The sequence below is a fragment of the Dermochelys coriacea genome, chromosome 4 (assembly GCF_009764565.3).
Source record: "Dermochelys coriacea isolate rDerCor1 chromosome 4, rDerCor1.pri.v4, whole genome shotgun sequence".
NCBI lineage: Eukaryota > Metazoa > Chordata > Testudines > Dermochelyidae > Dermochelys > Dermochelys coriacea.
In genome coordinates this window covers 55,771,061-56,264,830 of record NC_050071.1, presented here as the reverse complement: position 1 = coordinate 56,264,830, position 493,770 = coordinate 55,771,061, and the positions used below count along the sequence as shown (strand labels likewise).

Here is a 493,770-nt window from a genome sequence, read left to right as displayed (position 1 = left end):
CCAAAACCAACCACAATCCAGATGACAATATTTGGATAAAATATTAGATTTTATTTTAAAAAGTTCATATTCACCCTAAACTCCTTTAGAAGGATTTTTTCCTGACAAATCAATCAATTGTAGTTAAAAATTCAATTTTATTATCTAAATAATTTAAATGCTCAAGAGAAACATGACAAAAATGTTTGACAGCTTTCACAAGCTTCTAAAAGGCAAGTGGAGTTCCACAGCTGTCTGTTTCTTGTTATCCTTCCAGTGCTACGAGTCTGGTCTATACTAGGACATTTATTTGTTCATGACTATCTGTCAGTAATTGGTGTGCTGAACCAAAGCTGAAAGTAGTTTAACTTCCAGTCTAGATATTGCCAGCTCTTATGATTTTTATCATGAGTTTTGTGATATCTAGTGTTTTTCTCAAAGCTCCATCTCCTGGAGTCCTGGGATTACATGAGAACCTCAACTTTCATTACAAAAGTAAGGTTCTAGCCCTCATGGTTGCAAGACTGCTTGAAAACATGCCTATGCATACCCTAAAGGCTCAAAAAACAGAAGGCAAAGAAAAAGAACCTCAAATATATTATTATTAAATAATTGGGCTCTATAAGTTTTATGCACTAGAGATCTACTTAAAATAATTTTGGAACAACTGAAAGACTTCTTGGATGTTCACATATTGGATAACTCATGATGCCTCACTTCTGGTTAATTTCATCCTATTTATTTCAGACCATTTTTCAAGATCATTTTGAATTCTTACTCTGTCCTCCAAAGCGCTTGCAGCCCCTCCCAGCTTGGTATTGTCTGCAAACTTTATAAGTTTACTCTCTGCTATTATCCCAATCATTTATGAAGATAGTTAGGACAGATCCCTTCAGGACCCCACTCAATATGCCCTTGCAGCTTGACTGTGAACCATGGATAACTACTCTCGGAGTACACTTTTCCAACCAGTTGTGCACTCACCTTATAGTAGGTTCATGTAGGCTATATTTCCCTAATTTGCTTATAAAAAGTTTGAGAGACAGTTTCAAAAGCCTTACTAAAGTCAAGATACATCACATCTACCCTTATCCACAAGGCTTGTCATAGAAGGATATTATATTGGTTTAACGATTTGTTCTTGACAGATTCATGATGACTGTTACTTATCACTTTATTATCTTTTAGGTGCTTACAAACTGATTGATTATTTGCTCCGTTACCTTTAAGGATACTAAAAGTTAACATGACTGGTCTATAATTCCCTGGGTTGTTCTTATTCCCTTTTTATACATAGGTACTATGTTTGCCCTTTTCTAGTCCTCTGGGTTCTCTCCACGAGTTCTCAAAGATAATTGCCATTGACTCAGTGATCTCATCAGCCAGTTCCTTAAGTAAATTTTTTCAGTCCCTATCAACTTGAAGTCATCTAATTTGTTAAGGGTATGTCTGCACTGTAATTAGACACCGTGCCTGGCCCTTGTCAGCTGACTCGGGCTTGGAGGTTGTAAAATTGTAGATGTTCTAGCTGGAGCTTGAGCCTGGACTCTGGGACCCTCCCCTCTCATCTCATCTCTTCCACTCTGCAAACACACATTATAAGCAATATCCTCACCAGCAATTAATATATACAAGTGCTCAAAACAATCGTACCTTTCAGGTACACAGGAGTTGTTTATCCAAAGGTTGCCCCACAACAATATTTAGAAGGGACTTCAAAGCTTTTAGTGGAACCATGCTCTTCTAAATAAAGAAGCAAAAACAATTTTTATACAATAATTTGGGGGTTTTCCATTATATTTGTGACTAGGTTTGTCATATCCGGGTATGCTGCAGGATCTTTCTGAGTTCACACGACCATTCTGTATTTCTTTCACAATAAGTACTATAATTATAGTTCTAGAATGGGCTAAAACAAAAGAAATACAGCTTAATTTTTTGGAATGTGGTGTCAGAGTTCACTCACTGCTAGCAGTGCCTCATGCTGGCCATCCTGGGAATTAGCTCTGCCAGGCTTGCACACTCCCTCCAGTGGTGTCTCCCACCTGTCTTGCTCTGTGGCGAGGTTCACTCAGATCTGTAGTCTCCTTTTTGTGGCTTGGCCCTCCAGCCAGGTCACTAAGATCCTCCCCTTCTGGGGAATTCAAAGTCCTTCCAGACCCACTGTCTGTCTGGCATCTCCAATGCCTTTGCCACTTCCCAGCAGGGAACCCAGGCCCACCCTCTAAACTGGGTTCCAGTCCAGGCACCCTATAACAAGCAGCCAAGGTCTCTTTACAGTCTGGCCCCTTGCTCTTCTTTCTGCTCATCTGCCTTCTCCCCTCTCTGGGCTTGCCAGCCTCCCAACTCCCTCTACTCAGGACAGCCTACTTCCCTACCTTCCTGCAGCCCTCTTGCTGCTCACTGCTCCTGAGCTTTATATAGGCCCAACCTGTTCCTGCCCAGCTGAGCCTTCTTCTAATTAGTGCCATGCTCCCTGGTTCCTCCTCCAGGTGCATCCGGTGGAGTTGATTGGCCTGCTAGGCCACCTTAGCTCCTTTCAACCCTTTGTGGGGCGGACACCACATCACATGTGGTTTCCATAGTCAATAGCTTGACAGTAGGAACTGCTTCCTCTTTGCTGTACCCAGAGAGAGGGAAGCCTTCTCGGCCTCTCAGATAAAACACAGTTATGTAGTACTGCCTGGTTGGTCTCGTGAGCAACCTGGAACACTTTCAACAAAGTGGAAATAGAAGAATTAAGATCTCTCTTCAATAACTTTATGAATAATTTAGGAATTCCCCCCTCCTCCTGTTTTTTTCTTGTCTCCATTGATTATTAAACAATACTCTTTACTTCTAGACCAGGGATCGGCAACCTTTGGCACGTGGCCCATCAGGGAAATCTGCTGGTGGGCGGGGATGCTTTGTTTACCTGCAGCGTCCGCAGGTTCGGCCAATCGCAGCTCCCACTGCCCGTAGATCGCCGTTCCAAGCCAATGGGGGCTGCGGGAAGCGGCTGTTACGTAAAGCCTCCGGTCAAATGCAATTGTAAGATCTGTAATTTGTATCATTAAGTTCTGCAACCTTTTTGCAGACTTTGTAATTTCAGTTATTGTTAGCATAGCTTTAAGTTTTGTAACATTTTCAGTTACGCTCCTCCCCTCTTTTTTGTCTCCTCTCCCTTTTGAATACCTGTGAAGTGGCTTTCTCTCTCCCCCTCCCTCCTGGAATGCTTGTGGGATGAATGGGCTGGTTGAACAGCTGGAAGATCAGAAGAGCTCCCAGGTAGACAAGGTGTCTGGGACTCTAATTAGGCAGGAGTCAGACACCCAGTGCATGGACCCTGCATGGACACTGGCTGAGGTGGAGTGTGACCCACCAGATGCGGCCACGTCATCTCTAGTTGCAGGTCATGACTCTCTGATTAGGCAGTCCTCACACCCCCAATGCATGGACACTGAGGTGCAGTGTGACCAACCACATGCAGCCAAGTTATCTCTAGTCGCAGACCATGAGGAGCAGGTCCTTAAAAGGGGAAGGGGACATGTGCTTAGAAGTGCACTCACAAGCTTGTACCTCCCATGAAGGCCCTTCGCCCGGACTGCCTGGCCAGTGGTTCGCTGCATTGCATTCCATCGTGCCTCAGGAAGACTTCCCTTCATCACACCATCCATCGGTGTGCTGTGGAACACTTACCTTGAAGAATTCTGACATCTCTAGTGCAGTGCCTGTCCTGGGAGCATGAGTATGCGAGTGTGAGTGTGACCCCCGTAAACTCCCCCCTCCCAACAGTGGCATCGTAATAAAACAATATAAGTGTAACCCTGGGTTGGTTTCTAGGGAAATTGAGGCAATAGTGATGGCCAGCACATCCCTCGGCCCACGTCGCTTCCCGCTACCTGTGTGCTAATCTAGCCCTTAATCCCGTAAGGATAACCAAGATCAAATTGTATTCACTTTAGTCACATGTCCAGGCCCATTGACTTCACTGGGTCCTAGTAAGCAAAATCTGACCCCAAAAATGAGGTAGTTGGGTAGATTTGAAAATTGTTTTGTTCAGGGATATTGCCATTGCCCTGATACTGCCCATTAAATCCAAGGTACAGGACATTTATATACCGCATACAAGATACACAAGATAACCAAAGCATGGTGTTTTAGCACCTAGAAAGCACTGCTGTGGGATTGTCTATTCCTGACCCTGTACTAGTATTTTGTTATACCATTCCTGAAGTTATTACCCTGTATCTAGATAAGGAAACAGTAGACTCCACTTTAGCTTTCTTTCCAAAGCAGGTATATGACTCCACAACTGAAAAAATATGGCAAGTATTTATTAAGTGGACTCACTATTAAACATAGAATAAAACATTTAATGGATCATTCTGAAACCTGACTGTAATTTTCTCACCATTTCTGAGAGATAATCTGCATGTTACTTCAGACTGGTATTATATCTATACTGTAGGTAAAAAACAAGAGTGATTTTTAGGGGACCATGAAAATGTACCCACTGACATCTCTAAGAATGGAATTCCAACCCTAGTGTAAGGAACAGAGCCACATTATAAAATCTCAACAGGAGCTAGGGAATATTTTAAAAGCATTTTTAAAAGCAAACTTCCAAAAATTTGAACAATGAAGTCTCAAATAATATAAAATGGCACAAGAACATTAAATACAACTCAATTAACTTGGATCTAAAGGTCACCACTTTGCTTAAATAACCTGAATCTATTATCTGTTCAATACATCAAAAAGCGTTGAGGGGAGGGGGGATATTTACATTGTTGCTAAATTAGGCTTTTCCTTATGGGCCTGATCCAAAGCTCATGGAAGTCAATATGAGTCTTTTTATTGACTACTATGAGATTTGGATCAGGGCTTTTGGCATTTTTTGGATAACAAACACTGTTCAGTAGTTAAAGTTACATACAGACTTTCATTATAAAGTGGGGAGGGTGTGCAGAAGACAGTAGTTCAGATGAAATCAGGTCAACTTATAGTGAAAAAAATGGCTTTTTAAACTTCCAGCAGTATCTGGGATCCTCAAGCATTTGCAAAAAGTTTAAAGCATTATGCAAGGACATGGAACCCCACAGTGAATGAGCACACACCATACCCATGGAACTACCAAGCAACACTACTGTGTGAGCGTGCATTTTACACTATCTGTTTATGTTACACAGAGCTGGTCTTTGGGCTCTGCAAAACCTGTGGTCATAGGACAGGAAAAATCTGGTCAGAGTTTCAAGCAGAACAGGGACAGATGGTGTGGAGAAGAAGAGGAAAGGTCTTTGGGCTTTTGTGAAAACAGAGTCTGGCCAACAACAGGAGCTAAATGGAATATTTTTCAAATGAACAGCAGAGCACTGTGTTATTTCTTCCTAGAAAGGCATTAAGAGGATGGGACAGAAGATAAAAGTTGCTTTATGGATCCCTAAAGTTTGACTTTATTAATACATTTAGTGATTCACTGTTGCTTCTGCACCTTCCTGGAGATCTGCTAGCGTGTGCCACTCCTCCAGGAAAGGCAGCTCTTGAAATCTGAATGTCTTATGTCTTTGTGGTGGAAAAGGCCACAAATGGGGATGAAGTTTGATCAAAGTGCATGGAATCAGCCCAAAATAACACTAAGATGTATTTTATCATCAGAAAATGCAGGTCTGGAAGGAAAGGTCTGAGCATAAATTAATGCTGACCTTAGCTAGAGTAACTTGCTCTCTTCAGTGTCTGCAGCTGTGTAGTTACTAGGGAGTTCTCTGGCTCCATGTGCTTTTTCACATCTGTCAGCTCAATCAGAGATACAATTTACTGCAAAAATCTAGCACTCAGGGACATTGTGTGGATTTGTGACACTCCCTGAAGGACTTAGAATTTTTAAACTAACGGATTACAGCAAAACACAATATAATATTCTGTGATTAGTTATAGTATGGCTCCAAAACTCTGCATGTCACAGAATGTAATGGAAAATGATATCCATTTTCCTTTGGTCAGCTCCCTGAAAATCCAAAACATGGGTAAACAGAACTACAGCATATGAGACAATAAGTTTGGCACACATTTTTGAAACTTCATACTTATGGGATGAGCAAAATGAGTAAACTTTTGTTTTAATTGCCTTACAACACCATGTGCGAGCAAACACAATGGAAAGGGAACAGATTGCGAAGGGGTTATAAGAGACTTTTCCAGATGTTGCTTATACAGCAGTCTAGTGACTCTTCATCATTTTCAACATCAGATGCACACACTGAATTTTATAGCCTAGCAATATGCTATTCTTGACAAGCATGCATGTTAAGGTTATGCAACAGGAGTGTCAACATTTTGTAGCATGTGGCATGCATGTCAGTGAAGTGAGAGATGTCACATTTGGTTTTGTCTGCACTTAAGATGTACATTGCCACAAGTTAGCATGTGTCATGGTATAGTCTAGATCACTGGTTCTCAGCCAGGGGCACATGTACCCCTGGAGATGGGGGGGCACGGAAGAGGTCTTCCAGGGGGTACATCAACTTATCTAGCTATTTGCCTAGTTTTACAACAGGCTACATAAAAAGCACCAGTGAAGTCAGTACAAACTAAAATTTCATACAGACGATTTGTTTATTCTGCTCTATATATTATTATACACTGAACTGTAAGCACAATATTTATATTCTAATTGATTTATTTAATAATTATGTGGTAAAAATGAGAAAGTAAGCAATTTATCAGCAATAGCGTGCTTTGACACTTCTGTATTTTTATGTCTGATTTTGTAAGCAAGTAGTTTTTAAGTGAGGTGAAACCTGGGAGTATGCAGGACAAATCAGACCCTGAAAGGGGTACAGTAGTCTGGAAAGGTTGAGAGCCACTGGTGTAGATGGCAAGGTGACTATAGCCTCAATATTGTGTGTGACATACGCATGCTCAAAAATGCTGCCATCCTTAATGTATAATATTGCCTTGTGCAATGCTGTTCTTAATTTTATGCAGCCTTTGGTAGAGTGTGATATATTGTTGGTCCATAATTGTGGAAGATGACATGTTTTCTAAATATTATTAAAGATGCCTTCAAAATTATATATTGAGATTTCTGTAAAAAAAAAACAACCTTACTTGCTCCACTTCTTTCCCCCTCCAAATGTGATCCTGCTATGTGAACTTTTAATTAAAATAAGAAATTGCATAGGAACTTCTTCTCAAACTATATTTTAGGTAAAGAGAATACAGATGGAGTTACAAAGGTAATTGCAAGCAAACAAAATTTTAATTAATCTAGAATGACTAAGAATATCATGTCCATAGGCAATAAAATAGCTTATTGTCATTTGCACACTATTATCTCTGTATGTTCATTGTTGTGACTTGGTGTATTATTTAAAGTAACTAAAATTTAAGTAAAAAAGATGCAAGAGGAGAGGAGATAGAGAAATGGAAGAAGACAAGCAGAGGGTAAGCAGAGGTATAGATGTCTGGTGTGAGAAGTGATGTTAATACTCCTGGGTACATTAGGTCAGATAATGTACAATATCCATACCTCCTTGATTGCCATTTCCCAAAGGCAGTGGTACTCACTGTACTACCCCACAAGCTCCAGGTGGTCTGATTATAGCTCAGGGGTAGACTGGTGACGCTCCACCTTGCCAAGCATGTGGATACTGCGTGTGCACTACAGAGTGAAGAAGACCATAGCACTTGCCCCTCACAATGCATGAATCTTCATGCATGACAGGACCATTCAAGAGAGGCAATGGAACAAATCAAATACTGTATCTGAAGAGGCGCTAATAAGATTTTATATACCTTCAACATGATGGCAACTACTTCAGGGAGTTGTATCTGTAAGGAGTGTTGTGGTGTGGATATGGTATAATATGTGAACCCAAAAGAGGATTGCTACTTTGGGCACACTGGTACAAACTGTAATGGTACAGTTGAGTTCTCTAATGTAGACTGGGCTTTACCTTAGTTTAGCAGTCCTATTGCAGGGAGGCAATTAGCTGGTTTTTGCATTTTGATTGAAGATGTGCTTTCCAAATGGTTGTAATATCTGGTAATAGGGGAGATGGGAGTCTGAGACTTGATATTTCCTTCATTTGTGAGGAAGCTCCTCGCTCTCCTCTCTTCTTGCTTATTATTATAGAGTGGTCCCCTTACCTAAAGTTGAGTGGATATTTTTGTTTATTTTTTAAAGTGCTTTGAAACCCATACACACAGTCAGATTGGACTGAAAATTGCCATGATGGTTGAGGGCCTGGGCTATAATTAGCAATGCAAATTTTGGGTCATTTGGCCAAAGGGTCTGAGGCACAGTACCCAACAAAATGCTCTGCCTGCTATGATTTTTTGCACAACTTTAGAGGTTAATCTATGACTGTTCTCCTTATAAAACATATATCAGTGGGATGTCCTGTGCTTATCTAGTCAGTGGTGCCAGGGATCAGGTTGGAAATCTAATATTTCAAAAGTCTATCTTTAGTGAGGGCAGGTAACTTAATGTAAGTCAGATCAGAGGTAGGTGAATATGGGAACAAAAAAATCAAACAAAAACAACAAACACAAAATGCCACCTACAACAATTAAAGAAAACCTACTAGTATTAATTAAGATTCTTAACAAAGTTTATTCATCCTTGTTCATGCCCCTTTTGTGTTTGTTTTCCAGGAACATATATCCATTAAAGTTGTTCTTGCACAGATGTTCAAAAAATAAATTTCAGTCATCTGCATGAATATTCACAGAAATTGAATTTTATTTTCACACTCAAAAGTATTTGTGACATAGAAGTGATGGCATGTTCATTGAATCAGAACACACAAACTGTAACACATAATTTATCTGTGGAGCCATGAAAAACGCGTCAAGGACTGTGAAATCTGGTCTCCTCCTGTGAAATCTGGTCTTTTGTGTGCTTTTACCCTATACTATACAGATTTCATGGGGGAGACCAGCGTTTCTCAAATTGGAGTTCCTGACCCAAAAGGAAGTTGCAGGGGGATCACAAGGTTATTTTAAGGATGGTCACGATATTGCCACTCTTACTTCTGTGCTGCCTTCAGAACTGGGTGGCTGAAGAGCAGTGGCTGTTAGCCGGGTGCCCAGTTCCGAAGGCAGCACCCCTCCAGCAGCAGCACAGAAGTAGGGGTGGCAATACTACACCATGCCACCCTTACTTCTGCACTGCTGCCTTCACAGCTGGGCAACCAGAGAGTTGTGGCTGCTGACTGAGGGCCCAGCTCTGCAGGCAACAGCGCAGAAGTAAAGGTGGCAATACCATACCATGCCCTCCTTACTTCTGTGCTGCTGCTAGCGGTGGCTCTGCCTTCAGAGCTGGGCTCTTGGCCAGCAACTGCTGCTCTCCAGCTGCCCAGCAAACCCCCCTACAATAGTCTTGCGACCCTCCCCCACACTTCTTTTTGGGTCTGGCCCCTACAATTACAACACTGTGAACTTTCAGATTTAAATAGCTGAAATCATTAAATTTATGATTTTAAAAATCCTATGACCATGAAATTGACCATAAAGGACCGTGAATTTGGTAGGGCCTTTAGTATAGGGAAGGATCTTCAAACTGTTTCTCACATGATTTGTCTGCTCAGTGCGGATAAGGCCAAACCATTGTTAAACTGAGCTCCAGACTAGGTCCCTGACTTTTTTTGTTACTTGTATAGGAAGGAAGTGACTTTTTCCTCTACATTTTCATCCTTGGAATTCTCTACTGGCGGAAGAACTGAGGTGGATTTATCATAGCTGCATCTTATTTCTGGCAATGTGGCAATACTTTCGTAATGGCTTTCTGTACAGGGCTTGCATTTTGGAACCATGTTTAAAGTGACATGACAAGAACAGCTCACCCATCACACTTGTGCTGCAACCCCTTTTTTCCAGACAGATATCTGTATCCTGCAACTCTACAGTTCCTCCACTCCAGGCATGTCTCTCTTAGCAGCTCCCTGTTGGCTGTTCTGCCACTCTTCAGCTTGGCACAGCTGATAGGCAGCTGTAATTTCTTTCCTAAACTGGTACTACTGCTGCTGTTAAATATATGTTGTCTGGTTATCCAGTCCTCAGGGTCCTCCTGCCCACCTGGCTCCCTTTGCTGCCATAGCCTTTGCTTTCCTGGCTGCATCTCCAAAATGGTGTTCCTCTAATTGTGGTGGCATCTGAGTCTCTGAAGCTGGGCAACTAAAAACTGAGGCATCTACAATTAATAGACAATTTAAAAAAATACAGGCTGTGAAATCCAGTCCACAGGTGAAATCTTGGCCTCACTGAGGTCTATGGGAGTTTGGCCAATGACTTCAGTAAAGACCAGGATTTCACCACAAGCCTTCTTACCAACCACGATGGCTCTTGCAGCGCTCATAGCTTATCCCAGCCCAGCTATTTTGTGCCGTTGGCAATTTCCCCTTCTTGGCCATTTCTTGTTTTTTATTTGACATATGTATGTCATTATGGATCAGTTTTGTTGTGGATCTGTCAGTCATTCTTGGTGAAGCCATTTTACTGTTAACATGGCAATCGGATGTGTATTGCTGCCTGGCTTAGGATCCAAGAGATACAGCAACATGGAGTTCCAGCTGAACATTTGCTCTGCTGGTGACTGACTGACGTTAACTAGAGCAGCAGCAATGGTACTGCCTGTAAGAAATAAATATTTTAAAACTACAAATGAAGGCTGCACTGAATGCATCATCTGGGGCCTGACTTAAAGCCCACTGAAGTCAATTGGAGGGAGGAGGGTGCAGCAGGTGAATTGGCCTCCTGCATCCAAGACAACAGCTGCATGTATGGCATATCTTAAAGGGAGTGGGGCGCTGAGGGACAGAGGATCATGTGGGGGGCACCATAATTACTGACAGTTGTGATTTATATTAAAAATTGTGTAAAAGTCAGTTGGGTATGCACACAACCCTTTGGCCACTAGGAGCTCAGATCCCAGTTTTTTGTTGGGGGGTAGGGAGGGTTGGGAATGCCAGCAACTACACCATACTGTTCAGTGAGCCAAAAACAGCTAGCCAAAGTGATGCATCACTGACAGATTACTCAGTAGATCAGCTAAACTCCACGGGCCCTATTTGCCCTCTGCAAGGGTATGAATAACACTAAAAACTGGTCAATACTGGGAAAAATTTCCCTGTGGATTCTAAGCATTGATGAACCTGTTTGACTGAAAGGATTTTAAAGCTAACTGGAGCTACAGTTTTGAGCAGTCTCCAGAGGCCTGTACCCACAGTATGGGTCCAACTGCTTTTAAAAACTGATTCAATTTTTTTGGAGATATTTCCCTAGTTTAGAAAATGCACCATTCCCCCCACTCATTCTCTGCCTGTGTTTACAGTAGGTGTTTACAGTTTCTTTAGGCAACAGTTGCAAAGACACTTAACTCCATCTGAGCCTTGTCTACATTACAGCTTCCACAGGTACTACCATGAGTATAGCTGTACTCATCTGGAATTATGGGTCCAAAAAAATCTCTGTGTGGACAAAGTCTTATTGACTTCAATGTGAGTTACTCATATTCCACAGAGGAAAATAGGATTAAGGATTCAGTTTCAATATGAATTTATACAAATCAGGAGTTATATTTTTAACAATATTTTTCCTCACCGGTTCTAGAGAGATCTGTATAGCAATGAAAGGAAAAGTCAGAAGAAATTATTTTGTGATTTACTGCCACTAATATGTTGATTAGATTAGCAAAACAGTACAATTTACCACCCAAGTTTCTTTTTTCCTTTGATACCTTTGAAATAAACTCATTGCAGGTTTCCTTTGCACTCCTTGTAAATTGATTAGCCATTGTTCATTGTTTGCAGATTTATAGTTTCCACTTCCTGAAAGGCATCTAATGTAAGGCACCTTTATAGTGCTGGAGAGTTCTATATACCTGCAAAAGCCACAAGGATTACTGTTACACTTACATGTGAAAAGTCACCTTCTATGCGAAATGTTCAGCCTTCTGTCTTTGTTTTGATGCAGGTGTGGGTTAAGTATTTAACAAATAGGTGTAAATAAAATTTCACACTATTCAGTGCTTTTGTGAAGACTGGTCAAATCCAGTTTAGATACAAGCTATCAAATAAAAATAAGTCCCGGTTCAGTCCTTCTTACTATGTTTAATTAAGCTTATATTAGCATGTCATTATATAAATCACTGGAATCCTACGTTCAGTTCACCCTATGTCAGAAAAGCCGTAGCAGAAATAGGAGGGGTATAGAGAGGGGTATGGAGAGACTTCTGTATGAGAGACTGAAAAGACTGCGGTCTGGTCTATATTTAAAATTTAGATTGACCTAGCTATGTCGCCCAGGGGTGTGAAAAATTCAATCCCCTGAGCATTATAGTTAAGATGACCTAACCCCTAGTGTAGATGCAGCTAACTTCCATTGAACTAGCTATCACCTCTTGGAGAGGTTCCTGAACTACAGTGACAGAAAAAACCCTTCCATCACTGTAGGAAGTATCTACACTATGGCACTACAGCAGCATAGCAGTGTTGCTGTACCACCATATTGTAGACAAGGTCTAGGATAGTTTAGTTTAAAGAGGGAATGAATGCATGATAGAGGTATACAACATACTGAATGACATAGAGAAGGTAAACTGAAAAGGCCTACTTACCATTTCTCATAATGACAGAAAAAGGGGACACTCAGTGAAATGAAAAAGCAACAAATTAAAATATTTTCTGTTCTGGAACAAACCCTTGTTGTAATGTCCTTAGCCAAAACTGACTGCCACCGATTTGTTGGGCAAATCGCATTTTCTTTTATGCTCAAAGTATGGGCATGTTTCCTTAGGCTTGGAATCACACCCTCAACTCAAAGTGTAGACATATTCTGTGTCTGTTTCCCCATCTGTAAAATAGAAATAGTATATCTCCAGGGGCTATGTGCAAGAGTTAATGTTTGTACAGTACTTTGTCACTCAAGTACTGGTTTAAATCTTCAACGTGGAATGTACTAGTTTTCAGTGTCTGTCCTAAGGTCTCAGGTGGTGCTTTGTGCTGATTTTTCTAAACTCCTCTAGGGGAGTATTAGTATGTCACAAAGGGAAGACTCTTTCTGTGGGAGAAGGGAGAGAGAGGGCTGAGAGTGAACGAGGAAATTTACTCTCAAAATTCTGACCAGTTTAAAAAGCAGTTCAGCTAAACTAATTTAAAACTGATTGGACTTCTAGTGTAGGCCAGGCTCGGGGTCACCAGAATTGGTTTTACTGAACCAGTTTCAGAACCACTTTAAGAACATTTTACATTTACTTTGCAAAGGTATAAATAGTTAACAAGATAAACAGCAGAGAACCAGGCTCCTCTTCTTTCTGCCACACTCAAATCCCTCTTCTCATATCTAGGTCTGGTCTATACCATGAAAATGCCTCCTGCCAATTCTAACCCGCTCAGCTAAACTGAGTTCCGAACCATTTGGAACAGTACTGCAGACCAGGCTCCAGCTTCCCTGAACATTTTTACTACCATCCACCCTTTTTTAAACAAAGCACTTTTCCTCTCTGTTCTCCCAAAAAGTCCTCCCAGTCAATGTATTTCAGTGGAGGTTAAAGTAAATACTTATTTTTCATCTAAAATGTCCTTATCTATTATTACACATGTGGACAGGCATGAGTATGGAGGAATTGCTGCCATATCTTGTCCTGGTCTTAGGAAAATAGGCATAGAAGGGATATTCAAAAGGAACTCATGCAGCCTGTACAGGGCTTATAAATGAATTGTTTAGCTTATCCCCTACTGGTATAGCTTACCCCCAGAGGTTGCCCATGCCCACTATGTATGAACTCAGTCCATGCCAGCCAATGTCTGCTCAGCACAATGTCTGTCTGGCTCCTGACTTGCTAGGTTCTGAGTTCTTGCAATAAATAGTCCCAGGGGAATACTGCACCATTGCGCAATGCAGAATTTTGCAGAAATTAACATGGTGCATGGAGAATTTGCGTTCCCCCCACAGAAATGGACTGCAGTGCTGCGGCTGCTAGACCCGGCAGAGCCCAGCTCGCACATAGAAGATGCTGCTGGGGGGGGAAGAGGAGGGAGCTAGAGGGTTCCTAGCATGCCCTGAGGGAAAGAGATGGCACCATGCAGGAAACTCCACACAAGCCTGAGACCAAGCATCAGGCTGTTTTTTCCTCTGGATTCCTGGGTTCTGGGAGAAGAAGGGGGCGGGTAGCTGTCCTGAGAGGCCATGGTTAGGCTCGGGGGAGAGAGGGGGGAGGGGTGCAGGAATCTGGGCTGAGGGGGGCCCCGTGTGGCTGGGCTCTGGGGAAAGAGGGGTTTGGGTATATTGGCTGGGGGTCCCCATGGCTGGGCTCTGGGGTAGAGGAGTTGTGGGTGCTGCTCCCTCCCCACCCTCACCTGGGCTCTGGGGAGGGGAAGGAGGCAGAGAAACAGGAACTGGGTTGTCATAGGGGTTTCTTTAACTCTCTGCTTCTGGGGGAATTTTCGTGTGTGTCTGTATAGTTACAGACATACTTGCTGATAGGTATTTTGAAATAAATTATGAAAATAATTGAAACTGGTGTGATTCTGTAGTGTTATTTTGACAAATAAAATTTGCAGAGTTGCAGAATTTTAAAATATCGTGTGCAGAATTTTTAAATTTTTTGGCACAGAATGCCCCCAGGAGTAAATAAAGCCTAATATTGCATCAGCTGCATCTGAATCTGTGGGCGCATTATCTTGTTCCATGGCACAGAGTTGAAGTTCATGTCAGGTAACTGTCACAAGTAAGTTGCTGTGGGTCAGCTGTGAACCTTTAAATAAATGGGACTACTCCTGCAAGTAACTATTCACCAATGAGACTAATGGGATTACAGTCTAGCTCTATTTTTTAAAAGGAAGGCAATGAGGGCCAAATTGTGCTTGTCTTACTATCATATTTGATGTCAATGAGACCAATGACTTGTATGAATAAGGGAAGCAAGATTTGGCCCTGAGAGGATAATTTTCAGTAGGATGCATGGGAATTTGGTCACACAGTTTCCATGAATGCTAGTGGCAGTCCTCCTGATAAATGTTAAACATAGAAAATATACCCGAGGCATATATGAGCATTTTGATTCAGAAGGATTTATGCAGTTAATGCCATTCACACTCTTCTATGCATAATTATTCTGCATTTAGATTCAAATATTCCCCCTTTCCCCTACTGATTTATGCAGCTTTTACATATTTACCATGCTAATCCTATACCCTTTAATTACACACCCTCACCATTGCAACTAGCATACTCTGTGGTTTTTAAAATGTTTCTTAGTTAATCCTAGTTAAGGCAAACACTCAAGCCATCTCCTAATTGTCATGAATAACTATCTTTTAACGGTTTTCTCAGGGAAAGTGGGACTCTTTATTAATGTTCTACAGGAAAATGTAACTGAAATCAGGGAAAAAGTTTGACAGAGACATCTACACATACTAAGGTAGCTACCTCATAGGGGACAGAATCAGACTGCGAGGTGATGAGGAAAAGCGCATGAAATGAGATTAAATACTGGTAAATCTAAAGACAAGATGGACAAACTTCTGTTGGTGAGGGAGAGAAGCTTTTGAGCTAACATAGAGCTCTTCTGCAGGCCTGTGAAAAGTAGGGCAGGTCTACACTTAAAATGCTGCAGCAGTGCAGCTTCACCAGTGCAGCTGCGCTGCTGTAGAGCTTCAGTGAAGATGCTGCTAGGTTAATCCCTCTCTGCGAGAGGCAATATCTACATGGACAGAAGGAGATTCCCCTCCATGAACATAGTGCTGTCTACACCGAGGGTTAGGTCAGCAGGACACTGTCACTCAGAAGTGTGGATTTTTCATAGCCCTGACCCTGAGCGATGTAGTTACACCAATGTAAATTTATAGTGTATACCTGACTATACACAGAGTGTCAGAGCTACATCCAAGACAGAACAGATTGTTTGGCATAAGTAGTTAACACCTATTTCAAGGGACCTTTCAAGGTGAAATGGTCCATTAACACCCCTCCAGTCAGAGGGAGGGGGTAGTTAGCGGGTTATAGATTGTTGTAATAAGCCATAAAATCAGTATCTTTATTCAGTACATGATTTTTAGTGTCTAGCAAAGGAATGAATTTAAGCTCTCAGGCTCATCTTTTCAAAGTGTTGTGCAGGTTTCCTTTGAGGACCAGGACTGATAGGTCAGATATAGAGTGATCGCTGTGCTTTGCTAGACACTAAAAATGTCTAGCAAAATGAAATATACCTTGAGAAACGTACAGTAAGAAAAGGGACTATGAAAGCTAACTAGATATAGTTTATCTAGAAACTAGACTATAGGTGCACTACAACTGCATGCTGCACAAGCTTCAGCCTACTTAAATCTCCTGCATTCAACACCAGCTAGAGTGAAAAGAAAAGGAGGACTTGTGGCATCTTAGAGACTAAGAAATTTATTTGAGCATAAGCTTTCGTGAGCTACAGCTCACTTCATCGGATGCATTATGCAAAGCTAGAGTGAAAGTTGCAGTAGTCTAAGGGCTTGTCTATACTGGCAACTTTCTGCGCGGTAAAGCAGCTTTTTGAGCTCAAACTGCAGACATGTACACACTGCCAAGACACTCTGTGCGCAGAAACTCCTCAGTTGCGGTGCTTCTAAGAAAACCACCTCGACGAGAGTCGTATGGCTATTCGCGCAGAGGCTCCAGCACTCTATTGCCAGTGTAGACACTTGATTGCTTTCTGCACTGCCATTGGCCTCTGGAGCTGTCCCATAATGCCTCAAGTGACCGCTCTGCTCATTGTTCTGAACTCGGCTGCCCTGGAGACATGCACCTCTTCCCTTTAAAAGCACCATTTCTGACAGCCACTGTGTGCTGTATTGATCTGCTCCGGGACACAAAGCAAAACATTAATGTGGAATGCTCGTGCTATTGAACACAGAGGCAGGTGTCTGTGTGAGAGAGAGAGAGAGAGAGAGAGAGAGAGAGAAAAAAAGATTGCTGTACAGAGAGCCCAGGAAGGGAGGTGGGGGCTGATGTCAGGGTTTTCCCCTATCCCAGGACTGGTTGCTTCTTTCTGCTGTCTGAACTTACAAGACAGCATGCTGACACATTCTCTGTCCCACAAAACATACTGTATCTCTTCCACCCTCCATACACCCTCTCCTGTCACACACTTCCCCCCCACCCACTTCAGTTGAAAAGCAGCTGGCAATGTTGTAGGATGCTCATGGAAGAATGGGATTGGGAAACCTGCATCTTGTGCTGCTGTGCCTGCCCCATGAGGCGTTGCAAACCCTTCCCAAAGCACCCTGTGGCCAGTTGCACAGTGGGATAGCTACCACAATGCACTGCTGTTTTTGCAGTTGCAAGAGCTGCTAATGTGGATGCGTCACAAGGAGCACAGTGTGGACACGCAACAACGGTTTAATTCCAGCATTTTAATAGAAGTGGTAAAACTTGTGGCACAGAAACTTGCCAGTGTACACATACTGTAACAGGGTGCAGACTCACCACTATAGCACCTCCTGCTTGTTGCTCCAGGAGTTTGCTCTGTCCTAGCTGTGGAGCACCTTCTGTGGGTGGTGTCCCGCCCATTGCTTGTTCTGCTATCCAGGACCCACGTTGCTCCCTGGCTTGCAGTATCCTCTTCCGGCCACAGCCATCCAGCTGTGCCCCACTCAGTTCTCTCCCCTTCCAGGGGAGAGGGGTGGTAACAGTAGTCCTTCAGCTTGCACCTGCCCCAGTGGCCAACCACAACCCAAAGTCTAGCCCCTCACCTCAGGGCAAGCTGCAGTCTGTATCAGCCACACTCCTCAGCTACATGCAATGCAAGGCAGGGCAGACCCAGGCCCATCCACTACTCTGGGTCCCAACCCAGGGACCCTCTAGTGGCAGCCTCTCTCTGCCCTCCTTCTCCGCATATCTTCCCTGGGCTACTTCCCCTTTGGCCCCTTGCACCTTCTCAGCCCATTTAGTCAGGGACTGCAGCCTAGCAGGAGCCTTATCTCTGCTCCCGCCAAGCACTACTCTGTCCAAGGTGTTACCTCCTTACCTCAGGAGCCAGTCCTTCTCCCTTGCTAGTCAAGGAGAGATTCCCCTCTCCTTTGTTAGGCAACTTTTATATAGGGCTCAGCCTGGCCCTGATTGGCTGTCTCTTTCTTTGCCCTGATTGGCTCTTTGCTGGCTGCCTGCCGGACTGCACAACCTCTCTGGCCTGTTCCAGCCCTTTTTCTCATGGAGTGGGGCAGCCACCCCACTACACATACCCTAAGATGGAGGTGGTGAAAGTGTTGAACACAATGGATAACTCCTCATCTGAATGTTTTCTGGGTAGTTAAGAATGGAAGAAAGCATTCTCTGTATCTCAGATTCCCCAGATGGAAAAAGATGCATAGCCACCTCTAAAGGTGCTTTCAGAGCTATATTTGAAAAACGCTAAGTAAATAGTAGTAATATTCCCTATTGCAACCTGCTTGCCCAAAAGCCATAAAGAATCTTGCATGATTCACAGTCAAGCTAGAAGGGCAAATTGAGTGAGTTGCTAAAGGGATCTGTCCTGAGTCCAGTTCTATTCAATATCTTCAAATATGATTTGAATTATGGCAGAGAGGGTACACTTATAAAGTTTGCAGATGATACCAAGCTCGTAGGGGTTACAAGCACGTTGGAGGACAGAGTTGAATTCAAAATGAACTTGAAAAACTGGAATAAAACTGGTCTGAAATAAATAGGATAAAATTCAATAAGGACAAATGGAAAGAACTACACTTAAGAAGGAATAATCAACTGCACAAATACAAAATGGGAAATGACTGTCTAGGAAGGAATACTGCAGAAAAGAATCTGGAGGTTATAATGGACCACAAACTAAATATGAGTCAACAATGTAACACTGTTGCAAAAAAAGTGAAGGGGGGAGGGAAGAGGCATGGCGATAACAGTCTTCCAGTACATAAAAGGTTGTTATAAAGAGGAAGGTGATAAACTGTTCTCCTTATCCACTGAGGACAGGACAAGAAGCAATGGGCTTAAATTGTATCAAGAGAGGTTTAGGTTAGACATTAGGAAAAATTTCCTACCTGTCAGGGTAGTTAAGCACTCGAACAATTTACCTAGGGAGGTTGTGGAATCTCCATCGTTGGAGGTTTTTAAGAACAGGTTAGAAAAACACCTGTCAGGGATGGTTTAAACAATACTTTGTTCTGCCTCAGTTCAGGGGACTGGACTAGATGACCCCTTGAGGTCCCTTCTAATCCTACATTTCTATGATTCTATGATTTTAAGACTCCGCACTACCTTGACAATTTAAGTTTTGATGCCTTTCATCAGTGGTTAGGTTAGAGTATTTGCAAGTTCCTCAAAGTATTTCCCTCATCTTGCTAATATCATCCCTTATCTTCCTTTTTCGATTTTTAGCCAATTGCTCTTCTTGCTGCTGACCTCTTTCAAGTTCTGGGATATCTTGGTATCTAACATCTTATTTCTGTAATGGTGACACCCGATGCAGAGGGGCAGCACCAGGATGCTTGAGTACCATTTAACCCCTTCTATTATAGGGTTTTATACTGCTTTCCATCACCATAGTAACTGAGCGCCTATCTGTTCCCCACATATGGTGCCAACTGGCAGCAAACTGCCTTCTATTCTTTTGTTATTCCCCAAAGTGGGAAAATGTAAAACAGTTCTAAATTATTGTTCCTTTATGTAGAACTACTTTGAGGCAGCTTGGTCTGTGTTAGCTTTGATATTACTGAACAAAACATGTTCTGTTACCTAACTCTCTTCTACAATAGAAGAAAATCCATCAGCTATCCAGGCATGTAGCCATGGTGTAACTATGTTTGGGACAAGGAAGTTTTGCTAGTGTAGAGATGGTCAATATTAATTAACCAAACACACTAGAGAAAGAAAAATACTTTTCCAGCAATGTCTTGTCTACTGAAGGAAAATATAAAACCAGGCGATCCTGTTCTTGCCCTGTAGCTGTTTCTACCTCTCTCTGGAGGCTCCTTACTTACACTGAATACTGCTGTACTGCACTGGATGTAGGTGCCTAATTTTAGAGATCAATTTTAAAAGTTCTGGCCTGTGTGACTTGGCACAAGCCAGAGAGGGAGTTTCTGTCAGAGCTCCTTACTCCCTTGGTTATTCCACTAGGCCATACTGCCTTGCATGCAGCTGAGATGTCTCTTCCTGCAACAGGAGCCTGCAGTAACCTAGTGCTATCAGTGGTAGCCTGAGGCCTTGGCTACACTTGTGAGTTACAGCGCAATAAAGCCGCCCAGAGCGCTGTACCTCACTCCCTGTCGACACTGGCAAAGCACGTACAGTGCTGTGTCTCCATGGCTACAGCGCTGCTGGTACTCCACCTCCCCCAGAGGAATAAACTTTGTTGTACTGCCGCTGGTGTGCTGCGGCACCAGTGTGGCCACCTAATGTGCTCTGATTAGCCTCCAGAATATCCCACAATGCCTGTTCTAGCGACTCTGGTCATCAGTTCGAACTCTACTGCCCTGCCCAACCATCAGACCCGCGTTTTAAATTCTCTGGGAATTTTGAAAATCACCTTCCTGTTTGCTCAACCAGGCGTGGAGTGCTCTCAGCGAATCTTTCCAGGTGACCATGCCTCCACGCGCCTGGCGAGCCCCAGTATGGAGCAATGGAGAATTGTTGGACCTCATCAGTGTTTGAGGGGAGGAAGCTGTCCAGTCCCAGCTGCGCTCCAGCCATAGGAATTACAATACCTTTGGGCATATCAAGATATCAAGGGGCATGAGGGAAAGGGGCAATGCAGGGTTAAAGTGAAGGAGCTGCGGAATGCCTACCACAAAGCCCGCGAGGCAAACGGCCGCTCAGGTGCTCCCCCCCGCAACCTGTCGATTCTACAAAGAGCTGGACGCGTTACTTGGGGGCGACCCCACTTCCACTCCAAGCACCAACATGGACACTTCAGAGCGGGAGGAGGAGGAGCAGGAAAGTGGGATTGAGTGTGCTGGGGCGGGGGGAGACACCCTGGAATCCCTGGAGGCACGCAGCCAGGAGCTCTTCTCGAGCCAGGAGGCAGGTAGCCAGTCGCAGCGGCCAGTACTTGGTGGAGGACAAACAGAAGAGCAGGTTCCTGGTAAGTGGCTTTTTTTTTCGGAAAGGAATTTTTTTGGTGCAGGCTCTTTGGGCGAGAAGGGTTAGGGCTGCATGCATGACTAGATGCGGAATAGCACATTGATATGGTCTATCATATCGCGGTAACCAGCCTTGGTAATCTCTTCGAAAGTCTCATCCAGAACGTGGGCAATGTGCTTGCACAGATTTATTGGGAGAACCACTGTGGTCCTTGCCCCAGTTAGACTAATGTGTCCACGCCACTGTGCCGCGAGGGGCGGGAGGACCATTGCTGCACACAGGCAAGCTGCATATGGGCCAGGGCGGAAACCGCATAGAAGACCCTCCCTTGCTTCCCAAGTCACCCTCAGCAGCGAGATATCTTCCAGGATGGACTCCTGTGGAAAATGTTGGGACAGTGTTCAGTGTAGGTGCCCCCTGCAGCTGTTGGCTCTCCCCAAGGCACAGAAACCCAGAGGACAGTGCAGCCGTGAAACAATCAGTCTCCCTTGACCCTATGCTTACTCACCATTTTGGGACTCCCATAGATTATGTGCGCTCTCTTTGGGACGGGAAATTATGCTATTGTGTAGACTGTGTGTACCCTCCTTAAATTCAGGGGAATCATTACTCTGTCTGGTATAAACAATGCTGCCTCTGTTAAGTGTTGCATTTTGCCTTTACAGATGCAACCTTGAGATCTCAGCAGTCCATGTTATCACTGGCTGAGAGACTGCAAAAACTCAGGAAGAGGTCACGAAAAAGCAAAGGAGACATGCTGCAAGAAGTGATGCAGCAATCTCTTAAAGAGAATCAAAAAGTGCAGTTGTGGAGGGAGAGCGAAAGCAGGATCCACCAGGAAAACACAGTGCACTGGCGGCAAAGCACGGAGCTCCGGCAGCAAAGCGCCAATCGGCTGATAAGCATCATGGAGTGCCAAGCGGACTCTATCCAGGCACTCGTAGCCATGCAGGCGGAGCACTACTGCGCCCGCCCCTCCCTGCAGCCATTGTCCCAAAATTCTTTCCCTTGTGCCCCCATGTCACCTCCAACCCACTTTCCCCAACATCCGGGTTCTTATCGCCAGCAGCTGCCTCCAACACCTGTAGCTTCACCACCCATCCCTGAAAACTATGACCCTTACCCACTGTACTCAACCCCCATCCTGAATTATAGCCATCCTGAAGTGCAGCACTCATTGCACAGCACTCCAGACAGGAAAGCTGAGTATGAGAACAGGACATACGCAAATCTATGATTGAACCGTTCCCCACCCCACTCCCTTGCCCTTTCTGTTTCCCAAGCAGTTGTGTTTCTTTTCAATAAATGAATTTTCTTTTCAATAAATGGATTTTTTGGCTTTGAAAACATTCTTTATTATTGCATAAAGTAAAAGATACCTTAGCCCAGGAAAGAAACAGGCACTGCAAGTCAGCTTAGCAAACACAGATTCCTACTAACATTGGAACCACTGCACTTCACTCCCGTGCAGGGCACCAGACATTACTGGTGGTTTTCAGCCTCAAATTGTCCCTCAAGGCATCCCTAATCCTTGCAGCCCACACTGGGCTCCTCTAATAGCCCTGCTCTCTAGGTGTTGAACCTCGGAGGTCCATGCCTGAGTGAAGATTTCACCCTTCCCTTCACAAATATTACGGAGGGTACAGCACCGGATATAACCGCAGGGATGCTGTGTTCGGCCAAGTCCAGCTTCCCATACAGAGATCGCCAGCGGCCCTTTAAACAGCCAAAAGCACACTCCACAGTCATTTGGCACTGACTCAGCCTGTAGTTGAACCATTCCTTGCTGCTGTCAAGGCTCCCTGTGTAGGGTTTCATGAACAATGGCATTAACGGGTAAACGGGGTCTCCAAGGATCACAATGGGCATTTCAACTTCCCCTACTCTGATCTTCCGCTCTGGGAAAAAAGTCCCAGCCTGCAGCTTCCTGAACAGGGCAGTGTTCCGAAAGATGCGTGTGTCATGCACCTTTCCAGGCCAGCCTGCGTTAATGTCAATGAAACGCCCATGGTGATCCACAAGTGCCTGGAAAACATAGAGAAATACCCCTTCCGATTAATGTACTCGGAGGCTAGGTTGGGTGGTGCCAGAATAGGAATATGCGTGCCATCTATCACCCCTCCGCAGTTAGGGAAACTCATTTGTGCAAAGCCATCCACAATGCCCTGTACGTTACCCAGAGTCATGGTTCTTCAGAGCAGGACGCGATTAATGGCCCTGCAAGCTTGCATCAACAGAAGTCCAATGGTCAATTTTCCCACGCCAAACTGGTTCGCGACCAATCGGTAGCTGTCAGTTTCCAAATTGCAATAGCCACCCGCTTCTCCACCATCAGGGCAACTCTCAATCTTGTGTCCTTGAGCTGCAGGGTGGGAGCGAGCTCCTCACACAGTCCCATGAAAGGGCTTTACTCTTCCGAAAGTTCTGCAGCCACTGCTCGTCATCCCAGACTTGCATTTTGTTCAAGGCTACAGAAATAGGCTTCAGGGTACTCAGCATGTGTTCAACATGTCTCTTAAGCCCAATGTTGAGAACTTTGGCTGTGACGGTGCCATCTATTTTTTCACGATTTTGTTCATCCAGATGTGATCTCACCACTCATTGCTTGTTTCCCGAGCCCAAAAGCGGCATTCCACGGTGCTGAGCATGTCCGTGAATGCCACAAGCAATCTTGTGTCGTACACATTATGCGACTCGATATCATCGTCAGACTCCTCACTGTGACTCTGGATCTTAACGAATAGCTCGACTGCCAAAAATGATGTGCTGGTGAGACTCATCAGCATACTCCTCAGCAGTTTGGGCTCCATTTCCCGCAGACCAAAACGGAACACAGATTGCGCTGCACAGAAACCGTTGAAAGATGGTGCCAAATGTGGACGGAAACACAGGGATTGCTGGGATACGAAGCGATGCATCACAGGGCATTGGGACAGGACCCAGAATGCCCCGCACCCCATGCACCCTTCCCACAACCCACGATGCCAGAATGGGAAGAGGTGCTCTATGGGATACCTGCCCATAATGCACCACTCCCTATGCCGTTGCAAGTGCTGCAAATGTGGCCACAACAGTGCGCTGGCAGCTGCCAAAGTGGACAGACTGCAGTGCTTTCCCTACTCAGCTGTACGAAGGCAGGTTTAACTCACAGCGCTTTACATCTGCAGGTGTAGCCAAGGCCTGAGTACAAAATATGAACTGGATCTGTAGTCTTTGTAATAATAAAATGATATGTAGCTGGGTTTTTTTGTTTTTGTTTTTGTTTTTCAGCCTAGAGACCAATCCTGGATGTCAGAGAGAGAACTATAAATAACCCATTAGCTATTTGAAAAATCAGTGACAAGCTTTCAACCTTAGTAATAAGTTTGCATCATGCTGTATTTTCAAGGTCCTTTTTCACAAGGAAAAGGGTTAAAAACATTCTAAAATTCTCTTTTATATTTCTTGGCCCCACATATTAGAGAGCAGCTGTGTAGCCATGGGCTTTGGGAAACTTCAAAGGCTGGCTCTGGGAACATCTCTAGGGGTTCAGCCTCTGTTTCCAGCCAATATTTTCTCTCTCTGCTTCAACTACCAACAAAGGCATTAACTGTGATGGTAGTTTTTGTGGTTGGCAGAGTGTTACTGTCAGTATGTCACTGTAACACTTGAAGTCTCCAAAAGCAGCACATACAACCAGAGTTACAGATTAGTGCAATCAATATAAAATGAAAAAAATATTTACATGTCTCAGAAGAAGAATAAACAAATTAGTCTGGGAGACTGGGTATAATTTGAGTCCTACTTCAATGGAACTAACTGGATACATATTGGGTGGAGCTGTGCCAGATCACCAAGCAGCTGGCCTCTGCTGTCTCTCACTTCAGCAATAATATGTATTTAATTTGCTAAATTGAATTTGTATTTAATTTGCTTGTGATTACAGAGCCCAAGGCATGGACTGAAAATCTGATCTTCTTTTACCTCACTGATGGAACTCCAGTTCTGAGGCTGTGCCACCACTATATTGCCACAGCGGCCATTATAGAGTGGCTAAGAGTGGGAAATGTGTCAGTATGTAATATTCTCTAACAAATTATGCTTAGATATTTCTGTACCATTATGAGTTAGAAAAAGCTGGGGAGTTAATGAAGTTAATAAACATTGGTAATAAAGTCTCCTTATTTGTGTCCCATGTCTGTGTCTATTCATAACAGAGAGAGAAGATGGGACCAACACAGATACAGCAACACTGCAAACAACAATGGATTGGATGATATCTATTCATAAAAGACCAAGTTTATAGTTTGCTTCTGCACTGACTCAGCATGTGAGGTTTTCATTTTTCATTAACATTTTCATTCATGCATTTGGCTTGAATAGTCTAGTAGTTCTTTTTTTGACCTTTGGCCTTGAATGGTCAGATTTATCTGACTGGGTTCCCTTCTGCCCGGGCACTCCAGTTTTCTGACCTGAATCTCCAATGTCAATATGTAATGATTCTGTTTGAACTGGCACATCAGATGATGACTTATGACTTGAATGCAGCAACACTGCTGAAATATTCAGAACTCTCTACCATAGTATTGCAAGGAAGGGTCACCTGAGGTTCCAGTCTGTTTTTCATTTGATCATGGAGGATTCTTAACTTAAAGAGTATTTTATAGGTCTTCATCAGCGTGGAACTTTAGTAGAGACATCAGGAGTCTGTTCCATATGCTTTCCCTGGAAGTTTTATGTAGTGATGGCCTCCTCAAGCACTTCTCCATCAATATGTAAAAAGCAGACTTTATATACTGAGGTAAACTGTCATGGAATGCTGAGCGTTTTAAAAACATGAAATAATTTTTATAGCTTTTTGCCAGGATTTTTTGATTGAAGTAAATCCAGTCTGTCTAGCTAGTGGAATGTCTTCTTTCTTCTGTTCATTGAATATGCAACCTGAGATGCATAACTGGTAAATATTAGAAAATTATATATGTTGGGTAGGGTCCCCATGTTGAATCACAGAGATTAGGAGATATCTAATAGAAAGTATTTCAGAATTATAATCAGATTTTAGTAAACTAGCTAATGTTAGAGAGCTTATTCCTTCACTGTCTCACTTCCCTGGTCCCTTCTTGCATGAACAGAGAGCAACAATACCTGAAGCCCGAAGGTGCAAACAATTCAATGTTTATTGGGGTGAACTTCCAGCAAGCTTAAATCCAAGTTCCTTCTTCCTTATTTTCGAATCCCAATTTACTTCCTGTTTGCCCCTAATTTATATAGTAATATTCTTAGCTATACCTTAACGAATCATTCTACTGAAATTTACCTAACCAATCCTAACATATTGTAACATGATTAGGTAACCAATTATATCCCACCACCTTAATTAGTTTACACCCAGCAAAATTAATTATACAGCAGACAGAAACAATCACAGAACCAGACAAAGACCATGCAAATAAACAATAGCAAAGTGGGACAAAACAAATACAGAAGTGTGGATTTCTGGCAGTCAGAGCATATTGAGTCAAACTGGCTAATATGTTTTGTTGAAATGTTGCTATATCAAAATGTCAAAATATTGATATTAAAAATAGGGAAAGAAAATTGCAAAATTTTTCCCTTTATATTTTAGCTAGCTATAGACCAGATGACATTTTTGATATAAAATTTATAAAAATTTCACATAAAAAAAAGGTGTGTGTTGGGGAGGAATTTTCACAATAATTTCATGAATTTCCCCTCTATTTTTCAACCAGCTCTTTTAATAGGCACAGCGACTAAAGTATGTTTTCTACTTTAGGGATGATCTCTTTATGTCAAGTATGAAGTCCGTGGGCAGGACTTCATGGAGAAGTTTGCTTATGTCGTACTATTTGTGTTAAATCTGAATCCTAATGATGACGATGTAAATTTCAATATTGTTAATTAGTTGATCATGAAAACAGTTACCTAATTCACTGCTGGATCATTTGAACACAAATATATTACTTATATGCTTATGTAGTACAATTGGACAGTATAGCATTTAATTTAAAGGACTTAACCCAAACATCAATGTCATATGATTTTTTTTTAAAATAGGCAGCTAGCTCAGCAAAGGGACAGAATAGGGCAAATAATAATAAAACAAATTATCAACATCTCCTACTCAGAGACCACAACTGTATTTTTACCTGAATATATACTAAGAAAAACTAAAGGATTTCACCTCTTTTGCAGGTTTCTCTTAATCATAGAATATAAGGGTTGGAAGGGACCTCAAGAGATCATCTAGTCCAACCTGCTGCTCAAAGCAGGGCCAATCCCCAATTTTTGCCCTGATCCCTAAATGGCCCCCTCAAGGATTGAACTCACAACCCTGGGTTTAAGCAGGCTAATGCTCAAACCACTGAGCTACACCTCCTCCCCAAGTTGGGAAAATAAATTAATCAGATAGAAAAAGTAATTTTGAAATATCTAATGCTTAAGGTGAGAAAGCAATAGCTAGCTATAAGCCCTCTTGCAAGCGGGAACAAGTTCAAAAGTGGTAAGTCTCAATTTTCTGCATATAGTACATATATCTCTTCCAATCCTGGCAACACACAGCTAAACCTCAATAGTAAGGCTGGAATTCTGAATGCAAAGTAAAAATCCCAGTATTTTTATGTGCACAAATGCATTCAAAGAAGAGTCTGAACAAGTTTCCAAACCCAAGCCAAAAGAAAACAAAAACAAACTCAAAGAGAAATGAGAGGGCTAAAGATAGCTATTGGCTGCACAAGATTAAATGTGCCCAGAAAGCATACTAGGGGAAACCAGTTTAGTTCTAATGCAGCTGAGAACTCTGACCTTCATTCAGCAAAGCACTTAAGTGGATGCTTAAGATCCATTGTAGTCAATGGGACTTAAGTAAGTAAACACATACTGAAGTGCTTTGCTGAATGGGGTCCTTGATAGCAAAGGAGCCTGCTATAGGAAAGGAAAGAAAGACACAATTCATACCATTCATGTGCATGCAGATCCAGTCTGCAGTTTACCTCTGATTAATCCATGTGGAATAAATCATAGCATAACCTGACTTTGATTCATACATTCACATGGAATGGACTCTGGTACTAAGATATTTTATAACAGAAATTTAGAGACAGAAATATCTATCAGGGCATTTAGTCCAGTCATGCAGAACCCATGACCCACTGAAGTTATACTAATCTAATCTTACTTGGAGCCAGTTTATGGCATCTCAGTCACTATGCAGCAGGGGGGATAAAAAACAATTATTTAAAAACAAAAAAAAATCTGATTTTTGTTTATTTAAATTGGACTTTTTTGATAAAATGATTTTTGAGGAAAAAACCTCTCTAAAGATGGTTTTAATTAAAATACATTATAGCTGAAAGATATCTCATCATGGAATAGGGATTATAAAATCTAATTCTATAATGTGAGACAATATATTCATTTAATGTTTAAGAAAAGTTTTGTAAATGAGTTCCAATAGTTCATGGATTAGGGACCCAATTTTATGGAGTTCCAGGGGGTTCAGTATAGATTGTTTAGGTTAATCTTTCTATCTACTCGATGGGACTCAATGCTCAGTCTAGAAGATACCAGATGCTTAGTTTTGCAGTTTTCAAACTGTGAATTTGTGTCTCCAGAGATAAAATGCTTGTTAACTGCAAAAATGTTTTAAAATAAAACAAATAAATAAAATATAGAGGTGAGAAATAACAGACCTCAACCCTATTGTCCCTCTGCAAATTTGTGTACACAGAGTCAACCCCTTACCTCTCTCTAAAAGTGCAAAGTTTCAAAAAGTTCAATGAATAGAAGATAATTGGGGGCAGAATAGATCTGGACAAAGAGAAGAAATCTGGAGATAAATGTGAAAAGGGAGGGACAGGCAGTAGAAACAAAAGTGAAACTGTTTGAGCAGCATATTCCAGAAGTCTTGAGGTTTTTCTGTGTTTAGCCATCACTGATTTGAGATCTATCATACCATTCTCTCACTAGAAGGGAAACCCTATAATCGCAGCAGGCTGTAAAAGAGACCCAGTTTGGGAATATTTTAATGAAGTTCCTCTACCTGTTTGTAAAACAGCCATGCGTGAAAAATGCAAACAGTGCAACAAAGAAATGCAAGGCCTGGTCGCCCGAATGAAACAACATCATGAGAAGTGATCCTTCTCACGAGGAAGCTGCGTTGAAGATGATAAAAGGAACATGTCTGAACATGCAGGACCTTCAGGTTGTGGCACCTTAGAGACTAACAAATTTATTAGAGCATAAGCTTTCGTGAGCTACAGCTCACTTCATCGGATGCATTTGGTGGAAAAAACAGAGGAGAGATTTATATACACACACACAGAGAACATGAAACAATGGGTTTATCATACACACTGTAAGGAGAGTGATCACTTAAGATAAGCCATCACCAACAGCATGGGGGGGAAGGAGGAAAACCTTTCATGGTGACAAGCAGGTAGGCTAATTCCAGCAGTTAACAAGAATATCAGAGGAACAGTGGGGGGTGGGGTGGGAGGGAGAAATACCATGGGGAAATAGTTTTACTTTGTGTAATGACTCATCCATTCCCAGTCTCTATTCAAGCCTAAGTTAATTGTATCCAGTTTGCAAATTAATTCCAATTCAGCAGTCTCTCGTTGGAGTCTGTTTTTGAAGCTTTTTTGTTGAAGTATAGCCACTCTTAGGTCTGTGATCGAGTGACCAGAGAGATTGAAGTGTTCTCCAACTGGTTTTTGAATGTTATAATTCTTGACGTCTGATTTGTGTCCATTCATTCTTTTACGTAGAGACTGTCCAGTTTGGCCAATGTACATGGCAGAGGGGCATTGCTGGCACATGATGGCATATATCACATTGGTAGATGCGCAGGTGAACGAGCCTCTGATAGTGTGGCTGATGTGATTAGGTCCTATGATGGTATCCCCTGAATAGATATGTGGACAGAGTTGACAACGGGCTTTGTTGCAAGGATAGGTTCCTGGGTTAGTGGTTCTGTTGTGTGGTGTGTGGTTGCTGGTGAGTATTTGCTTCAGATTGGGGGGCTGTCTGTAAGCAAGGACTGGTCTGTCTCCCAAGATCTGAGAGAGCGATGGCTTGTCCTTCAGGATAGGTTATTGGAATTAATTTGCAAACTGGATACAATTAACTTAGGCTTGAATAGAGACTGGGAATGGATGAGTCATTACACAAAGTAAAACTATTTCCCCATGGTATTTCTCCCTCCCACCCCACCCCCCACTGTTCCTCTGATATTCTTGTTAACTGCTGGAATTAGCCTACCTGCTTGTCACCATGAAAGGTTTTCCTCCTTCCCCCCCCTGCTGTTGGTGATGGCTTATCTTAAGTGATCACTCTCCTTACAGTGTGTATGATAAACCCATTGTTTCATGTTCTCTGTGTGTGTGTATATAAATCTCTCCTCTGTTTTTTCCACCAAATGCATCCGATGAAGTGAGCTGTAGCTCACGAAAGCTTATGCTCTAATAAATTTGTTAGTCTCTAAGGTGCCACAAGTACTCCTTTTCTTTTTGCGAATACAGACTAACACGGCTGCTACTCTGAGACCTTCAGGTTGGTAAACTTTTTTATTTCATACGTCTTTTTTAAGGACTGCCTGTCTTCCTTCTGGACTATTCTTGAATTCTCAAATTTGACCAAAAAAATATAGTTGTTACTCTCTGGTACTATCATTTTAGATGCAGTTATGATAAAAAATAAATAGCTGAAATAGGCAGATCTTCCTTTTACAATTTCACCTTTAAAGTAGTACTGAGTGTCAGTGAATGCAATGACTAATACTAAATGAGCAGTATGGTAATAATAATTAAATAACTGCATTGACTTATTTTGTTTAGGAGAATCCATCCTCAACATATAGGATTCTGAAGGCTACCTTCAAGATCACCATCATTTTCTATAGTTTCAGAGTTATCTGCCAATGATAGTGTTTCAATCACATCATGTATGTCACATAGCCACAATATATCTCCTGTAGCAAAAAGAAAAAAAATTCTCCATTATCCAGAAACAACCACAGATAAATTTGTGATAAGAACCAGCAGATTACAAAAAGAGATAGTTGATGAAAAAATTGCCTCGTTTGTTTATGCAACAAATTCTCCTTTCCGTATGATTGAGAACCCACACTTCATTAACATGGTTCAGTCATTAAGACCAGGATGCAGTCCACCCAACAGAGCAGATGTTGCAGGCAAATTGCTGGATAAAGTGTATGAAAGAAAAATTGAGCAGTGTGCAAAAAGTCTAGACTCTAGAAGATGTAATTGTTAACCTGAGTCTTGATGGGTGGAGCAATGTCCACAATGATCCTGTTGTATGTGCTTGTGTGACAAGAGAAGAAGGGAATGTCTTCCTTACAGAAACAATTGATACATCAGGAAATGCACACACAGCAGAATACTTACAAGAAGTAGCAGTAAAAGCTATAACAAACTGTGAAAAAAAATTCAAATGTCTAGTATGCAGCTGGGTCGCAGACATTGCTGCAAATGTATCCAAGATGAGAAGAAATTTGGAAGAGAGTCCCAAGCTAATAACATACGGTTGCAGTGCTCATTTGATGCACCTCCTAGCCAAAGATTCCAGTGTTCCAGAAATAAAGGCTAATGTTGTTGAAATTGCAAAATACTTCCGTAACTTTGCAGCAGCTGCTCTGAAAAAAGTGGGAGGAACCAAACTAACTTTCCCTCAAGACATGCAGTAGAACTCAGCAGTGGACTGGTTTGAGCACTATGTCAAGAACTGACCTAATCTGATGACAGTTTGTGAACAAAATCGTGAAAAAATAGATGGCACCGTCACAGCCAAAGTTCTCAACATTGGGCTTAAGAGACATGTTGAACACATGCTGAGTACCCTGAAGCCTATTTTTGAACAAAATGCAGGGAAATAGCGGTTTTATTGCTGACACTGTTGAAATTTGGAAGGAACTGAGTGAGAACTTAAAAAGAGAAATATGCAATGACAGAGCTAAATTACAAGCATTAAAAAAACAAATTGGACAAGCACTATCTTCAGCTCATTTTCTTGCAGATATTTGCAATACTCGGTACCAGGGTCAAACCTTAACTGCTGAAGAAGAGGAGTTGGCTATGACATGGACATCCAACAATCACCCCTCCATAATTCCAACTATAATAAACTTCAGAGCTAAGGGTGAACCATTCAAGAAATATATGTTGCCTGATGTTTTAAAGAAAGTCACACCAGTGAATTGGTGGAAGTCACTTAAGCACTTGGATTCAGAGACTGTTGAAGTGATAATCTCACTTTTAACAGCAGTAGCCTCTTCTGCCGGTGTAGAAAGAATATTTTCTTCCTTTGGACTAATTCATTCCAACTTGAGAAATTGTTTGGGACCTGAAAAAGCAGGAAAGCTTGTTTTTCTTTTCCAGTTTATGAACAAACAGGAAAATGAAGGTGAAGATGACTGAGCTAGCTGCAGAAGCCAATATTTTAAGTTTCTCATGTTGATCTGACTGACACAGTTGAGTTAATTTTTGTTTTTGTTTTTTAAATATTTCATTTAACTATTTTAGTTAAAAACAATTTTAACAAAAACAAACCTGATTTTAAAAATCTCAAATGTTTAACTAAATTCAAAAATTCATATGCTTGTTTTGTTAAAATGTTTATACGTTTTCTTTGAAGAAAAGAATCCAGAATACATAACATTGATGTTTTAGTTAAATTAAACAATTTAAATGTCTGTCTGGTGATGTTCTCCTCCTAATACAGCATGGCAAGAAAATCCTCCAAATATTAAAGATTAATCTGTTGAACTGAAGATAGTTAACCTCCCAATGACTTCATAAATATCTGCTTCAATTACCTTTGGTAAATGAAATAACTAAACAAGCATTCATTTTCTGATATAGCTGTATCTAAAACTAATCTGAACAGTTTTCAAAATAAATCACTTAAAATGTATAGTGTGTACCGAGTATTGCGAATATTTGCAAGAAAATGAGCTAGAGATAGTGCTTGTCCCATTCGTTTTTTTAATGCTTGTAATTTAGCTCTGTCATTGCATATTTCTCTTTTTAAGTTCTCACTCAGTTCCTTCCAAATTTCAACAGTGTCAGCAATAAAACCGCTATTTCCCTGCATTTTGTTCAAGGCTACAGAAATAGGCTACATCTATCTCTGAGTTGTGAAGAATATGTATTAAGGTTATAACAACCAACAAGAATGCACTTTTATGTAGAAATCCATGATTAAATCGAGTCTTCCTGACTAGTGATTTAAATCATGATTTAAATCAATTTGATTTAAATCATGATTTAAATCAATTTGATTTAAATCATGATTTAAATCAATTTGATTTAAATCAAATCCACCCTGCTATGGAGTTAAAACTTCAGTGTTAGAAAAATTTCTAGCCATTATTATTGTTAAGAAAAATATTTGAATATGAATCAATGTCTTGTATCTTCTGAACCTCCCAGTGTATACGGTCTGCTCTGTGTCTTTCTTGTTAGACTATAAACACTTCAGGTCCTGGACTGTCTTTATTTTGTGCCAAACACATTGTTGATGTTTAAACACTTAAATACAATTATTAGTTATTATTAACTATATGGACAGAGCTGGAAAGAGTAGCTCTTGGAGAAGTGTGAACTCTCTCCAATTAATTTCAGTTAGTGTGTTCACTATAAAGCATAATAACAACATCAATGTCAATATTATTATAAGTTTTATTATTCATCACTGACCATTAAAATTGTTTCTTACTCCACTTCTGACCATTTTAACTGAAATATCCAGTTAATCTGTTTATTTAGTACAGTTGGACTTCACTGGAAGTAGAACTAGAAAAGACCTATGTCTCTGTTCTACAACCCACACGCCTCAGGCTACCCCCAAGTTGAATATACCTCTGGAGCTGCAGAATACTGGTGAAAGCCAGTCCCATGAAGAGAGTAGAGAACTCATATATATGGTAGAGAAACTGAGGAGAAGTGGGGTTTCAACAGCAGCCTGCTGGGAAATGTGGAACTCTGCAAATCTCTTCACTCATAGCAATACTCCACTCTCAGCAAGTCTGAAGTTACTGTTTGACTCTCGACAGCTACCAAAATATTAATTTTCAGATACTTAAAACTCTTAAACTTGGCAGGGGACTGAATACCTTTGTTTGAATCTTCAGAGGAAGCAGAGATGAGCAGAGACCTTTGTTTGCCACTGTCAGGGAACCAAAGGCCTTTGTTTGCAGCTGGAAGCTTTTTCCATGGATAGCTTCAGTGGAATGATCTTTCTCATTTTCCAACTGGCCAGCAAATGCTCGAGAAATATGACTGTGACCACCATCCCTACACTGAATGGATCAAGGGCTTCAAGACTTGTTTGATCAACCATTCGTAGACTTTCAAAGGTACAAAAAACATCCAGGATCTTTACAGATTCCTTTTCACTGTAACCCAGAGAAAGTGAGGCCAAAGTTCAGCCAAAATTGATGGACTTTCAGTGCTCCAATACAAGTCTAATGAGGGCAATTTATTCACCTGTGAAGAAACCTACACGAGAAACCTATCTGTGCCAATCTTTTCTGAAGTATTTATTAACAGAATTTTTCTAACAGGAATGTGAATACATCAAAATGCTGAAGTTGCTTAACAGACTCAGACCTGTGCTTCATAAAATGTGTCGCCCCCTCAAAGATAAAACTGCACAGCAAGAAGCAGATTCATGGAACCAGTGCCTCTCTTTCTGTTGATAGCCCTGTTCCCCTGCAGTCCTCAAAGACTAGTGCAGATTAGAAAACACACTCATAGTATGCATATTTACTTCTGCCTAGGTACATTTAAATGCAAATTATGAGCAGTTCTTGTAGTCCTATTAAACTGGCAATTTGGGCCTCTGTGCTGCAAAGATTGCCTATGACTAGTCTATATCTTGCTGGAATCAGATTGTCCTCTACAAATACATTATTTAGTGATTTGTTCACGCAAATACTCATTTGGGGCCTTGTTGTGATCCCCTTGCTTATCTCGAATAGAATCTTCAGACCACTGAAGTCAATGGGACTACATACAGGCATAAAGTTATGTATGTGCTTGATGAAAGGGGCCAGTATGAATAAGGGAATAACATTCCAGCGCTATTTTTCTCAGGCATATTTGTTGGTTTGCTAAACCATGACATGGGCTAAACCAAGCCTCAAACATGATTCAGAATTAGATAATATTAAACAATCCATTCTACAGAGTCCAATAGAGATTTTTTTTAAAAAAGTCTTGGTAAGAAAACATAACCCAGCAGTAACATTCAACTTTGTCTTTTTCAGAGAGCTCTGATTACCTTATTATAGTAATAATTATGCTACCAAAGTAACTTTTACATTCTTAGATAGTTTAGACATAGGTCTATGGAAGCTGAAAACATCGTTGAGGTTGCTGATGCTATCTTTACAAAATAAAGAAGTTTAGCAGCAAATTAGTATCTGAAGAAATGCAGGTTACCAAAAAAATCAAAGTAGGGTGACAGAACATGTTTCTATTCTGGGCATGCAAAAGAATGGCAGATTTTAAGATGGCAAATAACGTTTAATAAACATGATTTTCTTAATCACAGTTGTATCCAGGATTTCTGTCAGGGGCACGGTGGATGTGTGGAGCTGATCAAAGGTTTGTAGCATCAAAGTCTGTGATATCCATGACAGATCTATTGTTCAGCAACTTCATGTAAACTCTGAAGTCACTAGAATCAAAACTATCTTTGACACAGAATCTTGTTGGTATACACAAAATAATTTGGTGGTTGGTAATTTCCACTCTATAAACATATCTAACACAATTAAATTATACAAAATAAATGTTAAAGGACTCAACAACAATATAAAAAGACCACTCTTTGGGCCGTGAAAACCAAGGGTCTGGATCTCTGTCTTCTACATGTGAACATGCCTCAAGAAGGAACTTAGCAAATATATTAAGTGAAATTGGTTCTACACCCCCCATGTCTCACTTGTCATGTCAAACAAAAGAGGAGTAGTAATCATTATTGCCAAGCACGTACCATTCTAATTAAAAGATAAACAGATAGATAAGGATGGTAGAATCATGTCAATTAAGGGTTCAGTTGGAAGCAAAACGTTAATTCTGGAAAGCATCTGTGACCCCAATGAAGGTCAACCGCCTTTTTTCAAAAAAACTTTCCTAAACATTGGAAGAATTTGGTGTAGGGGATGTTGTGATTAGTATGTTCCACAGACGGAGCACAAAAGAGGATCTTCTATATAATATGTAATTAAAGATGATGGAGTGGGAAAAACAGGGATCTGTCCACTGCCCCTGTACCTATGCCTCACAACAGAAGAGTTACAGATCTGTAAAAGCACACCTGTGCATTGTTCATGTATAGTTAGCCCATTCAACTCATCAAAAGACACAGTTAGATTCCTCTTGATAGTCACTTTCACTATTGAAAAAGAACCTTTTCGTCTTGAATGTGTTCTCTATAACCTATTCACTAAGCAGCATTTGAAGTCGCTAATGAATAGCCATAAGATTCTTAAACACTGTGGTCATTTTTAGGGCAAACCATGTAAATTAGCCTAAATTAATGTTACATTTATGGGGGGAATCAAAATTCTGACTAATTTTAAGCTACTTAATCAGCATGTGAGTAAATGCTCTTGGAAATTTTAACTGTCACAGGGTGTTGCAGATCCTTAATAATTATCTCCTGCATTCATTTGGCTCTGGTAAGGAAGGCTTAAAGCACTTGTGTATTTCTGTGCCTGAGGGAAAGCATTGAAACTCAACATTTCACAGATTTCTGGGAAGTTAATAAGATGTCTGAGTGATGCTGCATGCCAAGAAATGGGGAAATGGCATCAGAAAATCATTTCAAGTCAATTCAGAATCTTTGTTGAACCATATCAGTTTCAGTGTGTGTGTGTGAGCATGTCTGTGTGGATTCCACATCAAACTTAAACTACTAGGAAGGATTTTTGCCTGTCTTAAATATTTTTATAGCTAATTTACAACAGCTGGCTAAAATACAAAACAAAGTGAAAAGTGGAGACATAAAACTGTGTATCTGAAAATCTAACATGGCCAATAAATTAATGGAACCAAACCCATTTGCATGTGTGGCACTGCCAACCTGCAAAATTTTCCTTATAGATTGTGTGTAAAATGGTGGAACCATCATCAGTACAGACAAGTCAGAATTATTACAGTATACAGTTTCTACTATTTCATTTTTGTTTTGTAACAGAGTAATGGAATAATCTATTATTATCCATATCTTGTCTGTTTTAGGCCAAGATTGTGGCTTCAGGCATAGCCCTAAGCAACGAGGGGTACGTATACTACATTACACCAAGGGTAGGACTGGGAGGCACTGTGACTCAGAGATACCACTCTTAGGCACAATTCCATCCTGGCTTTCCCCATGCTCCATGGAAGGAGGTAGTCACTTGCTGCTTGCCTATAGAGCAACAATTACAACACCCCTCTGTCAGCTCAGCTGTGCTGACTGGCTTTTTAGGGAGACAGACCCAAGACTTCTCCCTTTCCCTGCTTCTCCTTGTTCACTCTCTGCCCACCTGTTAGTGGCAGGGGGAGGAGTTAATGGGCACACATCACCCACTGAATCCTGTATGCCTGAATTAAAGGTCCCAATATCCAGTTCAGGGTAAAGGGGTGGGGCACATTCTGCACCAACAGAAGTTTCTGGGTTGATTTCAAGAAGGAGCCCAATGCGAAGTGCATTTCAATAATCTACTCTTGAGATGATAAAGTTAGATAAACAGGTCTGCATAAAGAAACAGTAGCAATCTCCTTACCAGACTCAGATGGAAAATAAGCCTTCCTAGAAACTACTGCTATATGATTGCCTAACAGCACTGGGGATCTAATAGTTCCAGACTGAGAGTACTAGCCACAAGTGGCAAACACACCTCCTCAATGAGAAGAGCAGATACAATCCTTACTTGATCTCCTGTTTGCTTCCCCCAACCTACCAGTATTACCTCAATCTTATCAGATTGAGCTATCACTAACTATCCCTCTCCTATACCCTGACCTAACCCAGACATTTGGCATGACTTTCAACAGTACTGACTGACTGACAGGAGAAAAAGAGAGAAATACAGGTCTGAGTGTCATCAGCATACTGCAGCATTGTAACCCAGGCCCCCTTCCCCACCAACAAAAATCCCCTATGCATATGGGACACAAACGCAGACAAGATAGAACCATATACAACTTCACAGGACAGCACCTCTAGGGATGGGGAGCCACTGCCCACTGTGAGTGACTTTTTGGCCACCATGAGCAGCCCTGTCTCTCCTGCTACAGTTGACAGATGGCCTGTATTAGATCTAAGAGTGTAATTTTATAGGGGTATTAGATGGACACTTTCAACCTCACTTTTTTGTTTATTATTATTATTTATTATATTTATTTATGAATTTTCCTTTGCTTTAGCAAGTGCCAACAGTTTAAAGTCAGTTTGGCACATAAACGATTTCGGGGAGGGGAGATCATCCCTGCAGATGATCCAGGAGCTGCACTTTAACTGTAAAAGAGCCACATGCAGCTCACGAGCCACAGTTTGGCCATGCCTGCTCTATATAAATCCATGGTACGCCCACATCTTGAATACTGTGTGCAGATGTGGTCGCCCCATCTAAAAGAAGATACATTGAAATTGGAAAAGGTTCAGAAAAGGGCAACAAAAAATGGTTAGGGATATGGAACAGCTTCCGTATGAGGAGAGATTAATAAGACTTTTCAGCTTGGAAAAGAGACAACAAAAGGGGGATAAGATAGAGGTCTACAAAATCATGACTAGTGTGGAGAAAGTAAATAAGGAAGTATTATTTACTCCTTCTCATAACACAAGAACTAGGGGTCACCAAATGAAATTAATAGGTTGAAGGTTTAAAACACACAAAAGGAAGTATTTCTTCACACAACACACAGTCAGCCTGTGAAACTCTTTGCCAGAGGATGTTGTGAAGGCCAAGACTATAACAGGGTTCAAAAAAGAACTAGATAAATTCATGGAGGATAGGTCCATCAATGGCTATTAGCCAGGATGGGCAGCAAAACCATGCTCTGAAGTGTCCTTTGTCTCTGTTTGCCAGAAGCTGGGAATAGGTGATAGGGGATGGATCACTTGATGACTACCTGTTCTGTTCATTCCTTCTGAAGCATCTGGCGTTGGCCACTCTTGGAAGACAGGATACTGGGCTAGATGGACCTTTGGTTTGACCGGGTATGGCAGTTCTTATGTTAGCTAAACATATGATAATTAACATATGGTAAAATCCTAGTGAAGACACAGCAATTTGTAGTTTTCACAAGTGTTAGTGTATCAAGGGAAAGTCTATGGGGGAGTCTAGCGTTTAACCAGGATTTGCTAACCCATCTTCAAACCACACTAGGTGTTCACTAGCATTTTACTTCTTATTAGTTACCATTTATTAAATAAAAGATTGGCAGAACATACCCTTTTTCTTGTGAAAACAAGGCCTAACAGTTAAAATATGATGACATTTTGCAATGTGGGCAGAAATGAACTGTGCTTCCAGGTTGTGCTAGAATAGGAGTTGCATTTCATAAAAGTAAAGGGAAAATCACAGGCCCCTTAAATGTTAACAGGGGACTAACAAGACTGAACTGTGTTCAACTACCACATTGTTACCAGACCTCCCTGTCATTTCTACAGTAGAGGTAAGACCTTTGTGGGATGCAACACCCATGGAACTTATCTTGAGAAAATTCACAGGAAAGCATTCAACTTTCAGTGTTTTCTTTGTCAGTATCCCATAAACTATAATTAGAAGATGATTTTAAAATATTTTTCTTGTAAACAAATAATTAATCAAAACCTAACCTTTAATGTCATGTTGTGAGGTTTACTGCCTAACAATTGCAATCCTGATCTAGTTCTTACAAGACAATGATATATTTTTTCCATTAAAAAGAAGAAAAAGCAAACTCCGCATAGATCAGAAGAATTTTATACAAAACCTTATTCTCACATGGATAAAGATGTGTAAAGTCTTCAAAATCAAAGGAAGTTGATACCCAGGAGGGCCAGGCAGCCAAAACAGCCCATCAGCTACTCAACCACATGAAAGACCACAAAGAAACTCCAAAGCCACCCACACAGCTGCCTGAGGAGTCTGCAAGGAATGAGAGGCTGTTGTTTAGCTCATGTTGCTGCTGGAAGTATGTTTGAAGAGTTTGGCAATGGCATCTGGATTTTATGAGTGGCACACAAAGATGAGAAAAAATGAAAAGGGGTGGGATAATGTGCCACAGTGCATTAGCAGTGTCACATCTGAGTTAACTAGCATACATTGCAAGAAAATTGAATGGTATGTTGCATTTATTCCTTCTATAAAGGTCTCAATTACATGTTACCACTTTAAGTACAAAGTGAATAAGACAGAAATGCAAACAAGAGTACAGTCTAGTCATGATACCTCAGCCTGCTACATACATTTTTATTGAGGCATCATGAGAGAGGAATGAGAAGTGAACATTCAGGGCCTGGTTCTCTCCCTTCCACCATTACAAATATAGAGTACACCATAGATGTCAATGGAGTTACAGGAGCATAAAACCAGTATAGGTGAAAGGAGAGCCATGCCCTTCATTTTCATACCTTTCCTGTGGCTCATCTGTGCTTTTGGCAGTGTTGCCATATCCCCTCTCTCTATTCATCAATATTTTCTAGAGGTGGAAGACATAGGGAGGTAAAAAGGCTGGCTGCCTTGCCTCCCCACCCACAAATCTAATATGCTTTGGCTCCCCAAATTAAAAAGGGTATTGACTGCGCAGAGTGTCACATGACACTTCCAGCTTCAGAATATTTGGCAATAAACACTCAAAATGTATCTGGCCAAATTCTACTCTGCATTACAACATTGCAGATCCCTTCTCCAATGAGATTTTTAGGGTGTTTTGAAGAGCAGGTTTTGACTGATGAGGAGACAATACTTTAAAGTGAGTTTTAAACAAATCTTTTTAACTGCCTTCAAATATTTTTGGGGGATTGACTTTTTTTTGTTTTAAATGCTTATTATATGACTACCTTTTGTTTTGTTTAGTTTGTGAGTCTGAAATAAAATGCAGAGGATCTTGAACAAATGATGTATGCTCCTTACTCATTCTCTGTTTAATCTTCAGCAACACTTTGTTTAAATTTGTGAGTGACTCATAGCAGTGGCTTGAGCCAAGCCTAGTGCAGACAGATTCTGTGCATGCCCACACAACTCTGCTGAGGCATCTATTCTCGGTCCTGACTTGCAAGATTCCTACTATTGTTGTCTTGGGCTTCTTTTGAGTAGATATTGTTCATTGTGGAGAACTGTGCTGAAGTATGTAGTGTTTTTGTGATATGAATATATGGAGACAAGGACTCTATAAACTCATTCACATCTAAAATAGGAGATTATTTTTACATTAGAGAAAGCAAAATAGTTGTGCTGTATGTTATGCTCTTCCATAGCTTGATACTGCTGCACTTACATTGAGTAGTACTTTGCTTCACAAGTAGCTTTATGAATTACTTGTGGTGAATACTATTCTGCGTAAAGAAGGCAAAAACAGACTTCTGTGATTGAAATAATGACACCTGAGGTTTTCTTCTTCATGTATGTTCAAATACTACATTTGTACCAATAGATTCTTCATAAAATGGTAAAACAGGAAAAAAGAGAGGAAACTGTTTGGAACTGTGTTCAATATGCATATAGCCTTCCAATGCTCAATTTGTAATGAAAGAGGTACCAGGGCTCAAGCAATTAGGTGCTAGGGCTCAAGCAATTTCTTTACATTCATAACTGATGTAGCAAGCTCAGAGGTGCCAGGGTGAGGAACTGCCAAGTCTAGAGATGGCAGGGCTCAAACCTGGCAATCTCTGGCACAAATTAAGCACTGCAGCTTTCTCACACAAGGACAGAGAAACCCTTTCTGCCATATGATGATGTCTATAGTGAACTCATATTTCAGTTCTAGTCCTTTTTGGCAATAAGAATTTATAAGAACAGGAGCTCTTAAAGGCCCATGTCTTTAGTTTGTGTGTCTGTCACATGAAGATTGTCAGGCTTTTGTGTGTGTGTGTTTTTTTAAACATTAAACAAAAACAAATTCATGGGAATCAGCTAATTGTGACATTTGTTTCAAACCAAACTAAACTCTTTATGTCTTTAATTTGAAAGGCTGACGATATTGGAGTGATGTCAATGTATACCAGCTGAGGATCTAGCCAATTATCTACAGTATATGCCAAATCACTATGAGGGGATGTTAGTCTGATTCTGTTCTCAGTTATACAGATGGAAAACTGATGTGTGAGGAGAATGTGACCCATAAGGTGTAACGGCATTATAGATCACACCTGTCTGTGACAACTCAGAGAAAACAACCAATTCTTGAGATGCTCACTAATGACAGTACAGTGTGAATGACTGCAAACTCACAGATGCACAAAAAAGTGTGTGTGTGAAGTATTTTTCATTTGTGAGACAGCTTTTCATTTATCTGGCAATTTTAGATCATGATTAGGACCACACACTTATATATTTCTTTTGGGGGAGATCACCCATTAAATGCTTACACAGAACTTCACAACTAAGTGCAGAGGAAGGTGCCCATAATCCTTACATATTTTTGACCTTCCCCCCCCCATGCTTATTGCTCTCCTATTGACAGTTTTAAAGGTGCAGGACCTTTTAGAGAACACAAATGTAGCTAATCAGAATGTTCCCCAAATAAGAGTATCTACATGGCATTAGCAACCAGCCCTTAACTTATCAGCCCATTCAACAGGGAAACCATAGTGACCAGATTGATTTGCTCATCAGCCTCTGCCAGTCTAATGAAGAGCATGAATCTTGTCTCAGACATACATCAATAAGCCTAGAGTGCCCTTCATTGTGCAGTTTGCCATCTGGCATTAAAAGATTTATTCTACATGTCCTGCATTATAGTGGCACCTCAAGTTCTTGCAATAATTAAGTCAGAATCATTGTTTCTTCTATAACTCTTATTTTTAAGAGTTCATAATGCAAATGTAAGGCAAGGCCTAACTATCCATTAGGCCTACAAGGCCCATGCCAAAGATCCTAGTGGTCTGATGTGTGTGTGTGTGTGTATGTGTGTGTTAAAGACTGTTCTGCTGTACTCTATTTAAGTCTAACTGCAGTTCTGGCTTGTAGGGTGCTGCTGTTCTTTGTGGAGCTGGATGATTCTTGTCTCAACATTCTTGCTCCTCTGTTCTCCATTTCTGCAAGAGTCTTCCCTATATGTTTTACACTGCAGATGTGATGAGGTGCCACTGTTGAGTCTCTGTACTGAGACTAGGATTAGGTTGTGGGTAGAATGGAATATTGGGATTTGAGGCCAAATTTGAGATAAGGTTTGACTATGCTGAAATTTCGTTAAGTGCTTTCTGTGAGGTTTTGGCTCAAACCAGTGGATATTCTGATGGATTTCTACCATCCTGAAACATATCTGAACTGGATCTGATAAACAGGCTCATTCTAGTTCTGAATCTGTGTCAGACTCAAAAACATAGTTGTGGGTTTGGATTCAGGGGTTGAAATCCAAGCCCTTTCCCCACCCTGTGAAATTTGGTGGAGGCAGGTCAGATTTCAGGTTCCAGATTTCAGCCCTATTCTACTTTGTACTTATATAAGTAAGCCAAGAATGTTACAAAAGGTCTGGGGGATACCCACAACATTAATAAAATTGGGTTTCCTAAAAATTCATGAAGATTACAATAGTCTAGGACAGCGGTTCTCAAACTGTGGGTTGGGACCCCAAAGTGGGTCGCGACCCTATTTTAAGGGGTCGCCAGGCCTGGCTCAGGTTTGCTGGGGCCCAAGGCAAGAGCCGAAGCCTGAGCCCCACCACTGGGGCTGAAGATGAAGCCAAAGCCCCACCACCCGGGGCCGAAGATGAAGCCAAAGCCCCACCACCCGGGGCCGAAACCCGAGGGATTCCGCCCTGGGTGGCAGGGCTCAGGTTCAGGCTCCCTGCTGGGGCTGAAGCCCTTGGGCTTCAGCTTTGGCCTCCCGGCCTGGGGCGGTGGGGCTTGGGCTTTGGCTTTGCCCCCCTCCTCCCCAACTCAGGTGGCGGGGATCGGTCTTTGTTTCACGCTTTGGTCCCCCCTTCTGGAGTCATGTAATAATTTTTGTTGTCAGAAGAGGGTTGTGGTGCTATGAAGTTTGATTTATTAATTGCACTGGAATTTTTTTGCTTTTTTATATAAGTAGTTTATATAAGAAACCTAAATTTGATATAAAATAACATTGTACAACATAGCATAGAAGGAGTGACAGTAAGGAAAATATCTGAAAGGCATTCATTTGTTTCATCTCCTTACTCTAAGTTATATGGAGACACTAATATGTAAAATGACAAAGCAAAAGACTAAAGTCCCTATGAGTCCAATCAATCATGTCAGTCTTCCTTCTGTCCAGTTTTTGGCATTTTGTTGCCAAAAAAGGTAGATAAAGAGATGTGGTTTTGCTATTTTCCTTCTGGAGAGATCCTTTTCCTGTGTTTTCATTGAATGGCAACTAGGAAAATAAATAATAATCGGCCAGGATCTTTCCTGGATAATTTAGTTTTATTCCTAAATACAGTATCCCATATATGCTTAACTCTAGGAAAAAGAATCCAAGGGAAAAGGAAATCTGATTATTGTGTACTGGAAATTTATACTTTTTAATATGAATGCTTCTTTTCATAAAGAATTCATGTGAAAGGGCTTTTGCATATATTCAGCCTGGTTTATAGAAAACATTTCTTTTTACAAGGTTATTACTGCTAGTTTCCTGTATTACCACTTCAGTCCATACCCAGCAGTCAGCTTCATCCTTTACAAACCACTGAGGAGGCAGGAAAAAGTACATAAAACTCTTCGTTGGTACTGCTATGATATCAAATAAGCTTTGGGTTCCACATCAGTAGTACTATATCATTACAACTATGGTGCTGCATAGTGAAGGGGGAAAGAAAAGGAAAGCATTTTCAAATTTTAGTTGGTTCTCATCATCCAAATGTCGACCATATGGGGTTCTAACCAGCCTGGAGGTCCCAGCTAGGGAGTTACAATTCCCCCACCTTATTAGAGCAGGATCATTTGGATGAATGGATTCTCTGTGTCACCCCTAGGCTGCAAAATCCAGCTGATCACATCTGAGGAGAATCTTCTTGGACTATTGGAGGAGAAATAAATGGATAACTCATAAATAGAGGGAAAGTGGCTACAATATTTCCTAAATTCTGAATTTAGCCGTATAGAGTGGAAATCTGTCAACTTCATGAAAAAACTCGCACAGATACAGACAGACATCATCTTCCTCTCCAAATGCAAACAGATGGACATCATACCGAAAGGACTGAAGGTAAAAAATCCATTACAATCTACATACCACACAGACTATGCTGACAGCTTGTGCCACACACTCTCAAAGAAACTGCGGAACCACCTGATCAACATCCTCTACAGCAAACAGGGAAAGATTAAGAATGAGCTCTCAAAACTGGATACTCTCATAAAGAACCAACCTTCCACACAAACTTCCTCGTGGCTGGACTTTACAAAAACTAGACAAGCCATTTACAAAACACACTTTGCTTCTCTACAAAAGAAAAAGGACACTAAGCTATCTAAACTACTATATGCCACAAGGGGCCACAACAATGGTTCCCGTAACCCACCAAGCAATATTGTTAATCTATCCAACTATACTCTTAGCCCAGCGGAAGAATCTGTCCTATCTCGGGGCCTCTCCTTTTGCCCCTCCACCCCCACGAACATGATACAGTTCTGTGGTGACCTAGAATCCTATTTTCGACGTCTCAGACTCAAGGAATATTTCCAACACACCTCTGACCAACATATTAACCCACAGAGACCTTCCTGCCAACACTACAAAAAGAAGGATTCTGGGTGGACTCCTCCTGAAGGTCGAAACAGCAGCCTGGATTTCTACATAGACTGCTTCCGCCGACGTGCACGAGCTGAAATTGTGGAAAAGCAGCATCGCTTACCCCATAACCTCAGCCATGCAGAACACAGTGCCATCCACAGCCTCAGAAACAACTCTGACATCATAATCAAAAAGGCTGACAAAGGAGGTGCTGTCGTCATCATGAATAGGTCGGAGTATGAACAAGAGGCTACTAGGCAGCTCTCCAACACCACTTTCTACAAGCCATTACCCTCTGATCCCACTGAGAGTTACCAAAAGAAACTACAGCATTTGCTCAAGAAACTCCCTGAAAAAGCACAAGAACAAATCCGCACAGACACACCCCTGGAGCCCCGACCTGGGGTATTCTATCTGCTACCCAAGATCCATAAACCTGGAAATCCTGGACGCCCCATCATCTCAGGCATTGGCACCCTGACAGCAGGATTGTCTGGCTATGTAGACTCCCTCCTCAGGCCCTTCGTTACCAGCACTCCCAGCTATCTTCGAGACACCACCGATTTCCTGAGGAAACTACAGTCCATTGGTGATCTTCCTAAAAACACCATCCTAGCCACTATGGATGTAGAAGCCCTCTACACCAACATTCCACACAAAGATGGACTACAAGCCGTCAGGAACAGTATCCCCGATACTGTCACGGCTAACCTGGTGGCTGAATTTTGTGACTTTGTCCTGACCCATAACTATTTCACATTTGGTGACAATGTATACCTTCAAATCAGCGGCACTGCGATGGGTACCCGCATGGCCCCACAGTATGCCAACATTTTTATGGCTGACTTAGAACAACGCTTCCTCAGCTCTCGTCCCCTAATGCCCCTACTCTACTTGCGCTACATTGATGACATCTTCATCATCTGGACCCATGGAAAAGAAGCTCTTGAGGAATTCCACCATGATTTCAACAATTTCCATCCCACCATCAACCTCAGCCTGGACCAGTCCACACAAGAGATCCACTTCCTGGACACTACGGTGCTAATAAGCGATGGTCACATAAACACCACCCTATATCGGAAACCTACTGACCGCTATTCCTACTTACATGCCTCTAGCTTTCATCCAGATCATACCACTCGATCCATTGTCTACAGCCAAGCGCTACGATATAACCGCATTTGCTCCAACCCCTCAGACAGAGACAAACACCTACAAGATCTCTATCATGCATTCCTACAACTACAATACCCACCTGCTGAAGTGAAGAAACAGATTGACAGAGCCAGAAGAGTACCCAGAAGTCACCTACTACAGGACAGGCCCAACAAAGAAAACAACAGAACGCCACTAGCCATCACCTTCAGCCCCCAACTAAAACCTCTCCAACGCATCATCAAGGATCTACAACCTATCCTGAAGGACGAGCCATCACTCTCACAGATCTTGGGAGACAGACCAGTCCTTGCTTACAGACAGCCCCCCAATCTGAAGCAAATACTCACCAGCAACCACACACCAGAACCACTAACCCAGGAACCTATCCTTGCAACAAAGCCCGTTGCCAACTCTGTCCACATATCTATTCAGGGGATACCATCATAGGGCCTAATCACATCAGCCACACTATCAGAGGCTCGTTCACCTGCGCATCTACCAATGTGATATATGCCATCATGTGCCAGCAATGCCCCTCTGCCATGTACATTGGCCAAACTGGACAGTCTCTACGTAAAAGAATGAATGGACATAAATCAGACGTAAAGAATTATAACATTCAAAAACCAGTTGGAGAACACTTCAATCTCTCTGGTCACTCGATCACAGATCTTAGAGTGGCTATACTTCAAAAAAAAAGCTTCAAAAACAGACTCCAACGAGAGACTGCTGAATTGGAATTAATTTGCAAACTGGATACAATTAACTTAGGCTTGAATAGAGACTGGGAATGGATGAGTCATTACACAAAGTAAAACTATTTCCCCATGGTATTTCTCCCTCCCACCCCACCCCCCACTGTTCCTCTGATATTCTTGTTAACTGCTGGAATTAGCCTACCTTGCTTGTCACCATGAAAGGTTTTCCTCCTTTCCCCCCCCTGCTGCTGGTGATGGCTTATCTTAAGTGATCACTCTCCTTACAGTGTGTATGATAAACCCATTGTTTCATGTTCTCTGTGTGTGTATATATAAATCTCTCCTCTGTTTTTTCCACCAAATGCATCCGATGAAGTGAGCTGTAGCTCACGAAAGCTTATGCTCTAATAAATTTGTTAGTCTCTAAGGTGCCACCGGTACTCCTTTTCTTTTTGCTAAATTCTCTGGTAGTTCCCTAAACCATATCTCTTAGATTACTTATTCATACTCTGGGATTAGAAGGTAAGATTCTGTATTGGGAGAGGGAAGGATGCTTTCAATAGCTGCGTGGATATTAGTGCTTTCCTACCAGCTAATCCGCAGGGAAGGCCAAATATTTCCTTCTCACCCAGAGTTCAGGAGTCATAATGGGAAATGAGTACAAAAAGAGTTGTGTGGGACGTCAAAGTGGAAAGGTTGACCAAAATAAAAAGGCAACAAAGACTCAAATGCTTAGGCTTCCACTAGACCAAAACAAATAATACAAATACAAAAATTCTTAAACCAAATTATTATCTAGAGAAATGTTACCAGAATTACAAAGCTTTGTTTTTTCAGAGCATCAGGCCACTCATGTAATCAGAGCTGCAGTTATTTTTCCAGTATATATAAGGAGGAGCTGGTGCTTACAGTCAGCAGATGTACAATTCCTCCAAGTGATCATTAGTGACCAGCAGGCTCAGATTTTAATTCATTCATAGTATAGAGAATGTATTCAAAAATCTGCAAAAACTGCTCTTTGTACTCTCAGAATTCCCCATAAAGTATCTCAAATGTCTTGTCTCTAAACATTTTGAAAACAATAGAACTAAAAATAAAACTTTCAGCTTGCTCACACAGATGGTTTTATGTGTGTGAGACCAACTGTTTTGGTTTGTCTGTTTCATTTAGGACTGAAAGTCTACTTGTGTATAATTAATTCCTGGGAATTTGTTGTGGTTTTTTAGCCCAGGTAAATGCAGTAAAGTGAGAGGTGCAAAATGTAGATAATTTCCTGGTAAATAATAAACCCAAATAATAACAGTAAACTGAACAAAAATGCAGTAGGAGCTCCTGTGCCTGTCTGACCTGGATCTGGTCCCCAATGTCATGTCTTGTGAACTGAGAGACTGCCTTTAGTATCCTGTCTGTGAGCAGTAACCAGGCAGTCTCTTACTCCAATTAAATATCGCTTGAAATTATACCGCTTTGTGCTCAGATCCAGCTGACAGCTCACTAGCTAAGCAGGGTCAGGCTGGTTCCACATTTGGAAGGTGGTTTCCTACAGCATCTTGGTTACAGGGATGGAGTTGCTGATGATGCTCATTAATAAATAATGTGTTAATTAAATTTGTGACTGAACTCCTTGGGGGAGAATTGTACGTCCCCTGCTCTGTTTTACCCACGTTCTGCCATATATTTCATGTTATGGCAGTCTCGGATGATGATCCAGCACATAGTGTTGTTCGTTTTAAGAACACTTTCACTGCAGATTTGACAAAACGCAAAGAAGGTACCAATGTGAGATTTGTAAAGATAGCTACAGCACTCGACTCAAGATTTAAGACTCTGAAGTGCCTTCCAAAATCTGAGTGGGATGAGGTAAGGAGCATGCTTTCAGAAGTCTTAACAGAGCAACACTCCAATGTGAAAACTACAGAACCCGAATCACCAAAAAAAGAAAATCAGTCTTCTGCTAGTGGCATCTGACTCAGATAATGAAAATGAACATGCATTATCTGCACTGCTTTGGATTTTTATTGAGCAGAACCCGTCATCGTCATGGACGTATGTCCCTTGGAATGGTGGTTGAAGCATGAAGGGACATATGAATCTTTAGTGCATCTGGCACGTATATATCTTGTGACATCGGCTACAACAGTGTCGTGAGAATGCCTGTTCTCACTTTCAGGTGACATTGTAAACAAGAAGCGGGCAGTATTATCTCCTGCAAATTGTAACCAAACTTGTTTGTCTGATTGGCTACACAAAAAGTAGGACTGAGTGGACTTCTAAGCTCTAAAAATTTACACTGTTTTATTTTTGAATGCAGTTTTTTTATACATAATTCTATATTTGTAAATTCAATTTTCATGATACAGAGACTGCACTACAGTACTTGTATTAGGTGAATTGAAAAATACTATTTCTTTTGTCTTTTTACAGTGCATACACTTGTAACCAAAAATAAATATAAAGCGAGCACTTTGTATTCTTTTTTGTAATTGAAATCAATATATTTGAAAATGTAGAACACCCAAAAATATTTAAATAAATGGTATTCTATTATTAAGTGTGATTAATCACGATTAATTTTTTTAATCGTGCCATTAATCACAATTAATTTTTTAATCGCTTGACAGCCCTACTAGAAATTAACTTTTGTTAAAGGAAAGCTAAGACTCTGATGTAATCATAGGACCTTAAAAGCTGGGGCTGTAGGAATGGGCTTATAATGCGGGTGCCTTAATCCATCCCTGGCTGGTTATCTATGAAGTGGCATTCTTCTCTCTGACCAAATCCTGAATTCAGAAAGTTGTGTGCTTCTGGAAGTGTCGTCTTTTGAAGACGATGAAAAATTGGGTTCCTGATCACTTTTGGTCTTTAAAGATTGATGGTACTTTTTGAATGAGTAGGGGTTTATTTTCTGCTAAACCAAACAAATTCATTTGGATAATTACATTCAGTTGATATACTGTTCTTTATTTCTGGTTATAAACTGTTATGTAGTACTGATGTGCACTAATAAACATCTACCATATTTAATCCCAGAAATTTGCTGGATTTGTATTGTTAACATTAAAAAATGATTCACATATCTCTTTTAAACTGACAGGGAACTGTGCTGAAATACCAAGATAAAAAGAGTGAATAATTCCAGTGGTAGTTCCAACCCAAATGAAACCAGAATGTACTTGAAATCACACAAGGGTTTGTTGTCTTGAGGTTTCCTCCAGCCTGATTTCCAAATCAGAAAGTTCAGATGCCTGTCAAGAGAAGAATTCAAGTTTCTGGATCCTCATTGAAGCTGAACCTGTAAATCTGTTAGGTTAGAGAGATTTATCTCCTTATTAAAGCAATACCAGAACTGCTGTGATTTAACTTGATATTTGTACTGTCCTTTGTTATATACTCTAAGTAGACAAGAGCAAGAGCAGGCAACCTCTAAAAGTTTATTTATTCCAGTTACTTGTAACTAACTTTGTCCTTCAATCACATTAATATGATCAAAATGTATGATCTAGAGAAATCTTCTCTGTTGTATATTCCTTTACTAAGAGTTCAAATCAAGAAGGAACAATTTCCAGGAACTCCTGCAGACCACAGTTCAGCTCTCAGCAGTGGAGTACAGCATGGCAGTAGCTATTAAAATGGGAGTAAGCAGTAAAAGACTGAACTGATCGGTACCTCAGAATCACTTTTCTTTCCTTACTACTGCCTTTACTTTTAGAATTTACTTCCTCCTCCCCTTCTAGTTCACTCCTTTGGTGTCTCAATGTTATTTTTTTTCCAAGTTGAAACACAATTTAAAACCAAAAATGAGAAATACTGAGGAAAAGCTCCTGATACCTAGGGCACTTTATGCTAAATATTGTTTCATTTAGACAGAATATTTCTCTGTACTAAGGAGGTTTCTCTTACTATATTTGTTGTTACTCTTATGCTGTGGGAAAATGAACTTCCATTTGTATTATTGGGAAAATTACAGTGGTGCTGTACTCTTTTGTTTTGTTGTGTTTGCACCTGTTGCCAGATTTGCCTATGTTTAGAGACCCCAGGTCCCTCTAAGAAATATCTACTTTGTATTTTGTGGGAATAAAACTTTATTTTATTAAAGTTTTGACTGGTCTACAATCTGAAAGAGAGAATAGAACCTAGTTGTTCATAGGCTTGTCAGTTAGGAACTGGCAATACACTTGGTGTTGCACAAGATGCAATTAAATGGTCCTGCTCAAGGAATTTACAATCCAAAAGGCAGACACAGACACAATAGAATGCACTGAAAAACACTAGTTATCAGTGAATCTACACGAAGGAGGTTAATGTATTTCTAATTTTCAATTTTCCATGTATAGACAAGAACGGACATGTTGATTTATTTGGCTGGTATTCATTTAACAAAATTCCTGTCACCTGCTTTTTGATAAACATGATGCATCTTTAAGCAAACTGAGTGCTAAACTGAGCAATTCAATGACCAACAATGATGAGGGACATAATGACTTGTTCCTACACCTGGATCACATCAGTAGGGTGAGTGAATCATTATGGGTTAAGTTCTTGAAATGTGCAGGAATTAAAGAGCCCATGAAATGGGGATCCGGAAAAATTTTGGCACTTCTCAAAGGAAAAGATACAGTGCATGGCTTGAAAAAAAGCACAAAGCTGACAAAAACAGAACAAAAACTTTCATGCCATTTTATTAGGACAGGTGTTCCATGCCTCATTTAATACACCTGGAAGATTCATATGTATCCTACTAATTACTGATGAAAATTTATTCAGATGGGGATGGAAGAAAGCTGCTAGGTTAAAGGTGAAGTTGGAAGGCAAAGTTTCACTGCATCTAATGAGTACAAGTCAAACTTTTACAAGCAGCAATCAGATGAAAATCTCTAACTGAAGGCATCTTAGAATCTCTATTGCTGGTGATTTTAATTGCCAAAGACCGTCTCTGGGTTAGATTCAGTGCTGTGCCTCTCAGGAGGTGCAAGACAAAAGGCATGTCTCAAAAGGAAGGTAGCAAAGATGGCTTTATGCCACCTTTTTTTGTCTCCCAGGTTCTGGGCTATCTAAGGTATTTACATGTTCCCCATTGCCATAGTATCTGAGAGCCTCACAATCTGTAATGTATTTATCCTCACAACACCCCGAGAGGTAGAGAAGTCCCATGTTCCCCATTTTACAGACGGGGAATGCAGATGGAGAGAGACTATGGGTCAGGTATTTTTTTAAGAATCTAAAGATGCAGAGGGATGCCTAATGGGATTTTCAAAAGTGCCTAAATCTTTAGGCACTTAAATACATTTGAAAAATCTGGCTGTGACTTACTCAAGGTCACACATGGACTTTGTGGCACAGCAGGGAACTGAGCTCAGGTTCATGCCCTAACCACTGGACTATCAATTCCTCTCTTCCAGCTACTGGGGCTAGTCCAGCCCTCAGGATGAGTGAGAACAGGCACACAGGCTGCTCTTGCAGCAGCTTTTCTACAGGTATCAATGGGGTTTTCTGCAGGCCAGAATAACTGGATCATAGCACTCCTGTCCCTCACCCTCCCACCCTCAGCACATCCATATGACAAGGACTCCTCCCACTGTGGCCACTTTATGGCCCCAGCTTACCGCCAGAATGGCATACAGGGAACAGATTCTGGCCCACTTATTAAAAGAAACCAAATGACAGTGACCTGCCCCATAAAATCATCTACTCATTCCTTATTTACATAGGTACGCATAACTTAAAAATACCTCAAAATGTTACAAGCAAGGAAGAAGGCAGAATTCTTAGAGGATTGTGACAATGAAATAGCTATTTATATTATTGCTATTCAAAAGAAACAATGAGAGGGAACTTCTGGACATAACAAGTGAGTTGTAGCTTATTTTTAAAATAAAAGAAACCTAGGCTCAGGGGGAAGATCTCAGCATGAACAGGAAGTAGTCTGAATAGCCAGCTGGCTAACCAAAGAAATGCCAATCATGGCTCAGAAGAAGCTGGAAAGGCAAAGGGAGCTAGGATGGATATGGACTGAGATCTCAGTTTATCACTGCATCTCAGCTTATCTCCCTGCCTCTCACGGACTGAGGGTTAAGGGGATCTTTGTGAGAAGCAGAATAGAGGAAGTAGGAAGGCTGGCTAGACAATGTAAGAGAAGAGGAATAGATAGTGGATATACATATATCCACTGGTTTTTCTTAGCTCACGTGAAAAAGTTTGATGAATACGAAGGATTCACTTTTTCCTAACGAACACTGGAAAAATATCCTGCATCTGGGATGGGATGATAACAGATGTGTGGCTTTGTGGAGACTAAGAGGTAAGAGGAAATGTAACCTTATCTATGGAGTCTCTACTGCTACTCCATCTACAGATATATTTCAGTATGGAAAGAATCTTTTTATATGTTAGTTATATGTTATGCAGGAGGGCCCTGATTCAGGAAAGCATATGCTTAAATCCTTTCCTGAATCAGGGCCCTAATTACTAGCAATACAAATGATGAGCAGGAAGAACATGCCATATTGGTATCAACAAGGTAATGTTCCCATTCTAATTGAATGCCTCTCCTTTGAGACACACCCACCCACACGTTTTTCCTGGTTATTCATGCTTAAATAATATGAATACAAGCTTGTATATTCAAGACATCCATAATACTGTATTAGCAAATTTAGCCAATGACCTACGTTATGTCTTTAATCCCAAATTGACTCCCAGTCTTATTCATTAGCAGGTTTAAATAAGCTTATGATTCAACATTTACAGAAAATGTATTAGATAAGTTATAAGGCTAGTTTCACAACTGTCTATATGGAATGCCTGCTTGGAAGCTGTGAATAGGAACAGAGATAGAGCATGTGAGCGCTAGCTGAAGTGAGGGTAGAAACATTTATCACGTTTCAGATGTTCCAAACTAATAATAGTCTATGACTGGCTTTCAGAGAGAGATATAGCTGTGCTTAGAAAGGGTGAGAGTCCTGTGTATAATTACTGCAAATAAAAGCTATGGTTTCTTTCATTCTATTGCATTCATCACCCAGACAAAATTACTTCACATGTAGTACATAATAATTTGGCAAATCTAACGAAAACTGTTAGCTATAGGCTGACTGTAGAGCACCAAACCATTAGTATAGTCAGCAGTGTACTGTGGCTTACAGATGCGATTCCTATAATAGTAAGTGAGCTCATCCACAGTGTAGAAGATTATTCATTAGGGAGAGAATAATGTAAGTGATATGATCATTACATCACCTTTTCCTGTACATTATTCTCACTACAGCTGACAGGGAAAACATCTCCCAGTTTTAAGTTACATCATTTTCAAATTTTGTAGAATAATGAGTCTAGATACAGACTGCTTTGAAACCACATCATTTTTTTAAAAAGTTTCATTTGATAACTTTTAGACAATGAAAAACTAATGTTAAATGTTGGACTAGTTGCCTTTATCTGTTTTCCTAGATAATTTGTTCACAGTATTATAGCAGACTTGTTTTTTCTATTGCACCCTTATCTTAACAACTGTCATTTTTATTCTCAGATGACCATTTTGGAGAAAACATTTGAGTTCTGTATAATAAAGGCTAATGGCTAAAGAGCTATATATTTTAAAAAGCACTGTGAAGGGATCAAGCCTTTCAGATTAAGGTGAAATAGATCTTCACAATAAGTTTTTAAAAGGGAAAATAATACCATTTTCCATTCTAGGAAAATCTGTTTGGATTACACCAAGTGCAGGTTTTATTATTTTAAAAGGTGTCTATGAGAATGGAGCCAATGAAGGAGAATAAGTGGGAACTCATCTTTCCTTTCTCCTTGCTTTTAGAAATGGAAATTTACATCCCTGTACTCAGGGATAGGAAGGAAAGCATCCATTAGGAGCATAAGAGTGGGTTGATCACGATAAAGGGTGTGGCGGACCTGAAACCACCATATAAAGAAGTGAATAATGTCAGGTAATGGATATCCTCCTGGTTTTCAGATTGCCTGGCTCTTCAATTTTTGATTTCGCTACTGTTTCTTCTATTCAGGCCCCTAGTGTCCCATGTACTCTTAAACTCCCATCAGAGCAGGAATCATTAACAACTTATTTTAAACACTTGTTGCCTATGGAAGGGATGTGTATACATAGATGTATATTCATGCAAGCAGCTTAACTATCAGAAGCTTTCACTAATTCTAAGTGCTGTGTTTATTTTGGGGTGCCCAACTAGAGATGTCTAGTGCCAGATTTCAGAAGTTGGACCCTCATCTCCCACAAACTTTTCATTTATTCAATATTTGGAAAAGAAATAAATCCAGGAGATTCATAAGCACAAACATTAAGCATGTTTGATGTAGGCAGCTAATAAAGAAAAGCCTTTACATGAACCTGTTTAATATAACTGATAACCCTCTATGGCTCAATCTCATATTTTTATCCAGTTATTTTCTTTTTCAGATAACTCAGGATTTAATTCTGCTGCTTGCACTTGTATGTCTATTTAGTATCTCTTTGCATGATCCTTTATCATCAACAACATTTTTTTAAAAATGTTACTCACTTTTTGGCTTATCATTGGAAAGTGAAATTAATTCAAATATTCAATTAAGGGAAACCATCACTAAATATTTGTCTTCTTTTTGTCTCCCTGGCTGGATACTTATGTACCTGGTGTATTATCTTTTCCATCACCTCCAATACTTTTGTGAACCAAGATGTTCTAGTAGATGGGGCCTTTTGTTTCCAGTACCATGCTGTTACTACCATGTGAACTGCTATCAGCCAGTGCAGTATCAACTCACTTTGCTATCTAACTGCCACAGCATCATTAGGCAATCCACCAAACAGGACTAAGTAGTGATCTAAATTGTATGTGGACGTCAAAGTCTATCTATTTAATATCATATCACATCACATACCACAATTCCCAGATGTCTGGAATAGGCAGGGTTTTTTTTGTTTTTGTTTTTTTTAAAAATGCAGACGAAGTAGGCACTACTGTACAATCACCCTTGATGACTACTGTCAGTTGTCTTTCAAGCTGTATATTAAATGGATGTAAGATACTCATTAACTGAAGATATTATTTCAATGTACGAGGTCTATGGTTATAGAGTTGATACTCTCTAAATGTAGGTTTACATGATAGGCCAGTGGTTCTCAAAGTACCCGTGGTAGGGACAAACAAAAAAAAATAGAAAATATGGTGGGAAAGGTTGTAAGCATAGGTGATTCATGAAATTCTCTCTTCCCTTAAAAGGGATTTTCCAAATACTGAGATAGATAGAGTGTACCCCCCCATTAAAAAAATCAAACAATTGGTATCAATTTTGTCAAATTAGAGCCTAGACTAAAACAAATCCAGATCATGTATATTCCAAAAAAATTCTAGACATTTGTATTTATACAATATACCAACAGTTAAAAATACAGGGCCAAATTCTATTCTGCAAAGCATCCAAAGGCAAAATTTGGCCCATAGTATGAAAAATGTTGCTCATGCCTCATACTTTTATGAGCAGTAGTTTTATACATACTCCGACATTATCAATGTATATACGGAAATAAAAAAAAAAAACAAAAACAAAAAACTTGCACCAAAATATCAATCCTATATGCTACATATCCCCACTATCCAGCCTGAAAACAAAATTCAACACATTAATCCATTTCTTCACCTCCTTGTGTTTTTAAAAGTTGTTTTGCACAAGAAGTTGCTTGCTGGCTATATTTTGACACCCCAGAATTAATCAAATTGTGATTAAATAGCTTCTAGAATTCTCTGAAGGAACATATAGTCAGTCCACAAGAAATTAGATAAATCCATCTTTAATATAGATAAAAAAAATGAAAATTGCATTTTATATTAGTTGGACATACGACAGACTAGTGAGTAAAATCAATAGACACCAAGTGAGAACAAACAAAACATACAAAGTAGATTTATCATCCCATTTTAAGACTCTGACAGTTTGATTTAGTGGAATTTAAATCTGTGATAGCATATAAACAAATAAAATATTAGTTTTCAAAATGCACCATTAAAATTACAGGGATGGCAGAAAGGATGTGGTACAAAATATGCAGACCCTAATTTAAGATAAGATTGCAACACCTAGAAATACCAAGTGAACTGGCAGGGCCCACCTTTGGGGTTCACCCTGAATTGTGTGTCAGTGCTGATCAGAATTTTTCTTTCACAGGGAAGTTTGATTTATACTTTGAAAGTTATCACTAGGATTGAAAGTTTGTCATTGGAATTTTTCCTTAAAAATCATTGGTTATTTACAGATCAGTCCCCCAAGGTTGTTTTTTGGAGTCACAATGCCACATTGCCATATGTCTTTGGGCGTTTTATTGGTGTGGGGAATTTGTAGGGAAGCTTCAGTTAAGTTTGTTCTGGCAGCGTTAGGGCCATCGGTTATCTGAACTCTCAGTTACCAACATGGTCTACACCCATCGAGATGGGAGGATAGTGGAGGTAATGGCTTATCTTCAGGTTGCTGGTAAATGGGGTGAAGATGTAGCATGAACCATAGTAAAAAAAGGCTGGAAAGAAAGAGTAGGTTGACAGTCACCCACAGATCTTTCCTTTACCCTTTATTTAAAATGCGCCAGTTAATTTGATAGGATCCCAAAACATATCTTGCAAGGCAGGCCCAATAGAATTTGGGGTCCCTTTAGCATCAGTGATAAAAGATGAAATAATGTAATTGTGGAACAAAATTTAGTTTGTAGAGCACTTTCAAAATGAAGAGCTAACAATGATAATGACTGTTTTTTGGACTGTGAAAAATTCTGAAATGTGCAGGGTTCTGTGGTTTGTGTGGGAAAGTTGGTTACTTTCCTCATCCCTGAAATGAGCAACTGTTCCAGAAGTATGCTGGAGTAAAAGTGTGACATACAGGAGTACTAGTAAGAAACTGATTTTCATTAGCTGGCTCCAGTCATATGGGTCAGGATTACAAAAGATTACTATCCACTCACTCCAATGGTTACTGTGACAGATACTAGAAAGGAAAACCTGAGGAAAGGCATTGTGTATGAGAAAATTGTACCAATTTGTCTAAATTTGTTTAGAAACTGTTTTAAATAGGTTCAACTCTGTTTGGCACACTTATTTCAATTTAAGAGAGTGTCATATCAATTTAGTTTAAGTTTTCAGTTTCAGGAATTTGGGCCTTTTAAAGCACCTAGGTATACTGGGTTTATCCACACTTTAACCACTAAGGTGGGCTACCATTTAAAATTAGGTTGGGAACCTAGTTATATCTACAAGGCAGAGAGAATTTAAAACTGAAAACTTTTGGAAAATAATGTAAATAAAATAATAGTTTGCAAGGGTGGTTAACCAGTGGGTGATCCAAGTACTAAAGGAAGTGATGGATTCACCATCTCCTGCTGTCTTCAAATCAAGGTTTTTACATGTTCTATAGTAATACAAATAAATAATAAGACTAGATACCTTGCTGGAAGAGATCAAATCATTGAACTCAGTATAGGAGTAACTGGGGGAAATTTAATGGTTTGTGATCTATAGCAGTGGTTCTCAAAGCCAGCTGCAGGAAGGGTGGCCAGCACGTCCCTTGGCAGCACCGCTTCCCACAGCCCCCTTTGGCCTGGAGCAGTGAACCATGGCCAGTGGGAGCTGTGATTGGCCGAACCTGTAGACGTGGCAGGTAAACAAACCGGTCCGGCCCGCCAGGGGCTCTCCCTGAACAAGCGGCGGACCGGCTTTGAGAACCACTGATATATAGGAAATCAAACTAGATGATCCAATGACTCCTTCTGATCTTAAAATCTCTCATCTACGATAATAGATCTGTGTAAAATTGACACTTCTGATTTTCAGTGGATTAAAGCATCCATTTACTTTGCTTATTTCCATCTGCATGGGTTTGCATCCCAGAGAGCCCCAAATGATACAAACACTTAGCTAGATAGAATCCAAAAAGTAACATATGCATCGTGGTATAAAAAATATTCAAGGCAAAACTTAGATACACCTGTATTATGCCTTGTTTGGGACTAAAACCATGAAAAACCACAGGGTTGGGGGTGGGGGTGGGAAGAGAGGAAATAAAGATTGATGAAGGAGACGTAAAGAAAGTTAATCATGTCATCTGTTGGGTCTTTCATAGGTCTTCATGCAAGAAGAATCTAAGCAGATGTATGCTTATTTTTATTTCTGTGACAAAAAGTAAATAGATTACTGCTAACCCCGTATGTCCAAAAGTCATGAATCAGGTCCCAAAATAATCATAACGTTGGTGTAAAAATAAAGATTGAAAAAATATTTGGCATTCTTTTCCTTTGTCTTTTAGCCCTCAGGGTTCACATTTTCAAGCTTTTCTCCACAGCCATGAGAGCCAGAATCTTGCTTGTATTTTTTAAATGAAAGCTGAGATTCTCTTGTAATCATCTGAAACCACGATCTTGGCTTTAAGAAAAACATCAAAAATTTTGAGGCTCATGATAAAAATTACAAGAGCTGACAACAGGGAAACTACTCACAAAAATATTTTACAAAATAAATTGTTGGTCATCTTGATATCTGGGTTGAAATACATTGAATCCTATGTTTGTAACCAATCATGTAAATCTTTACTCATGTGAGTAATGCCACTGAATTCAATGGTCTTCAGGATTGGGCCTATTATCTAAATAAAAAAAAGAGTGTATTCAGTCAATCCCCTTTTGTCTGTTTAGTGTTTAATAATGTGTACTAAGGCACTTATATAATCACAGGTTTCAGAGTAGCAGCCGTGTTAGTCTGTATTCGCAAAAAGAAAAGGAGTACTTGTGGCACCTTAGAGACTAACATGCTAACTAATGCTCTAATAAATTTGTTAGTCTCTAAGGTGCCACAAGTACTCCTTTTCTTAAGGCACTTATAGGGTTTCCTTTATTGTAGCCGCTGAGGACTTCCTAATCTTTAATGCATTAATTCTTGTGACACCCTTGTAAGGTAGAGAAGTACTATTATCTCCATTTTATAGATAGGAACTGGAGACACAGAGAGACTAAGTGACTTGTTCAAGATTCTAGCCTGGAAACCATGGTCTCTTGGTCACTTTAGCCACTGGACCATCCTTCCTCCCTCATTCATTTAGCCCTGGTCTACACTGGGGGAGGCGGGGGGGGGGGGAAATCGATCTAAGTTATGCAACTTCAGCTGTGTGAATAATGTAGCTGAAGTCGATGTACTTAGATCGACTTACCATGGTGTCTTCACCAGTGAGTCGACTGCTGCTGCTCCCCCGTCGACTCTGCCTGTGCCTTGGAGTGCTGGAATACAGGAGTAGACTAGACGCAATAAATCAATCCCCGCTGGATTGATTGCTGCCCGCTGATCCAGCGGGGAGTGAAGACATACCCTTAGTGAGCTGTACATACCACCCATCATTCTGACTAGTTATATCTATTTTGTTAGTTCAATAATAATATTAACAGTAAAATCACTGGGAAACCAAATATCGATTTAAGCCCCCGCACAAAGATTTTCAGTTGCATCTGTATATTAAAAATAGTTGGATTAGAAATCGATTTGGATGTGCACATTGCTTCCATAGAGCTTACCTGTCTCTTAACTTCCGTTCCAATTTTCCCACCTTCTTTTTGCCAAAGACTTAAAATGTTTCTTCCATTCCTCAGAGACAAAAGGCAGTGATCAGCATTAATTAGCCACCTGCACCCACAGCAGAAAACTAAAACTTGTTTGTCTTGCATGGTTTGTTGAACCTCAGGGGTTCCACCACATGTGTTGTTTTAACACTTCAACTCCAGTTCCTCTAAGAGATGTTTAATATTTTATGCAATGTTTAGCACTATTAGAAGAAAAAAAATCTCTTCTTACATCTATACACAAGTAATAAGAAGGAGGATATACCCTATGGAGTCCATGGAAGAATGAATAAATACCCTACCTCTTATTCCCACCCCCCCACCTTTTTTTTTTTTTTTAAAAACATTTCCCTTTGATTTTCTCTTTTCCTATTGTCTATCTGCGTTTATAATGCTAAATGACATATGCCATGAAGGTTATTAGCTGCACCACTCTTCCTTTAACTGGAACTGTTGCCATGAAAATATGGGCCTTTTGCTGATAAAACTAATACTTAACATTTATGTAGCTCTTTCCCTCTTCAAAGAGCTTTACTTATATTAATCGGATGTAAACGCTGCACTTTGTTTTCATTGAAAATATTTAAAACAATAAGAAATAATAAAACAAGTGTCCTTTTAAATCTTTAACAGTGACATTTAACCAGTTCTTTACTGTTAAATAATATCTTTTTAATGAACAATTGTATAACAAAGATTATTTGTTGGAATATTTATAAAACATCATTTTTCACCTGGTTTGCCATTTCTCATTACTGCAGCAGGTTAAGAATGATAAAAAACACATTATTCTGCTGGGTTCATCTTTTAAGGGCCTGATTCATAGAATCATAGAATATCAGGGTTGGAAGGGACCCCAGAAGGTCATCTAGTCCAACCCCCTGCTCAAAGCAGGACCAAGTCCCAGTTAAATCATCCTAGCCAGGGCTTTGTCAAGCCTGACCTTAAAAACCTCTAAGGAAGGAGATTCTACCACCTCCCTAGGTAACGCATTCCAGTGTTTCACCACCCTCTTAGTGAAAAAGTTTTTCCTAATATCCAATCTAAACCTCCCCCATTGCAACTTGAGACCATTACTCCTCGTTCTGTCATCTGCTACCATTGAGAACAGTCTAGAGCCATCCTCTTTGAAACCCCCTTTCAGGTAGTTGAAAGCAGCTATCAAATCCCCCCTCATTCTTCTCTTCTGCAGACTAAACAATCCCAGCTCCCTCAGCCTCTCCTCATAAGTCATGTGCTCTAGACCCCTAATCATTTTTGTTGCCCTTCGCTGTACTCTTTCCAATTTATCCACATCCTTCTTGTAGTGTGGGGCCCAAAACTGGACACAGTACTCCAGATGAGGCCTCACCAGTGTCGAATAGAGGGGAACGATCACGTCCCTCGATCTGCTCGCTATGCCCCTACTTATACATCCCAAAATGCCATTGGCCTTCTTGGCAACAAGGGCACACTGCTGACTCATATCCAGCTTCTCGTCCACTGTCACCCCTAGGTCCTTTTCCGCAGAACTGCTGCCGAGCCATTCGGTCCCTAGTCTGTAGCGGTGCATTGGATTCTTCCATCCTAAGTGCAGGACCCTGCACTTATCCTTATTGAACCTCATTAGATTTCTTTTGGCCCAATCTTCCAATTTGTCTAGGTCCTTCTGTACCCTATCCCTCCCCTCCAGCGTATCTACCACTCCTCCCAGTTTAGTATCATCCGCAAATTTGCTGAGAGTGCAATCCACACCATCCTCCAGATCATTTATGAAGATATTGAACAAAACAAAAATATTGATTCAAAACCCACTGAAGTCAATTGGAGTCTTTTCAATTACTTCAACAGACACTGGATCAGACCTGAATTGCAATAATTTACTTGATTCTGGGGCAAAAACTATAGACATAAAAACAAATTATTTGTGTGTTACTGGATTACTGGAAGTGCAATTTATGATGTCAGCGTGACGCTGGCAGACCAGGTGTCAGCTCTTGCCAAGGCTTTAGACTTCAGCCAAACACTGACAAATTCATTGCTGGAACCCAGTCCAGTCGGTCTTTACCTGTGTGGTAGTATGGTTAAGGTGGGTATTGAACTTATAACTATGTTTAGACTTTATGAAATGCTTGAAGGTTGCTTCACGTATTAATCCTACTTAGAATATCTGTATCCCATGCTATAAAGTAATATTTAAGTGTTTGCTATATAGCTGTAAAATTAACTATCTAACTCACCAAACAAGAAAAAAACATTATGTATACAAAATGCTAAATCCCTTTGGGCAGGTCTACACTACAGGGCTATATTGACCTAAGTTACACAACACCAGCTACATGAATAATGTAGCTGGCATCGACATACTTTAGGTAGACTTATTGCAATGTCTACACGGTGCTGGGTCGATGGGAGAAACTCTCCCGTCAACTTACCTTATGCTTCTCATTCTGGTGGAATACTGGAGTTGACAGGAGAGCAATTGGTGGTAGACCCACTAAATCGACCCGAGTGGATCGATCGCAGCACATTGATCCCCCGGTAAGTGGAGACAAGCACCAAGAAAGGTATAACCTCTTGCCCATCAGGAAGTACTACCAAAAACTCAATACCCATTATGGAACACCACAATATCAAGACTTTGCTACTTGCCCCGAACACCTATAAAGAGGCTAAGTGCTTGTCCCATCAGCTAGAATTCTGGAAGAAAATTTTTCTTCTGTTTGCTATAAAGGACACCAACAGGACCAGAACCATGAAACAGAAACAGAGATACCCAGGGTCAACCCGAGTTAGCCATAAAAGACATTCAGAGCTGACAGATTACTACAACTCTGTTACCTTTTAAAACCATAGACTGTGACTCATTTGTGTCTATACATTTGCTATCTGTAACCTTGTTATAGCTCTCTCATTTATTTTTTCTAATTCAGTGATTCTCATCCCGCGGCTCAGCTGTGTGCTAAAGGCCGTTGGGCTTATGGGGTCAGGAGTGCAGGCTGCCCCACCGCTTGGCAAGCGGGGTCCATGGCCCCGGCTGCCCTGCCTGGCAGGGTCTGGGGTTGGGGCTGCCTTGCTCCATGCACCGGGATCCGAGCTTCAGGGCTGCCCTGCGCCTGGGGTCTGCTCCTGGCCCCACTATGTGAAGGGGTCTGTGGGCGGGGGCCAGGGCATTGGGGTTCTTAACCTGCAACCCAGGCAATACATTGTGGGCTGCATAGGAAAGTGAGGGATTGTTTTCCAGGATAGGTTGTAGATTGCTGATGATGCACTTGAGAGGCTTTAGCTGGGGGGCTATATGTGATGGCCAGTGGTGTTCTGTTATTTTCCTTGTTGGGCCTGTCCTGTAGTAGGTGACTTCTGGGTACCTGTCTCGCTCTGTCAATCTGTTTCCTCACTTCCCCAGGTGAGTATTGTAGTTTTAAGAATGCTTGATAGAAATCTTGTAGGTGTTTGTCTCTGTCTGAGGGATTAGAGCAAATGCAGTTGTATCTTAGTGCTTGGCTGAAGACAATGGATCGTGTGATGTGTCCTGAATGGAAGCTGGAGGCATGTAGATAAGGATGGCAGTCAGTAGGTTTCCTGTATAGGGTGGTGTTTATGTGACCATCACTTATTTGCACTGTAGTGTCCAGGAAATGGATCTCTTGCGTGGACAGGTCCAGACTGAGGTTGATAGTGGGGTGGAAATCGTTGAAATCCAGGTAGAATTCTTCAAGTGTCTCCTTCCCTTGGGTTCATATGATGAAGATGTTGGTAATGTAGTGCAAGTAGAGGAGGGATGCTAGGGGACGAGAGCTGAGGAAGCGTTGTTCTAAGTCAGCCATAAAAATGTTGGCATAGGGTGGGGCCATGTGGGTACCCATAGCAGTGCCACTGACTTGAAGATATAAATTATCCCCAAATCTGAAATGGTTGTAGGTAAGGACAAAAAGTCACAAAGCTCAGCCACCAGATGTGCCATGGCCCCATCAGAGATAGTGTTCCTGACAGCTTGTAGTCAATCCTCCTGTGGAATATTGGTGTAAAGAGCTTCTACATCCATGGTGACCAGGATGGTGTTTTCAGGAAGATCACCAATGCATTGTAGTTTCCTCAGGAAGTCAGTGGCGTCTCAAAGATAGCTAGGAGTGCTGGTAGCGTAGGGTCTGAGGAGAGAGTCCAAATAGCCAGATAATCCTGCTGTAAGAGTGCCGATGCCTGAGATGATAGGGCGTCCAGGATTTCCAAGTTTATGGATCTTGGGTAGCAGACGGAAAACCCTTGGTCGGGGCTCTAGAGGTGTGTCCATGTAGATTTGTTCCTGTGCTGTAGCAGGGATTTTCTTGAGTAGATGGTGTAGTTTCTTGTGGTACACCTCAGTGGGATCAGAGGATTAGTGGTCTGTAGAATGTGGTGTTGGAGAGTTGTCTGGCAGCCTCCTTACAAATTATATCACTGTAGATATATTGCTCAGGACAGTGAAGAATTTTGTACCCTGAGCACTGTAGTTAGGTTGGCCTAACCTTCAGTGTAGATATGGCTAGGTTGACAGATGGATTCTTCCATTGACCTAGCTACTGCCTCTCCAAGAGGTGGATTAACTATGGTGACGGAAAAACCCCTCTGTTAATATAAGAGATGTCTGCACTATGGTGCTGTAGCAGCATAGCTGCAGCGCCGCAGCTGTACCACTGTAGCATAGACATACACTTAATCCAAGAGCTGGTGGAGGGAGGTTGAGTAATTTGACAGACAATTAAGTGATTAATCTAGCAGTGAGAAGATACTGGCTGTCTCACTTAGTCACCACTCTTCTGCCTCAGACTAGCCACTGGGATGAGCTAATTGTCCCTATCATGTCAGCAGAAAGCTGTCAGGGCAGCAGTTTAGGAGAGGATGCCGCTCTGGAAATGCTAAGAATTCCAGTGACCTGAGCTGAGTGCAAAGACGAAAACAGATTCTAGGTGCGGTTGCTGCCAGAAGAATAAGGATAAAGTGTTAAAGTGGTAAAGAGAATTGGATAGGAAAGGGACTAAAAAAATCAAGCTAAAATAATATAAAAAATGTGTGTGTGTTTTTTTTTTTAAACTGAATATCCTGAGCCCTATTTACCTAAAGGATGTACAGTCTGTATGGACATGTTAACCAATATACAATGAACTAAAGATTTGTTGGAATCCCAGCTACTCCAGGCTTGCTGAAATCTGTACATCTCAAAATCTGAGTTTGGCCTTGTCTACAAAGAGGAAACTGAGCAGCATAACTATTCTGAAATAACTCCCTCATGTGGACACTTATTCTAGAATAATAGAGACTTTATTCAGGAATAATTACCTCTGCTTTAGAGTAGCAGCCGTGTTAGTCTGTATTCGCAAAAAGAAAAGGAGTACTTGTGGCACCTTAGAGACTAACAAATTTATTAGAGCATAAGCTTTCGTGAGCTACAGCTCACTTCATCGGATGCATTTGAGCTGTAGCTCACGAAAGCTTATGCTCAAATAAATTTGTTAGTCTCTAAGGTGGCACAAATACTCCTTTTCTTTTTGTGAGCACAGTAATTATTCCAGAATAAAGTCACTTTTATTCCTGAATCAAGTGTCCACAAGGGATACTGTTTTGATTCAAGCTGCTCTCTATAATACACATTTCTGTATATTTCAAATATGCTGTTTAACTGTCTACAACATTCAAAAAACAACAAATTATTAGTATTTATGTTTACACAAGATATTTTGTAAGTACTAAAAAAACGTTAACTGGAGGGCTGGAATGGGAATTTAATGCAGATAAAGTAGCATTATATCAGAGAGAAATATTACAGCATATACTATGTAACTAAAAGACAAAAATATTTTGTTTTCATAATCACAGGAAAGATTTTCAAATAGTAAAAATCATATTTTAAAAATCAGAAAGATGCACATTGAACTTTTCAAAATAATTCTATGGGTCCAAATTTATGCCTTGCATAACTTCAGTTAACTGATTTCTTTCTGATTGATTTTAGTGGAGTTATAGCAAGGATAAGTTTAGTCTAGGATTTTTATTTTTTCTAATTAGTGCGGGTAGAAATTTTTAAGTGACTTTTTGGACATAAAATGGCCTCACTCAGAGTCAACATTTTTTGTGGATTTTTTTTTTTAAAAACACTCAACTGGAAAAGAAAAATCTGTGTCTGTTTTTATTTTCCTTTCTCCATTTTTCCCCACTCGTCCACTGCTTTTTTTCCAGTGACTCAAAAGGAAATAGAGGGAAATGGTATAAAAGGAAATAAGGAGAAAGAGAGAGAGGAAAAAAAAAATAAACCCCGCAAATTTTCAAAAATGAAAGTTATTCCCTTTTGAAATCTGTGAACAAAAAAGACTTAATTTTTTTTTAAGGGGAGGGAGGATTTTTCCTCAATTTCTCTACCATCTGTAGTTGTAACCCCCTCTTACTTACCTAGCCTCCCATTATCTGTTCTATCAGACATGCTGTCATAGTTTATATAGGGTTTGATTGTGTGAGGTACTGAGAACTCTGGCTCTGATCCAATAAAGCATGTGCTTAAGCACATATATAATACTATTGAATTGAAGCCAACAGACTAAACTGTTTGATGCTGGGGCTTTTCTTATTTTATATAGAACTATAAATATTTTTTGTAGAAATTCCATGCAGGACTTGTGAAGAGACATCTTCCCAAATAGAAGTGATTTATTATATGGAATGAAAGTTCTGTCAAAGTCTCAATAAAGGTTTAGTTAAATTTGGGAGCCAATGTGATTTAGACAAAAAGACAAGGAGGCAGAAGAGTAGAACATTTTCAGGCAGGGTGAGCCATTGACTAAGTGACTTTGGGCTAATTACTTAACTGCTATGTTCCTTAGTGAAACCAGATGTAATACTGGGTCAAAAGTATACATCCACACAAAATGTCATTGAGAAACAGATGCTGAAGTCTTGTTCAATTTTCCAGAGTAAATAAGTTACCCCGCACTCCCCCCCCAAAAAAATAAAAATAAAAGAGTTAAACATGGCATTAGAACAAGACATTCCTTTAACAGCCTTACTCAGCCAAACTCAGATGCAACTGCAAAGAAAGCCAACACAACTGCAGTGTTTTATATCAGAGAGCCAAAAGCCAGCCAGAGATACACACTTCTCATTTGTACTTTAGTTCTACAATGAGTCTTTCATAATAAAGGGCCAAATTCAGACTGGTGTAAGCAGATGCAACCTCACTGACTTCATGAATCCCAATGAAACCCATGGAGTAGCATCTGATTACATGGAGTCTGAATTTTCCCAAAATGACACAAAGATAAAAGAAGAAATGAATGTTGACAATGTTGCATAGATTCTTTTTGTGTGCGTGTTTCAATGCTGTTAGGTTATTTTGGACCTTTAAAATATTTTAAAGGCCTTTTTTTCCAATCTGGACCTAGAAATAGGAGAGAGAATTTCTTAACACCGCATAGGACTCCTCCACTGCACAGAACAACTGCAGCAGTACCTGAAGACCCATGTTAAATGGAGAATTAGCCTGGCAGTTAAAGCACAGGACTAGGAATTGGGAAAATACATGGGCTCTAAATTCAAATCTGACACAGACTTTCTGTGTGACATTGAACCTGCCAATCCATTTCTTGATGCTTCAGTTTCCACATCTGTGAAGTGGGGATAACACTTCAACAATGTACTTCAGTTTTAAAGATCTTTGAATAAGAAGGGCACATTCCTAACTATCATAGCCGGAGTCTTATTCCCCAACATTTAAGGCATGCACAATAGCATATCGTTAAAACAGATTCTGTGTTCAAGGGAGTAGAAAGGTGTACAGCATTAAGATCCCTTAAGTGCTCCATCAACTGAATGTATAATGCAATTTACAGAAAATGAACACTTGAGCTCTATGCTTAGAAAACATGCACGAGTCCAAAATTAAATAGAAATGTCATATACTGGGAAAATAGTTTAAAACTCAATTTTCTAGAAGTAGTTCATACAAGATCATGTGCAGATGCACAACTGTATTTTCAACAAAAGTGTTTTGGGAGTTACACTTCCTTTTACCATCTTAATCTTGGATCCTACCTTGTGCACCCACTTTACACACCAACAGCAGATCTGGACCTATCATGGCATAACCAGCCATTGAAGCATCACTCTGGCATACAAGGAAACTCTGATGGCATAGATCCAGCATAACAGCTCAATCTTATGCCTCCCTGCAGCAGACACAGGGAGAATGGCAGGGAAAAAAACAGGGTATAGGTGGATCCTCCCTGTACTCTGGCAATCCCCAGCTGCTCTATTTGCCCCTTGGGATAGTTAACAATTGGTGCAATGCCTGAGGACTGACCTGGACCAGGACTGTCTCCTCTGAACCCTACACTCCTGAATTGTGCTGCCTCTTCCTTGCCTGCAACCAAGGATCTAGGCCTTTATTTAATACTTATGGTTTCCTGTCAACAAGTATTGGTTGCATTCCTTCCAGCAAAGTTACTGTTGTGCTCATTTACCCTGATCTCACACTTCAATATGGTGAGTGTTGTTATTTTTCTAACATGTTCAAGGATCTAATGCCATCTAAAGGATAATGTATTGAACTGCAAAAATACAGTGCTATTAAAGACTATCAGAACCACAGGTTTCAGAGTAGCAGCAGTGTTAGTCTGTATTTGCAAAAAAGAAAAGGAGTACTTGTGGCACCTTAGAGACTAACAAATTTATTTATTTTATCAGAACCACATAACCCTAAGGAAGAATATACATCTGCAACCTGCCTACCTGGAACTAGAGATTGTTACTGTGGCGGAGAACAGGATGAGTGCCAAGAGACTTGACTCTGGGTGTCAACGGGATGAAAAGTACAGTTCTAGTTAGCTAATGAGATTGCCTCATTGGAGTGTTATCTTACTCAGACACCAGGCAACCCTAGAGCTTTATCAGCAATCTGAAATTTCTCCACACTCATTTTAAAAGGTATTGGTGAATTTTACTGCATTCCTACTTAATTCAACCAAGTCTGAGTTAGCACTAACTGCTGCCTATTTAAATACTAAAAGGAAACAACATCTACACAGACCATATACATTATTTTCAAAAAGCGTATGTGCTGTAGCTGTGAGAGGACAGATATAGGAACACAGCAGTCATAACACAGACATGGGAATCAGAAGATCTGGGTACTATGTGCGGTTCTGGTGCAGACTTCCTGCATGAGCACTAGCAAATTGATTAATATCTCTCTCTCAGTTTCCCCATCTGTAAAATAAGGATAACAATTCTTAGCTGCCTCTTAAAGGTGCTGTGATCCTTAATTATAGTTTGCAGAGTGCTTTGAAATCAGAAGAAAGGCTCTTAAGAAGTGCCTAAATCATTTTCTGTGTGTCTGACTAATAGGATACAAGCATATAAGTTTTTAAAATTTTCTTTGAATCTTGTTCAATTACATTACAAGGCAAACAATAAATATTCTGCAGTGGCATCAGACACAAATATATTTGAATCCATTTTTGCGCCTTTCCAAGTGGAAAGTCTCCTCTAATCATCTATAGCCTTCCTGATCATATCTAGTCTGTGGAGAAAAGCAACTTCTCTCTCTTAGCTCTCTACATACATTACCACAATTGTCAAAATTTGTTAGTTCTCAGGTAACTTCCCCGTTCTATAAAATAGGTCCCTGTCCACAAACTTTGGGTACGTGGGGGAAGAAACACTCTCCCCTTGACCTCAACACTAACTACTACAGATTTCTCACCTTCTGTTTCTTATCACAGTACTTGAAAAAAAATAACCATCTTCTATCTTATGATCTTACACATCATAATATCCTAGACCGATTCGAGCGGGATTGTTTTCTGAACAGGAACAGAAATAGTTTTTCTCCACATAATTAAGATCATACATTCTGCTGAAGATAACTTCCCTTTTCTCCTCTCATTTTCTTTGGCCTCAATATAGCCTATACACTGTGGAGCATTCAAAACTCTTGGGCTTTCACCATTGCTTTTATAAACATCCCCCCGCTCACTACACGTTAATGGTGTCTTTACTCATTGTATTTGTATAGATTATAAACACCTCTGGGCAGAAAACTTGTCGTCTTCTTTTATGTTTAAAATGCCATTAATACCTCTAGCACTATATAAATATAAACATTTCTATCTTGAAATGGCTCTAGAATCTGCTCATAAATAAAGTTTACAGACATAAGCATGAACTCGTCATATCCAGTAAATGCCTAGTTAGGTTTTTTAAAAATTAATATATTCCATTTTATAATGGCTGTAGGACAACTTTACACAGGATTATTGCTGTTATAAAGTTGTATTAAAAAGATCACCGAGCTTCTAGACGTGTATTAGAATGAATCTGTAATTTTTTTTAGAAATACATGGTGCATAGTTTCTTAATGATTAATGTATATTAAAACATAAATAGTACTTACTCCACCTACAAGAAAGTACCACTCATCATATGCCCCAATCAAAACCAAAATAGTTAAGTCTAACCAAATGCTGCTGTGTTTTAATTTATTGGGGAATGTGAAAGGTTAGATAGGCACAAATGTGCCTATTTGAAATTATTTCCTATTCTTCTGCGAGAAATAATGGCTTTAGACTAGTAGTAAATAGTTATTGATTTTACTTCAGGCTTATACTACATGCTCTTTTCCTCTTTATTAGCCAATATAACATCAGCAAAGGAAAAACCAGAGGAAGTGAGATAACCACAAACAGCAGAACTGCCAAACAAAACCTTTGTCACTTTAGATTTAGGACATGCACAAAAATTCAGATCTATGCTAAGTTTGGACTCCTCTGATGCTCTACAAGATAAAAGGCTGTGTTTTTCCTGGCCAATGGTGTACATGTATTTCTCAAACTCTAAAGTAAAAGATTTTCCATGAGAAAAAATGAAATTAGTGTCTTTAAGGAATTATCTGGTTTCTTTTTAGTTTTCAGGAAGCTGAATTGTATAACTTTTCTGAACTTCAAATATTAAAACTCAAGACATGGTTTCTGATCCTTCCCTTTATTAATACTCTGAATGTGGACACATTATTGATTACCAGATGCTTCTGATTTTGATAAGATAAGAAAAGTAAGTGTGCCTTTGACAATTCAAATACAAGAAAATTACTTTCCCCAAATTAGGGACTGATCATGAAATGGGATCAGACCCTGCTATTTTATTCAGATTCTTACTATTCACCTCTCACTGTGGTATCAGAGCAAATAAAATTCTGTGACTAGCATGTCACATGTAGTTCTTTTCTTCTCTCTTTTCCCGTCTACTTGGAACAGAAGGTGATGATGTTTGTCGTGGTTCTTAGCTCTAACAGGAGTTGATTGTACAGTCTTGGCCCTTGTAGTACAGTTTCATTGTGCCCAGGGAATAGAGCTGTTGACTGCAGTGTTTGTCCCAGAGCTTTAAGTAATCCTTTAAATATTGCCCAGATCACTAAGCTCCTTAAAAATAAGAACTGAGACCTTGAATTTGATATTCTATACGGAGCCAATGTAGTGAGATGAGAATAGGTCAACAGTGCCTGCTGTATCCATGTTACTGAGGAGGTAAACTCCTGCAGGTTATACAATTAGTAGTTTTCTGAAGGCTGACTGTTTCATATCCAGGTAGAATGCATTGCTGTTGTCCATCTGGGAAGTAACTAAGGTATGCAAAACTGAGAGTACTGTAGGTATTTTTTACCTGGATGGGATACTGGCTCCGCAGACAGTAGAATTATTCTTAGATCCTCTGTAACGTATTATTATCAGTAATATGCAGTTTTCATCAACGTAAGCAAGAAATCCAGGCCTTTTATCAAGGGCCTGCCTTCCTCTCTGACAGAATTACAGAAGATGTCAGTGAACACAAAGGCTCATAGAATAAGTTCTCTACACTGATTGCTTTGCTCATCTCTCATGTTTTAAGCCTGAACCCACACCTTTTGAAGGCAATGGTAATCTTCCCATTGAATTAAATGCGTGTCAGAATGAACCGTTTGTTCTACTTTAGAGGGTTATGGTAGGGATTTAATATTTTCCATCAGTTGTGTTTACAGTTAATAGTCAATTAAGAATGGTTTGAGTGTGTGTGTATGCCAAGGCTCATTCCACACTCTGGCACTTTGAGTACAGAAGGTGGGGGTCCACAAGGATTTTAAAAATTAATAAATACTTTCCCCTCCAGGCTTGTATTAAACTCCCAAGGTTACAGCTTTTCTCTGACCTTGGCTTGATAAGCCACTCAAATGCAAAACCCCTTTTGGAAACCAGGAAGATGCACTTGGGAATTCCTTCCTGTGGGGTACCCTTGAGCCCTTTCACGCCCCCTGCAGGGAAGAGCTGAGAAAGAAAACAAAGGAAATTAGCTGGTGGCAACAGCTAATTAAACAACATATGCACAAACCTCTCAGGACACCAAAAATCCAATCCTGTTCTTAAAAAAAAAAAATGTAAATTTTATTAAAACCAAAAAAAAGAAAGAAAATACATTTGAAACTTAGGCTTTTTCTAGATTTTAAAAGAGCAATTCCAAAATTTAAGCACCCAAAATAACTTTCTTGGGGGTTCAGCTTAAAGGTTACAAGCAAACAAAATATCTGGGGTTAGCACAGAGGAGTCCATTAGCCATAACAAATAAATAGAAATAACCCTAATTGCGTCTTTCTAAACATTTCTGATCTACTTACACATTCGGGAGTTCCAAATAAGTACTGTAGTTCTAGGTATGACCTGATGATTTATGATCATACCTGGCTTAAAGCTTCTCATAGAATAACTGCTCCCTGTTTCCTTCTTTACTGGAGAAAAAAAAAAAAAAAAAAAGACAGGGAAAGTCCCCCCCCCCATTTTAAAAAGTTCTAGCCTTCCCATTGGCTCTTTTGGTCAGATGCCCATTCCCTTTCCTTTCCTTGTGGGACTTTGTTAACCCTTTAAGGTAAAGCAAGCAGAGAACCGCCACCAAGAGGGACTTTATAGCTAGCTGGCTGGCTGTCCAGAAAAGGGAGTTACCACCCTCTCTCCCCCTTCATTTATCACAGTGTGTGTGTATACCAGTTCAAAGTATTGTATAGGGAGAAAAATACTGCTTTTTTTTTTTTCAGTAGAGGATTTCTATGTCATCCCGAGTTCATGCAGAGCAACAAATTTTTGGAATCTGTTGCAGACATTAAAAACAATTAACAGATCCCTGATTCACCATGATGTATTCTTCTGTTGAGGGTCAGTATTCAAAAAGAAGAATTACACCCAAAATTTAAAATGAACTCTTCAGATTTGGGAGAAAGATTTTGGGAAAATGCTGGCTTGCTATTTGTTGCATTCTCAACCGCCTAGAAACTTATGACTAGATAGTGATACCCTTACTCATACTGAGAAATACCTTATTCTAAAGCATGAGGGTTGATAATCCTAGGTAGTTTAAATGCTTATAGTGGTTTCCACTGCTTTCTTGACTCCTACTAAACTCTTTGGCTCATTAATATTTTGTTGTAGAATGTAGAATCCAGGGGTTAAAGACACTTTTAAAAATACAACCAACCTTTTATCAGTTTTAATTTGTTGCTTTTAAAATTAATTGAATGTCCCTTTGTTCTTGTGTTACGAGACAAGTGTGTCCAATTGACCTTCTCAACACCATTCATTATTTTATATATTCTATTACTTATTTGTCTCCTCTCAGCTAAACAGACTGGTCTTTTAGATTCTCTTTATAAAGGAAGTCTTTTCACATCTCTAATCATATTCATTGCCTTCCTCTGGATCTTTCCTATTATTTTTTGTCATACAACAAAGAATCACCTAAAGAAAAAAACCCCACAACTATTATCACACTAAAGCTATTCCCTTCATCTCCTGTCTAGAACTTCTCCTACTTCCATTTCTCCGGTCTTCCTAATACAGATTTAAAGAAACTGTACATATTTTCTCATATTCTTACTGAGAAAGGGCAACCAAAATTAGACAGAGTGCTCAGGATAAGAAGGTACCATCTATTTGTGTAATTACACTTAAAATGAGAAAAGAAAGTTAAGGATAAGGTACTCAAAAGTAAGAAATGCCAGATTTAAGGCTATCCATGCAACCTTAATTTGCTTCAAGAAAAGGAGTACTTGTGGCACCTTAGAGACTAACCAATTTATTTGAGCATAAGCTTTCGTGAGCTACAGCTCACTTCATCGGATGCATAAATTTGTTAGTCTCTAAGGTGCCACATGTACTCCTTTTCTTTTTGCGAATACAGACTAACATGGCTGCTACTCTGAAACCTGTCATTAATTTGCTTCATCATTGTTACATTAATTACATAATTGCATACTATCCCCTACCTCCTCATTCAATCTCAGTCTCCCACAAGTGTCCTTGCTCCAGTCAGTCTCAATCTTCCCATATCTCCTGCTCCTTCTATGATCTCAGTCCTAGGCTCCTTGCCCAGCCAGTCCCAGTCTTTCTCACCTCACTTTGATGTGCATAGTAATACCCAGGTCTTTTTCCTGTGGGAGTATTTTTTTAGCATATATCAATTTTGTATAAATCGTTATAGTAGTTCTTTCCAATACACGTTACTTGCACATCTACATTGAATTTCATCAGCAGTTGCCTTGTCACCAAAACAAACAAAAACAAAAATTTGGTACCTAATGACGTTTGTGGATGATCAAATTGTTCACTCTGCTTGTAGGTCATCTCACTTCCCCACAACCCTTCGTCTTCAGCAGGGACTCTCTCTTTCTGTATGTTTGAACCACGCCTAGACAAAGGGGCCCTGATTTCAGTCCTTAGGTACTGCTGTAACACAAATAAGTAATAATAAATAGCTTTGTTCCATCCCTCTGGAAAGATCCACACTTGATTAACCTAAATAATGTTTTCTTACTGCTTTTCACTAATTGCTTGTCTACATAGGAAAGTCATACCATGTAAGATAAGGTGTGAATTGAAATCAATAGAGTTAGGCTTGGAAGGATTAAATTTTTGCCGGTAAACATGAATTCCACTGTAGCCATAAAAACAAAAAATATATTTCTATAAATAAATATTTAAATGTAGGCAAAGGAAGAGAACTGCTGCTTGAGAACTTATTAGTTTCATTTAAGGCTATTTACTTAGTATGTTTTGACATGTGATGTTGACAATTTGTGTTTTAATAGTTACAAAGCTTTTACTTTTTGAATCTCAATATCTACTGTCATTAAGTAATTATTGTCTGACCAGCCATAATGTCCCAGGGAAAGGAAGTCAGACAATTTAAATATTTTTTTAAAAATGTTTAAAACAAACATAATTGTTCGCAGTCAAAGTTATAAAAAAAAAAAAATAAAAATCAAATTCCGCCAAGCCTAAATATAGCAACAACAGAATAAAGCCTCAGGCAGATACCCAGCCTCTGGTGGAAGAGACTTTTTCCCATTCGAGTTATGTTGTTTCGGAAGGGATTTAAACTATACAAAAAAAGCTACTTTAGTCCACAAGAAGAGCGCGCGCACAGGGGATTATACTGGTCTAACTAGATCAGTTTAACTAACAACACGTGCCCGTGTGAACAGGCCCCCCCCCAGGAATATCCCAGGCCAGGCTAATCCTCCAGGGATCGCTCCGGCTGCTCCCCGCTCCAGCTGAACCCCTGGCCCAGCCCCCCGCATCCACTGGAGCGCTCAGCGACACCCTGCGGGAGCGAAGCAGTCTCCGGGTTGTACCATTCCCGGCTTCCGCGGGGGTGCGTATAAGACACCCGCTTCCCGACGCTTACAGGGGAACAACTCGACTTGCCACCACGCCCCGGAGAGCCATGGTGCCGGCCACAGCCACCAGCACAGGTGTGGCCGGTGGAACAAACCAACAGCAAGCGACGGGGGTGGCGGCAGCATCATAGGAAGGCGACGCGGGAGATTGAAGTGTCTGCGCCGCCGCCAGCCAGCCAGGGGCCTCGCGAGCGAGGGGGGGGGGGAGGCGGCGGCAGCAGCAGTGGCCGGGGAGGAGGAAGGGAGAGTCCGAGCCTGCTGCGCCCGCCCCTCCCTCGGTAAGTACCAGTCACTGCGCAGGGGCAATTCATGGGGCTGGAGCTCGGCGGCTCCGGCTCCTGCTGAGTGAGTGAGGCAGGCCAGGGCCCCGCCGCGACACACACACGGCACCCGGTGGCTGCGGGGATACCCCCGGCTCGCCCGGCCGCCGCGTCTCCCGCGCTCCCGGCTGTGCCCCAGGCCTAACGCCCCTGCCCCTCCCCGAAGCGGTGCGAAGCCCTGTCCCAAGCTTGCAGCTGCGCCGCTTCAACCTCCGCGGCCGCTGCAGGCAGAGCTGGGCGCTGCTCTAGGGCGGCCCAGGCCCGCCAGGGAGCGGGGGGCTTCTCTGACCAATAAAACAGCGTGTAATCGTGTGTGTCTTTTTTGGGGGGGGGGGGAGGGAAGAAGGTGACACAGTGTTTCACCCGGTTTTGTCTCCCCCCCCCCCGGCTGACTGGTACGTGTGGGAGGACTTGGGTACTCCAGCGTTTAGCTATTTCTAAGTTCACAGGACTCCCGCAGTAGGGAGACTGAGCTGCAGCTTGCATGCTCCCGCAGCAGACAGGGTTTACTGGCCTTGGTGCCGAGTTCGATACATTTAAAAGACAAAACGAGCAAACCTTAGTCAAACGGAAACTTGGTCTGGCTCTGCTGGGTCAGTGCATCTCCTTATCCCCACTGAATTTATACTTCGCCGCGTTGGTGACTCTAGCCCTTCTTCTGTCTCTTTCTCTCGTGATTTCCCCCCAGCATTGTCAGAGATTTGTATTGGTCTCTACGCTGCTGTGCTGGCGGGGATTTGCCTTTCCTGTAGGCAAAACTCGACTGTGAGCGAAAACGCTTCAGGGGAATGAAGAAGGAAGAAAGGTCCTGAAGAATGCCCAATGAAATGCAAGGAGCTTCCAAGGAACTTTATGGGTGGTTATTGTAATTTGCTAGGCCTCAACCCCGTTGAACTTTAAGAGTACAACGGACCCTTTTGGTAGAGGACTGCCTTTTTTGCATTGCTCTTTGAGAGCACAATACTTGGAATATCACTAATTATTGACTGAGGTTAACTGGTATAATACTTACTTTCCAACTATACTACCTTATACAAGTTTCAGAGTAGCAGCCGTGTTAGTCTGTATTCGCAAAAAGAAAAGGAGTACCGGTGGCACCTTAGAGACTAACAAATTTATTAGAGCATAAGCTTTCGTGAGCTACAGCTCACTTCATAGGTTTCAGAGTAGCAGCCGTGTTAGTCTGTATTCGCAAAAAGAAAAGGAGTACTTGTGGCACCTTAGAGACTAACAAATTTATTAGAGCATAAGCTTTCGTGAGCTACAGCTCACTGTAGCTCACGAAAGCTTATGCTCTAATAAATTTGTTAGTCTCTAAGGTGCCACAAGTACTCCTTTTCTTTTAGCTCACTTCATGTAGCTCACGAAAGCTTATGCTCTAATAAATTTGTTAGTCTCTAAGGTGCCACCGGTACTCCTTTTCTTTTTACCTTATACAAGTTATAGAACTGAAAAGAAAATTGACCTTTCCAGTTCTCTTGCTTCTGTGTTTTCTTTTTTTAAATAAAAGACTTGTGAAATGCCACACGAAATTTAAGCCACTTAATTTGTAATGGGAGTTTAGCTGAGGGAACTATACCCAGCTTAAAGAAAAGGAGTACTTGTGGCACCTTAGAGACTAACAAATTTATTAGAGCATAAGCTTTCGTGAGCTACAGCTCACTTCATCGGATTGTATGACAACCCCAGAAACGCATATTGCGTTTCTGATCATCATGTCTATGGATCAATCAGAAGCCTCAGCAGCGTTTTGCTGTAAAAAGCAAGACAGGATCTAGGCAAGGAAAAAGTCTGTGCTACAAGCTGCATGCCTGCCCTCTTCTTGTCTCTAGCTATAGACAACACTAATGTGGGAGGAGTAACGCAAAAAATCGAAACTTCAAGTGCACTTGGCAGGTTGCTAGACAAGATAATGAAACTAGAGTCCTAAACTGTTAAGTATTTAGAAAGAGGGCGGTAGTAGTTTGATATGAAAAATTTAGTTCACTTAGTGGTGTAAGCGTTTTGCATCGGAAAAGGGGATTGTATGCTCTCTCTTCACGTCACGCCAGGGCTGCTCTGCTGACCTGCTCGTACTAAGCACGTCGCTCCTCTCCCCCTTCCTACAGGAGCCTTTCTGGCTCGGAGGGATTCCCCTCCTCAGCCGCTGTGCTTCTACTTCCTGCTTCTCTAAACTACAACTCCCAGTAACATCTCCGGCAGCGGTTTGAAAGTGAAAACAAACTGTAGGTTACCATTTCTTGGCAGTAGTAGTAGCAGCACATGTCTTTTCTCTTTTGTTTTCCGCCTTGTAGCTTGGGTGTGTACAAGAGGAGCCAGCAGTAATCGTCGCCCTGAAGAAGGGGTCGGATTTGGAACCCTGGAGTTACTTTCCAGGAGCAGCTGTCGGGCCCTCTAGGGAGGCCAGAAAGCGACTCTCTGTAAGGAGCTAACAATCCAGATTATGCAGTAAAAATCTGCCTATGAGTCCCACATGCAACTTGACAACGTAAGGCCAGCTGCTGTTTCTGCTGCTCCCGTCCCGATTGCTGAGGAGGGAAGCACTCTTCACCCCCACCTGCTGCGGCCGTTTCCATTACCTACCTGTGGGGCAGTCTTGCCATGTGGGGCTAGGAGAGCTGCAGCGATTTTCTGCAGTATTAAGCAGTAAATATGGAGGCTGCTTGCAAAACAGATGGCGGGGAGCAGAGTCATCCCGGCAGCGGCGTGGAGGCTCCTGGGGGCACTTCTATGGACAGTTACTTGCGATCTCAGGGTTTATATAGAAAGCGGGTTGCCAAGGATGGATCCTGTCTTTTCAGGGCTGTGGCCGAGCAGGTAAGTAGTTATTTAATTTAAGTAACCAGAAGCACTTTGCACTTTAACGCTGGCGATACCTGGAGGAAATGGATGCCATTAGTGGGTGTTAATGATGAGGGTGAAAAACGAGAGAGTGGGGATTAAAGGAACACTAGCTCTGCCAAGGGAAAGCACCACATCTCAGGGAGAGAAGAGTTTGACATATTGGTATGTGTGCACAATCTTCCTGTTCCACTTAGGGAATTTAAGTTGAGGTTTTGAACACCCCTCCAGCCCAGTCCCAGCAGTGCATTTTTAGTGTAAAATTAGCACAAACTGGGATTAGCCACCTTGTATAAAAACAATCCAGGAAAGATCTTGAAAGCCCTTCCCTGCTGTAGATTGTGTGAATGAGTTTGCTGAAGTTTTGGAGTAAGATCATCATTATCTTCATGTCGCACTTTCCCCCTCACTTTAGTGAAACAGCATTTTGAAAAAAAGTGCCTTAAATACAAATAGCAGTGGGAGGACTAGTGCTTCAGATTCTGAGCCAGGTATCCTGCTCATTTTGAGTGTTGATGATTTATGTGAGTAATGTGTTCTTCCACTAAACTAAAATTTGGACTCTAATTGTTTAAAGTTATTCTGATGGTAGAAGTTTTCTTTTAAGGTGGTGATACAGGAAAAGGGGGAAACAAAGTCTGATGGACAGCTAGTACTCTGTCAATAAATATTCATTTCGTATTAAATTTCTAAATTTACTGTAAATTTTTGACTTGTCATTTAATTTTCAATAAGTAGCTGATTTAATTTTGTACAGTTGTCAGTTTTGAAATAAATATTCATCAAAATTAATTTTAAAAAAACTGATTCTTTCCAAGCTTACATTTAACCTATATTCATTACATCATCCAATTGTTAACTTCCATCAAGAGTCTTAAGAAACGGCAGCTTTTCTCTTCCTTTACCCCTCCCCCCCAGGTGTTACATTCACAGTCTCTGCATATTGATGTTAGGAACGCCTGTATAAATTATCTTCGGAAAAACAGAGAAAAATTTGAAGCGGTAAGTAAATGCCATTTTTCTTCCTAAGTATTTTCTTTCTCTTTCTTTTCCTAGCTCTGCCCTACTGTTTTGTAGCAGGGTTTCTAACAACTAGATTCTACCTAGGTAGATGTTTAAAGCAAGTGTTTTAAAAGGAATTGCTGCTTGTTCACTACATTGGGTGAAAAGCACAGTCCACACCAATTACTAAGCTTAACTAGTAAGAGAATTTTAGGGCAGTATACCACCACCTTAATAAAGCATAAATAAAACAGAGCAGGATAGAGCAATGATCAGTTACCCAGTCTTGGGGGGCAGGCAGGCTGTTTCTGTCATCATCAGGTCGCATCTGGTGAATGTTCTGCATTCATCCTCTTTTCCCCCCCTTGTTATGTACACATCCTTTATATCTTGTAACATCATTCAGGCACAAATTATTAAAGCTACCATATCTTTAAATATTGTCGTACATATATCATAATAACTGACTCCAAATCCTTCTAATACATTATTACTTATTCTGATAAAACTCTAATTGGCCTTTTCTTATCTTTTGTTTTTCCCCCTGTGCTACCCTCCTCCTTACTCAATCCAATAATTTTTTCAATGCTTTAAAGTGTTCCATTATTTCTTAAAACAGTTGTCTTATTCTTGTGTATCTGTTTCTTGTGGCCTTGGAGTTGCTATTTGATTATTTTTCTCCAGTCAGTATCCATCCTCCCTAGTCTGTCTTACTAGGGAGATCCACACCTGGCTAGTAAATCACACATCTGTCTGGTTTGCTTTGCCTCATTATCTTCACAGACCAAGAATCCATTGAAGATAAGGCACAAACCATCCTTATGATTTTTTTTTTTTTTTGCAACCTTTGAAGTTTTTTTTAGCAGATTCTAGACCTGTGTCATAAAACAGATACAGAAAGCACAAAAATTTGCTTTTACGTCTTCTCGTAACACTTAAATATTTATCTACTTTTCTAACACTGTTCATTATACATTTCTTTACAACTAATAACTAGACTCCATGAGCTTATTGGAAGATATACATTTATTGGAATGTGCCCTTCCCCCCCGCCCCCTTTAAAAATGTGTACTAACCATACTAAAATAAAAAGCTTTTCAGCTGTAGGTTTCCTGTGGTATTGCTCCAGACTATTAATAGATTGCTGAAGAATGTTCCCACTTACTTTATAGCAGTCATAATATAATTGTATAAGTAAATTCTCACATTTTGATGAGTATTACATTTTTACTATGACTAAGACTGAGATTTGATTAATAAGGTGTCATTGATATTAATGGATTTTTAAAGTGACTTTTTTTATTTTATTATGTGACGTGATCATGTTACATGGAGCTTTTCAAACATGTAAGAAACAGAGTTCCCCAGTAAGGGGCCTATAGTCTAATTCTTACAAGCAATTTATAGTTTTATATGAAATACCATATCTGTAGATGTAAATTCTGTAATTGCAAACCTCTGAAAAAAATCATGGAACATGATTTTTACATCCTATAATAATCCTATAGTAGCATTTGATTATTGTAATCAAAGGTAGTTTCAGTAGCATTTAGAGTTTGTTTACATTTGATAAATATTTGATAATTTAAGGGAACAATGATAATAGCAAAAAGAAAAGGAGTACTTGTGGTACCTTAGCGACATGCTCAAATAAATTTGTTAAAGCTTTTGTGAGCTACAGCTCACTTCATCGGATGCATTCAGTGGAAAATACAGTGGGGAGATTTATATACACAGAGAACATGAAACAATGGGTGTTACCATACACACTGTAAGGAGAGTTTTCAGAGTAGCAGCCCTGTTAGTCTGTATTCGCAAAAAGAAAAGGAGTACTTGTGGTACGTTAGAGACTAACAAATTTATTAGAGCATAAGCTTTCGTGAGCTACAGCTCACTTCTCCAAATGCATCTGATGAAGTGAGCTGTAGCTCACGAAAGCTTATGCTCTAATAAATTTGTTAGTCTCTAACGTGCCACAAGTACTCCTTTTTCTTTTTGTAAGGAGAGTGATCACTTAAGATGAACTATTACCAGCAGGGGCGGGGAGAAAACCTTTTCTACAAAACTACAAAAGGTCCATCCCCCCTCCCCCCCGCTCTCCTGCTGGTAATAGCTCATCTTAAGTGATCACTCTCCTTGCAGTGTGTATGGTAACACCCATTATTTCATGTTCTCTGTGAATATAAATCTCCCCACTGTATCTTCCACTGAATGCATCCGATGAAGTGACCTGTAGTTCATGAAAGCTTATGCTCAAATAAATTTGTTAGTCTCTAAGGTGCCACAAGTACTCCTTTTCTTTTTGCGAATACAGACTAAAGCGACTGCTACTCTGAAACGTGTCGTTATGATAATGGGTCAGTGCAGGAAGGAGTACACTATTCATACTCTTATTTATGTGTAAAGGTCACCATAGGTAACACACACAAACAAAGGTTCCATTGCCCACTTGTTAAATTTTCAAATAAGTACCTTTATGCTTTCTCCCATACTGCTCCATGTGCTTGAGAGGTACTCCTTGCAGACATTCACAGATCTTCCTCATTATTCTTCTTAAAACCTCCTTTGCCAAGATGCTTACAAAAAACTGGACAACAGTTAGGCTTTGGTGTGCTGAAACCTCTACCTATCCTGCTGACCAATATTGTCTCATTGTTTCTTTGTACTCCTACATCTGTCTCTCAGTATCCATCTGTTGCTTCTTGTGTTATGCTTAGAATGTAAGATCTTTGGGGCGGGAATCATCTTTATGTTCTGTGTTTGTATAGCACCTCGCATAGTGAGGTACTGGTCCATGACTAGGTCTCCTAGGTATTATGGTAATTAATAATCTAATAAACCATTTTCTGTCATTTTTACAGTTTATAGAGGGGCCATTTGAAGAGTATTTAAAATGTTTGGAAAACCCACAGGTATGTATTATTTAATTAAACTTACATTATAGAATATAATATCTAGTTTGGCTGACTGAAATTAGCTTAAGATATATCAGTGCATTATATGTAGAACATGTGTACAGACACATTTGATGTATGCGTACACAGTTTTGGAGTTTGAATTTATTTGAAGAAAATTATTTTTCAAAAATGACAATTTTGAAAGATCATAAAATTACATGTGTCCAGATGCTTGCGTCTGTATTATTTTTCTTTTTGTGTGGTATGACAACTGTGTATGGAAGAAGAGGACTATGGTTTCTTAAGCAGTTTTTGTTCTAGTGTCTGGCTTCATTTCCTTTTTTTCTTCTGTCAGTCTTTGTCACCACCACCAGCAGTGGTACCACAGTTGGCACAGGTGGTAGGCCTCTGCTTCCCACATGACTATATCTCTCTTGATGGTGTGTGAAATCTATGGAGTGAGAGAGACTGGTGTTCCAGGGAATATTAATTTACCTAGAGTACAATTGTTATGTTACCCTGAAAGGGAAACACATTTTTAAAAAATGAACCAAAACAGTTATGGTGGTTTTTATTTAACTTTAAATATTTTTTTAAAACCCAAATGTCGCTCCCTTGTGCTAGTGGACAAGCATCAGAAAATGAAACTGACTAGTTTTCTTTATATAAGCTTAAGGAAGTACAAATGGTAAATAAAAACCTAAATGGAAATTCTCTGTTTGTTATCTAAGGTGCTAACAAAGGTGAGGAGATTTGGTTTTTGAAAATATGATGTTTAACTCTCCAGAGTATAGGAAAACCAAAATAAAAAGAAAGTGTGCAATAACTACATTACTAGATCTATCTAATAAAATATTTTTTTAAGAGAGAGACATTTTTAATAACATGTACATGCACCCATTCTCAGAAGTCCTACCATGACCTTTCTGCCATTCCAAAAAGGTCATGAGACTGTATGGCCACCCAAGTGAACTTTTGTTCTCGGCTTCTAAAAATGATCTGCAAAGGAGAAAAAATGGATGTGTGTCTCTTTTACTTCTTTATGGCCTTATAGAAGACTTGAATTCCAGGACACTCATTCCAGTACCTCTTTGTAATAACTACGTTAAAGAACAGAATTTAAAATGTAGGTTTTGAGTGCCAGGTTGCTTTGATATTACTTCTCTAAAGGAGAATCTTGACAACCCATTCAGATTTGTTGAAGGAATAATCAAGAATGGATTAAAGAGAGCCATTAGAATTAATTTGGACTTTCAAAAAGTCTTTGATAAAGTTCTCACTGGAAAATATTGGAGTGTCAGAATTGCTTCTCTGCTTTACTCTTGCACTGGGTGGGGAATTGCGGAAGTTGGTAACTTACTGAAGTCCAAATGTGCCCCCTCTGTCCTGTTTGTGGCAGGGAAGTAATGGCTGCATAGAATCTACTGTCCCTCTTGCACATGGACCCAAGGTCCAGGGATGCTGTACAGGGGATTGTAGGTGGAGAGTATGATTTAATCCTCTTTATATCCTGTGTGGCTGTGGTAAGATCACTCACAAGCTGCAGTTACACTAGATAGGAACAAATTTTACAAGGGATGTCAACTATTGTAATTCAGGACAGTGGGCCCCTAAATGCCTGATCCAACACTCCCTGAAGTCCATGTTAGTCTTTTCATTGATTTTTTTTTTTTTTTTTTTTTTTTAAATGGGACGTGGATTATGTCCTAACTGCCTGGAGTTTGGAAGACTCTTCCCTTCCTAAATAGGCAGCAATATTATGTAATTGTCTAGTATGGGTGATTTATACTTTCTTCTGAAGCATCTTGATACTTACAAACAAGGTACCAGACTGGATGGACAGTTTGTAGGTGGAGAGTACAATTTAATCCTTTTTACATCCCGTGTGGCTGCAGTAAGATTGCCCACAATCTGCAATCACGCTACATAGGAATTCACATAACATCCCTTAGTTAAATTCGTTCCTATTACATTATGCTTTTTAAAGCATATTCATATGATACTGAGTTTAGAACATCTATTAAAAAAAGAAAAAAGGCATAGCGGGGAATAAATGAACACTGATAGACATGATTTTCTTATCTTCAGGGTAATAATGTACTCTTTCTTCTTGCTGATTAACTTAAGGGGCAGGGAGGGAAGACAGCAGATTCTTATCTCACTATGATACTTACAGGTGAATGTATGCAGCAATAGCAAGTGGGCAATACACTTGATATATACAATAAGTTGTTTGTCCTCTTTCCCGCCTCTCATGAGCAGTAATAATTGGTTATGAAACAAAAGATCTTCCAGGGTAAAAGGCAAGATTTTTGCACTGTCTAGGCCATAGTATCTTAGTTCCCCATTGTATTTAGAAATAGAAATAATAGTATGACACCTCTCCGAATGGGTGCTTATTTACGCCTGTTTCTCTTACTTTAATTTAAGACCTGCAAGGACAGTTTTAAAGGTATTGGGTAAAATTTTCAAAAGCACCTAATAGATTTAGGAGTGGTGACTTTTAGTGGGAGGTAGGCTTCAAAGTCAGTTTTCAAAAGTTTACCCATTGGTTTTCTAGGTTGACTGATGTACCTTTACATCTTTATTTTCATTACGTTTTGATCCCAGATTACATTTTCTTATGCATGATGATCTTTCATTCTATAAATTTGTGTAGAGAACAACTATGAAAAACCATTTCTATACACTATTCAAAGTTACAAAATCTGTGATTTTGATGTTCCATATTCCAAAATGAGTGTGATGACACAAAATAAAACCTTTGGCTGAAATCCAGGCTTAGAATGTTGTGTATTATCTCATGGAAATGATTTTTATTTTATTTTTTTTATCCAAATGTGTAATAAAACTTTTAGTTTATTTGAAAGAATTGCTTTGTTTTTCTTTTTCCATATAGGAGTGGGTTGGACAAGTGGAAATAAGTGCCCTTTCTCTTATGTACAAGTAAGCAAAATTTGAATACTATTTAATGAGTCATATAATGGGGGAAAAATGTAACTTACTTCAATTAATCAGGTGTGTATATATGAAGTATTCAGTTAATTAAACATTAATTGAAAAAATTGCTCTTTAAATAATGGAAAATTCATGTTGAAAACCAAACAATGTCAATGAAATATTACTTTCAAAGTACTAGGTGAGCTTTAGGTGCATGAAGTTGCATGTTACTTTATGTGAGGTTCTATGCAGTTTGCGTTCTAGGCAGCCAGTGAGACTGTTTTAGAGCCTTGAACTCTGGATAGATGAAAGATGATAGAACTGCTGATGAGGACATATTTAATCTCTCTAAGGACAGGCTGCTGGTGGTCTTGTTGCTTCATTACTTTTTGCTGGCTAGTTATGGGCCAGATTTATCCCTAGTGTAGACAGGCGAACTCCATTGAAGTCAGTCATTTCACTTGCTTGCACCAGTACTAAATCTGGATTTATGTCTCTAGGCAGAACCACTTACCTGCCCTCATAATTGGAGGGGGAAGTCTGGTGGTGAAATAAAAATAGATAAATTGCTTTGAAGGCAGGATATATTTGCATCCAGGACCCCAAGTGTTAAACACCTAGACGGACACACACAAGGGAACCTCCTCTTCTCATTAGCAAGTGGTGGGAGGAGTGTGGCGCTGGTATTTCCCTGCGGAGTGAAAAATGCAAGAATCTTTTCAGTTTCACCCCCCTACTGGGAAAGTGGCGGCAGCAGCAAAGGCACTGGCATGTTTAGAGGGGAAACCACCACCACGTCGTCTTTCTGGAGGAGGTGGGAGGAAAAATCGTGTTTCCCTTCCCCCTTTCTGAGAAAAGAAAGGGAAGCAAGAGGAGGTATACATTTCCAGGCATAGGGAGGGATGACAGGCTATGCTTGCGAGACACTAGTCAAGAAAAAAATGGAAAAATTATTACACAGTTTCTGCTCCATCCCAACCTTTGTTACTGGCCTTTTGTTGGCTGATGTCTGGTAATTTTTTCTAGATCTCCTGAAAAAAGATGGCTCCCTTGAAAGACAGAAGAACTTAACGATCAAGGAGATTTAGAATACATTTTTCCTTTCCAAACTATTTCTTCTTGATTTGTTTTTAGAATATTTCTCTCTCTCTCAAAATTTACCTCTGAACACACTAATCTTTCAGAGTTTTAGTGTTTCTGATTTAGACGAGGAGACGAAGAAATTGAAAAAATAGTGATTACTGAACAAAGAATTAAAATAGGTGGGAATTTTATCCAAAGGATAAATACAAAAGATAATGATTAAAGTTAAGATTATGACAGAGATTGATAACAACTTGGAAATGAAAAGTGAAGATCGATATTCTCTTTCACTCATACTCTTGTGGAACAGAAAAGGCAAATAAGATAGCATTTGGGTTTTAACTGTGAATTTTCCAGTTCTTGTTAGTTTGTATGACATTTTATGTGCTACTTTTTACGGTAATAAAAGAAAAAAACTTCTTTTTAAATGTGAATTTGGAATGATATAGTTTGGAATAATAAAGTTATACAATGGAATAGGCTCTTTGTGTGTTTGTGTTGAATCCTTCTAAGTGTGATATGGAAGAGGTTTTATTTCCGCTTGAAAAGCCATTACTGCATTTGTGCAACATCTACTTGGCAACACACATCTTTGTACAAGGTGAATCTCAGTGCTGGATTGACAGCTTTGGAGATGGAAATCCTCTAACTGCACAACAGTTTAGTGTGGCAGGGATAGTCCAAACTTCCTCATGTTGCCTCAACAATGTCCTTCAACTCTGTTATAGGAATAAGGAAGCAGCCCAGTCTCCATGCCCGTTAATATATTATTATTTGTATGCAAAGCAACAAATGAGTTTCAGCCAGTTACCATATTTCATTAGTCATTTGACAAGAAGTGAAACAAAATTAAGAGGCCTCTATACACTGTTATTTTTACTTCTTGATTATAGTACTTTAACCATTTGTAAACTAGTGGAGTGAGAAGTTCTATGAGAATTTTTAATAGTTACTTGGGAGAGAAAGGAAGAAACATCCTGATTTAAACTAAACTACCTTCTGCATTTGTCCAGATTGTTAATGCTTTGGTATTTATAACTCTGAATTTTATGGTCTGATGTTTCCAAGTTTAACTTTTACTGGTTTCATACAGAGAGATTCTATATTAACTGAGTATAATGGAAAAAAGAAAAGGAGTACTTGTGGCACCTTAGAGACTAACAAATTTATTAGAGCATAAGCTTTCGTGAGCTACAGCTCACTTCATCGGATGCATTTGGTGGAAAAAACAGAGGAGAGATTTACACACACACACACACACACACACACACACACACACACACACACACACACACACACACACACACACACACACACACACACAGAGAGAGAGAACATGAAACAATGGGTTTATCATAGGTTTCAGAGTAGCAGCCGTGTTAGTCTGTATTCGCAAAAAGAAAAGGAGTACTTGTGGCACCTTAGAGACTAACAAATTTATTAGAGCATAAGCTTTCGTGAGCTACAGCTCACTTCATCGGATGCATTTATCATGCACACTGTAAGGAGAGTGATCACTTAAGATAAGCCATCACCAGCAGCAGGGAGGGGAAATATTGTTTAGAGGAATAATATTGTATTCATCTGCAAGGTTCACTTGTACTTTGGGCTGGTCGAAATTCTCTGAATCTATTTTTGGGCAGAAAATTGAGGGTTGAGGTTTTGTTTTGTTTTTTTCCTTTAGTGCCTAGTTTCCATGGTGTGTGTGGGTTTGTTTGTTTTTAACCAGAAAACTGACATATTTTGACTTAGAAATACTACTGTGGTACTGCATGGAAATCCTAGTTCAGTTGTCTCATGACCCCATTGTCCTCTATGGACTGGGTTTCCCCAAGATGTACTGTGGCCTAGGATTCCCATGATGCACTGCTTTCCCCTTTGCAGGCGGGTGAAGGACCATAGTGCACCATAAGAGGATGTAGTCCAATCAGAGAGTTTAGCTTATAGAGGAAAATAAGACGAGGCAACCAAACTATAGCTCCTATGAGGTACTGCATTAGGAGTTCGAAAATATTTTGTTTATTTGAATTTCTGCTGAGAAAATCAATTTTCTGTGCAAATAATCCCTTCTCTCCCCCCCCCCCCCCCCACTCTGCTTATACTAATGTTGCTCACTATTCTTGTATTCTTAGATAGTCCTTGACTTTTCACTTGAATTCTCACTTTGAATATATTTTTCACTTGAATTCTTGTTTTTACTAGGAAGGATTTTATAATATATCAGGAACCAAATGCTTCTCCTTCACGTGTAACTGAAAATGGCTTTCCTGACAAGGTAAAACAAAACCAACCAAAAATTATTTTTATGACTAATGTAAGATGCAATTATCAAATAAAATGTTCTTAAAGCAAATAGGTAATCATAAGTCTCATTACTCAATACACAAGTTATATGTATTTTTAATAGCCTCGGACTTGTTACAGTTTGAGTGTCACAACAGTCTTCTCTTTGTAATGAAAAACAGTAAAATTTTTAAAACAGTGTGGCCCTTAGTTTTCGACATTTAATGGAACAATAGAATGAAATCCATAACATGTCTACAGAAATAACTCAAATTGTAATATGTTATCTTTTGGTAGCTATTCAGTTAAGTATTAATATATAGTTGGTTTATTTAAAAAGGGGTCTTAAATTCCTTAGTATTGTACAAGTTTATAATATCAAATTATCCGCTACAAATCAAATCTTACATACATTTTTCTGTATTAGTAGAATTTTTCTATTTGACTAGATCCAGTGAATATCCACAGAAAATTATAGTATCTTTTTTTTCTCTCTAGTAATTATGAAGCCCTGAAAATTTTGCAGCACAGTACGTGGGCACATTGCATCTTTTTAAATGCAATTCTGTGGTCATTTTATAAAGTTAACATGAAAAATTACTTTCTCTCCTCTTCTCTAGGTACTACTGTGTTTTTCAAATGGAAATCACTATGATATTGTTTATCCTATAGAGTACACAGAAAGAGCTGCTTTGTGCCAATGTAAGTACTATTTTTGGTAGGTAAGCTTTGCAGTAAACTATATGGTTTCACCAAAGGCACCCAAAAGTGATTGCCATTTGTTCTGAGCTATTAACAAATCTTCATGTAGAGCTCTTTTTTCCTTTTGCTTAAAGTATAGTTGTACCTAAACCTGCCATTGTAGCGATGTCGTTTTCAACTCATGTAGAACTACAGTCAACAAAGGCTGCATGATCCTGACCAGAGATTTGGATTATGATCTTGTCATCTTTTGAGACATGATGAAATTGATTGCATATAGTAAAGGAAAAAGAGAGAGATCAGTATTTATCATTTGTAAAGCTAAATGCAAAAGAAATAGAAAAGGATAGCCTAGGTTAGTTCCTCTTTATTGGGCCTGGATACTCTATCATTGAGACTTCAACCTCCTAATTCATAGTGAATTGCATTATCAGTTGGCCACAATGCTAGTTTTATATCTGTACTCTAAACAATAAGAGAAAATTTGTCAATGTTAATCTTGGAGTCCTTGCATGTCTGAATTTCCACTTAAGTCAGGTGTGTTAATGAGCATGAATGAGAATTGAAGGGTTAGGCCCTAAGTAAAATAAGCTTTTTTTTTTTAAACTGGATTTTTATTTTTTATTAGTATTGCAGTAATGCCCAAAGGCCTCTGTGAGGTATTGGGGCCCATTGTGCCAGGCACTGTACAGACATAGGCCTTCATTCTTCAATAGGGCACAGTGTGCATGCCCCTCCAATTGCACAACTGGAGTCAAAGTCACTACCCCAAAGAGCTGAGGGCTTAGTTTTTAGTACTGCTGAACATCCACAGTTGAAATCAATGGGAACTTCAGGGGCTCTGCACTTGTAAAAATCTGGTGCTTATAATCTGTAAACTGTTATTCCATTTCTTCTTCACCTAACATTTCAAAAAGTTTTCTTGACACTATTTAAAAGAACCTCTCAAATGTTGATAAAATCTCATTTGCAGTCATTAAACCCTAACTGATTTCCTGAATTTCCCCCCCCCAGCTCTTCTTTATGAATTGCTGTATGAAAAAGTGTTTTGTACTGATGTGAATAAAATCCTAGTGGAACTTGGTGTGACAGAAGAAAATAATGGCAGCAGTGAAGTGTCTGATTCAGATTCAGAAGACGACAACTGCAAGTAAGGGATATTTTAAAATTAATTATTCAATTATGGTTGAGCAATTCACAGTGATTAGATATCTTGTAGGGTTCCTGGCAGGAAGCAAAATGCTATGTGCCATTATTTTACTTTAGGGAAAAAGGTCAAGGGTGAATTGTAATGCTCATGAAAGTATGAAATTTGTACTGTTCACTAGATCTTATATAGGATTTTGTGGTGCATTTGTGCAATCAAAGGGGTGGTTTTGCCTGCATTCCAGGTTTGACTCACCTGTAGTAGAGGAAATTCTATCACTGCTGCATGCCCCCTCTTCCTGTCAAACCACAGAAGCAGCTCTGTGGGGAATTTGGCAGTGTTCCAGCTCCATATGTGAGGGAGGGAATGTAATGAGGTATGAGGGTTGGCTGTGTAGGATTCTCCTCCTGCTGAAAACCATTGGAGGAAACCACTTCAGAAAAGGTCAAATTCTGATCTTTTTTTAAATGTGTGTAAATAGGAGTAAATCCATAGACTACAGAGGAATTATTCCTGAATTACACTGGTGTAACTGAAAGCAGAATTTAGACAAGAATCTGCTTCAACTTGTGCTGCTTCCTCTGTGGATTGCCCTCTGGGAGGGGGTCCCAAGGCAACTGGGGGAGCCCTTGGCAGCATGGCTTTTGCAATGTATCAGTATTTGAATCCTTATGAGCATATGATGCTAAATAATGTATTTTTGTAACTGAGAGGGCATATAGTCATTTGAGACTAGACTGAGACCACCAAACTCATCTTTCTTTACTTTATCCAGATTTCCAATGAGAGAAAGCTAGTGCATGTAACCTTACTCCTATCTCAACACAAATTACATAGATTTTGCTGCTTTCGTTAACCAGTATTTTAAAATTATTTTTAGGGAAAAGTTGAATTTAGTGTGTGTTTTCTTAATTATTTATCTGGAGGGAGTTTTATATTTTTTTGAGGAAGAGTGAATCTAATTTTCATAGAAATTAAAATTTTGCCATAGCTGCTATTATATAATGAAGAAAGCAGTAAACTGTTCAAATGCAGAAGATCTCCTTCAACTGTTCTTAGAAACAAATGATGAGGTTTTTTTCCCCCTCTGTTCATGGGAAGCAAACTTTCCAATAGCAGCAGGTGTAGAAAATGAGGGGAAAATGAGTGACTAGACGCAGGCTAGATAATAAATGAGTTGATTAAATCGCCTCATTTGTTTCTTCAGTTGAATTGGGTTGTTTTCTCTCAGGCCTGTTTGCTAAAGTCTCAACTAAATGACTTGCATTTCCTGTTTCAAACTTTTACTGTGTGAATTGCTAAATCTGATTTGGAACTGTACAGTCTATACTGAATTTTATTTGTGAATGTAACGAGAGCAGCTTTTATTTTGGGGAACTTCATAATTATGCCTCTAAGAGCAATATATTCACCATTGCATATAGTGTGAAATTTTTTAACTTCATTATGAAGGTTATGGGTAATTCTTGTGTAGATAGGTATTTCTGACCAGTTTGTGAATCCTAATTTTAACTGTCATTTAAAGCATCTTCTTCTTTACAGAAGTAAAACTGCTGCAGTTAGTGATATGAATGGATTAAAATCTCTTTCTGGCAACAAGGTATTTTTACATAGTTGTACTTGGCTGTATTTTACAAAGGTTAATGTTTCTCGAGTAACTTGAGTTTCTTCATTTTTAAATATGGTACATTAGGAGAATTAAATAGTTGTTAAAATTATTCTAATTTGCATTTGAAATCTCAGGGGTTAGGGTTACTGTTGCTTAGTGTCCAGTTTTGTTGCTGTATGTTGAAAGGAAATTCCCTTGAATTAAACTTCCATAGCTGTTAATGCTTTTATGAGCACCTAACTGCTTTACATTCCAGTTGAAGCTTATGTGAGTGATATGATACTAAATGAGCTGCTATAAATCTCTATGTATTTGATCACTTGCTATTTTGTTCTGTTTTGTACAGCACCTTAAGAACAATGGAAATCCTATCTCATTTTTGCCTAGAAAAGTTCTTAAATCGCTCAATCCATCATTTTACAGAAATGTTGAATATGAAGTTTGGCTACAGTCAAAAGAGGGTAAGTTAGTATTTAAGGCCCCATCGAGAGCCCCTCTCTGTCAAGCTGATCTATAAGGGTGGGCCCTGTGAAGTCCGAAAAATGCTATGAGCAGGTGCAGGGATCTGCTCACATGTGTCAGCTTACAGATTCAGGGCCTAAATAGTTAATTCAGTCCCAAGATACTAATGGGACAAAAATTTAATTAAATTAGATTGTTCTTTGTTGCAGTGCCTAAACTATATTTTTATAATAGGTAGAAAATTACTGTAATCTGACTGCTATATACTGATGTTGTTTACAGATCAGCAAAAACGGGATTTTTCCATTGCTGCTGGCATGCAATATTCAATTGGAGATAAATGTAAAGTAAGTAGTTAGTTGAAATAGTAACTGCTATGCCTTGTGGCCTGGAGACCAATTTTTTCCTTGGCTTTTGGTTTAACCGCATTGTTAATATTTTCTATTTAAAATTTTTTGCTTACATTTAAACGAGTATGCTCATTTATTATGTGAACATCCTGAGCTGGAAACTCTGCCAATAAAGATGCAGAAGGATGTGCGTGGGGAGTATAAAGTGTGATAAAATTTGTTGTGCAAAAGGCCTCAGTCCTGCGAACACTCATGCTTAACTTCCCAAGTTACATTCAGTAGGACCATTGATGATGTGCTTAAATTGAATCACATGCATAAGTGTTTGCAGTATCAGGGCCTGTGTCCTCATCCAAAAACTAACATTTGTGCCTGTCTCGCAAACTTTTGCACCCAGTCTTAATTTTATGATGTATTTTAGGCCATTTATTGTAGTACAAGATGGTTTATTTTTTTTTTTTAAAAAAAAAATCAGTTTCTAACTAGGAGTAAAGTAGTGCTGTTTTGGGCAAGAACGCAGGGGATATCCACAGTGAAACAAGAAGACACTGAAGCAGAGTTAAAAAGATGGATATTTTGCTGTAAGCAGTGTTCCTAAGCATGCCCTGTGGATTCTATTGCAAGTAATGGAAAGTTTGTTGATCTTTGTTTTTTTTCTTATATTCTGTACTAATAATACCTAACCTAATTAAATGTTGTAATATCCAGGCATCACATTTATTGGAAAGGGGAAAAGTGACAGCTGTTCTGAATTTCTTGATGAGAAAAAACAGTGAATTGATGCTTAAAAACAATTAAATCTTGACATAAAACAAAGCGGGGAAAAATCGTATTATTTAACCATATTTTCATTATGCATCCAGCATTCTATTGTAATATTGTAATGCTTACGTGACCATTTGGGATTCAGGGCCCCATTGTGATAGGCACTGCGCACGCACATGCGCACACACTCTCCATGCTCCTGGGATTTTACAATCTCTGTATATAACAGAATAATGATAACTGCATTTAAAAAACAAACCAAAAAACCCTAACAAACAAGTGGGATGGGGAGAACAGGATAAGGATAAACAGTGAAACGCACGTGATTAGTGTGGTGTGAGTAGCCTCAGCACATAAAATGCCTATAAATGTTCTATTGTTTCTTAACCTTAGGAATGTAAACATTTTGTTTGGAGAAACCAGAGTTAATCATTATCATTTATTTTTTTTTTTTTTTTTTTTTTTTACAAAAGAATGAAATATATGGTTTTTATTTAAAAAATAAAAACACTGACAAAATGATGGTTTCAGGAAGTAAACTTTTGAAAGGACTGGTATTAGTGTCTCTAGTGTCCCCCATGAGACTACATTAATAAAGTCCCATCTGTGTCAAAAAAATGTTTTATGCTGGAATTTTAACCAAGCTGAGCATTGGGACTTTTTTTTTTTTTTTTTTCCAAAACAGTATGTTGCTATTCTTTTCTCTAATATGTTGTTTGCTTTTAAATTTCAGAGTAGCAGCAGTGTTAGTCTGTATCTGCAAAAAGAAAAGGAGTACTTGTGGCACCTTAGAGACTAACCAATTTATTTGAGCATAAGCTTTCGTGAGCTACAGCTCATGCTCAAATAAATTTGTTAGTCTCTAAGGTGCCACAAGTCCTCCTTTTTTCTTTTTGCTTTTAAGTGCTGTTCTGTGTTGGTTTGAAGGCTGTGATTTCTCCAACACTTCATAGAGTAGTGCTGTTGGGGACTCTTTTATTTGTTTTTGTTTTTTTTGTATAGGGTCATTCAAATAAGTAGTATGGGTTAAAGTTTACCTTTGATTATTTTTAACACCATCACTGATGCAACATTTCTTGATGTCTCCCAGGACTTCTGTTGTTGCCAAGGGGGCAGTTGCTGACATTGCTGGGTGTTCAAGGGTTAAACCTTCCCTTTGTGTTCTTTATGCAATACTCATAACTTCTTTTTCCTTATAATTTTTCCACAGGTGCGCTTAGACCACAATGGGAAATTTTATAATGCCCATATCCAAGAGGTTTGCTCTGAGAATGGGCCAGTTATTGTTTTTGTAGAAGAGCTTGGAGAAAAGTAAGTAAACTTTTCATATATAAATTTGTCATATAGAACTTTATTAATGCAGCTTCCCCCTTCTTAGTGTTTGACGCCATCTGCTTGATCATTTTGACATAGCACTACTTCAGAAAAAGGGCTGGGTGCATTTCAACAGCAGCTGAAACTGTCTGAACAACAGTTACATTGCTATTATAAAAGGGTGAACTTACTCCCCAACCCTATCTACACACAGCATAAAAATCTTGTAGCTGTGTACCTCTGTAAATTATGGTATATACTAAGGCTGTCAAGCAATTAAAAAAAATGTATCGTGATTAAAAAGATTAATTGCGATTAAACAATAGAATACCATTTTCTACATTTTCAAATATGTTGATTTCAATTAGAACACAGAATACAAAGGTGTACAATGCTTATTGTATTAGGTTGTAATCAAAAAAATAAATATAAAAATACTGGAGTGTGATCTTTTTATAATGAAAGTTGAACTTACAAATGTAGAATTATGTACAAAAAATAACTGCATTTATAAACAAAACAATGTAAAACTTTAGAACCTACAAGTCTACTCAGTCCCACTTCAGCCAATTGCTCAGACAAACAAGTTTGGTTACAGTTTGCAGGAGAAAATGCTGTCCACGTCTTGTTAACAATGTCACCTGAAAGTGAGAACAGCCTTTTGCATGGCACAGTTGTAGCCGGCATCGCAAGATATTTACATGCCAGAGGCACTAAAGATTCATATGTCCCTTCATGCTTCAACCACCATTCCAGAAGACGTGTCCATGCTGATGATGGGTTCTGCTTGATAACAATCCAGGCTAATACATGTTCATTTTCATTATCTGAGTCAGATGCCACCAGCAGAAGGTAGATTTTCTTTTTTGCTGGCTTGGGTTCTGTAGTTTCCGCATCAGAGTGTTGCTCTTTTAAGACTTCTGAAAGCATGCTTCATACCTTGTCCTTCTCAGATTTTGGAAGGCGCTTCAGATTCTTAAACCTTGGGTCGAGTGCTGTAGCTGTCCTTAGAAATCTCACATTGGTGCCTTGTTTGCATTTTGTCAAATCTGCAGTGAAAGTGTTCTTAAAAACAAACTGTGCTGGGTCATCATCTGAGGCCATAACTTGAAATACATGGCAGAATATGGGTAAAACAGAATAGAAGACTCAAGAAGTTCAGTCACAAATTTTAATTAACGCTTTTTTTTTAATGAGCATCATCAGCATGGAAGCATGTCCTCTGGAATGGTGGCCGAAGCATGAAGGGGCATATGAATCTGGGACATAAATACCTTATGACGCCGGCTACAAAAGTGCCATGCAAACACCTGTTCTCACTTTCAGGTGACATTGTAAATAAGAAGTAGTCACCAGTATCTCCCATAAAAGTAAACAAACTTGTTTGTCTGAGTGATTGGCTGAAATAGGACTAAGTGTAGGCTCTAAAGTTTTACATTGGTTTGTTTTTGAGCGCAGTTATGTAACAAAAAAACCCCCTACATTTGTAAGTTACACTTTCACGATAAAGAGATTGCACTACAGTACTTGTATGAGGTGAAATGAAAAATTTCTTTTATCATTTTTACAGTGCAAATATTTAATAAAAAATATGAAGTGAGCACTATACACTTTGTATTCTATGTTGTAATAGAAATCAATTTATATTTGAAAATGTAGAAAAACATACAAAATATTTAATACATTTCAATTGGTATTCTATTGTTTAACTGCAATTAATCACGATTAATTTTTTTTAGTTAATCGCATGACTTAACTGTGATTCATCGACGTAGTATATTTATTCTTTAATAAACTCAAATTAGAGCATTTTCTGTACAAACTCCAAGCTAGGTAGCATGATATTTTCCCACCAGGGAATTACTGGTAATGCTTCTGTAATTGGATGCTAGAACTGAGGCTAATTTTTTATGTTAAGTTTTGTGAAAGGGAATAGCAGACTCATGTAATAGCTAATTAACTCTTTAGTCTGCTCGATTTCATACAGAAAGAGCTGTGTGTTGATTGAATTAATAGTCATGCCTTTTTCCCCAGATATCATGACAACATAATGGCTCAGTTATCTGAGCCATCTCCCTTAAGTTCTATTGCAGGTGCTGTAACTTCTTCCTCACTCTCTTTCACAAAATAACTCCTGATCACATGGTAAGGGCTGAGGATAATTGCTGAGGGAAATCTCTCCAATGCTAAGGTTTGAAGAGAGGAATCCAGACAGGGAACACTTTCTCTTTCATAGTATTGGGAAGGAAGGAGTAAGACACTTGGCAATTGTGATGTCATCTTGCAAAATTGTATTTTATTTTGCAAATTTGCTAGTTATTTTAGAACTATCTTAAATAGCTGCATGGAGTAACAGTCAGTTACAGTTCAAGTTAAACCATTAACTCATCCACCCCCCACCACCAAACTGAATATCTTCATTTCAGATAATTCAAATGCCACTTTCAGTTCATGCTACCTGCCTAGATAAAAGCAAGCAGTGCCCACTAATTTAAAGATAGTTTATATCCCTGTCTATATCCCTAAATCTGTAATGTTCCTAGTGAATTTATCTGCCCAGTTGGCTGCTTTGTGACATTCTGAAAGATTAAGATGAAAAGCCCTATAATTTCCAAATCGGGGATATATGTACGTGTTTGTCCACAAAGCTTTAGAAACTGCTGATAAGTTGTCTGTCTTGACTTGATATTTTCTGTAGTTTTGTTTTAAAATGACTACTTAGTGAAGGGAGGAAAGGTAGACATAGTCACTGGTCTCATTAATAGAATGTTCTTACTACCCTTCTGCCTTGTCGTTGTGTCAGGATGTTAAAGTATCTATTTAATATGTAAAAACTGATAAGCTATTCTCCCTCCCTTCTCTATCTAATGAAACTTGTTTGGTTATTTTCATTAGCATCTTTATTAGTTAAAATTGTGTGTTCTGTACAAATTGTTAAACTGTTTCAGTTTGAAATCCTATTTCTGTTTCTGAGAACTCAAAACCATAATACCTTTAAATACCTATATAATTTTATTTTTTTTACTGTCCTGGTTAAGCCTCATGCAACAGGTAAAACACAAGAGCAAAGAAAACTTGAATATAATTCTCCCAGAAACAGAAGAGAGGCTTCTGTCATAATAAACATCTGGTGTTAATTATACAACCCCAGTCCAGTCTACAGACCTTTTTATTTTTTTTTCTCCCTCTGTTATGCAGGCATTCTGTCTCACTGAAAAGCCTTAAACCACTTCCACAGGCATCCCCTATGGAGGGCTGGAATACTGTGTCAGGGAAGAAGATAAAAAAGTTCTCTACAGCATGTGGGCAAAATGTTCAGCCTGGTAGGATTCTTCCCTATTCTAATTGTAGAAACTTTTGTCTCTAGTAATTGTGAGAAAAATCTTATGAAATGGTTTTTGCATCTGTGTCACAGAAGCAGACTGCAGAGGGCCAAAGAATCAAAGCAAGCCAATAAAAACCCAGTCAGTGCTACCTCCTCGACAACAGTATGCTATGGGAATCAGACAGCATCAGTTCTCACAGTCTCAGCAGACATCTACTGAGCACAAAACTCCAGGCAGGAATCCCTCCCAGTCTGTAAGGTAAAATGAGAAATAAGATCTTCATTATCTTGGACCGTGGCCATTTACAGCTCAAAGGCTTTTGTTTCTTGTGCATCCCAGCTGATGTTAAATACCAAATGTGACAGATATGGCAATATCCTTGAAAGACCTTTATTGCATGAAGTTTATGTATTATTGTGGGCCAGGATTGTATGCAACCTCTTTAGAGGGGAGATGTGAAAGATGTGAGACCTGGGAGTTCAACAGACTATATTGAAATTGTGCCAGGCAAGCATGGACTTTTGGGACAATAAGTGTTGAGTGGATTTTCTGTGGAATCCCTAAGGAGGGGTTAATGCAAATTCCCCAACTCCGTATTTAATTTGCCGTATTTAATTAAGGCAAAGAATTCGAGAGCATGCTAGTGGTTTTGTGTTTTTTTTTGTTTTTGTTTTTATTTGGTTTTTGGTTTTTTGCTGGCACTTTTATTATTAATAGTTTTACAGTAGTGCGTAAGGGCCAACCAAGCATGGGGTCCCATTGTGCTAAGTGCTGTACAAACACAGAGCAGTAGACTATTTATTTATATTGTAAGCTCTTTGGGGCAGGAACAGACAAGACTGACACCGGGTAGGGGAAGATATAACACACACACAATGTGATGGCAGCAAAAGTCATTTTAGTGCCATGATTTTATTTATTTATTTATTTATTTTATGGCTAAAGGTTGCCATAAGAGAGAGCCATTTAAGTTTCCATCGTAGCCATTAGGGAAAAGAAGAAATAGAACTTTCAAAAGAGAATCCTTAAGTATAAAGTTAATGTGCATCGTAGAAGTCGGGATATGTATGTGGATACCAACAGATACTAATACTGGCAGTTACTTTAGAAACAGTAGTAAAATGATTGATGTCGTATACATAAGTTGTTTTCAGTTCCTTTTTATATTGTTTGCTGTCCTGGTCTCTTCATTTTGCTGTTGTGTGGAGGAGCACATGTACTACCCCCAGATCTGCTTTTGCTTTTGACAGCACATATCCAAAATCACACTATAGCTATAGATTTAGGTACTTGGCAGATGATTTCTCTTGGGTTATGATGACTCTTTTCAGATGTTGTCCAGAGACAAGATAACACAGGTTTTATTTTGTAATTAAATAGCAGTTTCACTTGGTGAATTCAAAAAGTGCAAAGGATTAAATAATCTTTAGAAAATATTCTGCATTTGTCTATATTGTTTCCGACTAGTACCCTATTACCAAGAAGTAAAAATAAGCTTGTAACTGTCAAACTGTACATGTGTATACTTAAGCAAGGATGCATATAAACATTAACAAAATGAAAGAATTAATAGGAAATGTAGCTTTGTTTCCTGAAGTATGTGTGTGGTGTGGGTTTTTTTTTTTTCCTGTTCTTGTGACATTGATTTCAGATTCTTAATTTGACAGTGTTATCAAATAGCAAAATACAGAATCTTTTTAGAAGCACTTCTAACTCTTTTTGGTTCTGTTAACTATTACTCACCTTTACTAGACTGTGATATTGAAATAAAATTTAAAATACTGAATTAGGTTACGAAATCTTGCTCTAAAGTGAATCTTGTGTACAGGTTCATCACAGGACTTCGACATGGTGAAATGTTTGCTTCATTACATTTTTATGCAGTAGGCTGGAAAAGAAGGTTTCTGTATCTTTTATATAGTGAAGAAAAGTACATCACACTAATAAATAGCATTTCCGGTGCTGCCTTAATCTTAAATAAAGGATAGTGTATGCCTCCACCCTTCTTAGGGGATGTGAAACTAGCATTTCAGCTGCAGTGGACACTCAACAGCACGCCAGCTCTGAACCACTCTTCTACAGCAGAGTTTTTGCTCAACTTTTTTTTCTCACTTGGATATAGTGGGTAGCTTTTAGTTTCAGACGTGGCCCAGAATACTTCGTTCTTTCTCTCTTGGTACCTTCTTTGGAGCACAACTGCAGCCAGAGCAAAGCACTCGGGTGAATATTTGGGAATTATAGGCACCTCTTGTCTGTTTCTGCTCAATCATATGCATGTTTTTTCAAGGGGAAATGAGTTTGGGGATGAAGGGAGTTATTTAGGCAGAGGAGGAGCATTCATTTCCATCAGTGCCTATGTACCAGTGCATCTAGGACAAATTAGGTATTACATCATTTCAGAATAATTTAGAGAATACTTTAGAGGCCCTGTTTCTCCACGATTCTTAAGTATTTTCTCCATTTAAAAGTTGGACTTGAGTAGTGTTGTAGTCCAATGACTGTCTCAATTAATTTTATATTTATCCTCACTATCAGAATTTTCAAAGTGCATCTAGTCCTTCATCTTTTACTGAATCTGTTTTCAAATTTACTCTTCTTTTGCCAGCAGTCTTACGTAACTTGCATTGGCTGACAATGTGGGATTCCCAAAAATACTGGAGGGCAAAAGACAGTTCTGAGTTGACATAGAGATTTTATAAATCTAATCCACCTTTTCAATTTCTAATGTGTGAGATTCTATGGGTTTTGATGTTGGTATCCGAGAGAGGTGTCCTCTTTTCAAAGCGCACAGCTCACTTTGGCCAGAAATGTAGCAGGTGGTGGGCATTACTGAAAAACAAATATTCTCTTACTGTTCATGACTATCAAACAAGGGCTTAATATGAAGCTTTTCTCAAATATGGGAATGCTTTAGTTGTCCTCAATATTTTCTGACCAATCTAAAAGTAAAAACATTTAATCAACTCAAATATGAAATAAGTGTTTCATTTGTCAGAATGGTGAAAGCTATGGCCCATGTATTAACAGAGATACTTTTCCCCCCTATTTTGTGTCCCTGGATGGACAGAGGAAACTGGAAGCTGATTGTCAGGATATTCAGGGCTATAATAATCAGTTTGGATTAGGCAGTTATGACCATCTAAAGTAGGTTATTAGGTATAGCAATAAAATTGTTAATGGGACCAGTCAAAACTTAGACTCCAATAGCCATGAATTCTTTGCTCTTGGTGGACTTCTTAATCTACTTTATCTGTGTCACTCTGCCTCGGTGGGTCACAGCTGAGGATGTCAATTCAGGACAAACTGTGGAGAAACAGGGCTCACTCTCACTCTAGCCTGGTAGTTATTCTATCATTAGATTATACCAAACCAGTTTAAAAAAAGTAAATTTCTGTCTCGCCACACTGGTTAACAAGAAGCTAAAGCTGCAGCCTCCTTAGGCCTTCCAGCCCTTGTCTCATCCCCTAGGCATTGGACTTCAGTTAGTTACTGAAAACCAATGTAATCAAAGATAAGGTTTTCTAATCCCAAGAGATCAGCCACATAGCCATGTCAATATATAACCCAGATTTTATCCAATAATCATGCTGAGGCAAGTTTTAATAATAAAATAGAGAGTTAAAAACTGTTAAAGTCCTTATATCAGGTTTGTAGCAGTGATTGAATAGACTGCTGACTTGTAAAGTCTCTCTGGTAACTTCCAAAAGATTGGAAGGTCCTCAGTCCATAGTTCAAAATGTTCCTTTTAATTGTAAATCCACAGTCCAGAGAATCAGGGCAGGAAAGAGGCAAAATGGAGATATCTCAGGGGTCTTCTATATCCTCTGCCATATGCCTGGAAATGTACTGTCCCAAACAAAGCCCACAGCCCCTGCATATGGAAAGTTACTGGCCCAAGATGGAGTCCAAAGTCAAATAGAGCATATGACATGTCCTTAAATGCTTTGACTCACAGGGGTAGCCGTTGCACATGTTCTTGCTGAGGCATCCACAAGAAGAGCTATCTGGGCAAAAAGAGTTTCTTCTATGGCCCATAGTGAGAGCTAAGTGTCCTTGATGGGCCATCAATACATAGCTGTCTGGCCTTAATGTAAATTTTATCTGCTGGGTGTTACCCGGGAATACAGCACATGTGTATGTCTGTATGTAGCCAATATTCATAACTTCAGATATGAAAATGAAACAGGCATATAAATGGGATAATCATAATTAGAAAATCATAACTTTTCCATTGACACCTTACATTACATATGTTATACAATAGCTACAAGTCTTGTACAACAGTTGGTAAAATCAATGACATAAATGGCCATATTCAATTATTCATCATCACAACCTTTATATTTTATGGAGCATTCAGGTTTTTTGCCAAGAACAGGTTTACAGAGCTGTTTACTAGTCACCTTAACTTCCATGTATTGTGCAATAATAAATGAGCAATATCTATCTCAGTATAAGTGCAGAACCACTACAAGAAAGAACCTAAGCATTCTCTACACATGGCAGGGGTTCTCAACCAAGGGTCTGGGGCAGGTTTCAGTGTGTCCGCCAAGCAGCAGTGTTAGACCTGCTGAGGCCCAGGGCAGAACGCTGAAGTCCCACTGCATTGGGCTGAAGCCTGGGGCCCTGAGCAACTTAGCTTCACCCCTGGTGGCATGGGGCCCTGAGCAATTGCCCTGCCTTTTACCCCTTAAAGCCAGCACTGGCTTTTATATGCAGAAAACCAGTTATTGTGGCACAGGTGGGCCATGGAGTTTTTATAGCATGTTTGGGGGGCCTCAGAAAGAAAAAAGTTGAGACCCCCTGCTCTACAGTGTCTCTGAAATTGTAGGGGTTCTCAGACAAACATTCTGCATTCTCCTGTGGCTTTGCCATTGTCTTGAGGCACCCAACAAATCTCATGTTCTCGGCCGTTATGTTTGCTGTGGTGTCACAATGACTATGCAAAATTTGGAAGACTTAGTCAAAGTAAAGTTGTGAGGGTTTTGTGTTTTAAGGGTACTTAGTCTTTTACTAGCTGGCATTTCAGGGAGAGATGGAGTATATTTTGTTTATATTGCTTCATCAGAAGTTCAGAATAACGCAAAATAACTTTAATAGCATTAAGAAGAACAACATTTATTTTGTGTATTCTTTTATTGAAATGCATTTATTAGCACTTGAATGTATATATTTGCCCTCTGCTAGGATGTATAATACCATGTGAAATAACTAAACAAAGGGAGAACACTTTTTATAAATTAAAGGAGAAAATGCACATGATCCAAACTTCTGTTTTAGTTTCTTCCCAGCTGGTAATAAAATGGAATATGTTGGAACACACTTTTTTCTCTTAATCCTGATATTTGCAGTTACTATTTTACTCTAGGCATAATGGGACCTGAATAGCTAGTATATTCTGCTGTATTCTTTCAGCTTTCCCCAATTGTAATTCTGGGGTAGTTGAACTCTCACACTTGGTATCCATTTGACTATTTCTTTGACAGTTTTTTGGTCATCTTCCCCTACAGAAAACCAGACCGGGAGAGAGCTGAAGATCTGGACTACACTAGCAGAGATTGTAACTACTTTGGCCTGTCTCCAGAGGAACGCAGAACGAAGCAGGCCATAGAAGAATCTCGCTCACTTTATGAGATTCAGCAAAGGGATGAACATGCTTTTCCTGCTCTTTCTGTATGTATGTTTCAGTAATTGTAGGTAATAAGGTATTTTTTTTACAACCTGCCAGTGAATTATTCATTTGAAACTGGGTTGTCCCTTCTGTTGATGCATGAGTCAGAATGGAATTCAGCTTCATCTCCAGTAGCTTGTTGCCTCTGCTGAACTAACAGGAGTATAAAAAACATACTTTGCTTTCTGAAGTAAGCAGATACAACTCCTAATACACACAGGGAACAGATCTGCCGGATAAGAAGCTGTTGTCTTAACATAATCTTTCTTTGGAATTTTTAGGTTTTAATTCAGTCCGGCAGAAAACAGAAGTAGGGGAGACAGGCTGAAATAGTAATAGATGTTAGATTGTGAGGAGAATGGGATTTGAGAGAGACCTTGAATGTCTTGCTCTTTGGGAATGACAATTTCCAGGCAGAGGGCCTGATTCTGCTTATCTTAAACTTTTTTCAATGATGTTACTCCTGACTTCCATTGTTGTTCATAAGAAATGAATCAGGCCCAGGAGAGCTTTCTGGAACCTCCTAGTAAGTAAAGGGCAGACCACCATCTCATGGAGGAGACCACCATCTTGTTGTTGCAGTGTGGGAAATGCTGTGATGCGCCTGCTCAGATATGGAATATTAGGATTTTAAAATGGAAGAATTTATAGATTCTAGAAGTGGAATAAAACTCCAAGGTTTGTCCATGTAGCCTTGCGACAGGTTGAGTCACAGAAACCCCCTTAGGACTGTCACCTGAGTGCTGAGACTACCTCTAAGCCTGTTTTACCTGGCAGCTTGGGACTTCAGTACCCTGCCCAGTTGTGCCAGACACTCTAGCTTGCTACAAACACAGACCCAGGTCTGAATCACATCCCCCGAAAGCTGCAGGCTTAACTGAAAACAGCTTAAGAAGTGCTCCTGTCTCCGACACCCAGTTCCCAGTGGGATCCAAACCCCAAATAAAATCCATTTTACTCTGTATAAAGCTTATACAGGGTAAACTCATAAATTGTTCGCTCTCTAACACTGATAGAGAGAGATGCACAGCTGTTTGCTCCCCCAGGAATTAATTACTTGTTCTGGGTTATTTAATAAGTAAAAAGTGATTTTAGTAAATATAAAAAATAGCATTTAAGTGGTTCCAAGTAATAACAGATAGAACAAAATAAATTACCAAGCAAAATAAAACAAAAACATGCAAGTCTAAGCTTAATACAGTAGGAAACTAAATGCAGGTAAATCTCACCCTCAGAGATGTTCCAAATAAGCTTCTTTGACAGACTAACAAATTTATTTGAGCATAAGCTTTCGTGAGCTACGGCTCACTTCATCGGATGCATCCGATGAAGTGGGCCGTAGCTCACGAAAGCTTATGCTCAAATAAATTTGTTAGTCTTTTTTTTTGGGCGAATACAGACTAACACAGCTGCTAGTCTGAAACCTGTTTGACAGACTAGACTCTTTCCTAGTTTGGGTCCAGCAATTACATCCCTGTAGTTACTGTCGTTTGTTTCAGGCATTTCTTTGGGGGTGGAGAGGCGATCTCTTGAGCCAGCTGAAGACAAAATGGAGGGGTTTCCAGGGGCTTATATAGTCTTTCTCTTGTGGGAAAATCCCCTCCACAAGATGGAGTTTTGCAGTCACCTGGGCAAGTCACATAAGCTTAGATGTGGATTGGTGTCTTCCAAGGTCTGTTGTTAGCTAAGCACTCCCAATTACTTGAATAACCCCTTCACGCTTGTTGACCAAATCTGCCTTATGTGCTTCCTGCAGCAAACACTTTAAATACAAGCATAGAGCCAATGCTCATAACTTCAGATATAAAAATGATACATGCATATAAATAGGATGAATACATTCAGTAGAATATAACCTTTGCAAATATGTTACATGGCATATCTAGCATAAAACATATTCCAGTTATGTCATATTTACACTCATAAGCATATTTCTGTAAAGCATTATGGGGTGCAATGTCACAAGCTTAATAACCTGAGCTCTTGACTCAGAGGTGAGCCCCACTCTCTTGGAATGCAACAGTGAACTGGATGGGTAGAAAATTTGAGATTAGAAGGCTGCTTGTTTTCTCTGCCTCCTGCTGAAAATAAACTTGCATTCCTGGAGGCCAAGTGAGGTAATTTTAGATGATGGCACGTTGTTTTATACGTTCCTGCGGCCAAGCCTTTTTATATGAAATGCTGAATTTTGCTTCTCTCAATTTCTTTAGAACCATTTAGTTTGTCAGGCTGCTACGCAGACTGCTGATACTTGTGTAAAGATCCGAGCTGTTACTGAGAAAAGAAACAGCAGGTGGAAGGCAAATGTGGAAGAGCGAAAGGATAAAGGTAGTGTAAAAGAAAATGTTTTCTGGACTAAACATTGTTAGCTTTTATATTAAGAAACCAAGTCTGGGATTTTCAAAGCTGGGGATGTGCCTATATGTGGATTTATGCATCTGACTGGGTACATGAGAGTAATTTTTGTGACAATGGTCAAGTGCAATATAGTTGCATGCTTTGGGGAAAAGGTGCTTGTTTTCTTGATTAATGGGTAAGGTCTTTGGGTCAAACACCTCTTTATAGGAATTTTCAAATTATGTGGGATGGCACACAACAGGAGCTAAATGCTAAAAAGCTACGTCTTCTGACCCACATCAAAGTAATTTAGGTGCCGGTTTATACTGAAATTAGTGCCAGATAAGAGTTGCAGAAACTGCTGATGGAGAAATGCCAGAGATACTTGCTCAGATGGAAAGAGGGTTCATCTAAGAAAAAGCAAGTAAAAGGGGTTAGTGCCTAAATTGACTTTATCTAATAAAATTGTAAGGGTAGGGGAAGGAATTGAAAGAAGTGTGTGCGTGAGTGAGATTGAATTGCAAACACTTTTAAATTAAGTAGTGCTGGAGAAGGGTGAGAGGTGTGAGATTTCCTTCTCCCATATTCCTCACAATTCTTTGCATATTTGTCAAGTAACTCTTGGAGGAAAGATAAGGTAACTAAGCTCTCCTACTTCTGGTGGGGTTCATTTTGTGGCGGCGACAGGGAAGAAGGTTGCAGTTGTATAGTGGGAGAGCAGACAATTGTTGTGTCAACGCAAAATGCAGCTGCTAATCTGCTTTCTGGCTTTTCAGTCTTGTTATATATGAACTCTGTGAATCTGTTCCCTGCTTCCCCCTTCTTTACTGCATCATGTTGAAACTCCTTGGTCTTGCCTTCAAGGATCTATCCTTCCCCATATACCTATTTTTGCCTCTTTTCACCTGTCCCCTTTTCTCCTCTGCTCTGATAAAGACAAATAGGTATTGAAGCTCCTACATCTGATTCACATTTTTTTGAAAGTCCCTGCATCAGGCAGAGCAGGGATCTGAACTTAGGTCTTCCACATCCAAGGTGAGTGACCTAACCACGGGGCTACTGGCTTTTCTAAGCTGAGTTTTTTGGTGAAAATTTTCATAATGTCTTGGTTTTCATCCCAATGCAGAATGAAAACAAATTCTGAAACCTTGAAAATTTTTGTGAATCAGAAATTTTGTTTTCCAGCCAGCCCTACTTATTTCAGCTTATTCTGCTTTCCACGTTTATGCTATTTTGAAGTAACGTATAATTGAGCTGAAGTAGAAAGGTCATGATGTATCTGAAGATTTAACTTTGGAAAGACAAGTTGCTATACTGGCTGAAGTAGTCTCTAAGGTGCCACAAGTCCTCCTTTTTTTTTTTTTTTTTTTTCCTTTGGCTCAAGTTGTGACTATTAATGATTTGATGCTTCATTTACAGTGTTGTATCTTTTGGTATTACAGATTCAAATTCCAGGCAGGTCCACTTCAGTCAGAAGTTTGAGTCAAATTCATCTGAGGTAATTTAAAGAAAAGACCAAACCAATTCTTTCTCTCTCACCCTGTCTCCCTCCCTCCCATAATGTGCATTAAGCAGCACAGCGTAAGGTGGCTAGCAGAGAGGTAGCTGTCTTCAGAGCCAAGGCTACTGCTGCTACTTCAGTACTTTCTGTAGATTATTGTAGGAGGGAGACTTGTCTTATTTTTGAACTTCCTCAGAACCTTTAAGAGTCTGTTTATGTGGTTTCTCTCTGCAATGTAAATTCTACAACTTGGGCTATTAAGAGCACTTCTGAACCTGGATCTCTATTTGCTAATGTACCCCATATGTTGGCAGTATGAGTCTCTGTTCCCCTCTAGTGGTTGGACCTCACAGGTTTGAGTCTGGCATGGTTTAGGATCTAGAGGTTCTCACTGTGATCCCTGCTGCCAACAGATCATCAAGATTGCCATAGTAGCAATCTGATAAACACTCATCTGATGGCCAGCCCACCTTTTTAAGAGTGTTGTGTGCTTAATATCTTTTAATGGCCTTTTTTTGTAGAAAAAAAAATAGAATAGCATTGACTCTCCATTTTAACTTTTGTAATAGAAGAATGGTGGAGATGACAAGTATCCAAAAGCTTCATCTCCTTTGAAACAAGGAAAGACACAATCTCAGTCTCCTGCAGAACAAGTAAGAAATGTTTGTTTAACTTCCTTTTTTTTCAGCCATGAGGCCTCCGGGCATTCTTGCCATCACAGCCATATAGCTATTGAAGACAATTACTTGGTATTGTGGTAGTGCCCAAAGCCCCCAGTTGGGATTGGAAACCCATTATGCTAGGTGCTATATGAAGACCTGGTTCCTATCTGAAAGATCTTGCAATTTAATTGTAAGGGTCATTCCAGGAGTTTGTGAGTAAGGGGTTAATCCACATCCACCTTTTAAGTGAATGCTACTTTTTTAGGTTAAACCCCCTCCAGCTATTTCACCTTCTGTGACTTTCTCAGAGACCAATATCATTCCCTCTACAACATTCCCAGCTCCTGCTGGTCTAGGAAATTGTTTAAACAACTTTTGGTTATGTTAGCAACAACAGGCATTGTGGTTGTTGCCATCCTCTGATCTGTTGTACTGTAGCACAGTATGATACATGATGAGTATCTGAGCAGGCTCACTTCATTTAGTTAGTGGCTTTTCTTTTTGGAGGTGAAAAACCATAAATTTATTATTGTGAGAATTGCTGAATTTACTGCCTGGAGATGGAAGCTTGATATTCATCTCTGGTATCAACCTTTTCTGGAGAGGTGACCCCTAGGATGAGAGGGTAGTTCAGTCTCCATGTACAGTCAATGAACAAGACTAAAGGTGGCTACGCAATTAGGATTCCTATTTTGTCAGTAGCTTGTTAGCTAATGTTACTAGATGGTGTTTTGCTCCTGTGACAGTGGCAGCCCGGTTAAGTCTAGATTGTCAAACCTTTGTGAATGGAATGGAATTTAGGCTCTTATTCTAAGTAAGCATTATCTGTGAGCCCTGCTAACTTCTCTTGGTCTCTTTGCTTTATAGAAACTGACAGCATGCTTACCATGTGTAAATCCAACTCTCTCTCCTGCCTTCTCAGAGGTGCATTTGCCTCCTACAGTGCCTTCTATTCCAGCCATTGTGCCAGCTTGGCAAAATGAGCCAACTTATCGACCAACAGGTTTGAAGAAATCTTCTTTGGTCTGCTTCAGAGACTTATCGTACCATGTTCAGAACAGTCTGTGTGTTCTTAAAAAAAGAAGACTTCAAATTGTCTGAGTGGGATTTTGAAAAACAGACATTGAAAGATAATTAGAATACTCTCCTAGCTGCTTTTGAAAATCCCAGTTAGCTTCAGTTGTCCATATAAATGTCATTGCTAATTAAAATAGTTTACATGACCCTTTGCCTTTTAAGGGAAGGGGGACTGCGGGAAGTATTACTATTCCATTCCAGCCTGGGTCACTTAGAGATTCAGCTGTAAGATTCAGTTCCCTTTTGTCTTCTGTCAGGGTATTTTTAAATAATGCAAGTGATAAGATTTTTGTTACCACTTTTGGATAGACTGTTGTACAGTCCTTTTCTGAAAATTTGTTTTTTGAATTGAGCCTTCATTTTCCTTCAGCTTCATTTCAGGATTCATACCCCTCTGTATCATCCTAAATAATTAATCTTCCTGATGTTTTAATCCTTATCTCTCATTAGTGTACTTCAGCCAAATTCTGTGTACTTATGTCTTTCACTCTTCCCTCTTTCTTAGGTATTCCAACCCAAATACCTGTTTCTTCATTGATGCCGGCCCCGACAACTGGACCTGATTCTGTTGTATCCCAGGCAACCTCTGCTCCAGTTGCCGGAGTTTCTGTATCAATACAAGCAGTTAACCAGCCTTTGATGCCTTTGCCTCAGACACTGAATCCTTATCAAGACCCATTGTTCCCTGGATTCCCTTTTAATGAAAAGGGGGAGAGAGCCATTGCACCACCTTATTCCCTGTGTAATACAGGAGATGATCTACCTAAAGGTAGAAAACCTTTATATTTTACACTCTTTCTAATGGAATGTCTTTGTTTAAAATCTGGATGAAGGAGAATGAAATGTATTTCTTTAATTTGTTTCGATAAGTGTTGAAAGATTTAACGGTTGCTGAGCTACCATTCTTTGTATAAAAATAAGTAAATTGTACTGTTTGTTTTTAGCTTATGCTGCTAATGGTAATTATTTTAAGTGCTGATATTCATAACTTTATTGTGAACTTTTCATGGCTCATAGTCTGATTCATCAATTTACTTCCTTACATCAGAAGTGTGTGTGTGTGTGTGTGTGTGTGTGTGTGTGTGGCTTACATTTAAAAAAAATAAGATTTCCTTGACCATATTGTAGATATCTGTTCCCTGTTTATAGTAGTGAAAAATAGCAGATGGAATCTCGTGTTGTTTTAATCAGAAATTTGAACCTTACTCAGCAATTTTCTTACTGGTCTGGGAAAAGGCATATTTTAGCATTTTAAAAAGAAAATACAAGGAGTTCATGTAGAACATACCACACCTGAATGGATGGTGTGTTCATTTTGGTAACATTCTCTCTTACATTTTTAAACTGAGTTCAGTTCCTTGAGCTATTAAAACTGGAATTTAAAACATGCAGTTGAGTTTCAGATCATTTTATATCAGTCCAAGGGGAGTCAAACCACCAGGCTGAAGTAGCAATATAAAGTGTTGAACTTTTCTCGACTAGAACTGTAGCTGAAAATTTGCACAGGATGAGATTGATTGATTGATTGATTGATTGATTGCTGGGTGGGAGGAAAGTGCGTGTGCATGCATGCATGCATGCATTTTTCTGAGTGTTAATTGACTTGATGTTTGTTTGTTTTTTTTTTCTCTAGATAAAAGTATTCTTCGATTTTTCTTTAATCTTGGTGTGAAGGTAATTTATCCAAACTCTCATCAATGAGATTTTTCTACTTAACCTCCATCTCCCACATCCCTAAATGGTAACTTTAGTAGGGGAAAATGAAAAATGGATTTTTTTTTTTAAATTAATACTAATGATACTAACTTTATATGGGGATTGAGTGGCTCAAGATACTGGTAATGAAAAATATAGATCTGCTTACCTCTGAGATGCTGCTTTAAATCCAGCCCAAATCAAAAGTGATTGAATAGCATTACCATCATATGGCTGTTTGACGTGTGGAAAGGAGCTTGGTGGACAGTTTTCAGAGGACAGATGTTCATGTCTCAGAAGTCACCACCATCACAATTCACAATAATTTTGACTCTTTTGGCTGGCAGCTGAGACACAAAAGATTGAATGGATCATGGGGATGGAGCTCTGAGACTCCTAGAAGTGGTCCATCTATGTAAATGGTGAGACATGTTGACAGGGCAGCTTAGGGGAAAGCTGTACTGCTGCTGTTTATACTGTACCATTTGTGTGGTTAGAGGACTTCAGTCTCTAGGACTGTCAATTGGATATCCTTCATAAGCAAACACAATTCTTACAGATATGTAAAATCCATATGGAACACTACAACTTTTTTTGGGGGGGCCTCTGTTATGAAAAGGCTATATTCTAGCCATAGGTAAGGCTAAGATTTTGCTCTCCATTATGTGCTTTCTTTTGCACATGCCCCCACTTCTAAAATTCTCAGTCCTTTCCTCTTCAAGTTGTCTGTGGGCAACAGACTCTGTTTTAACCTAAATTAGAAATGACCTGGACAAGCCATTCTTAAATATAGGACTGGGGTTTAGGGGAAATAGATGTTAATCTTGTTTTGAAAGGTGTTTTTGTTTGTTTTTTGGATGTCTTCTCAAATATAACTTCTTAGAAACTTCAGGTAAGGTTTATTCAAAAGATTTTGGTGAATGAGACGTAGCACACAAGACTAATGTTCGGGTTTCTGCCTCTGTGAGTTTGTTGAATTCCAGTATCTCAGAAATGGCTAGCTGAAATCACTTCAAATTTGAGCAAGGTGTTCTCTGCTGGCAGCAGGCTACACATGCAAAATTTGGAAGTGAAAGGCGTGTTCGCTGAGGTTTTTAGTGGTGACTCCAAAATTAGGCATACAATTTAAAGCAAGCCTCAAGTAAAAATAGGCTATCCTTTCTACCATATTCTGAAAACTTTTTATCTCAAATTTTATATCAAATTGTTTGCTTTTTTTTGCAAAGATTTTGTTGCAATCTCATGCACAGCACCACTTTTGAGATTGGAGAAGTCATATTTTAGGCAATTAATTCCTGGTCAATTAAATGTCAATAATCCATTTGGTGCTGAACATGAAAATGGAGCCAAAAGACTGAAGACATGAGCTTTCTTTCTCTCTCTTTTTAAAGTCTATCTTTTAGCTGGAGTTAAGGTTGCAAGTATGTACCAGTAACTTACAAGTAAAACACCTTATAAGAAAATTGTTGACTCTTCCTATTGCAGTGGCATGAATCTGAATTGGATCCCATTTATCAAAAAGCAATTGTTAGAAACGGGGAATTTTAAATTAAAAGAATTTTAAAACATTTTTGAAAACCTCAGGCATGCATAGGTAAGACACCCAAACAAAATTCAGTTCCTGAATTGAGGAACGACCAAAAATTCTGAACTGATCCATCAAAAAACAGATTCATCTTGTTGGTGTCCACAAACATTAGAAAGCTTTTGATTTTTGAATACTGCATTGGTTGAACTTGCTCTAGTTTTTATTGTGGCCATAAACAGTCCACAGAAGACATTCTTTACAAATTCACAGTTACATCAGTATCCTACTGAAGGCAGACATCCCCCATTCTTCATTAAGATTGCATATGCCACCAGTTATATCGGTGTCATTACATGTTAGTGTATCAATATATTCAAACATCATAACCCCAGATCAGGAAGTCATAATACTTGCAGAAAAGAGCAAAAGTGAGGGTGGCGGTGAAGCATGATATACCAGATATATGTATATATAAAACCAGTGCTCTGTGCTGCGGTACTTTCAATAGTTCATCTACAAGCATTTTAAGTGTAGTGCATCTACAAATTTAAGATGTCTCTAGTTGTTGTCTGCAAAGTACTTTAAGCTATTATGAAAAAGGATGACTAAGGGGAAATGGGAGGATGTTTATGACTGTACTGTCACTGTACCAGTACAGTGGCCTTTCCCAACATTAGACGTCTGCAGCGGTAGCTGTGGATTTCCAAAATCCTTTAGAAAAATTCATGGTTCAGAAATAACAAAACTTTTATGTTTGAAAGAAACAAAGAAGGGAAGACAGGAGACTGGTGTTGCTATGGGGATAGAGTTAACAATGCTGTGTGACCATAACTAATTCTTTCCATACTCTATAAAATATTTTGGGTTTCTTTCCTATATTACCTTAACGGGTAATTTCTTGGGTTTCTGACTGTGGTTGTTTTAACTGGAGCATTCTTGTAAGAACTAGTCTAAATGGGGAAATTTATCAGCGTAATTGTATACCAGTATAACTACCCATGTGAACACACTTGTTCTGGAATAAGAATGCCTTTCTTATTTTAGGTTTAACCTTTCACTTTGGAAGTGGTATAAATTAAACCAGAAAAAGGCAATGTTATTCCGGAATAAGTGCCCACATGGGAAATTATACAGCTATAATATTTTGTGTGTGTGTACAGTAAATTTTCCCATATATTCAAACCCTAAATCACCCCATGCCTGCCTATTCTACCCATCTTAAATTAATGACATAGTCTCTCAATTTTAAATCCATCTTAAATAAAGATTTTTGTTTATCTAGAGAAGCATCATGTATACTATTGTAGTAAATGCTGTATCAGCATTTCCATTCTGCACTTAAAATTTTAGGGGAGGTAATTTTTTCAAGCTTTAATGTAAAAACTACCTTTGGTCTCAGACTTGGTACACCTGACTTCATCTGTGGAGTAAAATCGTTTGTGGTGTTTTTTAATGACCTAATCTGGAAAAAAAAATCTCTTCAGCTATCATAATTTTAAAGAATGAAAAGAGAGAAGTTAGTGGTTTTGATAACTTTGTGTAACTAGTCAAAGTCTCTGGTTTGGTTCAAAGAAAATTAGCTGGCCATTAGTCAATGATGTTGTTATGTATATTAAAAATATGCTTTTGTTTCATAGACCTAAGTTTTTGAAACTCACTTTGTGGATCATTATATGATTTCCATTGCTGGCAGTGTGCATTATTTAGGATGTAGTCTCTCATCTTCTGTGTAAGAACTTTCTACTGGCTGAAGTACCATGGGTCACTAACCAAAGAGTAGAATTGCTGACTCCCTTGGAGGGCAGCTGTGTCTTTTTTTCTCTCTTATAGAGAATCTCCTGGTCTGGAAACCTGGCTGTTGGGTTACCATGCCCACTAATGCCATAGAAGTAGCCACTAGTAAAATTCTTGGTGTCCTACAGGCTCTTTCCATATAGGCCTGGGAAATGTCAGCACCTTTAGCGGACATGATAATCCAGCAGCTCCCAGACCAAAGGAGAAGATGTACTTGCAGTAAGTGCAAACTGTCTATTTTCTGTTAGTGTATATTAGATGGTGACAGAAATCCAGTTAATGGGCTGCAGAATATGACCTTACTCAAATATGGCTTTTGAATTTTGTGGCAATGAGCCTCATTTCAGATGTCTGCAGATCTGTATGTGCATGTTTCAAGATGAGGTAACGCTGTTTTTTCCTCAGGATTTTGACAGAATGGATATGTGGGTTAAGTGTCCATTTAACACCTATGATTCAAGAAAGTATCTAGAAAACCTGAACACACTTAAAAAGCATAGCTACAACTTAACTCGCTCTATTATGCTTTCTGTTGGTCTGTGTTTAAGCATTTTGACAGCATTCTTTCTGTATAGTCAAACTGTTTCCCCTTTCACACAGCAATAGGAATTAAAAAAAAAAAATTGTAAAACCGTAAAAATAGGTCAAGGGATTTGCAGGCAGATATTGTATATAAAACTACTTTTATCTCTTAAAATAAATTGACTGGGTTTCAAGTTGACAAATGACTTTACAGTGTGATATTTTACATCTGTTTTAATTCCATAGTAGACTGAAACATCTTTGTTTTGCAGGCATACAGCTGTCCCATGTGGGCACCACATTCTTATTTGTACCCTCTGCATCAGGCCTATGTAGCTTCTTGCAGAATGTACCCAAAAATTTCAGTTCCTGTGTATCCTCACAACCCTTGGTTCCAAGAGGCGCCACCAACTCAGAATGAAAATGAAACAGCACAAACAAACAGACACTTTCCTATGCAGAATGAGGCCAGATCTGATGATCAGAGTCTGCAAGTTGACACTAGATCTCCATCATTGCCTCTGATTATATCTACAGCTCAGGTGTCAGAAAGTCAAAGACAGGTCTGTGTAGAATCCGAGAACCCAGTGCAAGCTCTTCAGTCAGATCAAGATGAGTCAGTGAGAGGAAAAAACATGTTCCTGCACCCACCATTTGGACACAATCAATTTTTAGGAGCTGTTCCAATAGCACCTCCTTTTTTCCCTCACTTCTGGTATGGGTGCCCATTTCAGGGTTTTATGGAAAATTCAGTAGTGAGACCTAGTGTTATGTCACCTGAGGCCAAAGGTGCAGCTGTTAGCCCCTTAGCAAATATATATCTGGTTGAAGAATGCAGTTCTCCAGTTCCAGTAACAAGTTGTGTGGAGCATCTTCAGAAGGTGGTGAGTGAAAGTAGCTCCAGTGCCATACCTCTCCCTGTGGCCAGTTTGAGCAGTGAATCTGATGTCCTGGATGAAACCTCAGCCAGAATGCCTAAGATGGAGCAAATATGTACTGCTGTTTCTCCTGCTAAACAAGTGAAGGCTGCGCTACAAAATCGTTCTACACAGATGCAGGGGATTGAGAGGCAGACAGTGGTGTCACATGCTTCACCATCAGTAACAGAGCCACCAAAAAATGAAATGAAAAGTAATATTTCCGGTCATAAGGAAAAGCCAGAGAAAGCCAGAGATGCCAAGGCTACTGATAATTTACAGGCCAACTTGGTAGAAAGCAGGACACAAAGAACAAGGGAAGAGAGCTCTGAAGATGAAAATGAGGTGTCTGATATGCTGAGAAGTGGTAGATCCAAGCAGTTTTATAATCAGACTTATGGCGGTGGCAGAAGGCCAAGAAATGAATGGGGCTACCCTTCTAGTCGGGGAGGATACCAGTACCCAAGAAATGAGGAAGCCTGGAAAGGACCACCGAACAGAAGCAGAGATGAAGGTTACCAATATCACCGAAATTTTAGAGGGAGGCCATATAGAAATGATAGAAGAAGGGCAATCATGGGAGATAATCAGAGGGGGCATCTAGCATAGGCATATCTTATTGGAAAGTTTCAAATGCCAATACAAATTTCAAGGAGAGACTTCTAAAATCTTCCCTGTTTTTTTTTGTTTTGTTTTAAGATAGGGTACACTTGTAACCTCAAAGTAAGGCCTGGGGGAAATGAACTCCTAGTCCTAGCATTAAGTTTCTTGGCAATTAAATATTAAGTTTTTTGGTTGAGGAATTTTTTCAAATTTTTGGAAGTAGAAAATAAAATTGTTTTAAAGTATAAAAACAATACAGTTTAATATTGAACTTTTTCCATAGAGGTTTGAGTTTGTGATACAACAAAATGATAAATATTGTTTACTGGAATGATACAAATATAGTATTTGACATGATCTAGGTTCTAAAACTGATGGTAGTGTTGCACCAAATATAAATGTATATTTTATCATACAATGCCTTAGTTCTAAACTGAGCTAAAGGAATTTTCAGCCTACCGCACTGTTGTCTTTGATATGCTTCCAACCCAAAGGCCTTTCATCTCAAAATCTGTCAAACTTGAATGTTTCTCTTTAGTGTGTTACATCTATGGCAGTCAGCTAACTGTGTCTTAGATATGTTGTATATAGTTCTTTTAATATTCATAGGGTATATTTTTGAATTTTAAAAAGCATTTGTTGAAATCAAAATTGAGACAAGCAGTCAAGAATAGCTGTGTGTGAATTGAAAGAAAATTCAGTGGAATGGCTGTTTCCACCAAGAATTCTTAACACTGGTGTGACTATAATGGTGCCTATGCCAATTAAATATTTACAAAGACAATAAAAAATGTAGATGCTATGCATTTCCAAAATATTCTGCATCTGTTATAATAGCAGAAGTTTTTTAATGCCACTTTAACACTAATGCACTGACAAATCCTAAATATTTTGTGAGCAGAAATGCATAAAATACATGTTACATTTTTTTTTTTAAGTTTGTATGATGAGCTACTGTTGAGCTTTTTTTGTTGTTGCACTGTTGATGCAAATTGGTTATGCTTTGCATGTACAATTCATTGCTGGAACTCCTTTTTAAAAACAAGATGGATGTGGTTTTCAGAATATATTCTCTAGAATTCAGAAGAAAGTGGCTTCTGCCTTATATTTTTACACTGTGTCAGAGTTCTGATTGCTGTTTCTTCTGACTCTTAAAGATGATCTCTGCAGTGTTCCTGATTATTGCCTTTGCAGTTGGGATATTCAGCTATCCAAACTCGAGAGTGCAGTGTGCACACTATTCACTCAGCTCTGTTGCTTTGTAAAATTAACTGTTGTGTATATTTTTATATCTCTGTATATAGCAGTGTAAAAGGTGATGGTGCCCTTTTATTCATGTCTGAGATTGTATACCTTTGATCAGGAAACTTGAGTGATACTGTTATACATGTGACGAAGCAATTCTTTTCAGATGCATGCCATGTATAAAAACACCTAATTAAAAATAAATGTTTGTCCTTTCACTTTCTTTTTAAACTATATAAAACCACTCGTAATAACATGGTCAATCTTCTGGTTCTGTTGATATCTACAAATGGCATATCAGTAGAACTGATAACTGCTACTATATTTGTAGCTACTGACCTGAACTCTGTCCGCACTATACAGCAATTAACATTTAGGCACTTAGCAAAATATACATTAGAGTGCATATTATAAATGAAATTTGTAGGAAAGGAAATTGTAAAAACAGTACAGCCTTTACCTGAGCAAGAAAAATATTTAAATCAATTTGAGTGGAAATATATTTAGAAATAAATTTTAGGCTTAGTCTGCAAGGTTGCTATTAAAAACAAACTCTGGAGGATGTACTAACTAAGCTCTTGCTTCCCTATTCATATTCAGGGATTACATAAAATAATGGGGTGATGGTTAGCTAATAAAGTTAAGAAAGCTTCTCTTCACATTGTGTAGTTTCTCCCCTGCTCTTTACAATGCTGCTCTTTGAACTCAATCTAATGCTCACTGAATTGTATGAGCATTGGAACAGATGCGTAGTCATCTATGCCTTTGTATGTATTATGAGGTTTGAGTAACATTTTGATTTCCACAGATTGAGAGAAATTTAAAAGTGGACTCTCTAGAGAGAACAGGAGTACTTATGGCGCCATAGAGACTAGCAAATTTATTTGAGCGTAAGCTTTCGTGAACTACAGCTCACTTCATCGGATGCATTCAGTGGAAAATACAATGGGGGGATTTATATACACACAGAGAACATGAAACAATGGGTGTTACCATACACACTGTAACCAGAGTGATCACTTAAGATGAGCTATTACCAGCAGGAGAGCAGGGGCGGGGGGACCTTTTGTAGTGATGATCAAGGTGGGCCATTTCCAGCAGTTGATAAGAACGTCTGAGGAACGGGGGGGTGGGGGGAATAAACATGGGGAAATAGCTTTACTTTGTGTAATGACCCATCCACTCCCACTCCCAGTCTCCATTCAAGCCTAAGTTAATTGTATCCAGTTTGAAAATTAATTCCAATTCAGCAGTCTCTTGCTGGAGTCTGTTTTTTTTTTTGAAGTTTTTTTTGTTGAAGTATTCGTGTGACTGGAGAGATTGAAGTGTTCTCCGACTGGTTTTTGAATGTTATAATTCTGGACGTCTGATTTGTGTCCATTTATTCTTTTATGTAGCGACTGTCCAATCTGACCCATGTACACGGCAGAGGGGCATTGCTGGCACATGATGGCATATCACATTGGTAGATGTGCAGGTGAACGAGCCTCTGATAGTGTGGGTGATGTGATTAGGCCCTGTGATGGTGTCCCCTAAATAGATACGTGGACACAGTTGGCAACGGGCTTTGTTGCAAGGATAGGTTCCTGGGTTAGTGGTTCTGTTGTGTGGTTGCTGGTGAGTATTTGCTTCAGGTTGGGGGGCTGTCTGTAAGCAAGGACTGGCTTGTCTCCCAAGATCTGTGAGAGTGATGGGTTGTCCTTCAGGATAGGTTGTAGATCCTTGATGATGCATTGGAGAGGTTTTAGTGGGGGATTATAATCAATAAGATGCTGGAAATGGTAAGGCATAAGAGTCAATGTGGGCAAAGTCCATCCCTGTACTGAAGTTTACACCACTCATCCTGCTGCAAGAGATCTGTGACTCAGGAACTGGAATCTCTGCTCAAGTGTGAGGCTGTGAATATTCCAGCTGAAGTGCTGATGGCCTTCCCTTTTACCTATATCATGTCTCCCTGAAACTGACGAATTGACTGACTGCAATCTGCCCTGTCAGTAGGGGTAGAATTCCTCTTCCCCCTTTCTCCCCCCCCCCATTTAGCTCTAGTCCTTTCTCTACAGATTCCCAATGCTGTACACCTTTTCATAGGTCGAGGGAGGGAGGTTGGTTGAGTTTTAATCCGTGTAATTTTCAGGCCAGAAGGAACCAGTATGATTGGCTGTAGTCTGACTCCTGCACATTCACCCACTCCTGTAATAGGACCATAACCTCTGACTGAGTTTCTGAAGTCTTTAGTCTTCAGTTAAAGACTTCAAGTTACAGAGAATCTCCCATTTACTCTAGTTCAAACCAACAAGAGACCCAGGGTTCAAGTTGTAGAGGACTATGAAACCCCCCCAAGCTCTCTGCCAAGGATGGGGAAAAATTCCTTCCTAACAGTAGTTGCAGCTGGGCCATATGCCATTGTAGGCAACATCATCCTACCCTCCCATCCGTGAATTTTTCAAGACCAGTTTTGACACTGGTTAGGTTCCCTCTTGCCACATCCCTTGGAAGGTTGTTGGGTAGAAACCTGTTTACCTAAAGCTGATGGGGGTCCATTTTATAGCTATTTGTTCTTGTGTCTACAATGGCTCTTAACTTAAATAACTCTTCTTCCTCAATAGTCTTTATCCCTCTGATGTATTTATAGAGAGCAAGCCTCTCTGTCCTTAGCCTGCATTTTGTTAGACTAAACAAGCCAAGTCCCTTACGTCTCCTTAAAAGGCAGGTGTTCCATTCCTCTGATAATCCTCAAAGCCGTTCTCTGTACTTGTTCCTGTGTGAATTCATCTTTCTTAAAGACGGTAGACCAAAATGGCAGGTGTCACCAGTGCCTTGTACAGTAGTAATATATCCCTATGTCTACTGGAAATATTCCACTAGAGGCATGCTAGGATTGTATTAGCATTTTTCATGACCACACCAGTGATGATGTAATACAATAAACTTTCTCCTCCTGTTTCTGACTAGGTCTCCAGCTTCTAGGAAAACTTCTTGGTGTTGGTCCCAAGTTTATGACTTTGCACTATTAAATTTCATCCTGTTTCTACTACTTCAGTTTTCAAGGTTGTCCAAATCCTTGTAGGATCTTCTGGTCCTCCCATGTTGGCAGCGCTTCCCACCTTTGTGTATCTGCAAATTTTTACTAGTACTCCTTTTTATGCCAAGCTCCTTAAAGAAAACGTTAAATAATATTGGTCCCAAGTCTGATCCTTGAGTAACTCCTCTAGTAACCTCTCTGAAGCCTGACAATTCACCTTTCAGGGTTGTAGTCTCCCTTTAAATAGTTTCCTTACCCACCTTTTGATTCTTATATGAATCCCCATCTTCTCCAGTTCAAAGATTTCCCATATGGAACTGTAGCAAGTGCTCTACTGAAATCCAGGTAGATTAAATCTACTTCATTTTGACTAGAAATTATTTTCTGAACAGGAAAATGATCTCTTTTGTAAAAACCATTTTATTACTACTTACCCTCTGTCTTTAATTGCTCTTTCAAAAAGTTGTTTAAAGACCTTACATACAACTGAGCTCAAACTAACAGGCCATGTTTTCTTGGATTCCCCCCTCTCCCCTTTAAATAAAGGTAGTATATTTGCAATTCTCCAGTCAGAGAAGATGACAGATTGTACAGATTCATTAAAAATCCTTGCTATTAGGCTTGCAATTTCATGTGCTAGTTCCTTTTAATAACCTTGGATGATTATCTAGGACCCCAGTTTGGTCCCATTAAGCTACCACCTCAGATGTGGGTAATATCTACTTCCTAATCCTCATTCACGTTAGCCACCTGGCCACTGTCTTCTGCTTGTTACTCTTATTACAAACTGAGGCAAAATAGGCTGTGTTAGGTCATACCTATATTAATCTTTAATGTACACCCTGTCCTCAGTGTTTAGCAGTCCACTTCATTCTGTATTTTCTTATTTATATGGTTTAGTCTGATTTTAATTTCCTTGTTAAGGTCCAGCTTTGCTTTGGGCAGTTCTCTCCTATGCTTTTTCACCTCAAAGAGAGCTTTCCTGGGTGATCCATCCCATCTTCCATTCACTGTAGGCTTTCTGCTTTCTCAAACCGTTTGAGATGCCTGTTCATCCAGTTTTGGTCTGCAACCCTTTCCAATGATTCCCCTGCCCCTTGCTTGGGATGCAGGCTCCAGCTAGTTTCCACAACTTTGATTTAAAAGTAATTCCAAGACTCCTCTATATTCAGATCCTTAAGTTCTTCAGTCCAGTCCACTTCCCTAACCAATTCCCTTAAACAAATTACATTTGCCCTTTTGAAATCAAGGACCCTCGCTGCAGCTCTATATTTGTTTATTCTCTGTGTCAGTGTCAGGCCAGATGGCTACAGGAGAGTAATAGAAGGCAGATGTATTAGCCCCAGGTTAAGTAGGTCCCTTTTCCCTGGGTAAGGTAACAGGGAAGGTTCCAGAATAATCAGGAGACTAAGACAGTCAGGCTGATTAGAACATTTGCAGCCAATCAAGAAGCTGCTAGAATCAATTAAGGCAGGCTAATCAGGGCACCTGAGTTTAAAAAGTAGCTCACTTCAGTTTGTGGTGTGCATGTGAGGAGCTGAGAATGAGAATGCATCCTGTTAGAGGACTGAGCAGTACAAGCGTTATCAGACACCATGAGAAAGATCCTGTGGTGAGGATAAAGAAGAAGATGTTAGGAGGAGGGCAGGGGGGAGGAGGCCAGGGGGAAGTAGCCCAGGGAGTTGTAGCTGGAGGCACTCTAGACAGCTGCATTCCATAGGGCCCTGGGCTGGAACCTGGAGTAGAGGGCAGGCCCAGGTTCCTCCCAACTCCTGGTCAGACACAGGGAGGAGTTGATCTGGACTGTTGGTTCATGAAAACGGCCAAGCTGAGGGCTGCTGTGAAGCTCCAAGGCAAGCAAATCCACCAATAAGCACAAGACTCACCAAGGTAGAGGAGGAACTTTGTCACACTTTCCATGTAGTTTAAACTGAATTATCATTATCACTCCATTTTGTGTTATCTCTTGCAACCAATTCTGAGAAATTCTTGCTGCTTATCAATGCTAAATCTACCACTCTAAAATGGAATATCATTTTCAGTGGTTTGGTGAAGAAACATCAGTTTTTGGATATCTTGGCCCTATCACCATTAGTAGCATTTGCCATCTTATTAATATAGGGGAAATTAGTCTCCCCTAATCACAGTTCCCAGTACTATTAATTAAAAAATATTTGGATATGGATAGAGACCTAATCAGACATGGTGGTCTATAGCAGAACCCAAGCACTAGGCCAGTGGAGCCTCACTATTCTTCCCCAAAGAGATTTTGACCCAAATAGTTCCACTTTCTGTATTCCATTACTTCTAACATACAGAAATTGAAGACTATATAATCTTACTCCACCACCTTTACTTGTCTTTCCTCAACAGCACCAATACTCCAGTCATGACTACTATTCCACCATGTTTCCCTTATGCCTATGTCATCTGGTTTTACTTCCTGCACTAGCTCCTTTCATTGTCTTAGTACACAGTAGGTGCTGTAAGCTGCCCAAACTAAAGAACACGAGTCTGCACTGGCTTTCCTTCCCCTTGAATCCATTTGAAGGGTTTGGTTCTGATTAAGACTGGCCTTAATGGGGAAAGGCCTACTTTCTCTAGTACTTTCTCTCCCCTAGAACCTCTCAAGGCAGTTATGCTTGCCTGCTGTATACTATGGGGACCATAGTGGCATAGCTATGTCAGCACAAGCCCATAGCGTAGACAAAGCCTACAGTCCTAGAAGGATTTTTTCCTATCGCTGTAGGAGCACTATATACCTCAGCAAGGCAGCTAAGTTCAGGAAAGCATTCTGCCAACCTACCAGCATGTATACTATGAAGGGGGCAGGGCTGTTAGGGCAGCATAGCTACTTTCGGCAAGGATGTGTTTTTCACAGCCTGGAATGCCGTATCTGCATCAAATTTTAAGTGCAGACCAGGCCTCTGACAGACAGGACACACATTTGTGGAAGCATAACAGTAAGCTCAAACTCTGGAATGCCCTCCACAAGTCAAAATCATCTTGCCCTTGCAGTTGCAGAACGAGACAAGACACCTCTTCAATACGGCATTCTTTAAAAAAATAAAACAAACCATGCAGTAAAGCTTGCAAAAAGTAGAAGCCAACAGTTCAGTCAGCTGTGCCTCCTGGGCAGATCCCACCATTTTCTGTAATAAATATACTTGCACCTGACAACTTACTTCAAAAAAGTTACATAAAGAAAAGTTACGCTGCTAAAGAGCCATACAGGTAGCTAGCAGGTTTGAAAAATTACAGCGTCCTTTAACATAGGAGATTTAAACTTCCTCGGACAATACAATATATGAAGTTTGGTACTTCTATTTTTCTTAAATCTGCTGTAGGAGCAAAAACACACCTCATCCTTTACAAATTTATGCTTCTCCAATCATCTTTAGATAAGATGGCACTGAGTACTAGGTCTCATTCCTTTCTTGAAGTAGATGGAGTCTTATTGGAGTAACATAACCCTACCTCCTGTACTTTAAACACCTGCTTGTACCACAAGCAGCTGGAACCAGAAATCAAAGAAGTGACTATCAGCCAAATGCAGTATCCTCTATCTGTATTTAACATGTAGTATGTCAGTTACAGATTATGTTTAGAGGAGAGTAATACTTGTTTGACTCCATTAAGACTGAGCAATAAACATTTCAGATAAGACAATCTCTTGAAATATATACCAGTACTGAAAGTATTTAAAAACTCACTGCGTAGTTATTTTACAAGTAATTTTTTCTATAAAACAGGAAAGGATATGTATATTACTTGGAAAATAATGATCCAAAGACTATCAAGCATTGTACGCCAGGGTTATCAAAGACAAAAACCATTTTTTAGATGGATATTTATTTATGAAACCCTCAGCCAGTGTGTCAAACTTGCTTTTTAAAATCAGAGCAGTGTCTATATCTTGACATTCTTTGAAACCTTCATCTTGTACAGAAAACAGCTTTCAAAGATTTTTAAAATTGAAAAAGACTGGGCAGCATTTGGTACTTGAATAAGTTGCATTTAGATTGAAAACCTACCCTAAATTTTGAAATATCTGGAGGTTTATTCAACAATTGTTTATAACAATTAGAGAGGTATCTGGTTTGGAAAGTTGCATGGAAAATATGACTATCACCAAAATACAGAAAGAGTGGCAGTTTCTGTTGCTCAGACTAAAATTTACACTTCTACTGGCTTCTGTTACACATAGCAATAACATCTTAAGCTCCAGAATGAGGGGTGTTCTAAAACCTGATTAAGTGTTTAACAAAGTGTTCAGATTTCAATTTGCATTTTTATAGAGTGATTATGGAGAGTCTCAGATTCCTGTTAGTCATCCAAGAAAAAGTAGTTTCCACTCTTCTTTTGTTCCACATCCTTTAAAAACAAAAACACAAAGTCAGCAGACTCTCCCCATTTACAAAACTCACCGATAAACGAAATTTGATATGCTGAAATAAAGTATAAATTCAGGTACTACAATTGGAGGGTAAAAATAAGTAAGACCAGCAACTTTGGCTTTGCCTCTCAATTCTATTTTGCCCACTATGCAGCAAAGTACAAAGAAGGTACCCAGTTATTTTTCACTTCATTACTTATATTAATTTTTACTTATATTATACTTTCATTAGACAGAACTGCGTTTAACCTGCTCTAAGGCAGTTTCTTACCTTGATTGAATTGAGTTTGTTTATTCTTGGTCTGAAATTGTTGGGGTCTCTTCTGAAAGTAATTTCAAGCTGAGACAAAAACTTATTCATACCAGCCAAAAGAGTCTGAGGACTATTTAAAAAAAAAAAGAGACAGTGGGATTAAGTGATGCGCAAATATGAGTTAATGCACCTCTCATGATGATGTCTACTCAGGGTTCAAGTTAAATCTTCAACCAATCTTTTTTGAGGTTAGGCAGCTAAATAAACTGCCTGGTTTACAGAGGGTCCAAGCACCTGCAATTCTTATTAGAAATTTAATAAGAACTACAGTGTTCAGCATCTCTGAAAGTCAGGCCACTTGGACTCCTAACTCTGGTTTTACAAACCCACCATTAAGGTTCTTAAAATTTGAAAATTGTAGTTTTTCTCCTCTTAGTTTTAAGGAAAATACAAGGATAAAGACTTCAATTATTGTCAACAGTCCACACCTCCTATTATTCTTGCTAACGCAGTCAAGGTTGATAATGTAAAAAAGTAACAGGCATAGAGATGGACAAATTATCTTGTTTTGTAAGCAAGATAGTCCTAACAATAGATGGAATTTTCAGTGGGATTCTAGCTCTGTTATAAACCCTTGAACACAGGAACATACCACTCACTCATCTTTTATATCAAGTTAATTAAAAAAAAAATGTCGAGAGAGACACCACCAGGGTAAAGTGTGAGAGTATATTTACCGCCCACAGAGCAAAAACTATGTTTAAATATAACCAGAAAAAATTGAAAACAAAGTCCAGTCACTTTAGAATTATGTGCTGGATGTCCCAGCATACTATAATCCTTGAGTGCTCCATTAGGATCTTCATTGTCTAGTGGCACCACTGATTGTTTTGGCTCAATATTATACATTTTAAATACTATATGTAATTGGGCCGGTTTAAAAAGGTAGATTTTCAGTATGGCTGCTCCTAATACCTTCTCTGAATAAATTCACTGTCTTCAAAGTCAAGAGCTGTCAAGCGATAAAAAAAATTAATCGCAATTAATCATACTGTTAAACAGAATACCATTTAATGAACTATTTTTGGATGTTTCCTACATTTTCAAACATATTGATTGAGATTAAAAAACACAATACAAAATATACAGTGCTCACTTCATATTTTTTATTACAAATATTTGCACTGTAAAAAAAGAAATAGTATTTTTCAATTCACCTCATACAAGTACTGTAGTGGTCTCCAACCTTTTTACGCACAAGATCACTTTTTGAATTTGAGTGCAACCCAGGATCTACTCTGCCCCCGAGGCCCTGCCCCACTCACTTTCAAAAGGCTGGGGCAGGGGGTTGGGATTCGGGAGGGGATGCTGGCTCTAGACCTGGGTCTGAGGGGTTTGGAGTGTTAGATGGGGTTCCAGACTGAGCCTGGGACAGAGGGTGAAGGAGGGGGTGAGGGGTGCAAGCTCTGGGAGGGAGTCTGCGTGTAGGAGAGGGCTCCGGGTTGGGGCAGAGTGCTGGGGTGCAGAAGGAGGTATGGGGTGTTGGCTCCGGAAGGGGGGCTCAGGGCTAGGGTGCAGGCTCTCACCGGGCAGCACTTACCACAGGTAGCTCCCAGTCAGCAGCACAGCGGGGCTAAGACAGGCTCCCTGCCTACCCCAGCTCCATGCTGCTCCTCAAGGAAGCGGCCAGCACGCCACGGTGACTTAGGGGGGGTGGCAGCAGCAGTGGCATGTGGCTCCACACACTGCCCCTCTTTGCAGGCACTGCCCCTGCAACTCCCATTGGCTGGGAATAGGGAACTGCGGCCAATGGGAGCTGCGGGGGTGGTGCCTGCAGAGAGAAGCAGCATGTGGAGCCACATGCTTGCCCCCTCCCCTGGGGCTGCAAGGGCACACTGGCTGCTTCTGGGAGCGATATGGGGCCAAGGCAAGCAGGGTGCCTGCCTTAGTGGCAGCCCTGCTACACCGCCAGACTTTTAGCGACTGGAGATCGCTATTGACTGGGAGAGTCTCCAGGATCAACCAGTCGATCGTGATCTATGGGTTGGCTGACCACTGCTATAGTGCAATCTCTTTATCTTGAAAGTTGAACTTGGCATGTAGAATTATGTACAAAAAACCCCATTCAAAAATAAAACAATGTAAAAAATGTTGACGTACACTTAGTCTTCCTTCTTGTTCAGCCAATTGCTCAGACAAAACAAGTTTGTTTACATTTGCAGGAGATAATGCTGCCCGCTTCTTGTTTAGAATCACCTGAAAGCGAGAACAGGTGTTCACATGATACAGTTATAGCCGACATCACAAGATATTTTTGTGCTAGATGCACTAAAAATTCACAGGTCCCTTCTTGCTTCAACCACCATTCCAGAGGACATGTGTCCATGCTGATGATGGATTCTGCTCAATAACTATGCAAAACAGAACAGACTGACATGTTCATTTTCATCATTTGAGTCAGATGGTTGATTTTCTTTTTTGGTGGTTCGGGTTCTGTAGTTTTTGCATTGGAGTGTTGCTCTTTTAAGACTTCTGAAAGCATGCTCCATAATCCATCCCTCTCAGATTTTGGAAGGCACTTCAGATTCTTAAACCTTGGGCTGAGTGCTGTAACTATCTTTAGAAATCTCACATTGGTACCTTCTTTGCATTTTGTCAAATCTGCAGTGAAAGTGTTTGTAAAAACTAACATTGTATGCTGGGTCATCATCCAAGACTGCTATAACATGAAATATATGGCAGAATGCAGGTAAAACAGAGCAGGGGACATACAATTCTCCCCCAAGGAGTTCAGTTGCAAATTTAAATCAGCTTTTTAAAAAACAAAAAAACAAAAAAAAAACCACACACCACAAGTGTCAAGGAAGCATGTCCTCTGGAATAGTAGCCAAAGCAGGAAGGGGCATATGAATGTTTAGTATATCTGGCACGTAAATTCCTTACAATGCCAGCTACAAAAGTGCCATGCGATCACCTGTTCTCACTTTCAGGTGACATTGTAAATAAGAAGCAGTTATCACCATCTCCTGCAAATGTAAGCAAACTTGTTTGTCGTAGCGATTGGCTGAACAGGAAAAAAGATTGAGTGGACTCAAAGGCGCTGACATTTTACTTTGTTTTGTTTTTGAGTGCAGGTATGTAACAAAGCAAACAAATCTATATTTGTAAGTTGCACTTTCACAATAAAGAGATTGCACTACAGTACTTGTATGAGATGAATTGAAAAACTTCTTATTTTTACAGTGCAAATATTTGTAATTGCAAATATAAAGTGAGCACTGTACACTTTATATTCTGTGTTAATTAATCAATATTTTTGAAAATGTAGAAAAGCATCCAAAATAAATTTCATTTGGTATTTTATTGTTTAAAAGTGCATTTAAAACTGTGATTAATTTCGAATTAATCGTGCAAGTTAACTGCCATTAATCAACAGTCCTAATTCAAAGCATATTGTTGATATCAAAATGCACCAGAAGTTATTTACAGGAACTAAGTAACAACTTTATCAGCATACCATATTTTAAGAGCTTTCCAATTACAGTATTACACTTTAGAAGCTTGCCTAGGTATACAGTATATCATTTGGCTTGTATTTCACACACCTTATTGCTCACCTGCCTAGAAAAAGCTCTCTCAGCTCATTCCTTCCTACCTGTAAAAAAAAAATCTGAAAATAATTCTTCCAGAGGTATGTTAGCCTCTCTATAGAGCCTTCTTACACTTTTTTTTAAAAAACAAAACCAAACACACACTGATGCTATTTGTGTGTTCAGATTTTTGTACACTACAGTTTTCTAGATAATTTATTTTGATTGCTGTGCAGTGAACCTAGTTGCTGGGGGGGGGGGGGTGACGACTATACAAATTGTTACCATTAATTTACTTCTATACATTGTCCTTTGACCTTCCCTGAGATAACCAAGTTAACATTAGCCTGTTACCTGTTTGCAAGTGTGTTCTTGGATGGAATACCATCAAAGACAATGACACGATCTGCTAGATAGGTCGCCATGATAAAGTCATGCTCTACCACAAAGGCTGTTTTTTTAGCATGGAGAATGAAACTGAAATAGAACAAATATTTGTGAGATATTTAGAAATAAAACTTTAAAAATAAAAATTAATGAAAGCTTTCCCTGTCTTTCTATGTGCACACATTACCGTTTGACAACTCTAGCAGCCATTAGACGCTGTTCAGAGTCCAAATATGCTGAAGGTTCATCAATTAGGTAAACATCAGCAGGCTTACCAAGACAGAGAGCTAGTGCAACACGCTGCAACTCACCACCAGACAATGTCTGCACCTGTTAGGAATAACAACATTTAATAATATTTAGTAGGGGGCATTAAAGAATTGTAAAAAATAAGATGTTAAAATGTCTCAGTGGGTTAATACCTCTTGATCAATGATGTTTTCTATCTGAAGAGGCTTCATTACATCAGTCACAAACTGTGGATGTGTATAGGCATCTCGGATCTTCTCATGGAGCAGCTGACGGACACTTCCCTATTCAAAGACAAAGTGACTTCTTAGTTTGCTTCACTGCACCACAGAAAGGTAAAAAGAAAGATTAAAATATTTAAATAGCGTTTAAATTTAAAGCAGACAGGATTCTCTCTGCATCTCTATAAACGTGTTTTATGTTGGAAATACTTTGGATGTATACAACATAAAAGTGTAGTGACACAAAGAATCTAAACTTACTGTGGACTTGGGACTGATCTTCTGTGGCTTGTAACTGACATTTAGAACTGGTACCTCACCTATAAATATAAATTATATAGTTAAAACAATGACCACCAAAATAAAATTGTCAAAATATGCATCAAATTGCTACATTAAACAATACCTCCTTCATCAGGTGCAAGTCTTCCTGCAAGCATTCTTATAAATGTAGTTTTGCCAGTTCCTAACGAACAAAAGTTTCATGTTATATATAGGAAGTTACTTTATACTGTCATTGCAGTAATCTCTGGAACTTTCTTTAATATCTTCAATAGCATCATGTTTAAATAAAAGCAACTTTGTGTGTGATTATACACACACACACACACACACACACACAAATGGGAATTCTCAAAGCAGTCTGTACTCTGTTCACTGAATACCTGCAGATGATCTGTAAAGAGCTGGCCAAGTCACATGATGCGGGGGGAGGGGGGGGAAGTCATTATTTCTAGTAGTTAAACTGCATCACAAAAACACAATTCTTTCTTAATGTTACTTTCCCATATAAGTCATTGATGTAGTTCCTATGGATGTAGGGATAGCACAGGATCATAAACAGGGGAGCTGGTCCATAGGACAATCTCTGTATTGCATATGGTCTACCACACGGAAATAATCTAGTAATAAACATTTTAGAAGGAACTCAGGGTGATAACTCTTAGCCCCAAAACTGCTATTTTTCCTGTACACAGTTATGTGGTGGTAATAATTCAATAAAAAATTGAATTTTTAAAAGTTCAACTTTCCTTGTATGACTGACTAACAGGTCTGTATTAGAGACAGCGTATTAGCTTGTGTTGGAGTTGAGAAGCAGTGTATACACTTATTGCCTGTATTACAAGGAGTGATCTAGTGCAGTGGTTTTCAAACTTTTTTTTCTGGTGACCTAGTTGAAGAAAATTGTGGATACTCGTGACCCAATGGAGCTGAGGATGAGTGGGGTGTGGGCGGGGCTCAGGGCTGGGGCAGAGGTTTGGGGTGCAGGAGTGCGGACTGCAGCATGGGGCTGGGAATGAGGGGTTCAGGATGTGGGAGGGGTCTCTGGGCTGGAGGTGCAGGCTCTGGGGTGCAGGAGAGGGCACTGGGTTTAGGGGGGCTCAGAGCTGGGGCAGGCATTTGGGGTATGGGAGGGGTTGCAGGCTCTGGGGTGGGGTAAGGGATGAGGGGTTTAGGATGCAGGAGGTGGCTCCGGGTTTGAGGCAAGGCTCAGGGCTGGGGTGCAGGTTTACCTCTTGCAGCTCCCAGTCAGTGGCGCAGCTGGGGTGCAGAGGCAAGCTTCCCACCTGTCCTGGCACTGTGGACCGTGTTGCGCCCTCGAAGCGCGCCAGCCCAGCTCCTAGACAGAGGTGTGCAAGTGGCTCCACATGGCTTTTGCCTGCAGACACCTTCCTTTCCCCCCAGCTCCAATTGGCTGGGAGTTGGCGCATGGGAGTGTGGAGCCAGTGCTCAGGGCCAGGACAGCAAGCAAAGCCCTGTGATCCCCCACTTAGGAGCCGGACCTGCTGCTGGCCACTTCTGGGGTGTGGCACGGTGTCGGAATAGGTAGGAATTAGCCTGCCTTAGCCCGGCAGCACTGCCGACAGGACTTTTAACGGCCCGGTCAGTGGTACTGACCAGAGCTGCCGTGACCCAGTACCTTCCATTCTGCAACCCACAGTTTGAAAACCACTGACAGTGGATAGCACTGGACTAGGACTCGGGAGACCTCGGTTCTATTCTCTGCTCGGCAACCTTGGGCTAGTCAATTCACTGCTCGGTGTCTCAGTTTCCTTATCTGTAAGGATAGGTATAATAAGGCTTACCTCCTTTGTAAAGCACTTTGAGACCCACTTATGAAAAGTGCTAGATAAGAGTGAGGTACTATTACAGACCGACAGAAGTATTCCCATTAATGTGTTTAAATAGGATACGTTTACAACTAGAAACATTATATTTAGTAAAGAAGATCTGCTCTTAGGTTGTGTGCACAATGTCAGAGCTGTTCAAAGGCATAGTTTTTAATAAGATACTGTTCTTTTATTTTCCTGGATCCAGACCTCAATACCACATAATTGTTTTTAATAGTGTTTAGCACACCACATTAGACACACTAATTTCTACACAGAACACTCACCATTTTCCCCTAGCATAACCATGATTTCAGAGTCAGTGAATTCTCCAGCTACTATGGCTAGTTCGAATTCTCCCATCTTTTTTTTCATTCCTGGATATTTATACATACACATCTTCTTAACTTCTTCTTCATTAGCTGTCTCAGCCACTTTAAAAACCAGAGATGCATCTCGAAATCTTAAATTTTCTGTTGGAACGTAACCATCCAAGAAAATGTTTATGCCTATAAGAGAAAAGTAAGCTACATTAGTAAAATCATGTGTAAAAAACCCCTAAAACTGCATGGACACTTAGTGTTTGATTGTAAGCATCAGATGGACCAGGACTGATAATGACCAAAGTCCTGTGTCCTATGTGGCATGTTAGACTTAAATTATTCAACAAGGACTCTTATTAGCAAGAGATTGGAAATTATACAGCAAAGTTAAATGATTTTGTTAAAATAACAAAGTTAAATAACTTTCCGCAACCTCTATTCAAATAACTATAAAATATCAAATGTATAAACAATGCATTTTATTTGCACGGCAGTAAGACTCAAGAACTAGACAAAACTCAGAACCCAGTTCGCAGGGAATTTCAACATTTCAAAAAAATGGTTGTGTTCTGCCTTAGAAGCAAACCAGATTTCTGTTTTTTGAAGTTTCACATGAACTAGAAATTAAAAAAAAAGATTGGTCTGGAAACCCCATCACATGGCGTTTCCAAAACAAAACATGCTTTCCATACCCACAGCAGCTGCTGACTGAAACTGACATAATTCTTGTCAGTTTCACTGCTTCCCTTCCCCATCCCCCAATAGTAGTGGTGAAATGACAAGAATGGCGCTCCACAGAGTTTGTGCCTTCCCCTTTTGTACTGCTCCTCCCAAGCACTGCAGGAACGATGCTCTGCTCCTAAGCAAGTTTGTTCCTTGATCCTCCAGACAGTACTCCCCGAGATGGCCCTTCTTCCCCTATTCGGAATATAATTCCATGGACAAAGTTACTTTCATCTTTCCTGCCCTGAATCTCTAAAGATCTTCCTTTAGTTGTTTCCAATTCTTCATTGCCTTGAATTCAGCCCAGGTCAACAATGACTAAGTCAGTATGGTCTGACAACTGTTCCATAGCTTTCTGATTGTCGTAGTCAATGGAGTTACATCTGTTATAGTCATAAAACATGTCACTTTTCTTTGACTCTAGATGCAAGACTGAATTGTTTCCAGAGCATGGCAACTCAACTGAACTCATCTCTCGACCTGTGTTCTGTCTATTGTCCCGTTCCCCCGCCCCCCCGCCTTTGTATAAATCCCTAGCTTACAAACAATTCCTGGTATCAAACTCATTCTATGGAGAGAAAGCCAAACTGCATTTTTAATTATGGCTTGGAGTACAAATTTAGGACTATATACAACCCTTGCTACATACTAGAACTCCCCCACTGGATGTCAATTGAAGATGTGCACAAAAAGCAATGTTAGAGTATGACCTTTGTCATAACTCAACTTTCAGTTAATTATTACCTTATTACTACATTCAGCATACCTCAAAGAAAGATATGCTCACCTGAGGACCACCTCCTGTTTCTCCCGCTCAAAGGGGCATTTGAGGGTATGTCTACACTGCAATGAAACATCTGTGGCTGGCCCACATCAGCTGACTCAGGATTATGGGCTATAAAACTGTGGTGTAGATGCTTGGGCCCTGAACATCTACACTGCAATTTTAGAGCCCATAGCTAGAGCCTACCAAATTCACAGCCACAAAAAATGCGTCATGGACATAAAATCTGGTCTCCTCCCGTGAAATCTGGTCTTGTGTGTTTTTACCCTATACTATGTAGATTTCATAGGGGAGACCAGTGTTTCTCATACTGGGGGGGGTCACAAAAAGGGAGTTGCGGGGGTGGAGTGTCATAAGGTTATTTGGGGAGCGGGGCTGGGGAAGGTGCCATGGTATTGCGCTGACTTCGGAGAGCAGCGGCTACTGGCTGGGCACCCAGCTCTGAAGGCAGTGCCCCACCAGCAGCAGCACAGAAGCAAGGGTGACAATACCATACCATGCCATCCTTCTGCACTGCTGCTGGTGGCAGCTCTGCCTTCAGCTTGCTGCCGTCCCTCTCCAGCTGCCCAGCTCTGAAGGCAGTGCCGCCACCAGCAGCAGCCCAGAAGGGCAGGCAGCAATGCCGCAACCCCCCCTACAATAACCTTGTTGCCCCCCACAACTTCTTTTTGGGTCAGGACTCCTTCAGTTATAACACTGTGAAATTTAAGATGTAAATAGCTGAAATAATGAAATTTAGGATTTTAAAAATTGTATGACCATGAAATTACCAAATTCACGGTCCATTTTGGTCAGTGCCCTATACAGGTCAGCCTGAACCCTGTGAGCCCAAGTCAACTGACACAGGCCAGCCATGGGTGTTTAATTGCAGTGTAAACATACCCCAAGTCTTCTTCCCTACCCTGCTGCAGCTCCAAATTCCAACCTCTACCTGCCCCATAGGCTTCACTCCCACCCCTTTAATTGCTGATCACTTTTATGGATGGAATAAATAAATACTTAATGTTGACATGCATACCATAGTACATTATATTTAGAAAAAAAAAAAAGGCTTTAAAATTCTGCATTTTAAAAGATACATTTGCTTAGAACGACCATGTTTATCACACTGTGCATGCTTGCTTATTTGTGAGGGCAAGAGGAATGGGGGTTGGAGAGAGAGCCAGGGGTCAAGAGTTACCTTCTCTTACACTGAAAGGCATAGTGACGACACCATAAGCACTTGGCACACCATACAGGCAGCAGATAAAGTCAGAGAGATAATCTAACACACTAAGATCATGCTCTACAACAATGATATATCTGAAAAATAAAACCAAAATTATTTGTTAAACTTCTTCATTAAAAAGAATGAGATTTGTGTATGTTTGTTTTTGTTTCTGTCAATGGAAAAAATAGTTTGATATAAAATGAAATAAGTACACTTGAGATTTTGCCACTAGTCTCACATACCAAGAAATTATCAATATTTTGTTTAAATTAACAATACAATGCTGCTCTTGGTATGGATTCTTAGCTTTAAGCTAATACGGATAAAATTCAAACTTCTCAGTACAAGTGTTTTGCTAAATGCTCAATAAATGGCTACTGGGAGCAACAACTCTGGAAGTTTACTCTCCATTTGAGCTGACAATTTTTTTTAACAAAGTAGCTGAAAAGACAGTTTGGTCATGGGGAAAATAAAACCACAAATATTTGAAGGATGTAAATCCCAGGAGGGAGGAGGAGAGAGATGTGTAGAATTATAAATAGTGTTGGGGAGAAATTAAGAAAAGGAAAATTTAGAATGACTAAAAGGAAAAATAATCCTGACAATGTGATCTGTTGAACTGTCTTCAAAAAGTAGACTACACAAAACACATTAGAAAAATATACTATAAGAAACAATCTTCATTAGCAAGGAGACTGACTGCGTGATTCTTCAGTCTCTGAACTACAATCTAGTGTCATTAAAATCTAACAAAATTTGTACTTACCTGTCTGGATTTATTAGAGATCGAATAGTAATGGCAGCCTTCAGACGCTGCTTAACATCTAGGTAGCTAGAAGGTTCATCAAACATAAAGCTATCCCAAAGAGAGAGGAAAATATCAATGAATGTATATTTTTAATTTTCATTTCTATAACATTTTAAAATCTAACCTGAAAACCTTCTAAATTTACCCTCCAAGTGATATTTTAAGATGTTTATAGCAGGGGTCGGCAACCGATGGCACGCATGCCAAACAACGCACAAGAGTCAATTTTTAATGGCACGCTGCTGTCTGCCGGACCCGGGCGGACAGCAGTGTGCCACTAAAAATCCTGCCCGGCCCGCTCTTTTCCGCCCACCACTCTCTCCTTGTAGGGCAGGCAAGCTTCCCCGTCCCCCCCGCCTCTTCCCCCAGCGTGCTGGGTTCCTGCCCCTCCTTCTCTCCCTCCCTGCTGGCCGATCAGCTTACGGCCCTTGCTACAAGCAGGAGAGCTAAAAGCAGAGTTGCAGAGTGCCTCTGCTCCGGGGACCTTGGGGAAGAGGGGTGGAATAAGGGCATATCCCCTCCAGCCCCCTGCCGTGAGCCGCTCAGGGAAGGGAGCTGGAGCACCCCCACGACACCAGCCCACACCCCCCTGCCCTGACTCCTGCAACCCCCACACACCGTCAGCCCTGACTCCTGCACCCCCACATCCCCACTCCCACCAAACAGGAGCTCCTGCACCCCCCCCCCCCACATTCCCACCTGCACCCCTCGCACCAAATGGAAGCTGCCCTGCTAAGTGCTCCACACCCAAACCTCCTGCCCCAACCCTGAGCCCTCTCTCTCTCTCTCTCATTCTAGCTCCTGGCCAGATCCTGCACCTTCAACCCCAGCCCTGTTCTCAGTACACTCCCACCCTCGTCTCAATACAGAGAGGGCAAGAGAATGGCTAGAACCATGGAGAAGGTAAATACCTACTCTATGTGGACAGGGCCGCGACCCCAAACCGGCAGCAGGCTGAGCGGGGCCGGCAGTCTGGAACGGGCAGCTCAGCCCGCTGCCAGTATGGGGTCCTGGCAGCAGGCCCCGTTCAGCCCGCTGCTGGCCTAGGTGAACAGAACCTGAGGCCGCCAACAGGCTGAGTGGGCCACTGGCGTAAGATCAGCATTTTAATTTAATTTTAAATGAAGCTTTTTAAACATTTTGAAAACCTTGTTTACATACGACAATAGTTTAGTTATATAATATAGACTTATAGAGAGAGACCTAAAAAACGTTAAAATGTATTATTGGCATGCGAAACCTTAAATTAAAGTGAATAAATGAAGACTCTGCACACCACTTCTAAAAAGGTTGCAGACCCTGGTCTACAGTAATAAAAAAAAAAAATCATTTTTCTAGTGTGCTTCAACACCTTCCCTGATGCTTCTGCCAACTACCATGTAAAGTTGTTAAACAGTCCAAATTAGCTATTCCCTTGCCAAAAATTCTGACCAAACTATATAGTGTTAACTTTCTAACTAACTATTTTAGCAATCCCATGACTTCTAATTCAGTTTAAATTTAAGCAGCCTTGTGACATGCGCTGCAAAGTACAAAAATACCAATTTTAGGAGAGTGGAATAAGATTTCTTCCAAATCAGAAAACCACCAGTCTTCTGATCTTGCTTTCCTGCTCTCAAGACCAGCTGAAGTCAGGAACCACTCCGAAGGGACTAAGTGAAGGGAAGGGGATCTTAGTTGTGATAGGTTAGGAGAGGCAGCAGTAAGTAGCTTGTTTGGCTGCTATTGGACAGAACAGTAATTTCCTGGTTGCAAGACGGACAACATTCCCAAGGGGGTGGGCACCTTCTTGTCCTTTTCTGATTCAAGGAGGGTAAGGGATGTGCACTGTCAAACAGGATATCTTTCCTACCCACTCCTTTCAACTAGGAATATTATCAAGCAGCCTTGATAAATAAACCTTGGCTTGGATAGACCCTAAACCCCAGAGGTCTCTGCTACGTGTGAGACTGGATGAAAGAGCAAGGAAAGATAAGAATTCCTATGAAAGAATCCCAGACCACAGTCATGGGGAACTGGTAAACTATATTGTTGAAAATTTCTGCATTTAACATTTCATCCAAAGATCACCACCTCTATATGCTGCCATCCACTCCCTAGAAATAATATTAGAGTGCAGTAATTTTTAAGCACCAAATTTAAGAACAAATCCTGAAACAGCCTTTTGGGATTGAAGGTGCAATAGAAGTAAATGGAACATACATATCGGCCCTTTGAATGCAAACGACAGCACAAGCAAATCTCTGAAGTTCTCCTCCTGAAAGGTCTTCAATGTTTCGTTCTCTCAGATGAGTTAAATCTGGTGATAAAGATTATTTGTTATGTCCAGCATATGTAAATTAAATAAGATAAATATCCTACTTTGAAACAAATTAGACAAAGTTTATGCTAAAGAAGGTATTGTAAAGCCTGCTCATAGATGTATCTAATATACAGGGATCACAATAATGCTTACAAAAACCATAGCAAGACATAAAACTGTCAGCAACATTGAATGGCAAATTTGTACTGCTGCTTTCCTTCATGAATAGGGATCAATTTTCTGGTTTTGGTTGCTGTTCTTGGACTTGTGCTTTAAGTTTATTGGCCCTAAAAACCAACAGTACTTATTTTAAAAAGTTCCTAATACGGCCAAATCCAAGACAGTAGGACTTAAAAATCATATTATTCCAATTACCAACCAATATGTCAAAAACCGCTAAAATTCTACAAAGCATTAAGTCTCATTTGAAAGCTAAAGATTCTTCATCTTTGGGATAGCATTTTCTAGCTTCAATGGTTCTCATGAGACAAGATGCTAAAATCTTGTCAGAACTGATTGGATGAGGGTAAAACATGCAAGTTAAAATTAATCCAAAATTTTCCAAGCTTTAAAAATAAATGTTTTATACCATGGAAAGCTAAGAACCTCAGTTCCACAATGATGTCATTTATTAGTTTCTAATCCAGATTTGCAAGATACTAGACATCAAGAGTGCCACTAGCAGTTATTTTTTGGCATTGGTCCAGAAATGACTATATCAAGTCCTGGCCAAGTTCAGACCAATGTAAATTTCAATCCTTGAACTAGACATAATTTAAGTTTTCCATTATGTTAGAAAGTGATCATTTTAATTTTTAATGAACGTGAATTACTCAAAACTTTTTAAAGTGACTTTATGAACCATGGTCTTATCAATTTATTTATTTAACAAAGTCACTTACCAACAAGGTTCCCTGTGAACTGTGTGGAAGCGCAGCAATCTTGTATGTATGGCATAGGTCAAAAACCATGCCTCTCATATCTCCTCTGTGCAGTCCCAGCAGGGACATGGTGTGCCCCCCAGGGTGCATATGATCTCACCACCTTCCTGCAGGAACATGTTCCTTAGGAACATGCTCAGGCCTGGTTGGCTGGGATACACCTTGCGCACAAGATCCGGTGAGGGACCCGGCTGGGTTCAGGGGCACCAGCCCAGGTCAGCGGAGGCTCCAGAGCTGCAGCCTGACAAGGCCAAAGTACCCCTACCCCCGAGCAGTTGGTTTCTACGGACAAGGTGGTTGCTGCTGCCAAGAGGTGGCGGTGGAGGGAAGTATGGATCCAGGCCCCTTCCTGGGAGCACTGGGCAGGGCGGGGTCCTGAAACCTCCAGCCTGGGGGAGGAGCAACCTGTCACACAGCCCTGTACAGACTCATGGCTGGGCTTCTAAGGCTGCTGCTGCAGCAGAGTTAATTGCTTCCCTTTGGGACCCCGTGAATGGAGGGAAGGGGACTAATGTGTGATACTGGGCAAGAGCCATCCTAGGGCAGCCCCCATATGCACACACAACCCCTCCTGTATACACTCCTCACTTAAAAAAACAAACAAACGTGAAATCTTGTCCACATTTCCATGGTATAAAACAAGCACAAAAATGCAGCACTGTAGCCTGGTTGGTTATATAAATAAACAAACAAAATTGGAGTGTGCTAATAAAGTTTGCAGATGATACAAAGCTGGGAGGTATTGCCAATTCAGAGAAGGATCGGGATATTATACAGGAGGATCTGGATGACCTTGTAAACTGGAGTAATAGTAATAGGATGAAATTTAATAGTGAGAAGTGTAAGGTTATGTATTTAGGGATTAATAACAAGAATTTTAGTTATAAGTTGGGGACGCATCAATTAGAAGTAACGGAAGAGGAGAAGGACCTTGGAGTATTGGTTGATCATAGGATGACTATGAGCTGCCAATGTGATATGGCTGTGAAAAACGCTAATGCAATTTTGGGATGCATCAGGAGAGGTATTTCCAGTAGGGATAAGGAGGTTTTAGTACCGTTATACAAGGCACTAGTGAGACCTCACCTGGAATACTGTGAGCAGTTCTGGTCTCCCATGTTTAAAAAGGATGAATTCAAACTGGAACAGGTACAGAGAAGGGCTACCAGGATGATCCGAGGAATGAAAAACTTATGAAAGGAGACTTGAGGAGCTTGGCTTGTTTAGCCTAACTTAAAGAAGGTTGAGGGGAGATACGATTGCTCTCTATAAATATATCAGAGGGATAAATACAGGAGAGGGAGAGGAATTATTTCAGCTCAGCACCAATGTGGACACAAGAACAAATGGGTATAAACTGGCCACCAGGAAGTTTAGACTTGAAATTAGATGAAGGTTTCTAACCATCAGAGGAGTGAAGTTTTGGAATAGCCTTCCAAGGGAAGCAGTGGGGGCAAAAGATCTATCTGGTTTTAAGATTCTACTCGATAAGTTTATGGAGGAGATGGTATGATGGGATAATGGGATTTTGGTAAGTAATTGATCTTTAAATATTCAGGGTAAATAGGCCTAATCCCCTGAGATGGGATATTAGATGGATGGGATCTGAGTTACCCAGGAAAGAATTTTCTGTAGTATCTGGCTGGTGAATCTTGCCCATATGCTCAGGGTTTAGCTGATCGCCATATTGGGGGTCAGGAAGGAATTTTCCTCCAGGGCAGATTGGAAGAGGCTCTGGAGGTTTTTCACCTTCCTCTGTAGCATGGGGCCTGGGTCACTTGCTGGAGGATTCTCTGCTCCTTGAAGTCTTTAAACCACGATTTGAGGACTTCAATAGCTCAGACATAGGTGAGGTTTTTCGTAGGAGTGGGTGGGTGAGATTCTGTGGCCTGCCCTGTGCAGGAGGTCAGACTAGATGATCAGAATGGTCCCTTCTGACCTTAGTATCTACGAATCTACGGAGGGAACATTGCTTACCAAGCTGCTTACATACAATAGTCTGTGTGTCAGTTTCATCCTTTCTGTCCAAAATAGACCCCACTGTCCCCTGCCATTATAAAAAGAAAGAATCAATCAACCCTTTTCTAATATTTAAGCATTCTGATATTGCAAACATGAGAAATTTCTCTCCATTAATGCATGAAAAGCATAACATTTTTACATAGTGTATTTTGTCTTTAAAGGCTCATATTGGGTTCTCTCCAACTGGTAACATTTCTTACCTTTGCAGCTTTAGGGATCTGGTCCACATACTGAGGTTTGATAATAGCCTTGAGGTCATCTTCCAGGATCTTGGTGAAGTAGTTTTGCAACTCAGATCCTCGAAAGTAAGTCAAGATTTCTTGCCAATCAGGTGGATCCTATAAAGAAATCAGGTACTAGGACTTATATAAGCATTTTAAAATATTCAAATTCATTTAAACTATTAGTAGCTCTAAAAGTAAACTGAAATGTTTTAAATTTTAAAGATTCCAAACACAAATGAGTAGACATCAAAGATACATGCAATAAAAACAGAGCAGCCCCAAAAAGTCAGTCACTACTTCACTTACTTTCTATGCTTCCACTTAAATAGTTAATGACATGAAACACCTTAAGCTTAAGGAGTGCAGGTCCTTGTACTCTTTCAGGTGTATGATGTCACTTTCTCTTGCAAGAGAAAGCACCCTAAATAGGTCTTGGCAGTAGAAACACGCGGTATCTTCAAGAAACAGAAGTTAAAGGAGTGTACTGTGAATTTGTTTTAATAAGCCAGTGTCAGAAGTCAAACCATTTCATACGGAACGAAGGATATGGGTCACTCTATTAGTCAATTCTTTCACAAACTGAAATACATGTAGTCTTATGGTTGCCTGGGCTTAATGGAAAAGGTTAGCCTGATAAAGTTTCATTTTCAGAAAAAGGTTCAAGAAAAATGTGTTTCCTACTTCCCAGCAGACATTCCCAAGAGATGACAGTCAGAGAGGATGAAACAGAGCAAATTTAACATGGGCAAAAAAAACTTGTTAAAAGGAACTGCAACTCCTGGTTATCTTGGGAAGTCTGACTGGGCCATTGTGGTACACTAGAGTGGAGAAGGAAGTCAAGAGATTGGTTTCATTTTGGGAATAATGCTAAGCATTCTCCAGGAGAACCAGAGCCGGAAAAGGCAAATAAATCATAGTTGAAGTGGACTAGAAGAACAGCGCAGAGACCTTTAACACCATTTCACTGCACCTACACCAGTGTCTAGCTCAGCAACACTTCCCCAAAGTTCGAGTCACATGAAGCACTGATATCAATGTGACAATTGCAGGAAAAAGTTACAAGGATAGACTGAGCATTTATCATCAACAAACCATAATCACCTATTTCCCAAGCTCTTTTTATACATACATCATATTTTCCAAGGTTTGGCTTCTGCTTTCCAGCTAGAATTTTCAAGGCAGTTGATTTTCCAATACCATTCGTTCCAACCAATCCCAGTACTTCCCCTGGACGGGGAATAGGCAACCTGTATTTAAAGTCATTATTCAGTGTAATCCAAAATTTCCACCACAATTAAAAGTAAAATACTAGGGTATTTAAAAAAAAAATAATAATAAAATAAAAACACTTGCTGAGTGATTCAACCCATTTCACAGTGTCTCTACCTCAATATTGCTCAATACATATAAAAAGCCAAAAATGAAGGGAAAAACATTTAAAACTATTGTCAGACCACAACCAGACACTACTAATGCCAAGTTTATCTCTCTCCATTTTCTTTCAAAGAGAATCACTTTGATGTAACACACTTATATGCCAACTTCTTTATAATGCTTGTTAATAGAGACAGTAAGAAAACATTTTGGGAGAGAAAGTTCTTGAGGTAAAGGCACAGGACTTGGAACACGGATCTAGAGTCTGCCACAGACTTCTTGTGCTACTTTGAGCTAGTAATCCAACATTTTACCTAAGTTTCACGATCTATAAAATTCAGGTGCTGTGAAGATAAATTGTCTGCAAGACACACTCAAGTGAGGAATACCTTAGAACTGCATAAACAATAAAATGCTCCAATTCTAGAGACTACTTTATCAGTGCCAGACCTGTTTTATTTATTATGTTTTTATGTCATTCTTCCTGCCCTTCGAGATGACAGACCAATAGTCATTTGTCACCAGGAAAACTAGATTCAGATTTAAAATAGTGTCAAAATGACAGTATTTCAAGAATTTTAAATTGCAGGTTTTAGATTGTTTGTTTATTATAACAGAAATTCAAGGAGATTGTTAAAGTAAGCCAAAAAATTATCTGAGACTAATATTTGATAACCAAAAAACTATGTACATAAAAAAACTCCATATAGATTCATCCTGTGTCACATCTCCAATAACATTGGAAATTAGGAGTCCAGAATATTATATACATTTTACATTAATTTAAAATTGGATAGGGTAAAATAAAGTTGGCTTGAGAAAAAGTAAGATACCTGTGAAGTTTGAAGGCATTGGCACAATATCTGTGCGTTGTTTCTTTCTCCAGGTTGCTAGGTAAGTTAACAATTGACAAGGCTCCAAAAGGACATTTCTATAATTTAAAACAAACAAATTTACTACTTACTAATGCACACTGAAACAGGTTAATGCAGAACAAATTACTCTATAGTTAAATTCTTCTATGTTTAGTACTTCACCCCGAGCGTGTTATTTATAATTGCGAGTGCCACATTTCTTATCTTTAAGTAGGTCAGTACTAAATATTTATACATATTCTTGCATTTATTGATTTGTTAATATGTTTAAAAAATTCCTCCAAATGCTAACCGATTTGCTTAGATTTTTGACCACAGAAACTACAGAGAGAAGCGATCAATGTTCTGGTTGTTGTTAGACTAAGCTGTCCTATAGATAACACCGATGGGTAAAATTACATCACTTTCTGCGCTTAACAGAGAAAGACAACATTTTCAAAGTGAATCCTATGCTCACTTTTTCAAAGCTAAATATGGCAATTTAAATACTGACTCTAGAATAGAAATAGAATTGGAAGGATTAGACTTTTACTGGTAAATGTCTCTAAACATCAATTTCACTGCGCACACACACACACAAACCAATGAAAAAATATTTCCATTGATAATAAGCAAAATACACAGATAGACAAAGTAAGAAAAATGCTGCTTGAGAACTTAATCTGATACAAGATTACTATGTACATTTTGACATGATGGTAGTAATTTCTGTTTTAAAAGGTTATAAAACAACTTTTTGAATCTCAATGTCTACTGTCATTAAATAATTGTCTGGCCCCACCCCTTATTGTCTGACCCTTCTATGATTTCCCACAATTGTGAAAATTCAAATAAAAATAAAAGATACTTAAAAATAATCAATATCTGTCAAAACTAAATACAAAAAATAAAATTCTGTCAAGCAGAAATATAAAAAGGTGCATAGGAGATAAACTGTTTGAAGTTATATTACATATTTTCTCTCGAATTCTGAAGATACACTTTCTTATGAGAAGTACATACTTTATAATGTAAAGCTTTTTAAAAATACAATTTCAATTTCTTATATCTATCTATATATATATATATATATCTATCTATCTATCTTTTACCTTAATGCAAATACCGCAACCAATACAGAGTGTTTCAGAAATCCATGCTATTTTGCTCTGCGATATGACTTCTATGCATAGTTTTCCTGGTGAAAAAGAATGTATGTTAACACAAGACACAATGCTGATGAATCAGATTTGTTATCTGCATGATCAGTAAATTCCGCACAGAAATCCTGTAGTTGCCTTAAAATTCCCCAACAAAAAAGGACTCAAAAGAAGCCCTGAAACTGAGTAGTTAATATTTCTTAGCATTATTGCTGTGCATAATTTTCAGACCGTTTTAATCATATATATTACACAAACATATTCATAGTATGATCCAGAAAGCTCTCAGTTTCTACTAGTAAATTCTATTAAGGTGGACCACAAACTAGGCACATTGTTTAAAGTCTCTTGCATTGTTTAATTATGTTTCACTGCATTTCTCACCCATTCGAACCACAGGACAGCTCTTTTTGCACTCCTGACGGCATTTCTTTGGCTTACATTTGTCATGGCTGACAATAGCAATTCTTGTTAACTTGTCGGCCATATTGTGCAATTTAGGTTTATATATACACCAATTAGAGAGATTCCAAGATGGAAGTGAACACTTCAGGGTCTAAAAAACAAAACAAAACAAAAAGAACTTGATCATAATCACCACCAATAAGACGGCAAAGCTGTATCTAGTTGAAATTACTAATAGAAGTTCATGTACCCAAATAAAATCTGTGTTGTTCTTACAGCTGATTGAGCAAATTCAGAAAGACAATTAAGTGTTGTCAGTTTTAATATGGTAATAATTGCAGAATGACTTTAGCACAAACTTTCAATTTCATTACTCTTTTCCCCACTATAAAATGAAGCCAACATGACAACTGCAAATCATAGAAGATTAGGGTTGGAAGAGACCTCTGGAGGTATCTAGTCCAACCCCCTGCTCAAAGAAGGGCCAACCCTAACTAAATCATCCCAGCCAGGGCTTTGTCAAGATGGGTCTTAAAAACCTCTAAAGATGGAGATTCCACCACTTCCCTAGGTAACCCATTCCAGTGCTTTACTACTCTCCTAGTGAAATAGTTTTTCCTAATATCCAACCTAGACCTTCCACACTGCAACTTGAGACCATTGCTCCATGTTCTATCATCTGCCACCACCGAGAACACCCTAGCTACGTCCTCTTTGGAACCAACCTTCAGATAGTTGAAGGCTGCTATCAAATCCCCCATCACTGGTCCCTTCCGCAGACTAAATAAGTCCAGTTCCCCCCACCTCTCATCATAAGTCAATGCATACTCTTTTAATGCAACTCTGTTTTCAAGAAAATTACATCATATTAGAAAGTATTAAGGCAGTGAGTGGGCGTATGTATTGCTGACAGAATAAATTTCAGTTAAAATGGTGATTCATTCACACATTTATGCTACCTGCTAGGAGGTGAACTTGTGAGAGCTGCATGCTTGCTATTTAAAGTAAAAACCATAAATAGTTGTGACCATTGCTATGAGAATATGAAATTGTGTGTGTGTGTGTGTGTGTGTGTGTGTGTGTGTGTGTGTGTGTGTGTGTGTGTGTGTGTCTATATGCATAAATACATGTATGTAATAAACAGTGCGTGTGTGTTAGTGTTATAGACAGATACACAGAGGTCAAACTGATTTGATTTTGCTAGTTTAAGTTGTACACGAGTTATAGCAACTACACTGACATATTGTATTTCCCAGGTAATTAGTGCCCCTACGATAAGGGCTTAAAGATTTCAAGAAACCAAATAAAGGAAAACAACTGAAGGTTAACTGAATAATTTTTAAAAATATTTTTAAAAATTCTAAGATCTTGGATTAAATATCCTTGAAGTTACAAATAAATATATGTTAAGAGGTGAAATAAAAGACAAAGCCTAAGTGTAGAATTCTGTTTCTCCCGACAGTAGTTGTCAGCCTCACAAATAGCTAAAGCAAGGCAAGAGGTGCGAACATTATATTGTATTAGGTGTTTACCAGGTCATCAACCATAGCAGAGGAAACAGAATGCTAAGGTTAGGTCTTGACTGGTAATGGATTTTATTTTAAAGAATGTTTGTAATTTTTTGTCCACAATATTCTGATAATGGGATATTTAAAATAGACATTGATCTTCTCTTTTTAAAAAGCACTTCAGTTCACCTTTAATGGACCTCCCTTATTCACTCCAATCTAAAATAGAGTAAGGTTGAGTTATGAAGTCATCAGCATTTCACAAGATGTTACTGTTTGGAGACAGACTGAAGAGTTTAATGACAAGGCTTAGGGATCCTCACTGCTGTATATCACCTCTCGAAGCCTCTGGTCATGACTGCTTGCTGGGGTTCAATGGCATGAATACAACTCTTTTAGGTGGTGATCAGTGACTGAGAAAGGGTTTAACCTTGGTTGCTGCTGAAAGACTCATCACCATAAAGGTAAGTAAAATATTGGGCCTACATTGTTTCTAGCCTCTCTTCTGGCAACTGAAAGAACAAAGCATTTTCAGTTACAGTTTAACATTGCTAGGTACTAACGGTTGGGGCCATACAGAGAAGTTATCAATTTAAAGCAAGTGTAGTGTAGTATCCAGCATGCCAATATTTATATTCCAAGATAAAACTCTGACATAAAATTTGACGTTACAAACAGAGAAGTTGTAATGTACTAATGTAGTTCAAACTATAAATATCAGGTCTTGAAATACTCAAAGTTCCAACAATCTAAATAGTCTACTCACTGATGGAAGAATTCCACTAGTCCACATTAAACAAATAAAGTCTTTCCTATTGTATATCTGAAACGTTATTTGAAGATATGCTAAACTTTCTCATCTAACCTATGCTAAGTATAGGGAGTTCTCAAACAACATCTTTCAGGAGTTTACAGATTGCTCTTTATACACAAAAAAGAAAAGGAAAAAATATGATTTACTGAAATATGGAAGAATAATAGGTGTGTGGTGCATATCTAATTCATAAGCAGGTAGGGAAGGGACAGGGTCTTGTGTGGATCATACATGAAGGATATTATATGCAATATATTAGTTTGTGCCCCATACACTGAAGGTGGGGAAGGGACTAGCCTTCAGCCTTTAACTGGTGGTAAGGGCAAAAATAAGCTTAGTGCTGGAAGTGTGAACTGAGTATTTCTAGACTTCCTGATGTTTCAGGTGGTTTTTTTTTTCCTAAATGTACTATTTTTCAATTTCCAAATGTATTAAACCATAAACATTAATTTAAAAAAATTCTAATAGGTATTTACAGCTGCTCCCTCTTTTAGGAAAGTCTATGAGGGAATTTTCTACTTAAAAAAAAAACCAGATAATTCTGAAGTTTTATTTATCTCACTTCCTAATACAATTTTAAAATATTAGTTTTCTTCAATAAGTTGTCAGAAATTTTTGAAGGAAAATCTTGTGTATTTACATATAATACAGATGTTAAAATTATTTAAAAAATAAATCAGTGGATTTACAGACTATGGCCCCAAACCAGCAATTGGATCTATCCAGGCAAACCCCCTGTGCCAGCACAGAGCCCACTGATATTAGTGGTTTTCTGCCTGAAGGCAGGGGTCCACCCACCATGGGTCCAGTTACAGGACCAGGGTAGGTGTTGTCCTGCCTGGGGATCCCAATACACAATAATGAATGTCTGGCCTAGGGAACATAAGAGAGACTCCTCGGAAGCTTAGTATCTGTAGAGCTTAAACACTCAACTGTGTAGAAGCTCATTATCTCAAACCTGTGGATTTGAATCACAGAATATCAGGGTTGGAAGGGACCTCAGTAGGTCATCTAGTCCACCCCCCCCTGCTCAAAGCAGCACCAATCCCCAACTAAATCATCCCAGACAGGGCTTTGTCAAGCCGGACCTTAAAAACTTCTAAGGAAGGAGATTCAGCCATCTCTCTAGCTAACCCATTCCAGTGGTTCACAATCCCCGCAAGTGAAAAAGTTTTTCCCTAATATCCAACCTAAACCTCCCCCACTGCAACTTGAGACCATTACTCCTTGTTCTGTCATTTGCTACCTCTGAGAACAGTCTAGATCCATCCTCTTTGAAACTCCCTTTCAGGTAGTTGAAAGCAGCTATCAAATCCCCCCTCATTCTTCTCTTCTGCAGACTAAACAATTCCAGTTCCCTCAGCCTTTCCTCATAAATCATGTGCTCCAGTCTCCTAATAATTTTTGTTGCCCTCCGCTTTCCAATTTTTCCACATCCTTCTTGTAGTGTGGAGCCCAAAACTGGACGCAGTACTCCAGATGTGGCCTCACCAATGCTGAATTGACGGACGTGATCATTCCCCTCTATCTGCTGGCAATGCTCCTACTTGTACAGCCCAAAATGCCGTTAGCCTTCTTGGCAACAAGGGAACACTGCCAACTCATATCCAGCTTCTCATCCACTGTAACCCCAGGTCCTTTTATGGAGAACTCTAATTTGTCTAGGTCCCTCTGTAGCCTATCTACCATTCCTCCAGATCATTAATGAGGATATTAAACAAAACCTGCCCCAGGACTGACCCTTGGGGCACTCCGCTTGATACTGGCTGCCAGCTAGACATAGAGCCTTTGATCACTACCTGTTGAGCCCAACAATCTAGCCAGCTTTCTATCCACCTTATAGTTCATTCATCCAGCCCATACTTCTTTAACTTGCTGGCAAGAACACTGTGGGAGACCATGTCAAAAGCTTTGCCAAGTCTCAGTCAAGTCTAAGCCTCAGTCAGGGACCCTCTGGCCTTTTTATAATGAATAACTCAAAAAAATGAATCATTAAATCATCTAAAATGTACTAAAAAGTATTAATCCTCACTGGGACAAAATTAATATAACTGTGGAGTTTCCAGACCTTGCCATTTTTAAAAATGATTTTCCTCCTAAAACTTGTGAAAAGATTTTTCTGAAAGTATGTGTTCTGGATCCATGAATAGTCCTTAATATTTCCTTTCCCCCTAAAAAGTCCTTCATAAATAGTGGGGTCAATGACTGCTAATTTTTTTTTTTTAATTTTTTTTTAAACTTGATATTTAGTAGCTAAAGGGCTTTTCCCACCAGATAAATAATATAAAAGTCACAAATCACTTAGCTGGCATTTTTACTTATTAGTGTAGACTATTTTGTAATGAGAACTGTGTTGGTGCAGGAGTCCGCTGCTGGTACCCATTGCAGGACCTGATTAAAAACCCATTGAAATAAGTAAGATTCCACTTGATGATGATGAGTTTTGAATTAGTCCCTTAGTGTTCCAAAAGTAGGCACTATTTTATTGACAGATCTGTGGAGTTCACTGGTGTTACCCATGCCTTTGCATTGAATTGGTAAATAAGCTTATTATGTTATGGTACAAATAAAGAAAAAAAATCTACAAATTTGATTAACTTCATACTTTCTTCCTCTCCATTTTTCCTACCCAGGAAGTGATTTTCAGTGGAGGTTAAGTATCAACATCAAATTTATCTTTACAATACCACTACCAAACAAACTTATTTACCAATTCACATACTCTCTGTAGGGACCCCAGAGAGAAATGTTTCCACTGTGCATCATAATGGATATTTCAGTGTTTATTCAGGCCTCCTATAGACTTAATCAATCAATCCCAGTAAAGAAAAAGCAATGACATTGTGTGCTCCCTTTGTTGATTCACAGTAGCATCCCCCACTCCTCCCAGCCATGAGGACTGAGAAGTCACATTCAACTTTTACTTGTGATTCACAGCTCTGGACACCCTAAGTAACATCTTCATAAAACAAACTGAGCCAAGATAATGTTTATATACAATTACTAAATGCACTTATTTTGGTTGGATTTAACTGGAAAGTTCTACACATCTTGAGAAAGATAGTTTGGGCTCAAGGCTGAAATTTTGGAGCTCTCAAGCCTACTCAACAGCATAATGTGTTACATGAAAATGTTAAGTATAATTAATAAATACAGTGGAAACAAGCATTTAGAAGCATCTAATTTATAGTCAATATTGCTTCTTTCAATTTATTTAAGTGGCTCAGAAAATAGAAAAGTATTCTACCTATTCAATTTTTACTAACCACAGAATAATTAAATTTGGATTAGTAAATTCCATTTGAAAGGCAACCTCAAGAATGTTTACCAGAAGATTACGATGATGAGAGATAAATCAAACTGAAGCTAAAGAGAAAATGACTATGGCTGACAAAGTATTTAAGATTTTGGCAAACCATATTCATTTCAAGTCAAATTTGTCTGACTACTCTACCTTAACACGATTTCTAAAATGTGCATCTAAAAATTATGAAGCACACAAAATGCTAGCTGTAACAAAATGCATATCTAGGCATATTTGAGCAACACTCACACTCAACACTCACATGGCTCTTAGCTCAAACTCCTTCTTGAATCTTTGACCAATTTAAAAAAAAAAAAAAAAAAAAAACAGTATTTTCTTCTCAAAAACATAAGCAAAAACACTCTCTCACAAGAATTTGTGGAAGACAACAATAACTCCATCATTATACTGTAATACTTAAAATGCAAAAACTTAGTTTACTAGAATTTGGATCGTCCATAATTTTTATATGTGCTGGATCTAGATACGAGTACATTACCAAAAAAAAGACTTAATACAATCAACTGCAAAGAGGAAAAAATGTGCAACAGCATGCTGAATTACTACATAAAGTGCAATTTACTATAAATATAGAGAGGAATATGCAATTGTTAAGACAGAAAATTGAATGACAGGACAATGCAATTATATTAAAAAGTAAAAAAAAAAAAAAATCTGTATTCAGAACTGACCATATTGTATTAAAAACATTTACTTTGCCAGAAGTAGATGGAAGTGTTCAACAGATCATATTTTAAAAAGCACTAACTAGTAAAAAGACTGAGAATAAGTAGTATTTACTTTTAGAAGAAAACAAATAATCTTCAAGAAACATCTCAATTATAGAACTAATGAGCCAAACCTGTTAACCCCACATATATTGATAAGACCATCAAGACAATTTTAAAGTTAGAATACCTGACAAAAATAATTTATAAAATAGTAAAATACACATAGAACCAGTTGTCAATATGTGAACAACGAACATTGTATTTACAAAAGCCAGAACAGAAGTATCGGTATGTGATAAAAGTCCGTGTTTAAAAAAAAAAAAAAAAAAAAAAGAAGAAGGACACATACTAAGGGCTGGTCTATGTACAGTTTTTGTACTGCTTTAACTATACTGGTTTCAAAACCATTATTACAGTGAAAGCAATATAAAAACCGTGTTTAGACAAGCCCAAAGTTCTGTTTCTTAGGCCCTGTTTACACTGGCAAGTTTCTGCGCAGTAAAGCAGCTTTCTGTCCTGTAACTCCTGAGTTACAAGCCACTTAGTGTGCAGAAACTGCACAGTTGTAGCACTTTAAAAAAAACACCCCAACAAGAGGCGTACAACTTTCTGGGCCAGGGCTACAGTTCTGGGGTGCCAGTGTAGACACCTTGGTCAATTACAGCGCTGCAACTGGCCTCTGGGAGGTGTCCCATAATGCCTGTTCTCACCTCTCTGGACATCGATTTAAACTCTACTGCCCTGCCCCCACAAGACCAACCATCATCCCCACCCCGTAAATTCCTTGGGAATTTTGAAAGTCCCCTTCCTGTTTGCTTGGTGATGCGTGAAGCGGTCTCAGTGCACCTTTCCAGGTGGTCATGCGTATTCCAGGCAATCCCCCACTTGGAGCAATGCCAAGCTGCTGGATTTCACCAGCATTTGGAGAGACGAGGCTGTCCAGTCCCAGCTGCACTCCAGACGCAGGAGTTTATACCTACGAACAGCTTTCACGCTGTATGACAGAAAGGGGCCATGACCGGGACACCCTGCGGTGCAAGGTCAAAGCAAAGGAGCTGCTGAATGCCTATCACAAGGCGCAGGAGGCAAACCGCTACTCCGGTGCCGCACCCATGAGCTGCCGGTTCTACAAAGAGCTTGAAGCGATACTTGGGGGCGACCCCACATCCATTGCAAAGACCGCTGTGGATACTTTGGTGGCTCGCGTGCCAGTAGAGAGTAGACTGAGCCAGGAGGAGGAATTCTTTGATGAGGATGTGGATGGGGCAGAGGATGGACTTGGAGGTCAGAGATGCATGTAGCTAGGAGCTCTTTTCTACGCTGGAGGAGGCTAGCCAGTCACAGCTGTCAGAGATTGGTGAAGTGCAAACAGGAGGGGAGGTCCCTGGTAAGTGGATCTGATTTTGGGAATCGCTGAAGCAAGTTGTTGTGGGCAGGAGGGTTGCAGAAAGAAGGCTTGTCTCCCACTGCATGCCTAGTCTGAGCTGCGGAACAGGCTGTTGATTGACACCCTCACTTTATGGGAATCTCCCTGAGAGATCTCCAGGAAACTCTCGCGGAGATACTGGGTAACCGGAGGTTCTTCGGCAGAGCTGCTTTGTTTCTTGCCCCATAAGGATAACTTTCCTGTGCCATCGCGGGGTGGAGGTGGGGAGGGGAGTGGGAGGAGAAGAACCATTGCTGCATACAGGCAAGCCACATGGGGTCAGGGTGGAAGCCGAAGTCTTGGAGAAGACCCTCCCTTGATTCCCTGCTCACTCTCAGCAGAGATCTCTCTTTCATAATGATCACATCCTGTGGAAAGCGTGGGGACAGGAATGATCATCAGGCCCCCCCCACAGTGCTGGCTCTCCCCAAGAGCCATGTGCCCAGTGTACAGCAGGGTCCGGGAAGAGCAATTTATCCTGCCCCTGCAGATACGCACCATTTTGATGGGTCTTGGGGCTCATGTGTGCTTGCCCAGGGTCAGCCAGTTAGTGACAGGTGTGAGAGTACTGGCTGTGTTTTAAAGCAATGAATTAATGTTGTTTGTGTTGCAAACAATACTGATTCTGTAAAATGTTGCATTTAAACTTCACAGAGATGACCTTGGGAGCCCAGCCTCCCTCTTTGTTATCGCCGGCTAAATGGCTGCGCAGAATTAGAAAGCGGCCAAGAAGAACTAAAGAGGACTTTCTGTGTGATGTTATGATGCACTCCACTGCCGAGAAACAGGAATTGAAGGAGTGGCGGGACAGCGAGAAGAGGGACCTAAAGGAGAACGCGGCAAGCCAGATGAAGCCACGGAGCGGCTCTTAAAGGTTACGGAGTGCCAAGCAGACACGCTCCAGGAGATACTGGCTCTTCAAAGCAAACAGCTCTGCGCCCACCCTCCCCTGCAGCAAAACTCTTTCCCCATGCACCCCCAGACACCGCCAAGATACTCTTATCAACCTCCTGGCTCCAGTCTGTACCCACGGCATTCCACTCCTCCCCTCTCACAGTTCAGCACTGCGGACTCCCACAGCCATCCCTCTGTAGTTTGGCCCTGCTGAAGTACAGTTCCTGTTGCACTGTACTACATCCCTGCACCCCTTCTCCCAGGACCCTCCCTTCCCCTATCCACCTTATTACTTCTTTTTGTTTGACTCTCTCCTCCAGTTGTAGTTGTCTTTTAATAAAGTAATTGTGTTGGTTTAAAAGCAATCTTTATTTTATTAATTGAAAGCAAAAAGAGCACTGCAAAGCAACATACAATTAGGTTAAACCCACATATTGTATCATGTGCACCAATCATTTCCTGGTATTACAAGCACTGCACTCCCGAGCATAGCAACAAATATTAGTGGCTTTCAGCTTCAAATTGCTGCCTCAAAGCATCCCTGATCCTTATGACCCCATGCTGTGCCCCTCTCATAGCCCTGGTCTCTGGCTGTTCAAACTCAGCCTCCAGGCGCTGAGCCTCTGCGGTCCAGCCCTGAGTGAAGCTTTCGCCCTTCCCTTCACAAACATTATGGAGCGTACAGCATAGGAATATTGGCTTTGCACAAATGAGCAAAAAGCATAGGAATATTGTCATTGGCCAGGTCCAGCTTCCCACAGAGGCAGCACCAGTGGGCTTTTAAATGGCCAAAAGCACACACAACAGTCATTCTGCACTTGGTCAACCTGTTGTTGAATCGCTCCTTGCTGCTGTCAAGTTGTCCTGTGTATGGCTTCAAAAGCCACAGCATTAAGAGGTAGGTGGGGGTCTCCCAGGATCACAGTGGGCATTTCAATTTCCCCTACAGTGATCTTCTGGGCTGGGAAGAAAGTCCCTGCTTCCTGAACAGGCCAGTGTTCCAAAAGATGTGTGCATCATGCACCTTCCTGAACCAGCCTACATTAATGTCTGTGAAACACCCACGGTGATCCACAAGTGCCTGGAGAACCATTGAGAAATGCCCCTTGTGATTAATGTACTCGGTGGCTAGGTGGTCTGGTGCCAGAATTGGAATATGATTGACATCAATCGCCTCGCCACAGTTAGGGAAGCCCATTTGTGTGAAGCCATCAACAATGTCATGCATGTTGCCCAGAGTTATGGTCTTTCAGAATAGGATGTGATTAATGGCCCTGCACACTTCCGTCAACACGAGTACAACAGTAAACTTTCCCACTCCAAACTGATTAGCGACCGATCGGTAGCAGTCTGGAGTAGCCAGCTTCCACAGTGCAACCACCATGTCCTTCTCCAATGGCAGGGCAGCTCTCATTCTTGTGTCATTGCGCCGCAGGGCTGGGGCGAGCTCATCACAGTCTCATGAATGTGGCTTTCCTCATCCGAAAGTTCTGCAGCCACTGCTAGTCATTCCAGACGAGCATCACGATGTGATCCCACCACTCAGTACTTGTTTTCTGAGCCCAAAACAGCGTTCCACCGTGGTCAGCACCCCCATGAATGCCACAAGCAATCTCGAGTCGTAGCTACTACACGAGATCAATGTCACACTTCTCTTGCTTTTGTAGTTTAAGGAATAACTCCACTGCCACTCGTGATGTGTTGGTCAGAGTAAGCAGCATACTGGTCAACAGTTTGGAATCAATTCCTGCAACCAAAAGAGGCAGGACATGCAGTACAGGACATGCAACCCAAAGAGGCAGGACAAATGGTTGAAAGATAGTGCCAAATGCAGACGGAAGCACAGGGATTGCTGGGATGCAAAGTAATGCATCACGGGTCATTGGAACAGGACCCAGGATGCCCCACAATCCCCTCCATCTTCCCACAAGTCTTAGCGGCAGAAGAGAAAGAGGTGCTCTGTGGGATTGCTGCCCAGAGTGCACTACTCCAAATACTGCTGTAAGTGCCAGAAGTGTGAACACGCTATTGTGCATGCAGCTGACAGCGTGAACACACAACAGAGGTTTCCCTTCAGCACTCTCCGAGCAGCGCTGAAACTCCTGGTGCTGTAATTCTGCCAGTGTAGACATGCCCTCAGTTTAATCTTAACAGACTGCTCACAAGGCACATTCTACATATAGAAGCAAAGAACTCAAGACTAAGGATTAACTTTCTGATTACTGGAAAGTAGCATCACATTGTCAAATAACACACTGAAATAGAAATATGTATGGATATGTTTAATAGTGTTGAACAATAGGAATAGTGACTCATTCATACAGCAACAAATATACAATGTAAGAAGCCTCATCCTCAAAATATTTCCTTAGAATGGGAGAGGAGAAGGTGAATACTATATATTGTGATATCTGCTAGCACATGAACGCTATAAAGAGATACATTTTGGGAGAAAAGAGACATTTTAACTCCTTTGCACTAAGGTTTTGAAAGAAACGAGTGATGAATGTAATGTCAGAATCAAAAGACTTCTCAGACAACTACACATCAGGGGACTAAATATGCTAAAGATGCAAAAGACAGCACTTTTAAAAGGTCCTGGAGCAAAGCTTTTCCCTATTGTTAGTAAGAATCTTGCTGCTCTCTTTCTTACTCAGGATGCTGGACCATGCTTGGCAGATCTCCATCTTTCATAACAATCTCTGGCTATTAGGTATTTTATAAATTTGAAGCACCCCCTTTACTGCAAGGACTTGTCTTCATTAGGGAAAAGGGTGTGTTCTTACCTTGTGTTAAGACACCACAGCATAAAATGATAGTGGAAAAAAAGGGAGTTGTAGTATTAACACCTTAGCATGTAAACACTAATCTCCACACTAGTATTAACACTGAAAACTACAACTGCCTTTTCTTCGCTAGGATTTTATGCTATGTTCTTACCTTCTATTAGTTAATACATCTTTCTTCCTTGAGTGGATGCACCCATAAAGATAATTTCTCTCTCTTCCTTATTTTAGAGATTCCTGGCTTTTACAGGAAACATAACATATGGTAGTCTCTCCTTTAAGATGGTGTTCCTGCAAAATCTACCTTTACTGCCGATTTCAAGAGCAGCAACAGCTTTTGTTGCTTCCTGGCAAAACTATGATTAGCCAGGTCTGTGGGCAGACAGCACAATATCTTCCCAACCACAAGTTCTAGAATTAAAAATAAAATAAAAATGTACATTCTGCAGAAATTGATAGCTCTGCAGGTAAACACCATCCCAGCAAGGAAAGCTTCCCACTAGACATTTACAAGTACATTTTTAGAGCCCTCGCTAAATTATAGGGACATCCTCCCCTAGAGAGGTTTGGCACAAATGATACAGCATGTGGAAAAAGACAAACCGGTTCCCTGTGTGAATATTGCCCTTATGATAGCCAGGCAACAGCATAAATAATCCTTTGCACTTCACTGGGGTCCACTTACCATCCAAGGAAATAAGTTGATGTTTGTAAAGTTCTCACCACAACGCCCTAACGTGACTATTACTGGGCCCATTCTACAGATGGGGAAACTAGAGCACACAGAAATTGACTCGCCTTGACAAAGACACCACCAGATGCAAACCGGGGAATCGGGGCCTCCCCCCGTGGCAGAGTAGGTGGCGGGGGAGAGGGGGTCTGTCACCCATCCCCACTGTCGCGGCCGTGGTCTGGGACAACCCCGTGGAGCTGCGTGTTTGGTGCCCCCATACACGTTCAGTACCGGGGGGAGGGGTGTGTCTGGGACCCAACACCGCAGCGCCGGGGGGAGGTGCGGGGAGCTCTAGGCAGTTGGGGGAGGGGACCAGGGTCTCGCACCCTTACCGGGCTGAGGGAGGGGCTCTGCTAACAGCACCCGGCGTAGACAGAAGCCCCACTGGGGAGAGCCGGGCAGCTGCCGGGCCCGGCTCGGGGGTCGTTCCTTCCCCGTCGTAGACACGGCGCCTCTCGCCGGTGCCGCCCGGCCCTAGCCAAGGAATGGGTCTCCCAAGGGCTCATGCCGCTCTCCCCGGCCCCGCTATTGACTCCACTTACCGGAGGACGGGAAGGAAACCACCCAGCCGGGGCGAGTAGCTGGGTAGGGGACTAGCCTGGTCCCGTTACTCACGGGCAGACGCACAACGTGCTCCTGCTGCCACCCGGCCAAAATGGCCGCCACCCCCAGAAAGGAGCTGGAGCCACTAACCATAGAGACGTGAGGAGGGAGAGGAAGAGACGCTCACCATAGAGAACAGGGGGACGCTCAAAGCGCGCGACACCGCAGGGCAAGGGCGTGGCTAAGAGAGTTTCGGAGACGCTTCTGGACGCGTCTGTTGCGTGACTTTATGGCTGAGTGACGGCGCTGGGGGGTGGAGCGGAGAGCGAGCTGCGGAGTGGGTGGGGCGGCGGCTGTAACGTAAGTGCTCCCCCTCCTCCCCTGAGGAGGTTCCGGGTGGACTGTCTCCCATATTCCCCCCCCCCCTCCGTAGCAAGGGGCGGGCCCCGCGCCAGGACGCGCGTGGAGCGGGCCCCACGTGGCGTGGCCAGCGCGGCCCAGCAGGCAGCGTGGGCAGCTGGTGCCCAGAGGCCCGAGCGTCTCTGCGCTCTGGCGCGTTTGGCAGGTGAAGTCATCGCTCGTGGTTTCTCAGGGGCCACAGCCTGCGCCTCTGGCTGGCTACTGCACAGGTACGGGCAGTGCCAGCTTCCCCGCTCGGGGCCGCCGGCCTGAGACCCCGCTGCCCGGAGTGAGAGCGAAGCCCCTTCTCCATGGCTCGTTCAGGCCTTCCTCGGGACTGCCAGGGTCGGTTTTTTTGCTCGGCGTGTCAGACTCTGCTCTGAGGGGACCCTTGTATTTCATAAACCACTGACCTGGGGTCAGGGTCAGAAAGTCTGTATCTACGTATCAGTCCTCTCTCTTTAGCCAAAAGTATGTGACTCCGGTTACGCCCCCTGAACAAACTGCCCCTCCCCGTCCCCTTTGCAGGGCTGAGTTTGGATAGAGTTAGATGGCTGCGTTGACTAGCCTTAGGGAGTTTATTTTGTCTGTTGGTAGTATTTTTACACTTCCCAAAATGTGACTTAGTTTTTCTCTTAGTAACTTTGCCAGATTGTGTTTAGGAGAGAAACATGGTCAGGCTGTCGGGAATCGACAAACCTGATACGACTTGAAGGTTGGCTAAACTATTTAATGTCAAATCCCATTATCATAAATGTGATGGAGGCCTTGGGGATCTGCCCATAATTATATTTTTTAGTGAAATAAATAATAGCTTGGTGGAGTTGTAAAAGAAGCCTGACCTAAACTAGATATGACTAGCCAGAGTGGTCTCTCGGAGCTCTTACCTGTGCTAGGTTGTTAAGCCTTTAGAAAGATTGTTGTTAATTACAGTATTGTTAATTGTTTCAGAGTAGCAGCGGTGTTAGTCTGTATTCGCAAAAAGGAAAGGAGTACTTGTGGCACCTTAGAGACTAACAAATTTATTAGAGCATAAGCTTTCGTGAGCTACAGCTCACTTCATCCGATGAAGTGAGTTGTAGCTCACAAAAGCTTATGCTCTAATAAATTTGTTAGTATTGTTAATGACAGGTTTCAGAGTAGCAGCAGTCTGTATTCGCAAAAAGAAAAGGAATACTTGTGGCACCTTAGAGACTAACAAATTTATTTGAACGTAAGCTTTCGTGAGCTACAGCTCACTTAGGTGTTTGTCTCTGTCTGAGGGGTTGGAGCAAATGTGGTTGTATCGTAGAGCTTGGCTGTAGACATGGATCATGTGGTGTGGTCTGGATGAAAGTTGGAGGCATGTAGGTAGGAATAGCAGTCAGTAGGTTTCCGGTATAGGGTGGTGGTTATGTGACCATTGCTTATTATCACTGTAGTGTCCAGTGGATCTGTTGTATTTTTGCTATGTCTCTGCTGCCCCACAGTTGAAACTACAGTGAACATCGGTTTGCAACAAAGTGTAACTTCCCTGTGTGGAATACTGCCAGCATGAACTAAAAGGCTCCTAGTTCATATTAACATAGTCCTCTTTGAAGAGGACTGTAGTAGGAACCTTTCAGTTTGCTTCCACGCAGGGGAGTTACAGTGCAGCACTTTGGTATGCACTGCTATTCACATCAAGGTAGTCCAAACTGCAGGGCGGTGTAGGTGACCCCTTTGTTTTCAGTGGTCTGTCTCTTAGGCCTAATATAAGTTTGCAAACCAATCAGAATGTGATTAAAAATGTGCTATGTAGATGCTGAGCTGGTTGGACAGACTGCAGCTCATAACAAGTGACAACATTCTGAATGCAGATTTCAGAGTAGCAGCCGTGTTAGTCTGTATTTGCAAAAAAGAAAAGGAGTACTTGTGGCACCTTAGAGACTAACAAATTTATTTGAACATAAGCTTTCGTGAGCTACAGCTCACTTCATCGGATGCATCCGATGAAGTGAGCTGTAGCTCACGAAAGCTTATGCTCAAATAAATTTGTTAGTCTCTAAGGTGCCACAAGTACTCCTTTTCTTTTTTATTCTCAATTCAGCCATTCTGTTGTCAATGATTTTCCTGTATATTTTTCTCACCATTTTAGTGCAGTGAACTGTGGCAATGTCTTTTGCAGTCATAGACTTGGGGCAGACATCTGGGTCTTCAACAATTCTTTGTGCTAGAAGGGAAGTAATTCAGGTTTATATTGCAATGGCCACATTTTAGCCTCCTCTTCATTTTCTGACCCTATCCTTTGTATTTGGGGTCAATTATGCTGTCTTAGTTTTGGGAAAATTTCCATTTCTTCTCTGAATGACTATTATTTTTTATTTTATACTCTTGTTGCTCCAGTTCTTTATTAATTAGATCAAGCCAGATCTTTACTGAGAGTACAATGGCAATATTGTTGCATTATCATTTGATATCCTGCTTTGAAATCTTTAATTTCTTTTGTAAATTTGATGCCTCTCTTCAGAACCCCTTGTGTAAAATATGTTTGATTAAAATCTTCCTCATGGTCACTGCAAATTTCATTCTTATTGGTTGAAAATGTAGAGAGAGTCTTTTTTGAGAATTCTACCAAGTGTCATTGGGAGGCTTGGGCATCAATTGTTTTTCAGACAACTGATCTTTAGTATTCTGGTGGTTGCAGAAAGATTGAAAGTTCTTCATAATATGCTTTAGATCTGTATTGGGTGTTAATTTTTTCTCACTTAGGGAGCTGAACACCCATGCCTCAGTTCAGGATAATTGCACCTGAGCAGTTCACCCATACCTCGTCTGAGTAAATGGTAAAGCTTTCTTGCTCCTATCTTTCTGCATATTCTTGCATGGTATTTTAAGCAACTTGGAATTCATATTCTGCAGTCTTCTCTTCATAAAAATTTCAAGAAATATAGGGTTAGGAGCTGGAAAGGGCTGTAGCAGATCTGGAGAGCTAAGGAGATGGGGTGGCAGGGGGGAAAGCAGAAGTTGTGTATGACTTTTCATGCTCCAGTCCTGCCAAGACTTATGCATCAAAGTCAATGGGACTACTCACAATGTGTAAAGTATGCCTTTGCTAGGTCAGGGCCACAGTATTTGATCAGGATCCGTGTTGAAACATAAAATTCTTATGAAAATATAGCCAAATAATTGCTTTTTTAGTTTTAAATGTGGTTTTGGGGTTTTCTGTAGTCTGAGTCTTGTGAGAAATTTCAGAGTTGTGGCTTTGAGATTGTAATGTATTTTCAAACATCAACAAACTCTGGGAATATTTCAGGAAGAAGTGATTTTAAAATACTTTACAATTCTGCCAGGAAGTCTCTAGAATGAGTGAGTGTCTGGAATGTTTATCCATCTCCTTGAAATAGTCCCCATTTGCAAAGTGATTTGTTCTACTTGTTTAAAGGGTTTATAGCCCACTTTTAAACAGGAAACATGACCACTGGAAGGAAAAACAAAGGTATCTGTACAAGTAGAGATTTGCCTATGGAAACTATGGGGTTTCCTTTTACTTCAAGAAGGGAAATTATTATTAAAAATATTAAGAATGTGAGGTTTTGTTAGAGACTGTGTTTAAAGCTAACATGATAATACAGCTCTTGTAAATTGGAGTAAACTGATATAATTTTCTTTGGTGGAGTGAAGATGTATTATGTCCCAAACTATTACATTAGTTGTGACTAGGTGGGAGAGAGTGGCAAGGTTGGTTTCTTTATAAATATGAGAATCTCCAAAGTGTAAAATCTCATCTACTATGGAAAAAAACACACCCCGGAGCTACATAATTTTCATAGACAGAAGCTGTGGACAGCGCTATGTTCTCCCGCTGACATAGCTACAGCTGCTTGGGGAGGTGGTTTTATTATGTTGATGGGAGAGCTCTTTCCCATCAGTATAGAGCGGATACATGAATGAACTTACAGTGGTGCAGTGAATCGGTGCAACTATGCCGCTGTAAAATCGCTAGTGTAGATATGGCCTAGATGCTTTGCTGGATTAAGGCTTTAGGTATATTCTTGAATTACATGATCACATACTTTATTTTTTCCCCTGCAGCACCTATGCCAGGTATTAGTGCACCAGATGAATGGTTCTCAATGATTAAGATAATTCAGTATTTCTTTTAGCCTTCTTCGTTCAGGATGTGCCACTGTGTGACCCTCATTTGCTGTATGCCAAACCTTCCACTGAATAAGGATTTTTTTTCTGTCTTTATGGGCTTTTCTGTGGCACCCATTACTGTAGTTCTGAGCACTTCACAAACGCTAATGAATTTGTCCTCCTAACATCTCATGAAGTTGAGTAGTATTACTCCAACTTTACAGATGAACTGAGGCAAAGAGGGGTTTTTTTGCTTGCCAAAGGCAATGCAAAAAGTCTGAGGTAGAGGCAGGTATAGAAAAGGCACGAATAGAATTGAACTCTATTTGGACCTAACCTGCTGCCTTTAGGAAGGCAGCAGGTTTAAAACAAATGTAAGGAAGTATTTTTTCACACAACGCACAGTCAGTCTATGGAACTCTTTGCTAGAGCATGTTATGAAGGCCAAGACTATAACAGGGTTCAAAAAAGAACTAGATAAGTTCATGAAGGATAGATCCATCATTGGCTGTTGGGCAGGATGGTGTCCCTAGACTGTTTGCTAGAAGCTGGGAATGGGTGATGGGATGGGTCACTTGATGATTATCTATTCTGTTCATTCCCTCTGGGACACCTGGCATTGGCCACTGTTGGAAGACAGGGTACTGGGCTAGATGGACCTTTGGCCATCTGACCTCTGACCCAGTATGGAGGCTCTTATGTTCTAGTCTCTTTAGTAGATTTTTGGTGTCATTCTTGACACATCATATAATTTCTGTAGAGAATAAGATATGGATTCTGTTGACATTACTCTAGTTCAGTATACACCCCACCTCATTCTCTGCAGTGTACTGCAAGATACAGGATCCTGTTGGGATGAATTAACATAGTGTGCTATCACGCATGCAAAACAAGGCAGCAGAATTGAGGTTGTACAGGCAACCTTGATGATGTAATGTTCTGACTTTTGATTATTTTACTTTACAAAGTTAGTTAATGTAGCTTTTTTTTAATATGGAATTTCTTGTTTTTAAAAAAACCCAACCAGATAAACAAAGAAACAAACATTCAGCCTTTTCATCTGTTTGCTAGAGAGAAGGACAACTCTCAATACATTATGAGTGGGTGAGTGGCCCAGTGTTCAGGGCACTAGCTTAAGACTTGAGAGACTTGGCTTCTTCAGTTCCATCCTCTGCAACAGACTTGCTATGTAATCTTGGGCAAGTCACTTCCTGTCTCTGTGACTCAGTTCTTCTCTATCTGTAAATTGGGGTTAATAGCAATTCACTACCTCACTGGGGTGTTGAGGATAAATAGATTAAAGATTGTGAGTTGTTCAGATACTACAGTGATGGGGGCCAATAATACTTGTTCAGTATGTGTCGATAACAAGGCAGCTGCAAATGTGCCATTCAAGGCACAGCCTTGCATATATCAGTGGATATACTGTACTTAGATTTTCAGGAAGCCTTTGACAGGGTCCCTCACCAAATGCTCTTACGTGAAGTAAGCTGCCACGGGATAAGAGGGAAGGTGTTCTCATGGATTGGTAATTGGTTGAAAGATAGGAAACAAAGGGTAGGTATAAGTGGTCAGTTTTCAGAATAGAGAGAGGTAAATAGTGGTGTCCCTGAAGGGTCTGTTTTGGGACCTGTCCTATTCAACATGTTCGTAAATGACCTGGAAAAAGGGGTAAATAGTGAGGTGGCAAAATTTGCAGATGATACAACATTACTAAATATAGTTAAAACCCAGGCAGACTGGGAAGAGCTACAAAAGTATCTCTCAGAACTGGGTGGCTGGGCAACAAAATGGCAGATGAAGTTTAGTGTTGATAAATGCAAAATAATGCACATTAGAAAACGCAATCCCAACTATATATATAATTTAAATTAGCAGTTACCCCTCAAGAAAAAGATCTTGGAGTTATTGTGGATAGTTTTCTGAAAACATCCACTCAATGTACAGCAGCAGTCGAAAAAGTGAACAGAATGCTGGGAATAATTAAGAAAGGGATAGATAATGGGACAGAAAATATCATGTTGCCTCTATATAAATCCATGGTACACCCACATCTTGAATATGTGTGCAGATGTGGTCGCCCATCTCAAAAAAGATATATTGGAATTGGAAAAGGTTCAGAAAAGGGCAACAAAAATGATTAGGGGTATGGAATGGCTTCAGTATGAGGAGAGATTAATAAGACCGGGAAAAGCTTGGAAAAGAGACGGCTAAGGGGAGATATGATTGAGGACTATAAAATCATGACTGGTGTAGAGAAAGTAGATAAGGAAGTGTTTACTACTTCTCATAACACAAGAACTAGGGGGTCACCAAATGAAATTAATAGGCAGCAGGTTTACAACAAATAAAAGGAAGTATTTCTTCACACAACACACAGTGAACCTGTGGAACTCTTTGCCAGAGGATGTTGTGAAGGATAAAACCATTTCAGGTTCAAAAAAGAACTGGATACGTTCATGGAGGATAGGTCCATCAATGGTTATTAGCGAGGATGGGTAGGAATGGTGTCCCTAGCCTCTGTTTGACAGAAGCTGGGAATGGGTGACGGGATGGATCATTTGATGATCACCTGTTCTGTTCATTCCCTCTGGGGCACCTGGCACTGGCCAGTGTCAGAAGACAGGATACTCCGCTAGATGAACCCTTGGTCTGACCCAGTAGGGCTATTTTATGCTCTTGTATAAGACAAGGCAGGATACCTTATGAATTTTCCTGATCTACAGATGCCAGCTTAGAACCAATAGAATATTGATGCTCTTAAGGGATCACATTACAAAATTCAGTGTGCATGCAAAAAGTCGTTTTCGGCCCCTCCCCTCAAATAACCGTTTACAAAATAACCTAGTTTGTACAGACCTTGAAAATGCACGTCTGTGATCTAAACTACCTCTTTGCCTAATTTCAGATTTTTACATCAGATTGGTGAGGTGCTATGGGGGGGGGAGGGGGCACAGAGATTTCCTTTTACTTTTTTTTAAGAAAAAGTTGCAGCACATAAGATTTTCCACCATGCTTTTTATTCTCAAATACGGATGGACTCTTTGCTCAGATTTTCAAAAAAGGTCCCCTCCTGGGCTCAGAACAAACCCACCAAAAGATGATTTAAAAAATTAGAAGCAATTGAAATTGACCCCTTAGAAGAGAGAGGTTCATGCTACCTTTAACCGTAGATCATGTTGTGCTGTGAAATAAAGTTATTTACTGTGGTCATTAGTAGAGCTGGGAGAGCAACTGATTGTTTGCTTCACTGACCATTCCAAAAAATCACATACAGTTTGACCTAAACCAAATAAAAAACTTCCAAATAATTTAACTGAATTGAAAAAGTCTGTTTCAAAACATGTCATTCAACCAAAACGTCTTCTTTCCAGGTATTTTTAAAAGGCTAGTTTCACAAAGTGTGGGAGATGGTGGTGGTGTCCACTTTACAATGTGTAGCCCTGTGGTTAGGGCACTCACTTAGAATATCAGGGTTTGAAGGGACCTCAGGAGGTCATCTAGTCCAACCCCCTACTCAAAGAAGGACCAATCCCCAATTTTTGCCCCAGATCCCTAAGTGGCCCCCTACAAGGATTGAACTCACAACCCTGGGTTTAGCAGGCCAATGCTGAAACCTCTGAGCTATCCCTCCCCCCTCCACTTGAGAAAGGGGAGACTTGGGTTCAAATTTCTACTCTAGATATGGGAGACCCAGGCAGAGAGAGTATTCTGGGGTGTATGTTTCTACATCTCTCCTGTTTTTGAAGCTTTTGTTTGGCTTTGTATAAATGTTCATTGGAGCAGGGACTTGAACTTGGGTCTCCCACCTCCCGCATGTATACAGTCATTTTTGTTCTCTGACCCAATGATTATTTAGATATTTTATACAAAGTGGAATAACTTCAACAAGAGAGATGAAGAGACAGATAATGCACATAAAATGGCATTTGATAAATATTCCGATGAACATGAGACTTTTGCATGCTCCATGAAGGTTGTTAAAGAAGTAAACCTTATTCTTATGTGTATTTCTAGGAACTGACAGAATAACACTCTTCGCTGAGCTGCTCAAAATCTATTTTTCTCATCAAGATGAGCACGAGAGAGAACCTTACAATCTTACGCTCCATCTTTCCTTCTTTTATTAGTGGGAAATGACCACACCTAACAAGACACCACCGGGTGCTGATCCCAAGCAGTTGGAAAGGACTGGTACTGTTCGGGAAATAGGCTCCCAAGCTGTTTGGTCCCTTTCATCCTGTAAGCCAGGTAAATTGTAAAACACAACACAACAAAACAAACTAATAATTGTGAAATTCAGGGAGAGTATTTTTCCTCCGAGAAAAATAAAACCTTTTGACCTTGCTAAGTAAAACTGTATGATGATGAAATTGCACATATATAAGCTAGTGTTAGTTTATAAACTAGAGAAATCAGCAAATGATCACTGTTATTTCCTCTTTCTTATCTTCAAGTGAAGAAAGAATGTATTATAGTCCATTAGAAATAACTTGGGTCTAATCTAACGTAGAAATAGTTTGCTAGTATAGCTATACCCAAAAAAGTGGGTTTTAGCCCACGAAAGCTTATGCCCAAATAAATTTTAGTCTCTCAGGTGCCACAAGTACTCCTTGTTGTTTTTAGTGTAGAGACAGTTATTCTGGCAGAAAAGTGCTTTCCCAAGTATAGTTTATACCTGTTCAGAGAATGAAATAAACTCTATTGTCAAAAATAGTATTTTGCCAGTGTTGTGTTGACATTGGGGCTTTTGCCAACATAGCTATGTAATTAAAAAAAACCCCAAAACTATCCTGCAACCGACATAGCGGCAACACTTAAGGATAGGCCTGCTATTACAGTGTGGTACTCTAAATGCTATGAGCAAGATAAAACAATCTTAAATGGAGATACAGTGGTTTTGAACATGTCTCTCAAGCAAGAGTAGCTCTTTGACCATATTGTGTGTGTTGGACATATTCAAGTCCCTCTTAGATAGATATGTCAGAAAATAATTAAATCAATTTGCAACAGGTGTGGGAATAGTGATCATTGAAGGCTATATACTGTGCGCAGGTGGAGTACATTCCTGATCTGATGTCCACATATATACTTCTGTTTTGGGTTACACAACCTACTTTAGATATGGATTATTAATATTTGCTATTTATTGCAGATGGAACTACGAACACTAACTGTGAACTGCAGCTAATGTGGGGAAGTAGCAAAGGGGATGAAGTTAATAGGTTGAATGGCAGTAAAAGAGGGAAAAAGTAGCAAGGGATTGGCAATGGTAAGGGACAAATCATGATTGCTATAAAACAAAAATAAGATTTAGACTTATTTCATTCGAGCTAATGTCAGTGAATAAAAGTATTGCCAGAGAAATGTATACTTGAGGGTCTCCCAGTTGTGTACTTTGGTGATTCAGTAGACAGCTTTTCCAAAAGAGTGAAGTTTCTTTTATTTTAAAAAAATATTTTATAAAAATGCCAGACAAACAACTTAATACTTAATTATAATGATAAAGTATTTTATCATGATTTAAAGTAACAGTAAAGATCAGCCTTTTCATTACAAAATAGATGAATGACCTGAAAAATCAGGTATAGTAACATGGCAAACTATTCTGTTTTATGTTACAATTACATAAAGGAACCATTGTAAAACTATCTGGTGTATTATATGTGTATAGAACTCAATCCTATAAGCATTCATGCATGTAGTCTTCACTCATTTACATGGGTACTCCCTTTGACTTTATTGGTACTATTCCACTGAGTAAGGGTTTGTAGGATCAGACCCATAATAAACAACAATTTTAAGTAATTTTGGCCCACTATCTCAGAAATACCTACTATTTATAAAACAACAAAATACAGGGCTCAGGAGGAGAGTGTAGTATCTGTTATCAGTTTAATCTCTTCTGATGAACACTTGCAACACCTGCTCTGAAGATGGATTCTCCTGCTGCCATTTTTGAAAAAATTGATGCTACTTTGAAGATGTATTCTGCTGCTGCTACTTCGGAAGAAAATCCTCTCTCTGCTCCTGAGACATGCCCAGCTGCACTGTGTACAACTACTGCTGCTGCTCCATGGAAGGTCTCTCGGACAATGACTACAAAGAAGATGCTAGGTGCCTCCAGGACGTTGCAGACCAGCAGCACAAAGGGGAAGAATAGTGGCTTCTTGAAGGACCCCCTCCGAGATGCTGTTCCAGTAAGATCCTGCATCTTGAGGCCAGCCTGTCGGGACATCACAACCAGAAGGAACATTTTTCCCCCCCCCGCTCCCCAGCAGCACCAGCTGCCGTGGGTCAGGCCCCCCCGCTCTCCAGCAGCTGCCGATGGAGAGCGCCCCCGCTCTCCAGCAGCGGCAACCACCTCCCACCCCTGCAGCTGCCCAGGTCCCTGACGCTGGTGGTGCTCTCACTGCTCTACACACCATCAAGAGAGGAATCTCCATAGACAGGACCAGTATCTCTCCAGAGACCTCCCAGACGGTCACAAGCGCCTCGCCGGATGCCTGCCTAGCCTCAGAAACCACCCAGAGGGACTCCAGGACCTTGCCGGATGCCTGCCCAGCTGGACCTCTCAACCCCACCTGCCCACACCAGGAAGAACCAGCCAGTGATACCGCTGATGCTGCTGGAACCCCTCCGCTGCAAGGTAATGAGTACACCATCTACCTGCAGTATCCCCCCCTCGCTGTTTTTCCCCTCCCCCCTGCTGCGGACGTGCTCATCTGCCCCATCTGCTCTCCCCTCCGAAGCTTCCACCTCTTCGGTGGCGTCACCAGGTACCTGAAGAGATGCCACAGCAAGCGGGTCGCCTTCAGCTGCAGCCTGCCCTTCGAGACACAGAAGCAATGCAAGACGCACCAAGTCGCCTGCAGGAAACGCCTCAAGGGAACAACACTGTCTCCTGCATCTCGGTGGGGGTCCTTCAAGAAGCCACTATTCTCCTGCTGCGCGCCGGCTTACTGCTCCTGAGCCTCAGCAAAGAAAACTGACCTTGCAAGCTGCCATCAAGAAGCCTGCCTCCATCGCCAGGCCAGCGGAACAGGATGCTGCGATCGAGCAGGTACCTGCTGCTTCGGGGAACATCACCCAGGTCCTTGCCAGCAGGAGGCCTGTCTCACCCTCTCATGTCACCAAGCAGATCTCCATGCTGAGATGACTCGGTGCTACCTTGCCACCTGTCCAGAACGTCCCCGTCCCCAGAAGGATCAGCACCCTACCGCTCATAGCTGCTCGAGCTCCTGTTGCTGGAAGAGCCAGCACCGCCACGCCCCAGACCACCCTGCGAGCTCCAACTGCCAGAAGAGCCAGCGCCTGCCACGCCCCAGACTGCCCTGCGAGCTCCAACTGTCGGAGGAGCCAGCGCCGAGCTCCAGACGTCACTGGAGGAACCAGCCCTGCAGCCACACCAAAGCACCAGGCCTTCACCGCCAGACAGCCCAGCATGGCCCCCAAGTCCATTCTGCGGGACACGGCCTACGGGAGATCTCACACTCCAGCAGCAACCGCCCAGGCAGCAGCCACGCATAGACGGACTGGCGGTGACCTAGCAAACCCCGAACCGGATCGCATCTCTCCGACCACTAGCAATGCCAGCATCCCGTCAGAGATCCTGCCCCGGCACCCAACCGAAGAGAATTCTGACCCATGAGATAGATGGCAGGCCGACCACGCAGCAGGCTCAAAGCCTGCACCAGACGAGGTCGAGGACCCTGAGGGCCAGCAGCTGATGGTGAGGGCTGCCACTCCGTGGCAGACTGCCTGGACCGAGGCGCTACAAGCGGCAGCTTCCTTTGATGACTTTGACTTCCTTGTAGAGAGGCTCACCCAAGAACTGTCTGCGGAAATCACTCCCAGGAGAAGTCTGAACCAGGAGAATGCCCCGCCTGCTCACAGAACGCCTGCTCTGAACCACAACACTACCACCAGGGGAGCTAGAAGTAGAGACGCCAGCCGCTGCTACGATCCAGCAGCATATTCAAGGATCCAAAAGCTGTACCGGGCGAACTGCTCCAAGGCCATGAGGGAGATTTTAGGTGGGCCCTTGCCCTACTGCACGATCCCATCTGAGCGTCTGTACAGCTACTTCAACGATGTATTCGACCGCATAGCCTGGAATGCTGCGCCACGCCCAGAGTGCCTCCACCCCCTGCTCTGTGTCAATGAAGCAGGTGTCCTGGAAACTGACTATACGCCCAAGGAAGTGATGTCCAGACTCTCAAAAACAAAAAAAAACAGCTCCTGGGAAAGACAGCATCCCCTACAGCCTCCTGAAAAAGTGAGATCTCAGTTGCCTGGTCTTTGCCACACTCTTCAACCAGTGCAAGCGATTCTGCCGGACTCCCAGCTCCTGGAAGAAGGCCATGACTTTACTTGCGTACAAGAAGGGCGAGCGAGATGACCCCAGCAACTGGAGGCCCATCTCCTTCTGCTCCACGATGTACAAGCTCTATTCCAGCTGCCTGGCGTCGAGCATCACGGGGTGGTCGATGAGCGGGGGAGCCATCAGCTCCAACCAGAAAGGCTTCATGTCCTGCGAGGGGTGCTATGAACACAACTTCATCCTCTAAACCACCATCAAAATGGCCAGAAGGGTGCGGAGGCAGTGCACAGTAGCGTGGCTAGACTTGGCTAACTCCTTTGGGTCCATCACCACATCTTTGCCATACTCCAAGAGTTTGGGATGCCAGAGAACTTCCTTCGTGTGATCCGAGAGGTGTACGAGGGATGCAGCACCACCATTCACTTGGTCAAAGGGGAGACCGCCGAGATCCCGATCCGGAGCGGAGTTAAGCAGGGCTGTCCCCTCAGCCCCATCTTCTTTAACCTTGCCATGGAGCCGTTGCTGCGAGCGATCTCCAATGGCACAGATGGCTTCAACCTCCATGGTGAGAGGGTGAGCGTCCTGGCTTACGTGGATGACCTGGTTCTGACCGTGGATGACCCAGAGAGCCTCCAACCTATGCTAGATGCCAACAGTCAAGCTGCCGACTGGATGGGGCTCCGTTTCAATGCAAAGAAGTGTGCAACTCTGCACATCAACGGCAGCAAAAGGAATTAGGTGCAGACGACGGGGTTCCAGATCCAGGGTGAGCCAACGGGTTTCCGTGTCCGGCAGACACCTGAGGACACCATCCAGGAGATCTTGCAGGACGCCGCCAAGATCGACTCCTCCCTGCTAGCGCTGTGGCAGAAGATAAATGCCCTGAACACCTTCCTGATATCCCACATCTCGTTCATCCTAAGGGGATCCGCCATGGTGAAGGTACCCCTCAACAAGGCAGACAAGATCGTCCGGCCACTGGTGCAGAAGATGTCCCTAGACCATTGGATGGTGTCCGAGACCATGAGGCACCGCATGAGCCGTGTGTAGCGTCGACCGATTCCCCCAGGTCCGCAGCACACGCTCGTTGCAGGGGTCCCAGGCGCCCAGGGCTCCACCGATCAGGGCATCCATCTGTACCTCATAGCCCTTCGCTCTTAGGGTGGCTGCTCCTTCCACAGAGAGCCAGCAACGAGCTGGTCTACATCGCCCACAGGCATGGTGGTGCCAACATCCCCTGAATGGGCGACCTGTGTGACATTGCGGTGATCACCCAAGCCTTCCGCCTGCTGACGTGTCCCGACGCCATGGTAAGGAACATCGTGGGAAACGTCCTCCATGACGTGACAAAGAAGCGGATTGGCAGAGCCCCCTCCAACCAAGACGTCGCCACCTTCCTGAGCAGTTCCCTGGATGGAGAATTCGGAGGGGACAGGCGCGACATCGCTTCACTATGGTCCCGCACTCACAATGCCATGCGTTGCCTGGGGAAGCACATTGGCTGCCACTGGGAGTGGTACGAGGAGTGCCGGGAGCTGGGAGTCCTGGTGCCGCAGATCAGGTCCGACTCCAACACCATCGTCACCCCGAGCGCCAGGGGCATGCTGGAGAGGACCCTGAAGGCAGCCATCCACTCACTGTATATGGAAACCCTGAAGCGTAAACCAGACCAGGATAAAGCCTTTCACTTGCTGGTCAGTTCGGATGCCAGCAACCGCCTTCACCCGTTTCGCCAACTGGCAGTTCATCCACAGTGCCCGGCTCAACTGCATCCCGCTCAACGGAGCCGTCCACCACGGGAACAGAGACAAGCGTCGCAAGAAGTGCGGCTACTCCAACGAGACACTGCCCCATGTTCTGTGCAGCTGCAAGCCCCACTCCAGAGCCTGGCAGTTGTGACACAATGCCATCCAGAACCGCCTGGTAAAAGCCATCGCACCACACCTGGGGAAGCCGTGAACTGCGCCATCCCCGGTACTGACAGCCAGTTGCGACTTGACGTGGTAGTCACCAACGAGGTCTGGAAAAAGATCATCCTCATCAACGTCATGGTCTCCTTTGAGAACAGGACCCTGGTCTTCCGTGAAGCCCGAGCTCATAAGCTGGAAAATTACGCGCCCCGGCCAACGCTCTGAGAGCGAAGGGCTATGAGGTGCAGATGGATGCCCTGATCTTTGGAGCCCTGGGCGTCTGGGACCCCTGCAACAAGCGTGTGCTGCGGACCAGTGGGATCGGTCGATGCTACGCACGGCTCATGCGGTGCCTCATGGTCTTGGACACCATCCAATGGTCTAGGGACATCTACATCGAACACATCACCGGCCACCGAGAGTACCAGGAGATGTGAGCAGGAACGATATCATGCATCAACTATGAGAAAAGGGACCTAGAGACTTTTTCCATTGGACCATATGAACTGGAACCATAAACTCACTGAACATTAAATATCACCAAATGAGGGTAAATCCATCCTCATCATCGTATCCACTCATTATACTCCACACTGAACATAGCCGTTATATAAACAACATACCCCCATATCTCAATGTCTGTACTTTGACTCATTAACCTTTTACCCCCAATTGGGGATATTGCAGATTATGTATTTCTTACGCCATCTGATGCTAAACCGAACTTCGCACCCCTTGATAATCTGTACCTTATTCCCTGATAACCAGAAACTTCTATGCTTAAACTCTGTACCATTTTTTTTATTTTAACATCTTAATAAAATTATTAATTCTGAAGGAGGGCGGTTAAAGTGGCCAAGGATAACTGTAATAATCATACTTGTTTTTCTAAAGCACCTTCCTGTCTTACTCTAAACCCAAATACAGCCACAGAAACTATAGTGGATATCCACAGTGAGGTTATTCCTTAGTCAGACCCTTTTACTTTTCAAGGTGGAGCCTTGGAATAGAGAACACGAATAACCAGGACACTTACAACTTGTTAAAACGCATCATGTGTTATGTGTTTCATACTAGCATACTTTGGGTGCTGTCTGGCCACACACCTTCCACCACCCAAGCAGCACAGGTATCCAGTATAACTGCACTAGTAAAAAATTGCTTTTACAGTGTTTCAGGCTTTTTCAAATTCTTTAAAGAAGGCCCTAAATAGAAGGATCCTTTAAAAATTTTTTAGCTGATTATAATGTTAAAATTAGCTCTCTCCCCTCCCCCCCATCTCCTCAAAATTTAAAGTACTACCGAATATAAGAACCTGTCTGCAAAATGCTTGCAGAGCACAGCTGGGAACATAACAGAAATTTACAAGGAGTGTTCTAACGACAAAAGTGGGCCAAGTGCTTTACATTAATCTCTGTTGCAGATCTTACTCGGTTTATCAGAATGCTGGCATCTTTTTTGGAAATGTGAGTGGAAGTGACAACTAACTTTTTATTTTTTTTATTTTTTTATTTTTTTTTTTAAATCTCACTGAGTTTTAGTGAAGCTTGTGGCTAAGAGTTCCAAGTTCTGTTTTGCAAACAGAACTTGACAGTATTGGTTATATTCTTTGCCGGACAGACCTCCTCTTTTATTATATTCTGTAAAAGATTTAGCACAGTTCTGGATGCTGGAAAAAGTAGAACAGTAATCTGCAGATTTGGGACTTAATTCAGGAATATGCTGAATTCTTTCGATTCCCATTGGTTTCAATAGGAATTGGGGATGCTTAACACAATCTGGGATTGGATTTATAAGAATAAACTCTCTGCATGCATTTTGCTTAATAAAGATATCTGAAAACTTGAATGGCTAGAAGTACTTCTCACATATGTGAACTTGCATTTCTAGGGTCATGGTAGCCATCCTGCTGAAATGATTTTTGTAATACCAGCAGCAACGGAACACAATACAGGAGACCTGTAAACCTTTTTCTTTCTATTAGGCTTCGGAGTGGACCAGTTACGAGATGATAATCTAGAAACTTACTGGCAATCTGATGGGTCACAACCTCATTTGGTGAACATCCAGTTTAGGTACTAAATATTTGTGTGATTTGTTGCATATGATGAGGCTAATAAATTGTGATTACAACTCTCATGAAAATGCATTCAAAATTCTGATTGACAAGGAATGCAGAATTGAGCTCTTTCATAGGGCATGTCTACACTACCCGTCGAATCGGTGGGCAGCGATCAATCCAGTGGGGATCGATTTATCATGTCTAGTCTAGATGCGATAAATCAACCCCGAGCGCTCTCCCGTGGACTCCTGTACTCCAGCTCCATGAGAGGCACAGGTGGAGTCGACGGGGGAGTAGCAGCAGTCGACTCACCGTGGTGAAGACAGATCAATTTACCATTGTATGTCGACTTCAGCTACGTTATTCACGTAGCTGAAGTTGTGTAACTTAGATTGACGTCCCGCCCCCCCCACCTGCCCAGTGTAGATCAGAGCTTAGTAACATTGCTTCATTTGCAAAATCTGTTTTATAAATGCTCTTAGTTTTATTGTAGCAAATGACCAATTAAGCAATTGCAAGGTGAGTGCTGTGCTAGGTAATCTCTACAGTATCCTAGCCTCTAAGATATGGTGATATGTCTGCACTAGTTTTCTGTTTGCTTTGGCTGCAGTTCAAGATATGGGTGATATTTAGAGCCCCGATTTAACTGCAGGTTAAAGCTGGGACACCTTTCATGCTGTATTCCATTGTAGCAGATACAACTGGCTACAAGACTTCCTTGCGCTCCATTAATGTGGTTGAATTCTCCCAAGACAGAGGTCAGGACTTGGGCAATTGAGTCCTGTTCTCTGTTGATTCCCTCACAGAACTGCTTTCCTTAGCAGGGCACCATAGCCCAAGCCTGGCAAACTTTAGTGCATGATGAAAGATACATTTGCATTGGCTTTTGTTTAATTTTTGTGTTGGTTTTTTTTATTTGATGTGTTGACAGTGTGGTTGCTAACGTTTCTGTAGGCATGTGTAGTTCTCTGTCCATTGTAAGTTTTTATATTTATGTACTTTATAAAAATTGTATGTAAATTCCTAGCTGCTACTGCACTAGAGATCCTAAAAATAAGGATATTTTGTATCAAGTTTTACACATTTAAATCTCATTCTAGAAAAAATCTCAAGAAACCCTTACTTAAATAATTTTTCCTTAGGATGCTTGCTTAGCCTTTGCTGCTTCTTGTTTACAGAAGAAAAACAACGGTGAAGACATTGTGTATTTATGCAGACTACAAATCTGATGAAAGCTACACCCCAAGCAAGATCTCTGTCAGAGTAGGAAATAACTTCCACAACCTTCAGGAAATCCGGGTAAATCAATTATTCTTCATCTGATAATTGATTCATATTTTTTTAAGAAGACATTATCACCATTTCTAGAGCAGTAATAGAATTTGAGAGAGAATTAGAAATGAGATGTCAAATGCAAACTTGTCTATAATTTTTTTCATGCCCTTATTTATTTTCAGAATTGTATGTTTTGCCAATAACATGCCCATGTATCACTGGCTTTGGGGAAAGGAGTTGCAGGTTTGCTCTTAAACCCAGGTCTTTCACATAGTGGGACAATGCATTACCACCAAGTGGGCCATTACTGTATGTTGTGTCAAACTTTTACTTTGCCTTTGCAGGGAACGTGGGTTTTTTATTTTGGTATTTGCTTGTAGTCTTGGAATATGTAAATATTTCCTTAAATTAGATCCCACCAATATCCAATGCCATTATTTACGTTCTCCTCATAACAAAGCTCTATAACAGGGGTCTCAAACTCAATTTACCTTAAGGCCTGTGCCAGTCCCCAAATCCTCCCAGCGGGCCAATAATGTCACTGAAGATGGTGTTCAGAAAAGAAAATGTTTATATTAGTTTTATTGTTTTAAGAAATTTGAAATAAAAAATACGTCATACAACTTTATACAATTCTTCGCCTGTCAGAGAGTTTTTAGTGTTTGCCAGACACCTGGCAACGCTTCAGTTCTGTCAGTTTGTTGATGTTTGGCCTCAGTGACTGAGCAATTGAAACCTTCTGGATTGCAGCGAGGTGTGCATCCTATAGTTGTGTTCAGCATTTTGACTTGTTTATATTCATTGTGGGGGAAAAAAATGATGCTGCCTCCATGGCTGATTTTGCCTGGCAATTAACGATGCTGCCTTCATGGCTGACTCTGCCCAGTGATTAGTGATGATATCTCTGTCCGTCTCCCCCAGCCAATGGGAGCTCAAGGGGGGGGGGCGGCACCTGCAGGAGACATTGCTGGCAGTGTGGCTGTATGCATCTCTCCTCCGCGGGCCACAGTGGGGAGGTTCTTGTCTGCGGGCTAGGACTTTGAGACCCCTGCCCTATAACTCTAAGGGTATGTCTACGCTGGGGGAGTTACATCGCCGGCAGCTATATTGGTGCTCAGAGCATACTGAAGGGAAACCACTGTTGTGTGTTCACACTGTCAGTTGCGTGTGCAATACCCTGTATCACGCTTAGATCGGTGTTCAGAGCAGTGCATTCTGGGAAGCTATTCCCACAGAGCATCTCTTCCTCTTCTGCTGCTAACAGGTGTGGGAAGGCGGATGGGGTTGTGTGTGGGGCATTCTGGGTCCTGACCCAATGACCCGCGATGCATTGCTTCGCATTCCAGCAATCCCTGTGCTTCCATCCACATTTGGTGCCATCTTTCAATGGTTTGTGTACTGTGTGCTTTGCCTCTTCGGTCTGCAGGAATGGATCCAGCACTGTTGATCAATATGCTACTCGCTCTCACTAACACGTCATGATTGGCAGTGGAGTTATTCATTAAACTACAAAGGCAAGAGGAGTTTGACGTTGATCTTGCCACGTGTAGTAGCTACGACATGAGATTTCTTACAGCATTCATTGAGGTGCTGACTACAGTGGAATGCCGCTTTTGGGCTTGGGAAAACCAGCACTGAGGAGTGGTGGGATCACATTGTGATGCATATCTACGGCTGCAGAACTTTCGGATGAGGAAAGCCACATTAATGAGACTGTGTGATGAGCTCGCCCCAGCCCTGCAGTGCAAGGACATGAGAATGAGAATTGCCCTGTCGTTAGAGAAGCGTGTGGTGATTGCACTGTGGAAGCTGGCTACTCCAGACTGCTACCGATCAGTCGCTAATCAGTTTGGAGTGGAAAAGTTTACCGTTGGACTTGTGTTGATGGAAGTGTGCAGGGCCATTAATCACATCCTGCTCTGAAAGACCATGACTCTGGGCAATGTGCATGACATTGTAGATGGCTTCGCACAAATGGGCTTCCCTAACTGTAGTGGGATGGTCGATGTCAGTCATATTCCAATTCTGGCACCAGACCACCTAGCCACCGAGTGCATTAATCACAAGGAGTATTTCTCAATAGTTCTCCAGGCACTTGTGGATCACCGTGGGCATTTCACAGACCTTAATGTAGGCTGGTCCAGGAAGGTAAATGATGCACACATCTTTTGGAACACTGGCCTGTTCAGGAAGCAGGGACTTTCTTCCCGGCTCAGGAGATCGCTGTAGGGGAAGTCGAAATGCCCATTGTGATCCTGGGAGACCCTGCCTACCCCTTAATGACATGGCTTATGAAGCCATACATGGGGAACCTTGACGGCAACAAGGAGCAGTTCAACAACAGGCTGAGCAAGTGCAGAATGACTTTTGAGTGTGCTTTTGGCATTTAAAGGCTCACTGGTGCTGCCTCTATGGGAGGCTGGACCTGGCCGATGACAAAATTCCTATGCTTATGGCCGCATGCTGTACGCTCCATAATATATGTGACAAGAAGGGTGAAAGCTTCACTCAGGGCTGGAGCGCTGAGACTCAGCTCCTGGAGGCTGAATTTGAACAGCCAGAGACCAGGGCTATTAGAGGGGTGCAGCATGGGGCTGTAAGGAACAGGGATGCCTTGAGACAGCAATTTGAAACTAAAAGCCACTAATATTTGTTGCTGTGCTCAGGAGTGCAGTGTTTGTAATGCTAGAGGGTGTTTGTAGTTGATGCAGATGATATACTGTGAAGGTTTAAGAAAACTGCCTGTTGCTTTGCAGGGCTCTGTTTGCTTTAAATTAATGAAATAAATATTGTTTTCAAACCCAGGCCCTTATGCCGCTCACTTGTGTGCAGCAATGGTGTGTGTCCTCCCCTCCCCCACTCGTGACAACAGAGTGGTGTGGGAAAGTTACCCTTAATGGGGCAAGAAACAAAGCAGCTCTGCCAAAGAACCTGTGGAAGCGGATTGCCCAGCATCTCCATGAGAGTTTTGTGGAGATCTCTCTGGCAGATTCCTGTGAAGTGAGGGAGTCCATCAACACCCTGTTCCGCCACTCAGACTAGGCATGTGGTGGTACGTGCATCATACAGACACAAGCCTGCTTTCTGCAACCCTCCTGCCCCCAGCAACTTATTTCAGTGATTCCAGCTGTGACTGGCTAGCCTCCTCTGGGGTAGAGAAGAGCTCCTGGATGCATGCATCTCTGACCTCCAAGTCATCCTCTGTCTCATCCACATCCTTGTCCAAGATTTCCTCTTCCCAGCTTGGTCCAGTCTTGACTGGCACGTGGGCCAGTGAAGTATCTACAGGGGCCTTCAAGCGTCAAGCTCTTTGTAGAACCAGCAGCTCGTGGATGCAGCACCAGAGTGGCGGTTTGCCTCCCACGGCTTGTGGTAGGCTTTCTGCGGCTCTTTCACTTTGACCCTGCCCTGCAGTGTGTTCTGGTCTGTCGTGCTTCGTGAAATCTGTCCGTCAGTATCCTAATTCCTATGGCTGGAACACAGCTGGGACTGGACAGCCTCCTCTCCCAAAATGCTGGTGAGGTCCAGCAGCTCGGCATTGCTCCAAGTGAAGAATTGCCTGGTGCACGGAGCAGACATGGTCACCTGAAAGATGTGCTGAGACCACTGCACACGTCACTGAGGAAACAGGAAGGGGACTTCCATAATTCCCAAGGAATTTTCAGGGTGGGGCTCACGGTTGGTCACATGAGGGCAGGGCAGTAGAGTTCAACACGATGACCGGAGAGATGAAAACGGGCATTGTGGGACACCTCTTGGAGGCCAGTTGCACTGTAATGGATCAGGGAGTCTACACTGGCGCTGTAGCCTCAGCACAGAAAGCTGTACGCCTCTTGACAGGGTGGTTTGGGTTTTTTGTTTTTGTTTGTTTTTTTTTTTTAACAGTGCTGCAACTGCACAGTGTCTGTGCACAAAGTGGCTTGGCAGTGTGTACACCTTGGGAGTTACGCTGCAGAAAGCTGCTTTACTGCGCAGAAAGTTGCCAGTGTAGACAAAGCCTAAATACGTAGATCTTATAAGGGATGGGATTTTCAAAAGTGTACAGTATTGGTTTAGTTGTTCACATTGAAGTCAGTGGTAGTTTTACCACCAAAAGTGTACTTGTACTCTGATGTGGAGGCTCTGGTTTTAAATGCTTTTGCAGCTTTAGACTGAAATCTAGCAGAGGTGGTAATGTCAACCATGAATCCCCTTTCTTAATTTCTTTATGAAACAAACGGGCAATTAAGAAATTCTGGTACCAAACTAGAGATGAGTGTTTAAGAATTTAGGAGGAAGAATTTTGATAGGTGGCACAAGTGTATAGTGTTACATAAATATTCTTTGCAATCAGATGTTTCTTTCTTCTAGTATGCTAGATCAGGCTATATAGCTAAGGTCAAATTCCAAAAATAAGGCCTAAATCTAATTTACATTAAGTCCCTTTTGCACTGTTCTGGCAGTGTAAAGGGGCATTTCATAGTTACCAACAGCTGATCACCCTGTAATCAATAGTCATTGCAGAGAGGAAAATCACAGTACTAACTCTTCCAAAAATTGAAGTACTTCAGAACTATGTGAGATCAAAAATGCTTAGATTAAGTTACAACTGAAGACTATCAGTAGAAGTATGTTGAAAAACAGATAGGTGTGCTGGTAAATACTACTTTGCTTTTGGGTTTTCATACTTTATTTTTTATTTATTTATTTATTTTTTTAAATGGAGCTCCTGACCTTTTCCTTTATACTTCAGTTGCACTGGCCAGCAGCAGCTGGGAGTACACATGGGTGTAATGCAAATATATGTTGAAAAATCTTATATTAATTTGTCAAAAAGACTTCTCAAAATTCTCAAAACTAGAAACTCATTTTTCATTTAATTCCATGAAAATAAAGGCTTATGCCTAAGGCCTTGAGAAAGCCAGAGTCAAAATTGAGTATGGAATATTTTGTAAAGTTGCTGGCTTTAACGCCCCAAATCTTGATTGATTGATTTATTTTAATTCCATATTGGCATTTAGTGATTAAAAATGTTTGTCATGAAGTCTGGAAAAGTTTGAATGGTTTCTAAGTGCTGGCTTGCATTTTGAATATAAACTAGTCTTTCTGGCAAATAGTAAAAGCCAATTTGAGACAATTCTTGGTCTAAAATAAGCTGACCTTATACACCAAAAAGAAAATAAAGCAGTTGGACTACTCAGGAGTAGGTGTCATAAATTGTTTGATTTCACTTTAACCTGCTAATTAAAACGCCTCATCCACAGCTGCTAGTTGATATAGTGGGAGACGTCAGCTGTTCTGCATTGTAGTAGCTGTTGTGGTGGGGTGGGAAATCCTAAATGGCTGAAAAAGAAATAACACACAAAAATTAGGGTGCAGAAACAGAGAGGGGAGATAAGTGATAAACTTGTTGCCCCAGAATAGGTTTCAACTGTAGTGCATCTGTCATGCTGGCACCCCATTTATATCCATCCCATGTAACCACGTGGTTAACTCTGTTTCTTAACATAAATCCTAAGGTACCATATTTCCATCCTGAATGTTGAATCCTGAAGTGAGGTTAGATAAATCTTTTACTCCTGTGGTGTGGGTGTGTGGTTGTTGTTTTTGTTTTTGTTTTTTAAAAGAAATGAATCCCACATCATTTTAAAGTTCACTTCCTCTGCCGCTCTTTTTGGATCTTTTTCATACATTTGTGTCACAGCAGCTTGAGTGCTATATACTATATCAAAGTGAAAAGGAGTACTTGTGGCACCTTAGAGACTAACAGATTTATTTGAGCATAAGCTTTCGACCCATCACTCTCAGATCTTGGGAGACAGGCGAGTCCTTGCTTCAATCTCTCTGGTCACTCAATTACAGACCTAAAATTGGCAATTCTTCAACAAAAAAACTTCAAAAACAGACTCCAAAGAGAGACTGCTGGATTGGAATTAATTTTCAAACTGGACACCATTACATTACATTAGGCTTGAATAAAGACAGGGAGTGGATGTCATTACACAAAGTAAAGCTATTTCCCCATGTTTATTCCCCCTCCTCTTCCCCCCCCCCCACCCCCATTCCTCACATGTTCTTGTCAACTACTGGAAATGGCCCACCTTGATTATCACTACAAAAGGTTTTTGTTTTGTTTTTTCTCTGAGCTATTACCAGCAGGACCTTACCTGATCACTCTTATTTCAGTGTGTATGGTAACCCCCATTGTTTCATGTTCTCTGTGTATATAAAAATCTCACCACTGTATTTTCCACTGCATGCATCTTATGAAGTGAGCTGTAGCTCACGAAAGCTTTTACTCAAATACATTTTAGTCTCTCTAAGGTGCCACAAGTACTCCTTTTCTATTTGCGGATACAGACCAACACGGCTGCTACTCTGGAACCTGGAAATATATCAAAGTGGGAGCTGAATTTTTATGTTTGTAATTTTAGCTTGTTTAATTTCCAAAGCATCCACTAGATGTCACTGTTGTCCATAATTACTATCCTGGATTCATACCTCAGAATCCATTCTTCCAGTAATTATCTTTTTATAAATGGTATGTTTTAATATAATGTTCTGCATACCACCTAAGTAATATGAATTTTTTCCTGCAAAGCAGTAAACTCCACTTTTGAGGTTATTGTGTGTATATTAGTACTTTATAAACAATTTGAGACTCCTTTTTACTGTCTTAAACACAAATGCTGTTAATTATGTACTGGATTATTGTCATCAGCTGTTTCTCAGGCTAGCCTGGAGTAGTCTTTCCACCTTTCTCTTTGTATATTTTTCATATAAAATCCTTCCTTTTTTTTAATTTTGTAGAGGAAAAAAGTAATTACACAAAACAGCTTTTGTCTTTCCTTTTTATATTAAGAGGTGTTTTAGTAGCTATTCACTAATATTAAAGATATTGTCTCGCATGAGACCAATAATTCTTATGCATGCCAGGTGTTCATACATTTCTTTACTGCAAATCTGGGAAGAACATGTAGCCTTCCGGTTGCTAATTAATGAAGTGCAATACTTTTATGCTGTATAAGATTAATAGCTAATTTCTTGGGCTGGTGCATGTGAAATATTGTCATCAAGCACTACAGTTTATAATTTTTTTTTTGATATTTAAAGTTTTTAGGAATTGTAAGGGATCTGTAATTTTTTCTCAAAGTGGTTTTACTTTTTTTTTTTTTTTTTTTTTTTTTAAAGCGATGAAACAGGTTTTTTGTTTGTTATCTTCAGCTTCTCTGACTCGGAGGCAAGTGGTTAAAGCAATGTGAATTATTACAAGATCTTTAGATCTTTAAAGCAAAGCCACTTCATTATACAACGATTCCGTTGGTTTCAGGATTGATTAACTGTGTGGAAAATCCAACTAAATTTTTTATATTTTTCCATGGATGCTTGCCCAGTTCATGGAGTTTAATGAAAATCCTGTGATGCTTTCATGTGTTTTCTTTCTACTGACAACAATCAGAGTTTTCAAAAGAATAAAACATTGGTCTCATTTTTTTTAATTAACTAAGCATTTCTCTACCCTAGGTGGATATTCTGAGACCCAGGTGCACCTTTTTAGAGTCATAAAGATTAAATGTCCTTCTTCCCCCCCCTCCCCCCGTTTCTTCTGAGGAATATGTCACCACTACTTTGCGTTTCTCTCCAAAAGGGTAAAACACTTATAAAAAAAAATGTTCTAAAGTGTTTATCACATTCCAAGTCCACCTTTTAGTCTTTTAAATCATACAATATTTGCAAGGGATTTTTCAAAGATATGGTTCTACTTTGAAAGGTGAGTATATAAAAATTACAACTTCCTCAGAAGATTTCCCCAATTTCAGTCCTATCTGCTTCCTTTAGTGACTAATTTTAATCTTTTACATCTGATAACACTGCAGAGCCAGTCCAGCTAAGAGTTAGTAAGAGATGGAATCTTTTGTTTCTTGTACATCAACAGTATTGTTAAGCTCCAATTGGTTACACCTGTGCAAATGAGCTGAAAACAGTGGGGTTGCATGGATATAACTGAGGGCATAATTAGGCCGTTAGACTTTATTTTCAGTGGTAACACATGACAAAGCACTCCTTCCAGTGTCAGACAGCATTTCTCCTTTATGCAGCGTGTCTCTCAGATTCCAGGTTAAGCCTGTGGCACTGGCAGTTAGAAAAGCATCTGCTAACAGTAGTTGCAGCACAGTTTGATCTGGAAACCACAGATACAAATATGCAATACCATTTTAACAGAATCACTTCTTGGAGTAGAGCTGCTCTGTATGTACTCCAAGACACAGCAATCCTCTCTGTAACGGAGGAAAGCTATATTTGACTTTTTCTGAAACCTGTCAATGCTACTTGTGCTCCATTGGTCAGAGGAGATGGCTGGAGAGAAATGTGAGGAATTTCCTCATTAGGCGGTTGAATATGCTGCCGTCACAAATATCCCACGAACTGCTTTCTTGTCTCGGCAGCACAAGACCAGCAAATTTATCTGCTTAAAGTGATGAATCTGTCATATTAAAATGTGGAAAGGGTTATTCCTTGACTTACATATGCCTTGGTGATTGCAGCAGTGCAGGAAAAGTCCAAAATCAACAAAAGGCATACTAAAGACAAAGATCCCAAGAAGCTGGACTTCACCTCAGATTCAGGATGGTAATACTTGCCTCCATGATTCCATCTCTTCAGGCCAAAGGAAATACCTGAGATTCACCATGAGACCAAACCATTACCACTACAAGGTACTACCATTCAGATCCTCTGCAGCACTGAGAATTTATTACAAAATGTCTAGTTGTGATAGTGGCATACCTGAGAAGGCAAGCATTCATGTCCACCCCTACAACTAGCTGATCAGAGGCAGAATCCAGTGGAGGGCAGCAGCAAACCTGGAATGTGCCCCATTTCTATTTACGGGGCTGAGTCTCCCAGTGACCTATGAAAAATCATCAGTCACCCCATCACGGAGAATAGAGTTCATAAAAGCTGTGTTCCACTCCAGATTAGAAAAAGCATGTCTGCCCGAGGACAGGTTCCAGTTGTTAGAAGCACTCCTACTCTATTTAGTATCAAAATGGGCTACAAAGATATGGACGTGTCTTGCAGTGTTAGGCCACATGTCAACATATTGGTATTTGGCCTTGCTTGCCAGAGTTCACCTGTGCTCTTTTCAACTCTGGCTCAGGTCAGTCTAGTCTTCCCTGCTGCAGAACTTTTCCCAACCCCAGGGAAAGGCTCTAGCAGGGGGGAAAGGCTCTGCCAGCTTCCTGCTGCTGGAGCTTTTCCCCTTCATAAGAAAAGGCTCTAGCGGGGGGGAGGGTGAGAAGCCGCAGGGAAAGGCTCCAGTGGGGGGGAGGCAGTGGGGAAAGTCAGCCTTTCCCCACTGCCTCCCTATGCCAGAGCCTTTCGTTAACATTTATAGCTACGCACCACACTATAGATGCAGCCTGATTTTTGCTGTGGTGTGCAGCTACACCTACATTACACACCGCTGCTGGTGGAGTGCAGAACAGACGTAGCCAAGTGTCAGAATTATTGTTTCAGAGGAAGTCTGAGTTCAAGATTGTTGTTAGACACCTTCCTCCTGCAATGGAACAGAGGCCTGCTTTATGCCTTTCTACTGAGTCCCAGGGTAATTTCCAAGATCAAGTGGGACAAAGCCACGATAGTTCTTGGAGCTCTGTACTGGCCAAGGGAGTTTTGGCTGACAGATCTCCATATGTCCAGTCAGCCTCTGATCTAGCTTCCAGACCACCCAGTTCTGATCTGACAACATTATGGACAGATATTTCATCCAGACCAAAGTTGCTGAAGCTAACGGCATGGCTGTTGGTTAGCTGAGTACCACGGACAGAGACTGCTTCCTACGGGTCCAGGAAATCCTGATACCGAACAACAACAACAAAAAAAAATCTACCAGAAGGAGTTAGTCTTTTAAATGGAAGAGGTTCTTGATGCGGGTAGCCCAAAATGTTCTGTACCCAGTCTAGACCTTGATACCACCGATCCTTGACAACTTATTGCACTTTAATAGGGCTGAACAAAGACTGCCCTTTTTTATCTTGTGGTGAATTCAGCCTTCTGACTGCCTCACAGTCATACTTTGTCTTTTCTCATCCCATGTTTATTGATGTTTCTCAAAGAGCTATTACACACTTCCCACAGGTCAGAGAACCTACTCCTGTCTGAGATTTCTGTATCCTTATGAAACTCATGGAGATTCCATTTGAACCTTTCTCAGAATGCTCTTTACATCACTTCACTCTGAATGTGGTCTGTCTAGTTGTTGTTGCATTGGCCGGAAATGTGAGTGAACTTCAGGCATTTATGGATGAGCCCTCAATAGAGACACGGTGATGCTATGGCCTCACCAAAAACTAATTCCCAAGGCGATTTCAGAACTTCATCAACCATTCTGCCTGTCTTTCTGAAACCAAACAGAAGCCTTAAATAAGATCCAAACACTTTTTTTATTTTTCATCTTGTGAACAAATCAGCATATGTAACTTGCTATATGGTTATTTACTTTTTGGATGAGAGAGATGCATTTTCTTCACTTATTGGATGCTATAGACTTAGCTAAACATCTTGTCTCTGCTAAATATGAATGGAGTTAATAATCCATTACACAATTTGTATAAAAGTTGTATTTTAATTTAAATTTCTCATATTCTATATTAATTGACTACATCAATATGAAGCACAGCCTTCCTATCCTAAAAAAAAATTAAAAGAATCAGTAGAAATATTGCATAGTTTTAAAAGTGCTAGCAGGTAATTTAAAGCTGTTCAAACTTGAATTGTAATGCTGCAGGAGTAGTCAGTGTAACTCTGTATTGGTTCAGTGGAGATGGGTAGGATACCAAGTAATCGGGATACATTTTCAAGGTGCAGTTGTGCAAGTGATTTTGGACGTGACTCTTTTTTACATATAGCTATTTGTGGGGCTGCTTTTAGAGCTTTAATATGTTAGAAATAAAAAGCTCTTCTGGAAAGCTGGTGAACAATTTCAAGTAATGGTCATTATGGTCCAGGTTTTGAATTGTGCCCCTTGTTTATGTGGATGCAACTTTTGACCGCTTGAGTATACAAGTTTTGAATTTGCATATGTAAACTCCACCACTTTTTGTATACTAGCAGTAATGCTCAAAAACTGCATCTACTGGTGACTCAAGCACGTGCATGTACAGAGGCCATATTGAAACATCTTTCAAAATTTGTCCTTATTACTTGGGGTCAAATCCCACAGATTTATTGAAATTTTTATGTCATGGGGAATTCTGAATTTGCCTTGGGAACAGTTAGCAAAGATCTACAAATGTGAACATCAATAGAGCATTTAAACACTGATATATCAATATTGACTTAGTGATATGCTGCCAATGTTTAACAAGCAGCTCCCATGAAAATGTTTCCTTTTAATCTGTAATAAAATCCTTGTTGCCAGGGCTCTGTGTACGTGCCAGGAGGGGTGAGGAACTGGGGAATGAATGTGTGTTCCCATTTTCAACAGAAATGCTTTCTCCTAACCAAGAACGAAGGCAATACCACTTGGCAACCAGATTCTGCACATTCAAGCATGCATGCTGTAAATGTTGGTACTCTATTCCTGTAAAATAGATCAGATATACTGATAGAGTAGCTGTGCTCAAGTTCTATGGTTTCAATTAGAGTATGTGCATTAAGATTTTTGTATGAGAGTCTGAGATGATCTTCCCCTCCCCCACAACTAAACTGAATCAAGGTACCTCATACTTAGTTCAGTTTTGTGCATTTCCAAATAGAGGAAAGGCTTGATTTTTAGAAACCATCTTTTTTTTTTTTTTTTCCCCCTTCCTCTGGGTCTCATGAAGATATCGCTGGCATGGATGATTAGCAATACGTATATGAAGAACATGCTTTATTAGAACTAAGGAAAGCCCCCCAACACTTCAATTTGATGGAGGAATTTTAACAAAAGTTGCTGTGAGCATACTCCAGCTCATCATAGCCATAATTCCAATCCCTGCTATGTTAGTCTTCCACAAAAAATGTTGGATGCGTCCAGCTAGGAGTGGAGTCTCAAGTACTTTTATATTAGTTTTTCATCCATGTATCTCAAAGCATTTTGTGGACACATTCTCACTTTTTACTGATGAAGAAATTGAGGCATGGGAGGTAGTTGAAGGTTACCCAGTGAGCTAGTGGAAATCAGAATTAGAATCTAGGTCTCATGGTTCTGACCTGAGCTCTGACCAGCTGTCCGTAATGATTACAGAAGTACCTGGATACTCCAATACCTGTCTGTATCTGCATTATGAACAAATTTCTTTGTTCCTCTGAAACATCTGCTACTGGCCACTGCTGGAGACAGGATACTGGACTAGATGGTTGACATACTGGATGAAACCCCTGTTCCTAAATTAAAAGTTAGGTTTGTTTTCTCAAAGTTTTTCTTAAGTCAATATGGAAACATGATGATATATTGGGTTTTTTAGACTGAGTAGCAGCATCCAGGGGATCGAATCCTCCAGCCCTTTTGTAGCTATAACTCCCACTGACTTTAATGAAAATTTTCTGTATGAGTACTACAGGATTGGGCCCGTAAAGAGCAAGAACATAGTATATTTTTTCCCTAACTTTTTCATAATGGTAATGTAGAGCTGTACACATTCATAGAGTATTATAAGTAAACCCCTTTGTTTTCAGTTTAAACCAGTTTTTACTGAAAATTTCCCAGGTTTTACAAAAAGTATTCATTTTTTTCTAATTTTTTTTACCCTACTTTTGTATCATTCAAATATATATATGAAATTTGTTTTATTAGGAAAATACAATACATGTTTTACAATAATACATTAGTCTGTGCGTATGTGCAAAGCTGCCTGTTGAAGTAAGGCTATATATTAGTCTAGAAGCTACACAAAATGAACAAACAGGCACGCACGGAAGCTCTGAAGTGCGTGCACATCTGAATGTACTGATGAATCTCACACCCACCATGTACTCATTTCAAGCTTTTAGCAGATAAGTTTAAAGATTTGACACGCTAAAATGGGGGAGAAAACGAAAATCTGTTTTTGTTCTTGTGGTAATAAACACTAATAAATTCCCCGGAAAAGTTAAATACAATAAAAACTGAAAACAAAGAGCCCTAAGTATAAGGCCAGAAGGGAGTATTGTGATAACCTAGTCTGAGGTTCACATAAGAGGCCATAGAACTTTCCTGAATTAATTTGTGGTTTGAACTAGAGCATATTTTAAAGAAAAATACCTGATTTTGATTTAAAAATTGTCAGTGATGGAGAATCTACCACAGACTTTGGTAAATTGTTCCAATGATTAATTATTCTCAAAGTTAGAAAATTGCATCTTATTTCTAGTCTATATTTGTCTAGCTTCACCTTCAGGCCTAAGATCTTGTTACACCTTTGTCTATTAGATTCAGTAGCCCTTAGTTAAATTTTTGTTCCCATGTAGGTAGTTATAAACTATGATCAAGTCACCCCTTAACCTTCTTTTTGATTAAAATTAATGGATTGAGCTCTTTTGGGTCGGTCATTATAAGGCATATTTTCCAATGGCTCTCCTCAGAACCCTCTCCAGTTTGTCAACATCCTTCTTGAAGTGTGGGTGCCAGAACTGGCATGACCACTACTTACTTCTGTGTCCAGTGTCAAACACAGAGGTAAAATAACCTCCCTACTTCCACTTGATAGTCCCCTCTTTACATATCCAAGACGTTAGCCCTTTTGGCCACAATACTGAGAGCTCATGTTTAGCTGATTATCCACCATAACTCCTAAGACTCTTTCAAAATCACTGCTTTGCAGGATAGAGCCCTCCAGTCTATTAATGTGACCTACATTCTTTATTCATAGATGTGACTTTACATTTGGCTGAATTTTAAATGAATATTTTATTTGTGATGGTGTGTGCCTAGGAGCCCCAGACATGTACCAGGGCCCCACTAAGCTATGCGCTGTACAAATGTAGAACAAAAACTTTCACCTAGCTTATCGCTCAGTTTAGATTGCTCTGTATTAGTGACCTGTTCTCTTTATTATTTACTATTCCTCCAATCCTTGTGTCATTTGCAAACTTTATCAGTAATGTTTTTTCATCCAGGTCATTGATAAAAATGTTAAATAGTTAAGGGACAAGAGCTGATCCTGTAGGACCCCACTAGAAATACAGTCTCTTGATGATGATTCCATAAGAACAGTCAGACCAATGGTCCATCTAGCCAAGTATCCTGTCTTCCCACCGTTGGTGGTGCCAGATGCTTCAGAGGGAGTGAACAGAACAGCGCAATTTATCTAATGATCCACCTCCTGTTGTCCAGTCCGAACTTCTAGCAGTTGTAGGTTTAGGGACATCCGGAGTGTGCGGTTGTGTCCCTGACTATCTTTGCTAATCACTGTTGATGGCTTTATCCTCCATGAATTTACCTAATTCTTTTTGAACCCAGTTATAGTTTTGGCTTCACAACATCCCCTGACAATGAATTCCACAGGTTGACTGTGCCTTGTGTGAAGAAATACTTGCTTGTGTTTGTTTTAAACCCGTTCCCTGTAAATTTCATTGGGTGATGTCTGGTTCGTGTGTTACGTGAAGGGGTAAATAACACTTCCTTATTAACTTTTTCTCCATGCTACTCATGATTTTATAGACCTCTATCTTGTCTCCCGTCAGTTGTCTCTTCTCTGAGCTGAACAATCCCAGTCTTTTTAATCTCTCATATAGAAGCTGTTCTGTACCCCTCATCATTTTTGTTGCCCTTCTCTGTACTACTTACAATTTATAATATGTCTTTCTGAGATGAGATGACCAAAATGGTGCATAGTATTCAGAGTGTGAGTGTACCAGGGATTTATATAATGAAATTATATTTTCTGTTTTATTATCCACCCCTTTCCGACTGGTTCCTAACATTATTAGTAGGGTTGTCAAGCAGTTAAAAAAATTAATCGCAATTAAACGTGCGATTAAACAAGAATATGCAGGGGTGATTTAAAGGCCCCGTGGCTCCCAGCCACAGCCAGAGCCCCAGGGCCTTTGAATAACATTTATTTAAATATTTTGGGATGTTTTCTACATTTTCAAATATATTTATTTCAATTACAACACAATACAAATTGTACAGTGCTCACTTTATATTTTTGATTACAAATATTTATCACAAATAAAAAACAAAAGAAATAGTATTTTTCAGTTCACCTCATACATGTACTGTAGTGTACTCTCTTTATATTGAAAGTTGAACTTACAAATGTAGAATTATGTAAAAAAACAAACCAGTTGCATTCAAAAATAAAACAACGTAAAACTTTAGAGCCTACGAGTCGCCTCAGTTCTACTTCATCCAATCACTCAGACAAACACTATTGGTTACAATTTGCAGGAGATGATGCTGTCCGCTTCTTATTTACAATGTCACCTGAAAGTGATAACAGGCGTTCGCATGGCTCTGTTGTAGTCGGCGTCGCAAGATATTTACATGCCAGATGCGCTAAAGATTCATATGTCCCTTCGTGCTTCAACTACCCAGCGGTGAAAGTAACTGAAAGGACTTACCAGTACGCTGGAGTACTGAGGCATAGCCTCAACCGGAAGAGGCAGGACTTTTAAATCAAAATTTGCTACCAGCTGCAGAGGTGGCTGGGAGTCCCAGGGGTCAGGGAAATTTAAAGGGCCCAGGGCTCCGGCCACTGCTACTGCAGCGAAGCTCCGGGCTCTTTAAATCACTGGTGGAGCCCTGCCGCTGCTACCCCAGGGTTCCGGTAGTGGGACTGGGTAGGTGATTTAAAGGGTCCGGGACTCCTGCTGCTGCAGGAAGCCCTGGGCCCTTTAAATAGCCAGCCTTGGGAAGCCTGTCCGGTCCAGCACAGCATACTGGCTCTTGCTGGTACACCATACCGGACTGAACCGGCTTACTTTCACCTGTGCAACTATCATTCCAGAGGACATGTGTCCATACTGATGATGGGTTCTGCTCAAAAACAATCCAAAGCAGTGCGGGCTGACGCATGTTCATTTCATCATTTGAGTCCGATGCAACCAACAGAAGGTTGATTTTCTTATTTGGTGGCTCGGGTTCTGTAGTTTCTGCATCTGGGTGTTGCTCGTTTAAGATATCTGAAAGCATGCTCCACACCTGATCCCTCTCAGATTTTGGGCGGCATTTCAGTCTCTTAAACCTTGGGTTGAGTGATATAGCTATTTTTAGAAATCTCACATTGGTACCTTCTTTGCATTTTGTCAAATCTGCTGTTAAAATGTTCTTAAAACAACATGTACTGGGTCATCATGCAAGCCTACTATAACATGAAATATATGGCAGAATGCGGGTAAAACAGAACAGGAGACATGCAAGGAGTTCAGTCAACAATTTAATGCTTTTTTTTTTTTTGCTTTTTTTTTTTTTTTAACAAGCATCATCAGCATTGAAGCATGTTTTTCTGGAATGGTGTCTTGAATGTTAAGCATATCTGGCAAGTAAGTACCTTGCAATGCTGGCTATAACAGTGCCATTTGAATGCCTGTTCTTACTTTAAGGTAATATTGTAAATAAGAAGCAGGCAGCATTATCTCCTGTAAATGTAAACAAACGTGTTAATCTTAGCCATTGGCTGAACAAGGAGGACTGAGTGGACTTGTAGGCTCTAAAGTTTTATATTGTGTTGTTTTTTGAGTGCAGTTATATAACAAAAACAAAGCTATATTTGTAATTTACACATGATAAAGAGATTGCACTACAGAACTTGTATGAAGTGAATTGAAAAAACAGTATTTCTTTGTCATTTTTACAGTGCAAATATTTGTAATAAAAATATAAAGTGAGCACTGTACACTTTGTATTCTATGTTGTAACAAAATCAATATATTTGAAAATGTAGAAAAACATCCAAAATATTGAATACATTTCAGTTGGTATTCTATTATTTAACAGCGTGAGTTAACGGCGATTAATTGACAACCCTAATTATTAGCTTTTTTGACTGCTGCTGCACATTGAGCAGCTGTTTTCAGAGAACTATCCACAATTACTTCTCCAGAAAGATAGTGAGGTAACAGCTAATTTAGACCCCATCATTTTCTATGTAAAGTTGGGATTGTGTTTTCCAGCATGTATTACTTTGCATTTATCAACACTGAATTTCATCTGCCATTTTGTTGCCCGGTTTTGTGAGATCCCTTTGTAACTCTTCAGTCTGCTTTGGACTTAACTATCTTGAGTAATTTAGTTTCATCTGTAGACTTTGCCACCTCACTGTTACCCTTTTTCTGGCTCATTTGTGAATGTGCTGATGAGCACTGGTCCAATCAGAGATCCTTGGGAGACCCCTCTATTTACTCCTTTCCATTGTGAAAACTGTCCATTTATTCCTATCCCTTATTTCCTATATTTTAATCAGTTACTGAACCTTCCTTCTTATCTCATGACTGCTTATCCCATGACTTTGCTGAAAGCCTTTGGTGTGTGACCCTGCCAAAGGCTTTCTAAAAGTCCAAGTACACTATATCAACTGGAATAACGAGGAGGCCTTGTGGCACCTTAGAGACTAACAAATTTATTGGGGCATAAGCTTTCATAGGTTAGAACCCACTTCATCAGATGCATGGAGTGAAAATACAGGAGCAGGTATAAATGCATAAAAGGGTGGGGGTTGCTTTACCAAGTATGAGGTCAGTCTAATGAGAGAGATCAATTAACAGCAGATACCAAGCACCCGCGTAGCCAGGTGGAGGGAACAGGAGGAGCGATCCAAAAAAAAAAAAGCGCCACCTGCTGTGGTGCTTTTATTCACCCAGTGGCGCTCCGGCGGCTGGTCCTCACTTGCTCTGGGTGTCTTTGGCGGCACCGAAGGTCCCGACGCCGAGGTGCCGCCGAAGACCCGGAGCATCGCTGGGTGAGTAAAAGCACTGCAGCGGATGGTGCCTTTTTTTTTTTTTTTTTGGATCCCTCCCCCTGTTCCCTCAACAGGGGAACATTTTAAAAGGCGCCAAGACATTGACAAGGTGCCACTTGTACTCAGTGGGAGAGCGACCGTTGCCCTGCTCCCCCCCAGCTACGCTACTGATACCAAGGTAGGAAAATAACTTTTGAAGTGGGAAGAGAGTGGCCCATTACAGACAGTTGACAAGAAGGCGTGAGTAACAGTAGGGAGAAATTAGTATTGGGGAAATTAAGTTTAGGTTTTGTAATGACCCAACCACTCCCAGTCTCTATTCAGGCCTAATCTGATGGTATCCAGTTTGCAAATTAATTCCAGTTCTGCAGCTTCACATTGGATTCTGTTTTGCTGAACTGGAACACTGTTGTCCACATGTTTGTTGGCCCCCTCAAAGAATTCTAATTGGTGAGGCATGATTTTCCTTTACAAAAGCTGTGTTGACTCTACATATCAGGTTCATGTATGTGTGTGAGAATCCTGTTCTTTATATAGTTTCAGCCAATTTGCCTGGTACTGAAGTTAGGCTCACTGGCCTGTGATTCCCAGGATCACCTCTAGAGCCTTTTTTAAAAATCGGCATCAGATTGGCTATCTGCCAGGCGTCTGGTACAGAGGTTGATTTAAGTGATAGGTTAGTAGTTCTGCAATTTTCATATTTGAGTTCTGTCATAAATATAAAGGGAAGGGTAACCATCTTTCTGTATACAGTGCTATAAAATCCCTCCTGTCCAGAGGCAAAACTTTCACCTGTAAAGGGTTAAGAAGCTAAGGTAACCTGACTGACACCTGACCCAAAATGACCAATGAGGGGACAAGATACTTTCAAATCTGGAGGTGGGGACACAAAGGGTTTTGTCTGTCTGTGTGATGCTTTTGCCGGGAACAGATCAGGAATGCAAGCCTTACAACTCCTGTAAAGTTAGTAAGTAATCTAGCTAGAAAATGCTTTAGATTTTCTTCTATTTAATGGCTTGTAAAATAAGCTGTGCTGGAGGGAGAGTGTATTCCTGTTTTTGTGTCTTTTTGTAACTTAAGGTTTTGCCTAGAGGGATTCTCTGTTTTGAATCTGATTACCCTGTAAGGTACTTACGATCCTGATTTTTACAGAGGTGATTCTTTTTTACCTTTTCTTTAATTAAAATTCTTCTTTTAAGAACCTGATTGATTTTTCATTGTTCTTAAGATCCAAGGGTTTGGGTCTGTGTTCACCTGTACCAATTGGTGAGGATTATTATCAAGCCTTCGCCAGGAAAGGGGGTGTAGGGCTTGTGGGGGGATATTTTGGGGGAAGACGTCTACAAATGGGATCTTTCCCTGTTCTTTGTTTAAAACGCTTGGTGGTGGCAGCGTACTCTTCAAGGACAAGGCAAAGTTTGTACCTGGGGGAAGTTTTTAACCTAACTGGTAAGAATAAGCTTAGGGGGTCTTTCATGAAGGTCCCCACATCTGTACCCTAGAGTTCAGAGTGGGGAAGGAACCTTGACCAGTTCCTTCTGGACACTTGGGTGAATCCCATCTGGTCCTGGCGACTTACAGTTCAATTTATCAGTTTGTTCCAAAACCTCCTCTGTCAACACCTCTCTCTGAGACAGTTCCTCAGATTTGTCACCTAAAAATTAATTTAGCTTCTCTGCAATGGCCTTGTCTTCCTTGAGTGCTTCTTTAGAACCTCGACTGTCCAGTGGCTCCACTTAATTGTTTGGCTTCCTGTTTCTGACGTATTTCTGACAGAAAGCAATTTGCTGGTAGTTTTTGTGTGTTTTGCAAGTCGTTCTTCAAATTCTTTTTTGACCTGCCTAATTATACTTTTACATTAGACTTGCCAGAATTTATGCTCCTTTCTATTTTACTCAGTAGGATTTGTCTTCCAATTTTTAAAAGATGTCAGCTTGTCTCTAACTATCTTTTACTCTGTTTAGCCATGTGGCCATGTTTTTTGTTCTGTTGTTGCTTTTTTTAAATTTGGGTTATACATTTAATTTAAGCCTATATTATGCTGGTTGCAGGCATTTCACTCTTGTGACTGTTCGTTTTAATTTCTGTTTAACTAGTCTCCTTATATTTGTGTAGTTCCCCAATTTGAAGTTAAATGCTACTGTGGTGGGTTTCTTTGGTATTTTCTCTACTATAAAGATGTTAAATTTATTTGTTATGGTTGCTATTACAAGCGATTCAGCTATATTCACCTCTTGGACCAGATGCTCAGAGCCACTTAGGACTAAATCAAGAATTGCATCTTCCCTTGTGGGTTCCAGGACTAGTTGCTCCTAGAAGCAGTCATTAATGGTGTCTAGAAATTTTATCTCCGCATCTTGCCTGTGATGCCATGCTCCCAGTAAATGTGGGGATAGTTGAAATCCCCCATTACTATTGGGTTTTCTCTTTTTGTAGCTTCTCTAATCTCCGGGAGATTTAATTCCCCATTCGCAATTACATTTTGAGACTGCTCAGTTAACCAGTGTTTAATCTGTGCCATATTATTTTTGTATTGTTCTGCTTTCTTAATCAGTATATCATGTGGTATGATGCCAAATGCCTTACAGAAGTATATTACATCAACACTATTAGCTTTATGAAACACATTTGTAATCTCCTAAAACAAACAAAACAGTTGCTTGTTGGCTCAATGGGCAGTCAAATGCAAATTTTAATAGTCTGTATAGTGTAGTAGCTCTCAATACTCCTTTGAATTATGCAGAGTGAGTGTATTGTAGCCATTTTAAAGATGGGCTAAATTGTTTGCAAATAGGTTGAGTCACTTGTTCAAGATCACATACTGAGTCATGACATGAGGCCCCATGCTCCAATCCCTAGACAACACTGCATTCATATTCTCTTTCTTCTTTCTCCCCTTCTACTGTTTCTCCTTTCAGGCTGGCAACTGGAAATGAAAGGTAGCGCAGTTCTACATGTAAATGTTTTCCCTTGTGTACCTGCTGAAAGTGAAATTGTCTAGAATTAAGTGTGCTTATAGCAGGGCTGGTAGGGAAAATACTTTCATACTGGAGTGGGACACTACCCTCCCATCTTCAGCTCTTGGAGATGGATATCTGGATATTGGTTACTACGCAGAATTGTCCATTCCCTGACAAAGTGTTCCTAAAGTAAGCAGGCTATTAATTTGGGGATTGTTAAAAACAAAGCAAGGTGAAACTTGCTATCAATCGTGTAAAATGTAATTTATTTGCAAGTATAAGAGTCATTACATTATTTCATTCCACAAACCACCAGACAGTTATTTTGTACTATAAATTAGCTACTACCTTGTTGTTTGAATGCTAGACTAAATAAGTCCAGTTGATTTCATTGTTGCTGGTATTTACCTATGCTTGCTTGGATTCATCTGTATACTTTAACCCCATTGGGGGCATTTTCCTATGCAACATCCCACTAATTGTAGAGTAATCGCTGTTAAATTGGACTTTGTTAGTAATGTTTTTATAAATCGACTGCTTATTTGTAAGGTCTTGACAATTTTTTATTAGACACTTTTTGGTTTTAATAGATTTTTTTTTTTTTTCTGTAGGGGTTTGACTACGTGAGAAAGTTGCACCTTCTTGAGTTGGCTTTTAAACCAATGTAATACTGATGTAAAAGGCTGTGTGGATACACTTATTCCAATGTAAAAGTGGCTTATTTTGATTAAACATGTTGTTCATCAACTTAAACTAAATCAAAATAGTATCTACACATCCTTTTGTGTAAGTTTCATTGTATCCGTGTAAATACTAGTTCAACTTTCTCATGTAGACAATACATAACTTATTATGTTAGTCTAAAAAGACATAGTATTTCTTATTTTCTAATCAGTTGGGTTTCAATAGTACTTTAGCTGGCCATGAATTTTATTCACATTCAGTGGTTTTAATGCAGTCTTGTTACACTTCCGCATTATTCACTATACTTAAGGCTTTGTCTAGCCCAAGCTCCCTCGGTGACTGCTGACCCTACTGAGCTATACAGCTGCAGAATCCAAGTGGGGATGGTTGGGTAATTCAATATTTATAGGTTTCAGAGTAGCAGCCGTGTTAGTTTGTATCCGAAAAAATAAAAGGAGTACTTGTGGCACCTTAGAGACTAACACATTTATTTGAGTATTAAGCTTTTGTGAGCTACAGCTCTGATGAAGTGAGCTGTAGCTCACGAAAGCTTAATACTCAAATAAATGTGTTGGTCTCTAAGGTGTCACAAGTACTCAATATTTACAGCAACTATATAATGCCTAGACCGGCAACATACAGCTACAGAAGACTACCACGTTCCCAGGTCCGAGTCTGCTTACATGCTTTAAATGCCCCATAGACTTGCAATCATGGCTCAGAAAATGAGGGGCAAGGGGCTTATAGACTAAGTTTTCCCAGAAATAGCTGATGGGTAGGAAGAGGAAGTTCCTCTTTCCCTCTCCATTTCCAAGAAGAGAACCCTCAAATGGTGGAAAGGAGGTTGGTAAGGTGGTGATTGATCCAGGAATTATCTCCAGCTATCACTTTCTAGAGATAAGTTGGGTAGCTGAGACCTGTATGTGGTGTAAGATACTTTTAATAAAAAATCATCTGGAACTGAGATCTTCGTCTTTTTCCTTTCATCTCCCACGCCTCTCAAGCATTATCATGGGAGCTGTAGTAACTTTTACAGACTGCATGGCTTCACAAGGAGAAATACTTCAAATCTAGAATAGGCAACTGTTCTAGGAGCTTATGTCCATGAGATCTCCTCCCCTTCATGTTGCTCCACAACCTTCTGCAGCTGAGGCTTTTGTGGGGAGGGCAGGAGGGAATTTCCCCAGAAGGGCTCAAGCCTTCATGTTAAGAAGTTTGGACCTTCCACTATACCAATGGCCTCTCTGGAAATTTGCAGAATGGAGCACTTAATTTTCAGACATGTATAATGGGAAACGTGAAGGAAACAAAGCAAGAAGAAAAAAGGATCTAATTCTTTTTCTCACATTGGTGTAAATCAAAGGCAATGACTTTATTATTGCATGAAGCCAGCTAAGTAAGGGTGGAATCAATCGCTTAAGTATGCTTTGGGAAGCCTGTGTCCTCTGGCTGGTGGCTGCATTATAAAACTATAGAGCAAACTATCATCTATTTCTATTAATTCAGGAGACCGTGAAAATGGACGCAACAAATGCATATTGGCATATAATACTAATTTATTTGGGACTCTGTTAACCTGTATTGTACGCTTTGGCACCAGCGGCTGTGGCTTATTCACCTTTGCTGTCAGTGAGCTGGGTCCAAGGAAAATCAAGTAATCAAATGTATAAAGTGTGGAACCAAATGAGGCTAATTTCTTTGTTTAATATTTGAGACTGGAAGGACTTCAGAGACCATCATTGTTACAGTTTGTGGCAGTCTGCCACATAATCAGTGAGATACAGTAGGAATGAAACTCCAGAGAAATCATAGTTCTTCAAGTGCTGATCTCTGTGTATATTCCTCTGTGGTATGCATGTTTTCCAGGCACCTGAGACAAGAAGATTCTTGCTAATAATGTCCACTGGTCCATGCTTGTGCTTTTTCCCTTCTTGTGTGTTGACCTGAGGGCATAAAGATCAGCTCAGACTGACTCTCTCTCAATTTCCTTCTTACCTCCACATGGTCTGAGACAGAACCCTCCAGTGTCCACAGTCACCCCTCCAGTCATCTCCCTATATCCAACCTCTAAATATTATAAAATGTAAATCTTGTATATAAAAATTCTTAGATTTCAGGAGAAATCTGCTCCCTACGCATACCCTTCCTGTTGTGGGATTCCAATTATGCCCAGAATTCCAGGCATCAAGAACTTTCTCCTGCCCTCATTCCTTCCTGATCAGCGATGACCACAAGAGGTGTCTCTACTGCCTTGGAGAAGCTTGTATCTGCACTAAGTGCGGTACTTGTCACCTCTTCCCACCCTGAACCCATCAAGCGTGGGAGTTACAGCTTAGGAAACATTTCATTGAGTGCGCTATCAGGCCCAAGTTGGATCTAGGTTTGGCCTCCTCCCTCTCCCCCCTCAATCAAGTGGGCAGAGGCATTCAGGAATGTGCTGCCTAGCACTACAACTTCAGATACAGGAGCAGGCAGAGCCATGGACTCCTTGTATCAGTCTCACCCTGAGGGTTGGAAAAATCTCCCTCTAAATCCACTTCTAAGAGGAGGTTCTGGTTCCCCTACAACCTCAAGGTCTGGTGACTCTTCATGTCTGGTGCAGGGATGCTCAAAAACCCATTGAGATCATGGTACCAAACTGCAGGCTGCCAAAACTAGGAGTACCTCCATTTTGGCAACATTGGCAGCAGTGGGACCGTTTAGTAAAGGGGCATGGGCCTAGACCAGTATGACTATCAGTACCAGCAAAGGACAGATTACCATTCTATACACCATTGGCATCGACATACATTTCTGAGCCGACACTGAAAGTTCACAGGGAGAAGATGCCTCATGGCAGCAAATACACCACTTTGGAGGACATGACTGTCCCGCTGGACCCAGAATCTCCCATCCTATGAGAACTGATTCTTACAAGGGAGATTGTGGCAGCATCTGTCCATGATCATTATGAAAGAAATAGGTCTCCTGTTCCCTGTACTGGTTGGGGTATTTCCTTACTGATGGTTCCAACAGTGCCACCTTTGGAAATGGAGCCCGCATTTTCTTAGTTGCACGATTCTGTTGTGGGAGAAGGACCACCATTGCCTCCTCCAAAAGTCATCAGCTCTGATAGAGGTTCCAGAATTTCCTGGGGCCCAATATGATGATATAAGATGATGTGCTCCCCTAGGTTGAGTGGTATCCTGTGCCTTGAGGTCTACTTCAGCCCATGCTGGATCCTTCTACCGAAACTCTCACCATCCCTCTAAATCAGGGGACCAGCCTAAACTCTTTCCAGAGCCCCTGGGGGAAGAAAAAACAGCTGGATCTCACAGTACCGCTGGTACAATCAGACATATTGTCGTCTTCTCCTGATGAGGTGGTTGCATCAGCATTACTGTCCTCACTGGACAATCACAGTTTCAGGAGCGGTTAAGAAAAGGTGCTGATGCCCTTCAGAGTCCCTTGAAGGAAGTCAATGAGTCATCCCACAAATTCCTGAACGTTCTGCACAGTAAAAGACCTACTACAATAACATTCCTGTTCAACGATGCTATACTATAATCTGCCAAAGTGGTGTGGAACACCCCAGCAACAAGAGACCCACTTGTAAGAGAGCAGAAAAGAAGTACTTTGTTCTGACCAAGGGAGCAGAGTTTTTTCTCACACATTGTGTCCCCAACTCCCTGTTTGTTCAGGTTACTACAGAAAAGAGTAGATTCATAGATTCATAGATACTAAGGTCAGAAGGGACCATTCTGATCATCTAGTCCGACACACAAGATTTATTCTCTCAAATAAGAAGGCCAAATGCTTGGACTTTCTAGGGAGAAAAGTTATTTACATCTACAGCCTACAATTCTGAATAACCAAGTATCAGGTACTGTTGCAAAGAGTGATTTTCAGCTACTACTTCAAGGCTTTGTAATTTAGTGACAAACTCCCTCAGGAGGACAGAGTGCAATTCCAAGTTCTTATTAACAAGAGTAGTCTGATAGCCAGATCATCTCTTCAAGCCGCAGTATACTCTGCGGATATAGCCTCTAGATTGATAGCAACTGCCAATGTTGTTGTATGCAGGGAGCCCTGACTTTATTCCTCAGGTTTCCCTAGGGAAGTACATTCCAGTGCAGAGCCTTCCTTTTCAAGGGGATTGCTTGGTAAATTAACAGACTGATGAGTCATTGTAGTCATTAAATGATTCAAGGTAGCCCCGTTTTCTGAGGATGTACACCTCAGCGCTCAAAAGAAAATACACAAGACAACCTTTTCGACCTAGACCAACACACAGCCCTCCTTTCGCCAGAGGGTATGAATCCCCATGTAAGTGTCAGAGGGTGCAGCAGAACTAGGAGAGTGTGCCACCTCTTTCCAGCTACAACGGCCTGTCAAATAGTACTTTTGATGGGAATTTACCCAAGGTCCTCCCACTTCCGAGATCTGTTTTAGTTGCTACTTTGCTCAATTTTTGCATGTATAATAGAGAATAACAATGGACAAATAGGTTCTCGATACTGTCCACTTTGGTTATACCATAGAGTCCCGGTCCCTTTTCCGGGACCACTGTCATGTGAGGCAACTCTTACAGGAGGTAGACTTCCTCTTTCTAATCACCATTGAGTCAATACTACTTCAACATGAAGGAAAAGGATTTTATTCATAGTAGTTCCTCATCTCCAAGAAGAAAGGTTAATGCAGACTGGTATTAGACCTTTGGCACCTCAATGTCTTCATCCTGAATCTTAGTCTTCAGATTGTCACCGTGGCATCGATCATCTCGTCCTCAAACAGAAATGAGTGGTTCATGGCACTCAACATGAAAGATGCATATTTTTCATATAGTCATCCTTCCCTCCCATTGGAGGTTTGTGAGGTTCAAGATAGGTGCAAACCACTGTCCATTCAGGGTGCTTCCCTTTGGACTGGCAAAAGTGCCCAGTTATTTTCAAAGGCACTTCCATCATGACAATTCAATAGTCTTTCCGTACCTCAATGATGGGCTCCTGATAGGAGGGTCTTATTGGGACGTAACAGTCACCACCTAATCTCTCATCAGTCTTCTAGCATCATTAGGAATCTGAACGTAGAAAAGTCCATTTTAGGTCCAACATAGACCATAGACTTCATTGGAATAACTAGATTCATCCAGAACTCACCTCCCAAGTTTCAGTATGTGAGCATCCTGATCAATCAGCTCCGGAGCCCACAAACCTTAATTTATCATGCCTTATTCTCCTGGGTTTTGGTGTTTGTGACACCATTCTCAAGGCTCTGACTTCGCTGTCTGAAAGCCGAGCTTTGAACAATACATGTGGCCAGTAGGCACAGTATTGATAAGTTAGTTACATTACCTCCCAGAGTATGGGTGTCTCTCTTGCATGGTAGCAGGACTGAGAACAGGTATGCAAGGAATTTCTTTCACTCTGCCACCTCCTTAGAGGACACTAATTACGGATATATGTCTTGTAGGCTAGGCACATATCTGTACAAACACACAGCCCAGAGAACGTGGATGCCTCATATATCAGGCTGTACATAAGTCTCCTGGAACTGAGAGCAGTCTGAGAGGCCTGCAAATGATTCTTACCATTCATTCATTCCAAGTACATTCGGGTTTTGTTGGACAATTTGAGAACTGTGTTCTATGTCAACAAGCAAGAGAAAACAAGTTCTATACCCCTTTGCATAGAGGCAGTCCGCCTTTGGAATTGGTGGATTCATCATCAGATTACCCTATCAACAATTCACCTTCCAGGAATACGCAATACAGCAGACACTTCCTGATGGAACACAAATGGTTTCATTATTACATAATCCTGCCTTGAGTCCAGGGGTCTGAACTAGATGACCTCTTGAGGTCCTTTCCAGTCCTCCACTTCCATGATTGGGGTTGGGGGCTTGACGTTTCCTGACTGGGATGCGTACTGGGCCTTCGCAGGTCAGCTCAATGCAAACTGTCCTAGGTTCCCACAGTACAGGCATAGGCCTGATGCTTAAATGTTTGTTTTTCTCAAGTCAGAGAGGCAGCTCAATCTGCATGGGTTCAGGCTGTGGATCAGAGTAATCAGAACTAGTGGGGGATGGAAACCTTTGCCTTTCTTGGCAGCTTTGTCAGGCGGTCATGCCTAGTGGTTGGAGCAGTAGAGGTCAGGAGCCAAGAGTCAGGAGTTAGAATCGGGAACCAAGCAGGGGAGCATGATTGAAGTGGAAGTGTAGCAGGACAGCAGCAAGGTAGGAAAAGGAATGATCACAGCTCAGGGCATAAACATTGAGCAGCTGCTAGCCACATGCTGCTTCTAGGTTTAAGAGCAGGTCTGGTGACATGCCTCAGTCAATTGTGTGATTTGGTCAATCGATGTTCAACTGTCACGGGGTAGATACACCCCATCATGGGGTGCTAGGTCACTTGCGGCAAATAAGGGGTTACAGCTTAAGTGACTAGACTAATGTATTGGTGTCCTAGCGTATAAAGCAGGGCAGCATGGCCTAGCGGCCAGAGTCCTGAGGGCTGTGCCTGCACCCTGCGGTAGGTGTGGGGCAGAGTAGGGGACTGGGCCCACCCTTCTCCACCAGGTCCCAACCCAGGGCCCTGTGAAAGTGGTAGTCCGCAGCTCTGGCTCTGGTTCCTGTTTTAACAGGCACTTCCTACCCTTGGTTCCTGCTCTGTCAGTTCTCCTGGGGGTGACTGCCATCCAGCTCACTTTCATTCTCCAGGGTCAGCGGGTGTTCCGCCGTTGGTCCCACTGGCTTGGCCTCTGCAGCCTGTAACTCTAGCAACTCCCCTGGCAGGAGCCTGCAGCATGCATCTGCTCTCCTCCTGAGCCAGCTCAGATCTTTATATCCTGTCTCCAGGGGTGAAGGGGCATAGCCTCTTCGTTCCACAGTGGGTGGTTAATCCCAGCTCTGTCAATGCATGGTAGATATACCCTGTCACAGGCAGCTAGCTAGTCCCAGACCCAGCTGCAGGTTCTGATTCCTGACATACAGCGAGGCATATAGTCTGATTAATGTTGAAGTCCGACTTTACTTTTGGGGCATACTTTGGTGCAGTCTCGGGGGAGGGGGAAGAGTGGGAGTGGGGCCTGGGGTAGAGGAGAGGTGGAGCATGGGCCTCTTGTGGGGGCAAGTCTCAGGATGGAGCAGTGGATGGGGCCACAGTCTGGGTGCCAGTGGGGGTCCCCCCCCCATTTCTAGGGAACTTCAGGCACTCAGATTCAGTTTCCCCAAATGCAGGAGTCACACTGCCCATGAGTCCAGCTCTGACTGCTAGGCCAGACTACTTACGTCCCAGTTTGACTGTTTATTGCTAAGCCTCATACCACCAGTGAGGCTCAGTCTCCATTCCCTGGACACATTGGGAATTGGCATTCTACTATTTCAAACATCAACGCCTTTTTTAGACTGGGCTCTGTGTAGTCCTATTGGAACATATGAAAGGGTAATCGTTATCTTTATTTACAAAAACTACTGAAGTGGATTTGGGGCTCTGTCTTGCTCTGTTACCAGTTATCTGATGTGCTTTCACTTTGCAGAGTGAAGGTCCACTCCACCAGAGCAAAGGCTGCTTTGGTAGCTTTGCTTTGGGAGGTACCACTCCTTGATATCTGTAAAGCAGAGATGTGGAGTTCTGTTCAGACTATCATAAGGTACTATGCCCTAGCTTAAGCGTGCTCAACTGATGTATCCTTTGTCAGCTGTTCTACAGTCATAAATATGGCAGAAGTCCTCACACCCTCCTCTATGAATACTGCTTGTCAGTAACACACAATGTAATACACATGTGGACCATCACTTGAAGAAAAAGAAAGGTTACCTGACTCTGTTAGCTTTTTGTAACTAAAGTTCAGGTAGTCCCAATCTGTATTCTATTACCTGTCCTCCTTCCCCTCTGCTTTGGATCGAGACACTTGCTTCATGATAGTGAAGGAACTGGAGAGTCCTGCACCACCCCGCACCCCCTTCTACTCTCAGAGCAGAGAAGGGAAAGCGTGTCCATTGGTCCATGCCTATGCTATTAGCAAGAGTGTTCTGGTCTCAAGTGCATGGAGTACATGCATACCCACAGTGGAATACAGGTAGGGACCACACATCATGAAGAACTCCAGTTACGGAAGGTAGGTTATCTTTCTTTACACCAGGGATGAATTTGCCCCATGTAGTTAAAATGTCTTTATTTTGGTTCTGTATTTCTGTGTTCACCCTGTTTTGTTCTCTGTACTACTTCCTCCCTCCTATCCTTATTCTCTGTATTTTCTTCTTGTGTATCTGCCACTCAGTTAAGGCATACATCTTCAGGGGCTTTATCTGTAGCTTTTAATCCTTTCTACTACATCCAACATGTTTTTGAGTCCTTGAAAGTGCCTCTCTTAATTTCATCACTAAGATGTACCAAGGACACTGTTTTTAGCTTTCCTTGAGAATGTGGGCCATCTCCTGGCACTCCAAGAAAGACCAATAAATGCTTTTGTACCCAAGCATCCACTTACTTTTTCTCTTAAATCTAAAGGAGCCAATCAATATTATTTTAAAAAGCATTTAAAATTAATCTTCAATTAAATTAGTATTGTGTCAAAATGTGGGGAAAAAAATCACATTACCTTTGTATGTGACCAAAATAAACATGGTTAAATCCCCATGGACAGTCAGTGTTGTCATGTTTACCAGGGTAACTGGCTGCATTCAGTTGTGGGTTATGAAAGTGCCCGCTTGAATACTCCACTGAGCTATCAGACAGAATGACCAATAGTTCATTGTACTAATTGACCCTGTCAGAATAATAGAAACACTTGCAAATAAATTCCCCCTGCCAACAAAGTTGCAAATGAAAACCCCAGAAGTAACTGTATATTATCTAACTATTTTGGAATGCTGTTATTCAATCAGCAAACATGGGGCAAAATCATTAATTGAGCAGGCTTTGTACACAGCAAAAATTGAAGTGATCTTTCTTGTAGCGAGGAAGTCATGTACATTCATAAAATCATTAGATAGCTCACTTTCTCCAGTCAGAGCTATATTTCCTAACATTTGTAGTTAACATTGCTATGGCTCAAGTCCTCTTGTGTAATTTGTCTTGTTGGATTGCTTTTTATTGTAATGTACCCTATTCTGACAAGACAAGTATTCTTGGCTGGGAATCACGGTGTGTTGTAATGAGGGTGGAGTATGTTTGTCATTCTGCAGTGCTGACCGTTTACATGAGTGTACCAATATCCAGAACCATATGTCCTATGAAAATGTAACCCCAAGAATCATTTGTATTGGATAGAAATAGAAAATAATCACAGTAAATACAGTACATCTACATTTCCTATCAAGAACATAATCTTGAGTATGACTTTTTATTACAGTTGATCGTGTAAATTTCAATAAATATTTTTTCAATATTTTTCAATAAAATATCAGAAAGCACAAAAACATTTCATCCCAGAAATAAGTCTTCAAAAATTAAATGTTTTATACAGATGCCTCCTACGTTAGATTTTTGTCATTTTACGGAAGGTTGATTAATGTCGCATGGAAAGAAACGGCACCAGATATCTAAATAAACTGTGGGAAACTGTGGAAGACGTCATACTTCATTGGATACTGTAAGATAGTGATAATTTGCCTGTTTAAAAACAAAACAGGCAAGATAGCATTTGTGAAAGAGTTTGTAAAAGACTGTTTTAACTATTGAATAAACTTAACAGATGACAGTTTTAAAACCCCCCCACAGATCTGCAAATGGGGGGAAAAGATGGTATATTTCACCTAAAGTAAGAGACAATATGTAATAAGGGATTTTGTGGTTTTACAGCTCAATGCATGTGTTTGAAAGCTGTTCTCTCAGCAATGTGGGTGGCAGGTTATGCTACCATATAATGTATTGTAGTTGGCTCTCCACACTTGTCAGAGTTAGCGTTCAACCATTCGGAAAATTTTCCCATTGTTCTATCATGTGAACCAAAACTAGTGCTGAATTTCCAATCATCTACTGAAGGAAAAAAAGGTTTAATTAGAAAGTTTGAGATTTGATTACTTCTGTTATTGTTTTAGTGTAGTTATATAATTTAAGAATTCTGTCTGCAAATGCAATCAAGTTTCAATCAAAAAGCTGAAAAAGCAAACTTAGTGTAGTACAGTCTCCAACAGTTTTTAGAGAAATCTTGTGTACTCAATTCTGCCTTTCTTCAGCATTAACACTCTATTTCCATCTTAAACATGTTTGCTTTAGATGGATCATAGCTTTTGGCAGCTACTTCATTTTTAGCAAATAATACTGTTTCTAGTAAGAGTTGCAAAAAAAAAAAAAAAACTTTGTGTGAGGTCCTTGTAAACTGAACCTTGGGAACATTATGTTATTTCTGTATTTTCCCTTCTTTTGTGCTGCTTTTCTGTTTGTGTCATGGTTATAAATTACATCATTTAAACTGGAGAATTAAAAACATTCTGTGATTCCCATAAATTTCAAAAGAGAGGGGGTTTTGTTTTGTGTGTGTATGTGTGTTGTTTTTGTTTTGTTTTTGTGGGTTTTGGTTTTGTTTGGTTTTTACCTGTTATTTCAGAGGCTGGCACATAGACAAATAAGCAGTTATGGTATTGAAATTCCATTGTGCCAGCACCTTCAGAGTATAATCCAAAAAAAACAGAAAAATCGCCTGCTGGGTTGTATGCAGTATGCTTGTGTGAACATCAGTGTCTGCTGTTCACACATCATTTTTTACTGAAAGTTCTTCTTGGAATAAAGGCTCTGTGTATTTGGAGAGTGCAGTGGTATAGGATATTTGTTAGTCCCTCTGTCTTAAAAGTTGAAGAGATTTCTGGTTTACAGTTTACTAGGGTAGGCTCACAAGATTCTTTCCACAGATTATCATTAACACTTCAGAAGTAAAGAAGCAAGTAGAGTTTTTTGTGTGATATAAATAAAAGTTGTATCAATTGTGATATAAATAAATATATTAGAAAAGGGCCAGATGTCCCTCACTCTTCTGCTTGAAAAGTAGAAGTAAGTGTGTGTGTGTGTGTGTGTGTGTGTGTGTGTGTGTGTGTGTGTGGAGGGAGTGGGCTGTGGGCATGGCAGAAAGAGAGATTTAAATATTAACTATTATCAATTGAATATATCAAATCTCATTTCAATTTTTGTAGGTAAAGTGTATCTTGGTAGATATTTTAAAATAACATGAATGCATCTGGTATTGCAACTGATACTTGGTTCTAGCATTCAGGCTCAAATAGAATGGCTTCTATAATATTGTTCGGATGAGATAAACCCCAGATTTGGTCAGATCTGACCCAATGTAGTTTCCAAGGCACTTATAATAAAAGTTTGTTTTAAAATGGAAGGATTTTAGTTTTTGTGTGTGCCTGTTTTCATTTTTAATGTTACACTCTTTAGCATATTGTTACAGACATTGGCAGCCAGACTACTCAGTCCATTGTGTTGGCAGATTCTGGATTTCTACTCATGTTCATAAAATATCAAATAGAAAAACTGTCTCACCGATAATTGAGAACACTAAGTTTAAGCTAGGTAAAGCAGATTTAACTTGCTCCTCAAGGTATCATAGTCATCCATTTTTCTGACTGACTAAATGTTGCTGCTGTCATTTTAGTAGCTTACCTGCCAAAGACAAATGATTCTGTGCAGTGTTGTTGTAGCTGTGTTGGTCCCAGGATATTAGGGCAAGTCTACACTACAAAATAAATTCGACTTAAGTCACATGTACAAGTTACAGCCACCTTAGTATTTAAATTGCTTTTGCATGTCATCACCAGGAGTGCTTGCACCGAGTTAACTGGCAGTATGGGGATTGTGGGACGGCTTTTGAAAGGCAGCAAGAGTCGATGTATGCAACTCAGTGACTACACTGACACTATTTTATATGTTCACAACCTCTTTAGTTATGGTGTTGACACCTGTACATGCATCTTATTCTTCTGTGCTAAGGTCCACAAATATATTAAAATGGGTACTTCAGACACCATGCAGGTAGGGGACAGAACCAGACCTGTCAGTTCCTGGCAACAGAGGAAGGCAACTGGAAAAACTGTCTCCAGGGGCAAGCAGCTCCTTCCCCATCTGCACTGGAGCAGTGATGCCAAGTGGAAGCATGCCAAATGGAAAATCTCACTTTGGTCCCTGTAGCATCAGCAACTGCCATCTCTGACTGTGGAGCTCAGCCACCTCAACACTGACAATGCCAGATAGTGTAATAATGGGCAATCATGCTCTGCTGCCTCCCCCTGCTGTCATCTCTATAACAAGACCCTCCCCAGGGGATCTCTACCCAGATTGAGATGTAGACCCATTTGGTCTATGTGGATCCCATGCAATCCACTCTTGAAACCTGGCATGTTCTCTGAAACACCCATAAGGGGAGCTCCTGTTGGGAAGAGAAGGTAATAAGACCATTCTCATTGAGGGCAAGGAGATTGCTAGTCCCTTGGAAATTTTTTGGAGCAATGTCTGCCCCATTTCACTCCTTCCCCTGACGCAAGCTCATAGGGACAAACTCCCAAAGGGGATATAAATATAATCAGCCCTGGTTCCCCTGCTCAGCTTCAGTGAACTCAGCATGGCAGCTAATCTTCAGTATCCAATTCCCCTGCTCACTTTCTCAGAGTGCAGCGTGGCACATAAACTCAGAAAAAGCTAAACTAAAGACCGTTGCTGATTCCTCTGGGCGTGGTTACTCACCCAACCTAGGAATTTTCTCCTTTTAAGGAGGAAAGCCAGCTGTCCAAATCGGAGTTAAGGGGTGGAGGGGGTGTCAGATACAGAGAGGATAGACTTTCAGGAGGAGTAGTATGTAACTGTGTTTAGGATGTCTGTGGTGGTCCTAGACAAGCTGTATTATCCCTTCTCTGGGAAGATTATAAGAATGGAGATGTCCTGCCTTACCTAACAGACTAGGAAAGTATCTGCCTGTCACTATCCCCTTATATCCAGTTTATTGTTCCCAGCTGCTGCTTAAGGTAGCCAAGCCTCACCATCAACTTCACTTCCTCCCTGCAGTATTTGGCCATGAAGTGGCAACACAGCCCAAATGTGTCAGAACAAGCAAACAGTAAGGGGTCTCTTGACCCCCGACCCCCCCCCCCCCGTATACCTCTTTCTAGCTCCCCTGGCCTCCATTTTATAAGGACATAAAGTTCATCAATGTCTATTAGTCCAGATTCAGCCTGGTGTCGCTACCAAACGTAAACGTGTCTATCTTCCTTGGTGGTCAGGGACTCAAGGTTTCTGTTGAGAGAGGGTTCTTTTTTAACCTGAAAGAGTGACTTCCTCACTATACAGGCCCTTCACAAGCAGCCAGGGCATGAAAGCCCAGTAAACATCAGTCTTATCACAAAAATAAATGTATGAAATATACTTGACACGGTCCACATGCTTTCACAAGCAGTGTTAGCATGAGTGGTCAGTATTGTAAGTATGGTCCTCTCAATGTAAAAGAAGGGTTTCTCCTTGAAAGTGTGTGACATAAATTTGTTTCATGTGGGTATATGGGGCCTTAGTATTGATATCAAAGGTGCAGGCAAATCAGTTCCTAGCTCTCTCAGTGCTACAGGGAGAAACTTTATAAAAAGCTGAGGCTATTCAGAGTCCTCAGAAAAGTGGTTTTACAATCCTTGTTCCTGCCAGACACTATAGAAGGGACTACATGTCACATGGCATATTGAAACAGTCCCTGAAGTACAAGATAGAAAACCATTTTGCAAGAGGGAGCTGGAAACAAGCCAGAGTGCTGAGACAAGGTCAGTAGCTCAAAAGTACCTATCTGAAGTTAGACTCTCTTTCCCCTCCTCCACCCCCAGTTGGTGTTGTGCTCTTTCAGTTTGGGAGCAAATGGCTACCAACAGATTTGGTCAAAACAAGGTCACTGGACATTATCCAGAGAGGATACTATGACGTTGCACTCCAGATGATTTTATGAAAATATGCTAATGAGTAAAAACGACGACGAGTCCTTAAGTGTGAATCTAATGTAACTGGAATATGCTTCATGGAAAAGGTCTCTTGTAAATTATTACAAAGTTTATAATCTGAGTGAGGTAATCCTATTTGTATCTGATTCTTGAAATATAACTCTGAGGTCCTATTGTAATTATGCAAAGTGTAGGCAATTAATGGTGGCTTGGAATCTTGATGGCTCCCATCAGCTAGAACAATTGATTGTAATGACTCTGTTTACTTGCAAGCCTTCCTGTGAGTCAGGCCAGGAAGAATGAAGGCTTGGGGTCTCCCAGGACATGTGACTGTCACCTGGTACTGGAATCCATCTTAAACTTGGTGCTTTTCTATTTAGAAGGAGGGGTGGAAACCCAGAGAGACACAAGATTCCCGCCTTGTACCAAAGCTGTATAAGGTGGTGGAACAGAACAAAGGAGGTTCCAGTCATGAGAAATCCCGTAGTTACCACCTGAGCTGAACTGTACCAGGGGAAATGATTGGGCTCAGACTAGGAAGGACTCCAGTCTGTGAAAGAAACTTACTGGAACATCTCTAAGAGTCAGATTTTATCTGTAATCAGTTTCTTAATGTATTAGGCTTAGACTTGAGTGTTTTTGTTTTATTTTTCTTTAACTTATTTTCTTCTGTCTGTTATTACTTGAAACCGCTTAAATCCTACTTTTTATACTTAATAAAATCACTTTTTGCTTTTAAATTAACCTAGACTAAGTAATCAATGCCTGGGGGAGCAAACAGCTGTGCATATCTCTCTATCAGTGTTATAGAGGGTGGACAGTTTATGAGTTGACCCTGTATAAGCTGTATACGGAGTAAAATGGATTTATTTGGTGTTTGGATCCCATTGGGAACTGAATATCTGGGTGCTGCCGACAGGAGCACTTCTTAAGCTGTTTTCAGTTAAGTCTTCAGCTTTGGGGATGTGGTTTAGACCTGGGTCTGTGTTTGCAGCAGGCTAGCGTGTCTGGCTTAACAAGGCAGGGTTCTGAAGTCCCAAGATGGCAGAGAAAATGGACTCAGAGGTAGTCTGAGCACATCAGGTGACAGTCCCCAAGGGGTTTCTGTGATCAAACCCATCACAGATATTGTATGGAGTTGTGCAAGGATCACAGGCACAGTTTTGTCCCATTCCCAATCAGCTCATGGAAATAAGAGGATATGAATTATCTACTTCAACTCAGAGCAATTTACCCTCTTTCCCATCAAAGATTGCTCTCTGTCCTATTTCTAGCATCAGAGAAGCAGTAACAAGCAGAGCACAGTTCCATCTGAAACATCTGAATAGATTTCTAAAATAGGCTATTTTTAGATTCCCATTACATTTCCACAGACAATTTTCTTGCTTTGCATATGGATAGTAATGATCGGAGTTGGGGAAGTGGGGGGAATGCTACCATTTGATTTGACAAGTGTTCCCAGGATCTATTTCAGAATCAGAATAAGGAAATTCACTTTTGTCCCATTCTGGAAAATTCTGCTGTACACACAGCAAAAGAACTGAAACAAATACAGAATATTGTTTCTGGAGTATCATGGATTTATGATAAATATCGTGCCAATACAGTCAATCATGGGCCATGGCTGATGATCTATCATATTAGATACAAGGTCTCATCTCAGAAGAATGTTAACAAACGAGAAAGATGATTGTTACTGAAAACAAGTGATGTCACAGAAACAAAGTTTCAGTGCTTAGTGAAGCCTGTGCATATGCAGCACAAGAGTTCAGAGAACAAGAGTTCACATCAGCCTACTCCACTATAATTACTATCACCACTTCACATCTCACTCTATCATCTGTTGGTAGAGATCAAGATCCCACTGTCTATTGGCCATGCCCTCAACTGCTGAATAGAGAGAATTTTTTTTTTAAGGGCTCCATCATTAATGAACCAACCTCCTTTTGGATGTCCATATTTAAAGGGTAGTACTGCTTCCCACCTGGAAAGCACGCTGCTATGAATATTGAATTTTAGTGGATCCGTGGACCTTAGTGTAATGAAAAATAGGATATTTTCATCTAAGCACAGATTTTTTTTTCTTTAAGTAATAAGGTCCACTTGGCCCAGCCCCAAGACAATTTGATCATCCAGAATAGAAATGGAAATTTACATCCAAAGAATCAGGTTTATTTTGTTAGGGGAAATTACCTATATTCTACAGTAGGAGAAATTATGTTTGTTCTTCAAAGTAAAGGTAACAGAATCTGTGATTTGGCAGAGGTGTATATAGAGTTTGAGCAAATGGAATTTAATTGTGTTGGTGGGGCTGCAGCATAATACCTCTGTGACCAGAGCACAGCCTCTCTATGCAGGAGATCATGGACGCTGGATTCAAGTAATGCAGATTTAGTGCCAACTGCCCTGACCCACCTATAATTCCTCTTCTCCGAATCTGCTTATTCAGATTTGGCCTAGGCCTTCTCTCCCTACAAGTAATTTGTGTAGTTGCAGAGTTCATCAATCTTTCCAGTCATCTCAGCTGAATCTTCATATCTCTGTCACCAGCAGCTGACTCCATATCTTTCATCTATAGATACTTTACTACTGATGTAATCGGAACAACTCTAACTTCTGTGGAAATACACCTGCATTATGCCAATAATGAATGTGGCTCAAGCTCTTTATGTAGTCATTTTTGGGGCTTTCATCTGACAGGAGAAATTGTGAAAAGCGATAAAACTCCCAAGCAACCCCCTTTAGAACAAGTGCAGCTCCTTTAGGAAATGTCAGTTCTGTGTTTTGCCCAGAGAATAGGAATCCTTTGCTTCAGAATCAAGCTTTTGCAAAACAGAATGGCATCTTGCCTCTATGCTAGTACGCTGGTTGACTTGGCAACATTCAAATGTCACTTACTCTAATTTAAAGACATTTCACAAAATGCTTATAATTAAACTGGTCAGAAGTCTGACTGAATCCCAGGAAGATCATTCCAAAGCTTCATCCTTCCAGAAGAGAAAACTGAGTACCAAGTAGTTTGTGTGAACAAATCATTTGGAAGAGAAAAAATATCAAGCTGCTTTCTACTCTGTATGGATCTCAAGCACAGTTAGTAAGAACAGAAGTTCACTCTGCTGTTCTAGTTCAGATCTTCCCCTTCTCTTACCTACTAAGGCTGCTGAATTTGTTGCTGCCTTCCACCCCAGAAGTGGCTGCATTTCAGTGATGCTCTGTGTTTTTATTATTTGTGAATCCTTTCAGATGATAGATGCTGTATAAATGAAGGTTCTATGTTCTCTCCACTTGTAATTCAATGTGGCTAGACTTTTTTATGCACTAAAAATTGTTGAATTTTTAATATTGCATATTCAATTTTTCAAATGTTCACTTTGTATAATTTAACTTAGCTATGTCTAGACAGATTTCCTGGGTATGGCTAAACAATTTTGAACGAAAATTATGAGCTGATTTTTTTTGCACTTTCATAAACAGAATGTTTCCATTATATATGTTAGAAACAGAACAAATGGAAATTGGAGACATAGGAAATTGCAGTTTTTTCAACAATTTTCCAACCTTTACTGCAGAAAATATTGCTGGGTAATAACTTATTACCTTGCAATCTTTGGAAATGTGATGTGACTGTAGCTACTGCTAGTTAGATTCCTAACTAGAATAGAACCTGAAGCTTGAGATTTGCTATCAGTCCTAGTTCCTGAGGCAAGGAACTTCCTATCCCAAACATTCAAAAATGGTAAGTCAGACTCCTTTCCCCTCCCAAAAAATCATGATTGTCTGTCTTTAAAATGAGATTTTTTTTAAAAAAAATAATTTTTGTTGAAAATTAATCACTAAATACATAAAAATAAAGGCTTCCCCATTTACTGCCCACAGGGACTCCACTTATCTTCCCCTATCTTCTAGGAAGCATGCCATACAATCCTCCTTCATAATTAACCAGGGAGGACTGAAAGCTACTGCAGTCCCATTCTTTCTCCATGTCTCTTCACAGTCTCCTGTGAAGCCCACCCTCTTTCCTAGGCTCCAGAGCCCGAACCGCAATTTCGAAGCACTGTCTGCAAAGTTATTTTTAGAGCACTAGCACAGGTTCCACTAGCACAAGTCTGACCCAGACTAGGAATTTCACTTCCACAGGCTCTGTAGACCTACCATAGTAGGCCACAGTCTACCTGTGTGTACCATGCTTGTGTACACACAGTATGTGTCAATATGTTATAGATGCCTGATGGCAGAAATTAAGTACACATTTTCTCTTTTTCACCAAAGTGAACCTGAGTCATGCAGTATGAAATTGCGGCTAAGGTTTGTGATGAAAACAGTTTTCTTTTCCAATACAGATGGGTGGTTTTTTTTTTTCTAATCTGAGCTACTACCCAACATGAGAAATAACGTAAAGAGGATTCGAATTTCCTGTGCAAAATGCAGGACGCTGCAGCTGAGATTCAATGACACATAGGAGATTTTAATGTCCTAATCTCATTAATTTATTGGGAATTTGGAGTTCAAATCCCTCAGGAAGCTTTGAAAAATCTTGATCCACCTATTGAACACGCCTGTTGGTGTGTTGGCTTCTAATGCTGTATACTAAGGAAATGTTTAGTAATTAAAACATTCAAGTGGTGGGAAGAGAAGAGGGTGGCTTATTGGAATGAACTATGAAAATTAGAATATTGAAGTTTAGATTTTTATATCCGTCTCCACATCTCTGCCCCTTAATTAGGCAAAAGTGACTTGAGACTACTCAAGGAAATGCTTCTTTAAAACATATTTGTCATGTTTACACACGTACTTTTTAGATAAATAAACTCTTAAAGTTGGGATGAAGTCCTGCACATCCACTGACCATATGTGAGCATCTCTTGGCAGGTCATGAATGTTGTTTCCTGAACTCTCCAGGTGAGAGAACCACAAAGCTAGGAAGTTTTACAGAGTGAAATTTAAAGTTTTCAGACTGGCCACCCAGGAAAGTTCCACTCTGAGTTGATGTCAGAATTCTGCTGCTTATGCACTCTCTTCAGAGAGCTTGTTATCTTGATTTATGGCACACAGTCAGCACTAATACGACACGACAGATTTTTGTTGCTCAGGTCTGTCAACTGACTGTTTCCCGGGTGCTTGTGGTGTCTCTCAGATGGTTGTCAATAATTTCCCAATTTTAAAAGACAGTCCAAAGTGAGGTGACTTGCGATGCTATTTTAAGTTATAAAAATGTGTTTTGGCTGCCAACTTTTGGGTCCCCCCCGCCCCCTTTACAAAAGGCTGTCTCCGAAAATGCATGCAATGCTGTTTTTATAGTAATTGTTTGATTTTTTTCAAAAATCAGTCACTTTTTTCATTTGTTACCATGTATAATGGTGTAATAATAGTAAATTTAGTTTGCTAGTCGTCTTTTTAAAAATTGTCAAAATATATTTTTAGATTGCATATTTCTTTTTTTTATTATTATTATAGGTTATACTTTGAACAGGCATAAAATCTTGTTGCACTTTTGTTCTTACCCCTACCTTTCTCTTTTCCCCGCCCCCAAAGAAGCTAGTAGCACATGAAATAAACCATAGCTTGATAGTGTACTCTTACATATTACCTTTTGACATGGCCTCTTTGTACACATGAAAATCACTTGCTTCTGTTTTGAGTATGTCTCTGCTTAGATCCTACTGTAGGTGTGCATGTGCCTCATGCATGTGAGATCATGGTCTTTTAAATAGTAATGTCTATTGGGGCCATGCCTGCATCCTGTGTCTCCTCATGTTCCCGTGCCCTCTTATCATGTATGGCAATGAGAGAGAACCCAGCAAATGTCCAGCCTACTACTCTAATTTTTTTTCAAATAATTTAGTGAAGAAATCTCACATTCATCTTTTTTTCCCATCCTTTCCCAAATTTTATGTTCCACACCCCCCCCCCCCCCAAAAAAAAGTGGCAGACTCTCCAATGCACTCCATTACAATGGAGTGAAGCACTTCACACCAACCACCACACTTCATGGTGAGTTGAAAACCATGAGGACTCAAACATTCCCAATCCTGTGATGGGCTGATCCCTCTAACTGATGTACAAAGCTGATGCCTCTTCCTCTTGGGAGAGAGCAGAACCCAGACAGGTGCTTGGTAGGCTGGTTGTTTTTCTGAAGGACCTGCATGTTTAGGGATGCTGTTTGGCTCAATTTACATCTCCTTGATTGATCCCTGCAGGTCACTTCAGATTCAGAGGAAACAATCACCATCAAAGCAGAGACAAAAGAGTTAGCATTGGTCCTTGGCTCCCCTGTGCTGGCAGCATGCATTAGGATGATGTAGTGAAAAGAAGGGAGTAAAGAAGCCACCCTGGACACACAAATGTGATGCTGAGAGCCAGAGCCAGACTGAGTATGAACATCATCCCTAACACCACACAGGATCATCCTAAAAGGACATAAAACATCACTCCTCCAAAAACAGAGCTTCCAAGTCCTCTACCAAAATGGGATTGGCACAGGAGAAAGGAGTTGCAGCACAAGTACTGCTGTAAATGGCAGAATTGATTAAGAACCTGAGACAGGTCCTCACAGTGTCATAAATGTCCCCTTTGGGGACATCCTCCTCACTGAAGTGGCAACCAGAACCAGTACAGAGACCATGTTACTCAATTACACCACTATTTGAAGAGATCTGCTCCTCTTCGCTCTTACCAGACTACTCGTTTTTTACCTGCAGCAACTAGGGGTGCTTCAGAGAATAACCCCAAGAATGGTACAAGAGGGCTCTCACTAAGAACAAGTGAGGCATAAATGGCATAGTCTACCTCAACCAGACCAGTACCCCTACAGCTTGCCATTTTGACCTTATTGGAGACCACCATCACGGGTGGTCCCAGAGAAGATGTCCCTCTTGCGCATTCAGGAAGATGATAAAATCCCACTCTCCAGTGGCATTGTTAGGCAAGTCATCAACACCAGAGCCTGACATTAGTTCCCACATGCTGGAGATAGTGGAGGAACATCTGCTGTTTCCACTGAAGGACTAGTCTTCATTGTCTGATGAGGCAAGTGACACCATTTCCATCTCCAGTGTCTGATGACTTCAAGGTGTTCTATGAACTCCTATCCCATGTTGTAGAGACCCTGGACGTTGAAACCATAGCCATACAGGAAATGTCCCACAAGCTTTTTTATATACTAAGTTCTATGAATCCAGCCAGAATTGCTCCCCCCGATCAGTGAGGGCATATTGGAGCTGTCAAAGGAATTTTGGCAAACCTTGACCACTGTTTCTTTCACATCTCAATGAATAGAAGAAAAGATATCAAATGCCCTCAGAGGGCTTTGAGCATTTCTGCGCGCGCATGTGCACACACAAATCCAGAGTCCCTGGTGGTATCAGCACTGCAGGAGAAATCCAGGTGCTGGGCCTTTCTCTCCTCAAAAAAGGTCACGAGGGGCACTAAAATAACATTTTAGCCAGCCATAGTTCCAGCCAACATGGAGGCAAGGTCGGTGCTTGTGACTCTCATGAGATGGGCCCCTTAGCTTTTAGTGCCCAGAATACCAAAAGAAATGCAAACCACCATCAAAGACCTGCCCTTCAAAGGGATAGCACTATTTAGCAAAAGAAGGGATGAAAAGCTCTATTCCCTGAAAAATTTGTAGGCTATGGTTGCTGAGGATGTATGCATCAGCATCCTACAGAAAGCAATGTAAGTACCAGTCCTCACAGAGGACACTGTCCTACCATCAGGGTCAACAACATGAGTATCTGCCAAGGAAAAGGTCCAGTATCCCAAGAGTGCCATTGTTGGCCTTCATTGCTCACCCAGCATCATCAGAGAGGCAAAGATCTTGGTCCATTATCACACTGGACAAATGGATGTTGGACATCATCACCCGTGTTTACCCTATGAACTTCCACACCTTATCCCTTACCCAACCCACTTCCCTATCCCTCTTGAGGAACCTTTTCCATGAGACTCTGTTATTAAAAAGTGTCCTTGTGACTTTTTGCAGGAGCCATAGAGAAGGCTCCTTTGGAGTACATGGGAAGAAGAGGTTCTACTCCCAATACTTCCTTATCCAAAGGAGAAAGGGAGCCTGTGTCAGATTCTAGACCTGAGGAAACTGAACAAATACATTCAGCACCTCAGATTCAGGACAGTAATGCTTGCCGCCATCAGTCCATCTCTGCAGGCCTAAAACTGGTTCACTGCTCTCAGCTTACAGGATGCATACTTCCATATAGTCATCCACATGGCCCACAAGAAGTGTCTGAGATTCACAGTGGGGCCAACTCGCTATCAGTACAAAATACAGCCATTCAGACTCTCTATAGTAATGAGTCTTCACAAAATGCAGTGTGCTAGTGGCTTACCTGGGAACACAGGACCTTAAAGTTAACTCTTATCTGGATGATTGACTGATCAGATACAGCTCCCATCAGAGGATGGTGGAATATGTTTGCTCTGTTCACCCAGCTGGGCCTCTAGTGAACTACATAAATAGTCTTGCATCCCATCACAGATGATAGTGCTCATAGGAACTACAATAAATTCCAGGTTGGAGAGAGCGTACCTACCCGAGGACAGCTTCTACTCAATTTTAAAATAAAACCTGGCTACAACTGTATGGATTTGCTTCAGAGTATTAGGCCATATATCTGCATACACGTACATCAGCTACTTGCAACGCTTCCCTTGGCTCAGGTCAGTCTACCTTCTGGTGAGCTGCCAGAGGACAGGAAGGTCTTTGTTCCACTTCATGTCCTCACAGAACTGACATTGTGATTAGAACCCAAAAACATCCAAGGAGATACCATTCTCATCCCCTCCCCCACAAGAACTTAAATCACAGAGATGTGTCAGGTACAGGGTCGGGAGCCCATCTGGACCACCTACAAATGCAAGGGACCTGGTCTCTGGAAGACATAGGATTTAACATAAATGTCCTACTCAGAGCCATCAGACTGTCCTGTATGAAATTCTACAGTGCAGACCCTGATGAACAAAACATCTGTAATGCACTACATAAACAAGCAAGGAGGTACCTACTAATTGCCCTCCTCTGTGGAGGCCATCAAAATTTGGACATGGTGCAACCAGCATAGGATAAACCTCTTTATTTTCTGAGAGTCAGCAACAACCCTGTGGACTTCCTGAGCAGACAATCTGTGGCCAGTCATGAGTGGTCCCTTTGGAGGTTCATTATCGAGTCAATATTTCATTGTTGGGGGATTTGGGTGATAGACCTGTTTTATTACCAAGGACAATGCCTGATGTCAGAACTTTTTGTTCCAGAAGGGCCAGGAGTGTGGGATTGCTACCAGACACTTTTTTTTTTTCCTTTTGCAGTGAAATCAAGAGCCCCTTTCTTCTTTCAACCAATTCTTCTGATCCCCAGGTTGATATCCAAAATCAAATGAAACAGAGCCATGATCATTCTCATAGCTCTTTACTGGCCAAGGCAATTTTGACTGACACATTTGTCGTAGATATCCATTCATATACTTACTCAGCTCCTAAACTGCCTGAACCTGATTTCACAGCACCACAATCAGATTATTCCTTCCATATCCAAAGTTCCTGCATCTGATAGCCTAGATGTTGGTTGGTTGGTTAAGTACCACGGACAGGGACTGTTCCAGACAAGTCCAGGAGATCCCGATGCAGAGCTGGAAGGTATCCACTAGAAAGACTTATTTGTCTAAATGGAAGAGGTTCTTATCATGACAGTCCAGCATAACCTGAACCCCGTGCAGACTTAAGATCCTTGACGACTACTTGCATTTGAAATACATTGTCCTTTCATTCAACTCCATTAAGATCCACCTCACAGCAATCTCTGCATGTCATCCACCTGTTCAGTTGTGCTCCATCTTCTCTCACCTGATAGAGTTGAAGTTTTTTAAGGGTCTGTGACATACTTACCCAGCAGTCGGAGAACCTGCTTCTGCCTGGGACCTCAGCATTGTCCTCTTGAGACTCCTGAGGCTTCCCTTTGAGCCTTTTTCATAATAGTCCTTACTTCACCTCACTTTGAACACTGTCTTCCTAGTTGCTATCTCTTTGGCTGAGTGTGAGTGAGTTCCAAGCACTTATAGTTGACCCTCCCTACGTGATGTTTCATAGGGACAAGGGGATGTTGAAACCTCATCCTAAATTAATCCCCAAGCTGATCTCACAGTTCCATCTGAATCAATCAATTAACCTGCCTGTTGTCGTCTTCCCAAGGCCCCACACTATGTAAGGAGAGAAGTTACGTACACTGGACATTTGCAGAACCTTACTTTACTTTTATTGACAGAACCAAACTGTTCAGGTTCTCTCCAGTATTTCTGACTGTAACTGGGAGTTCTGAAGGTCAGACCATCTCATCACAATGTGTGTCTTGTTATAAGTTGACTGATGTACCTCTCCCACTGAACATCAAGGCTTGCTGCACTAGAGCTCAGCAACATCCTCTGACTGCTTCAGAAATGTGCCACTAACATTTGCATTATACAATGGACTTGGCATCTGCCCTAGCTGGGAGAGTACTATTATAATCTCTCTTTGACTGATGCAGTTGATACTCCTCATCCCACTGTTCAGAAGGGTACTGTGAATCCCCACTGCACTGACTGGTACACATGACACATACTCAAAGAAGGAAGTGATTCTTCCAAATGTTGGGAGTTAGTATGTATCCCGCAACCTGCCTTCATCCTTATTTTTCAGACTCTCTAGCTAGCAAGGGAGCCACTTCACCTTTTATGTCCTTAGACAAGAGCATGAGGAACCACAGGGCTTGTGTGCAAACCTGACAGACACTGCAATTCAAAAATATCCAATTTCATGTGCATGAAGTGCATGCATGTCTATACTGGAATCCACCCTAACGGTATCTCCATGAACCACAGTTACTTTCGTGTAAGTAACTGTTGTTTATGCAATTTTCTCTCTATTACAGCTTATGCACATAAATTATATGACTTACATGTGCAAAATTCACTTTGAAGCTTACTTAGTGATGCCTCTGTAGGGAGCATATATAATTATCTTTGTTCCAGAGCCTACACTATCCTGATTCAAATTCTTTGTAGCATTCATGGAATATTGATCTATAAAGCCCTGTATGGTTTGAATCCTGTTTACTTTAGAGACTGTTGCTGTCCTACTATAACCAGTCAGAGAGTAGTTTAAAGAATCAGATCCTCAGCTGAAGTAAATCATTACTGACTTAATGGAAACTGTCATTTTACACCAGTTGAGGATCTGGCTCAGAATCTTTAGATGTGTCTGCCTCTTGGCTGAGGGTTCAGTGTGAAAGGCCCTCAAGTCTGGAATGAGCTTTGTCCTCTGCTCTGACTGAACTAGAGATGTTGATCTTTTGGGCACGTAACAAGGAATAGACATTTCATGGGATTTATTCTGCGTGGAGCGGAGATGAGTGAGAAGTTGTGGAAGTCTTTGTTTTGGTGAGCTAAGAAACTTCTTATACATTAACACTGAGTCTGCATGCAGTTTTTTAAATGCACTGTACAGGTACACTGTGTACTTTTAAATACGGAGGTTTGATTTTTCGCAGGAGTCGGTGGGTGAGATTCTGTGACCTGCATTGTGCAGGAGGTCAGACTAGATGATCATAATGGTCCCTTTTGACCTTAATATCTATGAATAAATGTAGTGCAGGGCAAGAGGTTCTGAGCTATTACTGTTTGTGTGGGGAAGTGATGGGGCAAAAACTCTGCATGTGATTTGTATTCCCAAAGTTACAGAAACTGTATGCACAAGCTGTTTGTCATTTTGAATATCTTCTCCATAATATAAGCACATTTTTGAGTCCACTTAAACTGTAAGATAAAATCTCCTTGGTCTAGTTAACCTTCATACTACTTTGGCCTTGTGTTCATTATTTTTGTGCCAAATATGTTACATTATGTTATATCAGTCAACTTCATTGACCACTTGCCATTCTGTTCATATATTTTGTCATTATTTTATCCCAATTAGACATAATTTTTTCGTACATAGGCACTGGTGCTTGTGCTTTTTGGCTATGCTTTAACCTGCATTTGAATAGTATGTGGTTTGAGGGAAGAGACAGTCATTAGAAATTTTTATCAAGAATATTCTGCCATGCTTTTTCTTCATTCTTTCAGCCCTCTCTCTTCTCCAGCATGTTCTGTTTTATTCAACTCTTCTTTCCTTCTACTCTTCTGACACTGTTCAAATTTGATTTATTTTTTTTTTAAATCTAGCACTTTTGTTTTCAGTTTTTAGTACAGCTAATGTAGGTTTTTTTAATTATTGCTAAAGCCACTACTGAAACTTCTTTGGAACAGGACTGCCTTCCCCATAACTCTTCAGGAACTCCGGCCTGAGTGAATAGAAAGCTCCTCTGACCTAATGGACTGAAGTGAGATGTCTTGATCATTTTAAGGGAGGTGACTGATGATGACCACAAAGTCACCTCCTTAGGTGGTCGTTGCTTCACTAGAGCAAAAAGAGCTTGCTTTTCACAGTGGGCTCTTTGAGTATGATTCTGTGTTGCTTGTTAAATTGCTCTTGTGGTATTCCTCCTTTGACTCACTTGGAACTTCTTAAGTTTCTCTTGGATCTGCTTCACTGTTTGCTGGAACTGGTGCATCATTGCTGTTAACTGGTTCTCTTCCTTCCTAAGTGAAGAGATGGCTGAAGCCCAGAATCTGCTACTCCATGTGTTGACAGTTCCAGTACTGGAATTATGCAGAAGCCTGGTGAAGCTAAATCCTGATAGCTACATTGTGGTGCATGGCAGTTATGCAAGGGGGGGGGGGGGATCACCTTTTTTTGGGACTGGGCCTTCTTTTTTCCTGCCACTATTATGGAGAGCTATATGCATTGTAACAGGAAATCACAGATAAATAGAAAAGGAATTTTTTCCATATTTGATCACTGTCATATTTGAGAGATTCTGTACATTGATAAATACCTTTATATTTCCAAAAATAGGATTTATTCCCTCTGGGATTGATTTTTAATCTTCCTCTTTTTTGAAGAATGCTTTATTGATTGAGAATGCCTGCTGCTTTGAAAAGCTTAGATTTTTTTTAAAGTTCCCTGGTAATAATTAGTGTATAGAAAGGCAAGATCAATTACTAGAGATCACTCTAACAACTACATCTAATTTTAAAGATTGGTAAATCACTAAAATAGTGCAAGTTTCAAACTATAATCAAGAATCAAATAGGAAGCTGCCATTTTGACAGCATTATGAAGCAGATTGTTGAAAGCAAAATCAAGTCTCTCAGGAAAAAAAGTTTCAACTTTTTTTTTTTAAGGTACCCACAGTGTCATGTCTGTATCACTTTATGATGTAGCATAAAATCACTCTTGAGTGTGCTTATAGTATCCAGTTTGTGTCTCAATACTGTGGCAAATTGCCGGTACTATTATGATGGGTCTCGCGCTTCCTCTTCTTGGGGCGGGGGGGGGGGGGTTTCAGGGCGCAGTTCTCTGCCCCTGAACTAAGGTATCTACTGTCCCACTAGTAACCCAGAGAAGGGTAGTGGAGAGGGAGGGACCCGGGCCCGTCCTCTACTCCAGGTTCCAGCCCAGGGGCTCTAGAGATAGTGGTAAACCACTTGAGCTAGTGCTTCCTTCCCCGGGGCTACTTCCCTCTCCTGCTCTTCAGCTTGTGGGGCTTCCTTCTCTCTCTCTCTGTGTGTGTGTGTGTGTGTGTGTGTGTGTGTGTACGTGTACGTGTACGTGTACGTGTACGTGTACGTGTACAAGCCAGGTGTCTCTTTACTAGGGTCTTAGTCTTCTAGCCAGCCACAGCACTTCTTCAAACTGCACTCTGTTCCAACTCCTTCCCCTGGCTGATTGAAGCAGGGGTTTTTTATCAGGTGACTAGCTTCAGGTGCTCTAATTGGCTTCAGGTGCTTTTAATTAATCTATAGAAATCTTTCTTCCCTCTACAGGGAATAAGGCTTCTCCTCATCCTGGGACTTGCACATCTCTCCTATACCACTCTCCTGCTGCTTTCTGGACATGCTGTATCACATCACTGTGGTTTCCACAGCTGTTATATGTGCTGTTGATACTCTTTATAAAAATGGAAGAGGTCCACAAATGGGAACAGGATTAGGTCAGTGGTTCAAGGATATTAATTATCCAAAATAAGGTAAACAAATAGATGGTACACCAGAAAAGGGGAAGCAAATGTTGCAATTTCATTGATGCAACATTCTGAAGTGATCATAGATAGTATATATGAAGCAAGGCAATGAGATAATTTTCTTCCTTTTTCCTAGATGTTTAATAGGGGATCAAGAACAAAAGAAGGGGTTCACTTACGTAGGATCTCCTGTAGTTCATAGGTATTTTGCCTGGGTAAGGACAGTGCAATGGGATCCATAGGATGAAAATAAGCCATGGTACAGACTACTGTTATAAGGTATGCTCTGTACTGCTTGAGCCCGGAACTGTGATTGTGACGAGGATGCAGTTGCTACAGAAAATGGAGTTGGGACTTGTGCAGTGTGTTTAACAAGCCAACACAAAGGGAGGGAGGTTTGGGAACAAGCTGGGAAGGAAGTATGGGATCAATGACTATGCAAATCTAGTGGCACTAGTGCTGGCCAGGGTGACTGCTGTTCCAGTATCGGTGCTGGAGTAGTGACCATGGAGGGGCTGTGTTGTAGCCTACAAGTTTCTCACTGGAATTGGAGTTGGATTCCATTCAGCCCCTGTCCTGATTTAGTGTGTCACACACATCAGAGTAATTGGGAATTGGATAATTGTCACCCACAGAAACCAGCTAATACATCAAATAAGTCACTACCGAAAGCAGTAAAACAGCTTAAACCCATGTGTTGGAACCAGCTGAGATGGAAATATCTGTAGCAGTCCTTTGAATTTTTTTTTGGCCAAAAATCTGACCAGAGAGTAACTCCTCTCTTTGTTCCTACCAGTTGGAAAGCTGTTTCTTGTTGACAACTTCCATTTGCCCTTCCCTAATTCCTCTTCCACTGTCATCTCCTCTCCACTTCACACTCCACCTGCTCAGCTCTTCCTCAATTTCCAGTTGTTTAAGGACTCCCCTTTCTCTCTCACTTCATTCCCCAATTATACAAAGTAAATTTGGAATTAAGACGTTAATGTTAATAGGTTTAATTAAGTGGCGTTGGCCTTGGAGGGAAAACTATTGTAGTAATACTCTTCTTAAATCAAAGAGATTAATATAGGTTGGATTTCTTAGCGCAGAATGAGGTCAGCAAAGCCAATATAGAACACATTGCTCTTAGAATATTGGGCTTACATCTCATCATCTTTGTAGATTTTAAACTAAAACATTTAACAGTATATTTGGCCTAATTCTGCAGTGCCTCACACACCTTTCATCGTCACTTGCACCAGTTCCAGCTGGGTGAAGAACAGCAATAAATTGCAGTGGTAGCATTTCAGAAACACTTGATACAATTGTAAATAACTATGAAGTGTGGAAGACAGTGAAGAATCAGGTTAATTATGTTTTGGAAAATACAATTTCATTGTCCTTTATATAGTTTTGTGTTTTGATTTGCAAATATAAAATTATAACATGCATTAGTGTAGTGTGAGAGTACATAAGAACGGCCATACTGGGTCCGACCAAAGGTCCGTCTAGCCCAGGATTCTGTGGTTCGACAGTGGCCAATGCCCAGAGGGAATGAACAGAACAGGTAATCATCAAGTGATCCATCCCCTGTCACCCATTCCCAGCTTCTGGCAAACAGAGGCAACGGACATCATTCCTGCCCACCTTGGCTAATAGCCATTGATGGACGTATCCTCCATGAATTTATCTAGTTCTTTTTTGAACCCTGTTATAGTCTTGGCCTGCACATCGTCTGGCAAGGAGTTCCACAGGTTGACTGTTCACTGTGTGAAAAAATACTTCCTTTTGTTTGTTTTAAACCTGCTGCTTATTTATTTCATTTGGTGACCCCAGTTATTGTGTCATGAGGAGTAAATAACACCTCCTTATTTACTTTCTCATTCCAGTCATAATTGTATAGCCCTCTATCATATTCCCCCTTAGTTATCTTTTTCCAAACTGAATAGTTCCAGTCTTATTAATTTCTCCTCAGATGACAGACGCTCTATATCTCTCTAATCATTTTTGTTGACCTTTTCTGAACCAATTCCAGTATATCTTTTTTGAGGCAGGGCAACCACATCTGCTCACAGTATTCAAGATGTGGGCATACCATGGATTTATATAGAGACAATATGATATTTTCTGTTTTATTATCTATCCCTTTCTTAATGATTACCAACATTCTGTTTGCTTTTTTGACTGCCGCTGCACATTGGATGTTTTCAGAGAACTATCCACAATGACTTCAAGATCTCTTTCTTGAGTGGTAACAGCTAATTTAGACCCCATCATTTTATATGTATAGATGGGATTATGTTTTCCAATGTGCCTTACTTTGCATTTATCAACATTGAATTTGTTGTCCAGTCACCCAATTTTGAGAGATCCTTCTGTAGCTTTTCGCAGTCTGACTGTCTTAACTATCTTGTAGTTTTGTATCATCTGCAAATTTGCCACCTCACTGTTTACCCCTTTTCCCAGATCTTTTATGAATAAATTAAATAGGACTGGGCCCAATACAGGCCCCAGGTGGACACCACTATTTACCTCTCTCCATTCTGAAAACTGACCATTTATTCCTACCCTTTGTTTCCTATGTTTTAACCAGTTACCAATCCATGAGAGGACCTTCCCTCTTATCCCATGACTACTTACTTTGCTTAATAGCCTTTGGTGAGGAACCTTGTTGAAGGCTTTCTGAAAATCTAAATACATTATATCCACTGTGTTCCCCTTATCCACATGGTTGTTGACCCCCTCAAAGAATTCTAGTAGATTGGTGAGGCATGATTTCCCTTTACAAAAATCATGTTGACTATTCCCCAACAAATGATGTTCATCTATGTGTCTGACTATTTTGTTCTTTACTAGCATTTCAACCAGTTTGCCCAGTCCTGAAATTAGGCTTACCAGCCTGTAATTGCCAGAATCAACTCTGGAGCCCTTTTTAAAAATTGGCATCACATTACCTATCCTTCAGTCATTTGGTACAGAAGCTGATTTAAATGATAGTTTACAGACTACAGTTAGTAGTCCTGCAGTTTCACATTTTGAGTTCCTCCAGTACTCTCGGGTAAATACCATCTGGTTCTGGTGACTTATTACAGTTTAGTTTATCAATTTGTTCCAAAACCCTCTAATGACATCTCAATCTGGAACAGTTCCTCAGATTTGTCACCCAAAAAAAATGGCTCTGGTTTGGGAATCTCCTCACATCCTCAACCATGAAGACCGATGCAAATAATTCATTTAGTTTCTCTGCAATGGCCTTATTGTCCTTGAGTGCTCCTTTAGCATCTCGATCGTCCAGTGGCCCACTGGTTATTTAGCAGGCTTCCTGCTTCCGATGTATTTAATTTTTTGCTATTATGTACGTGTCTCTAAAGTGTAGGCAGAGATGAGCAGGTGGATGGGAAAAATAGAGGTGACCTGGAAGCAAAGATGACAGAAAAGACAGACTGATCAGGGTATAGAGCAGGACACAAAAGGACAAAAGCAGTGAGGTTGACCTGCCATTTAACTTTTATATCCTTGCATTGTGTTTTTATTTTAGTTCTTGTTTCTTATACTTTCTCAACTGCCAACCATCTCAAAAATTTTAATATTTCAAATATCTTTTCAATCAGGTAGAGCAGGTTAGAAAGAGATGGAGGAGATGCACTGGATTAAAAATATTTAAAATCGTTTGTAACTGCTGCTTTTTTTCAGTTTATTTATTTTATCTTTCAGTGAGACGCACCTAAATAGATTTAAAATCAGATTTAACTTTTGTTCTTTTTAATCTGTTATGTAATTTAGTCATTCTGGCAGACATTTTAAAATTGCCCAAAGGCATTTAATTTTGTGATGAAAAGCTGTTTAAATCTGATTTAGTGAATGACCTGCATCTGGGGAAAAAATTATAGGAAATCACTTAATATACAACAATGCCATTTACAATGGACTTTTGCTGGTGACTCAGTGGTTCCCAGGGAATTATAATCTTGGCACAATTGATTTGAAATAGAACATATGAATAGGTGTTTATTGCTCACATATAATACAGTTGACAATGAAGTCATTTGAGACAGGTTAATAGCTATAAATTCTTATTATAGGTGGAGCTTTAGCGCCACCTATAGTTAAGGTTTCCTGACACTTTTTATATTATTATTTATTATTATTATTTATTATATTATATTACTTATTATATAGCATTATAAGAGCCAGTTTTCAGTTTCTCGTAACTTTTGCCAAACTTTAACCGCTTGGCCTGAAATTGTCTGTGGTAGGTGTTTGCCTCAGGCTGAATTTTTTTTGTGTCCACAGAGTTTCAGCTAAAATAGTTCCTGTTTTTCAGAACAAGATTAGGGGGAAATAATTTTTTATTTATTTTTTGTTTTTGCCTGTGTTAACAAAATTTTTACAGCCACTTCACTGAGAAGTTCTAGCACCTCCAAGCTTTGGTGCAGGGCTTTGAAGTTTGTTAGGGAGGGTGCACTGGTGGCAGGGTTGAGCCTTTTCTTGCCCTCATGAACATTTGTCCAAAATTGGAAAAGTTATGAGCCTGTGAAAAATGGCAGTTAGCACATATTCAGTAGAGGTTTCTTAGATTTTAGCAGCTAAATTCCCTGAAGATTCTGTCTGCATTGGGCATGCTCCAGCCTGGGACTGAGAAGGATTTCCCTGCAATCACAGCTCTGGGCTGCTATGCATCATGCTGAGTTTGGGTCCAGGCACCTGAACTGAGAGCCTGTTGGGCCCCAGGCAGCATGGAAGAAAAAGCTGCCTGATTGGACTGCAGGGGGGGACAAGATCTGAACCTAAGGGGAGGAAGAGAGGAGAGTGGGACAAGGACCCTGGGGGAGGAGGGAAGGGACTGCAACTGGAGACTGATGGGTGGGGAAGAGGGAAATTGGGACTGGAAGTTGGGGTGCTTGGGAAACCTGGAACTGGCTCGACCAAGAGACTGGGACAAGGGGGTGGGGTAATGAGATTATCAATGAGGAGCCTGGGGAGGGAGATAGGGACATAGTGGGAACAGACAAAGAGGTCGGGGACAGGGAAGGTGATTGAAGACTAAAGTGGTGGGGGGAAATGGATCTGATTAGGAACTGGTGGGGGATTAGACTGGGACTAGTTGGACAAGGAGATGGTGAGGTGGGAACTGAGAATGGTTAGGCAAGGAGACTGGGACTTGGAGCAGTGAGGAAATTGGGATGGGAAGTCCAGAGGGGGGAGTCTGACTTGCTGGGCAAGGAGACTGAGACTGGAGTGAGAGGCCTGAGGAGTGGAGATTGGGACTGTCTGGGTAGAGTTGGTGAGAAATTTTGGACTAATGAGATGTCAGTTTGCTGAAGCGAAATGTTTAGTCTAATCTATTAGAGATTTGACAGAACTTTAGTTGAAGCACAGGCAGGTTTCTATGGTGAACCTCTCTGTTTCAGGTACCATGGTTCTGGCAGGTTCACTGCTCTGTGGCAGCTGCCCTAGGAACCTCCATGGGAGCTGAAATTTCCAGTGTTGCTAGGCTGTGTGGCAGGGAGTCATGGGGCTGTCAGATTTGCTCACTCCACAGAAGCAGCCTGGGTCATATTGGTTTGAGCTGTGACTCTAGGCTGTTGGTTTCTCTGGTCTGTAGCAGGGAGGCTGCTGGGGATCTGAGTGATAGCTCAAGCCCTGGCTCTCAGGGCTTCTAGAGTCCTTACTGCAGTGCTGAGAGCTTGGAAGTCCTAGGACTGGCTTCCAGGGCCTATAGGTCTGGGTCAGGCCTGCCATGCAGACTGTCCTACCCCACAAGTGGGCAGCCTGTAGGCACAGGAGTGTCTGGAATCCATGGAGGTCCCTGACCGTGGGGTTCAAGCAAGGAGTCCAGCAGCCTGGAGAGCCATAGCTCCAGCCAGGGCTACCCAGAGCTGGCAGGCTCCCTGGCTCTGAGTGTTGAATTGAAATTGACATTCTTGAGTGTCAGTTTTGGTTTTAAAAAACTTTACAACATTATACACAAAAAGTTACATTCAAAGAATGTTAAGCTTGCTAAATCAAGCACTGAAAAGTTAGGAAATGCCAGAATGAAGGGTTTTTGTGCAGCCTTAATTTGGCCCCCTTGTGCACTGTTTTTTCCACAGGATTCCTGTCTCGTTCAGTGCACAGAATGGATTGTGCTTAATTAATGACAGCTGTTCAATATTTTATTTTCTTCTAATTTCCTCATGGGTTTTGATGGGGCTCAGCACTGTAGCATGAGAGTGTTTCATAAACAATTTATCCTAACAACAACCCTGAGATGGGGGAAGGGGCGGGCATTATTGTATCCATTTTACAGATGGGAAATTGAGGCACAGAGGGATTTATGTCAGGAGTAACCACTAATTTGGGGCCCAATTTGAGATACTTAGGACCTGATTTTTCAAAGCACTTTGTATTATGTAGCACTTCATATGTTCAAAGCCCAGCTTCCATCTTGATTTAAGAGGCAGTTGTGAGTGCCCCAGATTTCTGCAAATCAGACCACAGGATCTCAAGTCCGGAACCCAGAAACTGAGGAACACATCATTAGTGACCACCTCTGAAAAGTTGGGATTAAATGGCTTGCCAGGCATCACACAGGATCTCTGTGGCAGAGGCAGGAGCAGAATCCACTTCCCCAAATCAGCATTCAACTGCCTTATCCATGCCACTCTCCATTTTGTTCCTGTAATCCCCCGCCTCATTCCCTACACGCCTTCCAACTTCTGGAACAAAGGTAAATATCCTACAGACAACAGTCATCTTCATTATCCACCCCAATTCATCCCCAGAGTAGGTCTTTCCTGTGCACTGCATGAGACACAGGTCCTATGGGAAAAAATAGTATGCGATCATGTAATTACAAAGACTTTGTCATAATGCATTCACACAAGGGGACTGAATTAAGATTGCACAGGCAACCTTAATTCTGGCATTTCCTAACATGAGTGCTTGATTTTGCAGCCATAATATTCCTCTAACATAGTGTTTTGCATATAGTATATGTGCACACATACACAGTTTTATATGTACACCCGCACACACCCTTCCTCTGCACTGTGGAAACTCTCCAGTTCTGCTGACTGTGGCCTTTTGTAGATCTGAAGGTGGAATTAGGATTTGCCCCAGAGTGTATGGAATGGTAGCTTCCACAACAGTGAAGATTCCATCTGAACTAAATGGATGTATCTCAAATTGGGGATTCAGCAGACAAACCAGACGGTGATATATTTTTCCTCTGTGTTGATGTGGCTGGGCCAGTATGAAGTGAAATTTAAAATCTTTGCTTTCATGGCTTCAGCACTTTCATTTATACTTTAGTCTTTGGCTGCTGGTGCACAAACAGAGAATCACCACAAAAACAAGCTTTTTCAGAAGTGATCTCTCAGATAAGCTACCCCAAACAGTTCCAGGAGTGGATTGACAGTTTCTGAAAGACTCCACAGAGATGGAATCTCAGTGAGTTTACAACAAAAATCTTTGTAATAAAAGAAAGAGAGGATTTATTTATTTTCCAGCTGGCACTCAAGCAAGCTGGAGTGGCATTCCTCCTGGACATGACACTTACTCATTTTTTTTTTTCTAACAACTAACCATTTATATGTTGTGCAGCCTGGTGACAGCAGGAATTCTTTGTGTGACCCAACTGACTTCTAGGTTGCCACGAACAGCTTCCCCATGCTGGATTGTCCTAATAATATATTGTTGAGTTGGTGTGTGCAAAGTATTCAAAGCTACATGTGCAAAACATGCTTGCTACTAAGATGCAGAAGTGAAAAGGAGGTGTCTGGCTGGCTATTAGGATTTCATTGTGTTTATCATATTGTGAAGTTTTGTTAGGGCACCTACATCCATTAGCAGGAGAGGGTTTTATCTGAAATCCAGATAAATAAAATAATGACTAAAAGCTTTTATGTTTGTTCAGTTGTTTCTGAACATTATAAGGACAGTCTAGGGTTCTTCCCCCTGGCCAAGACTGTTCAGCAATGCCTCTGAAATGGCAGCTTTTATGTGTTGTCTGTGGAAAACCTGTCAGAACAAAATATAAATTCTAATGCATATTGGGATTAACATTATTCACGTAACATTTTCAGGAGAATGCCAGTACTCTTGAGCTACTGAAAACACAAATCATCCACAGTGGAAACATGCTAGTGATGTAGACCTCCATTTGCTTAGCAGTGTGAATTTTGCTTGCTTCTGGAGTATTTATTACTTCAGAACTTCTTTGCACTGAACATTCTTCCATAGTTCTCTGAGTTGTGCTTTGTTGAGGATGGGTAGCTACAAGATAAGTTGTTCCCCAACTTTTTACATAGCATCTTGTCCCATTTCCACATGTTGACCATAGATGACGTGGTTTAGACTTTGACTGATAACTCTGCGCATTTTGACATCAGTTTTTGTAGGATTAGAGGGAAAACGACTATACTGCACATTACTCCATTTATTGTCAATGCCAAGTTAAAATGGAGGTTGTCATACCAAGATCTGATTAACTGGCTACATTGGAATGCAGAGACACCAGTCATGGAACTTCACAGATAGCACATTACATGTTGTCATGAAATCCACCACCTATCCTCAGTCTCTGCTATACTTCCCTCCCCACAAAAATCTGTGGAATTTTGGAATCCTCATTTCTTGTGGATTTATGTAAAAATCCAAATAAGGTATTCATTCCATCCTTTGAGAGTTCAGATTGGCTGGAACAAAATTTTAAAACAAATTGAAAGAAGCTTTATAGGTTGACATTTTGTCCCAAATTCTTTCCGATACGTGTATTACATGTGAGGATTAGAATCATGTTGCTTTAATTTAACATTTTTTACTAAGTTAACTAATATTAACTTTTTATATCCATCTTTTTACTGATATTTTCAATTTTATTTTTTGTTTTTAAGTTAGCAAAGCATCAACTAAAGGGCAAATTGCAGCTGGGGAATGCATACACAAATCCAGTGAAATCAATAGAGTTGCACCTGTTTACACCAGCAGGGATTTTACCTTGAACTATTAAACTGCATTTCTTTAAATTGGTTTTTAACAATGTAGATAAATCTAACGTGTTCTGTAAATATTTGTGGTAATTCATGTTAAATGGATTAAAACTGTTTGATTTTCTTCTTTTTTTTTTTGTTTTTGTTTTTTTTGTAGCAACTTGAATTAGTGGAACCGAGTGGTTGGATTCATGTTCCTTTAACTGATTCTCATAAGAAGCCTATTCGAACATTTATGATTCAGATTGCTGTTTTAGCCAATCATCAGAATGGAAGAGACACTCACATGAGACAAATTAAAGTGTACACCCCAGTGGAAGAAAGCTCTATTGGTAAATTTCCTAGATGTACAACAATTGATTTCATGATGTATCGCTCTATAAGATGAATCCTCTTATGAAGAAACAATTAAAGTGATTTTGTCATCAGTTTTGTTTCAAATATCTTTTCCGGTTAAATTGACAGGTCTTATTCTTGTGGAATTCTCTCTATATATACTTTAACTTTTTTGTGTGTAACTTAAATCTGTTTTGAGTTGCACTGTTTTTTGATTTCTAATCTGCTTTCGATGGTCACATTTTCTGTTAATTGTATTTACAAAGGCTGTAGAAGATTTTTAGATTTTCAGAAGGTGTATTAAAGAACTTTCTCCTTTGCTTTGCTATGAAATGGATAACTGTGGTGCATGTAACGTGTATATTATTTTTTTCCAGGTGGTTTCTCCATTTGTTGATAATGCATTAGAATACTTCATTGTATGACTTCATATTTTGGTTGGGTCAGTCCAAAAAAGCTGTATTATAATTAGGTGTATTTTTAATGGATTATTACTACTGTATTTTTCTCTGGGTACAGGATGTACATTCTTTTAAGAGGGTTCTTTGTGTCTTTGAAAGGACTCCACTGTGGTATTGTGCATGTCTTGTTTCTGGTGAGAAATGTATTTAACTGGGTTTTTATTCTAATAGGTCTCGATGTAGGTTTCATTTTTCTGTATAACTGAAAAAGAATTGATAATCTAGAAGGAAAGTGAATATTTCTAACTCTATTTTATATTGTCCTGTCATTACAGATATAATGTAACCATTACATCATTCTAATGTAACAATAGACATGCCAGGAATGCACAGGCAACATTCCTTAGCATTGCTTCCTGGCACCCTTTGAAGTCGCATGGATCACATAAATAGTAGGAATTCAAATAAAAATCTGTATAAGTCTGAGCAATGTTATACTTAAGTTATGGAGTTTATTAGAAGAAAAAAGATAAGCCATTTTGAAATAAAAAACGCCACAAGGCAAACGAGAAACTTGTGCATGGCCTATTTACAACTAATGGAAGCATGTAATCTTGTTTTTTAAAATTTTTTTTGCATTGTTATTGTTCGGTGGTTACATTGTGATTTAAAAAAAAAAAGGAGACTAGAAAACTAACAATCTTCCTTTTAAAATCAGATATATATGGGTTGAATTTTTAAAAGCGGTCTTCGTTTATCCAACTCCATCCATCCTCCAAAAAAAAAAAATAGAACACACTGGTAAATTCCTATTGATTGTAATGGGAGCAAAATTAGGACAAAACATTTGAAAATCACACTGCAAATAATTAAAATTAAATTGGGAAGCATGGGCAAGGCCATGTGAGAAGAGACTAAGAAATATGGGTGGACTAGAGGAAAGGCAGAGGAGGAAAGAAGGCACAGGAGTGAAGGGAGCATGGAGGTTAAAAAAAAATCAAAAATGTAACACTGAGATCAGTTTTATGTAACTGTATATTGCATTAAATGTGCTACCATAAAAGTGCAAATTAATCTCTGGTTGAACTCTACTGCCTTTTGTGCAGTAACATTAGGAATGAATTTTCCCCGTTACGGACCTGATCCCAAGCCCACTAAAATTAGTGGAAAGGTACCCATTGATTTCAGTGGGTTTTGGATTAGACCTAAGGTCTATAATTCCACTTGTGGGTTCTGATGTTCCTAAAATATCATGACAAAATTATAGCCTTTTGTATGGAAGGCAGCTAGGTATTCTTGTTGATGACTCTTTTTCCCTTTTGCCATTGTCTTATACAAAATACGTTTTCTTTTCTGAGAACAATAACTCCCAAAAGTTAGTATGGGATGAAAATAGGGCTTTTATATGCTTTATCTTACTGCAAACATGTACTATGGGTTTTGGTGCAAACTGCTATGAGTAGTCCTTTTGATTTCAGGCTTCATAGTAGGTGTTTGTTTGAAGGAGATGGCCATTTTAAAATATGCAGTCCCTTACGTAGGGATACTTTCTTCTTCTGTGACATGTATAGCTCTTTACTCAACAAATAATGATAGGCAAGAGGTATGCTTTTTGAAAACCAAAAGGATCTAATATCCCAAAGGATGAAATGGACAGTAATTTAGAACCACCAGATTGGCATGTTCCTAGCCCAGTCCTGAATTCAGGCTACTATTCCTACTAAAGAACCCACCTATTGTTCACAACCATAAGTCCCAGTTATTTAGTAGTAGATTGGATGCAAACCATGGACCAAAAAAAAGAAAATTATTATTGACTTCAGGAGAAAACTGGATTTGGCCAAAGATAAAAGTCCCATTCATTTCAGTGGTAGGTAGATGAGGTACTATTGTCATTCACCAAGTTTCAGCCAGTAACATAGATTACATTTAGTGTCAAATACTTGCTCTGCACTCCTATTCAGTTCTATATATCAAAGATGCCAAAAAACATACTGTGGGATGCAACATACTTTTTTTTCCATTTTCTTATTCTACAGATTACTTTCTCTCTCACATATTGGGCAAACGTATCCAGTTATTTTATAAACAATAACAGTTAATTAATAGTTGTCAAGAGAAAGGTATATATTTATTAAACATGCACTGCCCTTAAAATATTTCATAAACTCTTGGAAAAAATTTATGGAAAATAAATTAGAGTGCAGAATGCATCCTTGCTATGTGCTATAAAGCTACCCTTCTTAGCCTCACAGCTCCTTTAAAGGTAATCATGAACATGTGTTCTGCAGCACTTACAGTTCTTTAGGTTCAGGAAACTTCCTTTGCAGCATTCTGCAGTGTATTATAGTCATACCAAGTTATGTTATATATTATTGATGTACATAATAAATCTTTCCCCACTCTTAATTCCCATTCAAAAAGGGACAAATCCTGAAAATCAGCACTGACTGTATAAATCGTCCCCATGGATTGTAGAGCAACTTCGTGGCTGCAAGTGAGCACTGTGATGAGCCTGGATGAGATATGGGTGAGATTTTTTTCAAAGGTGTCTAAGTGAACTATGAACTAAGTTCCGGTGAAACTCAATGGGACTTCAAAAGAAAAGGAGTACTTGTGGCACCTTAGAGACTAACAAATTTATTAGAGCATAAGCTTTCGTGAGCTACAGCTCACTTCATCGGATGCATTTGGTGGAAAAAACAGAGGAGAGATTTATATACACACACACACACAGAGAACATGAAACAATGGGTTTATCATACACACTGTAAGGAGAGTGATCACTTAAGATAAGCCATCACCAGCAGGAGGGGGGGGAAAGGAGGAAAACCTTTCATGGTGACAAGCAAGGTAGGCTAATTCCAGCAGTTAACAAGAATATCAGAGGAACAGTGGGGGGGTGGGGTGGGAGGGAGAGAGAAATACCATGGGGAAATAGTTTTACTTTGTGTAATGACTCATCCATTCCCAGTCTCTATTCAAGCCTAAGTTAATTGTATCCAGTTTGCAAATTAATTCCAATTCAGCAGTCGCTCGTTGGAGTCTGTTTTTGAAGCTTTTTTGTTGAAGTATAGCCACTCTTAGGTCTGTGATCGAGTGACCAGAGAGATTGAAGTGTTCTCCAACTGGTTTTTGAATGTTATAATTCTTGACGTCTGATTTGTGTCCATTCATTCTTTTACGTAGAGACTGTCCAGTTTGGCCAATGTACATGGCAGAGGGGCATTGCTGGCACATGATGGCATATATCACATTGGTAGATGCGCAGGTGAACGAGCCTCTGATAGTGTGGCTGATGTGATTAGGCCCTATGATGGTATCCCCTGAATAGATATGTGGACAGAGTTGGCAACGGGCTTTGTTGCAAGGATAGGTTCCTGGGTTAGTGGTTCTGTTGTGTGGTGTGTGGTTGCTGGTGAGTATTTGCTTCAGATTGGGGGGCTGTCTGTAAGCAAGGACTGGTCTGTCTCCCAAGATCTGAGAGAGCGATGGCTCGTCCTTCAGGATAGGTTGTAGATCCTTGATGATGCGTTGGAGGGGTTTTAGTTGGGGGCTGAAGGTGATGGCTAGTGGCGTTCTGTTGTTTTCTTTGTTGGGCCTGTCCTGTAGTAGGTGACTTCTGGGTACTCTTCTGGCTCTGTCAATCTGTTTCTTCACTTCAGCAGGTGGGTACTGTAGTTGTAGGAATGCATGATAGAGATCTTGTAGGTGTTTGTCTCTGTCTGAGGGGTTGGAGCAAATGCGGTTATATCATAGTGCTTGGCTGTAGACAATGGATCGAGTGGTATGATCTGGATGAAAGCTAGAGGCATGTAGGTAGGAATAGCGGTCAGTAGGTTTCCGATATAGGGTGGTGTTTATGTGACCATCGCTTATTAGCACCGTAGTGTCCAGGAAGTGGATCTCTTGTGTGGACTGGTCCAGGCTGAGGTTGATGGTGGGATGGAAATTGTTGAAATCATGGTGGAATTCCTCAAGAGCTTCTTTTCCATGGGTCCAGATGATGAAGATGTCATCAATGTAGCGCAAGTAGAGTAGGGGCATTAGGGGACGAGAGCTGAGGAAGCGTTGTTCTAAGTCAGCCATAAAAATGTTGGCATACTGTGGGGCCATGCGGGTACCCATCGCAGTGCCGCTGATTTGAAGGTATACGTTGTCACCAAATGTGAAATAGTTATGGGTCAGGACAAAGTCACAAAGTTCAGCCACCAGGTTAGCCGTGACAGTATCGGGGATACTGTTCCTGACGGCTTGTAGTCCATCTTTGTGTGGAATGTTGGTGTAGAGGGCTTCTACATCCATAGTGGCTAGGATGGTGTTTTTAGGAAGATCACCAATGGACTGTAGTTTCCTCCGGAAGTCAGTGGTGTCTCGAAGATAGCTGGGAGTGCTGGTAACGAAGGGCCTGAGGAGGGAGTCTACATAGCCAGACAATCCTGCTGTCAGGGTGCCAATGCCTGAGATGATGGGGCGTCCAAGATTTCCAGGTTTATGGATCTTGGGTAGCAGATGGGACTTGTGCTCCCAACTAGCACACTTTTGAAAATCAGACCCTTCTGGCTTTAGGCTGCAGAAGCTTGTGTTCCTGCTCAACAGAGGGCAGTGACCAGTAGACTCTGTAGTATCAAATCTAACAGCCCAGTCCTGTTTCATATGCTCTTGCATTGCCACAGCCAAGCATGTCTTTAGAGCTGCAGAGGATTAGCCATGGTTCCATGCCACATAGGTGGCAGGATTTGCCCCCACAGCAGAAAACTTTTATTCATTCAACAGTAGAATGGGGCATCAGCCTTGGTGTCTTAGCCAGATTCCAACTTTGTTGAGTATGCTGCCACCAGGGTGGATTTGATTTAAATCACTATTCAGGAAGACTCTATTTAATCATGGATTTCTACACAAAAGTGCATTTTTTTTGGTTGTTATAACCTTAATACATATTCTTCACAACACAGACATAGATGTAGGTTTCATTTTTAGAAAGTACACACTGTATATTTTTTCAGTGATTTATTTTGAAAACTTTTCAGATGAGTTTTACAGCTATGTCAGAAAATTAATGATTTAGTTATTTCATTTATCAAAGGTAATTGAAGCATATATTTATGAAGTCATTGGGAGGTAAACTATCTCCAATTCAACAGATTAATCTTTAATATTTGGAGGATTTTCTTGCCATGCTGTATTAGGAGGGGAACATCACCAGACAGATATTTAAATCGTTTTATTTAACGAAAACAACGTTATGTATTCTAGATTTTTTTCTTCACACGAAACATATTTTAACAAAACAAGCATATGAATTTTTGAATTTAGTTAAACATTTGAGATTTTTTTTAAATCAGGTTTGTTTTTGTTAAAATTGTTAACTAAAATAGTTAAATGAAATATTTTAAAAACAAAAATTAAATAACTGTCAGCCAGGTCAACATGAGAAACTTAAAATATTGGCTTCTGCAGTTCTCAGTCATCTTCACCTTCATTTTCCTGTTAGTTCATAATCTGGAAAAGAAAAACAAGCTTTCGTGCTTTTTCAGGTCCCAAATGGTTTCTCAATTTGGAATGAATTAGTCCAAAGGAAGAAAATATTCTTTCTACACTGGCAGAAGAAGCTACTGCTGTTAAAAGTGAGATTATCACTTCAACAGTCTCTGAATCCAAGTGCTTAAATGACTTCCACCAGTTCACTGGTGTGACTTTCTTTCTTTAAAACACCATCAGCAAACATATTTCTTAAACTTCAGAGCAAGGGTGAACCATTCATTATAGTTGGCATTATGGAGGGATGATTGCTGGATGTCCATGTCATAGCCAATTCCTCTTCTTCAGCAGTTAAGGTTTGACCCTGGTACCGATTATGAGAATATTTGCAAGAAAATGAACTGGAGATAGTGCTTGTCCCATTTGTTTTTTCAATGCTTGTAATTTAGTTCTGTCATTGCATATTTCTCTTTTTAAGTTCTCACTCAGTTCCTTCCAAATTTCAACAGTATCAGCAATAAAACTGCTATTTCCCTGCATTTTGTTCAAGGCTACAGAAATAGGCTTCAGGGTACACAGCATGTGTTCAACATTTCTCTTAAGCCCAATGTTGAGAACTTTGGCTGTGACGGTACCATCTATTTTTTCACAATTTTGTTCACAAACTGTCATCAGATTAGGCCAGTTCTTGATATAGTGCTCAAAACAGTACACTACTGAGTTCTCTTGCATGTCTTGTGGGAGAGTTAGCTTGGTTCCTCCCACTTTTTTCAGAGCAGCTGCTGAAAAGTGGTTGTTACGGAAGTATTTTGCAATTTCAACAACATTAGCCTTTATTTGTGGAACACCGAAGTCTTTGGCTAGGAGGTGCATCAAATGAGCACTGCAACCGTATGTTATCATCTTGGGACTCTCTTCTAAATTTCTTATCTTGGATACATTTGCAGCTTTGTCTGTGACCTAGCTGTGTAGTAGACATTTGAATTTTTTTTTCAGTTTGTTACAGCTTTTACTGCTGCTACTTGTAAGTATTCTGTTGTGTGTGCATTTCCTAATGTATCAATTGTTTCTGTAAGGTAGACATTCCCTTCTTCTGTTGTCACACAAGCACATACAACAGGATCATTGTGGACATTGCTCCACCCATCAAGACTCAGGTTAACAACTTCACCTTCTAGACCTTTTGCACACTGCTCAATTTCTCTTTCATACACTTTATCCAGTAATTTGACTGTGACATCTGGTCTGTTGGGTGGACTGTATCCTGGTTTTAATAACTGAACCATGTTAATAAAGTGTGGGTTCTCAATCATATGGAAAGGAGAGTTTGTTGCATAAACAAACCGGGCAATTTTTTTATCAATTACCTCTTTTTGTAATCTGCTGGTTCTTATCACAAACTTGAGGTGCCACAAGTACTCCACATTTTTTTGCTGCTACAGACAAACATGGCTACTGCTCTGAAACCTGTTATCCGTGGTTGTTCCTGGATGATGGAGATTTTTTTTTTTCTTTTTGCTACTGGAGATACACTGTGGCTATGAGACATACAGGATGTGACTGAAACACTATCATTGGCAGATAACTCTGAAACTATAGAAAATGATGGTGATCTTGAAGGTGGATAGTCTTCAGAATCCTGTATGTTGAGGATGGATTCTCCTAAACAAAATAAGTCAATGCAGTTATTTTAATTATTATTACCATAATGCTCATTTAGTATTACTCATTGCATACTGATACTCAGTACTACTTTAAAGGTGAAATTGTAAAAGGAAGATCTGCCTATTTCAGCTATTTATTTTTTATCACAACTGCATCTAAAATGATAGTACCAGAGAGTAACAACTGTATATTTTTACTCAAATGTAAGAATTCCAGAATAGTCCAGAAGGAAGACAGGCAGTCCTTAAGAAAGAAGTATGAAATAAGTTTACTAACCTAAAGGTCCTGCATGTTCAGACATGTTCCTTTCATCATCTTCAACGTAGCTTCCTTCTGAGAAGGAACACTTCTCCTGATGTTGTTTCATTCGGGCGACCAGGCTTTGCATTTCTTTGTTGCACTATTTGCATTTTTCACACATTCCTGTCTTACCTGCAGGTAGAGGAACTTCATTAAAATATTCCCAAACTGGGTCTCTTTTATGGCCTGCTGCGATTATGGGTTTTCTCTTCTAGTGAGAGAATGGTAAAGTAGATCTCAAATCAATGAAGGCTACAATCAGAAAGACCTCAAGACTTCTGGAATATGCTGCTCAATCAGTTTCACTTTTGTTTCTACTGCCTGTCTCTCCCTTTTCACATTTATCATGATTTAGTTGGGGATTGGCCCTGCTTTGAGCAGGGGGTTGGACTAGATGACCTGAGGTTCCTTCCAACCCTGATATTCTAGGGTTCTATGGTCTCCAGATTTCTTCTTTATCCAGATCTATTCCATTCCCAACTATCTTCTATTCATTGAACTTTTTGCAACTTTGTACTTTTAGGGAGAGGTAAGGGATTGACTCTGTGTACACAAATTTGCAGAGGGATAGTAGGGTTGAGGTCTGTTATGTCTCACCTTTATACATTATTTATTTAAAACGTTGTTGTTAACAAGCATGTTATCTCTGTAGCCACAAATCCATAGTTTGAGAACTACAAAACTAAGCGTCTCTGATGGTATCTTCTAGACTGAGCACTGAGTCCTACTGGGTAGATAGAAAGAATATTGTGATTATACATTACCAATATTTTTTTCTTGCTCTTTGATATGCAGCATCAAAGCAAACAAATGCAAATGCCCATTCTAAACCCTTCTTACAAGGTCAGTACATGTTTAAAGTCTTTAATGTATTACAGTTAATGTAAGTGTGCTGACTTGCTGCAGACTGGCTTCTGAGGAAACTAGCTTCTAAACAGAGGGGTCTGTCGTGTGTTGATTGAAACTGGATTGGTTTTATTTATTTTAGATACGCAAGTACCTTCCTAGCTGGTGCCCCTTTATTTATTTTGAAATAAACACAAACCACCGTTCTGTTCTGTAGATATGAAAATGGCAAGGTTTGATAGGGCCCTCGTGTAATTTTTTTTTTTCATATCCAACCATCCAAAAAGGCATCAACATTTTCAAGTTCTAGGACAAACCTAATTAGAATGTTAGGAGCACTCAATAGGTATCGAGCAATATTAGAAATTGTTTCTACAATTTTTTATGTTTACTGCTAATGAATTTGAATTTGTATAATTGGGTAAAAACTAATAACAGGGTAACATTTTTTTACTCCAGACACTAATCTGTGCCCTAGGCATAAGCATCAGGCCCCTTAGTTGTCTTCTGTGACCTTTCATTGTAACAGAATGACCTTTGACCTTTCAGGGTAACAGCCCCCCAATCTGAAGCAAATACTCACCAGCAACCACACACCACACAACAGAACCACTAACCCAGGAACCTATCCTTGCAACAAAGCCCGTTGCCAACTCTGTCCACATATCTATTCAGGGGATACCATCATAGGGCCTAATCACATCAGCCACGCTATCAGAGGCTCGTTCAGCTGCACATCTACCAATGTGATATATGCCATCATGTGCCAGCAATGCCCCTCTGCCATGTACATTGGCCAAACTGGACAGTCTCTACGTAAAAGAATGAATGGACACAAATCAGACGTCAAGAATTATAACATTCAAAAACCAGTTGGAGAACACTTCAATCTCTCTGGTCACTCGATCACAGACCTAAGAGTGGCTATACTTCAACAAAAAAGCTTCAAAAACAGACTCCAACGAGAGACTGCTGAATTGGAATTAATTTGCAAACTGGATACAATTAACTTAGGCTTGAATAGAGACTGGGAATGGATGAGTCATTACACAAAGTAAAACTATTTCCCCATGGTATTTCTCCCTCCCACCCCCCCCCCACTGTTCCTCTGATATTCTTGTTAACTGCTGGAATTAGCCTACCTTGCTTGTCACCATGAAAGGTTTTCCTCCTTTCCCCCCCTGCTGCTGGTGATGGCTTATCTTAATTGATCACTCTCCTTACAGTGTGTATGATAAACCCATTGTTTCATGTTCTCTGTGTGTGTGTATATAAATCTCTCCTCTGCTTTTTCCACCAAATGCATCCGATGAAGTGAGCTGTAGCTCACGAAAGCTTATGCTCTAATAAATTTGTTAGTCTCTAAGGTGCCACGGGTACTCCTTTTCTATTTGTTAGAATATAATCTCTGCATTGTTGGATAGCAGTGGTCCCTAAACTTTTCAAGTCGTACCCCCCACATCCTGTCTGTGCCTTCTCCCCGCATCGCCCACCTCAGGAGCCAGCACTGGGAGTGGGGCCCTTGGGCTGGAGCCGTGGCCAGCCAGACGCTGAGGCCAGTGCGCGGCTGGGAGCAGGTCTGGAGCTCAGAGGGGAGCCACAGGGCTGAAGCTGGAGGCGGAGTGGGGATGCAGCTGGGGGTAGAGCGGGGCTGGGTGGTGCTCCATTCCTGCCTCTTGTGGTGGCTGGCTCAGGCCCATCCATGTCCCCCCAAACGTTCCTCCGTGCCCTGCTAGGGTGGCTCACCCCTCAGTTTCGGGACCACTGTTTTATAGGTTTATGGAGAGCCAATTTTACGAAGTGAGACTACTCAAACATTAATAGCATCTTCATAAAAGTGACGTCTAACAATGAATTGTACTAAATATTACAGCTAACGTTCAATAGTGGGTTAATATTCTACACTGTCATTCTTGACTAATTTATGATTTTCTCTAAAAGATGTTTCAATCAATATTTTATAGGTGTATCCCCATATATCAAGCTTTGGTTGCTTTCGTATATTCAGTAATTTTGATTAGGGAGCAGACATCTTGGTCTAAACAAACGTTTCTTTCTACACAGATGATCATTTAGTAGTCTGACTGGCTGTCTCACAACTGTCATTGTGAAGGTTTTGCACAAATGCATTGTACCTCCATATTTAGGTTACTTATATTTAGCTCCACTCACAAAGCCTTCCCTGTAGGCCCATAACTAACCTCAAACTGTTTTTACAGGCCTTTGCTATAAAGCCAGATATCCTCTGTACACTGGCACTCCTCTCCAACTGGAAACCAACATTTTAACAGATGATTTCCTGTTATTACTGTAACAGTATCAAAATCTGATCACTTACCCAGCAGCATGCTGTCCAAGAAACTGAAGCAAGGAGTGCAGCCAGCTGTTTGTTTTTCAAGTGTTATAACATTTTAAAGAATCGTATGTTAAGTTGATGCCAGAGTAGTATTGTCAGGGACAGGAGGTGGAGCCAGGAGGCCACCTGTGTTGCATGAAGATCTATTGCAGCCCAGTCAGAGCAGCTGATATTCTGTTGTCCCTGGTAATTAATATATATGAGTAGAAAGTGGAGGGAAGGATCTGTACTGGTTCATTTGTAAAAGGTGAACAAACTGCTCTTTATTTTGTTGATTTGTTAATGAAACAATATAGAAAAAATGGTGACGTCAAACAAGATGAAACCTCATCTATAAACTTGTTTTGCTTTTTAAAAAACACTGTCTGTCTAGTCAGATGTGGATCCGATTAGAGCCCACTGAAATCAATGGAAAAACTCATTAGGTTCATTGGGTTTGGATCAGGTCTCTCAGCTTCATAGAGTGAAAATACATTTTTATTTGTGTTTCATTCATTTTTTTGCCATAACCTTTTGTGTTTTCAAATATGGTTGCATTCCTGGCTGGGAAATGTAGTTTTAGATACATTAAGTAGGCCTCATAGTTCTGCTGTAAATTTCATGTTGACCAAAATTAGATTGATGCTCCACATTTAAGGAAATAATGATTTTTAAAAAGGTGTTATTTTGTGCTAGTGCACTTTCTTCATGTACAATGAGAAAATGATCAGAGATTCCCTTATGGCTGGAAATTTTTGATCTGAGGCAAGGTATCAAAAACAAATCCTGAAATTGAGGTTAGGTTACAGTATTCTAAGCAATTTACAGAATCACTAAGGAGTGTTGGTGGGAGTTATGTTTTTTGATGATGCCATTCTTCAGACTAAACTGTCTAACAACATACGGCTTTTTTGTAATTTTAGCTGGAGTCTTGTATTTTATTTCTTATTGAAAGCAGGCAACAGTTAAAAAATAAAAACAAAGTCAACAAAAATAATAGCAGTTGACAAAGCAAAAGGAAAAACCATAGGGAGCAGTAGGGGGTAGTTTACATATACTCTAATAAATTAAACTAACAAGACATATGCCAGTCATCACCTTGACCACTGTTCCTGTATCTGTTACTTCTTTCCTTCACCCTTCGCTTATCTTTCATCATCTCAAAATTTATATTGGTCAGGATAGATATTGTATCGGAAAAGAAGTGAATACATTTTGGGTACTATTGTAAGATTAAACAAATAGGATTGGAAATTTAAGATAACACTGGAAGGAAAGACTTAAGCTTTCGCTGTCCTAAGAAATCATTATCGGAAGTCCTAAGAATCTCTTGAATTCAAATGAAAAGGAGCCCTTAATGAATTTAATGCCTGTTGTGAAATATCCCAAAAGTTAAAACTAGAGCTGGCCAAAACTATGGATTTCCAGTTGGTGGGAATTTTAATAATTCAAACTTTTTCATTACAATTTGGAATTAAACCAAATTTTTTAAAATAAAAATTGTTTTGGAAACACAGACCCATGGAAATCAGTTCCCCAGGACCATGGCAACAGCTGACTGACATTCTTGTCAGTTTCATCACTGTTATGCAGATGAAGGTGTGAAACTGACAAAGAATGTTTATTTCACTTAGCAGCTACCCAGCCCCCCATGGTATGCTTCTCTGGGGCAGCACTATGACACAAGGACTTCCAGACTTCCAGGCCAGCTGGCTTCCAGGGCTACCCACTTGGTAGTTGGGTAGCCCAGAGAGCCAGCCGGACTGGGAATCTGGAAACCTTAGACCTGGAGTGATAGAGTAGCCCCACTATGCACCACAGACTCTGAAAGCCTAGGGTCCCAGAAGCCTGCCAGAGAGTAGGCAGGTAACTCACAAGAATGTTTTGTTTCTGACAAAAACATGTCTGTCAGACAAGATTCCAGGAACCTTGCAGGTGAATCAATGAAAAATTGGTAAACGCAATCTGTTTTCACAAAACAGTTTGGGTTTGACAAATCAGCATTTTCTGACCAGCTCTTGTTAAAACTTTTCCTGTCAGCAGGACAGAGTAAAAAAAAAAAAAGCCTTTAACTAAACAGTGACTTCATTTTTGTGCACATGCCACTGAGGTGTGGGACTTGAGACTAAATAAGCTGAAGTCTCACCATCAGTCAATTCTCACAGAAGGTTGCCTGATTTAGCACTTCATAGAATCATAGAATATCAGGGTTGGAAGGGACCTCAGGAGGTCATCCTGTCCAACTCAAAGCAGGACCAATCCCCAACTAAATCATCCCAGTCAGACCTTAAAAACTTCTAAGGAAAGAGATTCCACCACCTCCCTAGGTAACGCATTCCTGTGTACTCCTCAAAGAGAGTAGGAGTTGAGAGCTTAACTGGCAAACAACTTGAGTTTAGGTTGTATCTCCACAGCAGTTAACTCGTGTGTAGATAACTCAAGTTAACTTCCCTTGAATTAGTCTAGTTCGAGAGGGAGCAGCCAACTTCAAAATAGTACTTAAACTGCACAGAGTGATTGTGTTACCTGCTTATGAGTTGTGCTAATTCAGGCTATAGTCTATAACCCCTCATGGACCAGTCAACATGAGTTAAAAGCACCAACACACTTGGGTTAAAGGATTATGTATGTAGATGAAAAGTTATGGGCCACACTCAGTTTATAAAAAGAAAAGGAGTACTTGTGGCACCTTGGAGACTAACAAATTTATTTGAGCATAAGCTTTCATGAGCTACAGCTCAGTTCATCGGATGCATACAGTGGAAAATACAATAGGGAGATTTTATATGCACAGAGAACATGAAACAATGGGTATTACCATACACACTGTAACAAAAGTGATCAGGTAAAGTGAGCTCTTACCAGCAGGAGGAAAGAAAACAAACAACCTTTTGTAGTGATAATCAAGGTGGGCCATTTCCAGCAGTTGACAAGAACGTCTGAGGAACAGTAGGGAGAAAAAATAAACATGGGGAAATAGTTTTACTTTGTGTAATGGCACATCCACTTCCAGTCTTTATTCAATCCTAATTTAATGGTGTCCAGTTTGCAAATTAATTCCAATTCAGCAGTCTCTCATTGGAGTCTGTTTTTGACCTTTTTTTGTTGTAATATTGCTACTTTTAGGTCTGTGATCGAATGACCAGAGATTGAAGTGTTCTCCGATTGGTTTTTGAATGTTATAGTTCTTGACTTCTGATTTGTGTCCATTTATTCTTTTACGTAGAGACTGTCCGGTTTGGCCAATGTACCTGGCAGAGGGGCATTGCTGGCGCATGATGGCATGAGAGTCCAAAGATAATCACTTAGCAATATATTTTTATCATTATTATTTGTATCATATGGTAGCACCTAGATGCACCACTGTGATTGGTGCACCATTGTGCTAGGCTCTGTACAAATGCATAGTAAGAGACAGTCCCTGCCCTAAAGATCTTACAGTCTTGCTGCCGCTCCCCAGCTGTACAATAGGAATAATACTACTTCCTTTCTCTCCACCTTTTCTACTTAGGCCCAATCCTGAAAAGATTTACGCACATACTTCATTTTAAGCACATAAATAGTCCAGTTGAAATGAATGGGACTATTCACGTGCTGAAAATGAAGCATGTATTAAGTCTTTGCCGGATCATGGCCAAAATGAAAAAGGTAGGCTACAAGTAGGAGGAAGGAAGTGTTATTATCCCTGTTTTATAGATGGTGAGCTGCAGCGCAGGGAGATTAAGTGACCTATTTAAACGTACACAGGAAGTCTGTGGCATAGCTGGAAATTGAACCCAGATCTCCTAAATCCCAGTCCTTTCTTTCCTGTGAAATAAATTTTCTACTAACATTATAACTCTAAAGGCTAGTTTTGCAGTAATGGAGTTTCGGTATATATTTCAGTTTCAGACATAAAATGCATTTTATTTTCGTGTTTCTTGTATTGCATTTTGGTCCTTTTAAAATAAATACTGTTGCATAAATTGTAATCTTAGTTACATTAGAATAAATCTTGAACAGTATAATTTATTGACTTCACCTGGTTTATTGCATATTTACACCTGTGTAACTCAGAAAAGAGTTTGGGTCTACATCTATAACACTTAGAGCATGCTCTATCAGGGAGTCCATTCTTGACATAAAACTTACAAATGTATACCCTTCATGTGGACATCACTCCTTGTCATTTGGACAAACAGGAGAGCATTTGAATCTTTTTAGAAAGATGAAAATGTAGGTGAATTAGTCTTAATACATTATGCTGAGACACGGCTTATGACTCACATTGCCCTGTTAAGGATTACAGGTCTGATGCTGAGTTCCCACAACTTTGGTGGGAATTGTCGGAAATTCACAGCTTTCAGACACAGTTTCTGCCCACACAGATATACTTGCCCTAAGGCTGAAGGTGCACATGATAATGCCTTCCAGTATAAGAGTGAGTCTCTTCTCAGATGTCTGTTGCTGCAGAAGAAAATTGTGGATGTGCAAGGTTGCTGCAGAAGCAAGATAGGATAGGGAGCAAGAGTTCAAAACAGTGCTAATGGACAGGCGAAACGGGAAGGTGGGAATGTGATGGGTTGACTGGGATTTCAGGGGAAGTGGGAGCTTGCAGCAGCAAGAAAGGCAACTGCAGTGCCTATCCAATGAAGTGAGCTGTAGCTCAAGAAAGCTTATGCTCAAATAAATTTGTTAGTCTCTAAGGTGCCACAAGTACTCCTTTTCTTTCAGAGACTTGAGTGACCATTCCTGTTCGAAAAGACTGATTTTTTTAGATTTTCAGTTCCCATGGATGTCAGCTTGAGTTGAGATGCGCAGCACATCTGACAAATCATGTTTTAAGTTCCTTGACTTCCAGCCAATTACGTTTTAGCTTTGACCTATTTATCCATTCTCTTCTGAGTGCAACATGTATGTTTGCATATTTTTCTTTCATATGGACACTCCTACCTATCATTTAGCAGCATTTAGTTCTCATAGTTCTTGTTAAACTTTATTTTTCTAGATATATAAACCTTCCCTGTCCCACCTCACCACAGTACTGTGCAAGCCTTGGTCAGTGAGGTATAACAGGAAGCAAGCTTTCACAGCTCCAAACCAGTGAAAAATTGAAACTAATACTATTGTATTATTTTCATTTTGTTGTCATCTTCTTTTCCTTCTGTGACTTTCAGCATTTATCTGATCTTGCAAAGGAAGACACTAACAGTAATTCAGTAATAATTGTTGCAGAGGTATTTCATGCACATGAGAGCAACAGGAACGTGACTAGAAGATATGTAAAAACAGTTCTGTCTGTAAGTGGTATGCTTGATATTCGTGCATCTGAAACTTTCCAGAAGATCTGTCATCACACCTTTGGTTATATACAGACAGCTGTGGGATTTTTAAAGGCAGATAGAGCACTTCTTCCTGCCCTTCTTCCCACACACGAAGCTGTCTTTTGACATGCAAACTCGCACTACTCTTGAGATCAAGAGGGCTTTTAGGATTGCAGCTGTTTGAAGTGTGAATTGTCCGTCATTGGTTTTTACAGGCACTTCTGAAGCAAGGTTGTCAGTTTAAACACTTATTCTTACCCTCGTTATCCGTACTTCCTCCTGACCAGTAATTTCACCACAGCATTACAAACAAACAAACCACAATGAGGGGCCAAACTGGAGCTCTATATCACATTTATTTTGTGAGAGACACAAGGTAGGTGAGGTAAAATCTTTTATTGGACCAACTTCTGTTGGTAGAAGCTACAAGCTTTCAAGCTACACGGAGCTCTTTCTGTGTGTAGCTCAAAATCTTGTACCTTCCACCAATGGAAGTTGGTCCAATAAAAGATATTACTTCACCTACTTTGTCTCTTGCATACTGGGAATAACTGGGTAAACACTGCATTTGTTTTATACTTCTTTAGGATATTATGCAAACTTTATTTTTGTGGGAGTAGCATTGTGACCTTAAATACCACAGTGGTGGGAATAACAAATTTAGAGAGCTCCATGCTCAAAATGTTAAAAATCAGGCTACCTATTTAGGTGCCTAAATGTGAACTTAGGAACCAAACTTTAAGCACTCCCTTATGAATATGTTGGCCCTAATACTTATGAAGTATCTGAGACAGTCAGATGTTCAGGGCTGTGTAAGTGTTCACTGTTGTTATTATTGGCCAGATTGTTCTCTCCAGCATGAAAAGCTTATTTTGTAAAAAATTCCACAAGGAATCCCTCTTGGGGTTTGCTCCCAAGTGTTATCTTCTGGGAGTGGTTGGACACTTTCTGTGGAAAAGCCACTCAAAATTGGAGCCATGAAGAGGCACTATACCCTTACACACACTCTCTCTCTCTCTCTCTCTCTCTCTCTCTCTCTCTCTCTCTAAAAGAAAAGGAGTACTTGTGGCACCTTAGAGACTAACAAATTTATTAGAGCATAAGCTTTCGTGAGCTAATGCTCTAATAAATTTGTTAGTCTCTAAGGTGCCACAAGTACTCCTTTTCTTTTTGCGAATACAGACTAACACGGCTGCTACTCTGAAATCTCTCTCTCTGAAGTATGGCTTCAGTGGAGTGGTACTGGCAGGGACCCCTTCTGGCTGTTGCTTCCCAGGTATTGAATCTGGGGAAAAGTTCCCATAGCTTGGGCTCTATTAAGCTTTCCATGTAAGTTTTGTGGGGCTCCACAAAGTCGGGGTGGGGAGGAAGAGGAATGGTACCCTCCTCCTCCATGGAGAGAGATCTGTTTCTGTAGATCCCTCCACACCTGGATTCCTCATTATTATTAATACAAATTAGAGAATAGGGAGATTGGTGAAATTCTTTGAAAATATTAAGTTCTATGTAAGTTCTATTATTTATTTCATTATTCCATTCAGAAACGTTCCTACAGATGTGAAAATATTCTGGGTATTATTCTTCTGGAAAGAATTCTGTTAAATTAATTAGCTAGGTCCACATCATCCCTTATAGAGAAAAGTGTTATTTAAAGAATGGGAAACAACAACACAGAACTTTCCTCTTTGATGTTTCATTGGGATGGTTAGGGTTAAGTTATGAATCTTTTAGGCCTCGATTCAGCAGGTCATCTTAATACAGCAATGCATTTAAGCACATGCTTGTGTTTAAGTGCTCTGCTGAATAGGGATGGACTTAAGCGTGTGCTTAAATGCTTTCCTGAACTGGGCCATGGCCATCAAAATACATATCAAGTGGTCTGAGTGACAAGATATCATCACACATGATTTTACTGTTTAAAATAGGCATGTTAATAATCATCATTCTTTACTCTTAGAAGTGAATCATAATCTTTCTCTCTTCTGTAAATGACCTCAAAGAAATAGGAATTAATTTGTTCCAACATTTTAAATACCCAACGTACTAAATGGGCTGACTCCAAAATGCGCATATTATTTTTGATCACTAGGTATCTTTTAGAAATTGTTTGAATTATTTAAAGATTTTTCAACTATTATTTGAAAAGCTGTGCAAAAATGATCATTTGGATTAGCTCAGTTCTTTAAATGGGCATTAACACAATAGAAAATGATAATGTAGGAAACAACATTTATTGGTCTATTTTTTGGAGTTAATATTATGCATGTTGCTGTATCAGTGGCCTTGGTAATTTTCACAAGTTGTCAGCACACCTGTGGCAGTACAGCTAATGAATGTTGCATACTTTTTAATGTGTGAAAAAATTGGGACAAGGTTATGGCTAATACAATTAAGCTGAACTGACTTCTTTGGTTTGGACTGCGTTGCCTTCGATGTATTTTACTGACCACATAGATAGTATCCTTCGTCCTTGATATTTCACCACATTTTATAACATGGTACAAGGAGAAGTTATCTTCTTCTATGGAGTGGCTGTATAGAAGAAAATGCAACAGCTATTATGCTGTCTTTGGTAGCCACATATGATTTAACAGGAATATGCTTGATCTTTTGTCCTCCAAAAAGTAGATTAAGTGACTCAGTAAATGTAGCTTTAAGATACTCCTTTGTGCTACCCTGTTAATACGTACTTTGAAACACCATGAAACCAAGTGCCCTCAGCCACTTGAGTAGCATATACATGAACCAGTAAAACAACCTTGGAATGTCTTAATGTCATTATAATTTTTGGATCTTGTTAAATGTCATCCTGTTAAAAGTTAAATTGTTAAATGTTATCTTTGGTAATTATTTTTTTTCTCATTTTGAATGTGGCCAGGAGAGGAGGAAATACAAGTTAACAGGGTTGTTGGTTTTTTCAATTTAAATGATTTTATTTGCATTTTTGTGTTTCTCTGACTTCATTAATTCCTCTTTTCCTGTAGATTGCTCTACTTTTTCACCAACAACTTGAAGTTTTGCTTTTCTATTAGAAACTCTAAACTGAAAGCTTTTTTTATGATAACTTTTAATGATCACAAATAGAATTGAACAATGCAGCCAAACCCTCTGAAACTTTGGAGGGGGGATTCAGGTTTAGCTCCAAAGTTCATGGTTCAGGGTCATCTACTAATCAGCAGGATTCCGATTATAAATTCATAGACTATAAAGCCAGAAGGTAACATTTTGATCATCCAGTCAGACCTTCTGCATAACAGAGACCATAGGACTTTCCTGAATTAATTTCTGTTCGAACTACAGCATATCTTTTAGAAAAACAGCCAGTCTTGATTTTAAAAATGTCAGTGATGTAGAATCCACTACAGGCCTTGAAAAATTGTTCCAGTGGTTAATCACTCTTAAAAAAGGTGACTAATTTCTAGTCTGAATTGGCTTCCACTTTCAGCCATTAGATCTTGTTATATCTTTATCTTTTAGATTGAGGGGCTCTCTATTACCATGGTTCTGTTACTCAGGTAGGTACTAATAGACTATGATGAAGTCATTCCTCAACCTTCACTTTGATAAGCTAAACAGATTGAGCTCATTGAGTCTATCACTATAAGTCATGTTTTCCAATTCTTTGATCATTCTCTCTCTTCTTTGAACCCATTCCAATTTTTCAACATTCTTCTTGAAGTGTGGACAGCAAAACTGGACACAGTTTTCCAGCAGTGGTCACATGAGAGCCAAATACAGAGGTAATATATCCTCCCCACTCAGCATTCCCCCGTTTATACTTCCAAGGATCACATTGCCCTTTTGACCACAGCATTGCACTAGGAGCTCATATTCAGATGTGGTAGAGCTTGGTAGCCTATGACCAGACCTCTAAGTTATACTCAAGACCTGTTCACTCCATGGGAAGCTGGACCTCTTTGGTGGAAATTCTGTAGCAGCTTCCATTAATGGGAAAGAAAGAGGTATTTAATTGACTATGAAAATGAATAATAAAATTAGGAGAGTACTCCCTTTGATATTTATTTGTGCTGCACCAACATGTTCTGCTTTCAGTAAACCATACACTTGTGTACTGATAATAAATAATTGCATAATAGCGGTTGTGTTATAATTGGAAGCTAGAAGATCAGATCTTCCTTCCTGTTGATAAAACGTACAGGTGTAACAATGGCTGGGTTTGAACTGACTCTTCATTTTTTTTCCTGGATTGCCATGTGTGGTCTTAATCTACACTGCAGCAATACCTATTACATAAGCTATATCAGTTGTGCTCTGGGTCAATGATACAGAGCTGTTCTGCAAGAACAATAACTCCCCTTTAGTATTTTGGAATATCACTTTCCTATAGGCTGTAGCCATGTCCTGGTTTTTTCAGATTACTCCCCATTTTTCTGTCCACAGTGAATGAAAGGGGAACAAATGCAAGGTCTATGCACTTCTTAAATGCCACCTAATCCCTCCAGATAGGCCCTTCTGTGATGCATAGGCTCTGAGATAGCTCCCTGCTCTTGAGTGACTTTCAGCCATTCTGACTTGTGCTCAGCTGTTGTGCATTACTGCCTACTCATGGGACAGCATATTAGCACTTCTTGCTTTTGGATAATTTGCCCACTTATATTAAGCACTCAGAGCATATTCCACTTTTTTCCATACTGTGTGTCGTCCAACAGATGGGGCAATTGGGCCCATCAATTGTAATACTGCTAAACTACTAAATATAAATATAAATAAAATAAAATATAGTATAAAAGTATAAAAAGTGTTGCTGAGTACTTCAAAGCTATCAGCAAAAATCAGTTCTTAGTAGAGGCTGGTGTGATGGGATGTTCACCCCGGAAGCGGAAAAGTATAGTGATCTGGCTGGAGGGCTAAGCCATGAAGATGGAGTAGCTTGAGTCGCAGGGAATGAGAGAGAGATAAAAGGGCGAGCAGCTGATGGGTGGGTCACCCCAGACGTGGCCACCAGAGGTGCCCCTAGCAGTGAGTAGTGCCCCATGACACTGATCTTTAAAGTCAAATGAAATTGTAGAGGAAACATTGGGGATAGCTGAAAGTGATTGTCTAAAGACAAGCATTGCCTGTTGGAAGGATTCCAGATGCAGATTTCATTGTATAACCAAGTGTGCAGAAGAGTAACAGGAGTGCCGTCCACTCCTGTCCTCTTTTCAAACTCTGTTAGCAAATTTTAATGAACACTTAAGAATAAAAAAGGGGCAGGAGGTGGCAGCAAGCGCAGAAAAAGGAACTAACGAGAGGCACACTTATGTAACAAAGAGCCTATCTCATGGTCTTTCACTGTTGGAACCCACATCTTCCCACACCCCATCCCTCCCTCTGCTTATTGGCATTCCATGTGTTCTATGTCCAATTTAGGGCTCTCATTGGACTCAACTCTAAACTCTCATTGATGCCAGTGAGAGTAAAACTGGGCTTTCAGATTGTAATTCCTTGGACAGAGAGCTATCATTTAAAAAAAAAAAAGTTGTCTCTAAAGTACCCTGCATATATGTGATGCCATGTAAATAATCATGGAAAGGTAGGGCTGTAAAGGATCTTGAGTGGTCATCTAGTCCATCCTACCATGCCGAGGCCAGACAAAGTATACCTAGACCATCCCTGACATATGTTTGTCTATACAGTTCTTAAAAACATCCAATGATGAGGATTCCACAACCTCCCTTGTTAACTTATTCCAGTACTTAACTATCCTTACAGTTAGATATTAGAAGAAACTTTCTAGTCTAAATCTTCTTTGCTGCAGATTACTTCTTGTCCTAGCCTTGTTGGACATGGAGAACAATTGATCACTGTCCTCTTTGTAAGCGCCTTAACATATTTGTTAATGTAACTGTTATCAGGTCCTCCCTCAGTCATCTTTTCTCAAGAGTTTTTTTTAACCTTTCCTAATAGATCATGTTTTCTAAATCTTTTATATTTTTGCTGCTCTTTTATGGACTCTCCAGTTTGTCCATATCTTTCCTAAAGTATGGTGCCCACACATACTCTTAAATAAGTTCATACAGTTTAATGGCTCTGATACTATTCATCCAAGCATAACAGAGGAAGGGGTCCTTATGATGGATACCAATATGCAGAATACTGAGATGGGGAGTGTTAGGAACCTGGCTATCATTATTCAAAGTTCCAGGAGAAGAGATTAATGTAGTTGAAAAGTCATTTTCACCACCACCTTCAGCTTTAAAGTCCTCACCCTCAGTTGACAGTTGCTTTCTTGCTGTCAATTTCTAAGACATGCTTAGAATGTATCAGTGAGTAGCACTTCAATTTCTCCTTCCACAAATTGGTGTTATGCTTAAGTAATGAGGTTAACAATACTTTATTTGCAGCAATAGGATAACATGAATAGGTTTGGATTTTTTTTTCCACAATAGATGTTTGCTCAGTATCAGCATTTCCACAGAGATGCACAAATCTAATGTTCGATCTGGAAACAATCTCTCTCCATTTCTTCCTGCCTCCACTGGATTCGCAGCCATAGTACTTTAAGTATTAATTTACAAAGTGCAGAGATAGTATTCAATAGATTTTGATACAACATTAGGTAATTCAGATATCAGGCAACATTTCCCATCCAGCTTTAACTGGGTGCACAGACAACTTTTCAGGAATAATTAACTCCACTTGAATGTCTCAGTACCTGAATGCAACTAAAAGTAGTTACATGCCAAAGAGACTTTAATTAAACCCACAGGTAATTAGAAGTATAAAACTGCACTTGCAGGTTCCTAACCAGAGGCCAGTTTTTGAAAATCTGGTGCTAGTATGATGGAAGAAACTCTGTCTCCGTGAATGCCTGAAATGTTTTGCTTGCTTTTCTGTTTAATTTTTCGTCTGTGTAATGTTCAGCCATTTATTCAATCTGATTATCTAAAACCAATGTGTTATTTTTAATAAAACAATGAAATATAGTTTGATGCAACAGCATGCATTACTTTGGTTTCAGTGTGAATACTTTATATTTACTAAAATACAGCTTTGCTGATAACATAGTGAAAAATGAAGGGACAAACTGTGTTTTTTCTTTGGCCTGGTTGAACAGATGTTTCCAGCCAAATTTAGTACCCAATATCGCTTTCATAACAGGCCTGATCCTGCAATTGCAATCCTTACATGGACAAAGCTCCCATTGACTGCAGGATCCAACATCTGTAAAACAGCAAAATCACTGTACTGAAGAAAACCACACTTCAGTGTTTGCTCTTAAAATTCAGTCTGAACATTTTACTAGTATTTATTTTATCTATCAGAAAATGTAATATATTTTTATCAATTTTGTTATTGATAGCATTTTGTCTAATTCCTTCCTCTATATACAGACTTTTGTTCCTTCCCAGAAGTACCTAGTACATTATCCCAATACTAAAATATCTAATATTAAACTTTTCTCTTTCCAGTATTCTCTTAGGGTTCTAAATTATAGCATTTAGTTCTGAAGATTAAAGTACAACCAGTCTTCAAACAACTCTAGAAGAACAGACCAAACATTCATGCTAGCCATCTTAGTTCTGGATACTGAATAGTGGTAGCATACCCAAATGAGAGGCACTATGCCTAATATTAAGATAGATATTTGATTTAACAAAATAGTTACTATCCAGGCAACATTCTGCTTAATCTGAGAATTAGTCTGCGCTGTAACCCAGAAAAAAATGGGTTAATAATGAGGGATTTAAAAGTTAAGTAACTATTACATTTGGGCCAGGATCTCTTCTTACAAAGTTCTACTTCTCTCTCTATTTTCTTCACTCAGTATATCACCTCCTTTTTGAGGATGTGGGTCGGGAGGGAAAGACCTGTTAAATGGCACATCATATGATACTAGTTCCTGGCTGGCCTACTAATACACTAGGATTTTTTAAGAAGGGGTATTTTGCCTTTTTTCAGGCCAGGTGTGATTGTCAGGATACTTTTCTGAGTTACAGCATAGACACATCTGTGAAGTGAGACTTTAGAGGGAGCACCTGAAGCAGCAGAATTTGGGCTTGAGGTCAATTTGTACGCTAGAGACTGTGAGCAGCCAAGTATCTGGAATGCCAAAATTTACTTGTAAAATGCATGAGCTTTTCAATATGTAGTAAATCAGTGACTGAAGAAATTGGAACACCATGGAGAGCTACCTATTAATCACCACTTGCATGGCAGCAAATTATCTCAACCTGATCTAATTTAAGGGAGAATCAAGTTCTCACTATAAGGGTGAGTCAACACTCAAAAAATTAGGATCAGTTTTAAAGCCACAGCCAGCTGTGGTGCAGCCATGTCAGTCCTAAATGGATAGTGTAGAAAAGGCTCAGGCATCTTTATTAACATGTCATGAAGTAAATTGGACTAGTTACAGGGTACTGCACCATTTGCTGTGAGTCTGGATGGTAGAACTGGGTTCTAAGTAAGGCATTGATAATGTCTATTAATGCTAGCACAAACACACCATGTCCTGTAAGCAACAAAGTGAATAAGAATCATAACCCAATGCTGTGGCTCTTAAGGAACCTTAGAGACTTTTTGGATATCCTCATTAAAGAGCAAGTGAAGTTCAACCGTAAAAGAGCATCTTGGAAGGAGCAATGGAGAGTTGGATTCTTTTTTTAATTGGCCATGGGAATGGGACAGGGAAGTCTGAAGGAAAATATACTGTCACTTTGAGCCAGTATCCAAGCAGCCACCTTTTGAGACTCATGTGGAAGCAAGCACAATTTAATATAAAAGTAAGTTTAACTAAGTTCTCCCAAAGGTGTCTGAACTTGGAGAACACCTAACCCACAAAAATAGACAACCAGGTGGAGGTGTCTTCCCGCTTTATATGCAATAGCCTAGTGGTTAAGGCCCTCATACATGGTGTGGGAAAAATGGATTCAAATCCTCACTCTGATGGATTTAGAGCAGGAGCTTGAACTAAGATCGCCTACTTTCCAGGTGAGTGCATTAAACTACTGGTTACCGAGCCATTCTCATGCTCTTTCTGGCCCAATGACTAAGTATTCCATATACAATGGAACAGCTTCGACAGCAGAGACTGAGAGAAACCGACTATAGAATACCCTCACGTAGCTGAGTAGAGAGGTAATCACCTTGGAGATCGGAGTCCTGGGAGCAAGTCCCTGTTCTGAGCACGCCTACTGGATCAGGCCCAGCAGGTAGAAGAATGTCTAGTTTGTGAATCCCACTGGGAGTTGATCACCAAACTGCTTGGAAATGTCAGGATTTAGGCAGATTTGCACATACCCACCAGCAGATGCTAAGGGACCTATGGGACTTCACTGGTGGAAACTTAGGAGCCTAGGGACTATAAGTGCCTGTATTAAGCAGCAGCTGAGTGGTGGTTTTGTGAATGCCAGTGGCACTCAAATGTCAGCCTTAGGCACCTACGCTGGCAGTTAGATGCCAAAGTTCTCCTTGTGAATCTAGTCCCAACCTTAACTCTCTGGATAAGAGGGTCACTATTTGCTGCTTCTGTCTTGCTTTGGTGTTCTAATTAATTTTGGAGATAATCTATTTTACTTTTAAATATGAATCCTGAATTTCTACAGTCTAATCCTTACTCAGACATTACTCAAATAAAACTCCCCAAACTCCTTTGAAATAATTGGAGTCACTCTGGAGTTACACCCAGGTAACTGAGTCACTAAGCATGGAAGGAATAAGGCTTCCATAGTCAGTTTTGCCTGAGTGAGGGCTTCGGCACTGCAGAATTAATGGAAGTAAGATGAAGTAGAGCATGATGCTGTGTTTCAGGAGCCTAACTTGCTTAGTCAGTTCATGGCTGGTAGAGTTACAACCTTTGGACTCTCATTCTCATGTTTTGTCAATATATGTAAATGAATATTACATATTGATTCAGTGAACAGTTATGAACTACTATAACATAGCAGAATACATGTTAAAGGCAAATGAACTCTCAACACTCATTTATAGTGCAGCATAGTTATTTTACGATTTTGCTAAATACTTTAATTACATTGGTGTTCTCAGTATTTAATAAAAATGAGGGTAGGTGTTTTCTGGAGCATGAGGTAATAACCGAAAATACAGTTAAACTCTCTATAAAATTAAGGGTATATAATTAGCCTTCGAAGGATGGGTCTGCTGAGGCTTCCAGTCACTGTTATTGGGTGGTCCACTGTTGTGGTGGAATACTTAAAAAAATGCCTATTTAGATCTGTGAGGTGTTTTTATAAAGTCTCATTAAACATTCTCTTTCATAAATTAAATTTAAGTAATCCTTTGCCTGACATTCTTGCTGTAGCATTTGACATTTCAAGAAGCTGCTTTAAGAATCAGCCTAACAATTACCTGTAACAGGCTTTTTCTTTTCTTCACACCTAAGAAGAATGAACAACCTGAGCAGCCAGTCAGGAAATGCATAACTATAACATGTTTTTATATAAGCAAAAACATCCAAGCAGTGCAAATGGTGCTAATATTGAATGCTGTTAACCCTATCAAAGACGGGACACAAAGCCAGACAGAATTACATATGAAAAAGGGAGAGTAAGGATGGCGTTTTCAAAAGCACTAAACATCACCTAACTCTACTCCCATTGAAGGCAATAGTAGAATTCCGATTGATGAAAATGGGAGCAGAGTTAGATCAGCACTGAGCACTTTTTGAAAATCTCATTCTAAAGCACATTTAACTATACAAAATTCCACAAGGAGCAAATTCCATACATATGCCATGAGGCATGAAGGATCAATACATTTCACCTCTGGAAGTCTGGGTTCTCATACTCATTAAACTCACAGGCTGAAATTCATCCCTGTTGAAAGTGAGAGCTGAAGGTCTATGCACCATGTAAGCCTTATTCTGAAGTCTCAAATGAGACTTAAATGATACTTAGGCCTTTCACTGGGGCCACCCATCTTCCCAGGATCCCCTTGGGCCCAGAACTATGCAGGAGAGACTCCCCAGTCTAGGGACACTGGAACCAGACTGTCTCCTCCCCATCCCTGGGCTATTACCTTGCAGGGAAACTGCAGGAAAGCAACCAGACAGAGACTCCAGCCGATAGGACCAGAAGCAGCCAAAGCTGGTACCTTTGGACTCTGGACATTCCAGTCCAAACTTTCTCTGCCCTGTGCTGGCTGGCTGTTTGCGCCAACCTTCCCCCCCGCCCGAGTCTCTTCACCCCAGCTTTACTCCACACCTGCCCCTCTCTTCCCCTACCCTTGTCTCCCTCATCCCTTCCTTTTTCTTTCCATTTAGCTCAGTGGTTCTCAAACCTTTGTACTGGTGATCCCTTTCACACAGCAAGCACACAGTATGACCTTCCCCCCGTTATAAATTAAAATCTTTTTTTATATTGAAGACTATTATAAATGCCGGAGGCAAAGTGGAGTTTGGAGATGGAGGCTGAGAGCTTGCGACGCGCACATAATTACCTCGTGACCCCCTGAGGGGTCACAACTCCCAGTTCGTGAAGCCCTGATTTAGCTGATCCCCTCCTAAGTATTCCCTCCCTTCAACAAAGAACAAAGAAAAAGAAAGAAAATAAATCATGGAACTAACATGATGTTTGCTGCTGTCACATTTGCTTGTGTTTTATACCCATTACCTTACCCTGTGTCTGTCTTTTCTGTATAGACAATATTGTCTCATTGTTTCCTTGTACTCCCCAATACGTCTGTATCCATCTGTTGTCTCTTGTCTCATATTAGATTGTAAGCTTTTTGGGCCAAGACCATCTTTTGGTTCTGGGTTTGTACAGCTCCTAGCACAGTGAGGTCCTTGCCCATGACTGGGTTTCCTAGGTGCTACAGTCATCACCATCATCATTAATAATATTCTTGGTTTAACATAATTTTAACTGAGAATAGAATCTAGATCTGGCTTTATTAAGTGCTATTAGAATATGAGCAAGAATAACATGTCAATGTGTAGTATTCTCTAGACACTCTGAGATTGTTCTGTATTGTTAATGTTAAAAACTCAGTTTTACTTTATTTTTACATAGAATTTAAATAGAAAAACATGTCAGATCACATTTATGGCAAACAGAGATTTTAGTATTTTTAAATATTAATGGTTATCTAGTGAAATCAAAAAGTATTTGAAACCAGAGAAAATGGTTTAACTGTAACATTTCAAGAAAATGTAAATTCAATTATCTGAACCCCCTCAAAACCTCTGAAAACCCCTCAAAAGGGGTTTTACAATGAAAAACGAACATTTCTTTAATTGCAGGGTAACCAAGTCTACAGAAAATGTTTAAAGAAAGGAGTTAGCTGGTTTTCCTGAGTACAAATTGTTTGAGGCTATATTATTGACTATATTAGAGCTGTAGTACAAAAACTAGAATGCAGAATCTGTCCAAACAAAATATGTAGTTGACAGTTATTTCATTTCAATATTCTCTGAAACACATATACCGTACTTGAATTTGATCTGATTTTCAATCTACAAGCAGTGGATGAGTAAGCAGCCTACAAAATAATTTGATATCCATTCTAGCATTTCCTACCCACCTCTTGAAACAATATTTAATAACATATTCCAGGACAACCAGTGAACTTGTGAAAAAGTAATAATCTAGGGTCTTGATTAGCAACCATTTAACAGAAAGAATTCTCCCTTCTGTCCTGTTCTTGTGTGTATTCCACTAAAACAGAACAGTTGTATTTAGCCCACTTTGCTCTCTTTCAGTTTAAGCCCTGAGGAGCCCTCACAAGTAAAAAGTAAACTAAATTCATAGAATTTTTCATAAGGGTCTGAAATACTGTTAAGGATATTGACTTTAAAAATCCCAGCTATTTTTTATATGTGAGAGCACATAGAGGCTACACAATGCAATGCTATAGAAAATATACTCATTGAAAGCTGAGACGTGTATCTGAAATACAAACATTAAAAACATACACACATTATGCAAGAAAACATAAACACTCGGCACTGTACATAAATTCATACTGTGAATATCATGCAGTTATCTGCACTGCATGTTGAAAATTCACTTCTACTGCTATACAAATTCAATGACATGACAACTGTGAATTCACTAGAGCTACACCGATGTACACCAATTGAGGATCTGGCCTCATGCTTTTACAATTGCATTAAAAATTCAATAGATTAAAATTAAAGTACATCTAAAAATTACTGGACACTGAAAGGTTAAATCTTCAAGTATTTGATTTTTAACAAGTGATATGTAGCATAGGATTTTATTAATTTTTAAAAATATTTTCAAATCTAAGAAACATTCCACCCAGAGCATGATGTGTATTTCTTTTTCTATATAGCATCTTCAGGGTACAATCCTGCTCTCGCTCAAGTCAGTAGCAAAGCGCCCATTCACTCCAGGGAGCAGGATAGGACCCTGACCCTCTAAGGGGGAACTTCTACTACTGGATATTACTCCACAAAATCAAATATTTCAAATGTCTACAACTCTACCCTTGTATTCTTTTGGGCATGTTTCCGGAGGTACAATATCACGCATAGGATAATGTTTATGGATAGGACACAGCTCCTGTGACAAAGAATCATGGAAATTAGTGATACGGAGGATTATTGAGTCATCCAGTACATATACCTACCAGTGCAGAATTATTCACTAGAGTATATTCTCCTGTATATTGCTCAGACCAGACTCAAATATTTCAGGCAGTGGGTTTCAACTATTGTTTCCCTTTCAAAACTATTCCACAGGTCATAGGTCTCACCGTTAAGAAATTGTTCCTAACATTCAGCCTAAATGTACCTTTTCTTAATTTTATCTTGTCGATCCTAATGGCCAAAAACTTAAACATTTCCTCTTCCTCCTTAAGGTAAAATTGTGCCCTGCACCCTTTGGAGTCTTGCAGAAAGGCCCATACGATTGCAATCTGTGCACTTAGGACAGGAATGAATGTGCCCACAGTGGCACTACCTTCTCTAAGGGCTTTTTTACATGAACAGTTAGTGCACAGCAAGCTGAGGTGTAAAACTACCCCACACTAGCCTGCTGCACACTAACAGTTCCCCAGTGTGCTCTTGATTCACTTCAAAGTGGGGTAGATCAAAGCATGATAGGGAACTGTTACAGTGTGGCATCAGGGTCCGCACTGACACTTAGTGAGCAGCAGGATAGCGTGATATAAATTTACACCCCAGCTTGCCACAGATTAGGCGTTCATATAGACAAGACCTAAGGGCTTGATTCTGCAAGGTGCTGAGCAACTCCCGGAGAGACTGAGTGCCCTCAATTCCTATTGAAGCCAATGTAAATTGAAGGCACTCAGCACCTCCAGGAGTTATTCAGCACCTTGAATAATCCAGATGTAAAGGGAGGAAGGCTACTTTCTACTTCTTTACACACTGGCCCTCTGAGGTGGCCCTCTTTGAAGGACCATGCACTGCAAAAAGCACACTGGTGTAGTGGCTGCACTCTCTGCGAGCACTTGCTGGGTTTTGTCCCGCTGTACCACCTCCACTGTGGGAGTGCGGCTTAAACTGCAAATGAGACCTTGGTGTTTACAAATACTCACAGGCAGTTATTAGTCATCTTTTAGCCAAGCCCAGCTAATCTTCCAGTACATGTGTTTGTATATAGCTGCGCATATTTAATCTTCCCTCCTACAATAACTTTTTAAAAATGTGCTACTTTTTCACGAATTCTCCCCAGTTTCCCTATATCTTCCTAATGTTGAGATGCCCAGAATTAAACGAAAGTATGCATGGTCTTTCCAGACGTACATAAAGAAACACTATAACAGGGGTTACCAAATTTACTGACCCTCCGAGCCACATGCGATAATCTCCAGAAGTTCGAGAGCCAGATGCCTAGGCCGGGGCTTCTACATTTGGATTCTTTTCCCCAGATGCAGCATCTTGCATTTGCCCTGCCTTAGGGTCTAAGTCTTTTCTCATGCTGGTGTAAGTCAGGAGTAACTCAAATGAAATGAATGGAGCTGCACCACTGTAAAACTAGTGAGAGAAGAATCAGGCTGAATATATTATTTATATATTTAATAGGTTTCAGTTCTTAAAGTATTCAGCATGTTGGTAAAATGTACAGCTGTGCCCCTAAATAGCAACCTTCTGAGGGATGGGTGCTAGTATTTTTTAAGAAATAAAATTTAAAAAAATGAAACTGTTTTCTCAACACAGTACATTGAGAAAATGTTTAGAGTTAGACTTAATCTACAACCATAGTAAGGATATATTCTATAAAATTTGGTGAAAGCTTAGTTCTTAATCTGAATGCTATGCTTGTTTTGAAATTTAAATAATAAACAATTTTTTGAATAAATATTTTAGCTTAAAATCATATTTGGTGAGATTTGGCTGTCAGTCAAAGCTTCTGATGGACTCAGCACTCTCTCTATCCAATGGAAATATGAACAGGACCACACAAAATGGTTCCACAGTGTCATTTCTTTCACTGCTATTTCATTAAAATAAACTCCTTACCGCAAAAACTTACTTGTCATTTCCCACTTCTCAAAGATATCACGAATAGCTTAGTTTTTTTAATTCTTACCACTTTTAACTTTGTTGTGTACTTGAAAGTATTTTTGGAGAGGATCCACTTATTTTCCTCCTCTCCATTCATTTTCAGCCACATTACTGGATTTTAAATACAGATTATTAAATAACTTGAGTCTCTTGACTGATGATCCTGTACAGTGAGACCTATGCATGTCAAAATTGTGTGTCATGTTCATTTTGGTTCCTGTGGTCAATGATGCTAGAGAAAATGTTTTTGATCTTACTGTACATGTTCCTCTGTCCATGTCTTCTTTGATACTTCCTGGAAGAACCCCAGCCTCTGGACACAGAATCTATTTTCTTGTTCTCCTGTGAGATGGACTTCAGGGCTGATACAACTCCCACTGAAGTCCATGAAAACTTTCTGTGACTCTATGGAAGCTGGACAGGGCCTTTATTCCCCAACCTGTTAAATAGCTTGCCTACATATCTGAGCCCTCTCCTGTCAAATTTATATAGTTCTGAACACCACTATTCTTTCTGGAAACCATGGACACAATATGTCACCCAAACTCCTTGATTCAAATTGAATTCACATTTAATTTGGAAGGTGGGCTTTCCCCCTCCTCTCCAAAGAACAAAAAGCAAACCTGCTTTAAGAATTCCCTGTGTTTGCCTGGGATGCTCTGCTGAATGCAGTAGCATATCTAGGATCTATTTAGGAAAGGGAGGAGGTGTTTTTTATGAAAACCCAGTCTAGAGTGTCTGTCTGATAGTCACAGATGAAAAGTCAAAGTCCTCCTCTAAATCCCTCTATAAATCACCCCTGTGACACAGTTGGACACAGATGGCTCATCCATTGTTCTGCTAAACTCTTTTCATTTTGTTACATTATCCTCCCACCCTCTTTCAACCCATTTGTCTGTTTTGTCCACCTCTTGCACCCCATCTGGGATTACAATGCTACGTAGGCCAGATTGATGTTTCCAGACAATTTAAAAGTCTTCTTGTTTAAATAGGTAAATAAGTGAATACATTATTATTAGTAATCACGCTAGCCCTTCACCTAGCATTATCATTGTTTTGCATTTCACAGTCTCAGTGCAAGTCTTGGTTCTTTTCCAGGTGTCTCCTTCATCTATGGAGGATGTGGTTCAATTCCACGCTTCTCCACAGACTTCCTGCATGACACTGGGCAAGTTACTTAGCCTTTCTGGGCTAGATTTACAAAAGAATTTGGGCATCTAACTGCCATTCTAGGTGCCTAAATCCCAGTATCATTGCCACTGGGATTCACAGAACCCCCATTCAGCTGCTGCTAAACCCTGTAGATGGCTAAAAATCACTTGGCACCTACATTTTTTGCTGAAAAGTGTCTATGTTACTGCTTCTGGGCACATCCATTGCTATCCATGTCAGGCATCCAGATGCCTAAGTCCTGGGATGATTCATGAACTGGGTGAAGATAGGTGTTCCTCTGCCTAACTTGCCTGTCGGGCCAGAGATAGTAAGTGTACTCAGATCTCACCTACTGGACTGGGCACTTGTAGGCGAACTTGCACAGAATAGCCCCAGAGCAGACTAGTCTAACTTTTAGCCTAGTGGTTAGGACACTCACCTGGGATGTGGAAGACCCCTGGTTCAAGTCACTCCTCCACCTGAGGTGGAGAAAGGATTTGAATATGGATTGCCATCTCACTAAAAATTGTAAAGTGTCTTGAGATCCACAGATGAAAAGAGCTATATTAGAGCAAGTATTATTATTACTGTTATCTTGCGGTATCCTCAGATTCATTCTTGGTTGAAGCCACTTTGAATCTATAGAAGCAGAACAAAGGGCTGTGTCCACAACTCTGTTGGTAGATTCTGGATGATTTAGGCTGCTCTGGATCACATCTGATCTTTTCCTTGAGTTTGCATCTATTTATTGAGAATAGATAGGTCAAACTGGCAGTGACTTCAGAGGGGTTTCGCCTTCCTCTTCAGCATTTGGATGTGGGTCACTTGTAGGGTGACCAGATGTCTTGATTTTATAGGGACAGTCCCAATATTTAGGGGTTTGTCTTACATAGGCACCTATTACCCCCACTCCTGTCCCAATTTTTAGCACTTGCTATCTGGTTACCCTAGCCACTTATCAGGATTTTCTGGGTATATCACATTTGATCATTTCCCTGACATTTCAGGGACCTTGGGCACTGGTGCATTTCGGACCCTTCTACTCTCTGCTTGTTGCATATAATAGTCTAATCTGCTGCCAGCTGTAATACTTTGATCTGATTTCAGTTGTTGGGTTTAATGCAGGTGCTGGATGGGGTTGGTGGCCTGTGATATAGGAGAGGTCAGACTAGATGGTCTGTTGTTCCCTTCTGGTCTTACATTCTATGATTGTAACGCATAAACATATCACTAGTTCAAAATATCTTCCCTTGCTGTAATTAATGATATGGTTTCTCACTCTATATTAGGTGATACCTCAGAATTAACTGAGAATTTTTGGGGGGGACATATTTTATTCATGCAGGATTGAATACCACTGAACAGAGGGCCAACACAGAGTCTTATGTACCATTTAATCCCCAGTTTTGTCTTGCAGGTCTTACGTGGGTCTTCAGCAGTGCCTAGGGTCTCTGGAGGGGGTGAGTTGCATGCTGAGGGTATTTATATTAATTACTTTAGGCCAAGACATTTTTAGAAAAGGTCTATTGATTATGGTACCACAATAATAAAAAATAAGTCTGAGAATTTCAAAGTGTGGTGACTGCCATCCCCTCATTTCTTTATCTACTTAATTTCTTCATGTTTCTCTGCAATGGTAATAAGTTATGGTTTAGTATCATGAGAGGTTATAGTTACACAATGAGTCATATTTACAGCAGGAAGGGGCATCTATACATCCTGTTGCTTGCCTTAAAAGAATAAGGAAAGGTGGCCAGTGCCTTTATTCCATACATACAATATATTCACAAAAAGAAAAGGAGAACTTGTGGCACCTTAGAGACTAACAAATTTAGTCTCTAAGGTGCCACAAGTCCTCCTTTTGTTTTTGTGAATGCAGACTAACACGGCTGCTACTCTGAAACCATACAATATATTGTGAGTGCTAGCAAGGGAGAAGAACGAGGATAAGGAAGAGTAGGGGCGGGATAAAATTGTGCCACCCAATACCAACAGGGTTGGTATTTCCTGTGGCATCATATTACACTTGCAAAAAGCAGATATTATTAAAATGGTGATTAACAGACTTTTTTTCTGGAGCAGCTCATGATTCAAGGGTAGGGGCCCAGGTGACAGTAGTACATGAAGTTACAGATGTCTGAGACGCACACTTTTTTACAGAGATATAAACACTCAATAAAATATCACCTGTATCATGATAATCTAGCTGCCTTATTTTGTCCACAATGACTCCATAATCTTCCCTCCTAATAACAGCTTTGTTTTAAGAAAATTCTTAAATTGGATCAGGAGTTATTTTAATTTGAAAACTCATTTCACCTGTTAAAAGTGGGATCAGATAACAGCTGCTCACTTGCTCTTGCAATTGAAGAATACCTGTAACACTTTGCCTCTCTTTCTTCTCCAATTAATTGTTAACACCTTACTTTGATTTACAAAGATGTGAATATCTGCCTTTACATCCAGTGTCAGTGGTACCGGTTGGCTGGCTGGCAGACAGGCAATATTAATGCCCAGGGCTGTGCTTGAATGCATCACTTCTGCTGTGCACTTATCCTCCACTGTGCCAACGGTTGAGAGAGCTGTGAGTTTTCCCTAAACTCACATCTTCTGGCTCATTGTCAGTCAAGCTGTGCCAGCTGAACCAGCCAATAAAAGCATATAGCAAGAATAAATTTGTCATAGGAAAAGTACAGAAAAGTGATTACTTTCATGCAAGACTACAGTAAGGACACTGTTAGGACATTTTGCTTATATTAAAAAAATAAAAACTTGCAAAATTAGTTTTTTGTCAATTAAAGAATAAGTGTCTGGACGTTTCACAAGAAGGTTTAAGATCAAAATTTAGTTTTTAAAAATATTGTATATGGGTATTTTAAATAAATGTTTGTGCAGGGGTTAGGCAATATGACACCATTCTGCTCCATCACCCCCACAAAGATTCCTGCGTAAGTTGGGAATCGAGAGGTAGTGGGTAGACATTTGGGAAAACATAACCATACAAAATGAAATATACTGCTGAGGAAACAATCCATCTAGAGACAGCTGGAATTTCTGCAGCACTTTGTTCATTAGAGGCCAAAAACATAGCACTTTGCAGAAAGTTCACAGCAAAAAAAAAAAATAGTGGCAGCAAAGACAATAACTGCTAAAGTATATCTGTGACCATTAATGATTTTTGCATTCTATCCCCTTCACTTCTTTCCCTTTGTAAGAGCAAGGTGGAACAGAAATCAAATAGGAATTTTGGTAAAATCTGTAGAATTTCCCTTCTGTGGGAATTAATCTAGAACTGTAATCAACAGCTGCAGGATTCCTCCAGTGATATCCCATCTAGTCTCCGATCCTCCAATGAGTTCCATGTGGACATTCCCCTGTGTCCATGGAGCTCATTGCAGGGCTCAGACCTTAGGTTTTAGTTCTGCTTAACCCTACTCCTCTATTTTAGCACTAGATACCACTGCAGGACACAAAGGAAGTTATTAAAATATAAGCAAGCTTATCACTATTGCCAGGTGGAGAATATTACTACTGCTACGAGTGCTGTACTTTGTAAATTACAACACTGTGCACAGCCCTTTCATCTTCATGCTGCCAAACCCACAGGTGAGTAACTTTCTGTATGTGGGTAGTGAACTGAAACTATTCACATAAAATTACTCATATATAATATTTGCAAGATCTGAGCCTGAAATGACAGTTGCAAGAGTCTCAATTATATGAATTGTCATAAAACGTCTAATGGCCAACCTTACTGAGCTGCATTTAGTACATTGTATTGTCATACAAGACCCAGTTTCTATCCACCAGTCAAGTCTCTCATGCACCATGTGCCAGAGATAGGCACTAAGGAGGGAGCACGTCATGTTATTTTGAAGCAATCCCTGCAGGAGACTAAGGAGTTAGGCTAACAAAGTCCAAAAATGGTCCCATGCAGCCCTCCAAGGTCAAAAGAATTAGAGAATGTGAAACATGGGGAGCTTTGCAGATGATCAGATGCCTTAGTTATGGGCGATCTTATCAAAACCTAGATAGATTGATCAATAGCCAGGGCTGGATCTTCCTATCTGCTATGGATAAATGGTGCAAAGTGGCTTTAAAATGACCAGAGATAGCCATCGACTATTTCCTTGGATAGGGAGAAAACACTTGAAGCCACTACAATGTCCCTTCTGGCCTTGAAATCTATGAATCATAGAACTGTAGGACTGGAAGGGACCTTGAGAGGTCATCTAGTCCAGTCCCCTGCACTCATGGCAAGACTAAATATTATCTAGACCATCCCTGGTGGGTGTTCATCTAACCTGCTCCAATGATGGAGATTCTACAACCTCCCAAAGCAATTTATTCCAGTGCTTAACCACCCTGAGAGTTAGAAAGTTTTTCCTAATGTCCAACCTAAACTGCCGTTGCTGTAATTTTAGCCCATTTCTTCTTGTCCTATCCTCAAAGGTTAAAGAAAGCAATTTTTTCTCTTTAACAATATTCTAGGATGTCTTCTATCCTAGCTTCCACCACCCTAACTACCCCTATTTAACTACATTTATACATCTATCTATACATTATATCTGTATGCAGTGTTTGCAGGCTGGACTCGTCAGATCTGATTCTTCTCTCACTTACACCAAGTTTAGGCTGGTGTAACTCTGCTGACTTTAATGGCATTAGCCATGATTTACAATAGAGTAAAAGAGCTCAGAATTGGGCCCACAACATAATCACATAGCTCACATTGCCATGCTGCCGTTGCCCATCATTAGATTCAGACTGGTTACTAAATGTTGGTACTTATCTTCTCCAATAGTATTAGAAGTTGTCTGTTAAAAAAAAGCATTGTGGGATTTCTACAATTAGTGACATATGGATGACTGGAAGCATCTGAATCAGATGACTGGAGGGTCGCTAACATAGCACCGAATTTTAGAAAGGGCTCCAGAGGCGATTCTGGCAACTGCAGGCTGGAGAGCCTAACTTCAGTACCAAGCAACTTGGTAGAAACTGTAGCAATGAACATAATTCTCAGACACATAGATGAACATGATGGGCTGGGGAAGAGTCGACATGGCTTTTGTAAAGGGAACCTTACCAATCTATTAGAATTATTTGAGGGTGTCAACAAACATGGATAAAGGTGATCATATAATGTATCTGGATTTTCAGAAAACCTTTTACAAGGTCATTCACCAAAGGTTCTTAAGGAAACTGAGTAGTCATGGGATAACAGGGATGGTCATCTCATGGATCAGTAACTGAATAAAAGACAGGAAACAAAGGGTAGGAATAAAAGGTGAGTTTTCAGAATGGAGAGGAGTAAACAGCAGAGTACCCCAAGGATCTGTACTGGAACCCTGTGCTGTTCAACATATTCATTAATGGTCTGGAAGAGGGAGTGAACAGTGAGGTGGCAAAGTTTGTAGATGATAGAAAATTATTCAAGATAGTTAAGTCCAAAGCTAACTGCGAAGGGTGACTGGGTGACTGGGGAACAAAATGGCAGACGAAATTCAATGTTAGTAAGTGCAAAGTAATGCACATTGGAAAAAATAATTCCAACTAAGAATATATATTGATGGAGTCTAAATTAGTTGTTACCACTCCAGAAAGAGATCTAACAGTCACCGTCGACTGTTCTCTGAAAACTTCAGCTCAGTGTGCAACAGTGGTCAAGAAGGCTAATTGAATTTTATGAACAATTAGAAAAGGGGTAAAAAATAAGATAAAATGTCAAAATGCCACTATATAAATCCATGGTGCACCCACACCTTGAATATTGTATCCCGTTTTGGTTTCCCTATCTCAAAAAGGAGATATTGAAACTGATAAAGGTTTGGAGATCATCTACAAAGATGATCATGGATATGGACCAGCTTCTATATGAGGTGAGACAAAAAGGTTAGGGCTGTTCAGCTGAGAAAAGAGATGACTAAGGGGAGATATGATAGAGGCCTATAAAATCATGAATGGTGTGGAAAAAAAGTGAATAGACCACAATACAAAAACCAGAGGTCACCCAATGAAATAAAGAGGCAACAGGTTTAATACAAGCAAGAGGAAGAGGAAGTGCCTTTTCACACAACACACAGTTAAGCTGTGGAACTCTTTGCCATTGGATGTTGTAATGACTAAAAGTATAACTGGGTTCAAAAAAGAACTAGAAAAGTTCATGAAGGACAGGTCTGTAAATGGCTATTAGCCAATATGGTTAGGGATGCAGCCCTATGTTTGGCACAACCCTAAACATCTGACTGCTACAAGCCAGGATGGGAAGACTGGGTGGATTACACTCCCCTTAAAGCTCTGGTATTGGCCACTATTGGAGACTGGCTACTGGGCTAGATGGACATTGATCTCACCCAATATGGCAGTTCTTATGTTTCTATGGCTTTATAAGTAGATTTTTCTTCTGGGGCTTGGTACAGCCTTGTTGAGAGTGGGACATTGACATTGGCGTCTCGTCTATGTTTACTCTTGTATGCACAATGAAATAAACATTTGTGCTGACCATTTTTCCATATCTGGCTCATATAACTTAATCTATAAGCAATGCAGATATCATCAACACTCTGAAATAAAATGTTTTACAGAATTAATAAACAGAGAATTGTACCCTAGTATGTAAGCCATACTTCTCTTTAAATACCTGTTTATTTATTTTTATTTTTTATGTCAGATTACTTTGCAAAATTTCTTCTGATGGGATTCAGATTATTCCATGACTGGTTTTACTGTAACATGGTGTATTTCAAGATAAACAAGTCAGCAGATGCTATTTATACATTTTGAACATTGTAACATTGTGTACTGTGCTAATACAAAAATTGGAATAAGCATCATCTTTAGGATGTTGTGGCTCACTGACACTGCTCTCTCACAAATAGAAAACAGTCCAGCTTTGTTGATAAATATTTGTTAAAATCATATTTTGGGAGCATATCTGAACATTAAATCATTTGCACTTTTGTACTGCTGAGAAAAATATAGTATAAAGTTAGAGCAGAAAATAGGTTTCTTTATGATGGCATACGGCAAATCTCTCTAATGAGAGGCCATTTACTGCATAAGCGTCTTATATGTGATACTTGACAGCAGGTGTCTGGAGAAAATCCTGCAAACATTTTGAAGTACTATTACTGGCAACTTGCTAGAAAAATGTAAAATTCTGAGCTTTCAGGCCTGAGCCAGGAAGTAGAATAAAGTATAAAACCATGATGAAAGAGAAAAATTAATCTAAGCTTCTTGTTTCTACATTAAAGAGATTATAAATAGTTCCAGCAGAGAGTACTAAACATGACATATTACGTATATGGGATAGAAAGACCTTATTGTGCTTGCACCATAAAGTTTTAAAAGGTTCCCTTTCCAACTGAAAGTGGAAATGAGTGACTATACTGGCTTTAGCCTATCCATATTTTAATTAAGTCAGGAATATGGGTTTATCTACAGATGCTAGAAAAGACTTTAATTACCATCCATTGAGAACGTTAGCAGTACTTTAAGTTGACTTAAATATGCTTTCCTATGGATTTAATTAAAATGTAATAATTATATGTATCAGATATCAGTTATTAAAACACTCAGGGCAGGGGTGGCCAACCTGTGGCTCCAGAGCTACATGTGGCTCTTCAGAAGTTAATGTGCAGCTCCTTGAATAGGCACCAACTCCGGGACTGGAGCTACAGGCACCAACTTTCCAGTGTGCTGGGGGGTGCTCACTGCTCAACTCCTGGCTCTGCCACAGGTACTCCACTCCACCCCTTCTTGCCCCCTCCCCTGAGCCGTTGTGCCCTCACTCCTCCCCCTTCCCCCAGAGCCTCCTGCACTCCACAAAACAGCTGATCAGGAGGTGCGGGGAGGGAGGGGGATGGGCTGATCAGTGGGGCTGCCAACAGGTGGGAGGCACTGGCAGCTGGAGGGGTGTGCTGATGGAGGATTGCTGACGTATTACTGTGGCTTTTTGGCAATGTACATTGGTAAATTCTGGCTCCTTCTCAGGCTCAGGTTGGCCACCCCTGACTTAGGGCCTGATTCAGAACTCATTGAAATTAATGGGAGTCTTTTCAATTGACTTCAATAGGCTTTAAACTAGAGTTCTATTATGAATCAAAAGCTATCAAATTGATTTGAATCTAAGTACATTTTTAATAATTATTTTGCATTTAATTAACCTAAAAACAACCTCCTATTCATGATCCTCAAGCCTTCATAACTCATACTGAAATCAGTGGGAGATTTGCATATGGAATGATCCAACTCTAATTTTTAAAAATTAGATTCAATGGAATAGTTATGTAGTTAGTCAACACCAATTGCATATAAAATGACTTCAAATGATAACATCTAAAAAAACTGGGAAGTAGCAAATCCATCACCATCCTTTCACATCAGTAAAAATGTTTTACATATCGAGTCTCCATCTAGGGCAGACAGAAAAAATCTCAACATTCCATAAAAGAGACCAAAAGATTATGGGCACAATTACCAATGTAAGAGTGAGAAACACCCAGCTACTCTGTAGGATAATGAACTAAGTGGCTTTCAACAACCCCAGCCAATAAACCACCAATGTTTGACAGTTTGCACCATGTACAGGACTAAGGCAAGTCACTTTGGGCCAGAACCTTCCTGTGTGTCAGGAGAGGAGGCATGGCAAGAGCACTGCTGTGTTCCGGCAATTGCAGGGCAGCAAAATGGCCTCTTGACAGTTACAAACTGTTGTAAGTTAGGCTAACCCTGGGTCTCCTTTAAATTTTGGTGGGATCCAAACTGGCTCCAAGATTGGGGGAGGAGGGACAAAGATGGCATGTAGCCTTCCCCTCCTACTTGTCCTACACTGAGCCCTGATAGACCAGACCCAAGGATCAGAGTCCTAGTAAGTTTTGCTGTGATTTCTTACACTGTAACTTGAAAGATAAGTTGATCTGTCAACACTGTCTAAAGTGAAATCCAGTACTGCCAACCACAAGCATTCAAAAATGGAATCAACCCCCAAAATCATGAGATTATCTTAAAAATTTTGAGCCTGTAGTGGTCACATTTTCAAGCTTACCTCTGCAACCAGGAGAGCTAGAAACTTACTGTGACAGGGTCGGGCCAGATGACTATAGGAGAGTAATAGAAGGCAGATATATTAGCCCCAAGCTAAGTAGGTCCCTTTTCCCTGGGTAAGGTAACAGGGAAGATTCCAGAACAATCAGGAACCTTCTGGGGACAATTAAGACAGGCTGATTAGAACAACTTCAGCCAATCAAGAAGCTACTAGAATCAATTAAGGCAGGCTAATCAGGGCACCTGAGTTTTAAAAAGGAGCTTACTTCAGTTTGTGGTGTGTGTGTGTGAGGAGCTGGGAGCAAGAGGCACTAGGAGCTGAGAGTGAAAACGTGGACTGTTGGAGGACTGAGGTGTACAAGCATTATCAGACACCAGGAGGAAGGTCCTATGGTGAAAATAAAGAAGGTATTGGGAGGAGGCCATGGGGAAGTAGCCCAGGGAGTTGTAGCTGTTGCGCAGCTGTTCCAGGAGGCAGTCAAGACAGCCACATTCCACAGGGCCCTGGGCTGGAACCTGGAGTAGAGAGCGGGCCCGGGTTCCCCCCAAATCCTTCCAACTCCTGGTCAGACACAGGAGGAGTCGACTTGGACTGTGGGTTCAGAAAAACGGCCAAGCTGAGGGCTGCTGTGAAGCTCCAAGGTGAGCAAATCCGCCAATAAGCGCAAGACCCACCAAGATAGAGCAGGAACTTTGTCACGTTACATTTTAAAAAAAGAAAGAAAGCTGAGATTCTCATGTAATAACATGATTTCAGGAACAGGGGATTTAAGAAAACACCAAATACTGTGGGACTCATGATAAAATCACAAGAGGAAAGACTGGAAATCAGGAGCCAACATTTTTAAATTCTGGTATCTAAAGTTAGGTTAATAAATTAGGCGCCTAAAGAGAAGAGGCCAGATTTTCAGAGGTGCTGAGCACCCAAAGCCATGGGATATGGGGTTGTTCAACATCTTTGAAAATCAGTCCACTTCTATTTAGGTACCAAAAGATAGATTTAGAAAGCTAACTTTAGGCACCCAGATTTGAAAATTCTGACCAGGACCAACAATAACAGGCAAAGAGATGATGTATTCTTATCCTGGCATTTCCCCTCCCCCCCAATATTCTACAATATGAGTTATTGCTACACGTTCATGATATTGGACAACAAAAAACATTTAAACAGAAACTTTCTTCTTAATATTGCATTCCCCCAATATAGTATATAGGATTCTTATAAATGGCAGTAACATGGTATAATAAGAGTATATTAAAACATCATTGTTCAATACCTTCATTGGGGGAAATTATGACAAAAAATGTGGTAGTCACAGATGATTTAACTTTATTTGGGTGATTTCTAAAGAAAGAATATCTCTGGTCCTCTTCTCTCTTTGGTCTCTTTCCTCTTCTGTCTTGTAAGAATAGTTCTGTTTGAAGTAGTTAGAACATGTGTGAGTGGAGAGAGTGGTGACTGAAATTTATAAAAGAGCTTTATAGTGCTGCCACAATTAATTATCAGTTTTTTTCACTGTCCTGAGAAATGCTGCTGATAGCATCTATCTAACATGCACCACCAATAGTCCAAAAAATCTACTTCTTCCAGGAAATGCTAATGCATCCAGGATCTGATTCCTACTGCAAAGTATAAAACTATATTTGGTAATTGAGCCATTAGGCTCAGCCAAGAGCAAGGTGCCTTAACCTTATCCGAAGAGTAGACCAGGGTGGAAATGTATATAGTTCTTTCCCTCTTGTTCTCCAGATGGTCTAGGAATGAGCAAACTGTTTGGGATAAAAGAGGAACTGACTTGACTCATCATCCAAAACTTTATTTGAACATGAACTGGTGAACCTGGGGGATTGTGAAGGGTCATACTGAGGTGGGGTAGTCTGAGATTTCATAAAGTTCAAGTTCAGAAAAGTATTCCTAGCCACTTCTAAATGTTAATAATCAATGCATTTATTGAAAACCAACTGTACTGTACTGAATATAAAAGTAAAATTCAATATTTAGAACTTGCCTGATTTTTTTCTAATAAAGTTATAAATTAGTTTTATAAAACTTTGAAGATAAAAATGCTACCTAAATGTTAAACATGTCATTGTATAAACATAGAAATTCCCTAAGTATCACCAGAAGGATCCATTAAATTTTCAGAGTAAATTCAATAAGAAATGGAATTATATTTTTTCAGTCAAATTTTAATAAACAAATACAAATACAAACACTTTCTAGAGATGCTTCTAAACCAAATTTCAGATACAAACACCCCCAAACATGGAGATGATCTAAGTACATTTACAGATGTAAATTCTGAGCCTATTCCTAACATCTACATCTTTCTCCTTTCATGAATCTTGTCTTGTTGGCCCATCGTCTATCCAGATACCAGAAACACTTTCTATATGCCAAATTACTTACTGTAGATTGACTTCAGTAGCATTCTAATGCATTTCATATTATTAATCTATTCACAGAATTGAAAAATCTCTACAAAGTTGGAAACAACTCACTGTCCCAGCCTAGTTCTTAGTGGACATTTCCACATTGAAGAAATCACCATCCTACTTAGCACTAATCAGGCATGTATCCCCTGCACTTGGAGCCTATATCTAAAAGACATATTGCAGGACACAAGCATGTAATACCACTACCCCTTGTATTCTGTCGATAGGGAGAACATAAGCTTCTGATGCTGTCAATCCAACACCTCTTCTGAATATAAATGCAATTTTTAAATTAAAAAATAAAATCTAAAGAGAAAGGAGTAAATAAGATAACACTGACAAACTGAACTGCACATGAAAATCTATAGTAGTCTAAAGTAATTTCTATTTGTATAAACATTCAGCAAACGAATAATTGTATACAAGTTCTCTGTCTCCATAGGCTATTGCCCAATTTATAGTTGGCAAAAATAAACTTGTATTTTCAATTGTAGAAAACAATGGTTGTGATGTTTTGCCTTGTGGTGTTGTGTCACGTCATAGAGTAGGTCAACAAGAAGTAACGAATGAAGGAACCTAAAACTTAGAAAGAGACTTTGTTTTCCCATCTTAGTAACTTATTATTTCATTGAGGACCCTTGGGAGTTGATCTGAATATATTGCAGAGAAGAAAACAGCAAGGGGAGAACACTAATGTATCCTCAGTATTCATTACTGACTGTGTTCAAATAATTTCTTGGCTACAAACTTTTAAGCATTCCTAATTCATCTCTTATTGTCCTTTGTGGTTTGGACAGCTCATTGCTGATTGTTGACTGTTGGAGGATTTCTGTAGTAATCCTTTGTGCCAAACTGTAAAGCCCATCTCACACATTATCACCTAATGTTTGCATATAATTGAGATACACGCTTTCTGGCAATCTGAGGAGGGAATGTAATGGAGGGGTTGCTACATTTTCCAAGAAAAAACAATGGAAATTATTGTAGGAATTATTTTGAGAAGTTCTATGGAGTGTGTTATACAGGAGGTCAGACTAGATGATCCTTCTGAATCTATGACTCTATTAAATGAAATCCTAGGGTTCAGGTCAGGAATTTTCCCACTGACTATTCTTTATTAAATTATTAAATATGGGCTAAAGCTGGAATCAACTGTCCAAACCTTCCCTCCACTGAACTTTGGGGATTCAGATAATATGGAACTTGGATCCCAATAAGCGCTAGTATTGGGTTTGTAACACTAAATCCACCGCTGTTGTGTCCATCTCTGTGTTACTGACCTTTTCTTAAATCAAGACATTGCTTTGATAAGTAATGTGTATGTGCATGTGAGAGAGAATGAGAGCGAGTTAGAAACCACAGAGGCCCTTAGTAATGAACATTGCTCCTGCAGCAGCAAGTGGGGTGAGAGGTTGTTGTAGCAATGACTGGTATTACATAATACCTCCCATCTGTCTGCAGGTGTGTGAGTTTGTTTTAATGTTTTATGAGGTTTTTATTGCACTATAATGCAGTCCCCAACCCCTCTGCAGTTGCTAGTTTGATCACAAAATATAATTAATTTTACAATACCTAATGCTTCAGCTATTCAATACTTTCCTGACAGCCTCTCACCGTCCCCCCACCCCACCACCACCACCAAGATTATGGTACCACTATGATGCCCCTGAACTGCTTCTGCCCTGGGAAGTTTTGAACAGGGCTTTTTAATTGTCTTATTATACAAAATTCCCAAGTTTGAAATGGATTCCAATGTTCTCTATATACCTTAAATCCAGACAATTTAATTATTGTTCTCTGAACCTACCCATTATATGCTATGCCATGCTCCTGGCAAGCTAGATGAATGGGACAATAAACAATTCTTATTATTCCCTTTGAGGTCTCCAAGTTTAGGTAAGGTGATATAGGGATTGATACCAGCCATACTATTTTTTCAAGTTTTTGGTACTCTGTATTCAAAATGAACCTCTCTGCTATGCCCTGCGTGCCTGGACTACTTTCTGCCTTCAGAAAGTGCACTCTGGAGCAGCCAAAGACCACTGCAAGATAGACCCCAGACTTATAAGAGTCTGGAGAAAAGAAAGCCCAATCTTCACTTTTCATTAAAACAGACATAGGTGAGGTAGGAAACAATGGAAGTCACTGACTGATAGGCTAAGTCTTGGCCTAGTAAGCTAGTAGAAGAGCCCCTAAATGTTGGAAACCACTGATGTACCTTTAGGGTGACTTGTCTTCTGGTCATTGCTCTCTATTAAATAATAATAAGCTTCAGTTAGTTTAGTCACTTTTAAAAATTAAATAATAAAAAATAATAAAAATAACACCTTGTGCTTATATAGAGAGCCCTGCATGGATACAAAATTTGTAACTGCACCCGATGCATATAAATGGTCCATAGATATCTGCAGATTTGCAGGGCTCTACTTCTACAGTGCTTTCTGATCAAAGAACTCAGCACACTTCATAAACACCAGTTAATAAAGTCACACAGCATTCTCATGAGGTAGTCACACAGCATTCTCATGCATTATACTGAAATGGAATTCTATCAATTAACAAGAGTGCAGAGCTACTGTACAATCATTGAAGTACAACCACAAAGTTTTACACCAGTTGTGCCATTTCCTGCTCTCTCTGACTGGTTCTGAGTGTTTGATTTGCATGATCACAGTATAATAGAGCTGGCTGAAAAACAGACAAATCTTCACAGACTTTGACAACCTCAGGGAACTGATGGGCAGGATTCCCTGGGAAAATAACATGAGGGGGAAAGGAGTCCAGGAGAGCTGGCTGTATTTTAAAGAATTCTTATTGAGGTTACAGGGGCAAACCATCCTGATGTGTAGAAAGAATAGTAAATATGACAGGTGACCAGCTTGGCTTAACAGTGAAATCCTTGCTGATCTTAAACACAAAAAAGAAGCTTACAAGAAGTGGAAGACTGGACAAATGACCAGGGAAGAGTATAAAAATATTGCTCAGGCATGCAGGAGTGAAATCAGGAAGGCCAAATCACACCTGGAGGTGCAGCTAGCAAGAGATGTTAAGAGTAACAAGAAGGGTTTCTTCAGGTATGTGAGCAACAAGAAGAAAGTCAAGGAAAATCTGGGCCCCTTATTGAATGAGGGACACAACCTTGTGACAGAGGATGTGGAAAAAGCTAATGTACTCAATGCTTTTTTTGCCTCTGTCTTCACGAACAAGGTCAGCTCCCAGACTGCTGCACTGGGCAGCACAGCATGGGGAGGAGGTGACCAGCCCTCTGTGAAGAAAGAAGTGGTTCGGGACTATTTAGAAAAGCTGGATGAGCACAAGTCCATGGGGCTGGATGTACTGCATCCGAGAGTGCTAAAGGAATTGGCGGATGTGATTGCAGAGCCATTGGCCATTATCTTTGAAAACTCATGGCGGTCGGGGGAGGTCCCAGACAACTGGAAAAAAGGCTAATGTAGTGCCCATCTTTAAAAAAGGGAAGAAGGAGGATCCTGGGAACTACAGGCCAGTTAGCCTCACCTTAGTCCCTAGAAAAATCATGGAGCAGGTCCTCAAGGAATCAATTCTGAAGCACTTAGAGGAGAGGAAAGTGATCAGGAACAGTCAGCATGGATTCATCAAGGGCAAATCATGTCTGAGTAATCTAATTGCCTTCTATGACAAGATAACTGGCTCTGTGGATGAGCGGAAAGCAGTGGACGTATTGTTCCTTGACTTTAGCAAAGCTTTTGACACAGTCTCCCATAGTATTCTTGCCAGTAAGTTAAAGAAGTATGGGCTGGATGAATGGACGATAAGGTGGATAGAAAGCTAGCTAGATTGTTGGGCTTAATGGGTAGTGATCAATGGCTCCATGTCTAGTTGGCATCCAGTATCAAGTGGAGTGCCCCAAGGGTAAGTCCTTGGGCCGGTTTTGTTCGATATCTTCCTTAGTGATCTGGAGGATGGTGTGGATTGCACCCTCAGCAAGTTTGCAGATGACACTAAACTGGGAGAAGAGGTAAATACGCTGGAGGGTAGGGATAGGATACAGAGGGCCCTAGACAAATTAGAGGATTGGACCAAAAGAAATGGACAAGGACAAGTGCAGTGTCCTGTATTTAGGACGGAAGAATCCCAGGCACCACTACAGACTAGAGACCGAATGGCTAGGCAGCAGTTCTGCAGAAAAGGACCTCGGGATTACAGTGGACAAGAAGCTGGATATGAGTCAACAGTGTGCTCTTGTTGCCCAGAAAGCCAATGGCATTTTGGGATGTATAAGTAGGGGCATTGCCAGCAGATTGAGGGACGTGATCATTCCCCTCTATTCAACATTGGTGACTCCTCATCTGGAGTACTGTGTCCAGTTTTGGGCCCCACACTACAAGAAGGATGCGGAAAAATTGGAAAGCATCCAGCGGATGGCAACAAAAATGATTAGGGGACTGGAACACATGACTTATGAGGAGAGGCTGAGGGAACTGGGATTGTTTAGTCTGCGGAAGAGAAGAACGAGAGGGGATTTGATAGCTGCTTTCAACTACCTGAAAGGGGGTTCCAAAGAGGATGGATCTAGACTGTACTCAGTGGTAGCAGATGACAGAATGAGGAGTAATTGTCTCAAGTTGCAGTGGGGGAGGTTTAAGTTGGATATTAGGAAAAACTTTTTCAATAGGAGGGTGGTGAAACACTGGAATGCGTTACCTAGGGAGGTGGTGGAATCTGCTTCCTTAGAAGTTTTTAAGGTCAGGCTTGACAAAGCCCTGGCTGGGATGATTTAGTTGGGGATTGGTCCTGCTTTGCGCAGGGGGTTGGGCTAGATGACCTCCTGAGGTCCCTTCCAACCCTGATATTCTATGATTCACACACACAAAAATTCAATTTCATTAAAAAAGTTACTAAAAATGTCAAAATACAAAACATGTCAACTAGCTCTGCTGGTTAGCTCTTTATCCTTTAGTCAGCATAGGAATCCTTGTGCTATGACAACCAGTCCTCAATGAAGGGGATCAGGTACAGTCCAGTGGTTAGGGCGACAGTCCTGGTCTTAGGAAACCTGTGTTCAATTCACTGCTCTCCCACAGACCTCTTTGTGATCTTGGCCAAGTTACTTAGTCTTGCCGGCCCAAGCCCCATTGATTTCAAAGGAAGTTAGGAGTCTAAATACCTTTGTGGAACTGGGCCTCTGTGCTTCAGTTCTCCAGCTGTAAGACAATAGCATTCCCCTGCCTCACACTGATGCTGTGAGGATGAATACATTAAAGATTGTGAGATGTTCAGATACTATAGTAATGGGCCCTTTTAAGTACCTTAGGGTAGGTCTACACTTCTGGTGGTGTGTAGAGTACAGACACTCCATGCCCTGCTAGGATTGGTATGAATAGCAGAGTAGACAGTGAGGCACAGCTTAGGTGAGTAGAACAATGTGTCCTGCATGCCTGAATTCCGGGGTATATACTCTACATGCCCAAGCAGTGCCTCCCATGTCTATTCTGCTATTTTTAGCCGTGTAGTGTCCAGCTCTCTCCCTGCTGCCCGAGGCTTTCCCTGTTGCAGCGAAAGTCTTGAGCAGCAGGGAATAGCTCTGGTATTGGGGAGGCAGCAGGGAAAGGCTCCAGCAGCACCCTGTTGCCAGAACCTTTCCCTTTTACCTCTCCCCTGCCAGAACCTTTCACTGTTGTGTGTGTAGCTGCACACCGTAGTGAGTGTGAATGCCTTTCCCCACAGCATGTAGCTACATATACTCTACATGCTGCCGCAAGTGTAGACAAGGTCCCAGATAGACTGTATGGTTATTTACAAGTAATTATACTATGGCTATCCGAATCCCTGTACACTGTTTGGCTGCTATAATCCCTCGGCTCTGATTGATTTCTATACTTAGAATTGTCATGGTTTCATTTTGGAAACAAGAATTCTTCCTCACCATCTAGTCTCCTTTCAAACTCCCAAATTTACACGAACTGGAAGGGGGTAAATCCTGAAAGAAATGAAAATGGGTCTGTTAAAGAGAAATTCAATTCCCCCCCGCCCACACACACACAAAACAAAAACAAATGAATGGAAAAACCCACCATATACTCTGCAGAAGAGCAGGGAGTAGAGAACAGTCAATGAAGCTTCTTGCATCTACTTTTTAATGGTACAACACATAGTGATGTAGGGATTTTAAGTGAGCAATTAGCAGAAAGGGTTGGGAAATGAAAAGATACTTTGTGAAAAATTTCAAAATAGTTTCTATTTCACAGGGTTTGATGTGGACCCATTTTCCATTTTTCAAAACATTATGAGCAAATTACTTTACTGAAACCTTAATAAATATTATACTAACATTTTTTCTACATATTTTAAAAAATCATTATCAATATAGGTCCTTTCCCAAAGTTTCAATAATTTAAAAATGATTTTGACAAAAGTGTCAATAAAATGTCAATTAAAAGTGTGGAAGAAAATTTCACAAAATCAAAGAAAATTTTGGAAATGTTGGGACATTTTCATAGAAAGTTTCATTTTAGAAAAAAGTCCATTTTTCAACTAAGAAATATTTTTGTGTGGAAAATTTCAGCCCATTATAGTGAAATGCAATAAACGTGAATGAAATACTGTGTACAATAATGATAAGTTATATATATAGAGCAGTTTTTATCTCAGTATTTTAAAATAAATAAAACCCAGCAACAACACCCTTAAGAGATGAACTATATGCAAAAGAAAAGTGACTTCAACTTTCCAGGAAGGAGTGTCTTTCCTCTTCAGTCACTCCAAGCTGCCTGTTAAGCACAGACCTCAGTCCTTACAGCCTGTGGTCAGCTCCTAATTGGCAAAACCATGCCAGGGAAGGGGCTTACCCTATAAAAACTTATCCACCATTTTGAAACTCTTTTCAAACAAACACAGCTCTTAATGCAAAGAAGCATGCAAACAGGTAATTTACTGTTTCAGTTAAATGTTATATTCCTAACTGAATTTGCACCAAAGAGAAATTTCACTTTGGAAACAGGGTGTGAAATCACCCTTCAATTAACATAACTAAGGATAAGTTAATCACAAGCCCCCCACCTAAGACAAAAGGAAGACTGGACTGGACTGGGTGGCTGGAGGTTGCTACAATTTGAGTCATGTATGGCAGTTTTTTGGGGAGAGGGGAATGTCTTTGGGGAAAAAAATAGACATGCGAATGTTTCCTGGAAGGGGTATTAGGAGCAGAGAAGTGGGAGAATAGGGGAAAAGGAGTTTAGGACTGTAGTGCATGGAGGAGGGTTATCAGGAGAGTGATAGATGGGGGAAAGGGAAAGAGGTTGGGGGTTCAGGTGAGGGAGGTATGGTGCACCCCAACCTTCCTGCCCCCAGCTTTGCCAGTGCACCCCAACCCCCATTGTAGCCCATAGCTCTGCCAAGGCACCCCAGCCCATGCACAACTTCTGCTCTGTGGAGCAGAGATTGTCTGTTATCATAGTGGCATGGCAGCATCACTATTGTTAAGGTTCTGTGGTTGACTTTTCTAAGTCCTCTAAAATTGATGTGCTTAGTTGGATTCTGTTGAAATGTGGTGTGCAGATTAGGGTTAACGACCCCCCTTTGGGATCATTTGAGCAAAGATATAAGCCCTGAAAACAAAAGCCATTTTCTAAAATTTTCTACGTGCTTTTTGCAGAGATATCTGATTATTGATGTGACGAGGATAAAAATGGTCTCAATCTGTTGAGTTTTACCGAAGGTGGTGCATGGCACCCAAACATTTTGGGGAGACCCAAATTGAGAATGGGACTTAAGGACATGTTCACTTCACTTGAGTAGATGTGCAGACTGGAAGGATTATGCTGTGGATGCACCAGTAAAGAAGAAAACCATAAGAGGGTTTCTATGAAGCTACGTGCTTGCCTGGGTAGTTTGAGGGAATGTCCTGACGTCACTGGCCTGGTGAACACCCCACCACTGACGTTTCTAATTCAAAACTTTTTGCATCTGTGCAATAAAGATTTAATAATTGATGTTGCTGCAAGTTGTCTGTTATAATACTCGTGCAACCTTAACTATGGCCTCTCTCAGCAATTCCCCAATAAGCCCTTTCCTTTTAATAAAGCCACATACCTTTATTCTGCCAACCAGTTACTGAAATGTACAAGCTCTTCACTTCCTTTTACAACCCATTTGCTTACCCACACAATTCCATCTACCATCATTACATCATCTAACACTAGCTTCTCAGCATGTTAAGTGAAGCCCTGTTTCTTGCAACACTCGTACATCACTTGTTGTTACTGAAACAGTCAGAGTTCACTTCTGGAGTGTCCTATGGTCATTTGAGTACTGAAGCATTTAGTAGTTCATACAAGAGATGCTGTACTAACTCCAACACAGATGTGGTAGGGCTTAGAGTTCAATTTTTAAGGTTAGATTGTTGTTAGGTGAAAGTATGCCCTACTGCACTGTAGTGTGTGTCAGTCTTGTGTGGGTTCTCTTCCTACAGCTGAATTTAACCCTGCTTGTATTATGGTGGTGCCTAAAGGTTCCGCTGGGACTGGGGCCTCATTGAGCTAGGTTCTGTCCAAACACATCAAGCAACATGGTCTCTGCCCCAAAGAGCTTAAAATGTAAGGCCACAATCCTTGGTGGGTGGTCCCTTGCACGTTTTGAAAGTCTATTGATTTCAGTGGGACCTCTACATAAGTTTGTGGGTTTGCAAATGTGGAGGAATGGGGCCTAACTAAAGACCAGAAATGCAAGGGAATTTAATAAACAATAACAGGAAACAAGGCTGGAAGGACAAAGGGTATCAGTAAAAACAAATACAAATAATGATTACTCAAAATTATGTGCACATCTTGATGGTAAAAAGGGTTCTGTGATCATGTGGGATGGATTATTTGTTCTAAAATTTGGTCAATATGGCCTTTCAGTTCTTATTTCATTAGGCAAATTAAATGTTTACACTGTTAATTATCATAGAATCATAGAATATCAGGGTTGGAAGGGGCCTCAGAAGGTCATCTAGTCCAACCCCCTGCATCAAGCAGGACCTAATCCCCAACTAAATCATCCCAGCGAGGGCTTTGTCAGGCCTGACCTTAAAAACCTCAAAGGAAGGAGATTCCACCACCGCCCTAGGTAATGCATTCCAGTGCTTCACCACCCTCCTAGTGAAAAAGTTTTTCCTAATATCCAACCTAAACCTTCCCCACTGCAACTTGAGACCATTATTCCATGTGCTGTCATCTGCTACCACTGAGAACAGTCTAGATCCATCCTCTTTGGAACCCCCTTTCAGGTAGTTGAAAGCAGCTATCAAATCCCCCCTCATTCTTCTCTTCTGCAGACTAGACAATCCTGTTCCCTCAGCCTCTCCTCATAAGTCATCTGTTCCATTCCCCTAATTTTTGTTGCCCTCTGCTGGATGTTTTCCAATTTTTCCGCATCATTCTTGTAGTGTGGGGCCTAAAACTGGACACAGGACTCCAGGTGAGGCCTCACCAATGTCAAATAGAGGGGAATGATCACGTCCCTCAATCTGCTGGCAATGCCCCTACTTAATCATCCCAAAATGCCATTAGCCTTGTTGGCAACAAGGGCACACTGTTGACTCATATCCAGCTTCTTGTCCATTGTAACCCCTAGATCTTTTTCTGCAGAACTGCTGCCTAGTCATTCGGTCCCTAGTGTGTAGCAGTGTCTGGGATTCTTCTGTCCTAAGTGCAGGACTCTGCACTTGTCCTTGTTGAACCTCATCAGATTTCTTTTGGCCCAGTCCTCTAATTTGTCTAGGGCCCTCTGTATCCTATCCCTACCCTCCAGCGTATCTACCACTCCTCCCAGTTCAGTGTCATCTGCAAACTTGCTGAGGGTGCGATACACAGCATCCTCCAGATCATTAATGAAGATATTGAACAAAACCGACCCCAGGACCAACCCTTGGGGCCGCTTGATACCGACTGCCAACTAGACATGGAGTCATTGATCACTATCCATTGAGCCCGACAATCTAGTCAGCTTTCTATCCACCTTATCGTCCATTTGTCCAGCCCATACTACTTTAACTTGCTTGCAAGATTACTGTGGGAGACCATGTCAAAAGCTTTGCTAAAGTCAAGGAATAACATGTCCACTGCTTTAGTCTCATCCACAGAGCCAGTTATCTCATCATATGTACATTATATACACTTGAACTATGGTTTCACTTCACAACTATCTGAGTAATAGCAATATTCTTCTGTAAAGTAATTAGAAAAATAATTCTTATTCATTCTTGTTCTATTCTAAATTTAGGATTGAGTTTAAGCTAAATGAAGTATAATGATCTTTTCTTTTTTCCAGATGTATAATTGTTTTATGATGATTTATTCATGTTTTATTTAACAGTAGAAAAAATACTAACTCAGCACTATTAGCTTTTTTGAAATATTTTCATATTAAAATACTGTAAAAAAGAGAAACTAAAAGGTCTCACTTCACAGCACCTCTCATTTTAGTTAAAATATTAATGCTAACATCTTTCATAGAGAATAGTACAATGGATACTGGTTCTTTGAAGCACTGAGGGGGGCTAAGTTTGACATTCCCTGTTTTGTTTTCAATGGATGGCAAGTGACCTTCAGAGCCTGGAGCAGCAGGTCTCTTGAGCCCTGATATCCACTTGGAGCAAAACTGACTACTCTGGTCCACCCCAGATCTGATTCTCAGTTGCGGGGGTGCGGATTAGTATTGGTTTTCAGCATAGACAAGACATTGTGTGAGTCACTCTGCCCCCAGCTCTCCCTCCAGTGCTATGAATAATAAACACAGTGAGAAGCTGCCAGCAAATTGATGTGCTGCCAGTGCATGGCTCTTTCTCCCCACCCACCCCTTTCCCCCTGCACTTTGCTGGACCTGCGAAGCCTAGTGTGGGTGGAGGTGATGCACATCTGGAACCAGCTGGTGCAAATGACACTAGTAAGTGAACAGAGACATTCTAAACCTAACCCACCCAGTGGGAAAGAGGCTTAGGTCACAGGAGAATAGAATGCAGAGTATTATGATGATGAAAAAATGAAAAAAATCAATGTTTGTTTAAGGATCAGGAAGATTGACCCAGCCCCTTTAGATTGCCAAATATTACACGAAGCATCATAAAACGAAATTACAACCTCTTGTTGTCTTCCCATGAGGTCACGTTAAGCTTTGCCAGTGAGGATGCTCTTTCTTGGTGGTTTTCTCATTTGTGGTTTGCATTTGGCCAAGCTTACTTTTTAAAATTTATTTTATTTTGTAAATGGTCAATGATAGAGTAGAACTCTAAAGTGTTCTGGCCAAAGTTCACTGCAAAACCATTTTGTATTAGCAAGAGTTTTTTGAAGAATAGTTAATAAAGTAGAACAAAGCATTTCAAGCTGTGACGTTCCCCCACTGTTATCTGGACTGGTGATCTGTTAGGTCACTCCAATCCTTGACTCTGGGAGCGAGCCTTACCCTGCTCTGCTGTGAGAACCCCCACTCCTGGGCTGTTCACACACAGCCTCTAACATATAAGCTGCTCTTTGGATTGTGCAACCGAATGACACTAGACAATACTTCTGTTCCCGACACAACCTTAGGAACCTCCGTCTTGCAGTGTCCAGTTATGCCTGCTGGTTGCTGCAAGCTTATATGAGTTCGTCAATTTAACAAAGAAATTGATATGTGCCAGGCTTGTTCTCCCAAGGGGAGTCTCTGACATGCTTCAATCCAAATGCACTACTTCATGTAAAATAAACAGATTTATTAACTTTAAAGATAGATTTTAAGCGATTATAAGTCAAAGCATAAGAAGTCAGATTTGGTCAAATGAAATAAAAACAAAACGCATTCTAAGCTGATCTTAACACTTTCAATGCCTTTACAAACTTAGATGCTTCTCACCACAGGCTGGCTGGTTGCACTTCAGCCAGGCTCTCCCCTTTGATCAGCACTTCAGTTGCTTGGTGTGGTGTCTGTAGATGTAGGTGGAAGAGAGAGGAAGAGCATGGCAATTGTCTCTCACTTTTTGCATGTTCTTTCTTCCCTCTTGGCTTTGCCCCCCTCCCCTTCAAAGTCAGGTGAGCATCACCTCTTTGCAATCCCAAACTGACCAAAGGAAGTGGGGTGACTCATTCAAGAGTCCAACAGATCCTTTTGTTGCTGCCTAGGCCAGCGTCCTTTGTTCCTGTGAGGCTGGGCTGGATTTGTCCCATACATGCCCTGATGAGATGTGGACTGCCCCTCTGCTCTTGGAGAGTTTTTACCTGGACTTATTTTAAGCCATGAAGACATTTTCGGCCTCATAACTATATACATGAAATTATAACCTATAACCTTACTATAATATTACTGTAACAACAATTACTAAACATCAATGCTCAGTGCATCACACGCATTTCAATGACACCTGACATGACAAACTTTGCATTAGATACCACACAATCATTTTATAAGGATGAACATAGGGGGTTAGGGTCTTCCCACAAGGTTCAGAATGTCACACAAGCCCATATTGAAATAAAGTAAGGAGATTTACTGATGGCCTTGGGCCCCTCACCTTCAATTGTTACCAATTTCTTACCCTCTGAGCTTTTACAAATCTGGTGTCTTGTGGATTTCATCACATAAGTAACTGTCTCTCCAAACTGAAGAGCAACCAGGAAAGTGAATGAATGTACTCTCTCTTCCTCTAAGATTTATTAACCTTATAACATGCTTGTTTATCCTTCCTTTGTAGACACCTTGGTTTAATCTGTTTGTACTTACAGTAATTCAGTTTGGCCATTACTATCAAAGCACCAAGATGTGATTCCAAATAGATATTTTCCTAACGTTAAGGAATATTCAGTATAGGTGTGGTGGTATAATGGATTGTTTCCTATGTATGTACTTTATAAAGTATGAGAAAAAGTATGTAGGTATAAAGCTGGTTGGGAATTTTCCTTAATTTTTTTTTCCACAGAAAACATGGTTTCCCCAAAATCAACATTTTCCACAGATTTTACCAATATTTTTCAATTTTCCGATCTAAACAAAACATTTTGGCTAAGGTTGACCTGAATTAAAAGTTTGGCATGTCAAACCAAATTGAAATACTTTGTTTCAGGTTGGCTTGATGTTAATCTGTGTCTACCCAAGGTTCCAAAGCGCCTAATGCTTCCATTCTCTACGGTGAGCTGGGCTCCCTTGCCTGACTACATATGCCGCACCGCAGTCTCCCCTCTGGCAGAGCCACCGTGGTGCATCCTGGGACTGCAGTCTGGCCAGGGCGGCCAGCCCAGATGGGAGAATGGTGGCACAAGAAATCCAAGCTGAATTTCCTATTAGGCAGCTGACAGGCTCAGTTTAATGTTGAACCTACACAAAACAAAACTTTTCGATTTGGGAATGTTGAAATATTTCATTCTGATCAAAAATATCAAAACAAAACCTTTCAACATTTATGAATCAACATTTGGAAATTTTCATTCAGAGAAGTTTACATTTTTGGGACAAAAAAAAATGGTATTTCCCTGGATGGAAATTTTCGATCAGCTCTACAAATAAGCAAGAACAGTGGACAGGCAGTGACCAAATGATGATAATGTTCTCAAACAATATCACGTCTCAGATTTTGAGATGACAAGATTTTTGGGGAGAGAAAATATGTTGAGTTTGTGTATGTTAAAATGAAAAAAGTAAATAAATCTGAAACTTTAGGTTCCAGCATGGGCTAGCTTTCCTTTAATTCTGTCTGTGAGTTTAGTGTTTGTACAGGTGCCAGACTAAAAACTCTATAATCCAAAGACCTTTTTTCAAACACATGCCAGAAGCTGCACAGGCAGCATACTGACTAATCAACAGGATCTGACTTTGAACTGGAGAGATTACAGTTTGGGGTTTCTGCACCCAGACAGTCCTTGGCCCCTCTGCTGACATTTCCAAGAAAGGTGGCAGCTGTGCCAGTGGCTTAGCTAAAATGGGCAACTGGGTTAGGAACTGGACTGAGACTATCATTCTACTGAGGTCACCAACCAGCTTTCAGGTGGTAGCAATCCTTGGTCATTATTGACCTGGGATAGATCTGAACTAGTAACCAAAAGATGAAAAGTTCTCTAGACCATTACCAAGCCCCTGAGAGGGGGTATGGGGGGTAATTTAGTATCCTTGTCTCTAAGTTCAAGATGGTTCAAGTGCCCCCAGGGCTGCTTGTTGTAGCGACTGCTGACTTTATAGCATAGTACTGTTTTTGGGATGAGGACACAGCTGTGATGAGACATAAATCAAGATCCCTTTTACTGCTGTCTGGGGGGAAGTTAAAGATTAAAAATAAAAAGTTCAAGATTCCTGTCGCCTTTTCAAAAAGGAAGGGAATCTTCTGGTATACTGACTAATATTCCTTCTATAAAACTGATTCAAATCTCTAAGGCTATGAGTGAGCTGTGGAAATTGGCTGACATATTTACATACACAATAACTGGACTACTCTTATTTTATTTTAAAGTGCTTTGGGCTATAACTTGACTATAATGTAAGCTGTACCAAAGTTGTATTTTATTAGTAAGTCCTGACTGATGCAGATAATAAACCTCCTCCCTGTAATAAATATGACAGACATAATAGTGTTGATAAGACACTGAACTTTATTTCCTGGCCCCAATCACCTGATTTGCATTAGGGTTATGAAAGTTAATATCCCTGTCATGTGCCAGTGGTTAACATCCACTGACTCTGGTGGCTACTGTTACACTTAGAGAACATGAACTATGGTATGTTCTTATGCTGTGCACCAAGACCTCTCCCCACAGTTGTTTCTCTTTACTACTCTGAGTTTACAGCCTCTTCTAGAGTCCACCAGTACTGCTCCAAGAACTAGAAAGTGGAAATCACTCAGGAGCAGGGGAGGTGTTTCTTTTCCCCAGAGACATGCCTCTGTAGTGTCTCCACCCCCTGACACCTTCAGAAGAAGTCCTAAAGCTAAGGAGCTCAATTTGGATGCACTAATATGTTGTTGTGATGACATATTGCCATGACTTAAATGCTGAGGTGATATCACATTGCCTTGTTGATAGGGGGGAAGCGGTAGATGTGGTATATCTTGACTTTAGTAAAGCTTTTGATACTGTCTCACATGACCTTCTCATAAAAAAACTAGGGAAATGCAACCTAGATGGAACTACTATAAGGTGGGTGCAAAACTAGTTGGAAAACTGTTCCCAGAAAGTAATCATCAGTGGTTCATGTTCAGTCATGCTGGAAGGACGTAAAGAGTGGGGTCCCACAGGGATCAGTTCTGGGTCTTGTTCTGTTCAGTATCTTCATAAGTGATTTAGATCAGTGGTTCTCAAACTTTTGTACTGGTGATCCCTTTCACATAGAAAGACTCTGAGTGCAACCCCCCTTGTAAATTAAAAACACTTTAAAATATTTAACAGTATTATAAAAGAGGGCTTTGGGATGGAGGCTGACAGCTCACGACCCCCCATGTAATAACCTCACGTAATAACCCTCTTTGTGGTGCTTATTTGGGTATCACCTCTTGCTTCTCTTTTTCCTTTTCTCCCAATTCTTTCTCCTTGGCAGAACAGAATGCTATCTGTTAATGCGTCTGGGCATATGTGGTTCACACAAGGGGTACTCAGAGCACTGGATATGGGACTTGATATTATAGTTGCTCCCATATTAACATTCATCACCTCAGTTGCACATAAAGTCCATGCTAGTAACATGATATCTCTCCTTACATGACTCCAGTTAATTATTTGCCATTTTCATACAAAACTTTTGGCTTCTATATGAGCTATAGACATATAGCCTTTGAATGCCTGAGCTACCGTGTTTCCCTGCTAAGGTGACAGTAAACACTGCCGGTCACATGGCTAGGATTCAGGGCGGGATAAGTGCCACTGTAAACTGAATTTGAACTCTGGTTTTTCCATCCCTCCCCAGGGATCCATAACTGTCTAAACGTCAGGCTTGGCCAGCAAAATTACTGTTGATGTGCAGCTGGTTATAAAAAACATTGGTATGTTATCATGAGCATTTCTGATTTCTTTATTCAAATGCTAAAGGTGATTTAAATCACTTACTTGAATCAACAATAAAAACAAGTTTTATTTAAATCAATTTCTAATCTTTTAGTTTATTCCCTTTTTGGTGGTAATTGAGCCAAAGCATTTCTGAACACTGAATTCAAACCAAAATTCTCTGATGTAGCAAAAGTGTAGACTGGGGTAATCAAAATTTTTTTTTGTCAAGGTCCAGATTTGTTGGTCAAGGTATAGTCAAGGTCCAGACTCCAGAGAAAATAGGGTTTAAAAAAAGATAATAAGTAAATAAAAGATTTTGGGGTCCATTTAAAAGCGTCTGGGTGTGTGTGTGTTGGCTTTGTCCTGTGGTCTGCCTATTGACTTCCCTGGTATATGTCTTGTTGGGGCTGCGACCTGGCCTAATAAGTTACAGTTCTTCAGAATTTTTATTCAATGTTATAAAAATGGAGAACTCTTCTGATTTGCTGGACATTAACTTATTCATCAAATAATTTGTTATTTTAAGCACTCAGAAGTGTGCTAGGCACTTCACAGAAAAGAGTACAGCTCTTCAGCTAACTTCAGTCTAGCTTCATTGACTTCAGTGGAGCTATACCAAATTACACTGGCTAAGGATCCTGGCCTAAGAACTTTGTCCCGGATTGCTTCCAGTGTAAATTCAACATGACACAATAAGTAAAGGAATAAAGGTGGGAGGGAGGCCATCTCAGCAAATCAGTTCAGTGAGGTAAATGGTCATTCTGATAATTGTATTAGTTTGTTTTTAAAAAAATATTCCCTCCCAGAGGAAATATTTGTGAGCTCTGTTAGAACTAAATAAAAAACATGGAAACTGGCATGTTCGTTTGTTTTTACTTGTTTGGGGGAAAGGGGCTATATTCAACAACAAACTAGGCAGTACATTGTTATTTGTAAACTATGAAAAGACTTCCAGAAGCGTCTTACCTCAGGAAAAGATGAAAGCTATGCAACAGAGGTGTATACTTATGCTTGTCAACTCCCTAAAAACTGAACACATTGTAAAGGCCTCCAAAATGTGGCACAAAGGGACAGAATGCACAGTTGTCAAATTTTGCTCTGCATGCATACATCTATTTAGGTACGCTGCTGGGAAAGTACAAATTTTGCTATTCCCTTCCTTGAATAAATGTGCAATATCTGTAAATTTAGCATTATAAATTATTGTCATATCAACAAAAATAATAACTATGAAATCATATATGTACTTGCCACAAGTCTTTCACTGTTTATGAACATAAGAACAGCCATACTGGATCAGACCAAAGGTCCATCTAGCCCAGTATCCTGTCTTCTGACAATGGCCAAAGCCAGGTGTTCTAGAGAGAATGAACAGAACAGGTAAAGATCAAGTGATCCATCCCGGCAAACAGAGGCTAGGGACACCATCTGTGCCTAACCTGGCTAGTAGCATCTCCCTGCATGGCTGTTTTCCCTAGTTTCTCCATGGGTTTTTACTTCCACCTCTCCTCCAGGGAATGAGGAGCCCCCACATGCACTTCTGCCAATGAACGGTAAAAAGTTATACTCATCACTCTGAAACTGCCTGGCTGGTAAACATGGAGCATCAATATGGGAGTCAAGGGAAGGACTGGTGGAGTACTTTCCGTTTCCTTGTCAAATACGAGGAACTCTGGTGATGTCTTTATGTGAAAACTGCACTTGGATGCTGGAAATAAGACTGATCAAATTTTACTGATGAAAATGAATGTGGGACCAGAGTCAATGTCACCCACTACAGTCTTCCTAACTGGCAGAACATGAGGGGCAAAAAATATGATCTGCCTCTCTTTGCTATAGATGAAAAAAAGTTTGGACAAAGGTAGAAAACTACAGGAAAACCTATTTTCTTTTAATACTGTGTGTTGCCTTCTGCTTCACTGTAGACCTTCTATCGAGAACTTCTCCCAGGTGTTTTCTGCCTGGTCACCTGCGACAAATGTCAAGAAAGAGTATATCTCCTCCTACTTGACTTTCTTAGAGTACAGGGCTGTTTGGATCTAGAGATTTAGTTTGGTCCATTACAGAGCTAAGGGCTTAACCACAGAATTGAAATGAAATTAATTTGTGTGTGTGTGTTTGTGTATGTGTGTGTTTGTGTGTGTGTTCAGGATCTGGCCTGTAACTGTGAAATTCTCTTAACCATTCTCATGCAGCACTTCCTTTCTCATAAACAATCAGCTGACTGGAAAGATGGTGGCTTCATGTTACTTTGATCATTTTAAATTATTTTTCAAATTAAGAAATTATTGGTGTTCTACACATGTTTGCAACTATATGAAGTGATTCTAACATTTTAAGAATAAATTGCAGTTTCCCTTTAAGGTCCCAGTGGATCACCCATTGGAATGCTGCATAAGCACTTATAAATCTGGCCCTGCATAGATCTCTACAAGGTATTAAGGTGAGTCCTGAGTTATTCTTGGAAATGGATACAATTTGGCGGACTCTAAAATGTGCTCACAGAAGGTGAAAAAACCCAGAAAGTATGTGTTTTAAAGAAATACACACAGCTGGAAAAAAGAACTGCCAATTAATGTTAATTTACAACAGGTTTCAAGAGCTTGACTTAGATCATAAGATGAATGCGGGGGGTGGGGAGAGGGGTACACAGAAGGGAATCATGTAAAAGTTCAGGAAAGGATACAATGTGCCGGGAAAAAATGTATAACTAACAACATCTGGAAACTGACTGAAAAGAGGAAACAAATGAAAGTGCAACTCCATAACAGAAAACAGAATCCACATTGCAATTAATTAGGAAAGATCAAAAATATCCCAAGAATGATCTTGTGGTGAAGTGACATGCTACAAGAAACAAATGTGGTATCTTCTAACTTGGAAAGCAGCATCTATATTTCTGCATCCAAACCTGTGCAATATTTAGCCTACCCAGATGTACTAGCTGTAAAGAAAGGTGCTAGGATTAATGGAGATGGGTTTTCAAAGATAGGTATAAATGAACAAACTCCTTTGCCTCCTTCATGACTCTACTGTCCATGATTGTCTTAAGACCATTGTAGTTCTTTTACAACCTGAGTATGTAGTTGTCATTTCAGAATAATCTACCTCACTTATGTGCTACTAGAGGAGCATCTTTGGTTGTCTGTACATAATATATCATTGGATAAATACTGCATCAGCATGACTGCTCATAAATCATGCTATCATCACTCTTTCTGATCATATGGAGCCAATAATAGTTTCCCTATCCATTTCAAAAGAATGCAGAATAAACCATTCAAAGCAACCCTAGCACACATGGGTTTAAATGTTACAACTGGATTTTGCTCAATTCCAGTAATATTACTTAATAATGAACTATTCTGCGTCTCAGGCAATATGCGTATGTGCATCACTCAAAACACATGCTGACAATACTTACTGACTGTGCTACTGGATGCCTGGTTGCCTGAGGACATAAGTGTATGGGGAAACCATGAAAAATGTTATGAGTAATTTGGCAATTTTCCTCATAATGGACAATTCTTCATGTTACACCTGAGTTTACCTCCATACTCTCAAAAACCTGTGCGTTATACCGTTTCTTATTAGATAAGAAACTCAGAAATGCTTGGAACCAAAAATAAACATGATGGAAAAACCTCCTGGTAAAGAAATCAGTCCCATATATTATATCAATTTAAATACTGAAAAATAACTTAAAATAATAGATGAAAGAGGAAGCCAATGTCTTACTAGTCACCTGATTGTTTATTAAAAAGGAAATGATGCTACATGAGAACAGTGATTGAATTCTACAGTTGCTGAAGCTGTACTGTGCCCTGTGACCCTTACTGTGGTATCTTTGACTACAATTACATCTTATCAAGGAGAGAGCTGTTTGCCCCACCAATCTGCTGTGGAGAATGTGGCGCCCAGTCCAAATGTATGCTTTTGAAGACAACATTATCCCCACCTCCACCCCAAGTTTAATTTTTAAAGATAAATGGTAAAAAGAGGCAGCTAATTTTTTATCCCTTCAATGTGTTCTATCCTTTTGCAGAAACACATTTTGTGTATGTTTTTTTAGTTAAATGTAAAATATTAAAATGATCCCGTACCTTCATCTGCTTGTGTCTTTTAGATTATAAACCCTTGAGAGCAGGGATTGTCTCTTCTCTATGTTTGTACAGCCCCCAGCACAACATGCCCCAGTCCCAATTGCTGTGTTTGGGTACTACCATAATACGTGTTTAAAAAAATGACCATACGGCACTACTATTCCTCAGCAAATACTCAATATTAGTTACCACAGCTTAAGTGATATCATGCTGATATTTTCTGAAATCTTGACACTTCCCAATTACTCTAAAATTTAGCCCCTTTCATTGGGGTGTAAGTCACTCCTTTTCAAAGTGGAAGCAGTGTGTGCAGCAGAACTTTGCAGCAGCCAATCCAGACATGGGTTGAAAAGCTGGTTCTGTGCAGATGGCACCTCTGTGCTAACCCCCCCCTCAACCCCTAATGTGTGAGTGTACATGTACATACTGTACATGCCTCATGGCAGGGCACAATTTCAGCTGTAGTGTGTTAGCCAAACAGTGGTCCATGGAACACTTAAGGATAGTCTATTGGAAAGCTCATTGGTTCTTCCTCCTTGTTCTTAATGGCTACATTTAATTAAACAACAGCTAAAAAAAATACATTGTTTTTCTCACAGTTGCCACAGGGATGTTATATGGTGAACAGTGAGCTACAGTATTAGTTTGAGAATCCCTGTGTACAGATGCACTTTATAACTTTTTAGCCTTTTATATTTGACTTTCCCAGGCACATAATGTCACTCCCTATTTGCTTATTTAAAAAAAATGTAACAAAGAGCAGCAAATAAATGTTCAAAATCCAGTAGTCCCAGTTACTTGGTTTATAATGTAACAAAGTGATGTGAACAGACTGGTTAAAATTGTCTTATGGAGTTGCTGGCTTAAAAAGATGTCACATGCCTGCCTCAGACTTTTCTTATACTGTAGGCAAAATGGCTGAAAATACCTCAGCTCAGCAGTTTGTATAGGAAAAACAGGTGTAATATAGTCAGACAAATTGTCAATTTGGGCCCAAGCCATCATGTTCTGAGCACCTTCAATTTCTACTCATCAGTGGGAGTAGAGAGCACTCAAGACTTTGGAGGATTGGTCCCTTAATGGGTAAATGTACACTTCAAGCCTGGTTCTAGGAGAAATGTATCAATGAAACCTGAACCAATATTGCTAGACATTGTACATGGCTTCTGTTTAGTTTTATGTCTTGCATATTATTATGAAATTCATTCCTCATGACTGATCTTCAGTGCAATGTGTTCTTTGTTTAATTCTTCCTGTCATATAATAAAACTAATAAAAAGATGTTTCTATTCCGAAAATCATAATGTTTGAAAGAATCACAACATTTTGTTGCTAATTTTAGAAAAGAATTTAAAAAATACATGCTGGCTAAATGTCATGCTATGTGTCTTTGCAATCTACATTTTTAGGAGCAATTAGTTACAATTGCTTAACAGAAATGTGGAGTCTTTCTTTCTCTCATTCTGTCTTAATACACTTTTAAAAATACTCTGAAATTTAATTTTCTGACTAAAATACTTTTTTTTAGTATTTTTCCAAATCATACTTGGAAATTTCTTTCCGTCTGTTATAAGTGATTGAGCTGGGAGTTATTCCTCATCTTATTGCTTCTCTTCATCCTTCAAACAGCTGTTCCTAAAGCTTTGGTGGTGTTTGGGGGGCTTCCCTGTTGTTCAGGAGTTGATGTGTCTTCTGTTGTCTGATTGAATATCTCTTTCCTAGGCTAAGGAAGAATTTTCAAGAATATCCATATCTGAACAAGAGCTCATGCAGATTCCACCCGCAGTTTAGTTGGCAGAGAAACTAATACCTGAGCTACAGCTCATTTTCCCCATTCATATGTTTCCTGTGCTACACAGGTTTTGAGTCAGTCTACAGTACACTGGTTATTTTTCATAAATAACAAGATTTTGCCAGGACAGTCTCAATTATTTTCTATTTTTAAGCAGATCTCTTAGCTCCTGGGGCAAGGAAGACAGATGACTTGAAGCATCCAGAAACAAGGGGGAGTACACTGAAAAGCTGTCTGTCAGATAGAAGCCCACATCTTGGTAGGCTTGGTTGCAAGCCTACTAAGTGGTACAATCTGTAACGCTACATGCAATACTGGCAGATAATATACTGAGCATTTATTCAAGAGGTCCACTAGGTGGCATATTTTTAAAGAAATGTTGAAAATACATCTAAGATGATAAACATTGTGGAAAAGTTTTCAAAAAAAGTCAACATACTACACATCAAATATTTTAACAAGCATGTATTTTGCTGTTTGGGTTAGTCCTGCTGTTTTCTCCTTGCAATGCAGGTTACTTCTTCAAGCAAACACTGTATTAGGAATGCATTGGTGTGTTTTAGGTTGTAGCATAATATCCAAACAGCACCAACTATTTTAATCAATCCTTTGAACTGAAACACCTGTTATTCCCAATCTTCTGCAGCATCACAGAACTTTAAACACTGCAGTTTTCCTTTTCTAACAATTGAAATTACTTAACTGGTGTTTGAAGCAAAAATGTGTGTAATTCAGGATGAAATGACACATCACCATACCTGGTTTTTATAATATATTATGCTTGCTTTAATTTCCACAGAAGCAAAAATTATTCCTTTTCATATATCTACTGCACTGATAATTATTTGAAACAATTGTCCATGTGGTGTGGGGGGAAAAACATTTCACTCCTTTGACTAGTAGCAAATACAGCTGTTGTAAAGAAAGGTATATTGATTTTAATTACTTCCTTGAATTAGAAGCTTGAGGAGTATAGATTGCAATGTTAAATTGTGTAGAACTTTTCAGCAGTAAGTATTGCCCTTCTGCCTCATATCTCACCACTAAAGTAGCACATTGGTTTCTTAAATGTTAGTTGATTGATTTGACTGTTTATATTAAAAAGTCAAAGATCCATGATATAAGAATGTAATCAAATGATTACAATGAAAAAATGCCAAGCATCTTTTTGTGTAGTCGTGCCTATCTTTAAACATTGATCAGATAACTCAGGATTAAGTTACATTAAATAAATTATTTGATGGGTGGTCTTAACAAAAATTAATATGTAAGATAAAATCAAAGTGTAAAGGCAAATCGAATGAAATTAATTAACCTCCCACTCTGTTTAGAGAAGGATCCAATATCAGCAGAAACTAATGTTTTGAAAACATGACAGTTTTTGGATTTCTTAGCAGGCAAATAGTTTGTGGGCATAAGGTATGACAAACTTCCACACATGTTTAGAAAAACCTTTTGGTTCACCTGAGGTTTCATGTAAAGCTTGACATGAAGGGTAGCGAGGTGTGCAAGAATGAATGAGTAAATAACTCAATTTTTTTTATTTAAAACCATGCAGCTGTGTTCTGAGAAACCTGCGGGTGGTGGAGCAGGTTTCTGCTGGTTGGTTAACTGATTCTTTCTAAAAGCACACAGGCCCCCTAAAAGTCTTTCTGTCTAAGTGGTGGAATGAGAGCATGTGGGTGCATGAGAAGATGTAATTGAGTCTGGACTAGAAGTTTGAGCATGACAATGTGAGGTAGGATTCTTGAGTTCTATTCTCAGCTCCATTGTTGACTTGCTGTGTGACACCCAGCAAGTTATTTAGGTCAGTATTTTCAAACATAGGTGCCTTAGTTACATATTTATGCATACTTAGTTGCATATACATATTCAGTCACATAATTCATATTTAGTCACTTATTTAAGTGGGCTATTTTGGGACCCACTGGTACTCAGCACATCTGAAAATCTGGTCAAAATTCCCCCCTCCACTTTGTTTTCCCTCTGAATAATAGTGACAATATTTACTTCATTATTTGTATTAAGAGGATTAATTAATATTTCTAAAATGCTTTGAATTCTTCAACTAGAAGGTGCTAAATAGGTACAAATTATTATTATGAATTGGCATAATATTGATTTTTATGGGATGAAGACTAGCCCTTAACCATAGTCCTCTTCAATAGACAGAGTGGTGGGTAAGAAAAGGAGTGAGAGATACAAATGATTTAAATTCAGTCTCAGGATGGACAGTATGTCTGTTTGGAATATTATCTACCTTTGACATAGTATTAGACGCTTAGAGGTTTTATGTAGACAGGCTGCACTGTATTTTAAGTGACATCTCATCTGAAGGAAGCCGCACTGGCTTGCTATTGATTTACCCGCATAATGAACCTGCACTTATAATTTGACTGTTATAGATACTGTATGAACAGTTCCCAGGGGGTCACTTCAAGTTACATACCACTCCATTTTAATAAATGTGCATATTTTTTTCAAGAAGTGGAATGCACATGTTGTAACTTACTCTGTGGGATGAGGTTCATCCCTAAATGCATTTCTCCTGATGGACTAACCACCATCTCCCCAGCATTAAAGAAAACTATCTAGCCATGAATGCAGTTCTGTGGATGTCAGAATACCTGTTTTGTGTAACAAATATGATTACTCAGGGATCACGAGTTTAATAAACAGCATGCAAAGAAGAGTCAAGCTTTTCAGCTCATCACAAATATTTGGAAACGAGCTGTTGGTGAGGTACATACTCACCAGCAGCAGGAGGTTTTTACTAGCACACAAAGTTACAATGCAAGCTCATACTGCAGAAGGACATGCCTAACACTTTAACTGGGGGAGAACCACTTCATTACAACCTGGCTGAAACAAAGCAAATAGCAGAAACTTTGCAGAATGAATCAAAACAAAAATATGCAATTGAATCACAATTTTTTCTGTCTAATGCATTTTCATTGTACTTGTTGCCATGATCTCTAGGCCTCATTTCTAAAACTTGTGAGCAACGTTCGACTGAAAGGGTCAGATCTGATGTTTTGTCACAGATTTCACCATTTTCTAAATGGCTTTATTCTTGCTTGCTCATTTCTTATGGCAAAACAAGGCTCGGCCAATCCTATCATTGCAGAAAGGATTGTGTAAACAGAAGAGTCTTATGTTGTGCCTTATGATGGGGTTCATAAATCCCATGCTGAAACAGGGGAAGGGCTGGAGCACTACTGGGGCCACCCCTCGGCACTGCCAAACATGTTCCTGGGGAAAGGGCCAGTATAAAGAAAGCTCCAGCAGCTCAGATTGGGGGAGAGGGTGAGGGGGCAGGAGAGCACTCATTTCCTGGAGGAACACTCCACTGCAATAGTAGAAAAAGAAGCCCTTATTGAGGAGGTCTGACGGTGAGACTTCCCTCCTCCACTTTAGACATTACCCAAGACGTAGGGAAAACTGTGTGCAGGGGCACCAGAGCGTTGTTTGCATCAACCCCAAGACTCTGGATTTGAAGCCAAGGACTATAACCCAATGACACCCATCCCCCAATTTATTTTTTTTTGTACTCTGAGCTATAGTTGTCCACTCTAACATTCACTTAAACTCCAGTTTAATAATACAAACACATTGAACATCACTTTGTGTCATAGTGAGTCTATAGAATGTAGAAATCAATAATTAATACTTAGTTATAGAAACTATTAAATACTCAACAAAAATATAGAGATAAATTACAGTACAAAAATATACATTAAATTAGTGAACCTTTGATCCCAAAGTTTTGGTGTTGCTTTGAAACAACTTTTGCAATATTCTAACTTTAGTTTGTGTCTGAATAAATAGAAATCAACATTTTTGTAAAATATTAACAAGAATCTTGTAACAAATTATTCCATATCTCTAAATAAAATAATTACAATACAATTTGACAATAGAAATTCAAAATAAATGAAAATGCCATACTGTTCTTTCCAGTGAATTGGAACATGATGGATGAAGGAATATGGATGAAGGAAATGAATTTCAAGGGTCTGGAGTCATCCTGCTAGAAATCAGATTTAATATTAAAAGCCTATCAACAGCAATATTAGTTAAAAAAATAATGCAGAATGGGTTGGTCAGCTGTAGTCAGTTGACAGATTAGGATATGGAAACAACAGGGGCCTGGCCATAGTTAAAGAAGCAAAACAGTTTCTCAATAACTCCCTGTTTTCAAAACCTCCCTGCTTTCTGAAATTTTCCATAGTTGGTGTCTCCCTGAAAAGGAATGTAGGTTTGTGTTTTGGCTCTAAGGATTTGGTCTGTCCAGTTATGGTGATAGGGGTTATTCAAGTCTGGAGTTGGATCCAAACTTCTCCAGAGTTTGGTGTACAGGAATAGTGGTTTGGGGTCCACCCGTATTTGAAAGTTGAGTTTAATGGCAAAATATTTACCCCTGCTTTGGTCCATTAAAATAAGTGAACAGTAATACATAGAACACTAATATAGATAAAGGTTTCAGAGTAGCAGCTGTGTTAGTCTGTATTCGCAAAAAGAAAAGGAGTACTTGTGGCACCTTAGAGACTAACAAATTTATTAGAGCATAAGCTTTTGTGAGCTACAGCTCACTTCATCGGATGTATTTGGTGGAAAAAACAGAGGGGAGATTTATATACACACACAGAGAACATGAAACAATGGGTTTATCATACACACTGTAAGGAGAGTGATCACTTAAGATAAGCCATCACCAGCAGCAGGGGGGGGGAAAGGAGGAAAACCTTTCATAGTGACAAGCAAGGTAGGCTATTTCCAGCAGTTAACAAGACTATCTGAGGAACAGTGGGGGGTGGGGGGGAATAACATGGAGAAATAGTTTTACTTTGTGTAATGACTCATCCATTCCCAGTCTCTATTCAAGCCTAAGTTAATTGTATCCAGTTTGCAAATTAATTCCAATTCAACAGTCTCTCGTTGGAGTCTGTTTTTGAAGCTTTTTTGTTGAAGGATAGCCACTCTTAGGTCTGTAATCGAGTGACCAGAGAGATTGAAGTGTTCTCCGACTGGTTTTTGAATGTTATAATTCTTGACGTCTGACTTGTGTCCATTCATTTTTTTACGTAGAGACTGTCCAGTTTGGCCAATGTACATGGCAGAGGGGCATTGCTGGCACATGATGGCATATATCACATTGGTAGATGCGCAGGTGAACGAGCCTCTGATAGTGTGGCTGATGTGATTAGGCCCTATGATGGTATCCCCTGAATAGATATGTGGACAGAGTTGGCAACGGGCTTTGTTGCAAGGATAGGTTCCTGGGTTAGTGGTTCTGTTGTGTGGTGTGTGGTTGCTGGTGAGTATTTGCTTCAGATTGGGGGGCTGTCTGTAAGCAAGGACTGGCCTTTCTCCCAAGATCTGTGAGAGTGATGGGTCGTCCTTCAGGATAGGTTGTAGATCCTTGATGATGCGTTGGAGAGGTTTTAGTTGGGGGCTGAAGGTGATGGCTAGTGGCCTTCTATTATTTTCTTTGTTGGGCCTGTCCTGTAGTCGGTGACTTCTGGGTACTCTTCTGGCTCTGTCAATCTGTTTCTTCACTTCAGCAGGTGGGTATTGTAGTTGTAGAAATGCATGATAGAGATCTTGTAGGTGTTTGTCTCTGTCTGAGGGGTTGGAGCAAATGCGGTTATATCGTAGAGCTTGGCTGTAGACAATGGATCGAGTGGTATGATCTGGATGAAAGCTAGAGGCATTTAGGTAGGAATAGCGGTCAGTAGGTTTCCAATATAGGGTGGTGTTTATGTGACCATCGCTTATTAGCACCGTAGTGTCCTGGAAGTGGATCTCTTGTGTGGACTGGTCCAGGCTGAGGTTGATGGTGGGATGGAAATTGTTGAAATCATGGTGGAATTCCTCAAGAGCTTCTTTTCCATGGGTCCAGATGATGAAGATGTCATCAATGTAGCGCAAGTAGAGTAGGGGCATTAGGGGACGAGAGCTGAGGAAGCGTTGTTCTAAGTCAGCCATAAAAATGTTGGCATACTGTGGGGCCATGCGGGTACCCATCGCAGTGCCGCTGATTTGAAGGTATACATTGTCACCAAATGTGAAATAGTTATGGGTCAGGACAAAGTCACAAAGTTCAGCCACCAGGTTAGCCGTGACAGTATCGGGGATACCGTTCCTGACGGCTTGTAGTCCATCTTTGTGTGGAATGTTGGTGTAGAGGGCTTCTATATCCATAGTGGCTAGGATGGTGTTTTTAGGAAGATCACCAATGGACTGTAGTTTCCTCCGGAAGTCAGTGGTGTCTCGAAGATAGCTGGGAGTGCTGGTAATGAAGGGCCTGAGGAGGGAGTCTACATAGCCAGACAATCCTGCTGTCAGGGTGCCAATGCCTGAGATGATGGGGCATCCAGGATTTCCAGGTTTATGGATCTTGGGTAGCAGATAGAATACCCCAGGTCGGGGTTCTAGGGGTGTGTCTGTGCGGATTTGTTCTTGTGCTTTTTCAGGGAGTTTCTTGAGCAAATGCTGTAGTTTCTTTTGGTAACTCTCAGTGGGATCAGAGGGTAATGGCTTGTAGAAAGTGGTGTTGGAGAGCTGCCTAGTAGCCTCTTGTTCATACTCCGACCTATTCATGATGATGACAGCACCTCCTTTGTCAGCCTTTTTGATTATGATGTCAGAGTTGTTTCTGAGGCTGTGGATGGCACTGTGTTCTGCATGGCTGAGGTTATGGGGTAAGCGATGCTGCTTTTCCACAATTTCAGCTCGTGCACGTTGGCGGAAGCACTCTATGTAGAAATCCAGGCTGCTGTTTCGACCTTCAGGAGGAGTCCACCCAGAATCCTTCTTTTTGTAGGGTTGGCAGGAAGGTCTCTGTGGGTTAATATGTTGGTCAGAGGTGTGTTGGAAATATTCCTTGAGTCTGAGACGTCGAAAATAGGATTCTAGGTCACCACAGAACTGTATCATGTTCGTGGGGGTGGAGGGGCAAAAGGAGAGGCCCCGAGATAGGACAGATTCTTCTGCTGGGCTAAGAGTATAGTTGGATAGATTAACAATATTGCTGGGTGGGTTACGGGAACCATTGTTGTGGCCCCTTGTGGCATATAGTAGTTTAGATAGCTTAGTGTCCTTTTTCTTTTGTAGAGAAGCAAAGTATGTGTTGTAAATGGCTTGTCTAGTTTTTGTAAAGTCCAGCCACGAGGAAGTTTGTGTGGAAGGTTGGTTCCTTATGAGAGTATCCAGTTTTGAGAGCTCATTCTTAATCTTTCCCTGTTTGCTGTAGAGGATGTTGATCAGGTGGTTCCGCAGTTTCTTTGAGAGTGTGTGGCACAAGCTGTCAGCATAGTCTGTGTGGTATGTAGATTGTAATGGATTTTTTATCTTCAGTCCTTTCGGTATGATGTCCATCTGTTTGCATTTGGAGAGGAAGATGATGTCTGTCTGTATCTGTGCGAGTTTTTTCATGAAGCCATCAGGAACAGTATCCCCGATACTGTCACGACTAACCTGGTGGCTGAACTTTGTGACTTTGTCCTCACCCATAACTATTTCACATTTGGTGACAATGTATACCTTCAAATCAGTGGCACTGCGATGGGTACCCGCGTGGCCCCACAGTATGCCAACATTTTTATGGCTGACTTAGAACAACGCTTCCTCAGCTCTCGTCCCCTAATGCCCCTACTCTACTTGCGCTACATTGATGACATCTTCATCATCTGGACCCATGGAAAAGAAGCTCTTGAGGAATTCCACCATGATTTCAACAATTTCCATCCCACCATCAACCTCAGCCTGGACCAGTCCACACAAGAGATCCACTTCCAGGACACTACGGTGCTAATAAGCAATGGTCACATAAACACCACCCTATATCGGAAACCTACTGACCGCTATTCCTACCTAAATGCCTCTAGCTTTCATCCAGATCATACCACACGATCCATTGTCTATAGCCAAGCTCTACGATATAACCGCATTTGTTGCAATCCCTCAGACAGAGAAACACCTACAAGATCTCTATCATGCATTCCTACAACTACGATACCCACCTGCTGAAGTGAAGAAACAGATTGACAGAGCCAGAAGAGTACCCAGAAGTCACCTACTACAGGACAGGCCCAACAAAGAAAATAATAGAAGGCCACTAGCCATCACCTTCAGCCCCCAACTAAAACCTCTCCAACGCATCATCAAGGATCTACAACCTATCCTGAAGGATGACCCATCACTCTCACAGATCTTGGGAGACAGGCCAGTCCTTGCTTACAGACAGCCCCCCAATCTGAAGCAAATACTCACCAGCAACCACACACCACACAACAGAACCACTAACCCAGGAACCTATCCTTGCAACAAAGCCTGTTGCCAACTCTATCCACGTATCTATTCAGGGGATACCATCATAGGGTCTAATCACATCAGCCACACTATCAGAGGCTCGTTCACCTGCGCATCTACCAATGTGATATATGCCATCATGTGCCAGCAATGCCCCTCTGCCATGTACATTGGCCAAACTGGACAGTCTCTACGTAAAAGAATGAATGGACACAAATCAGACATCAAGAATTATAACATTCAAAAACCAGTTGGAGAACACTTCCATCTCTCTGGTCACTCGATCACAGACCTAAGAGTGGCTATCCTTCAACAAAAAAGCTTCAAAAACAGACTCCAACTAGAGACTGCTGAATTGGAATTAATTTGCAAACTGGATACAATTAACTAAGGCTTGAATAGAGACTGGGAATGGATGAGTCATTACACAAAGTAAAACTATTTCCCCATGTTATTCCCCCCCCCACCCTCCACTGTTCCTCAGATAGTCTTGTTAACTGCTGGAAATAGCCTACCTTGCTTGTCACCATGAAAGATTTTCCTCCTTCCCCCTCCTGCTGCTGGTGATGGCTTATCTTAAGTGATCACTCTCCTTACAGTGTGTATGATAAACCCATTGTTTCATATTCTCTGTGTGTGTATATAAATCTCCCCTCTGTTTTTTCCACCAAATGCATCCGATGAAGTGAGCTGTAGCTCACGAAAGCTTATGCTCTAATAAATTTGTTAGTCTATAAGGTGCCACAAGTACTCCTTTTCTTTTTATAGATAAAGGTGGATCCATTTCAGTGATCTCATGAAGACAGATGCTGGTTAGCTTACAGTTGTACGCAGCAACAAAGTTAACTTTGGCTAATGATTTGGCTGCAGACATGATATGCCAAACTATGGTCAATAACATTTAAATCAGAGGAACACATCTATCATACAATCACTGTCTTCTCAAATATGTAGCTAGCTAGAAATATTACTGTGTTTGCCAAATTCCTGTTCTACAACAGCAAGTAGTGTAGGAAAAGGTTGTAATGGCCCCGCATAGTGCAAGCATTGTGAGACTACTGTACACCACTATTACAGTTCTAGCAAAAACAAGAGCTACTTACTTCATGCCAAGTCATCTTGAATGTAGTCCCAAGGCAGGAATATGTCCAATCTGTACATGGAAAAAATGTAGTGTTAGTTTAGGAAGTTGCAACAGAACCTAGACTAGTGCTGGGTGAATACTTTGTAGTGAATATTTTATTTGATGATTTTCACCTCTGTTTGCAAATAGTCTATGAACCTCTTAAGATAGCCTCATATGCAATTGTTGAAAATTATTCATTAAATAGATACATACATTAAAGACTTTGTCTGAAGATAGTTAGCAAACAGTTAAATGCAATGTTCATTGCAGTCAGCATTGAAACTTATTTTTGACTGGATACATAGATCACATGGCAACTTTCTATTCTCCAATTGGATAAACATAATTCAAAGAATCTGGTTTCCAATGTAAATATTCATGTTATCAAATTCAAAATTCACTTTCCATGAATATTCTTCAATATTTTCTTAAAAATGTCCTCTGTGAATCATTCCTGCCAGTAAACTCACCTTTGCTAGAATATTTGCAGAAAGTGAATGAGGGTCAGAAACACAAGTGTAGTGGATTCAATTAGAAATTTAAAGTTTTGTGTAAATTATTTTATAGCCCAGTGCTAATGTATTATTTATACAATTATTTTACAGCTCTCAAATGTGAAGAAAATGCATAGCAGTACAAATGAGGAGACATGGTCTATGTACCAAAGAGTTTACAATCTAATTTCCAACAGGACACAATGAAAAGGATGATGAAATGATAGGGAGAAGTAGTGGGCAGTAGAATACAGATTTCAGCAACCGCATGGATACAGCAAAGTCTAGGGCACAGCAGGGTAGAGCAAAATATAATTTTTTGCTTGTAAATACAATGAAGGTCCTGCACCCATTACTTGTAGTCATTGTGATTGAGACTTGAAAAGCCATCTAAGGGGTATGAATGCTCAATTTCCATTAACTTTAATGGGGAATTAATTTTGCTTTAATTTAATTGGGAATTGAACATTCATACCACCTTTTGTCCTATAGCAGAAATAGAAGGGATGAGGCCTTGTGGAGAAGCTCAGGAAGGAGATTCCATGGATGGGGGCATGTCTAGAATGTACAGAGAGTCGTGAGAGAAGCAAATACATGAGTTTGAAAAATAATTCTAAAAATTCTAAATATTTTTCAAACTTGAGGATCCCAGTTTGGTTCACAAAGATGTTCTCTAGTCCAGCAGTTACTAAATTGTTGATGCTTTAACTAAAAATGGGGACTACATTTTATTTTGGAGTACAAAATAATGCCAGGTGGGTTTTGAAATATTTCCTTGTTTGATTTCCATTAATTTTGCATTTTTCACCACGCTCAGACAATTTTCATTTAAAAAACCCTGTTGTGATCAAATAGTAGCCTAATACTGATCAACGTATATGGAACATGTGAATTTCAGCTCTTGTGTTTTGTGCTCAGTGCCTGTGATCGTCTTCTCTACTTGTTTAAAATTCGCTTTTTAGTTTTTTTTATGCACAAAAATCTCATCCCAGCTCTTCAAGCTGTTTCCTTGGTAAGTCAGGGCTCAGTATTCTAACCTGGAAGTGAAAAGAGAGCATATGTTGAAAGATATGAGAAAAATTGGCATAGCAAAGGATTATCCTGTTTCTTTCCCCCCCAGACCAAATGTTTCTGAAATGACGCCCCTGCTTGCAGTCCCCACCCAGGCAGCAGCTCTCCCAGATGAGGTAAAGGAAGTCACCCTCTAGCTGAGCCAGTAAGAACTGTGTTAAGCTTTTCTTTGTTGGAAGTCTCTTAACTACATCACACCTGGCTATATTTCAAAGATTAATGAACAGCGTCTTGTCAGGTTTAATATATCGTATTGCTTTAGTTTACTTTGACGATGTAATCATAAATTCCCCAAGCTGTGAACTACACCTTAAGGACCTGCATGGAGTTCTAAGGAGAAGTAAAGAAACAAGAATGACCATAAAATGTAAAAAGTGCCAGTTTTAAGAAAAACCTGTAAATTTTCTAGGACATTAGGTTTCAAAAGAAGGATTACCCACAGACTAAACAGAGTGAAGTCATAAAAATTTAAAGACACCACAAAACATAACAAAAATAAGATCCCTTTTAGGTATGACAGAATACTAAAGTAAAGGAAATTTAGACTAAATTGTGCCACCCAAGCAGAGCTATTAATTAATCTAATGAGAAAATATGTTCCATTTCCATGGGCCTAAACATGTCAGGAAGCATCTGACATTTTTAAAAGAAAAAAAATAGTATTCACTACAGCAATCCAAAAATTTCCGGATTTTAATTTGGCCATTCACACAGATGCATCTTGAATGCAGGCTAATAAAGGGAGATAAAGAAAACAACACGTTAAGTGTGCCAAATGTGTAATATAACATGAACACATTTCTTGTTAGCCATCTTTATGCAATGGCATCTGATGCACAGCCTGCACACTCACCAATAGGTGAAAAAAACCTGTTATATCACACTAGCAGTGTTACAGGTGCGAAGGTATTTTTCACTCAAGATCGGCTTCTGCAATTATTTACTCATTTGCATAACTTGAAGTACGTAAGCAGTCCCCATTGAGGTCAATGAAACTACTCAGGTGTTTAAAGTTAAGCATGTGTGTAAAAAAGTTGCAGGATTAAAAAACTAGCCCCTATTTTCAGTGCCGGATAATGTTGTTCTTCCCTTTTCAAAAACAAAACACCCCTACCCCAAACTAAACCCAAAAGCCTACATATTGGGCTGAACAACTCATTCTTTTCTTTGCCCAGAAATAAACTGTTTTAGGGTAATCTGAATTTTAAAAAAAATTATTTCAGGCACAGTAGAAACTTGGGCAATTTTCTTTCATTTCTCATCAGTGGTATGTTGGCCAGTTGGTCCATGAAACAAGATCCTAAGAACCCCCAAGTGAAAGATCTTTCATCAGGAATCATTTGTAATTCCTTTCTTTGGAAGGGTGCATGTCCATGGCTGACATCAGGACTGATATGAAGCATGTCTTACAGACTTGTCCACCTTCTACAGACATGGTATTGCACTTAACACTATATTGGTGAATTTCCAAACTGAATTCAACTGTGGCCCAAAAAAAAATTCACAAAATGACCCCAAAAGGCAATCAAGCCCTGGTACATAGTGACCTATCCATGTCACCCTATTTTATTTATTGTTCTATTAAAAATATCACTTAGAAGAGGCCCTGGTCAGTAGTGGGACACCATAGAAGTAGACATGATCCCTGCTCTGAAGGGTTTATAAGGTTGCCAATTTTGGTTGGCTGTATTCCTGGAGGTTTCATTGCATGATGTTATCTTTAATTAAAGATTAATCTTTAATTCCTGGAGACTCCAGTACAGTCCTGGAGGATTGGCAGCCCAACGTGTTTACAATCTAATTTATGACAATGCACAGAAAATGAGTGTAAGAAACAGTAGGTAGATGGTAAGGGAGGATGAGAGTAATGATAAAATAATTTCACTTGTGTGTAGGTAAACTGTATGGGCAAAGTTGGTTTAGAGTAATTTGAAATAAAAATAAATAAATAAAAATGATAACAGCTGCAGCTCATTTTAGATTTAATTATTTGGCTGATTTCTTGTGAGTTTTGAAATTAAAAAGGATATAGCAGCCTTTTGGATTAGTGCGGGGAAGGTATTCAGTTGTAGGGGAAATCTGAAAGAAACTGTGGAGTCATTTGTGGGAGAAGCAGACAAACAGGCATTCTAAGCTTGTGTCACTGAAGGAATGGGAAGATTATTCTGGGCATACTTTTGGGCATACTCTAACTGTGTGGTAAGATTAATGGTGAATAGACTGGTGGGGGCAAATGGGAGTATATAGTGCAGGATGGACGTTGTGGAGAGGAAGAGAGGGTAGAATTTTCACAAGCACTCAGCATTGGCCTAACTCTGCTCTCTTTGAAATAAATGTTAAAACCCCAATGTCTTCAATGGGAGTGCAGCCAAGCTAGTCCATGGGTGAACACTTTGAAATCTCACCAAAAGTGGGATGGAGGTGTGAGGTGGGGAGAGAGTGGTGGGTAGAGGGAGGATCCGGGAGAGGGATTCAAAGAGAGAGGTGATAATTTGAAAATATTCTAATACTGTACATGCATTTTTTTGAGTTAGTGACTTTGTAGACTTTCAAGGGTTTTGTGTTACACAAATAAATAAGATCTATGTGTGTAGAAATCTAGATAGTCTGCAAAAGTGATTTATATTACTGAATAACTGATACGCCTAGTCTGTTTTTATCAAGAGCTTGATCCTTCAGGTTCAGCCTGGCTAATCGTCCTTCTTTTATTCTTTAGTTAGAGGTGGAATGGGCCTGCAGGCCTAGCAGCCTTTGTACCATGTCTTAGCACTACAGATTTAAAACTTTGTATGTTTTGGGGCTATGTGCCCAAGGGTGCACTGTGGCCAAAAGAGTATGTGAAAGATTTAAATAGTCACTGAGGCATATCAGAAAGTGTCAGGACCTGTTGTGCCCAGTCCAATGCCATCTTAAAGGCAAGGGGCTTGATAATATTGACTAACATTTATGGTTAGTAGAAATTTTCATCACAATATTACAAAGTGCTCTGCAAATTACAGTTTTGCGTGTGTATATGTCTCTCTCTCTGTATATATTTATTTATGAATGAGTGACCTTTTGGTTTAGTACATGGAAGGTATTCAGTGTTTGCTCAGAAGTAACTCATGTAATTGGTTCATGTGCTGTAATACTTTTTAACAATGCAGTAATTGTTTTCCCAACACAAGTGCATTTAAATAATCTTTCAGTGTTTCGAAGCAAATGCAGCTATATGACACATGTGTATATTAAATTTTGGTGCATCTGACTGGTTACTACTGACTACTATTCATTGCTGTGCAGTGAATGAGGCAGGGATGACTCATTGGTTGCTATTTTCAGATTGCCAGGATGGTTTAATACATGCAGTTCAGTGGGCATTGAATGAAGGAGGAAAGGTCTGTGTAGGACTTTGCAGAGATGGCAGAGAGAGACTTAAATCCCAGGTCAGAAGAATTAAGAAGTAAAATACCACCACTGTATGTAGTTCAGAGTTTTATTTATTGTTAGTAACATGATGTTACAGTAACACAAAAGTCAGGAGGTTACAACTCCACCCTGCTCCAATATCTGCTGCAGCAGCCATGCATGTCCTGGAGAAGAACCATCTTGGGATAACTATGGTTTGGAAACTGGAAGCTGTGATTTGCAGAGAATTTATTTTGCCCATTTTGGGGGCCATACTAGGAAAAGAAGCGTACGGTGAGAGGGACAGACACAAGTAAGCTCTATCTTTGTCTGGTTAGTAAGAAGAGGCAACATTGAGGCTAACACTAGCAATTTCCAGACACCCAAGATAGCAGCAGCTTCCAGATTTGTAAAATGTATGTCACTCATGAAAGCAAAATGAAGATATATATTTTAGAATTAAGATTTCCTTGAGGATTTCCACACAACGAAAAGGAGGACTTGTGGCACCTTAGAGACTAACAAATTTATTTGAGCATAAGCTTTCGTGAGCTACAGCTCACTTCATTGGATGCATACAGTGGAAAATACAGTGGGGAGATTTATATATACAGAGAACATGAAACAATGGGTGTTACCATACACACTGTAACAAGAGTGATCAGGTAAGGTGAGCTATTGTTTCATGTTCTCTGTGTATATAAATCTCCGCACTGTATCTTCCACTGCATGCATCCGATGAAGTGAGCTGTAGCTCATGAAAGCTTATGCTCAAATAAATTTGTTAGTCTCTAAGGTGCCACAAGTACTCCTTTTTGCGGATATAGACTAACACAGCTGCTACTCTGAAACTTGAGGATTTCCATTCCCTTAACCATAAATTGTCATATTATTCCCACTAGTATATATTTCTGTAGTACTCCAAACCCACTTCCCCCTAATAAATGATTAGTGTTCTACTTAATTTATAGTTTTGGCTCCACCCATCACAAGACTGACAGGGCAGGTAGAACACATTGCATTGTGACTGGGGGTTGAACGGTAACATTTCAATGAGCTATACATGCTCATTATTGTCTTAATTTTTTAAATTGTGCCTTTGTCAAGCTCATTAACAGGGTGCATCTAATCCTGTTGTTAGCTTGTTCCTGATGAAAAGTCTTAAAATAAATTCAACGTGTTGTTGATAATGACCTCATGTAACTAAGAAGGGGAGAACCCGGAATTCCAGGAGCAGGCCAGGAACTGCACCATGCCCACCACTGCTTTCCAAATATTCTGATTTAAGAAAGCCAAGAGTAGGGTTCTGGCACTAGCAAAACTATTGTACTGGAATGAACTTTCTACTAAGACATGACGTGTTAGGTTCACATTCAGAAATGCTAAAATGTCAAGGGAGGGGCTAAGGAAGCAATCTGATAAAGTAGGGGTGGAGAGACGGAAACAATGCCAACATTCATGCTGAAAATTCTTTGTCTGCACCAGAGCTGGCGTTCGTTCTAGACAATATATCCATATTCAGATGTCAAAAAGTCTGTTCAGCCAGAAGCTGACAGGATCACCACTTTGGATTTGAAAGACAAACTGACCACCAAAATAAGTGGTCAGCAGAGGTCTCAGTTTAGCTAATCTACAGGACATCAGGACTCCTCTTTATCCAGAAACTCCTCCCCAATATCACATCAAGGTCTCTTTACAGCAGCTAGAGCCCTCTCTGCATACCACCAATAGGTCAGCAGATATTCACTTTTGCTGATATCATAGTTCAGCAATTTCTATTTTTTTAATTCAAATTTTTGGAAGAAAGTGTGTAATTCACCACTGCAGGTGGAAGAAGCTTAAAAACACTAGCATCAGAAGGCAGTTGTTTTAAACTGAAGTCAATTTACTTTGGCAGTGATATGGACAAAGCTTGCAAATACATTATTTACAGTAGCATTTTATGTGATCTAGGACAGAGAAATTACTTTGAAAAAGACCACTTGTCCAGTCTTAGATTTCTACTGTTGTCAAATTGTCCGGCAATAACTATTCCAAACAACAATCAAGCCATCTCAATATTTGTTTCCCAGTAGCCATTGCAACAAACAATAGCTAGGGTTCTGTTTCATCAATCTTCTCATCTCCTGTTAATATGAATTGTATTTTTCTGATCTGAAGAATTTAGTAACCTAAAGGTTGCCACTAAAGATCTCTCTTTCACTCATTTCTTCTGCTAGATAAAGTGTGTGCAAAGTAGTCACTGAATAAATCTTGATAGATACTCCCAAGCATCATAGCTGGGGTGTTGTGAACAACAAAACTAGCAGTGCTTTCTCTGTCTGTTATCTGTTGAGAAAGATGCATGAAAGTACTCATTTAACGAGGGCTTTCAATGCACTGATGCCTTTGTCAGAGGCAAATATTTAAACTGTATCTATTTAAGGGGTGTTAATTCTTTCAGTAGATAATGTACATGAAGTGCAGAATGTTAGCCCCATTGCACAGGCCTTCTGTTAAAGTCACAGAGAGGGGGAGAAGCCCTCTGTCCTGAAATGTCATCCATAATGCTCCTTCCTACTATCAAGGAATGAGAGATTAACATTCCTGCCTCAAGTATGGGGGGAGGCAAGAGTCAGCTAAGTCATGTGGACCATATTTTTGCATATTTGAAATTAATCGTGTCTTTTGGACACTGCTGGGCCCTTTGGAAAATCTGACCCTCATTAAGGTGCCAAAAAGGGAACTGAATGTGTTTGAAAATCTGGCCCCATGTCCCCCTTATCAGCATTAGCAAGATGTCTTCAGTTTAGCTGCCTAATTACAACTTATTTCATGGGTCTAGGTTTTTTTTTATGGAGGCCTTCTCAGCATGGCCTCTCTGAAGTCAATGGCAAAGCCCCCATTGACTTCAGTGGAGTCAGGATTTTACCTGGGGTGTCCAGGAGCTGAAATATTATAAAATGGGACTGTTCCTCTTCCAGACAGTAAGTATTTTGTCTTGCTTCCCATCCCCAGCACCGGGCTTCTTCCACCATCCCTTTCAGAATGAAGTGACTTTTAAGCTGTTCTTCAGTCTTCTCTTACAGGTCCGGTAGGCAGAAACAATAAACTCCTTATAAATTATCTGCTTCTGCTGCTGGGACCAAATAAAAACAGGCATCCTAGATATGTCTTAGTAAACTCAAAATAAAGGGGGAGTTTGTGGGCTTGTCAGAAGGGGAAAAAATCAAGACAAACCCAATTTGTTAATTTTCACCCCAGTAGGAACCTACAGGAATACCTAGGTCTAGGGAAATATGCAAAACTCACCCAGTGTGAAAGGGACTCCCAGTTCTCTAGCAAAAGGGATGAAGGAAAATAACTTGGTGCTTTATATGCCACTGTCTTCCATCTCATCCTTTGTCTGTTTGTACTGTAGGGTCTTTAGGGGTAGGGATTGTCTCTTATTATGTGTGTGTACAGTGCCTAGCAAAATGTGGACATGATTTCAGTTGGGGCTATACTGATGATAATACAAATTAATAAAACAAAGACCAATTATTCCACATAAACCAACCATTTTCAGTCCTGAGCCTGTAGTTCTTTTTGGCAACATTCCCTTCAGAATTGAAGAGGAGTTCTGCTCTGTAAGTAGTCTAAGATTTGGCCTTTCAACAGACACAAATATTTTTAAAGATAGAAATTACAACACACATGATTAAAAACAATGCTTTTAATACTTTGTGCAGAGCCATTCCAAACATTTTACCCTGTTCTTACAACAATAATCTCTGCAAACATTTAAACGATTCCACATTAAGTGCTACACATAGAGTATATCCATATAAGGATATACACAGTTTGAAATGTACACAGTTTGAAACCCACTGTCTACATATGAATGAGATGATCCCAGGCAAAATGGAAAAAAAAAAAAGTCAAACGCCAAAATACCACAAATCTGCATATGACATGTAGTAATAGATAAGACATGAAAACTAACCTTATCAGGAATAATTTCAGCAGAGATCAGTAATAGCAAATAAATTTCTAGTCCTAGCATTCATTTTATTAGGCATTTCAATCTGTATAATCTGTGATAAATTATAATTCTGGACTAATAACGGAAGTGAAGGACCAACAATACTGGGTTCTATTAGATTACAGTGATTTGATTTTTTTTATCTCATAGTAAACACCATGTAATTCGAAGTGTATTCATGCCTAACTTCATAAACAAAAAGCAATACTGTAACAAAATATGTAGAATAAATACAAAGAATGCATTTCTTTTAGCATGTTTTGTAGGCATTAATGTATCATGCTGTTATGGTACATAAACAGTTACAGCAGCTAAGTATGACTCCTGTACATTATAAAATTATTTTAATTTCTGACAGGGTAATGGGTTTATTATTCAAGTCAATTCAATTGTATTAAATCCCCTATGACACATATCTTTTGCAAATACAAAAGAATCCATACACAACCAAAACCAACATCAGCATCCATATAATACATTATAATGCCAATCAGAACTGAATAAGGGCAAAAATTGCTACAGATTTGATTACTACTAAAAAAAAAAGTCCAAAAAATGCTATCTTTTGAGTTGGTAATAAAATTCTTTTTTTATATAAAAGAGGTAAAATCCAGTGTGTTCTCAAAAGCTGGAAAATTCTACAGTCCAAAAGATAATGAGGTAGATCTTCCAATGCTTCAAATTTACATTGGCAAAAATGAAGATGTGAAGGTACTTTTCCATAACTATTTTAAAGATAGCAGTTTCCCTGGGTTGGAATCTTAACTGAATATTTGCCTTCCATAACAGAATTTGATAACTGATACAAATACATTTCAAAACCATGTCCTGTCTTCAAAGAAGAAAACCAAACGGCAAATTTAGAGTCATGAATCATAGCCAGATCTTCTTGTTAGGTAATATTTGTCAGTTCTCTGTTTGAGTAGTTGATTATGTCGATTAAAAGATATTGACAATAAGTGAGAAATAGAAATACCCAACCTAGTTATAATAAATTGGAGGGTCTTTTACCATAAAAATAAGGAGTACGCTGGTGGTACCTCCAGCTCCTGAAGGCAAAATGGGGCAATCTATAATCTGGAAAAGTACAGATCTTAGACCAATATTTCAGAAAAGCAATATAAGCTCTACTAAAATACTCACCTTGGCATATAAAAAGAAGGTGAGGTAGAATTTAGGAGAATTAAGTGTCCTCAAAAATGTATTGAATGATCTCTAAGGCTAAAATTTGTCCCCTAAGTCAAACTTCAGCTCCATAGAGTATCTGAAAAAAGAAAAGGAGTACTTGTGGCACCTTAGAGACTAACAAATTTATTAGAGCATAAGCTTTCATGAGCTACAGCTCACTTCATCAGATGCATTTTACATGGCTGCTACTCTGAAACCTGTCATAGAGTATCTGAGAAATTATTTTTGCATTAAAAATTTTTAGCACTCGGGCAACTCTGTTCCCATCATTTGAGCGGGTAAAACAGAGAACCCCTTGAACAGAGCTATGGTCCCTTTATTTTAAGTCTTTATGGTAAGGGGACCAGTGGCCAGAATGATAAAACTTTATCCCTAAATAAGTAAAAACAGAGACTTGTTCTACAGGATGGCCTTCTATCATCCACTCAATTTGTGAAGGGTAGTTTCCAAAAATCATGACCTTGGTCTCCTTATAATTGAGAACCAGGTCTGTAGAGTTACAATAGGAGGAAAAATGAGATGATAACCAGTAGAGGCCTCTTGGAGTTTGATATAAAACAATCTATATATTGTAGAATTATTTTAATTTCCTACAGGGTAATGGGTTTATTAGATGTACCTTGATACTTTTCACCAAGATCGCTGGCCCATTTTAGTCACTTTAGTATCATTTGTCTTTATTACTGTATTCAATTTAAGAACTATATAATCTACTGTTTGTGCATCTGTATGTACATTACTATTTCTCAGTCCAAGCATTCATACGGGATATAGATAAACAGTAATGTACATGCTGTATCTTATAGGGGGGGGTGTGTGTGTGTGTGTATACACACACACACACACACACACACACACACACACACACACACACACACATATAAGAAGCAATAGGTATCTCTGAACTGTGAATTAAAAGGTTGGAAATCCCTAGACTGCCTGGGATATGTTTCTGTCACTTTTTTGAGTTTCAAATGTATATTAAATTCATAGCTGTGAAATAGCCTTTTATAGTTTGATTTGTACATTTCCTTCGCTCTCTGCCTCCTTGTACTGGAGTGATCAAGGCCTTCAGTCGCAATTAAAAGCTGCAGTTGCACTAACAATCTTATATTTTATAACAGACATTTTGCTCCAATTCAGATGTGTCTACACCTTTCATTAGCTCTTTACCGCTCCACAGCCATTCTGTTTCTAACTTTCATTTAAAATCACTAAGAACACACACAGGTTATTATTTCTCTGTAGTTGAAAGTTAAAGCATCTTGAAAGCTATATCTGCACCTGTCATAGTGATAAAAACACTCTCCCAAGTAAGGTTTTGCAAGGTTTGGCTCTTCCTTTTGAAACTACAGGAGGCAAATTCTGCTCTGAGGTGCAAGTATGTCTTTTGGTGCAGTGAAAGTGGCCGATATATCTGTCTGAAGGCTGCATTTAGCAATAAACAGCGGTTGTGATACCTCTCCTCTGTGTTACAAATCTTTTTGACATCACATTTCAGTTTTCTTATACTGTATGACTATAGGTTTGCTCCTGCTCCCGTTAACATCAATAGCACAACTTGTATGATGTCAAAGAGTGCAAGATAAGGCCCTTAGAATTCTGTGCCTAACTGTAGTGAACTCTAGGGTCCTGATTCCTCTCTGGGGTAAACTGTGAGAAACTCAGTTGAACTGAATGGACATAGACTGAAGTAAAACCAGTGTGAGAGGAGAACCAGGGTACTTAAAGAGGCCTGATTCCTCTTCCACTTATACTGGTGTAAATGAGGAGTAGCTCCACTGAAGTGAATATTGAAGTCTCATCCTGGTCTTACATTGATGTAAGATCAATAGGAGAGTGGAATAAGGTCTCATTAACAAAGTGTAATAAGTGGCAACATCATTGCTAAATGATAAACTTAAAATACCAGAAACTAGTGGCAGATCAAAATCAGAATCATGTATCTAACTGCCTCATCCCAAAGCTTTGGGAGTTCAGACATAATGGGATTCAGACTAAACGGAGGAGGGGTACAGATTCTGGAAGACAAATACCACCCAGGAGGTTTTGCAAAACCAAAACTGTGTCCTACTTTTGTCCAGTTCTATCAGAAATGTACATAGGATGTAGGCATGCCATTAAACATGAACTCAAACCAGCGCTTCCCCCAAAACAAACCAGTCCAACTCTGCTGGCCATTTTAAAGGTTCTGTCACATTTACATGTGTTATATTTTTACAGAAGAGTGAAACCAGGAGCTGATCTCCCAGTTAGAATTTTTTTGTTAAAAAAACAACAACCACCACAAAGCCTTTGCCATAATTAATCTGGTTAGAAACAAATAAATGGCAGACTTAGTGCAGCACAATTTGAAGGAAACGGCTGTAAAGGAAAGCAAGAGAGAGTGCTAAATGTGTCGGTCAAAAGAGGAAAAAAGTAGAGTCAGGAGAGGCTTATTAGGAGGACAGTGATTGAAAAGATGAATTAAAATGATGACAACGTATTCTTGATAAGCTTGCAATTCCTTTTGGGGGGTTCTGCTGTTATTGGCAAACCACACAAGCCTCATTCATCTGGGCACATTTATTCCTAGCTTAATCCCCCTGAAATCAGAGATGAATTTGGCCTGTCATGTTTAGGATGTCATCAGAAGCCCTTGATGGAATTATGGCCTAGCAATATACAGTTGCATATACATAATTCTCTATGTAAAATTCATGTGTTATATGTTATAAAATAAATGAAAGGTAGCTGTTAATTCCAAGGCTTATAAATATGTCAGTGGGTTTTCATAACTTCTTAATAAATTACAAGAACAAACTCAAGTGGTTTATGATGTCACTAGACCCACATGCTGCACTGTACTTATAATTAAGTACTGTACCTTGCAGGTTTCTTCTGGTTTTCTTTTTAACAGGAATAGTTCTTTTTACAAAATAGTCCATTTGTTCTTTGCACTGACATATTCATTGCTTCCTCTCTTCCATATTCTCTTTTAACCTCTTTTTTGTCCCAAGTTCTTCCTCTACTTAAGAACAAAAATTTTATATATTTCTCAATTAAAAAGAACTATTGCTGCAGCAGCTATCTTTAATCAGAGATGGGGCAGAAGTAAAATCAAATATCCATACTTGAGCAAAGCTCAAATTTGATCTGAATCCTAACTGTGCGGCTGCCCACCCTCCCACATCACTAATGGTAGTGCTGGTTAAAAAAATGGGAAAATGATGATATAATTAAAAAATTAATATTTGTTTCCCCTTTGATCTGTGCTTTACAGTTAGCATCCATATCTGTTTTTAATAGTGCTTCAGTGTTTGATCACAAAAACTAGACACAGAGCAGACTTAACCTTATAAATAAGATTTAAAAGTAACAAACTGCTTTTACAATGCTATTTAACACCACTGATAGAAGGAAGGGAAAAATGTAAGCTCATACTTCGCAAGTTGCAATTTAGTAATGCCATGTCACCTACACAGAGCCAAATTCCGATCTCAGATGGTTTATTAATTAGCTGTATTAGTTTGTGGTCAGTTTTGGTATATATTGATCTAGTGACAAGTGATTTTTGGCTGCCTCAATTTTTGAGTGCCAAAATTAGATACCTTAAAATGTGGGTGCTCAGAACCTCCTGAAAATCATGCTTCAGTAAGGATGCTCAAACTGGGCACTCAAAATCATTGGTCTCTTTTGAAATCATAGGCCATTATATTTGGTTTGCATTTAATTTTCTAAAGAAGAGAGAAGATGTAATAATAGCCATTGATGTCTGGAAACTGACTCCTACTATGTGACTAGGAGGTCTCTAATTTTATAATCCTGAACCAAGCTATGTAACTGGGGCCAAGAAATACAGACCATTCTCTTACCAGCACTCTGGTGTGTCACACCCTTATTAAGTTACGTATAATACATCATTTAGTGGTATATTTAGTAAAATTAGTTAGCTAAAAATATAGTGTGATATGTCAATATTGAACTCTGCTATTAACTAGAGCTGATCCAAAAAAAGGTTAAATATATTTCATGAAAAACTTGATTTTATGTGATTAAAGATTTTCATAACTTCATTTTTTGATAAAAATAATTTTGAACCAAATCTTTTGAAAAAATTTATTTAATTTTGGGGGAGGGTAGTTATATCAACATTTTTTGTTTTACATTTTCATCAAAAATGGCAAATTTCAAATAAACATACTTTTACAAAACATTTTGATTTAGTTGAAACATATTTTGATTTTTTTTTCTCCCAGTTGAAAGCTTTCAACCAGTTCTTCTACTAACCTTTACTCAGAAGAGGGGTAAAACCACTTGTATTGTGACTGTATTTTGTAAAAATTATCAGGGATATGCATTAACAAAATAAGAATTAGCACTCTACTCCGCTCTACTCTACATTTCTAATACTCTGCTGTATTGAAATGCATGTATTCTGGGCCTGTTCCTGCTGCCAGGATTGATTTGTTCTGACACTGATTTCAGTGGAAACAGAATCCAACACTTTACATGATGGGAGAGAGAGAGAGAGAGAGAGAGAGAGAGAATTTTAAATTACATTCAATTTTATGACTTCTTAATTTAAAATATGGGGAGTGTTGCATCCAGTATTAAATAACATATGTTGTTGCATTAATTTGCTCTTCTGAAATCTTAAATAAATGGAACAAATTAAAAATAAAACCATTTCCATTAGCCAATGAACTGATCCTCAAACAAATGCATTTGAAGTGTCTCCTGTGCCTTTATTCACACACATACGTATACAGACTTTGTGCAATGAAATAGGTGTCTTGTTCAATAAAATGGTCTTAATTTTTACTTTCATATTTATCTGGAAACAAAAAAAGTATAGATACATACAGAGAACATTAGCAGCACTCCAAGTCACATTTATGAAAGCAGATTAGATTTTATACAAATGAAACTGGTGTACATTTCAATGAATATTTTTACTCAGGCATTAATTGACTGTTTTTAACAACAAAGATTAAAAAGCCAGTCCAAAATTTTAACACTTTAATGCATTTTTAAATTATGCATTTAGTCATAAACAATTTAAAAAAATACTGGAACAAAAATCATTTTAAAGTAGCACATGTATATTAGATCAGAAGATGGTTTCATATATTTTATTAGCTTAAAGGACACAGAATAACACTACCTATCCAGAACTCCAGGCATGCATGTACATAAATATATTAAATTAAAAGTAATTATACACTTAAACATCCTTTTGTCTAAAAAAAAAAATTAAATCCACAGATTAACAATAAATCCAACTCTATGCATTTACCACTTCAAGACACAACTGTTCCGTTTTTAAGATATTACACATATATTTGTTAGAATTTATATGCATTATACATATATTATATATTACATAAGTGTGTATACATACATGGTCTTCAATAATAATATAATACTTTGCACTTACATAGCACTTTCCATCTAAAGAGCTCAAAGCACTTTACAAAAGTTGGCATTATCACCAATTTGCAGATCAGAAACTGAGGCACAGAGAGATTAAATTACTTGTTTAAGATTACACAGAGAGGCAGTGGCAGAATTAGGAAGGAAACCCACGCTTCTGACTCTAATTCCTTTGCTGTAAACATTAGACCATATTGCCTGCCTAAAGAAATTACACATAGCTCATCGTGGTTTGTAACCACATACTTAGACATATAAACCTATGGATTATGGTCCAGATCCAACAAAACACTTAAGTACCTGCATAACCTTAAGAACATGATTTCAGTGGGACTACTCATGTACTTAATATTACTCGAGTGCTCAGTGCATTGCTGGATACGTGCTGTCTGTAGGTGTTAAGTAACGTACAGTAATACAATATAAAGATACTTAAACATAGTTTGAGTGGAGATATTTTCCTAAGATATTTTCCCACATTTAAAATGCATGTACAGTATTTGATAGTTATTGTCAAAAATATGTGGGCATAGCAGGCTGACTGGGAGAATTATTGTCTCTGATGTTAATGGTGATCACTGCAAATGCAGCAATTGAGTTTCCAGCTGTTATGACTATTTATCTTGGTGTGAATAGGGTCTAGCTTATACTATGCCGGGCCTGTATTACGTTTTGTGACTCCTTCTAGAAATGTCTGGACTAATTGGATTTGTATGTCATAGTAACGCATCACCTTCTGCTGCAAACTACTTCCTACTCTTTGTAGCAACACACATCCTCCTTATAAAAAATAAAAAGAGGGTAAGGCAAACACAGCTGCTACACTCATGTGCATGCATGCACTTTCTCTAACATTTCAAGATGTCCTGGGGATCTTTGAAATTTTAAAATATTGTTATATCTGGTATTGTTTCAGTATTATTTTTATTGAAAAACTAAACAAGTGGGAAAATATCCTAGACAATGTCAAAGAAATTTAAATATTTAATGCACTAGGCCACATTTGTCACTCGGAATGGGATGGATGTTTGCTTGTAGAATTTAAAACAAAAATCTCAATGTGATACCATCTTGTTGACTTGAACACATTTCTAGTGTTATTTTCCAAAATATTTGTTTATAAAAGTCAGTATATGTATTGTAGGTATTGTAGTACACATATGTTCAGTGCAGAGTTTTCTATTAGTATACATGGTTTGAAATGATCACTAGAAATATATACAGGCCATTCAGTACAATAAAATCTATCCATTGGTCCTTTCAAACCCAATCCTGCAGTCCTTCTGTAAAGAAAATTCCTGCTGAAGTCTGTGGGAATTTTGTTTGAGTAAGGACAGCAAGTATGGTGCCTTTATGTATACAGCCCATACCAGTAATTAGCAATACCTTAGAAGTGGGCTGGGGATGGATGAGTGATCAGTCTCTTTACTATTTAGTGAAATCTCACATCATATCTAAGCCACTGCATATTTGGTATATGTCACTACTTAGGTATGTATATTGTGCTGTAAAGTGGTGACACGGTTCTTTCCCAAGACAATGCATCAGTAATACTGCCTTGTAAGTCAGAACATTTTTTGTAAATCCACATGGAATTATTTGCAGTACTCTGATTTCTTGGAAGATCTTACTATGAATATATGTCATGTCAAATTCTACCACTGGATATGTGCATACGACACCCATTGATGTCAATGGGTGTGCATAGCTACAGGCATAATTTTGCCCAGTATATTGTGTGCATGTATGCAAACACCCAAGTCCTGATTCTGCAAACACTTATGCACATGCTTAACATTATTACTGACAGTAGTCATGTTAAGTCCAATGGGACTGCTCATGGTAGTAAAGTTAACTACTTGTGTGTTTGCAGGATTGGGGCCATAGATTGGATTGGAATGGTATAGCATTCTTACACCATATTTGAAAATGTGTCCAAGGTTCTAGTGAATTGTTAAGTTCAATAGATGAAATCCTGGTCCCTTTGAAGTCAATAAAACTTATGCCATTGATTTCAGTAGATCCAGGATTTTACCTTATATGTCCAGTTGGGGTTCACTTCAGTATGTTGTTTGGTTAGCTCATAAAATGGGACCACTGGCATTTTTTTTAGTTACCTTCTTGCCTAGTCGCATGTATTCAAAAATGTAAGATAAGAACAAGTGTGTGAAAGGAGAATAAATTACTATGGGTCAATTGCTACACATTTTTAAACAAATAAAAAAATAATATGAAAATCTGACAACAGAATAAAATCCTCACATAATTGATGGCAATACCTGTAACAAAACTCAAACAGGACTAGATATATTCTGTACCTAAAAACAGGCCTGGATATGCCGTCCTTGCTCTGGTAAAACTTCCATCGAGACTAATGACTGCAGGAACAGGCTTGAAAGGATAATGTATGCAGTGAAGTCCTGCCGCTGAGTAAGTGGATATCTTCTGAGGACTTAATCCTAAAACTAACGTCATTGGGAGTCTTTCAGTTGACTAGAGTGGACTTTAGATCAGGATCTCAGAGAAAGGCTAAAGTATTTGAAAGTTAAAGTATTCAAGTGGTCTCCACTCTTGTTTTCATACTTATATACTGTGAAAAGTAGAGTTAGTCAAAGTTGTTTGAATGAAACATGTATTCATTGAAATAGTCTCCAGTTCTCCCCTGGAAAATGATGAAAATTTTATCAAAACCCTGTTGACTTTTTCAACATTTTTTTCCCAAAACTTTTTTTGAAATGTTTATCAAAATAGGGATTTTTAAATCAAAAAGTAGGTTTTTGGTAAAATGGTTAAGAAAACCTGGTTTTTAGTAAATGAAGAAAATTGGTAACCATTTTGCCAATGTTTAGGATAAAAAAATGATTAAAAATCCTTCAAATAGATCTATTTTGAAACCTACCAAATGGAAACAACTTTGAAATTTCAAAAATTTGTCATGATATTTTTCTCATTTTGACCAGTTCTTCGAACAAGATTACATTTTTACTAACTCAATAGACTGTTAGTTAACATTAATGATGATTTTAAAAATATCTAATACCTTCTTAAATACTTGCACAATCAGTAAAAATTTAGCTGAGCAATATTTCTTTTTAGGCAGTATCAGTTTTCTCCCTTAGGCCCCAATCCTGCAACAGCTTATGCATGTGACTAACTTTATACATGTGGAATAGTCCTCTTTAACTCAATGGGACTGCTCACATGTGTAAATTTACTCCGATGCTTAAGTGTTTGCAGGATTGGGGCCTCAGGCACAAAGGTGTGCAAGTTAGCGTCATCCTTGTTAACCCAATACTAGGGAAAGAGTATTGTGAGGATCCACATTCCTTCCTTCTGGGGAATCCCCTTCTGTTTCTCATTTGAGGGTTCTGATAGCTAGACTGGAAACAATCCCCTTCAAAGCTGATGCCAGCATTGTTTTTTGAACTACCTGACAGTTTGACTGTATAATAAACAACTGCCCAGCTCAAGCAGGTCACCTCCTTGACACAACTGAGCTTCATGATCTAAAGAGTGAAGGACATGAGACTGCTACTCCTGCACCACAGCACATAGTGAATGACTGATGGCAACCAAGCTACAGTATTAGAAGTGGAAAAAAACCCAAACCAATCAACCAAAAAAAAAATCACAGGCAGAATAATCAAAAGTATCACTTTTAAAAATACCAGTATTTTGTTTAAATTCTGCATGTAACGTGCCATGGGAAGGCCACTTCAGTGAGGCATCTGTCTATAATATGGATTAAAAAATAGTGAGCAGAAACAGCATGGAAATACTGATCTTTGCTTTGAGGAAAGAGCTATCACACCAGAATTAACAGAAGAGAATGGGAGAAGCAAAAGATGCTGAAGTTATGATGGCTGCCAGAGAATAGTTCTCTCTGATATTGATATTTGGATAATTTGGATGCATGGAACACAGTAACCTCTGAGGACTTGTAGACACTGTGGACCAACATCTGCTCTTTGATGGGCACATGTAGTTTCCTTAAAACCAATGGAAGATGTCTTGTGCCAATCTGAGGGACAATTTTGGGCTAATAGTTGCAGTTGGACAAGTCAAAAAAATCAGTTTAATGATTTTTGTGACTAGAAAGTACAACAATTTGGGGCTGGTTTTATGGCAAATTCTTAACAGAACAAGTCTGCACCTCAGATATTGATACTGTCATGTGGAGTAGAGAAGATGGTTCAATGGATATGCAAAAATTAGACCTTCCACCAGATCAGTGGTGTATGCTATTTTTTTCAGGAAAAGGGAGAGGAAAGAGAGTTCCCTAAAGTGGTAAAATGAGAAATATAAATGGGTTCAATCCAGCTGGGAGCTAGAATAGAGTTATGTTGATATAAATACATTTTTCCTCTTTGAGAGGAAAGACACCTGAAGGAATGATTGAAATATATAGTGTGCTGGAAACAAAGGCATGGATATGTTTCATAATGACCTTATTAAAATAAAAGACAGGAGAGAGAAGAGAGAAACTCAAGCACATGCAAAAAAACCCTACTACAGAATGCTACAGAAATAACTTAATTTTTGCATGTCAGTTCTCTGCAGTCAAACTTCTTTAACATTTTAGACTGTCAGGTCAGGAAAAGGTGAGAGGAGGGTGACCTTAGTTTACTCACCCCTTTCAATATTTAGTGTAATTTCTTTTGAAAAATATGCAGCTCAAACATCTAATGAGAACATCTCCTTTCTAATGGACAGTCCTCATGGTATGTTACACACCCTTAGGGGCTTAATGGAGAGAGGCCTGCTTCCACAGGATGGAAAACGTGTTTAATAATGTAATGAAACACAAACTCCTCTCTATCTCCCCTTTTCCTGTCACCCCCCATATTTTAGACCTGTTCTTAGTAATAAGTATTACAATCTTTCTGGAATGTGTCAAATGGATTTTTTTATAAATTGATATGGATGTTTAAATTTTTAGGATGGAATCCTGCCCCACTGATGTCAACGGGTGTTTTGCCATTGATTTTGATGAGACCAGGATTTTATCCTCAGTCTTTAATAGAGTGCTTATGTCTCTTTTCACCAGTAACAGAAACTAGGGGGCCATCTGGATACTAGACATTTTGTTGGCATAAGCTAACATCTGTGACTCTGCATAACTACTTACTAGAAGAATTTAGTCTTTTACCAAAATAGATAATGTCACTTAGGGCTCAGTTCTTTTCAAAGAATTTGAAAGTGACTAGTAAAAATGGTGTATCATTCCTTTTCAATTAGGAACTGAAAATATTCAAGAGTCACTGCTGATATGAACAGATTTCAGAAGGGTAGCCGTGTTAGTCTGTAAGTTACAGCTTGGAATTCCTTTAACAAAAGTAAGTGAAAAAAGTGCTAGTTGAGTTGGATATTTAAATGTTACAAATAATACTGCAGTAACTTTATTCTTGTTTTGCTGACTCTATGAATAGTATAATGCATAATAAAACTGCACAATTTGACAGATTTAGACAGCTGGCTTATTCACAGAAGTTCACATTTTGTTAATGTCACCCACGTTGAATAAGGGAAGATTAGTTGGTAAGGTCAATTTACAAAAATGGTTGTCAGGACATTTTTTTTAATTGTAAAACTTTTTGTGATGGAATTCAGTAAAAAGACTATAGGCAGAAAGCAGTGGAGACAAAGAGCTGCTATTAACTTACAGATGCAGGCTACTGCAGGGTTCATTGCAAGATTTGTCACACTGCTTAGCCAATGAAGTGTTAGTGTGACTAGAAGGGACCACCCTTTTCTGGGGTAAGAGGGCAATTTGGTCTCCATGCTCATTTAATCCTGAGACTTTTTTGAATAGACTGTCACTTGAATCTACATTGTGCAAAATTATGCATGCACTTTTTAATGCAGACTATTGTTCACTAAGCACTCAACCAAGATTTCTCAACCAATTTCCATTTGGCATGAGGTCAGCTAAAACCCAAGTAATCATATATGGAAGGCAAGTGTAGCTTTCTGTTCACTTTACCCAGTCTCTTAACACAGATTGGGACAAATATCAAGCATGCTTTCCTTGCAAATTTAGATGTATTAAAATAAGAGACTGAAAACATCCATTAATGGAAAATTAGTTACAAGTCACTGTCCTATAAAGGTCATTTTCTTATTGGTGGAAAATCTTGCTGGAATATGTTAGACTGCATTGCTTAAACCACTGTCCACTGTTGATAGAGGAACAGCAATTTATAGGGCTATGATGGGAACACTGTGGTTGTTCTGCTCTCTCTTTGTAGGTAAGTTTTTCTGTAAGGCAGTAGTGCAAAGGAAACCTTATATGTGATAGATATGAACACTGAGATCTGGCCACATATGATGGGGGATCAAGGAGCAGGGGCGGATTGGGGGTGGTCCCCCAGTCTGAAGGTGTCTATAGTTAAAATATTAACTAATGCTTTAAAAAACCTGAATACAGCATGTACACCAAATTTATTGATACATTTACAAAAATTCATTTTTTGTTAACTCTTCAAGGAACATTTACATTTAAAACCATATTTGGCAATAATCATCATATAATGTTTTGTACAAGTAACATTTTATGTAGCCAAGATTTGCTAAAGTGAGCTCTTGTCCAATGAAGTTCCATTCAGTGTGAAATCTGTAACAGTCTAATCATGTATAATCTGGGCAATTCTGTTATAGTGAAAAGCACTTTTATAAACATTTTTATGGTATGCTGGAATTCTACAAAGATTGATTGGTGGTTGCTTTTTCATCCGTTGCAGAGGAATACATGTTAACACAAGGATACATTTCTAAATTAGATCCACAACACATTTAAGAGTGTTTGCTCTCTCATTCCCCATCATTCCAATTAAATTGGTGAAAAATGTAACTTTAGTATTTTACAGGACATGGCAAAGCTGTTTCATCTAGGTGATGTCTATATTATAAAAATAAAATAAAATAATATAAATATGTAACATGAACCCAGTGCCCAATGTTAAATAAAATATATGATAAAAAGCAGACCTTCTAGGATGACTGGTTTTGAAATATGCTGGTATAATTTAATTATTAAACACTTGAAACAGTCTTGATATTAAGTTGTGATAGCCAGATTTCTGCATATTTGCCAGATAAAGAAGTAAGTGCATAACATTCTGTAATAGAGATACATTGATGAAGGTGAAGGTTACAAGCTTACAATGAATTGCCTATTTAGGACTGCATTAAGGAGTTTGGAAATATTCTCTCATAGTGCAGTTCATTTCACCTTAAAAACTGTTATAACTAAATTTAATGAAATCCAGCAGTTTGTACAGTAATGTTTCAAAACTCCTCTCTTTATTGTTATAGTTACAGACATAAAATTGCTGGGATATCAAAGAATCCATTATGACACCATAAGAGTCCTTTGATGAAAATGTGGTTTAAGTGGAATCACTGTGTAAACTATTTCACGTGAAGAAATATATTTCAGAAATTCCACTAGTTATGCAACCACACTTATGATGGGGTTTTGTGTGTGTTGTACATCTATACATCTATGCCGATGTATTGATATATGCACACATGAAAAAAGATTATCTGCACATGTCTGGAAATTATAGTTAAATTAATAAAAGTAAATCGAATCACCGGTGTTTATAGCAGGATAACCGTCCTTTTAAAATGACAGGATTCAAAATAAATGCCCGTTGAAAATGTAGTATCCAAATAGTCCCAGAAACTATACAATGTAGCTGGTTAGATCCAGCAAATAGGATGTCATGTCTATAATCTGATCAAGAATACCTGCCCTTGTCACTCTTCGGATGTTTCTATCCACTTGTTCACACTGCGGGCCAAGATATCCTTTTTTACACAAGCACTTATTGGGTCTTACACAGACACCTCCATGTCGGCATGCTGGATCACATTTTGCTGTGGGGGAAAAATATTCTAATTCATGTTGAGAATCTTACTAAGAAATAAAAAAACCAAAGGCATGCACATGACATGAGAGCTACTTAGCGCCAGTGACTGTGATGATAGCATAAAAAAAAAATTACAAGTATGGAGTATGAAGGAGTTAACATCCCTAAAGACCAAACTGGTGCTAAAAAAAAAGTTGCAGAACTGTGAAGGAAATAAATACTGTTTTCATGCTCCTAAGAGGACCTCACAAGTAATGGATTGTGAAAATAAATTGCTATTTGACTTATGGCAAAATTTTCAAAAGTGTTTAATTGACTTAGGCTCCTCGGTCTCATTTTCAAAAGTGACTTAGGCACTTGGAAATCTAGGGTTCAAGTTTATAAAAGTATTTAGGCATTGTTCTCCCTGGCTTAGGTGCCAAAATCTCATTTTCAAAAGTGACTTAGGTGCTTTAGCACTTAAGTCCCATTGACTTCCAGTGAGACTTAGGCATCTATGTCAGTTAGACATTACAATGCTGAGCAAAGCAACACCTAAATACATTTAAAAATCTGGCCCAAAGTCACTTTTAAAAATGGGATGTGGGTTCCTAAGTCACTTAGGCCAACATTTTAAAAGGTATTTAGGTCTTGCAGTGCTCCTCATAGCAACACCTAACTGATTTAGGAGCTTAAATCTCATTCTTAAAAGTGATTTAGTCACTTAGCAGCTTAAATCCCATTGGCAGTCAATCACTAAATATCTTGAAAAATCTGGGCCTGAGGTACTTTGTGACTCTTTAAAACAGTGGTCCCCAACCTTCCTGTGGGAATAGCACATTTCTATTCCCAACAGTCTGTAGTGGGCGCCAAACACCCTGCCGCGAAATGCCGCTGAGAAGCAGCAACGCTTCTCGGCGGCATTTCGGCAGGTGGTTCTCAGGCGGCGACGGCAGCGTTTCGGTGGCGCGGTGTCCTGCGGGCGCACACAACTGCCGCGGCGCCATTGAGCCTGCGGGCAACACGTTGGGGACCCCTGCTTTAAAAGATACCTGAATATTTACCACTGCAATTCTTTATTACTCAGTTTTGTCAGTTTTTTTAACTGTAAACATTATATTGAGTTCTAACTAATATTAGCCAAACCAATTATAAATAACTGCAATTGTGTAACTTTTTTTAGCCCTTTGTTTGGGATAGGCAGTATTATGATGAAAATATTCAGATGTTTTTGTCATGATGATGCCACCCTGATGATATTTAATGATGTCTAAGACAAAATAGATGAGTAAAAAGTCAGGTCTCTTGGTTTGCATTACTAAATTCTATTTTTCACTATAAGGCCCTCTTAGAACCAGATTATTGCCTCCCAGTTATTTATTTTTATTATTTAGAATACGTTAGTGGTGCAAGGTCCCATGCAGGGATCTAAGCAGCATTACTAAGTGTAGTCTGACATGTAGTAAAGAGAGAATCCTTGCTTTTTCCTAAGTTGCAAGTACTGGACTATATCAATCATCCTACAGCCAACCTGCAAGAAGGGGAGAGATGATTAAGCACTTCTTTAGATTAACATCGGAGTGCTTCTTCCTGGAGCTCCCCTTGGGCAGGGAAAGTGGAAGGAGTACTGTCCAGAGTACAGACTTGCAGAATTTAGGGCTTCTGTGCAGAGGCTCTGCCTTTTTGTGCTGCTCTATGGGATTCTCTTCCTATCTAGTGCTGTGCTGCCATCATCTGTTTTACTTGCTTTTTATTGTATACTCACATCCTTGTCTGAGCCATCATTGAAATGAGCTCAGCTCTGGGATTAGGGTTTGTTCATTAACTTTTGCTTCCTTTGATGACACACCCAGAGTAAAGTACTGAGTTCCAGAAAAAAGCTGAAACATAGATTTAAAAAAAAAGGCTTGGCAACAGTTTGGTGGATTTAAGATATGTAAGTGTTTATAACCCAGAGAATTTCCACAGTGGATTATAAACATTTTACAATTATCAGGTATATCTTGTGCTGAAATATTTATCAAATTCTCTTTAATCAACATATTAACTAGAAAAAAAGGAGTACTTGTGGCACCTTAGAGACTAACAAATTTATTTGAGCATAAGCTTTTGTGAGCATCGGATGTGGCTCATGAAAGCTTATGCTCAAATAAATTGATTAGTCTCTAAGGTGCCACAAGTACTCCTTTTCTTTTTGCGAATACAGACTAACATGGCTGCTACTCTGAAACATATTAACTAGAAAAAAGAAAAGGAGTACTTGTGGCACCTTAGAGATTAACAAATTTATTAGAGCATAAGCTTTCGTGAGCTACAGCTCACTCCATCGGATGCATTTCCACGAAAGAGCATTTATTATGCTCTAATAAATTTGTTAGTCTCTAAGGTGCCACAAGTACTCCTTTTCTTTTTGCGAATACAGACTAACACGGCTGCTACTCTGAAACCTGTCATATTAACTAGAGTCACTGTATCTTTATAGGGAAAAATAAAATAAAAATGCAAAGACATTTTAATAAAAGACCACATCAAACTGGCTGACTATGCAAAAGAACAATTGAAGGGACAGATCCTGCAGCCCCTTCTGAGCAGGTAACTCTTATTTAAGTTAATGGTAATTCTATGTGGGGGGAGACTGCAGGGTCAGGGATTTAGGACCAGATTTTTCAAGGTACTGTATTTAATTGCCTCATTCCCTTTGATTTCAGTGAGAATAAGGCACCTAAATGTCTCTTGAAATCTGATTCCTAATTTATATTACTAGAATTTCCTATATATTTTACAACATGGTTGAAAGATAAAATAGGAGTATATTGTAGTCTACACTGTTATTGCCATTAATTAATGGAACTCTACATGCTGTACTTAAGGATCTCACATTGTAGTCTTAAATATTACTTATTGTAGATCTTTCATCTAGAGTCTTCTACTTCACACATCACCACGGTATCAAAGCACCTGTTTGTTCTGTGCTTCTAGAATCTACAGTAAATTTGCTTTATCAGAGATTTTATCTCAGCAAGTCATTAAAGGCAATTTTTGGGGGAGGTAATTGCTATTTTCACTCATTGCCATGAATCTAAATACTAACCAGTTCTGCAGAATTCTCCTTCCCAGCCTTGATTACAGCAGCATTTTCCAGTTGGAGTGCAGTGCCCATTCCGACAATGCCTTGAGCATTCAGACATCAATATCTGTGCAGACTGAGCTGTTCTTTTGCATTCTTCAGGGACTAAAGGTCTGTAGAAAAATATGCGAGCCAATTACTTATTTAAAAATCAGGGTCAAGGGGAGAGAATGCTTTCACACGTGAAATAAAAAAACTTGCTTTTTTCTCTTTTTCCTCTAAAGAAAGCTGTTTAAAATGGCCATATAGAAAAGCTTACCGTTTTGTATAGAAAACATGTGAATACTATAAATGAAAACAAATCTCTTTTCACATAAAAGGATTATAAGAATACTGTCAGTTGAAATCTTTTCAAGACCTTATCTTGAATCATATAATTCCTTTTCCTGCATTCAGACTGTCACTGTTGACAGTGAACATGGAATGCAAACTGTACTTTCTTCTTAATAAAGGCCTACTCCTTTTCTCATTGGTAACTGTCACAGTTTCAGGGTAACTTCACCTGTATTCCCCCTCCTTGGTCCTTCAAGGGTACCCACTTAGGGTTTGTGGATCCCAGTTATGACCTCTCTTGGGTGGTGACCTCTCTCTCTCTCTCTCTCTCCTGACCAGTGGTCTTAAGGCTGCACTGCTCCCTGCCTTTCACTGTGATATCCCGGCCTTAAGGTCAGCCCCTGTGCTTTGCTTTCTTCCTAAGGGCTATGATCACCATAATGCCAGCAGTTACCACATAGCTCTTTCTAAGCAAGCACATTTATTCTTAAGGTAAAAACTTTAAATAGAAAGCATATAAAAATAATACAAGTTCCTATGCACATGCTAAAAGCTTGCTAGAGGTCATCCATCAGTCTTACTGGGCCATAGTAGGCCAAGTCTTTCCAACCCTTCCATAAGGGTTGGGGGTTCCTGGGACAGAAGGTCCTGTCCATCTTCTGAAAGAAGACCCTGAGTCCATTGAAACCCAGCCTTTTGATACCACAAGCCATTTCTTTGTCTATTGGTTTCTGGGAAAAGCAGTTTGAACTAGAATATGCAAGACTCCTACAGGGTTCGTACCTCACTGAAAGTGTTTACAATCTGAGTGATTCACCCGTAATCACCTCTCCCCTGTTCTTAGTTCCTAGAGGAGCTGTGGCAACCCTCTCTCCAGGAATTGCATACAATCCCTGGCACATAGTAATACATAAACTACTAATACATTTAACACAATATGGTCTCCAAAGATATTGCATGTGGTTGCAATATCTGTCACATATATCAATACAAGTTTTGCCATTGACTTCAGTGGGAGTAAGATTGGGTTCTAAGGGAATAGTTATTTTATCATAACCATCATTCAAAGAAGGATGAGACATTTTATGTTCTTAGCAAAATACAGTACAATGCATCTTTGTATGCAGTGTTGATGGAGCCATGTCAGTCCCAGGATATTAGAGAGACGAAGTGGGTGAGGTAAATCTTCTATTGGACCAATCTCTCTTCTGTTCTCTCACCAACAGAAATTGGTCCAATAAATTATATTACCTTACCTACCTTCTCTCTAATGCATCATTTCATACAAACTGTCTTCTAAGGTATTATTCAGAATTAAACAATATGTATTAAGACCACATATGAAGGCAGCACAGAACACCAATGCTCTGAGAGTTGAACTGCCTTCTGAGAAGCTTCCCTAGTGGAGCTCAAGAATTTGATTTTATCTTAAAAGGCCCTAAATAGTTTTGGAACTGTTTAGCTAAGAGGCTGCCTCTCTCCCTGGGCCCGTACTGCCACTATTGAGATCAGCAGCAGTGCTTAAGTGAGCTAAACATCCTCAGTACTGGAATTCACTTTCCACACTTAGTCTGTTGCAGCCTGGAATTCTTTCATCTGCACTGCAGAGTTCATCTTGTCTCAGAGCCATTTGGAGAAGTTGGGGTCCATAAGAGGAGGAGCTGGAGGCTGAATGATGATTTAACTAGGGTACCATCATATGGCAGGGTTAGTAACTTTCATCTTTGCGGGACTGTCTTTGATTTGGAACAATTGTATTTATTTAATTTATATCTTACAAAGTATTTTATTGAACACTTTAGGTTTTTAATTATGTTGTTTAAATTTTAGGAGCTGCCTAGACTTCTGTAGAGATACTTGACAAATCAATACAATTTACACTTAAATAATAATGGGCGAGGAACAGAGAAAAAAGTATAGGAAAGGGACAAAAGGGATTTTTGGACAGAACTTGAAAGAGATTAAGGGATTTTAGAAGATTTTCACCAACAGTGAGAATAAAATACTAGTTGTGTGGAGAGAAAGAGAAAGCTGCCACTAGGTGAGTGTATGGAGTTGGAAGGGCAGTAGGGAGAAATAAGGTAGGTTGGAGGGCTAAAAAAATTTAGAACAATTCTGAACTGGATGTTTAAATGAATCAAAAAGCAGTGAAGTTCAAGGAGATTCAAGTGGGGGAGACACCTAGAGAAAATTCCATAATATGGTGGAAAGAGGGAGGCTTACTGAGGGGGGAGCCCCTTATTAAAATTTTGGCATTGCATAACTGTCATAGAAGCACAGTAGTTAAAGACCCAGTAGTTCACCATGTACATTGCCCTGCCAGTCCAAGTTTGTACAATTTTAGCTCACTATTACATGTCTAAAGCAATGGGGTTTCCGTCATTTGTCCTTTTTTAGATGTTTTAGCCGAGATCCTATAGTGCCATCCTTTACCAAGTGCAAAGGTATATTTTACACAAAAATACTAAATATTTAAAATTATAGTGATAACTAAAAGGTTATTTTATTACTCGGTAGGAAAGATAGATTATATAGACAATAATGGGATGTTAATGAATTTCATTAGAGCAGAGGTACCAAAGATAAATGACTACAATCGCTGATGATGTCTCAGCCTTTTTGTCTTTACTCTTCTCCTCCTCTTCCTGATTAACAGTATAATGTGTTGAAACCTTAAACTTCCACTGGTCCTGCTTTTCTGTGTCTTGTCTGTTCAGAAACTTGGTGTTAGTCCTGCTGGGTGACTTTTTCCTGTAGGTGCTCAGATACTCCAGGCTAGAATCTATCTCTGCCTCCTGTTTCTGTTGGCTTTTCCTCTAGTGAAGTGCCCGGTTTCTGATTTTTACCTACAGAGAGCATTCTGAATGGAGGTGTTTTATGTCGTGTATTATGACTCGTAGCCATTTTGCAACATCTAACAATATCACTGCCGCATTCTACAACTTCCGTTTGACACGCTGGGCTTTTTTTTGCCTTGTATGTTCATAATTAAATCAAACTTTGATGTAGTTTTGATACCAGTGTAAATGGAGAGTATACCTTGAGGGATGTCGAGTTCAAATGACAGAAAGCATTTACTGCTGAGCACCAATATTTCTGGCAGGATGCTGTATGTCATAGGTTTTATGTAATGTAATTTTTCTGCCAACTTCTAGCTAGAAGTATTTTAGATGCTCAATGGCACTCAATATTTACAACAGCAAAGAATACATTCTGCACTAAAGAAATTACTCTAATGCTTTCTGCAGTAGCCATGGCCACAATACATTTTTTTAGAAAAATATATTTCTACATGACTTCAATTCAAACAGCATGCAATTCAGGGAATCCATTATTTATTTATCTTTTTATTTACTTATTTGTATCTATTGTTTTAGATTTAAATAGTATTTAAAAATCCCTAACAAAAAGTGCTAGGCACTCTGGCAACTGATAAGTCTTATAAGAACATAATATTCATCACAAAATACATTAAAAAGTCCTACGGGATATAGATTCAGTGGAATCTTTTCCAGTGATAACGCAAACCAAGCTGCAGAATTTCCTAGTAATTACACAGTTCAAGTGTCGTTATTTATTATTTATTAAATATGATTTTAATTTTAATTTGGAAATAACTGTAACTATAGATGATCTGCTCACATGTCATATGGCCTCAAACATCCATTTCATTGATATGTTTTGTTTATAAAATTCCATGCACTATCACAGGCATCTTGTGAAACATGTACATGTAAGTCTTTTGCTTTTCTTGTCAAAGAAGAGATGGAGCCCACCACCTATATAACGAATAACATAATTTCATAGGAAATGCGGGCTTGACGGTATGCAAAGAGACCCATATTGTTGTCATATCCTTAATTTTTCAGTTGCCTGTTTGTTTTTAGTTTAAATAACCAGCTTTAACATTGTATTAGCATCGGTTTTAGCACTTTATTTCCTAGTATTTTTCTTGAGAGAATCACTATGAAACTTTCATTTGAATATTTGATCTCTTATTGTACATTCATGGTGTACTTTTGTGTTTATTTGAGCTATATTGTGACCCACACTAAGAAACTTTCAGGTGCCTTGAAGGGAGTATGCACTCACTTGATGGATTGGGACTAAATGAGTGCCGCAGTGTTTGGCAGCTGGATGAGGTAGATTTGTAAATGAAAAAGGGAGGGGATGAGATCTGGAAGTGATGCCAGTGGTGGGGAAAAAGAAAAGGAGGACTTGTGGCACCTTAGAGACTACCAAATTTATTTGAGCATAAGCTTTCATGAGCTACAGCTCACTTCATCGGATGCATTTTCATACATATCGCTCACTGGAAAATTGGTGAGTGGGTTTGGTCATTGGGGAAGAAGTTAGCAGCTGGGGGTTGGTGGGATTCTCATTGAGAGAATTTAATTTCTGGGACAGCCATAGGCTTGCTACTAAAATGGGTAAGTTGATTATTGGAATGGGAGCATGCTTGAAGAGGGAGACTGGGTGGGATTGGTTGTACAGCAAAATTACTTAGCTTAGTGAAGACTGTAAGGAACTCCCAAAGGATCTAAAAAGCGAGGTAAATGGGTAGCATGATGGCAAATGAAATTCAATGTTGGCAAATAGAAGACAATGCATGTTGGAAGAAATAACTTGAGCTCCTCATACACATTCTTGGGTTTTAAATTAGGAAAAAGAACATAGTAGGTTTTGGACAGCTCAATGAAAACTCTGCCGAATCAAAAACAAATAATATGCTAGGATTCATAGGGAATGGGATGGAAAACAGTACTGAAAATGTTATAGTGTTCTATAAATCAATGCTATGTCCTTATCCTGAATACTGTCTTCTACTCTAGTTGCCATATCTAAAAAAAATATAAGAATTAATAGCGTGGAGCCTGATGCTGAAAACTATTTCAAGGTCTGGAACAATATTGATGTGCGGAGAAAATGAAAAGATTAGGACTGTTTAGACAGGAATGAGAGGGAACCCGATGGAACTATACAAAATGGGCCTGTATGGACAGGGTAAGTTGAGCACTCCCGTTGACTATTTCTTATAGTGTCAAAAGAAGGGGGCATTCATGGAAAAAAATTAAACTGGTAAAAGTAATTACTTTTTTATACAATGTACAATTAGCCTAGTAGCAATCATTTCAACAGGTTATCGCTGAAGTCTGATCTTAGTAGGATTTTAAACAAGGATTAGGTATTTATATGGATAATGGCAGTCATAGTAGTAAAATATAGTACGATGCATAGAGTATCAGGTTGCAGTTTAATAAAGTCCCTTTTCTGAGTAGAAGTGCATTTTATGGGCTTAATATTAAACAAAAGCATAATTTGTGGTGGCAGGAGGAGGGGTGATAAAGGAAAATCTGCTGGAGCACAGGCAGGGTCTTGGTAGAGAGACTTCCCATAGCCTCTCTTTAATGTGCTTAATTTCAGATAGACACAGTGAGCCAAATTTTCAAAAAGCGTCTCAAAATTGTGTGCTTGAATGTCTGGCTTGCATGTATGAATGAATCATGTAAAAATTAAGATGTGCTGACTTATCTGAAAAATATTTTGAAGTAAAGAATGACCATACAAATGAGAGAAACTGAACTCAGAGCTTTTATTTGTGAAAATATTCATGAATTGATTTTTTTATTTGATCAAACAGCTTTATCTATGTTAGCACTGGTAGGTAAATTCTGTCGTCTTAGTATTCTACTAATGGGGTAAAAATAACAAGGAGTCCTTGTGGCAACTTAGAGACAAATTTATTTGGGCATAAGCGTTCATGGGTTAGAACCACTTCATCAGATGCATGGAGTGAAAATACAGGAGCAGATATAAATACATGAAAGGATGGGGGTTGCTTTACCAAGTGTGAGGTCAGTTTAACGAGATAAATCAATTAACAGCAGGATACCAAGGTAGGAAAAATAACTTTTGAACTTGTAAGAGAGTGTCCCATTACAGACAGTTGAGAAGAAAATGTGAAAAGAAAAGGAGTACTTGTGGCACCTTAGAGACTAACAAATTTATTAGAGCATAAGCTTTCGTGAGCTACAGCTCACTTCATCGGATGCATTTGGTGGAAAAAACCAAATGCATCTGATGAAGTGAGCTGTAGCTCACGAAAGCTTATGCTCTAATAAATTTGTTAGTCTCTAAGGTGCCACAAGTACTCCTTTTCTTTTTGCGAATACAGACTAACACGGCTGCTACTCTGAAAGAAGATGTGAGTAACAGTAGGGAGAAATTCGTATTGGAGAAATTAAGTTTAGGTTTTGTAATGATCCAACCACTCCCAGTCTCTATTCAGGCCTAATCTGATGGTATCCAGTTTGCAAATAAATTCCAGTTCTGCAGCTTAATGTTGGAGTCTGTTTTTGACGTGTTTTTGAATGTGGTGGAAATCATGTATTTTATATCAACTTAAGCCTGTTTGATCACTTACGCAATTCAAATATTTCTCTCTGCTGTTTACTCTTGTGAATACAACTCTGATTTTTATTCTAATATTAATTATCAATAAACTTGTACTTGTCATGCTTCATCAATATTGATCACATCACTAATTACTTGGGCTGGAATGGAAGGGAAGATGGCAAAATTCACGTTGGCAAAGTGCCTAGTGACCAGATTAATAAAAAGACAGGTGAAACAAAACCCTGTTATGATTGTTGAGTTGTATATGAAAAATCTTACTAATACTCCTTATGTATATTATGGTAAAGCCCAAAAGAATTCCTCAAGATCAGAGCACTGCTGAACATGTACAAACATGAACAAACATGAGCTAGAGTTCCTGCCCCATAGAAATGACAATTTATGATATTCAAATCTTTAAGGGCAGAACGTTTTCAGGCACAGAACAATTGTTTTAAACTGGATGCCACAAAGGTAAAATTAGTTCTGGAACTGACTGAGGGCCTGATCATGCCAACACTTAAGCATGTTTGTAATTTTGCTCATACAAGTAGTTCTTCTGTGTCTCCTGACCTAGAACATGGAGAATGGGGCAGATGTGGAGAATAGATGGGGCTCCATAAAGTTATTGACCTACTGTCCCTTCTTGGACTCAGGACCAGATTAAGGTCAGTGACTTCATGCATGTATCATCTACTTCTTCACAATCTCCAAGTTGCAAGATCATGGCAGCTGTAACCATGGAGTTGCTCACTATCCACATGATGTTCTGTGGGAAAGATTCTTTCACTCCTCCCATTAGTCCCTATAAAATTCTCAAGTGCACAACCCAGTAACCTGTGAGTAGGATTTGGCTCCTAGGAAGTCAACCAAAAAAGCTGCAGCTAATTACTGTGTAACTAGAATATTTCAGACTCTATATCTTAAAGAGCTATTAATATAAACAGTACAGCATTAGATATCTTGCTTGTTAAAGTATACATTCATGAATCTGTGTAATCGTAGATATATGGAGCATGAATAAAAGCTGCATTTGGTCTCGGGGTATTCATTGTCTGATGAAGGTCTTGACATACTCAACAAATTGAGACATCAGGATAGTAAAATAATTTACATATGCATTACTGTACTAGGGATAGAAGAGCTGCCTCTGTTATTATTTAATGCAAGTTAAGGAATACAAATATAAACCATGTTTTAATAAATGAAAATTCACATAAAAATAATCTGTCATTTCATGACATCCTTAATAAATCTCTTGATAGTTTAGGAGGCAAAATTCAGCTTTCATGTAATTCCACTGAAGCAAATGCAGTGCCATCAAGGGTGAAGTTGGCACAATATTTGCTTGGTGAGTAAAACACAAAAAAAAGATGCATTTCTGTTCTGGAAATAGAGCATACCCATGCAAATCCTGACTCTGATTTCAAAGGGTTTCTGATAGTTTCACTGCTTTGTGGATAGGAGAAGATTTCACTTCAATTACATTTCACCCAAAATATTACTTAGTTATTAAAATGATGGACAAACACATATTAATGCAAAATGTATCCTAACTTTGATTTTTTCTAGGGCAAATTGCAAGTGAAAATAAGTTTGTTTCATTATAATTTACTACTTGTCACAGAATAAATATTGCATCTCTTTAGGTACAGTTTCTAAAATAGAAATATACCTTAAGTACTGGGAGACATTCCAGAAGCTCGTTACTTGTCTCCAGATTTACTACATGGAAATAATGTGGAAAAAAACCTCACTATTCTTAGATTTAAACTCAGCAACCTATAAAATTTATTCTTATATGGTATACTCGTTCATGACCTCTAGTCTTAAGAAATTCTGTCATGTTTGAAAACTAGTCCCTAGTGGAGCCTGTATCAATGTTAATAGCTAAGAGGTCAATGCAACTGCTAAACAGTTTGTATTACTGTCAGGGTGGTCATGAAAACAACACCTGCTGCATGAGCACTTGGCAGCTGGGTCAACAGGCACTGTGGGAATTTATCAATTTAGGGGGCCACTTGCATAACACTTTGACTGATGAATTGGCAAAGACTGGCTTACTGGACTAAAGCTGCTCTATTATGTATGACTTTCTTTGGGATGGCAGAGGAATTGGCTTCCTGCAGGCTCCAGAAAATAGTCAAAAGATAAACTGAACAGTTTTTTCCTTATAAAATGATAAAAAGTGAAAGCTCCTTAATACCCAATGTTAGAAACAGAAAATGAAAACAAAACCGTTACAGTCAGTGGATTGTGCTGTGATTAAAAACCCCCCTCAGTTTTTCCATAGTGGTTACAAAGGACTTTTTGTGGTTTACTTCTGTAAAGTGAAACTCTCTAGGCTGGTATTTACTAAGAGTTTTAATTTCTCTTTAGTGTCTCTTATGGGAATAGTAACTGCATGTGGCTAGGTAAATGAGATAAGAATTTTGCATTCTAAGACTAAACTAAATATAATTAGACATTAATTCTGACTTTCCATTCTCTTAAATGACTTAGAGGGATAGTAACTTTTTGGATAGAAGGAGATTGTATGGCCCACCTGGGTGGGTTCACCAATAAAACGGTTCATTTTGTTGACAGCTTTAATAAGTGCTTTCAGAGTATATCTCTGAACCATTAAACATAGACTTTTTTTGGAGAATGGGTCTAATACTGTATATTTCTATTCTCATCTCTCATTAACCAAAATCGTCATAAATGCAACATTTAAACATTTTTATATTTTTCTGAAAATGTCAAATTCCTGACATATGAGACAGTTGTATTAAAAGATGTAACCGCTGAAGTTCTTGGGAACAGTGTTCACTTTAGCTTCATATCACCTAAATGAGATCAAGTACCCCAGACACAATCCTTTGTTTGGAATAAATTCATTTGTAAATATTTTTCTGGTATCATAAACTGCAGAAGAGTGTCAAAAAGGAATGCTAAACTGAATGGTACAAGTTTCTAGGGTTAAGCAAGTTTAGGGCTTAGTCCAACTCAAAACAACTCCAGCCTGGCCCAAAGATGCTTTGCAGACATGCTGTAGTCCAGAACTGTGAAGACTAATGATAATGCATGGGGAAGTATTCTCCCTTGAAAGTCCATGGAGCACCTGATTAGGTATTAGATATCACTTTCTTTTTCAAAAATAAACAGGAACTAAGGAATTGCTATACTTGATCAGAACAATTGTCTGTCTAGTTGAATCATGTATCAGACTATGGCAAATACTGGATGATTCAGAGGAAGGAATGTATTTTCTTAAATGGATTTCCATACCTATGTCTGCTGAGTTTCTTTCTAACCCTAGGCAATGTTTGACTTAGATCCTGAAGCATAAGAGCTTAAGGGTTTGTCTACACTAGCACTTTTGTCGGCAAAACTTTTGTCAGTCAGGGATGTGAAAAAACCAGTCCCCTGACCAATATAAGTTTCACCAGCAAAAGTGTCGGTATGGACAGCACTATGTTGGCGGGAGATGATCTCCTACTGACACAACTACCATCGCTCGCTGGGTGTGGTTAAATTATGCCGGTGGAAGAGCTCTCTCCTGCCAGCATAGAGCAGCTACACATGAGACCTTATAGCAGCTCAGCTGCAGGGGTACAGCTATGCTGCTGTAAGGTCCATAGTGGAGACATAGCCTAAGAGTTGTTTTCTTTCTCTCTTTTTTTGCTGGGTGGGGTGGAGGGTGGGCGGGCAGTATCCTTCGCTAGTGTAGTGGTGGTGGTGGTGGTGGTGGTGGTGATGATGATACCTACAAAAAACTTGACAATGATTGGGGTGAAAGCACTGCCATTCTTGCTGACCAATATTGCCTCATTGTTTCCTTGTACTCCGGTTTGTCTCCATCTGTTGTCACTTGTCTTCTACTTAGATTATAAACTCTTTGGAGCAGGGATGTTTTTTGTTCTGTTTTTGTACAGCACCTAGCACAACGCGGTCCTGGTCCATGACTACAATAATACAAACAATGTTCTCTATACATGTTTGTTTGCTCTTTTGACTCCTGCTCTGTGGCTCAAAATTGTTTTTGGTAGTGAGTTCTATAGGTTAATTGTACATTGTGTAAAATAAACAAAAGTCCTTGTATCAGTTTTAAATGTATTGCCTTTCAGTTTATTTTAATTGAATGTTTCTTGGTTATTGTAATATGAGGGTAAATGGCAGTGCCCAAATCATATACTACAAACCGTTCTTTGTTTTATATATCTCAATATTTCACCTTTTATTAATCTTGTATCTACATCAAATAGTGGTTTTTTTACATCCTCTCTTTATATGTGGAAGTCTTTCCATATGTCTGACCATTTTCATTGCCCTTCTATCATAGCCACTGATCACAATGGTTTCAGAGCACTTTCCACAATTTAACTTATTATTAATTGTTAATTATTATTATTTTATTTATTATTATTAGTAGTAGTAGTAGTATTGTGGTAGTGCCTGTGAGACCCTGTTATGGATTAGGACCACATAGTACTAGATGTTGTACAAGCACAGAACATGTTTAAAGATGTTTAATTCAACCGTCCATAATGATGTCTGCAGCTTCCCTTGAGTTAGTTAATTTGAAACCATCAACATGTGAACATAGTTCAAGTGATTCCTTCCAATGTGTTTTATCTAGAACTTGTCATTTGCCAGTGTGCTGACCAAGAACTCCTCTGGAATTTCTCCCTGTTTTCTCTATTGTTCATTAACCTAAATAACTTTGTCCTCCAGAAATGTTGCCACTTCGCTGTTGACCCCTTTTCTCAGATAATCAATTTATAGTGCAGCTTTACTATGGATCTTTGGGACATCCTACCACTGACTTCTGTTCATACTGAAAATTTGTGCATTTATTCCTACTCCTTATTTTCTATCTTTTCATCAAGTCCTAATCCATGACAACACTTTACTTCTCATATCATGGCAACATATTTTCCTTAATACCCTCTACTTCTAATAGGTTGAAGAGGCATAGTTTTCTTTTATAGGAAATTCTATCTTTAATTACTGTTTTAACTAATATACCTGATGCTGAAGTTTTACTTCTCTGTAAATGCTAGGATCATTCTCCTCTTCCTCTAAGCAGGAAGAAAGTACAACATTGGCCATGATACCTTTCAGTTGCTGATATTAGTGACAGGTAAATCTTTGGATCCAAATCTTGAAAAGTGCCATTTTAATAAGATTTTTTTAAATTGCCTGTCTCCTTCCTTTTTGTATAGGCACAGATATGCCTGACTCTGATATGGTATACTATGGTATTCATACTGATAAGTAATACTGACCTACTGTCATTTCAAAGCAGAATAGATCACAGTGGACTAGCGTACTGTAGTACGGTCCACACAGTTAATGTGCAGCATGCTAGCGCTGTAGATTTACACCCAGGGTACTGTGCGCTAATTGTTCATCTAAATAAAGCCCTAATTTTGATTATGTGCCTATTCTTATACATATTCTTTATCTGAAATCCTAATATCTAATTGGATGCTCTAGCCTCAACCCATCCTTCTTCTAGCAGAGCTGGAATTACTAACCTCTTCTTTCCTATTAGATACCTAGTGTATCTTCGGTTATTGACATCTTCACCAGAAGACTCTGCCCAACTGGAGTGCAGTTCAGTATCTGTCAGCTTTCCTCTGATTAGAAGTTTAATTTTACCTATCTTGATTTTCCTTGCCAGCAATCTCGTTCCACTTTAATTATCTCTTCCATATTAGCCTCTCCCTTCCCTAGTGCCTACAATGTGACCATTTCCTCTCTACACATAATCTCATTTGCACAATGAGATGCTGTAGTTCCTCCTGCCTAGCACATGCAACCAGAGGCATGCGAGAGAAAGATACCATAGAGCCCTGGACTTAAGCCTTCCTAATAATCCAACTTTGACTTCCAGAACCAATCTTGTACACTTCCTTGTGTTATACCAGTATATGACACTGCCACAGGCTGCTCCTCCTCCTCCTTCTAGAAGTTTGTCTAGATGTATCAGGAAATCTGCACACCACTGTGTGCCTAGTAGACAACTCTCCAAATGGTTCATATTGTCTCCACATACCCAGCTAACAATATTTGACAATAGAATCCTCTATGCTCATAACAAAAAGAAAAGGAGTACTTGTGGCTAACTTAGGAGTACTTAGAGACTAACAAATTTGAGCATAACCTTTCGTGTTAGTCTCTAAGGTGCCACAAGTACTCCTTTTCTTTTTGCGAATACAGACTAACACGGCTGCTACTCTGAATGCTCATAGCATGTCTCTTTGCCATGTTCCCCAGTCTGTGAGAGGTACCTACTCAATTTCTTCCATCAGAAATAGAGATTTGACTGTCTATTGCACTTGCAGCCTTTTCCCTTGTGACACTAACTTTGTAAGCTAAAGGATTGTGGCTTCAGTTTCTTTCTGCCTGAAAGTGGCCTCTGCCTAGCAAGTTTGCTATGTTACCATCCTATCACAGGCTTAGACCTTCTGCACAGATACACAATCACCAAGTCTCACTCAGGACTCACTAACTTCAACCAAAATAGACCACTTCAAATAGATCAGATAGAATAACTACTCTCTCAGCTCCTGTTACAGTAAATTGAATTATCTGATCAGAATTCTGAATGAACCATCTCTGATTTCACTCAGCCTGACTGCCATGTAAGACAATCATACTCTAGAAAGTGAGGTTAGATGACTCCACTGGATATATTGCTGGATTTTCTCTGCACATCCTAATATGAGGGTGGTTTCTTCTGCTGTTGACTAATCAGTCAATTGTGGAAGAATTTTAAAGGAACCACATAGAGTTTTTGAAATGGGGCTTTGCCGTGGTTGATACTGTACATTTCTTTGTGAGGTCACAATGGTGGGGAAAGTTTTTGTTTGCCAAATAGTGTGGTTATATAATGTCTTCCAATTACAGTTAGCAGAGCTAAAACCCAAGATCTCCTCCATATTCAAACATGAACCTCTACCACTTGGGCTAAAAGAGTAACTTCATTAGTTGGTAGCAGCAGCAGGTAGCTGTGTGGAACTGCTGCTAAGAATCGGGGACAGAACATATTCCTCAGGCAGAGAAAGCTTATTCTGTGTCTCTGAGTTACTCATTTGTAGCCAACACCCATCATTTGGCTACGTTTGTTCATGTGGAATGTTCTCACTGAGCTGATAAACAGAGCTGCTACTTGCTCCATGTTCACATGCCTCCTGAGACCCACTTCTACCAAGAAGAAAAGGAGTACTTGTGGCACCTTAGAGACTAACAAATTTATTAGAGCATAAGCTTTCGTGAGCTACAGCTCACTTCATCGGATGCATCCGATAAATTTATAATAAATTTATAATAAATTTATAATAAATCTAATAAATTTGTTAGTCTCTAAGGTGCCACAAGTACTCCTTTTCTTTTTGCGAATACAGACTAACACGGCTGCTACTCTGAAACTTCTACCAAGGTGCTGACAAGAAACAGCTGATAGATAATTGCAAGATTGACAGTAACTAAGATAGTCTGTATATCTAACATCTCTTTCACAGCACTGTATTATGAAACATTGTATTATTGAGAGGCAACCATCTTGACAACTTTATTTGTATGGTATGGTCATTTGCCCTACACTTCATCTTTGTTTTGTTTATTTTAGACTTAAAACTGGGACACAGATTACGTGTGCGTGTGTGTGTATGTGTAAAGCAGCTAGCACAGAGTGGGAACTATCAGAAACAAATGATAAATGATATTTGTATGGAGATGAAAATATATATACTGAATTATGCATTAGATATTAAATTTTTCAAAGGCGTTGACTTTCTTAAATGCATACCTGATCACCAGTATGCTAGCAACGAATGAAAAACTAATGCTTAAAATGTAATGATGCTCACATGCCAAGATGTTGGACTGAGTCCAGTTCACCTAAAAATAAATTCTATGATGATAGTTAAAAACAAACAACAAACCCTCTTTTGTCCAAGAACTATGTACTTTGCCACAATCCATGTAATTTCAAATGTATGCCAATATACAAGGACAATGTCTATAGCGCTCAGGTTACTTTCTCCAGTAACCAAACACAAATCTTCCCCCCTGCCCACACATGAATTAGCTAACCAGGAGCACTGCAATGGGAGGTCTGGTCTTTCAGGTATGTCATTTTGAGACCACCCTATCAGACAAGGTAACAAGAACACAAAGCCAGGGTCAAACAAGGCAGCCCCTTGTAATTGGATACTAATAATGGATTTAAGGTGTAAAATTCACTTAAACCCATACACCAACAGACTAAACAATCAAAATGAGGCTAGCAAGATTTGTGTTGGAAAAAATGTTTTAATACTAGAAAGCGTACATAAAACACATAATAACTTTGACTGACAGACTGCAGTCACATCTGCTTCCTAAATAATTGCAGTATATCTGGGTGGGATACTAATCACAGACCCTTAGAACTATACTGTCACTAGTATACTATAACATAGTTCTAAATGCAATTAATTTATTACTACAGTCATATCATTATCATGTGCTGTACCAACAACAACATTCAGAATTTCAACTCTGGTTAGAAGACAAATTGTTCACAGGAGCAGTAAAAAGATGATGAAAATGTGGACTATCTTGATGTGAACAGGAAAACATGTTGAAGTAGATCTAAGCAGCAGGCAGATATGAATGATTCTAATAGCTCACTGAAGGATGGTTGAGTGAAAGTAATTAGTACAACTGGTTCAATGGTTGTTGCCCTGTTCTCTTGTGTTAGCATTGGGTTCAATCTTGTAGCCTGTGCGCATGTTTTTGCAGGATGGAGGTGTAAGACACTTAAGATGACACAGGCTTGGTCTGATGGAGCTGCTGGTGCCATGGGAAGAAAAAGCCACTTCTCTAACTAAAATGAATTCCCTTTAACTGCGTTTCTCCCATTACCCCTATTGTATTAAATTAAATGTATTAAAATGTAATGATGCTCACATGCCAAGATGTTGGACACTGGTGTATGGAAGGGAGGGATTTTTCAGATCCCCTATCATTCTCTTGGAAGTAGTTGCATTGTAAAGAACTTGAAATTGGGGTAAAGGGATTTGCTTCTTCATATGTTGACTGGTGTATAGAGTAGTATAGAAAGAACTTGGGCCATATTTTTGTCCATTTGAGTCTGACAATTCCTCATTTTTGATGTACAACTTTTGATGCTAATTACACCTTGGAAAACTTTTTTGGGTGATTTTAATTTCATCACTGTTTTTATCACAAGTCAGAATAATTTTATTGAGTCTATGGATTTCGTTTATAAATCATTTGGGTAGGATTTGGGGGTCTGTTAGAAATAGTTGCTGTTTTTTAGGACTTGATACACAATTTGAGTATTCATTTGGTAGTGGGAAAACAGAAGATCCTTGGTATGGCCTTTGCTTTTCTAGTCACAGATAAATTCTGGGGTGCACTGTTCATTGTACAAACTTACCTGGAGAGAAGGTGGATGACAGCAAGTTAACCCATGCATATTACTGCCTGGAGGCAGGGACATCTCTAGAAACCATCGGGCAGATCCTCAGCTGGCATAAATTGTCATAGCTCCATTGAAATCAATGAGAATCTGCCCTCATATGTGTTCTTCCTGTGTGTGGGACCTCCCAGGCAGGAGAAAAAAAGGAACGCTTTGGGGAGAAATGTGTATGTTCCTCATATAGTCATTGTCACTGCACAGACCCTTTGAACCAGTTCCATATGTGAACTACTACATCTTTTTGCACAGTACACCCACTGGCCTTGGGCACCAGTCACTAAGACAGGAAGAATTTGTTGTCCTGACACCAATGAGTACTGTATATACTCAGCTGTAGGCACTGGTGATTCAGAATCCGAGCTGAATCTTCTGTGTGGATCGGTTCAAAAGGTTCTACTGTAAATATGGGAGTCTAGGCTGCCACAAATGTACCCAAATATGCCCAAAATATGAGCATCTAGACTGAAGTAGGGTTAGGTCCAGAGATTGAGGAAGATGATTATAGGCTTCCCCTGACAGTTTAAAAAAATCATGTCGTAGCATTTAAATTATACTTGATAGTGGTTACTTTTGGTGAGTGTGTGTGTACCAGCTGGTGGCTCCTACATCTGCTGCTAGGAAGCCTCCTGAGTTGAGAATTTCCCTCAGTTTTTGTTCAAGCATTGCATGACCAGAGCTATGTGGAAAAGTGAAGCATAAAGAATTTATTCTGTTTCACAGAGTATTCATTTTATATTTAGCCCAGGTAGTTTTTATTAACCTGCTTATGAACAGATTGATCTAATCTGTGATGTGAATAAAGCAATGCTTACCTTTTGGGGTCAACAATCTTGTAGAGTTTCCCATTGTGAGACTGTGTCATGCTTTTGCTGCTTGATAAAATGTACACCTCACCTGTTAAAGAAATAGATCTAGTAAATTAGTGTTCTTTAATAATATGCTGTACCTCTGACTTATCATCTAGCTCTATTTGCAAGATGGTGAAAACCTCATGAAATAAATATCTTGCATCATTGGAAAATACAATGTAATTTTACTGTTTGAAAACATGTATGAAACAATTCTTTCCAGTTAAAATTAGAAACGTGAAACAAACTTTGTCATGCAAATTTAAAACCAAATTTTTCACTTTTAATGTTTTATAGAGCTAGTTGAAGATTTCTGAATTTCAAATTTTAGACAAAACTTCAAAATTTGGGTGGGGGGGAAGAAGGGGTAATTTCATCTGTCCATTCAATAGTTTTACTATTGAAATATGGAGTTATATAAATGTAAATTATTTTTTGTGATGTGAATATGTGCAATGTATGACAGGCTCTTCACTACAAATATGACTAATTGCCTGTGGGCTGTTCTGACAAATATCCATTCCGATTTAAAAACTATATATACTAGAAACACCAAGTTTTTTCCTTTGTAAAGGCAGTGGTGTGTACATTTGTTCATAAAAGCGAAGGAATAGCATCAGCTAGAGCTATATGCTGTGCAAACATCCTATGTGAAATTGTAGTAAGCCCCTCAGTACTGAATTGCAGTCCCATTGCCACCCAAATCCTTGGCATCTATTAAGACATTCCTGCCAGTTGTGTCAATGTGGTTAATGATCTTTTGATGTCAAGAGTATGAAATCATCAAACTCATTTTTCCTTTACACCAAATTCAGGATTTGAACTCAAGTTTCGAAAGGTGAAAGTGTCCTATCCTACTATAAAAAGAAAAGGAGTACTTGTGGCACCTTAGAGACTAACAAATTTATTAGAGCATAAGCTTTCGTGAGCTACAGCTCACTTCATGAAGTGAGCTGTAGCTCACGAAAGCTTATGCTCTAATAAATTTGTTAGTCTCTAAGGTGCCACAAGTACTTGAGCTGTAGCTCACGAAAGCTTATGCTCTAATAAATTTGTTAGTCTCTAAGGTGCCACAAGTACTCCTTTTCTTTTTGCGAATACAGACTAACACGGCTGCTACTCTGAAACCTATCCTACTATGGCACTGAACTTCCATAGTTAGTTGTTTAAATGAGTGTTGAGAGGCAAATATAAGTCAGTTATTAATTTAAGAAAATCTCTCATTGGTCTTTACACAAAATCCATTTAGCATGAATGAGAATTTTAAGTGCTGAAACAGGAGGAATAAATGGCATTTAGATATTTTCATTCAATTCTTGGCCTCCCTTTGATGTGTGTCTTATGCTCATGGAACTTAAACTACATTTGTGCCTTTCACTCAAGTTCATACCCTCTGCGTTTGTGCACAGATTGAAAATAGGGACCTTCACCCGTTCTGCTACCTCTCCCTGTTGCTTCTTACATAGATGCTAAAGAGTAGGAGGGACGATACTATGGCAATCTTGGTAAAAGAATTAAAAAGAAAAGAAAAGCTATGCTGTAGAGACTGATACAATTAAAGATCTGCTATAATACTGTATGGTGCAGCATGTAATTTTGGTAAGATTTATTTTGTAACTTAATAAGAGTTTTTCTACTATACCTAATTCATCTTCACCAAATCCCAAAATGTGACCTGAAAAGAAGCCTCTACATGAGCCACTGTTGCCAAGACATAGAGGTTTCTCTTGCCACTGTTTGGTTACAGGACTCTGTTGCAGCGTTAAAAAATTTCTGTAATCAAACACATACAATGCAAACTGTTATATAGCATTTGAAAAGAGAACTTAAAATGTCCAGATAACAAAAGGGAGTTGCAGTAAGTAGTTCCCTGGAGACTTCTATAAAATTAATCACAATATAGTTTCCCAGCGGGCATTGTACAAACACAATTCATCCTTCTGCCATCCTTACTCATGTTGCTTAGTATCTATATGTGGCAGAATTGAGCCCAAAGTATTGTAAATATATATATCCTGAAAATACTTTGTAAAATATTTCTCTTGCACGTGGGTACTAAGCATTTCTCTTGCTTGGTGTGACAGGACTGCACCCATTCATCCAGAAAGCATTACTTTTTCTCCATCATTGATGTTTCCATGAGAACAAGATTCAAAGCTGCCTGTTAATCAGTTAGACCCCGATCTTGTAAATACTTACACACATACTTAAATACTTGATCCATTGAAGTCAATGAGACTACTCGTGTACTTAATGTTAAGCATGGGCATAAGTGTTTGAAGATCAGGGTAGATTGGGGTTCTCTGAAGAACATTTGGGATCAATATCTCCATTTTAACCTCCTCCAGAGATCAAGTATGTCACTTCTGCTGCTATTCATTAGAATGCCATGACTCAGAAAGTAGTGGTCCTTATCTTGTTTCCAAACCTGGAGATTTCCCTATGGCATTGGCACACTGCAAGGTTGGCAGAACTACTTTAATATGCAAACATGCAAAATATTATTGTTGCTTTATATGTATCATAACTGAATATATTTTAAGACACCTACCCGTTGCGGTCTCCAAACACATAACTTCCATAAAGTCTCTCAGATTGGCAACCTCGGTATACAAATCCACCGACCAATGGTCCACTACTGAATGGTTTGAATTCTAGAAGTGAAGGCTCACTTTCTAAAAAGTAACTACCATAGCATTAGATCAAATGCAATTTCATATATTAAAAACAATTATGCAAATACTATATGAAGAAAAGTTATTGCCATTTAAATTGTACCAATGTTGAGATGTACAGGATGTATAAGACAGGAAATCGAGCATAAGGGAAACCAGAAAACACCGTCATAAACATCGAGGGCAAAAAGAAAAGGAGTACTTGTGGCACCTTAGAAATTAACAAATTTATTTGAGCATAAGCTTTCGTGAGCTACAGCTCACTTCATCGGATGCATCCTACATCCGATGCATCCTACAACTCACGAAAGCTTATGCTCAAATAAATTTGTTAGTCTCTAAGGTGCCACAAGTACTCCTTTTCTTTTTGCGAATACAGACTAACACAGCTGCTACTCTGAAATAAACATAGAGGGACATAGCCTAACCTAAGGCTGAGACAATAATAGAGCCAAAGGGGTCATATCCTAACTATCCTATTGAAGTTGATGGGAGTCTTGCTATTGACTTTTATATGACTGGAATTTCACCCACAGAATGGATCTGTTATGCTTCAGCACTATAAATAATAAAGGGGTGATTTAGGGATTTAGGAGTTCAAGTCCCATTGACTTTCAGCAGGACTTGTGCTTTTGAAAATCTTGCCCAAAGCTTTCTTTTTTTAAGGTCAGTTTCTTAATGCAATAAGCCTGTACTGTTCAGTATCATGCATCAGTATTGCTGATTGTAGTTTCTTATTTAAGATGAGGCCATTATACTGCTGCTAGGGTTGACAACAGTTACATGCATTTTTTTCTTACAGAACTGCACTGTTAAATCATATCAGATAATCTCCTCAATGATGTTAATGTGTAAATGATCCTATATATGCAATTAAACTATATTTAAAGACTACATAGGTTAAAACCAAGCTCAAATTTGTTACAATTATGTAATTTTAAATCAAAGTCACAGCCTATAGATATTTTTATTTTACATGAATATTGTTGCATCTGGACTGCCACTTGTAAATCTTTGTTGACTGAATTTCCCAGATTAGATTATGATTTTAAGGGATGAAATTATACAATGGAGAAAGGGAAAATATGGTGTTTTTTTTTTGTTTAAGCAACTGACCACTGCACAAGCTCTGGCAAGTTCTTCTGAATGGACACAATTCCATGCCACAATATTGCTTAGTTTGATCTACGGTAGAGATGCAGTCAAAATTCCATTGGAATAGTGGTTTACCAAATCCGTTTCAAACCACATTTTTCTTTGGCTTGGCATTCATAAAATGACACCACCAAATATGTGAAATAACTAAAATTGAAGTGACTGTATTACATATGTGGACTACTGCATGAGCCAGCTCAGCTGTTCTACTTTCAAAGTACGGTACAGATTGGGGGAGAAATGGGTATACATAGGTCAGTCTGAAGACGTAGATGGCTTATGTCCCATGAAATTAGGTCAGTCCTTGATACTATACAAGTGACACTGCTTTGAACTTTACCACACTTTACCGCAATGAATTTAGAAGCTGTTAAATGTTCAACATAGGCAGAAGACAGCTCTGAGCTGTGGTCATCTGGCTTTTGTCTGAATTTGCAAGTGTTCTCAGCAAGCATCAGACTTATTATTGCTAAATAATAGCGCCAAGTAAATAGATTATATCAATTCTTTAAAATCCAAGTTTCCTGATGTACTGTGCGCCATGTTATGACTTGTGAAGTAATATTATATTGTACATTTCCAAACTGAACATTTTAACTGAAATTTAAACAGTGTTCAGTAGTTTACCTATTTGGTTGTTGGAACAGAGTCCCACTCACTGCTAGGGCACCTCCTCCTGGCTGCTTTGGGGATTAGCTCTTTCCAGGTTTTACGCCACCTTCTGCCACTCGCTTGCTTGCTCTGCCATCTCTCTCTATCTCTCTCTGTGGCTCAGGGTGCTCTATCTTCATGGCTTCCTGCTGGGTCACTAGAGTCCTCCCCTTCCCAGGTATCAAAGTCCCTCCATACACACTATCTCTGGCAGTCTTCCCATCCACTGCTCAGATTATGCCAGTTCCCGGTGGCTAACAGGGAACTCAGGCTTGCCCTCTCTTCTGGGTTCCAGCTCAGGGATCCTCTACTCAGCCAAGGGCGGTACCATCTTAAACCTTGCTTCCCCTTCCCTGAATCTTTTCCTACACCCTCTCAATCTAGTTTTCTTTCCTTCCCTCTCTAATGTTCAAAGAGTGGCTACAGGCTCCCTCACTGCAGCCCCTTTTTGATGCCAGCTTCCTGGTTTTATACTAGCCCCACCTGTTCCTTCTCAACTGGGCTCCATCTTCATTCCGGGGATTTCTTAGGCCGCCTAATTCCCCTGACCTGTGGCCTATCTGATTAATTGGCCCCTTCTCAGTCCCATTATCATCTCCTAGGCTAATATGGGGGCAAATACCCCCATCATAGTTGTGCTCTGTTGTTTTGCCTCTCATTTAGTCTTCATTACAAGAGGCACATTGCCTAAGACTTAAATTCTGTATCTTAAGAGGTTACATGTGAATGAGTAAGCATACATTTTCATTACTTCCTGATCTTTCAGAAAATTTTCTTTATGAGCAGTCACATATCGTCACAAACATGTATAACAACAGACTTCAGTCATTTACATTTTCTTTTCTTTTCTTTCATTTATTTGCTTGTACTTTGTCTTTCATTGGTTTCCTGTTAAGTTTACAATATTCCTTTTTATCTGGTTTTTCCTAGTTTCCTATGGCAATATACCATAATATGGCAATACTACCATATTTATTATTCCATAGACTTTTTGAAGGCTGTTTTTCATAATAGTTTTGGATAAAACTTACCATAGTCTTTCCCCTTTACTATTTGCAAGATTCTTGCTGAAGATCTATTCTTTCCATTTGAGTCTGAGCAAAGTATTGTTAAATTAATATTTACATCTGTTGGGTGGCGATCCACGGCACACCTGTGCATCAAAAAGCATGTTAGAAAAGTCATAAAAGACAAGGGGAAAGCTTCTTATGGACTCTTATTTCTCTACTAATAGAATATCGGGTCAAATTTTGGAGGACTATTCTCTTTATGTTCCGTATATTTTTGCAGAGTATATTATTCACTGTGCCCAGATCACAGAGAAAATAAGTTTGTGTGCATAAGAAAGCGTTCATACTTTTTGTGACAAAAAACAAAAACAAAACTGCAGCTATAAAAACCCCTTATGCCTCACGACATATTCTGTAGAATGGATAGACTTTTTTCCTATTTGTCACCAAGAATTGGGCTCTGCTGAATAATGTTTGAAATTATTGGTACTTTAACTGGCTTTAATTCTGTAAGGCTCATCAAATCTATGCAACTTGATTCTTATTGCATAGCAGTGTTGGACCATAGAAAGGAAGCAAAGAACAACTCCTTTTTTAACCAAATTGAATTTCTTCTGTTTTTCAAAGCATGGCCTTAAATGTTACTGGGCAAGTTTACACTCTATCACTATATCGGCACAGCTGACCTGATGCAACTGCACCACGGCAGAGCATCTGGTGAAGACATACTATGCCAACAGGACAGCGTTCTCCTGTTGGCATAATTACTCCACCTTGGTGAGAAGCGGAAGCTATGTTGGCGGGAGAGCATCTCCTGCCAACATAATGCTGGTGTGGACAGCGCGAAACTTGCATTGTGCAGGAGTAGGGCGTTTGCACACCGCTAAGCACCGTAAGTTATATCAACTGTAGTGTAGACCTGACCTTTAACATTACTGCCCCTAATTGCTGAACTACAAATTATGTGAATCCCTCTGCTCTTTATCATTTAGATTGCACCAGATGTTTCCGTTTGTTTTCTACTTGCCTTTTTTTCTCAGTTAAGAGAAAGGTTTCACTTTTTTTCCCCTCAGCCATTCAGAATTGTATTACTCTACACTTCATTTTAAGTTGTAGTGGCTCTCTTTTCTCTCTTCTTTCTTAAAGCTAACAGATGTCTCTCCCATTATTTTAAAAATACTTCTGTTTCTGCCACTTCAAAAGATGATTTATTACTTGAAAATTTTGTGCCTTTTTTCTACCAAATATATTTTTTGAACTATGAGAAATCTGTACAAACCTCTGAGGGTTTTAAGCAGCTTGCTGCTGGCTTTATTAGCTGACTTCTGCTGACTCTAGAATTATAGCTATCAAACCGTGTAAAATATTTCCTAATATACCACACCTTAACTCACTCCTTTGTACAAAGGTGTATCAAAAGATTCTTAATATAATACTAAGCATGTATCTAGTACTTTACATCTTCAGACCATTGTACAAACGTTAATGTTTACACTCCCTCTTCCCCTCTAAAATTACTATCTCCCTTTTCAGATAGGGAATCTGAGGAATAGCTAATTGGTTTGCCCAAGGCCACAGAATAAGTACCCGGCAGAGCTGGGAATATAATATAAAAGTTCCTGCATTTCATCTGCATATTTAGCCAACTAGACTTTGCTGCCTCTGATTGATCTGAACATTAAACAAATGTTCAGATCAAGATAAAATACAGCAAATTTTCAGTATCCTGAAAACAGGCATATGGACAAGAATGCATTCCTCCTTTTTCCTTTCTAAAAATGAATTTAGTGCTCTGGGAAGGGCTTCACTGACAAAAATACACTTTCTTTGCTCAGGATGGGTACAGCCTGGACAGCAGCAGTGTAAACTTCTTTAAACTGCCTTATGCATATGCCTCCATCTCAGTCAAGAAGCAACTACCTGTAAGGGCAAGAAGATATTGTAGTTCAGCTTCTATAGCCCTTCTATAGACTTGGGGTCTCTGAGGATGTGAAATAATCTCAAATGTTGCTGGTATTTTTTCTTCTTTAGCCATGCATCTTCTAGGCATTGGAGAGACACCACCATTTAAGATGTGCTATTAAAGATACACTAGCTGGCAACAACTTGTAGTCAAAACAGCCTTGATTTGCAATAGTTCTCTAAAGTTGAAGATCTCCTGTATCCCATTACCATATTTCCAATTTCATACTAGAGAAATGATTGGCCTGCTTACAAAGAAACTATGCATTTTACTGCTCAGTAGGAACAGGGCTGGATTGACTCTCCTATAGGCCTGGGACTATTAGATTTTGTGGGTCTTTTTCTTAATTTAAAACAAAATGATCATAATTATGGCATCAAGGCTATTAACACTATACTAAATTTGGCTTTTAATTAACATAAAGCCATTCTGTGGTTACATTTCAGCCTTAAAACATGTAGAATATAGTTAAGTTAATTCAAAATAGCCTACTTCTTCCCTTAGAACAGCTGTTATATTAGTGTCTTTTTGGGAGGGCGTTTGGGCTCAGGAGGGGGCTCCAGACTGTGTTGGGGTGCAGGAAAGGGTGAGGGGTGCCAGCTCTGGGAGGGAGTTTGGGTACAGGAGGTGATTCTGACCTGGGGCAGAAGGCTGGGGTGCAGGAGATTGGGGTGCGAGGTGCAGGCTCTGGCTGGGAGGTGCTTACCACAGGCGGCTCCTAGCCAGCGGTGCAGCAGGGCTCAGGCAGGCTGCCTGCATGCCATGTTCCCATGCCGCTCCCAGAAGTGGCTGGCTGCTGGCACGTCTCTGTGGCCCCTGCCCATTGCAGCGCACAGAGACGCGCTTCCCCCCCCCCAGGGGCTGCAGAGACATGCCAGCAGCCGGCCGCTTCTGAGAGCGGCATGGAAACGTGGCCCGCAGGCAGCCTGCCTGAGCCCTGCTGCGCCACTGGATTTTAAGTGGCACGGAGATTGCAATGGACTGGCAGAGGCTCCAGGATCAAGCTGTCACTCACGATTGACGGGTTGGTGACCACTGAATTGTATAAAATTTTGGATTTATTTTTGTGGGGCCCCCTCCTTAGCCTGAGGCCCTGGGTTGCAGCCCCTAAAGACCCTGTGTTAATCCAACCCTGAGTGGGAAATCTAGTTACAAAACTATGGTCCCAGCCTGGCCTGATGGATGCGGTGCAAAGGCCCAATCTCAAAGAGGTGCTATTCAAGATTCTGTGACATATTCCTTCCAATTCTTTTTTTTTTTTTTTGGGTGCTAAACCCTAACTCTATGAGCGGATTTCTGTCCTCTGATATCTGTCGCTCCTGTTAGTTTCAAAAGAAACATATATAAAACATCTGAGAGCAGAATTTGTCCTGGAATTAGCAAGCCTAAGAAGCACGTGGATCACAACAGTATTTGCTCCTCAACAATGACAAATATAACTTACTTACCTGCCTGGATTGTGGAGTCCATGTGCAAAAATTTCAGGAGGCTGATTGGTGCTGTTAAAGTGTGGGTTGCTCCGTGGTATGGAATAAGGAACATTGCACAAATCAGTATCTACATCAAGACGTAATACAGAACCTGTAAAGTCGCTGAGAAAGTTGGAGGATAACATAATTGATTTTAAAAAGTACTTCAGCTGATATATTTAATCTATATAGTACTACAATGAAGCAATAAAGGGAACCACTTATTTCACTGAGCCATATATAGATTACTTTTAAGGAACACAGGAATCATAGGGAGTGCCATCTCTGAACTGATCAATGGGTCATCTAGTTCATTATCCTGTCTCTGGCAGGATTATGTTTATAAGGAGGTACTTAGTGCTCCTTTATGAAACAACTTGCCAATAGGGGAACTTTCTTCAAACCCTGACAATTGGTTTATGCCCTGAAACATGAGGGTTTACATCCCTCTTATGTTTAATCTTATCTAAGGTAACTGTGGATGTACTCATTATATAGCAATATAATGTGTGTGTTTGTGTGTGGTTTTAAATCCTGTTCTTGGATTCAAGAATGATATCTAGTGGGAGTGAGCTCCAAAGGTTAATTAGGCTTATGTAAAAATAAAAGTTCTTTCCTACTTTAAATGGAGCTTTGATAGGAAATTTTGATGCTAGTAGTGAACAGAATTCTTTTGTCACAAGGAATAGATCAGGGCAAAAACATTTTCTGATAATGTTCATGATGGGGTGGAAAAAGGATAACTCAACTTTAAATTATACTATCAAAATGTCTTTTCAAAAAGAGGCATTGACTAAATATTTAAATTAATTGCTTTCTGTCCTTTCCCATATCCAATCCTCAATCTGTTTCAGTCTCCCATTATTGTATATACATTTAAAATAAAATGTTGGAATTATTCTTCAGTTTTGCCACTGATAATATGCTTATTGCAAAAGCTACAGAACATCTGCTTGTCTATCAGTGGTGATGAGGCCTCTGAGTGTAGCACCTCCTGTCAGTTAATGAGGGAAGATCTCTCCATCTGGACTCATACATTAATTATTCTAAATGACAAGCAAGTGTTATTCCACTGGAGTTTAGCACAATGAACCAGGGACAAGTAGATGGACAAAGCTGTAGGGGCAGCACCCGAAATAGGATTGCTTCATTTGCTATCTGGATGTTTTTCTGGTTGTTGCAGGCCCATGATTTACCTCGGTATGTGTCTGTAACCTTTTTTACAGCACATTTGCTTCTTTAAATTGGCCTGTTTGGAAAAAAAAATTATTTAGGAGAGGGAGCCTTTGTCATGTTTAACTTAGGGCTGTCAATTAATTGCAGTTAACACATGTGATTAACTCAAAACCGATTAATGTTTTTTTTTTTTTAATGAGTGTTAATAGCACACCTCTGGAGACGGGACTTGGTGGCAGCCGGGCGGGGAGTGAGGCACAGGCTATTGCAGCGAGCAGGAGGCGACCAGGGACAAGAGACTTCGGAATGAGGGCTGGTCTTAGGGGTAGGTGAAGGGGGCCATTCCGTGTTCTGGGAGAGCTGTCCTGCTCCACTGCTCCTCCTGCCCCCACCCCACCACTCCATGGAGCCGCCCCTGGCCAAGCTGCTCTTGACCAGGAGCCTGCCTCCTGTCAGCTGTGCAGTCAGGGGTGCTGGTGGGGGAGGCAGGGGGCTGATGTTGGGGTGTCCCCCTTCCTCCACCCATGTACCAAGTTGCTGCTGAGCTGGGGTCAGGGAACAGGGGGAGCCTGCCTTGTGCTGCTGCTAGCTCAGGAGTGAGAGCTGCTGACAGCAGCTGCTGCTGGCTGAAAAAGTGTTCATGCTCTTAACTGCTCTGCTTAAAGAGAGAGCACTCCCCCAACACATATACACACACTTCCCCCTCAACACATACACCCACACTTCCCCCAAACACACACACACAGTCTGTTTTGTTCATCTTTTTACAGTGCAAATGTTTGTAATAAAAATATAAAGTGAACACTGTACACTTTGTATTCTGTGTTGTAATTGAAATCAACATATTTGAAAATGTAGAAAACATCCACAAATATTTAAATAAATGGTATTCTATTAGTGTTTAGCAATGCGGTTAAAACTGCAATTGGGACTATTTTTTTAATCTTTTGATTAATTGTGATTATTTTTTTTTAATTGTTTGACAGCGCTAATTTAAATCTAATTACAACTGCTGGTGACAGATAATTAAATGATTTGATAACACACACGTATGAAAAGATTTATTTCAGCTGCAAGAATGTACAGAGACTATTTGCTTAACTCATGCTCTGAAGTCAATGATGCTTAGTATCATGAGTAAGGTGAGCAGGGTTTGTCCCTCTGTGTTTGTGGTGACTGGTCACAACACTGGGGGAACTCAAATGTCTGACCCTAAATATTGTTGAAAGACAGAAGACAAATAATTAAGAAAAAGGAACCTATCCACTGGCAGGTTTTGTACCTTAAACCATCCATCTCCTCCATATCATCTAGAGTGATCATTCCATCACCAAGGAAAATGTATAAGAAGCCATCTGGTCCAAACAGAAGCTGTCCTCCTAGATGTTTTCGGTGTAGCTCTGCTACTTCTAGAAACACTGTTGCTGTTCTCATATCAACCTGGTGTGGATTTTTCCTGTGGTATGAAGATATAAAAATAGACTCATAGACTCAAAGGTCAGAAGGGACCATCATGATCATCTAGTCTGAGCTCCTGGACATTGCAGGCGACAGAACCTTACCCACCTACTCCTGTAATAAACTCCTAACCTCTGGCTGAGTTACCGAAGTCCTCAAATCATGGTTTAAAGACGTCAAGTTACAGAGAATTCACCATTTACATTAGTTTAAACCTGCAAGTGACAAATACCCTATACTACGAACCTCCCTGCCCCAAACTCCCAGAGTCTCTGTCTATCTGACCCAGGGAAATATTCCTTTCCGACCCTTTCTGACAATATGGAGATCAGTTAAATCCCGAGCGTATGGACAAGACCCACTAAGTCCCAGACACCTGGAAAAGAATTCTCTGTGGTAACCCAGATCCCTCCCCATCTAGTGTCCCATCACGAGCCAATTGGAGATACTTGCTGCTAGCAGCCACTGATCAGCTACATGCCATTCTTGATTTCCTATTTTTAATAATAAACTTAAATTCAGTCAAATGACAGAACAGCTATGGTAACTCTATAGTAAAACATCAAACAATTTCACAGAAATCGCTATATCACAAGATATTACACAGGATAATTTGGGAACAACTGTAATAAAAATGATAATTGAAAATGTATTAAAAAACAGAATGAGGCAATATACTCACTTCTGTTTCAAAACTATTGCTTGAAATTAACCCAGTGGTACTTCCTGAAGGTACCTAAATATACCCATTGTAAATGTTACAGTTCATTTCAAAAATAAGGAATACCAAAGAGAGAAGTGCTGAACAGCATAATGTTTTTGATTTTTTGAGTTTTAATGGTACCTGGATACTGTGTATTCTACGACCCTAAGGATGTGGTCATGAGGTCCAATGGCCCACCGTTCTTGGTTGGTGGTATAAGACACATACAGCTTTCCATTTTTCTTATAATTGGGATGGAATGCAAGGCTTAACAGTCCTCTTTCATCTCCTCCCTGCAGTCAAATGAAAAACACAAAGAATTGTGAAGTTAATTATGTTCTTTATTGTGTTTCAACTGGAACCCCAAAAAAGTCTCTTATAGATAATCTTTGCCCAAACTCTTTTCTTTCTTCCTTGACTACTGCACAAAAAGGATTATAAAACATTTCACTTTCAGCTACTCTTTAAGAGTTAGAACAAGACAATTGTCTTGTGTTGTTATCTATGCACAAGACTCTTATACCACTTTTGTGGAGTGATTTGTGTATATAATCTCTGGGAAGCCATGAAGACAAGTTTAAATGCTGTGAAGAATTCTTTGCTGGGTTACTAAGTTGCTTGTAGTTCGTAGAAGACAAATAAAAAGGTCTGTAATCAGCAGTCACTTCTAATCCAAGTATCCAAAACCTAAAACACAGTGTTGGCTGCCAACTCCCACTGTCTTGGCAATATGTTTAGAAAACAGTTAAATTGCTTGTGTAATATGTAAACCTTTGTTTTACCCTGGAGGCAGCTACATTAGTTGTCACAACTATGGTGGTCTGTTCATCATAGCTAGCGTACTGTAGGTAATAAGCAGCCTCGGTCTTTCTGCACAGAAACCATAGTTTTATATGTGGCTTTCAATGGAAAGGTTTTTGTTATTCTTAAAAATAAAAATAGAAAATCTCCAAACAACTTTTCTTGTTGTTATGATTACCTCCAAGATTAGTACAGTTATATGTTATGCATCAAATCTATGTAATATACTGTGACAATGCAAATACCAGTGTACTTAAATAGAAGGCAATTTAATCTTCTGGCTTCTAAAAATATATGTAATTTACCATGGCTTAAATTTCATTTTGCTGTATTTAAATAAAAAGAACATATAGATTTGTTTTACCCTTTTAGGTAATATACGGTCATCTACAGAAGAGCACATAAATAAACAGAATATTTTAATCAATGCTTCAAATTCAATTCATATGTGACTGTTTACATCATGGCTATTTGGTAGCTTAGGTTAGGATTCCTCAGACTTTCAGAGCTGGTAATAAGAACTGTTTTGTGATCTTCCCCCCAAGACTTTAAACCCAATTCAAATGCAGGCAAAATTTTTTGTAACCATAACCACACCTGTGATAACTAAATATGACGTTCTAAATTAAAAGGAGTGTGAAATTTTTTAAATACACTTGCAATTCAGTGTTATGGATGAGTCTGTCTTGGCTGTTGGGATATGTTTAACAGGAGGTCTCATTCGGAAAAGGCACAGTTTACATTTGTTTTCACTTGAGAGATTGTGATACTTTGTTTTTATCACAACCACTGAAGAGAAACACGACTTAAAGAAACAAGGATGAAAGTAGGATGAGAGCTTTAATAGTCTGTACAACTAAAGCTGGATCCTTCTTTTTCAGAGGCAGCCAAAATCAGCTGAGTTTTTGGCTAGAGAAAGTCAGCTACGCGATGTTGTCAGAAGAGAAGTCTGCCCCTTTGTCTTGCAGTGGCCTAGTCAGTGCTATTGAGTTATCTGCATCATAGACAAAGGGGTTGGTAATCCACCTTTTTCTCTTTCGTGGTTCATCAAAAACATAGTCCTGAAGCTGGGTCTGAATTTATTTTAGATTCTGATTTGAGTTCCTGAGAGTTTTGACCAGGTTACCTTGATAAAGTCTGAAACAGAAGGCTAATCTGAGTTTCATTTTTTACAAACTAGAGGGCATACATTTCCAAATTTTCTGATACATGATTCTACCCTGTTGTGCGTAGACACTCCCGTTCTTCCTTTGGAGAAAAGAATCAGCTCATTTTAGATGCTCAAAGATGGCAACTCAAATTGAAGCCTACCACCCAAGGTGAATTATTGAAGACATCAGCAAGGGGTGATTGACGATCATTTTTCTCCTAATTTGAAGATTCTGTTTAGGTCTCATAAAATAAATGCTATCTCCCCTCAGTGTGAAATAGGAGTTGCTAGTGAAAGATCATCACAAAATAGGACAAACAGAAAATTGAGTGGAGAGGTTTTAATGAAGTTCACTGTTTCAACAGCTTCATGAAGGATCTAGCACAGATTTCCAGGCATTTTCTTAGCAGCAAGAAATTGGTGGTGTATGAAGCACTGAAGCTATGAGGCACTATGTATGGAGTTTGTGACCAGACTGCTATTCTTACTTGTCATTGCTTTGGCACTATTCCTACAGATGGCAATACATGGCTTTCACTGAATGTGGAAAACTTTTATTGTCTCAGACAAGCAGTCTCTTGTTTATCCTGTCCCAACTTTACAAATTGGTAAGTCGCCTTCAACAGAACCGCAAGAAACATCTCTTTCAAATGCCAGAACCTCTGCAGCACCAGAGACATCAGTTGGTTCATCAGGTTGAATTGTTAAGTATTTGCTTTTCCTGGCTTTGGAAAGCAATTGCTCTCAGATGTTCAGCCATGCCACTAATACAGTATGAAATAGCATTATTTGACGAAACTACTGTTTCAAATTTGGTAGCTGCTCTAGGTCCTATATCTTTTGAAACCATACCTACTGTGGAGATAAGGATACAGTTTTCTGCAATGGTATGCACTTTATGTTGTTGAACAGGTCGGTAGAGATACCAGTTAAAATCTGGGTAGGGAGTTCATTTTGACACTGTGAATCAGAGTAATCAAGTCTTGCTGATTTTTTTTTCAAGGCTTCAAGTTTTACCTCTTTCTTTCTCAAAAAAAAATCTGTTTTCTTTTTCAGTAATGGATTTTTGGTTTCCAAACTCCACAGCAACCCCTCAGGCTTCATACTCTTGGCAACTGGCAATTTGAGAGCATGATGCGCACTTGTCAAGCCAATTGACGCAAGGAGAAATGTGATGGATAGTTTATTTCCACATTTTACTTTTTCTTTTAGTCATTATTGAAATAACTTGCCACCATCCTTTTCATGAAACAGTCTAGCTTTCTGAATCACCCCTAGGCTGCAACTGATCTCCAACAAAGTCGGGATGACACATGCAAGTTTATCTGAAGCTCAGCAATATTTTCAGGCATTAGCTATTGACACCTTTTGTTGGCAGTCTCAGCAGGGAGTCCATGAAATATGAAACTACTCTCTGATCCCTTTGAAAGCGTATCCAAAACAAGGTGAAATGTATTGGCAGAGCATAACAAAAAAGCTGGCACTGCACTTTTAGTGCAATTCTGGAGACTGATCGAGAACTCCTTTTGCTGGTAATTCATCACTTTTCACCAGCAATACATTTGTTTTAAAAATAGTTTTTTCTATCAATTTGAAATGTTGGACCAGCTCCTTAGCTTCAGCCAAAGAGTGCTTGGTGACCCTTGTGGGGAGTAGGTTGGATGTAGTGATGCTATAAAGAGGAAAAAATGAAAAAAAAATCACATGTTGTTAAAAATCAGTTCAATTTAAACTGGGACCAGACATTAAAATACCTTCATGACAAAGGCAGGGTTATTGCATGATGTCACTACATGGCAAGGTATCTGGGTTCCTTATCTTAATATGTGTGGATTTTTTTTAAGTGTAACCTTAACTCAAAATTTCATGGGTTTATAATGCTCGATTTTAGATAAATTACAACATTCCTTTAATGTGTTTTATCCCTAAATTACTGATTAATATTCTCAACTAACTCCACCTTAATGTAAATTTGTCTGGAAATTGACAGTTGTTCTCCAATATTTTGAATCACTGGGCCAGATTCTTCATTCAGTTGTGCCCACGTGAAAATGGAGTAACCCCACTGACTTCAGCTGTGTTGCTTCAGCAGTACTGAGAGGATTAAAAGAGCAGTAAGAACGAATTTTTGTCTTAAGACAGTGGCTACAACCTTGAGAACAAACACAAGGAGCAGAGTTTTTGAGAAAGAATGTGTATCTATTTAACTTAGGTAAAATCAGTGAGGTTTTAAGGGCGACCACTGTAACTGTTAACCCAGCATGATACCGAAGCAACTTCCTGAAGCATGCAAAATTGGACTCTATTATATATTTTCAAGTGCTTTGTCTAGTGTAATTGTAAACAATTCCAGTAATAAAGTTACAAATGCTTCCTTTGAAAAAATATGCCATAATCCAATTAATTTTACGGTGGTGAAATAGTATTGTCTGTTCATGTTTAACAAACTTGTGGTCTGGACTATCCCAATTTAAGTTGGCAATTAACAGCATCTTTTCACTTAAAGAAAAGGGCATGTGTGTGTGTCAAAAATATTTTTTAAATATTTAGACTCATAGTATTAAATCACTTCTGCAGTAATTTTTTAGAACATTTGTTTGAATATATTCTATTCTATTCTATTCTATGGACTATTCTGTATAATCTCTTCAGGTAGTAGCCTTTCATTTAATCTATTTCCCATGTAATAAAATCCATTGCAAATCTGCATGACCGTATGTTTGATTTTGTGTTTTTTTTGTAAAGTAACTTAAGTACATTTTTGATCATCTGAAAGCTCTTATTAGGAAATGGCCTTTGATTTCTGCAAACCAATTCCCATTAGCTGTCGGAGTTGTACCACTAAGTAACGATGAGTGAAGGGTTACAGTTAATACAAGAAAAACGCAGAGCTTCACTCAGACCTTCTGCAGCTTGGGAAAATTCACCTAGGAACCCCAATTTCCCTTGGAAATACTAACAAAGCCTCTTCCTGCTTGAATCTCCTTACCTTATTGGATCATACTATAGACTTCAACATCAGCATTAGACTCTCTGCCTGGTCACAACTAAATCAACATTTCATACAAATTTTATAGACATGTAGCCCCAGCACGTGAAGGGAATTTGAATATTGCAGCAGTGGGACCCAGTAACAAGATTGTTGCATGAGCACACACTGCCTTCCACAACTTTCTTCCTTCACCATAAAGAGGAAATGAGGAGCCTTCCTGTCAAAGGTCAGGAAAGAGAGGGTAAAAGAAGCGTCAGAAAAAGCCAGGAATTGGTATGAGAAGGGGATTGGAAGATACTACATAGAGGATCAATAATCCAAAATAAAAAACTCTATTTAACCATCCTTTTCTCTAATCATCTGCATTCAAGTTGCCTCTGGCAGAGAGAGGACTTGTAAGTTAAGACATTTACTTAAAGGAAAAACAATTACGCCCATGGCATAGTTGTGTGTAGTATGTAGATTAGACCTACCAAACTGCTATTTCCATTCTCCTATTGCACTGCAAACACCTCCATACACTTGGGTCTGTTTCTGCCTCTGTCATCACTGTAAATTCCATTTGCCAAGCCACTGTTGTATTTGGGGGTTTTATTAAAAAACTGTGTCCCCCCCAATACATGTATTCATTTTTAGAGCAGTGTAAATCTAAATCAGCCAACTCTTGGATTTTGAATTTTTAGTCTCCGAATGAGACTTTGCTTGGTCTCACCAGATGAGAGCTGTATGGCTGCAACACTGAGTTGTTTTCATTCACTTACAAAAGTGTCAGACACTTCCGAGAAAGATGCTCAGGTCTTAAATTATTAATATGGCAGGGAATATTTCTTAACCATCTGCCTGTTTCTTCTGACCTTCTCTCTGATCCAGATTATGACCAGTTCAAATATGGTGGGGGGAGAGGATGCAGGGAGCCCTCCACTGTTCTCAGAAGACCTGTACAGTTGCAAACCAGGAAAGAGTGTCCATGTTGGTAGAGCAGCCTCAGATGGCTGGTATCTGGAAGGGGCAAATGTTGCTGCCCTTCTGCATAGGGACAGCTGCTAGCTACACCTGATTAGCAGCAAGGGCCACCTCTTTCCAGCACCACTCACGCTGCATGGGTCAGCTAGAAAGAGGCGTAGCTGGGAGCCTTCAACATTTAGCTGTCACCAAGATGTCAGTATACTTTTTCCTTGTTTACAATACAATATATTTTGTAGGTGTCTGAAGATTTGGTTTGTTATGTTTTGCTTTATAGTTTACTGTTGTTCCAAATAAACCCTTTTATGCTTTAGTTAAGAATATTTCCATCTTTAGGGCACACTGGTATCTCTTCAGTTTCATTTAGCAACATCTTCCAACTTCAGTTTAATTAAAAATATGTGTAGGGTTATTTTTTGACCTCAGATACACATGCAAAAATCCCACTGAAGCCAGTGCGAGTTATTTGTACATTTATATAAGGGCAGCATTTTGCCCAGAGACATTAATGACCAAAATGAACCTGCCAGAAAGTGGAATTATTAGCTCTGGTGTTGGCTAAAATCCATTGGAATGCTGTAGCTTTTACTTCCTGCTATAAACTGAGTGTATTGCTATGCGTTATTAAACAGCTACTGGGGTCCAAAGCACATATGGTGGTTGATGTGATTCCTATCTGTAATTCTATAATTTGTAAAAAGCATAGAATCATAGGACTGGAAGGGACCTCAAGAGGTCTAGTCCAGTGCCCTGCACTCATGACAGGACTAAGTATTATCTAGACCATTCCCATTTGTCTAACTTGCTCTTAAAATCTCCAATGATGCAGATTCCACAACCTCCCTAGGCAATTTATTCCAGTGCTTAACCACCCTGACAGTTAGGAAGTTTTTCCTAATGTCCAGTCTTGAAACCTCTCTTGCTGCATTTTAAGCCCATTGCTTCTTGTCCTAGCCTCAGAGGTTAAAAAGAACAATTCATCTCCTTCCTCCTTGTAACAACCTTTTATGTACTTGAAAACTATTATGTCCCCTCTGTCTTCTCTTTTCCAGACTAAACAAACCCAATTTTTTCAATCTTCCCTCATAAGTCATGTTTTCTAGACCTTTAATCTAGACTGGACTTCTCTGGACTTTAATCTTCTCTGGACTTTCTCCAATTTGTCAACATCTTTCTTGAAATGTGGCACCCAGAACTGGACACAATACTCCAGTTGAGGCCTCATCAGCATGGAGTGGAGTGGAAGAATTACTTCTCAGGTCTTGCTTACAATACTCCTGCTAATACATCCAAGAATGATGTTTGCTTTTTTTGCAGCAGTGTTACACGGTTGACTCATATTTAGCTTGTGATCCACTATGACCCCCATATCCCTTTCTGCAGTACTCTTTCTTAAGCAGTCATTTCCCATTTTGTATGTGTGCAACTAATTGTTCCTTCCTAAACGGAGTACTTTGCATTTGTCCTCATTGAATTTCATCCTATTTACTTAAGACAATTTCTTCAGTTTGTCCAGATCATTTTGAATTTTAATCCTATCCTCCAAAGCATTTGCAACCCCTCCCAGCTTGATATTGTCCACAAACTTTGTAAATGTACTCTCCATGCCATTATCTAAATCACTGATGAAGATATTGAACAGAACTGGACCCAGAACTGATCCCTGTGGGACTCCACTCATTATGTCCTTCCAGCATGACTGTGAACCACTGATAACTACTCTCTGGGAGTGGGTTTCCAACCAGTTTCGCACCTACCTTACAGTAGCTCCAACTAGGTTGCATTTCCCTAGGTTGTTTATGAGACGGTCATGCGAGACAATATCAAAAGCTTTACTAAAGTCAAGATATACCACGGCTACCATGGATCCTCTGAGATATTTCCCTGCCTTTAGTCTTGTAATACCTTATTTTCTGTTCTCTGACCACATGCATAACTCTCACTGTCCCTCCAATGCTGGCCAGATCTTTTCTTCTGCTGTCATACCCACACATAAGTATGGAATTGTGGTTCAGGCATCATTTTACAGGTTTCTTCTCAAAAATTCATGCAAACAAAAATGAGTGCCTCACTCAGAATTTCAGTGGTGATATTTTATTTCTCAATTTTATGAGTCAATACTCTCATTACAGTAATTATTTTAGGGGCCAGTTCTGCATGTCATTTGCAAGCTGCAAATGAGCCCTTAAAGCCAGAAATTAGGCATATTGAAATACAATCAAAAAGATGTTATGTGAGAACAACTGTACGGGAAGTTTGAGGGAGGCTTTTTTTGGAATTGTAGAGTACGAGTATTTATAGGAGTATATTTTATTTAGCAGGAGCATACTATATATTTTATATATCATAATTTTGCCAAAAAAGAAGGAATTTTTTGTGAGCTTACAGTGAGCCAGAATGTAGACAAGGGTTTTAAGGCTTCTCAGATAACGCTAGTAGGTTAAAAATGACCCCACTAGTTCCCATTTTTCTTCTGATTTTAATTAAAGCAAGAACAAAAACTTTTATATGCCCCTGATTGCTTTATAAATTATACTTTCTTTTCCTTACCTTCACAGTCCTCCGAGGAAACCAGTCACTAAATGCAGGATCTCTCACTTCTAGTCCTAGTCCTTGGTATTTTAAAAAAATTCCTCTAGTCCAGATTTTGCTGTTCTGCTGGGCAAGTCTTTAACTTAATCCAAATGGCAATCCTGGTCCCCTGTCAATACAATTCTTTCTTCCAGTCTTCCTAAAGAAAGTATATGAAATTTACAAATCCAGAAACCAAAATAACACAAACCCACAGATTGCCTCCTTCACACTCCCCTAGTAAGACATGGGTCTTGCTTTAGCAAAGCTCCCACTTATTGGTTGGAAGCAGTTAAAATTTTTAAACTTGCCAAAAACCAGCCAATAATTGAGAGGTTCTGGGCAGAGAGATATCTGACTGGGAGTGTGATTGATAGGAGGTGGCGGTGAGCCCATGTTAGGTCTGTGTCTGGACTGGGAAACTTCATGTACTGTTCTACTTTAGGAGAATTGGAATAACAGAAAACAGTGGGTATCAGAACTGGAAGAGGGAGGTTCAAAATAAAGGCCAGATAATTACTGTATTTACTAAAGTTGGTTCAAGAAGATGTGAATTACATATTTTCCTGCACCAGAGAGGCCCCTTGAACCTTAGGCAGCACTCACCCTATGGGAAAAGTGGATGGTGATTCCACCTCTGTCCTCCCTGGGGTTTTCTTGTGGGGAATGACAGCTTTAAATTTCATCAGCGACTCTGAGTGCTTCAACAGTAGAAACCATTGAGGGAAGGCAATGAATAAGTATGCTCCCTAATGTCCTGTCCCATCCCACTTCCTAGCCAAGCTTTTTGGCAATTCTGCTGTCCTATATCTTAACTCCCCAGTACTTTACCACCTCAGACTGTCTGCTCCTGGTGGTCTTTCTGTAGCCAGAGATTGAGATCCATTCTGCTGTGGAACTGGTCTCCCGAGGAAGGTGGTGGAAGCCCAATGAATTGGGACCTGTAAAACTTGACTGCAGTAAGCACTAAAAAATTTAGGGACAACCCTACATTGGCAGGGAGTATGGGTCAAATGATCTAATAGGTCTTTTCCATCTCTATGTGGTGAATGCATGTCTTGCCACTCTGTTTATTGCAATGAATATCCCTATAAAATTATTGTGAAGGGTCCAAGAGAGAAAGCTGGCATGGTCTGAGAAGCTGGCTCATTATATTAATATTCACTAATGCATGGACACTTTAATGAAAGGCCAGTAATGACTTTTCAGTCATAACAAACTTTGATTTTACATTTTTAAAAAGTTACCCCTTTCAAACAAAAAAAGGAAACGTTTTTGCTAGGCCACATTTTAATACTATTTCTAGATTTTTTTCCCCATATAGGGACACAAACAGTACAGTTTAAACCCATTTAGCAATTTAAATTATTCTACCAATGACCCAAGTTGACTGCAGTCCTCACAGAATACAGCATTGGTCTTCTTAGGCTTTAGCCATTATCCATATATCCAAGACACATCTCTACCTGTCATTATTGCTATTTTTGAAAAGTATTTCATTTTTCAAAAAACATTGTTTCCAACAGGAGAAAGATGTCAATGAGTTCAGTAAATGTTGTCATCAATCAGAATAAAATTTTGATTTTAAACAGTATGATATTTCAACGGATCATCACAGCTTCTATCACAGCTACAAAAATAAACATACACGATGAAAAAAAATCATACTACAGTGCAAAGATCTCCCTGAGTTGTTAAAAACAACAAATTGTCACGTATATAAACACAAAGCCCATAAGATTTTGAAATCAGTTGTATTTTAAAGTCTTTCTCTACTGAGAGAGGAGAAAAGAGAAGTGTGTGTGCAGCAACAGATGGCAAGTTTGACAGTGCTTATGTAAAATGGACCAACCTACAACAAACTTTGGGCTCCAGTAATTGAAAACAAATTCATGCTGTTTTACCATGACCACTTTATATGGAAATTTAGGACTATAATTCACCACAGAATAACAACAATTATCATCTGTGAGTAAATTAAAAACAGAATGTTGATTTGTGCAAATGCTAGGTACTGAATAATAACCACTTTTAAGTGAAATGTAGATGGGAAAGGTGATCACGTAGTTTTCTGGATATTGCACTGCCCTGCCTTACAAGCTCTTCTGAATCTCCTCTTTGGTTAATAGTTGTGAACTGTTGTCTTTGAAAAGCAGCAACTTGGCCTTTCGAGCTGCAAGGGAGTGTGGGTTCACGTGAAATTCATTTCAATGTTCTTTGTGAAGAGCATATATGGATAAAACACACATCCAAAAACTAAGGAGAAGGCACAAAGATTTCCATTTGGACAGGTTCTCCTGTCTTGTCTTTAGGCTAGATACTATGAATGAGGCAAGGAGTGCAATGAATGAAGAAGGAACACTGCCAGAGCCATCTCCCTTTAAATGCATTCCATACAAAATGCACATTTTAATAATACGCATTTTACAAGAAGTGCAGTGAATAGGGTAGATACTCCTCATTCAATATGCACCTTTTGTGAATTTTTTCAATGCACAGATGAACTAGGCCATCATGCATGTGCAGCATGGCCTGGTTTAAGCTGCAGATGTTATAGGCTTAGCATTGTCATTGTTAAAAATGTGCTGTTTATAGAAATGTGTAATTTCAATGGGTCTTCATTCAGTCAAACCAATACTAATCTCTGCTGGAACAGAGGCACTCCTCCTTAATTGGGGCTATCTCAATGCCAGATTTCTGCTTTTTACGCCCACACATTTTGGCATTAAAGCTGTTCAAAAAAAAGGTTGTAAATCTTTAACTATAATTAATAGAATTTGGTTTTTTTTTGTTATATTTTACTTTCTCAGAAGGAGCTTAAACTTTTTTTAAAAAAGTTTGAAAGGTAAAAGCTACAGATGACTGAAAATGAGCGCTGGAATGGAAAAGCATATGAAACCTTAACTGTAGTTGTTCCGAATATTCAAGTTATGATCCTGTCTATCAGTGAAGATGAGGGACCCACACTTAAAGTCTGAGCCCTGCTGCTAACAGACATAGAAATATGGAAAAACTTTACCTTTTCACCAGCTGAGGAATGTGTACGCATATTCTAGAAATAAACTGAATGCTAGTTTATTCCTTAAAAAGAAAAGGAGGACTTGTGGCATCTTAGAGACTAACAAATTTATTTGAGCATAAGCTTTTGTGAGCTACAACTCACTTCATCGGACGCATTCGATGAAGTGAACTGTAGCTCACGAAAGCTTATGCTCAAATAAATTTGTTAGTCTCTAAGGTGCCACAAGTTCTCCTTTTCTTTTTGCGAATACAGACTAACACGGCTGCTACTCTGAAACCAGTTTATTCTTTAACATCCAAAGAACTTTTGGATTGCAGAAAATTGGAGGCATGGAGAAGCATATTTCTGCCTATATTTAGCATCAAACATTCAGCATAGTTTTGATAAGGATGTGACATATATCTCCAAAGCATATTTCAATTGCATATGTTAGTGGTTTTTCAATGGATGATCTGCCAAATGCTTGGCATAATCAAAATTTTCACCCCAAAGGGTCATACAGTATATGTATTCCTCACCATTTTGTCATACCAAATAATGGGGCAGATTTTACTGAGAACTGGACAAATGAGGTTAAAAAACCACTGTGTATTCATACAAATTTTTTTATTTTTGTGGTTGTGCCTCTTTTGTGATTGCTTTACAAAAACATCAAGTAATCTTATTTTATTTTCACAAGTGCTTGCAGAAAGCAAACAAAGTTCTGTGCTTGATGATGAATTTTGAACTTACACATGGGACAGTTTGCATTGGAAGTTGTATATTTTTATGAGAGATGCTGTGGGACATCAGGAGCCACAGTACCCCAAACCTGAGTCTGAGCACAAACTCAATTAAACAAGCCAGAAAAGGCTGACTGTACCTTTTGCTGCTAGAACTGTGCATGTACATCAGTTATTTTCTGTGAATATGATGAGACAAAATTAAATTTAAAATCTTCCAACCAATAAATCTTAGGTTATCCCAGTATTTCTAAGTATGATGCCTTGCACAAGATCTGTGTGGTCCAGAAAGGAAAATGTTTACATGCAAATCTCCTTAAAGTTATTTCCCTTTGAGATTTTAAAGTCCAGTGGGTTCTTCAATCTCATCTTGTGATTGTTAGTCATCCAACCAGAGAACAGAAAGAATATCACATGATTTATGCAACTAATGAGCAGCTCAGATTTCAAATACTACAAATTATTTGTATCCAGCTAATAGATTAAAAATGCACACAATTTGTCAAGTAAAATCAAATGAAGAATAAATCCAAAGAAATTTTGGTTTGATCATGAATATTTTGTGAGCAGAAGAGGAGGCAAAATTCATCAGGTAAATTACTTACTATGAACTAGTCACACAGTTCTATTTTACTTATGCTCTCAGTTAAAATAGTGTGAAGAGTGTAGTTAATTTGAAGACAGACATGAGTATTTTTATGAAATATGCCAAATGGAAAAAGTAGGATGGTGAAGAATTTACAGTTTGCTCTTCATCACTCAAAATATGTTATTAGCAGAATAATGGAAATCCACAGCAGTGCTGACAATTGCAGACATGCAGGAAATATCCATCCAGAAGACTAATTCCATTTGGGTTTGGCTTAAAATATGTGAATGAAAAGTATGTTTCTTTCTGAGAATGCAAAGATAATTTTGCATGTTGTGGTGAAGGAATGTATATAGCATATATAGTTATAAAACTAAAAATGGTGAGGCATGGCATGGGTATGGAATAATTAGACGGGTATGTTTGAGTGTCTCAGTGAGCTGTTGCAGACATACAACACTGGAATGTGCGTTTGTCTTGAGACAATCATCAGTGAATGACCAGGGCAATGTCTCAACTAGAGCTAGTCAGGAATTTTTCAAAGACATGTTTTTCATTGAAATGGCAATTCATCAAAACTGAAACTCTCTGTGGGAAAGTGTTGATTTCAACTAATTTCCTACTTCAAAAATGTGTTGAGAAAAACTTCTGACATTGTCCTGTTTTGATATTTTTGGAATGCAAACTTCTGTTTTTCAATTTGAGACCACTTTTTGTTTTGGAATATAATATAGTAGAAAAAGGAAAAATAAAAAGGTCAAATCTAAATGAAGTGTTTCAATTGACCCAATTCAAAAATTTCAGGTTTTTTATCATAATTTTCGAGATTTCAACTTTTTGTCTCATTTGGGAAAAGGAAAATTTTTGAAATCTTTCTTTCTCACATGATGGAAAAACTGCTTCCTGCACAGCTCTGTCTCAAACTTATTTGTAAGAATGGTTGATCAGAACCATCAGAGTCGTGAACATCTTGGTGATACATTGGTCAGATCAGAGTTTTCTATGTCTATTCTTGACCTGGGATGACTTTCATCAGTTTTTAACAAAGCTCCAGCTACTTATCTTTGGTCCCATTGCTTTTCCACCTACACCCTCATTGACTTGGAAAAGCCTCAGGTGAGATGGTTCTCCAGTTACTAATGAGAACAACGAATGCCCTTGTATGGAGAGGGAAAGGTTCTAAGCTCTCTGATTAGTGAGTATTCAGCCTTTTCTCAAGAGAACTCCCTTTGAAACTACTGACCTCGCTGGTTATAGACAGTTGCTAAACATTTCTTTTTGGGGAAGGTTATGGAGAAAAGCGATATGTTGAGCACGCAAACTATGTTTCAAAGCTGCCCAGATTTGAGACCAGTCCCAATCTAGCTTCAAGCCTGCTCATGATACAGATGGCCACGGTGATGAATGTTCACCTGATTGATACATTTTGTCTGTTGTTCTAGATCTGTGAGCAGTTTTTGTCACTCCTGACAATGGTGTACACTTATCATGGCTAAACACTATTGCAGATGTTTCCTTAATTGTTCTCCAGTGCCTCAAGTCATACCTGGAAGACCAGATCCAAGAAATCAAAATGGCCAAATCAAGTCCATACCTAGGTTCTTGTCTGGCATTATGTTACACAGGATTCCACCCTTTCTTTCCCCATGTTGTTCAACATGTACAAATGTGAGATCCATGAACAGGATCACTGAAAACCATGGGGTAAAACATCACTTGTGCTAATGATATGAAGTTGTACATCTTTTGACTGATGGATTCTATTCAGGCTGTCATCCGCTTGGAAGCCTGCCTGAAGGGAAATGCAGCTCGGATGTGTGAAAACTAGCTTGAGCTGAACCCAGTCCAGCTAGAAAATTTGGCAGATGGGTATGGGTGAATTCTGTGCCTGGCAGCATCTAATCTGTGAAAACAGCCAAAGTTGTCCTTGACTGCACTTACGATGGAGAAACAAGTGTTGTGGAGATGGTTAGAATGTTGTTTCTACCAAGTTCATTTCTGATCAAATTCACTCCCTGCTCTTTGGCAGTAAATGTCACCTAACCCCTCATCATCACATAGCTTGACTATATTTATTCCCTCTGCTTTAAGCTATCAACAAAGGAGTTCCTTCATTTGCAGCTAATGCAAATTGTGAAAGGACATTTGCTTGTCAGGAGAGAATTTTTAAACATAGAGCACTGAATTGTCAATAGTAGGCACATGCAACTTGGCTTGTAAGTTCATGCACACATAACTTATCCACCCCGCCACCCCCAAGCAATTAGGTGAGCACAAATCTAGTCCACTTTAATTCTGTGTACTGGCTGCCAATAGAGGAGCAAGTAAAGTCTGCTTCGCTGACTTATAAAGCCTTAAATGGATGATGTCCCAGCTACCTAAGGAACCAGATCAGTTTATTGTCCTTCCCTCTGCACCAGCTCCTCAAACTACCTCTTGATGGTAGTACCAGCTAGCCTCTCTCATTGAGAAACCATGTATTTGCAGTGGCAGGCCCCAAGATAATAATAAAATTATCACTGTTATGTCTTGGGCATTCATTTCTGGTGTTGGGGAAAACAAAGTAATGAAAACAATGGATTTTGTAGGTGCTGCAGTTCTTAAGGAATTGTCTGAATTATGGTTGTCCTATTATATATTTCTGAATGATATTTAATTTTTATTCCATTACATGTTGCAAATTTCTATTTTGCATCCTAAGTATTTTTGTGAAGATGGGAGACCATTAATAAACAATTATTTTATTAGAGTAATTACATCCTACCTGCACCTTTTAATTTAAAGCAATATTTTTCTGTCAATGCAGATGTTTTTCTTTTTACATAATAAACTCCTTTTGGGGTCAAATTTCCTAAATGACCAATTCCTGAGTACAGGGATCTTGTTTGCCGTGTTGTGTGTTGATCCTAAGATATTAGAGAAGAACAATTCTGTCAGCTTGAAAGTTTGTCTCTTTTGCCAACAGAAGTTGATCCAACAAAAGATATTACCTCATCTACTTTGTCTCTCTGATACAACAGATCTTGTTCTTTAAGAACCCAGTTCAGCAAAGCACTTAAGCATATACTCAAGCTCCATTGATTCAATGGTTCTAAAACAAGACACCATACTGCAGGTGACTCTGTTCCCTTTTTGGTTGAGATATACCTCTCTTGTGATGTGATACAGAGCTGATGACGGGTTTTACCAATCAAAAAGACATAGTACTGAAGAAAATTCATGACTAGAGTAAAGAGTACATAATTGTTTTTAATTAACCTGACCCCTTTCTTTTAAACCAGACTTTCTATAAAGATTTCTTCACAGACTGTAGTATATGGTGGTCATGCAGTTAAAGGCATTATCTTCACTTCATTAGAATGAAACATAACACTGATACCCCTGACATTACTATCAAGGTTTCACTGCTATTTGACATTATATATTTCCTATTATAAATCTAAATAAGAACTTACATTGACCTTCATTAGAGCAAACATTAAACAATTTAGTAAGATTACTACTTTGAAAGGGAACTTAAAAAAAAAATCTTTCAGACCACCAAGAAACAACCATAAATTTAAGGAAATATGAGGTTTCCACCATGTGACTTCCCCTGCAGAGTTATGCAACAGATTGCTGTGACTTAAAGGTCATACATAAAAAGCACATTTTTGAAGAGATTTATAGAGTTTCTATTTATACAACTTATATGTCAACAATTTAAAGGTATAGTTTACTAAAATAACAAATTCAAATCTAATCCATGTGAACCCTTGATAGAGTGCTATGTTAACAATTATTTACATAAAACAAATCACTAATCAGCTTATCTACATTAATTGATGTGACATATGATACAATGATTAGTTGTTTACTATCTATTATGGATGTGTGTTCACTTTTACACTGAAAATCATCTTTCCTCATTTCCAAAATGGGTTTAATAAGATTGCATGATCTAAGTTACACTGTTCCATGCACACAATATTGCAACCCTATTTAGAAAACTGATAAAAATCAACCTCAGGAATAATTTATTTGTGGTTGTTTTGACTTAGTCTAGTATTATGCAAATAAAGCACCATCAATAAATAAGATTTCTTGGTCACTGTAAATTTCAGATTGTAAATTAATAAGTCATTTGTCAGCATGACAGAAAATGTCATTTTAAGTGGTAAGATATGTTTCTTACCATTTAAAATATGACATTTTTTGTTAGCGGTCACAAATTTACATGATCTGGCATATGCTTGTAAGAAACTGACCATGTGGGGGGCGGGTGAAAGTGGAAGGACTAAGATCTTAAATATTGTAAAAGATGGAAACCTTAATGAGAATATTTCCTAGTTTTATTGCAACTTTTCAGTTGGTTTGATTTTGTTGCTTTGTCTTGTTTATTAGTCCTGCTATTGGAAAGAAGTGAACATTTTTTCAAAAAATCAGCAGATTTCAGGTAGGATGAATTAAAATAATATGGGGCCATCGGCACAACCCATGTGGAGCCCAATGGCCCTACCTCAATGCTGTGCCTTTGTCCCTCCATGAGGTGACAGAAGGTTTCAGAGTTAAGATGAATGGGGCACTTCACACCTCCTGGAGTGCTTGATTCAGGCTTCTCACATGTTCAAGCTTGTCTTTGCCTCCATGAGGGCTAGGAACATAATTTTTTAAAATAAAATGACAGTAGAAATTCTGATCTCAACCTCTGACCCAGGAGCTGGGCCCCAAGCACAGGTGACTGTGGTGCCTATGTCTTAATCCATCCATGACTTGAGGAATTTTTACATATTAAAATAATGCAATATGGTGAGAGAACACTATTACAGTATTATTTAACAGCCCCAACTTGTATAAGTGTCCAGAAGTATTAGATGTTCAGTTCTTATCAAACTGAATCTTCTTGGGAAAACAGAGGCTCCACTTCAGCAAAGAATGTAAGCATGTTCTTCAATATAAGCACTTCAGTGGTTCCATTAACTTCAGTGCTTTGCTGAAGTGGGCATGAACATTTAGAGAAACAGACATGAACACTAATGGGATAAAGGCAGCAACAGAAATACCACAGAGATTTGAACAGGAATACTATTATGGCCAAATCCTGGCCCCAGTATATAGCCTGAATAAGCAAAGTATGTGATGGGGCAGGTTAATGGAGTTGGGGCCTCTACGAAGATTGTGCCCCTCACTACTGGGTCTGCATTGACATGAATAGCCAGCCCAGAGCCCCAATCCACACCCATGGGATGCAGGTGGTCAGCGCTCTGTGTGGGCTCCCTATATCTTGCCCTGTTGCAAAACAGAGTGGTACTGATTCTGCAGTATTCAGGTATTTTCATGGCTGTGGAGAGGGAGGGGAGGAATTTGCCCTCTCCTCCCCTAGTTGAAGAAACACAATCGCCAGTGCAAAGCCTAGTAACTCAAGCTGCCACTTAGCAAGCATAATTTATTTCTATAGTAAGAAATCACTATAAAGAAATTTGGCTTCAATTGGTCCAAGAGAGTTTATGGGTTCATAAACCAATCCAAGCAGCAATTAGTTGTGAGAAGATGTGATCATTTCCTATCTTTTATGTGCATTAAATAATATAATTTTATTTTGTTTGCCAAAAAATAGTAAAACTAAGTTTGTTAAATTACTGGAATAAAAGTTGATAGTATCCATGTTGTTTTTTAATATTAATGACTTTACCAATAAGAAATAAAATCACTAAGAATATTGGAAAAGGATAACAGGTACAGAATTTAAAAGCTGTTTTTCTTTATAACTGTTAGTCTAGAGTTTCAGAGAGAAAACACTAATAAAAGTCAGTCATCATTATGATGTCATTCTCATAATTTCCCTTGAAATAAAGAGCAAGTACAAATAATATTTGTAATGTGTGACATCATCTATGTAGCTTTCCATGGCTCATACTTTGGGTGAGTGATGTTTCCTGTTTGTTATAAAGAACACCTTCTGGATGGAATGGATTCCATTAATAAAATCTCTCTGATGTTAAACCATCTTTGTAAATTGTTTTAAAAAAAAATCTGTCCAGGAATGATACAAGGATGACAGTATCTATTTAGCAATAACTGTCAACTGGTACAAACCAAGGGCTTGGTCCTGTTTTGATGAAGTCCATGGGTGCACAAGGAAATAGGGGTCACACCACAGACTATTTGAATGATTCTCATTTACCAGGAAATACATCCTCATCTCTTTTCTTTATTCAGAAAACATAACTCTCCATGCATTATCTCTCAACTTATAACAGCATGGACTGCAATAGCTTAACATAACCAACCAAATGTTAACAGAAATGGCCATAGGCTTGTCCTTATTTCTCCTGCTTCAAAATTTTAAAGGAATTTTAACCAAAATTTTCAAAAATGACCAGTGGTATATCAATTTTTGGGTGCTTAACATGAGACAGCTTAAAGGGGCCCGAGTGATCAGCTCTTTCTGAAAGTCAGGTCCCTTTTTGGTATCTCAAGTTGACAGCCCCAAATCCGTAGACACTTAAAAATCTTGGCCTTAGATTTACATGAATTAGGTGAGATTTTTAGGGGATACTTTGTCTCTACAGAATGTCCAGCCATTACCTTTGGTCTTTTCACATATTTATTTTAAAGTTTTCTACATTTTGAAAAATTGTGTTTCATCACTACTCCCTACCCCTAGCGATGGATGGCAATATGTCATTAGAGGGCCTGACCCTGCACCGCTAAAGTCTCTGGACCTACTGGAGTTTGATATTAACTTCAAGGGTTGCAGCAAGTCCATATTCTCTGCCAATGGCACAGAGCTGGTTCTTTACGCTCTTGCACTTTAAATACGCTGATATGCATTAATTATACATCCAGCTGCTTGCAAACTGGGCCTAATTCTGATCAACACAGTGAAAATCAACTGAAATAATTGTCATTGATCCTATTTTATATCAGTTAACTTAGTTTAGAATCAGGCCAATTATCTCTTCCTCTCACATATGCAATGTACACATGAACTGGACTAGTCTTATCAAAAGGCTACATCTGGTAATGGATTTAATGAATGAATGGCACCATTCAAAGTAGTTCAAGCGGTAGTTCATGTCATTATTACTGCATTTTTATATTTTTGCTAGACTTGGGCATTTAATAAATGATGAATAATATGATTATGTACACATGGTATCTTTAGGATTTATATAGAAATTTGTCAAATGCTGTATTTGCTAAAATTCAAAATAGAAAAAGTGACTCTCTTGAGTCAATATATTACAATATTTTGGCAATTATTCTTTGGTTAAATCCAATCCATAGACATGCTTCATCCTAAAAAGAGGCTGAACACTGAAATTTACCACCACAGGCAAAGCATGAACCTATATGTATTTGAGTTTTCAAATCCCTTTATAGAGAGACAAAATGTTGGGTCTATACTAAATTACAATCAAATAGAACAATTCCTGAAAGCAAAATGACTAACGTATACAGAATTCATTCTCTAGAAATGCCTGGTACATAAAAATTAAAACTGCATCACCAAGCAACAAAAATTATACTCTCAAAGCAGAAAGAGCAACAGAATAATAACTACTTAAAAAATAAAAAGTAGCAGGCCATATACATACACAATTCATTGTAGCCTGGGGAGTACAAATGAAACTGTCTAAAAATATTTAAAAAGTAGTAAAATCACTTCCTCTACAAATTCATAAACTCACAAATGTTGCCTTGCAATTGTTCTTGGAAATGCTAGAGGAAAAATCATAAGCACACACAAAATGTTTTAAGTATAACGGGAAAACACTCCCCATTGCCATATGAAGATTAAACCAAAACAAATACCCTCCAGAAAACCGTAGGTTCTCTCTCTTCTCTCATGTGATCTGATCCTGCTGTCTTTCTGCATGCATAAGATGATGTGTGTGGAAAAAATATAGGATTGGATGTAAGAAGACATACTAAAGCATGTCAGGGATTCAGCCATTTGTTAAACATCATTAATTTTCTATTATTTCTGGGAGCTACAGTTTTCACGTGTGTGTGTGTGTGTGTGTGTGTGTGTGTGTGTTCTATCTATATATGCAGTGTTTCCAACTCTCATTATTTTATTACAAGTCTCTCAATATTTAGAATTTTTCCTATAGTCCCAGAATCAAAAGATTTTAGTATAATGTCAGCTTTCAATTTGTAAAAAAAGTAATTTTCTTGCCTTCAGAGTTGGAAAGGAAAGCTTGAAAATGTAAAATAAGTGTATCTCAAAGGCTCAGAAGACAAAGAAAAAAAGAACTCAATATGTATTATTTTTATTTAATCTCACAATATTTAAGCCAATCTCATGACATTTGAATGCATAGGGTTGGCAATGCTGTATATGGCTTATTTAAAACTAACACCCCCACCCAAAAATATATCAAATATGAAAGCACTGAATTCCTTCAATATATAATTAATACCTGAATCTAAGTATCCTCCTTCTGTTACAGCAGAATTCTAAGAACCAACCCATTAAAAGTAATTGTAAGGGTTTTATTCCTTGGTGGAGGAGGATGTCCTTCAGGTTCTCTTGTTAAGATTCACTGCTGCTCTCCGATCTTTCTGCATGAAGTCAATTTACAGCTATTTGACCAACACCTTGGCAGCATCTCCTATTTTGAAGTGATTTGCAGGTATACAAACTAAAAATATTATTTGAATATCAATATTCAAAAGAAGGTAGCAAATCCTTAGGTGTACTGGAGCCAGCCTTATCTGAAGCAGTGACCCAACTTCCTCAATTAAAAAATCCTCTTCCCTTTTGTAATTTACTGCAATATTAATTCCTCATAGTATTATCTCTATGGGAGGATGTTGAGTTTAATTATATTATGGTCACTTTCATTTAGTGGCCCAAGCACACTTATTTCTTGAATCAACTCATATATTTAACTCAGCACTCATGTCAAGAACAGTGTCCCCCTTTCTGTGCTCTAGAACAAGCTATTATATTGTAAGAAGTAATTGTCTGTGGTATCAAAAAGTTGTTTTTCTAAACACTGGCCCAATGTGATGTTCAGTTAATTTAAAAATATGCAAAATCCATATAAAACACCTGTTTACACTTCCTTGAGTTGGTAGAAAATATACAGCTTGATTTTAAAGTAATGCATATGCAGTTTGCAAGTCCAAATATTGTATGTGCAAAAATCAAGTTGTGTATGCAAAGGGTCAGTTAAACATCTTGCTGGGTACTTGTGTTCAAATTCGATTTGTGCACACAACCTGGGAATATGAATGTCCCATAACAATTGAAAATCAGGCTCAAAAATTTCTCAATTGTTCTGAGACTCATAAAATATCAAAGCTCTTTTGGATGAGATAAAGAATTAACAGTAGTCTTAATTTAGAATCTCCTTGAATGTGCGGGTCCCTTTAGTGGCATTTTTAATTTACATTTGTGTTTAGTAAACATAGCTGGAAGATTGTAAATTGATGTTTGCATGACCAGCAGGAAATAGAAGTAGACTCTCCCTACAATTGAGATCAGTCTAAAATGTACAGTAATAGGCATGTCAAATAATAAGTACTGGCAGACCAGGAACCTGAGGAAAACACACTTTCTCTAGTAAAATAATAAACTTTACTAGTATAATAATAAACTGCATAGCAATTTTAAAAATCAGGATGACATACACTGTATCTCTGAGATGCCTTGCTTTTGCTCAACTCATAAACATGTCACTTGAAAGAATGTACACGATTTCGCTTTCCAGGTGTCCCTTCTGCTTTTGTCTTGTTTTTGTTTTTATCTTTACTCATTTTGAAAATCTAGCTCACCATAAAAGAATTCTCAGTGAAACAAGATGATTGCAGGGAAATACTATATCTCTATATTCTTACATCAAGACAGTATAAGGCAGCTACAATTATTGCATCCCATAACTTCATCAGCAATTGTCTATATTAGATTAAACTTCTTTGGTACTTTAAATCCAGTAATTATTCTTTAGTACAATTTTCAGTTAAATTTACTAAAGTCAAGTAAAAAGAAAAGGAGTACTTGTGGTACCTTAGAGACTAACAAATTTATTTGAACATAAGCTTTCATGAACTACAGCTTGAGCAGAGTTGTACTTTTGTTCATGTTACCAAAGTAGAATAAAAACAATTTCTAAAAACACAGTCTGTGCTAATGACACACAAATCAATCAATTTGTGTATCTGCAATTTGCCAGAAGTATTTTACTAAAATAAAACATTACATGTATTTGTCTCTTTTCTTTCCTCTGCTACTAAAAGAACCAAGAAAGTAGGAATTTGTTTAACTGTTTGCCTCCATTTAGTCTAACCATGATCTTGGAAACACATTAATTTGGCTTAATCCAATCCAAAGAGCAAATTCAAAATTCAAAAAGGTAATGCAATTAGAACAACAGCGTTTGTAGAAGTTCTAAATGAAAATGATAAGGTTTCCAAAAGTAGGTATTGGAACAGCATATCATGGGCGTATACCTCTAATCAACTAAACAGGAATCCTAATTCCAAAAATTTGTAAACTAGCACAGAATCATGTAGTTGAGAATAGCATTTAAGTATGGGAGGGACCTAACTTTTTCCAAATGGAAGTGTAAGCATTGCGCAGCACAGGCTAGGAAGTATCTGTTTTTCAGGCAAAAGTGATATTCTAGCACAGGTCGCACTAGAAGAAGCAGCACTAGTAGCAGCAGCACATAAATAAAGTTCTAAATTAGGAGTCAGAAGAACAAGGTCTTGGTTCCAGGTCTGCTAAAGTGACACTCTGAACGACCTTTGACTTAAAACTCTGGTCTGTGAGGTTTTTTCTGTATGGCAGGGTATTGTTAAGTGCTAAATGTTAATTCTCTAACCAAACTAATATACTTTTAGAACCCACTTTGAAATCTGGTGCTGCATTTCCGGGCAGAAAACCATCCTTTGTGCTGTATACAATACTGCGTATCAGATGTTTTATATATATAAAGTGAGCTCCTGCTGCTCTGAGCAGCATGGTAAGGGGGTGGCACGCGCGTCGTGGTGGGGGGGTTGGGTAGCGGGTCCCGGGGGGTAGTCAGGGGACAGGGAGCAGGGGGCGGTTGAATGGGGCGGAGGTTCTGGGGTGGTCAGTGGTCGGGGAACAGGGGGGTTTGGATAGGGCATGGGAGTCCCGGGAGGCCTGTCAGAGAGCGAGGAGTGTGGATAAGTCAGGGTGCAGGGAGCGGGGGGGGGGTTGGATAGGAGGTGGGAATCTGTGGGGGGCGGTTTGGGGCGGGGGATCCCAGGAGGGGGCAGTCAGGGGATGGGGAAGTGGGAGGAGGTGAATAGGAGGCAGGGGCCAGGCTGTTTGGGGAGGCACAGTCTTCCCTACCTGGCCCTCCATACAGTTTCGCACCCCGATGTGACCCTTGGGCCAAAAAGTTTGCCCACCCCTGGTTTAAAGGCATTCATATAAAGTGACTCAGGATACACAGAGTTTAGGATGTTACAACTAATGAAGTTTGTGTTCAACTAGTTACCTGGCTGTGTTCTTCCATTAAAATGCTTGTTGCTGAGTATTTAGACTGAAAATACCTGTAAGATTTGGCATAGTACACTCAGATATCTAATAGAAGGACCATCTAAATTACCTTGAACACTGAAATTTCCATCTTAGTCTTTTATATGCTATACATGCATAATAATTAGAATGTATTGTTTCTAAAGGAAAATTGTTCTATACCATTAGTTTATTATTATTCATTAAGTAAGCCAAATATTACTAGAATAAAATAAAAACTTCTTGAAGTTGTACATTACACAGTATTACCCTGAAATATTGCACCATAGCAAAGTTGGCAGCTCTGGAAGTTTCAGGGACTGAATTTAATTTTGTTATATTATTTAATTTTAATTATTTTTAAAAAAACAAGTGTTCAAGATAGCCACACACAATAAAGTACCAAAAGGTCTGGGGGCTTTATCCAGCTGAAAATATCGGTGGCCTTCTCAGCCCCAGAAACCTTGGAAAGTCCTAATTTTTTTTTTTTAAAGGAAAAGGGAAAATGGATTGGGTGGGTGGAGAGCCACAGAGACTGCTTTCTACTAGACAGGGCCTTAATACTGCAATTACATATTGATTTTTCTGCTTATTTAAAACTGTTGACATGGCCCTTGGGAATATTTGTCTACGAACAGGATTTTACATTGTTTCAATTATCAGCTTCTCAATTATCCATGAGTAACTTTGTTGACAATCCTTTATGATTTTGTATAATCTCCTGGGTGGCTTCTTAAGCTCTATTTGAGGTTTATGATTTGTTTACACACACACACACACACACACACACACACACACACACACACACACACACACTTTCGTAGAGATCTTCAGTTTACAGAAAAGAGTCTGCTGATCTCTCCCTCTCCCAACTGAGAAATCACGGAAACAACACTAACTGTCTCAATAATCACATATTGCAGATCCAATTATGGGGGCGGGGGGAAAAATGGCTTCAGTGGAAACTGGCAACTTTTTTTTTTTTTGCATTGCCTTTACTATAATCCTAAATATAATTTCTTTTGCCAGACCTTTAAAGTGTTCAAGGTTTAGTCTATGCATTAGCATACCTAAACATTACTTGACACTGGACAAAGAGTGTCAGTTTTGTGACAGTCACATCTTCAACAGTGCCCCTAGGATGCATACAATTTTATATAATTCATATTCCATGCTGCATATCCAAACTTTAAAAGAACAGTATGCATATTCTCCAAAGAAAAGTTCAAAATGATTATCATACAGACATTAACTTGCCTCTGTAGTTCACACCCTTAAAAATGGTGGGGGGAGGGAAAAGGGTAGAAGATGGACGTTTTAGTAAATCAAGTACAGCCCATCAACCCAAAAGGATATTAATATTGTTACTACAAATTAGTTTGTCTTGGCTAAGCCAAGTCTCTTTTACACAGCAGTCTACACTGTGAATGCCACAAAATTCCTTAAAATTTACACTCTGTGTGGATGAATAAGGTTGGCTAATATGGAAACCATACTGATGTTCAGTGCTGTAGTTTCTAATGCTCTTTATCCTTCCAGGTGATGCTTCACAGCACAAGGGGCTTGATCCAAGGCCCGTTAAAGTCAACGGAAAGACTACCACTGATTTCAGAGGATTTTGGATGAGGCAGTAGTAGAACAGTTACTGTTGCTATTTTTTATCTAGAAAGGACTTTCAGTTCTATAGTAGGTCTGTTGGGACCTTAAAATGCACAAAACATGCCCTACAGGAGTTGCATTTCCCTGAGTGTAGTTTATTGTATATACTACAGGCCCTGAAAAGCAAAAGGAAACATATGTCTCTCTGTACTTAGTTACTATGATGACTGGTGTGTTACAAGTACCTAGATAAGTAGATTCAGTGACCTAATCTTCAGAGATTAGATGAGGTCTCTGCACTATGACAACAGACCACCCTGATACTAAAACTAAAAAGTGTCTACAATAGTTATTGGGTACTGTACGTTTGTGTTCAGTATGGTAAATTCATATGATCTGAAAAAAAAGTCTCCTTGGGGGATTTTTTTCCCCCCGACATGTTTTAAAAATTCTTTTTAAAGTCCTGTAAATCCTGCTGGCCATCCCAGAACATAAATATGAGACTTCAGAGTCATCAAAAAATCTAAAGATGGTAGGGGGCAGGCAAGTGGCAGTTTCCTTATATCAAATTATATAAAATAAAGTTTTTAAAAAGCAAAATGACCTGGTACTTTACTGCCACTCACCTGGGCCCATGTGGTTGGATCTATTGCTTTGTTGGAATTTCTGATACCTATGATAACCCAAATGATAGATCTGGATTGTCACAATGATCAAGAAATTGGCTGGTGTGATTTCAAGGCTGGCATTTTTAGAATGGCAAGAACAGAATAATCCTCTCCCCAACTGTTAGTTAGGGCATTCAGTTTGGAACTGATAATTGTTTAGCTAGTATTTAAAAAAAATCTTTGAAATTCAACTTCAGAAATTGTAATTCAGTGCCAGTGAGTATAGATCAAGGTTTTAAAAAAATATCTACTGTAAATTAAAAGCAAATGTGTAAAAGTATTTTTCATTGCTCCATCCCACAGATCATATATTACATTCCTCAAATTAAATCTGAGTGAATATTGGTTTATTGATTTATGGAATAATTTCTTTAAAAACTATGGAAATATGAGAATCCAGGCAAACACTGACAGTTGGTGAACAAAAATAAATGTCAGCTACTCAGTAGTTTCATCATTTTCTTGGAGTTATTTTTATTTTAATTTTCTTCAGTAACATCATGTATCAGCTCTGATTATTTTTTTAAAAATTAAGATTACATATACACCATGAAATTAGAGCTAGATCACCCTCTCCAATTTTAACTGCAAAGGGGATAAAATCAGTGGAAAACTTGATGAGATGGCCAATAATCTGTCAGAGGAAGGGAGTTTTGTGAAGAGGGGCTCCATTGGTGGTTGTGGAAGAGGGGAGTTGGAGCAAGGAAAGCTGCTCTTTTGGGATCGTGAGGCAACAGTAGTAGGAATTTATGTTGATGTGGTCAGCATTAATTCTCAAGATTGTCCTGCTCTGCACCTTTAAATACTTTTAGAGGACTGAGATATGACCAGTTTTGTGGGTGGGGTTGCAAAAAGCATATGGCACCTAAGAGTCATGCTGCCATGGTGGATATGAGGAGGTGCTTCGGGGGGAAGTATTTTGGAAATTGGGGTACTCTGTGTGAGCATGCTGGTCAATCATGGATACCCTCAGATCTTCAAGATCTTCACATGGATTTTGGGATCTCTGGGGTCAGGGGGAGGAGCATGCATCTTCCACCCCCAGTGGACTGTCAAATCCCCACCCACTAGAGGAAATCACATGTTAAAAATTCTGTTGCCTTAAGGCCACAGAGTTTTCTGCCTCACTTTGTCTCCTTGTTGCCCTTTTATGCAGGATAACATGATCTGCCTGTTAGGCTTTAGAAAAAAAGCAATAGTTTCCTTTTAATTAGAAAATTACCATGTTATTCACTGGTTTTGATCACTTCTAAATAACACATTTGGTTTTAACAAATGACGTGGGAGAGGAAGATGGCCTTTTACATTTTTAAAATTGCTAAATGTTCAAAAAGGATTTGTACACATAACAAAATTAAAACAGGAATTATCTAGCACTGTGTGTGGGATACAGCTATAATCTATACAGTGCATGGAAAAGAAGCTGGCACACTCAGTTGTACTACACACATCTCAGTAATAACAGGGTATGAGGCATACAATTTCAAGGAACACCCACAATGAAAATTATTCTTTCCAAACAGAGAATTGTTTTGGAATAAGTTAGGTTAATTGGCACCATGGGATTCCTCTCAAGGAAACACAGAACATTAAAATCTATACATGTGCATGTAAAATGATAAAGTATTATCTTCTTTCCCCTCTCGGTTCCTCAAGTCTAGGAAACATTGCCCAAAATCAACAGAAACTACAGTATAATGTTTTGTTGATTCAAATTTCTTTATCATAAACAGACAATTCCTCATCTGCTTGGCTTACAACCTGAAAGTCTTTGCAGTGCCCCACAATTGCTAGCTTAAATTATAGTTATCTATTTCAGTCCCATAAAAAAATGCTCTAGAACATTTGAGCATATGCTACTCATAATTGTAAGGATAATGATTTTACATGCAAACAACATTGCTTTATGATGGTAAGATGCAAGCCTCCTTAAAAGAACTGTTGTGTATCCTTATTTAGGATCAGAATTGTGATCTGTAAAAGGTCAATGGGAGAACCAGGTATACGTAATTTTCCATACAAGGTGTTCTATTAAAAGACTGATTAATATTACAGTCCTCTGAATCCAGTTACTTTACCTTAAACCCTCAGAAAAGTGTTATTACCCTCTCTAAGCTCACCACCTTATAAAAATCCCATCTACCTTTTAATGCACGATGCTTAGGCTCCAGAGTGGTTACTGAGCAGCACGTGTAGACTTTACTGTATTGCTAGAAATAAGGCTGCTAGAAGCTGGAACTGAACAACAGGGGATGAATCACACGATAAATTGCCCTGTTCTGTTTACTTCCCCGAAGCATCTGGCACCAGCCACTGTCTGAAGACAGGATACTGGGCTAGATGGACCATTGGTCTGACCCAGTATGGCCATTCTTATGTTCTTATGTCCAGTGTCTGATTAAGGGGGAAAATATTTTATTTGTGTTCAAGGTTTTCATAAAACAGTGACATTCTTTTTGTTTTATATTTAAAATTGTCCTTATTTTTGGAATGGACTACTTGTGCCTCCTAGGCATCACTTCCTTCCCAAATTTCTATCCAAATTCTGGCAAGGCATTCAAAACTGGAGGCTGCCTTTACATTGTGATTCCCAGTGTGCAGGTCAAAGATGGGGCATGGCCACAGAAATGTTGGGTATCGTGCTTAAATCCTGCCTGCCTGCTCCCATCCTGACCTCCTGAATTACTGAGAATCCCATGTGATTCAAAGAAGTAACTTTGTTTCAGCTCTGTGCTGGAGTTTGTCAGCCTGCAGCTGCCAGGGAGTGTTTCTATTACTTCCCTCCCAGCAGTCTGTTAGTGGATTGATGAGGCACAACGATAGTGCCTTGGGTAGTTTTTGTGTAGGCACAAAGTAGGACCTGGAAAGCAGCTGTAGTAGTAGCAACTCAACCTGTCCCCTACCACAGCCAAAACACTCCTATTTCCAGTCAAGAGGCATTCCAGAGAACCAAAACAGTACTCCACCGTGTATCTCTGTCATATGCTAGTCGCCGATTTTATTTTCCTCGAGACTATGCACACATCTTATAGAGTTTTTAACATAGTTTTTGTGGTGAGAATGTAGAAGTAAGGTGGCAGCTAAAACATAGACTCCAGGTGGTATGAATTGTGGAATCAAACAAAACCAAACACCTACATTGCTGGCTCTGAAGAAGAAATCCTGCACAACTGGCATACATGGATAGCACTGCACGTTTGTATTTCACAGTATAGCATTGTTATTTTAGGGGACTACATGAATTCCACATTCCACATGCGGACAGCAGCCTGGTCTCTCAGGAGCAGAGAGTTCCATTTCCCCCAAGAAAAGCCCAGAGAGTGATGGTGCAGAGTTGTAGCCCCATGAAGTTGAAAGAGGGAGGAGACTCACGTGGCTCTTCCAGTCCTCACTCCCTTTCCAATGCCTGCAGAGGAACACAGCCCTCTTGCTGTGGAAAATTTACACCCCTGGGGAAGGGAGATTCTAGGGATAGTGATTGTAGCCACCAGAATCGTGGCTTTTGCAAGAATCAGCAAAGTCAGATGGCAAAATGGCAGCAAGCTCATTTGTGCCAATTCCCTGGCCTCCTACAGCTCTTGGCTGTAAACCATGGGTTAATACATAAAATCCACATTTTTCCTGGGGGAAAATGAAGGGGGGCAATTAACCTCCTTCCCCCAATGCAAGAATTCACAGGAAATTCCTTGCTTTGAAACTTGGAATTTCCTCTCTCCTACATGAGTTATTCCTATAAAAGTGAGGGTGAGGGGCTTAGTGATACTTGCATGTTAAAATCAGTGTGAATTCTGCCCAGATGTCTACTGCCTCTCTCAGTAGCAGAAGGCCCATTGATATCACTGGGAAGCGTGTGCATTGGCTGAGGTCAGAAAATGGCCCATATGTCTGATTCAAAAACAAGCACACTTATTTATACCACTGTCCAATGGTGTATATGGAGCTTTGGGCAAACATATATCTCAGCACAGAAGTCAGAAAATAACAAATAATCCAATTCATAAACTGACTGATTATAAAATATTTTATTGCGTTATCTTATTTTTTTCTATAGTACCCATTCTCATAGTAGCTATGAGGCTCCTTAGATTCTTTAGAAGTAGTTATAATATTCTACCTTTTGATTTAAGAGCTATAAATAATATAACGTCTTACACAAAAATACTTTTTGGACACTTAGTGTCTGTCCCAGAGTAACCAAGGAGATGATGCAGTAAACTTGTGGATGAAACTGATTTTATTAAAAAATCATATTTGTTCTCAAGTTTTAATTAATCTTGGTCAAATGCTTTGTCAGCCAGTTGATGAAAGTATAGGCTTATAATGGAAGTGGCAGCAACTTCTCTAATTAAGGTTGAGTAACAGGTTCCATTTCACACCTCATTTTAAACTGTTTTTAACATCTTAAAATTTTCCTGAGTTGGGTTTCTGTCCAAGAGTGACTTTTTCCACAGAGTTTGAGCAAAACTCTTCAGGTACTTTTGAGCACAAAGATAATGAAAAAAACAAAAAAAACCATCCAAAACCCAGTATTCTCATAATAAATTATTGTAATATTTTTTGAACAGCCCTATTGCCAATTCAGCTGAGAGGTGAAAGTTAAAGTTTGGAATGGAAATAGCCCTCATCTTGTCAGATGCAAAAGGGGTTAAAAAAAGGAGTCCTCGTGTGTACTTTGTAGAGTCCATTCAGGACTCAAGGCAATGATTTAGCAAAGCATTTAAGAACACGCTTAAGTCCTAGCACTTTCTTAAAGTTCAGAATTTACTTAAGTGCTTTGCTGAATCAGGACCATAACCTTCAATTCTCAAGATGACTTACTCATCAGGCATAGTCAAAATAATTAAAAGTACATTTGCACCTTCAATTCAGTGTAACAACTGCAAATACGTAACTTGTATCTAAAGTTGTAGAGATATCTTGCAGAATATTATATTTTATTTGAGTAGTCATGTAGTTAAAGACACCAAGGGGATAGAGTATAAAAGTTTCACATGCTAACCCTGTGGTCCTGTTTAAAGATGTTTGTGGAGGCAAGGAGCTCATTTCATGAGTGTCCAGCCACCCTGAGCCGCTCTGGAATATTTGGGGCATTTGACTCCCAACTTTATAGATAGCCTATTTAATACCTGCCAGTCCCCTTTAATGTACTTATATCGAACAGTTAAGTTGTTAGGGTGTATCTAGACTTTAAGTGCTCATAAGAAGTGATTCAATAATTTAAATGGAGCATGTGTACTTAAAACAATTAAACTGACGTTTACATTTGCATTCACTGTAACAACTTCAGAAAAGTATTGGCCATTAAAATAATTACAAGGAACTTTATAAGAATATCACACTTCAAAAACTCTGAAATCATAAAAGTGTGTAAAGACAGTCTTACTGGGTAATTTGATGGTTTAAAGAAATGAAGATGCATATGTGGTTTAAAATTTATGGAAACTTTCTATTAAAATTTAAGCCATTGTGACAAGGAAAAAAGATTCATAGCCAGGGGATGGAGCAGAAGGTGTCTGAGAACATGGCATCTAGCTCATATATTCTTAACAGCCGATCATCAGCATCATTTCACTGACATGTGTTTTCTCTTTTGGGTTTTTTTTTTCTTTCGTAGAAGCCTCAAAGGCTTTGCCCTATTATTCTGGTGTTTTCATTAGTCTTACTGTTAAAAGATTATTATGTGTTTTGTTTTGTTTTAAAGTTGATCTCCGTACAATATAACTTGGTGTGATAACTCTGCAAAGGCAGTTTTAAGGATACCCATTTCACTCAGATTTCTACTTCAGACACTTAGGCTGAAATGGAATTACTTGGCTTATAATACAGTCCTGTTGCTGATTCTATAATTTCATAATCAATATATATATTATATATTTATATATATATATAAAAGCCTTGAATACTACAATAAAATAAAAATGATTTAGGGGCAATTAGTGGACGAGAAATGCCACTTGAGCTTAAGGTTGCCAACTTTCTAATTGCAAAAAACCAAACACCCTTGCCCCTGCCCTGAGGCCACATCCCCACTCACTCTAGTCCCCCCTCCCTCTGTTACTCGCTCCCCCCACCCTCACTCACTTTCACTGGGCTGGTGCGGGGGGGTGTGGGCTCTGGCTGAGGGTGTGGGCTCTGGGGTGAGGCCGGGGATAAGGAGGAGGGGGCTCCGGGCCAGGGCCAAGGGGTTTGGAGTGCAGGAGGGGGCTCAGAGCTGGAGTATGGGGTTGGGGTGTGGCTGGGTGTATGGGGTGCAGGCTCTGGGAGGAAGTTTGGCTGTGGGAGGGAGTTCCGACCTGGGGCAGGGGGTTTGAGGTGCGGGCTCTGGCCTGGTCATGCTTACCTCAGGTGGCTCCCAAACTGCAGCGTGGCAGGGCTAAGGCAGGTTCCCTGCCTGCCCTGGCTCCACACTGCTCCTGGAAGCAGCCGGTATGTCTGGCCCCTAGATGGAGGTGCGGTCAGGCGGCTCTGCACACAGCCTGCACCCACAGGCACTGCCCCCACAGCTCCCATTGGCCGCCATTTCCAGCCAATGGGAGCTGTGGGGCTGGTGGTAGGGGTGGGGACAGCACATGGAGCTTCCCTGATCACCCCTGCATCTAAGGGACAGATATGGAGGCTATTTCCAGGGAATTGCACGGAGGTGGGGAAACTGCCTTAGCCCTGTTGCACTGCCAACTGGACTTTTAATGGCCCAGTCAGCGGTGCTGACCGGAGACACCAGGATGCCTTTTCAACCGGGTGTTCCAATTGAAAACCAGACACCTGACAACCCTACCTGAGCCTCCTGTTGATGAAGAGGCAAAAAGTGGCTAATGAGATCCTTGGATGTAGTGAGTGGGGGAGTAGTGAGTAGGAATAGGGAGGTAATTTTACCTCTGTATATGGCACTGGTGTGACTGATACTGGATACAGTTCTGGTGTCCGTTTTAGAAAGGATGTTGAAAAATTGGAGAGGGCTCAAAGCAGAGCCATGAAAATAATTTGAGTGCTAGAGAAAATGCCTTACAGTGAGAGACTTAAAGAGTTCAATCTGTCTCGCTTATCAAAAAAAATTGAGATGTGACTTGATTACAGGGTAAAAATATCTTCATGAGGAGATGAGTTGTATAAGTATCTTCATGGTGAGTGTGATACAGCATGGCCAGAGGGCAGCAGGAGAGTGTTAGAAGGGAGCCTTATTCCCTGTAGAGGGAAGAAAGTTTGCTATAAATTAATTAAAGCACCTGAAGCCAGTCACATGATAAAACCCCCTGCCTCAATCAGACAAGAGGAGGAGTTGAAGCAGAGTGGATTGGCACTGGAGCAAAGAGCAGGTTGGAGGAGTTGAAACAGAGTGGATTGGAGTGGTGTTGGAGCAGAGAGCAGTTTGTAGGGAAGCAGAGGAGAGTTTGGAGAAGTGCTGCAGTGGGCTAAGAAGACCAAGACCCAAGGTAAAGGGATACCTAGTTTGTGCAGAGGGAGGGCAGGAAGCCCAACAAGCTGAAGTACCTGCTAGTTTTAGTGGTTTACTGCTATCCCTAGGGCCCCTGGGCTGGGACTTGGAGTAGAGGGCAGGCCTGGGTCCCTCCCTCTCCACTCCCCTCCTCTAGGACACTAGTGGAGCAGTTAATACCCCAGTTAAGGGGCAAAAAACAGTGCCCTGAACCCCCACCCAAGAAGAGAAAGCGTGAGACCCATCATAGTAGTGCTGGCAGTTTGCCACAGTGAGGTACTAATAGGCTCTTTAATCTTATGGAGAAAGAACCAGTGGCTGGAATCTGAAGCCAGACAAATTCAAATTAGAAATTAGGCACCAATATTTTCCAGTGAGGGTGATTAACCACTGGAACAAACTGAAATGATGGATTGATTTGTCACCTCTTGATATCTTAATATCTAGACTGATGCCTTTCTGAAAGATATCCATTAGTCAAATACAAGTTATTAGGCTCAAAACAGGGCTAACTAGGAGAAAATCAGTGGCCTGTGATATGAAAGATGTCAGACTAGATGATCAGTAGTTAAAAAATCTTAAGATAAAACTATGCTGTGAAAATCAATGCAAGACAAAAATCAGAAAATGTGTTTTCTTGGTAAATTTTGTCCTTGTTATAGAACTTGGAAGGAACACATGTAGAATACTGCTCTGTAACTCAAAACTGGTTTTATCAGGACAAAAAATGAAGCTGAAAATCAGGGGAACAAGATAAAGAGTCTATGTGATAGGCCACACCAAGTCCCTTGGTTGCCCCTTGACACAAGCACTACCCACTAGAGGCTCCCCATAATAGATATTGTGGTTGGGTAGAAGTAGGAGAGCCAAGGAGTTCCCACTCTGTGGCCAGAATGAAAGGTGCCTGAAAAATACTGGAGGTGGCCAGCTTCTGCATTAAACCCCATCCAAGGCTTCCAAAAACAAGAAGAGGGGATGGCCAAATTAGGAAATATTATGGTAGCAGGGCATGTCTGCCACCCATGCTGCCAGTGGTTGAGAGATTTGCAGAGACAAGTTGGGAATGTGCTTCTGGCCAGGGTCCCCAGGGTATGGACTTTCTTTCCCCATGAATGCTGGGTCTCTGTGTATTTGAGAAGCCTTCCTTAAGGTTCAGGCTATCACCATCCTCACTTGAGAAGACAGGTTTAGGCAGTATGTCTTTGGGCTATGATGAAATATTTACTCAGCCTTAATGTACTTATGCTAACATAATGTGTACATATGAGTGCATATAATATCTCCCCTTTTCTTTTGATTAAAACCCTCAGAATAACTCCCCTCACTCAACACACTTGACCATATTGTGCCATCAATTTTAAGCAGAAGTGCCTATTGATGGCAATGGAGATTAAAAATTGATGGTGCAATAGATAGTGCATCTGTAAAAACCTTGTCATATATAATGGGTTGTACCATTCTTTTCTGTTTAACTTGCATTTATATTTATAAATCTTCAGGGGGACAACTATGAAAAATCCACCGGATCATCCCATTCGTATGTGGAAGCTAGCTGCTTCACAGAAGGAGAAATGGGCACGGTCAGGAAACTCCACTGTGTGGAGATCAGAGGAGCAAAAACACCTCTGTACCACTTGGCAGTATGGCTCATTCCCTGACAATATAGTCATTGACTTCACCATACCTATGCATTGTTTCTCTAGTCATGGATCTGACCACCACTGCCATAGTCAGGGACTTAATACTAGTCAGACCACCACTAATGTTCATGGCTATCTGCTCTTTGTACAAGGGGAGCATGCCACATATGGGGGCTTCCTCCTCTTCATCCCAGTGACAGATATGGCAATTTCCTGCAATATCTTTGAGAGATATTATTGAATTAAGTTTGACTAGCTTTGCAGTCCATTGTATTATACATGCAAAATTTATGTATTGTGGGATTGTACATAACTTCTCGAGGGGAGAAACATGGATAGTGTAAACCCTAGGAAGTGTTAGGAGCTTCAAAGGACTATTTTAAACAGTATGCCAGACAAGCAGGACATTTTTGGACAAAGTTAAGTGTGTTTCCTAGGAAATACTTGGGGGAAGAGAGAATGCAAATTCCCACCTCTGGACCAACCTTTTGAAGTATATCCTGAGGAGAGACCCATTGTCTGACTGATTACCTATTCACAGTCTCTGAAGATCAAAGACCCAAGCTGTATAAAGGAAAGCTAACCTATGCGTGTATGTTCTTCTTCTGAACCAAAGTGGTTATGAACTTGTAACCACAGCAAAACCTCCGTGTGCAATTTCAAGGACTGACTTCTACCAGAGCCCTTGTTGGAGGTGAGAGTGGGGGTGATCTTGAAAAGCTTATTAGCATGCTAAAGGTTCTCTGTTGTTTTTAATACATTTTCTCTGTAATGCTTTCACCTTGAGAATAAATGTGCTTGCTGAGAAAGGGCCGTGTGATAACATAACTACGGGTACAACTGTTCATAGCCTCTGAGGAGAAACAAACAGCAGATGCTGGCCTGTTTAGTCCGTCTGGCTTGTTGGGGATATCACAGTGTAAAGCAGGGAACTGTATAGCCTGGAAAAACTCCAGTCAGGAGTGAAGAGAGAGGATGGCTGGGGAGCTGGAAGCCTAAGAGTAGGTGCCTTGCTGGACCATGAAGGGGGAAATACAGGTGCAGTTGCCCTCAACTGTGAAAATTCCAACCTCAGAGTAATCCTCTGAATGGCCTATGGCAGCCTATAGAATAAAATGCTACAGATTTGTTGTTCTGTAGCTGTCATATGTGCTCACTACCCCCACATTTCCACTTCACCTGTAAAAACAGAAGGGAGGGATCAGGTCCATCGTTAACTTTGCCCGTATCCTTCTAAACCGGAGCTGTTTTAATCAAGCCCATGTTTTAGACCCTTTCCAAAGGTATTGTTCTTGCCTGTCATTCACCCAATCACTATATAAATATCACATTTCACCAGGTAAAATATGACCATATAAATGTGGGGGAAAAAAAAGGGGGGGGGAAATGTTGTTATAGTGGCTAGAGTTTAGTGTTTGTCAGGGCTTGTCTATTGTGCTGTAGCATTGTCCAAACCATTAATTAGTGCATGGCAAGCTGGTGCTCTGTAGATTCACACTCTGGCTTGCTGTGCTGTTACTCGGTATCTAGACAAGCCCTCAATCTTTCAGATATAAATACAAATTAAACACATTTTTTAAACTGCTGTTTTCAGGGAGGTTAAACCTTGGTTGTATAAATAAAATGTAACACACACAGCCTAACACAGTAGCATTTTTATCAAAAAGTGAAAATATTGTTTTTTACTTGCACCAAACCCAAAATTGGTGGTGGGGGGAGTGGGAGGGAAATTGTCAACAGTTCTTATTCATTTCAGAGGGAAATCTTCATGTGACATGCACAGGTAACTAGGTGAAAGTCCTATGTCCCGTGTTCTACAGGAGGTCAAGTTAGATTATCTAATGGTTTGTTTCTTCTTTAAAATCTATGAAAATGATGGAAAAACTGAGAAAATTCCATTTTTTGGTATTTTGAACAAAAAAAAAGGCCAAAATGTCACCATTAGAAAAACACTGCACCTACACATTTTGGGCATGATTCTGATCTCTCATTACTAAAACTCCATTGATTTCACTGTAGTTACTCTGTAAGGAGAGAATCGCACTCATTGTAACAAAAATGTACACCGACCGCTTCCATTAGTGAGAATTAAACATGTTTAACCCCCTTTTGTATTGTAAAGAGAAGAGATCTCTTATTCAGACAGCCCACACACAGCTACAATGCTCCAACAGACCTGAACCATTCATGGTCAATGATGTCAGTAATCTGCATACTAATATCCTGAAGCACTAATTAGCAAAATATGCAGACTGTAAAGATTCTGGAGAAATAACTCTGTATTTAAAAAAAAATTGAAACAGGGATTACATTAACATGAATTCAATATCTTTTTGATTGTACCAGCAGGGTCTAAACAGGGAAGTTAAAGTGCAACATGTTAGAGCCTTTTACATATTGCTCCCTTCCAGAGCATTTTGCCAGGATCAGGTATTATTATCCCTGATATTATTTTTATATGTGAACAGTGTCTGTAGTTGCCACAGGGATGATATGTGACTGTGAATGGGAAGGAAGGTGATTAGTGTGACTCAGAATGAGAAGGGAGGTGGCCCACAGGATGTTCTGTTATGATGATGTACACTGTAAAAAATGGTTGAGAACTGTTTTAAAATAATCATTAGGGAATATTTGGTTTTGTTTGTTCTCTTCTACTTTTTCAAGTTATTGGGTGTTTTATATAACTATTAGCGCAGTTAAGCTGCGTGTACTAATTTTCAGCATTCTCCTGCCTTCCTCTCCCCACCTATCAGATAGTGTCCTGCTTCCAGCTACTTCTACTTCTTCCTCTGCAGAATGCAAAAAGGCCTCCACCTATTCAAGCCCCCAACCCACCAGAAAGCACTAGAACACCAATCATTCCCTCTAACTGGACCGCCTTTGGTTTCTTGCTTGTCTTTCCTTTGCTTCCAGTCTTCCAGCTAAATTAGCACTGCTGGCTCTATGATGGTGACTTTCCTAATGCTGACTGATCTCCCCATTTGTAGATTGGTCAAATGGAATGAGTCAGTCAGGATTATGGAAAGGTTGGGCAGACCAGGGGAAGAGGATTCTTGACAAAAGGGTGATTCATACCTACGATTGATACCTAATGTATCACACCAACAATTTTTTTAACACCATGCTCTCCAGAAAGCCATAGGTGTAAATCATCTAGGAATTAACTGAAATTATTTAATGGTCTGATTTGCACTGGCTAAATAGTGGACTAAAGTACTTATTTGGACAAATTCTGCTTTCAATTGACATTGAGTTGTACTAGAGGAGAATTTGTTCCATTGTGTGCAATATGTAGTCAAAGAGCTAAGTCTGGGTTTGTGCTTTAGAATTGGCTATTCATTGCTTACCTTTTTAAAAACCTTTACTTTAGCTTATTAAAGATGTGTCTCGATAACAACTAACTGCTGCAGTATTTCTAGAACATATGCAAACACACGCTCGCCCATAATGATTTGCTATAATTCCCAGTAACAACTTTGCTTGAGGGTTCCTGTGTGAACCAAGTAAAGTATGTGTGTGTGTATACAGTATATATGTGAAAAGAGATGTATAGGAGTGCTTGTGTGAGTATTCACAACACATGGTTTGATGATATCCATGTGACAAACTGCAGAACCATGTCATAAATTGCAGTTATCTTGTACATTTGACTGCCTCACATGTATTTACTTCACCACTCATCAATAATGCAGCCATCCCAAACTCATAAACACTTTGCCAAGATTTGAAATAACAGGAGTCTAAAGTTAGTCTCTCTAAATCTGTATTTATATGCCTAAATAAGTGGGCTAATTTTCAAAGTGCTGAACACTTAGCAACTTCCATTAATTTTAGTGGGAGCTGCTGGGTGCTCAGCACACCTTGAAAATCAAGCCACTTATTCGGGTGCCTCAATATAGACCCAGGGGAGACTACCTCAATTTTGAAAATTGTGATGCTTTTGTCTAGTATGGGGGTGGCCAACCTGTGGCTCTGGAGCCACATGCAGCTTTTCAGAAGTTAATATGCAGCTCCTTGTATAGGCATCGACTCCGAGGTTGGAGCTACAGGTTCCAACTTTCCAATGTGCCAGGGCGCGCTCACTGCTCAACCCCTGGCTCCGCCACAGGCCCTGCCCCCACACTACCCCTTCCCACCCTCTCCCCTGAGCCTGCCGTGCCCTTGCTCCTCCCTCCTCCCCCCAAGAGCCTTCTGCACCCTCCGAAACAGCTGATAAGGACGTGTGGGGAGGAAGGGGGAGGCGCTGATTGGCAAGGCTGCTGGTGGGTGGGAGACACTGGGAGCGGGTGGTGGGAGCTGCTGGGCGGCTGCTGATGTATCACTGTGGCTCTTTGGCAATGTACACTGGTAAATTCTGGCTCCTTCTCAGGCTCAGGTTGGCCACCCCTGGTCTAGTATATTTTTGTTTATAGTAACTAGGCCTTAATATTACGCCCATCACCATGATGTAAAGACACTGAGAACACCACATTATAGAACATACTCCTTTTTATATTTGTTGTGTATTTTGTCTTTTTTTTTCTTCTTTTTTGTCTTGGAGCTCAGTAGCTGAAGGCAATCCACATAGGCACAAAGGCAACGGTCAATAAATCACAAAATCATAGAAATTAGTTTTTTTTTTTAAAAGAAACTATTGTATTTTGCATTTATTCCTCTGTTTCAAAACAAACCCAAAATTATCCAAACACCGTCTCAGAAAGGTCTATCTGAAACTGTCCTGTTTGCATTGTATCTGATGCACAAAAAGCCTATTCATCGTGTAATAAATACTTTAGATCAATATAGCTCATTTTCATTATTTTTTTTTTTCATTTCACCAAAGCAAGTCCATGAGTTATTTCAGGTAAGGAGGCTTTTTATGAAGTTAGATTGCAGTTCTTTGATGCAAAGCCTGATTCTAAAGCTTAATTCCAATTTTACACATCACATAGTAGGATTTCAGCTGAGTTATCAGTATAAACATTTTCATAAGTAAATATTGGAATAAAATATAGATGGGTTCTGACTAAAATATCACTTGGTAGCCTTTGGATTTCCTTAAGTTTACTAATCCCATGATTTTATTGTCTTATCTAGAAGTACTGTCTTGAAAACCAACATCTCCAGGAATGTCACATCATTGCCCAATCATCAGGGATCCATTCCAGCTCCCATTAAAGTCAATAGTAGTCTTTGTGCTTGATCAGCACTAGAAAAATTCAATAATATGTAGGCATACGTTTAGAGGTGCAATAACATTTTTAGGGTACAGGTTGTGTGCTGCACATTTTAGATTATACCACAGACAATGGGCAGTTTTTGTAATTCTTGGGGATTGAAGAAATGGGGAGGGGAAGCACAGCTCCCCCTATGTTTTAAAAAAACAAAAAACAAAAAAAAACCACAGGGTAGCTCCCCCTCCTTCTTGGATGGTGTGGTGAGAGCTCCCCCTTCTGTATGCTTCTACAATAACCATTGGTAATACCAAAAGATTCAAGTGGGATAATTCCTTAAATGGCTCAAGCCTGCTCCCACTGAAGTCAATGCCAAACTTTGGCAAACTTCAGTAGTAGCATAATCAGGCCTAAATGATGTAAATGTGGAGATAACTTTGTGATCCGGCTGCTGTACATCCTCCTGTACATTCAAGGGGAGGAAACAATAAAAGCACAGAGAAATATGAATACAGTTCTTATAATCAATCTTTTCCCTTTACTTAACCAAGAAAAGCAGACTCCTTCATTATGCTCCCTTTCCTTATCAGTTGGAACTCTACTATATTTCATATTTGCTCCTTATCTTCTATTTAGAATACTTTTTCTTTAAATTAAAATATTTTCCTGAAAAAAATTGCTGATGCTTGCCATGATTTTGATTTTAAATGAAAAGCACATACAGGGAGGGTAACAAATAATTAGATTAAAATATAAGCAGATGAGAGAGAAATAAAAAAGAATTCCAACCTTTATGCCACTTTGAACAAGCTTGTGTATGTCCAAAAACGGTTCCTTAATTATGTCCCCTTCAGGAGTGAAAATCTTCACATATCCTTCCTTCTCAAGGATAAAGAGACGATGTGATGCATCACCACAGTGCACTGCACCAACAGGCTGCCTCAAACCACTCACAACCTCCTGAATACAGAAGCAGTTGTGCTTGTGCTTTCTAAAGAAATCAGAGAAAAACAGTGAGACTTTTTTTATTATTATTATTTTGCAATAGATATAGTTCACAGAATCTTCACATAACACTGCCCCTGAGAACTACAATACAAGTTTCCAAAAGTGGTATTACAAGGATAATCATAAAGGCCAAATTCTGTCCTCAGATGCACTGTGGCCCCTCCTATTGAAGTAAATGAGAGTAACCTGTGTATATCCAAGAGCAAAATTTGGCTTTATATAGCTGGGAGTTAAAGTAAAGTAGCCTGAGAGCCAGGGAGGGAGAGCAAAATTCACAGAGGAAAGTGAATTTTTTATAGGCAAATTCTCTCCTAAAGTAAGCACTGCAAATCCCAAAGACTTCAGAATTTGATAAAATTTGCCTTATTTTGGAGAAGTGTACTTAAATAACATAATCCAATTTATTCACAATAGTGGAAAATGTACAGGAGAAAAAAAATGCCGTATGCATAAAAACAGATTTGCTAATAAATTCTTGTAGAGAGAACTTCCATACTGCTGTAAACTATTAGTAATAAATTTCAGATCAAAATGACACACATAAAGTACATATGAATCACAGAGAAGCTTGGCTCATAATACTCTGTTAGTAACCTACATATTAAAAGTATCTAAGCTAATGTGATTTAAAAAAAAAGGCACTTAAACAGCAGCAGAAGAAAATAACATCTGGAGGACACAGCTGCTGAGCATAAGCACAGACTGAGCTGATTCACTGTGAAAACCACAAAGATTTGTCAGTTTTTTTAGATTAAACAGCATTTATCTTTATGAACCTGCTGAGCTCTTCCACTTTGTCATATTCTTCCATCTGGTCCAAATAGTTAGAAGCTGGGCCTCGCACTTGTTTTCTTGGAAAATCTGGAAAGCACAAGCCACCATCTTTTCTTGCATAGTAAAAGCAAAACTCATCAGCTGTAGTTTGGAGAAACCCTTAAAAATGTAAAAGAGCATAAAAGTGTTTAGTGTATTGCCAAGCCTGCAGGTTTTGTGCCTTCAACCTAATGTTCAAATGGGTTATATTCTGAGTGGAAAAATAAGCACTTTAAACAAAGTTCTGTCTTTAAACACAGATAGATGGAGTAATACCTTTTGTGGCATACTCTTCTCTATTTCTATCACCCATTATTTAAAATGTGATTAAACAGGAAAAAAACCAACTATGTTAAAATAATATTAAGGGTCAGTCATAAAAACATGAGAGAAAATTCAGAGTTAAGGCAGCCATGCACCTGTTGACATCAGCAGACCCCACTAATAAAGGACAACGTATTGTAAAGCTCGAGCTATTGCAGCCTTAACTTAACTTTTTCTTGCTGTTTTGGTTTATAGCTGACGCTTAGCATTATTATTTTAACAACATTATATTACAGAGTATTGTTTTCGTTTTGTTTTTATGCTGCTAGCAGCCATTCAAATAAATGATGGTACTTTCCATTGATTTATAAAAGGGTGTAAAAACTTCAATATCTTAAACTTCATGAAGCATTGGCACCAAAAGACAGACAGTATAACTGGTGCATGAGTAGTAGTTTCAGAAAGAGGACTAAGGATAAAACAGAACTTAATTTATATTCAGGTGTCCTTACAACTCTGTGGTTAATACTCTGCACTATCATGGGAGAATCTGAGGTTCAATGTCACAGACTAATTCTTCACTCTCCAGGACCTAAGAAGAGGGAGTGCCTCATCCTGCTCTGTAGCTCTGCCTGTAGCCGATCTAAAGCAAGTGTGCATGGGTTCTGTAAACTGTCTCTACCTGAAAGGAGTTCTTTAGGTTTGGGGTTATTTAAAGGAGTCTGAAAACTAGAAAGAAGAAAAGAAATCGAGATCTATGAGGAAGAACAGCGCTGCTGTTGACTTTTTAATACATTCCAGTAACAGCAAGACTATTACTTTCTGCCCCTAGACCTATTTCTAGTAAGTTTCACCCATTTTTAATCCTCTTTATCAAAGCTCATGTGTACATCAGAAGGCAGAATTTGGCCCATTATATATAGTGTGTCGGGTTTCGAATAAAATCAGCAAGGTAGTCTGGTTTAGAACATCTTTAAGGTCCCTTTGCGCTGCCAGAGCAATGCAAAAGGAGACTTTGCATGAGTCAGGATATGGGCCATGGTATATACAGAATTAATGATTCAGTATATAGTATAAAAGTTTTATTGGCACTCAGCATGACTCTCATATAACTTCACCACTTGTAAGTAATGCAGTTATCCCAAACTTATGTCAATAAAACTTTTGGACTTCAACTCACAATCATGCATTCTTTTCACATGCATCCTCCTTTAATAAATAAATATCCAGGTCATTCCAAATAATGGGCCAAATTCTGCCTTTGGGTTATAGAAAATAAAATTTGGAACACGTGATTGTGTGTTGTGGTATGAATTTGGAGATTCAGCAAATATCAGCAGCTAGTGGCTGTTGCTGATTTATAAGAACTAGCACAAGAAATGCACGAGAAAAAAGATGCATAATTTTCATATGGAATAAGTGAAGATTCATTGTAACATAAACATGGAACAGTATTCCAAGGCTCTGGATTTGTCAAGCTAGACCCCAAAACAATCCAGAATCTTGATGTTGAATTATTTGACATCAGAGGGCATGACCGAGCCCTTAGTAATTTCTTTCTCTACATACAATTGACAATCAAGCTAAGTGCAATGGACATTTGGAGCTGTAGAATTACTACATGCTCAATATGCCATTTTTATTAAGGACACATTTCTTTGTTCTGAAATTTTGTCTTCAATAAGAATAAATGGGAGTATATGTGGATCACACTATTTAGCCAGTGTATGTTCATTTCTAATAAGTCAGATGCAAACTCATTTAACCTATGCCATATGGAATGTTCTTTACTTATACATAAAGTGATTGACTTTATGCCTGTGGCTATTTGTATCATGAAGTATTTTAGCATGTAAGCAAGTATGAAATGTACTGAACTTGTTTTTGCCATTCAATAAGCCCATTCCTTTTTCATATTCTATAACTGTGTTTTTAAAAACTGGGGTTTGAACTGAACTCTGAAATGCTACAGTGTCAATGGATGAACTTGCTAAGTTGTCAAAAAGAGATGGTGTCTCTGTAAGGACAACTCCAATTGTGCATAATGGGTGGTATTTCGAAAAATGCTCAGAGTTGGTCTAACTGCCTCCATGGAAATTAATGGAGGTAGGCCAACTCTGAACACTTTTCAAAATCCCACCCTGTATATGTTCCATCCAATTAAGGTCAATTTATCTTTGGATGTCTGTGCAATTCCCATTGACTTCAATGGGAGTCTGGCACATGCATAAAAAGGCAGAACTTGACCATTAGGTTTTATTCTGCCATGTAATAAGAAAGCATTTACTTAAAAATTTTTGCTGCCATATAGTACATATACTAGATCAGATATGAAAACTGTCTCAATAAAGAAATATTTAATTATATAAGGGGTCAAAATCCTGCAGTTTTTACTCTATCCTCAGTAAAGCACAGCTGCTACTGACTTCTCTGGGGTTTATGCCTAAGGGCTGTAAAGTGTGGCCCTCTGAATTTCTGTATCTATTGCTATGTTTTTAAAGACCCTTACAGGTGGTAATCAATTTTCTCTGCTCATTCTAAGTTTCTCCTGTTTTGCTAGGATCCCGCACACATTATATTTCTTTATATTTGAAAAATGAATGGTAAAAAGAGAGAGGAATCTGATCTCAAGGTCCCAGTCTGTATATCCCTGAAGTTGAGGATAGTTCAGGTCAGGAAATTTAGATCTAAACCCATCATGTGGATTTGGGATCCAGTCTGGATCCAAAACTTGCCAGGAAAGTTTGGAGCTTCCAGGTTCAGAAACTATTTTCCTCCTCCCCCAATCTCACCCTTCATCCCTATCTCATTTTCCATCACCCTTGACTCCTTCTACCCTCTTTCCTATTGCAAGGTCAACCAGCCAACCCTCAGCCTTGGCTTCACTCACCAACAACTTCTTCTGCTTCTGAACTCATCCAGCTGAGCATCCTGGATGGCAGTCTCACAACCATGCTGACTTCTACCACTACAAATTTATTCTTTCCTCCTACAGCTCTTCCACCTCACTATTCAAGAAGCACCACTTCTGCATTCTCATTCAATTCTGCCATTGCAAACTTGCAACCACAGCTGCCTCTCTTGCAACTTTGCTTCCCTCCTTAAACCTTCCCATTGCTCCCACCTTGCTAAGGTCAGGATGTCACTGATTTTTTTTTTAATCTAAAAGATCTGATGGGACCTCCCTTCTTCTCCCTCTAATTCCTCCTCCAAATCACCCTCTCTACTTCCCCCCCCATCACCCAAACTGAGATTTCTTGTTTGCTCTCCTCCTCTAACCACTCCAACTGCCCCAGAAACCTCTTCCCTGCTTCCCATCCTGATCTCCCTACTCCCCACTCTCCTTTTCTTAATGTTTTCCCTCAATCCCACATTCTCCAATGGTTCATTCCCTTCACACTAAACGTATGCTCTAATTTCCTTCTCATTTAAAAAAAAAATCATCCTTGACCCCACTTCTCCAACTACATTCCCTCTTCTCCCATTCATTTCCAAGCTCACTGAACATACTGTCTACAAGTGCTGTCTGGAATTCCTCTTCTTCATCTCCTTTCTAGACTCTTTTAATCTGGTTTCTCCCTCCACTGAAACAGCTTTCACCATCATATCAACTTCCTGACCAAATCTTCTACTATATCTCCAACTATTATCAACCTAACTTCTTTGCTGCTTTTTAACCGATTGACCATGCTCTTCTTCTTGAAATCTTATTCTTCCTCAGCTTTTGTAACCTCCATCACTTTCTGGTTACTCCTACATCTCAAATTGTTCCTTTGGCATCTTGTTCAGTGGATGCCTCTTCTCCCTTTCTGTAACTTTAAAGAGGAGTCTTCAGTGGACTGATTGTGTCGGGTTCTGATCTGGGCCCCAGCCTTTACCCACCACAATCATGGGGAGCCTGCTGTAAATTAAAGTAGCCCCTGGACTGCTCTAACTTATCCTGGGCCTGTACCATGCCTGGAACAGGTCAAGTCCAGAAGACACGCCACTCACTGCTTTCTTAAACTGTGCACATGATGAACAGTTAGCCCACTGAATTAAATGGAGCTACATTGATTTATGCCACCTGGGTATCTAACTTAATGACTTTATTCCTGCTAACTTCATTGAGATAGAGAATATATATAGATATAGATATAGATTAAGGGAAGTATTATTCTGTTTCCTTGTGGTTTCTTTGTTCCACGATGATGGATTTTGAAAAATTTGGGGGGAGAGGGGGAGATAAATGAACAGCTTTCTAGCTTCACATCTGAAATTGTTGACAAAAAACGTGCTCACCTCACTCTCCTCAACTCTTAGCTATGTTCCTGAGGTGACTCCAGCCAAATGCTCCCCCTGCTGAAACCTTTGGAAACTACCAGGTCAGACGGTCACACAACTTAATCCCAGTGGATTTTTCAGTTGTATGGTAATGGGTCTGCATACACCCAGCAGCAGTGTGGAACTGTTGCAGCCTCCACACTGGACATTTTTCGGCAAATACCAAATAACTGTGGAAGTACTTCTGGAATTGCAGTGCGGGGAGTGGTTATTCTCCATTTCTGCCATTTTGGTTTGAATGTCACTTGGTTAAAAATCCACATCTAGATTCTGACTTTGGTAACATCTGGAACTTAAAAACAAGAATAATGGGCACAAGGGGACAGGTAAGCTGTTGAACCCCAGCTAATGTCAGTTTGCTTCCATGATACCATTTGGTGCTTCAAAAGTGAAGAAAAATGTGATTTCTAATTCAAAGAAGGGATGTAGGCCCCTTATTTGTGGCAAATCTTCAGCTTGGCTACTGGATTTGGGCACTGAAGATGCATTAAAAAGAAAAGGAGTACTTGTGGCACCTTACGGACTAACAAATTTATTAAGCATAAGCTTTCATGAGCTACAGCTCTCTTCATCCAATGAAGGGATGAAGCTCACGAAAGCTTATGCTCTAATAAATTTGTTAGTTTCTAAGGTGCCACAAGTACTCCTTTTTCTTTTTACGGATACAGACTAACACGGCTGCTTCTCTGAAACCTGAGGATACATTGTGGATGAATGGAAAAGAATCCTCTCCCCAGACCATGGAGCAGTTGTGGAGCCACTCTCTGAATGAATCAGTCCCATAAGGCTAAGTACCTACTAATAGTTTTAACTTGCAGATGGAGAGAGAACTCTGGATGGATTTCTGGTGCTAGTCAGTAACAGAGCTGGGTCAGTTCAAGCTTCAACAGCCTCCATTGTCCTAATGCATGTAATCTTCTGTGGGAGGAGAGGATAGTGTAGTAATGAAATATCTGTCCCTAGCCCTAGTCTGCCACTGCTCTTCCCGTTACATTTGACTACCCCAAAATCCTTCCTCTGACTTGGGTGTCAGAATCTTCTGTGGCTGTGGAGACAGGGATAGGTTTTTCCTCAGAGCATGTGGCTTCCATTGGCCTTCATGGAAGTTATGCTATTGGCTGAAGGGAGAATAAACCTCCCTTTATTTATTTAGATAATAGACCTACCCATCCCAAGATCTAAGAGCACCTTACAACACTTAAAATTCATAATAATTAAATAATTACATTAACAGACTTAAATTTAGTGCCCCAACACTCACTCAAACTGAGCTTCTATGTAAAGTTCAGATGCTAAAATGAAATTAGAGATGTGAGATAAAATCGGGAGCTTCTATACCATTCTTTACATCCTCATGTAGTATATATCCACACAACTTTTCCAAGTATTATTTGTATACAGCTTACTATATATATTTTGACCTTGTGCAAAAACAGGGAGGATGGACCCGATCCTTCATTCCTTGGGCATTCAAAACTCCTGCTGAAGTAAATGGGGATTTTGAATGCATAAAAATGCAAGCTCAATCTCATACTTAGTAGGGAAAATGTACTACTTTCATAGGTATTTCTTAATGAAGCAGTCCCATAAGGCTAAGTACCTACTAATATATTTGACTTGCAGATGGAGAGAGAACTGTGGATGGATTTCTGATGCTAGTCAGTAATAGAGCTGGTCTGAAAATGAAACTACAATTTAACAAAAAGAAAGTTTTTTTCCAAAGTTGAAATTTCATTTCAACCAAAAATTGCTCACTAGCTCTAGTCAATAAAATATGTATCCTTCCTATATCACTTTATGGAGTAAAAGCACTTTTTCCATCACCAACTACTCCTTGTAATTCCCCTGTGATGTAGTTGGGTATTATTCCCACTGCCACAGATGGAGAAACTGAGGGAGAGAAATTAATTGATGTGCTAAGTGCCAAACATTGAGTCACTGGCAGAGCAATGATTAGAACTCAGACCGGTTTACCTCCCAGCCCTGTGCACAGTCCTCCAAGCCACATTGCCTCACAAGAACCTGTTCTTTGTTGTTCATGTCAAGCAATCTAAATAATGAAACATAGGTTGTGGGTTCTTTTTGTTTGTCTTTTCAATACTTGTCAAGTTTGTAAAACTTTCAAGTGGGGGAAACAGATCTCATACATTTATAATTATAAATGTATGAGATTATAAAACTCAAATGAACTATGAATTTGCTTTTAAATATACATGTATATTTTGAGGGACACTCTAGAATTCTATAGATCACTTTCCCCCAAAGTGTGACCTGAATCTCAATACCTTCATGAAATATTAATACATGTGCCAATGACCACTCTGCCAAACAAATCAATTAACCCTGTCCGACATAAGTATGCAACGACTTTTTGTTAGTGCAGCCCACTCTCAGAACAAGTATTTAGAATGATTATTAGCATCTGATTGATGTAGGAAAACTCCTATTCTAGCTAGCTTGTAAGCTCTTTCCTGCAAAGCACAGTGCTCTGTCCAGTGCTAAAGTTATGCTTTCATCTGGTTATCTTTCAAGGCAACCTGGGTGGTCACAAAAAGCACTTGACATCTTGATGCACTTCAGCAGTTTTACATATACACAAACTTTGTAGAAAAATAAATTTGTCATTCATCACCACATACGTTGATCTGGGGAGTGAGGATACTGAGGCTGTGTAGCTCCTGTGCTGCTCAGTCCATTCCCTCTCTGTCCCCTCCTCCCTCCTTAACTTTTTTTTCCCTATAGAGCATTTTTCTCGGAAACTTAGACTCTAATGAAAAGATGATGTAAATGTTCAGCAGACTATACTCATCATTTGGGTTAGTTACAAACTTGTATTTAAAAAACACTCTTTGTGGTGGCTTCCAGGATGGGCCAAACGTTTACAATATCTACTCTGTTATCTCTGCTCGGCAGGCAGTCTTGGCAACTATGATCTATTCTGCTTTGCTCTGGGGAATGTGATAAAGAGCAAGAAACAGCTGGTTTAAGAAAGCCTTAGAAACATCTCTGTAGTTTATAAAGACAATAATAATATTTTCATATTTGAATGGGTTTAGATACATGTTAAACCACACCAAAGGGAAAAAGCAACTCTATTCAAAATGTTTTTGCAAGTCAATAAGAGAACACTACAGAAAAGTCCTGCATCCCTGTGAGTTCAAAGAAAACAAAGTACATATTGTACCTAAGCAATAAAAGTATTGCCCACTTAAAGCCATACCTATCACACAGCTCAGTTTTACAGAACTGTTCATGTTATACATGATTATTTGCAAGTTTGTCATGAACTTAACTAACTCAGAACTACATTATTTTCTTTTAAATTTCACTACTCAAAAAAATCCCACTAGTTCAACTTTTTTCTGTGGTGCCAACAGTGTTTGGATAAGGAGAGAGGAACAGTTGAAGAAAGGGCAATCATAATTATATAAATGTTTTGGTCCTGTAATTACTGATGATGTTGTTTAAGATAATCTTTTAAGACAATATTTTAACTTTTTTAAAATGTAACTACCTTTGCAGGGCATTTTGGCAATCTTGTGTAAAGGTGATACGAGACATTTGTGTGATGGCTACAGGCACCATGGGCCAAATTCCGCTTTTGGTTATGCCAAGGTAAACCATGTGACTATGGCAGGACCCTTCAGCATCAGTTAAGGGTGGAATTTGGTCCCATGTTGTTAACAGCATCAATGGAACTGATTCAAAGGGCACTGAAGTCAGTGGAAAGACTCCCACTGATTTCAGTGGGCATTGAATTCTGGTGCATATGTTTAAAAACAAGAATGTATGTGATTACCAAACCAGGAAAGGACACCTTAAATATTCAAAATCTTTATACTACCTACACTATACTACAGCTTCTCTTTTTTCTTTCACTTTTTAAAAGCGTATCAGTTAGAAGAGCTTTTTTATGATTGACTAATTGTTTTTATGCTTTGGGCGAACAAAGTGAAATTTCAATACAGAGAATAACTTATTCTGGTGATTTGAAAAGTTATAACATATCACTGTTTTTTCTAGAAATTCAAGAGGAGGCTGGGAAGAAAAAACCCAAATATTCACTTGAATAGGAAAGATCTACCTTCATGGTCCTGACTCTACAGTACTTAATGTCTCTGGGGTTTTCCCAGTGGAGGACTGCAGGATCTGATCCAATATCTCTTAAGCAATAGAGAGCATTTAAATTTAGACATCTTTTTTTTTTAGTCCATTATTTTGCTATAGTTTTTACCTGGTATTTGACCTCTGCAAGTATAATAGAATTCTTTACAATAGTCTTTGCACAGGAAGGGAAGAGCTAGTTCTCTTTCAGATGCTTCCCCTTTCTCAGGTGAATGGAATAGATTCTGAGCATGTGGTGAGCAGTGTGCACATTTGATTTCTTCCAGTAGCTTCACACATTCTGTGTTGTTGGTAACAGAAAATATCTGCAAGCCACAAACCAGAGACAAATAAACACATGACCTACTTCCCTGTCTTATACAAAAAGATTCTTTGAAATAATATAAGTAAATCATGCTAATGTAACCAGTACAGTTATGAATCAGTAAAAGTGCCATATTTTAAGTCACCATGCTAAGTGCAAAATTATTACTATGAAAGAGAATCACATGCAATAAATCCTCAGATTTTAGAGTACTAACAAGTGTTTCTCTTTCCAAATGCAAATTAATTTACTCCCACTAATCAAGCCTGCAAATTCTTAATTGTGTGAGTAATTCTTGATCTGTGGGAATACTCACATAAATAAGGATTACTGGCATAAGCAAGGGCTGCAGGAATAGGCCCTAGGTCCACTTCTCTTATAGGTGATGCTGAAAAATACAACTTCCAAGTCTAAATTACATGCATAAGAGGCTCAGATTAAGAGTTACCTAAAGATTTAAAACTAAATTTCTAAAGTCAGAACACATTAGAAAAACAATCTCCAGGTATTTATAAAATATGCAGGTTTTGGATTGTACTGTGAGCCTACTACTGAACCTCCTATGATGGAATTCTCAAAGGGGTTCCTCTGAATTTTCTGCTTTTCAATACAGTTGTATTCATGCATATGCCAATGTAAACTGTTGGTAGAAAAAGCCTTAGATTTTCAGTAATTTCTGTTTATATGAAATAGAAAATATGAAATTTTCCTTAACATACAGTTTGTCTTATTATTCAATTTTAACTTTGTCCTAAAAGAAGTCAATATATTATGCATAATACTTACTTAAGCACTATGCCATGCTTTATAATTTGTATAAGTAAACACAAGAGCTTGGGGAGTGCAATGTCAACATATCATGAAAAATAAATGTTAACAGAAAACAGCACATTCTTCACTATCTGTCTGTAATATTATGCACTTCAAAACTTATTGTAAACCACATGGTACTAAGGGTTTGCTTTCTGATCTCTCAACCCAAAATTACATTATGGCTCAATCCAGCATTCACTGCAGCCATTGTGAGCTAGATCAGGCCTTATCAGAACATAAAGCACAGTATCTCATTATTACTGATTTAGCATAATTATAAACAGTTCTAAGATAATTGTTTTTTAAAAAGTGATGCTACAAACATTTTATACAATCTTGCTTCTACCGTGCAAGTTCTCAGATCTCAGAGTGGATTTGATATTACTGTTTTTTACACTGTGAAGGACTCGGTGATGTTTCATACTACTGTAACAACATTGATTAATTCCTTTCAGAAAACATGCAGTAATTTTGCTAAATTACTCTAGGTAAATCAAATAATTTAACTTGCATGGAGATTTTTGGCCATAATTTGACACATAATTGCTGTTTGACAGCTCATCAGTCATCAGAATGCCTAAGGCCAGTAATATAATTTTGAACTCATCACTTTATTTTTGGATGAGAATCACATAACTTTGCTTCCACATATGAGTGCTTTTTTTTATTTTAAATCTGGCAGACAAAATATTAGCAATAATATGGCATTTTAAAAATCACATACAAAATATTAATAGCAGCAATCCTAATTCTGAATATGACTACCTACTTTTTAAAAAAAAAAATTTAATTAAGGAAGCATTTCTCCAAACTTTTCAAAGCCAGACCCTCTTCAGGAAAATGAAATTAATCATGATACACAACCCTTCCACGTGCTGTCAAAGGATCCTCAAAACAAGCAGTCGCTCAAAGTAGTCCCATTGGCTTCAATTGGACCCACTAATGTCAGTAAGTAGAACAGTACTTGGCCTGCCTTCTCTGGTAGAATCCTCATTAATTTCAGAGTTTTTCTGGTTTGAGTCTGGAGAATCAGGCCCTAAATAGTCTATTCTGTACAGTTCTTATATTGCCATCTTATCATAGCATCTGAGTGTCTTCCAGCAGTGCATTAAGCGACATGACTAACATCTGTCACTTGAAGTTGGCTCTCTCTCGTCCTTTCTGTAATAAGAGAATTGTGTGTGCAGTGTAGTATTTTGTTTTGGTATGGGGTTGTTTTGTTTTTTTAAGTGTACACACTGATACGTGTTTGTATGAGATAAGGCAAAGCTGAAGAAGCACGAGCCTTGCACTTGGAGTAGAAGGTGGTGAGATGTTTGGCCCTTAGTTCCTCCTGTTCATTCCAGTCTCAGACTAATCCCCAAGAAAGCTCAGTTTCCTGCACAGATGAGCTTTGCTCTTATGGTAGAAAGTTTCATGATGCCCGACCAGCAGAGTTGTCAGCCACGGTCTTCATCCTAGAATTTTAATAAATCCTTTTAGATATGCTGGGCCCAGGTCATTGAGGGACTTGAAGATAACAACCAAGATCTTGAACTTGATTTTCTTCTATAGGAAACCAGTGGAGGAGAGGTCTTATATGCGCACGGTAGCCCATGCTGCTGAGTACACATTCTGTACCAGTTGGAATTTCCTTCAGGCTGACAGCTTCATGCCTAGGTATATTGCATTGCTGTAGTCCATATGGGAAGTGACAAAGGCCTATATAACAAAGACCAGGCCATTGTTCACCATGATGGAACAGAGTCTCCAAGCCAACCACAGAGGTTAGACAACTTGTGGATGCTGATGTGAGAGTTTAGCTTCAATGGGGAATCCAGGAGCACTCTTAATCTATGGACTAAATTGCCCAATTTTGAGTGTGTATTTACCACCAAGGAAACTACACCATGTTTGCAGACTCTTCAAAGTGCTTTCCTCTGTCCACTAGAATCATCTGTCTTCATCTCTAAGCTAATCTCATTCAAGCACTGGCATACAGTTGGTGGTAGTGGTATGTGGTGAAGCATAGGTCAATAATCAGAGAGGTAAATATTGAGTTTGTTTTCCGCATTAACCCCACAACTGATGCAGGCATATTGCCATAGTTCTATTGGAAGGTACAAAAAGTCAAAAGTTAATTTATTTTTCCTTGTGGAAAATACATTAATTGCTCAGTAATATACAAGTAAAAACTGTTAGCCTCCATTTTAATGGCTAAAGCTAAAACAAAAGGATCCTAATCCTCCTGACCAGCTGCCATCCACGAGAGGTTTAATTTTTAGTCCTTGAGGAATTGAGTCCCTCTCTCAATTTTTGGAATGTGTCTTGGTCATATAATAACTAATCAAAAGATTAGGGAATGGGACTCAATAAATTATCTGAAAATCAAGCACAATATTTTTATGATAAGTTTCATGCTATTTGAGCATAGTAGGATGTTAAAACTTTGCTCCGTGTGAGGTCTGCAGTAGAAATACCTATTTGAAGGTAGATAGAGCCATCATTCTAGCTTTGGTTTCAATAAATCAATAGCGTTACTGATGTCAATTAAACAGATTTAGCCCAAGGCTGAAACACTGTTTAGAACACAGTATTTTCAGTGAACATATAATAATGACCTTTACCTTTAAAACTGACCATATCTTTGGTCTCTTAAAGAAATGCAAACTAATTTCCTGTATCAATTTTTAAGTTATATGTGAAACCATCAAATTTGCAGTGGTTTGCTGTGGAAATCATGTAAAACTTCCAAACATTATTGCAGCATGCCTAATAATGATTATGCCTGCTGCTGACTAATTTATAACATCTGTAAGATCATCCTTTAATCTCTATCCACAGGCAAGTAAGACTGGTAGAAGAAAGGTAAGATAAATACTGGAATACAGGAAAGTACAGCTTACAAGACTGGTTTATCAACAACAAAAATAGTGAAAAGAGGGAGAAACAGAGACACCCACAAGACACAGAAATTCTATACGTGTAATATAGCACTCTGTTTTGCACGCCCTGTGTTTATTTTATTTGACAAAAAACAGTGTGGGTTTGATGTTAACAGCAAAAATATATGGCAGTGAATTAAGATGTTTCATTAAACTGTATTTGGTATACAAGCAATTATTTCTAAAAATCATATGCCTACAAGGTTGTTCAGCTGTTGGGTTGAACATATGTTTCTTCTGAACTATAGTGCTGGATTATGTCATTAAAGAGTTCAGTTTCAATTTTAGGCTAATATGTAAATAGATCATTGTACCAAGGCAGCTGTTAAAGGGACCCCAAGATGAGTTATTTGTTTAGTTGGATGTGTTCAACAATAGTCTTTGTTTGTGAAAGAGCCAGAGCAAACAAATGATTGTAAAAGGGCACACTTGAAAACCATTTCTTTTCACCCATTCCTTGACAGCCTTGGCTGTGAAACCATCCAAGGTAGAGAGAACTTCTGTGCCTATCTGGCTATACGCAAATCTTCAAAAACTCTGGTGTCACAATATTTGATTCTGGCTTTAGTGAACCTAATGGTAAAATGGGGATATTCTAGAAAGCTAGAATATGCAAAAAATATTACTAAAGACATTCTAATTTTGTCTGTTTATTAAAGCAGTGCCCTTTATTGCTGCTTTGCTGTGCTTAAGGGACTGGGAGTGTTGTCATCATAAAGACAGATCAATAATTTGACCATAAAATTGTCTCAGGGCTGACACACAGCATCTTAACCAAGAAGCTAATCTGAAATTGCTGCCTGCTGAGCGAGCTCAATTTGCTATAGAAAAAGCTAATGTTCAGATTCCTATTAATGTCATAGACACTCAATCCTGTGGATTAATATGACTCTATATCACATTAAAGACCTGTTCAGCTTTTGGAGCCCTTGTGTAATATAGTGCTGAAAATCCACTTTTTACAAAGTTCCCTCCAAGCGTTTTGTATGATATTGTAAAGTCTCTTGTGGAATGGTCACTACTTCTATCAAGTATAAATGACATGTATTTTGGAAAATGGTCTAAATATGTATTTACATGATAAAACAGATAGCTGTAATCACTGACATTTAATGGATAAATAATGTGGTTTTAAAACCTTTTAGAATAATATCCACTAAAAAGTATAAATCTATATTTATAAGGTAAGTTTTAATGCTTAGAAATAGATGTTATGTTATATTGTTTTGAAACTTCATACACTTCAAGGATTTGTTTATTACTATCTACAAAAGAAAGAAATTAAACAAAAGATATATTCAAAAAACGCAAAGGGACAAAACCCCACAATAACTAGGAAATTCAAAATTGTCTTAACTCCATTTTTAATTCACCACATTAAACCAACTATTGCAGGGGTCTCCAAACAGTGGGTGATCTCACATAACATATGTGCTGCAATACCTACATATTACAAACAGGGTGAGTTAAGGACATATTTTCCATATTTGACTTTTGTACACTTCAATTAGGCTCTTAAGGTTATCTGAATGTAGTTATTTTGTATTTTAATTGAATTACCACACAGGAGCTTAATGACACTGTCTCTGGACAGCATGAAGAAATATATCTGCCCTGAATCTCAAACTACTGCTGCATATGGTAAGAATAAAGAGGGAGCTGCAGCTGAAAACCTGAAGTAAGACTGTTCTCACTCATCTGGGAATAGAGGGGGTAGGACAAATGCTCCCTCAAAAGGCATGAACATTTGGACAGAGCTGGGGACTGAAGGAGAATGATGTTCTCCAGTTTCACCCATTAGTGAACCAACTAACAAACACAATGGTGTTGTTGTTATTCTTTTGCCATAAGCAACAGGACTCTGTGTGTGGGCAGCAGTTTAGTGGGGAGGAGGATAAGTCGACCCCTTTTTGTCCTATTGATTTTTTCCTATTTGCATGACTTGAGCAAATTAAATGATGCAATATGGCTTTTTGTTACAAAACAAAGTGAGAGATACCACCCAGACACATATGTTGATTCGTAGAAGCTGTTTACATAAGAATGGAGTGAAATCTACCGTGAACTGAGCATAAAAATTCAATTCAGGCCGGGTATTTTTTTTTTATTATGCTTGGGCCAGCAAGACTGAAACACAAGTTTTCCAAGAGTCTCTCAGACCTTGACAACTACAGTGTTGTAACTGAGGAATTCTTAATTAAACCTAAACTGGGGAGGGGAAAGTGGAGGGGAAGAGAAGACACCTGATTGTTTATTTCACGTGCAGTGATTCTTAATGACATTATTCAGGAATTTCCATCTCTGTGTACACACTTAATATCATTGCCCTGTTTATCCAATAAGATCCTGCAGAATTATATCTGGACAACTTTAGAGAAATTGCAAACACATTAATACATAGAAATTAATCTACTAAAGGAAGCATAAATTAAATATTTTAAAATTCCAATGAGATACTTTTCAAGCAACTCAATTTTAAATAGGCATATGCATTGTCACATAGTGTGAAAAGGCAAATATCTCATGCCATCCTGTGTGAGAATCAATAACAGTGGAGTCCCTTTCAGCTGATACATGTAATTGTGTAAAAAGAAAAGGAGTACTTGTGGCACTTAGAGAATTGTGTGTAACACAAGAGCCTTGACTAGAGATCACTAAGCTCTGATGCACCAGTACCATCTACTATCCAAATCCTTTATTGACCAAACACGTGGAAAAAATTGTACACGCTTTTTTACCCCCAGAAAAATAAACCAGAAACCACCGTCAAGTTAATTCACAGTTTCACTCTTGCCAATGCACAAACTTAATCCAAAAAAGCCATTCAAGTCTTCCTTCTTCTCAAACCATCCCCTCAGCACATGGTCCTTGTACCTGAAGCCCATGTTTCGTGAGAAAGGGGCACTGCCAATAAACATGCAGCAGTGCACCGAGCTGCTGATTTGAGCAAGACGGGACGATCTGAATGAGTAAGATTTGTAAGATCTCATGGAAACTTGCACATTTGTAAAAACCCTTCGTTGTAAGAGGGAGAGAACTTTCTTTTAAAAATACCTTCCCAACCGACTAAGCCGCCCTTCTGATGAACAGCTCTGGAGAGAGGTCTATGTAACTCTCAAGGAAATAAACCAGGATCGCTTGAACGCTTCTATTTTATTAGATCAGACCCCTCCACCCTCCCAAACAGTAATGGTCAAACCCATGTTGCAAAATCAAAGCAGACACCACCCAGCAGGTTAGCAGTGAGTTTGCATCCATGCAAAAAGCCTCATGCGGTGCCTACCTTAGTCTCAATGTGCAGCAGCCCCTGACTGTCAGTCCTGGAGCAACAGGACAGGCGGGGGTACAAGCCACGACACATCATCTCCCCTCCGCTCGCAGGCTCCAGGAACATCATCCTCCTGTCTCGCTTTTTCAGGCGCCTCGGTGGGTTACCATTCAGGCACTTTCTCCTCCTTGCACCACTCTCCCCAAACTTGGCATCCCCCTCAAAGAAGCACAGAACCACGGCCACCAGCAGCAGTTTAAACGGGAGCATCTTCAGCATCACGCCTTGGACCGTGTGAGTGAAAAAACCAAACCAAACTCTTCCTCCCCCCCCCCTCCCCGATGGATTTTCTTTTTGCACTTCAAAGCAGGGAATCAGCAGCCCCCCAACGGGGGGAGGGCTGGAGAGTGATGCTGGTTAAAAAAGAAAAAAAATCGAGAGGGCAAAGAACTCCCCCCACTCCCCCCCCACCCCCCACCCAAACCGGCTTAGTGGGAGGATGCTCAGGCGTTGTGGGGGTAAAGTTGTGCAAGTGACAGAGGGTTAGTAATTGGTGCTGTGGCGCCCTGGTGGCGAGAGCTGGGCCAAGGGCCCCCCCCCACGCTGCAGTGGGAGGCGGCGGCGGCAGCAGCAGTTCACTTGTCCCATAGAAAGGATGTTCCCTAGGTAGGACAGTAGCAGCCGCCCGGCTGGGGTGATGCCTCCTCCGCGGCCGGCGGTGGCTGCAGCTCACTACGGCTCTCATGTTTCGCTCCCTCTTTTCTTCTTTTTAAGCAGCGCGCGGGGAGGTGCTGCCACCGCGCGCCCCTTCACGTCACCGAGAGGCACGGGAGAAAGCGCGCGCGCAGGCCGGGCGCGCGGGCGGGGGACCGCGACAGGGACGGGGCGGGCGGGCGCGAGAGCCCGCCGGCCTGCAGGGGCGGGCTCAGGCTGGCTGCGGGGTGCCGCGGCAGCCGCTGCAGTGGGGCAGAGCGGTCTGGGCTAGAGCCGGAGCCTGCTGATTTTTGACCCCAGCCTCCCCTCCCCCCCCCCCCCGCATTACCGCGGGGGAGACAGGCCGAGTCTGGCTGCTCCTGCTGCACCAGCCGCCCAGGCGAACGCCCAGGCGGACCCCAACGCATCTTAGTGCAACAGCACGGGGCCAACCGGCACCCCACACCGAACCGCTGCTGGGCCCTGCCCCGGGGGTTCCACCCTCTCCCACTCCTTATGCGTGCACAGAGCCACCAGGAGCCAGGCGGCTCTAGCTTTTTCTTTTCCCCAGGAGAACTCGGTCTAGCGGCCAGCGCAGGGGAGACACAAGACTAGGATTCTGTTCCCAGCTGTGCCCCTGACTCACTGTGTGACCTTGTGCTGCTCTGGGCCTCAGTTTCCCAGCTTGTCAAATTGAAGTGACATAACACCAGGGGCTTCTTGAGGCAGAGTGTGCTCCTAATGAACTTGAGGGGAAGTGGACACTTGGAGCTGGCGGGATGGGGAGTGTGATTCCCAGCTGGAGGAGACATACTTGAGCTAACTCTCATGGAGTCAGAGAGCTAAAAATGGTAGCTGCAGCACTGCAAGCTGAAGAACTAGCTTCTCCCACTATGTGCCTAGGAGGGTGGCTAGCCCATCCAGCAGTGGGTCAATGCTCTGGGTGGCTAGCCTGGTCCCACTGCTACATTCTATTTTTAGCATGCTAGCTCCATGAAAGCTAGCCCCAGCTTGGAATTGCACCCCCTCACCCCAAGTGGAAACATACCCTCCGTTCATTAGGAGCAAATAGTTGCAGTTGGGCACGATTCTCATTCTTGAGCTTAATTAATAGAATTAAAAGGTATCCTTTCTACACATTTCAGCCTCAGAGCACAGCACAGGATGCGCTCCCAATCCCTTCTGCAAAGGGCATGCACATGTGTATTTGCTCAGTTACACACCACAGCTTGTGCTGAAACAGAGAGTTCCTGTGGTGAAAAAATAATGAACCAAATCCTTAAACAGTATCAACTGAACTCAGTAGGCCTGAGTAACAAGGGCAAGATCGGATCCATAGATTACTGGATGGACAAATGTAAAAAATAGTGCCTCTTCCCTTAGTCTTCTTTCTTTAAGGCAAGTGTTTCCTAAATACTTTTGGCTAGTATACACTACCACTGACTCCCCATCCAACTGTAAACACTTTCACCTGCCACAGAGTTTGAGCTTCAAGTATAACAGTTACAGGTCCTCTTTCATTAACGCAGTGTGAAGTTAAATAAAGATTAAGTTGAACAAGAAGAACTTTATTAAACCTGTGCACTGCTCTGTTCATGTGGTTGAGTTTCTTCAGGTTACTGCACCTGTTCTCCAGTTCCCCAAGTGTCCTTTTCATAACAGTCCCAGCATGGAATATGGACTCCAGTTCAATTGATCATGATTAGGGTCCTGTGGAAATCACTATTTTTTAAAAGAAAATTCATGACAGTGTAAATGGAAAAGTATTGAATTTTACAAAATATGCACAGAATGAATGTAACTAGCAAACTTAGTCAATTTTTAATAATGGAATGAATTTCATCGACAAACTTTAGTCAGTGTATCTGCAGAATACTGATTAAGTTTGCAGGTGACATTCATTTCCTCTTTGTAAGTGACTAAGCTTGTAGGTAATTCATTCCATCCTTGACATTGTCTAAGTTTGCATCCGATGAAGTGAGCTGTAGCTCACGAAAGCTTATGCTCTAATAAATTTGTTAGTCTCTAAGGTGCCACAAGTACTCCTTTTCTTTCTTCACACAGAAGTCTGTTTTCCATGTAGACGTTCACAGCACTGTAAGGTAGTATTTCAAAAATTGCAGTTTGGGGGCATTTTTGTGATTTCCATGCCCTCCATGAAATCGGGATTTACATAGGACCCTAATTGTGAAACACCATTCTATTTTACAAACATTTTAATATAAACATTAAAAACAAATAATTGACAGCCAGGCCTACACCGCATGTGCCTTTGGCAGAGGTTGCTAGCACATACCTATGTTGGAGTCTTCCCTTTATCACAGACTCAGCTGGCTCCATTGTCTATGAGGTAGTTTATCTCCTCAACAGGCAATCACGCCGCCTTTTTCTGTCTTCCTGTCACCTGTCTCCGAGTCTAGCAAACTATCTGTCTGTGGAGTTGGCCTCCAGATTGTTCTCTATCTCTCCATTCTGTGATGATCTCTATATCTCTGTAGGCTTTCTCTTGGTGTGGTGTCTGCTGGCTCATAAGTGTCTCCTGTTCCTTCAGATTACTTGTCCCTCTTGCATAATCATCTTGTATGATCTTGGTGCCACTGCACTACTCAAAACCCCTTTAGTTCATTCCTTCTGGTGTCTCTCAAATGGATGGAGACTCACAGGAGTGCCTGTCTCCAGGCCCAGTCGGTCTTTGGCTGACCTGTTGTACTCTAGTACTGCTTCCTCTGATTGTTAGCCATTTCCTCTCAGAGGAGTTCCCATCCCTCTGGCTGCAAAACGTCTCGCCTCGTTGGTAGCAGGGTTTTGGTCCTCTTTCCGTCAGTGCCTGTGCTGGATTGTTTTGGCATCCATGTGCTGTGGTATTCCTATGTGCCAAAAATGCTAAGAAGGGGTATGAACCAGAAGAAACAGCCTTGCGTAACAGTTTCTTAGCTGTTTTCACAGCTGATTCTTCCTGGTCGGTTTCTGACAGCAGTACAGTTCTTTTCCACTGTTGTACTAAAATGCACTCCTTACTCATTCAGTTAGAATTAAACATTTGGTAAGAGCAGGAAATCACCACACTGGGTATTGTATAAATAGCTCAGACTTTACGCCATCGTTCCCTGGATCTCCACTTTTTAACAATGGAAGACAAACTTTCATTTCCCCCAAATGGAGTACACCATTAGATTGTCCTCCTATCACCTTTGTACTTCCACAGTGTCTTTCAAATCTACTTTATTATTTCATATTCATACTTCAGTAGAACCCAGCGGCTCAAATCAGGTTTAGGCCCCCATTGTGCTGGTCATTATACAAATAAATACAAGAACATGGGCTGTACCCCACAGATCTTAAAGTCCAGGATTATAAATACATTAAACTAATTATTAAGCTTATTAAAATGCTGTAATCAGGTTTCCACTTCAAAAAATATCTCAGTTCCAAAGCATAAGTATATTTAAGAGATGCAGCACAGGCTCTCTCACCTGTAATCTCTAAAGGGCCTAAAAGGTCCTAGAGTCTGTTACTTCAGCTGCTGCCTCACCCCCTCGTTACAATGTGGCAGTATAAATTCATCAATGAATAATTTTCGTTGCTGCCAGAAACTCAGCTGAGTAGAGGTATCAGTCCTGCAAATACCCCGCTGCAGCCAACACTGAATTTCTTTGTGGGTACTAAAGCTGCACTTTCCCAGCATGAAACATCCGATAGAGGTGGCAGTCAAATTCTCATTGGAGTGCAGTGAGCTTCCCTAAGTCTGCTAGGATGAATCTAGCCAAGTGTCTTGACAACCTGACCTACCTCTGAAACAGGGCTTGTCTACATAGTGGGTAATGCACACTAACATTGAATCTTAATCAGTTCAATAGATTCTGGTGACTTTAATGTAGTGCTGTTTGAAAGAATACTATATTAAAGCACACTAGGGAACCTTTAGTGCAAACCATCAGGGTCTACACAATCTAATTAATGCACAACTCATTAGTGTGTTTTAGAACTAACACATCTCTAAAGCACATTACCCCGTCATGTAGAGAAAGCTACAGTGGCCATCACCATTTTGATATATTTTCATCTTAGCCATGCCAGTACTACACCAATGAAATCCTTGTATCAACCAACACCGTCAAAATCTCACAAGTACTGCCTCTAAAAAGGTCCTACTTCCATTAGCAATATAAAATCCTAGCAGGTCCAAGATATGTAACATACCGGTATGTGAGACATTTGAACCATGTGGGAGTGAATAGCCAGGGCACTTTTTAGCAGTCAGCTAGGTAGAGTATTTCAAAATTCACCTACCTCGAATGTGACTGATCTATTAGCCCTTCAGCTCTTTTCTATTGTGTGAATAATATGCATTCTAAAATATTTATAGATATGCATAGGGTTGAAGAGTTACATTTATCTGACAAATCATTATTATCAATAATGGTAATATCTAGATCTTATCTAGTGTTTGTTATCTAGATCTCAAAGCACTTTACAAAGGAAGTCAATATCATTATCCCCATTTTATAAAGGCATAAGGAGGAACGTGATTTGTCCAAATAAATCAGTGGCAGAGCCAGAAATTAAACCAAGGTCTCCTGAGTCCCCTTCCACCCCTCCTCTCACCCCGCACCCCCCAGCTCCCAATTCCACTTGGCCACACTGCCTCTTGATTTTTTTATTTTCATGTTAGAATATGGTTATTTTGTGAACTTTCATACTGGTGAAAAATTAATGTTATCCCATATAATAAGACAAATTGCAATGCTATAGTACCTTCTCAACTTGTGAACTTCAACATGCTTTACAAACAATAAGCCTCATTCTAAACCCTTCTTACAAGGTCAGTACATGTTTAAAGTCTTTAATGTATTACAGTTAGTATAAGCGTACTGACTTGCTGCAGATTGGCTTCTGAGGAAACTGGTTTCCAAACAGAGAGGTCTGTTATGGTGTGATTGGAACTGGATTGGTTTTATTTATCTTAGGTACCCAAGTGCCTTCCTAATGGGTGCCCCTTTATTTATTTTTAAATAAACACAAACCACAGTTCTGTTCTGTAGATATGAAAATGGCTGGGGAAAACTGAGGCACAGAGAGGTTAAGCAATTTGCCCAGATTCACCCAGGAAGTATGGTGGAGCTGAGAATAAAATATAGGTTTAATAATAATAATAATAATAATTAATAAGTAATATAATTAATACTATTTAGCAATTATATGGTTCCTTACCTGTTCACAACATCTCAGTGAGTTAGGCAAATAGGCATTATACCCATTTAAACAATGAGGACATTGGGGCAAAACCTCATCCTTCTGCTCTCAGAAGATTTAAATATAAATGTTTTCTCAATTAAGGATTAATTTACATTATAAAGATTTCTATTTATGAGTTAACTGTAAAGTACTGTTTCCTCTAAAACACTTAATTTTCCAAAGTTTCATGATGAATGAACCAATGGAGCTCCTTTCTACTGTAAAAAACCCCAGTAAGCACTCATCAGCTGAATTTCTGCTCACTTTGAGAACTACATTTAGTGATAATGAACATATTTACATGCTAAATCTGGGATTTTCAGCTTTCTATTTAATTCTGATAAAAGGGAGCTTGACCTCAAAATATATAAACCAGCTTGAGAGAATTACAATTTAAAGTGTAAGAAATGGTAGAAACATAGGACCACTTGCTAGTCAAATCGTATCTTTGGCAGTGTCCAATAGAGGATGCAGTTGAGTTAAACCTCCGCTCTCTCTCCCCCTGTTACATATCAGACAGACAGCTAAGTCAGCTATCTAAACACAATTCTCAATCTCTTTAAAAAAGTTTATTAAAACTTTTACAATAGATGTCCCTATCTTAAAAAACTGGTAAAGTGTTTAAAATTTCTACCTATCCACTCTGCTGTGTCAAAATAATCTAACTCTGAAGGCTTCCATACTACTTCATTGATTTCTTGGTGCCTAGTGCACTCTTGGGGAACATGCTGCTGTCACTTAGAACAGTGTTTCTCCAACAAGCGTCTGTACAGATTGCCAGCTTCTGAGGCAAACAAATGCCCTTGATTTTGAAGTGAAAACCCTCTGAAAACTTGTACTTCTTGTACTTGTACACATGCTCCTCTTGGAACAGACCAAGCAGTGTGAGTTTATATAATAATCTTCAGTTCCATTGCCTTCAGTTCCTTCCAACTGCCACAGACAAGACAGTTGGAAAACCCTTTGCTCCTCCCTTCATCAAGTATATTCATATTAACTTATTATCAACAATCACATAATTGCATTTTCCAATTAGCTTTCTGTTTTGTTAGCAGCAGGGTAGTTAGCTGAGCCTGCATTATTGTTAAATTCTGAGGGTTATTCTGTCACAGTCGTTGGTGGTGTCAATCAGACTTACTGTTCGGTTCCAGTATGAAGGACTTAAGAAAACTGAAGTGAGTCTGCAAATTCAAGCTCATGATAGAGATGTCAGCTTCTATAATTCCCTCCTAGAATTACAGGATTGGTTTGGGGCTCTCAAACTCAAAGATGCATATTTCCACTCATCCTTCAGTGGAATATGGAGGAAGTATCTAAGCCCACTTGCACCAGAGGATTCATAGCCATATTTGACTGACTGACTGATAAAAACCACCAATCAGCCCAAGGAGTACATGTTGCTCTGCAAACAATATACTTTCTTATTAAAATATGTTTCAGTTAGTGGATCTGATAAACCAACATGTATACCAACCCCACAGACATCTTTCATGAGAGCCAGCATTGACTACATGACAGGTACAGCATATTCATGACAGGACAGATTTATGGAGATAGTCTATCCCATTTAATTAATACACAGAATGAAGTTCCATACGACGAATACAGTCTATTTCTTGTGTTTGTATAGCATCTAGCACAGTGAGGTTCCAATTTTTGTTGGGGCCTCTAACACTGCTGCAATACAAATAACAAAGAATAGTATTTTTCTTTAGGATGCTAGGATTCATGTCTCTTGCACATTTAAATCACTTTGTTTGCCAGACTCAGGACAAAGCCCCTGCCGTAGGGGTTAAGGATAGTCTACTTACCTCGGTTAGACAACATCTAGTCTGCAGTGACCATTCCTTGGGAAATTAGGGATTCCCTCACATATGGAAAGAACTATAAAGGGTAGAACAGTTCATCCTTAAGAACATTTGATAGTAATTGTAATATATGCCTCAAGGGATAGGATGGGGTGCTTAAATCGATCACCTGATTATATGAAGAATTTGAGAGCTTGCAAAAGCCAGGCTGTTTATAAAATTCTGTAGTTAAGGGCAATTCACCTGGTTTTCAAAGCCTTTCTTCTGCACACTGGCTAGAAAATAATCCAAGTTCTGACAGATGACACTACTGAAATGTATTACATCAAACAACAGAGAAAAGCTTATTGCAGTCTGTTGCGTCAAGAAGCAGTTCAATTCTGGAAGTGCTACATCCATTATCAGGTATTTCCTGTTGCTGTACATTTACCAGGAAAGGTCCTTGCAGATGATGTGCAGTGGAATCAGTGTCCAACATGAATAGTAAGTGAAAGATGCAGAAGTTGAAACATTTGTTCATGGATATACTGCTCATTTATTTAAAACAAAAGTGAAATTAACTGTCATCACTTCTGCTCCAGATGAGGAAGAGGTGTTGGTTCCCTAAGTGATATTTTTCTGGTGGACTAAAGCAATGTGTTATTCAATGCATTTATCTCTGATTTTTGAAAATAATTAAGAAGATAAAACAAGACAACAGGTTTGTGGATACCGCCTGACTGGCATGTCATTTCTCGTATCTTGTCCTTCTAATCCAGGCAGTAGAGCCTCCAGTTTGAGTCCTGGCTTTTTTAGAATTCCTGTCATAGCTGACAGCATGAATCAGGAAACCTTAAGAGATTTGGACCATGACTGCACTAAGAAGGAGCAGCATATTCTTTTGCAAAGTCACAGGCTATCTACAAGGGAAACTTAGGGAATAAACTGGAAGATGTTTTTTATTAGGACTGTCCAGAAACAGATGGTTCAGCATCTGCTACGGTTTCTTCTATCCTGGGCTATGTAATATTATTATTTATTATTTTATTATTTTATTTTATCTTTAAAGTGTGGCTTGGCTTGTGGTTCACTCAAAGTTCATCTGATGTCCATATCAGCTTATGTCTCCATCTAAGTATCTTCTTTCTACATACATCTTACAGTTAAGTGATTTCTGAAAGAAATGATTCACACCTTTCCTCCTGTGTGTAAACCTACCAACAACTATTTAGATCTAGTTGTTACCAAATTAATGGAGTCTTTGTCTAAACTTTTAGGAGAATATTCACTATCCCATCTGTCCTTGAAGACTGCATTCTTGGCAGCAATAACACCAACTGGGAGAATCAGTGAGCTCCAGACCTAATGTTTGATCTGCCTTATACTGTGGTCCATAAGGGAAAAAGTTGCTTCCACAAACTGAATTCCTAACCAAACTGTTGCCTAAATTTCATTTTAATTATAGCAGGTGCTTCCAGTCCTCCCTTACCCTCTATACACATTCTCTCTCACACGCACGTGCACACACACAAACAGGTTTAGATTGGGATAAAGGAGTTAGGGACGGTGTTTGAACCATAGTTAGCGGAGGCTTAGGTATCATGTCACAAAGATATTGGCTGTGTCTTCCCTGCAGAGTTAACTCAAGTTATCTACATTCAAGTTAATGCAAAGATCAGGAAAGTTCCTTTGGGTACTGGGTGTATTAATGAGGGGTAATATGGACATAGTTCCTTTGCAATTATTTGGTAGCCCTTTCAAGAGCCTTTGTGTCTGTTCATTCATGGAGAGTGCAAGGTCTGTTTCAAGTTAGTTAAGAAGTGGAACTACTGCACTACTATTCAGAATGATGGACATAGCTTAGCATGATTGATTCAGCATCACTGTAGCCTGTAGAGCTATGGTCTGAGTCAAGGGGTTTCATAGTTTTCACCACCTGAACTTCTTACATAAGATGGACATCAGAATCTATATCTAGAGAAACATCTTGGAACATGGAGATTGGAGCTGACTTCTTGGATGTCAGAGAATTCATCGTCAGTGACACAATCTGTGTCTTGGGGAGCTGGGGGAGTCTTTTCTGTTCCACTGTTGATGTCTGACAAGATCTCAGTTCTGAGATGCATTGTCTCTCTTGGGGAGTTTGTCATGAGGCCATGGTAGGCCAATTCTTCTTCCCTGATTGTTTGGGACAGATCTACAAAGTGAAGGTGTCCTTTGAAAGTTGTAAAGAAATAAGGTTATTCTCAAAGATCCGATAGCAGCAGTGGGAGGAACAAGTGTGTCCCTTGCTTTTATAGATGCCAGTAGTGGGCACTGAGCATGTGTGACCAAGAACCCCTTAATGTCAGCTGGCAAGGGGATTACAGGAATGTCCTGATTCTGGTCTGCACATTCTGTTCACCTAGGAATGCCATGTGAGAAATAAAAGCCAGTGTCACAATGGTCATCAATACCATTGTGAAATAGATGTACAGATACTGTATACGGAACTATGTGTATATATACTGAAAATATATTCTTAGATTCTGTATCAAGGCATGAGTCACCAGGAGAAGGGAAGAAACAGGTTTTCTGTCAGACAAGAGATGCTTATTTATCTGTCTCTCTGTCGGATGTAAATTAAGCTTTGTATGCTAACACAATGGATGCCCATTTATATATAAAGTTATTGGAGAGATCTGAGTGAACAGAGAAGCAGCACTAAGGAACAACAAGCCATGAGGGGGAGGAGTATAGTGTCTCTGAGTACAGACAATGAACTTTGGGGATATGTGTAGAAGGCAAAGAAAACACCCCCTTATCCTGCACCTAGGAAGGAAACAAGCAGTTTGTTTCTATACAAGAAAACAAGATTTCAGCCAATCTTGTTCAAAAGCTGCAGAAGACTTTTGAGGGTGAGATAAACTTCTTTAGACAGTTAAGTTTGGTTTCTAGAAAGCATGTTATGATTTTGTTTTACGTGTAACCAGTTGTTTCCAATACTCTTCCTCATTATCACTTGAATTGTGAATCTTTGATAATAAATTTATTCTAAATTTATTTTTTCATTGTAAATACATCTAAATGCTGTGATATTAAGCAAGGTACTATCCTTAGTTGAATCATACAAGCTGGTGTGTACTGTTCCATTGGGGACAGCAGACCTGGTATTTTTGTGAGTGATCAGTGGATAAGGGGCTGGACACTACAGGGGAATACTTCAAAGGAACTCGTGGACTGAGGTGTACCTATTGCTAACCTGCCAGGCAAAGTAAGGACTGGCAGAGCCCAGAGGAGAGTGCTAACAGGTTGGTGGGGTCAGGGAGCTGAAACCCAGTTAAGCACAAACAAGATTACCTAATACTGGAGGCAGGGTGATAACAAGATGACTCACAGTCCTATGTACCCCAAGAACCATTGCAGAATGTCACAGATTGGATATTTGTCCTAGTTAGATTGCCAGGAGCAAGGTCTACAGCCAAGTTCGCTTTACACTGAAGTGGGAGGAGCAAAGGTGAGTGAAATTCAGAAACAGCAATGCATATCTTAGCATCTCAACCAGGGTGGATTTGGTTTAAATCACTAGTCAGGAAGACTTGATTTAATCATGGATTTCTACATAAAAGTGCATTCTTGTTGATTGTTATAACCTTAATACATATTCTTCACAACTCAGAGATAGATGTAGGTTTCATTTTTAGAAGGTACATACTATACATTTTTAAGTGACTTATTTTGAAAACTTTTCAGATTAGTTTTAGAGCTATATCAGAAAATGAATGATTGTTTGGTTATTTCATTTACCACAGGTAATTGAAGCAGATATTTATGAAGTCATTGGGAGGTGAACTATCTCCAATTCAACAGGTTAATCATTAATATTTGGAGGATTTTCCTCCATGCTGTATTAGGAGGAGAACATCATCAGACAGACATTTAAATTGTTTTATTTAACTAAAACAACAACGTTATGTATTCTGAATTTTTCCTTCTACACCAAGCTTATAATATTTTAACAAAACAAGCATATGAATTTTTGAATTTAAACATTCAAGTTTTTTAAAATCAGGTTTATTTTTGTTAAAATTGTTTTTTAACTAAAATAGTTAAATTAAATATTTAAAAAACAAAACAAAAATTTAATCAACTATGTCAGCCAGGTCAACATGAGAAACTTAAAATATTGGATTCTGCAGCTAACTCAGTCGTCTTCACCTTCATTTTCCTATTTGTTCATAATCTGGAAAAGAAAAACAAGCTATCCTGCTTGTTCAGGCCCCAAACTATTTCTCAGTTTGGAATGAATTAGTCCAAAGGAAGAAAATATTCTTTCTACACCAGTTGAAGAAGCTACTGCTGTTAAAAGTGAGATTATCACTTCAACTGTCTCTGAATCCAAATGCTCAAGTGACTTCCACCAGTTCACTGGTGTGACTTTCTTTAAAACATCAGCAGCAAACATATATTTCTTGAATGGTTCTTATTCCCAAACTGGGTCTCTTTTAGAGCCTGCTGCCATTATAGGTTTTTTCTTCTAGTGAGAGAATGGTATGGTAGATCTCAAATCAATGAAGGCTACATTCAGAAAGACCTCAAGACTTCTGGAATATGCTGCTCAAACAGTTTCACTTTTGTTTCTGTTACCTGTCTCCTCCTTCTCACATTTATCTCCAGACTTCTTCTCCTTATCCAGATCTATTCCGCCCCCAATGGTCTTCTATTAATCAAAGTTTTTGAAACTTTGCACTTTTAGAGAGAGGTAAGGGATTGACTCTGTGTACACAAATTTTCAGAGGGACAATAGGGTTGAAGTCTGTTATTCCTCATCTTGATATATTATTTATTTATTTAAAACATTTTTGCTGTTAACAAGCATGTTATCTCTGGAGACACAAATCCACAAATTGAGAACTGCAAAACTAAGTATCTCTGATGGTATCTTCTAGACTGAGCACTGAGTCCCATTGGGTGGATAGAAAGATTAACCTAAATAATCTATACAGAAGCCTCTGGAACCCTATACAATTGGGTCCCTAATCCATGAACTATTGGAACTCATTTACAAAACTTTTCTTAAATTTTACATGAATATATTGTCTCATACTGTAGAATTAGAATTTATAATCCCTATTCCATGATGAGATATCTTTGATCTATAATGTATCTTAATTAAAACTATCTTTAGATAGGTTTTTTTCCCTAAAAAAGCATTTTATCAAAAAAAATCTGATTTAAATTAAAAAATCTGATTTTTTAAATTTTTTTAAAAAAGATCATTGATTTTTATCCACCCTGATCTCAACAGAGAAGAGCAAAAGCAGAATCTGTGCTATGGTTACGATCATGACAGAGATCAAAGCATTGGACAGATAGAAAGTAGTAGTTCCTAATAGTTCCTAAGAAGAGAATATTTACCTGTAACCGATATTTTGGCAATACAGCTGTGTAAGCACAGATCCAACAAAGGTCTCCGAGTGCAGAGCTTATTGCCTATCTTTGCTTCGTGCACTTCTATACTTGCTCTGTCTAAAGCCACGCTGTGCTGTTCTGGTGCCTCCTTATTCCAGTTCATACAGTATACATACCACCACTGTACATTCAGAGACACGTGTCTTCATTGATCCTAAGGGATGACAAGTGGGAAAGGAGAGGTCTTGTGTCCAGATTACAGTAACATTTAACAGGGAAGTAAGGAAAAAGTGCCTCCTCATACCTTTGCTATGGGATATGTGTAAGGTAACTAGTAAGGGGAACAGCCATGGCTACCTTATTGGTGATGCTGAGCACTGGGGAGTATATTGTGTTGTGGTTCCTGTGAGTAGTCTGGGAGGCAGGGTACTGTAATAGTGAACCCCAGGGGCCAAGAGTATTCCAGAAGTAGCTCCTTTCAGGAGAAATGTGGTGGGTCTGAAAAGAGCCTTTGCATCTGGCTGTGGAAATCCACAGGAGAGAAATTGGATTCCTGGTCTGTTGAATAGCCATCACAAAAGTATTCGGCAGTGGGACTGCCTGTACTCAAAGCTTCTACTGCTGTAGGACAGGCTACATGCTCTCCAGTACCAATGAGAATAATGGGAGCTTTCAGTGGCAATTGGAGGATATTCCTTCAATGTTGGACAATTTGTATTGTATACTCTGTATTGTAGTCTGTTTCCACAGGGATCGGGGGCCTTCTCTCTAGACCAAGATCATGGAAAGAAGAAAGTCTCCCTCTGCAGCCATGCTAGATGTGGATGTTCTACATCTTGTAGGGTCAGTTTGGCAGTAGTGGCAGCTGGATTCTTTGCCTGAGATTCTGCGGAATGTTCAGAGAAATCAGTGTGAGGCTGAGAGCCTTGTAGAGAAAAGGGACCTGCAGGCATCCACCTGGCTTTATAATGATGACATTAGAGAATGACTGTGCCCTATACAGGTAGCCAGGCACAAAGACTTCCACCAATACAGTATGTGAATCAAAGCCCTGGGCATTGGGGTTGGGGGAGATTCTTAGCAGAGAGTATTTTTCTTAGGTAGGAATTTCACAGCCACCATGTCCACATGAAGCTTGTTGTGTGGATAATTGAGTCCTAATGCACCCAAAAAACAACTATTGTGGTTTCAAGCTATGTTCTCTCATGTAAGCTAACATCCCCTTCACGGAAGATCATGCAACATTTTTGTAAAATTATGCACAATGATGGCCCTTTTGCATCCCCTGGCCATTGCTTAGCAATCAGATACATAGTTCAGAGGGTATGTCTTTATTGTAGAACTAGTATAGATGATCAGCACATAGGTTAGCCTAGCCCAGCTCTAAATGTCCACATAGCATGCCGTACTTGAGTCATTCTCAAGTTGCTGTGTTCACACTGGTGCTTTTACTCATTTGTGTGAGGTGCTAAGACTTCTGGGGGCATATTCCATGGTTCTTAATGCTGCGGTAAGGTGTGCTGCTCTATGAATTCTTTTGCGGTGTGTTGTGCGAGAACTTGTCTGTCCTTCCTGAGCCCCAGTGAAGAAGTTCTCTCAGTTCACCCACCTCTGGCTTGGCACACTCTAAATTTCTGTCCATGTCCTTCATTCCAACTGATGCCAAGATCTGGATCCAGCTCTGGGCAAAGACATGAACCAACTGTTGGCATTAATGCAATTCTCATTTCAGAACCAGGAGGCAGACAAGGCATGAGAAATGGAGAAGGGTATTTTGACAGTGAACTGTCACCCAGGAAAGGTGGTGGCCTTGCTAAATAGAGTATGCCAGCTGCATGTAGACATGGACAGTGGAAACAGCTAAGACATGTTGTCATCTTATTCTTTTGTATGGCAACTTAAAAAGCAATATTAAAGGTTAACTTCCAATTTTGTCATCCACTGTATGGCTTCTGGTGACATGGAATGAATCAAAGCTGTCCCTCCAGAGAAGGATCTTCAGAGGGCAGCAGTTCACTAAATGTTCCATGGCTGACACTTCTGTGCCAATTCTCACAGCAGTGTTCAATTGCATGTCAACAAGTTTGCATGTATGATACCTGCCCATACTGGTATACAATATTCAGCTGCTGAAAAGATGAGGGCTTAGGTAGCTTTCCACAAGATATGAACATCTGCTCTCCAACTGGTCCCAGCTAGTTTGTAGATGATATTGTTCCTAGTCTTTGTCTTGGCCATGGTCTCCATCAGATGTTGACGATATGCCAGGCTGCGATCTAGAACCATTCTGAGATATTCTGGAAAATCCTTGTGCCTGATTTTGGTGTAGCAGAAGGTGACATTCAGGCACATGTTTGCATGGTGGTTGTGCAGATGGAATGTGGAGACAGCTGTTTTTTTAGGGTTCAGTTGGAGTCACTATAATCAGTAGTACTTCTCCAGTTTTTTTCAGATCTTCTGTGAGGCTGTGTTCTGTTTGGGTGAAGGTGCTCACTTGGATGGTGAGTGTGAAATCATGTGTATATCCAAATTTCCATGACTAGATTGATGGCATATTGTTACATTTTTACTTTATATATCAGTGTTGGTGCACAGGGTGGAAACTAGTTTCTTCCATCCCTCCTTGTTATTAGCTTCTTGCCTTTTCTCTTGGATGACCTTGTTTCCTCACACCAATTGGATTCCACTTGATAGCTTCATATGGGAGTCTGTTTATTGGCATTGGGAGTACATGCCCCAAATGTGTCCAGTGCTTCCTTCTGATTGTAGTGGAAACAAGTTCCTGATTTCCTGGATCTCTTGGCTGGTAATGACTTTTCCAACCAGTGCCCAGAATCTTTCATAGGCACTGATATAGGTCTAATGTCATAATCAAGAAATGGCAGTAGGGAAAAAAATTAAAGTAAATATTTTGTTGAAGAGGAAAAGATTAAATTGGTGCATCCAATGCATCCGATGAAGTGAGCTGTAGCTCACGAAAGCTTATGCTCTAATAAATTTGTTAGTCTCTAAGGTGCCACAAGTACTCCTTTTCTTTTTGCGAATACAGACTAACACGGCTGCTACTCTGAAACATTAAATTGGTGATTTCCTTCCCTTACTTATTGCATTTCTATCTCCTGGTCTATTTCCTAAAATTAGGAAAGTAAACCTATGTTTGAGGTATGTATGAGGTAAGCTACTGGAAAGTGTTAATGCCCCAATAGTTGAGCGGATCTCTGGGGCTGAAATCATGTCTCCACTAAAGTCTATAGGAGTTTTTACCATTGTCTTTAATAGTGCACTAGGAAATTCTGTTTCGGGACTGTATATGAAAATATTTGTGCTGACCAGTAACTGAGACCCACACTTAGAAGAGAAGGGGGCAGATTGTCATCTGGTGTAGATTGTTATAGATCTGGTGTAGATTGTCATTGAGTGAAACTGAGCTTTGACAATTGACACCAGCTGAGGATCTACCCCAAGGTCTCTAAATACAGAATTTTAATTCAGCAGAATTGGTCACATGATCAAGAGTTGTTAATAATGAGTTATCTTTTATCCTCCAGGGCAGAGTCTTATGGAAGAGAGAGAGCAGTCCAGGAAACTTCATAAAGATCACTTCATGCTGTTTCCTTTGCAGGCCTCCTCTGAGCACAGAAGTTTAGGAAGCTGCAGAGGAGAGGCAGCTGGCTTAGGTCCTAAAGCCAGTTGAGCAAAGAGTTCCTCAGATAGCTCTGCCTCCACTGTGGAAACTTTGGGGACTCCACTCTACTTCTTAGCCGCCCTTCTATGTCCTTTCCTCATTCAGCATCATAGAACTGCTTATGACTTTATGTTCCAAATGCAGAAACTTTATTACTGAATAATGAGCCAGAAAGAACACCTTTTGATTTTCAGGCTAAATTTGTACAGCTGGTGTTTAGAAAACAAAATATTATTTTACTTGTAAATGTAGGAAATTTGTCATAAAATCACTGAGAGACAATAATCATGTAATCCCACAGTGCCATTTTTATGGAGTCACTTTTTAGAGTACAACCATTAAAAAAGTACTTATAGAAAAATTAGCTTGTAGGTGCTATAGAAATATCTAAGACCGATTCTGATAATGCTCCCAATCTTAACTGTAGGGTATTAATTAATTGAATCCAGAGAACCCTGAAAATGATGGCTTCTTCAACTGTCCTGGAGGTTTCTAATTCCAGTTATCCTGCAAGAAAAGTATGTCTTTTTTACAGGAACTCAGTGTTTTTCAGTGGATTTCACTTTGTAGGAATGGAAGAATTTTGAAGGCTCTCAGACAGTTGCTTCAGCATGTGCTGCATATGTAGTTTTGCTTAGCAGTTGAAATATCTTAGCAAGTCCTACTTACCAATCTGTCTGATAAGATTTTATTGTGCTTCTCTATGTTTAACTTTTATAGGGAACTGTTTAGATAACAGTGGCCATGTTTTGTACATAATTCCAAAATTAGAAAACAGGCTGTCTTTAATATCCCAGGGTCTCAGATGGAGGGAAACACAGAGGACAGCAAGCACACGTCTATATTTTACAAGCTCTGCATTAGAAACAAGGTTAATGATGTGCTGATGAAATAAGTTTATTTTCTACATTACTTTAATTGGCTGGGAGGTAAATGTAATGATCAAAGAACTATTTCATATGTATTACTATAATCATAGAATCTAGAGAGAGAAAAAACTAGTACTTTAGATGATCTAGTCTGTCTCCCTGCCTGTGCAGAATTGTTTCCTGTAGTATATTTTCTAGTGCTTTGTGCTGTCTAGTCAAGTTTTATACACCCCTAACAATCATGGATGGTGTAATCCTTATTTGCCATTACACTTGAATAAAATAACATGAATTATTACGGCTAGATTCTCGCTGGAAAGTATTAAGGGAGACTATGCTAGGCTGGGGAAGACGCTTAAGGAAATTGAGGCTCAGGTGATCTTTAGCGGGATCCTTCCTGTTCCTAGAGAAGGGCAACAAAGGTGTGACAAGATTATGACTGTCAACAGATGGCTTAGGCAGTGGTGCTATAAGGAGGGCTTTGGGATGTATGGCCACTGGGATGCATTCACGGACAGAGGACAGTTCTCTCGGGATGGACTTCATCTGAGTAGGGAAGGAAATAGACTTCTAGGGTCGAGGCTGGCACAACTGATAAAGAGAGCTTTAAACTAGGAATTAGGGGGAGATGTATGGGAGATGTACAGAAAATCTCCACGCCAGATTTTAGCATTGAGAGGGAAGAAGATGTAGTAAGAAAGGATACAGCCGTGCGTAGGAGAATGTATATAAGGAGCGAGGGCGGTGTGGATACTAGTCTAATAGGTTATACTGGCTGTAGAATGACTGTGCCTAATAGGGTACAAAATGTGAGCGAGGCCAAACAGCAAAAATTAAGCTGTTTATACACCAATGCGAGGAGTCTAGGTAACAAAATGGAGGAACTAGAGCTACTGGTGCAAGAAGTGAAACCAGATATTCTAGGGATAACAGAAACATGGTGGAATAGTAGTCATGACTGACTACAGGTATTGAGGGGTATGTGCTCTTTAGGAAAGACAGAAACAAAGGTAAAGGGGGTGGAGTAGCATTGTATATCAATGATGAGGTAGAATGTAAAGAAATAAGAAGCGATGCAATGGATAAGACAGAGTCCATGTGGGCAAAAATTACATTGGGGAAGAAAACTAGTAAAGCCTCTCCTACGATAGTGCTTGGGATGTGCTATAGACCTCCAGGATCTAATTTGGATATGGATAGAGCCCTTTTTAATGTCTTTAATAAAGTAAATACTAATGGAAACTGCATGATCATGGGAGACTTTAACTTCCCAGATATAGACTGGAGGACCAGTGCTAGTAATAATAATAGGGCTTAGATTTTCCTAGATGCGATAGCTGATGGATTCCTTCATCAAGTAGTTGCTGAACCGACTAGAGGGGATGCCATTTTAGATTTAATTTTGGTGAGTAGCGAGGACCTCATAGAAGAAATGGTTGTAGGGGACAATCTTGGCTCAAGTGATCATGAGCTAATTCAGTTCAAACTAAATGGAAGGATTAACAAAAATAAATCTGCAACTAGGGTTTTTGATTTCAAAAGGGCTGACTTTCAAAAATTAAGGAAATTAGTTAGGGAAGTGGATTGGACTGAAGAACTTATGGATCTAAAGGTAGAGGAGGCCTGGGATTACTTTAAATCAAAACTGCAGAAGCTATCGGAAGCCTGTATCCCAAGAAAGGGGAAAAATTCATAGGAAGGAGTTGTAGACCAAGCTGGATGAGCAAGCATCTTAGAGAGGTGATTAAGAAGAAGCAGAAAGCATACAGGGAGTGGAAGATGGGAGCGATCAGCAAGGAAAGCTACCTAATTGAGGTCAGAACACGTAGGGATAAAGTGAGACATGTTAAAAGTCGAATAGAGTTAGACCTTGCAAAGGGAATTAAAACCAATAGTAAAAGGTTCTATAGCCATATAAATAAGAAGAAAACTAAGAAAGAAGAAGTGGGGCCGCTTAACACTGAGGATGGAGTGGAGGTTAAAGATAATCTAGGCATGGCCCAATATCTAAACAAATACTTGGCCTCAGTCTTTAATAAGGCTAAAGAGGATCTTGGGGATAATGGTAGCATGACAAATGGGAAGGAGGATATAGAGGTAGATATTACCATATCAGAGGTAGAAGCAAAACTGAAACAGCTTAATGGGACTAAATCGGGGGGCCCAGATAATCTTCATCCAAGAATATTAAAGGAATTGGCACCTGAAATTGCAAGCCCATTAGCAAGAATTTTTAATGAATCTGTAAACTCAGGAGTAGTACCGAACGATTGGAGAATTGCTAATATAGTTCCTATTTTTAAGAAAGGAAAAAAAAGTGATCCGGGTAACTACAGGCCAGTTAGTTTGACATCTGTAGTATGCAAGGTCCTGGAAAAAATTTTGAAGGAGAAATTAGTTAAGGACATTGAAGTCAATGGTAAATGGGACAAAATACAACATGGTTTTACAAAAGGTAGATCGTGCCAAACCAACCTAATCTCCTTTTTTGAAAAAGTAACAGATTTTTTAGATAAAGGAAATGCAGTGGATCTAATTTACCTAGATTTCAGTAAGGCATTTGATACTGTGCCACATGGGGAATTATTAGTTAAATTGGAGAAGATGGGGATCAATATGAACATCAAAAGGTGGATAAGGAATTGGTTAAAGGGGAGACTGCAACGGGTCCTACTGAAAGGCGAACTGTCAGGTTGGAGGGAGGTTACCAGTGGAGTTCCTCAGGGATCGGTTTGGGGACCAATCTTATTTCATCTTTTTATTACTGACCTTGGCACAACAAGTGGGAGTGTGCTAATAAAGTTTGCAGATGATACAAAGCTGGGAGGTATTGCCAATTAGGAGAAGGATCGGGATATTATACAGGAGGATCTGGATTACCTTGTAAACTGGAGTAATAGTAATAGGATGAAATTTAATAGTGAGAAGTGTAAGGTTATGCATTTAGGGATTAATAACAAGAATTTTAGTTATAAGTTGGGGACGCATCAATTAGAAGTAACGGAAGAGGAGAAGGACCTTGGAGTATTGGTTGATCATAGGATGACTATGAGCTGCCAATGTGATATGGCTGTGAAAAAAGCTAATGCGGTTTTGGGATGCATCAGGAGAGGCATTTCCAGTAGGGATAAGGAGGTTTTAGTACCGTTATACAAGGCACTGGTGAGACCTCACCTAGAATACTGTGTGCAGTTCTGGTCTCCCATGTTTAAAAAGGATGAATTCAAACTGGAGCAGGTACAGAGAAGGGCTACTGGGATGATCCGAGGAATGGAAAACTTGTCTTATGAAAGGAGACTTAAGGAGCTTGGCTTGTTTAGCCTAACTAAAAGAAGGTTGAGGGGAGATATGATTGCTCTCTATAAATATATCAGAGGGATAAATACAGGAGAGGGAGAGGAATTATTTCAGCTCAGCACCAATGTGGACACAAGAACAAATGGGTATAAACTGGCCACCAGGAAGTTTAGACTTGAAATCAGACAAAGGTTTTTAACCATCAGAGGAGTGAAGTTTTGGAATAACCTTCCAAGGGAAGCAGTGGGGGCAAAAGATCTATCTGGTTTTAAGATTCTACTCGATAAGTTTATGGAGGAGATGGTATGATGGGATAATGGGATTTTGGTAAGTAATTGATCTTTAAATATTCAGGGTAAATAGGCCAAATCCCCTGAGATGGGATATTAGATGGATGGGATCTGAGTTACTATAGAAAATTCTTTCCTGGGTATCTGGCTGGTGAATATTGCCCATATGCTCAGGGTTTAGCTGATTGCCATATTTGGGGTTGGGAAGGAATTTTCCTCCAGGGCAGATTGGAGAGGCCCTGGAGGTTTTTCGCCTTCCTCTGTAGCATGGGGCATGGTTGACTTGAGGGAGGCTTCTCTGCTCCTTGAAGTCTTTGAACCATGATTTAAGGACTTCAATAGCTCAGACATGGGTGAGGTTTTTCATAGGAGTGGGTGGGTGAGATTCTGTGGCCTGCGCTGTGCAGGAGGTCGGACTAGATGATCAGAATGGTCCCTTCTGAACTTAGTATCTATGAATCTATGAATTGAAGAATAGGTTCACAGCCAGCCAGCATCCTGTGTTTCTTTGAAAAAAATCCAGATGAATCTTTAGTGCAGTTATCAAACACCATCCACCTATAGCTAATAAACAATTTTATTTATTAAACAATAACTTTACCCTGCCTAATCTCCTCTTTCCACACAACAGGAGCTGATGGGCCCAAGACACCACAACCCATCTCCCATCAGCATGGGCCTCAGTATCCCAAAGCTATTACTTAGAAGCATAGAAATCTCAGTCTACAAATTGTAGCTGCTGCTACAAATAAGGATTTCCAAGACAGTCTGCAAGAGCCTTGCTAAAAACAACACATCTTTCAGGCTGTCAAAAACCCACATGTAACTCCCCGAAAATCAGATGTCACTCAGACCCTATATATATATAACTTTTCATTCCTTCCATCACTTCCCCTTACCTCCACAGTTCTGACACAAATCTCAGCTTTGAAAACCTTGGCAGTCAGTTTCATATAGTTATTACACTTCATGTGAAATGATTCTGCCTAAATTTCCTGATTATTTTTAGTTACTATTTTTAGATTGTTCTGTGCCTCCCCCTTTCCTTCCCCACTCACCATTCTCTTTGGTCTCTATAGTTTCTCATTCCTAGTCCTTTGGATAGAGCCAGTGGATTGGGAGTCTGGAGGCCTGGGGTGAAATCCTGGCTCTGTTGAAGTCAATGGGAGTTTTGCTATTGTCTTCAGTGGACCAGAATTTCCCCCATGGGTTCTATTCCTTTCTCTGCCACTGACTTGGTGTGTGACTTATGGTAAGACACTTTACCTCTCTGCCTTACTTTCCCCATCTGTAAAATGTGCATAAAAGCACTTGTAATTAATAGATTTCAAAGTAGTATAAATAGATAAGCATAATTTTTTCTCTCATATTTTTATAATTTTGAGTGGTTCTATTTGATTACCTTGAAGTTTCCTCTATGCAAATAAATTCCATGGGCCAAATTCTACCCTCAGATCCACACAAGTGATACACTTTGAAGTCACTGGGAGTTGCCAACTTGCCTTTCCTCATAAGAAATAATTTCAAAAGCTGAATTTATCCTGGTTACCTCGTTACGATGTTCAATAATAGTCTTTCTGTGGAAAAACGAGCACAACTGAGCATGAGGTCTAACCAGTGCCCCATAAAGCAATAATATCACGTCTTTTGATGTGTATTCCATTTCCATTAAAATATTTATAGCATTTAGCGGGAACAGAACAGAATATGTCTTAGCAAACATCAAGAAAAGCAATGAGAACAATATATCCATGTACACATTTACAGTACCTCATTGAGTGATGACAGTAATGACCTGCCAGTTTTAATAGATTTATGCAAGACACTGCAAGGCCAGGTTATCAAAAAGTAAGTAGTAGAAAAAACATATGACAGCATATAAGTTACTTTGTTCATGCCTTTTTAGTATTCTGTTTGCCTTTTAAATGGCAGATATATACTGGACTAATGGCAATAACTCATGTACCCTTTTCCTGTTTAGAGTGCACAGCAGCACAACTGCTCTATTCACTGTGTACTCATTTATTTTAAAATGTGCCTTCTGTTTATTGTCTTAAGTCCTCTACAACAGGGCCATAGCGTTCCTCATTATGATCTCTGCCTCTCCAATTTTGGTAAAAATAATTGATCTGATTTTTTTTGTTTTGATACAGAAAATCTCCCATATTTTTCTTTACTTTATTCACCTACTTTGTTTTCTGCCTCCTCTCTGTCTGTTCTGTTTTTGTCCTGTGCCTCCTCCATTTACAGTCACTCTTTCTGCTATCTATATTTTATCTGTTACCCATTGTCTTTCATCTTCCTTCCTTCTTCCTCCTTATTGCTAACCCCTTCATTCCATCCTCAATTGCCCATTCACCTTTTGCTATCTGATGTACCTCTCACACTTCTGCACCCCAATATCCTTCACTCTGTTTTCTTTCCTCTTTGTCTCTGTTCACTTACTTCTTACTGCTCACATCAATTTGCTTCCTTTCCCCCTCCCCTCCCCTTTGTATCTCACACTGGATGTCCTAATGATGACTGATGAAGACAGAAAGGAGGTAAAGATGACAACAGGTGAAGGACCACGTCTGGAGTTAAGATAGAAGCTGACTTTGTAGTTAATATTTTTGCAAGAAAAAATAATGGAAGAATCAAACAGAAAAAAATCATACAATTATTTAAGATTATTGAATCCTCTGACTGAACAGTTATAGCCCTGGAATTAATGAAGGACGTGTTTTAAAAGGACTGGTTTACAGTTTGCTTAAAAATAGGCACTACGTAAGTAATGCAGAAAAAAAATAAAACCAAAATAAAGCTGCAGTGGTTCAGGATGCTGGCAATGTACACCAAGAAAGAAATGCCTCTGGAGGATGTGGAGAGGCTAGTGAAGGAGATGAATAGAAAAATAAGACCAGGAATGTATGCAATCACAACTAAAATATGAAAAGATGGTGAATCAGAGGTAGTAAAAAACCTGCATCAAGTAATTAGTGCAGGTTGAAAAACAGAGAAAGTACCACAAGACTGAGAACAAGCAGTAATTATTCTGTTACACATGACGGAAAAAACAAGAGGAATGGAAAATGCTGGGAGCACCAGTTTACTGAGTGTACTAGACACACAGTATTCATTAGAGCAATTTTAAGCAGGACATAAGCCTATTTGGATAAGGCAATGGAATGTGGAGAAGCCAGAATGATTCTGAAGAGGATATAGGGTATGCTGATTAAATTTACCCTAATATGAATAGCAGAAAGTGCTCAAAGACAGGAATTCACTTGTCATGCTTCCTAAAATTTAGTCAAGCATGTGGCATATCTACTGTACAGTGGAGTTTCTTACATTTTGTAAGTTTGACCACTTCTGATGGTATCCCCCAGTAGTGGCTAGATTTTTGCCCCCCATACTCATGCTTTTGGAGGAGTAACTTATTCTCAAGAGTTGTTTCACTGAATGCTCAGAAAGCATGAGTATAGGGGGCAAAACTAACAGGGGATACCATAACTTAGTACAAATGTACAAAATGTAACAAACTTTTAAAATCACTAACTCTGGGAGTGAAGGACTACTCAGCATGAGTAAGGATGGTACAAAAAACTTTCAGAATGGAATACATTGTCTAGGAGTGTATTTATTTAATGGTTGCCATCATGAATGAATACACTTCACTGTCTGTCAAAGATTCCAACCATCTTCGTATCCAGTATTATTTCACTGTCTGGGACTTATTTTTCCCACTGATAATCCCACAGTAATATCAATGCATTTCTATTTCTCTGTGATTTCCACCCAACATTTTAAACAGTTTAACTATGTAACCTTTGTGGCAGGTTTCAGAGTAGCAGCCGTGTTAGTCTGTATTCGCAAAAAGAAAAGGAGTACCCATGGCACCTTAGAGACTAACAAATTTATTAGAGCATAAGCTTTCGTGAGCTACAGCTCACTTCATCGGATGCATTTGGTGGAAAAAGCAGAGGAGAGATTTATATACACACACACACACACAGGAACACTGCTTATCAATGTTTAAAAGGCACATTCTAAGCTCAATGTTTTACAATAATGTACATTAATAATTACGAAAGGAGATGGTAGCCTCATGGGATCAGCTAGAAATATGGCTCACATGCCTAAAATCTAACCATTTTCAATGGATGAAAGTGAAAGAAATATTCTCTGAATTAAAACATAAAGTAAATATGCAAATTTGCACAGAAAATTTAACAACAAAGGTGGTAGAAAGGAGGAGACTACAAAGCGCTATAGACTAGAGCCATTATGAAACTCCCACCAATGTCAGTGGGAGTTACGCATATGAATCAGGGGTAGATATGACCCTAAGAAGCAGTTTCTTCATGGCTTTGTGCAATTGTCTTGAGCAGGAGGACAACACAATAGTTTACCTTAAATATTGGGGGGGGGGAAATACCTTAAATATTGGGGGGGAAACCCTAAATATTTTACTAGAGGGACACTTTATCTTGAAAAAAGTTGTTATTTTAAAGTAGCATAATTTTTAAAAAGTGAATAGTTTGCTTTCATAAAAGTTTAAAAACCAATAATACAGAGTAAGAACAGACAGGTACAACTGCACCTTGAGTAGCTGAAGGTGTTTCAACCTCCACCCTTATTACTCAAAATATATACATTGTATTGGTTTCTGAGATCTATCTATCTATCTATCTATCTATCTATCTATCTATCTGATATAAAAATATAAAATGATATATATCAGAAACCATTACAATATATATACATTGTGTTGGTTTCTATTATAACTGCACACTCTGTCATGTACTTAAGCCCCTTCGTTTTCAGTTTGAACTGATTTTTACTGAAAAATTCCCAGGTTTTACAAAAAGTATTATTCATTTTTTTCTGATTTTCACCCCATTTTTATATCATTCAATTATATAAAAATAACTTAGCATTTTTAGATGGAAAACACAGCTCCAGTTGGCTTCATTTGCTCAGCACTTCTGTAAATCAGAATCTGGGTGTTTCAAATAGGATGTCCAGAAGAAGAGGAACACACAATTAGTGACCACCTATGAAAAGTGTGGTTTAAATGATTTATCCAGCATCACGCAGGAAATTTCTGGCAGAGGCAGTGATAGAATGCAATTTTCCAGAGCAGCATTCAACTACCTTAACCATGAGACCATAATTTCTCTCCCTGCAGTCTCCTGCCTCAGTTGCTCCACACCTTTCAACTTCTACAACAAATGAGGCAGGAGTCTGAAAGCCAGCATCTTCATTCACTACACAAGCCTCATTAATTCCCTGAACACTGTCCTTCCTGTGCTCTGAATGAGGCAGAGGTCCTGTGGAAAAATAATTTGTGATAATGTAAATGAGTGCAAGGGGAATACATTAATATTGCATGAGTAACCTTAATTCTGGCATTTCCTAAATTTGAGTGCTTGACTTTGCAACCTAAATCACATTTTTATATCATTTTTAAAATGTAACTTCTTAGATTTTATAAAAGATAAACTTAAAAAAATGAAGCATGGATCTAGCCCCTATGCTAGAACCATATTGACCCCTGCATAGTAACAATAGTGCTGATATTACTTGAGTTAATGGAGTAGCTGTTAGTGGAAGTACACTGTTATTTTTTATGTGGACTGGCTCACTATATGGGCAAGAGACGAGCTTTAAAATTGGGTTTCCTCAGGAATCTTGGGTTCATAGATTCATCGATTTCAAGACCAGAAAGGATCATTGTGATCATGTTGTCTGACCTGCTGTATAACACAGGCCATAGAACTTCCCCAAAATAATTCTCAGAACAGATCTTTTAGGGGAAAAAAAATCCAATCTTGATTTAAAAATTGCCAGTGATGGAAAATCCATCGTGAATCTTGATAAATTGTTCCAGTGGTTAATTACCCCCATTTAAAAATGTTTATGCCTTATTTCTAGTCTGAATTTGTTTAGCTTCAATTTCCAGCCATTGGATCCTGTTACACCATTCTCTGCTAGATTGAAGAGCCCATTGTTAAATATTCATTTCCCATGTTTTTTGTAGACTGTAATCAAATCACCTCTTTAACCTTCTCTTTGTTAAGTTAAATAGATTGAGCCCAGTGACCTGTTCTCTTCATTATTTACCACTTCCCCAATTGTTGTGTAATCTTTAAACTTTATCACTGAGAATATTATGTTTTTCTTGAGCTCATTAATAAAAGCGTGAAATAGTGTAGGGCTGAGAACTGGAGGACCCTGCAGGAAACAAACCCTTTGATGATGATTCCACATTTACAATTATATTTTGAAACCTCTCAGTTAGTCAGTTTTTAATCCATTTAATGTGCGCCTTGTTAGTTTTATATCGTTCTAGGTTTTTAATAAAAAATGTCATGTGGTACCAAGTCAAATGCCTTACAGAAGTCTAAGTATATTAAGTCAACGCTATTAGCTTTATCAACCAGATTTGTAATCTGGGTTTTATCCCAGGTTCTGGAAGGATGGAGGCTGTACTGTTTATAGACTCGTCTAACTCTTTCTACCTCCTCCCCCCGTTCTGCAGCTGTCTTCTAGTATATCTTACCTACTGCCCCTTCTATTCCTATTTTACCTGCTTCTATTCCTCATAACCTGTTCTTAACTTCCTCTTCTCCTATCACCCCGCCCCCACCTGCCCTATCTCTTCATCCCTCTGTATTCAAGACAAAATGCTTCCTCCTTTTCCACCAAGGTGCCAGCATGACAACACAGGAAAAACACAGGAAAAACAGTTGCCTGCTCTGTTCCATTGCCCAGTGCCAGAACAGCAATTGCAGGCAGACAGCAATCTCTGAAGCACATCTCTGAAGTCCGTTCTCCAAAGCATGAAGGTACAAGAGTTTCTCAATCAATCAGTTGTAAGAATTTTTTAACATTGGCAAAATAACATATTTCTCCCCAAGCTCATTCTCAGAAACAACTGAACTAGTTTTTTGAAGGTTAAAAGAAAAGAAAAAGACAAAAAATTCAGCCTAAGACATATAGCTGACATGAAAAATTTCAATAGGAATTTAAAATCTGGCAAAGTTATATGAAACTAAAACTAGGTCTTACAGTGGAAAGTGTTAGACAATATTAACTATGGGCATTGCTACCAGCTTTGTATATAATAGACCATAATATGTATCTATGTATGCATAACATGTATAGAGTTATTCATATACATATGGTTTGATATACATATTAATTACCTTTTCTTCCCATGACTTTTCTTTTGCACCCCAGATCTCAGTTTTCTCCAAATGCACCAGATATCAATAAGTATGTCCATTTCAGTGTGGCCTGTTGGTTGGAATTTTTACAGAAGTATGGATAAAATCATAAAATGAAAGAGTTTAATCACATACACCTCTAGAATGATTCTACAAACAGTATCACTCATCTAACACTAGATTTAGAATTACAGAATGTTGCAATTTTACCCATTTGATTGGAATTTGGAGAGAGATTTCTGGAGAAATTTTGTTCCGCAGTGATTGATTTATCAGAAACTACATGAAACAAAGATTTTCAGCCAAATCCTCAGCTGGTGTGGACCAAGCATACCTTCAGTGGAGCAATGCTAATTTACATCAGCTGAGGAACTGTGCTGTTGCCTCCATTTTAAGGTAATAGAATGAACTAAGGGGGAATTATTTACCCACTGTTCAATAAACAATACAAATGAGCTCCATGGGCTCAAATAGTGTCCTCTAGAACTCTTCAGCAGATTCACAACATGATCGGCTTCCAGTTGCAAATAGTTCATTAGTTCTTGAGGGTGAAGGCCTTTCTTTGCCCAAGGCAGCCATGTGGCATTTAAATGGCTAATCCCCCCCTGGCTGGAGCCAAAATCCCTGTCCATCCTGAAAGCCATGGGTGGTAACTGGGGTTATTGAGGGATGACCTTAAGAGAGAAAGCAGAGGAGCAGATTCCTCTCCATCTGATTGACAGCTGGGAAGACTGAATAGATCACAAGGCCCTTTATCATCTCCTGGCTGAGGTCTCTGAAACTGAGCTGTCATTCAGGTAGAGAAGATGGTGCCAATAAACTTCAGTGCATCCAGCTTCCCTGCCTGAACTTCCCTCTTCATGGTGAAATGACAGAACTGTTAGTCTGTTCCTCTCTTTCTCCACACAGGACCCATGGAATTGTTACTGTAGCCCTTAAAGTTATAAAGGATGGGCCAGCGAGATTATTTATATTAGTTCCTTGTTGACCCTTCAGCATCTCAGTAGCTCCTGGCCACAGTATGAGCCTGCATCTCTTTCTTACCTCCATGCAAACAGGGCTCAATTGTTTATTATCTTCCATTGCTTTGACTTTTCTTTCTCTCTAGTTTCCCCAGATCCTAGCTCTCTAGACTCCAGGATTATTCAGCTCAGTGTGTAACTGGTGTAGGTAGTTATATGAGAGTTAAGTGCCCAATGCTACCATGTAAATTGATTCACAATTTGTTGCCCTTTTAGTTTGGATAATGAGGTTCCTCTCTTTGTTCAGGTCTTAAAAGAAGTGAATCATTTTAATTTGTCTATTACTAGTAAGTTCATTTTTTCCTTTATTTGATCTTTGGTATTTTTAGGAAATTAAATGCAATTCAATTTAAGAAAAAATAATAGCTGGATGGAATTAAAAGCAGATTCTTATGACTAGTAGTAGTAGCAATCTGTGAACTACTGATGTATAAGTTTAATATCTCCCTTGAGACTGGGGAAGTTCCTCAAATGTTGAAACTGGCTTAAATAATTTAAATTCATAAAGGTGGTGAAAACTCCTTGGCTAATAATGTTAGACTGACTTCTTTGCTTCCAATTTAATCAAAAATTCTTGAAATACTTGTTAACTTATGTTAACTTATATGAATGTCTTATTCTACTGAATGGTTGGCATCCTTTACAATGTGGCCTTAGAACAAATCAAGCTAATATTCTCATGTTGCTTAAAATAAAAGTGACTTTTATCAAGCAAGTGATCATGTTGTTTGACCTATACTATGTTTGCAGTTGTGTACAGAGCATGCAAAATATCTGACCACTTTAAATAATTTCTAAAATTAAAGGGTGTGGGTTTTGTTTTAACTTCGCATAGCTGCAGTGGCTTGAATCTTATTTATTAAAATGTCTCCTGGTCACTTCAACAAATCATTTTAAATCTAACAGTTATGAGTAGGATTCATTTTATCTCCTTTGTTGTCTTGTTTTGGAAGCCATGTATACAAATACTTTTAGACAATTATGTAATAAATATTCCAATGTATTGATAATTATAGATAGCTTTACCTAAACAGATGGTGATACTAGTTTAATGCTGTCTTTAGAAATAAGAAATTTAATTTTAAGAACATTAAAACTATAAAGTAGTGCGTCTAGTATATTTCTTCAGTGAAGCTTTCATCTCCTTTTGCCTGTATTTCCTTTTTTTATAGTCTTCAAATTTCTAGCTTTCTAGACTTTACTATGTGTAGAATGTTGCTACCTTCCTTTTTACACAAAGAAATAAATGCAATAAATGCACACCATCCCACTCTTAAACAATTCCAATGGCCTTCATTGGTTTCAGGGTCTATGTCAGTATTGCCATGCTTGTTTTTAAGATTCTCCTTGGATCTTGCCTCATCCAATGCTTTAACATTCTTGACTCTCCTTATAACCTCCTTTGGTGTGTTGTTATTTATTATGTGTGTTATCTTAGCGCCTAAGAGCCCCAACCATGGACCAGGACCCCATTGTGCTAGGCAGTAGTCAGGTCGTTTTGTCCCTTCATACAATCTTGCCTCTGCTATCACATGTACCTTTTACTACTGAACTATTATTAGAAACAGATTTCTAGTATCTTTTTAGCAGAGGTTTGGTCAACAGCAGAAAATGTTTTTCTTCCTTCTTTACAGAGCACCTCTTGCTGTTCCACTCCTGATATTAATACAGCCTTGCAAAGCATTTTGGGATACACTTTTTTGGGAGCTGCTATAAAAATGAAGCAATATGGTGTTGTGTTTTTACAGTTCATGGAGAAATGAATAGGTAAACTGCAATGTGGATTTTAACAGGAACGAGACATTACATAATAAATATTAATATTGTAGAGCAAGGTAGTATGCAATATAACATTTATGAGACTAATCCCAGTACATAGTCCAAGTAACTGGACTGTACACTGTGGATTTACAAAGGGAAAAGATAATCCTTTTCAAAGGCTTCCAGATCCGAATAGCAAGAGATTCACTCTGTAGCCACTATTGAGGCCTAGGGGGTATAGAAGTCCTTACTTCGGCACATTTGCTTCGCTGGTACAGATGCTACCAGCTCTATCTACTCCAACTTCCAAGCTCCTCTGTGAGCTATAATGAAAGCTGCATTAATTATTCATATCTTTTTTTTAACTAATATAATCCTAATTGTATTTCAAATTATCCAGGAACACACTTGATATTACCTGCTCAGTTTGTTAGTCACAATTATTTTGGGATTATAAAAATATATTTCAACCTATGGATTTTTCATTATTAACTCCTGTGACTATTACTTTTTTCTGTTCATCGTTCACTATTTGCCCTGTTTGGTATTATTTCTGCTTCATGATTCGCTAACTCCAAAATCCACAAAGAGATTTCTCTTGTCATTTTGTCATGACACTTTCTCTTTCCACGCATGTTCATAGGAATAAAAATTCTCTCTTATGAGCATCAGACGAAAGAGGTCAAGAATCCTGTGAAAGGGAATTTATTTTTATTTCTACGAATACTGTTTTGTCATGGTCTCTGGTGTAGCTGGGACTCAGGGTGTCCCCAAGAATCAGAGCTCCATGGTGTTCCAGGTCCTGTGAATCTGCCTGTGTGGTATCCTTGCACATCTGTCAAAGGAGTAGTTTGGGCCTGTCTTCTCTCTTCTTGCTCAAGTGCCGCTGAAGCAGAGGGGAAAAGATTGCAGGGACTCTATGGAGTGTGTATACTCCATGCACTACATTGCATACTTAGAGATAGATATAGCATGGAGTTATCTTTGCAGTAGAAGCTGAGGTCATGGAATGGGCATGCTCAGCAAGGGCTGAACATTTTAACTAGCAAAGCTAACCTGAATATTAAGGTAGGTTGCAAAACAATTTTTTTCTGCTTCCCCTGAAATTTAACCCTTTTTTGCCCGTGATATACCAACACTTTGCACAGGGCTAACCTAAAGATTTTGGTCTTGAGGTGATTTTTTGGGGATATATTTAGAAATTAATAGACTCATTTGATTTACTCTCTCATTTTTGATGTCAGTTTATGTTGGGTGACCTATAGGTTACATCCAGCTTCGAGCTGGGTATTCTTGTTGATTGCAATAATTGATTTGCATCAGTTTACTTTTTCAAGGCTACCTTTGAAGGATCAGGGCTAGAAGACAATGCTCTTAAATGAAAAACGAGGTTTACCTTTATAGGGCTTAAAGGCTCATTCTTTTAACAAAGGGCTCGTATGAGCCTAAGAGCCCCTCTAGACATTAACTCCTTCTGTGGCTTTCAGCAGTTCATGTTACATCTGCCTCAATTTTTCTATCTATAAAATGGTGATATTATTATGTACTTATAAACTGCTTTGAACATGAAAGATATTCAGAGTGTGGCTACCCTTTTATGGATGCTTTCACATATTCAGACATTCACTGACCTTTTTTGTGCATGTAAACATGCAGGTGCAAGAACAGAGGGCCGGTGAAGATGCAGCTGGAGATTTGTGTTTAAAAAAAGAAAAAAGGCAAGTATTAAGTGTCATCTTATTTTACTATATCGAACAGATATATGTATCGTTCTCTGAAATGGTAAGTTGTGTTTTGTGCTAAAATTTTATCACATATTCTTCTTAGCAACAAGTCTAGGGTTACCATACATCCGTATTTTCCTGGACATATCCGGCTTTTTGGTTCTTAAATCACCATCTGGGAGAAATTTTTTAATATCTAAAAACGTCCAGGATTTTGCCATTATTATTTTTCCCCAAAGAAGGGTTGATCATTCAAGAAAGAGAGTGAATGTTGATCATTCGAGAAAGAAAGTGAATGCTGAATCACCTGAGAGAGTGCCCACTTTTCCCCCCTAGCTCCCAGCGCTTGCGCCGTGAAACAGCTGTTTCACGTGGTTGGGAGGGAGCGGGGAGAAGGGGGAATGTGGTGCACTCAGGGGAGGAGGCAGAGCTGGGGCAGGGATTTGGGGAAGGGGTCCAATGGGGGCAGGGAGGGAGCGGAGTTGGGATGGGGACTTTGGGGAAGGGGTTGGAATGGGGATGGGGAAGGGGTGGAGTTGGGGCAGAGATGGGGTAAAGGGGGCGCAAACAAATACGACCCCTTTCCACCCCTCCCCCCGTGGAATGTCCTTTTTTTTGAATGTTCAAATATGGTAACCCTAAACAAGTCTGTCAGGAGCACATTTTATTCAAATTTGTAATGTAATTGCTGGACTAAACATTGCTCATGAGTTTCTTCAGATACGTAGCCAATAAGAAACTCTTATTGCATATGATGCATATGATGCATATGATGAAGTGAGCTGTAGCTCATGAAAGCTTATGCTCAAATAAATTTGTTAGTCGCTAAGGTGCCACAAGTACTCCTTTTCTTTTTTACAAAATCTGAGAGGCTGTATCATCTTGTGGAGTGGCATGTGTGCTTATTCAAATAAAAGCTGTGTCACACAGTGGTTTTGACTGAGCTATTACTACAGGGGATAAGGCAGCTTTTATATCTTTTCTGTTGACCCCCCCTCACACACACACACTAATGCCCACTAGTAAGAAGCTGAAAAAAGAATTGTCAATCAATGTGATCTTCTAAGGATGGCAGGCAAATTCATCTCCACGAAAAGTAATAGGTACCAATGTAATCAAAGCTGACAGTAGACAAACTATACTATGCATAAGAACTAAAAGTTCAGCTCATTTTTGGTTTGGGTTGGAGTGCTTAATTTTTTTACAGCCTGCAGACAGTTCAGCTCAATCTCTCTCAGCCATTCTCTGCCAAGAGAATGCATGACCCTTTGCTTCAAAACATAAAACTTTTAGCATATGCTGTTTACAGTTGTTACTTTCACCATAACAACACCCAGGGGAGCGAAGATTCCCCCTGTATATGTTTTAGAAGTATTGAGGTCTTCTGCAACTTCACCCTTTTAAGTAGTTTCTGATAATCCTAGTTTGAAATTACAGAAACAGCATACCCTGAATCAAACTCCATTTTAAATTGTATCCCTTCCACTTATAAAGGAATCCAAACAATACCTCGGTTGTCTTCTAAATTAAACAGTTGTAGAGATGCTACAGCATTCTCCATGGATTCCATGTTGCCTTCTGTAAACTAATGCATCTGAAATTCTCTGGTTTTGCCCTTGTAAGGTGGTGGTTGTGCTTCTTGCACTGACCTGCACATCTTCTACATGTGCTCCAATTTCTTGCAGTTTCTACAGGACTTGACTTTGAGCCAACAGTCATTAGCATTATGAAACTGTTTGCCACCATAAAAGCAGACAATCTTTAAGGTTTTTTCATGTTATCCTTTTTGCTTGACCCCCAGTTTATTTGTTGCATATATCTGATGCTGTTGCAACTCTCTGGCATCTTTAATAGCAATTTCAAGGGTCAAATCAGCATCAGTCAATAACTGTTTTTGGATTATTTCATTTTACATACCACACACTAACTAGTCCCTTACTACATCATTTAAACTCTCTCCATACTGGCTATGCTTTATTAAATTCCTTAATGCAGCCACACTTTCAAGAATTGCTTCATTTTCTTTTTGATTCTATCTGTAAAAGTGGAATGCTCTGCAATCTCACCAGGGGCTTTGGGGATAGTTGTTTCTGTAGAACTTCCTTTGTCTCAGCAAGTATTTCACCTGCTGATTTAATAGGAGCTGGTAAATTGAAGTGCTAATTATAGATTTTGAGCCCCAATATACTCAGTAAAACTGATATTATTAGGTTTTATATCATCACTTTTTCTGTTCACTGATATCATTAGCTTTTATATATTGTCTCTTGATATAGGTAGTCCAGTCCTTGATTGAGCTATCAAACAAGTCCATTTTCCCAAGCAGCCAGATATTTTTAACGTCTTTTTGATTACTATTAGTAGTTTATGCACAATGCCAGTGCAGCAGGTTGCAGTTTTAGTTTCGCTTTCTTTAGACCTCTGCAGTCTATCCCACTGTATTCCTGGCTTAGGATCCCATCATCCTTGCCAATTGTTGCATCCTTGCTCTCCACATAACATTAAGAATATGGCAAAACTGTACTGGCATAGTTGGATCCCAGACAACTCTGTTTATTAAGTATATACAAATATACATAGCTACTTACGTATAAGCTGCTTTGGCAGGGTTCTGATGGCTCTGCCAACAGAAGACAGAGAGGTCCACTAGGTCTCCCAAACGATTTAAAGGGGTATTACCTAATTCCTAGACATTACAGGAAAGAGAGAGAATGGTCTCATGGATAGGCAACTGAATGCTGCCCTGGATAATTGGATTCTATTCCTGCCTCTGCCACACAGTTCCTGTGTGTGATGCTAGGCAAGTCCCTTAAATCAGACTTTTCACAGGTGGTTGCTAATTGTGTGTTCCTTAGTATCTAGTATCTGACTTGAAACACTTGGAACCTGATTTCCAGAAGTGCTGAGCACTCACAACTGCAATTGAAATCAATGGGAACTGTGCTTTGCAATGGTGTCTGAACTGCTCCCCTGCCACTAAGTGCAGCCCCAGCTGTTGTTGCTCTGTGCCTACCCAAGGCTTGCAGTTTGGGGGTGAGGCAATGTTGCTGTGAAGCACAGCCCCTGCCAATGGCACTCTGCCTCTGCCTGAGGCTGAAGTTTGGGGGAGGCGACACTGTTGCCTGCCCACTAAATTACAGCCATGTTAAAAAGTGGGGAGGCATCGCCTCCTGGCACCCCCAGTTCTGGCGGTTGTGGCCCGCCGTCACGTCTACAAAGGTTCTGGCGCCCTTAGCACTTTGTACTTATAAAGTTCTATAAAATTGTTAAGTATCCAGAAAAATTGAGCCTCAGGCATTTCAAATTGGCCACCCAAAATTTGTGGTTACTTTTTACCTTAAATTCTCTGTGCCTTTGTTTCCCATCTGGAGATAATACTATCCCCTTAATTCACAGGGATGATGTAAAAATAATTCTGTCTTTGGAGCAGGGTTTGTATAGTGTGCAGTCAATAAGGTCTGGGACCACACATTGAACAATGAAGAGAAGTATACAAAATGGCTGCTCATTAAGATGAACACCTTCCATTCTATGTGCAGGGGATGTGTGGAAAAAAAAGTATGTGATCATGAAATTAAAGACTGTATCATAATACATACACACAAGAGGGCCTAATTAATGTTGCACAGGCAACCTTAATTATGACATTCTCTAACTTTTCAGTGATTGGCTTTGCAACCTTAATGTTTTTTAGCCTAGTTCTTTATATAATATATAAATGTAATATATGAACTATACAATTAAACACATTTGTTATGTGAGTATTACTGATGGTCACAAAGGTATTTAGAGATTTGCTTTGTAAGGTATGAGGGGTACAAACTTAAGCGAGGACACTGAAGAGGTCTAGTAATTACTCACAATGAAAGAAATCAAAGCTAATCCTCTTGTCTATCTTTAACCATCATGCTTTATCATGTAATTCTGCAGTAGATTAGTCAACACATATAAAGGTTAATGGACATCACAGGGAAAGAAAAGTTGGCTGAACTTGAACATGCATGTGGTGGCTTTGTAAGACTGGCAGTTATTTCAAGGTTCTGTTGGCATTTGAGGAAAAAATGGAAAGAAATGGAGCAAGAGTGCCCGATTTAAAAAAAGCTGGTAATAGTTTGTTAGTAAGGGGGCAAATTGTATAGTTCTGTGTAGTAATTGAATAAATTAGAAGGATGCCTCAGTAAATATGAGAGTATATCTCTATTTTAGGCAGTGTGTGTTTGGTCCAAGAAGTCTTTAGGAGGGGAAAAAAGGAAGACAAACACTCATTGCATGAACAGTGTTCTTTAGGGGTTTTGGAAAATGGTGTTGAAGAGAAGGGAACTAACAACTTCTTAATCTATTTAGCATATTGTGACACACTTAGCCCTGATGACACAAAGAGGTTCACAGTAGTCTTTAACTTTGTTTGAGAAAACTCACTTTATTTTTCCAACAGAGATCTGCAATAACAATTGAGGTGCAGGGCATTTACTTGAGATTAATGACTGGTTAAGAGGAGTGGATGTCCCAAGGCTCAGCCAGGGGCCATTAACCACAGCCGGCCATTAATCCCCAGGAAATGCTATACGCTGAGGTCATTTTGCTATTATAAGATGAAAATGAAAAAAGACACAGGCATGTGGATTTTTTTTCTTTTATCAGCAAAGCAGTTTCTATTGGTATGAATAGGGCATTCCTAGAGAGTTACTGCCCTGTACTTTAGCCAATCACATTGCTTGAATCATCTTTCACGTTCCATTCATTTTGTAATCTCTTATATTTACAGAATTCTTCATATTCTCAGTGAGGCCAAAGTATTTCATCTGTCTTAAGCAAAAAAAAAAATAAATACAAGAAGTGTGGATAGTGGGAAAGTAATATAAATCTTGTAAAACTATTGATAAACATTAGGTAAGAGTATCTGAAACATCTGAAAATTACAAAAAGAGTGATAGAAATAATAGGCATCTTAATGTGTTAGGAGATTCTGTTAACAAATATATATTACAATAATGACAATTAGTTTTGAAACGTTAACTGAATAGGAGCAATAAGGTTGGAGAAAAGCAAATTTGGTGATGATTTTCAAAGATCATGTAAATGCAGTTATGAAGTTGTTTTCAGAACACTCATAAAATAGTGGTACAAATATTAGGTTTACCAAAATGTGTACAGTAAGTATCAGGGATTCATAAAGGTCAAAGTTTTCTAGACACACTATTCCATTTTTTGGTAGAATTATAACGTAAGTGGATGAAGGGAACACTGAAAATGAAGTATAGTATAGATTTTAATAAAACCTTTTAGAATAGTGCTTCATGACTACTTACTCTTAAAATTAGTTCATACTGATATTAATTTAATTCACAGATGGTTCTAAATTGTGATGTACTGCATACACTAGAGAGGACAGGGAAAAATTAAAAGGGAACTAGTAAGATTATAAATATGAGCAGAAAATAAACAGTGGAGTCCCACTGGGGAGAGGAGGAAGGGGCGAGGTATTCTGGTGTCCAGAAGTTATAGAAGAGACATCATGTCATAGAGTAGGGGGTAGTAGTCCCTGTCAATGGGCCTAATCCAATTATCTTCGAAGTAAATGGAAAAACTCCCAGTCATTTAAATGGGAGATGAAATGGCCTTATTTGACTCTAATGTGATTCGAGTTGAGTGAACAGTTCATATGAAACTAATATTTGACAGATTTTGACCTTTTTTCTTGAAATATTATCCGTAAACAAATTGCATTTTTTCATTTACATTTGAAACTATTAAATTAAAATCTTTCATAAATTTAATTTACTGCATGGCTTTCCATTTAAAAATTGAAATCTAAAATTAAGCCTTTTATATAGCTGTTATTGGTGACATAAATCACACAGGTTAGATGAGTGTTGTAATTCTTTTAAGTACAAATTTCTGATGCAAATACTTGTGAAAAGAAAATTTTCAATTTGCTTTCCATTTCTATTCAAGTTTAAAAATAATTTTCCTTGGTCATTTATGCTGGCAAAACTCAGTGGAACAAATGTTTGAAGAAAGCAAATGCAACATAACTACTCTAACAATTAATTCATTTATTATGGTTGCCAACTTTCTAATTGCACAAAACCAAACATCCTTGCCCCACCCCTTCCCTGAGGCCCCACCCTGCCCTGCCACTTCTCTGAGGCCCTGCCCTCACTCACTCCATGCCCCCTCCCTCTGTTGCTCCACCCGCATCACTCACTTATTTTCACCAGACTGGGGCAGGGGGCTGGATGGGGATGGGGTGAGGGCTCCTGCTGCAGATGCAGGCTCCAGGGTAGGGCCAGAAATGAGGGGTTCAGGTTGTGGAGGGGGCTCCCGGCTGGGGCAGGGAATTGGGGCATGGAGGGTTGAGGGCTCTGGCTGAGTTTGTGGGCTCTGGGGTGGGGCTGGGTATGAGGAGTTTGGAGTGCAGGAGGGGGCTGCAGGCTGGGGCCGAGGGATTCAGAGTGTGGGCAGGGGTTGGGGTGTGGGAGGGGGTGCGGGGTACAGGCTCTGGGAGGGAGTTTGGGTGTGGGAGGGGATTCCAAGCTGGGGTAGGGGATTGGGATGCAGTAGGGGGTGCGGGATGCAGGCTCCGAGAGAGAGTTTGGGTGTAGGAGGGAACTCAGGGCAGGGGATTGGGGCACAGGAGGGGGTTTGGAGTGTGGGCTCAGGGCGGTGCTTACCTTGGGCTAACCTCAGAAGTGGCAACATGTCCCTCAGGTCCTAGGCGGAGGTGCGGCCAGGTGGCTCTGCGTGCTGATTCCGTCTGCAGGCCTTGTCCCCGCAGCACCCATTGGCTGCAGTTCGGGGTGGGGCAACCCTATCTTTTATGAATATGAATGCATCTTCATGGGGGGTGGGAATTGCAGATTTCACCTACTTAGTGTGATATCACTTGGATTATTGTATTTATTTGTAGGCACCAAATTACCAGAAGGATTTGAGAGTTCAGTGAAGAGCCACAGAAATGATTTAAAAGGTAAGATTGAAATTTCTCCAGTAGGGTGGGTGAATAGGTGGATCTCTTGGCAAACTTTCTTGACAAAACTCATTTGATAGAATGTTCATGTCAAGAAAACTCAAAGTGAATACATTTTAAATTTTGAACAAATATTCACAGAAACTTTTTTGTAGTACTTTATAATTTGGGTAAGTAACTATTAGATGGGAAGCAGCAGCATGAAAACAGGCACTTAATGCTACAGGGATGGGTACATTATAAAGATCCGAATACGATACTAATACTACAAAATAACTAAATACAATAAAATATATGAGGGGTGAATACACCAATGAGAAAATGAATTATGTAGTGTGGTACAAGAGATTATAATCAGGAGTAACAAAATGAAATTTTAAAAGGAAACATTTAGGCTGAATATCAGGAAAAACTTCCCAAGTTTTAGATCTAGTAGACTACAGACTTCTAGGATTCTATTTGTCCTCCTACCACATTAAGACTTGATTCAATAACTATGCTAATGAGTCATTTTAACTCTGTAAAGTTACTTGTGAGGGCCTGTCTACATGGTGAGATATTGTGTACTACGGAGGGTGAGGGGAGTGGGGATGATTTCTAAAATGCACTAATGTGTTGAGTATTAATTGCCCTGTGTAGGCCCTGCTGCTGTGCACTAAATGTTCCCGATTGTACTTTAGCATATTACATTAATGTGCACTAGTGAACAGTTAGTGTGCACTAGCAGGGTCTACACAGACCAGTTAATGTGCAACACGTTAGTACTCTTTGGAAATCACTCTCCTGTACTGTGCATTACCCCACTGTGTAGACAAGTCCTAAGTATTAGCAGGATTAGGCCCTTTTACTCAGGATCCTAAGGATTCTGCAATCCTATGCCTGCAGATTTTGCTGCAAAATTCACTTCTTCCTGCAGACTTGTTCTCCAGAATTTCTGGTTTAATTTTTAAAAATTGTTCCTAGCCCTTATAGTTGCAGCAGAAACCTTGAAAATGGGACCTCAGTGGAACCAATGCAATTATAGCTACCCAAGTCTGCAGAGAGCATGAAACACAGTAACTCTGAGAGGTGTGAACTGCCCAACCATCTCAGACATGGTTCCATGGCCTCCATGATTCCACAGTTATAATATTTGGCATTTTCCCAAGATGCCATGGGATTCAGCATTTTTGCCATGGAATTTGCCACTTTGCTGAAACCATGCACCTGTCCTCCTATTTTCTATCTCCCCTCACTGCTGGGAACTGCCTGCAGCCGCATCTTGCTGTCTAGTTTCCTCACATGGTAGAGTTTAAAGGTATTTATAGTGCATGATCTCTGTCCTGTACCACAGAGCCAGGCAGCAGGGATCAGGGAACCAGAGCTGGGTCCAGCTTGCAGCCAAAGAACAGAGGAGCCAGAAGTGTAAACTGTCTGACTGGGGAACAGCGCAGCTGCTGAGGCCTGGGAAGCAGAGAAGATAAGTCACAGAAGCCCACTATGAGCTCCTCCTTTCCTGGCACATATGGAGGAATATCGTTCCAAACTGAACCTCATTGGCAGTATTGTGGGAGCTGAGGCAGAGTGAGTGGAGCCAGGATGCGTGCAGAGCATAGCAAAAAGAAAACCTATCCTCAGAAATCATCAATTTTAGAAATAAGCACTGATGAATTTTACATCAGTGAGTATCTTCAGCCCTGAATCATAGTGATATGTGGGAGCGAGTGTGGGTGTTGGGGGGAATGGGAATGAATGGTGGTAGAATAAATTAGTGTTGTCACAGAGTTCAGAGGCTGTAGTCCCAGTATTTGGATCAACTGTGCTGAGGAATACTATTTATGCTGTATATTCACTTAGGGCTGTGGGGTTCTGGAGTTGCTGGTGACTAACTACTGCTGCAGTTACTTGGATATGAAATTTAGGACCAGTAGATACCATTTTACAAATATAATTATTCAATTCACTATTGAGAACAACTATTCCACATTCCATATTAGTACCAGTGGATTGATTCTCTCCTGTGCCAAAACTCAATTTGGATCAAGAGTCAGGGGACCTCAAATAGTCAGCTCTGGCTCCTTGATTCGTAGGTTGGCCCTGATGAGAGTTAGCAGCTCTAATTTCTGTCACTGATGCCAGAGTTTCTAATGGACCTTACATCATGGAGCATAAGCTAATTCTACCTTGCACACTGTCTGTCTCTTGTCCATCCTGACGCATCCCCTGTGTTAATGGTTTGAGGGGCCAGCAGGCACAGGACCCAGAGTCCACACAAATGGATTAGCAGAGAGCTCCTCTCCTGGGATTCCTTGCTGGCCAGTTGTGGTCAGTTTCCAGTTTCTGAGTGTCACAAAGGGACCAGATCTGGCCCTTTATTTGTAAATAGGCTTGGACTATATTTCAAAGCATATATAGGTCACAATACTATTCATACTGAAATCAATGGGATTTTTTCCATTGACTTCAGTTGTATCAGGTTGCCTTAGATGGGAACTAAGAATTGCAAGTGTATTGTGTTCAGAATTAGTTTTGAGAGAGCACATTTTCTGTTCTGTATGGAATATGCCAGGGGCTGTTCTGTTTATATCATAGCACATACTGGCACTGTTTTAATTTTTATCTGGAAAAGTAATCTTTGTTTCTTTTGGCTGAGATTGAACTGATGGAAATTACTGCTTGTAAAGCCATGCAGTTACTAATTACTGATGTGAACGATGAGTGACCATACCATAGTGTCTAGGAATTTGATGCAAAGTTATGTCAAACAGGAAGTAATACTTCTTGAAGCTCATATCAATAGTCACGACTAGCAGATTCTATTATTTTGGATAAGTTACTTGCTAAAACAATAATGTTACAACATTAAGCAGTTTTTCATCCATTTCTCTAAATCTTCACATTGTAATTTTTTAAGTAAATTGGAATAACAGAAAGTAACTTAGAATTTCTGGTTCTTCAGTTTCACTGAAAATGTTGTTTAAGATGGTATATTAAATTATCTAGCATTTGTCACAAGAAAGTAAGCTATGGTCTTTAAAAACTAGAAAATTGGGAGAAATAACATTTCAACTGACAAAGAAATTCTGATAAATATTTATTTTGATGATACATTATAAACACATGGGCTTATTCCTCAATAAATCGTGACAATACATAAACAGATAATACTGTTTGTAGTTCCTGTATGTTCCCCGTTGGTGTAAAACACAATCCATATATAAGCCATTCATAGATTTTATACAATACGGTCCCCAAAGATATCACATATGATTCAATACCTGTCACAACCAGATCCTCAGCTGATATAAATCAATGTCAGTCAATATAACTATACTGATTTCCCCGTTGGCCACTACTAACTTTTAAAACATATATATATATATAGATATAGATATATATATATATATATAGATATAAAATATACAACAACCCATTTAAGCAAAAATTATAGAATCATAGGACTGGAAGGGACCTTGAGAGTGCTTAATCACTCTAACAGTTAGGAAGTTTTCCTAATGTTCAACCTAAACCTCCCTTGTTACAATTTAAGCACATTGCTTCTTATCCTATCCTCACAGGTTAAGAACAACAATTTTTCACCCCCTTCTTGTAATAACCTTTTACATACTTGAAAACTGTTATCATGTCCCCTCTCAGTCTTCTCTTTTCCAGACTAAACAAATCCAATTTTTTCAATCTTCCATCATAGGTCATGTTTTCTAGACCTTTAATCATTTTTGTTGCTCTTCTCTGGACTTTCTCCAATTTGTCCAAATTTTTCCTGAAATGTTTGGGTTTTTTGCAACAGTGTTACACTGTTGAATCATATTTAGCTTGTGATCCACTATGACCCCCAGATCCCTTTGGATCTTCTTATGGTTTATAAGTTTAGAGCTCAAACCTGTATAGCACTGAGAGCCATTTGACAGTGCTGAACAGGCCACGTGATAATGTAGTGGGCACACTATGAGTATGCTCAAATATTAAGAAGTTTCCTTTTAAAATGCTGCCTCCAGGCATTCAAAGAAAGGACTTAGATATGCAGAGTTCCTCATTGAAGTTGCAAGGTGATTTCAGCTGCAAGAAGTATTTTTCCATGTAAAGTGAAAAATTTGACCAACAAGTAAGTGTTCTTAATGTGGGGAAGAAGATTTAGTTCTTTCCTATATGAGAACTCAGATTTATGTGAGTTAGGAACACTACCATCATCTGCGAGATGATTGAAAGGTGCAAGTGAATCACATAAAAATAATGGGTCATAATACTAAATACTTACTAATATGCAGCACAAGAATATGTATAAAATGACCTACCTGTCATTTCGCTTTCCCTGCAACTATTAATGATGCTAATGCCTCACTCAATCATGGTTTCTATTTTACTGATATTTGTTAGTAGGAAGTGCAATTTAAGGACTGCACGTGATTTGGGTGACTTGTGAGAAAAAGGCAAGGATAGCCTTAGATTTTCAGCTACTATGTAAACATTCTATCAGCTGTAAACACAGTATAAAGTAAAAGAATTTATCATAAAACAAATATTGTATTCAAATATTAATATATTTCCTGTGTCCTGAACTGCATAATGTCATAAGATTTGTCTAGAAACCAGCTTCCCATTTGGTTGTTGTTCTTTTTGAAATGATATTTGATTGAAAAATAAGTTTTAGTGATTTATTCATTATAATTACATTAATGATTTGAATATCTTTTATTTTATTTTGCAGTTTTCTTTTAACGAATGACTATTTCATACAATACTTGAGTCAGGCATAATGGTAAAATTTGTTAAAATGGTTTCCTTCACTGGAATTGCAAATATGATCTAACATGATCAGAGACTGCAGAATGTGCAAAAATGACATTTAATTATAATTTCCACAAAAGAAAAAAATCAATGAAAAACAGTCCTCATCATAAAATGAGGTTATAAACAGCACTATTTGCTGTCCTTGCTCTAAAAAAAATTTCTAAATTAAAGAGCATATTGTCTGAATTATCCCCCCTTAGCCACATCTCTCAAGCCTTTATAAATGACATGTGTAAATATAGTATTTAAAATATGTAAACAATTAATAAAATGTGGAACAATCATGAATTGGTGGTAATAAAAGCCCAGAAAGCTACACAATTAATTACTTTGTGCACTTTAGGTATTCTGGAAACTGAGCATCAATTTGCTAGTTTTGACTCATATGAAGACCACCCCTGAAGAAAAGCTTAATTGAAACAAATCCCTAAGGAGTCTCTATTTATCATTTAGTTATAGTTTGGCAGCTAAATATAAAATATGCAAATTAAAGTAGGACTGATGATTACATGAAAACATACACCATTTTCACCATACATTCTTGAGTGTTTTGAATTCAGGAGTAACAACTGATTGTTTTGGAAAAAAAGAAAACTGCTTTAATATAATTTCTGAAAAACTGTCAGTCCTAATCAGGATACGATCCTAATGAAAGGCAAACCTTACCTACCCAGAATTTTGGAAATGTCTATCTAAAGAAGCATTCTGAAAGGACAGAAATATAAACTGAGGGCTAAAGACAGTAATGTTTGCTGATATGCATAATCTTTATTTCATCTGTGTCCTTTTGTTGATGGAGTAGAAACTTTGAGTAATTATACTGAATAAAAAGCCATGATCTCAGTGTATTTAGTGTCAGCTGTTAACAAGAATTTTAGAACATTCAGCCGTTACTTGTCATTTGGTCTTTAAATTAGCAATTGATACAAGGTAGGATGTAAAGCTGTGTCAGAAGGCTGTATTAATGAATAATTTGACTCTAGAGCTAAAGGAAAATCTGATTAAAACTATGACATCATTCTATCAATATAGTGTATGGAGTAAAGTGTTCGAAATAGGATATCAGCTGATTTAATGTATACCTTATGTAGAAAAAGTGTTCTCACTTTTTCAAACGTATTTGAAAGTCTTTTAGAAGCAAACTCTGAAAGCGGAAAATTGTATGAAGACAATATATTTTAAAAGAAAGGGAATGTTACATGTTGTTTCTGTCTATTAGATAGCATGGGTTTGTATATATGAACGTCTTCTAATGTCTGTATGTGTTTCAAATTTACCTTTGTCAGAACAAAGAGAGAGACATAAAAGTTTCCCCTCTATTTACTGCCCACAAAGAAGCAGCATACTGTAACAAGAAACTTTAAAGAATATGTGCAAAAGGGGAGAAAGCTGATACCTCAAGTTCCCTGTTTTTGCTGTCCTGACCCCTATAAAGGTCCAGAGAGTGAGGAAATTCATGCTCTTTATTGCTCAACAGCAGTAGAAAATGCTGTTTAGAACACACCATGTGGATGTGTCATAGCCTCATATTCCCTTGTGTGTTACCTTTCAGAAGAATAGCAATATTTTTGACAGTATTCTTTTCTATTATCTGACAGCTAATTATTACAGTACTTTGACTTTCCAGCAAACCCTCCTGAAAAGAAGTGAAAAAGTGTTTCAGTCGGACAGTCCATTCAGAGACACCTCAGGGTATTTTTGGACATTTCTGGGTTACAGGTGGAATTTATTATATTCCTTGTATGTGCTCTGTTGTGTACAAAATTTGCTAATAGCAATACCGGCTTCTTTGCAGGCAAAAATATTGTTGTTGGACAACAGTTTTCCTATCCAACAAGTGCACAGTTGTTGAGCCAGGCAATGATGCTAAACAGTGACTATCTGACAAGCCAAAATCAGCAAAGCCAGTAACATTGTGAAAGGGATTAGAAGACTCAGGAAATAGACCTATGATCTCCAGCTGGGAGAAGCAAAGAGAGCATTGGTCATGAATATACAGCCAGAGTATACACAGCTGACCTAAGCATATTGTAAAGGTTGCTTGATGCAGTGCAAAGGTCATTACAGATGTAGCCACAAGGACATGCTAATACAACAAATGCCTTTATGGCAAATATGGTAATGTAAGTTCTCACCTCACCACATCAGAATGGTCTGAGAGGAATAAATGACAAGCCTCCATCCCCCTTATGGGAATGGGGTACGATGACAGAGTGAGAGAGATGATCAGCTTTTGATTGACCGTATGAGACATAACTGACACAAACACAGGGAGTCTGATGGGGTAAAATTCCTTTATTACCTGAACTGTCCGTTCTTGTAACGAAAGGTTTTGGCCTGAATAGGTGAGTTTGTGTATAGGTATGTTTTGTATTGTTTATCTTTGATTTAGTTTGACTTTCTCATGATTTTTCTAACATTTGATTTATTTGGATACGTTGTGTTATTTGGACATGTCTACACAAAAAGTAAGGAAGAACAAGAACCTTCTTTATTCCCCTACATGGGCGACCATGGATCTGGGTGCACAGAATTAAGCAGGTGTTGCATACCTACTCAGGTGGAGACTGTGTGTGGGAAGGGACAGGGAATGGATTCCTGGGACAATTTACCATGGTTCATTTTGTCTGTGATTTGTGTGGCCCAATGGATGGCTTTCTGATCACATGAACTCTGTGTCTAATGCATTCTTTTGTATAACTGAAATTTTAGCTTCCACATCTGTTGGCAGGGTCAATGAGGACATTTTCTTTCCTACACTTAGATGGAGAGGGTAAGAATGAAGGGAAACAATATTTTTAGTCTTGGTCCAGAAAAACAGAAATTTTCAGTCACAACATACAATATAATGTTTGCAAAATGAACAAGGAAGAAAGGGATAGGAAAAAATATATATTTTCAAGCATCCAAGAGGTCATTATGGAGAGCAAAATAAAAATATGGACTATCAAATGGAGTTGTGAATGTCCTTTTAATGCTAGTTTGTGAGCTGATTTAAGGTTACCTTGGTTAGAATTAGAGGGTACTTCCCTTGCATGTCAGACATTGGGTTGTAGTCCAGGGTCCTATCCCAATGTTTGAAGTGTCAAGGAGGCATCCTATAATTCCAATGGAGGTAAACCTCAAAGCAGTTTAAAAGTTATTATAATGCAATCCTAAAATAAAGGGTTTTTTAAAGTATCATTTTAAATTTAAAAACAAGTAATCAAAAGTCTTCCCCACATCCTTGTACAGCAACAATAGACCAGAGCACTATTATGGTTATTGTTCCATTGCATGAAGCTCTAATTAGAGGGCTAAATATGTTCAGGTGAGTTATTTGGTTGTTTGAATACCCATTAGCATTTTGTCCTTAAAATAAATAGAAAAATAAAAGCGCATATAAGGGCCTAATCCTGCAGTTTTATGCAGGCAAAATTCTCATTGATTTCAGCAGAAGTTGTGATTATGTGCAGATTGCAAAGCAAGCCCTAAAAGTGAATTTTTTTTAGCATTAGGTGCTGAAATTACCTGCTCTTCTCCCTTGTTTTTCCCTGGATTTCTCATTGATATACTAACCCAGACTTAGGGCTAGATTGTGTCCCCAGGACTCAGCCCATAATGAGAGGTAGCGCCTTGCTGAGCTGTCCCAGGTGCATCCCAGAGAATCAGTTATGGCTCAGGGATTCATAGTTCTCTTCCTTCTGGGGAGAGTAATGTATTGCTGGTTTATAACTGTAGTAAATTACCTCTCTGACACACTGGCCAATGTGTTGGAACATGGTGGGGGAGAACAAATGTTTTACTTATTCTTTCTCCCTTTCCTCCATGTGCTTACAGGAGGGTCCTAAACTGAGACCCAACATCCAGATAGGCCAAGTAAAGGCTTGGTGGGTGACTCCCCTTAGCTGAGTAGAACACGGGCATGATCTCTACCTATGGACTCTGTTATCTTCCATTTCTGTACCTCTACTAGCTCCTTTATTTGTAAATGCTCACACTTATCTTTGGCTTAGTGGTTCAATTTTAAACAATGCTTTTTTGGTCCACTTTTCATCAGCCCTCTTAAGGATGCACTTAGGTTCATTATGAATAGCTGGCCTTTTGGATTAGTCAGACTAAGCTTCAGAGTAGCAGCTGTGTTAGTCTGTATTCGCAAAAAGAAAAGGAGTACTTGTGGCACCTTAGAGACTAACAAATTTATTAGAGCATAAGCTTTTGTGAGCTACAGCTCACTTCATCGGATGCATTTGGTGGAAAAAACAGAGGAGAGATTTAGACTAAGCTATAGCACATAACCAAACAGCCTGCCATGGGTCACCTGTGTAACACTGGCTTGTAAGATATGTGACCCAGACTCCAGAGGAGGGGCACAAGAAAAGTAATAGATGACTAACGGATTTACATGATTTGGGATTAATTTCTTCATTCTAGGAAATATACAAAGCATTCTCTAGCCTCAGTTTCTTGAATTAACATTATATTTATAGAGCATGATCCTGCAAATGTTTGGAGGATCAGGCCAATGAAGAGGAAGTTTGTGTTAGATGAAGGTAGAATTGAACAATGTCCCCTGTAATGAGATTTAGTTCAGAAATGCTGTATACGTGCTTAGTCACCTGAACTTGTCACTACATGTAAGTGGGCAGTTCCCTGTTGTTCTGTTCATTTGGATTGATTCAGATCATCTCCTTGTTGAGGAACCATTTTTCTTGTTCCATTGTCAGTCAACAAAGAGGATGAAATCCTAAATTAAGGTACATAGGTTTAGGAAGCAGGAAAGGGTAACGTCACTCATCAGTGTTGACAAACTGTTTCTTGTTATTTGTTGGGGCACTAAATCCATGGAAAAACCCATAATTAGTTATTTCTGTTTTTCATATGCTGAGTAGTCGGCAAGCTCTGTTCTTGTAAAACACTATTTATAAAGTCAGTCTGTTTATAACACGTTTTTAATTTTCACCAGTACATTTTGCTGTCAGAAAATCCTTCCGACATCTGGTTTCATGGAAATATTTAAATACTAGCAGCCAGCTAGTGCACTGTAATTCTGTGGCTGACAGAGACAAAGATGGGATGGATGGTCAGATCCCTGTTGTGTGGGATTTTCAGCGCTGACCTGACTCTGCTTTAATTACAATCTGTGATAAAACTCTTCCCGTTGACTTCAAGGGGAGCAGAGTTAGGCTAACAGTAAGCACTTAAGTGTTTGCAAAATGAGAGCAACATATAAACATGGTGATGAAGCAAATATTGGTCAAAACTGTGATTAGTATTTACCTGTTCAATGGTTTAATAATTCTTAGTATAAGGAAAAATGACCACCATAACATTCATCCCATTCATATTCATCCCATTACTTATTTCTTCCAGAATTTATTACATACATTTCTTCTTCTTTAATATTGATGCCCTTCAAAAATTTGTTAGCATATCAATCTTATCTGTCTTTTAGCCAAACTATGCATACAGAGGGCCTGCTCCTCATTATACCATTGGTTTCTATGGGAACAGCTGTAGCAAACTCATAATTATCTTAGCTTTGACTGTCCCTATAATGTAAATTAATCCTTACATGGCCTTAATGATCCTTTTTGCTTTTCATCGAATCATAGAAATGTAGGGCTGGAAGGGACCTTGAAAGATCATCAGGTCCAGAACCCTGTCCGGGGGTAGGACCAAGTAAACCTAGATCATCCCTGACAGGTGTTTGTCCAACCTGTTTTTAAAAGCCTCCAGGGATGGGGATGCCACAACCTCCCTTGGAAGCCTGTTCTTGAGCTTCACTACCCTGATAGAAAGTTTTTCCTGATGTCTAACTTAAATCTCCCTTGCTGAAGACTGAGGATATTACTTTTTGTCCTACCTTTAGTGGACATGGAAAACAATTGATCCCCATCTTCTTTATAACAGCCCTTACCATATTTGAATATTTATCAGGTCCCCCCTCAGTCTTCTTGTCTCAAGACTAATAATGTCCAGTTTTTTTAACCTTTGCTCATAAGTCAGATTTTCTAAAACTTTTATCATATTTGCTGTTCTCCTTTAGACCCTCACCAATTTGTCCACATCTTTCCTAAATTTTTGGCCCCCAGAATTGGACACAATACTCCAGCTTAGACCTCACCAGTGCGGAGTAGAGTGGGACAGTTGCCTCCCTTGTCTTACATACAACAATCCTGTTAATGCAACCCAGAATGATATTAGCCTTTTACACAATTGAATCACATTGTAGACTCATATTTAATTTATGATCTACTATTTTGTATGGTTTCTTTCCAGTTTGTTGTTTTTTTCTTTATCTGGGATGCCCAATTGCATGCATTATCGAAAATGTGTTTGAAGCAGTGCTGTATAAGAAGGTACTAGAGTATTATGTGCTCAAGGGGTTATATCTATATGCGGCCCTAGAAATATATGTATTTTTGCCACCTTTATCACATTTTATTAACCTATTATTTTAACTTTCCTATTGATCCAAATTTGTTAATAGCTTCTTAATTGAAAATTTAAATGGAATAAGCCACTGAAAGTGAAAATTTATAAAATTATGAATCTGACCCCAATCTTTTAGACTATTTAAGAATACTTTATGCATAAGAAAATACAGTTTGACTCCATGATGCTGCTCAGTTGAGCTCTTGTGTGATCTGATGAGTAACGATAGTTGCAAAGAAAAGGGTGAGATCCGTATTGGGGGGCGGGGGGGAGTTGTACCTATTTGCCTACCTCCTTAAATGTAACCACACACCACTACTGTGCTTAGTGATGTTCACTTTATTAGCCATCAAGAACTGTAAATGTGATTATTGTGTTAAACAGCTATTAAAGATAGGCAACAAAACCCTGTTTTAAACTTATGCCACTCTTTTCTTCCATGGTTATTTTTAACAGTACAAAATACTAAATTGCTATAATGTAAGGTACTGCTATTACATAGCAAAAAATTGTGGTGGATTACTATTATACAACATTGAGTGACTCTAGCCAAAATCCTGAAAACCCAGGCTTTTTGGAACTGACAATAATAATTTTCAATTAGATGATTCAGTCATTTCTTCATTAGTCTATCCAAAATCTCATCCTCTCAAATGTTTATTTTTAATGGGTGATGTGGAGCCAGCTCTTAAGCAGAACTCATAGGGAACATCTGTGGGTTTTTTTCTTCCTCTGGAGACTGCCATCATTATAGGTATTATGGTAATGGGTACAATATAAATACATAGACAGACAGGCAGACATTTCCCTATGCCTAGAATCCTCCCTCATCCCATGCATACTCAATCTCCCTTTTCAAGTCTTTCCTCAACTCTCACTCATTTCAGTGTTGAACTCCATCCCTCCACTATTCCCCTATTGCAGTCTTTATTTCCTCAAACTAGTCATATAAATATAATTTAAAACATACCAAACAAACCCCTCAAACTCTATATGCAGTTCAAAAAAGAATGATTAGGTTGTATGCATGCAATAGCTCATCTACAGATTGTATTCTTAGAGCTCTAATCCTTTCCATACTCCTGCCCCAATCCTTTGTCATCTTTTACAGTTCTACATCTAATTTAGGCCTCCAGTCCTGCTTTGGATCCATGACAATGGATCCTTGTGCCCACACAGAGCCCCAGTGACTCCACTAAGGCTCAGTGTAGCCACAAGGCTTGCTCCAAACCAGTTGCAGGATTAGGGCTTTAAATTATAAATTCTTAGGGCAGGGAGGGACCTGTCCTTTTTTATTCACAAAGTATTATAGACACCTATTTGTTCAGTTCTATAAATAATTATATATAGATCGAGAGAGAGATGAATTGATGGCTATCTGAAAAATGCCAGCTTTACAAGGTTAACATTATGCTCAAAGGTTTAGAGTAACTGTTCTTTTGATAAAGTCATTCTTTAGTTTCTGAGTCTCTCTCAGGTAATAAAGGGAAATTAATAGGAGTTTCACCAAATGTGTTTCAGAAAATAAATGTAAGTCAATAGGGTACACCCTTTGAGTTAGAGTAGAATTCAGATCTTCATTTTTGATAAAACAGACCTTATCTGGTCCATGTCAGCAGATCTTTTTTCCTTATCCTTTATGAGATGCACCACTGGGGAAAGTGCCTGCCCTACAGAGCTGCTATGCTCCACAGTAGCCAGGAAACTACTTCCGTAGAACTTTGAGCTTGCCGGCTCTTTACTGTCTCAAAAGAGTTGACTGCTTCAATTTTTGATGGCAGAGTTATAAAATTTAAAATGTTAAATATTGGCTTCTGATGTAATGTTGTTGTTGTGATGTAAGTGGTCACAGTAATGAATGCTAACAGCTATTATTTAAAAAAAGATTCTTATGCACAAGGTTTGTTAAGTTTCAGAGTAGCAGCTGTGTTAAGAATTACATCTAGCTGAAGCTTGAAAGTTGAAAACAGTGGAGCAGTGGTTTTCAACCTGTGGTTTGTGGACTCCTAGGGGTCCACAGACTATGTCTAAGATTTTCAAAGGGGTCTCCAGCTCCATTCAAAATTTTTGTAGGGGTTAGTAGATGAAAAAAGGTTGAAAACCATTGAGTTAGAGGGATTCAAGGCAATATTAGGCACCAGCCCTGAAATTTCAGAAGCATCAGTTTGACTCTCTTTGAACTCTTAAATTAAGCTACTAGATGGATTTATTGCTAGCTTTCTAGATAATGTAATATATATCTAAGAGTAAATGTTGTCATTTCAGTTAAGGTAAAACATTTATTTTCACACCTAACAAAAAAGATTAAACCCTGCTTTAACTTTAAAAATGCAACACAATCTGAATTATGGAGATTCCAACATAATTCAACAGTGAAAAAGCAGCATCTGTAGAACAGTAAGTGTCCAGTAACAAATTGTTTCAGAGCAATACAGTAAAAGAGCTTCCTCAACATAGTTTCCATAAGAAAGTGGTTATAATTTTGCAACTACTACTCTGGTATTCCATGAGAGGGAAACACAGGAACTCAAACACAAATAGAGACTGGGATTGTTTTTAACTTTTGGCGACAATAATTTTGTTTTTGCAACTAAAAAAAGAGGTGGAAAAAGAAGACCCATATGCACACATGCCTGATGTTGAAGGAAAGTCTGTTTGCATCTAACATATTGGAGAAATTGTTCAAGAACAGTTCATTCTAGTGAAAATATTACTTTTGCAATGCTGCCAAGATCAGTGTTTTCTCATTTATGAATCAGGGTTATTTGCTCATTTGTGGTTGTTTTATTCTCATCCTTTTTATTTTCTTACTTGTCTATCCATAGCAAACCACCATTACCAGCTGCCCAAGCTATACAGTTTCCAAGCAACTATCAGTTCTAAGTGGGTGCTTGGAAGCAGCCATATGTCTAAATGGCATTATACAGCTATCCATGCTTGCCTTTCCCTGGGGTAGAGTTGTAGATTCTATTCATGTGTGTTCTCTGATCTAATGGCAATAACATTGCTATAGATGCACTGAACAGAGGAATAATAGCCAGGACATATATCTCATTACAAGATAACTGGTGATATGGAGAAGGAGTCACCAAGTATAAATGAATGGGATTCCTCAGCAGTAAAATAGGCAATGAAGGACAGAAAGTTCCCCACCTTCTTCTCAACTTCTAGGTAAATGAACACAGCTGGTGCTTTATGCACAGAGACCTGTGCAGGAAAATTACCAGAAAGCTTCTACTGCAGGAGATCACACAAGACATTGTACCTGGCTTCAGTGGAGTTTTAGTGTGTGGGTGGTAAGGAGCTCAGTTCCATGTGCTCTCCACCCCACAAGCAGCTCCACAACTTCCTGCTGTGGAGGTTTTCTCTTCCTTCATATGTGGCTTTGTGCAGTAGGCTAGCCTTTCCCTTGGTGATGTATTTGCAGTCTGCCTACAGTAAGCAGCCTTGTGTTTGCAGACCCTTGGAGGTTGCGTATAAATTTGGCTCCAAGACCCTGTAGGGTGGTGTTGTGAAACCTATATCAATTAAGAATAATTTTGCATTAGTTAAACAGGAGATGACATAGTGCATGATTTTTTCCATGTAATTCACCCAGACTTTGAATATATCTAATTCAGAAATGGGGACCAAAGACAATGTTATTCTAGTTTCTTTTAGAATATTTACTCCCTCCCTCTATATGTTCTGTCCATTTTTAACTATTGTATATGTATTTACTCAGAAAGGAGTACCTTTATAGCTAGAGTTGTGTATTTTATGCATTAAAGGGAGATGGGTTTTGGCAGCCAGAAGAAGCATGAAAGAACATTCTCAGATGAAAATCTGAGCTCACAAGCAAAGGAAATAGGTCCAAGTTTCAGAGATTTATAATCAGAATTATATACCTACTCCCTTTGCTTGTGAGTTTGTGAACTGAGGGTCAACATGGGGTCAAGCTATTTCTTACTGAAATGTAGACAAGTGTGACTGAACCATTAAATATATCCCAACTCCTTTTTTGAATACTCTTGATTTATGAAGCCAGAACATAACAGAATGAATAAAAACATAGATCAGCGCTCAAGATTTTCATCTTTATTGGAGATCAGATCTGGATAGCAAGGTAAATGCTCTGTGGTTGAATGACTGTCAGGGAGTAGCTATTTAGGAAGATTAAGTAGCTCAATGTAATGCTTCTGTAAGTAATTTTTTTTAATGACTGGAAGTGTAAGTGTTTTGACCACTAAAATGGAAAGGTACAGAAGTCCATTTGATATCACAGGACATGGAGGAGGAGGAGATGGGGGAGGTTATAAAAATTTATGTGGGAAATATTTATCTTTCTCTGTCAGTCATAAGCAGTAGGCATTTGGAATCTGTTGACACAGCAATATTAAAGTTGTTTCAGCTACCGTAAAGTAAGTTTGTTTTACATTTCAAGGCATTTAGTTAAAAATTAGTAAAGAAAACACAATACATAGTTCCAATTAACATTTTGGTTTTACTTGCATAGATCAGGGTCAAATAAATGTCTATTTTCCCATCTACAATGTGTATATTGCACTGTGGTACATTTGATGATTAAGACACATCTAATTTTTATGAAGCTAGAAGAAAATCACATTAGCATTTGATCACACAGCTTTCCCTTGATAAAGTTTGAATGTACCAAAATTTCAACTTGCTTCAGAGACTACAGACTTTATCCAGGATATCCAAGATAAATTGCCGTTTAACTAACTTTAAGAGAAATATTGCAGAGGTGCGAAGAGTAAGTCAGAAACCTCTCTGTGGAAGAAGTAAATATTTGCGATGAGCACAAAAACAATCCAGAAGATATACGTCCTATTGCAATTTATTTTATGTGCAAGATTTTCATATGCTGTTTAGCTGTGATGATATACAGTTAAAATTCAGAATGTAAAAAAACAAAACAAAAAACCATTGGTGCAATAGTGATACAGCTTGTGCAGTATTAAGTCCACCTTTTTACCCTTTTAAGCATTTATAGTGCAATTGACCACACATTTAGTCATTTGGAAAGGAAGAGACAGTTTACAGGTTTTGAACCTCAGTGCTAAGTCTCTTAGAATATTCTTTTAGTCATAACATAAAGTGCATTTGGTGGGGCGAAGTTCCAGGCACATGAGTCTCAACAGGCTAATTTGTATGTATATGTGGGTCTTTCATCTTCACACCTTCATTCCAGAGCACTATTTATTCCCTTTATCCACCCCTCAATGAACAGCTGCATACACATTAATTACCCTGGTGCTTGGAGAGTAGACAAGTAGCCTTTTCTGTTCCTACCATAAATGCCACTCAATGATCCAGCCACTAGGTCATGCTCAAGTGCAATGGAATCTGTTTTTTTCCGTCCCAGACATCTAGCATCACCTCCACAATGCCTTCAGCTTCTGCCAATCCAGGAAGGTTATTGTTTCACAAACACAGTTATTGTGGTTGGTACAAACAAAATCTCATTAAGTTATACATTTTAATAGGCATGAGTAAATCAAGCTGATAAACTTTGCCAGGAGCAGTAGTTAGATTTAATTGTAGAATTTGTTCATTAAGAGTTTCAAAAGCTTCTTTCTCTCTCTTCAGTGCAAATACATGCTTTTTAATTACAGCTGTAGAGTAAAACAGTGTTGCAAAAAGTTTCCTATGATCAACACAATTTTTCTGAAAACTTCTGAAGGACTATGGAATCACCTAATCTTGATTTCTTTCCATATGAAGAAACAGTAGAAATTTATGATACACTGCCTTTCCTTAGGCATCTCTGCCACAAATTTTGCTTGGGTATGTGAAATTTTTGGTGACATTAGGTCCATTTCTCTGAAAGTATTTCTAAGTAAAAGTTGGGTCATTTTTAATGAAGATGCCTTTATCTAAAACACAGTTTTCATATGTTTGGTGTAAAATAATTATTTTTACTGAATATATTACAGGGAGTGAAATATGAGTGTTAAAATGATTTGAAATTAAATGGCAAAAATTTCTGGGCATAATTTCATTAAACCCAAACTGTGAACTTTTTGAACAGTTCATGTGTCACTACAAATTGAAAAGGGACTTTTATATGGAGAAAACTGACAGATATAAATTATGTACCTTGTGTATGTTTTTGTAGCTTTTCCTGAAGTGTCTTAGACAATTAGTGAAGATAGTTGCTTTGAAATAACACATTCACTGATGGTAGGCTTTTATGTTAGGAAGGTGATGCCTTCGTATTTTCAATTTATTAGAAGTGTGCTGCATATCTAAAATGACTAAGAACCACTGGCTTATGCATTACCTAATCCTGAATAGACTATGTTTGTGGACTTTGATGAATATATGGAGGAATACATTTATTGCAGCACTCTTTCCACTGGGTTAATCAAACCTTTGGAAAGACCTCACCTTGATGACCTTGCTTTCTCCAGTGTGTGTGGCGGGAGGGGAAGGCGGGAGTGGTCAGCAGCTTCCCTTTGAGAGTAAGCCAGCACTAGCCTCCCAGCCTATGTGGACAGACTTGTGCTGGTGGGACTTGTCAGCACACTAAAAGCAGTGATGTGGCTGTTACAGCCCAGGCACTCAAGCCTACCAGGCACTCAAGCCCTAGCCACACCATCCACACTGCTATTTTTATCTTGCTGTCTCGAGCCCCACTAGTATGAGTCTGTCTACCTGGGCTGGGAGGCTCACTCCCAACTGCAATACACACATATCCTAAAAAACCTGATGCTCCAAGACGGTAGATCTGTCATGACTCCACCTGCCTCCCTCAAGGATCACTGCCTCTGCAACAGTGGTGGTTTGTACCACTTCATCTGTTGCCTGTTATAATGAAAACTTGGAATGACAGTGAAGGCTAAATAAATACTAACCCTTAATTCTTATTCGTATTACAATAGTGCCTGGATCCTACAAATGAAATCGGGGTCCCATTGTGCTAGGCTCCATACAAACACATAGTAAGAGCCAGTCCCTGCCCTGAAGAACTTACAGTCTAAATATAGAAGACAAATGAAGGGTGGGTAGGAGGGGAACTGGAGGTACAGAAGGGTGAAGTGATGATTTAAACTCACATAACACAAGTCAGTTATAGAACCTAAGTCTCCTGAGTTCCAGTCCTGTGCCCACTCCACTGGAACATGCTGTGTCTCCAAACTCATTATAATGTTTTCTTTTATTGTTTGGTACAGTCATCTGGCTACTTGGGTACATAGTAGTGGGATGAGACATTTCTGAACCTGAAATATTTGAACACTTAAAAACAAGGAAAAACTGCTTGCTTTGTTTACTTAATTTAAGATTGTATCCAGGTATTTGTATGATATTGTGAAATCACCATTTCACTCTGAGCTTTGATGAGATTCATTGTAAGAAAAGCAAAGAGAAATAGTTAATTTATTCTGTGCATTGACTTCCATGGTGATGTGCATTAGGGTTTTTTTGTTTGTCACAGTTGAACTGACTTCTTATTTTCTTTAGAGCACTGTAGTTTGACAGGTATTGTTATATGTCTGTTTGTATTGCCTAAGAGAGATTGCAAAGAGAGAGAGGCTAAAGGAAGTCTTCTACCCATACTGTTCCTTGAACAATTTTCTTAAATTTGCTGTTTTTTGCTCAAATTGGTTCTGAAGCAAAATGAGTAATTGTCTGAGACTGAGATGCTATTGATCTGACTGTGGTCATATAAGCTTCCTGTCCTGAGGTAAGGGTTCTTGTTTTCTCATGAGAAAAATCTCCATACTCTCAGTTTCTCTCTCTCTACTTGTGACAGTGACCAAAACAAATTTCTTTTAAATGACTGCTTCTTGACTGTTTACACATGCCAGCCACAGCTTGTTCTGCTTGGGTTTACTATGCAAAACAGAATTAGAAATGCAGACTCTTAAAGTTTCAGAAATTAGTTTCACGTTCCCTGGTGTAATATCACTACTGAAAATATAGAAAATTCTGTGTTAAATAATCAGTGGCCTAACCAGATAAATCTACTGAGATTTCAGAAGATTAAAGAACTGTAATCTAAAAGCATCCAAAATTTAATTTAATTGAATCCCCCTCAAATTTAATGGAGTTTAATCTACACCTCTGTGCGTGTCCCATGTACCACTGCCTGCCCTCTCTAAGGATTTTTACTGGGGAAGGGCTGCTTTAAGATATGGCTGGGGCTGCACAGCACTGCCACCTTTAGGGACAGCCTCTCCTATTTCAGGGCTATACTTGTCCCCTTACCATCCTCTTGATGATGGGTAGGGACTAGCACTACAACCCCTCACCACAATGGAGGCCACTGCTAGGACCTACACCAACAAGATGTATAATTCCATACCTTTCCTTGAGTTAGCTGCATTGAACATATCGTAGTGAGCACTGATGTATTCTAACCCCTATTTCTTCACGAAACAAGCAAAGAGATAAGATTCAGGTTGTGGCTTGATTAAGTTTTCCATTGTCACAAATTGCCCAAGCACTTCCTGAGGGTCTCTAGGCACTGTTCTGCCCATCAGGACTCAGGAGTCACTGGTGAAGGATAATTGGTGATTTTTGCCGAAGTTCTGGTCTCCTGCTCAAAGAGTAGTATAGTTTTAGAACACCAAAAGTATATTGTAAGGTTCATATAATTCCTAGGACAATGGGCATGGAGACTCTAGGAACTACTGAAGTACAAATCATATTTAAAGTGACAACTTATATAAGAGACTTAGAATGTTACATGCTTAAAGTATAAGAAAATAATATTTTTACCAATTTTTTAAGTACTGTGCTTTTAAAAACTTCATTTTCAAGTATAGTTGCCCTCAGCTATATCTTGGCTTCACTGATGAAGTTAACGTTCATTGAGGCAGAATTTGGACTGTTAGCTTGCTCTTCAGTTTTCTAACAACTCTAAAAACTTTTAATGAACACTACAAAAAAGCACAAAAGGATTTCTTTAACATTTTCAGTTTTGCAAAAGTGCTAACAAGACATTCCCACTCTCCAAACGTTGCTTGACTTACAGTGCTGAATGGAGACAAGGCTTTCAAAAGGAAGAAATACTTCTATAATCAAGAGAGGAAGAGGAAAGTATAGAAATTTTTTTAAGTGTTGTACAGAAAGAGAAGTAAATATGAGAGACAAAAAAGAGAATATAATAAGGGATTGGTAAGATAAGAGCTGAAAGAATAAAAAGCTAGTGGGAAGAGATGGGTAAAGAGCAATAGACGGAGACGGGAAACAAAAAGGAACAAAGTAAATTGAACACAGAGGAGTATGGCTACTCAGTTTCTAGTTATTTCAAAGACAAGATGGTTCTCACCTCTTGGACAGTCTCTAGCACAATGGAGCCCCACTGCCTAACTGGGTCCTCTTGGACCTATTGGAATATAAATAATAAAATTTGGATCAGGAGCTGGATCTAAACTTCTCCAAACTTTTGGTGGGTCCAGATCTGAGGCTTAGGTTTGGGCCTTACTGTAGTTTGAAGCAGTTGTGTTTGCCTGTTTGATGTCAGGAAGCTGTCAATTGTCCAATGAGAATTCATTGGTGGGTTTCAAGATAAATAAAAAAATTGCTTTTAGAGACCTCACCTCACTCAGACTCCGTACTTCCCTATTTCAATATTCAAAACAGATAGCTGAAGGCAACTTCATCTGAAGCAGTTGTAAATATAGTCTTTTCTATACTGTATTGCTTTAAGTGGTTCTAACTGGACCTTGCACAAATCATGGGAAGAGATATGACATCTAAATAAAGAAAAAAAGGTTTTGTTAAAGGGAAGGATAAGCAATGGGGGGAGGGGGGAGAAATGATGGATAATAATCTGTGGAATCACAAACTTTACAAAAAAATAAGATTTCTCTCCTTTCTTATGTTATAAACAGACCTGGAAGCTTAATATTCCTCTGGGCTTGCAGGAAAAGAGAGTCTTTTGAGAAACTCAGTATTATTCATTTTGCAGGAGAGAAAGATTAAGGCTGTGGATCTTAGTCCAGAACTCCTCATTCTGCTGTCTTACAGCAGCCCCATCCTCCTCCCCCCCTCCAGCCATTGGAGAGGGTCCATGGAACTTTGCTACTGTGTCAGGGGAAAACTATTCAACAGCACTGCCCATTGGCTCTATATAAGTATGGTTCTTATCCAATTTGAATAAGTATTCAAGGGATATGAATATTGGGAACTTCTATGTAGTTAAAAAAAAAAAAGGAGTACTTGTGGCACCTTAGAGACTAACAAATTTATTAGAGCATAAGCTTTCGTGAGCTACAGCTCACTTCATCGGATGCATTTGGTGGAAAAAAGAGAGGAGAGATTTATATACACACACACAGAGAACATGAAACAATGGGTTTATCATACACACTGTAAGGAGAGTGATCACTTAAGATAAGCCATCACCAACAGCAGGGGGGGGGAAGGAGGAAAACCTTTCATGGTGACAAGCAGGTAGGCTAATTCCAGCAGTTAACAAGAATATCAGAGGAACAGTGGGGGGTGGGGTGGGAGGGAGAAATACCATGGGGAAATAGTTTTACTTTGTGTAATGACTCATCCATTCCCAGTCTCTATTCAAGCCTAAGTTAATTGTATCCAGTTTGCAAATTAATTCCAATTCAGCAGTCTCTCGTTGGAGTCTGTTTTTGAAGCTTTTTTGTTGAAGTATAGCCACTCTTAGGTCTGTGATCGAGTGACCAGAGAGATTGAAGTGTTCTCCAACTGGTTTTTGAATGTTATAATTCTTGACGTCTGATTTGTGTCCATTCATTCTTTTATGTAGAGACTGTCCAGTTTGGCCAATGTACATGGCAGAGGGGCATTGCTGGCACATGATGGCATATATCACATTGGTAGATGCGCAGGTGAACGAGCCTCTGATAGTGTGGCTGATGTGATTAGGCCCTATGATGGTATCCCCTGAATAGATATGTGGACAGAGTTGGCAACGGGCTTTGTTGCAAGGATAGGTTCCTGGGTTAGTGGTTCTGTTGTGTGGTGTGTGGTTGCTGGTGAGTATTTGCTTCAGATTGGGGGGCTGTCTGTAAGCAAGGACTGGTCTGTCTCCCAAGATCTGAGAGAGCGATGGCTCGTCCTTCAGGATAGGTTGTAGATCCTTGATGATGCGTTTGAGAGGTTTTAGTTGGGGGCTGAAGGTGATGTGATAAACCCATTGTTTCATGTTCTCTGTGTGTGTGTATATAAATCTCTCCTCTGTTTTTTCCACCAAATGCATCCGATGAAGTGAGCTGTAGCTCACGAAAGCTTATGCTCTAATAAATTTGTTAGTCTCTAAGGTGCCACAAGTACTCCTTTTCTTTTTGCGAATACAGACTAACACGGCTGCTACTCTGAAATCTATGTAGTTAGTTACATTTAAAAATATTATGGACACCTGCTGATTTGGTTTTAAGTAATAGACATGCAAATGATTAACAATTTGTGCTTGGCACAGTACAAATGGTGTTTATACTGGCTACCACTAACGTCCTAGGTGAACCATAGAAAAGCAGTAAACATATTGCATTTTTTTTTACTGGAGATCCTTTCCATTTGCATGATTCTGTGAAAATGAGTGAACTCATTCCAAACTTGGGGCTTCATTGTGTCTTTGAGGCAGAGCCCTGAGTAGGGTGTGGGGTATATTTTCCTCTTCCCTGGTGAATGGAACTAATTTTATTTGTAGCACTATTCATAGATTCCAAGGCCAGAAGGGACCATTGTGATAATCTAGGCTGACCTCCTGTATAACACAAGCCACAGAACTTTCCCAAAAAGTTATATCTCACAACATCAACAAAAGCTTTGATATAATCACAAATAATTTGAGACTGCTGTTTTCTGCAGGATGGTTAGGAGACTCCTCTGCACATATTTTCTTCTCAAAACAACAAATGTATTTAAAACATTTTAAAATTGGATTATTTTCAGGGAATATGGAAATTAAGGCCAGTTACACTGCTGCGAATTTTGTCACCATACTGTAGTCCCATGACCACATATTGTACATAAGCAAATATTATGTGTATTTATATACACACACCATTTTCTCAGTCACTCTGGTGCAATTGCACTGAAGTTGGAGTCACACCTATATAAAAGAAAGCAGAATTTGACTGATGGTTTAAAATTTATGTTAAAGTTTATGTTGAGTTCTGAAGAGCAGCACAAAACTGCCCCAGTAGACTGGAAATTCTGATTCATAGATATGGTTAGATGTGAAACTTTGCAAACAGTTCAGAAGAGCAGAGTATAAAAATTAGATCATGTATGTAATTGATAATAGGCAAAATATTGACTGCACTAGAGGTCTCATACCAGCTAATTTCAGTTTGTATTGTAGGGGATTGTGTAGTAGTACTAGCCACTAAAAAGTACACATTTGCTAACAGTGCCTCTCAGACACTGAAGTTATTGCTTTATTCGAAATGTATAGGCAATCTGTGGTATCTTAAATTCCAATATATAGCAATAGTTGACAAATTCTGATTTTTTTTTAATGGTGACCACTGATTTAGAATAACATAGCCATGACTACATTATTATTATTATCCATTATCAGATTAGACTGGATCGGATCATTATCATAGAATCATAGAATATCAGGGTTGGAAGGGACCTCAGAAAGTCTAGATCCATCCTCTTTGGAATCCCCTTTCAGATAATTGAAAGCAGCTATCAAATCCCCCCTCATTCTTCTCTTCTGCAGACTAAATAATCCCAGTTCCCTCAGCCTCTCCTCATAAATCATGTGCTCCAGCACCCTGATCATTTTTGTTGCCCTCCGCTGAACTCTTTCCAACTTTTCCACAGCCTTCTTGTAGTGTGAGGCCCAAAACTGGACACAATACTCCAGATGAGGCCTCACCAATGCCAAATAGAGGGGAATGATCACATTCCTCAATCTGCTAGCACTGCTCCTACTTATACAGTTCAAAATGCTGTTAGCCTTCTTGGTGACAAGGGCACACTGTTAACTCATATCCAGCTTCTCGTCCACTGTAACCCCAGGTCCTTTTCTGCAGAACTGCTGCCAACCACTCGGTCCCTATTCTGTAGCGGTGCACGGGATTCATCCATCCTAAGTGCAGGACTCTGCACTTGTCCTTGTTGAACTGCATCAGATTTCTTTTGGCTCAATCCTCTAATTTCTCTAGGTCCCTCTGTATCCTATCCCTATCCTCCAGTATATCTATCTTTGGGGGAGGGATAGTTCAGTGGTTTGAGCATTGGCCTGCTAAACCCAGGGTTGTGAGTTCAATACTTGAGGGGGCCATTTAGGGATCTGGAGCAAAAATTTGGGACTGGTCCTGCTTTGAGCAGGGGGTTGGACTAGATAACCTCCTGAGGTCCCGTCCAAGCCTGATAGTCTATGATTCTATCACTCCTCCCAATTTAGTTGCATCTCAAACTTGCTGAGGATGCAATCCACACCATCCTCCAGATCAGTAATGAACTTCTCATAGGGGAAAGAAAATCCTGTGTGGCCTGGTTTTAACTTAACATTTAAAAAAACAATGAAAAAGTCATAATTGTTTAAATTTGAAAATTGTGGTGAATTTTAAAAAATACATATTGCCAACAAGAAGTGAGTGCATAATATAAGCTGTTTTAAAAATCCTAGTTATTCACTCCTCAGGGCTTTTCAATCCTGTCTGTTTTATTCAGGTCCCCTTCCTGAAAAGATTTACATGCCTGCTTCATTTTAAATGCATGAGTAGCACATTGACTTTAATGGATTTACTCATGTTTATATTTCAGCACATGCTTAAAAGTGCTTTGCTGAACAAGGCCTTAGAGACAAAAAAAAGTTTTTATTTTGTGATATGTACACTGCTGAGCACAGAGTTGGTATCTAACAACTAAAGTCAGATTTTGATATTTTTACTCAGATTATGTAATGCATTAGGCCATGTTCCTGCATAGACCTGCACACAAGCTCAACTTTATGCCCTGTAAGTAGTCCCAATGGAGTCTAACTGATTGCCATATGTGGGCAGGAAGGAATTTTCTCCCAAGTCAGATTGGCAGTGACCTTGGGGTTTTTCTGCCTTCCCCTGCAGTATATGGGTATGAGTCACTTGCCAGGATTATACTTCATTTAATTATTTATCTGCCATGGTGGGGGCCTGAGGCACTGATGCACCTCAGTCCCTCCGATTTTCTGCCTGTGGCACCTAATAGTTGAATATCCTGTGCACTGTAATACTTTGGTTTAATATCAGTTATTGGGTTTAGTGTGTGGGTGCTGGGTAGTGTTCGTGGTCTGTGATCTACAGGAAGTCAGGTGATCTGGTAGTCCCTTCTGGCCTTCAGTTCTATGACTCTGTAACTCGTGCACTTAAAGTTAATCTCTTTGAAGGATCAGGGCCCTATTATGCAAGTTATGCCAGGTAAGTAAATGGGACCTATGAAGCAAAGTGCTATTTGATTATTAAGAATAGCAGGATCAGGCCCAAAATAGACTATCTTAGTTAAATTCTTACTTTGTATTGTCTTTCCACCATATTTCTCTGGTCACTTACTTTAAGAATATTTATACCTAGTATTTTCTTTCTTTATTTCTGCATTTTAAATAGAAAAAGTGTGTTGCTGAATGTGCTTTTTTTGTTTTGGTATCATAACAGCATCAACGTTAGCTAAATTAATCCTACATTCTGTGTTCTTGAGTGACATGTAATAGGCTTTCTAGAAACAACAAATATGTGTAGAGGTAATTTTTTTTTAAAACCACCCACATTATGTTATGAGTAAAACAGGGTACTCTAAGTGCCTTGGCACTGAATGTGGAAATAAAGCTGATCCTGAAAATACCATTAACATTATTTATTTTGAAACCGACACTATACTCTGTTTTCAGGCTAACACCCAGTTTTATCTACATATCTCAGATAATCCTACACACACACACACAATCAGCCTAAAATGTTTTTCCCTTTGCCCCTGCTCTTTCCATTTAATTTTTGAAAAAGGTGAAGAAAACATAGATCCAGAAAAAGAAATCAACTGAGGAATTTTGTTTATTATGATTGGACAGCTGCTGTTGGTCCTGTAAGGATCACTTTGTTTTATTTTGATTGAGGAGATATCAATCTGCCAACCATAATTATTACAATGCTGCTATTGCAGTTGAAAAAGGACGACCTTTTGCAGTGGTACTACCAGACGCTGGTACTAACAAAAGTGTCATTGCCTTGCAGAATTTTCCTCATGTGATACAGTCAATTTTGATATACTGTTATATTATCAGATTAATAATTTGCTCTTTGTCAAGATGACAATGCATTATTCCACTAATAGGCCTATGATGATTTATTTCTAAGCCTTCTTTTTACATTTACTTAAATGTTTGCTTTAATAAATGTCACTGAATAAGGATGTATTTAAACGTGTTCAAAGTTAAGCATGGGTTTAAGTGCTTTATTGAATCAGAGCATATAAGACTGATGTACATGGACAAAGATTTAGTTGGAAAGTGAATGTTTGTCTAAATCAAATTTTTAAAAACCTTGAACACAGAGTGCACTCAGGAAAATAAATTATGATTTTTCCAATTTCTTTTTTTATACTATACATATGTTACACATCATATTCCTAATTCTGCATTCAGGGCACACCCAGCCCTCTTCGCCTTTTACAATCGCTTATCTTCTCTCAGTTTTTATATTGGAAGAAACATTCGTCCCAACACCATTCCACTTTACTTCACCACTATGCCGGTGACCTTTGGCTTTAGTGTTGGGAAAGCAATTTTCTTATGAGACACAGAATGTAGAGTTCACATCTCTTCTTATAGTTCTGTCTTTCTCCATCTCAAATGGCAAATTTGGAACAAATTCTCCTATCATATCTACATAGTGGATACTGAGCCCAAGGTTTAGGCCTTTCTTCACATGTAGCTCTCCTATTGACATCAGCAGAAAACCTGCACCCAG

At 39.6% G+C, this 493,770-nt stretch overlaps 5 protein-coding genes and 1 long non-coding RNA gene across 29 annotated transcripts; 3 read left to right on the top strand and 3 right to left on the bottom strand.

Moving 5' to 3' along the window:
- Positions 1 to 20,847: 20,847 nt before the first annotated feature.
- LOC122459859 lies at positions 20,848 to 22,364 on the top strand. The gene is made up of 2 exons (XM_043513279.1): positions 20,848 to 21,028; positions 21,693 to 22,364. Exons 1-2 carry the CDS (start codon positions 20,848 to 20,850, stop codon positions 22,262 to 22,264), a joined length of 753 nt encoding a protein of 250 aa, XP_043369214.1. The 3' UTR covers positions 22,265 to 22,364.
- Positions 22,365 to 59,443: 37,079 nt separating this feature from the next.
- LOC119854859 lies at positions 59,444 to 78,429 on the bottom strand. 5 transcript variants are annotated; one of them, XR_006280716.1, is made up of 5 exons: positions 77,960 to 78,429; positions 75,978 to 76,128; positions 61,340 to 61,409; positions 60,982 to 61,048; positions 59,444 to 60,420 (listed from the first exon to the last, which is right to left on the bottom strand). It is a non-coding gene; the product is annotated as an uncharacterized LOC119854859 (long non-coding RNA). The 5 variants fall into 5 exon arrangements; XR_006280717.1 differs by lacking the exon at positions 77,960 to 78,429 and adding an exon at positions 77,090 to 77,216; XR_005292657.2 differs by lacking the exon at positions 77,960 to 78,429 and adding an exon at positions 75,669 to 75,833 and having other exon boundaries at positions 75,978 to 76,933.
- On the top strand, positions 77,222 to 119,892 carry OTUD4 (OTU deubiquitinase 4). The gene is made up of 22 exons (XM_038400022.2): positions 77,222 to 77,359; positions 79,696 to 80,218; positions 81,161 to 81,244; positions 84,106 to 84,156; positions 87,041 to 87,087; positions 90,367 to 90,439; positions 91,068 to 91,149; positions 92,164 to 92,299; positions 93,839 to 93,896; positions 94,252 to 94,366; positions 94,650 to 94,714; positions 96,693 to 96,793; positions 99,995 to 100,119; positions 100,212 to 100,380; positions 105,633 to 105,795; positions 108,004 to 108,121; positions 109,573 to 109,628; positions 110,201 to 110,284; positions 111,161 to 111,296; positions 111,876 to 112,139; positions 113,004 to 113,044; positions 117,182 to 119,892. The coding sequence occupies exons 2-22, from the start codon at positions 80,054 to 80,056 to the stop codon at positions 118,433 to 118,435; spliced, it is 3,387 nt and encodes a 1,128-aa protein (XP_038255950.1). The 5' UTR covers positions 77,222 to 77,359; positions 79,696 to 80,053; the 3' UTR covers positions 118,436 to 119,892.
- A 6,769-nt stretch (positions 119,893 to 126,661) lies between these two features.
- Positions 126,662 to 160,006, bottom strand: ABCE1 (ATP binding cassette subfamily E member 1). Of its 7 annotated transcripts, none has more exons than XM_043512976.1 (19): positions 159,772 to 159,984; positions 158,801 to 158,907; positions 147,013 to 147,184; positions 146,581 to 146,666; positions 145,448 to 145,545; positions 144,370 to 144,487; positions 143,217 to 143,354; positions 142,972 to 143,041; positions 139,954 to 140,050; positions 137,710 to 137,799; positions 136,914 to 137,035; positions 134,191 to 134,412; positions 132,199 to 132,258; positions 132,054 to 132,112; positions 131,745 to 131,855; positions 131,510 to 131,652; positions 131,290 to 131,412; positions 127,364 to 127,475; positions 126,662 to 127,070 (listed from the first exon to the last, which is right to left on the bottom strand). In XM_043512976.1, exons 1-19 carry the CDS (start codon positions 159,923 to 159,925, stop codon positions 127,023 to 127,025), a joined length of 2,130 nt encoding a protein of 709 aa, XP_043368911.1. In that variant the 5' UTR covers positions 159,926 to 159,984; the 3' UTR covers positions 126,662 to 127,022. The 7 variants fall into 7 exon arrangements, with proteins under 7 accessions (XP_043368911.1, XP_043368913.1, XP_043368912.1 ...); XM_043512978.1 differs by lacking the exon at positions 158,801 to 158,907 and adding an exon at positions 159,182 to 159,254 and having other exon boundaries at positions 159,562 to 159,956; XM_043512977.1 differs by lacking the exon at positions 158,801 to 158,907 and adding an exon at positions 159,182 to 159,254 and having other exon boundaries at positions 159,772 to 159,910.
- On the top strand, positions 159,999 to 354,386 carry ANAPC10 (anaphase promoting complex subunit 10). 13 transcript variants are annotated; one of them, XM_043512984.1, is made up of 6 exons: positions 160,152 to 160,401; positions 168,400 to 168,520; positions 176,487 to 176,577; positions 177,743 to 177,863; positions 206,844 to 206,957; positions 236,438 to 236,548. In XM_043512984.1, the coding sequence occupies exons 2-5, from the start codon at positions 168,406 to 168,408 to the stop codon at positions 206,910 to 206,912; spliced, it is 396 nt and encodes a 131-aa protein (XP_043368919.1). In that variant the 5' UTR covers positions 160,152 to 160,401; positions 168,400 to 168,405; the 3' UTR covers positions 206,913 to 206,957; positions 236,438 to 236,548. The 13 variants fall into 13 exon arrangements, with proteins under 13 accessions (XP_038254836.1, XP_043368919.1, XP_043368920.1 ...); XM_038398911.2 differs by lacking the exons at positions 160,152 to 160,401; positions 206,844 to 206,957 and adding exons at positions 169,425 to 169,541; positions 175,926 to 175,968 and having other exon boundaries at positions 236,438 to 237,503; XM_038398908.2 differs by lacking the exons at positions 160,152 to 160,401; positions 206,844 to 206,957 and adding an exon at positions 159,999 to 160,132 and having other exon boundaries at positions 236,438 to 237,503.
- Positions 329,216 to 427,489, bottom strand: LOC119855140 (hedgehog interacting protein). 2 transcript variants are annotated; one of them, XM_043512981.1, is made up of 14 exons: positions 426,759 to 427,489; positions 419,544 to 419,739; positions 410,686 to 410,842; positions 409,691 to 409,892; positions 368,259 to 368,410; positions 367,239 to 367,412; positions 364,760 to 364,903; positions 361,370 to 361,491; positions 358,409 to 358,532; positions 357,500 to 357,630; positions 355,822 to 355,903; positions 338,827 to 338,975; positions 335,635 to 335,763; positions 329,216 to 334,780 (listed from the first exon to the last, which is right to left on the bottom strand). In XM_043512981.1, the coding sequence occupies exons 1-14, from the start codon at positions 427,020 to 427,022 to the stop codon at positions 334,770 to 334,772; spliced, it is 2,037 nt and encodes a 678-aa protein (XP_043368916.1). In that variant the 5' UTR covers positions 427,023 to 427,489; the 3' UTR covers positions 329,216 to 334,769. The 2 variants fall into 2 exon arrangements, with proteins under 2 accessions (XP_043368916.1, XP_038256569.1); XM_038400641.2 differs by having other exon boundaries at positions 329,216 to 335,763.
- Positions 427,490 to 493,770: the final 66,281 nt, after the last annotated feature.

Coding starts and splice junctions, on each gene's coding strand:
- LOC119855140 (XM_038400641.2), bottom strand. CDS start 427,022: ATGCTGAAGATGCTCCCGTTTAAACTGCTGCTGGTGGCCGTGGTTCTG. Junction 361,492..364,759: donor GGACTCCACAATCCAGGCAG/GTAAGTAAGTTA, acceptor TTTGATGCACAG/GTGTGCCGTGGATCGCCACC. Junction 355,904..357,499: donor ATTTGGTGAAGATGAATTAG/GTATAGTAGAAA, acceptor TTTCTTTAACAG/GTGAGGTGTACATTTTATCA.
- OTUD4 (XM_038400022.2), top strand. CDS start 80,054: ATGGAGGCTGCTTGCAAAACAGATGGCGGGGAGCAGAGTCATCCCGGC. Junction 80,219..81,160: donor TCAGGGCTGTGGCCGAGCAG/GTAAGTAGTTAT, acceptor CCTCCCCCCCAG/GTGTTACATTCACAGTCTCT. Junction 94,715..96,692: donor CAATTGGAGATAAATGTAAA/GTAAGTAGTTAG, acceptor ATTTTTCCACAG/GTGCGCTTAGACCACAATGG.
- ANAPC10 (XM_038398908.2), top strand. CDS start 168,406: ATGACCACACCTAACAAGACACCACCGGGTGCTGATCCCAAGCAGTTG. Junction 176,578..177,742: donor TTGGTGAACATCCAGTTTAG/GTACTAAATATT, acceptor TCTTGTTTACAG/AAGAAAAACAACGGTGAAGA. Junction 177,864..236,437: donor ACAACCTTCAGGAAATCCGG/GTAAATCAATTA, acceptor TTTTTTTTGTAG/CAACTTGAATTAGTGGAACC.
- LOC122459859 (XM_043513279.1), top strand. CDS start 20,848: ATGGACACTTCAGAGCGGGAGGAGGAGGAGCAGGAAAGTGGGATTGAG. Junction 21,029..21,692: donor AACAGAAGAGCAGGTTCCTG/GTAAGTGGCTTT, acceptor TTGCCTTTACAG/ATGCAACCTTGAGATCTCAG.
- ABCE1 (XM_043512976.1), bottom strand. CDS start 159,925: ATGGTTAGTGGCTCCAGCTCCTTTCTGGGGGTGGCGGCCATTTTGGCC. Junction 146,667..147,012: donor CTGTCCTGTGGTTCGAATGG/GTGAGAAATGCA, acceptor CTTTTTCACCAG/GAAAACTATGCATAGAAGTC. Junction 137,800..139,953: donor TGCATTCAAAGGGCCGATAT/GTATGTTCCATT, acceptor TCTTTGGGATAG/CTTTATGTTTGATGAACCTT.